At 38.4% G+C, this 576716-nt stretch overlaps 5 protein-coding genes across 98 annotated transcripts in view; 2 read left to right on the top strand and 3 right to left on the bottom strand.

Annotated features, from left to right (window-relative positions):
• Window positions 1–43511: 43511 nt before the first annotated feature.
• Window positions 43512–94515, top strand: ACADL (acyl-CoA dehydrogenase long chain). Of its 3 annotated transcripts, XR_009599422.1 has the most exons (12): window positions 43512–43657; window positions 52963–53118; window positions 54167–54304; window positions 57364–57528; window positions 57847–57913; window positions 63751–63915; window positions 64567–64668; window positions 65371–65484; window positions 78474–78601; window positions 80760–80846; window positions 85876–90385; window positions 90556–94515. XR_009599422.1 is itself a non-coding variant. In XM_027965149.3 (11 exons), exons 1-11 carry the CDS (start codon window positions 43581–43583, stop codon window positions 85964–85966), a joined length of 1290 nt encoding a protein of 429 aa, XP_027820950.1. In that variant the 5' UTR covers window positions 43512–43580; the 3' UTR covers window positions 85967–94515. The 3 variants fall into 3 exon arrangements, 2 of the variants coding, with proteins under 2 accessions (XP_027820950.1, XP_027820951.1); XM_027965149.3 differs by having other exon boundaries at window positions 85876–94515; XM_027965150.3 differs by lacking the exon at window positions 57364–57528 and having other exon boundaries at window positions 85876–94515.
• A 5413-nt stretch (window positions 94516–99928) lies between these two features.
• Window positions 99929–241071, top strand: KANSL1L (KAT8 regulatory NSL complex subunit 1 like). Of its 11 annotated transcripts, none has more exons than XM_027965146.3 (15): window positions 99929–100089; window positions 123616–124732; window positions 157732–157873; window positions 165820–166017; window positions 167656–167777; window positions 188684–188888; window positions 211694–211859; window positions 214429–214536; window positions 224810–224938; window positions 226215–226333; window positions 227304–227428; window positions 228893–228947; window positions 230097–230209; window positions 231155–231323; window positions 232407–241071. In XM_027965146.3, the coding sequence occupies exons 2-15, from the start codon at window positions 123645–123647 to the stop codon at window positions 232635–232637; spliced, it is 2970 nt and encodes a 989-aa protein (XP_027820947.1). In that variant the 5' UTR covers window positions 99929–100089; window positions 123616–123644; the 3' UTR covers window positions 232638–241071. The 11 variants fall into 11 exon arrangements, with proteins under 11 accessions (XP_027820947.1, XP_027820949.1, XP_027820948.1 ...); XM_027965148.3 differs by having other exon boundaries at window positions 99929–100125; window positions 188723–188888; XM_027965147.3 differs by having other exon boundaries at window positions 99929–100125; window positions 188720–188888.
• RPE (ribulose-5-phosphate-3-epimerase) lies at window positions 229063–257309 on the bottom strand. Of its 11 annotated transcripts, none has more exons than XM_012144993.5 (7): window positions 257107–257309; window positions 256424–256454; window positions 247185–247264; window positions 240931–241070; window positions 240422–240556; window positions 239782–239868; window positions 233266–235843 (listed from the first exon to the last, which is right to left on the bottom strand). In XM_012144993.5, the coding sequence occupies exons 4-7, from the start codon at window positions 241066–241068 to the stop codon at window positions 235721–235723; spliced, it is 483 nt and encodes a 160-aa protein (XP_012000383.1). In that variant the 5' UTR covers window positions 241069–241070; window positions 247185–247264; window positions 256424–256454; window positions 257107–257309; the 3' UTR covers window positions 233266–235720. The 11 variants fall into 11 exon arrangements, with proteins under 11 accessions (XP_012000411.1, XP_042100117.1, XP_012000383.1 ...); XM_042244185.2 differs by having other exon boundaries at window positions 256435–256454; XM_012144959.5 differs by having other exon boundaries at window positions 256435–256454; window positions 257118–257309.
• A 1631-nt stretch (window positions 257310–258940) lies between these two features.
• On the bottom strand, window positions 258941–474756 carry UNC80 (unc-80 homolog, NALCN channel complex subunit). 23 transcript variants are annotated; one of them, XM_042244174.2, is made up of 65 exons: window positions 474638–474756; window positions 473666–473714; window positions 469964–470120; window positions 468631–468932; window positions 456954–457077; window positions 454893–454966; window positions 451508–451647; window positions 435020–435281; window positions 433904–434038; window positions 431689–431905; window positions 430539–430715; window positions 429198–429466; window positions 427762–428130; window positions 422109–422255; window positions 419549–419696; window positions 416891–417039; window positions 414573–414739; window positions 413502–413600; window positions 408948–409156; window positions 407682–407788; window positions 404919–405015; window positions 395920–396092; window positions 378280–378492; window positions 373105–373240; window positions 369377–369510; window positions 363299–363464; window positions 356559–356762; window positions 354477–354577; window positions 351112–351312; window positions 343373–343480; window positions 341731–341869; window positions 339979–340160; window positions 339249–339380; window positions 336392–336578; window positions 335026–335157; window positions 333181–333324; window positions 329741–329841; window positions 328650–328736; window positions 325462–325645; window positions 323579–323673; window positions 321582–321671; window positions 320752–320853; window positions 317862–318042; window positions 316459–316727; window positions 312944–313078; window positions 308948–309086; window positions 307668–307764; window positions 304700–304870; window positions 301144–301236; window positions 299575–299610; window positions 297904–298122; window positions 291497–291697; window positions 289216–289339; window positions 288170–288295; window positions 286777–286900; window positions 285824–286030; window positions 281985–282169; window positions 281228–281393; window positions 279342–279521; window positions 275840–275978; window positions 273296–273352; window positions 266460–266541; window positions 265377–265488; window positions 264114–264313; window positions 258941–262838 (listed from the first exon to the last, which is right to left on the bottom strand). In XM_042244174.2, exons 1-65 carry the CDS (start codon window positions 474727–474729, stop codon window positions 262572–262574), a joined length of 10011 nt encoding a protein of 3336 aa, XP_042100108.1. In that variant the 5' UTR covers window positions 474730–474756; the 3' UTR covers window positions 258941–262571. The 23 variants fall into 23 exon arrangements, with proteins under 23 accessions (XP_042100108.1, XP_042100109.1, XP_060266338.1 ...); XM_042244175.2 differs by having other exon boundaries at window positions 335026–335154; XM_060410355.1 differs by having other exon boundaries at window positions 335026–335154; window positions 422124–422255.
• Window positions 474757–506683: 31927 nt separating this feature from the next.
• Window positions 506684–576716, bottom strand: part of MAP2 (microtubule associated protein 2) — a 300076-nt gene continuing 230043 nt past the window's right edge. For 5 of the 50 annotated variants that reach the window (XM_060410370.1, XM_042244123.1, XM_042244129.1 and 2 more), the window contains 14 exons: window positions 558830–558943; window positions 556516–556593; window positions 546787–547038; window positions 541256–545008; window positions 540849–541055; window positions 540541–540675; window positions 537647–537708; window positions 533579–533749; window positions 532525–532672; window positions 527182–527522; window positions 517668–517760; window positions 515628–515709; window positions 510782–510894; window positions 506684–510560 (listed from right to left, as the gene is read on the bottom strand). In XM_060410370.1, the coding sequence (XP_060266353.1) occupies window positions 510345–510560; window positions 510782–510894; window positions 515628–515709; window positions 517668–517760; window positions 527182–527522; window positions 532525–532672; window positions 533579–533749; window positions 537647–537708; window positions 540541–540675; window positions 540849–541055; window positions 541256–545008; window positions 546787–547038; window positions 556516–556593; window positions 558830–558943 (5765 nt within the window). In that variant the 3' untranslated portion in view covers window positions 506684–510344. The remainder of the gene's footprint in view (window positions 510561–510781; window positions 510895–515627; window positions 515710–517667; window positions 517761–527181; window positions 527523–532524; window positions 532673–533578; window positions 533750–537646; window positions 537709–540540; window positions 540676–540848; window positions 541056–541255; window positions 545009–546786; window positions 547039–556515; window positions 556594–558829; window positions 558944–576716) is intronic. The other 45 variants (XM_060410374.1, XM_042244141.1, XM_060410375.1 and 42 more) reach the window with 33 other exon arrangements.

Raw genomic sequence — 576716 nt, 5'->3', positions numbered from 1 at the left:
TTATTCATTTATATTCATTTATATTTCATTCAGTGAAAATATTTATTTTTGTTATTTTTTTTTAAAGACTTTACTTTCCAATGTAGGGAGTGCAGATTCAATCTCTGGTCAAGGAGCTAAGATCCCACATGGCTTATCGTCAAAAAAGCAAAATATGAACCAGAAGCAATGTAATAACAAATTCAATAAAGACTTTAAAAATGGTGAAAATCTTAAAAAAAAAGAATAGAGGAAAATCAGCTGTCATTTAGGATATATAAAACTGAATTTTTCTTTAGCACAAGAGGACTTGGGAACAGAAAAATTGACAATCACCTTTTTGTTCCTGCTCCTTCCATGTTCTTTACATATTTACATATATCCATATCACACCACAGTATTAGGTCTGAGTTTCTGTCTCCCCTTCTTGACTGAACTCTTTGGCTGTCTCTCCTTTGAAGACCTGGCACCTGGCATGTAGCGGTCATTCAGAAATTTGTAGAACTTGAACTGAAAATTCAAAAGAAAATATTTGAAGGAACTTGGTCCTAAAGGAAGTAGAAGACTTTAGGGTGGAAGAGAAAACTTTGAAAACAAAGCAAAAAGGACACTTCTGGCTTGGAGGCAAAGGGAGAAAACTGGACCCATGAAAGTATAGAGTGTAGGAAAGCTGAGGAAATCCTATCAAATGTGCTGATTTGGTTAAGAAGGAGGTAAGTGCAGGGAGGCATACATTTGCAAGAGAGTTAGGGAAAATGGGACAGGAAATTAATAAAAAGCTTGTTCAGGTCCAAGCTAGGAGTGCTAACTTCATAATACTTGGCTCAGTTGTTCTCAACCTTGGATGCGTATTAGAATCAATTGAGTAACTTTTTTTTTTAAGATAATTTATGTTCTAGCTTACAGAAATTTTGATTTAGGAAATCTAGAAAGACACCCTGGCTTTGTTATTTTTAAAACCCTTAAGTATTGCTAATGTGAGATAAGAACTTCTGACTTCAGTATTTAAACAGAAAGTGCTTAGCATTCATTATTGATGCTGTCTGGATTTTAAAGACAGGAAAAAAATGACAGTAGACAGGTCTACTGTTCATGTCTATAAAGACAGTGAACAGGATAATTCTATATATTACAGTTCACTGACTTTCATCCCTGCTTTAGCTACTTTAAAAGAAATGATCAATTATGGTGCTGGTTTTCCCCTACAGGTTCACAGACTTTTATGAAGTGGTATCTTGATGGTATCCTCTTCTTGGGAGAGGTCAGAGCCCCTCTGCTGGCCTGAATGCCATTTGTTGTTTTATGCAAATTAAAATGCAAAACTTCATATGTTCCTATTGAATACCAGATAGCTCAGAGATAGCAATGGAAAGAGCTTGCTTTATTATTATATTTTTACTAACACTGATACAAATAAGATCACTTCACATAGTCCAGCTTGATAAAGCTATAATCCCATAATCAATAACTGGAAATGAATCTGTATACTTGACAAACTGATTAGAGGAGACTAAATGTAGTGTTAAGGATAATATATCTGTGGCCAAAAAAAAAAGGAGGGGGGCTCCAGATAAGACACCAATCTCTATTTAGTTCTGACACAGAAGTCAGTTCACTATAAACAGAAACTTGCAATATGTTTCAGGAAATTTTTATTTTTCTTTTATTTTGTTTCAATTGCATACTTAACAAGCAATAAAAAGATCTGATACAATCCAATTGTTAGTATTCTTTGAAAACTGATTACAAACCAAATTTCTTTCATCCAAATATAGTGGGAAGAATAATTTTTAGCTTCCTGTTACATGTCAGACACTGAAGTTACTGTATCATTTCATCTAATCCTTATACTCTCACCCTAAAGTGACATATCTTATTACTAGTGTTTTACAGAAGAGGAAATTAACTTTCGCAGAGCCTGTAAAATGATAAAATCAGGGTTGAACCCAGATCTGTCAGCAAGCCCAAGTACTTACCCATGATGTTATTCTGCGTGCATGCATGCTCAGTCACTCAGTCATGTCTGACTCTTTGCAATCCCATGCACTGTAGCCCGCCAGGCTCCTCTGTCTGTGGGATTTTCCAGGCAAGAATACTGGAGTGGGATGCCATTCCTATTTCAGAGGATCTTTCTGACCCAGGGATCAACCCCACGTCTTCCATGTCTCTTGCATTGGCAGGCAGGTACTGTGCCATCTGGGAAGTCAATGATGTTATATCACCCATCAGAAATTAAGGCTGAAAGCAATTCCTACATGCAAGTCTCTTTATTATTCTAGGGTGTTTTAGGGTGTGGTTCTTTCTCTGGACAGTCTTTACTCTTTTGTATTCCCACAAACTTTTTGAAATGAAAACTCACTGAGAAAGAGTTCTGGATCTTCTTTTGTACAGAGCAAGAAAATGCTGATACTAGTGGGGTTTTGTTGTCCTTGTCTTTTTCTTTTTATAAGTATGCATTTCAACCTATTTGCATAACAAGCTATTTGTAGGAATTATGAGACAAAAGGTTGAAGAAGTAGTCGATATAAGTATATTGAAGGACAAAGGCTATGTAAGACTACATAAAGTGCCTCTACAGTTGAGATTTATGCTACTCTATTGCCATCTTCTGGTTTTGTTCCAAAATGCATTTTATAAATGTTATCTGGTTGTGCAAATAGGCTAGGAATATTTTCATAGCATCCTGTATCACACATGTAAATTCTAAAGGTTGCAACAGACAGTATAACTTTAGACTAAGCTCTTAACATTTATGTATTAGTTACTTATTTGTTAATGCATTTATGCATTCTTTGAACTTAATGCCCAGCATTATTGAGGCATCATAGTCAGCTGCATACAAGCTGTAGAACACTATCCATTATTATACTATATTGTTCAGTCACTCAGTCATGTCTGACTCTTTGCAACCCCATGGACTGCAGCACCCCAGGTTTCCCTGTCCTTCACCATTTCCCAGAGCTTGTCAAACTTAAGTCCATTGAATCAGTGATGCCATCCAACCATCTCATTCTCTGTCATCCCCTTCTCCTCCTGCCTTAAATCTTTCCCAGCATCAGGGTCTTTTCAAATGAGTCAGCTCATCGCATCAGGTGGCCAAAGTATTGGAGCTTCAGCTTCAGCATCAGTCCTTCCAATGAATATTCAGGCTTGATTTCCTTCACGATTGACTGGTTTCATCTCCTTGCAGTCCAAGGGTCTCTCAAGAGTTTTCTCCAACAAGACAGTTTAAAAGCATCGATTCTATAGCACTCAACTTACTTTATGGTCCAACTCTCACATCCATACATATGTTTTATTATACTTAAAATATATTTAAAACTATACTTATAACACCACGCAGTAAACTTGAATCTATATATAGGATAACAAGACAGATCTGAAATCAAAACTTTTAATGCCTTAAAGTTGGCATATCTATACTGCAAAGAGGAAGCAAGTTATTAACCTGCTAACTGAAGCTAACTACAATTCTACTTGGTTAGATCTGTCTGCTGGATTTCATTTTAATTACTTACCAATATTCAAATAGTAGGGTATTTAATAGAAAAATTCTAATTTTTGACATCTTCAAAAACTGGAAGGTCGGCAATTGGGTATACATTCCTGCCAGATAACAAGGAGCTAGCCCTGAGTGCAGGCTGTCCTGTTTGGTTGGTACACAGATTCCAGTCTGCTTTAGTTGCCACTGTATCTCCCCATATAATCCATTTTATATGTAAAATTATTCTCTCTTCAATGTAATATTCAGTTCAGTTCAGTTTGGTCACGCAGTCATGTCTGGCTCTTTGTGACCCCATGAACTGCAGCACGCCAGGCCTCCCTGTCCATCACCAACTCCCAGAGTTTACCCAAACTCATGTCCATTGAATCGGTAATGCCATCCAACCATCTCATCCTCTGTCGTCCCCTTCTCCTCCTGCCCTTAATCTTTCCCAGCATCAGGGTCTTTTCACATGAGTCAGCTCTTCACATCAGGTGGCCAAAGTATTGGAGTTTCAGCTTCAGCATCAGACCTTCCAATGAACACCCAGGATTGATCTCCTTTAGGATGGACTGGTTCGATCTCCTTGAGTCCAAGGGGCTACTAGAGTCTCCTCAAACACCACAGTTCGAAAGCGTCTTTGGCACTCAGCTTTCTTTATAGTCCAACTCGCACATCCATACATGACTACTGGAAAAGCCATAGCCTTGACTAGACTGACCTTTGTTGACAAAGTAATGTCTCTACTTTTTAATATGTTGTCTAAGTTGGTCATAACTTTTCTTCAAAGGAGCAAGTGTCTTTTAATTTCATGACTGCAATCACCATCTGCAGTGATTTTGGAGCCCCCCAAAAATTAAGTCAGCCACTGTTTCCCCATCTATTTGCCAAGAAGTGATGGGACTGGATGCCATGATCTTAGTTTTCTGAATGTTGAGTTTTAAGCCAACTTTTTCACTCTCCTCTTTCACTTTCATCAAGAGGCTCTTTAGTTCTTCTTTACTTTCTACCGTAAGGATGGTGTCATCTGCATATCTGAGGTTATTGATATTTCTCCCGCCAATCTTGATTCCAGCTTGTGCTTCTTCCAGCCCAGCATTTCTCATGATGTATGTACTCTGCATATAAGTTAAATAAGCAAGGTAACAATATACAACCCTGAATACTCCTTTTCCTATTTGCAACCAGTCTGTTGTTCCATGTCCAGTTCTAACTGTTGCTTCCTGACATGCATATAGGTTTCTCAAGAGGCAGGTCAGATGGTCTGGTATTCCAGTCTCTTTCAGAATTTTTCACAGTTTGTGGTGATCCACACAGTCAAAGGCTTTGGCATAGTCAATAAAGCAGAAATTGATGTTTTTCTGGAACTTCTGTGCTTTTTCAATGATCCAGCAGATGCTGGCAATTTGATCTCTGGTTCCTCTGCCTTTTCTAAAATCAGCTTGAACATCTAGAAGTTCATATTTCATGTATTGCTAAAGCCTGGTTTGGGGAATTTTGAGCATTACTTTACTAGCTTGTGAGGTGAGTGCAATTGTGCGGTAGTTTGAGGGCAGGAAGCCTTTAGAAGAAATGGAATAGCCATCATAGTCAACAAAAGAGTCAAAAATGCAGTACTTAGATGCAATCTCAAAAACAACACAATGATCTCTGTTCGTTTCCAAGGCAAACCATTCAGTATCATGGTAATGCAAGTCTATGCCCTGACCAGTAATGCTGAAGAAGCTGAAGTTGAATGGTTCTATGAAGACCTACAAGACCTTTAGAACTAACACCCCAAAAAGATATCCTTTTCATTATAGGGGATTGGAATGCAAAAGTAGGAAGTCAAGAAACACCTGGAGTAACAGGCAAATTTGGCCGTGGAGTCAGAATGAAGCAGGGCAAAGGCTAACAGAGTTCTGCCAAGAGAATGCATTGGTCATAGCAAACACCCTCTTTCAAAAACACAAAAGAAGACTCTATACCTGGACATCACTAGATGGCCAACACCGAAATCAGATTGATTATATTCTTTGCAGCCAAAGATGGAGAAGCTCTATACAGTCAATAAAAACAAGACCAGGAGCTGACTGTGGCTCAGATCATGAACTCCTTATTGCCAAATTAGGACTTAAATTGAAGAAAGTGGGGGAAACCACTAGACCATTCAAGTATGACCTAAATCAAATCTCTAACGATTATACAGTGGAAGTGAGAAATAGATTTAAGGGACTAGATCTGATAGAGTGCCTGATAAACTATGGGCAGAGGTTCATGACACTGTACAAGAGACAGAGATCAAGACCATCCCCAAGAAAAAGAAATGCAAAAAGCAAAATGGCTGTCTGGAGAGGCCTTACAAATAGCTGTGCAAAGAAGAGAAGCCAAAAGCAAAGGAGAAAAGGAGAGATATAGCCATTTGAATGCAAGTTCCAAAGAATAGCAAGGAAAGATAAGAAAGCCTTCCTCAGTGATCAATGCAAAGAAATAGAGGAAAACAATAGAATGGGAAAGACTAGAGATCTCTTCAAAAAATTCGAGATACCAAGGGAATATTTCATGCAAAGATGGGCTCGATAAAGGACAGAAATGGTATGGACCTAACAGAAGCAGAATATATTAAGAAGAGGTGGCAAGAATACACAGAAGAACTGTACAAAAAAGACCTTTATGACCCAGATAATGACGATGGTATGATCACTCACCTAGAGCTGAAACATCTTGGAATGTGAAGTCAAGTGGGCCTTAGGAAGCATCAGTACGAACAAAGCTAGTGGAGGTTGAGGAATTCCAGTTGAGCTACTTCTAATCCTAAAAGATGATGCTGTGACAGTGATGCACTCAATATGTCAGCAAATTTGGAAAACTCAGCAGTGGCCACAGGACTGGAAAAGGTCAGTTTTCATTCCAATCCCAAAGAAAGGTAATGCCAAAGAATGCTCAATGTAATATTAAGTATATAAATACATATCATACATCCAATTCTAGTTCATCCTCTTAACTCTGGCATAGTCTTCTATTGTAGAACTATGACAGAATACATATTCTTACATTATTTATCCTTTAAATTATTACATTATGCAGGCCAGGAAGCAACAGTTAGAACTGGACATGGAACAACAGACTGGTTCCAAATAGGAAAAGGAGTACGTCAAGGCTGTATATTGTCACCCTGCTTATTTAACTTCTATGCAGAGTACATCATGAGAAATGCTGCACTGAAAGAAACACAAGCCGGAATCAAGATTGCCGGGAGAAATAACAATAACCTCAGATATGCAGATGACACCACCCTTATGGCAGAAAGTGAAGAGGAACTAACAAGCCTCTTGATGAAAGTGAAAGAGGAGAGTGAAAAAGTTGGCTTAAAGCTCAACATTCGGAAAACTAAGATCATGGCATCTGGTCCCATCACTTCTTGGCAAAGAGATGGGGAAACAGTGGAAACAGTGTCAGACTTTATTTTGGGGGGCTCCAAAATCACTGCAGATGGTGACTGCAGCCATGAAATTAAAAGACGCTTACTCCTTGGAAGAAAAGTTATGAGCAACCTAGATAGCATATTCAAAAGCAGAGACATTACTTTGCCGACTAAGGTCCGTCTAGTCAAAGCTATGGTTTTTCCAGTGGTCATGTATGGATGTGAGAGTTGGACTGTGAAGAAGGCTGAAGAATTGATGCTTTTGAACTGTGGTGTTGGAGAAGACTCTTGAGAGTCCCTTGGACTGCAAGGAGATCCAAACAGTCCATTCTGAAGGAGATCAGCCCTGGGATTTCTTTGGAAGGAATGATGCTAAAGCTGAAGCTCCAGTACTTTGGCCACCTCATGCGAAGAGTTGACTCATTGGAAAAGACTGTGATGCTGGGAGGGATTGGGGGCAGGAGGAGAAGGCGATGACAGAGGATGGTATGGCTGGATGGCATCACTGACTCGATGGACGTGAGTCTGAGTGAACTCCAGGAGTTGGTGATGGACAGGGAGGCCTGGCGTGCTGTGATTCATGGGGTCGGAAAGAGTCAGACACGACTGAGTGACTGAACTGAACTGAACTGAAAGCCTCAGGGCTACGTGACTAGTGCCCATTCTTTGATGAAACTGCATATCATTGGCATAATTACTCATCAGTTGCAGGTTACATAACAAAGTCTTGATAATAATGAAGAACAGGTGCTTGGTCTGGTACACAGTCACCTCTTTCACATTCCCATTTTCTGACTTGCTGATGTATAAGAGCCCAACTGAGTGTCCAATATTGATCTCATACTTTATGAGATCTTATGTCTAATAATCAGTTGCAATACTTTTGGTTTTTTTGCAATATAGGTAATCTTTATCTGCTAATAATAACTTTTGTACTTCTTATTCAATCTTTAGAACTTTTATTTCTTCTTCTAATTTTAATTTAATTTAATGGAATTTAATTTTAGACAGAAATAATATTAGAAAGGAAATTAAGGAAATACTTGTGAGGTTTTGACATTTATTGTAATATTTGCTGCAGATTATATTGTATATACCCCTTTATTGGGTTTAAGATTTCTGGGTTATTAAAAGGTTTTTATCATGATTAAAATTGGATTCTATCAAATGACCTTTTTATTCTTTATCATTTTTTTACATTAATCTACTTTGTCTCATCTTGAATAGGTACGTGACTTTCCACTGGTTCAGTCTTTTCTAACATATTTATTATATTTCTACTTCCGAAGTCCCCAGGTTCTTAAGTGTTAAGTTTGTCTTCTACAAACAGCTTATAGCTGAATTGAAGTGTGTTTTTTAGGAGTTTATTATTAGTATTTTAATGGTTTTAATCCAACCAGATAATTTCTGTCTTTCAGTTGGCAAGCTTAACTCACTTACATTTATTTCATAGGATGTCTTTCACATATTTGTGTCTTCTTTCCATCAGCTCAAAATATTTTGTCTACTGCTTGTTCAAACCACCTGTTCATATATAGGAAGACTACTGTTTCTGTACACTGTTTTTTTCCTGCTACCTTACTAAATTGTTGTATTGTATAAAGAGTTACCTTACTTAATTTCTTAGGTGTTCAGAGATAGAACACTATCTACAATTATTTTTCCCTTTTCAATTTTTACGTGTATATTTTCTTTTGACTCCAGTAAAATATTAAATACTACAGCAATAATGGGCAACCTGGCCTTATTCTAACTTATAGCCATTCTTGTGGCTGCGTACTTGAAACCCAACCCAAGTGAGGTCAGGCCAATCGTTATGAATCTTTAGGAGAATATTTTTCCCTATATTCAGAGCCAAAGTTGAGATGCATAAGTTTCCTGATCACTTACCTGCTTGGGCTTTTGGGCAAATGTTTTTTCCTTTCTTTTACATTGAGATAATAATTACCTTTTAATGTTATATTAGTTTCAGGTGTACAACAGAAGAATTTGCTGCAAGTATATACTGCAAAATGATCACCATGATAGGTTAACATCCACCACCACACATAGTTACAAGTTCTTTATTCTTGTGATAACTTCTAAGATCTACTCTTTTAACAACAGCAGAATTTTTCTTTGTCTTTTCACTTAGATTGTAGCCCTTTAAGGTTTCCAGTTTAATGTAGGATCTTAGTTTCTGTCCACACCTTTTGGATAATCACTTAAACTCAAGGTCGGGGAAGTTCTAAATTGTCAAGGTCAGGGAAGTTCCCTACCTGCTTCCAAAGGCAATGGAATTTCCAATGCCCACTTGCTGTTTTTTGTTTTTTTTTTTTCCTCATTTTCTTTTTCTTTTTTGGCTGCACCTGATCCTAGCTGTGGCATGTGGGATCTAATTCCCTGACCAAGGATCTAACCTGGGACCCCTGCTTTGGGAGCATGGAGTCAGCCACTGGATCACCAGGGAAGTCCCATGTTTCCTTTCATTCTTGACAGCTGGATTTTCATTGACTCTTCTGTAAACTCAAGTATAATTTTTAACTTAACTTCAAAAATGTAATACATTGCTATAGTATTAGAAATTTAAGTAAGATGTGAAAATTCTCTCTCACTCATGTTCACCATCCATTCAGTTTTCAATACTACCTTTCCCCTCAGAAAAACCCACAAGTAAGAACTATTGCTTCTTGTATATCTTGTCAGATTTTCTTCACACCTGCACAATCGAATACAAAATATATTCTACTTATCTCCCTTTGTTACTCAAAAGGTAGCGCACCACAGACATTATCCTATACCTTCCCTTTTTTTCACTTAACAAATATATCTTAGAAATCTTTTCATATTGTACGTAGAGTATGTCCTTATTTTTATACACCCATGACATATTATATGACTGAATATAACTTAGCTACTCAATTCCATGCATGTGTAATATTTACATTTTCTTTTACTACAAACTATGTTACAAAGAGGACTTCCCTGGTGGCTCAGACAGTAAAAGTATCTGCCTACAATGTGGGAGACCCGGGTCCGATCCCTGGGTTGGGAAGATCCCCTGGAGAAGGAAATGACAACCTACTTCAGTGTTCTTGCCTGAAAAATCCCATGGACGGAGGAGCAAAGAATAATTTATATATTGTTCACTCACCAAGTATGCAAGCATAGCTATAGGATAAATTCCCCCAAATTGCATTACTGGTCAAAAGGTATAGGCACTTGTGTGATTTTGATAGTTATTATTAAATTTTATTTCTTAAAGGTTGTAACAGTTTGCACTTCTCATCAACAATGTATAATCTTAGTGGTACTTCCTGTTACTTACCAAAAGACCATGGTGGAAAATTAACAGGAATAATTCACTCTGAGTTTGGGCTCCTTCAGATTCCAGTACACCCTACCAGTTTACATGTTGTTCTTCAATTGCTAAATCATGTCAACTCTTTGTGACCCCATGGACAGCATACCAGGCTTCCCTATCCTCCACTGTCTCCCGGAGTTTGCTCAAATTCATGTCCACTGAGTTGGTGATGCTATCTAACCAGCTCATCATCTACTGCCCTCTTCTCCTTTTGCCTTCAATCTTTCCCAGCATCAGGATCTTTTATCAGAGTATCGATTCTATTGTGAATCTCTATTAATCAAGGTGTTTTTTCAAATCAGAACATCTCTACCGCATGATCAGCAGGAGAAGTGATTGATATTAGCTTTCTAAAAATAGATGCCTTGAGTTATGAATAGTTCTTTACATTTTACAGTGAAGACTGAGCAGTTTCTTGCATGACAAATTTTCCTCTCTCCTACAGCTTCAGTTAAAAGATGCTGGCTCCTTGAAAGTGTTAGGTGGTTAGAATAGGAAAAAGGAGTCCAAAATGGTGGTGACTAAAAGGCAAAGAAAGGGAAAAGGCCATGAAAATGGAACAAAAGAAAACCTGCAGATCCGAGTGAGAGCTTCAGGTGAAACAAACACTCCTGCTTCTTAGCTAACCCAATTTGCATAGGGCAGGTTCAGCGGGGAGGAGAACAATGTATAACAGGAGGAAGCCTAGAAGGACTGAGGCCTCTCCTTTGAGGTCGCCCTGCCTTCACCCCTTGAAGGTGTACTACTGTTGCTGCTGCTGCTAAGTCGCTTCAGTCGTGTCCGACTGTGCGACACCATAGACGGCAGCCCACCAGGCTCCCCCGTCCCTGGGATTCTCCAGGCAAGAACACTGGAGTGGATTGCCATTTCCTTCTCCAATGCATGAAAGTGAAAAGTGAAAATGAAGTTGCTCAGTCGTGTCCGACTCTTAATGGCCCTATGGACTGCAGCCTACCAGGCTCCTCAGTCCATGGATTTTCCAGGCAAGAGTACTGGAGTGGGGTGCCATCGCCTTCTCTGGACAAGAAGCCTAGTGTGCTGGAAACTGGGATAACAAAAACAAACTTGGCAGAAAGCTCACACGGCTCAGTCTCAGATTCCAGAAGACCTCCAGTTACGATAGGAGGTCCTCACCCCTATGGTTGGAAGGCTAACAAAATCGTAATTCCTTTACAATTTTTCTTTTCTTGTATCCTTGAAACCCCTGTGAACAGGCAAGCGGCAGTGGGTGCAACTGAGGGACTCTGGCAGGAGCTACTCTCCAGTGTGTCCTGAAGGCTCCACTATCTGTTGTGCCCTATTAACTGTTGCCCAAGTGGGTGAGGGTTCCTCTGTCCTTAATTTTCTTTGTGCCAAAGATCAGGCCAATGAAAACTGTGAGCACAAGTCAGGAATTTAGCAGATTTTCTGGCAGGTTATGAAGAGGACTCCTCAGCAGGTTTTTCCCACTGCTTTTTCCTCCCATCCTTACTCCTCTCCCATCTATGCCACTGCTTACAAAGTGTTGGGCAGGTCCTCATCTTTCCATTTCTGAACATTGTGTTTGAAACTGTTTACCTAAGATTGGGACTCAAACCCAAGTGGCAGGGGCTCTTGTATCCAACTGGGACTTGAGCCCAGCCAAAACCGATGGTGCCTGCTTTCAGGACCTAGTGAAGCTCAGGTTCTTGATGTCTTCTTGCAAAACAAATTCAGTGAGAGACATAGCAGCACCTAAGAGGTAGATTTGTCTGGATTCAGAGAGAAGCACACTCCACAGAGTCTGTGCCATTGCCGAGGGTATATGCAGTGGCCATGAAGTATGGTGTGGTTAGCTTTTGTGAGCTGGGTAATTTCGTATACTAATGAATTGGAGGATCATTCCAATAATTGGGGAACCACTCACTCCTTGGTCTTTTGATAGTGCCTTAGAACAGTCATGGTGCCCCTTGGTGTGTCACTTAGCTTGCAGATTGAGAATCAAAGTTCAGTTGAATTTGACTTGTCTGTCATCTTGGAACCATTTGATTTTAATGGTTTATGTTATGCTCCTGGGCTATGTCATTCTTTCAAAAGTTGTGCCCTGCCCTCTTCCCTCCTGTTTCATGCTCTTTTCCTGAGCAACGTCTGGGCTCACAATGTTGCCTCTACAATCTTCTGAAGGGACAACCAGAAAATAGCTTTTCTGGTTGGGAGGGAAATACTGTATAATATCCAATCCCTCTAGAGATTCGGGCCTTGATCTTCCATGTTCCCTACAAGATGTGTGTTAACAGCACCTCTCAGTGGACTCACTAGGGCAGGTGACAGGTACACAATGCCTGCTAGAAGTCCACCTATTGGTGGCATCCCTTCAAGAGCAATTGGGGTTCCAGGGATAATGTTTGCCACTTTGGGTGTTAGCCCTGAAGGCTGTTTGGGCCCAAACCCTTACCACTCTTCTCCTAAAGTTACAAACATACCCCTGGATCAAATCTCCACTCCACTTTTGTGGAACATCTGGTCTGTTGCCTCTTATTGATTTGTTCTTAAGCCACTTACTAACTCCTGCAACCAGGACCATGCCCCTTGTAGGCAACATCATTCCACCCTGCTGATTATTAAAATAATCTTATTATTAAAATAACAGGCCCAGAAAACCCACTCTTTTGTCATTACTTCTGTTATTACCCAAAGTGGGTCTATGACAATGAAATGGTTACCACTGGAAACACCCTAAAACTGCTTTTATGGAGGACTAGGGGCTATTTCTGCTTTATTGACTATGCCAAAGCCTTTGACTGTGTGGATCACAATAAACTGTGGAAAATTCTGGAAGAGATGGGAATACCAGACCACCTAACCAGCCTCTTGAGAAATCTGTATGCAGGTCAGGAAGCAACAGTTAGAACTGGACATGGAACAACAGACTGGTTCCAAATAGGAAAAGGAGCATGTCAAGGCTGTATATTGTCACCCTGCTTATTTAACTTCTATGCAGAGTACATCATGAGAAACGCTGGACTGGAAGAAACACAAGCTGGAATTAAGATTGCTGGGAGAAATATCAATCACCTCAGATATGCAGATGACACCACCCTTATGGCAGAAAGTGAAGAGGAGCTAAAAAGCCTCTTGATGAAAGTGAAAGAGGAGAGCGAAAAAGTTGGCTTAAAGCTCAACATTCAGAAAATGAAGATCATGGCATCCAGTCCCATCAATTCATGGGAAATAGATGGGGAAACAGTGGAAACAGTGTCAGAGTTTATTTTTTTGGACTCCAAAATCACTGCAGATGGTGACTGCAGCCATGAAATTAAAAGATGCTTACTCCTTGGAAGAAAAGTTATGACCAACCTAGATAGTATATTCAAAAGCAGAGACATTACTTTGCCAACAAAGGTCCATCTAGTCAAGGCTATAGTTTTCCAGTGGTCATGTATGGATGTGAGAATTGGACTGTGAAGAAAGCTGAGCACTGAAGAATTGATGCTTTTGAACTGTGGTGTTGGAGAAGACTCTTGAGAGTCCCTTGGACTGCAAGGAGATCCAACCAGCCCATTCTGAAGGAGATCAACCCTGGGATTTCTTTGGAAGGAATGATGCTAAAGCTGAAGCTCAGTACTTTGGCCACCTCATGTGAAGAGTTGACTCATTGGAAAAGACCCTGATGCTGCGAGGGATTAGGGGCAGGAGGAGAAGGGGACGACCGAGGATGAGATGGCTGGATGGCATCACGGACTCGATGGATGTGAGTCTGAGTGAACTCTGGGAGATGGTGATGGACAGGGAGGCCTGGCTTGCTACGATTCATGGGGTCGCAAAGAGTCGGACATGACTGAGCGACTGAACTGAACTGAACTGAGGGGATGAAATCAGTGACTTGTGTTCCTCAGAACAGTAAGAGGGTAAGGTTTATGGCTGATTCACCAGGTTCCCAATCTCAGGGCACAGGCTTGGATTGCTTTAAATCATTATATTTATTCCCATCTGTGGGGAACAGACCAGCAATGAGTTAAGATTACAACTCCTTAATCCTGCTGGAGAACTTGGAGTTGCCCAACTCCAGTATGGGGTTCCAAGGAGGTCGACCTGCCTCGACCTGCCAACGGATCTGGTCCTAGAAAGTTTGTCATGCCTCAACCTGCTCTGGGATCCACCAGTCCAGGGGTCTCAGGAGGTTGACATGCCTCAGCCTGCCCAGGGACCCAATTCTCGGGAGGCCTACATGCTTTGCCCTGCCCAGGGATTCGATCTCCAGGAGGTTGTCATGTCTCAGCCTCCCTGGGGATCTTCAGCCTGACCCAAGGATGCCTGGTTCTCAGATTAAAATAGTACTGGGTAGGATAAGTTTCAGAACGACTCATCCCTAAGGAGGTCCACCCATGGAAATAGGAGGGGGCCTATTAGTGGTGGGACTGTGCCCAGTCTCAGCAGTAGCTCAGAAGTGCAATGAGAACCCCATTGCCTTTCTGGAAAGGCTAAAAGAGGCCTTCCAAAAGTTTACTAATTTGGACTTAGACTCTTACGAGGGACAGGTGATTTTAAAGGACAAATTCCTCTCCCAATGTGTATCAGACATCACGATAAAGTTACAACAGCTACAGTATCAGGAACCTGCTGCCTCTTTAGATGAGATTGTCCAGATAGTCACAAATATCTTTTATAACAGAGAACAGGAGAGGGAGACCAAGGCCCAGGAAAGGGAGAGAAGCAAAGAGACAAGGTATGCCCAGATGCTGGCCTCCTTCCAGGGAAGCCATATGGCACACAGCAAGTCCTTGAAGGACAAGGCACGAGGCAAATGCCTAATCTGTAGATAGAGTGGACAATGGGCAAACAAGTGCCCAAACTGCAACAAGCCCCCTAAAATGGCTGGCTAAAAATGCCATCAACATTGGTCAACACTCTACCCTTGGGATCCAAGAGCCTCAAGGTCAACTGCCAAGCATTTCCTCACAATTGCTCAATTGTGAGCCCACTCCAGCCAGCCAGCCTGCCTGCCACAGATAACCATCATGGGGCTTGAGCCAAGGGTACAGCTGGATGTGGCAGGTAGGTTTGAGAATTTCTTGGTTCATACAGGGGCTACCTACTCTGTCCTGACCGTCTATTCCAGAGCCTTCTCCTCCAAAACCTGTACCATTTCAGGTGTTACAGGAAAAACTATTACAAAACCTGAGCACTTCTTTGTTGCTGGGATGGACAAATATTTTCCCACCATTTTCTGGTGGCCACTGAGTGTCCTACTCTCTTATTGGAAAGAGATCTTTTGAAATCTTGTAGCTATTGCAGTCCTGATAGAAGATGCTTTAAAAATCTCTTGGGGGCAAACTATTTTTACCAGCCACCAAGTGAAACAGCTTCTGAATGGGAGAGGCCACGTATGGATGTCTGATCAAAGGATCCTCAGATATCAAGTAGTGATGATGCAAAATCCAGGCCAGACTATATCCCCTTGTGAGGCTTTTAACCCAACTACCCTCCTGCCTACCCCCAAGGGCTCTCTCCCCTTTCATTCTTGCCTAGAAACTTTGGACCACTGGACAAAACCCCAAGAGGGATTGTCAGAAGATCCTCTGACCAATCCTGATGAAATCTGGTACACTGAACAAAGCAGCTTTGCCTTGAATGGAAAAACAAGACCTAGATATGCAGTAGTCTCCAATTTTGAAACCTTAGAAGCTAAACCTTTTCCATCAGGTCAGTTCAGTTCAGTTCAGTCACTCAGTCTTGTCCAACTTTTTGCGACCCCATGAATTGCAGCACGCCAGGCCTCCCTGTCCATTACCATCTCCTGGAGTTCACTCAGACTCACGTCCATTGAGTTGGTGATGCCATCCAACCATCTCATCCTCTGTCATCCCTTTTTCCTCCTGCTCCCAATCCCTCCCAGCATCAGAGTCTTTTCCAATGAGTCATCTCTTTATGTGAGATGGCCCAAGTACTGGGGCTTCAGCTTTAGCGTCATTCCTTCCAAAGAAATCCCAGGGCTGATCTCATTTAGAATGGACTGGTTGGATCTCCTTGCAGTCCAAGGGACTCTCAAGAGTCTTCTCCAACACCACAGTTCAAAAGCATCAATTCTTCAGTGCTCAACTTTCTTCACAGTCCAACTCTCACATCCATACATGACCACTGGTACTTCAGCGCAATTAACTGAGCTCATAGTCCTGACTCGAGCTTTATAGCTGGAAAAAGGAAAAAGAGTAGCCATTTACACTGACTCCAAGTATGCCTTTCTGATGCTACATGCACATGCTGCTATTTGGAAAGAAAGAGGCCATTCCAAGGGTCCCCAATCAAGTATGGTGATCAAATCCTTAGGCTCTTGGAGGTAGTCCATCTGCTCGCTGAGGTTTCAGTCTCCCATTGTAAAGGACACCAGAAAGGGAGCATGTAAGTGGCATGAGGGAACCAAGCAGCCTATCAGGCAGCTAAGAGAGCAGCATTACAGAGTAATGACCTAAAAGGGGTTGTCACCTTAGTTCCACAGACTAATTTGGCAGAAACACCTTCATATGATGAAGGTGAGACTCTCAAAGGTAATGAGGGTTTTCAAGATCATATGGGGTGGTTCCAAAAGGAGGGACTCCTTTTCTGCCTGGGAACCTTCTAAATGGAAGTTGCTTAATTCCTTACATGTCATCACTCATTTAGGGGAGAAGGCCCTCCAAATATTACTAGAAAGGTCTTTCAGAGGAACAGGCCTCCAAACCACTATAAGGCAAGTGGTCTCCTCTTGTCCCACGTGCCGATTAAACAACCCCCAAGGAGCTTGAAGACCCCAGATGGCCCAGCCTGTGCAATGGCATGGGACCTACCCAGGAAAGGACTGGCAGATGGACTTCACCCAGATGCCAGTTTCTCAACAGTATAAATACCTATTAGTCATGATAGATACATTCACAGGATGGATTGAATGCTTTCCCACCCAGACTGAGAAGGCTGAGCAGGTGGTAAAGGAACAAGAAAAATAAAAAGACTGCTCCATGAAGTTATTCCAAGATTTGGTGTGCCCAGGTCATTACAAAGTGGCAATAGGACACAATTTACTTCTAAGGTCACACAAGGGGTCTCCAAAGCATTCAGTTCAGTTCAGTCACTCAGTCATGTTTGACTCTTTGTGACCCCATGAATCACAGCATGTCAGGCCTCCCTGTCCATCACCAACTCCCGGAGTTCACCCAAACTCATGTCCATTGAGTCTGTGATGCCATTCAACCATCTCATCCTCGGTCGTCCCCTTTTCCTCCTGCCCTCAATCCCTCCCAGCATCAGGGTCTCTTCCAATGAGTCAACTCTTCACATGAGGTGGCCAAACTATTGGAGTTTCAGCTCCAACACCACAGTTCAAAAGCATCAATTCTTCGGTGCTCAGCTTTCTTCACAGTCAAACTCTCACATCCACACATGACCACTGGAAAAATCATAGCCTTGACTAGACGGACCTTTTTTGGCAAAGTAATATCTCTGCTTTTCAATATACTATCTAGGTGGGTTATGCTATCTATAACTTTCCTTCCAAGGAATAAGCGTCTTTTAATTTCATGGCTGCAGTCACCATCTACAGTGATTTTGGAGCCCCAAAAATAAGTCTGACACTGTTTCCACTATTTCCCCATCTATTTACCAAGAAGTGATGGGACCAGATGCCATGATCTTAGTTTTCTGAATGTTGAGCTTTAAGCCAACCTTTTCACTCTCCTCTTTCACTTTCATCAAGAGGCTTTTTAGTTCCTCTACTTTCTGCCATAAGGGTGGTGTCATCTGCATATCTGAGGTTATTGATATTTCTCCTGGCAATCTTGATTCCAGCTTGTGTGCCTTCCAGCCCAGCATTTCTCATGATGTACTCTGCATATAAGTTGAGCATTATTTATTACCTCCATTGTGCCTGGAGGCCTCAGTCTCCAGGAAAAGTAGAACGAGCCAACCAATTCTTAAAATCCATGATAAAAAAGATAACCCAGGAGACCTCCCTCGGTTGGAAGGAGGCCTTACCGACAGCTCTCCTCCACACCCGTGTTGCCCCTAAGGAACAGGTTGGTCTTAGTCCTTATGAGATACTATATGGGAGGCCTTTTGTTTATGTCAGTGACCTCTTCCTAGATGTAGAGGCTTAGACCCTCTGGTCTTATACCAAGACCATTGGGCAATTCCAACAAAATATACACTTGTGGGGTGTCAATCAGGACCCAAAAGATTCTAAAGAGCCACCACTATATATGCTCAATAACCTCAGATATGCAGATAACATCACCCTTGTGGCAGAAAGTGAAGAAGAACTAAAGAGTCTCTTAATGAAAGTGAAAGAGAAGTGAAAATGTTGGTTTAAAATTCAACATTCAAAAAACTGAGATCATGGCCTCAGGTTCCATCACTTCATGGCAAACAGATGAGGAAACGATGGAAACAGTGACAGACTTCATGTTTTTTGGTATCCAGAATCACTGTAGATTGTGACTGTAGCCATGAAATTAAAAGATGCTTACTCCTTGGAAGAAAAGTTATGACCAACCTAGACAGCATATTAAAAAGCAGAGACATCACCTTTGTCATCAAAGGTATGTCTAGTTAAGTCTATGGTTTTTACAGTAGTCAGGTATGGATGTGAGAGCTGGACTATAAAGAAAGCAGAATGCCGAAGAATTGATGCTTTTGAACTGTGGTGTTGGAGAAGACTCTTGTGAGTCCCTTGGACTGCAAGGAGATCCAACCAGTCCATCCTAAAGGAGATCAGTCCTGGGTGTTCACTGGAAGGACTGATGTTGAAGCTGAAACTCCAATACTTTGGCCACCTGATGTGAAGAGCTGATTTATTTGAAAAGACCATGATGCTTGGAAAGATTGAGGGCAGGAGGAGAAGGGGACGACAGAGGATGAGATGGTCAGATGGCATCACCAACTCAATAGACGTTGGACATGAGTTTGAGTAAACTCCGGGAGTTGGTGATGACAGGGAGACCTGGTATGCTGCAGTCCATGGCATCACAAACAGTTGCCATTTTGAACAAGGATATACAAAACTACACCCAACTACAGAAAATATCACTCAACCTTAGACGGACACCACTATAAGGACTCTGAGGCTTGAGACTAGCAAGAGGGGAAGGCTAAGTGCCCCTTGCCATCCCAGCTCATCAGGAAGTAGCCAGAGATACTTCAACAGCCTTACTCCCAAAGAATTCAACCTCCCATCTCTTGTGGAAGAAATGTTAGGTAGTTAGAATAAGAAAAAGGGAATCCAAAATGGTGGTGGCTGAAAGACAAAGAAAGGGAAAAGGTCGTCAAAATGGAACAGAAGAAAAGCCCTGGACCAGAGTGAGAACTTCCAGTGAAAATAGCCCAATTTGCATAGGGCAGGCTCAGGGGGGAGGAGACCAATGCATAAAAGGAGGACGCCTAGAAGGATTAAGGCCTCTCCTTTGGGGTTGGCCTGCCCTCACACCTCAAAGGTGTACTATCCTTTGCTTAATAAAACTGAGCTGTAACCGAACTGTAACACTGGTCCATCGTTTCACATTTTTGCTGCAGCAAGACAGAACCGAGGATATTATACTCTCTCCTGAGAAAAGACGATTTTTTGAAATTAAAAGATGCTTGCTCCTTAGAAGAAAAGCTATGAAAAACCTAAGCAGCATATTTAAAAGCAGAGACTGGGTTGGGGGGTGAGGGGAGCGGGTGGTGGTCCTAAGATGGTGGAGGAATAGGACAAGGAGATCACTTTCTTCCCCACAAATTCATCAAAAGATCAATTGAATGCTGAGCAAATTCCACAAAACAACTTCTGAACACTGGCAGAGGACACCAGGCACCCAGAAATGCAGCCCATTCTCTTCAAAAGGAGGTAGGACAAAATATACAAGATAAAAAGAGAGACAAAAGAGTCAGGGACAGAGACCCATCTTGGGGAGGGAGTCGTGAAAGATGAGAAGTTTCCAAATACCAGGAAACCCTCTCACAGGCGGAAGGGTTTGGAATCTCAAACCCTCTGAGATTTGGAATCTCAGAGGGCAACATAACTGGGAGAAAAAACAAAAAACCCACAGATTACACACCTAACTGCAACTCCCAGTGGAGAAGTAGCCCAGACATTGCTCACATCCTCCAGCAGCAAGCAGGGGCTGAACAGGGAGGCACAGGCTGCATGCTTAGGGACTGGGCCTGAATGCCCTAAGGACAGTCTGAGAGAACTAACTTGAGATAGCAACCCAAACTGTGGGATAGCCAGAGAGAGAGAAAAAAAAAGAGAGAGAGAGAGAGCTTTCCTGAGAAAAGCTCTAAGGCACTGTTGGTGATGGACAGGGAGGCCTGGCATGCTGCAATTCACGGGGTCACAAAGAGTCGGACACGACTGAGCGACTGAACTGAACTGAACTGAACTGAAGGCACTGCCAGGCTTGCTCACAGAACAAAGACTGAGTGAATACTAGAGGAGAGCTAGCCAGCTGTGGACCGGCCCCTCCCCCTGTCAGAGGCAGAGAGGCAAGCGGGCGGCAGCCAGAGCTGGAAGGCGAGGAACAAACTGACAAACTTGGCCCCAGAGATGGCATCCTCTACCAAACTGCGAGCAAGTCGCCAGTTGCTGACCAGGTCTTCCTGGGATCCTGGATGGTTGACATGTGCCAGGAAGGTCGCAGTCAGAGATCAGCTCCCCAGAGGAGACACATGGCACACCTGAGATGATGCTCTCGCTTTGCACCCAGGAAACTGAGTGGCTGGGACCGGGGAGGTGGTAAGACGCACCACACACCTGGGAGAATGCACTCGCCAAGCACCTGGTCGCCTGAGCTCCTCGGACCTCGGAAAGGCACAAAACACAGACCCAACCGAGTCTGTGCCTTTGTGGAGTACCGGAGAACCTGAACCTGAGCAGTTTAGACCTGGGGAGTACATACAACTCAGGGCCTGCTTTAGGGAGTTCCTCTGCACAGCAACCTGGAGACTGAGCAGTGCAGACTGGGAAAGCACACACGTGAGTGAGGGCACACCCAGTGTGGCCCAGACACTGCAAGCACTCCCCACACATGCCAGTGACATTTGTTTGAAATGTTCCTCCCCCACTGCCCCCGCCCCCCCAACCGCCGGCCGACAGCACAGCTGAACAAGTGAGCCTAAATAAGTGACCACCTTCACCCCCTTGTGTCAGGGTGGAAATTAGACACTGAAGAGACCTGCAAACAGCAGAAGCCAAAATAAACAAAGAAGAGGGGACTGCTCTGCAAGTGACAGGTGCAACAGGTTAAAACCCTGTAGTTAGCACTGACTACCTAGGAAGGGGCCTATAGATCTTGAGAAGTATAAGCTGGAACAAGGAACTATCTGAAACTGAACTGACCCCACACTGTCCTCAACAGCTCCAGAGAAATACCTAGATATATTTTACTATTATCATTTTTAATTTAATTTTTTTTTATTTTTAAGTTCTTTATTACTCATTTAATTTTCATTTTTATAACCTATTACCTTGCCAAAAAAAGACCCTATTTTTAAAGCAAATTTCATATATATATATTTTATAATTTTTATGATTTTGCTTTGTTTTTTTAATATTGTATTTTTGAGAATCTAACCTCTACTCTAGATTTTTAATCTTTGCTTTTTGGTATTCATTATCAATAGAATCCAATCTTCAGTACCCATTTTTAATTAAGAGTGTGGTTACTGGCTTGATTGCTCTCTCCCCTTTTGACTTTCCTTTTTCTCCCCCAGGTCACCTCTATCTCCTCCCTCCCCCTTCTCTTCTCTACCTAACTCTGTGAATCTCTTTCAGTGTTCTGAGCTGTGGAGAACACTTAGGTAAATGATTACTGGCTAGATTTGTCTCTCTCCAAAAGACTCCCCCTCTATCTCCTTCCTCCCTCTTCTTTTCTCTATGTAACTTCGTGAACCTCTCTGAGTGTTCCAGACTGTGGAGAGCACATAGGAAATTGATTATGGGCTAGATTTCTCTCTCTGCTTTTGACTCCCCCTCTTCTCCTCCTGGTCACCTCCATCTCCCTCCTCCCTCTTCTCTTCTCCACGTAACTCTGTGAACCTCTTTGGGTGTCCCTCACTGTGGAGAATCTTTTCACCATCAACCTAGATGTTTTATCATTGGTGCTGTATGGATGGAGAAGTGTTGAGGCTGCTGTAAGAATAAGACTGAAAGCCAGAGATGAGAGGCTTAAATCCAAAACTTGAGAACACCAGAAAACTCCTGACTCCAGGGAACATTAATCAACAAGAGCTCATCCAAAAGCCTCCATACCTACACTGAAACCAAGCTCCACCTAAGAGCCAACAAGTTTCAGAGCAAGACATACCAAGCTAATTCTCCAACAATGCAGAAACATAATCCTGAGCATTAAAATACAGGCAGCCAAAAGTCACACTAAACCCACAGATACCTCAAAACTCATTACTGGACACTTCATTGCACTTCATAGAGAAGAGATCCAGCTCCACCCACCAGAACACCAATGAAAGCTTCCCTAACCAGGAAACCTTGACAAGACACTCATCCAACCCACCCATAGGGAGGAACCTCCACAATAAAGAGGAATCACAAACATCCAGCATACAGAAAGGCCACCCCAAACACAGTAATCTAAACAAGATGAAAAGGCAAAGAAATATTCAGCAGGTAAAGGAACATGATAAACGCCCACCAAATCAAACAAAAGAGGAGATAAGGAGTCTACCTGAAAAAGAATTCAGAATAATGATAGTAAAAATGACTCAAAATCTTGAAAACAAAATGGAGTTACAGATAAATAGTCCGGAGACAAGAAATGTTGACAAGAGAAGATGCAAGAAATGTTTAACAGGGACCTAGAATAAATTAAAAAAGTCATTCAATAATGAAAAATGCAATAACTGAGATCAAAAACACTCTGGAGGAAACTAACAGTAGAATAACTGAGGCAGAAGATAGGATAAGTGAGGTGGAAGATAGAACGGTGGAAATAAATGAAACAGAGAGGAAAAAAGAAAAAAAGGATTAAATGAAATGAGGACAACCTCAGAGACTTCTGGGACAATGTTAAAACATTCGAACACCCAAACATTCGAATCATAGGAGTCCCAGAAGAAGAACACAAAAAGAAAGGGCATGAGAAAATACTTGAGGAGATAATAGTTGAAAACTTCCCTAAAATGAGAAAGGAGATAGCCACCCAAGTCCAAGAAACCCAGAGAGTCCCAAACAGGATAAACCCAAGGTGAAACACCCCAAGACACGTATTAATCAAGTTAACGAAGATCAAACACAAAGAACAAATATTAAAAGCAGCAAGGGAAAAACAAATAACATACAAGAGGATTCCCATAAGGATAACAGCTGATCTTTCAATAGCAACTCTACAGGCCAAAAGGGAATGGCAGGACATACTTAAAGTGATCAAAGAGAAAAACCTACAGCCCAGATTACTGTACCCAGCAAGGATCTCATTCAAATATGAAGGAGAAATCAAAAGCTTTACAGACAAACAAAAGCTGAGAGAATTCAGCACCAAACCAGCTTTTCAACAATTGCTAAAGGATCTTCTCTAGACAGGAAACACAGAAAAGGTTTATAAACTCGAACCCAAAACAACAAAGTAAATGGCAATGGGATCATTCTTATCAAAAATTACCTTAAATGTAAATGTATTGAATGCCAACTAAAAGACAAAGACTGGCTGAATGGATACAAAAATAAGACCCCTATATATGCTGTCTACAAAAGACCCACCTCAAACCAAGGGACACATACAGACTGAAAGTGAAGGGCTGGAAAAGATATTTCACACAAATGGAGACCAAAAGAAAGCAGAAGTAGCAATACTCATATCAGATAAAATAGATTTTGAAATAAAGGCCATGAAAAGAGACAAAGAAGGACACTACATAATGATCAAAGGATCAATCCAAGAAGAAGATATAACAATTATAAATATATATGCACCCAACATTGGAGCACTATAATATGTAAGGCAAATGCTAACAAATATGAAAGGGGAAATTAACAGTAACACAACAATAGTGGGACACTTGAATACCCCACTCACACCTATGGATAGATCAACTAAACAGAAAATTAGCAAGGAAACACAAACTTCAAATGATACAATAAACCAGTTAAACCTAATTGATATCTATAGGACAGTTCACCCTAAAACAATGAATTTCACCTTTTTCTCAAGTGCACACAGAACATTCTCCAGGACAGATCACATCCTGGGTGATAAATCTAGCCTTGGTAAGTTCAAAAAATTGAAATTATTTCAAGCCTTTTTTCTGGTCACAATGCAGTAAGATTAGATGTCAACTACAGGAAAAAAAACTATTAAAAATACAAACAAGTGGAGGCTAAGCAACACACTTCTGAATAACCAACAAATCACATAAGAAATCAAAATATGCATAGAAACGAATGAAAATGAAAACACAGCAACCCAAAACCTATGGTAAAAGCAGTGCTAAGGAGAAGGTTCATAGCAATACAAAGCTTACCTCAAGAAACAAGACAAAAATCAAATAAATAACCTAACTCTATCCCTAAAACAACTAGAAAAAGAAGAAATGAAGAACCCCGGGGTTAATAGAAGGAAAGAAATCATAAAAATTAGGGCAGAAATAAATGAAACAAACAAACAAACAAACAAAACCAAAGATCACAGCAAAAATCAACAAAGCTAAAACTTGGTTCTTTGAGAAGATAAATAAAATACACAAACCATTAGCCAGACTCATCAAGAAAAAAAGGGAGAAGAAGCAAATCAACAAAATTAGACATGAAAATGGAGAAATCACAACAAACAACACAGAAATACAGAGTCACAAGAGACTACAATCAGCAACTATACGCCAATAAAATGGACAACTTGGAAGAAATGAACAAATTCTTAGAAAAGTACACCTTTCCAAAACCGAACCAGGAAGAAATAGAAAATCTTAACAGACCCATCACAAGCACAGAAACTGAAACTATAATCAGAAATCTTCCAGCAAACAAAAACCCAGGACCAGACAGCTTCACAGCTGAATTCTACCAAAAATTAAAAGAAGAGTTAATACCTATCCTCCTCAAACTCTTCCAGAAAATTGCAGAGGAAAGTAAACTTCCAAACTCATTCTATGAGGCCACCATCACCCTAATACCAAAATCAGACAAAGATGCCACAAAAAAAGAAAACTACAGGCCAATATCACTGATGAACATAGATGCAAAAATCCTTAACAAAATTCTAGCAAACAGAATCCAACAACATAGTAAAAAGATCATACATCATGACCAAGTGGGCTTTATCCCAGGGATGCAAGGATTCTTCAATATTTGCAAGTCAATCAGTATGATACACCACAGTAACAAATTGAAAGATAAAAACCATATGATTATCTCAATAGATGCAGAGAAAGCCTCTGACAAAATTCAACATCCATTTATGATAAAAACCCTCCAGAAAGCAGGCATAGAAAGAACATACCTCAACATAATAAAAGCCATATATGATAAACCCACACTTCAGTTCAGTTCAGTTCAGTCGCTCAGTCATGTCTGACTCTTTGCGACCCCATGAATCACAGCATGTCAGGCCTCCCTGTCCATCACCAACTCCCAGAATTCACTCAAACTCACATCCATCGTGTCGGTGATGCCATCCAGCCATATCACCCTCTGTCGTCCCCTTCTCCTCCTGCCCCCAATCCCTCCCAGTATCAGAATGTTTTCCAATGAGTCAACTCTTCACATGAAGTGGCCAAAGTATTGGAGTTTCAGCTTCAGCATCAGTCCTTCCAAAGAACACCCAGGACTGATCTCCTTTAGAATGGACTGTTTGGATCTCCTTGCAGTCCAAGGGACTCTCAAGAGTCTTCTCCAACACCACAGTTCAGAAGCATCAATTCTTCAGTGCTCAGCTTTCTTCACAGTCCAACTCTCACATCCATACATGACCCATAGCAAACATTATCCTCAATGGTGAAAAATTGAAAGCATTTCCCCTAAAGTCAGGAAGAAGACAAGGGTGCCCACTCTCACCACTACTATTCAACATAGTTTTGGAAGTTTTAGCTACAGCAATCAGAGAAGAAAAAGAAATAAAAGGAATCCAGATTGGAAAAGAAGCAGCAAAAACTCTCACTGTTCGCAGATCGCATGATCCTCTACATAGAAAACCCTAAAGACTCCACCAGAAAATTACTAAAGCTAATCAATGAATAAGCTGCAGGATATAAAATTAACACAAAGAAATCCCTTGCATTCCTATACACTAACAATGAGAAAACAGAAAGAGAAATTAAGGAAATAATTCCATTCACCACTGCAATGAAAAGAATAAAATACTTAGGAATAAATCTACCTAAGGAAACAAAAGACCTATATATAGAAAACTATAAAACACTGATGAAAAAAATCAAAGATGACATAATTAGATGGAGAAAAATACCATGTTCATGGATCAGAAGAATCAATATAGTGAAAATGAGTATACTACCCAAAGCAACTATAGATTCAATTCAATCCCTATCAAGCTACCAACGGTATTTTTCAGAGAATGGAACAAATAATTCCACAATTTGTATTGAAATACAAAAAACCTCAAATAGCCAAAGCAATCTTGAGAAAGAAGAATGGAACTGGAGGAATCATCCTGCCTGACTTCAGACTACACTACAAAGCTACAGTCATCGAGGCAGTATGGTACTGGCACAAAGACAGAAATATAGATCAATGGAACAACATATTTAAAGCCCAGAGATAAATCCACACACCTATGGACACCTTATGTTTGACAAAGGAGGCAAAAATATACAATGGAGAAAAGACAATCTGTTTAACAAGTGGTGCTGGGAAAACTGGTCAACGACTTGTAAGAGAATGAAACTAGAACACTTTCTAACACCATACACAAAAATAAACTCAAAATGGATTAAAGATCTAAACATAAGACCATAAACTATAAAACTCCTAGAGGAAAACATAGGCAAAACACTCTCTGGCATAAATCATAGCAGGATCCTCTATGATCCACCTCCCAGAGTAATGGAAATGAAAGCAAAAATAAACAAATGGAACCTAATTAAACTTAAAAGCTTTTGCACAATGAAGGAAACTATAAGAGAGGTGAAAAGACAACTTTCAGAATGGCAGAAAATTTAGCAAACAAAGCAACTGACAAAGAATTAATCTCAAAAATGTGCAAGCAGTTCCTGCAGCTCTATTCCAGAAAATAAACGACCCAATCAAAAAGTGGGCCAAAGAACTAAACAGACATTTCTCCAAAGAAGACATACACATGGCTAACACATGAAAAGAAGTTCAACATCAATGATTATCTGCTGCTGCTGCTGCCGCTAAGTCGCTTCAGTCGTGTCCGACTCTGTGCGACCCCATAGACGGCAGCCCACCAGGCTCCCCGTCCCTGGGATTCTCCAGGCAAGAACACTGGTGTGGGTTGCCATTTCCTTCTCCAATGCATGAAAATGAAAAGTGAAAGTGAAGTCGCTCAGTCATGTCCGACTCTTAGCGACCCCACCTACTGCAGCCCACCAGGATCCTCTGTCCATGGGATTTTCCAGGCGAGAGTACTGGAGTGGGGTACCATTGCCTTCAGAAATGCAAATCAAAACCACAATGAGGTACCATCTCACTCCGGTCAGAATGGCTGCTATCAAAAAGTCTACAAACAGTAAATGCTGGAGAGGGTGCAGAGAAAAGGTAACCCTCTTACACTGTTTGTGGGAATGCAAACTAGTACAGCCACTATGGAGAACAGTGTGGAGATTCCTTAAACAACTGGAAATAAAACTCCCATATGACCCAGCAATCCCACTTCTGGACATACACACTGAGGAAACCAGAATTGAAAGAGATAAATGTACCCCAATGTTCATCACAGAACTGTTTATGATAGCCAGGACATGGAAGCAACCTAGTTGTCCACTGGCAGATGAACTGATAGAAAGTAGTGGTACATATACACAATGGAATATTACTCAGCTATTAAAAAGAATGCATTTGAATCAGTTCTAATAAAGTGGATGAAACTGGAGCCTATTATTCAGAGTGTAGTAAGTCAGAAAGAAAAACACCAATACAGTATATTAATTCATATATATGGAATTCAGAAAGATGGTAACGATGACCCTATATGGGAGACAACAAAAGAGTCACAGATATAAAGAACAGACTTTTGGACTCTGTGGGAGAAGGTGAGGGTGGGATGATTTAAGAGAATAGCATTGAAACATGTATATTATCATATATGAAATAGATTTCTAGTCCAGGTTCGATGCATGAGACAGGGTGCTCAGGGCTGGTGCACTGGGATGATGCTGAGGGATGGGATGGGGAGGGATGTGGGAGGGATGTGGGAGGGGAGTTCAGGATGGGGAACCAGGTACACCCATGGCTGACTCATGTCAATGTATGGCAAAAACCACTACAATGTTGTAATGTAATTAGTCTCCAATTAAAATTAATTAATTAATTTAAATAAAATAAAATAAAAAGCACAGACATTACTTCACCTACAAAGTTCCATATAGTCAAAGCTATGGTTTTTACAGTAGTCATGTGAGAGGACAATAAAAAAGGCTGAGCACCAAAGAACTCATTCCTTCGAACTGTGGTGCTGGAGAAAACTCTTGAGAGTCCCTTTGACTGCACAGAGATCAAACCAGTCAATCCTAAAGGAAATCAATACTAAATATTCATTGGAAGGACTGATGCTAGAGCTGAAGCTCCAATACTTTGGCCACCTAATATGAAGAACTGACTCACTGGAAACCCTGATGCTGGGAAAGAGTGAATGCAAGAGGAGAAATTGACAACAGAGGCTGATATGGTTGGATGGCATCACTGACTCAAGACATGAGTTTGAGCAGACTCTGGAAGATGGTGAAGGACAGGAAAGCCTGGCATGCTGCAGTCCACAGGGTCTCAAAGAGTCAGACAGGCCTGAGTGACTGAACAAAACCACCTGGGTGGGGGCCTTAGTTTCTACAGAAAACTCAAAGATATTTTCTTATGTATATTCCTTGAGGAAGAATCAGGCCCCTGCCCTAAAGCTGCATTATTGTTTATCGACTGTTTCTTCTTTGTTTCTGCATTCCCTCCCTTCCCTAATAAATAGCTCTTTGAATTCCCAACCCAGGGATCAAACTATCCTCTCCAGGAAAAAATACCATTTCCTACTCCAGGGGATCTTTCCAACCCAGGGACCATTGCAATGGCAGGAGGGTTCTTTACCACTAATGCCAACTGGGAAGCCTGAATGAAGCCTACTTTCTACAAACAAGTAACAAGAGACACAGAAAATCCAGTCATGATCAATACAGAGTATTTTTATGAGGAAAAAAGTGAATTAATTAAGCCAAAGAATTGATGCTTTTCAACTATAGTGTTGGAGAAGACTCTTGAGAGTCCCTTGGACTGCAAGGAGATCCAACCAGTCCATTCTAAGGGAGATCAGTCCTGGGTGTTCTTTGGAAAAAATGATGCTAAAGCTGAAACTCCAGTACTTTGGCCACCTCATGCGAAGAGTTGACTCATTGGAAAAGACTCTGATGCTGGGAGGGATTGGAGGCAGGAGGAGAAGGGAGCAACAGAGGGTGAGATGGCTGGATGGCATCATCGACTCGATGGATATGAGTTTGCGTGAACTCTGGGAGTTGGTGATGGACAGGGAGGCCTGGCGTACTGCAATTCATGGGGTCTCAAAGAGTCAGACATGACTGAGCAACTGAACTGAACTGAACTTAATTTTAAAAATCACCTGTGAGACATGATGAGTGAGTGAGTGAGTGAAAGTCGCTCAATCGTGTCTGACTCTTTGTGACCCCATAGACTGTAGTCTGCCAGGTTCCTCTGTCCATGGAATTCCCCAGGCCAGAATACTGGAGTGGGTAACTGTTCCCTTCTCCAGGGGTCTTTCCAACTCAGGGATTGAACCCAGGTCTCTTGCCTTGCAGGCAGATTCTTTACCATCTGAGCCACCAGGGAAGCCCTGGGAGACATGATACATGTTAAAAACATAGAATCCTGGACCTCATCATCCGGGAGACCCGGGTTCAATCCCTGGGTCAGGAAGATCCCCTGGAGAAGGAAATGGCAATCCATTCCAGTATTCTTGCCTGGAAAATCCCATGGACAGAGAAGCCTAGTAGGTTACAGTCCATGGGGTCGCAAAGAGTTGGACATGACTGAGCGACTTCACCTTACCTTACCTTCACCTAACCTCATCCTCAGATATTCTGATTAAACAAGTGGTGCTGCTGTAGTTATTCTCAGACCATTAAGTCACACTGAAATAGTGTTTTATTATTATCTTCACTGTTAGAGACTCAGCAAGACCATGTAGAGAAGGGTCTCGTTGCTCCATACTGACATAGGAGAGAAGGGGACAGGGCATAGACTTTAAAAGAATGATATTGGGGGGCGGTCCTAAGATGGCGGAGGAATAGGACATGAAGACCACTTTCTCCCTCACGAATTCCTCAAAAGAAGATTTCAACGTTGAGCAAACTCCACAAAACAACTTATGTAGGCTGGCAGAGGACATCAGGCAACCAGAAAAGCAGACCATTGTCTTCAAAAACAGGTAGGAAAAAATATAAAAGACGAAAAAGGAGACAAAGGAGGTGGGGAGGGAGCTCCGTCCCGGGAAGGGAAGCCCATCCCGGGAAGGGAATTTTAAGAAGAGAGGTTTCCAAACACCAGGAAACACTCTCCCTGCCGAGTCTGTGGCGAGCCTTGGAAACACAGAGGGCAACATAACAGGAAGGGGAAAATGAAGAAATAATTAAAACCAAGAGATTACAAGCCCAACAGTAACTCCCCCAGCGGAAAAGCAGCACAGACGCCTGCATCCGCCATTGGGAAGTGGGGGCAGGACAGGGACGCGCAGGAGGCGCGGGCTGCAGTGCTTTGCAAGAATCGGGCAGGAACGCCCCACGCGCAACCAGAACGATCTAACTTGGGCTAGCAAACCAGACTGTGGGATAGCTACCACGCGAAAAGCTCGAACATAAGACACCGCCAGGACCGAGCACAGAACAAAGGAGGGAACGGAAAAAGCCGGCTGCAGACCATACCCCGCCGGGGACAGGCAGCCAGAGCCGTAAGGGCTGGAAAGGGGCAATTGCAGACCCGGAGAGACTTCACTTACCAAACTGCAAGCAGGCTTCTTTGCTAAGACTTCTAGGGGTGCTGGACAGTCATCATCTGCCTCACAAGGGGCGCCAGCAGTCCACCCAGAAAACTGAGCAGCAGAGGCAGAAAAGGCGACAAGTCCTAGCGATCGCGCTCGCCAAACTCCTGAACTGCTCAGATCTGGGAAGGGCACAAAACGCAGTCCCAACTGAATCTGTGCCTCTGAGGGCTACCTGAGCGCCGAACCTGAGCGGCTTAGACCGGAGAAGTGCACTCAGCCTAGGGCCGGCCTCAGACGGTTCCCGGCTGAGCTTCATAGAGCCGGAGCGGTTTGTACACCAAGAGAAAGGACAGGTACAGCAGGGCTGAGACACTGTGTGCACACGACAGCGCTATTTGTTTGCAGCATCCCCCCTCCCCACAGCGTGACTGAACTAGTGAGCCTAAAAAACCAGCATAAAGAAGTTAAACAGAGGGAACCGCCTTGGAAGTGACCCCACAATGCCCACAACATCAGAGAAGGGCCAGATATATTTTTACTATTTTAAAAATCATTCCTTTTTTTTTTCTTTTTCTGACTTTTTTTTTAATAGTTAAGTCTTCTATTTCTCCTCTAATTTTTATTTCTATAACCTATTATTAATATTCAAAAAAAAAGACTTTTTTTTTTAAGGCAAACACCATATAGTCTCTGGGTGGTTATTGGTGTTTGTTTGTTTGTTTGTTTTTAATAATTCTTATGGCTTTTTTTTTCTTTTTTCCTTTTTCCTTCTGCTTCTTTTCTTTAATATTGTATTTTTGAAAATCCAACCTCTTCTCTAGATTTTTAATCTTTCCTCTTCGGTTTTTGTTGTCAATTTTGTACATTTAAAAACCCAAACTTCACTACCCAATTTTATCTGAGAGCGAGATTACAGGCTTGACCACTCTCTCCTCCTTTGGACTCTCCTTTTTCTCCACCAGGTGGCCTCTGTCTCTTTTCTCCCCCATCTCTTCTCTATCCAATTCTGTGAATCTCTGTGTGTTCCAGACGGTGGAGAACACCTAAGGAGCTGGTTACTGGCAGGATTTGTCTCTCTCCTTTCATTCCTCTCTCTTATCCTCCTGCCCACCTCTGTCTACTTCCTCCCTCTCCTCTTCCCTGTATAACTCCATAAATACCTCTGAGTGGTCCAGACTATGGAGCGCACATAAGGAAGTGACTACTGGCTAGCTTGCTCTCTCCTCCTTTGATCTCACCACATCTCATTCCAGTCACCTCTAACTACCCCCTCCCTCTTCTCTTCTCCTTGTAACTCAGTGAACTTCTCTGGGTGTCCCTCAACGTGGAGAAACTTTTCATCTTTAACCTAGATGTTTTATCATCAGTGCTATATAGATGGAGAAATCTAGAGGCTACTGTAAAAATAAAACTGAAAACCAGAAGCAGGAGGCTTAAGTCCAAAGCCTGAAAACATCAGAGAACTCCTGAATTCAGGGAACATTAAGCAATAGGAGCTCATCAAATGCCTCCATACCTACACTGAAACCAAGCTCCACCCAAGGACCAACAAGTTCCAGAACAAGACATACCACACAAATTCTCCAGCAACACAGGAACACACTCCTGAACTTCAATATACAGGCAGCTCAAAGTTACTCCAAAACCTTTGACATCTCATAACCCATTACTGATCACTCCACTGCACTCCAGAGAGAAGAAACCCAGCTCCACCCACCAGAACTCCAACACAAGCCTCCCTAACCAGGAAACCTTGACAAGCCACTGATACAACCCCACCCACAGTGAGGAAGCTCCATAATAAAGAGAAGTCCACAAATTACCAGAATATAAAAAGGCCACCCCAAATGCAGCAATATAATCAAGATGAAGAGACAGAGGAATACTCAGCAGGTAAAGGAACAGGAGGGTTGCCCACCAAACCAAACAAAAGAGGAAGAGGTAGGGAATCTACCTGAGAAAGAATTCCGAATATTGATAGTGAAAATGATCCAAAATCTTGAAATCAAAATGGAATCACAGATAAATAGCCTAGAGACAAGGATTGAGAAGATGCAAGAAAGGTTTAACAAGGACCTAGAAGAAATAAAAAAGAGTCAATATATAATGAATAATGCAATAAATGAGATCAGAAACACTCTGGAAGCAACAAATAGCAGAATAACGGAGGCAGAAGATAGGATTAGTGAAATAGAAGATAGAATGGTAGAAATAAATGAATCAGAGAGGAAACAAGAAAAACGAATTAAAAGAAATGAGGACAATCTCAGAAACCTCCAGGACGATATGAAACGCTCCAACATTCGAATTATAGGAGTCCCAGAAGAAGAAGACAAAAAGAAAGACCATGAGAAAATCCTTGAGGAGATAATAGTTGAAAACTTCCCTAAAATGGGGAAGAAAATAATTACCCAAGTCCAAGAAACACGGAGAGTTCCAAATAGGATAAACCCAAGGTGAAACACCCCAAGACACATATTAATCAAATTAACAAAGATCAAACACAAAGAACAAATATTAAAAGCAGCAAGGGAAAAACAACAAATAACACACAAGGGGATTCCCATAAGGATAACAGCTGATCTTTCAATAGAAACTCTTCAGGCCAGGAGGGAATGGCAAGACATACTTAAAGTGATGAAAGAAAATAACCTACAGCCCAGATTACTGTACCCAGCAAGGATCTCATTCAAATACGAAGGAGAAATCAAAAGCTTTACAGAGAAGCAAAAGCTGAGAGAATTCAGCACCACCAAACCAGCTCTCCAACAAATTCTAAAGGATATTCTCTAGACAGGAAACACAAAAAGGGTGTATAAACCCGAACCCAAAACAATAAAGTAAATGGTAACAGGATCATACTTATCAATAATTACCGTAAACGTAAATGGGTTGAATGCCCCAACCAAAAGACAAAGACTGGCCGAATGGATACAAAAACAAGACCCCTCTATATGCTGCTTACAAGAGACCCACCTCAAAACAAGGGACACATACAGACTGAAAGTGAAGGGCTGGAAAAGATATACCATGCAAATAGAGACCAAAAGAAAGCAGGAGTGGCAATACTCATTTCCGATAAAATAGACTTTAAAACAAAGGCTGTGAAAAGAGACAAAGAAGGCCACTACATAATGATCAAAGGATCAATCCAAGAAGAAGATATAATGATTATAAATATATATGCACCCAATATAGGAGCACCACAATATGTAAGACAAATGCTAACAAGTATGAAAGGGGAAATCAACAATAACACAATAATAGTGGGAGACTTTAATACCCCACTCACACCTATGGACAGATCAACTAAACAGAAAATCAACAAAGAAACGCACACTTTAAATGATACATTAGACCAGTTAGACCTAATTGATATCTATAGGACATTTCACCCCAAAACAATGAATTTCACCTTTTTCTCAAGTGCTCATGGAACATTCTCCAGGATAGATCACATCCTGGGCCATAAATCTAAACTTGATAAATTCAAAAAAATCAAAAATCATTCCAAGCATCTTTTCTGACCATAATGCATTAAGATTAGATCTCAATTACAGGAGAAAAACTATTAAAAATTCCAACATATGGAGGGTGAACAACACACTTCTGAATAACCAACAAATCACAGAAGAAATCAAAAAAGAAATCAAAATATGCATAGAAACTAATGAAAATGAAAACAGAACAACCCAAAACCTGTGGGACACTATAAAAGCAATGCTAAGAGGAAAGTTCATAGCAATACAGGCATACCTCAAGAAACAAGAAAAACGTCAAATAAATAACCTAACTCTACACCTAAAGCAACTAGAAAAGGAAGAATGGAGAATCCCAGAGTTAGTAGAAGGAAAGAAATCTTAAAAATTAGGGCAGAAATAAATGCAAAAGAAACAAAAGAGACCATAGCAAAAATCCACAAAGCCAAAAGCTGGTTCTTTGAAAGGATAAATAAAATTGACAAACCATTAGCCAGACTCATCAAGAAGCAAAGAGAGGAAAATCAAATCAATAAAATTAGAAATGAAAATGGAGAGATCACAACAGACAACACAGAAATACAAAGGATCATAAGAGACTACTATCAGCAGTTATATGCCAATAAAATGGACAACGTGGAAGAAATGGACAAATTCTTAGAAAAGTACAATTTTCCAAAACTGAACCAGGAAGAAATAGAAAATCTTAACAGACCCATCACAAGCACGGAAATTGAAACTGTAATCAGAAATCTTCCAGCAAACAAAAGCCCAGGTCCAGACGGCTTCACAGCTGAATTCTACCAAAAATTTCGAGAAGAGCTAACACCTATCCTCCTCAAACTCTTCCAGAAAAGTGCAGAGGAAGGTAAACTTCAAACTCATTCTATGAGGCCACCATCACCCTAATACCAAAACCTGACAAAGATACTACAAAAAAAGAAAACTACAGGCCAATATCACTGATGAATATAGATGCAAAAATCCTCAACAAAATTCTAGCAATCAGAATCCAACAACACATTAAAAAGATCATACACCATGACCAAGTGGGCTTTCTCCCAGGGATGCAAGGATTCTTCAATATCCACAAATCAATCAATGTAATTCACCACATTAACAAATTGAAAAATAAAAACCAGATGATTATCTCAATAGATGCAGAGAAGGCCTTTGACAAAATTCAACATCCATTTATGATAAAAACTCTCCAGAAAGCAGGAATAGAAGGAACATACCTCAACATAATAAAAGCTATATATGACAAACCCACAGCAAACATTATCCTCAATGGTGAAAAATTGAAAGCATTTCCCCTAAAGTCAGGAACAAGACAAGGGTGCCCACTTTCACCGCTACTATTCAACATAGTTTTGGAAGTTTTGGCCACAGCAATCAGAGCAGAAAAAGAAATAAAAGGAATCCAAATTGGAAAAGAAGAAGTAAAACTTTCACTGTTCGCAGATGACACTATCCTCTACATAGAAAACCCTAAAGACTCCACAAGAAAATTACTAGAGCTAATCAATGAATATAGTAAAGTTTCAGGATATAAAATCAACACGCAGAAATCCCTTGCATTCCTATACACTAATAATAAGAAAGTAGAAAAAGAAATTAAGGAAACAATTCCATTCACCATTGCAACGAAAAGAATAAAATACTTAGGAATATATCTACCTAAAGAAACTAAAGACCTATACATAGAAAACTATAAAACACTGATGAAAGAAATCAAAGAGGACACTAATAGATGGAGAAATATACCATGTTCATGGATTGGAAGAATCAATATAGTGAAAATGAGTATACTACCCAAAGCAATTTACAAATTCAATGCAATCCCTATTAAGCTACCAGCCATATTTTTCACAGAACTAGAACAAATAATTTCAAGATTTGTATGGAAATACAAAAACCCTCGAATAGCCAAAGCAATCTTGAGAAAGAAGAATGGAACTGGAGGAATCAACTTGCCTGACTTCAGGCTCTACTACAAAGCCACAGTCATCAAGACAGTATGGTACTGGCACAAAGACAGACATATAGATCAATGGAACAAAATAGAAAGCCCAGAGATAAATCCACACACACATGGACACCTTATATTTGACAAAGGAGGCAAGAATGTACAATGGAGTAAAGACAATCTCTTTAACAAGTGGTGCTGGGAAAACTGGTCAACCACTTGTAAAAGAATGAAACTAGATCACTTTCTAACACCATACACAAAAATAAACTCAAAATGGATTAAAGATCTAAACGTAAGACCAGAAACTATAAAACTCCTAGAGGAGAATATAGGCAAAACACTCTCCGACATAAATCACAGCAGGATCCTCTATGATCCACCTCCCAGAATACTGGAAATAAAAGCAAAAATAAACAAATGGGATATAATTAAAATTAAAAGCTTCTGCACAACAAAGGAAAATATAAGCAAAGTGAAAAGACAGCCTTCTGAATGGGAGAAAATAATAGCAAATGAAGCAACTGACAAACAACTAATCTCAAAAATATACAAGCAACTTATGCAGCTCAATTCCAGAAAAATAAACGACCCAATCAAAAAATGGGCCAAAGAACTAAATAGACATTTCTCCAAAGAAGACATACGGATGGCTAACAAACACATGAAAAGATGCTCAACATCACTCATTATTAGAGAAATGCAAATCAAAACCACAATGAGGTACCACTTCACACCAGTCAGAATGTCTGCGATCCAAAAATCTGCAAGCAATAAATGCTGGAGAGGGTGTGGAGAAAAGGGAACCCTCCTACACTGTTGGTGGGAATGCAAACTAGTACAGACACTTTGGAGAACAGTGTGGAGATTCCTTAAAAAATTGCAAATAGAACTACCTTATGACCCAGCAATCCCACTGCTGGGCATACACACCAAGGAAACCAGAATTGAAAGAGACAAATGCACCCCAATGTTCATCGCAGCACTGTTTATAATAGCCAGGACATGGAAACAACCTAGATGTCCATCAGCAGATGAATGGATAAGAAAGCTGTGGTACATATACACAATGGAGTATTACTCAGCCATTAAAAAGAATTCATTTGAATCAGTTCTAATGAGATGGATGAAACTGGAGCCGATTATACAGAGTGAAGTAAGCCAGAAAGAAAAACACTAATACAGTATACTAACGCATATATATGGAATTTAGAAAGATGCCAATGACGACCCTGTATGCAAGACAGCAAAAAAGACACAGATGTGTATAACGGACTTTTTGGACTCAGAGGGAGAGGGTGGGATGATTTGGGAGAATGGCATTGTAACATGTATACTATCATGTAAGAATCGAATCGCCAGTCTATGTCTGACGCAGCATGCTTGGGGCTGGTACACGGTGATGACCCAGAGAGATGTTATGGGGAGGGAGATGGGTGGGGGGTTCATGTTTGGGAACGCATGTACACCCGTGGTTGATTCATGTCAATGTATGGTAAAACCAATACAGTACTGTAAATTAAAATAAAGGAAAAAAATAAAAATAAAAGAATGATATAGGACAAGACATAAACCAAATGGGTCCAAGATGGTGGGCAAGTGAACTTCCACTGTTGTAGCCACACACACCAGAAAACAAACTCACTCAGAAGGACAGTACAGACTGTCAAGTGCAGTTTATTACACTGGCGGGCCCAAGGCAGAGTCTCCTTGGGGGCCGAGGACCCCAACCAGTTTCTGTGAAAACCTTATATACCCTAAGTGTACATGCACAAACCACCTCCCCAAATTCCTTGAAACTTGCACAAACAAAGAGGGAGAGATACAATCATAATAAACCCATAACTTCTGTGTCATGAGCTTAAATAGTTAAACAATTGGTCATTTATCAATAGGCCCAAGGTCACCCTCCAAAAAGCACAACAAAATGTATGACCCTGTCCGGTGACAGGGGTAATTAGTGTGTTTTGCTTTAGACAGTGGATAAATCTGGGTACAGGTTCTGAAACTCTTTTGTCCAGAGGAGGTCTGTTCTTTCATTGGTATGTCGTTTCCATAGACACTGAGCACAAAGTTCATAGTCCACTGGGAGGGTGACCATGAGTGCAGCTTATGTAGGTCAGGCCTAAGATGGAGTCCAGATCCCTCAGTTTCCTTCTTCATTTCTCCCTTTTGATGTTCTTAATTTGCATGATGAGCATCATTTATTGATATGTACTGTACCCTAGTTCTTCAGCTGTCAATATGGGAGAAGGACATCAGTCTCCGGGTTACAAAATTTACAATACATTGTAGAACAAAAGGTCCGCAAAGCAGAAACTGAACTCGCTCAGTCGTGTCCGACTCTTTGTGACCCCATGGATTGTAGCCTACCAGGTTTCTCCGTCCATGGGATTTTCCAGGCAAGAGTACTAGAGTGAGTTGCCGATTCCTTCTCCAGGGGATCTTCCCGACCCAGAGATCGAACCTCAGTCTCCCACATTGTAGGCAGACACTTTTACCATCTGAGTCACCAGGGAAGTCACAAAGCAAAATCATTCAGTTCAGTTCAGTCGTGTCCAACTCTTTGCGACCCCATGAATCACAGCACGCCAGGCCTCCCTGTCCATCACCAACTCCTGGAGTTCACTCAGACTCGTGTCCATCAAGTCAGTGATGCCATCCAGCCATCTCATCCTCTGTCATCCCCTTCTTCTCCTGCCTCCAATCCCTCCCAGCATCAGGATCTTTTCCAATGAGTCAACTCTTCCCATGAGGTGGTCAAAGTACTGGAATTTCAGCTTTAGCATCATTCCTCAAAGAACACCCAGGACTGATCTCCTTTAGAATGGACTGGTTGGATCTCCTTGCAGTCCAAGGGACTCTCAAGAGTCTTCTCCAACACCACAGTTCAAAAGCATAAATTCTTCGGTGCTCAGCTTTCTTCACAGTCCAACTCTCACATCCATACATGACCACTGGAAAAACCTTAGCCTTGACTAGACAGACCTTTGTTGGCAATGTAATGTCTCTGCTTTTCAATATGTTATCTAGGTTGGTCATAACTTTCCTTCCAAAGAGTAAGTGTCTTTTAATTTCATGGCTGCAATCACCATCTGCAGTGATTTTGGAGTCCCAAAAAATAAAGTCTGACACTGTTTTGCCATCTCTTTGCCAAGAAGTGATGGGACCAGATGCCATGATCTTAGTTTTCTGAATGTTGAGCTTTAAGCCAACTTTTTCACTCTCCACTTTCACTTTCATCAAGAGGCTTTTAGTTCCTCTTCACTTTCTGCCATAAGGGTGGTGTCATCTGCATATCTGAGGTTATTGATATTTCTCCCGCCAATCTTGATTCCAGCTTGTGCTTCTATCAGCATTTGTCATGATGTTCTCTGCATATCATTTAAAAAAGCAGGGTGACAATATACAGCCTTGACATACTCCTTTTCCTGTTTGGAACCAGTCTGTTGTTCCATGTCCAGTTCTAACTGTGGCTTCCTGACTGGCATACAGGTTTCTCAAGAGGCAGGTATTCCCATCTCTTTCAGAATTTTCCACAGTTTATTGTGATCCACACAGTCGAAGGCTTTGGCGTAGTCTTTAAGCAGAAATAGATGTTTTTCTGGAACTCTCTTGCTTTTCCATGATCCAGCGGATGTTGGCAATTTGATCTCTGGTTCCTCTGCCTTTTCAACACCAGCTTGAACATCAGGAAGTTCACAGTTCACATATTGCTGAAGCCTGGCTTGGAGAATTTTGAGCATTACTTTACTAACATGTGAGATAAATGCAAGTGTGCAGTAATTTGAGCATTCTTTGGCATTGCCTTTCATTGGGATTGGAATGAAGACTGACCTTTTCCAGTTCTGTGCCACAGCTGAGTTTTCCAAACTTGGTGGCATATTGAATGCAGCACTTTGACAGCATCATCTTTCAGGATTTGAAATAGCTCTACTGGAATTTCATCACCTCCACTAGCTTTGTTCATAGTGATGCTTTCTAAGGCCCACTTGACTTCACATTCCAGGATGTCTGGTTCTAGGTGAGTGATCACACCATTGTGATTATCTTGGTCGTGAAGGTCTTTTTTGTACAGTTCTTCTGTGTATTCTTGCCACCTCTCCTTAATATCTTCTGCTTCTGTTAGGTCCATACCATTTCTGTCCTTTATCGAGCCCATTGTTGCATGAAATGTGCCCTTGGTATCTCTATAATTTTCTTGAAGAGATCTCTAGACTTTCCCATTCTGTTGTTTTCCTCTGTTTCTTTGCATTGATTGCTGAGGAAGGCTTTCTTATCTCTCCTTGCTATTCTTTGGAACTCCGCATTCAGATACTTATATCTTTCCTTTTCTCCTCTGCTTTTCGCTTCTCTTCTTTTCACAGCTATTTGTAAGGCCTCCCCAGACAGCCATTTTGCTTTCTTGTATTTCTTTTCCATGGGGATGGTCTTGATCCCTGTCTCCTGTACAATGTCACGAACCTCCATCCATAGTTCACCAGGCACTCTATCTATCAGATCTAGTCCCTTAAATCTATTTCTCACTTCCACTGTATAATCATAAGGGATTTGATTTAGGTCATACCTGAATAGTCTAGTGGTTTTCCCTACTTTCTTCACTTTAAGTCTGAATTTGGCAATAAAGAGTTCATGATCTAAGCCACAATCAGCTCCTGGTCTTGTTTTTGGGGACTGTATAGAGCTTCTCCATCTTTGGCTGCAAAGAATATAATCAACCTGCTTTCAGTGTTGACCATCTGGTGATGTCCATGTGTATGGTCCCATCACTTCATGGGAAATAGATGGGGAAACAGTGGAAACAGTGTCAGACTTTACTTTGGGGGGCTCCAAAATCACTGCAGATGGTGATTTCAGCCATGAAATTAAAAGGCGCTTACTCCTTGGAAGGGAAGTTACAACCAACCTAGATAGCATATTGAAAAGCAGAGATATTACTTTGCCAACAAAGGTCCGTCTAGTCAAGGCTATGGTTTTTCCAGTGGTCATGTATGGATGTGACAGTTGGACTGTGAAGAAAGCTGAGCACCGAAGAATTGATGCTTTTGAACTGTGGTGTTGGAGAAGACTCTTGAGAGTCCCTTGGACTGAAAGGAGATCCAAACTGTCCATCCTAAAGAAGATCAGTCCTGGGTGTTCATTGGAAGGACTGATGCTGAGGCTGAAACTCCAATATTTTGGCCACCTCATGGGAAGAGTTGACTCATTGGAAAAGACCCTGATGCTGGGAGGGATTAGGGGCAGGAGGAGAAGGGGATGACAGAGGATGAGATGGCTGGATGGCATCACCGACTCAATGGACATGAGTTTGAGTGAACTCTAGGAGCTGGTGATGAACAGGGAAGCCTGGAATGCTGTGATTCATGGGGTTGCAAAGAGTTGGACATGACTGAGCATTTGAACTGAACTGAACTGAACTGAACTGATGTGAAGTAAATCAGTCTGCAATGTTAGAAAACAAACTTCATGGAACTGTACGGAGGTTCCTTAAAAAACTGAAAATAGAACTACCATATGATCCAGCAATTCTACTCCTGGGCATACATCAGAGAAAATCTTAATGCATAAGAATACATGCACCCCAATGTTCATTGAGGCATTAGTCACAATAGCCACGCTATGGAAATAACCTAAATATCCATCCACAGAGGAGTGGGTATTGAAGATGTGGCATATATATACAATGGAAGATTATTCAACCATAAAAGAGTGAAATGATGCCATTTGCAGCAACATGGATGGACCTAGAGATTATCATGCTAAGTGAAATCAGAGAAAGACAAATACCATGATTATTGTTTATATGTGGAGTACCAAAATGATACAAATGAAGAACTTTCTTACAAAAGGGAAATAGACTCACAAATGTAGAAAACAAACTTACCAGAGAATAAAGGGAAGGGAAGGATAAATTGGGAGATTGATGTTGACACAGACACACTACTACATATAAAATAGGTGAGTTTTGGAAAACAAAAAATAAATAAAATCGATAACTAATAAGGCCCACTATATACAACCTGGAACTCTACTCTGTAATGACCTATATGAGAAAAGAATTTTTAAACGAGTGGATACATGTATATGTATAATTAATTCACTTTGCTATGCAGCAGAAACACAGCCTTGTAAATCAACTATACCCAAATAAAATGTTTTAAAAATGAAATATAAGGTACACAAATTTTGAACTGGTATGTTGTGTACTAGCCTGGAGGACAACCCACGCCAGTATTCTTGCCTGGAGAATCCCATGGACAGAGGCACCTGGCGGGCTACAGTCCATAGCGTCGCAAAGGGTCAGACAGGACTGAAGCGACTTAGCACGCAGGCACGTTGTGCACCTGACACTAATACTGTAAATCAACTACTTCAATTAAAAAATTATAATAATAAGGGTAAAAACTCCTAAAAAGGAAAAGAAAAGGTACTCCACGTAAGTTTGTGAGTTTGTGTTTGGGTGTATTCCTGAGGCTCCAGAAGTTACAGCGGTTCCTCAAAGCGGTTCAGAACAGTTGCTTAGACACACAACTCCGCAGGAAGAAGTAACAATTTCCGGCTTGGAGTCTTTCCTTTGGTAAGATTCCAGGGGCGGGGCGGGGGAGTGTGTCCCAACGCTGCTCGACCGGTCACCACCGCAGGCACTGGGGATAGGAGATCGCAGACACCACTCCGGAATACGCTCAGGGTGCAGGTATCAGGGAGGCTGCGCAAAGCTTTTCGGGCGGGACTGCCCCGGGGGAAGGTTCAGGGATAGTCCCTTGGGCCGGCCCTGGCCCTGCGCGCTCTGAGTCCCGAGGAGACGTGTCCGTTGCCCCTCCGGCAGCCCTCGCTGTCCCAGCCATGGCCACGCGCCTCCTCCGCGGGACCCTGCGCCTGTGGGGTGGCCGCGCTGCACCGTGCCTGCCACCGGCCTCGAGGTGAGTGCCGGCTGAGCTCCAGCTAGTCCGGCCCCGGGGCTGCAGGGCCGGGCGACCACCCGCACACCACTCCTGGGGGCTGGAAACCCGGCGGCCGCGCTCTCGGGGCCGGCGGTCTCGCCACCAGGGGCTGTGGCTGAGCTGTGGGGGCGAAAGTGGGCGGGAGAAGAGACTGGACCTTGCCCCTGGACTCCCAGAACCTGGTGGGACCCACGGCGGTTAGCAGGGCGGGCGCCGGCCTAGCAACCTCAAAGGGAGCACAGCCAAAGACGGCGGGAGGCGCGGGGGGATCCCCCAATACTCCTGTGGCTCCAGTCTAGCCCGTCTGAATCCGAGGGCCGCAACTGGCACTGTGAGTCTGCGTTTCCTAGAGTTCTTACGAAGCGTCGACGCACGCTCGGTCACAGTTGGCAAGAGTTCGAGGCGTGACGTCTGATCCAATTAGATCTGTGCCAGAAGGCACAGCCAACTTGTGAACTTGTGAGGGGGACTTTCACTGCCTCCCAGATCTCTAGAAAAGAAAGCACATGCAGCGATGCTGGCCTAGAGAAGACACCCCAGGACAGGAAAAGACCTGGTGATGGCCGCATTAGATAAGGAAATTAACATAAGACTTAACAAATCCTTTAGTAAGTTAAATGCAGGGGAATTAATGGAGAAAGTTTCTAAGTGACCAAAAGCTTCCAGTACCGGCTGACACCTCAAATACAGTCATTGGATAAATAAACTGGAAGCACTTGTTTACTTATTCATTCCCTATGTAAAAAAAGTGACACGATGAATAAATCAACTTATGGCGGCATTATGGCGCAGTGGTGAAGAATCCGGCCTGCCAGTGCATGGAGTGGCAGAGAATCAGATGGGACTGCACACAAACACAAGATGCTGTGGAAATGGAAACAAATTTCCTGCTGCTCCTGGGGAGGGCTGGGAAGGCTTCATGGAGGAGTAACTTTACTTTTCGATACACATACTTTTCTAAGCTCTCCCCCAAACTTCATAAGACAGTGATGCTCAAAGTTTTGGATTTTAAGCTTTGTTGTTTAGTCGCTAAGTCTGTCAGATTCTTTGTGACCCCAGGGACTAGCCTGCTGGGCTCCCCTGTCCATGGGATTTCTCTGGCTACAATACTGGGGTGGGTTGCCATTTTCATCTTTAGGGCATCTTCCCCACCCAGGGACTGAACCCAGATCTCCTGCTTGGCAGGCAGATTCTTTACCACTGAGCCACCTGCAAAGCCTGCTGTGAAAATGAGAGGGCCTCAAAGATCTTTTGTTTACCTCAGTGTTATCTATGGACATTGATGTCAACAGATATCTACAAAACTGGGAAATATCTTTTTAATGTACCAAAAATCTTTATTCTCACATCTGATATCGAATCTGTGGCTGCAAGTAATATGTCACAATTTTGAGAATAAAATGTCCCATTGTCTTCATTCTTTGGAAGTCTTCAGTCACAAAATTACACCTTATTTTCATAGCAAGATAAGGGAATTAGGTTGGAAGGGGATTAAGGAGTTACACTGATGATAAAAGGGGAGCACTTTTCTGAGCATTGCTTCTTGGCCTTTTGGCTAAGATCAAGTGGTGGCTCAGACGGAAAGCGTCTGTCTACAATGTGGGAGACCTGGGTTCGATCCCTGGGTCGGGAAGTTCCCTGGAGAAGGAAGTGGCAACCCACTCCGGTACTCTTGCCTAGAAAGTCCCATGGACGGAGGAGCCTGGTGTCCATGGGGTCGCAAAGAGTTGGACATGACTGAGCGACTTCACTTTTCACATCCTTTCAGATTAGTTTACAGAAGTAGTGACAGAACCATGATTTCAGTGAAAATCAACGTAAGTTATACCTTAAAAAAAAAAAATCAGTTCAGAAATACTAGGTATTAGACAAGCATGCAAAATTCAAAAATGTGAAATTTTACAAATATTTAGTTCACATAAAATAGCTCATTACATGTTAACATAAATAACATTTTTACAAAAAGCAACTTTTCCACAAAGAAAAAAGTGAAAAGAGTGACATTGTTTTGCATTTTTATAGATCGCTTAAAATCTGGCTTAATAGAAGACAGTCTGATTTTCTTTTTCTTTTTTTAAACTTTTTATTTTATATTGGCATATAGCCAATTAGCAATATTATGATAGTTTCAGGTGGACAGCAAAGGGACTTAGCCATACATATACATGTATCCATTCTCCTCCAAACTTCTCTCCCATATCAGTCAATCAGTTCAGTCGCTCAGTCATATCTGACTCTTTGGGACCCCATGGACTGCAGCACACCAGGCTTTCCTGCCCATCACCAACTCCTGGAACTTGTTCAAACGCATGTCCATTGAGTCAGTGATGCCATCCAACCATCTCATCCTTTGTCTCCCCCTTCTCCTCCTGCCTTCAATCTTTCCCAGCATCAGGGTCTTTTCCAGTGAGTCAGTTCTTCACATCAGGTGGCCAAAGTATTGGAACTTCAGCTTCAGCATCAGTCCTTCCAATGAATATTCAGGACTGATTTTCTTTAGGATTGACTGGTTTGATCTTGCAGTCCAAGGGACTCTCAAGAGTCTTCTCCAACACCACAGTTCAAAAGCCCCTCCCATATAGACTGCCTCTAACGCTGAGCAGAGTTCCCTGTGCTATGTATGGCAGGTCCTTGTTGGTTATCCATTTAAAATATAGCAGTCTACATATTGATCACAAACTCCCTGCCTATCCCTTCCCCCATCCTTCCCCCAAACATTCCCCTTCCTAAGTTTCTTCTCTTAAGTCTGTAAATTAAGATTGCCTGATTTTCCTACCTGCTTTTCATTGTCTATTGTGATGTTGTTTTGGTTGAATGGATGGGAAGAATGAGCTTCCCAGGTGGTGCTAGTGGCTAAGAACCTGCCTGCCAAAGCAGGAGATGTAAGAGACACAGGTTCGATTCCTGAGTCGGGCAGATCCTCTGGAGAAGGGCGTGGCAACCCATTCCAGTATTCTTGCCTAGAGAATCCCATGAACAGAGGAACCTGGAAGGCTACAGTCTATAGAATCACATGGAGTTGGACACCACTGAAGCAACTTAATACACACATAGGAAGAATATTGGAACAAAGAGGACCCGAGGGACCCTCTAAGTAGGTCAGAGGCTCTAGTTTTATTATAACAGGTGTCGACCAGAAAATACAGTCACAGTCCGAAAGAGAGTTATTTTATGTGGTGGAAATGTTTAGGACTCCAAGCCTGGGAGACAGCCTCTCAGAAGCTCTGAGAAAACTGCTCCAAGGAGGCAGGAGTCAGGCTATATACAAGTTTGCAACAAAGACAGACGGCAGTCTGAACATCAAAGATCAGGTATCAAATTAAGGAATTTAGCATTCTGTGTATGGGAAGAGGCAAGCCTCTGGGCTCAGTGAATTCATCCCTTCATATGCACCTCAGCCTTCTGGGGCCAGTCCTGTTTCCTGTTCGCCTTACTTCTTGCATTCCCCCAGCTCCTCAGCAGTCACTGTGGGGGGATGGCAGCATCTGCTGGATCTCAATTTGGGGAGCTCTCTTTCACTTTTGGAGGCCAGAAATCGCCGATGGCTGTGACATTTCTTGTTGATTAATATGGCAGGAGATATTTTCATTTCACACAGGCTTCTTAAACTTTAACGTGCATGTGAATCATTTAGGATAAAATATTAAAATACAGTTAGGCCTGAACAGCATGTGTTTGAACTTCGAGGGCACACTTACATGAGAATTTTTTTCAGTAGTAAACACTACAGTACTACACAGTCTTTGGTTGCTTGAATCTGAGGATGCAGAACTGTGCTCTGGAGGAATCTCAGTAATGGAGAGCTGACGATGGGGTACACGTGGACTGTGTGAAGGTTGGGTGTCCCTCACTCCTATGTTGTTCACAGGTCAAGTATGCTGACTGATTCAATAGGCCTTGGATGAGGCCTGAAATTATGTATTTATCACCAGCTCCCAAGCTGAAGGTACTGGTGGAGACTGTCTCCCTTCTTTTATAATGTAAATGAGGCTTAAAAAAATTATGATAATAATAATTAGAGCCTAGCCGTTAGATTAGAGGCAGTTTAATGCATTAGGAAAACAATGAACAATTTATTTAGTACATATTTCCTGGTTTTTGTGGGGAGAAAAGGGGCCAATATATTTAGTACTGGTCCCTTGGTCTTGGAAAAAAATGAATATTCCAAAAACTTACGGGCCAGGTGTTTTGATTTTCTTCCCCCTGCATATTCTGTTTTGAAAACTTTTGACTGATCTGAAAGTACACTTTGTTCTTTGTAAGTGTCCCTGAACATATTCTTGGTGCTTTCTGGCACTTCTGTCACTTTCTGTCACTAGTAATATATACTAGGACACTTTGTACTAGTATACTAGTACACTAATGTGTACTCGTAAGTGTACCTGAAAGTACTCTTTTTTCTTTCTGGCACTTCTGTCACTTTCCTGTGTCTTAGTGTGTTTTATTTAGAAATGTTCCAAAGATTTCCTTTACGTTACATGGTATATAAAATTTTAAGATCCAGAAAGACCCAAATATAAATTCCACTCTATTATTTAGTAATCATGCTGACAAATGATTCAGTGTCTTCAAGTCTCAGTACCCTAGTCTCAGCACATTATTTCCCTTGAGGAAAAATCCCAAGTATGGACCAAAACATTATGTATTATAAAGAAATTGGAACCAATCCTTTCAGTAGAAAATGAAGTAGATTTTATTCTCTCTATTGCTGTAATATTACAGTGGTGTGCAAGACCTTTGCTTACTATTGTATCCCAAGTTGTCTGAATGGTTCCTATTGCCTGAATGGTACATATTACACACCCAGAAAGTATTTGCTGGCTATATTAATAAATAAGCTATTGAAAATGATGCTTTGGAAGACAAAGTAGCAAACTAGAAAAATATCAGTGAACATAAACAGCAGACCAGGTATAACAATTGTACTATTAAATGTTCTCAACTAAAGGTTATCGCTTAAAAGATATCTCAGATTGTATTAACAAATAAGCCTCAACTAAGAGCCACTTGCTTATAATCAGTTCAGTTCAGTTCAGTCGCTCAGTCGTGTCCGACTCTTTGCGACCCCATGAATCACAGCACGCCAGGCCTCCCTGTCCATCACCAACTCCCGGAGTTCACTCAGATTCACATCCATCGAGTCCGTGATGCCATCCAGCCATCTCATCCTCTGTCATCCCCTTCCCCTCCTGCCCCTATCGCTCCCAGCATCAAAGTCTTTTCCAATGAGTCAACTCTTCACATGAGGTGGCCAAAGTACTGGAGTTTCAGTATCATTCCTTCCAAAGAAATCCCAGGGCTGATCTTCAGAATGGACTGGTTGGATCTCCTTGCAGTCCAAGGCACTCTCAAGAGTCTTCTCCAACACCACACTTCAAAAGCATCAATTCCTCGGCACTCAGCTTTCTTCACAGTCCAATTCTCACATCCATACATGACCACAGGAAAAACCATAGCCTTGACTAGACGGACCTTAGTCGGCAAAGTAATGTCTCTGCTTTTGAATATACTATCTAGGTTGGTCATAACTTTTCTTCCAAGGAGTAAGCGTCTTTTAATTTCATGGCTGCAATCACCATCTGCAGTGATTTTGGAGCCCCCAAAAATAAACTCTGACACTGTTTCCACTGTTTCCCCATCTATTTCCCATGAAGTGATGGGACTGGATGCCATGATCTTCGTTTTCTGAATGTTGAGCTTTAAGCCAACTTTTTCAATCTCCTCTTTCACTTTCATCAAGAGGATTTTTAGTTCCTCTTCACTTTCTGCCATAAGGGTGGTATCATCTGCATACCTGAGGTTATTGATATTTCTCCCGCCAATCTTGATTCCAGCTTGTGTTTCCTCCAGTCCAGCGTTCCTCATGATGTATTCTGTGTAAAAGTTAAATAAGCAGGGTGACAATATACAGCCTTTACGTACTCCTTTTCCTATTTGGAACCAGTCTGTTGTTCCATGTCCAGTTCTAACTGTTGCTTCCTAACCTGCATACAGATTTCTTAAGAGGCAGGTCAGGTGGTCTGGTATTCCCATCTCTTTCAGAATTTTCCAGTCATTATGATCCACACAGTCAAAGGCTTTGGCATAGTCAATAAAGCAGAAATAGATGTTTTTCTGGAACTCTCTTGCTTTTTCCATGGTCCAGCGGATGTTGGCAATTTGATTTCTGGTTCCTCTGCCTTTTCTAAAACCAGCTTGAACATCAGGATGTTCACGGTTCATGTATTGCTAAAGCCTGGCTTGGAGAATTTTGAGCATTACTTTACTAGCATGTGAGATGAGTGCAATTGTGCAGTAGTTTGAGCATTCTTTGGCATTGCCTTTCTTTGGGATTGGAATGAGCACTGACCTTTTCCAGTCCTGTGGCCACTGCTGAGTTTTCCAAATTTGCTGGCATATTGAGTGCAGCACTTTCACAGCATCATCTTTCAGGATTTGAAATAGCTCTACTGGAATTCCATCATTTCTACTAGCTTTGTTCGTAGTGATGCTTTCTAAGACCCGCTTGACTTCACATTCCAGGATGTCTGACTCTAGATGAGTGATCACACCATCGTGATTATCTGGGTCATGAAGATCTTTTTTGTACAGTTCTTCTGTGTATTCTTGCCACCTCTTCTTAATATCTTCTGCTTCTGTTAGGTCCATATCATTTCTGTCCTTTATCGAGCCCATCTTTGCATGAAATGTTTCCTTGGTATCTCTAATTTTCTTGAAGAGATCTCTAGTCTTTCCCATTCTGTTCTTATAATAGGTAAGCCTAAAGCAAAATGACACAATATACATATTAGTGTATTAATCAGCACAGACTTCCATAACCAAATGCTGTAGACTAGGTGGTTTAAACAACAGAAATCTATTCCTCATAATTCTAGTGGCTGAATAGTCCAAAATCAAGATACTGGCCAGTTCATTTCCTGGTCAGAGCCATCTTCCTGGCCCGTTGTTGTTCAGTCATTCAGTCATGTCCGACTCTTTGCAACCCCATGGACTGCAGCATGCCAGGCTTCCCTGTCCTTCACCATCTCCCGGAGCTGGCTCAAACTCATGTGCGTTGAGTCAGTGATGCAGTCCAACCATCTCACCCTCTGTCGTCCCCTTCTCCTCCTGCCTTCAGTCTTTCCCAGCATCAGGGTCTTTTCCAGTGAGTTGGCTGTTTGCATCAGGTGGCCAAAGTATTGGAGCTTTAGCTCAGCATCAGTCCTTCTAATGAATATTCAGGACTGATTTCCTTTAGGATGGACTGGTTTGATCTCCTTGCAGTCCAAGGGACTCTCAAGAGTCTTCTTCAACACCACTGTTCAAAAACATCACTCCTTTGGCACTCAGCCTTCTTTATGGTCCAACTTATGAATCTCTGTCCATAGTTCTTCAGGCACTCTGTCTATTAGATCTAATTCCTTGAATCTATTTGTCACTTCCACTGTATAATGATAAGGAATTTTATTTGGGTCATATCCGAATGGCCTAGTAGTTTTCCCTATTTTCTTCAATTTAAGTCTGAATTTTGCAATAAGGAGTTCATGATCTGAGCCACAGTCAGCTCCTGGTTGTTTTTGCTCACTGTATAGAGCTTCTTCATCTTCAGCTGCAAGGTCTATAATCAATCTGATTTCAGTATTGACCTGATTTCCTGGCCTATAGACAGCCCCCTTCTCCCTTTGTCCTCACTAGACCTTTCCTATGTGCACACAGAACTGTATCTCTCTCTTCTCCTTCTTACAATGTAAGTCTAGCTTCTTGGCTTAGATTCCAGCTTTAGGACCTCATTGAACTGTAATTACCTCCTCAAAGCCATATCTCCAAATACCATTACATTGGGAGTTTGAGCTTCAACATATGAATTGGGTTGAAGGGAGGGAAGCGAGTGCAATTTAGTCCATTGCATTTCAGTTCATTGCATTAAGCAAAGACAAAAATAGCCCACTTCAGGGGAAAAAAAGAAATGCCTAATTGCCAATAAAGAAGACTTAGTCTTTTCTGGACTAAGAAGAAGAGGAAGAAAGAGGAAAAGGAAGGAAAGGATAGGATCAGATCAGAGTCTAAATAAGGAAGAGAGAAATCCAAAACAGTATCATGCAAAACAGAAAAATACTTTTGGACAATATTCAAATATACGATAAAAAGTTTTTTTAGATGTGAGCTCAAAAGGTACAAAGTGATACACAGAGTTTTGAAATCTTTTTAGGTGTACCCCTAAGGAGAGGGGAGATCTGAATTCAGACCATTTAACAAAAAGGAACTACAGAGATGTCTTTTTTGAAGCCTGGTATGGGGCACTGCAGGGAGATGAAAGGCCAGTTTCCAAAGATCTTGAATAATTCTGGACTAATCCCTACAGAGACTAGTGGGCATTGTGATATCGCTTTACAGTTAGGTTGTAATGTAGCAATAAAAATCAACACGATCCTGCTGATGTATGGCAAAAACCATCACAGTATTGTAAAGTAATTATCCTCCAATTAAAATTAATTAATCAATTAAAAAATCATCACAGTTTGCATGTTATATACCTGCCATTTGAAATTGTATAATTCTGGATAAAATATTGATGGGGATTACATTATTTTAAATACTGTACATTACATGAAAACATATCAATATTATTCTTCCTGACTGGCATAGGAGATTCCACATATAAGTGATGGCTCAGATGGTGGGGAATCTGCCTGCAATGTGGGAGACCCAGGTTCGATCCCTGGGTTAGGAAGATCCCCTGGAGAAGAGAACGGCTAGTGGCTCCAGGATTCTTGCATGGAGAATCCCATGGAGAGAGTAGCCTGGCAGACCATGGAGTCGTGCAGAGTCAGACACCACTGAGCAACTGACTACATGATAATCATTATTCTATTGTACTATTTGAATTTTACATTATTCAGTTGACATCACGTAAATTTTACATTCTTTAATCAGTATCACATGACAGTGCTCATCTACCTCAGCTCACACATGTGATTAGTTCTAGGCACGATGTCCTCTTTATGGATTTGGAAGTAAAGTTTATATTGAATCAGGGTAAGCTACTTGTTAACCTCATCCAATGGAAGCAGATCCTAAAGTGGTTCTGCTCAAATCTGAACCAGTTTGTATGATTTCAGACTCTCTACTTGTCTCTAAAGTGCCTCGGGGGTGGGGTGGGGGGATGAGGGGGTGGGGGTGGAGGGGAGTCAGAATTTTTTCCATGTTATCCTATAGAATTAATTTTCCATATTGTTCGATGACGTTAATTTGGATGTGAAGAGTAACCTTTGACTGAATTTTCTTAATGTGTTTGTATTTTTAAGATGTTCTCATTCTGGAGGTGAAGAACGTCTAGAAACTTCTTCTGCTAAAAAATTAACAGATATAGGAACTAGAAGAATCTTCTCTTTACAGCATGACATTTTCCGGGAAAGTGTAAGGAAGTTTTTTCAAGAAGAAGTGATTCCTTTTCATGCAGAGTAAGTGGCACACTTTATTTTAAAGTAATACACATTAAATTCTGTAAACATCATTAAAAAAATAATAAAGTAATACACATTAGAAGTCCAAGAAGGACTGTCTTCTAGAATGCTCTTTGTTGTTTCATAGAAACAGTACTGTGTTCAGTGCTTTGTTAACATTTTTACCACTGTTCAATATAATAGTGTAAGGTTACGGGATTCTTCAACTAGTTCAAGAGCTTTCCTGGTAGCTCAGCAGGTAAAAATCCCTCCTGCCAATGTAAGAGACTCAGGTTCAATGGATGCCCATTCCAGTATTCTTGCCTGGAGAACTGCATGGACAGAGGACCTTAGTGAACTAACTGTAAGCAACCCATCCGTGGTGTTGCAAAGAGTTGGACACAACGGAGCAGATATGCATGCATAAACTAGTTCAAAGCTTCTTAAATGAATTTTTAAATGCACAATTAAAAAATATATGTTAAGGGGCTCTCCTGGTGGTCCAGTGGTTAAGACTTCATCTCCCAATGCAGGGGGTGCTGGTTCGATCCCTGGCTAAGGAGCTAGGATCCCGCATGCCTTGTGGCCAAAGGACCAAAACATAAAACAGAAGCAATATTATAACAAACTCAACAAAGACTTTTAAAAATTAAAGCTATTTATTTGTTGACCTAAGACAAGTTGATTGCCTGTTATTTCTCTAGCAAAGAAAAAAATTCAGGATCAGCAGAGAATTGCAGTTCAGGGTCTGCAACCACGGTGATCTGTGTGCAAGCCCCCCCAAAGCAAGGAAAGGAGAATATATTCATAGAGAGGAAAAGGAAGTTGGGAGGACTGGGATAAACACAGAGTCCATGCCGTTTCAGTGGCTGAGCCCTTGCTGGGAAAAAGGAGTCTTTCTTATTCCTGTCGGGCCCTACTATTGTCACAGAGTGTGAGAGCATCCCCTTTATTATCTTAAATTAAGGGACCATTCCTGCTCAAAATCATTCATAAATTCAAATTGTAGCCATTTAAATAATATGAAAACACCTTTTCTGATATTAAAATGTTTTGTTATTTGCAGATGGGAGAAAGCTGGAGAAGTAAGTAGGGAGCTTTGGGAAAAAGCTGGAAAACAAGGACTGCTTGGTATCAATATTGCAGATCACCATGGTGGCATTGGGGGGGACTTGTACTCATCAGCTATTGTTTGGGAGGAGCAGTAAGTATGAAAACATTTGAAGTTGAGTCTTGTTTTGTTATCTCTCCTTTCTGAGATGATTTTAAAATGATTTCTAATCTTCTTACAAGATTGAAAATCTCCTTTTTAAGTTGATAAAGTAGTGGCTTCATTTCTAATTGACCCATGTGACTGTTTCAGAGATTTCAGTTGATAAATGAGGAAAAGATTTGAACCATCAATTCATCAAAAAAGAAATGCAAATAGCTTTTTAAATGAAAAAGTTTACCCTTTCTACCAATCAGATAGAAATTAAGTTATATCCCAGGGACAGGGGAGCCTGGTGGGCTGCCGTCTATGGGGTCGCACAGAGTCGGACACAACTGAAGCGACTTAGCAGCAGCAGCAGCAGCACCAGAGATACATCATTTTGAGTACAAAAGGTAGTCCAAATGAAAAGTCATAATACCCAGTGCTGACAAGCTTGCAGGTAAAAGTGACTCATATACTCTTGGTAGCATTATATATTGGAGCAATAAGTGCTTTGGTGATTAAAATCATGGCTACATAAAAAATGAAAATATTTCTACTCTTTGGATGCCATTTTGGGGAATTTGTCCTTAGGAAATAATTTATTAGAAAAAAAATAACAGCTATGTACAAACATCATTGCCTTGTTAGATTATAATCCCCCAAATTTGGAAGCAATCTAAGTATATGGCAGTGGGAGAATGAATAAGGATATCTGTGCCATGACCACAGCTGTATTCAGTTAGTTCAGTCACTCAGTCATGTCCTACTCTTTGTGACCCCATGGACTGCAGCATGCCAGGCTTCCCTGTCCATCACACACTCCCAGAGTTTACTCAAACTCATGTCCATTGAGTCGGTGATGCCATCCAGCCATCTTATCCTCTGTCATCCCCTTCTTCTTCTGCCTTCAATTTTTCCCAGCATCAGGGTCTTTTCCAATGAGTCAGATCTTCACATCAGGTGGCCAAAGTATTGGAGTTTCAGCTTCAGCATCAGTCCTTCCAATGAATATTCAGGACTGATCTCCTGCAAGGATGTACCTCCCTGGTGGCTCAGATGGTAAAGCATCTGTCTACAATGTGGGAAACCCGGGTTCGATCCCTGGGTTGGGAAGATCCTCTGGAAAAGGAAATGGCAATCCACTCCAGGACTATTGTCTGGAAAATCCCATGGGCAGAGGAGCCTGGTAGGCTACAGTCCATGGGGTCGTAAAGAGTCGGACACAACTGAGCGACTTCACTTCACTTCACTTCACTTCACTTCTTCACTTCACTTCACTTCTTCACTTCACTTCACTTATCTCCTGCAAGGATCACCTTGCAGTCCAAAGGACTCTCAAGAGTCTTCTCCAACACCACAGTTCAAAAGCATCAATTCTTCATCTCTCAGCTTTCTTTATACTACAACTCTCACATCCATACATGACCACTGGAAAAACCGTAGCCTTGACTAGATGGACCTTTGTTGGCAAAGTAATGTCTCTGCTTTTTAATATGCTATCTAGGTTGGTCATAACTTTTCTTCCAAGGAGCAAGCGTCTTTTAATTTCATGGTTGCAATCACCATCTGCAGTGATTTTGGAGCCCCCCAAAATAAAGTCAGTCACTGTTTCCACTGTTTCGCAGTCTATTTTCCATGAAGTGAGGGACCCTGATGCCATGATCTTAGTTTTCTGTATGTTGAGCTTTAAGCCAAATTTTTCACTCTCCTCTTTCACTTTCATCAAGAGGCTCTTTAATTTTTCTTCGCTTTCTGCTGTAACTGTAGTGTCATTTGCATATCTGAGGTTATTTATATTTCTCCCAGCAATCTTGATTCCAGCTTGTGCTTTATCCAGCCCAGCATTTCTCATGATGTACTCTGCGTATAAGTTAAATAAGCAGGGTAACAGTATAGAGCCTTGATGTACTCCTTTCCCAATTTGGAACCAGTCTGTTGTTCCATGTCCAGTTCTAATACAGCTGTATTAGAAATACATATATCCTTATGGCAAAGGTCATTTGCTAAAATGAATATAATTACTATGTTTAGGGTAATACAGTTGTAGGTGGTAAATTTTTTTTAATTATCTTTTAATTCATTAAATAAGTGATTATTGAGCTCTGCTAGGGCACTGTTATTATGTTAGAGCCAAAAATTAAAAGGTTAGCAAAAACAAAGAGAGAAAACCTTCAGGAACTTCATGGTTTTGTGAGGAGACAAGCTATCAGCACATAATGTGATAAGGGTTTGGTACTGCCCTTTGAACAACTATTTCCTGGCCACTGGCTGCCAGAAACATATTGAAGTGGATGATGAATGAAGACTTCAACAAAAACTTCATACCTTTTGTGAGAAATGTATGGCCACAGACACTGACACTCTAGGTGAAGGGTTATGTGGTCCAAGTCGGTAGGAATGACAAACAGGGTTTCCCATGAAGCAAGGTGTCTTGACCCATGACCAAGTCGGCCTGCTGCTGAGTGAGGGGCATTCCTGGTATAGACTGAGGAAGACCAGGGGAAGAAAGAGCACATCTGTATGGGTTTGCATTGTGGATGCCAATCTAAATGTTCTCGATATGGTCATTGAAAATAGGGAGAAGGGTATTCCTGGACTCACTGTTGTGCCTCATCCCCTAGGGCCCAAAAGAGCTAGCAGAATCCGAAAACTTTTTCGTCTCTTTAAAGAAGATGATGCCCACCCGTATGTTGTGAGAAAGCCTCTAAACAAAGAAGGTTAGAGACCCAGGACCAGAACACCCAAGATTCAGTGCCTGTTACTCCCCGTGTTCTACAACACAACCATCGGCATATTGCTCTGGAGAAACAGCAAACTAAGAAAAAGAAGGGAGAGGTTACAGAATATGATAAACTTTTGGCCAAGAGAATGAAGGAGGCCAAAGTAAAATGCCAGGAACAGTTTGCCCAGAGATGTTCTAAGAGTAACAAATGAATAAGATCAGACATAAAAAAAAAAAAAAGACCTTCTAGTACTTGTTGTTTTCTAATTAAGAATCAGAGGAACTAAAAAGAGAAAAAAATAACTGTGTTGTGCTTTAAATTGTCTTCTCTTTTTTCCTTTCTAAGAGCATATTCAAATTGTACAGGCCCAGGTTTTAGTCTTCATTCAGATATCGTCATGCCCTATATTACAAAGTATGGTTCAGAAGAACAGATTAAGCACTTCATCCCCAAGATGGTTGCAGGGAAATGTATTGGTGCCATAGCAATGACAGAGCCTGGGGCTGGAAGGTAAATCAACTTTTGGTTGGTTTTGAAATCTCAGAAGCAAGGCCCTAACCACAAATATGAATGAGTATAGATCTTGTTATGCTCTGTAAAAATCAGGCCACTCTATGAATCTCAATCAAATATTCATTTGTATAAACAGTTTAGAATATATCAGACATGATTTTTCAGTGCATTTGTGTGAACATTCCTAATATTAGTTAAATGTCAATTTTTATAATGGTGTAGCAGTGTAAATTATCACAGTAGATACATAACAACATTTGCATAGTTTATTTTTTACCAATTAATGACTTTTTAAATCAATTATTTCAATTATAGTGATTTGCAAGGAATAAGAACAAATGCCAAAAAGGATGGAAGTGACTGGATTCTCAATGGAAGCAAGGTTTGTAAAGAATGGCTTCCATAACTCTCCTCTCTGGAGTCATGCTGTGGGTAACAAAGCCTTAAAGACTACTCATCACTGAGTCTTCTCAGATCTCTGATTCACATGGGAATTGTTTATTTGAGCTGGCACAGGAACTGAGCTGATTTGTTTTGGAGACAGTAAGAATTGTACAGCAGTCATATTACCTGGGATATATTCCTCTTCTTTGTTCTGTTTGCGTGTTCTCTCACTAATATGGAAAATGTTGTTTTAGCTTCCAGGCAGCCTTTTTCAAACCAGAAAAAGAGAAGGTGAGGCTTACTTACATTGTCCAAATAGAGGACAAACAATAGTTAATGAATTTGATGTTGATGAACGATGAGGGGAAAGACTTCTTATAAATATCAAAAAGAGTTTCAAAAGATCTTAAGAGAAAAAGTATTTTCAATAGAATTTAAAAGCCCTTCAACCTTTCTGAGCATCACATCAATCCACTGATAGAATTGGAGAGCACCTGCGATTAAAATTATAGATAGGCTCAGAAGTAAATGTATCTTTTAGAGTCTCACACCACTGATGGCAGAGGTTTTTGTTTACCTAAATGGCACCCCACTCCAGTACTTTTGCCTGGAAAATCCCATGGATGGAGGAGCCTGGTAGGCTGCAGTCCATGGGGTCGCAGAGTCGGACACGACTGAACGACTTCACTTTCACTTTTCACTTTCATGCATTGGAGAAGGAAATGGCAACCCACTCCAGTGTTCTTGCCTGGAGAATCCCAGGGACGGGGGAGCCTGGTGGGCTGCCGTCTATGGAGTGGCACAGAGTCGGACACAACTGAAGCGACTTAGCAGCAGCAAACCTGTGTCTAATATACACCCAGTAAAAATTTATTGATGACTGAGTGTTAAGTGAAGAAAAGGTATTCATTGTCTTCACTAAGGCTATCTTTCCAAAAGTTTCAAAGACTACTGAACAACTAAAATGTCTTTCAACATTTAAAAAAGTTTTATTAGGTTTTTTGTGTGTGTTTCTTTTTTTCTTTTTAAAAAATTTTTCGCTGCACCATGTGACATATGGGGTCTTAGTTTCACAACCAAAGATCACACCCATACCGCCTGCATTGGAAGCACAGAGACTTAACCACTGGACCGCCAGGGAAGACCAAAAATTTTCTTATTTGTTTTCGACTAAGACCTTTGCGTTTGCAAAATCATAAGCTTGAATGTTGTGATGCTGTTAAATTGCTCTAAAGCTTTCTAAACATCCAGTTTCTGTACTCACATCATCAAGGATTAATAACAGTTTGTGGACTGACATCAGTTTGATGAACACATTTTGAGTAGCCAAGTTCTAAAGACCATTCCATTATCTAGTTTCATAATTAATTACTTTGGTTTTGGTTGCACTGAGTCTTTGCTGCTGTGTATAGGCTTTCTCTAGTTGCAGCGAGTAGGGGCTACTCTCTAGTTGTGGTATGTCAGCTTCTTGTCGTGGTGGCTTCTCTTGTTGCAGAACATGGGCTCCAGGCATACAAGGCTTCAGTAGTTGCAGCTCCTGGGCTCCAGAATGCAGGCTCAGCAGTTGTTGTATACGGGCCTTAGTTGCCCTATGGCATGAGGAATCTTCCTGGACCAGGGATAGAACCTGTGTACCCTGCATTGCCAGGCATATTATTAACCTTTGGACCACCAGGGAAGTCCACATAGTTATTATACAGAAAAACAATCTGCAGTATCAAAAACATTGGGAAATGTGTCCTACTTCTCACTTTTTGAGAAGCTGGTACGTATCATAAACTTTTAAAAGTTGGATTATGCCTGTAAGAAAAAGGAAATTCTCTTTTTGTAGACTATCTTGAATAACTGATGTTTTTCAAATGTGTCTGCTTTCTCAGTATCTTAGTCATGTCTGACACTTTGCGAACCATGGACCATAGCCCACCAAGCTCCTCTGTCCATGGAATTTTCCAGGCAAAAATACTGGAGCAGGTTGCCATTTCCTACTCCAGGGGATTTTCCTGACCCAGGGATTGAACCTGAGTCTCCTGCATCTCTTGCACTGGCAGGCAGATTCTTTACCACTGAGCCACCTGTTAATCTGAGTTATTTTTCTAAGGATTATAATAAACAGGTGCTAATTATTAATATGATACATAACCAATTAACTCTCTGCACAGAAAGGGCTTGTTTTGGTGGAAGAGTAGGGTATTTGGTCAAAAGTGAAATGGGAACTATGTTCTCCTAAGATTCCAACTTTCTAAGTCAGCCCAATCTTCTCAGTTAGACCCTTCTGTGGGAACCACCCAGGAAAATACCTGAGATTTTCAAAAAAACTATTAGGCCTAGTAAAAAATTTAAAGGAAGCAGCAAGTAAGTAAATATATTACGTCAATAAGATGGCTTAATATATACCTACTAAAGCATCAATACAAACTTTTTAATTGTATAAGAAAATAATTGTATTAAGTGAAAAGATCAATAAACATTTAAATGAAATGTTTAGCTGGTAAAGAATCCACCTGCAATGTGGGGGACCTGGGTTTGATCCCTGGGTTGGGAAGATCCCCTGGAGAAGGGAAAGGCTACCCACTCCAGTATTCTGGCCTAGAGAAATTCATGGATTGTATGGTCTGTGGGGTTGCAAAGAGTCAGACATGACTGAGTGACTTTCACTTCATGCGTATAAAGTGTAAATATAGAATAATTTCAACTATATTAAAAGAAAAAAGATCAGAAAGGAATTTCTCAATGATATTTGTATGATGGCTTCATGGAGGATTTTTTTTCCCTTTTTCTTTGTAATACTGTATACTATCTACATCTGTAAAGAATGTTTGTTATAGGCATTCAATACCAAACAAAAAATAAATGATGCCCTCACTAGGGATAATCTCAGCCCCATAAAAAGTTTTGACTGTTTTAATTAAGAAAGAAGTCAAAGTGATCTCATACAAAGAGAATTCTCTTGTAATTTTATTAGAAAACAGGATCAGTCATGGTGGAAATGCTCACATTTTAAGTATTAGTAATATAAAAATAACAAACACTGGTTCAGAAATTCAACTGGTAGCTGCATAGATGGTCTTTATTATTTAGACAGGTAGGACATTGAGAGACCTAAATGGCTTTTGAGCAAGTTTCTCTACTGGAGAAACACTGTAGAAAAAAAATATGTTTACCATGATGTGCACAATTTTTTTTGAGGAGTATGTTTTTCTCACTTTTTGAGCAAACATCCTTGAAGGCCTTCTATATGCCAAACCTTGTTCTAAGCACTGAAGATACATGCATAGAAAAGAGTTCCCACCCTCAAGGAACTACTAGAGATGTTGAGTTTTTAACTGTTATGTCACTTACAGCTATGCCATCACCAGTGCTTTCATTTGCTGTCATGCATGTACATAGCACTAACATCACTCCCATCTCCCATTATTGCTTAGTATCAGCACTCTGTATTTTAGAGATGAATCTTCTTATAAGAGGCATCGATGGTAGGTGATGAGAGTAACCAACACCATTTTATGCCTGTCCTGTTTCAAAGGGACAGAGACAGGATTAAATAATTTGTACAGAGTTTGACAGATACTAAGATCACTGCAGATGGTGACTGCAGCCATGAAATTAAAAGACACTTGTTCCTTGGAAGAAAAGCTGTGACTAACCTAGACAGCATATTAAAAAGCAGAGACACTACTTTGATGACAAATGTCTGGAGACTCAAAGCTATGATTTTTCTAGTAATCATGTATGGATGTGTGAGAGTTGGACCGTAAAGAAAGCTGTGCGCTGAAGAATTGATACTTTTGAACTGTGGTGTTGGAGAAGACTCTTGAGAGTCCCTTGGACAGCAAGGAGATCAAACCAGTCCATCCTAAAGGAAATCAGTCCTGAACATTCATTGGAAGGACTGATGCTGAAGCTGAAACTCCAATACTTTGGCCACCTGATCCAAAGAACTGACTCATTGGAAAAGACCCTGATACTGGGAAATATTGAAGTTAGGAGGATAAGGGGATGACAGAGGATGAGATGATTGGATGGCATTGCCAACTCGATGGACGTGAGTTTGAGCAAGCTCTGGGAGATGGTGATGGATAGGGAGGCCTGGCATGCTGTAGTCCATGATGTCACAAAGAATTGGACCAGACTGAGCGACTGAACTGAAAGATGGTAAATTTAGGATGTATAGAGCAGTTAATCCAGTCTGGGGAGTTTGGGGAGATTTTTTGTAGGAGGTGATGTCTGAACTTAGTGCAAGAAGAGTAGAATTCATTGTAGCAGAGTTGGAAAAGGGCCTCTCAAGCAGAGGAAACAAGATTTCTAAAGACACTTAGGTAAAAATGACCTCAGAACATTGGGGACAGCAAGTCATGCAGTAGATGTGACCTAAAACAAAGGAATGAGGAGAAAGTGGGATAAGAGATAAGGCTGGACTGGTAAGCTAGTGCCACTATGTGATGAACCCTGCTAAAAAAAAAAAAAAAAAAAAAAAAAACCCTGAAAAAGTGTTGAAATCGGTTAGAAAGAATTGTATGTCAAATTGAATATTATGTAGGATAATAACATGATTTATTGACCATTCACTGACATTAGGAAGGGGGCTTCCCAAGTGGCACAGTGGAAAAGAACCTGGCTGCCAATGCAGGAGACCTGGGTTCAGTCTCTGGGTTGAGAAGATCCCCTGGAGGAGGAAATGGCAACTCACTCCAGAATTTTGCCTGGAAAATTCCGTGGACAGAGGAGTCTGGTAGGCTACAACCCTTCGGGTCACAGAGTCTGACACAACTAAGTGCACATGTACATCGTACCCTGTCCTGGGGAAAACCAGACTGATACTCCAGATTAAAGAGGAGTAGAGGTAGGAAGAAGTATGTTCCTTGAATTATCAGATGGAACTATCAGAAGCAGGTGGATATTCAGGTCTGGAACCTAGCAAGAAATTCGGCTTAGATAAAGATTTGGAGTCATCAGCCTATGGATAGCAACTGAAGCTGTGGAAGCTGCTGAGAGGACCGAGGAGAGATACAGAATGAGGAGGTAGTTGTTCATATTTACCTTGTGTATATTTGTCTTCTGGATATATATTTGATAAACTAATATCTTATTGAGTTTGTTGTTTTATCACTCCTTAATCAGTCCATGGACTCTACAGTCCATGGAATTCTTCAGGCCAGAATACTGGAGTGGGTAGCCATTCCCTTCTCCAGGGGAAATTCCCAACCCAGGGATCGAACCCAGGTCTGCCACATTGCAGGTAGATTCTTTACCAGCTAAGCCATCAGGGAAGCCCAAGAAGACTGGAGTGGGTAGCCTGTCCCTCCTCCAGCGGATCTTCCCAACTCAGGAATCGAACCAGGGTCTCCTGCATTGCAGGCAGATTCTTTACCAGCTGAGCTGCCAGGGAAGCCCTCCTTAATCAGTACCTTTCTTATCTATCATGAAATCAAAAACTGTGCCTTTTCAAAAACCGATAAATCTGAAAGTGCAAATACTTCAATAGTATCATACCATTCAGAGTAGATTCCATGTTCTCATCTGAAGCTTCTTTCTAAAATACAGTGTATCATTTTTATAGATAATTTTTAGTTTAAATAGAACATAATAATCATTCATTATTATTGTTATTTACAATATTGATAGTGGGAAGAAAATGTATAGAATTCATTCTTTGAAACATTGAATAATTTCCCCTCATGTATGAATAATCAACACTGCAACTATTTGGAGAGGTTACAGAGAGAGGTATAAACATGTTTTATTTGGTTTAGTTTTCTCAAATGTTTTTGCCCAGTCTTGACTTACACATGGACCTGAGTTATTGTGGAGCATCACAGAATACTTGGGGTTTTGCAGGTATTTGTCAGTAATGGGTGGCTGTGTGACACTGTGATCGTCGTAGCAGTCACAAATCGAGAGGCTCACTCTCCTGCCCATGGCATTAGCCTTTTTCTGGTGGAAAATGGAATGAAAGGATTTATCAAGGGACGAAAGCTAGATAAAATTGGAATAAAAGCCCAGGTAAGTCATAATACAAATTTGTTTTCATAATATAAGTCATTTATAATATAAATATATTGTTTATATACAACTGAGTTTACTCAGTTATGCTTTATATGTAGAACTACGTATAGCACAATCATACCTTTCTTCCTATGCTGGATTCTTAAAATATGCTTTTTCAGAAATGATTGTGGAAATTTATTCCATTGTTTATGCAACTGTTGTCAGCAGTAGAAGTGAATTAGGATATTTTGAAAATCTGCTTTAGAACATTAACTGCCTAATAATACTGTCTATTTTTGAAATTGAATTATGAAATAACAGGAAATATTTTTTTCTACTACTTGGTAATTATTTAGTAATTTTTTTGTTACCAAAAAGAAAAACATGTTTTACTTGATATGCATTAGAAATCCTTAGTGCTCAATATCTACAGAACAGAACAGTATTAGAACTAGAATGACAGTGTATCACAGTGGGAAAGCCACTTTTGGAATCAGATAGACCTCGATTTGAATCCCAGGTTTACCACTTACTAATTGTGATCATTAACAACTTCATCTTGTCTGCCAATATGTTCTGTTTTCTGAATGGCAATACTAATCACCTCATCAGGTTCTTGGGAGATTTAAATGAGGTAATTCTGTACTCAATCGTATGATCCCTTAGGATACTGCAGAATTTTTCTTTGAAGATGTACGGTTGCCAGCAGGTGCCCTACTTGGAGAAGAGAATAAAGGTTTCCATTACCTCATGCAAGAGCTTCCACAGGTCAGAAGTATTAAAAGAATGCACCTTTTGATTAGGTGATGGACTGGAGTAGAATAATACAGGACTATATCAATCCATGCATACAAAATTTGTAATGTGGCCAGTCATTTGACTATAACTTGAAGTTGTAAAATATACATATATTTTATATATTATATATAGTATTTATTTTTTATATATTATATATATGCATACAAAAATCATATGATTTTTGTAGACTGGACGTATGAATAAGAGAACTCAAGGATGTCCAAATAAAGCTTATAAGTGAGTCAGGAAAATAAGATTTTCAGTCCTATGATTCCTTCTTGGAATGATTTTAGTATTTTACCTGCAAGTCAAGAATTTTTAGTTCTCTGTAAGGAAATAGCCAAAATATTTGCCAAGTTCTTTTTTTTAAAATAATACTCAAACAGCTTTGGAATTTCTTTTCTCATAAGTAAGTAAAGAGAAGAGGGAAATGAATTACTTATATATATCTGTATAAAGACAGTCATACATAAAGATAAAAGATTTTTTTAAGAGACTTATTATAGATGATCAAAATAGTTTTATAATCTTGGTGAGAGTCTTTTCTTATAAAGAGTTAAATAAATTAATCTTTAGGAGTTTTATAAAGATTATTTATGTGATTTATTGTCATTTAAATCATATGAAAATCACTTGTGTAATTAGAGTAATTATCTAATTTGGGGACTATAGGAAAGGCTGATAATTTCCGACACAGCAGTTTCAGCCAGTGAATTCATGTTTGAGGAAACCAGGGACTACGTTAAACAAAGAAAAGCTTTTGGGAAGACAGTTGCAGATTTACAGGTAAGCTTTTCATTGGTATTACGTAGTCTCATTTTCCCTGGCAGCTCAGCTACTAAAGAATCTGCCTGCAATGCAGGAGACCATGGTTCAATTCCTGGGTTGGGAAGATCTGCTGGAGAAGGGATGGGCTACCCACTCCAGTCTTCTTGGGCTTCCCTGGTGGCTCAGTTGGTAAAGAATCCACCTGCAATTTGGCAGACCTGGGTTTGATCCCTGGGTTGGGAAGATCTCCTGGAGAAGGGAAAGGCTAGCCACTCCAGTATTTTGACCTAGAGAATCCCATGGGCTGTATAGTCCATGGGGTCTCAAAGAGTCAGACATGACTAAGTGACTTTCACTTTCACATAGTCTCAATTTGCTCATCTGAAATATGTCTCAGCTAAACATGAATGTGGAGTAATTTTCACATAGATGATGTCAACTGAAAAATATGCACAACTTAAAAGTTGAGAATTCTGTTTTACTTGATGGACAAAGCTGAAGATGTGAGCCACAAAGACAGCCTCTTAGACAGCTCTGAGGGACTGATCCAAACAGGTAAGGGAGGAACCAGATATATAAGAGTTCTGTAACAAAACTCAGATAGTTGAAACATCCAAAGATTACAGTTAAAGAGAGTCAGATACTCAAGTTCATGAATTTATTGTTTTTCTCTGCAGGGAAGATGCAAGAGTCTGCACTCATTGAATCACTCCTTTGATATGCGCCTTAACCACCTAGGGCCAGTACCCTCTTCTCCACCCTGATTCCTTTCCAGGTGCACAGTTGAAGGCAGCTGCAGTGGCTGCTGGCTCGATGGCCACAGTATCCTTGGTTTACCCATATGGCTGGCAATATTTTCCTCCACAATGTTACTAGAGTCCATGGAAGTGTGTGAAACCACTGAGGGAAAGAGTAGAGATTAAGACAAAAGAGGTTTCTAGGACAGAGTCCTGAGAAAAAAATTATGAGATTTAAAGGCAGAATAGGAAATGAAGAGCCTACAGAGGCAACTGAGAATGGACTGCTAGGAGAGGGCAAGTCAGGCAAGTATTGTCACCAAAGCCAAGAGAAAAGAGGATTCCAAGTGGGCAGGCGCTCCTTAGGGGGAAAATAAGGTGAAGGTCAACAAGTGTCCACTGGACATAATGATACGGAGGTTGTTTTGTTAGCGTCATTAATGGACTGGTGTAGTGTCAGATTGGTGTTAGACTAGTGTGGTGTCAGACCAGAGTGGATAGAGGAGTGAATGGAAGTGAGGACGTAAAAATGCTGGTGGTTGGCAACTGTTGAGAGAAGGGTTGGTAACTAGGAGGTGAGAAGAGAGGGTGGGGAGGGGAGTGAGGGAAGCATTTGGAGACCATGTGAAGTAAATGACAATTCTTAATTTCTGTTATTATTACTAGGATGAGAATGCTAGAGGTTATATTTTAATGCCTAGAGAATGGATTTAGTAAAGAGGGAAAGACTGCAGATATGGAAACCATAATTAACTGTATATGATCTTTGAGAAAGTGTGAGGGTATGGATGCCAAAGTGCGTTGAAAGATAGGCTTTCACATACTTGATAGGAAAGGCCTTTCTTCCATTGAAACAGGAAGAAAAGAGGAAAGAATGAGCAAGGGTCGCTCCTCAGTTCAGTTCAGTCTCTCAGTAAGGTCTGAATCTTTGAAACCCCATGCACTGAAGCACGCCAGCCTTCCCTGTCCATCACCAATTCCCATAGCTTGCTCAAACTCATGTCCATTGAGTTGGTGATGCCATCCAATTATCTCATCCTCTGTTGTCCCCTTCTCCTCTTGCTTTCAGTCTTTCCCAAAATCAGGGTCTTTTATAATGAGTCAGTTCTTCACATAAAGTGGCCAAAGTACTGGAGTTTCAGCTTCAGCACCAGTCCTTCCAATGAATATTGAGGATTAATTTCCTTTAGGATAGACTGGTTTGATCTCCTTGTAGTCCAAGGGACTCTCAAGAGTCTTCTCCAATAGTTCAGTTCAGTTCAGTCATTCAGTTGTGTCCGAGTGCTTGTGACCCCAAGGACTACAGCACACCAGGCCTCCTTGTCCATCACCAACTCCCAGAGCTTGCTCAAACTCATGTCCATTGAGTTGGTGATGCCATCCAACCATCTCATCCTCTGTCATCCCTGTCTCCTCCCAGCTTCAATCTTTCTCAGCATCAGGGTCTTTTCTAATGAATCAGTTCCTCACGTCAGGTGACCAAAGTATTGAGTTTCAGCTTCAGCATCAATCCTTCCAATGAATGTTCAGGACTGATTTCCTTTAGGATGGACTGGTTGGATCTCCTTGCAGTCCAAGGGACTCTCAAGAGTCTTCTCCAACATCACAGTTCAAAAGCACAATTCTTCTGCACTCAGCTTTCTTTATAGTCCAACTCACACATCCATACATGACCACTGGAAAAACCATAGCTTTGACTAGACGGACCTTTGTTGGCAAAGTAATGTCTCTGCTTTTTAATATGCTATGATGGTCATAACTTTCCTCCCAAGGAGTAAGCATCTTTTCATTTCATGGCTGCAATCACCATCTGCAGTGATTTTGGAGCCCCCCCAAAATTAAGTCAGTCACTGTTTCCACTGTTTCCCCATCTATTTGCCATGAAGTGATGGGACCAGATGCCATGATCATAGTTTTCTGAATGTTGAGCTTTAAGCCAACTTTTTCACTCTCCTCTTTCACTTTCATCAAGAGGCTTTTTGTGTCTTCTTCACTTTCTGCCATAAGGATGGTGTCATCTGCGTATCTGAGGTTATTGATATTTCTCCGAGCAATCTTGATTCCAGTTTGTGCTTCATCCAGCCCAGTGTTTCTCATGATGTACTCTGCTTATAAGTTAAATAAGCAGGGTGACAATATACAGCCTTGATGTACTCTTTTCCCGATTTGGAACTAGTCTGTTACTTCCTGTCCTGCATACAGATTTCTCAGGAGGCAGGTCAGGTGGTCTGGTATTCCTATCTCTTTAAGAATTTTCTACAGTTTGTTGTCATCCACACAATTAGAGGCTTTGGCGTAGTCAGTAAAGCAAAAGTAGATGTTTTTCTGGAGCTCTCTTACTTTTACGATGATCTAACGGATGTTGGCAATTTGATCTCTGGTTCCTCTGCCTTTTCTAAAACCAGCTTGAACATCTGGAAGTTCACGGTTCACATATTGCTGAAGCCTGGCTTGGAGAATTTTGAGCATTACTTTGCTAGTGTCTGAGATGAGTGCAATTGTGTGGTAGTTTGAGCATTCTTTGGCATTGCCTTTCTTTGGGATTGGAATGAAAACTGACCTTTTCCAGTCCTGTGGCCACTGCTGAGTTTTCCAAATTTGCTGGCATATTGAGTGCAGCACTTTCACAGCATCATCTTTCAGGATTTGAAATAGCTCAACTGGAATTCCATCACCTCCACTAGCTTTGTTTGTAGTGATGCTTCCTAAGGCCCACTTGACTTCACATTCCAGGATGTCTGGCTCTAGGTGAGTGACCACATCACTTTGATGATCTTGGTCGTGAAGATCTTTTTTGTACAGTTCTTCTGTGTATTCTTGTCACCTGTTCTTAATATCTTCTGCTTCTGTTAGGTCCATACCATTTCTGTCCTTTATTGAGCCCATCTTTGCATGAGATGTTCCCTTGTTATCTCTGATTTTCTTGAAGAGATCTCTAGTCTTTCCCATTCTATTGTTTTCCTCTATTTCTTTGCACTGATCACTGAGGAAGGCTTTCTTATCTCTCCTTGCTATTTTTTGGAACTCTGCATTCAGTTGGGTATCGTTCCCTTTCTCCTTTACCTTCTGCTTTTCTACTTTTCACAGCTATTTGTAAGGCCTTCTCTAATATTCTTGAAGAGATCTCTAGTCTCTCCCATTCTAGTGTTTGCAAAAGCTGTCTTCAGAAGACTTCCATGTCTTTATATATTGATAGGGAAATAAGAAATGTGAGTGAATAGGGATGGAAGTAGGAAGGTTTGAAATCCTTTCTTTGGAGTGAGAGATTGAACACTAGGGACACTTACAGTAAGCTTTCTGGCAGTATTGAGAACCCAAATGAGATTAGTGATCATGCATTTATAGCAGAATCTTCCGCTTTTTTGTGTATTAGCTTTACTGCAAGGGTTTTGCTTCTTCCTGGCTTTTGCCAAGGAGTTTAAGGTATTTTCAGAATAACTCAGAATATGGTGACCATAATCACTAAAATGTCAATCAAATTTTAAACCCTCTAATTTCTTCTTAAATGAAGAACAACTTATAAATAATGCAATCAACAAAAATCTTGCAGTTGGAAATCTAATTGCAAAGTTCTAAGTGCAGTGTCTTGCCTGAAACGCGTTGCGAAGGGAAAAGGATAGATGAAGTACTTTGCTAAGTTTTCAGCACAGCGTTATATGAAGTTAAATTCAAGTGTGATTTAAATCCTAGTACAACTCCTTAAGTCTTTGTGGTCTAGGCAAGTTGTATTATCTCTCTCAGAAGTACTTTCTTCTTGGTAAGACGTGAGTAATATGAGTAGGTACCTTATAGAGTTGTTATGAAGATAATACCCATAAAGGGCTTAGAATATTGCCTGGCAACACAAGCTTTCACTAAAGTTAGCTACTCCAGTTGACCCATGAATGGCATAGGTTTGAATGGCATAGGTCCATTTACATGTGGATTTTTTCAATAAATACATTGGAAAAATTTCTGAAGATTTTAAGACAACTTAAATAGTGCAGATGAACTGTGTAACTGAGAAATATGAAAAGAATAAGAAAATGTACATCATGAATGCATAAAACGTGTAGATACTTGTCTATTTTATCATTTACTACCATAAACTATATACAAATTTATTGTAAAAAGTTAAATTTATCAAAATTTATACACACACAGGATGCCATTGATTACACTAGGCTACCATAAAGTAATCATACTGCTGTTTCTTTGTTATCAGCACACCAGTCGTTTTACCTGTAAATTTCTTTTTCATGTAATCTTTTCATTTTGAGAAACATTGATGTGCACTATTTGTTTCACTGAACAAATATGTATGTATTGCCTTCTGAAGGTTGTATGCTCAAATGTAATTTAATAGACATGACTCTGGAAATACTGTAAGCTCCTAGCAACACAAAGAGAGTGATACTACTTGTTATCACTCTTTCACTTTCCCAGATGTATCCAAAGTGGAACAGTATCATTTACTTCTCAAAGTCAACCACTGCCCCTTTCACATCAAAATTGTTTATATATGTATATCTATGGCTGATTCATGTTGAGGTCTGACAGAAAACAACAAAATTCTGTAAAGCAATTATCCTTCAATTAAAAAATAATTTTAAAAATGCTCTTGCCTTTAGCCCTATTCTGGGTACTATAAAAAGTGAATCAAATAAACATATTTTCCATCCCCTTGGAAATCTACACTTCCCTGTGTTTATGAATTTCATATTAAACTACATAATGACAGTAGTATTACCCAGATTGCCTGTAGACTTCAGAATGTTAAATATTAGATCCCCTGGAGAAGGAAATGGTAACCCACTCCAGTATTCTTGCCTGGAAAATCCCATGGACAGAGAAGCCTGGTAGGCTACAGTCCATTGGGTTGCAAAGAGTCGGACACGACTGAGCAACTTCACTTTCACTTTCAACCATGAAAAATATAGAAAATTGGTATAATATTTTCCATTGGGAGAAAAAGATTCTTCTAAAATATTTACTTATTTAATAACGTATATGTGCATATGTGTAGATATATATGTAGGTATTTTGATAGCAAAAAGATAACAGTCCTTTTCAAAGCAAGTGCCATTTTATTGTTGCCTGCTTTCAATGGTAGTTTACTAAAATTTCACTAGGTGGCAGTACCATTCTGCTTCTACAGGTATCTACAGCATTGGTAAGAGCAGTATTGTTTTCCAAGTAGATGTGTGGTTCTGAGATTTCTGAGATATTTCTTCCGATCTTGTTTTATATAAATAAGTACCTTTGAATAATATTTTCATACTCAATCTGCATATGTATTCAGAGAAGAATGAATAATATGTGCTTATGCGTGCATATTGAGTCGCTTCAGTCGTGTCTGTTTGCAACTCCGTGGACTGTAGCCCACCAGGCTCCTCTGTCCATGGGATTCTCCAGGCAAGGATACAGGAGTGGGTTGCCATGCCCTTCTCCAGAGGATCATCCCTGCCCAGGGATCGCACCCGTGTCTCTTATGTCTTCTGCATTGGCAGGCAGGTTCTTTACCATCATGGTTCCAATATTAAATTGAAATAGTAGACCTTTGAATGTTGTATGTGGCCAAATGCCACTTTTATGACCATATAAAAATTCAGTTTCCTGATACCTGTTATCCTAGAATTTTGAACATTTGGGGCCTTTCTGACTACTTGGACACATTTTACAAGATTTATTTTCTTTTTAGACTGGAGATCTACCATACTTAAGTTGCAGTAGTTACAGGATTTTCCTTTTATCCCATCCATAGTCTCCAAAGTTGCTGTCCAGTCTTACGATTATCCATGGAATGGACAATACAATAGTAAAATTCAGATATTAAATAATGTGTGTCATTGATTGATGTTCTCTGTATGCCAGGCACTGTGCTAAATGATTGTCTCTCCTTTATTCTTAGCAACTGCATATAATAAATATTACATTTATCCTTATTTTATAGAAAAAGATATTGAAGCATGGAGAGGTTTAGTTATATGCTCAAGATTTCATAAGTATTCTAGCCCTGGAACCTACACTCTAGGTTTAGGTTCCAGAGCTCGTTTTACTGCCTCTAGTAAAACTCATTCACTGGTTTTATTACCCAGAAATCCAAAGTAGATAGACTCTTTTTCTTTTCCCACCTCTTTCACCCATGGACAGTGAAGTGAAAAATCAGTGTTCTTTCCTGCTGCTGCTGCTGCTGCTGCTAAGTCACTTCAGTCATGTCCAACTATGCGACCCCATAGACAGCAGCCCACCAGGCTCCACCGTCCCTGGGATTCTCCAGGCAAGAACACTGGAGTGGGTTGCCATTTCCTTCTCCAATGCAAGAAAGTGAAAAGTGAAAGTGAAGTCACTCTGTCGTGTCCAACTCTTCGCGACCCCATGGACTGCAGCCTACCAGGCTCCTCCGTCCATGGGATTTTCCAGGCAAGAGTACTGGAGTGGGTTGCCAGTGCCTTCTCCCATTCTTTTCTAACACAAGCTTTAGTTATTTCCTTTGTGGTATATGCTTTTCTAAGAGGACAAAGTATTAGGGGGAAAAATAGGATAGGTAAAAAATAACACTTCTTCCTTACATTTCTCCAAAAAGGGACTATACAGTTCTTAGACCTTGATTGAGTGTGGGATTGTGTGCATGTGTGCCAGGTCACTTAAGTCATGTCTGACTCTTTGTGACCCTGTGGACTGTAGCCTGCCAGTGTCCTCTGTCCATGGGATTCTCCAGGCAAGAATACTGGAGTGGGTTGCCATGCCGTCCTCCAGGGGATCTTCCCGACCTAGGAATCAAACTCGCATCTCTTAAGTCTCCTGCATGGACAGGAGGGTTCTTTACCACTGGTGCCACCTGGGAATCCCAAGTGTGGGGTTAATTAACTGTAAAATCAGATAGTAAGCCTAAATTGTTATAGTTTATCCTTGAGTCACGCTGTTTAAATGAAATACTGGGTTCAGTAACTTCTCCAGAGTGTCTTCCAATTCCATAATTCTGTGTTTTTAAGAATTGTATTATTCAGAACTCAGAAAGAGATGCTATCTGATCCACTTTGCAACTTTATGGGAAAATGCTAGCTGCAGTAGTATCTATGAGTAACTAGTAGTATATGTTAAAAATACTGCTGTGAGCATGCTGATCATTCATCAAAGGCACCTTGCTAATAACACGTGGTACAAATTAGCTACCATAATTTCTGAAAGCATGATGCATTGTCTGTAGTGAAGAGCAAAGACCAAGTCTGTTTGGTAACACTCAGCTCAATGCCAAAAATATGTAAATATTTACTCTTTATCCCCGAAGAGTAAATTATGTGCTCTTGCAGGCATTAATTCCTTCAAACCTGTAGACCTGAATGCACTGAAGCAAGAATTTTCTAAATGAGCCCATCCTGATCTGAAATTTAACTTTAGCTTCTGGTAGCTCTTAGCATTTTCATCAAAGCAGCTCTCTTATGAGATATTTGGGCTTAGAGATCTTGATTCTGTTGTAAATGGTGCATAAATTCTTAAATCTGGGCTTCCCTGGTGGCTCAGTGGTAAAGAATCTGCCTGCCAGTGCAGGAGACATGGGTTCAACCCCTGATCCAGGAAGATCCCACATGCCTCGAAGCAACTATGCCCTTGCACCACAACTACTGAGCTAGTGCTCTAGAACCTGCAAGCTGCAGCTATTGAGTCCATGTACCACAACTAGGAAGCCTCCTTGCCAATAGCCCATGCTCTGCAACAGGAGAAGCCACTGCAACAAGAAGCCCGTACGCTGCAGCTAGAGAAAAGCCCAGGTAGCAACAAAGACCCAGCCCAGCCAAAAATGAATACATAAACAACCATTTTAAAAAAATTCTTAAATGTGCCATCGCATGCTGCGGAGGGGGTATGCAAAAGTATATTGAGACTTGTCAGATTCTTCCTTATTTTCCAAAGGAAGTGTCATAGGTAGTGTCATTGATCTTCACCAAGACTAAGCTAAAAATCCCATTTCAGGGATTTTCATGGCATATACACTCATCTGTTTTTAATGTGTAGGAGGGTATTGCTCCACTATTTTGTTTCCTATTCCACTTTTAGATTTTTCTGTGAGTAAATTCGGATGTGTGGGGTGGGAGCAGAAAACTTTGTGCTGACTAAAAGGTAGACATTTGGCTTTGTTAAATATAAATGAATAGAAAAGGAGATTGAAAAAGTAAGGGGAAGTCTGAGAAAGGAAGAAAGTTTTTGTGTAACCTGTCACTTTTTGAATTAGAGGCCAATAAAGGTCCATGTAGTCAAAGCTATGGTTTTTCTATTAGTTATGTATGGATGTGATAGTTGGACCATAAAGAAGGCTGAGCACTGAAGAATTAATGCTTTCAAACTGTGCTGCTTAAGAAGACTCTTGAGAGTCCCTTGGACAGCAAGGAGATCAAACCAGTTAATTCTAAAGGAAATCAGTGCTGAATATTCATTGGAAGGACTAACACTGAAGCTGAAGCTCCAGTACTTTGGCTACCTGATGTGAAGAGCCAGCTCATTGGAAAAGACCCTGATGCTGGGAAAGACTGAGGGCAGGAAGAGGAGGGGATGACAGAGGTCAGTCCCATTTTCTGTCACTAGACAGGGACGGAGTAAACCCAAGGGAGAAGCAGTCAGTTGGGTTCTTCAGCAGCACAGTAGTTATGTTGAGACATGTGTGAGGAATCTGTCCTGAAAACGCCTTTAGCTGACATACTGTGAGTTTTGCCTGGTCCTGATTTTCATTATACTCCTTTTCTACTCTTTTCCAAAAATGGAAAGTACTCAAACAGTCTCCACCACAATGATGCTTTGAAGGGTTAGGTTTTACGGTTTGAGGTTTGAGATTGTTGCAATGGCAGCAAAGGAGGGTCAGCATCCTCTGCTCCTTGAAGCCTTCCTGGGAGAAGGCTCTCATGGTTTTGAACTAGACATTGTGCCGGTGGGGGGCTTCCCTGGTGGCTCAGAGGGTAAAGTGTCTGCCTGGAATGCAGGAGACCTGGGTTCAATCCCTGGGTCAGGAAGATCCCCTGGAGAAGGAAATGGCAACCCACTCCAGTATTCTTGCCTGGAAAATTCCATGGAGGGAGGAGCCTGGTAGGCTATAGTCCATGGGATCGCAAAGAGTCAGACATGACTGAGCAGCTTCACTGGTTCACTGGTTCTGGAGGTGGAGTGAATTTATAATTTCTAGTGTGAGTTTCACTGTGTCATCAACTTAGTGCCACTGTCACTGTCTTCCATGCCTTTTATCAGCCTCAGTGAAGATCTCACTCAGGTTCCAAGCAGAATGATCAAAACTCTGTTTCTATTTGAATTTCCACAGGAACAATAAAATCAGGAATACAAGAAAATTGGATTGAAGTTGGAGCCATCAAGAATAGTTGACGTTGGTCTAGATAGAATGATTAGAATATTAGAAGGATTAGAATGCTGTTAGTTGCCTATGGCCAGCAGGAGGAGATAAATAGGTATGTTGACATTGACAGTTCCAGACCATGCAGTTCAAGTTAAGGATCGTGTAAGCTTCTGAGAGAGGTAAGAGGGAGAGTGAGGAAAGGTGGCAGAGGTTGGGAAGGTACTGGACTTTGATGTCTCGAGTGTTCTGATTCTATTACTCTTCTATTGCATTCTGCAGATATAGATTAAATATTTTGCAGTATGGATGGAGGTTTGTAACATTGTACAGGAGGCGGTGACTAAAATCATCCCAAAGAAATAGAAATGCAGTAAGACAAAATGGTTGTCTGAGGAAGCCTTACAAATAGCTGAGAAAAGAGAAGCTAAAGGCAAAGGAGAAAGGGAAAGATATACCCAGCTGAATGCATAGTTCCAAAAAATAGCAGGGAGAGATAAGAAAGCCTTTTTAAGTGAACAATGCAGAGAAATAGAGGAAAACAATAGAATGGGAAAGACTAGAGATCTCTTCAAGAAAGTTAGAGATATAAAGGAAATATTTCATGCAAAGATGGGCACAATAAAGGATGGAAATGGTAAGAACCTAACAGAAGCAGAAGAGATTAAGAAGAGGTGGCAAGAAGATACAGCAGACCTGTACAAAAGAGGTCTTAATGACCTGGATAACCACGATGGTGTGGTCACTCACCCAGAGGCAGACATCCTGGAGTGTGAAGTCAAGTGGGACTTAGGAAACATTACTATGAACAAAGCTAGTGGAGGTGATAGAATTCCAGCTGAGCTACTTCAAAACCTAAAAGATGATGTTGAAGTGCTGCACTCAGTATGCCAGCAAATTTACAAAAGTCAACAGTGGCCGCAGGACTGGAAAAGTTCAGTTTTCATTCCAATCCCAAAGAAGGGCATTGCCAAAGAATGTTCAAACGACTGCATGTATGCAGTGGCATGTAAAACACTCATTTTACATGCTAGCAGGGCTTCCGTGGTGGCTCAGCGGTAAAGATTTGCCTGTAATTCAGGACATGCAGGTTTGATCCCTGGGTTGCGATGATCCCCTGGACAAGGACATGGCAACCCCCTCCAGTATTCTTGCCTGGAGAATCCATGGACAGAGGAGCTTGGTGGGCAACACAGTTCATAGGGTCACACAGAGTCGAACACAACTGAAGCAGCTTAGCAGGCATGCATGCACGTGCTATCAAGTAATGCTCAAATCCTTCAAACTAGACTTCAACAGTACATGAACCAAGAACTAACAGATGTACAAGATGGATTTAGAAAAAACAGAGAAATTAGACATCAATTTGCCAGCATCCACTGGATCATAGAAAAAGCAAAGGAATTCTGTTTCATTGACTACAGTAAAGCCTTTGACTGTGGATTACAACAAACTGGAAAATTCTGAAAGAGATGGGAATACCAGACCACCTTACCTGCTTCCTGAGAAACCTATTTGCAGATCGAGAAGCAACACTTAGAACTGGACGTGGAACAACAGATTGGTTCTAAATTGGAAAAGGAGTACATCGAGGCCATATATTGTCACCTGCTTATTTAACTTATATGCAGAGTACATCATGTGAAAAGCCAGGCTGGATGCCACCTTCCAATGCAGGGAATGCAGGTTTGATCCCTGGTTGGGGAACTAAGATCCCACATGTCGGTGTGCTGCAACTACAGAGCCCCTGTACCACAGTGAAGATCCTGCATGCTGCGACTAAGACACGACACAGCCAAAAATAAATAAATAAAAAATTATGTAAAGAACAACCTATGGTTTTTCCATTAGTCATACACAGATGTGAGAGTTGAACCATAAAGACAGTGAGTGCTGAAGAATTGATGCTTTTGAACTATGGTGCTGGAGAAGATTCTTAAGAGTCCCTTGGACAGCAAGATCAACCAGTCAATCCTAAAGGAAATCAACCCTGAATATTCACTGGAAGGAATGATGCTGAAGCTCCAGTACTTTGGCCACCTGATGTGAAGAACTGACTCATTGGAAAAGACCCTGATGCTGGGAAAGATTGAAGGCAGGAGAAAGTAGCGGCAGAGGATCAGATGGTTGGATGGCATCACCAACTCAATGGACATGAGTTTGAGCAAACTCCAGGAGTAGTGAAAGACAGGGAAGCCTGGCGTGCCGCAGTCCATGGGGTCTCAAAGAGTTGGATACAACTGAGCGACTGAACAACAAGTATAAATATATATTTTTTAATGCAGTTTTTAAATTTTATTTATTTATTTGTTAAAATCTTTTGGCTGTGCTGTGTTGCCGCATGGGCTTTTCTCTAGTTGTGGTAAGCAGGGGTGGTGACACATGGGCTTAGTTGTCCCAAGGCACACGGGATCTCTCTGGGTCAGGGACCGAACCCATGTCTCCTGCGTTGGCAGGTGGATTCTTTACCACTTAGCCACCAGGGAAGCCCTTAATGTCTAATAATATTTTGATATTGTCCTTCTAGCTTGTTTCTTTATTCCAATACAGAGAAACAGGAAATGTGCATACTTGATTTCATTAATAGTTCTTCATGGGTTTAGATTCCAGAGGAAAGCAGATATTTTCAACAGCTGTACCTGAAGGACTATACCACGCAATGGTGCTCACCCATTAGTCATGCTGTTCTTCCAAAAGTTCCCTAAGTCTAAATTTTTTAACCTAAAATATGAGATGTTGTTTTGTATTTATCAACCTTTGCATCTTGTCTTTTGGTACGTTTTCTTAGTAATGAAATATAACATTAGCTGTGTAGTTAATATGCATCTTTTTTGAAGGGAAAAAAAACTAATTCCACATCTGTTTTGCTCTATATAATTTTTTATATGCTAAGTGACTCAAAATATGCTCTTCTCCTTCACTCATCTTTTCCTTTCATTTCCTTTAAACTGAAGACGGTGCAGCATAAGCTTGCAGAATTAAAAACATCCATATGTGTAACCAGAGCTTTTGTGGACAGCTGTCTCCAGCTGCACAGAGTGAAACGTCTGGACCTTGCCACTGCTGCCATGGCGAAATACTGGTATGCATGCTACGGTAATTAAAATGTGGTGTTTGCACAGACTGTTATGGAATTCTTCCAAAGTGAAACTCACAGCCTTGAAGGTCTTAAAGGAAGAATGCTGAGTAAATGAAAACTAGCAGTAAGGACCAATTTTTTTTTAAATGCTGAATGTTCCCATTAAACCTATTTATAATGTGCTAAAACTTACCCGTTACTCTTTAACTTTTAGCTTACCCTCGAAAAGCAAATATTAAATATGATGACTAATTCGTTATTTCAAGTAGTAGTTGATTTTCAAATTAGCTGAAGAGTGGCAGTAGAGTAAGATAACAAAAGAACAGTAATACCTCAAGTCCTGAGATATTTTAGAGCCGCAATTCTGTCATTACATAACTGCAATTAAATTTAATTATTTCTGGGCCAACATTTTGATATCTGTGAAATGAGTAGATCGGGCAAGATTTTTCTATTTAAGAGGTTTTCTAGACCTCAAAAAAAATTTCTGAAGTTTTGACTGTCCAATCAAAAGTTGTACATGCTCTGTTAAGCAAAAGGAAAAAAAAAATGTTCTGTAAGACAACTTTCAGGGACTTCCCTGGCCATCCAGTGGCTAAGACTCTGGGTTTCCACTGCAGGGGTCTCAGGTTTGATCCCTGGTTGGAGAACTAAGATCCTGCATACCTTATGGTATGGCCAAAACCGCAAACCAAAACAAAAAAATTTTTTATTTTCATTAAACATGATTAGCAATGTTATCGAAGATGAGTTAATTGAAAAAAGACACCCCCCCACCATAGGCCTTTTGTGTATTTTAAGATGCAAGAACATAGTTTAAATCAGATTCTGAAAGCGGGTTTTGTCTCCTCTTTTAAAAACAAACATTCTCACATCTCATTAGCCCAAAAATAACCTGGAAAAAATTCCTGTTGTTATTCATTAACTTGTGTTCACTTCAGTGAGAAGTAGAATGAGAAAATATGCAGAATAGTGGTTTATGTAATGACTCCAAAATAATAAACTTGCCAGGTTGAAAAGTCATGTGGAATTACTAGAAATTAACATTTTGGGGGGAGATACTTTACATTTACAGCAAATTTTTTAACTAGTAGAAAATAGTTTAAAAATTTTTAGATATTTTTGGAAAAAGACATTGGATAGCTGGTGGCCTTATTGTTCTTTGTAAACACCAGGTTTATAGACATACTGGTATTTCATATTGGAGAAGAGGAAGCAACTTCTTATAACCCAGCAAATATTTCACTAACAAACTTGTAAAAGACAAAAATGTGTAGAATTCCAAATATCACTGCCCCCTGAATCTTGTCTGTTAATCATTATATTGTTACTGTATTTCTCAGGAACATCTTGACCTGTCCTATGGCTTGAGTTAAAAATTATTTTTTATAGGAAAATGGGTTTATGCTTACTTTTGTTTTATATTTCCCACTGTTGAAAGTGAGTTGAAAAGATTTTGAACTAACCAGTTATTTTATGGATTTTAACAGTAGTTAAAATTGTAATTAGATCAGAAAAGTATATTTTTCAAGTACCTCATATTAATATATATATACTTCAGGAATAATGATTCCCCAATAATCTTTAATAAGTGTCCTAGATGATAGTATGTGCTTTGATAGAGGTCTATCCTCTTAGGTTTTCACTTTTACTTTTAGTTTATTTCTGAAAACCCTAAAACATATTTTTTACAGTTAAAAATTCAGAATTGCAGCCTTTGCATAGGAAGTGACATATTTGAAGAAAACAAACACATATTACACAAGGCAAAAGAAAATAGATGACTGTGTAATTTTTCTGCTAACATATCACACAGAGAATCTGAATAATTTAGACCAGATTCAAGTTTTTACTATATTCTTTTTAGGCTTAAAGTACCCAACACCTAATAAATAGTCTAAATTTTCTACATTTTGTTTCTAGACTTAACAAAAACCAGCCAGAAATATAGTTGATGAAGAAAGTATTCATTATGTGAAAATATTCTTGAGATTTATTTCACATATAATTTATATCAATCTTCTCTGGTTGACTGATATGCCTATTTTTAATTGTTTGATAAATGTATGCATTGAAACAGTCATTTGTTTTCCGGTTGTAAAGCATCTCATGAAAATTCATTTCAAATGTTCCTTTTCTGCTTTTTATTTTGGACATCTAGGGCATCTGATTTGCAAAACAGAGTAGCTTATGACTGTTTGCAGCTGCATGGAGGTTGGGGATACATGTGGGAGTATCCCATTGCAAAGTAAGTAGGCCTGTTGTGTTATGCTTTTCTGGATAGTGTGAAGAAAAAGGAAAACTTCTTTACCTGTTCTTTGTACACTGAGTATAGAGGGAAAGGAGGTGCAAAATCTTTGCATTTTTCAACTGCCTATGGAGTGTGTTGAGGTAGCTAGAAACAACTTCATGTTGTCAGCTTACCACTAGGATTTAATCATTTTTTTAAAAAAGTGAATATAATACTTTAGTATACAAGATATTAAATATAAATAAATATATAATATACTAAAGCTTTATTTGAATCATTATTCAGAAGAATTAGTTTCACTTTTATAGTTGAATAGTATTTTACTATAATTGGTTATGTTTAGTTATTCAGATTTTTTTTTCTAGTTTTTTACTGTGACAGACAATGCTTCAATAAACACTTTCATACGTTTATCTTCAATACATGTGTTTTTTATCATAACAGGACAAAGTCCCAAAAGTAGTACTGCTAGTTCAAAAATATGCATATTTTACATTTTAATGCATTTCAAGATCATTTCCTCCAGTTTGAAGCAACTCATACTCAAATGAACAGAGACTGAAGATGACTTATCTTCTTAAGTTATGTGCTTAGTCATTTAGTTGTGTTTGACTCTTTGTGACCCCATGGATTATATAGCCTCCCAGGCTCTTCTGTCAATGGGATTCTCTAGGCAAGAATACTGGAGTGGGTAGCCATTCCCTTCTCCAGGGAATCTTTCTGACCCAAGGGATTGAACCCAAGTCTCCTGCGTTTCAGGCTTATTCTTCACTGTCTGAGTTACCAGGGAAGCCCTTAATTTGCACTGACTATCAATTATTTTGTTTTATTTTATTTTACTGTTGTTAAGAGCACTTAACATGAGATCCACCCTCTTCACAGAATTTTAAGTGCACCATACAGTATTGTGAATTCTAGGCACAGTGCTGTACAGCAGATCTCTGGAACTTATTCATCTTGCTTGACTGAAACTTTATGCCCATTGGTTAGTAACCTCCCGTTTCTCCTTCTCCTTAGTGCCTGGCAGCCACCATTCCTTTTTGAGGCTATGAATTTGACTACCTTAGATACCTCATATAGGTGGGATCAGATGGTATTTGTCTTTCTGTGACTGGCTAATTTCACTTAGCAGAATGTCCTCAAGGTTCATCCAGGTGGTGACACACTGCAGAATTTCCTTCTGCTTACAATTGAATAGCATTCCATTGTATACTACAGTTTCTTTATCCATTCTTCTGTCCATGGATGTACAGGTTGTTTCCACATCTTGGCTATTGTGAGTAATATCGCATTAAACAAGTGAGTGCTAGCATCACTTGGAGGCCTTGATTTCAATTCTTTTGTATAAATATCTAGAAGTGCAAGGTAGTTTTATTTAAATTTTTGAAGAACTTCTGTACTGTTTTCCATAGCAGCTGCTGTGCACCACTTTGCATGCTCTCTAACAGCAGTGTGCCAGTTTGCAATTTCTTCATGTCCTCGACAACATTTGCCTTTTGGCCTTTTAGCTAATAGACAGATGTGAGATGATATTTCATTGTGGTTGATTTACATTTTCCCTGGTGATTAGTGATACAGCATTTTTTCATATACTTGGTCATTTGTATATGTCTTTTGGTCATTTGTATGTCTTTGAAAATATCACTTTTTTTAAAATAAAAAAATACACATTACAGAAAAATTAACCTACATATGAAGTCAATAAAAAATCTGAAACTTTTTATTGTTTATTTAGCTCTAAAAACAAATCAAAGTGTTATTTTTTTCTAAGTAGAATTTGTATTTCCTTCAAATTAGAATAAATACAGCCTTTTTATTGTATTACACATGAATATTCTTGTTACCATTTCAAAGCAGTTCCAGTTTGTCAATAGGCAGCATCCTCTTCTATATTTCTTCCTCCATCTCCATAGTTTCTTCTTTCCCTTTTCTTGTAGTCTTTGCCTTAGTAATCCCTCCATGGCATTTCTCCTTATCATTATAGAAAATATATGTTTCCTCTTATTTGGCAATATTTTCAGCTTATATAATTTTCCCAAGGAAGTTTTTTTGCTATATAGAGAGAAGTCCAATTTAGTTTTGAATCTGAGAATGAGAATGCTGTGAGCTTCTAAAAGCTTCTTATAATATTAATCTAAATACAGAATATCTAAAAGGGAAACAGCATTAAACTAGTATTCAAACTTACTTTCAAATTTATCATTTTGGCAAGTATAACTGAAGACATTTTATTTGCTCATAGTCCTTAATAAGGAAAATAAACATTGTATTCAAGTTATATTAAGAACAGAAGCTCCAGCATAGATGTAATTTACTAATTTCCTGTAGCTACTGGGTAGCTCAGAAAGCTTTAATTACAGGGTATATATAATTTATAACTTTCTATAAAAACTCAACAAGTATTTTCCTTCCTTTAGAATGTAGGCATGAAGTAACTAACTTATTTCCTTTTCTTTATCAATTCTTGGACTTGGGTTTTGGTATATCCTTTCAGAACTACTTTCAAACAGGCCTTAAACAAAAGCAGATTTTTTTTTTTTAATCTTTGAATAGTCATGAAGTCAGAAGTTAACTGAGTTACGCTAGCAGAAATTAAAACATTGCTGGAATTTTTCCTGTGTGTTTTTATGCTTTAGTCACAATATTAACTCATCTTATTTATAATATTCACAGTGCTTAAGAAAGTAAAATAATAATGGGTATTTATATTTTTCTGCTTAACTGTGCTATTATAACTGCTTTTGGAAATGTAGACAATGTCGTGGTTCAATGTTTGTCTAGTTTAGTTCTGTTCCTAAGAATGGCATTTAGGTGAAGAAGAGTCAGCCATCTGCATGGTCCAGGATTAGAGTATAGCATAAATCTTGGTCTGTTTTCTCAGAGGCAATTCCGTCAGATCAGTAGCAAGCAAAAATGGTAACTTGATGACTTATTTGAAATTTCTGGTTTCAATTTGAGAGACATACTTCCTTTCAGGAGTAACAATCCCCTTCTTGGCCAGGTTCTTAGTTTGAAGACTGTATGAACTTTTAAACTAGACTACTTTTTTCTCTCCAAAGACAAAGGGAAAGAACTTTTCATAAGATGACAAAAGAGAGTAGTGGATAATATCAAAAAAGCTAATCAGATACATTAGGCAGTTTGTGAATGAAGTACACATATTTTGATATGATAGAAAAAATCATTATAGTTGTGTTTTCTATACGTTAAGGTTAAACTGTATTATTTGTGTGTTTGTAAACTCCGAGAGTTGGTGATGGACAGGGAGGCCTGGCATGCTGTGGTCCATGGGGTTGCGAAGAGTCAGACATGACTGAGTGACTAAACTGAACTTATGCCTGTTCATGTTGCTGAGTCTTGGTTTCACAGATCAGGGAGATGCTTTTTTGTTTTATTTATTTTTTTCCTGTTTGTAGAAAAATAAGTGATTTTAAGTGTGAGTCTTACTTCAGTCTTACTCATTCACCTTGGGGCTATGAGAACAGATGCTTAAGTTTTGCCATTTCAAGACCTGTTTGCTGGGAAGAACAGTGTGAGATAAAGAGCTTCATCCCTGTGTGGTTAAACATTCCTTCTGCTGCCATTCTGTGAATTTTAGTTGATGACTGAATTTAATTAATAACTTATAAAAGGCCTACTGGTCTCTGTCAATTACCTACTCCATTGGAACTTCTTTAATGTGAAAATAATGTGCCCAACTCGGTCCAAAAGGTCCAAAAGTATTGAAATTGCTGAAGTAGGCTGAAGTGCCAGATAGGTTCTCTAAATGAAAGTTCTGGATTGTGTGGGCAACAGTGGAATCTGTCTGAAAGAAAAAATATATTTGAAAACACAAATGTCTCTAGATTTCAAGTTTCATCAAAAAGTAGGTATTGAGACTCTAAAATTCCTTTGTAATACAGTAAATCAAATCAATAAATACTGAGTGCTCAAGTAAGGTACCATTGCAAGGTACCATGATGAACCAGGACGAGGAAAAGTTCAGAATTGATCATGTTCCCAGAGAGCCAGCACATTTAATTTGTCTCAAATTAAATTAAAAAAAAAAAAAAAACAGTTTAAGGCTTAGAAAAAAAGATGCCTTTAAATTTGGCTACTAGAAAACTTCAAAGCTCAATAACTAATCTTACATTTCTGGACCAATGAAAATATTGATACAATTAAAAAGATATTTGCCAAAGTGACAAGATACCTACCTTTTCATTCCAGGTTGCCAATGATCTATTATGTGACCATCAAATAGCAACCATTAATTAGTATATGTATGAACTTTTCAGCACCTCAGTTCCTTTACCTGCAAAATTAGTAATATTTACCCTCCTTAATTCCAGAGCTGAGAGGATAAAATGAGAAAAGATAAAAACAACTATATAGTGTTATGTTTGCTGTCATCACTATCAAAAGTTAACTCTTTTTTTTATGGCAGTGTGCTCAGTCACTCGGTATTTTTAACTCATACATTACTGGGGTGATTATTAATCATTTCCAAAAAGTAAGTTACTTGTTAACTTTGTGAAGTAATAATTTTCTGAAGCATCAATTTATACTGCTGATGGCAGCAGTATTGGTGAGACTGTAAAGGATGTTAGGAAATATGTATTTTTCTCTTTTTTTTTTTAATAAAACCAGTAGATTTCAACTTTGGGGGGAAAACATTAAAGGTAACAAGCTATTAATACATTGCATTCATTTCTAAATTTAAAATAGCACTTTTTAGGATCTTACTATATGTGCTGAATTTTACAAAATTAAAAGAAACATACTTAGAAATGTTATTTTGAATTTGTAATCTCTTCAAGCAAACTAAAACAAATCTATGCAAATGATCAATATCAGAATAGAATTTCATAATCATACCAATCTAGGGTGAATGTCATACAGAAAAAAAGTAATTTATGAAGAACTTTTATTGTTTGAATTTCATTAAATGAACACTGTAAAGTAATTAATAGTTACCTGGTGAGACAAAATTTATAATTTCTAATATCCTTTGTTGATTCCTTTAATCATCTTCTTATTTATCCAGAGCTTATGTGGATGCCCGTGTCCAGACAATCTATGGTGGTACCAATGAAATAATGAAGGAGCTGATTGCAAGAGAGATCATCCATGACTAGTAGACATCTGCCCACATCCTGGAATCCTATTACAGCTAATCTGGTTTTAAATCTACTCAAGATAAAATACAACACAGAAAGGGAGGGAACACTAACCAAGTTTTTATCTGTTCTCTCTATAGAGAAAGAAATCAAATGCTAATATAAGATTAACACAGTCAAGGGGAGAAATCTTTGAATCCAAAGATCATAAAGTTTCCCAATATAAGTTTTAAACTGTTAATTTTTTGCATAGCTAAATGGCAGAGATTCTCTGATTCTAGAAGCCTTAATGTTTCACTTATCTCTAAAATTCTAAAAGAGCATAAATGCTTTCAGTTCAGTTCAGTTGCTCAATCGTGTCCAACTCTTTGTGACCCCATGAATCGCAGCATGCCAGGCCTCCCTGTCCATCACCAACTCCCGGAGTTCACTCAGACTCAAACGTCCATCGAGTCAGTATAAATGCTTAGGTTTTTAAAATTGAGGCAGAAGTAATTTTTTATTATACTATTAAATTTTTTAAAGTACATTGATTTTGAAAATGAAGAATAAATATAATTGACAATGCAAAATAAGTTCCAAATTCCCCAGAACAGTGGTTTCAACCACCCTACCCCTAAACCTGTTTTTAAGTAATGAAGCACTTTCTTCAGTCCAAAGCTTATGCCAAGTCCATGTGAAATCTTGATGTGTGAAGCGCTGCTTAGGTTGAAGCAGGAAGCCTCCTACCTTAGGGCCTTAAAACCACTAGGACTCAGCTAAGCAAATCCCCACAAGAGAATTCCACTGGTTCCTTAAATCACTGACACCTGGGCTTTCAAGGGACTTCCATCCCAGTTTAATTGCTAGGAGAGCACACCATTATCCTTAATAGTTTCAAGATATTGGTATATTATATAGGTACCAAAACAGTGACTTTTATTTGCGAGCAGTATAATTTTTTAATTAACAGATTTATACTTTGTGTTGTCATCTATAAGCCAGGCTGTTAAATTGATGAAAACTATGATTTAAAAAATTGGCAAGATCCATAAGTGAATAAACAAGTTGTAATAAGGTAAGAAGTAAATAAACAATAATTTCAAATCATGATAAAGGTAATAAAGGAAGTATTTTAAATAGGAAAAAGAAATGACATTTAATTTAATTATTACCAAAAAATAGGCCATTAATTTGTAAACTGCCAGCATCATTTTAGTACTTGTTTTCATTTGCATGTATTGGTGAGACAGAGAATAAAGTAGTTTTTAAATGGAAATAAATAGATGTATTCTTGTTCAACTTAGAAAACCTCGATATTTTATTCGGTGTTGTGGGTATTAAACATTGTTTTTTGATGCAGTCATTACAACTGGGTACAGCAGAGAGAAAAGAGAATACTTTTATACCATTCTCTCCTAGTGTCTTACATAACTTTGATTTGCTCTTGGGTAGAACTTTGTATGATTGTCGACTTGAGTTCTTGCTCAGTAGATCTACAAAATGGGTGAAAATAAATTCTTATTAGGTATTACTGTATTTGTTGTTTTCACCTCACACCAACTGCCAGGAAACGATAGAGAATTAGATCAAACACCCCAGCCCAGCCCCAGCTCCCTTCCCAATCTTAAAGAAAACTAGATTTTAGGAATTAAACATCTGTACGATAAACAGTAAAGTAACCTAACAGGAAATGCCTACTATGTAGAGCTGGACAAACCTAGATTTGAATGATGACTGTTACCATTTAGCAGCTATTGGACCTTGGGCAAATTCTGAGTCAGGATTCTTTCAGGTACAAATGACAAGGAAATCCGATTCAGACTATTCTAAGCAAAAACTTGTGCTGGCTAAAATGAATTGTAGAGTAGTTCATATAATCTAAGGAACTGTAGGAACTTAAGGGCCTGATTCTGGAGTTTAGAACTGCCAGAACTTAGATTGTATCTGTTTATCTTTACGTTTCTTTACAAATTGGCCCAATGGACACTGCAGAGAAATTTCATTCCAGGGCCTGTAAAAATAACCTTGGGCTGCTCCTAGCCTACAAAGCTCAGCACAATGTCATTATAAAGTAGGGGGAAAGGTGTACTGTGTTTGACACTCATCAGGAACACAGACCAGGAGAAGCCATTCCTGACGCAGAGAGTCAGTTCGGTTCAGTTCAAAAAAGGTCCCATGCACGCATTGCTGCATCCCAGGAGCAGGTTCTTGTAATTTGTATTTATCAGAAAGTAAAAGGATTGTTAAGGTAGGATATTTCCTAGAATGATCCCTGAAATCTGTTTTTCTATTTCTGCAAATTCAGTCTTCTTTTGCACTCCCTCCAAAGAAGCAAGTGTTATATCATGAACTTAAACCATAAAGCAAAACAGGGAGCTCAGAGTGTGTGCCTTAGCTTTTTATTTAGTTTTCATTTCTTCAACAGCTAATCTTTGTATTTTGCTTGTGTGGCTGTAATTGTTGTCCCCCAGGGAAAGGAATTTAGCATCTGTATCTCACGCAGTGCTAAGTGCTCAAGAAATGATAAATAATAATAATACTCAAAAGAACAGACTGGACTGACACAGCAGGAAAGCCACACTGTGTAAATAATTAATGAGAATGAAAAAGCCTAGGTAATTTTGGGTTTTGGCTCAGATTTTTAAAATCATAATTATTGCCCTAAAATTATTTTTGCCCTTTGTTTCTTTAATGGTGTCCTTGAAAATGACACTATATAAAACAAGCTGTTTTGATTTGCTGTTTTAAAAAGCTAACAGCAAATCTTTACTAATCTAGTAATTTTAGTAGTTTCTTGCTCATAGTATAAGATTTCTAGGAGGCTGCTTTTTTCATATGTCAGTATTATTTTTGGCACACACAGCATTTATTTATTTGAAGTCATTGGAAAGATTTGACATTGAGGTGGAAGTCAACTGTAGGCCGATCTGTCTTATGCTTTATAATAAATGTTGAAAAGGAGTTCTCCTTTCAAATATCCTTTTTTGAAATCTCATTATCATGACAAATTTTAAGAAAAATTACATAAAAATTCAAGCACACTCAAAAAATTGTTAAAGTAGTGTAATGAGCCTCTAGCTTCAACATTTGCCAATGTATCACCCCTCCATTTTTTCAGTAATTTTAAAGTAAATCTTAGACATAATCTTATTTCACATACATATATACTTCAGAATGTGCGTCTGATTAAGTTTTTTAAATATATAACCACAAGGCCATGATCATAATTTAAAAACCTTAAAATATAGTTACAGATTAACAGTAAATTTTTCTGAGTTGTATCAAGAATGCCCTTTGTCGTTGGTTTGTTCAAATCAGGATCCATGCAAGGTCCACAGATTGCATTTTTGGTTTTGTCTTCTACATCTCTCACTTTCTGTCTCTTTCATGGTTTGGGTGAGCAGGGGTGTGGTTTGCTGTGCAACATGTGGGATCCTGTTTCCCTGACCAGTAATTGAACTGTGCCCCCTGCGGTGGAAGTTTACAGTCTTCACCACTGGCCTGCCAGGAAAGTCCCAAATACTAAGCACTAGTCTTTTTCTTTTTCTTTTTGTAACTTTTAAATTTTATTTATTTTTGGCCACACCATGTGCCTTGTTGGATTTCCATTCCCTGACCAGGGACTGAAATTGGGCCACAGCAGTGAAAGCCTGGAATCCTAAACCATTAGATCACCAGGGAACTCCCTCTTTTATAACAGTCCTTCCTTCTCTCTTTTTCATTCTTCCTTTTTACATTTTATTTTTTAATTAATATATAGCAAATTTGATTGTTTTGGTATACATAGCTATGATAAAATTGTCTTTTTTTGGTACTCTAAGTTTTAGCATGTATATAGATTTGTGCAACCACCACCATAATCAGGATACAGAACAGTTCTATTATACAGATACAGAACAGTTCTATTACACCAAAAAAAAAACTACTTCTGTCCCATTATAGTCACATCATTTCTGCACTTTTAACCCCTGGCATACATGCTTGCATGTTCAGTCTCTCAGTCTTGTCTGACTCTTTGCAAACCTTGGACTGTGGCCTGCCAGGCTCTTCTGTCCTCTTGCCATTCTGGCAAAAATACTGGAGTGGGTTGCAGTTTCCTCCTCCAGGAGATCTTCCTGACCCAGGAATCAAATCCACATCTCCTGTGACTCCGGCATTGGCAGGCAGCTTCTTTACCACTGAGCCACAGGGAAGACCTCTAACCCCTGACAACCATTGATATATTCATTCTTTTATTATATTTTTGTCATTCTGGGACTCATATAAATGGAATCATATAATATGTAACTTTTTAAGAATATCTTTGTCTTAGCAAAATGCATTTATGTTTCATTCATGTTGTGTGAATTAATACCTCATTCCTTTTTCAGTGCTAAATAGTAGTGCACTGTATGGATATACCACAGCTTATGTATTCATTCATTTTGATTGCTGAGGAATTTTGGAGTCACAAAGGTAAATGTATGTTTAGCTTTATAAGAAATTGTAGAGTTATTTTCCCAGAATTCTTGTGTGACTTTGCCTTCCATGTATCTTCTTTGGTGAATTGTTCAGATCTTTTGCCCATTTTTAGTTGGGTTGTTTGTTAACATCAAGCTTCAAGAGTTCTTTATATGTTCTAATAGAGTACATCATGAGAAGTGCTGGGCTGGAGGAAGCACAAGCTGGAATCAAGATTGCTGGGAGAAATATCAATAACCTCAGATATGCAGATGACACCACCCATCTGGCAAAAAGTGAAGAAGAACTAAAGAGCTTCTTGATGAAAGTGAAAGAGGAGAGTGAAAAAGTTGGCTTAAAGCTCAGCATTCAGAAACCTAAGATCATGGCATCCAGTCTCATCACTTCATGGCAAGTATATGGGGAAACAGTGGAAACAGTGGCTGACTTTATTTTTCTGGGCTCCACACTCTGCAGATGGCGATTGCAGCCATGAAATTAAAAGACACTTACTCCTTGGAAGGAAAGTTATGACCAACCTAGATAGCATATTGAAAAGCAGAGATATTACTTTGTCAACAAAGGTCCATCTAGTCAAGGCTATGGTTTTCCCAGTGGTCATGTATGGATGTGAGAGTTGGACTGTGAAGAAAGCTGAGCACCGAAGAATTGATGCTTTTGAACTGTGGTGTTGGAGAAAACTCTTGAGAGTCCCTTGGACTGCAAGGAGATCCAACCAGTCCATACTATAGGAGATCAGTCATGGATGTTCATTGGAAAGAATGATGTTGAAGCTGAAACTCCAATACTTTGGCCACCTCATGTGAAGAACTAACTCATTTGAAAAGACCCTGATGATGGGAAAGATTGAGGGCAGGAGAAAACGGGGATGACAGAGGATGAGATGGTTGGATGGCATCACCAACTCAGTGGACATGGGTTTGGGTGAACTCTGGGAGTTGGTGATGGACAGGGAGGCCTGGCGTACTGCGGTTCATGGGGTCGCAAAGAGTCGGACACGACTGAGCGACTGAACTGAACTAAACTGAATACTGTCAAGCACCAGGCAAATTCAGGCTGACAGATTCAGCCAGTAAAGAAACAATGAGCCCTTTACATACTCAGTTTTTTGCTTACATAGAGAATGCAAAAATAAATAGCCAAAGGTGCCAGCCCTCTGTGGCCTTTACACACGATGACACAAACAGAAAGAGGCCAGATGACTGCGGTGAGAAGGATGGGACGCTCCTGTAGAGGATTCCATTCCAGCATGCTGCTAATCAAGTTTACAGCTGCAGGTGTGCTTTATGGATGGTGAGGCAGAAAGCCTCAGACTCCACCAAAATCTGGAAACAGTGAGACCTGGCCCATGACAGGCCCCCTCACTTGGAGAGCAAGTGAGAAACAACATTGTAGCAGCACATCCGGTGTCTCCCGTGCTCTCCTGTACCAGGAGGTTCACAAGGCCTTATGGCATTCTGTCACAGCTCAGCTGCTGTCCAGGCATTGCCTCTGTGGTCTGCGTGGAAACATGCAAGGTTGTCAGGCTCTGGCTGTACTCCTAGAGATGCAAGTCCTTTCCCAGATATGTGATTTGTAAATATTCTCTCCCTATCTGTAGCTAGTTCCTTCACTCTTGTAATAGTGGGTTTCATAGAGCAAAAGTTTTTAATTTTGATGAATTCTGATGTATCAGTTTTTTTCTTTTCTAGATTACACATTTAGTATACCTAAGAACTCTGCTCAAACTCAAGTCATAAAGTTTTTCTCCTGTTTTCTATTAGAAATCTTATACTTTATGTTGTTCACTTAGATCTATGTTCAATTCAGTAATGTTTTTAGGGGTGAGATGTCAAGGTACATTTTTAGTTTTTGTATATAGATGGATAGGTGACTAAAACTAGCCCATGAGAATGAATTTCAGCAGCTAGTTTTAGTCACATGCCTATCTCTGAACCAATGATTGTGCCAAAGGAAATGGACTGCCTTACTTGGCTTAAACAAATTGGAGCCTACTTTGGAACATGGAAATAGAAGCAGATTCACTCAGAGCTCATGAACTGGGAGGAGGGCTGCATATGAACATGAAAAACAAGAAAATGTTAGGAAAGGAAAATTATGGAATAAAGAGCCTCTTTTTTTAAGATCAGTGACTGAAGACTGTCACATCTCCAATGAGATATGGTTTCATTTGTTGGTGCCATTTAATTTTTTTTTTTTTGACTTGACTTTTGTACTGGAAAGCTTTAATATTCATCCATACACATATCTCCTTTCTGGGCACATGAGAGGTTTCTACTTCCTGGTTCCATTGTAATTGTGTGACTAGTTCTTGCCAATGGATTGTGAATGAAAGTGAGGTATGTGTCTTACCCTGTGGCAGCAACTGTAGAGATGTTGTAGGGGTGACATATGATCAAAGCATAGAGTAAAGATAAAACTTATGGAAGGCAAGTGTTCTGAAAATTTACCTGGCCTACAACAGACTTTGTGTGAGATACAGATAAACTTTTTGTGCATTGCTGCTGCTGCTGCTGCTGCTAAGTCACTTCAGTTGTGTCCCACTCTGTGTGACCCCATAGATGGCAGCCCACCAGGTTCCCCCATCCCTGGGATTCTCCAGGCAAGAACACTGGAGTGGGTTGCCATTTCCTTCTCCAATGCATGAAACTGAAAAGTGAATTGACTGCAATTTGGGAACTGTTTGTTATTGTATTGTAACTTGCTCATAACCCGCCATGACTGGTACAACATCCATTTGTTCTTATATGTTGTATGTAATAGAGGATATAAAACTGCTGTTACAATATATAACACCTCAGTGATCCCAAGAAACTGCCATGATATGCACACTTCATATGAAATGAGTCAGAATATTGGGATAGTTTTTCAGCTGTAGTGAGTTCTGACCGGTATTTCTGGATATGCTTGTTTAGTGTAAAGACCTATGAGATTAGTGTCTGAAAACAACACTTCGATCATTTCACTTCCTTATGCAAAACTCTTCAGTGGTTCAACTATTACCTGCAGAATAACTTTACATCCTTTACTTAAACGTCCGTATTTTGGTCTTAATCGACCTTTGCAGACTTGTATCAATTAAAAAGAATAATGAACACAGCCACGGAGCCTGAAAGGGGAATGTAGTTCAAATCTCTTGTCAGTTTGTTTGACACTGAGCAAACTCCAGGAGATAGTGAGGAACAGGGAAGACTGATGTGCTGCAGTCCATCGGGTCGCAAAGAGTAGGACATGACTGTCACAAGAGGTGGCAATGTGTTCAAAGTGAAGTGAAGTGAAGTGAAGTCGCTCAGTCGTGTCCGACTCTTTGCGATCCTGTGGACTGTAGCCTGCCAGGCTCCTCTGTCCATGGGATTCTCCAGGCAAGAATACTGGAGTGGGTTACCATTTCCTTCTCCAGGGGATCTTCCCAACCCAGGGATTGAACCTGAGTCTCCTGCATTGGAGGCAGACACTTTGACCTCTGAGCCACCAGGAAGTGTTCAAGGTTAGCTGTATTTTCTAGTCTCCCATGCAACTAGATACGAACACATTTGTAGAATTGTTGAGAGGAACATCAGGGAAGTCACCTTAGAGCCCCAGTTTGCTGTCTATCCCTTTCTTGCCTGCTGCTTGAGAAATAAATATGATGACTGGAGTGCCAGTAGCCCTCAGGCAACATGAAGTCACTTTGAGAATGGAAGCCAGGGTTGAGAATGGCAGAAGAGAATAATAGGAAGGAACCTTCATTCCTGGTTATCTTGTGGAGCTGAAACATCAGCTCTGGGCTGTCTCTCAACTTTGAAAAAAAAAAAACAAAACATGTTTCAGAGATTTAACCTGATGGTCCGATGGCTAAGACACTGCACTCCCAATGCAAGGGGTCCAGGTTTGATCCCTTGTTAGGGAACTAGATCCCACATGTGTCAACTAAAGATGCCATGTGCCACAACTAAAACCTGGTGCAGTCAAATAAATAAGTAAATGTTTTAGGAAAACAAAACATGTTTCATTAACTGTTAAGATGCACTATTATATATTATTAAGAAAAAACCCACTGCCAATCATTCTTGTTCTATTGCTTTGTTATTGTATTGCTGTGAAAAAATGTGTCAGAATCAATAAAATATAACAAGGAGTTTTAATTGTGTTTTTAAGCCATCAATTATTTGGAGCTTTCAAATGCATTTCACACATAACTGATGTAGGCTAGTTTTTAATTTTTCTGCCTGTCTAGATTTTGGACTTAAAACTCCTTGAGATTTCTGGGTCACAACCTTCATCAGAAAGCCCTTGTTTTAAAAATCAACTTTATTGAAGTATAATTCTCATACAATGAAATGTACCTATTTTTAAGTATACATTTTGATGAGTTTTGGCCAATGCATGTACCTATTTGACTTCCATCATGATCAAGATAGAGTATTTCCTTTACATCATATACCCATCCCCCTCAGCTCTCCCTACCCCAACCTCAGCAACTGTTGGTCTGCTTTCTGTCATTATGGGTTAAGTTTGTCTTTTGTAGATAAAGCTTTATATAAATGGAATCATAAAATATTTATTCTCTTTTGGTGTCTGGCTTCACTTAGCATACTGTCTGAGACTCAGGTATGTTGTCCTGTGAGCCAATAGTTTGTTTCCTTTTTGTTGCTGAGTAGCATTCCATTATATGGATGTGCCACAAATAGATTTTCACCATTTGATGGATCTTGGGTTGTTTCCAGCTTGGGGCTATTTTGAAAAAAGGTGCTATGAATATTTGTATACACAGGGAGTCATTTTTTGGTCTCTCTAAAGTCATGGATCAATTCTGACTACTCTTGCATCCTGCCCTCATTCCAAGAAGAATCCTATAGCTCTTGCTATTTACCCCTATCCTTTGTCTGCTTATTTGCTGATCTTGGCTTCTTGTTACTGTTGTTGTTCAGTCGCTCAGTTGTGTCCGACTCTTTTGTCTCCATGGAGATTTAGCAGCAAACATCAACCCAACAAATGTACAGTGATCTATTACAACCATGTCTAGTATTGCCATCAGCATTGATCCCCAAGTGCCCCCATTGACTCTCCTATGCTAATTAACAGAGACATCCTTGTCTCAGCAATTATTGACACAACGCCATCTTGTGCCTCTCAGGTTGGGAGGCTGCAAGCAATCAGTGGCTGGAGAGATAACCTTCAGCCGTAAGCTGAAACAATTCCTTCTGCACGTTGAGTTATTAAAGTCCCCAGACTCTGAGATGCTCTTTCCTGAGGACGCCTGGTCCTTCCTCATGACCTTGCCATGGAATTCTCACTCCAACCATCTTATCCTCTGTTGTCCCCTGTCCCCTTCTCCTCCTGCTTTCAGTCTTTCCCAGCATCAAGGTCTTTCCTAATGAGTCAGTTCTTCACATCAGGTGGCCGAAGTGTTGGAGTTTCAGCTTCAGCATCAATTCTTCCAATGAGTATTCAGGACTGAGATCCTTTAGGATGGACTGGTTGGATCTCCTTGCAGTCCACGGGACTCTCAAGAGTCTTCTCCAACACCACAGTTCAAAAGCGTCAATCCTTCATTGCTTAGCTTTCTTTATAGTCCAACTCTCACATCAGTACATGACTACTGGAAAAACCATAGGTTTGACTAGACAGAGCTTTGTTGGCAAAGTAATGTCTCTGCTTTTTAACACGCTGTCTAGGTTGGTCATAACTTTCCTTCCAAGGAGCAAGAGTCTTTTAATTTCATGGCTGCAGTCACCATCTGCAGTGATTTTGGAGCCCAAGAGAATAAAATCTGTCACTGTTTCCATTGTTTCCCCATCTATTTGCCATGAAGTAAAGGGACCAAATGCCATGATCTTCGCTTTTTGAATGTTGAGTTTTAAGCCAGCTTTTTTACTCTCTCTCACTTTTCTCAAGAGGCTCTTTAGTTCTTTACTTTCTGCCAAAAGGGTGGTGTCATTTGCATATTTGAGGTTATTGATATTTCTCCCTGCAATCTTGATTCCAGCTTGTGCTTCATCCAGCCCCCATTTCACTTGATGATTCTGATTAGTTAAAGCTAAATCTATCCTGAATAGGAATGACCACTTTTAGGCCTGCTACTTCTCCTATTTCACTTTCTAAACTTGATTGTAAAAACAAATTGAATATACTAGAATATGACAGTGGAGGACAGTTGCCCTGGGTATGGAAATATAGAGAAATAATAGTTCAGGCTTCCAAACTAGTGTTCTATTCTATGAGAGGTAATGGGGAAAGAATGCTGGCTTTGGAGACAGGCAGGTCTGTTTTTCAAATTCCAAATTTGGCCATTTTTTAGTGTGAGAATCTGGGTATATTACATTATGTAACCTCATTGAGCTTTTTAAAATTTCTTTTCCACTCACTTTGGAAAATGAATATAACACTCACTTTGCAGAATGTGAGAACTAAATGCATATATTCATTTAACAAATGTATACTGAAAACCTGCATTTGCTAGGACCTGTCCTGAGTTCAGGGGATACAGCAGTAAGCAAAGCAGAAAAAGTGACTGACCTCATGGAGACTGCATTTGACTTAGACAAGACAACAAAAAAGAATCAAAATTGATGTTAAATTAGATTTTCATTATTTCCATGGAGAAAAACAGCAGGGAAGGGGGATAGAAAAGTACCTGTACCCTCTTTTTGGCCATAAGCTGCTTAAATTCTGCTGTATCACCAGCGTTTATCATGTCAGCTACATATAAGTGCTGCACACATTTCCTGAATGAAAGCTGTGACTGAATACAACCAGTGTTAAAAAATATTATCTCATGAAATCACTGTAATACTGCTTACTTGGACACTTTTACATGCTTCCAGGTAGGTAATACCCCACTCCAGTACTCTTGCCTGGAAAATCCCATGGACGGAGGAGCCTGGAAGTCTGCAGGCCATGGGGTCGCTGGGAGTCAGACACAACTGAGCAGCTTCACTTTCACTTTTCACTTTCATGCATTGGAGAAGGACATGGCAACCCACTTCAGTGTTCTTGCCTGGAGAATCCCAAGGACGGTGGAGCCTGGTGGGCTGCCGTCTCTGGGGTCGCACAGAGTCGGACACGACTGTAGCGACTTAGCAGCAGCAGGTAGGTAATAATTATGTCAGCAAGACTGGTGCCTTCCGGTCTCCTTGTTCTTGCTGGTTCTATAAATCTCCTACCCAGTGTTATATTTTTTCTTGGAAATCAGGATGCTTTTAATGTACCTTCTGAATGACAATATATCCTTGATTTTTAAAAAGTAACTGCATGTATTTTTCAGAATATATAAACAATTGGACAAATGGTTCAGTATGTCAATTTTCCTATTAAGCAGCTTTGATATTCTACAGTTTCTGGAAAACTGGCATGCATATGCTATAAATATTAATATCAAGCTTTAGAATAATATTCTGTGTCAAGGGTCAATGTCCTTAATATGTAGTTAAATGGGGTAAAAATTACAGTATGCAGTGTCATCTCATATATGAAACACAGCAGGTCTTACAGATGATTATGATTTTCATCTTTGTGCTTTTCTACATTTTTATATCAAAGATATATTTTGTATTATTAATTTCCTACCCCCCAATTCCTATTAAAGTATTGTCAATATAAAAGAAGTAAGAAAGTTTTATTTGTGTCATGGTTCAATAAATTGAAAAGTTTAAGGTCTGCAAATTTGGCAGACTGCAGGATTGACAAAGAACTTAGAGTATTGGAAAATTAAATAATGTATATAAAAATGCCTTCTAAATTATTACTTGTGTAGCTACAAAGCTTAATTTCTGTGTCACTGCTATCAATTCCATGGGGACGGAACTTTGTTTAGTGCTGTATCTCCAGACCTATAGAGATTTTCTCAATCTAGTAATGACAGCACTTTTCAGCCCAATAATATGACACACACAACCTCTACTTAAATTCAAAGGACACATGTACACCCATGGCTGATTCATGTCAATGTATGGCAAAAACCACTACAATATTGTAAAGTAATTAGCCTCCAATTAAAATTAATTAATTAATTTTTAAAATTCAAATTTAACTATCCTCTGAACTAGTGATGCCTTTCTTCCTTCACTGCCTAAAGTCTTTTAAAATACTCAGACCAAATTAAAAAATCTTTGAATTATTGTAATACTTGCCTGACTTCTCAGCCTGTCCATTAAAAAAAAAATTAATGCCCTATCTATTTTTTTTTATCCCTGTCCCCAGGGATAGGACAGCCCTTTGAATATCCAAAAAATATTTGTTGATTCAATTATTTTCACAACATTCACTTAGTTTTTATCCCAATGATGGTACATCGATTTTTGAAATACTTTTTTTTATCCCATATGAAGATGCAATTATTGTTTTGAGCAATTTCTAAGCAGTATTCTCTCCTATAAACGCAGTTTGTCATAAAAACCATTGCAGTTATGTCACAATCTATTAAAGACCAAAACAAGCCTGTAATTTTCCAGTTTCAGTAATCTGTGTTGTTTTAGGTTTTGTGAAAACTCCAGTTCCATCCTCCTGCCCCCGCGCCCCCCACCCCTGCCACGTTATCTTACTCATAAGGTAGAAATACTGTCAATTGTCTCTAGTGCGCTTCATTCCCTATATCATTTCATGTGTAATTAGGTGTTTAGGAAAGCCTGTAATTCATCTACAGCCTAAGGAGCTATATTTAGTGCTCAGTTACGTTAAACACACACACACAAAACTTGAGTGCGTGGCTAGGGAAATGCCTGGGTGTACTTTCGTGGTGAGTGGAGCGCCGGGCCAGGTGCAAACTTTTCAGCGATGTTTTTATGTGTCCTTGGCCAACTATCTCCACGTAAAACTCTGTCAATTGACTGTGGTACTGCAGAACAGAGTAACTACAACGGCACTTAAACCAGCTCTGTACAGATTTTTAAATGTTTGAGCTGACCTTTCCTGATTTATTATTTTAAACCGTAAAACCGACTCAGATTCAAGGCAGATTTGTCACTCTCTCCCAGGGCCCTTCTAGGGTCGTACAGAATTATCACTTTGCATTCGAGCGCAGAACCTGAAGAAAAGCAAAAGCACGGACACGTATAGACGTGGCAACAGTGACAAAGCTTTGTTAAAACTTGTCCCTCCAGTGGCGCGGCGAGATGGGGGTCTGGCCGCCAGGAGCCAGCGCGGGCGGCAGAGTGTAGAGCAGCCTGACTATCCTCTCGCTTTGTTTTTGCTGTCACGGTGGTACAGAAATAGCAGAGCAGGGGCGGGAAGTCGTCGGGCGGTATTTCTGGTGTCTGTACGTGTGAGTGTGTCTGCGTTTTTCCCGGCTAGCTGAGGACCGCGGTGAGTAGGAAGCAGGAGCAGTGCAGAGCCCGCCCCAAGGGAGCGGCCGCGCCTCTGCAGCAGAGTTCGGGCGCCAGCGCTCCAGCCACTTCCAGAACGCTCCTGGCCGCTTCTACCCGCCCAGCATCCTGCCGGGGTTTCCCCGCCACCCGCGCTCATTTGCATGGCGCTGCCCCTCCCCCGCTGCCATTGGTCAGCGCCGCGCCCCGCCCACTGCCCCTCCACCTCGGCAAGGTTCCGTCCCCCGAGCCGCCCGGAGCTGCGGGCAGCTGGCGGACTGTTAAACCGCGGCGGCGGCGGCGGCCGGGGCGGGAGCGAGACGCGCTCTGGAGACGAGTCAGCTGCGCCCCGGGTGGGGGGAGGAGGGCGGGCAGCTACAGATCACCTCGGCAGCCCCCACCACGGCCGGACCGAAGGTGCGGCGGCGGAGGGGAGCCAGGGCGCCCCAGCAGGCGAGTGGCCGGCGGGGTCGGCGGGCTTGAGGGGGTTGGGTCTCCTCTGCCGGGGACTGCGGCCCCGCGGGGAGGGGAGAGCGGAGAAGACCGCTGGGTGGACTTGCGGGCCAGGCGACCGACCGGCAGCCCCTTCGCCCCCCGAATCTTCAGAGCTGTTGGACTCTGGGTCCCGGCACAGGATCGCGCTCTAGGGTAGGGTCGGACCGCAGCCAAATTTAAACGGCTAAACCTAACAGCCTTGGCAGAGCTAAGGGGAGGGAAGGGGTGGAGGGAGGGGAGGGGCGGATCTAGACTTGGTCACGTGGGAGCAGGGGCGGGGCTTGGCTGTCCTCCCTTTTGTTTTGGCTGGCGCGTGCGCAGAGGGCCGAACACGTGGTTCCCCCGGGTCCGCCCCTTGCCTCGGCGGCCGCGCCTCGCTGAGTGTGGTTGTGGTGACGCCTGTTTTGGGGAATCTCTTAGGGCGGGCCTGTTTGTATTAGATGGGACCGTTGTTTTGCTTGTTTCCACTTTATCTAGGCAGACGTTGATTTGGCCTTTAGAATTACGTGGGATGGAAGGGAATCTAGAGAATTGTTGAGGACTGGTGTTTCCAAGTTTGTGTGCTGAAGGGATTGATGTATTGCTGGGAAACTTGAGGATGTGTGGTGTTTGGTAGCAAGAAATAGAAGACAGTGTTCCGATTATTAAACTACTGGAAAGGAAGAGGCTCTACAGGGAGGAAAGGCACTGGATGGACCTTCTTGTGGTGTTTTCTTACTAGTACTATTTGGTTCGTTCATTGCCCGCTTTCGCTCTTCTTGCAGATTCACTTTTTCCCCTCGCATCAGCGGTCTGCTGGGATAGACTTTGTTTTTTTAACTGTGGAAAGCATGTTACTTAAAATTTTTTTTTTTTTTTTAATATTTGGTTGTGCTGGTCTTTGTTACTACGCGGGTTTTTCTGTTTAGGGTGAGCAGGTATTAGTTACTCTCTTTACTTTTTGATAATCCAAACTTTGGGCGACTGGCGAGATTTAAGAGGATAGTTCTTTCGCCTTTCCTTCGTCCGTCCTAACCAGTTTGCTAAACTTCATGCTGAGTTTGAGTCAGTGGGATTTTTTTTTTTTTTTTAATACCGCGGGATGGGGCAGGTTTGTTAGCAATAAAACCTAAGATATTTACACTACTGTAGACAAAATCGACTGTTTTTTTTTTTTATTAGGAAAAAGTGGCTCTAAAAATAATTAGACATTAGCAAAAAACCTGGTGTATCTGGACTGTGGATTGCTTGAGAAAGGCTTAGCAGTGAGTGGTCTCTGCTGTTTCCAGTTCTTACTAGCTTGTTTGGGCAAGTTACAACCTCTCCGATTCTGTTTCCTCTTCTAAATAGTTTCGTAATACTGTCCTTGCCTTAAGAGGTTGTTACGAGAATGAAATGCTTTGTGTTAGTAAAAGTGTTTATAATCTTTATTAACACTACACATACAGAAATTTACAGATAATACGTTTTTATAACAGAAGTCCTTTTTTTTTTTTTAAGCCATCATCTTAGGAGACTATAAATGATGAAATAGCATATATTTGAATGTCTTTAAAATCTGTTGTAATCATCATTGATTCTCCCGTTTTTTCCACCTAATCAGATCGATGTCAAGGTTTCTGCCATTTCTCATAGTTTTAATCTAGATAATCATTACTACTTTCACCCAGCCCTTCTGGGTTAACTTTTTTTACATGAAATTTTTCTAAATCCAGGCCAGTTGTATCCCACTGATTTTTTTTTTTTTTTAACATTTACTGTGTGTGTTACGTACCTTTTCAAATAATAATTGCTTGTTTTTAAATCTTATAAAATAATTTGGAGAAAGAAAACAGGTGCAGATAATAAAAATACAAATAATTTGTATTTCTATGTGCCAATGAATATTTGCATATTTTTCCTAAAACTAGGATTATGTGGTATTTTAACTTTACCTCATAAACTGTTCCATGTCCTTAGTCTTTGAAAAAATTATTTTTGGAAGCTCAGTGTTATACCGTATAACTATCATATTTAAAATTTTTCCTGTTGGCAGATGTTTGGGATGTTTCTAATGTTTTGCTGATATAAATTTCACTACAAAGAATACAGCCTTTTATGTAAAGCTTTGGAAAAAAATTTCTCCTAGATTTGTAAAAGAGGAATTATTGGTGGAAGTGTGTGTGTTTTAAGGTTCTTGTAACATCACCAAATTACCTTCCAGACTATTGTTTAATACTCATCTAGTGTATGAGCATGCCTCGTATTACATCTTTATTCATCATCTGATATTAGCAATAAAACAAAAGAACTTGCTTTCATTAGCATAAATTTTTTTTCATGTGTGTCTGTGATATATGTGTTTTATTTTCTTAGAAGCCCCTTGTGGAAGAGGAATATATTTCATATTTAATATATTGCAGATTACATAGTTGATGCTTAATAAACACTTGCAGGTTGACTATTAATATTTATCTTTTTGATCTCTGAAATTTTTCAGGAAATTATATCTTGCTTTTTTGTCTTAGTTTAGGAGTACTTTATTGGCAATATACTCACAGCTTTATTCATTACTTTGAGTACTTCTCTGTGTGGGTGGGTGGGGGGCAACCTTGATCTATCACAGTTGTCTGCCAGTGACTTCCGGTTGTGCAACTGCTGCATTATTCAGTAACTCCATCCAGTTTTGATGCCATTTGTCATAGTAACTTAGACTATTTCATTTCCTTTATTCATTCAACTGTCTCTTGTGGAATTCGATTGCAAATTTTACTTTAATTGTTCCAGATTCACTTGTAGCCTTTTCTGTGTTTAAAGGAAAGAAGTCAGGCTTTTTGTGTTTAAAGGAAAAGAGCCTAGTGTCTGAAGTTACTTTGCTTCATTATATAGATGCTCTTGATAGCACATCTCTGAATTGCCTATAACATCTTTTACTGCTTTGAACCTGGGGCAAAGTGGCAAAGAATCTCCTTGCAATACAGGAGACTTGTGTTCAGTCCCTGGGTTGAGAAGATCCTCTGGAGAAGGAAATGGCAACCCACTCCAGTATCCTTGCCTGGGAAATCCCATGGACAGAGGAGCCTGGTGGGCTATACTTGGTGGGGTCAACAAAGAGTTGGACACGACTTAGCAACTAAAAACAAAGACTATCTTTAATCTACCATGTAAATCTTATTTATGAGTAATTTTTACGTATTCAGTTATTTATCTCTCTTCCTGTTTTTTACATTGTCTGTACCATATTAGTTGATAGAGGCCGAAAGCTTTCTTTCAGGTGTAGAAGATTGTTTATTGATTGTATTCTTCAGGTTACAGTCAGCAATGAAGGAATGAAACTGCTTGCAACTGAAGTGACAATCAATAGGAAATTAGCAACCAGTTTACTGACTTTAAAACATATCATCTGTTACACCTCTAGACTTAAAGTCCTTACTATTAATATATTAAAGGACTATAATGGAATATGGTACATTAGTGATGATGTATCAGTCATCAATACAGTCTTACTTTCAGTATGTTTGATTTAGAAAGGCAAGGAAGGTGTATTCATTTCTGAAAGGTTTTTTTTTTTTTTTTTTCCTGGTTACGTGCTCTGAAGAGATTTCACTGAACTGTGCTTGTTATTCTGTGTGAGATAAACAAATCAGCAAGGGTTAAAAAATGATATTGTACTTGCCTGTAGACAGTCTGTAATGGAAATCTGAGGACAATTTATCATGAAAGTTTTTAAATACTTGATAATATTTTTAGTTTTTAGGAACACTTTTTTTCCCTTATGAATGTGACAGTTCTCTTGCAAAATTGGGAAAAAATGCATTCATTTATAATATTAAGGCTTTGTTACATTTCTAATGAACTTTTATTATTTCTGGTTCTTTAAGATCAAGAATTTTCAAGCATGTTGTTTAAAGTAATTAAAAATTTGTTTTTATTTGATAGTAGGTCATTGATCAGTGTTTAACCACTTGAAATTAAGTTGAAGCTAAAATGTATATAATGAGCAAATGTGATAGTGCTAAATTTTAACTTGAATTTCTGGATCTAAGTTGATGTACACAGAAAAAACATGGCTCTTCATTTATATTCTTGTGAGTCATGCTTTTGTAACTGAATAGTAATAATTCTGCTTGAAGTTTGAACTATGATCTGTTTGATGTGTTATGTGGCCACCCAAGTGGCTTTATCTTTAATTAAATTCTTTTAGTCTTCAAAGAGAATTCCTTTTTAGGCATAGTTTTCGAAGTGGAAGGAGTTCTAGCTATAAACATTATTGAATACAACGTACTGAGCTAACTGTACCTTGGTCATGCCAATTACTGCAGTGCTTTGTGCTGTAATTTGAAAATGCCCATTTGTGGCATAAAGAAATCTTGAAAACACAGCAGTGTATTTTGTGTTTGCAAGTTCCAGTAATTCCTGTATTTTTCAGGAATAAAGTTATACCAATATAGATTCTTTCTCATTACTTTTATTGACTTAATTGGTTTAATTGACTTAATTTAACATTATGAGGTACAAATTTGGAACTTTAGCCCCATTGTATTTCAGTAATGTTTGAAAGAGCTGCTCAGATTTTCCTAAAAGAAGTTATGCTTTTTTCATACTCCTTCAATGTTACTATAATGGTTTGACTGTATGAAACACATCAAAGTTATAAGTTTGGAAACAATTTAATGTTTGTCTCTGCTTCAGAGTTCTCACTTATATCTGTTGGTAGTCTTTTCACTTTCTTTTAACTTAAGGATGAATCTGCTTTCTTTATGCTACTTTTATTCCTAGTTTATATTGTTGCATTGAAGAGAATTAGGATTATCCAGATTTCAGTTGAGAGAATACATTTAATATCGGGGGTAGATATTGATATGATATTTTCCATGGGCTTTATGGAATACACATATGCATGCTAGAATGTAAGTCATAATCAAATCTGGAGTAGTATTTTACGGGCTGGAAAATCAGATTTGTTTTTTAATTGTTAATGTTCATTCTCAGGATGATGGGTGGGTCTTATTTAGATTGTCTAGATTTTTAGTTTCAACTCTGAAAATGGACTAGATTGGCAAACTTTTGATTTTCTTTAGCTCAAATGCCAAAACTTATTTGGTATATGTGACCTGCAAATACAAATAGTAGTTCTAAAGACCTGGTTACTAGTGTCAGGATCAACTCAATAATTATTGATATAATTATCTCACTGTGTACATGCAGCTTTTGAGAGGTGACATGATGATATTGGACTTCCCTGGTAGCTTAGTGATAAAGAATCTACCTGCCAATGTAGGAGATGTAGGTTCAGTCCCTGGGTTGGGAAGATGCCCAGGAGAAGGAAATGGCAACCCACTCCAGTATTCTTGCCTGGAAAATCCCATGGACAGAGAAGCAAGGTGGACTACAGACTATGGAGTCACAAGAGTCAAACGTGATTAAGTGACTAAGCAACAAAATGATAGTATTTACTATATCTCATGATGTCCAAGGGATTAGATTATGTTTAATTAATGCTAAATTTCATAAACATGATTTATCAATATTAAAGATTAAGTCACTAATGGAAGCATTTTGGAGACAACAGGACAAGACTTTTTATTTGTAGTAATGTAAATATCAGAAACGCTGGGCTGGAAGAAGTACAAGCTGGAATCAAGATTTCCGGGAGAAATATCAATAACCTCAGATATGCAGATGACACCACCCTTATGGCAGAAAGTGAAGAGGAACTAAAAAGCCTCTTGGTGAAAGTGGAGAGTGAAAAAGTTGGCTTCAAACTCAACATTCAGAAAACAGATCATGTCATCTTGTCCCATCACTTCATGGGAAATAGATGTGGAAACAGTGTCAGACTTTTTTGGGCTCCAAAATCACTGCAGATGGTGACTGCAGCCATGAAATTAAAAGACACTTACTCCTTTGAAGAAAAGTTATGACCAACCTAGATAGCATATTGAAAAGCAGAGACTACTTTGCCAACAAAGGTCCGTCTAGTCAAGGCTATGGTTTTTCCAGTAGTCATGTATGGATGTGAGTGTTGGACTGTGAAGAAAGCTGAGTGCCAAAGAATTGATGCTTTTGAACTGTGGTGTTGGAGAAGACTCTTGAGAGTCCCTTGGACTGCAAGGAGATCCAACCAGTCCATTCTGAAGGAGATCAACCCTGGGATTTCTTTAGAAGGAATGATACTAAATCTGAAACTCCAGTACTTTGGCCACCTCATGCGAAGTGTTGACTCATTGGAGAAGACTCTGATGCTGGGAGGGATTGGGGGCAGGGGGAGAAGGGGACGACAGAGGATGAGATGGCTGGATGGCATCACTCACTCGATGGACGTGAGTCTGAGTGAACTCTGGGAGTTGGTGATGGACAGGGAGGCCTGGCGTGCTGTGATTCATGGGGTAGCAAAGAGTCGGACACGACTGAGCAACTGAACTGAAATATCAGAACAACTGACTTCTTCCTTAATTCACAGTAAATATTGGATTAAATTGTAGACCCACCTTTACAGTACCCCCCACTTGTTTGGATTAACTTGATTTTATTTATAATAAATTTAATGTAACCAGGAAGAAAAAACTTTTTATTCTTTGTAGTTTTTAAATGCTTATAATTTAAAGGAATAAACTTTGGCATGTCCTACTGAAATTGTCTCTGTTCGGTAGTTTTTATAATACTTCTTAAAAAACGTAAATTGAAATCTGGACTTTTTGCTGTAGTGTTGTTTGCTTTGTGGATTATCTGTAACAGTTTTGTGGTGGATTGGTTTTTGTTTTTTTGTTCACTATGCCTATAATTTCTGGGCTGCAGATGTGCTAAGGAATGATTATTATTTATTTTAATTCAGAATGCAGGTTGAAAACTCTTGTAAAAAACATGAAAGCAAAGTTCATACCCGGCAAATATAATTGATTTTTGGATTATCAAGAACTATTGCTACTTAAAGAGAAAGTGTGAAGGTATTAGTCTCTCAGTCGTGTCTTACTCTTTGTGACCCATGGAATGTAGCCCGCCAGGCTCCTCTGCCCATGAAAATTTCCAGGCAAGAATACTGGCCTGGGTTGCCATTCTCTCCAGGGGAGCTTCCCGACCCAGGGATTGAACCCTGGTCTCCTGAATTGCTAGCAGATTCTTTACTGTCTAAACCACCAATAGTTAAAATAATTTATCTGGTTGCTTTCTTATCACCTTTGAAAGGGTGATAAGATTTCTCACAGTTTCGATTCTTAAATCCTGTTATATGACTATTTTAGTTTCTGTATGTTGTGGTTAAGGAAGTTGTTTTTTTCTCAGTTTTGCTCATTCCAGTTTCTTTGAAATCTTATATATATGGACTGACTAAATTCTTTTTAGAGAAGGAACCTATTTTGCTTGAGTATCTTGGGTGTATATAAAATAAATATCATCAAAGATGATAGTGATGCCAAGAGTAAATAGAATACAGTATTTTAGCAACTAGAAACAAATTTCTTAGATTTAGGTAAGATCCAAATACTGTTTTTCCCACACAATATCTGCATAATTAGAAACTGAATATTCATAAGAAAATCAAGATGCTTGGAAAACTCCTTTGAGGATTTACCTTTTTCACATTCTTTTTGTATAACCTAAGGAAAGTTATTACCAACCTAAATAGCATATTCAAAAGCAGAGCTATTACTTTGCCAACAAAGGTCCGTCTAGTCAAGGCTATGGTTTTCCCAGTGGTCATGTATGGATGTGAGAGTTGGACTGTGAAGAAAGCTGAGCACCGAAGAATTGATGCTTTTGAACTGTGGTGTTAGAGAAGACTCTTGAGAGTCAAGGAGATCCAACCAGTCCATCCTAGAGGAGACCAGTCCTGGGTGTCATTGGAAGGACTGATGCTGAGGCTGAAACTCCAATACTTTGGCCACTCATTGAAAAAGACCCTGATCCTGGGAGGAATTGGGGGCAGGAGGAGAAGGGGGCAACAGAGGATGAGATGGCTGGATGGCATCACCAACTCGATGCACATGAGTTTGGGTGACCTCCGGGAGTTGGTGATGAACAGGGAGGCCTGGCGTGCTGCAACTCATGGTGTCGCAAAGAGTTGGACACCTCTGAGCGACTGAACTGAACTGAAGCTGCTATTATGCTTTGGAAATGAAATGTTTTAGTTAATGGTTGATTCATGTTTTCTTAACTATATACTTTATACTATCTAGTACAGTAATCCTTAACCACAAGTGGATATTAAGCACTTGAAATGTGGCTAGTCCATATAGACTTTGTGCTAAATGTAAAATAAACATTATATTTGGAGGTTTTAGCACACATAAAAAAGAATATATCTCATAAGGATGTTTTTATCCTGACAGGTTGAATTAATAATATTTTGTATATAATGGGTAACAATGAAGTTAAAATTTCATGTTTCTTTTTACTTTTTTAAATGTGTCTGCACATTTTAAATTAGATGTGTAGCTCACATCATATTTCTATTGGATAGCAATGTTGTATTTCCTAGCCTTGAGATTCTTTTCACAGTAAAGTATCTTATGAACCTCTTTCCTTGACATTTTTGTTATGTTTTTATAATTATTATTTATTTGGCTGCGATGGGTCTTATGAAACTGTGCTCCCTGCATTGGGAAGTTGAAGTCTTAATCCTGGACTGCCAGGGAATTCCCACCAGCTGAACTTTTAAGTTTTCTTTTAGGGTTCTTTCTCCATTGTAATGCCTCTTCGTTTGTTCAGATAAGTGTGAGTGAATCCCTAGTATGATCCGGGGCTCCTTTCTCTGGCTCATGTTCTAGATAAGTTTATAATTGTTCTTCTTCAAACACACCAAATTTATTCCTGCTTTAAAGGTTTTTATGAATTTTCTTTTTTCCTTGGAAAGCACTTACTTGAAATCTTGGTTAGATTTTAGTCATTTCTAGTCTTGGAGCTATTTAGCGTTACTGGTTGGGGCATAGACTTGGATTACTGTGATATTGAATGGTTTGTCTTGGAAACTAACAGAGATCATTCTGTTGTTTTTGAGATTGCATCCAAGTACTGCATTTCAGACTCTTTTGTTGACCATGATAGCTACTCCATTTCTTCTGAGGGATTCCCGCCCGCAGTAGTAGATATATGGTTATCTGAGTTAAATTCACCCTTTGAAGTCCATGTTAGTTCGCTGATTCCTAGGATGTCGATGTTCACTCTTGCCATCTCTTGTTTGACCACTTCTGATTTGCCTTGATTCATGGACCTGACATTCCAGGCTCGTATGCAATATTGCTCTTTACAGCATCGGACCTTGCTTCTATCACCAGTCACATCCACAACTATTGATTGTTTTTGCTTTGGTTCCATCCCTTCATTCTTTCTGGAGTTATTTCTCCACTTCTCTCCAGTAGCATATTGGGCACCTACTGACCTGGGGAGTTCCTCTTTCAGTATCCTATCATTTTGCCTTTTCATGCTGTTCATGGGGTTCTCAAGGCAAGAATACTGAAGTGGTTTGCCATTCCCTTCTCCAGTGGACCACATTCTGTCAGAACTAAACCCAAAAAAGATGTCCTTTTCATTATAGGGGACTGGAATGCAAAAGTAGGAAGTCAAGAAACACCTGGAATAACAGGCAAATTTGGCCTTGGAATACAGAATAAAGCAGGACAAAGACTAATAAAGTTTTGCCAAGAAAATGCACTGGTCATAGCAAACACCCTCTTCCAACAAAACAAGAGAAGACTCTACACATGGATATCACCAGATGATCAACACTGAAATCAGATTGATTATATTCTTTGCAGCCAAAGATGGAGAAGCTCTATACAGTCAGCAAAAACAAGACCAGGAGCTGACTGTGGCTCAGATCATGAACTCCTTATTACAAAATTCAGACTTAAGTTGAAGAACATAGGAAAAACCACTAGACCATTCAGGTATGACCTAAATCAAATCCCTTATGATTATACAGTGGAAGTGAGAAATAGATTTAAGGGACTAGATCTGATAGATAGAATGCCTGATGAACTATGGACGGAGGTTCGTGACATTGTACAGGAGACAGGGATCAAGACCATCCCCATGGAAAAGAAATGCAAAAAAAGCAAAATGGCTGTCTGGGGAGGCCTTACAAATAGCTGTGGAGAGAATCAAAAAGCAAAGGAGAAAAGGAAAGATATAAGCATCTGAATGCAGAGTTCCAAAGAATAGCAAGAAGAGATAAGAAAGCTTACCTCAGTGATCAATGCAAAGAAATAGAGGAAAAGAACAGAATGGGAAAGACTAGAGATCTCTTCAAGAAAATTAGAGATACCAAGGGAACATTTCATGCAAAGATGGGCTCGATAAAGGACAGAAATGGTATGAACCTAACAGAAGAAGATATTAAGAAGCGGTGGCAAGAATACACAGACAAACTATACAAAAAAGATCTTTACAACCCAGATAATCACAATGGTGTGATCACTCACCTAGAACCAGACATCCTGGAATGTGAAGTCAAGTGGGCCTTAGAAAGCATCACTATGAACAAAGCTAGTGGAGGTGATGGAATTCCAGTGGAGCTATTTCAAATCCTGAAAGATGATGCTGTCAAAGTGCTGCACTCAATATGTCAGAAAATTTGGAAAACTCAGCAGTGGCCACAGGACTGGAAAAGGTCAGTTTTCATTCCAATGCCAAAGAAAGGCAATGCCAAAGAATGCTCAAACTACTGCACAATTGCACTCATCTCACACAAGGAAAGTAATGCTCAAAATTCTCCAAGCCAGGCTTCAGCAATAGGTGAACTGTGAACTTCCAGATGTTCAAGCTGGTTTTAGAAAAGGCAGAGGAACCAGAGATCAAATTTCCAACATCTGCTGGATCATGGAAAAAGCAAGAGAGTTCCAGAAAAACATCTATTTCTGCTTTATTGACTATGCCAAAGCCTTTAACTATGTGGATCACGATAAACTGTGTAAAATTCTGAAAGAGATGGGAATACCAGACCACCTGACTTGCCTCTTGAGAAACCTATTGCAGGTCAAGAAGCAGTAGTTAGAACTGGACATGGAACAACAGACTGGTTCCAAATAGGAAAAGGAGTACATCAAGGCTGTATATTGTCACCCTGCTTATTTAACTTATATGCAGTGTACATCATGAGAAACACTGGGCTGGAATAAGCACAAGCTGGAATCAAGATTGCCGGGAGAAATACCAATAACCTCAGATATGCAGATGACACCGCCGTTATGGCAGAAAGTGAAGAGGAGCTAAAAAGCCTCTTGATGAAAGTGAAAGAGGTGAGTGAAAAAGTTGGCTTAAAACTCAACATTCAGAAAGCGAAGATCATGGCATCTGGCCCCATCAGTTCTTGGCAAAGAGATGGGGAAACATTGGAAACAGTGTCAGACTTTATTTGGGGGGGTTCCAAAATCACTGCAGATGGTGACTGCAGCCATGAAATTAAAAGACGCTTACTCCTTGGAAGGAATGTTATGACCAACCTAGACAGCATGTTGAAAAGCAGAGACATTGCTTTGCCAACAAAGGTCCATCTAGTCAAGGCTATGGTTTTTCCTGTGGTCAGGTATGGATGTGAGAGTTGGACTGTGAAGAAAGCTGAGTGCCAAAGAATTGATGCTTTTGAACTGTGGTGTTGGAGAAAACTCTTGAGAGTCCCTTGGACTGCAAGGAGATCCAACCAGTCCATTCTGAAGGAGATAAGCCTTGGGATTTCTTTGGAAGGAATGATGGTAAAGCTGAAACTCCAGTACTTTGGCCACCTCACGCAAAGAGTTGACTCATTGGAAAAGACTGTGATGCTGGGAGGGATTGGGGGCAGGAGGAGAAGGGGACGACAGAGGATGAGATGGCTGGATGGCATCACTGACTCTATGGAAGTGAATGAGTGAACTCCAGGAGTTGGTGATGGACAGGGAGGCCTGGCGTGCTGCGATTCATGGGGTTGCAAAGAGTCAGACAGGACTGAGCAACTGAACTGAGTCTTAGGGCAGATGTCATCAAGAGACTTCCTTCATCTTCAAATCTGTAGTAACTCCTACTGCAACATAGTCATGCTCTGTTACTCTACTTGATTTTTATAAAGACAATGAGACCCCCTATTTACTTATCTTTTTATTTTTTTATTTGTGTATTCTCTGTCTACCATTTGCTGGATAGATTGTAAGCTCTGTAAGAATAGAAACCTTACTTTTCATGCTCACTTCACTACCATCTTTCTAGTACCTAACATAGTGTCTCTTAACATGCTTGTCAGTTATTGTGTGCGTTAACTTAATGGTTCAATGTTTGATCTTAGATCAAATATACATTTAATGAGGGTGGGTTTCCCTGGTGGCCCAGCGGTAAAGAATCTGCCTGCAATGCAGTAGATGTGGGTTCAATCCCTGGGTTTGGGAAGATCGCCTGGAGAAGATAATGGCAACCCACTCCAGTGTTCTTGCCTGGAGAATCCCAGGGACGGGGAAGCCTGGTGGGCTGCCGTCTGTGGGGTCGCACAGAGTCGGACACAACTGAAGCGACTTAGCAGCAGTGATTAAACAACAACAAAAAATAAATGCAGCTTCCACCAGAAATAGACAAAACTATATTTCTGAGAAAAACTAAATTTCTTCATTTTCTGCTTTTAAAAAGTCAGCTGGTTAACATTTCCATGTTTTTTGGGGGAAATGGTTTGTGTTTAAAAGATGAAATAGGTTTTCAGCTGCCAGTCACAAGCACTTCTCTATAAATAAGTCATTGTGGTATGGATGGATTTATACCCAAATGAAAATCTGGTGGTTTTGTAGTTATTCTCAGTGTCTTAAATTGGCTCCCAAAATACTGGCGATACCTTTTAGATGTTATAAAATAATTTTGATCATATGAAATACAGCTTATGGAACTAGTGAAGATATCTTGAGGTAAACTAGCAGAATTATTATTTTATGTTCTCAAATCAGTGTTCTTCATGTGCTCTGCCTCTAAACAGTTGTCTATTGTGCATAAGAGGAAATAATACACAGTTGAAAATAGTTATAATTTAAAACTGTATAATAGTTGAAACCATTTTTCTGAGTTAACCTGAATTGTAAACTCAGTGACTTTCAGGAGTATGCACATCTGATTTCCACTAATTCCTAGACATACTACCTTTTGTATATTTATGTCAAAGGCTCCTCAATTGTTATATTTTAAATAGTTTTTAGATGTTTATTTTATTGTTTATTTTAATTTTGAGGAAGTCCAAGTTACCAATTTTTTCTCTTACGAATGTTTTTGTGTCATAGTTAAAAAAAAAACTTTGCCCAACCCAATATCACAAAGATTTTCTCCTATATTTTTCTAGACATTTTATGGCTTTAAGTTTTACGTTTAGGTCTATCCATTCTGATGTATGTGACTGTTTTTGTATAAGGTATGAGGTATAGGTTAAGGCTCAGAATTTTGCAGATGAGTACCTTATTGTTCCAGAGCATTTATTTAAAAACCATCTTTCTGCATTGAAGTGCAAATACATCTTTGTCAGAAATCAATTGACTGTATACCTGTGGGTCTATTTAACAGCTCTCTATTTTTTCCCATTGATCTGTGTCCATTTTTGGTGAATTCATGCTTATTTTGACCAAAGTAAATAGATAGGCATTATGAGTCCTTTAACTTCATTCTTGTTTTGACTATTCTAGTTCCTTTCTGTTTCCATGCAAAATTTTAAAAATTTGTTGATTGTTTACTTTTGGCTGCATGGGATGTTGCTACACAGTGGCTTTTCTTGTTGGATGGGCTGAGGGGCTCTAGGCATGTGAACTTCAGCATTTGCAGCGCACAAGCTGAGTGGCTGTGGCTCATGGGCTTAGTTGCTCTGTAGTATGTGGAATCTTTCTGAACCAGGGCTCAAACCTGTCTCCCCTGCATTGGCAAGCAGACTCCTTACCACTGGACCATCTGGGAAATGCTCCATACAAATTTTTGAATCAGCTTACTGATACTAACAAAATTCCTTCGAAGATTTTGACTGGGATTGTGTTAAATCTATATATCAGTTTAAGGAGAATTAACATTGCAACAATATTGAATAATTAATCCATGAGCAATTTTGTTGTTCAGATGCTAAGTTGTGTCTGACATGGACCCTATGGACTGTAGCACACTGCAGACTTCCCTGTCCTTCACTCTCTCCCGGAGTTTGCTCAAACTCATGTCCATTGAATCGGTGATGCCATCTCATCCTCTGTCATCCTGATCTCCTCCTGCCCACAGTCTGTCTCAGCATCTGGGTCTTTTCCAACGAATTGTCTCTTCTCATCAGATGACCAAAGTTTTGGAGCTTCAGCATCAATCCTTCCAATGAATATTCAGAGTTGGTTTCCTTTAGGATTGACTGGTTTGATCTTGCTGTCCAGGGGATTCTCAAGAGTCTTTTCCAGCACCACAATAAGAAAGCATCAATTCTTCAGTGCTCAGTGTTCTTTATTTTCCAGCTTTCACATCCATACATAACTACTGGAAAAACTATAGCTTTGACTATATGTACCTTTGTCAGCAAAGTGATGTCTCTCCTTTTTAATACACTGTCTAGGTTTATCATAGCTTCTGTTGCAAGGAGGAAACGTCTGAATTTCATGGCTGAAGTCACCATCTGCAGTGATTTTGGAGCCCAAGAAAATAAAGTCTGTCCCTATTTCCATTGTTTTCCCATCTATTTGCCATGAAGTGATGGGACTGGATGCTGTGATCTTAGTTTTTTGAGTTTTAAGCCAGCTTTTCACTCTCCTCTTTCACCCTCATCAAGAGGTTCTTATTTCTTCTTCACTTTCTGCCATTAGAGTGGTATCATCTGCATATCTGAGGTTATTGATATTTCTCTTGCCAGTCTCCATTCCCGCTTGTGATTCATCCAGCCCAGCGTTTCACATGATATACTCTGTGTGGTGGTGGTTTTTTCTAGTGTGTAGATCCTGACATTTTTTGTTAGAGTGACACTTCAGTATTTAATATTTTTAAACTATTGAAATTAATACTGTTTAAAAATTTTCTATTTCTGTTTTCTTTTTTTTTCATTTCCAATATTTAGAAATACAAGTGATTTGTGTGTCTTGACTTTTTTATCTGCTACCTTGGTAAGCACATTAGATCTAGGAGCTTTTTAATAGATCCCTTTAGGGCTTTCCAGGTGGCTCAGTGGTAAAGAATCCGCCTGCAAATCAGGAGACAGAGGTCAAGAAGAAGGTCCGCCTGCAAATCAGAGGTCAAGAAGAAGAAGGTCCCTGGGTCAAGAAGATTCCCTGTAGAAGGAAATGGCAACCCACTCCAGTACTCTTGCTTGGGAAATCCCATGAACAGAGGAGCCTGGTGGGGTTATGGTTCATAGAGTTAAAAGAGTTGGACGCAACTGAGTGATCATGTGTGCATGGAATTTTCTATGTAGAAAATCATGTCATCAATGAGTAGACACAGTTTTACTTTCCAGATATGTGACTCTTGTTTCTTTTCCTTCATCTGTCCCACTAATTAGGACCTCCAATGTGATGATGAATAGGAGTAATGAGAACAGACACCTTGCCTCATTCCCAGTCTTAACAATTAAAAGTATTCAATCTTTCATCATAACCATGAAGTTGTCGCTAGGCTTTTGTGTAATGTTTCTTGTCAGGTTTAGCAATTTCCCTCTTTTTCCTGGTTTGCTGAGTTTTTTTCCTGATTATGAACAGACACTGCTGCTGCTGCTGCTGCTGCTGCTAAATCGTGTCAGTCGTGTCCGACTCTGTGCGACCCCATAGACGGAAGCCCAACAGGCTCCTCTGTCCCTGGGATTCTCCAGGCAAGAATACTGGAGTGGGTTGCAATTTCCTTCTCCAATCGTGAAAGTGAAAAGTGAAAGTGAAGTCACTCAGTCATGTCTGACTCTTAGTGACCCCATGGACTGCAGCCAACCAGGCTCCTCCGTCCATGGGATTTTCCAGGCAAGAGTACTGGAGTGGGTTGCCATTGCCTTCTCCGATGAACAGACACTAGATTTTGTCAAATGCTTTTAATTCTTTTCTTTAGTCTTTTGATATGGTAGATTTCAATGATTAATTTTATTTTTAAAATGATAACTGAAATAGATGCTGTTACTACATAAGTTCTGGAATACCTTTAAAAATTATGACTGTTTATTCAGCCAACAAATATCTGACAATTATTATGTACCAGACATTGTTTTAAGTGCTGCAGATTAGAACATTGAACAAAACTGAGTTCTTCCCTTGAATTATATTATTTCCTAGAATGTAATATAGTGTCAGGTTCTGATATTAGTGTTCTGAGGCTCAATGTAACAGTGTAGGGGAATGGAGAATCATGAAATGAGGTGCTAGGGCTATTTTAAATAATTAGTTAAGGTAGGACTCTGAGGAGGTGACTTTAGAGCAGAAACATGAATGAAGTGAGGGAGCCAGCTATCTTATATGTGGAAAATTGTTCCAGACTAAGAGAATGGCAAATATGAAGTCTCTGAAGCAGGGACTTGTTTGGTGTGTTTCAAGAATAGCACAGAGGCCAGTGTTTATGGAATGTAGCAACCTGTGGAGAAAGTTACTAGGAGGCGAAGTAGTCAGGGACTTGATAGTGAAGAATTTTGTAGGCCATAATAAGAACAAGTTTGGGTTTTAAGTGTAATGGCAACCACTTTTTTTTTTTTTTACCAAATATTTATTATTTGCTATATCTCAGATACTTTTGCATGTTGAAAACAGAGTAGTTAACAAAATAGTGAAAAGTTCAAGCAGTTGAAATGTTAGTAATAAGTGTAGTTGCTTATGTCATGTGGAGGTAGTTAGAAGTGGTAGAGTTTAGAATGCTCAGTTAGTAAACATTATGCATAATGATTATATGTTTAATTAAAAAGTTGGAATAAATGGATTTATGTCTTACACTAAAACTACATGAACATAGTTTAACCTTTTTTAATTATAGGACACAGACATTTTTGTGAAGTTCTTTGGTTGTGAAGTAGAGAGACTTTCAGGCTAGGGTTTTGGTGTTTTTTTTTTTTTTATTAATAAGGATTCACTTGAGGATAGAATACAGAAAAACTTAATGGAAATACTAGAACAGGAACTGTGATATGGCTGATATGGCTAGACCTTCCAGAGTCCAAAATCCCCAAATCTTTAAACCCCAGTGCATTAATTACATATTGCTTAGTAGCACGCCAAAGAGATGGAGCGAAAACAAAAACAACACCCAGCTGTGGATGTGACTGGTGATGGAAGCAAGTTCTGATGCTGTAAAGAGCAATATTGCATAGGAACCCAGAATGTTAGGTCCACGAATCAAGGCAAATTGGAAATGGTCAAACGGGAGATAGCAAGAGCGAATGTCGACATTTTAGGAATCAGTGAACTAAAATGGACTGGAATGGGTGAATTTAACTCAGATGACCATTATATCTACTACTGTGGGCAAGAATCCCTTAGAAGATATGGAGTAGCCATCATAGTCAACAAAAGGGTCCAAAATGCAGTACTTGGATGCAGTCTCAAAAACGACAGTATGATCTCTGTTCATTTCCAAGGCAAACCATTCAAAATCATGGTAATCCAAGTCTATGCCTGGACCAGTAATATTGAAGAAACTGAAGTTGAAAGGTTCTATGAAGACCTACAAGACCTTCTAGAACTAACACCCCAAAAGATGTCCTTTTCATTATAGGGGACTGGAATGCAAAAGTAGGAAGTCAAGAAACACCTAGAGTAACATTCAAATTTGGCCTTGGAGTACAGAATGAAGCAGGGCAAAGACTAATAGAGTTTTGCCAAGAGAATACACTGGTCATAGCAAGCACCCTCTTCAACAACACAAGAGAAGACTCTACACATGGACATCACCAGATAGTCAACACTGAAATCAGATTGATTATATTCTATGCAGCCAAAGATGGAGAAGCTCTATACAGTCAGCAAAAACAAGACCGGGAGCTGACTGTGGCTCAGATCATGAACTCCTTATTGCCAAATTCAGAATTAAGTTGAAGAAAGTAGGGGAAACCACTAAACCATTCTGGTATGACCTAAATCAAACCCCTAATGATTATACAGTGGAAGTGAGAAATAGATTTAAGGGACTAGATCTGATAGAGTGCCTGATGAACTATGGATAGAGTTTCATGACATTGTATAGGAGACAGGGATCAAGACCATCCACAAGAGAAATAAAAGCAAAAAAGCAAAATGGCTGTCTGAGGCGGCCTTACAAATAGCTGTGAAAAGAAGAGAAGCCAAAAGCAAAGGAGAAAAGGAAAGATATACCCATTTGAATGCAGAGTTCAAAAGAATAGCCAGGAGAGATAAGAAGGCCTTCCTCAGTGATCAATGCAAAGAAATAGAGGAAAACAATAGAATGGGAAAATTAGAGATCTCTTCAAAAAATTAGAGATAGCAAGGAAACATTCATGCACAGATAGGCTCAATAAAGGACAGAAATGGTATGGACCTAACAGAAGAAGAAGATGCTAAGAAGAGGTGGCAAGAATACACAGAAGAACTGCACAAAAAAGATCTTCATGACCCAGGTAATCACGATGGTGTGATCACTCACCTAGAGCCTGACATCCTGGAATGTGAAGTCAAGTGGGCCTTAGGAAGCCTCACTATGAACAAAGCTAGTGGAGGTGATGGAATTCCAGTAGAGCTATTTCAAATCCTGAAAGATGATGCTGTGAAAGTGCTGCACTCAATATGCCAGCAAGTTTGGCCACAAGATGGTAAAAGGTCAGTTTTCATTCCAATCCCAAAGAAAGGCAATGCCAAAGAATGCTCAAACTACCACACAGTTGCACTCATCTCACACACTAGTAAAGTAATGCATGAAATTCTCCAAACCAGGCTTAAGCAATTTGTGATCTATGAATTTCTAGATGTTCAAGCTGGATTTAGAAAAGGTAGAAGAAGCAGAGATCAAATTGCCAACATCCTCTGAATCATCAAAAAAGCAAGAGAGTTCCAGAAATGCATCTATTTCTGCTTTATTGACTATGCCAAAGCCTTTGACTGTGTGGATCACGCTAAACTGTGGAAAATTCTGAAAGAGATGAGAATATCAGACCACCTGACCTGCCTCTTGAGAAATCTGTATGCAGGTCAGGAAGCAACAGTTAGAACTGGATATGGAACGAGAGACTGGTTCCAAATAGGAAAAGGAGTACATCAAGGCTGTTTTTTGTCACCCTGCTTATTTACCTTATATGCAGAGTACATCATGAGAAATGCCAGGCTGGATGAAGCACAAGCTGGAATCAAGATTGCCGGGAGAAGTATCAGTAACATGTAGATGACACCACCCTTATGGCAGAAAGTGGAGAACTAAAGAGCCTCTTGATGAAAGTGAAAGAGGAGAGTGAAAAAGTTGGCTTAAAGCTTAACATTCAGAAAACAAAGATCATGGCCTCCGGTCCCATCACTTCATGGCCAATAGATGGAGAAACAGTGGAAACACTGGCTGACTTTATTTTTGTGGGTCCAAAATCACTGCAGATGGTGACTGTAGCCATGAAATTAAAAGATGCTTACTCCTTGGAAGGGAAGTCATAACCAACCTAGACAGCATATTAAAAAGCAGAGACATTTCTTTGCCAATGAAGTTCCATCTAGTTAAGGTTATGGTTTTTCCAGTGGTCATTTATGGATGTGAGAGCTGGACTATGAAGAAAGCTGAGTGCCAAAGAATTGATGCTTTTGAAGTGTGGTGTTGGAGAAGACTCTTGAGAGTCCCTTGGACTTCAAGGAGATCCAGCCAGTCCATCTTAAAGGGAATCAGTCTTGAATATTCATTGGAAGGACTGATGTTGAAGCTGAAACTCCAATACTTTGGCCACCTGATGCAAAGAACTGACTCTTTTGAAAAGACCCTGATGCTGGGAAAGATTGAAGTCAGGAGGAGAAGGGGATGACAGAGGATGAGATGGTTGGATGGCATCACCAACTCAATGGACATGAGTTTGAGTAAACTCCGGGAGTTGGTGATGGACAGGGAGGCCTGACATGCTGCAGTCCATGGGATTGCAAAGAGTTGGATATGATTGAGCGACTAAACTAATGTAGCACATAGCATGTAACATTAATCTATAATTTTATGGTTTAAAACATCTATTTCATAGTTTCTATGGGTCAAGAATCTAGGCTTGGCTTTGCTGAGTGCCTCTAGCTCAAAGTTTCTCACAAGGCTGCAGTCAAGGTGTTAGTGCTACAGGCATCTGAAGGCTGGAATGAGGATGGATCTGCTTCTCAGATCAGGGCATGACTGTTAACAGGCTTTAGGTCATTGCGGTCTATTGGCTGAAGTCAGTAGTTCTTTGCCATGAGAGTCTTTCAGCTCACAGCATGGCAGTTAGTATTCTTTAGTGAGTGAAGGGGTGATGAGATGGAAGCCATGGTCTCTTTGTAACCTAATTTTAAAAGTGGCATTCCATGATCTCTTTTACATTCTATTTGCTAGAAAAGAATTTCACTAAATCCAGTCCACACTGAAGTCAATAAATCCACTCCACACTCAAGAAGAAAGGATTACACAAAGACATGAATACCAGGAAACTGGGATTATTAAGATCATTTTAGAAGCTGCCTAATATACCAAGTAAGCCCTAGAGATCTTAGGAGAGTTTTTTGTGTGTATGCTTTATTCTGGTTCTCTAAGATAAATGTTTCTTAGCCACTCTCAATGTCCACATTTCTTTGTTTTCTCTTTTTTCTATCAACTCTAGTTCTTATCTAATAATCTGTGTATCTCTTTCTTCTTAGTTTTAGTTTTCCCTTATCTCTGGTTTATCCAGGGCATAAGAAATCCACTGCTTCTCATTATTTCACCCCTGTTCCTGCTGCCCACCACTTTGATTACATACTTCACACATATTTCTAAGGAGAAAATGTGGGTAAGTAGGGGATAGAGTATAGTATCTTTTGAGTATAACTACCTCAGAGAGAACTGTGATTAGGGCAGTTTTCCTCAGAGAGCAATATAGTTATCTACACACAATTGTTGATATATATAAATTAGAAGTTATGGTCATTGCATTAAGTGATAGATTGAATCTTGAAAAAAAATTTCCCAGTGCTAGCTTTTTAAATATTTTCCTGTTTTTCATAAAAGTACAAAATATATTTTTCGAAAGAAAACCCAATATCTGGTTATTTTTTTCCTATTTGTTTTGCATTTGGAAAAATTGAAAATCTTTTATAAATAGTTGGATGGCATCTTTTGAGACATATAAAATTATATAAATTTTGACACAGAAAATTATACAGAAATCTCTTTATTTTTTGAGACATTGAACAGTAAAATATAAAAAAGGCAAATATTTTTATCTCAGAGTATTAACAACCATTAACATTTGTTCATTTTTCATTGAATCTTTTTCCCCTAAGTAATAAAATATTATAGTTAAAATTCAACAAAAATAGTTCTGTTTCATGCAACTTACGTGACTACTGTTACAGCTTTGGTGAGTATTTTTCCGATTCCTCTTTTGTTCTTGTAAACATTTAAACACACACTTATATCCATAAATATGGTATGGTTTTGTGTTTGTATTTTATTTATATGGTACCATAGTATGGGCTTCTCTCATAGCTTGGTCGATAAAGAATCTGCCTGCAATGCAAGAGACTTGGGTTCAATCCCTGGGTCAGGAAGATCCCCCTGGAGAAGGAAATGGCAACCACTCCAGTATTCTTGCCTGAAGAATCCCGTGGACAGAGGAGCCCATGGCCTCAGTCCATTGGCTCACAAAGAGTTGGGCACAACTGAGTGATTAAACCACCACCACTGTACCATAGTATATATATTCTGCACCATTTTTTAAGAAGTTATTTTGTTTTTGAGGTTTGTCCATGTTGATGCATATAGATCTAGGTCACTCACTCTTTAACCACTATCTAGCATTCCGTCATGTTTAATATCCATTCTCTTATTGTTAGATATGTAGGTCACTTTGAAAGAGTGGTTTTCTCATACAAACAGTGATCTCTTGTGCACCTTTCCACATTATTGTCAAATTAGCATCAAATTATGGTTCAGATAGACGTGAGAAGTCTTATTTACCCACATTCCCATGGTAAGTGATATTTTCAGACTTAAAATTCTCTTTTCAATTTGATTAGAAAACTCATCTCTTGCTTTATTAACCCACATTTCCTTTATTACCGTTACAATTGAGTATATGTTTAATGACCATTTGGACGTCAAATCCAAATCCTTCAGTCAGATCTCTGAAGTATCTGACTGTTGTAACTTTAGCTCATTTCTAGGAGTTCTTTATATATTCTGGATACTAATCCTTTGTTGATATATGTTGCAAATATCTTCTTCTAGTCTGTCACTTTTAACCCTGTGTATAAGTTTTTATTCTAATTTCATAGACATTTTGTGCCTTTTTTTTTTCCTTTTGATAATTCTTGTTAGTCTTTGCAGAGAATATGATTTTGGTTTTGTGTTTTTAAACAAGAATGAAGGATCTAGAGTTACAGCTAAGTCCGGGGACTTAGCTTATGTGAATTTGGCTATTTAAATGGCTACTAACTGTCATGTGCTTTGAAAATGTGTGATTATTAATGATATAAAATGTTTTCACTAACTCTTAAATCTTCATAATTTTTAATAGTACTAAATTACCTTTTTTATGTCAGAATATGTAATTTTATACTTTTTCCTTTGATAAAATAATATGAAATTTGTTTAATTATGGGATTAATCTTTAGTGTCATCTGTTATATTCCCCACTATGTTTTCAGGCAGGAGTAAGAACTTCTGTAATGATAACTGATGAATATCCATTTGTGAAAAGAAACTAATGATTGCAGAGTTTTTTTAGAAAAAAAATTTTCACATTGTGGATCAGGCTAGTTTTCACTACCACATTATTTTTTAGCACCTGTGAAATAATATACTTTTTTTGTCTTTTTGGCTGTGCCACGAGGCTTGCAGGATCTTAATTTCCTGAGCAGAGATTGAACCCAGTCCCTGGCAGTGAAAACACCAAGTTCTAACCACTGGCCCACCAGGGAATTTCCAATTATATACTTTTTTGTTTGTAGTTCAGTTCTGTGTTTTAGTTATTAATACTGTTCAAATTGTGAAGTTTAAATTGAGAAATGAAAATTTGGAGCCGTTACATTTTATAAAAATTATATTTTTGTTTGGAAATGTGGGATCAAGTCACGTTTTCAAGTATGAATCCCAGGATGGATTTTTTTTTTCTTTTGACTATCATAATCATTGTCAAAAAACAGAAATCTTGAGATATAATTGCATTCACAAATATTTGTCTTTTATGTACTAGGTACAAAACATCTTTCATTGAAGTTTTGGGTAGTAGGCCTATAATTAGAGTGAAGAATAATCCTTATTAAATTCCTTATGAACTAGCAAAGAGCAGAGAAAATGTTAGGAGTTGGCAAATTAAGGGAGAGTTTGGTTCCATTCACTTTTTAACCAGAGACATTGAAAGTGTTGCCCTTGGTAACAGTATAAGCATAAAACTTCTTTCTTGATATTTGATCTTTTATTTTTACATTATTTTAGGTTTCCAGTAATTATCTGCAGGATTCGCCATGACCCCGGCTCTGAGGGAGGCAGCAACAAAGGGTATCTGCTTTTCATCTTTACCGAGTACCATGGAATCAGACAAGATGCTGTGCATGGAAAGTCCAAGAACTGTAGATGAAAAGCTAAAAGGAGACACTTTCTCTCAGATGCTGGGATTTCCAACTCCTGAATCTACTCTTAACACTAATTTTGTGAATTTAAAACATTTTGGCTCCCCTCAGTCTTCAAAACATTACCAGACAGTTCTTTTAATGAGTTCTAACACTACGTTAAATAAATACAATGAGAATTATAAACAAAAGAAATTAGGGGAACCCAGCTGCAATAAGCTGAAAAACATACTGTGTAATGGCGGCAATATTCAGCTCAGTAAAATTTGTCATTCTCATTCTGAAGAGTTCATCAAAACGGAACCTCTGTCAGATACCACAAGCCCGTGCGTGGCAGATGTACAAATTATTTTGGATTCAAATGTAACCAAAGACACTAATGTAGATAAAGTACAACTGAAAAACTGTAAATGGTACCAAAAGAATGCACTTTTGGATAAAGTTAGTGGTGGTGAGATTAAAAAGGGTTTATTGCACCGTGCTCAAAACAAAATTGGACCTGACCACTCGTATGTGCCTATTAGCTCCTCAGCTGCTGAAAAGGAGGAGGAAGTGAATGCTCGTTTACTTCAGTGTGTAAGTAAACAGAAAATTTTACTTAGCCAGGCTAGAAGAACTCAGAAACATTTGCAGATGCTCCTGGCAAAGCATGTTGTTAAGCACTATGGTCAACAAATGAAATTTTCTATGAAACATCAGCTCCCCAAAGTAAAGATTTTTCATGAACCTACCACAATTTTGGATAACAGTTTACCTAAATGCACTGAAATTAAGCCAGACATCAACATATTGACTGCAGAGACTAAATTGTGGAATGACACAAAAAATGGCTTTGCACGGTGTACAGCTGCAGAAATCCAAAGATTTGCACTGTCTGCCACAGGGCTGTTGTCTCATGTTGAAGAGGGTCTGGATTCTGATGCAACTGATAGCAGCTCTGATGACGATTTGGATGAATTTACCATTAGAAAAAATGTATCAGTGTAAGTGCAAAATTATTATTAGACCTTTTACTGTTCTGTGTATAGCAGCAACTTTTTCTTGATTTCAAGATATGTTAAAAGGAAAGCAATTTTCTAAAATCTTAATGCCATAAACTCTAAGTTATAAAACTTTGGTGGACTTTAAAAATGTTTCATTTGTTAAAAATGACTGTGTGAATATATACATACTATTTAAAAATAAGTTACCCAATTGCTTTATCTAGGAAAAACCCTTATAGGAATAATGAAAAATAATTAACTGTAAGTATGTGTTTTTTCTGTTCTTCAATGGAATAGGATATGGACAGCTCTTAAAATTTTGCTCAAGTAACCTAGCCAAAATGTATGGTTCAAAACACTTAAAGTCAGCATAGGGACCCTCATTGGCTTCAGGAGTCAGTTGGTAGTACATATAAGCTGACCTGCTACTTAGAAAAAAATTTAGCTGTTTACAGACTCATATTCACAGCTGTCCAGAGAAGGCAATGGCACCCCACTCCAGGACTCTTGCCTGGAAAATCCCATGGATAGAGGAGCCTGGTAGGCTGCAGTCCATGGGGTCGCTGAGGGTTGAACACAACTGAGCGACTTCACTTTCACTTTTCACTTTCCTGCATTGGAGAAGGAAATGGCAGCCCACTCCAGTGTTCTTGCCTGGAGAATCTCAGGGATGGGGGAGCCTGGTGGGGTGCCATCTATGGGGTCGCACAGAGTTGGACACGACTGAAGTGACTAAGCAGCAGCATTCACAGCTGTCAGTTCTGGTCTTGGCCAGCTTAGTCAATTTTTGCTAGATTAATATAATCGAAATTATAATGTCATCTATTAGATACCTATTCAGTGCTTCTTATTTGCTGGACCCTAGTTTGTAGGCAAAATATTCACAGCTTCTACCCTCTTGGGAATCTGCCACAAAGAGTGGTATCTAGATATTTTATGAAACAAAACAAGCTTAAAGAAAAATAGTTTTACTCATCATACTATTTTAATACTCCAGAACAGCTCTGATAGTTTCTGGGATGATGGAAATGTTTTATATCTGTGTATCCAATAGCAACTAGCCCCCTGTGGCTATTGTGTACTTGAAATGTGGCCAGTACAACTGAAGAACTGAATTTTTAATTTTATTCAATTTGATTTAGTTTTATTTTAAACAGCTAGATGTAGTTTTTAATCTAGCTTTCATAGAACCTGTTAATGTCCCTAAATTGATGCAAAATACTGTGTGGTATTTGGGGAGGAAGAAGTTCATCATTTTTATCAAATTCTCAAAGATAAATAAGGATTATTAGAGAATTAGAAGCTGAATACATTAATATGTGTGTGCGTGTGTGTGTGTGTGCACGCGCGCGCACGCTAGTTGCTCAGTTGTGTCCGACTCTTCACGACCCCATGGACTGTAGCCCTTCAGGCTCCTCTGTCTATGGGATTTTCCAGGCAAGAATACTGGAGTGGGTTGCCATTTCCTTCTCCAGGGGATCTTCCTAACTCAAGAGATTGAACCTAGGTCTCCCGTATTGCAGGCAGATTTTTTACTATCTGAGCTACCAGGGGAGCGAATACATTAATCTTTACTAGTAAATAGAAAGTCAGTGTATTAATTTTTCTAGCTAAGAGTGAAATATAAAACAGTGACCATTCCAGGCTTTTGGTGTTCTATTTTCATGATATTTGAAAAGTATTTGAATGTGAGAGCTAATAGTTATTGAGGACATGTTTTTTTAACTGGTATTGTGCTATTTACTTTACATTTGACATATTATTTAATCCTTTCAACAACCATGGGAGGTAATTTTTGTTATCTTTATTTCACTTAATAAATTACTTGCCTATGGTAAAAAAACCAATTATGATGGAGCTAGGCTTCTCCCATGTATATGAAATTTTAAACCGCTGGACTTTCGATTGAACCATGCAGCTTTGTCAACATTATATCAGTGATGCTTATATTATTAAGCACACTTGTTCTGAGGAAAGCCCAGAAATTTATCAGATTTTCTATTTATAATGCTTTTGAACTAATTCAGTTTAATATTTAGTAGGTAAATGTCAATTATTTACTTTTTTGTTTTTAATGTTTAGTAGGTAAATATAGATTATTTACTTTTTGTGTTTTTAATATTTAGTAGGTAAATGTAGATTATTTACTTTTTTGTTGTTAGAGGTAATGGGCAGGATTTTTTACTATTGAAATATAATTGATATACAATATTATGTTAGTTTCAGGTATGTTGTGTAGTGATTTGACATTTACATAAAGTGATCATCACAAAGTCTAGTAACCATCTGTCCATATATGAAGTTATTACAATATTACCAACCATATTCCTTATGTATTACATCTCCATGCCTTATTTATTTTATAAATGGAGGTTAATCCCCTTCACTTCTTTACCCCACCACCCCACACCCTGCCCTTCTAGATTCCATATGGTATTTGCCTGACTGAAGTCATATAATATTTGCCTGACTTACATATAATTCCCTCTAGATTTATCCATATTGTTGCATAGGGCAAGATTTAATTTTTTATGGCTGAATGATATACCATTGTGTTTGTGTGTGTATAAACCAACTTCTTTCCCCATTCACTTATGGCTAGATTCTTAGGTTGCTTCCATACCTTGACTATTGTAAACAATGCTTCAGTGAACATGTGGGTGCCTATCTTTTTAAGTTAGTGTTTTGTTTTCTTTGGATAAATATCATGAAATGGATTACTGGATCATATAGTAGTACTATTTTTAATTTTTTGAGAAACCTCCATACTGTTTTTCATAGTGGTTGCACTAATTTACATTCTTACCAACAGTGCACAGGGGTCCTTTTTCTTTGTATCCTGTCAGCACTTGTTATTTCTTATCTTTTTGATAATAACCATTCTAATGATGGAGATCAGTCCTGGGTGTTCTTTGGAAGGAATGATGCTAAAGCTGAAACTCCAGTACTTTGGCCATCTCATGCGAAGAGTTGACTCATTGGAAAAGACTCTGATGCTGGGAGGGATTGTGGGCAGGGAGGAGAAGGGGATGACAGAGGATGAGATGGCTGGATGGCATCACTGACTCGATGGACGTGAGTCTGATTGAACTCTGGGAGTTGGCAATGGACAGGGAGGCCTGGCGTGCTGCGATTCATGGGGTCGCAAAGAATCGGACATGACTGAGCGACTGAACTGAACTGAATGGTATGAGGTGATAGCTCATGGTGGTTTTGATTTGCAGATCTCTGACTTGCAGTGATGTTGAGCTCTTTTTCATGTACCTGTTGGCCATCTGTGTCTATTTTGGAAAAATGTCTATTTAGATCCTCTGCTTATTTTTTAGTCAAGTTTTTTGTTTTTGATGTTGAGTTGTATGAATTCTTTGTATATTTTGCGTATTAATCCTTCATCAGCTATATCATTTACAAATATGTTTCCCCATTCAATATTCAGCCTTTTGATGTTTTGGTAGTTTCCTTTGCTAAACAACTTAATTTTAAGCAACTTAAGGCAAGTACTACTATTTTCTGTCATTGTATACCCAGTTCCTAGCATTGTCGACTTTTCAGTAGTTTTTGGTGTTTGTTGAGTGAATTAATGAATTTTTCTGTATTTGTATATGTAGTTGTAAAGCTATAAAAATTGAGGTTGGCAATCTGTAAAATTTCTCTGTTTTTTATCTTTTCTCCTTCCATTCTGAAGTTTATCTTTACTTGATTTTTCCTCCTTTCTTCCTTGGTCTGTAGTAACAAGTCACAAGATATATTTTACACAGTTTAGAACCAGCGTAAGTGTGTGTTGAACGAATAAATGAAATATGCCAAAATGTGGACATTTAAATGTCATTATTGGGGGCAGGAGGAGAAGGGGACGACAGAGGATGAGATGGCTGGATGACATCACCGACTCGATGGACATGAGTTTGAGTGAACTCCGGGAGTTGGTGATGGACAGGGAGGCCTGGAGTGCTGTGATTCATGGGGTCGCAGAGTCGGACACAACTGAGCGACTGAACTTAACTGATTCTAATATATAACATTTTAATTTTGATAAGTAAAATTGATAAAATGTACTATATTTTCTTAAAATCTTAAATTATATAATTATAAGTGTCTTATTTATTTTTGTTTTTTAGTTTATAGTGTGTATAAGAAAAACAAATTCCTTTACTCCATCACTCTCATCAGGAAATTTACCTGTGAAGAGATATGATTGTTTTAGGAAATTGGAAAGTACTCATATTGCCCATTACCAGTTATTTTAAATATATATAGTTCATAATGACATTACTGATATACTTTAATAAGACTAGTGTGCACTGAACACTTTTTTAGAGTTAAGTTTACTTTGAAAATCAAGATAGGACTTCTTTGTAGGTTTGAGATATAATCCTATTTGAATGGAATCCCCCGCTCCATGTTCTGTTCCTTTGTGGAAGGAGCACAAGTTCTGGATATACTGTGTTACAATCATGGCTTGCTCTGTGACTCTGAGCAATGGTTAGGTTATCCTTAACCCACTGAATCAGATTCCTCTTGGTTTGGTGTACATTAAAGAGTTCTGGAGATGATTAGATGAAATAATAATGTACCTATATGTAATAACGCACTGATTTGACAGCCATTAAGCGATTTATAGTTTTGGAAAACTGGAGCTTAATATCCCATGGGAAACTTGGGGAAACAGAGTAAAATATACACCTAAGTTAACCATTTGAGAGGCAAAGAAGCTGGAGTATTTATTTGTACATGAAATGCCTTCAGTTATTGAGTTAAGACTATTCCATTTGTGTTAATTCCAATTCCTTGGCAGTTCTGTTCTGAAAAAGCCTTTAAAGAAATGCAAGTGCTGACATTTGGAAGTCAGATCTATGTGTGTGAATTGCTAAGTTGTGAAGGTATATGTGTGGATCACAGACAGAATCTGCTACAATTATGTTAGCTCTTATCTGGTGATAAGGGCATGGAGTTCTGGCTTTTTGTTCTCCCTCTGGGAAATGATGGTTATTTACTTTCTTCCAAGATGGATGTGAGAAAACTCTTAGATTTTTAACACAAACATGTTCTGATCCTCCAAGCTTGTAAGAAAAAAGGAAGAAACATGGTTTCTTGTCTTATTTGAGAAAATCTGCCAATATTTTTCAAATCATTCAACCATCTTTGATGTTGGAAGAAAAATCTCTTCATTTTTCCAACTTAGTTTCCATATACTGAAATTTTCTTTGAGTTGTTTACTTCAGTATGTAAATTGGCTCTCTTGATAAGGAAATTCTTTTAAACAAAATCAGATATTCACTAAGAAATAAAGGAGTATCGTTGATGCTTGCTTAAGAGCTGTGAGGTTGACTCCAGATTGAAAGGAAAACACAAAGTAGTTTCTTATAGACCCGCAGAAATTGAATACTCAGTTTTCTAAACACTTCCTATTTTGCCAGTAGAAAGGAAAAAATTCAGGTGATGAATGCTCCTTCAAGGAATCTGAAAAATAGGAGTATAAACTCAGTGTGACATTCAGAGAGTAAAGAGATGAGTAATACTATATTAATAAATTGCAAATAAGAGTATTTAAAGTTTGTATAATATCACGTTGACAAATTACTTTTGTATTTATCACCTTTTAAATTCTCTGTACTTCATAAATAGATGGGGGAAGTCTGATTCTTTTTTGTTTTACTTGTATGGGAAACAGAAAAAGTTGAATGGAAGACAGTCCTAGAGAAATTGCAGTGATATTTGAGTGACAGCTTATGATAAAAGGGAAGTAAAGAGCAGAAATTTAAAAATGTAATTGTGAAACATCATTAGTTACAAAATGGTAAAATAGTTTATGTTGTGGTATAGCACATTGTTGAGGAAAGTAAAACTTCAGTTAAAATAAGCTCATTGGTTTGTATTATTTTTTTAACTAATAAAATCTATTTTCAAGTAGTGTTAGGTTCACAGCAATACTGAGCAGAAAGCACAGAGAGTTCTGTATCCTCCCTTCCTCCTCCACACATACAGCTTCCTCTCAGATTGACATCCCCCACTGCAGTGGTACTGTTTGTTTCAACTGACATTCCCCACCATAGCGGTACTATTTGTTTCAGTCAGTGAACCTCCAAAGACACATCACTATTGCCCAAAGTCCACAGTTTAACATAGGATTTACCCTTGGTGGTGTACATTCTATGGGTTTGGGAAAATTGTTAATGATATATATCCATCACTGTAGTATGACACAGAATGGTTTCACTACCCTCATAAATCCTGTTTGTTCTGCCTGTTCATCCTTTCTTCCTTCATAACCCCTGACAACCACTAATCTTACTGCCTCCGTAGTTTTGCCTTTTTTAGAAAGTCGTATAGTCGGAATGATGCAGTGTGTAGCCTTTGCAGATTGGCTTCTTAGTACTAGGCACTTAAGTTTTTCCTGTATTTTCCTGGCTTGATATCTCATTTCTTTCTAGCACTGAATAATATTCCACTGTCTGCATATAACCACAGTTTATTTAATCCATTCACTTGTTGAAAGATGTCTCGGTTGCTTCTAGGTTTTGGAAGTTATGAATAAAGCTGCTATAAACATCTGCATGCTGGTTTTTGTGTGGACATACATTTTCAATTCATTTGGGTAGATGCCAAGGAGTCCAATCTCTGGATTATATGGTAAGAGTATGTTTAGTTTTGTAAACAAACTGCCAAACTGTTTGCCAAAGTAGCAGTAATACTTTGCATTCCAGCCAACAATGAATGAGAATTCCTGTTGCTCCACATCTTTGCCAGCATTTGATGTTGTCAGTGTTTTGGATATTGGCTATTGTAATAGATGTGTAGTGGTATATTATTGTTGTTTTAATTAGTAATTCTCAAGTGACATAGGATGTTGAATATATTTTCATATGCCTACTTATATATATCTTCTTTGGTGAGGTGTCTATTCAAGTCTTTTGCCTACTTTTTAACTGGATTGACTTTTATTATGAGTTCTTCATATGTTTCAGATAACAGTCCTTTATTATATATGTCTTTTGCAAGTGTTTTCTCCCAGTCTGTGGCTTATTTTCTCATTCTCTTTCAAGTGTCTTTTACAGAGGAGTTTTTAACTTTAATGAAGTCTGGCTTATCAACTGGAGAAGGAAATGGCAACCCACTCCAGTGTTCTTGCCTAGAGAATCCCAGGGACGGCGGAGCCTGGTGGGCTGCCATCTGTGGGGTCGCACAGAGTCGGACACAGCTGAAGCGACTTAGCAGCAGCAGCAGCAGCAGCTTATCAATTATTTCTTTCATGGATCATGCCTTTGATGTTGTGTCTAAAGTGTCATCACCATATGCAAAGTCATCTAGATTTTTTCCTATGTTATCTTCTTGGAATTTTATAGTTTGTGTTTTATATTTAGGTCTGTGATCAATTTTGAGTTAATTCTTGGAAAGAGTATAAGGTGCATGTCTAGATTCATTTTTTTTTAATGTGAAATGTCTAGGTTTTCCAACACTATATATTAAAAAGTTTGCCCTTTCTCTGCTATGTTGCCTTCACTTCCTGTCAAAGATCAGTTGACTGTATTTATGTGAATTTATTTGGGGGCTCTGTATCAGGTTCTGTTAATCTATTTATCTATTCTTTTGCCAATACCACATTTACTGTAGCTTATGCTAAGTCTTGAATATGGATTATTTCAGTCCTCTGACTTCGCTCTTCTCCTTTAATATTGTGTTGGCTATCTTGGGTCTTTTGCCACTCCATATAAACTTGAGAATCATTTTACTGATTTCCACAAAACAGGTTGCTGGGATTTTGATTAGGATTGCATGGACTCTATAGAGCAAGTTGAGAAAAACTGGCATATTAACAATATTGATTCTTCATTTCATTGAATATGGAATATCTCTCTAGTTTTTTAGTTCTTTTTTGGTATCTTTAGTCATAGTTTTGTTGTATTTCCTCATGTTGATCATATATATTTTTTGTAAGATTTATACCTGAGAACGCACTGGTCATAGCAAACACCCTCTTCCAACAAAACAAGAGAAGACTCTACACATTGACATCACCAGATGGCCAACACCGAAATCAGATTGATTATATTCTTTGCAGCCAGAGATGGAGAAGCTCTATACAGTCAGCAAAAACAAGACCAGGAACTGACTATGGCTCAGATCATGAAAGCCTTATTGCCAAATTTGGACTTAAATTGAGGAAAGTAGGGAAAACCACTACACCATTCAGGTATGACCTAAATCAAATCCCTTATGATTATACAGTGGAAGTGAGAAATAAATTTAAGGGACTAGATCTGATAGACAGAGTGCATGATGAACTATGGATGGAAGTTTGTGACATTGTACAGGAGACAGGGAGTAAGACCATCCCCAAGAAAAAGATGCAAAAAAGCAAAATGGCTGTCTGGAGAGGCCTTACAAACAGCTGTGAAAAGAAGAGAAGCCAAAGCAAAGGAGAAAAGGAAAGATATACCCGTTCGAATGCAGAGATCCAAAGAATAGCAAGGAGAGATGATAAAGCCTTCCTCAGTGATCAGTGCAAAGAAATAGAGGAAAACAATAGAATAGGAAAGACTAGAGATCTCTTCAAGAAAATTAGAGTTACCAAGGGAACATTTCATGTACAGATGGGCTCAATAAAGGACAGAAATGGTATGGACCTAACAGAAGAAGAAGATATTAAGAAGAGGTGGCAAGAATACACAGAAGAACTATGCAAAAAGATCTTCATGACCCAGATAATCATGATGGTGTGATCGCTCACCTAGAGCCAGATATACTGTAATGTGAAGTCAAATAGGAAGCATCAGTATGAACAAAGCTAGTGGAGGTGATGGAATGCCAGTAGAGCTATTTCAAATCCTAAAAGATGATGTTGTGAAAGTGCTGCACTCAATATGCCAGCAAATTTGGAAAACTCAGCAGTGGCCACAGGACTGGAAAAGTTCAGTTTTCATTCCAATCCCAAAGAAAGGCAATGCCACAGAATGCTCAAACTACCACACAGTTGCACTCATCTCACATGCTAGTAAAGTAATGCTTAAAATTCTCCAAGCCAGGCTTCAGCAATACGTGAACTGTGAACTTCCAGATTTTCAAGCTGGATTTAGAAAAGGCAGAAGAACCAGAGATCAAATTGCCAACATTCACTGGATCATGGAAAAAGCAAGAGAGTTCCAGAAAAACATCTATTTCTGCTTTATTGACTATGCCAAAGCCTTTGACTATGTGGATCACAATAAGCTGTGGAAAATTCTGAAAGAGGTGGAAAATTCTGAAAGAGATGGAAATACAGACCACCTGACCTGCCTCTTGAGAAACCTATATGCAGGTCAGGAAGCAACAGAACTGGACATGGAACAACAGACTGGTTCCAAATAGGAAAAGGAGTACTTCAAGGCTGTATATTTTCACCCTGCTTATATAACTTATATGCAGAGTACACCATGAGAAACACTGGGCTGGATGAAGCACAAGCTGGAATCAAGATTGTCAGGAGAAATATCAATAACCTCAGATATGCAGATGACACCACCCTTATGGCAGAAAGCAAAGAAGAACTAAAGATCTTCTTGATGAAAGTGAAAGAGGAAAGTTAAAAAGTTGGTTTAAAGCTCAACATTCAGAAAACGAAGATCATGGCATCTGGTCCCATCACTTCTTGGGAAATAGTTGGGGAAACAGTGGAAAAGTTGGCTGAGTATTTTTTTGGGCTTCAAAATCACTGCAGATGGTGACTGCAGCCATGAGATTAAAAGATGCTTACTCCTTGGAAGGAAAGTTATGACCAGCCTAGATAGTATATTCAAAAGCAGAGACATTACTTTGCCAACAAAGGTCTGTCTAGTCAAGGCTATGGTTTTTTTTCCAGTGGTCATGTATGGATGTGAGAGTTGGACCATAAAGAAAGCTGAGTACTGAAGAACTGATGCTTTTGAACTGTGGTGTTGGCGATGACTCTTGAGAGTCCCTTGGACTGCAAGGAGATCCACCCAGTCTATTCTAAAGAAGATCAGTCCTGGGTGTTCATTGGAAGGACTGATGTTGAAGCTAGAACTCCAATACTTTGGCCACCTGATGCGAAAAGCTGACTCATTTGAAAAGGCCCTGATGCTGGGAAAGATTGAAGGCAGGAGGAGAAGGGGACAACAGAGGATAAGATGGTTGGATGCCATCACTGACTCAATGGACATGAGTTTGGATAAACTCCGGGAGTTGGTGATGGACAGGGAGGCCTGGCATGCTGCAATCCATGGGGTCACAAAGAGTCAGACATGACTGAACAACTGAACTGAACTGTTTTCATTTTTGGAGGTGCTAATGTAAATAGTAATGTGTTTTTAATTCAAATTCTGCCTCTTTGCTAGTGCATGAGATAGCAATTGACTTTTTTATATCAACTTTGTATCCTGCAACCTTGTTATAATTGCTTATTAGTTGCAGGCTTTTAAAACATGATTCTTTTGGATTTTTCCCATAAATAACCATGTCATCTGTGAACAGAGAGTTTTATTTCTTCCTTACAAACCTATGTATCTTTTATTTCCTATTTTATTGCATTAGCTATAATTTCCAGTACCTAGTGTTGAGAAGGAGAGATGAGGGAATATCTTGTGTTGTTCCAGAAATTAATGGGAAAGGTTCTGCTGTTTTACAGTTAAGTATGATATAGCTGTAGTTTTTTGGTAGACAGTTTTAATCAAGAGAAGAAATTCCCTCTACTCCTAGTTTACTTTGAGTTTTCGTTGTATGTGTTGTACTTTCTGAAATGCTATTTGTGCAACTATTGGTACATTCGTGTGATTGTTTTCTTTTTGATGTGATATGATATAATGATGTGATAATGATATGATCATGTAATGCCTGTTGATGTGATGGATCACATTAATTGATTTTGAATGTTGAACCAGTTTTGCATACTGGAATAAATCCCACTTGGTTATGGTATTTAAGTCTTTTTATACATTGTTAAATTCAATTTACTAATTTTTGAGGTTCTTTGTGTCTGTTTTCATGAGATTGTAGACATCTTGTAATAGCTTGGGTATTGCTGTCTTCATAGGTGTGTTAGGAAATAGTTCCTCTGCTTCTATTTTCTGAAAGAATTTCTAGAGAATTGGTAAAATTTCTGCCTTAAATTTTTGGTAGAAATTGTCAGTGAACTCATTTGGACCTGGTGGTTTCTGCTTTGGGTAGTTATTAATTATTGATTTAATTTCTTTAACAGATACAGTCCCATTCTGACTGTTTATTTCTTCTTTTTTGCAATTTGGCAGATTGTACTTTTCAAGGAATTGGCCCATTTTCTCTAGGTTATCAAATTAGTGGACTTAGATTTTGTGTTTTCAGTCTCATTTGATTTCTGCTCTGATTTTTATTATTCCTTGTACTTACTTTGGATTTAATTTGCTCTTCCTTTTCTGATTTCCTAAAGATTTCTCTTATTTTCCAATATATGAATTTAATGCTGTAAATTCTTTTTTTCTCTTATGCTATTCACTATAAGCACTGTTTCCACTGTATCCCACAATTTTTTTGCTTTTCTTTAATTTTTATTTATGTTTTTAATTACAAAAGTGATAATATCCCACAAATTTTGATGACTTATATTTGCATATTCATTTCATTCATAGCATTTTAAAATTTCTAATGAGGTTTCTTCTTTGTTTACATGTTAATTAGAAGTGTGTTGTTTAATCTCCAAGTATTTTGAGATTTTCCCGTTAACCTTTCTGTTAATGATTTCTAATTTAATTCCTTTGTGGCCTAAGAGCAGACATTATATAATTTCTGGTTTTTCACACTTGGTAAAGTGTGTTTTATGACCCAGAATGTGATCTCTTTTGGTGAATATTTAATGTTATCTTGAGAAGAATGTGTAATCTGCTGTTGTTGGATGAAGTAGGATATAGATATCAATTATACCCAGCTATTAATAGTTACTGGTGCTGTTGAGTTCACCTCTGTCTTTACTGATTTTCTGCCTGTTGAGTCTATGCATTTCTGATAGAGGGAATGTTAAAGTCTCTGATTATAGTAGTGGATTTATCTATTTCTTCTTGCAATCGTCTGTCAGTTTTGCCTCACACAGTTTGATGTGAGTTTGTTGTTCTTGTTTTGTTGTTAGCATTAAATACACTTTTAAGATTGTTACCTTCTCAAAGTATTATTATTATCTAATACCCCTCTTTATTCATGATAACATTCTTGCTGTGAACTTTGTCCTGTCTGAAATTAACGTAGCTACTCCCACTTTCTTTTTTTTATATATTTATGATATTTACTTATTTTGGCTGCACTGGGTCTTTGTTGCTGCCATTGGGCATTCCTCTAGTTGCCGTGAGTGAGGGTTACTGTCTGGTTGTGGTGCATGGGTTTCTCATTGTGGTGGCTTCTCTTGTAGAGAGCAAGCTCAGTAGTTGTGGCCCATGGACTTAGTTGCCCTGCAGCATATGAGATCTTCTTGGAACAAGGATCAAGCCTTTGTCCCCTACATTGGCAGGCAGACTCCCAACCACTGAACCACCAAGGAAGTCCCTCCAACTTTCTTTTGTTTAGTGTTAGCATAGCCTAACTTTATCTCTTCAGTTTAGGGTTGTTTTTTTTTTTTTTTAGTATAGCAGTTATTTATTAGTGAGATTAGTGATTATGATTCTCCCTTTGACCTATTAGCCTTCCACACACACATACCCACACACACACACACACACACACACACACACACACAGACAAAAACATTTTTAAAAAATTAAAGTGTAGTTAATTTACAGTGTTGTGTTACTTTCAAGTGTGCATATATATGTCAAGTGTGTCGAAGTGAAGTCGCTCAGTCTTGTCTGATTCTTTGCAACCCTGTGGACGGGAGCCTAACAAGCTCCTCTGTCCATAGGGTTTTCCAGGCAAGAGTACTGGAGTGGCTTGCCATTTCCTCCTCCAGAGGATCTTCCCAACCCAGGGATCGAACCCAGGTCGCCCACATTGTAGGCCCTATGCTTTACTGTTTGAGCCACCAGGGAAGTCTATATATATATGAAAGATTATTTTCCATTATAGGTTGTTATATAGGTATGTTATAGATTGTACCTTGAAAGGTATAATCTGCCAAATTGCAAACAAGAAGGAATAAGCAATCTTAATAAGGCTGTTTATATACTGTTAATTTAAGATACTGAATATAGTTCCTGTGCTATGCAGTAGGTCCTTGTTGTTTACCCATGCGGCTGCAGAGTCAGACACAACTGAGCAACTGAACTGAGTGTATATATGTTCACCCCAAACTCCCAGTTATCTCCCTGCCCCACTGCTATTCCATTTGGCAACCATAAAATTGTTTTCTGTGTCTATAAGTCTATTTCTGTTTTTGTAAATAAGTTCATTTGTATTGTATTTTCAGTTCAGTTCAGTTCAGTCGCTCAGTCGTGTCCGACTCCTTGCGACCCCATGAATCGCAGCACGCCAGGCCGCCCTGTTGTTCCACATATAAGGGATAACCCATAATATTTGTCTTGCTTTGTCTGACTTCACTTAATATGATAATCTCTAGGTCCATCCTTATTGTTGCAGATGGCATTATTTTATTCTTTTTTATGATTGGGTAATATTCTGTTGTTTGTGTGTATGTATAGGTGTGTGTGTGTGGGGGGGTCTTATTTATTCATTAATCTGTTGATGTTACTTCCATATCTTGGCTATTTTAAATAGTGCTCCTATGAATACTGGGTGTATATATCTTTTCAAATGAAAGTTTTCTCTGCATATATGCCCAGGAGTGAAATTGCAGGAACAAATGGTAGCTCTATTTTGAGTTTTTAAGGATCTTACATACTGTCCTCCATAGTGACTGCCCCAATTTATATTCCCACCAACCATGTAGAAGACTTCCTGTTTCTCCATACCTACTCCAGTGTTTATTATTCATAGACTTTTTAATGATGCCCATTCTGATTGGTGTGAGGTGATACCTCATTGTAATTTTTATTTGCATTTCTTTAATTAGTGATGTTAAGCATCAGTTCGTATGCCAGTTAGCAGGCACATTTGTATGTCTTCTTTGGGGCTTCCCTGGTAGCTCAGTGGTAAAGAATCTGCCTGCCAATGCAGGAAGTTTGATCCCTGGGTTGGGATGATCCCCTGAAGAAGGAAATGACAACCCACTCCAGTATTCTTGCCTGGCAAATCCAATGGACAGAAGAGCCTGGTGGGCTACAGTTCATGGGGTCCCAAAAGAGTTGGACATGACTTAGCAACTAAACATTCTTTGGAGAAATGTCTATTTAGGTCTTCTGACTATTTTTTTTTTTTGACATTAAGCTGTATGAGCCATTTGTATAATTTGGGAAATTAATCCCTTGTTGGTAGCATCATTTGCAAACATTTTCTCTCAGTCTGTAGTTTGTCTTTTTGTGTTGTTTATGATTTCCTTTGCTGTGCAAAAGCTTTTAAGTTTAATTAAGTCCCATTCTTTTTTTTTCTATTTCCATTACTCTAGGAGACAGCTGCTTATATTTTCCTCTAAGAGTATTATAGTATCCAGTCTTACATTTAGGTCTTCAACCCATTTTGAGTTTATTTTTGTATATCATGTTAGAGAATTTTCTTTTTTTTTTTGAGATCGAAGCCTTTTTATTCACACAGAATATTTTCAGTGAAAAATTACTATAAAGTAGCTTTTTCATTTAGGCACAAAGTTTTACCCTTGAAACTGTTTGTCGCTTTTATCTCATTGTGTATATCCATTTATATATCAGTGGACACTTAGGTTGTTTCCATATCTTGGCTATTGTAACCAATGCTGTTATGAACCTGGGGGTACAGATATATTTTCGAGTTTGTATTTCCAGTTTCTTCAGATAAATATCAACAGGTAGAATTGCTGGATCATATGGTAGTTCTATTTTTAGTTTTTTGAGGAATCTCCAAACTGTTTCCATAGTGGCTGCACTAATTTACATTACCACCAGCAGTGAACAACGGTTCCCTTTTCCCCACACCCTCTCCAGCATTTATGTATAGACTTATTAATGATGGCTATTCTGACTGGTATGAGGTAGTATCTCATAGTTTTGATTTGCATTTCTCTAATAATAACAACTGGCATCCACTGCACTACTCCTGAGTTTTGAAAATACCACCAAGAGACACCATAAGGAAAGGGAACAGTCAAGTCACAGACTGGGAATGTATTTTGAGTTTACTTTTGTATATCATGTTAGAGAATTTTATTTCATTCTTTTACATGTGGTTGTCCAGTTTTCCCAGCACCATTTATTGAAGGGACTGTCTTTTCTCCATTGTGTGTTTTTACCTCCTTTGTGTAGATTGAACATTAGAGTATGGATTCACTTCTGGCTTTTCTATCCTAGTCCATTCATCTATGTGTCTGTTTTTGTGCCAAAATCATACTGTTTTGATTACTATAGCTTTGTGGTTTAGTCTGAAGTTAGGGAGCCTGATTCCTTCAGCTATATTCTTCTTAAAATCATTTTGGTTATTTGGGGTCTTTGTGTTTCCATACAAATTTCAAAATGTTTGTTCTAGCTCTGTGAAATATGCCATTGGTAATTTGCCGGGGATTGCACTGAATCTGTAGATTGCCTTGAGGTATGGTCAATTTTAACAATATTGATTCTTCCAATCCAAGAACATAGTATATCTTTCCATCTGTTTGTGTCATCTTCAGTTCCTTTCACTCAGAGTCTTACAGTGTTCAGAGTATAGGTATTTTACTACTTTAGGCAGGTTTATTAATAAGTATTCTTTTTGATGTGATAGTAAATGGGATTTTTCCTTACTTTATCTTCTAGAATATGGAAATGCAACATATTATTGTATATTAATTTTGTATCCTGCAACTTCACCAGATTCATTGATGAGCTCTAGTAGTTTCCTGGTAGTGTCTTTGGAATTTTCTCTATATAGCATCATGTCATCTGCAAACAGTGACAGCTTTATGTCTTGTTTTCCAGTTTGGATTCCTTTTATTACTTTTTCTTCTCTGATTATTGTGACCAGGACTTACAAAATTATGTTAAAGTAGTGAGAGTAGGCATTCCTGCCTTATTCTTGATCTTAGAGGAAATGCTTTCAGCCTTTCATCGTTGAGTATGACATTAGCTCTGGGCTTGCCATATAGGCCTTTATTATACTGAGGTCAGTTCCTTCTAAGCCTAATTATTGAAAAAATTTTTTTATCATAAATGAATTTTGTCACAAACTTTCTTTGCATCTGTTGAAATGATCATATGATTTTTATTCTTCAGTTTGTGCAGTTTTCAATTTTTGTGGATAGTGAAAAATCCTTGCATCCTGGGATAAATCCCACTTGATTATGGTGTATGTTCCTTTTACTGAATTGTTGGATTTGGTTTGCTAGTTTTGTTTTTTTTTTGAGGATTTTTCATCTATTTTCTTCAGTGAAATTGGCCTATAATTTTCTCCTTTTGTGATATCTTTGTCCAGTTTTAGTATCAAGGCAATAGTGGCCTCATAGAGTGAGTTCAGAAGTGTCCCTTCGTTTGCGATTTTTTTTTAATAGTTTGAAAATGTTTGGTAGAATTCACCTGTGAAGCCATCTTGTCCCGAACTTTTGCTTTTGGCAGTTTTAATTACTGATTCAACTTCATCACTGGTAATTGGTCTGTTCATATTTTGTTTTTTCCTGGTTCAGTGTTAGGAGATTGTACCTTTCTGAGAATTTATCCGTTTTTCTAGGTTGTACATTTAATTGGTATATAGTTGTTCATCATAGGCTCTTATGATCCATTCTGCTTCTATGGTATCAGTTATAACTGCTTTTTTATTTGTGATTGTATTAATTTGGGCCTTCTCCCCTTTTTTTCTTGATGAGTCTGGGTAAAGGTTTATCAATTTTGTTTATATTTTCGAAGAACCAGCTTGTGGGTTCATTGATCTTTTCTATTTTTTCTTTTAGCATCTACTTCATTTGTTTCTGTTCTGATTTTTATGATTTCTTTTCTTCTACTAACCTTGAGTTTTGCTTGATATTCTTTCTGTTTGCTTTAAGTGTAAGGTTAGGTTGTTTATTTGAGATTTTTCTTGTTTCCTGAGGTAAGATTGTATTGCTATAAACTACTCTCTTAGAACTGCTTTTGCTACATCCCGTGGTTTTAGATTGTCATGTTTTCATTTGTCTCTAAGTATTTTTTAATTTTCCTCTTTGATTTCTTCAGGGATCCATTGATTTTTTTAGTGCCATATTGCTTAGCCTCTGTGTGTTCGTGGCATTTTTTTTTTCTTTCTTGTAATTGATTTCTAGCCTCATGGTGTTGTGGTCCAACAACACATTTGCTGTGATTTCAGTTTTCTTAAATTTACCAAGGCTTGCTTAGTGGTCCAGAATGTGATCTATCTTAGAGAGTGTTCCATGTGCACTTGAATGTGCATACTACTGCTTTCAGATGGAATGCTCTATAAATAACAGTTAAGTCTGGGTCATTTAAGGACTGTTTTTCCTTGTTGAGTTTCTGTGTGGATGATCTGTCCATTGATATGACTGGGTTGTTACTGTAACCCCGCTATTTTTGAGTTGTTGTTCAGTCACTCAGTTGTGTCTGACTCTTTGCAACCCCATGGGCTGCAGCATGCTAGGCTTCACTGTCTTTCACTTTCTCCCAGAGTTTGCTTAAACTCATGTACATTGAGTCGATGATGCTATCCAACTATCCCGTCCTCTGTCGCCCCCTTCTCCTCCTGCCCTCAATATTTCCCAACATCAGGTGGCCAAAGTGTTGGAGCTTTAGCAGTAGTCCTTCCAATGAATATTCAGGGTTGATTTCCTTTAGGATTGACTTGTTTGATCTCCTTGCTATTCAAGGAACTCTCAAGAGTCTTCTCCAGCACCACAGTTCAAAAGCATCAATTCTTCTATGCTCAGCCTTCTTTATGGTCCAACTCTTACATCTGTACATGACTACTGAAAAATCTATAGCTTTGATTATTCACACTTTTGTTGGCATGATGTTTCTGCTTTCTAATATGTTGTCTAGGTTTGTCATAGCTTATCTTCCAAGGAACAACCATCTTTTCATTTCATGGCTGCAGTCACCATCCGCAGTGATTTTGGAGCCCAAGACAATAAAGTCTGTCATTGTTTCCATTTTTTCCCCCATCTATTTGCTGTGAAGTGATGGGACCAGATGCCGTGATCTTAGTTTTTTGAATGTTGAGTTTTAATCTAGCTTTTTCACCCTCCTCTCTCACCTTCATCAGAGGGCTCTTATATTACTGCCAGTTTCTCCTATTTCTATTAACAATTGCTTTATCTTTGAAGTGCTCCTTTGTTTGGTGCATATATATATTTCCATTGTTGTATCTTCTTAGATTGATCTTTTGATCATTATGTAGTGTCCTTTGTCTTGTGATAGTCTTTATTTTAAAGTTTTATTTTTATGATATAAGGATTGCTACTCTGGCTTTCCTTTGATTTCTTTTTGCATAGAATATCTTTTCTTCTTCCCTCATTTTCATTCTGTATGTATTTCTAGATCTAAAGTGAGTCTCTTCTAGGCAGCAAATATATGGGTCCTGTTCTGTTCAGCTAGTCTGTGTCTTTTGGTTGAAGCATTTATTCCATTTATAGTTCAGTTCAGTCACTCAGTCGTTTCCGACTCTTTGCAACCCCATGAATCGCAGCACGCCAGGCCTCCCTGTCCGTCACCAACTCCCGGAGTTCACTCAGTCTCACGTCCATCAAGTCCGTGATGCCATCCAGCCATCTCATCCTCTGTCGTCCCCTTCTCCTCCTGTCCCCAATCCCTCCCAGCATCAGAGTCTTTTCCAATGAGTCAACTCTTCACATGAGGTGGCCAAAAGTTAGAGTAATTACTGATATGTGTGTTCCTATTGCAATTTTGTTAATTGTTTTAGTTTTTTTTTCTTTCTGGTAGGTCTTTTCTTATTTTGTGCTCTACTCTTGTGATTTGATGACTGTCTTTAGTGTTATGTTTGGTTCCTTTTTGTGTGTGTGTATACATTTTTTTGATTTTGTGGTTATCATGAAACTTTTGTATAGGAGTATATATTTTTCCACGCTTATTTTAAGTTACTGATCTCTTAGTTTCAAACACATTTTACGTACCCTGCATTTGTGCTCTCCTCCCCTCATAATTATTTTTGATAGTATATTTTGCATCTAATTATTTAGTGTATCCCTTAACTGTTTATTGTGAATACAAATTATTTCACAACTTTTGTCATTAAATATCACTTCTAGCTTTGCATGTGGATTATTTCCTACCTTTATTCTATGTTTGCCTTTACCAGTGAGCTTTTCCAGTTTGTAATAGTCTTGTTTCTAGTTATGGTATTTTCTTTTCCACCTAGTTCCTGTAGCATTTGTTGTAAAAGTGATTTGGTGCTGCTGAAATCTTCTAGCTTTTGTTTGCTCCATCAAATCTGAATGAGCTGGGTGGAATATTCTTGGTTGTATGTTTTTTTCTCTTTAATCACTTTAAGTATATTATGCCACTCCCTTCTGGCCTGCAGTTTCTTCTGAAAAATCAGCTGATAGTCTTATGGTAGTTCCCTTGCATATTATTTGTTGCTTTTCCCTTGTTGCTTTTAATATCCTCTCTGTATCTGTAATTTTTGTCATTTTGATGAAATATGTCATGGTATATTCCTTTGTGGGTTAATCCTATATAGGACTCTGCACTTCCTGACTGTTTCCTTCCCCAAGCTAAAAGAAGGTTTATGTCTGTTATCTCTTAAAATACCTTCTTGGGCCCTTTCTCTTTCTCTTTTCCTTCTAAGAGCCCTACATAATGCAATATTAGCACACTTGGTGTTATCTCAGGGTTCATTTAAACCATCCTCATTTCTTCTCATTCTTTTTTATTTCTGTTCGGTGGCAGTGATTTCCACTGCTCTGTCTACCATCTCACTGATCGGTTCTGTTTCATTTAGTCTAGTATCAATTCCTTCTAGTGTATTTTTCATTTCAACTATTGTATTCTTCCATTCTGTTAAGTCATTCTTTCTGTTTTCTGTTTGTTAACAACTTATAATTTCTTGCTCTGTGCATCTAGTCTCCTCCCAATTTCTTTGATCATCTTTATGATCATTACTCTTGACTGTTTCTCAGTTAGATTGCCTATATCCATGTTACTTTGTTCTCCTGTGGTTTGATCTTGTTCCTTCATCTGAAACATCTTCCTCTGTCACCTCATTTTGAGTAAATTGCTATTTGTGTTTTTATGTATGTGGTAGGTTGGTTATGTATCTTGACCTTGGAGAAGAGTCCCTTTGTGGGAAACAGTGCAGTGTCCAAGGAGTGCACTCCCCTCTCAGCAGCCAGGTCCAGCTGGTCCCAGGCTAGTATCTGGCCTGCATTTGGTGGAGCTGGGTCTTGGTCCTCTGGTGGGCGGGCAGGCTGCTTGCCCTTTCATCCAGGCCTTTATGCAGTGTATAGTTTGGTAACATTATAACATGTCCTGGCTTCCTATACAAAAGAATTGTGCACACATATAAACATGTGTGTACATGTGTGCAAACACACACACACACACAGTGCTTATTGAACTGATCACATGCATGGGCTTCATACTATTCTTTTGCAAATATGTTTTTATTAGTTTAAAAACTAATAAAATTAGTTAATCTCCTATATACTAATTTGTATGTCCCTAATTGTTAATGTTTGACATTATGCAAGGATTTTTAAAGCACAGAGAAGACAATTTAACAAACTATTAACTTTAAAAATTCTTTTCATACAAGAAAAGGGGGAGTGGTATTGATAGAATGTGTTAGTATTCTTCAACCTCTCTAATTTTTCTCTCTTCCTTTCTTTGACTGGGGGAGGGGATGATAGATGGTAGGAGAACAAGGCTAAATATGCCAATCCACTGTATGAATTCTTTAAAACTAATACTGAAAAATCTGTTTAGATCATTGACAAATTGAGTTTTTCCAGATTTCTGGACAGAATTGTACAATATATTAAGATTGTGATTCAAAACCACATTCAGCAGGTAGAGTAAAGTCCTCTCCTTTGGGTCCAGATGTTGTTCCTTATTTGTGGTAAGCTCTAAGCCCACAAGCAAGTTTCTTAACCCTCTTGCCTTCTTGTTTCTTGTGTGTGTGTTGAAGTAGGGACAGGAAAGCTACAGTAAATACTAGGTAGAGGGAAGGACAGGATACACACGATAGTTGCTGGTTCTTACAATAACTAATAAGACTTCTTACTTCGGAAGTACAGTAAGGTCTTGATAGGATCCCAATTCTGCTTTCTGAGAGAAGCTCCTTTGTCCTTTATTTTCCACAGCCCCTGGACTTTGCTTTTTGGGAATTATTCCTTACCCATCATCCTTTGTGTCTGTATCTGTGTGTGTGTGTGCAGCTCGGTCGTGTTCGACTCTTTGCGACCCCATGTTCTGTAGCCCTCTAAGCTCCTCTGTCTATAGGATTTCCAGACAAGAATACTGGAGTGGGTTGCCATTTCCTTCTCCTGGGAATCTTCTCAACCCAGGGATCAAACTCACATCTCTGGCGTCTCTGGCATTGGTAGGCAGGTTCTTTACCACTGGTGCCACTTGGGAAGCCTGAACACCCATCTGAAATGGGTGTTACAGAGTGTGTCTTTATTGGAGGCTGCACTGGATTCTCATCCTGTGTCCTATTAGTGCAAATTTGGACTTCCTGGGGAGAGTATGGTAACTAGTGGGGTCTTTTTGCTAATAGAGTTGCCTCAAAAATGTAGTTTTTAATTCTGTTTGCCTCCAGTCGGCTGTATGTAAAAATATAAAAACCAAAAATCTCCCTTGCTCATAGTTGCTTAGCCTACAAACTAGTTGATTAGTTATTTTCCTCAGACCATCCACCTCTCCCTCATCTTAATGACTGCTACCTTGTGGCCACCTGAAACAGTACATTTGATTAGGGATTAATCTGACTTTTTGCTCCTAGGCTGGCTTCCATTATGTGGCTAGAACTCTTAAGAGAGATTGTTGGAATACAGTTTTTTGTTGTTGTTATACATGTTTTTGTTGTTGTTAGCAGCAGAGAAGCAACTGGATTTTTCTATTCCTTCAAGGTGCCCTGTATTCTTGGATTATTCATTAAGTTAGAAGTAGTCTGTAGTCAGAGAGAGCCTCCCTAAGCAGAGTTGTATTCTTTTTTTTTTCTCTTGCAAATGAACTAATTCTTGCCTAAAGTGATTTGTTTATGAGGATTAAAACACCAAGGAACCGTCACTACATTACATCATTGTGACTTTTTCTGGCTGCTTTTACTAGAACTAGTGTCTTAGGCACTTGGGTCTCTTTTTAAATGATATTTTGCCAAGATAGTGTATATGGTATAGTGAAGTAAAAAAGGATCATCAACCTTTGTCTCTTTCCTATCTGCTTTCTGTCCCTACCATGTTATACAGTTAGTACACATGCTTTGGGTTTATCTTATAATCACTCTTTTGGTCATAAGAATTTCTGTAGCATTTAGCATAAAGGCTAAGTTGTAAGAAGGAGACTTAAAACTGTAGTGGCTCAAACATAACATAACTATCTCTTATAGAAAAGTTGAAAGGTAGATAGATGGTGGATAAACAGCTCTGCTTTCTTGAAATAGTCCAGGAACACCCCCTAAAGAAACCTGGGAATCGATTTTAATGGTTTTTGTTGTTGTTAAGATTCTGGTCTTACCCGGCAGCTGTAGTTTTGCTTGTTTGTTTTAATATTCACTTATTTTGTATTTGGCTGCACCGGATCTTAGTTGTAGCATATGGGATCTAGCTTCCTGACCAGGGGAGGAACCTGGGCCTCCTGCATTGGGAGCTTAGAGTCTTAGCCACTGGATCACCAGGGAAGTACCTGGTTTTTATTTTTTTAAAGGCAATGAAATTCTGAGTATGAAATATTTGAAACAAAATAGAAACATTTTCGAGAGATCACACACAAACACATATTAATAAAGTTCTTTGATTTCTAGCCATAATGGAGTGGCATTACTGGTACTATTTGTTCTCTTTGACTGTAAATAGCTGGGAAATGAGACAGAAATATATGAAAGTCATTATTTTCAGAAAATTGATATAAAGCAGCAAAGGTCAGAGTCAGCGATTCCTGAGAAAAAAGAAACAGATGAGGTGAGCCCTTTAATTGCCCTTGTTGTCTGCCTAGAGGCATTTTTAAATATCTGGTGCAGGGAAAGGAAAGCCAAATAGAGCACAGTGGTCTTGCTTGACTGAAATAAAGGTTAGAATTGGAGAGGCTCAGATAGCTGGAATCATTAGATCAGAATACTAAAGAAGATGGACTTAAGTACTCAAAGAAAGAGCATCATAAATCTTCATGTAGTCCTCTTGAGACCTTTGTTAAATACTAAGCTGTGCATGTGTAAGTAAAACTCCATAAGGGCACCCACAAAGTTATTAGGAAATTGTAATCTGAAAAATTTCAAGTGCTTACAAGGTTGAGAGATGTTTGAGTTCTGAATAAGCAGAGTGGAGAGACTTTGTTGAACATCTGGAGCATTCAGTAGAGGCCCCAGATTGGTAACACCTCAAAGAGTAAGGCTGAGTTTGACCTGGTGACTAATGGCTACTCTATACTTGCTCTAACAAATCTAGAAAGCTGAAAAGAATGAAGTTGAACAGTAAATAATAATCCCTTGAAACAATATTTTATCTTTAAAAGGAAGATCATAAAATCTATAAATTCAACAATATTATATTCATAGTTTCCATAATAAATGTGTGTGTATTTGCTTACACACATTCATACACAGACACACACACACACAATGAACTACTGGACGTGCAAAGAGGAAGAAAAATCAATAGAAAAAGACACAGAAATGACAGATATTAGTTGGCAGAGACTGTAAAATATCTAAAATATGGTTAGTATGCTCAAAGACTTAAAAGGACATAAAACTGCAGACCTAAGAATCTCAGTAAGTTACAAGTAGGATTACAAACAGAACCACACTGTGGTGTATTGTAGTCAAATCACCAAGTGCTAGTGATGTAGAGAAAATCTTAAAAGCAGTAAGAGGAGAAAAAAAAACATAAGGAAGCAAAGAAAAAAAATCATTGCCGACTTCTCATCAGAAGATAAGCAAGCTGGAAAGCAATGGAATGATATATTTAAAGGGCTGAAGGAAATTTAAAAAAAAATTCAACCTAAAATTACTTTTAAAAACAAAGGCAAAATAACATTCCAAATAAGCAAAGTAAGAAAATTTTCTGTCAGTATACCTATATTATAAGAAATCTTAAAATGTTCTTTAGGTTGAATGAATATGATACTGAGTGAAGACTCAGTCTACATAAAGGAAAGTGATAGAAAATGGCAAATATGTATGTCTAAAATATATCAAAATTAAATTATACATTTCCAAATATTGGTTGGATCAAAGAAATCACAAGAGAATATGTAAAATGTTTTAAACAGAATGATAATGAAAATACAGCATGTCACATTTTGTAAGATACAGCTGTTGGATTACTAAAGAAATACTTAGACAAAAATTTAAAGTTACAGATTCTTACATTAGAAAAGAAGGAAAGTGTAAAGTTTATGGCATAAGCCTCCCTCTTGACCAGATGCATTTGACAAAATTCAAACCTATTCATGATAAAAACTCACAGCAGACCCAGAATAGACAGAAACGTCTTCAGTCTGATAAAGGGCATTTATAAAACATCTGTAGCTAACATTACATTTAGTAATAAAAGACTGAATGCTTTCTCTATAAGATTAGGACGAAGGTAAGAATGTCCACTTACACAGCTTATAATTAACATTATACAGGAATTCATAGCCAGTGCAGTAAGATAAAAATAATAAAAGGAATCTGATTAAAAGTAAAACTATCTGCAGTTGACATAATATAGTAATACATAGAAAATCCTAAGGACTTTATGAGGAAGGTACTAAAACTCCTCTAGGTGAATTTGACAGCATCAAAGAATATCAGGTCACCATATAAAAGTCAACTATATTTTTATATTCTGACATCCAAACAATTTATGAATGCTACATAAGCATGAACAATGGTGACTGCAGCCATGAAGTTAAAAGATGCTTGATCTTTGGAAGAAAAGCTATGACCAACCTAGACAGCATATTAAAAAGCAGAGACATTACTTTGCCAGTACAAGACTACTTTCCAGTAGTCTTGTATGGGTGTGAGAGTTGGACTATAAAGAAAGCTGAGCTCCAAAGAATTGATGCTTCTGAACTGTGGTGTTGGAGATGACTCTTGAGAGTCCCTTGGACTGCAAGGAGATCATACCAGTCAATCCTCAGGGAAATCAGTCCTGAATATTCATTGGAAGGACTGATGCTGAAGCTGAAACTCCAGTACTTTGGCCACCTGATGCAAAGAACTGACTCATTGGAGAAGAACCTGATTCTGGGAAAGATTGAAGGCAGGAGGATAAGGGGATGACAGAGGATGAGATGGTTGGATTGCATCACCGACTTGATGGACATGAGTTTGAGCAAGCTCCAGGAGTTTGGTGATGGACAGGGAAGCCTGGTGTGCTACAGTCCATGGGGTCGCAAAGAGTCGGACACAACTGAGCAAATCAGCTGATAAACGTGAAATACGTAGAGATAAAATTTTAAAACTGTATGCAGCATAGCTGAGAGAAATGACCAGTATCTGAATAAACAGAAATAATACCTCATACGTGATCAGAAGATTCAGTGTTGTTAAGATGTTAATTCTCCACTAATAGATCTATGGATGCAATGCAGTCCTATTCAAAATGCTGGTTATTTATTTAAAGAGACTGTCAGGCTGATTCTCAAATTTAGAATTGTCAAAACAATATTGGGAAAGAGCAAAGTTGGAGAATTTACTGTATTTTAAGAATTACACTAAACTACAATGATAGTGTGATACTGGGTCATGGTGTTGACACAGGCAGGTAGGTATGTAGGTAAATGATGGAAAGATATCCTAAGGGTTCTCTGTGTGTATGTAAGTATATATACAGCATATAGTATTCATATGGGTAGTCTTTTATCTATTCTAGGATAGGTTTTTTTCTATTAAAGGATTAAAGAATCTTTTCAACAAATGATTCAGGAACTAGATATCCTATAGAAAATAATGAATCTGGACCATACCTCATACAATACACAGAGCTTGACTTGAATTGGATTATAGATCTAGAAGTTAAAGCTGTAAAACTCTTTGATATTTTAGAAACATGAGTAAATCATTATGACTTTGTGTTAAGCAAATATTTCCTAGGACATAAAAAAGAACTTTCCATAAAGGAACATTTGAAAAATTAGGCTGCATCAAAATTAGAATCTTTTGCTGCTCAAAAGACACCTTTAGGAAAATGAAAGGCAAGCTACAGATTGGGAGCTGTAAGTATTTACAATGCGTATAGCCTTATATACTTATATATAGCTTATAGTCTTATAAGATAGCTAATTAAATATGAACAAAAGATTTTAAAAGACATTTCATTAAGGAAAGTCATATGAAAACATGTTCTATATCAGGGATTGGAAGACTATAGCCCATGCACCAAATCTGGCCTATTGTCTATTTTTGGAGACAAAGTTTTATTGACAGATGGTTAAACCCTTTCATTTATGGCAGCTTTCATGCTACGACAGCAGAGTTGAGCAGTTATTAAACAGACCATGTGCCTATAAAACAAATATTTCATGTCTCTCTCTTTAAAGAAAGTTTGCTATCCCTTCATCTAAAGGAATGAAATTCCAGGAAAGGCTAAGTTCTTCTAGGTGTGCAGACAGCAGAGAAGTTTGGCCTAATTTTATGTATTTTATTCTTGGAATTATAATTATTTTACAGTTAGATCTTCTTTATTTTTTTTTAAATCATAGTTAACTCATTTTTATTACTAAGCTAACAGACTCTGTTAAAGGCAAGATTAATTTATACAAGTTTTTCTTTAAGTCTTGGTAACTTAAAGTGTAATATGAGAAAGCTCTGTCTTATTCTGAGGAACAAACTATTTCAGGGTTAAAACAGTGATGTAAAAAGAGAAAAAAAAAAAAAAAACCAGCAAAAGAGTGATACAGATTCCTGATGTTAAGCAGAAGTTAGTACCAGTAGGTACTGTACTCAAAACGACTTGGGTTAATCAGCTTGTACTTATTTCCATCAGTAACTTAAATGGGGACTGCAAATAAGCAAAGATGAGGATTGAAGGCCTATACTGCCTTCCTGAGGACTGACTGCCCAGTCTAACTGCTCAGGTCTGCTCATGGATGTATTTGCCCTGATCGTCACTAGAAGTAGGACCTCCTATTTCCAGTGAAGATGAATGCATGTGGTGGTTTGTGATCAGTTCAGCCTACTCCAGAGAGATGTAGGGAATCGAATTCTTCGTGGTCTGACACGCCAAGCTTAATGCTAACTGAGGAGTCTAGACGCTGGGTATGCTTCACATTCTTTTTTATTTCTTGTTGCTTCAGCTTTGTTCTGACTTGTTACACTGTAAGTTACATAAGCTATTGTATGTGTGCTCAGTCGAATCCGAGTCTTTGTGACCCCATGGACTGTAGCCCACCAGGGTCTTCTGACCAAGAAATTTTCCAGGCAGGAATACTGGAGTGACTTGCCATTTCCTACTCCAGGGGACCTTCCCAACTCAGGGATCAAACCTGCTTCTCTTACATTGCCAAATGGATTCTGCCACCTGAGAATCCCATGTAAGCCATTACATTGTTGGTAATATAAATTGTTTACAAAAACATGTTTTGTCTTTGAGGTACAACAGGTGTTAATCTCCTTTGATTGAAATAGCCATATACTTATCTGTAATATATTTACAATCATAATTATTTTTTAGACCTATTTCCAAGCAAGAATCCCTTGTTCAAAGAAAGAATCCCCTAGAAGAAGTGGGGTAGCCCTCATAGTCAACATAAAAGTCTGAAAAGCAGTACTTGGGTGCAGTCTCAAAAATGACAGGATGATCTTGGTTCGTTTCCAAGGCAAACCATTCAACATCACAGTAATCCAACACTATGCCCCAACCACTAATGCCAAAGAAGCTGAAGTTGAATGGTTCTATGAAGACCTATAAGACCTCCTAGAACTAACTCCAAAAAGAGATGTCCTTTTCATTGGAGGGGATTGGAATGCAAAAGTAGGAAGTCAAGTAGGCAAGTTTGGCCTTGTAGTCCAAAATGAAGCAGGGCCAAGTTTAACAGAATTTTCCCAAGAGAACACACTGGTCATAGCAGACGCCCTCTTCCAACAACACAAGAGATGACTCTACTCATGGACATTACCAGATGGTCAATACCAAATCAGATTGATTATATTCTTTGCAGCTGAAGATGGAGAAACTCCAGACAGTCAGCAAAAATAAGACCTGGAGCTGACTGTGACTCAGATCATGAGCTCCTTATTGCAAAATTCAGGCTTAAATTGAAAAAAAAAGTAGGGAAAGCCACTTGGCCATTCTGGTATGACCTAAATCAAATCCCCCATATAATTATCTAACGGAAGTGATGAATAGATTCAAGGGAAAGGATCTGGTAGATAAAGTGCCTGAAGAATTATGGATGGAGGTTTGCAACATTGTATAGGAAGCAGTGACCAAAACCATCCCAAAGAAAAAGAAATGCAAGAAGGCAAAGTGGTTGCCTGAGGAGGTTTTACAAATAGCTGAGAAAAGAAGAGAAACGAAAGGGGAAGATAAACCTAACTAAATGCAGAAGTTAAGTCGCTCAGTCGTGTCCAACTCTTTGTGACCCCGTGGACTGTAGCCTGCCAGGCTCCTCTATCCATGGGATTCTCCAGGCAAGAATACTGGAGTGGGTTACCATTTCCTTCTCCAGGGGATCTTCCCGACCCAGGGATTGAACCCGGGTCTCCCGCATTGGAGGCAGATGCTTTAACCTCTGAGCCACCAGAGTTCTGGAGAATAGCAGGGAGAGATAAGAAAGCCTTCTTAGGTGAACAGTGCAAGACATAGCGGAAAATGATAGAATAAGAAAGACTAGAGATCTTGTCAAGAAAATTGGAGAGATCAAGGTAACATATGCAAGGATGGCCATGATAAAGGACAGAAATAGTATGGACCTAACAGAAGCAGAAGAGCTTCCCTGCTAGCTCAGGCGGTAAAGAATCTGCCTGCAGTGCAGGAGACCTGGGTTCGATCCCTGGGTCGGGAAGATCCTCTAGAGAAGGGAAGGGCAACCCACTTCAGTATTCTTGCCTGGAGAATCCCATGGACAGAGGAGCCTGGCAGGCTACAGTCCATGGGGTCGCAAGGGTCGGATACGACTTAGCAACTATGGTCACGACCACATGGGCTAACATCAACTCCATAAATTTTTATTTTTCTCTATTTTTCCATGAGCTAAAAATCAGTTTGATTACCAAACAAAGTTGCATTTTATAGGAAAATTTTCTGACCGGAGTAAAATTTAATGAAAGAATGCTTAAGATCATCTTTGATTTCCCCATGCTTACTTCATCATACTTCTTCAAGACCTCAGTTCAGTTCAGTCAGTTCAGTCACTCAGTCGTGTCTGACTCTTTGCGACCCCATGAATTGCAGTACGCCAGGCCTCCCTGTCCATCACCAACTCCCGGAATTCACTCAGACTCAAGTCCATCGAGTCAGTGATGTCATCCAGCCATCTCATCCTCGGTCATCCCCTTCTCCTCCTGCCCCCAATCCCTCCCAGCATCACAGTCTTTTCCAGCAAGTCAACTCTTCCCATGAGGTGGCCAAAGTACAGGAGTTTCAGCATCAGCATCATTCCTTCCAAAGAAATCCCAGGGCTGATCTCCTTCAGAATGGGCTGGTTGGATCTCCTTGCAGTCCAGGCACTCTCAAGAGTCTTCTCCAACACCACAGTTCAAAAGCATCAATTCTTCGGCGCTCAGCCTTCTTCACAGTCCAACTCTCACATCCATACATGACCACAGGAAAAACCATAGCCTTGAGTAGACGAACTTTAGTCGGCAAAGTAGTATCTCTGCTTTAGAATGTTATCTAGGTTGGTCATAACTTTTCTTCCAAGGAGTAAGCGTCTTTTAATTTCATGGCTGCAATCACCATCTGCAGTGACTTTGGAGCCCCCCAAAATAAAGTCAGCCACTGTTTCCACTATTTCCCCATCTATTTCCCATGAAGTGATGGGACCAGATGCCATGATCTTCGTTTTCTGAATGTTGAGCTTTAAGCCAACTTACTCACTCTCCACTTTCACTTTCATGAAGAGGCTTTTTAGTTCCTCTTCACTTTCTGCCATAAGGGTGGTGTCATCTGCATGTCTGAGGTTATTGATATTTCTCCCGGCAATCTTGATTCCAGCTTGTGTTTCTTCCAGTCCAGCGTTTCTCATGATGTGCTTTGCATATAAGTTAAATAAGCAGGGTGACAATATACAGCCCTTGATGTACTTCTTTCCCTATTTGGAACCAGTCTGTTGTTGCATGTCCAGTTGTAACTGTTGCTTCCTGACTTGCATACAGATTTCTCAAGAGGCAGGTCAGGTGGTCTGGTATTCCCATCTCTTTCAGAATTTTCCACAGTTTCTTGTGATCCACACAGTCAAAGGCTTTGGCATAGTCAATAAAGCAGAAATAGATGTTTTTCTGGAACTCTTTTGCTTTTTCCATGATCCAGCGGATGTTGGCAATTTGATCTCTGGTTTCTTTCTTTGCCTTTTCTAAAACCAGCTTGGACTTCAGGGAGTTCACAGTTCACGTATTGCTGAAGCCTGGCTTGGAGAATTTTGAGCATTACTTTACTAGCATGTGAGATGAGTGCAATTGTGCAGTAGTTTGAGCATTCTTTTGCATTGCCTTTCTTTAGGATTGGAGTGAAAACTGACCTTTTCCAGTCCTGTGGCCACTGCTGAGTTTTCCAAATTTGCTGGCATATTGAGTGCAGCACTTAAATCTTGAATCCATCCTCTAGTCTTCATTTCGTCTTTATCTCTCACCTCATTTCCAGTCCAGGTCATTTTCATATTTTATTCTGTGTTTTAGTCAGAATAAGCCCTGGAGTAACAAATTAACCTTCTAATCTCAGTAATTTAGCACAGCAAAAGTTTACAGTGGCTTACATGAAGTCCCGTGTGGTGTGAGCTATGACCCTCTTCCATCTTGTAGCTGTCATATCTGCACTGTATAGCTCTAGGTGATCAGGTGGACTGGGACTAACTATATCCGTTTTGTTCACAGTCTGTTGGTCAGAACTAGTGACATGGCTCCAACCTAACTGCAGTGAAGGCTGGGATATGTAGGACAGCACATGAAATATTTAGAGATCACATTATCTGACCTCATTTAGATTATTATAAATGGTTTTATAAATGGTGTCCTAATTGGTTTCCTTTTTTATTCTCATATCCCAGTACATTATCTACCTAGCGGCTTGAGTGCTCAGAAAAAAAGTTGTATTACTATCTTGTGAATAACTTCCTTTTGGCATAAAATCCAGCACTTTACCCTCACCTGTGTGACTACTGCATGATACGGTCCTTGCCTTCTTCACTTCTTTCATGAATGGCAGTTAGTATTATTACAGTATTCATAGATAATATTTATTTTGAAAAGGCATTTTTAGTTTGCCTATAGTTATGAAAATGTGATTTAAAAGTATCACATTTGCAGAATCACAGTAGTAACTATAAACGGGTAATACCAAAAGAAGTCCTAATTTATATGTCAGTCTCTGCAGTCACATTATATACAATATTAGAGTCTGGAAAAAAAAAGCATTTTGAGAACACTGGTATAATAAAAATGTTATAATAAATGAATTCTATGTAGTAGAGTTATAATAATTCTGTGTCTTTGACAAGAAATGATCTGTTAAATGTTTTCCCTGGCTAAAGTTTATATGGAAGATTTTTTCTATGGTTATATGTATAAAAATTAATAAAGTTTAATCTTTAGAGAAGTTTTAGGTTTATAGCAAAATTGAGTTGAAAATACAGAGTTCCCATATATCCCCTGTCCCTACACAGATATGGCTTCCCTTACTGTCGACATACTGCATAAAGGTAGTGTTTGTATAACAATCTATGAACTTACACTGACACATCCTTATCACTCAAAGTCCGTAGTTTACAATAGGGTTTACTTTCAGTGTTGTGCCTTCAGTGGGTTTTGACAATAAATGCAATTTTTAGACATGTTTTTCATGAAGTTTGTGATTTGCCATTAAGTAGTTATCGCCCTTCAGTTGTAGTTTCAATTTCTTCTGTTATACTGTCTTCAGTTTCTTCCTTGGCAAGATGAAGCTCCTAATTAATTATCCAAAATACACACAAACCCTGTCTCTGCTCCCCACCCTGAACTGTGATTGTTTTCTAGTTGGAATGGTTGAAATATTTTCATAAAGTAATTAATTTGTAATCTCACAAACTGTGGATTAGAGCAGTGCTTTTGCCAAAAGATAAAGGAGATAAGATTCAAATCTCATTTTCAAATATTCATGAAAGACTTGATATAAATTTTTTGTCATTTCTGAACTGTGACTCCTAGGAATGAAGTTTTTAACAAACTTTATCTTAATTAAAATAAAGATTTATATATTTGTATGTAGCAGTGTTCCTGTTTTTGATAATTTTTGGCATTTAAAAATATTCCTATTTTAGCAAATGAAAATTACATATAGTAAAATTGAGTACTGTGTGGTTTGTTACATGGATTTAGATCTAGTACAGTTCAAATGACTTGTCCTATACTTGATACCTGCTTACATATAAAAGGCTCACGTAACAGTTTTTGCATGGTGTTAGTACTGACATTTTTGTTTCTTTTCCTTTGCTGATCTACTTCTGTTTCAGCCCTTGACCATTAATAAAATATTAAATAACAAGGAGATTATCCTACTAGGTATACAATATTGAATGAAAACAGGTGTTTATGGGATAAAAAGATAAGGAAATAAAATATTTGAAAAATTGATGTACCATTCTTTAATGTAATTAGATGCTTTGTAAAGAAATTTGGGATTGTATGACAAGAGTCAAGGAAGTTATTAAGCAATCTGTGTGGAAACCTAACTGTCTTTGTGCTTTAACTAGCTGTGTTTGTCTTGTTCACAGTAACTGTAGTACTGAATGGAAGTGGCTTGTAGACAGAGCAAGAGTTGGCAGCCGATGGACATGGCTTCAAGCCCAGATTTCAGAGCTAGAATACAAAATCCAACAACTAACAGATGTTCACAGGCAGATTCGTGCCTCCAAGGTATTGTGTGTTCTTCTGTTTAAAAAAAAAAATACTGGTTTTAGTTTCTTCTCATCCCTCCACAGAAAATAATTGTTACTAGGCTTTATAAAAATGTAATGTTTTAAGATTTGATATATTCTATAAGTTGAAACTATTTTTAGAATTTATCACAATCATTTTATCATATCAAGCAGTTAAAGAATTTCTTTACTGGATTCCAGTTAATGCAGATGATACACATTTTTTATAAGCCTGACTTTGTTGGCATTTATTTTAACTTGTGTGAAATTCTGAGTGTATCTTACTGAAATCTCTTTAGAATTTTTTGTTTCAAGAAAAATTATAAATGCATAAAAAAGTTCTAGAAAGCAATTTAATGAATACCTGTGTACTCACCCCCAAATTTATCAAATATAAAATTTTTACTAGTTTGGGTGTAGTTTTTAGAATAATAAAGCATTACTTTACAGCTGGAATATTTGTATAGTCCTTCCTGATCCAATTCCCTTTCCCCATGCTACTGATTCCAACATATTCTTTAAAATTTGCATTTTATATTGGTGTGTAGTTGATTAACAATGTTGTGTAGTTTCAGCTGTACAACAAAGTGTATCAGTTATACATACATATACATTTATTTTTTTCAGATCCTTTTTCCTTATAGCTTATTACAAAATATTTCATGTAGTTCCCTGTGCTATACATATGTCCTTGTTGATTAACTATTTTATGTATAGTAGTGTGTATATGTTAATCCCAAACTGAATTATCCCTCCCCCTTTCCCCTTTGGTAGCCATAAGTTTATCTATATCTGTGGGTCTATTTCTGTTTTGTATATGAGTTTATTTGTGTTGTTTTAATGAATAATAATGAAATAACGCAATTTGCAGCAACAAGGATAGACATAGAGATTATCATATGAAGTGAAGTAAGCCAGACAGAGAAAGACAAATACTTTATTATTAATCACTTGTATGTGGAATCTAAAAACACATACAAGTTTTGTGAGAAACCATATTCTACATAGTGAAACTGGACATAATGGAGATAATATTGTAAGGTTGATGCTGGCTGGTCTGAAACAAAAAAAGCTGAGAAGGGAAGGAAATAGAGTCCTCAAACCATATAGTTAATCCCACCTAGGGTCTGCACATCAATAACGATTATTGAGTATTAAATTCTATCGTGAGTTGAGATAGAGCATGTAAAATATAGTTGATTTCAATATAATACAATATGTGGAATGATATGTAGTTTTAATAAGATATGCTGCTGCTGCTGCTGCTGCTAAGTTGCTTCAGTCGTGTCTAACCTTGTGCGACCCCATAGACAGCAGCCCACCAGGCTCCGCCGTCCCTGGGATTCTCCAAGCAAGAACACTGGAGTGGGTTGCCATTTCCTTCTCCAATGCATGAAAGTGAAAAGTGAAAGTGAAGTCGCTCAGTCGTGTCCGACTCCTAGTGACCCCAAGGACTGCAGCCTACCAGGCTCCTCCATCCATGGGATTTAGGTGTGGCATAGAGAGAGTGCTTAACTCTGTCTTTAAGGGTGTGCAGATCAGAGAAAACATCAGTAAATGGGTGATGCTTTAGTATGACTTTGGAAGATAAATAGTAATTTGCTTAATGAACCTATGGAACTGAAAAAGGAGTTTCGTAAAGAATTGAAGGCATTAAAAAACTGAAAATAAAACTGCCATATGACCCAGCAATCCCACTGCTGGGCATACACACTGAGGAAACCAGAATTGAGAGAGACATGTGTACCCCAATGTTCATCGCAGCACTGTTTAGAATAGCAAGGACATGGAAACAACCTAAATTTGTCCATCGACAGACAAATGGATAAGAAGGTGTGGTACATATACACAATGGAGTATTACTCAGCTGTTAAAAAGAACACATTTGAGTCAGTTCTAATGAGGTGGATGAAACTGGAGCCTATTATACAGAATGAAGTAAGTTAGAAAGAAAAACACCGATACAGTATATTAACATATATGAAATTTAAAAGATCATAACAATGACCCTATATGTGAGACAGCAAAAGAGACACAGATATAAAGAACAGACTTTTGGACTCTGAGAGAGAAGGCGAGAGTAGGATGATTTGAGACAATAGCATTGAAACATGTATATTACCATATGTGAAATAGACCACCAGTCAAAGTTCGATGCATAAAGCAGGGCACTCAAAGCCAGTGCACTGGGACAACCCAGAAGGATGGGATGGGGAGGGAGGTGGGGGGGGTTCAGGACGGGGGGACACATGTACGCCCATGGCTGATTCATGTCAATGCATGGCAAAAACCACCACAGTGTTGTAAAGTAATTAGCTTCCAATTAAAATAAAAAAATTAATATTAAAAAAAGAATTGAAGGCATATAACAGCATGATCTGTTTTAGGAATGACAAATTAGTATTGTATTCAAAAAAGCAGAAAGTATGAGTTGTTCAGGGATGGGAGAAGAAGCTAGGCAAGTCATGAATATTGTTTAATACTTTGTAAAATTTGGTGGTGATGTTTGTAGGAAGGTGGATAGAAGCATGGACTTAAAACCTTAGGCTTAACCATTCTGTCTGTTGAATTTGACGCAGCTGTGTTCAGGAATAATTTCTTGATGCAAGTCCTGTTCAGTTTGTTTCTCATTTTTAACCATCTTCAGCTGGGCCTTAATTGTGGCTATCTCCCAATCCTTTCAAGATCACCAAAAAAGTTATCTTCTTTGATCATTTTCTCCGAAAGATGTCACAAGTGTTTTTTATAGCCAGTAGAGTTCTAAGAACAAATCAAGTTTAAAGCAATTTGGAAATTTCCAAGGAAATTATTCCTAGTTGAATTGATAACTAAGTTTTTTATATCTGAATCTAGACAGTCTGGTTCATTTTGCTTTGACTTGAGAAAGGTTATTTTAATATTCTGTGTTCTAAGCAGTGCTTTATACTTGTTTAAACATTTTTTGAATTTTGGTTATATATTTATATAATATATATATATATCTATTTGTAGTCAAGTATTTTAAGGTAATAAATCTTCCCAGCAATAATATGGCTTTTATATGGCTTTAAATTTTTTCTTGGTTCAAGCTAGGTGTGTGTCTGGCCCTTTGTTCCCATAAGAGTCAGATTATGTTTATTTTATAGAAAATGTCATTATAATTATGCCATCAAAATACATATTTCTTTACTTTGGTAGTTTCACCTTATCTTTCTTAGAAGTTAATCAAGATATTTAATTGCTTATTTATGTGCAGGTTAGTTGATTCATTAACTATTATATTGAATAGGCAAAACAACTTTTTGCTCTTATATCTTCTTGAATTATTATAGTTCAAAAATTGAGAAGAGTGGTTTAATGCATTGTGAATGAAGCAGAACTTTTTACTTATTGTATATTGAAAGGGGAAAAAACCCTTCTCAGTTAGAGATAAGGAGAAGGGAAAGAAATTGAGATGCTCTTATAAATAGCATTTTTATTTTTTAAATTAATTTATTTTAATTGGAGGATAATTACTTTACAATATTGTGATGGCTTTTGCCATATACATCAACATGAATTGGCCACGGGCATAGATATGTCCCCCCATCCTGAACCCCCCTCCCACCTCCCTACCCACCCTGTCCCTCTGGGTTATCCCAGATCACCGGCTTTGCGTGCCCTGCTTCTTGCATGGAACTTGGCGCTCATCATCTACTTTACATATGGTGATGTACTTGTTTTAATATTCTCTCAAATCATCCCACTCTCACCTCCTCCCACTGAGTCCAAAAGTCTGTTCTTTACATCTGTGTCTTTGCTGCCCTACATGTGGGATCATCATTACCATCTTTCTAAATTCCATATATATGTGTTAATATTACAGTATTTGTCTTTATTTTTCTGACTGACTTTACTCTTTATGATAGGCTCCGGTTTCATCCACCTCATTAGAACTGACTCAAATGTGTTCCTTTTTACAGCTGAGTAATATTCCATTGTGTGTATGTACTATAACTCCCTTATTTATTCATCTGCAAGTGGATATCTAGGTTGCTTCCATGTCCTACCTTATAAATAGCTTTTTGAAATAAGTGTTACTGTGTATCTCTGGTCAGGAAACACACAGTGTTTTCATAGGGTAAAGTAAGGGACAGATGACCTAGAGTGTGTCATTGCCCATTCTTTGACACAGTCCAGATGGTGTAAATTTTGCTTCAGTTTTTAGAAGAGTATTAGCAACATCCCTTCCTTGTTCTAGCAACAATTTTGTCAAAACATGGCAGCTTCAGTATTTCTCATATTCTCTGCTCCAGCTTTTGCTTAGACAGTAGCTTCTTTTCACTTTAATTTTTTTAAAATAATTTTTCTTAGTTGGAAAAACTGGCTAAATTATATTAAATAACTTCTCTTATAGATTTCTTCTGTTATCCTATAATAGGGTCTTCCACATCTTAAATTGTGTATTTTATTTTTAAAATTTTCATTTAAGTTTTTGCTTAAAATTAGTTTTATTTTATTTAAAATGTTTTCATTTAAGTTTTTGGTTAAAGTTAGTTTTGATGACTTTATATAAAATGTCACTGATGAAACCGTGCATCTCAGATGGAACTTGAACCCACAGGCCAGGATGAAAACCTAGCCAGAACCCAGACTGGGAATTGAACCCACCGTCTTTAAATTGAGATCACACCTGATCTCAGGACTTAATGACACTCAGGTTCTTGATGTCTCATCGCAGAAAGAATTTAGTGAGAGACAAAGTGATAGGTAAGAAGTGGATTTATTTAGAGAGAAACACACTCTACAGACGGAGTATGGGCTGTCTCAGAAGGTGAGAGGCCCTGAAATGTGATGTGGTTAGTGTTTATGGGCTGGGTAATTTCATAGGCTAGGACGTGGGAGGATTAGTCCAACTATTTAGGGAAAAGGGATGGAGATTTCTAGGAATTGCACTATGCCCACTTTTTGACCTTTTATGGTTCACCTCAGAACTGTCATGGCACTGGTGGGTGTGTCATTTAGCATGCTAATGTATTACCATGAGCATGTAAGAGGCCCAAGTTCCACTGGAAGTCAAATATTCTACCATCTTTGACCTGGTTGGTTCTAACCAATTTTTGTCTTGTCCTATGGGTGTGTCGTTCTTTTGAAGATTGTGCCCTGCCCGCTTCCCTCCTGTTACACTGAGGCAATTGTTTATATTTTCACATTATGTCATCTCTAATGAGGAATCTGGGAGTGGAAGTGGGGATCTCTCTAGTGTTATTATCAGGAATGATTGTCATCTTTGAGCAACTGATTTGCTTTCATCTTATGCTAGAGTTTTCACTTGTCTCAGTTAACCCAATTTATCCTTCTAAAGAAATGTTGTGTTTTTATTTACCTTATCTATCATTAGACTATTTTCCTGATTTAAAAAAAGAAATTCAGATTAGCAAACATTGTAAAGTAACCATCATGGTAGCCCAACACATATATTCTTTTCCTGATTTTTAAGAACAGAAACTTATCTCTGCAATATCTCCAGAGGATTTAATCTTCTTTACTTTCTTCTCTGTTCTTGGCTATGACAGAGAAAAATTGTGGGCCATTCTTATGTTGTGAGAGTTTTGTCCAGGGCAACAGTTTAAGAGAACAAAATGGGTTATGAAGTTGGCTATGAGTGATTCCCTTGCTGAATTTTTAAAATGTTTTTCTTAATTGAATTAACAATAGCAGGCGTTCTGCTTATAAAAAGGTAGTATTTTAAAGGTTTGGAAATTGGACTTCTGAAATTCAGAATCAGTTTTTTCCTAGAAACAATATTGTAAGTAGGGATAATAAAATCATGGTAATTCACAGCAGCCTGGCCCATAAGATAAACTGTAATAAAAACAAATTAAATTATAAATAATATAGTAAAAACTTATATTTCTTTTGTATACAGGTACTTGTGAAAAACCTGGTAGAGATTTGTACAAATTTTGGGTAGATATTTCAGATACTTTCAAGAACTTTTGAGGTTGATGATACTATGTCTGTCAAATCTAATTTAATTAATAAGATATCAAGTAAAACAGAAGCTACTTTTAAATACATTTCTTGAGATTTCTAGAGAGCCATATTTGTGCATTCTATAAAAAGTCATTGAAGTAGGATCAACAGTTGGATTATAAAGTTTTATCTTTATAAAAGTTACTAGTGCTGTTAAAGTATAGTTTAAGAAATGTTACTTTTACTAAGCATCATTTGTAATATATTACTATAAAATACTAAAATGGATACTTAATACAGTATCTGAATATGTTAATTCTAAAGTGATATATTCTCTCAACTATAGTGTAAACTAAGATTACTGATATATAACAAATCTATAAGTAGTTTCCACCCTATGTATAGCACTTATACATGATATAAGCTAGCCCATGGCAATTTAATTTATCCCATCTTGAAATGCTATACACTTGTATTACTGTTTAAGTCTGTTTTCATTTCAAGAATATAATATTTTAGCCATATTAGGCATTTAATACCTCTGCAACTAGCCTATAGGAACTTATTGATATTTTGCCAGAAAAATAGTAATATACACATACACACACTATACACACACACACTTAAATGTTTCGTAGTAATATGTATTATTTGCAGGGGCAAGTGTAATAAAAAGGATAGGAAGGGAAGAAATACTATGATGAGAACTATGAAACGATTCAAATGACACTTGTGCACACCTTCTTCCCCTTTCTCTAATTTCTTTATTACTTCTAAGGGACCCAGGATAAGGACAGTTGGAGTGAAGAAGATAGAGAATGGGGGAAAAAATTCAGCAAGCCAGTTGAGTAGTATGTGTGTGTATGAATGGTAGGCGGGGAGTACAGAGGCAGCTAGATCCCTACTCATTTCTCCAGTTACTTACATTTCAGACAATACCCCTTAAAGTTGAAAATTTGTGTCTGTATTATTAATCAGTCTACTCTGTAAGCAAAGAGAACTTGATTAGTTTAGAGAGTACTTTTTCTCAATAGTACAGTCCTATCCATGGTTGCTGGCTGGCCACAACAGTTTTGGGGTTCTTTAGAATGCTCTGAAAGGAGTTAATATAAAGTTAGATTATTGTTTGGATGTTTGTAAGTTTGATAATTTATGAAATTTGTTGTTGTCCAGTCACTCAGTCTTGTCCAACTCTGCGACCCCATGGACTGCAGCACTCCAGGTTTCCCTGTCCTTCACTATCTCCTGGAGTTTGCTCAAACTCATGTCTACTGAGTCGGTAATGCCATCCACTGTCTCATCCTCTGTTGTCACCTTCTCCTCCTGCCCTCCATCTTTCCCAGCATCAAAGTCTTTCCCAGCATTAAAATCTTTTCCAGCATCAAGGTCTTTTCCAATGAGTTGGCTCTTTGTATCAGGTGGCCATAGTATTGGAACTTCAGCATCATTCCTTCCAACTTTTTCTTTATTCTGAATATATCATGCTTTTAATGCTAGTAACTAAAACCAGTAAGAAAGGCAATTGCTTGTATATAATTTATGACGGTACTTTACAAGGCTAATCCATCAAACATATACATGTTATTTTAGTTTAGATCAGTGACTTTTTTACAAAGTTAAACTAGTACTTCCGTCTAAGTTTGATGCATGAAACAGGGCACTCAAAGCTGGTGCACTGGGACAGCCCTGAGGGATGGGATGGGGAGGGAGGTGCAGGTGGGGTTCAGGATGGGGGACACATGTACACCCATGGCTGATTCATGTCAATGTATGGCAAAACCACTACAATATTGTAAAGTAATTAGCCTCCAATTAAAATAAATAAAATAATTTTTAAAATGTTAACACTTCCAAAAAAAAAAAAAACAAACAAACTAGTACTTCCAACTGTCTATTTTCTGATTTCCAGGGAATAATAAAAAGCATGGTTCATGTGCACTGTAACATAAAAGTTCTTCCAGCAATCAGTTTGTTTTCATTGCAGACTCTTTTTAATTGCTGTTTGTCTAGGGGATAGTGATCCTAGAAGAATGTCGACTTCCAAAAGACATACTGAAAAAGCAAGTACAATTTGCAGACCAACCAGCTTCCTTAAACACTTCTGGGACTCCCCAGATTCCTCAAGAGAGTCAAGATCCTTTACCAGAACAAGATTTTGAAATGTCACCAAGTAGCCCTACACTACTTCTTCGCAATATAGAAAAACAGGTAATGTGAAGTATGAGTGGACTTTGAATGGATTTTGTAAACTGTTCTACTTAAATATGTTTCTTAAGAATATCAGTTTCTTAAGACATTGGTTATTGTAGTTGGTCATTTGACATTAAGTACAATTAAAATATTTAGTATATCTAGTCTAATAGTGATATAATTAAAGTTATTTAAATATAATATGTTAAGCGTTGGCACATAGCTATAGGGTGATAACTCATTATACTAGGGTTGGAAAATCTTGTTTTCTAACAAAATTGCTCATCATTAAACTTTTTTCGTGGAGAAAGAACTGGGGTACTGCTTAATAGATCTGAGTGGGGTATTTGATTGACTTATTGATAGAAGGTTTTAGTGAAAGATAACATCGGAATATGGATTATTTCATTAAAAAGTGATTGTGGAAATAGTCTTAATAGATCTTTGATAAATTATTTTGATTCCAAAACTTTTTCTGGTATTTAAATCCTCTTATGAATAACTCATAAATATTCAAAATAAAAAATTTTGTCTTGGGAGATGGATATATACCAAGATAATTAGCAGTGGTTTTCTCTGTGAAATATTATTACAGGTTATTGTCTTTTCATTTTTGAAACCTCTTCATACTTTCCCTTTTTTCTTAATGAACTATAGTAGATTACATGTGTAATGAAAAAGGTGTCATTCTTTTGTAGAAATGTACTGTTTCCATTGATACGGCATATGCATATTATAATTGTTATATGTGATTGTTTTGAGAATATTAATATTTATGATATATTACAAATAGGTTACATGTAAATTTGGGATAAGAGTGAATGAAAATTTGGGTATCTGAAAAAACTGGTATATCAAATTAGAAAAAAATCTGAGAAGGAAGCCTAAGCTTGAATTCTAGCTCCATTTATTTTCCTTTTAAATTTATTTTTAATTTGAGGATAATTGCTTTATAATATTGTGTTGATTTCTGTCATACAACATGAATCAGCCGTAAGTGTGTGTGTGTGTGTGTTTATATATATATATCTCCCCTTTCTCTTGAACCTCTTTCTCACCCGTCGCATCCCGTTCCATGTAGGTTGTCACAGAGCACCATGTTGTCCTAGCTCGACATCACACCAATTTTATAATCCTTGATTAAGCTGCTTAATCTATCTTTTCTTCAGCTTCCTCATCTGTAATTGATTTTAATAATAGTAGTATCAGTAGTTTTAATATTATCTACTTTGCAGGTTAGTTGTAAAGATTAGCAATATTCTATGTTTAGTGCCTAATATAGTGCCTGGCATATAGTTGGCACTTAATAAATCATAGCTATGAGTTTGTTATTATTAATTTGGCTACCTCAAAGGAAACATTTTATAGATGGTATCAGCTGAATTTCAGTGTTTTAGAGGATAGGATGATTAGACAAAGGAACTGAGCAAAAACAGATATGGAAAAAGAGGAGTACTTAAAAATGTAGATTTATTTATAATAAATGGAAAAATTAGTAATGGTATAAATTGTCTTTATAGAGTAAACTATGTACTAAAACAAACATTTACTTGTTTACTTGTTTCATGAGAGGTTAAACTTTAATAGGCACTAAAGGTCTGAGATTTAACCATATTTCTTGTTAGCAACAATAAAAGGTTTACTATTTTCTTGCAGAGTGCACAGTTGACTGAAATCATCAACAGTTTGATTGCCCCTCTCAACTTGTCCCCTACATCATCACCCCTCTCTTCTAAATCGTGTAGCCATAAATGTCTGGCTAATGGCATTTCCAGGAGGTAGGTGTCAGTGGGCTAGTTTTACTTCTCAGTTTGGCTTTGCTTTTATTTTGTTTTGATCTTTTAAGCATTGTAACTTCTTTTTTCTTCTTAAGCATTATTAGAGTACAGTCAATAAACCATGGATACATTTTTAGATAACATCAAACTTTTATAACTAAGGGAACTATAAACCTGAGAATGAGGAAGAAATCTTTCCGGGAAGTTTTGTAATGTTTCTTAAAAAGAAAAACAATGATATCATTTGCTTCAGAAGTATTGCCATATTTAATATGCCTTCCATTTTGTACATTGTATAGTCTTCAGCTCCATACTGCTGTTGCAATTCATTTTAGTAAAAGATCCTATATATAGTTTGGGCATGGAAGACTGATTGTAGATACCATCCATAAAATGGAGCTTAAGTTTTACTCATTTTGTAAATGAGTCATTCTGTAGCTCAGCTTTTGTCAGATAAATTTTTTACTAAATGTAGTTAATATAGTAATTCCTACAGTCCTTAGCAATTTATTATGTCATGTTAACAAAAAATACAGATACTATGAATCCTCTTTTGGGAACAGCATGCATTTCCTTTATTTTGCTTACTTTTCTCTTTTAAGCTTTCATTTTAAAGATAAATTAGAATTAAAAAGCAATTAATATTATTAATTATTAACAATTAATATTATTAATATTATTTTGTGAATCTAATTTTTTTGAAATAAAATTGTAATGTGGGCTTCTTTGCCTTAAGTACAATAAAGAATTAAGTGTAATTTAGTACTGGAAATATTTATATTAATAATTATATATGATTTATTATTAAATTAAAAATAACAAGAAAGGAAAATTTATACCACAGTGAAAATTATGCTAAGTACCTATCAGATTCTTAATGAGACTGGTAGATGTAAACTAAGTCTTAAAAATGCTGTTATTTTTATTTCTAATTTGTTGTTTTGAAAGTAATTTTTAATACTTTCACAGTTTTGTTTGTACAGGGTCATTTTTACATTATTCTATTATGGAAACAGTGATTCTGTTGGTTTTACTTTTATTTTTGTTGACTTTATATTCAATCCTTATATCACTGATGATTCTCTTAAAAGTAAAGATTCTAATATGTTGTAATAGAAGATTATAATATCTTCATTTATGAGGACGTTTCCTCATTAAAAAAGTCATAAGTACAAGTTGAGCCACTAAGCACCATCAAATTGTGATTTGGGGCTAAATCAATTTTAGACTATATTTTGTTTACCTAAGTAGGCCTTTTGCTATTATACTTATTTGGGTGTCGTGTGTGTGTATATGTGTGTACTAATTTTCATCTTAATGTACTTGCACATATTTTTGATCATTTATTCACAAAGTATTTATTGCTTAACTGTTGCTGTATGCCCTATAGTTAAAGTCCTAGGAACACAATGATTAAAAAGAAAAAATCTTCACTTTTAAATAGCTTAAACAGTTTAGTAGGTTAAACATGTAATTGTTTAAAATACCATATAATAATAGTGGAATTGTGTGGAGTTGTTTGAATATTTGGTTTTAATAGCTAGCATAGTTGAAAAACGTACCTCATAAAAATATACAAATGTAACATTGACTGTGTTTACCAAATCATGATACTTTTTCAATCCTATCTTTTATATAGTCAAAGGTTCTTACTGAAATCAGCAGGTAATTGCCATCTTTCCAGATGTTAAGTAGTTGTTCCTACAAACTAATTTGAAAGATTATTTCTGAAAGTTTGTAACAGGTTGAAAACCTAAAATTATCTGATAGATTTAAGAGCAGATAAAATTTTGCTCTCCAGCATTTTGAAGTGTGCTGATATATGTGTTTTAATTAATTTTATATTCACTATGTGTTTATTTTTGACAACAATGAACACTTTTTCCCAAATACTTTATACATGAATTTTTTTTTCAAAAAGTACTTATTTTCACATTTCCTATCAAAATGTTATATTCCCTTGAAGGAAAGATTATAATAGTTATTTTCTAACATTTGCTAGAAAATGTAACACAGCTCCCTTTCATCAACTCAGAGAAGATGAGAGAATTTAGAATGTTAAGAGTTTTTTAAATGCCTATTTGATCTTTAAGTTTAGTAAGTCTTGTTACCAGATAACAGTAAACTTCTATATGAAACAAATGATTTGGGGGATACTCCAGATCTCATAAAAATTTTGTAAAAATTCTATTTATGATAATATATAATATATTAACCAGGAACATAGAAACTAGAATATATTACAGATAAGAAAATAATAACACCGAAAGAAAATTTTGAGGATATGTCGTCATTGTGTTAGATACCAAAGAGAGGTACTAAAAAATATCGCTTGGTTTTATCAGTTGAGACTTCAGCAAGAATATGTAGTGTGACATGACAGAAATAAGAGTTGATTATGAATGAAATGGGAGATGAAATAGAGAGGAGTCCAGACTGTATTTTCAAGTGTGCTGACTGTAAAGGCTGAAATAAAATGAATACACAAAGTCAAGGAAGGTGTTTTTGTTTTTAAGATGGAAGAAATGTAAACATCTGTATTAAAATAAAGAGAAGAGAAAGAGCCGCAGATGGGAAATGTAGAGGTACATACCGCAAAGTTATGGGGGAACCTTATGACAGGAGAAAGTAATGTAAAATAATTTAACAGATTACTTTACATTACTCATATTTAAGAGTATTATCAAAATTTTAAAAATTAATCAAATATATAATTTCACATTATAGTAATATATGGAAAAGTTTTAATAAGAGATATTGATATTGAAGCGATGTAAAATTTATATTTTGTGAAGCTTCTGACTCTAGGAGTAAAATGTCAAATGAAAGTGAAAGTTGCGTGTCTGACTCTTTGCAACCCCAAGGAATTCTCCAGGCCAGAATACTGGAGTGGGTAGCCTTTCCCTTCACCAGGAGATCTTCCCAATCCAGGAGCTGAACCCAGGTCTCCCACATTGCAGGTGGATTCTTTACCAGTTGAGTCACAAGGGAAGCCCATGTCAAATGAGGCCTAGTTTTATTTCTTATATCTTTCTGTTTTTTCAATATTCTTGTTATTTTTTTCCTTTATATGTAGTTTAATAGGAACATCTTTTAAACTCAGAGATTTTCAAGAGTAAGGGCTTGCTCTGTTTAATGTTATTCAAACCACACAGTACTTACTATTCACTTTGTGTATTAAAGTAAATATGAAGGTAAGAAAATTCATTTGAGTAAGAATTTTAAAAATTCTGGTAAAATGTACGTACCATAAAATTTACCATTTAATCATTTCTAAGTTTTAGGAGCATTAAGTAATTCACATTTTTGTCAGTAGTCTCTATCATCCATCTCCAGAACTTTTTTCATGTTACTAAACTAAAACTCTGTATCTATTAAATAATACCTCCACATTCTTCCTTCTTCCTCGTTCTTAGCAACCACCATTCTATTTTACATCTCTATGAGGCTGACTATGCTAGGTATTTTATATAAATGAAATCATGTAGTGTTTGTCCTTCTGTGATTGCCTTGTTTCACTTAGCATAATGTTGTCAAGGTTCATCCATATTGTAGCATATGTCAACGTTCCCTTTTTAAGGGAATAAAATTCTACTTTATGTGTGAACATTATTTTAAACTTTAAATCAGTTTATTGACATAGTAACACAACACATTTGCCTCTCTGACACCCCCATGCCCCCTCACCCAATATATTGATAGATGTCTCCCCCTTCCTTCTCCCTGAAACAGGCTATTCAGTGAAACTGGGTAGGCCACTTCTACATCCCCGGTGTCATGCCTAAGCTCTGTGTAGCAAGGTCTCGGGCACTGCTCAGAACCTGTTAGGGAGAGAGCGGGGCAGTTAGGGCTGCACTCAGCCAGGCAGTCATCCAGCCCTAAGAACAGATCCCCCCACAACCCTCAGGCTCTGAGTTGCTGTTTTGTTTACCCATTGATCTTTGGATGAATATTTGGGTTGCTTCCACCTTTTGGCTAGTGTGAATAATGCCTCTGTGAACAGGGGTATACAAATATCTGTTGAGGTCCCAGCTTTTTATTTTTTGCATATGTACCCAGAAGGGGAATTGGTGGATTGAATAAGAGATTTATTTTTCAATTGTTTACATTGTAAATGAGAAATTATTGAATGCTGTTAACAACATTTCTAAACCAAAAGTTCAAAAAAAAAAAAAAAAAGGCAAGAGCCCAGAAAAGTAAACAAGGCACAGCATTCTACTTTGTTTGAGACTAAATTCTGACAAAATATCAAGTTGAGGATTTGGTAGCTTTGTGTGTAAAGAGAGAAAGTCAGATCTAGAAAAATCAAGTGAAGTTTTAATAGCTTGGGTTAGAGGATGATAAAGCCCATGGCCTTGCCTATATATATATATATATTCTTTTGTATATGTATATATATTGTAAATATATATATTTGTATATGTAAATATATGTATATACATTCTTTTTCATTTCTTTGCTGCATATCAGAAGCACAACATTGAGCACAGTACCAAGGAAAATAGCAAACCTACTTTGAAATAATGTGAACATTATAGGGATTTGACATGGATTTTCAGTCCAAATTTCCATCAGTGAGTCATCAAGGAATCTCTGGTTTAAAATGATTTTAGAATGGATAACATTACAAAATAGGTACAAAGTCAAATGCAGATTCTCTCTAGAGGAAGGTACCTTCTTTCTTCAGTCAATTCAGTTCAGTCACTCAGTCCTGTCCCGATTCTTTGTGCCCTCATGGACTGTAGCAGTCAGGCATCCCTGTCCATCACCAACTCCTGGAGTTTACTCAAACTCATGTCCATTGAGTCAGTGATGCCATCCAACTATCTCAGCCCCTGTCATCCCGTTCTCTCACCTTCAGTCTCTCCCAGCATCAGGGTCATTTCCAGTGAGTCAGTTCTTTGCATCAGGTGACCAAAGTATTGGAGTTTCAACTTCAGCATCAGTCCTTCCAGTGAGTATTCAGGACTGATTTCCTTTAGGATGGACTGGTTGGATCTCCTTGCAGTCCAAGGGATTCTCAACAGTCTTCAAAACCACAGCTCAAAAGCATCAATTCTTCAGTGCTCAGCTTTCTTTATAGTCTAACTCTCACATCCATACCTAACTACTGGAAAACTACAGCTTTGACTAGACAGTCCTTTGTTGGCAAAGTAATATCTCTGCTTTTTAATATGCTGTCTACATTGGTCATAACTTTCCTTCCAAGGAGCAAGAGTCTTTTAATTTCATGGCTGCAGTCACCATCTGCAGTGATTTTGGAGCACCCAAAAATAAACTCTGACACTGTTTCCCCATCTATTTGCCATAAAGTGATGGGACCAGATGCCATGATATTAGTTTTCTGAATGTTGAACTTTAAGCCAACTTTTTCACTCACCTCTTTCATTTTCATCAAGAGGCTCTTTAGTTCTTCTTCACTTTCTGCCATAAGGGTGGGTGTCATCTGCATATCTGAGGTTATTAATATTTCTCCCAGCAATCTTGATTCCAGCTTGTGCTTTATCCAGCCCAGCATTTCTCATGATGTACTCTGCATATAAGTTAAATAAGCAGGGTGACAATATACAGCCTTGATGTACTCCTTTTCCTATTTGGAACCAATCTGTTGTTCCATGTCCACTTCTAACTGTTGTTTCCTGACTTGCATATAGGTTTCTCAAGCGGCAGGTCAGGTGGTCTGGGATTCCCATGTCTTTCAGAATTTTCCACAGTTTGTTGTGGTTCACACAGTCAAAGGCTTTAGCATAGTCAGTAAAACAGAAGTAGATATTTTTCAGGAACTCACTTGTTTTTTTGATGATCCAGGAGATGTTGGCAATTTGATCTCTGGTTCCTCTGCCTTTTCTAAATCTGGCTTGATCATCTGGACGTTCACAGTTCCCATACTGTTGAAACCTGGCTTGAAGAATTTTGAGCATTACTAGCATGTGAGATGAGTGCAATTGTGCAGTAGTTTGAGCATTCTTTGGCATTGCCTTTCTTTGGGATTGGAATGAAAACTGACCTTTTCCAGTTCTGTGGCCACTGCTGAGTTTTCCATATTTGCTGGCATATTGAGTGTAGCACTTTCACAGCATCATCTTTTAAGATTTGAAATAGCTCAACTGGAATTCCATCTCCACTAGCTTTGTTCATAGTGATGCTTTCTAAGACCCACTTGACTTCACATTCCAGGATGTCTGGCTCTAGGTGAGTGATCCCAGCATCATGATTATCAGGCTCATGAAAATCTTTTTTATAGTTCTTCTGTGTATTCTTGCCACCTCTTCTTAATATCTTCTGCTTCTGTTAGGTCCAGACCATTTCTGTCCTTTTTTGAGCCCATGTTTGCATGAAATGTTCCCTTCGTATCTCTAATTTTCTTCAAGAGATCTCTTGTCTTTCCCATTCTATTGTTTTCCTCTATGTCTTTTCATTGATCACTGAGGAACACTTTCTTTTCTCTGCTTTGTATTCTTTGGAACTCTGTGTATCTTTCCTTTTCTCCTTTGCTTTTGCTTCTCTTCTACTCACAGCTATTTTTAAGGCCTCCTCAGACAACCACTTTGCCTTTTTGCATTTCTTTTCCTTGGGGATGGTCTTGATTCCTGTCTCCTGTACAGTGTCACAAACCTCCATCCATAGTTCTTCAGGCACTCTGTCTATCAGATCTAATCCCTTGAATCTATTTCTCACTTCTACTGTATAATCATAAGGGATTTGATTTAGGTCATACCTGAATGGTCTAGTGGTTTTCCCTACTTTCTTCAAATTCAGTCTGAATTTGGCAATAAGAGTTCATGATCTGAGCCATAGTCAGCTCCTAGTCTTATTTTTGCTGACTGTAAAGAACTTCTCCATCTTTGGCTGCAAAGAATATAATCAATCTGATTAGGGCCAGGAAATCCTAAGAAGTCATTTTTTGAGGGCAATGATCAGCACAGTCAAATATAGTCAAGCACAAGGACCCAGAACAATAAGGTAAGGAAAATGAGAAAGTAACACCAAAAACATGCTTCTCTGGTGGCTTAGTGGTAAAGAATCTGCCTGCCAATGCAGAAGACACAGATTCAATCCCTGGTTTGGAAATATCCCACGACAAAGAAAACGTCAACCTGCTTCAGTATTCTTGCCGGGAGAGCCCCATGGACAGAGGAGCCTGGTGTGCTATAGTCCATGGCGTTGCAAAGAGTTGGACTCGACTCAGCGACTGAGCAACAACAGCAGTAAACGCTATAGGCCAGCTATTACTGAAGACACTGGTCACGTAGGTGCTAGGAGGCACTGAGGGACCATCTATTTTTTGTCATATCTCTTGGGAACGTAAAATGTTGCTGAATTGTTTTTGGTCTGCCTAATTTGTTTGGGACTCTGTAATTAAACCAAGTACTGTTAAATTGAGGATAAACACACTACTGCATTTTTTTCTCTTATTATGTTTTATTTTCGTATTACGTTAGGAAAACATACCTTCTCAAAAGACTGCCTTGGGACATTTAATCTCCTTTCTCCCCCCTAAAAGGTTTTAACTTTTGTTTATTCTTAATTATAGTGGCTTTTAATTTAGTTGTTTGTAGAGAACTTGAGATTATGGAAGTACACATATACTTTTTTCAGGTACTTTTTGTTTTCAACATTTTGTGACCTTGGCCAAGTCAGTTAATTTCTTTACATTGCATTTTTTAAATTCTAAATTTACTGGGATACAAATCTTTTCTAAAGTAGTTTCTAGTGTTAATAGTCTTCAATCAAATGTTTATTTGTAAAGAATTCCATTTATTCAAACAAATGAAAAATAAAAACAGAAAAGTCTCAATACAGCTTAAAATGTATATCTCTTTGTAACATCACTATTGTTCTTTGCTTTCGGTGTTTTATGTTACCTTATATCTAGAGATTAGTGAATAAAGAGAAATTACTCAACACATTTTATTAACTTTAAAGCATAATATAGAATTTATTATGGCAAGAAGTACCCAAGACAATAGGAGGAATGATGATTCTACTCAAGTATCAAAAACTTTCAAATAAGCCATTTGGTAAGAACTAAGTCAAATTTATTACACATTGCCTTTCTTGGATGATCCTCATCTTAGTTTTTCTTTGATAACTCAGGCTCATCCCTGTGTCCACATCCTCACAGGCTATCAAGATTAATAATTGTATATCAGTGAAAGAATTCACTCAATAGTTAACAAATACATACCAAGTGATACAGGGTGCCAGGCATTGGATTGGCTTGGGTTATGATGTTGAACAAAACCAGGTGTGGTCTCTGACCTTATGGTATAGAGTTTAACTGGGTAAAAATGGTATCAACTGAAGAACCACACAAATAAATGTGTAATTTAAAATCCTGGGACTTCCCTGATGGTCTAGTGACAAAGATTCCATGTTATTCATGCAGGGGGCCCTGGTTCAATCCCTGGTCAGGCAGCTAGATCCCCCACACGCAACTAAAATATTCTGTGTGCCACAACTAAGACCTGGCACAAGCAAATAAATACTTAAATACAAATTTTTTAAGTAAAGACTAAAAAAAAAAAAAAAAAATCCTGGTGGGGCTTCCTTGGCAGTCTCGCTGATGGAAGTCAATGCTTCCAAGGCAGGGAGCTCAGATTATATCCCTGGTCAGGGAACTAAGATCCCACATGCCACAGACAAAATGTGAAGAAAAATTTTAAATAAAAAAGTAAAATTAAAATCCTGGTCAAGTGCTATGAAGAAAACTCATTGCATTGTTAAATAGTTCTGAAATTAGATGGGTCTGAGATCAGTCCCAACTGTAGAACTTGGTAGCATTGTGATTTTAGGCAACTTTCTAAATCACAGTTAAAATGCAAATAGTTTGCTTGCTGGGTTATTGTGAGGATCAAATGAGAGAAGTGTGATATAATTTTACTCTTGTTTTTCACTCGTTTATTATCTACCTTCCTGGATGAGAATGTAAGCTCCGTGACAGTAGGAATCCTGGTCTGTCTTCTTAACTGCTATTTTCTTGACATCTACATCAGAGTCATAACATGGACATGAATAAATACTTTTTGAATGAATGAAATATCTTTTAGGATTTCTTACAGGTAATCAGCATTCCCCCCAAAATATTTTGTACTTATTTGCTTTTTCTCTGTCATAGTCAGATTGATATGTTGTTAATTGCATGCTGCCTCCTGCAGTTCTGCTTCCTCTCATCTAATTTAACTCTGGACTAGAAAATCAGATAAAGTCAGAATGGTAGAAGTACCTGTCCTCTAATAAGAGATTCTGAAGTAAAAGATAAGGCCTCTCTCTTAATAGTAACAGGAGTGAGCTTTCATCCATGGACTCATTGAGATCTTTTTTGGTTGTTTAAAAGGCATTTGCAGTTTCAGCTGTATTCTGTATACTTGGACGTAATAGATAAGTAAACTCGTCAGTGCTTCTAATAAAGCATTCTCATGCTAGCTTTATATCACATCATATATATATATATACATATACATATATAGTTGCTGCTGCTGCTAAGTTGCTTCAGTTGTGTCCGACTCTGTGCAACTCCATAGATGGCAGCCCACCAGGCTTCTCCGTCCCTGGGATTCTCCAGGCAAGAATACTGGAGTGGGTTGCCATTTCCTTCTTCAGTGCATGAAAGTGAAAGAAATTTAAATTTTGATATTTTAAAGTTTGGTTACCTATTCTGTGTTGTTATTTAGTGGACCGCATATAACTTAATGTTTGTTACAACTTTTTCGAAGTATTTAAGGTAATTTTTATAATACCCTAATGATCTGTTCGTATGTCTAAAGTAAATTCACTTGGTTAATTATTTTTCAGGGCAGCTGTTTGCCCACTTTTTATTCATTGATTTCCAACCCCCACCTCTTAGTTAATTGCAGTATCTCCCAGAAGTCAGAATTGTTTTCTTAGCTTTGTTAATCTTGGCAGCAGGGTTTAAGATGAGTCACCAGGAACTGAGCAACTGAAAAGACTGAATCTTCAAACAAATGAAGCATTACATTTTATCATCATAGAGATTGTTATTTGTTTTTAGATCTCATACTCTAAAATGAAGATAAAATGTTGTAAGTACATCTTCATTTACCCCATGGGGTATTATCTCTGGGAAAGTGAATTTCTACTTGACATAATGTCTAGAATTTTTGTTGTTATTGTTTTGCTTTAATGGGTCCCAGAATATGATATGAAATCAAATTCTAATGAATCATTATCATGCTATTTATTTCCACAAATGATAGTTATCTCACAAAATGTAATGATCCTTTCTAATTGGGCATCATAATTGAAAAACTGCAGCTGAACCGATAAGCTAATCATATATAAAGTAATCCTCTTACCTTCATAATATTTTCAATAGTCACTTCTCAGTTATGAGAAAACATTGTTAGCAAATTCTAGGCTGAAGTTTTCAAACATAATTTTGAGTTTCAGTGACATTAAATATTGTATCAGCTAGATGTACAGTATCAATAAGGAAATAAAGTGTCTCCTGATGTGTTTTCAAAGTAATGCCAGTAGGATTTATTTTCTTTTGTAAAAACTTTACTTTTCCCTTTTAATCTCTATTAATATAAACTTAATGTTGTAGAAAATGTTTAAATTGTGATACAACCACTGGAAGACATGTCATGCTGCTGCTGCTGCTAAGTGGCTTCAGTTGTGTCTGACTCTGTGCGACCCCAGAGATGGCAGTCCACCAGGCTCCCCCGTCCCTGGGATTCTCCAGGCAAGAACACTGGAGTGGGTTGCCATTTCCTTCTCCAAAGCATGAAAGTGAAAAGTGAAAGTGAAGTCACTCAGTTGTGTCTGACTCCTAGCGACCCCATGGACTGCAGCCAACCAGGCTCCTCCGTCCATGGGATTTTCCAGGAAGACATGTCATATAACTATTAAAAAAATGATCTGTATTAAAAAAGATGTGGTCATATAGGAATGTACTTCTTTTAGAATGTTAGATGGAAAAAATCAGGATATCAAAATCATTATGATACCATGGTGTCACAAACAGTCAGACATGACTTACCAATTGAACAGCAACAGCCTTAGACCCTCATAGGGGTATGATTTTATAGGGGGAAAAAAAGAGACTTAAGGAAAAAAATCAAATTTTTTTTCCTAATGCTATATTTGTGTTTAGATGCAAGGATTTTAAAAAATATTTTAGAATTTTTCAGATTTTTTTCTCTTTGCACATTTTCCTTTAAAATGAAAAAAAATAGTGAAATATTAGAAAGTCTCTATTTCAAACTATATTCTATATGTCAGAAAAACTGCTCACAGATTATACTGAAGAATCTGAGATGTACTCCCAAGCTGTAGGTTAGTTAGAAATGTTAGTCCATGGGGTTGCAAAGAGTTGGACATGACTGAGCCACTTTCACTTCACATTTAGAAAAAATATAGTTCTCATATTGGCTTCCTAGTCTCCTTGCCTTTATACTCTAAAAAGTGCTCTTGAAATTAAGAGCCAGAGGTGGGAATGGCAGATGGCTCTACAATATTTGATCTCTTTTCCTCTCAAGCTTTTTTATGTAAAACTTGAACATATAGAAAGCATAGAAAAGTGAATTAGCTTATTCCTAGCTTAAATAGTTCTCAATATTTCAGCTATTTCTCTTCCTGATATATTTTTTTCCTATGGACTTAAAAAAATAAATTTTATTGATATTTTAACTATAAAAACTTTCATTTATTTCTTTGGTAAACTTTTTTTCAACATACCCACCATGTTGTTATCATCTGCTAACATTTTATTATTCTTATAATATTTTAGTCATAATTTATCATCATCAAAAAATTCTCTATCCATATTCATATTTTGCCAGTTGTCTCAAAATCATATTTTTATGGACAATTTATTAGAATCAAGACCCAAACAAAATCTGTATTACATTTGATAGTTATGTTTCCTAAGTCTCTTATTCTCGAATAGCCACTTTAAAATGTATTATAAGTTCCTAATCTGTATGCAGGTCAGGAAGCAACAGTTAGAACTGGACATGGAACAACAGACTGGTTCCAAATAGGAAAAGGAGTATGTCAAGGCTGTATATTGTCACCCTGCTTATTTAACTTATATGCAGAGTACATCATGAGAAACGCTGGACTGGAGGAAACACAAGCTGGAATCAAGATTGCCAGGAGAAATATCAGTAACCTCAGATATGCAGATGATACCACCCTTATGGCAGAAAGTGAAGAGGAACTAAAAGCCTCTTGATGAAAGTGAAAGTGGAGAGTGAAAAAGTTGGCTTAAAGCTCAACATTCAGAAAATGAAGATCATGGCATCCGGTCCCATCACTTCATGGGAAATAGATGGGGAAACAGTGAAAACAGTGTCAGACTTTATTTTTGGGGGGCTCCAAAATCACTGCAGATGGTGACTGCAGCCATGAAATTAAAAAATGCTTACTCCTTGGAAGAAAAGTTATGACCAACCTAGATAGCATATTCTAAAGCAGAGACATTACTTTGCCGACTAAGGTCCGTCTAGTCAAGGCTATGGTTTTTCCAGTGGTCATGTATGGATGTAAGAGTTGGACTGTGCAGAAGGCTGAGTGTCAAAGAATTGATGCTTTTGAACTGTGGTGTTGGAGAAGACTCTTGAGGGTCCCTTGGACTGCAAGGAGATCCAACCAGTACATTCTGAAGGAGATCAGCCCTGGCATTTCTTTGGAGGGAATGATGCTGACGCTGAAACTCCAGTACTTTGGCCACCTCATGGGAAGAGTTGACTCATTGGAAAAGAGTCTGATGCTGGGAGGGATTGGGGGCAGGAGGAGAAGGGACGACAGAGGATGAGATGGCTGGATGGCATCACTGACTCGATGGCCGTGAGTCTGAGTGAACTCCGGGAGTTGGTGATGGACAGGGAGGCCTGGCGTGCTGCGATTCATGGGGTCGCAAAGAATCGGACACGACTCAGCAACTGAACTGAACTGAATGCCAAAACGACTGAAATTATAGATGACATTTTAGTGTTCTTATAAAATTAATATAAGTTCATTGTACAATAACTTAAAAATTCATAAGCTATCAAGAAGAAAGTGGAAATCACTTGTATTGCTCAGAGTATATTTCCTTTCTATCATTTTATACATAATTTTCATTGTTGAGCTCTACTGGAAGTATTATATCTTATTTCAATAGTATATCTGAGTTTTTACACTTGAAATACTTCTTTTCCATTTTAATGGTTGTGCAAAGATGTACCTTAATTTTTCAGAGTAGGTAAATAACTTAATTTTTTTGGTTCAGTTCAGTCACTCAGTCGCATCTGACTCTTTGCAACCCCATGGACTGCAGCACGCCAGGCCTCCCTGTCCATCACCAACTCCTGGAGTTTCCTCAAACTTAGGTCCATAGAGTTGGTGATGCCATCCAACCACCTCATCCGCTGTCATCCCCTTCTCCTCCCACCTTCAATCTTTCCCAGCATCCAGGTCTTTTCCAGTGAGTCAATTCTTCCCATCAGGTGGCCAGAGTATTGGTGTTTCAGCTTCAGCATCAGTCCTTCCAGTGACTATTCAGGACTGATTTCCTTTAGGATGGATTCGTTGGATCTCCTTGCAGTCCAAGGGACTCTGAAGAGTCTTCTCCAATACCACAGTTCAAAAGCATCAGTTCTTTGGCGCTCAGCCTTCTTTATGGTCCGTCTCTCACATCCATACTGGTAAAACCATAGCTTTGACTACAGACTTTTGTTAGCAAAGTAATGTCTCTGCTTTTTAATTGCTGCCTAGGTTGGTCATTGCTTTTTTTCCAAGGAGCAAGCATCTTTTATTTCATGGCTGCAGTCACCATCTACAGTGATTTTGGAGCCCAAGATAATGAAGTCTGTCACTGTTTCCATTGTTGCCTCATCTTTTGCGATGAAGTGATGGGACCAGATGCCATGATCTTAGTTTTCTGAATATTGAGCTTTAAGCCAGCTTTTTCACTGTCCTCTTTCACTTTCATCAAGAGGCTCTTTTCTTTAATTCCTCTTCACTTTCTGCCTTAAGGGTGGTGTCATCTGCATATCTGAGGTTATTGATATTTCTCCCGGCAATCTTGATTCCACCTTGTGCTTCATCCAGCCTGACATTTTGCATGATGTACTCTGCATATAAGTTAAATAAGCAGGTGACAATATACAGTCTTGACATACTCCTTTCCCAATTTGGAACCAGTCTGTTGTTCCATGTCTGGTTCTGTTGCTTCTTGACCTGTATACAGATTTCTCAGGAGGCAGGTAAGGTGGTCTGGTACTCCCATCTCTTGAAGAATTTTCCAGTTTGTCATGATCCACACATAGAAAAAAATAATAGAATGGGAGAGACTAGAGATCTCTTCAAGAAAATTAGAGATAGTAAGGGAACATTTCATGCAAAGATGGGCACAATAAAGGACAGAAATGGTATGGACCTAACAGAAGCAGAAGATATTAAGAAGAGGTGGCAAGAATACACAGAAGAACTATATGAAAATGATCTAATGACCCAGATAACCACGATGATGTGATCACTCACCTAGAGCCAGACATCCTGGAGTGTGGAGTCAACTGGGCCTTATAAAGCATCACTGCAAACAAAGCTAGAGAAAGTGATGCAATTCCAGCTGAAGTATTTCAAATCCTAAAAGATGATGCTGTTATCAACAATAACAACCAAATGTAAGTGTTGTACTCCATATGCCGACAAATTTGGAAGACTCAGCCATGGCCATTGAACTGAAAAAGGTCAGTTTTCATCCCAATCTGAAAGAAAGGCAATACCAAAGAATACTCAAACTAATGCACAATTGCACTCATCTCACGCACTAGCAAAATAATGCTCAAAATTCTCCAAGTGAGGCTTCGACAGTACATGAACCAAGAACGTCCAAATGTTCAAGCTGGATTTAGAAAAGGCAGAGGAACCAGAGATCAGATTTTTTTTAGAGACACATCTAATTTAGAAGGTCATTTTACAGTGTATTCCAGCATTTTCTTCTTGCTGCAGTTGAAGAGACTTGTATTTTTGAGTGAATGGGGGGGGGTGTGATTTTCCTACTTAATTCCTAGAGTAGGGAAAATGGGCTGGTCAAGGCACTGTTTTCTCTATGTAGTAGATAATGCCTGGATCTCGATCCACTGGTCATCTGAGAGAGATGCTTGTTTTTGCCATGTGGAAGACAAGTAATGCCCCTACTAGGCCATTGTAGTGAGTTTCTATAAAGTCCTATTTTATGTAATTTCTTTAAAATATCAGAATATATCTGAGTAAATAATGTGTTCATTTCTCCAAATATTGTCAAGAAAAAAAAAAAAAAGATAGTAAATTCAACTATTGGCAGGACTCTGGGCATCAGGGAAGGTTTGGAAAATGTTGCCGCCTACTTTAGCTGCTATAGGTTGAGGTCATCAAAGAACTCCAGAAGACGAAAAGTAGACTTGAAATAGAGATTACAAATTATGCAAAAATAGTGATTCTTAGGCGTGTACTTTATGAATATGTCAGTTTCATAGGGATCTTATAACAAATCAGCACAAAGTGTGTGGCTTAATATAGGAGATTTTTTTTCTTCCACAGTTCTGGAGGCTAGATGTTGAAAATCAAGGTGTCAGGCAGGGCCGTGCTCTTTCTGAAGGTTTAAGGCAGAATCCTTCCTTGCATTTTCCTGGCTTCTGGTAGTTCCTGGCAGTCTTTGGCATTTTTGGCTTATAGGCCATTTCTCTTCTGTCTTCACATGTGAGGATGTTATTCCCTGGGATCTCTTCCTGAACTCTTTGTCTCTTCTTATAAGAACATCAGTGACTGGACTTAGGGCCCCCCTAATCCACTCTGACATCATTTTACCTCATTAATTACACCTGAAAGTCTGTGTTTGCAAGTAGGGTCACAATCTGAGGTTCCTGGTAGATGTAAATGTGACAACACTCTTCAGCCCCATATAGCAAGTATGGATATTTGTGTATGAGAATAGATTGGTAACTGGCAGGCTATCATAATCTCTTAGATAATACACATTCTAATTTTCTTCCTCATGTTGAGTTCTGCTTTTCTTAAGTGTGTTTAGTATAAGGGTACATGAATGTGGGGGAAATGTTGAAAAGTACTAAAACAGTATTTTAAAATTCTGTGTTGAATACTTGTTTTCTGCTGCTATTTCTTGAGATTAGAAGATAAAAATAACTTTATGAAGTCTTGTCTGTGTTTTTATGGTTTTAGCTTTCTAAATTTAGAGCCAGGCCCAGAAGTTTCTTATTTACTAAAAGCATTTGAGCATGGCATTATAATGATGATTCCAGTCCTCTTAAGAATATACTTTGGCTTAGGCAAAAAGTTATGAAATACTTGAACAAGTTACTAAAAATCCTAGACTATCTTTCATTGAGTTTATTATAAAACAGATTGAAAATAGACTGTTCTTCCGTATTTATTCACCATTTTCTCCACCACCAAGATGACACCAAGAACTTAGCAAATATATGTCCCTATAAGCCCATATCTTTAGATTGTTTTATTAATTTTTGTTTACTGGCAAAAGTGATTTTGGTAGGAATTAATATTCAAATATCAGTTAAAAGATTAAATGCTTCACTTCTGGGCCTTTGGTTTCTGTAGTAATCAGAGTAAAATTTTAACTAAAAAATTCACTTGAAAATTCCATTTATTCTCTGTAAAAGCAAATTGAATGCCTGTCGTTATTCATAAATATCTTAACTGCTAAGATTTTCTAGAATTGTAATAGACGATCAGTTATATCAGAAAGTCATTACTATTAGAAAAATAAGGCAGTGTTAATAAAACATGAACTCATGACTTTTGGAATATTTTCTTCGATAAAACTCTTGGTCATTTTGCACTTTTTAAATTAGAAGAAAAAAATTAAACTTTATCCATGCTTTTTCTTTTACAAATAAAAATATCTTACAGCTTTCATCTGCTTTATTATACTTACACATTTATAATAGGCATATATGATTATAAGATAAAATAAGGTACATCATAGCTTACTATCAGAAACTAACTTTTGTAAGTCAAAATTAAGAGATTTAGAATGGAATTCAAGGCAGTGTAAATATGTCTTATTTTTCTAAATGCACTCTTATAACCTTCTATTTAGAGCTTCTTTTGGCTCTTAAACTATAATATTCCATGTTTACTCATTCACTAAACTATTTAGGTGAGGTATGCAGTGTTACGTGCTTCCCATATAAGTTATGGGCTTCCCCAGTGGCTCAGATGGTAAAGAATCTGCCTGCAATGCAGGAGACCTGGGTTCAGTCCCTCAGTCCAGAAGATCCCCGGAGAAGGAAATGGCAACCCACTCTAATATTCTTGCCTAGAGAATTCCATGGACAGAGGAGCCTGGCGGGCTACAATCCATGGAGTTGCAAGGAGTCGAACATGACTGAGCAACTAACACTTTCACATTATGTGGTGTTATATAAATACCCTGTGCAAAGCACAGAGCTGGAGTGATGAATCTGAAAATGTATATATGTGTACATTTCCCCATTCATTCTATAAATATTTATTGAGCATTTGTTGTATGCCAAGTATAATATCAGGAAGTTCTGATAAAAAGTTAAAACACAGTCTCTCTATTACTTACAGTTTTAGAAAAGGAAAAAGACACTAATCAGATAGTAACACAAATAATTGTAAAATTGGCATCATGAAAAATACTATGAAGAAAAGGTGAATGGTACTATCAGAACTCAGAAGGGAAATTTGACTCTGTCTTTGGAGAGACTATGCAAGGGCTCAGAGACTTACCTGAGGTACTAACTTTTGAACTGAGAGCCAAATGGTTATTGGGAAATTACATAAGTGAAGGAGGATGTGAGAAAATTCCTGGAAGCAGATATTATATATAGTTGGTCTAGTACTGGAGCAAGTGTGAGTTATTTGGAATTAAAAGAGGCAATGTGGCTGAAACACAGGGAAGGAGAGGGACTGTGACACATGAGGAGGCTGAGAGAGCAGACCAATCAGGGCCTTTTCCATTAAGGATTTAAGTACTTTTCTCAAGAGCAATGAGAAGGCTTTGAGAGATTTTAAGCAGTGTAGGCATGGGAGGAAAGGGACCAGATTTGTTTTCCTGAAAGATTAGAAGGGACTGGATGGAACAAAGTGTGAATGGGTGGGGGCAGTTGCAAGGGTATAAGGAGGAATTCTGGCAGAAAAAAGCTTGGATTAAGAGAGTGGTAATAGAAATGGAGAAAAGTGTAAGCCCAAAAACCACCCTCATTTCTTCCCCCTCCTCAATTATTTAGTTTATTTTAGAGCCAAATTGTACTATCTGCCTATTACACAGAGGCCCTAGGCTATCCTTTTGGAGATTTCTATTGTTCTCTGAACAAAAGCTTCCAGTTAGAAATCTAAAGGAGTGTGATTTGTGTCTTTACCTGGTACTACCCCATTTGTAAGCATGCTATTTCAAAATTATATGTTGATATTTATTGATAATTTTTATGAAAATTATGACGGTACTAGGCAGTGGCTTATTGTATTCTCAGTTTCTGGGGTTTCCTGGGTGTATCCACAATTCAGTGGGAAAACTTAGCCTTGACTGTTATTAAAATGCTTTTTCCTTCCTGGGTTTTCTCCTCCTCCTCCCGGGTCTCTTACATCTCCTGCATTGGCAGGCAGGTTCTTCACTACTAGTGTTAGGTATTGGATTATTATCTCCTGAGAGGAAAAATAACCTTGGATTATAGAGTCCTTAGGCAGAGTTTTGTTGTCCTCCAAATAATTTCCTCTTGTTCTCCTTTTCAGTAAGATTTGTTCTCTTTAGTGTAAACCATTGGGCAGAATAAGTGAGTTTTCTCAGTGGCTTGCAATAACCCTTTACAACAGCTTCCCAAGTGGCTCAGTGGTTAAAGGATCTGCCTGCCAGTGTAGGAGATGAAGGTTCAATATCTGGGTTGGGAAGATCCCCTGGCGGGCTACAGTCCATGGGGTCGCAAAGAGTCTGACACGACAGAGTGCCTAACAGTTTCCCTTTCATCAGTTATTTATAAAATGACTTAAGTGCCAACTTTGGTGAGCTTTTCCCAATGATACTGTATTAGTCTTTGAAACTTGAAAATATAACATTTAGGGACACAAATGATAAGCTTTCCGTTTATGTTTAAACTAGCCTGTGAGCCTCTCACCAGTTCAAAAGCTGAGAGACGTCATTCAGATGAGAAGATGGTGGCTCAACTCCTTATACCTCCTGCAGGGAAGGGGAAACAAGTTCCCGTTAACAACTAGAGAACTGAACAGAGGAAAGAACTGGTTAACTGTGTTCCAGACTGCTAGGATAAAAACTCTTCATTATCCCTAGACATTACCCAAGCAATGTCTCTTTTAAGGAGCCAGAGTCATCTGCCTAGAGATATTTCTCACTTGCTGGAAGAGCCACCTTTTGTGCTAGATCTCCTCTCTTCCTGAATCTTCCCTCTCCTGATGTGATCACCTCTAGTACTAACCACCTACTGTAACCGGTCTTCTTCCTGACCTTGGTTCACTTCTGAACTTGACATGCTTAGTACCTAACTTGATACTGGCTATCACCTATGTCTTCTGTTTACCCTTGACGTGGTAGCCCAGCTCAAAGGCTGGTTTCTCAAGAGCAGACTGTAACTTAGCACTTTATACATTTCAGGTTTTTATAGTCAGTCATACATATGATATATTACAAAAAGTAACATCAGTATATGAGACTGGACCTGATAATTTGAGAGTATTAGTAGATCTTAAGCCTTTCTCAGATAGATAATCTTTAGAATATTTATTAACTGATAATTAAAACTTTCATGACTAGAGCTTTCTGAAGACTGAAGTTAATATTTAAAAAATAAAATATTTATCATCAGATTTTTTTCCCTATACTGGTCTGGCAATAGACATACTCAATTATATATTTGTAATCACCAAATTCCATATTTTATTCTCTTTTGGTTTCACCAACAGAAGCCATTCAGGTACCTTTATTTCTAGTTTCTTTCTACTATATAAAGTGTTCTTGAGTTACTTGCTTTATCTGAAAGATAATAGAATATTTTACAGCTATAAATATTCAAAAACAGTGACACAGCTATAGAAAAACTGTATCTTATATTTACGTTTAAACACTGATTCTACTTGAACCAAATAGCACATTTAGAATTTATCTGTGATTAGCAATAGCACATATAGATTCACTTGTCTTAGAATGCTAAGTTGGCTAGCTTTTGTTTATATAAATAAGGTTGAACTGGTAGATTATAGTGCCTGAAAAGCTGAATATTTTATATGTAATATACTGGTATAAATAAAGTTAAATTTATGTGGTAACAAGCATAAACTCCCTCCTGATGTTCTAAAATATTTAAATAAATATTTAAAAATTAATATGAGGGATAATTATAAAATTATGCTTATTTTCATGTGTAGTTTATGTGATCTGATAAAATATTTTATAGTTTGTATCTTCTGTGTCATCAGAAGTTTTAAAAAATTCCTAAAATGTAGACAGATTGCATCTTTGTTTCAGAATTCCCTGGAAAGATATGTAATGCTTATGTAAGAGCAGCTAATGATGTAGTGATGAGACTTTAGCCTTTTTAAAATCTACCATCCTGTGTAAATTCACCCTTATTGAAAAAGAATTTGATGTAGATACTTTTAACACTGTAATATTCATGATTATTGATTTACAGTGAAATTTACATTGTACTAGTGAATTTATGTGAGCATCTCTAACCTATGGGATATTTATTTTGCAGGAGACAATACAGATTCTGTTTTCACAACTTGAAATGTAATTTCCATTAATATTGATTCTTTCATCAGTTGTTACCACAAAATTGGCTAAAATTAATGCTCCTCTGTCATAATAGATCAAGGTGATTTACATTTAGTTTTCTTTGTCTTTGTTTGTTTGTTTTGTTTTATTCCCTCCACTCCCCAATTATTTCATGGCATTTCAGTGCTTCAGAGAATTTAGATGAGCTCTCTTCCTCCAGTAGCTGGTTACTTAACCAGAAGCACAGTAAGAAAAGGAGAAAAGACAGGACAAGATTGAAATCTCCATCCTTGACTATCATGAGTACAGCAGCTCGAACAAGGCCACTTCAGAGTTTCCACAAACGAAAACTCTACAGATTGAGCCCAACATTTTATTGGACTCCACAGGTAAGGTTGCCTTTGGGAAAACAATTGTACATAGTTATTTAGGAGAAGTGAGATTTAATAACTTTTTTTAATATAGCAGTGTATTTTGAAATTCTCACATTTCTATTTTTTTAAATCATGTTTAAACTAATCTGAAAGAAAATTACATATCAAGTTGATTTTAAAATTTTACCGGTAAGGGTAATAAGACACAAGCAAGTTATATATTTGTCTTTTGCTTAGTAAAGAAAAAGGTAAAAATCTACAGGGCTGTAGTTATTTTGGAGGAAATGACATTGCTTTCCTTTTTAGGTTTCGTATTTGTTAAATTTGATGAGCACCCCTTTTTCATATAAGCAGTGAAAGTTTAGATGACCATGCTTACACTTTTTACAAATAAAATATGCTTTACTAAAAGCATTCATTTCGAAAAGCATGTTTTTCATTTATTAGCAAAATATTAGGTTTATATCTTTCAGTACATATCTTAAATAAACTGTGATGGAGGGCAAAATAAGTCATCTCTAGTTATCATTAGGTATAACATGCTCTTTTTCTATATTTTAAACAATATGTCAGAGGAAAGGAATTTCTCTTTGCTTTAGTATTGTTTTTGAGTATTACTACATTAGCTATTTTTAAATATATTTCTATTAAAAAATCAAGATGCTTTGTTTCATTAGAAACAAATTTCAAATTTGGTTTTATAGGATCCTTTTATAAATAGGATTATGAATTCTGACAAATTAATTTTTATCAATAATTTGATTTTTGCCATTTTGTAGTTCAGTTACTAGTATGCTCTCTCAACTTGAAATTTTTCAAAGTTTTATTTCAGAATTTTCAGAAATTTTATATAATTAATCAATCTAATAGGAAAATATTTTATTTAAAGTTTTTGTAGAAATTATACTTTATTTAACAATTTTTATTAAAACTTGTTATAAGCAATAAATATTTGAAATTGATTTTATAATTTCAGAGTTATAAATAGAATTGTCTAAGAGAAATATTTCACATATAAATAGGTCTTAATATTCTAACTGGAAGGAATCTATTTGAATAATTTAGAAGATTTGCTCAGTATTGCTAATGTACTATGTATGCCTTAGTAATGTAAAGATTGGCTTGGAAAAGTGAACAATTTAAAACTTTCAGTAAACACAGGAGAAACAAGTCTAATATTCTTGTTACTAATAGGCCATATAATTTATCATATTCCAGTCATAATACTAAGCATATTCAATATATTATTTTTTTTAGTCTTCAAACATATAGTTATATGAGGCATTATTAATCCCAGCTTTAGATGCAGAAATTGAAGTTTAGGGAGATTAAGTAACTTTCCCAAGGTCATACAGCTAGTAAGAAATAGGTTGATTCAAAGCCCATGTTTTTACCAATTAATATTTACATTGGTAATGACAAAAATAACCCAGATGTTTTTTAATCAGTATTTTTATTGCAGTATAGTTGATTTCCAATGTTGTGTTAATTTCTGATGTTCAGCAAAGTGATTCAGTTATACACACATATATATATTTTTTCTTAATATTCTTTTCCATTATGGTTGTCATAGGATATTGAGTATAGTTTTCTGTGCTCTACAAAGGACCTTGCTATATAAAAGCTTACACCAGCTAACCCGAGCTTCCCCCTCCATCCCTCCACCAAGTGTGTCCCTTTTAGCAACCACCAGTCTGTTCTCTCTGTCTGTGATGCTTTCTGTTTCATTGTCAGTTTCATTTCGTCATATTTTGGTTTCTACACGTAAGTAATAGAATATGGTATTTGTCTTTCTCTTTCTGATATACTTCACTTGGTATGATTACCTCTAGTTGGATCCATGTTGCTGCAAATGGCATTATTTTGTTATTTCTTATGACTGAGTATATTCCATTATACCACATGTTCTTTATCTTTTTATCTTATCTGTTGATAGACATTCAGGTTGTTTCCATGTCTTGGCTATTGTGTACAGTGCTGCTGTGAACACAGGGGTCCATGTATCTTTTTGAACTATAGTTTTGTCTGGGTTTATGCCCAGGAGTGGGATAACTGGATCTAATGGTAATTCTATTTTTAGTTTTCTGAGGAACCTCCATACTGTTTTCCACAGTGGCTAAACCAAAATTTTTGTTTGTTTGAAATCAGTAAAGACTGTATATTTGGGGGTTGGAGAAGGAGCTTGGTTAAAGGCACTAAGAAATGCACCACAAAGGACTGATTTTGAAAGATAATCCAAATTTTGAAAGGGTTTGGGCCAAGATAAAGAAAGCACTTGAGTAATTGGAACAGAGATGGAAAAAAAGTGTGTGTGTGTGTGTGTGTGTGTGTGTGTGTGTGTGTGTGTATGTGCTATGTGAAAGGGTCTGGAACAATAATATCTAATAGAACTCTCTGTGATGATGGAAATGTCTGTAATTATCTGTGCTGTCCAATGTTAGCTGCTAAATACATGTAACTACACGTGAAGTGTGACTAGTGCAACAGGGGGACTGAATTTTTGTTTCTATTAATTTTTATTTAAATGGCCACATTTGGATAATGACTACCACATTGGATATGCCAAGTCTAAACTCAAACTCACCATGATAGCAAGAAGAACACCTGGCACTCATTCTTGTTTTCCAATACATTCCCTACTGAAAGGAGATATGGATTGTTAGAGAAATGGCTGGACTCCAGGCTTGGGAAAGAGGGGATATAAAACAGGCCTGGAACATCTTATTGTTACCAGAAGGCAGGGACATTTTTTAAAAAGTGATGATGGCATGTCAAGAAAAATAAACAAAAACCCAAGAGCTTGTTTGAATAAGCTTCACTCCCTCTGGCCAAATTTGGGGCTGTTAATCAGAAGAATTAACAAAAATGAACCCAGTGGAAAACAATAGGAAGCCATGAATCTATTCTGATGAGAAAGAGGGAGAGAGAGAGGATGGGAGGGAGAGGAAGGGAAAAGAGAAACTTTTTACACAGGTAGGATTCGTATTAATGTAGAGTGAGCAGTGAAATAAGACAATCATTGTAGTACTCACAGTAAAAATTGGTTGGGTAAGAATCAACAGTGCATGAAAAGTCTGGGGACAGGATTCAGGTGAAGTGTGATCAGGAGTAAGATTAATATTATCTTAACTATACGGTAGAGAACCATCTTGCCTGAGTGATAGAAACTAATATGGGAAGGATACAGTATCACTATGGGTCTGATACAATATCACTATTAAGTATTCTGACCAGAAATACATACGTGAATTTAGTCTTAAGGAAACATCAGACAAAGCCAAAATCAGAAACATGCTATTAAGAAACAAAAACTGGCCTGTATTCTTAAAAAAATCAGTGGCATAAAAGCCAAGAAAAGCTGAGGAAATGTTTCAGATTGAAAGAGAGACTTAAGGTCTTTGACAACTGAATGAATATATGATTCAGGTCACAGTTCTTTTGGAGGGAAAAGATTATTGGGACAGTTGAGAAAACTGAACTATTGATGGTAGGTTATCTTAAAATATTGTATTGTTGTTGAGTTTCCTGAGTGTGCTACTTTACAGTTATGTCAGAAAATATCTTTATTCTAAGAAATACACATAAAAAGTGTATAGGGATAAAATGACTAAGGCATCCATATTATGTAATAAATTAACTCCTATACATCTGGCATTGTGCTAGCTATGTGACATCCTTGGCAGAATTTAGAAAATAATTATTTAAATGATTTTCTATAGTGTTTAATCTAATAGGGTATTGGTTGAGAAAAGCTTATACAAAGGGCATTGGAGAGAGGTGGGTACCAGTAGCATACCGCTACCAGTAACATATAGTACATAGATGGCTGATCAATATTCTCATTGCAACAAATACATGTAAAAGTTATTTTAAAAATCATCATACTGTTCAATACATTAGGGCAACTTCTGGTTTCAGCTCCAACATGTAAAGAGCTTGAAAGTTGTTGCTCCTGTCCTTACAGCAAGAAGGTAAACAAACTGAAAATTGGTGCCTTTTCATGAACCCATCAGAGAATTGAGGTTGCAGGGCAAACTGCCACCCTGAAGTATGGAGAGACAGGCAAACCAGAGTCACAGCCAAGATCTGGAGGAAAAACCACAGCAGTCACAAACTAACCAGTTGTTTAGTCGCTCAGTTGTGTCTGATTCTTTGCAGCCCCATGGATTGTAGTCTGCCAGGCTTCTCTGTCCATGGGATTTCCCAGGCAAGAATACTGGAGTGGGTTTGCCATTTACTTCTCCTAGGGATGTTCCCAACCCAGGTACTGAACCTGTGTCTTCTACATTTGCAGGTGGATTCTTTACTACTAAACTCATTTATTGACACCCTAACCCCTAGACATAAGATGAGGTAATTAGGGTAGACCCTAACTCAGTCTGACTGGTATCCTTATAAAAAGGGAAATTTTTATATATACAGAATGATTGCCATGTGAAGATGAAGACTGAAATCAGAATCAATTCCTTGGTTCTTTTATAGACCAAGAAACACCAAAGATGGGCAGCAAAAACCAGAAGCTGGGGAGAATAGAATAGATTCTTGCTGTCTTCAAAAGAAACCAGTCTTGCTGAAACACTGATCTGACTTTTAGCCTCCAAACTATGAAACAGTAAATTTCTGTTGTTTAAACCACTCAACTGTGGTACTTTGTTATGAGAGAGCTAGCAAACTATTACAGTGACCTTATTTGGAAATAGAGTCTTTGTATATATAATTAAGTTGAAGATCTTGAGATAAGATCATTTGGGGGTTAGGATGGGTCCTAAATCATGTGACTGGTCTGCTTATAAGGGAAGGGGGAGAGAGGTTGGAGGCACAGAGATACAGAGAAGAAGCATTTGTGAGGACAGAAGCAGAGATTAGAGCTAGGGATTAGGGAACATCAGGAGCCACCAGAAGCTGATAGATGCAAGGAACAGTTCTCTCCTAGAGCCTTCAAAGGAAGCTCAGCCCTGATAAAACCTCAGTTTTGGACTTTAGGCCTCCAGAACTGTGAGAAAATTAATTTCTGTGATTTTAAGCCACCTAATTTATGGCAGTTTGTTATGACAGTCCTAGGAAACTGATACAGAGTTTGGTTCCTAGAAGGATACTGCTTTAATAGATATGTAAAACTGTGGATGTGACTTTGGGATTGGGTATTTGGATCCAGGTTGGAAGAATTTTGAGGTATGTGATAATCAAGTCTAGATTCTGATGAAAACTCAGAAGGAAGTGAAGAGGATAGAAGACAAAGGTGCTGTCATCTTAGAGAATAGATGTATTGTCATGAACAGAATGTTACTAGAAAGAAATATGAATGTTAAAGGTGATTCTGGTAAGATTTCAAGAGATGTTACTAGAAACTGGAAGGAAAGTGATCCTTGTTATAAAATGGTAGAAAAGTTGGTTGAGTAATACTCTACTGCTGAATGGAAATCAGAACTTGTAAGCATTGAATTCTTGGATATTTAGCTAAACAAATTATCAAGCAAAGTGTGGAATTTGCAGTCTGATTTCTACTTATTGTTTATAGATAAAATATCAGAGGATATGAGATTCCCAGGTGGCGCTAGTGGTAAAGAACCTGCCAGCCAGTGCAGGAGATGTAAGAGATGCTGGTTCAATCCCTCCATCAGAAAGATCCCCTGGAGGAGGGCAACCTGGTCCAGTATTCTTGCCTGGAGAATTCCATGGACAGAGGAGCCTGGAGGGCTGCAGTCCATAGGGTCTCAAAGAGTCAGCCATGGCTGAAGTTGACTTAGCATGCATGTGTTGGAGGATATAGATAAATTGAGGAAGAAACTGTTAAGCAAAAAGGAACCAGAATTTGATAATTTGGGAAATTCTCATGCTTCTGTAAAAAATTATATAGCATGCTCTGGAAAGAATCTAAGGATGTGGCTGGACAATTTTTTGCTAGAGAGATTATGCATATGACCCTGGGATCCAATTTAGCTGAAGCCAGGAAATAGAGAAATCTGAGAAATCTTGAGAAATCTGTATGCAGGTTTAGAACTGGACATGGAACAGTTATAACTGGACATGGAACAACAGACTGGTTCCAAATCAGGAAAGGAGTACGTCAAGGCTGTATATTGTCACCCTGCTTATTTAACTTATTTGCAGAGTACATCATGAGAAATGCTGGGCTGGAAGAAGCACAAGCTGGAATCAAGATTGCCGGGAGAAATATCAGTAACCTCAGATACGCAGATGACACCACCCTTATGGCAGAAAGCGAAGAACTAGAGAACCTCTTGATGAAAGTGAAAGAGGAGAGTGAAAAAGTTGGCTTAAAGCTCAACATTCACAAAACTAAGATGATGGCATCCAGTCCCATCACTTCTTGGCAAATAGATAGGGAAACAATGGAAACCGTGACTGATCTTATTTTCTTGGGCTCCAAAATCACTGCAGATGGTGATTGCAGCCATGAAATTAAAAGACACTTGCTCCTTGGAAGAAAAGTTATGACCAACCTAGACGGCATATTAAAAAGCAGAGACATGACTTTGCCAACAAAGGTCTGTCTAGTCAAGGCTATGGTTTTTCCAGTGGTCATGTATGGATGTGAGAGTTGGACTATAAAGAAAGATGAGCTCTGAAGAATTTATGCTTTTGCACTGTGGTGTTGGAGAAGACCCTTGAGAGTCCCTTGGACTACAAGAGATCCAACCAGTCCATCCTAAAGGAAGTCAGTCCTGAATATTCATTAGAAGGACTGATCCTAAAGCTGAAAGTCCAGTACTTTGGCCACCTGATGCAAAGAACTGACTCATTTGAAAAGACCCTGATGCTGGGAAAGATTGAAGGTGGGAGAAGGGGATGACAGAGGATGAGATGGTTGGATGGCATCACTGACCCGATGGACCTAAGTTTAAGTAAACTCTGGGAGTTGATGATGGACAGGGAGGTCTGGTGTGCTGAAGCCCATGGAGTCACAAAAATTGGACACAACTAAACAACTGAACTGAACTCAGGAAATAGAGATGGCATTATTCAGATAAGATCTAGGGAAAACCCTCTTGTCTAATGACAGGGGTCATCTTGACATATAGGGGAGACACACTAGGTTTTTGAGAATGTTATATTAATAGAAATTACTGGCTTAGATTGAAAGGGTCAGAAACTGCACAAAATAAAAGTTTTTAGACCCTCAAAATTTTACAGTCAGGCAATGCATGACAGAGCTACTGAGTAACAAACATGTACTAACCTTCTGAAAATAAGAAGGTAAATCATAGACCTAAATGTGAAAGGAGAACAATAAAACTAGAAGAAAACAATATCTTCATGTGTTTGGGGATAGTCAACTTATTAAACAGGATATAAACAATACTAATCATAAAAGGAAAATTGTTAATTTGGACTTTGTTAAAATTATGAACATATTTCCATTAAAGACAGCATCAAAAAGATCAATAAAGTATACACTGAGTTAAGACACTTGCTATATGTTTATATTTGTATGTCGCTCTCTCTATATATATCCAACAAAGATGTTGTATCCTGAATATATTAATAATTGTGAAAGTGAAGGTGTTAGTTGCTTAGTCGTATCTGACTCTTTGTGACCCCATAGACTGTAGCCCGCCAGACTCCTCAGTCCATGGGATTCTCCAGGCAAGAATACTGGAGATGCTGCCATGCCCTTCTCCAGTAGATCTTCCTGACCCAGGGATTGAACCCAGGTCTCCAGCATTGTAGGCTGATTCTTTACTGTTTGAGCCACAAGGGAAGTCATTAATAATTAAATTTATTCCTAAAAAATAAGAAAATAGCAATCCAATTTAAAATAGGCATAACCCAGAGTTGTAAACTTTAAAATGGTTAAAATAGTAAACTTTTATGTGTATTTTACCACAGTAAAAACTTCTTTTAAATAAAAAAACAGAAGTTTGAAGAGATCTTTCATAGAGGAGGGATATCCAAATGGACAAGTATATAAAAATGTTTAAAATTATTACTCATCAAGGGAATGCAGTTAAAACCACAGTGAAATACACTGCGTACATCTATCCTTATAATTCAGCAGTTCTGCTCTTAGGAACTTTTCCGGGAGAAATGAATACATTTATACACAGAAAGACACATATAAGAATTATTGTAATAGCTTCCCACCAAGTAGTGCTAGTGGTAAAGAACCCGCCTACCAGTGAAGGAGACATAAGAGACACAAGTTTGATCCCTGGGTTGGGAAGATCCCCTGGAGAAGGAAATGGCAACCCACTGCAGTATTCTTGCCTGGAAAATCCCGTGGACAGAGAAGCATGTTGGGCTACAGTCCATAGGGTTGCAAAGACTTGGACACAACTGAAGCAACTTAGCACACATTGTAATAGCTTTATTTATTAAAGTCTGAAACTAAAGCAATCTAAATATCTATCGGCAGAATTGTGGCATATCAGTAAAAAGGATAGACTACTGTTCAATAGTGTAGATGTGTTTCCCAGAATTATGTTGGCTGAAAGAAAAGAGTACATACTACATATTAAACATGGATAAAAGGTAGCAATGATAGAAGTTACAATTGTGGTTATTTCAGTACAAGTGGTAGGAGTTGACCAGGAAAGGATACAGCCAAGATTTCTGGGTTGTTGGAACTGCTGTGTATCTCGGTTATGGTGGTGGTGGATGCTACATGTATATGTATGCAAAGATTGATCATGATACGTATCTTCTTCACTATAGAAGTATATATGGGCTCATGCTACACAGAGTTAGCCCATCCTTATTTTGCTCATCTCTTTTTACATAATAAACCATCCCCAAATTTAGTGGTTTAAAAACGATTTATTCCCTCATGATTCTGTAAATTGCCTCAGTGGTTCTTCTTTCAGTCTTGCCAAAGGGGTCTCATACAGTTACAGTAAGATGGCAGCTGGAGCTGGAGTCATCTAGGGTTTTGAATGGGCTAGAATACTTGGGTTTCATTCTCTCTTTATGTAATTTCAGAGCTTTCCTATGGAGCTTCTCCACCAGATTTTTCTTGAGCACAGTAGTTTTACCTGGTGATCCAGATTCTCCAAAATGCAAATATGAAAGCTGTCGGTGCTTTATAAGACTTGGTGTGGAATTAGTGTGGTTTTATTGGTTAAAGGGAATCCGTGCAGGATTTATTGTGGGAGAAACTATTCCAGGGCAAGAATATTAGGAGCCATCCGTAGGGACTACCATTGACCATCTCTGATTCCCAATTACTGACATCTCTCTCATATGTAAAAATGACCTAATGTTTTCCCCTCAATTCAGTTCAGTTCAGTTGTACAGTCTTGTCCAACTCTGTGACTCCATGGACTGCAGCTCGCCAGGCCTCCCTGTCTATCACCAACTCCCGGAGTTTACTCAAACTCATGTCCATCAAGTCAGTAATGCCATCCAACCATCTCATCCTCTGTCGTCCCCTTCTCCTCCCACCTTCAATCTTTCCCAGCATCAGGGTCTTTTCAAATGAGTCAGTTCTTCCCATCAGGTGGCCAAAGTATTGGAGTTTCATCCCCAATACTTCTTTTCCCCTGAAGACCTTTAATTTCTCATCTCATTACCCCATTAGGTTCAGGCTTAAAATCTTAAAATCATCTTCTTAAATCACGTCCAGGTACCTGCACTGAGACTCTTTATGTGTGGCTCCCAAGTGTAGTTCTTTAGGTTTAGCTCCTCATGTGTGGTTTCTCTGGATGGAAAGATTTGTGAACTAATGTTATTAGTTATTTGATTTATACCCAACATATAATAGTGAGACAGGGATCAGTTCAGTTCAGTTCAGTCGCTCATTCGTGTCCGACTCTTTGTGACCCCATGAATCGCAGCACGCCAGGCCTCCCTGTTCATCACCGTCTTCCCGGAGTTCACTCAGACTCACGGCCATCGAGTCCGTGATGCCATCTAGCCATCTCATCCTCTGTCATCCCCTTCTCCTCCTGCCCCAATCCCTCCCAGCATCAGACTCTTTCCAATGAGTCAACTCTTTGCCTGAGGTGGCCAAAGTACTGGAGTTTCAGTGTCAGCATCATTCCTTCCAAAGAAATCCCAGGGTTGATCTCCTTCAGATTGGACTGGTTGGATCTCCTTGCAGTCCAAGGGACTCTCAAGAGTCTTCTCCAACACCACAGTTCAAAAGCATCAATTTTTTGGCACTCAGCCTTCTTCACAGTCCAACTCTCACATCCATACATGACCACAGGAAAAACCATAGCCTTGACTAGATGGACCTTAGTCGGCAAAGTAATGTCTCTGCTTTTAAATATTCTGTCTAGGTTGGTCATAACTTTTCTTCCAAGGGGTAAGCGTCTTTTAATTTAATGGCTGCAGTCACCATCTGCAGTGATTTTGGAGCCCCTAAAAATAGAGTCTGACACTGTTTCCACTGTTTCCCCATCTATTTCCCATGAAGTGATGGGACCGGATGCCATGATCTTCGTTTTCTGAATGTTGAGCTTTAAGCCAACTTTTTCACTCTCCACTTTCACTTTCATCAAGAGGCTTTTTAGTTCCTCTTCACTTTGTGCCATAAGGGTGGTGTCATCTGCATATCTGAGGTTATTGATAATTCTCCCAGCAATCCTGATTCCAGCTGGTGTTTCTTCCAGTCCAGCGTTTCTCATGATGTACTCTGCATATAAGTTAAATAAGCAGGGTGACAATATACAGCCTTGACGTACTCCTTTTCCTATTTGGAACCAGTCTGTTGTTCCATGTCCAGTTGTAACTGTTGCTTCCTGACCTGCATACAGATTTCTCAAAAGGCAGGTCAGGTGGTCTGGTATTCCCATCTCTTTCAGAATTTTCCACAGTTTATTGTGATCCACACAGTCAAAGGCTTTGGCATAGTCAATAAAGGAGAAATAGATGTTTTTCTGGAACTCTCTTGCTTTTTCCATGATCCAGCGGATGTTGGCAATTTGATCTCTGGTTCCTCTGCCTTTTCTAAAACCAGCTTGAACATCAGGGAGTTCACAGTTTACGTATTGCTGAAGCCTGGCTTGGAGAATTTTGAGCATTACTTTACTAGCATGTGAGATGAGTGCAATTGTGCGGTAGTTTGAGCATTCTTTGGCATTGCCTTTCTTTGGCATTGGAATGAAAACTAACCTTTTTCAGTCCTGTGGCCACTGCTGAGTTTTCCAAATTTGCTGGCATATTGAGTACAGCACTTTGACAGCATCATCTTTCAGGATTTGAAACAGCTCAACTGGAATTCCATCACCTCCACTAGCTTTGTTCATAGTGATGCTTTCTAAGACCCATTTGACTTCACATTCCAAGATGTCTGGCTCTAGATGGGTGATCACACCATCGTGATTATCTGGGTTGTGAATATCTTTTTTGTACAGTTTGTCTGTGTATTCTTGCCACCGCTTATTAATATTTTCTGCTTCTGTTAGGTCCATACCATTTCTGTCCTTTATCGAGCCCATCTTTGCATAAAATATTCCCTTGGTATCTCTGATTTTCTTGAAGAGATCTCTAGTCTTTCCCATTCTGTTGTTTCTCTCTATTTCTTTGCATTGATCGATGAAGAAGGCTTTCTTATCTCTTCTTGCTATTCTTTGGAACTCTGCATTCAGATGCTTATATCTTTTCTTTTCTCCTTTGCTTTTCACCTCTCTTCTTTTCACAGCTATTTGTAAGGCCTCCCCAGACAGCCATTTTGCTTTTTTGCATTTCTTTTCCATGGCGATGGTCTTGATCCCTGTCTCCTGTACAATGTCAGGAACCTCATTCCATAGTTCATCAGGCACTCTGTCTATCAGATCTAGGCCCTTAAATCTATTTCTCACTTCCAATGTATAGTCATAAGGGATTTGATTTAGGTCACACCTGAATGGTCTAGCGGGTTTCCCTACTTTCTTCAATTTCAGTCTGCATTTGGCAATAAGGAGTTCATGATCTGAGCCACAGTCAGCTCCTGGTCTTGTCCTTGTTGACTGTATAGAGCTTCTCCATCTTTGGCTGCCAAGAATATAATCAGTCTGATTTCGGTGTTGACCATCTGGTGATGTCCATGTGTAGAGTCTTCTCTTGTGTTGTTGGAAGAGGGTGTTTGCTATGACCAATGTGTTCTCTTGGCAAAACTCTATTAGCCTTTGCTCTGCTTCATTCCATATTCCAAGGCCAAATTTGCCTGTTACTCCAGGTGTTTCTTGACTTCCTACTTTTGCATTCCAGTCCCCTGTAATGAAGAGGACATCTTTTTTGGGTGTTAGTTCTAAAAGGTCTTGTACGTCTTCATAAAACCGTTCAACTTCAGTTTCTTCAGCATTACTGGTTGGGGCATAGACTTGGATAACTGTGATATTGAATGGTTCACCTTGGAGATGAACAGAGATCATTCTGTCGTTTTGAGATTGCATCCAAGTACTGCATTTCAGACTCTTTTTGTTGACCATGAAGGGTACTCCATTTCTTCTGAGAGATTCCTGCCCGCAGTAGTAGATATAATGGTCAACTGAGTTAAATTCACCCATTCCAGTCCATTGTAGTTCGCTGATTCCTAGAATGTCGACATTCACCCTTGCCGTCTCTTGTTTGACCACTTCCAATTTGCCTTGATTCATGGACCTGACATTCCAGGTTCCTATGCAATATTGCTCTTTACAGCATCGGATCTTTCTTCTATTACCAGTCACATCCACAACTGGGTGTGGTCCACTGGAGAAGGGAATGGCAAGCCACTTCAGTATTCTTGCCTTGAGAACCCCATGAACAGTATGAAAAGGCAAAATGATAGGATACCAAAAGAGGAATTCCCCAGGTCATTAGGTACCCAATATGCTACTGGAGACAGGGATATTCAGAAGAAATACTGCTCAGACAGGGGGGAATGGAAGAATATAGCAGTTCTGAAATACAGTTACTGCATGTTGCAGTTTTGTTAATGTGGGCCTGTTCCTCTGGAAATGGTTCATTGTTAGCTGTTAGTTTTGCCCTAGCAACTCCTGGCTACATCCTTGAGTAACCTTTTCTTTTCCATAAAAAGAAGCACCTTTTAAAATATGTAGTGGTTTTCTCAGCATGCTTCCTCTCTGTAAAAGACTGAGGCCCAGAGGTCTTGTCATTTTGAGCTGCTTCTGTCCTAGTACAAGTTCAAGTCTAAAACTTTGTGGTATTCCTAGGTATCACATTAAAATAAACTCCATTATAGAAAAATCATATCTGTATACCTCTTCAACACACGCCCTTATTGGGTTTTGCACTTTGTGAGGCTGCTGTGGGATAATACCCTGAAGATGCTTAATGGCATTTTTTTGTGTAGCACAAGGCACACCTTTAAGATTCTTAACAGCCCTCTTGTCTACATGCGAGGATCTGTAAACATGTCTCAAACCTTTCTAAGGTCTTGGTTTTCCAGTCTCATCTCTGAGATCCTGACCTTGAAGCCACAGTTTTACTGGGAGCGCTCTGGATTTGATCTTTGTACTGATGTCATTTCTTACTGTGTGAAACTTTTGCTGTCTGGAGTGGCTGTAAATGAGAAAGTCTTATTTTTGAACCCATCAAGTCTTAGTTCTGTATTTTCTTTAAATTTTGCTTAAAAACTTAGCTCCTTTTCTACCTAAGCTCATTGCTCCGTCCACACTTAATGATAGGCAGTTAAGTGAACAATTGGCACTTAACTTAAATATTCTGCCTAGAAACCTCCTTAGCCAGATCTATGAATTCATTACATACCTTTTTATCCTCCACGTTTTTATAGGCAATTGTTACACTACTTGTTCTGTCAGAGCAACAAGATAAAAGAAATAGAGGTAAAAGGATTGGGGTAATTATTTAGAATCATCATTTGTAGAGGTTATGATCGCTTTGCTGGGCAAAATTCATAAAAAGCATAATTTAGTATGCATTTTTACTTGATTTTGTCCCTTTTGCAATACTAATCTCTAATAAGAATGTCAAATAATAATAGCTAATAGTTATTAAGCAATTATTATGTGACAGACACTATTTCAACTTATGAATACCTTATACATATTTATTCTTTCATGCCAGATTTTATATGAGAAAACTGAGGGGGAAAAAAAGAATTGGAAGATATAAAAATAAGTGAAAAAATATAATGGTTAGAGGAGATGATTCAGCATATGTGTTCACAGAGGGAAACACCTAGGATAGTTAGCTTCTGCAACCACTTTTGTCCTGGAGCTTTGACAGAAATTTTCAAATTTGGTGCAGTTGCTAGTAGATGATGGTATGAGGGATGCTGTTGGGCTCTTTTCTGAGATCTGAAACACATGGCCAGTTTTCACTTCAGAACATTTTGACCAATGTTTTCCTCAACAGTTCAGTTCAGTTCAGTTGCTCAGTTGTGTCCGACTCTTTGCGACCCCATGAACTGCAGCACTCCAGGCCTCCCTGTCCATCACTAACTCCCAGAGTTCACCCAGACTCATGTCCATTGAGTTGGTGATGCCATCCAGCCATCTCATCCTCTGTTGTCCCCTTCTCCTCCTGCCCCCAATCCCTCTCAAAATCAGGGTCTTTCCAGTGAGTCAGCTCTTCACATGAGGTGGTCAAAGTATTGGAGTTTCAGCTTTAGCATCATTCCTTCCAAAGAACACCCAGGACTGATCTCCTTTAGGGTGGAAAGGTTGGATCTCTGTGCAGTCCAAGGGACTCACAAGAGTCTTCTCCAACACCACAGTTCAAAAGCATCAAGTCTTCGGCCCTCAGCTTTCTCCACTGTCCAACTCTCATATCAATACATGACCACTGGAAAAATCATAGCCTTGACTAGACGGACATTTGTTGGCAAAGTAATCTCTCTGCTTTTTAATATGCTATCTAGGTTGTTCATAATTTTCCTTCCAAGGAGTAGGTGTCTTTTAATTTCATGGCTGCAATCACCATCTGCCATGATTTTGGAGCCCCCCAAAAAATAAAGTCTGACATTGTTTCCACTGTTTCCCATCTATTTCCCATGAAGTGATGGGACCGGATGCCATAATCTTCGTTTCCTGAATGTTGAGCTTTAAGCCAACTTTTTCACTCTCCACTTTCACTTTCATTGGGGCTTTTTAGTTCCTCTTCACTTTTTGCCACAAGGGTGGTGTCATCTGCGTATCTGAGGTTATTGATATTTCTCCCGGCAATCTTGATTCCAGCTTGTGCTTCTTCCAGCCCAGTATTTCTCATGATGTACCCTGCATAGCAGTTAAATAAGCAGGGTGACAATATACAGCCTTAGCGTACTCCTTTTTCTGTTTGGAACCAGTCTGTTGTTCCATGTCCAGTTCTAACTGTTGCTTCCTGACCTGCATACAGGTTTCTCAAGCGGCAGGTCAGGTGGTCTGGGATTCCCATCTCTTTCAGAATTTTCCACAGTTTCTTGTGATCCACACAGTCAAAGGCTTTGGCATGGTAAATAAAGCAGAAATGGATGTTTTTCTGGAACTCTCTTGCTTTTTCCATGATCCAGCGGATGTTGGCAAGTTGATCTCTGGTCCCTCTGCCTTTTCTAAAACAAGCTTGAACATCTGGAAGTTCACTGTTCACGTATCGCTGAAGCCTGGCTGGAGAATTTTGAGCATTAGTCTACTAGCGTGTGAGATGAGTGCAATTGTGCGGTAGTTTAAGCATTCCTTGACATTGCCTTTCTTTGGGATTGGAATGAAAACTGACCTTTTCCAGTCCTGTGGCCACTGCTGAGTTTTCCAAATTTTCTGGCATATTGAGTGCAGCACTTTGACAGCATCATCTTCCAGGATTTGAAATAGCTCAACTGGCATTCCATCACCTCCACTAGCTTTCTTCATAGTGATGCTTTCTAAGGCCCACTTGACTTCGCATTCCAGGATCTGGCTTTAGGTGAGTGATCACGCCATCGTGATTATCTTGGTCATGAAGGTCTCTTTTGTACAGTTTGTCTGTGTATTCTTGCCACCTCTTCTTAATATCTTCTGCTTCTGTTAGTCCATGCCATTTCTGTCCTTTTTTGAGCCCATCTTTGTATGCAGTGTTCCCTTGGTATCTCTAATTTTCTTGAAGAGATCTCTAGTCTTTCCCATTCTGTTCTTTTCCTCTATTTGTTTGCATTGATCGCTGAAGAAGGCTTTCTTATCTCTCCTTGCTATTCTTTGGAACTCTGCATTCAGATGCTTATATCTTTCCTTTTCTCCTTTACTTTTCGCCTCTCTTCTTTTCACAGCTATTTGTAAGGCCTCCCCAGACAGCCTTTTTGCTTTTTTGCATTTCTTTTCCATGGCGATGGTCTTGATCCCTGTCTCCTGTACAATGTCATGAACCTCCGTCCATAGTTCATCAGACACACTATCATATCTAGTCCATTAAATCTATTTCTCACTTCTACTGTATAATCATAAGGGATTTGATTTAGGTGATACCTGAATGGTCTAGCGGTTTTCCCTACTTTCTTCAATTTCAGTCTGCATTTGGCAATAAGGAGTTCATGATCTGAGCCACAGTCAGCTCCTGGTCTTGTTTTTGCTGACTATATAGAGCTTCTCCATCTTTGGCTGCCAAGAATATAATCAATCTGATTTCGGTGTTGACCATCTGGTGATGTCCATGTGTAGAGTCTTCTCCTGTGTTGTTGGAAGAGGGTGTTCGCTATGACCAATGTGTTCTCTTGGCAAAACTCTATTAGCCTTTGCCCTGCTTCATTCCATATTCCAAGGCCAAATTTGCCTGTTACCTCAGGTGTTTCTTGACTTCCTACTTTTGCATTCCAGTCCCCTGTAATGAAGAGGACATCTTTTTGGGTGTTAGTTCTAAAAGGTCTTGTAGGTCTTCATAGAACTGTTCAACCTCAGCTTCTTCAGGGTTACTGGTTGGGGCATAGACTTGGATAACTGTGATATTGAATGGTTCGCCTTGGAGACGAACAGAGATCATTCTGTCGTTTTTGAGATTGCATCCAAGTACTGCATTTCAGACTCTTTTGTTGACCATGAAGGCTACTCCATTTCTTCTAAGGGATTCCTGCCCACAGTAGTAGATACAGTGGTCATCTGAGTTAAATTCACCCATTCCAGTCCATTTTAATTTGCTGATCCTAGAATGTCGACGTTCACTCTTGCATATATATGGAGCATATATTATGCTTACGTTTTCCTCATAACACTGGCTAAATACTCGAGCTGCAGAGAACAGTAGGCTTAAAAAAAATAATCTGTGACAAAACCCCTTCAAAGAAAGGTGGCAGTCTCAGTGTACTCTGAAGATTTTTTTCTTAAGGTCTGAAGGATTTTGGAAAAGTCTGTAAAATATAGCAAACACTTAACTGAAAATCTTGAAGGGCCAAGAATAAATTAAGTATAGAAAGTCATATGAGGGCAGCAACCCATACTTAACTGAGCACACTCCCCAAGTAAGATTAAAGGAGAGAAACCTGCAATTTATCTGCTTAGCAGTTGAGAAGGAAAATCCTCTATGGAGAAAATGACGTCATTTGGAGCCTTTATGATTTTTAAAAATATACCATCTGTCATTCAATCAAAAATTACTAGGCATCCCAAAAGATAGGACCAGATGACTAGCCTTCAAGAGAGAAAAAGACAGATTACTAAGATATAGTTAGTAATGGAGCATATATTATGCTTATCTGTTAAGAGCATGCTGTGCTGTACTTAATCACTCAGTCGTGTCTGACTTTTTGTGACCCCATGGACTCTAGCCCTCCAGTCTCCGTCCATGGCATTCTCCAGGCATGAACACTAGAGTGGGTTGTCATGCCCTTCTCCAGAGGATCTTCCTAACCCAGGGGTCAAACCCAGGTCTCCCATATTGCAAATGGATTCTTTACCAGCTGAGTCACCAGGGAAGCCCAAAAGTGGGTAGCCTATGCCCTCTTCAGGGTATCTTCCTGTCCCTGGAATTGAACCGGGGTCTCCTGCATTTCAGGTGGATTCTTTACCAGCTGAGCTACCAGGGAAGCCGTAATGGAGTATAAAGTGAAAGTGACTGAAGTGAACTCGCTCAGTCTTGTCCAACTCTTTGTGATCCCATGGATTACAGCCTAAGAGGCTCCTCTGTCCATGGGATTTTCCAGGCGAGAATACTGGAGTGGGTTGCCATTTCCTTCTCCAGGAGATCTTCCCGACCTGGGGATCAAACCCGGGTCTCTTGCACTGTGGGCAGATGCTTTACCGTCTGAGCCACCAGGGGAGTATAAGATATAGTTAACGAACCAAAAGACTTATTAAGATAAAATACTCAAACAGAAGCACAGAGATAAAAATAGAAAAAAAACATACACAAACAGAATTAGAGAACTGTGAATTAGTGAAAAAAATTAGCCATATATGTTATTGGACTCTAGAAGAAAGGAAAGAAAATAGGGGGGAAGTAACATTTGAACAAATAATAGTATTTCTGAAACTAAAGCAGGACATCGACTGATGGATACAAATTCTCTGAAACTCAAAAATAACAAACACATAGAAATTATATCAAGACATAGGAGGCCTGCTAAAAAGTGAGGACACAGAAAAATATTATAAGTAGTCAGGGTAAAAAAGATACACTGCCTTCAAATGAGGTCATCAATAAGACCTAACTACTAGGTAGAAGGAGCTTCCCAGGGGGCACTAGTGGTAAAGAACCTGTCTGCCAGTGCAGGAGCTATAGGAGATGCAGGTTCCATCCCTGGGTTGGGCAGATCCCCTGGAGGAGGAAATGGCAAGCCACTCCAGTATTCTTGCCTGGAGAATCCCATGATCACAGGAGCCTGGAGGTGACGGTCCATAGGTTGCAGAGTCTGACATGACTGAAGTGACTTAGCATGCCTGCACACTGAGTAGAAATAATGGAAACCAGATGAAAAGGTGAATATTCTTTAAAGTGCTGAAAGGAAAAAAAGTCAATCTGGTATTCTATATCCATAAAAATATCCTTAAAAATGATGATATACAAAAGTTTCAAATAAGTAAAAATGGAGGGAATTTGTTGACAGCAAATCTGCACTAATAATAATGACAACAGGAGAAGGAGCACGATCCTGTATGGAGACAGGACTGTAGGAAGAAGTAAGGAACCACGGAGAGAATAAGTATATGGGTGATGTGAATGCTAACAGTAAAAATAATGGTGGTATAGTGTAGTGTTTTAATATATATGGAATTGAAATGCATTACAACAGTAACAAAGAGGAGAGTGAATGGAGTTTAAAAGTGTTCTAATGTTCCACTGTTTTCAGGGAAGTGGTAAAAAGAATAATTTGTTTTATACTCTAAAAGCCATAAGTTACATATGCATTGTCATCTCTAGGAAAACCACTAAAGGAAAAGAGAAGAATGTATAAGTTTAAGTTAATTGAGGGGAAAAACATGACAAAATATTTTATCAATCCTAATAAACCAGAATCAGTGAAACATAAGAACAAACATACATATGCAAAAATTGTCATATGCAATATAGAAAAGAAATCCAGCTTCTGGTTCTTTGCAAAGAAATTGTTAAATCTCTAGCAAGAGTCCTCAAGAAAAATGGAAAGTTGCTTTGACATTTATAAATTTGTTAATGTAGTAACCCACATTAAGACAAGTTAAGTCGTCATTTCAATAGGTTCATAAAAAGTATATGATTAAGTTCAACATTAACATAGTTTTAAAAAATACTTTGGCAGAGAAGGCATACATCCTGATAAAGAGTATACAGAAAAAAAATCTGCAATCATTCTTAATCCTTGTAATTTTTAATTATGAAAAATTTTTAGAAGCATTTACTGTATAATAAGGGACAAAACAATATGTCTTTAGGCCATTTCTATTTATTATTGAACTGGTGAGCCTATCTAGCATGTTAGGAACCTTATAAATAAAAATAGTTAAAGGTTTTAGAACTGAATGAAAGAATCTAAACTGTTGTGACTCATAGATAATATGTTTGGTTAATGGAAAAACCTACCTAGGAACCAGGCTCCTCCTGACTTTTTGTTTGATCTTTTGAGCATTACCCTTACTCACAAGATTGAGGGGCAGGGGGCAGGACAGGGATCACCATCACAGGTAGAAGAATGGAGTGCTAAATTACCTTCTAAAGCGAAGTTTCTAAAGGTTGCACAGATGACTACTCTTCATGGTGTTCTGACTAGAATTTAGTAATTTGTAGATGCAAGGACACTTGAGAAATGTGCCCAACTGAAAATCAGGAGTTTTAGAACAGGGAGGAAGACAACACAGATATTGGGAGGAAAGTAGCAGTCTTCACCACAGGCTCATGGAGGCGGGACAAGAAGAAAAGTCATCAAAGATATTGGCATTGTTCTGTTTCTAAAAGTAGTGGTGTGTATAGGTGCTTTTTAAACATTATTTTATACCTCACTTATAAATCATGTACTTTTTTGTATATATGAAATGGTTCATTACTAAAATTAAAACATGTAGTGGGTAGTTTTCAGGCTTTACTTTGCTTGAATCTTATGCAGCATATGGTATTGTTGATCACTCCCTCTAGACATTTGAATTTTTATTGGCAAGAATCTCCAGGTTTTTCTCTTATTTCTCCATCCATTCCTTTTCAGCCTCCTGGGCTTCACTTTCTCTGCAGGGGAAAAAAAGCCTTTTCCTAGATGCCCCTCACTTGTCTCCATAATTATTTAGGATAGTTTCAAATTGGCTAATGGGTTTCCTGGATTTGGAAAAATAGCGAGAGAAAACTAATTACATGGTAAATATTCAGATTTTATCACCTTTTATTTATAACGTTCTAGCCGTACATGGAAAAAAGAGGTTAGCACATTTTTTTCTTTGTACTTTTAAATAATTGTTCCTTATATCTTTTTTACATCATAAAAGAACAAATAATTCTAGAGTGAGTCACAAGTACCAATGCATCTTGTAAAGGTAAGAAATTGCAATTGTTCCCATAGATATATAGCATCATTAGAATAAATTTTGGAAATAACTCACAGCTTTATTATCATGTCCCACGTGTTATATTTTCTTACAAAATCATCAATTTGCTTGACCACCCAGAATAATGACTGCATTTCCTAGACTTCTTGCAGCTGGGTATGATTAGCAGACCTAAGTCTTGGCCAATGCAATATAAACAAATATAAATTTATTACATGATAAATTTTAGCATATATTAACAGGAACTGTTTTTCCCCCAGTGGAATAGTCTCAGGGACACATGTATTTGAAAATTCTATTCACTTAAGTTTTTTTAAGAGCAAATGAGATAAAATGCATTTGGTCAGCACTCAAGCTTCAACCATATGTTAGGGATTGTGTCAGGTTCCAGGAATACAGGATTGAACAAATTATAGTCCCAACCTTCAAGGAGCTCACAGTCCAAAGGAAATCTAGTTAAATGCTATGGCAGGCATGGCTATGCCTCTCTCTGTCAAAACACAGAGAAAACATGCCAGTTAGCCAGGAAACTCAAACTCTAGAAAGTTGACAAACTTAATGTAAGTTTACAAAGTAAATTTTTAATAGCATCTAAAATTCTGTTATTATGAGCATTTTAAATATCATTTCATAAAAAAAAGAGTCCTAATGATACTGTAGTAGGTGGAGGTAAGAGGTAACAGAAGGAATGCAAGTAAACTCATATTAATTTTTAAAATATTTTTTCTGTTTTATAGATTTTTTCATTGGTTATATCCTTATTTGCCCTGTTAGTCACTCAGTCATGTCCAATTCTTTGTGACCCCATGGACTGTAGGCTGCCAGGCTCCTCTGTCCATGGGATTCTCCAGGCAAGAATACCGGAGTGGGTTGCCATTCCCTTCTCCAGGGGATCTTCCCGATCCAGGGATTGAACCTGGGTCTCCCACATTGCAGACTGATTCTTTATCATCTGAGCCACCAGAGAAGCCCAGTTAGTTATAACCAGAAAAAAATAATTTAAGAACCCAACATTTAAACATTATATGTTTTTAATGTAGCAGCGTAACTTTTTTTATTTAGCAACATGGTTTTCATGAGATTTCTGGAATTTTAACTTTACCTTAAACTCAGACTCATGTAACATATTGCATATTTTATACATCTTTTTTTATTGAAGGATAATTGCTTTATAGAATTTTGTTGTTTTCTGTCAAACCTCAACATTAATCAGCCATAGGTATACATATATCCCCTCCCTTTTGAACCTCCCTCCCATTCCCTTCCCATCCCACCCCTCTAGGTTGATATAGTGCCCCTGTTTGAGTTTCCTGAGCCATACAGCAAATTCCCGTTGGCTGTCTATTTTATATATAGTAATGTAAGTAATGTTTTATTTTAAATTCAGTTTTATTTAATGTGAGTATATGATATTCTTCATAGTGTTTCACTGTTGTTCCAGTGTAGATATTGCCTGGCATTATAATTCAAAGCAGACTCTAGTTTCACTCATTGGTTATAACAGGTTAGAAGGAGGAAAATAGTACAGTTGACCCTGGAACAAGGTGGGGTTAGAGGCATCAACCCTCACACAGCAAAAAAAAAAAGGTCTAAGGTAATGTGTAACTTTATAGTCAGTTGGCCTTCCTCCCTGTCTTGTGGTTCAGCATCCAAGGATTGAGCCAACCATGGCTCACACAGTACTATAGTACCTATTAAGTGGGAAAAAACCCCGCATATAAATGGACCTGCATCGTTCAAGCCTGTGCTCAAGGGTCCGCTGTAAGCACAACTTTTCCTAGCATGGTACCTGCTCAGTGTTGCATTTCTCACTAATCTGAAGTGTAATCATTTTCTTTTGACCTAAAGTTGTTCAAACTCATTTCTCTTTTTCATAAAGTGCTCTCCCCAAGGTAATTCAGTAATCCAGGACTTCTTGCTGATGTCATTCACACACTGTACTATAACTGTTATATTCTCTCTGAATCAGTTTTCCAAAAAAAAAATGAAGTCTTTAAATTATTATTCTTTTTTTCCTTACAGACTTTGCCTTCAAAAGAAACAAGGTTTTTAAACACCACACAGATGCCTTGCCTGCAGTCAGCTTCAATTTGGAGTAGCTGTGAACACAATTCAAAGTCTCAAATGTTAACAGAACATGTATCAGAGTTAGATTCTTCTTTCCATTCTGTTCTATCATTGCCATCAGGTAAACCTCCTTATAAATTAATTAATGAATTAATGTTCTGTCTTTGCAAGTTGATTTTTTAATTCCTTGGAAACCATTTTGACTAACTTTGCAAAGTACTTAGCTTTTGATCTCCCTTTGAGTGTTAAATTTTTATCATTTTATTGACAATATGGCTATGCTATTGAAATGTTTCTCAATAAGTCAGGGTTCTTTTCCTAATGTGTTTTTTTTTTTTTTTTCTTTTTTGGCATGGAGTTTTCCCGCCATATAGTATTCCCCCATCTATAATCAGCATTGAATTTCAGAGAAGAAAATTGTCCATCTTTAGACGTACTCAACTTTTGAACCTCAGAAATACCAGTAATCTACAACGGAGCGGATGAGGCATTACATCCCTATGTCCCTGACACGGCTTTAAGTTTCTCTGCAGTTCCTGTTTTCTGTTTTCTGTTTCCAGTCTTATGTACATTGAAACTGAAGTAAATGTTTAGGGTAAAAAAAGAAAACATTCTTCACACTGGTTATCTCAAGTTCATTTCTTTATGGGAAGATATCTCAAATAAGCTTTTGTTTCCTTTTCAGCTTTTGGTTCTAATCATCCAGGGACTGCTCCTCTTTGTAAAGCACCATTTCTTGTACCTATTCCTGCCCTGAATCTTAGTTTGGTTTTTACCAGTATTACAGTGGTTTCTTAGCTATACCATACATTGAAGTAAGCTCCTTGTAGTAGCTGTTCTACTGTATCTTTGAGGAAACCTTAAAGAAAGAAAAAATAATATTTATGACAATAATAACACAGCCAACATTTGATCTTAGAATACAATGGATCCTATAAGCACATTACATTTTCCTCTAATTCTTGCAACCCTATGAGAGTGATTTTTGTCGTCTTTATCTTACATATAAGAACATTGAGGCTTAGAGATGTTAAATTACTCATCCAAGAGTACACAGCTAGTAAATGATGGAGACAGGATTTGACCTGAAGTTGTCTTTCTCCAGAGCCATACTCCTAGCCATACTCTTTACTTCCTGTTTTTTTATTAGTAAATTCGTTTCTGATTAAAAAACCTGAGATCTGGCATAAGTATCTTTCATCCTACTAATGTTACATCTAATAAAGTAAGATTAGCTTCCTTACCTACTAGTTAGGGTTATCTATTTCTTCTTGTGTTCATTTAATAAAAGTCTGAATACCTGCTGTATACTAGGTATAATAGGAAAATGAATACAAATAAATCCCTCAAGGTACTTGCATTCCAATTCGACAACTGAAATATAAACTATTAAGTGGAATACAGTGTTACGAAATTTTAATAAAAGCTCACAGGGTACAGGGTGGGTTCTAAGGAAGGTATATGAGTAGAACAAGCACCTTCCCTACTTATGTCAGGTTTTCAGCAACTAAAGAACAGTGGTAGAATAGGTGATACTCTATATAAATAGATACACCTATATAACTAGGTGATATTTCTTTGGAGAAACTTGTTTTGGTAATTGGAAATATCAGAATCCTGTAATGCTTAGGCAGTATATTTAATTTCTATTCTTATTTTCATTTTGTTATATAGTTTTCTTATGGTCTTTGTATAGTGATAGCACTGAAAGCTATCTTACCTCTGCCCCATGGGGAAGTTTCCAAGATGATACTTAAAACCCATTTTTGTATGCATATTTTTCCACACTTGAGTATGGATCTGCTATTAAAATACATTATTTTGATGGAAAGCTACGTCTTTGTTTAAAATTGAGACTTTTTCTGGATCTATGTTAATTTATGCATTCATAATTAGTTCTTAAAAATATCTTCAGTAGCAAAACTTTGAATAAATCAACCACTTTATAGAATATTTCTTTATATTTCTTAGGAAAGATTTTAGGTATCTCTATTGAATGCTTTTTAAGATGATTGTTTTTGCATTCTTGATTGAAGAAAATACACTTTAGTTAATAAATGTGAAGCACATCTATTTTATTTACTTAGCTTCTCTTTTGGTTGTGAGAGTATGGAATATAAACATAGTGAATTGAACTACTCTCCTAAGTCTCTGCTTAAAAGAAGAGAATTAGTTTGTCAGTATGTTTTGATTTTTTGTAAAAGTAGATTTAATTTTGTGATTCATAATAGTAGTAAACTAAGGGAATGTGAAATGACACTTTCATAAAAGGTTGCATCTGAATTATAGTCTTTTTCCTTCAAGTAACTAAACTTGTATAATTATGTCTTTTGGAAACTTCATTATTTCAAATGCAGAGTTTGTAGGGGTGGGAGGAACGGACTTAGGTTTGACTGTATATTTTATTAAAGACCTTTTGGGAGCATGTGTTTCATCTGCAAGTAGTATTTAATGTTTATAATTTTGTTCACCTTATGTACTATTTTAGTTTACAAAATTGTTCATAACTAGTGTTTATTTATTATGCATAATCAGTAATTTCCAAAATATTGCTTACACTTGGAAATAATATTTTGTCACTTGTAATAGTTGTGATATTTCAAGCTTTCGCTTATTTTTCTAAATCTTAATATGGGACAGTATAAAGAGTGATTTCACTGAAAATATTTTTGTTTGCTTTATTTTTCTAGATGTGCCTCTTCATTTTCACTTTGAAACACTGTTAAAAAAAACTGAAATAAAAGGAGATCTTACTGAAAATAAATATTTAGGAGACTGTATCATATCTCCATCACCTGGTATGTTACTTATAAATCTTGTACTTTATATACTTTTTACATCTTTATTTACTTATTACTTTTGCTAAGGACATAAAATTTAACAAAGGAATGAATGTAAATCCTTAATTTTTAATATTCACTTTTCACACATCACACACAAATAGAAAATACACAGCAGTAATCCTAATAGGAAATGTGTAATACTTATTGAATATAGAATGAGAATTATGAAATGTTATTGATAAATATAAAAGGAAATTTAAATAAACATGGGAAAACAGCACTACAGAACTACTGGATGGTAAGAATAATTAGCATATCAGTTCTTCCTATTGGTTTATGTTTGGTGCAGTGTAACTTGAAGTTCTAAAAGAATTTGGTTAATTTAAAATAATTATAAAGCCCATTGAAAGAATTAATGGGAAAATGTAAAAGGAATTGCTGGAAAAAATATTGAGAGAATCTAGCCCAACCACATATAAAAACATTACAGAAAGCTATAAACATTAGAATAGCTTCCATTTTGCTTACATTTCGCAAAGTAGATTCATGAAGCAGACTACATAGCTTATTCTTTATTATTTAAAGGAAGAATTGTAAATCTGAAAGTGGAGAACTATTCAATAAATAGTATTGTTAGTCATTTTGGGGAATATGTTTATATACTCATATCATGTATCAGTTTCTAAGAATTTTAAATAAAACACTAAAGACGCAAAATAAAACTTGAAAAATTAATGAAACTCTAAATTGGGGATGGGGACATTGTGCTTGGAAGCAGGCAAAAAAAGAAAGAAAATACATCTGTGTATTTCTCAACATCAAAATGTTACACAAAACATTTCCAGATGAAATCATCATCTCCCTCAAAAACTCAGCAATCAACTGAATGTGAATACCTGTTAGAAGTGGAGTTTTGGAACGTAACAGATCTTTAAATAAACTTAAAAAACAAGTAGCCTTTATAAATACCAAAATAACCCATTAGAATTTGTAAAACAATAAATTATCCTAGACATATTGACAATGAAAATACAAAATATCTAGGATTAAACTTAACAAGAAATTACATGAAGGAAACTTGAAAAGTTTACTGAGGAACAGAAGAGTATATGTGCTTGTACGGAGAGAAATACTCTGTTCCTGTCAAAAGAAAAGTTGTAACTATAGGTGTCATTTTTCCTCAAATGAACTTATAATGTAAGTCTAATCAGAATCCCAGAGGTATTCTTCTTAAAGTAAATGTTGACTATCCAATAAAACTTTTAAAAGTTCTATAAGGTGTCAGTACATAAAGGTCAGAAATGGTGATGGAATTCCAGTTGAGCTATTTCAAATCCTAAAGGATGATGCTGTGAAAGTGCTGCACTCAAAATGCCAGCAAATTTGGAAAACTCAGCAGTGGCCACAGGACTGGAAAAGGTCAGTGTTCATTTCAATGCCAAAGAAAGGCAATGCCAAAGAATGCTCAAACTACAGCACAATTGCACTCATCTCACACACAAGTGAAGTAATGCTCAAAATTCTCCAGCCAGGCTTGAGCAATATGTGAACTGTGAACTTCCAGATGTTTAAGGTGGATATAGAAAAGGCAGAGGAACCGGAGATCAAATTGCCAACATCTGTTGGATCATCAAAAAAGAAGAGAATTTCAGAAAAACACCTATTTCTGCTTTATTGACTATGCCAAAGCCTTTGACTGTGTGGATCACAATAAACTGTGGAAAATTCTGAAAGAGATGGGAATCCCAGACCACCTGACCTGCCTCCTGAGAAACCTGTATGCCAGTCAGGAAGCAACAGTTAGAAGTGGACATGGAACAACAGACTGGTTCCAAATCAGGAAAGGAGTATGTCAAGGCTGTATATTGTCATCCTGCTTATTTAACTTATATGCAGAGTAAGTACATCATGAGAAACACTGGGCTGGATGAAACACAAGCTGGAATCAAGATTTCTGGGAGAAATGTCAATAACCTCAGACATGCAGATGACACCACCCTTAGAACAGAAAGCAAACAAGAACTAAAGAGCCTCTTGATGAAAGTGAAAGAAGAGAGTGAACAAGTTGGCTTAAAGCTCAACATTCAGAACACTAAGATCATGGCATCTGGTCCCATCACTTCATGGAAAATAGATGGAGAAACAGTGACAGACTTTATTTTGGGGGGCTCCAAAATCACTGCAGATGGTGACTGCAGCCATGAAATTAAAAGACACTTGATCCTTGGAAGAAAAGTTATGACCAATCTAGACAGCATATTAAAAAGCAAAGACATTACCTTGCCAACAAAGGTCCATGTAGTCAAAGCTATGGTTTTTCCAGTGGTCATGTATGGATGTGAGAGTTGGACTATAAAGAAAGCTGAGTGCTGAAGAATTGATGCTTTTGAACTGTGGTGTTGGAGAAGACTCTTGAGAGTCCCTTGGACTGCAAGGAGATCCAACCAGTCCATCCTGAAGATCAGTCCTGGATGTTCATTGGAAGGATTGATGGCTGAAGCTGAGACTCCAGTACTTTGGCCACCTGATTAGAACTGACTTATTTGAAAAGACTCTGATGCTGCAAAAGATTGAAGGCAGGAGGAGAAGGGCATGACAGAGGATGAGATGGTTGGATGGCATCACCAACTCGATTGACATGAATTTGAGCAAGCTCCAGGAGTTGATGATGGATAGGGAAGCCTAGCGTGCTGCAGTCCACGGGGTTGCAAAGAGTCGGACATGACTGAGTTACTGAACTGAACTGATAAGGTATCAGATATGAGCCGAATATAAAGGTATAATCATTAAAACATTGTGATGCTGTTAGAAGCCAAGGGAACTAAATAAAAAGCCCAGAAATAAGCCCAAGGATTTATTATATGAGTGATATTTCCTATTAGTGTGGAAATGATAGCCTAACTAATAAATAATAGTAAACGATTCTTATGAAGCATTCCTTATACACTAGTACAGTATTAAAGGGCTTTATCTGCACAACCCTGTAAGTTTTCAGTACACACAGGCAAAGTTGTGTCTGAGTTTTTTGGCTCCATGGACTGTATCAGGCTCCTCTGTCCAACGAATTCTTCAGACAAGAATACTGGAGTGGGTGACCATTCCCTTCTCCAGGGGATCTTCCCAATGCAGGGATTGAACCCAGGTCTCCTGCACTGCAGGCAGATTCTTTACCATCTGAGCCACCAGGGAAGCCCTTTCACACACAGGCAAAGGAGCCACAGTGGGCTGCTGAAACCTTTAGTCATTTTCCCACTCCTTTAATGCAAGACATAAAGAAGTTTCCTATCTTAACATCTCTTTTCTGTTGAAAAAAATCTTATTTAACAGTTTTTGATGGAAAAAAAAATCTATCATTCTGTCTTAAGATGATTATTCAAGCTGGTGGCCTTCCCATTAAGTATGAAAGTGATTTGTTTAGAAAAAAGAAGTTAAGGTGGCTATGAGCTCAAATGTCCTATATACATTTGTTTAGCTCTGTTAAAGCATTTTTTAAACTGTTCCGCATAATATGTCAGGCTATAGGCTATTTTCTACTTGACTAATTTTTCCCAAATCACGGTTAAAATGTAGTAGATGCAGGATTCAAATCCAAGTAGTCTTGCTCAGAGACCACGTTTAAAATGACTTTTTTTCTGTAATCATAGGTATTAAGGAATGACTTTTTGGTAAAATAACGAGATCTTTTTGTCATATAGCACCTTAAAACAAATTTAAGGTGGATGAACAGTAAAATACATTCCAGATAGATTAAAGAGGTAACTATTAAAGGTGGTATCTTAAAAGAATTAGAAGAAAAACTAGATGTATTCAATGATAATGAAAATGCTAATTAATCAAAAGGGTGGGGATATATGTATACCTATGACTGATTCATGTTGAGGTTTGACAGAAAACAGCAAAATTCTGTAAAGCAATTGTCCTTCAATTTAAAGATAAGTAAATTTAGAAAAAGTGTAGCTAACATGTACTGGGTATCTGTGGCAGACACTGTGCTAGATGTTTCTCCTTTTTCCAATTACACTAATAATATCAGACATTATAATCATCAGTCTGGCAAAAGTGTAGCAAAAATAGTACCCTCAAACATTTCAGGTACAATTAATTGATACAAGCCTTTTGGGAAGTACTGTGAAATGCATTTGTTATAGCCTTGGCGCTAGTGGTAAAGAACCCACCTGAGAGACACTGGTTCGATCCCTGAGGTGGGAAGATCTCCTGAAATGCATTATAAGGCCTTTAAATAATTAATTTCTTTAAATCTCATTAAAACTTCTGTACTTGTTCACAATAAACGTTTACTAAACTTTATTCTGACCTGATAAATCCATTTCCAAGAACCCAGTCTAATGCTAAATATGAAACCACCTTTATTCACAGATATACTTAACATTATTTGTGGTAATGAAAAATTAAAAACAACTTGGAGAACAATAGTAATATGGTTATCTGTCTAACCCAGTGGAACATAACATTTTTAAAAACATTGTAAAAGTTTATCTAAGGATATAAACATTTATCCAAGAATGGTGAGTGATCTAAAAGGACAAAAGTTTTACTTCTATGTATGATACAACTGGGACTTTCCAGGGAGCTCCAGTGGTAAAGAATCTACCTGCCAATGAAAGAGACACAGTTTCAACCCCTGATCCGGGAAGGGGCCCTCAAGAAGGAAATGGCAACCCACTCCACTGTTGCCTGGGAAACCCCATAGACAGAGGAGCCTGGCGGTCTACAGTCCATGGGGTCACAAAGAATTGGACATGACTTGATTTAGGGACTGAACAAAAACAAGTGATACAATTATATCTATGTAAAAATATTTATACTTGCATCAGCCAGATGCAGCCTGTAGGCCTCTTAAGAGATCCTAATTAACAACTCAGCTGTATACACACACAGACACACACACACACAGTTTCTCAGACAAGAAATTTGAACATGGACTTACTGTTGCATATTAATAAATTATTGTTAGATGTAATAATGCATGTGGTTACATAAACACAGTTTATCTATTAGTTTATTCGATTCAAGCTGATATATATGTAGGCAATATTTGGAATGTGTTTTTAAATACTCCAGCAAAAAACAACAGGTGGGAGACAGAGAAAACAAGTTGGTTGTTCAACACTCTTGATGCTGAATCATAGGAACAGGGGAGTTCATTATTCCGGGGAGTTCATTATTTCATTTATGTTTCTTGAAATTTTTCCTCTGTAAAAAGTTAAAGAAATGAAAGCACTAAGAACAAGGAATTGCCTGTGCAAAAGAAATACAGGAAAGTACTCTTGCCTGGAAAATCCCATGGATGGAGGAGCCTGGTAGGCTGCAGTCCATGGGGTCGCTAGGAGTCGGACACGACTGACCGACTTCACTTTCACTTTTCACTTTCATGCATTGGAGAAGGAAATGGCAACCCACTCCATTGTTCTTGCCTGGAGAATCCCAGGGACGGGGGAGCCTGGTGGGCTGCCGTCTGTGGGGTCACAGAGTCAGACACGACTGAAGTAACTTAGCAGTAGCATAGCTTATGTTTAGATATTTTTCATGATACAATTGTGCTTCTTGGAATTTATCCTAGACTAACAATTTTTTAATTAAAAAATGTGTGCAAGATGATTATTCTAAGAATGTCCATAATACAAATAAAATTATGATGATTATAAGTAGTTCCAACAGCTAGGGAATAGTTAAATGCTACTGTTTCTAATCAGAGGAATGTTAGGTGACCATCTGAAAAAGTAACAGTGAGTTATCAGGTTAAAAAAAAGTTATACATACATCCAAATTAAAATGTTACATTTGAAATGTGAATATGAAATTTATATATATGACTGAAAGTGAATTTGCAAAAACAAAGTTATTCTATTTCTTCTGCAATTATGTTTCTTCTAATGTTACTCTAATTTATCTGACTTTAAAAAAATGGAGCAGTGTAAATGTTAGGCACAAAATTAATACTGATGTATCAATAATATAATGACCTGTTAGTAATGGAAAATTAAAAGCTAGGAGTGGAAAACATTTGAATTGAATGCTACTTTTTTTTTCACTTTATTAATTTAATTGGAGGATAACTTTACAGTATTGTGATGGTTCTTGCCATACACTGACATGAATCAGCCACAGGTACACACGTGTCCCCCCCATCTTGAACCCTCCCTCTCCTCTCTCCCTATCCCATCCCTCTGGTTGTCCCAGAGCACTGGCTTTGAGTATTCTGCTTCCTGCATCAAACTTGCACTGTAACTTAGGCAAATCAGTACTTTTTTGTGTACCAATCTCTCCTTTACTGGGCTTCCCTTGTGGCTCAGCTGATAAAGAATTCACCTGCAATGTGGGAGACCTGGGTTCAGTCTCTTGGTTAGGAAGATCCACTGGAGAAGGGAAAAGCTACCCACTCAGTATTCTGGCCTGGAGAATTCCATGGACTGTATAGTCCATGGGGTCACAAAGAGTCGGACAAATGAGCAACTTTCACTCTCCTTTTCTACTTTCCCCATTCCCTCCCCCTCTCAACCCAAATTTCATCCTGTATCTGTCTTAAATAGCTGGTCACTAGTTTTTCTTTTCTGTAGAACTGACTAAAACTAGAACCCAGTATTTACTGACCACCTTCTCTGTGCCAAGTAGACTAGTAAGTGCTGAAAAATCAAAGGTGAATCATGGGAAGTTAAATTATGTGATAGAAGCAGACACATAAATGACTATTAAATGATATTATGGGTACCACCATGATAAAAATATTCTAAAAGAGAGGATGAGTGTGTAAACTGCCTAGTGGACAGCAGAGGAAGAGAGGTTAAGGGTGATGGGGAAAAGGCAAAAGGGAACTCCAGTAAGATGGTGATGCCAAGTGTAGCTTTAGGTAATACTTAACTGGAATCTAGAGGAAAAGTCAAGTGTTCCAAATCAGTTTCTCAAGTTTTAAAGTGCAGATTACTTTGGGGCTATTGTTAGAATGCAGGTTCTAATTCAGTAAGCATGGAATGGGGTCTGAGATTCTAACAAGGTCCCAGGTGGTTCAGATGCTGTTGGCCCATTATATGTAAGATTTTCAAATGGAAACAATTGCATACCTTGTCATAGCCTGTTATTCTTGCGGGATAAATTGACGGTAAATAGATGGTTTTGTGCTTTGCCTCAGATCTTGGATTTATCCTATACTGTGCATTAGAGTTAGCAATTTGACAACTACTCATTTCAGCTAACAACAAAGTAGAGAAAAGACAAAAAATTGAAGAATTGAGTAGTTGCTAGTGGTGAGAAAATACCAAAGCCAACTTAAGGGCTACACTCATCAAAATATTCAGTCATGAAAAACTAGACACTGGAACTCTTTCAGATATGAGGAAATAGAAACCTGTCAACTGAATACAGCATAAGGATTTTCTGTAAACATTACAGGACTAACTGGTGAACTTTGAGTAAGGTCTACAGTTAGCTAACAGCACTAATTCTTGGTTTTGATGGTTGTGTGGCTATGTAAGAGAATGCCCTTAAACACTGGCATATCTAGAATAGAGAAGCATCGTGTCAACTTAATCTCATTGAAAGCCAGTGTGGTAAAACGTTAATATTTAGGGCATCAGAATTTAAATGGCACTTGTTGTTACTGCAGGTTTTCTCTAAGTCTGAAATTATGTCAAAATAAAAAGTTTAAAGTGCAGAAAGAGGAACAACCCACACAGGTCAGAACCCTAAGGCTCAGCCTTCTTTACCTATGCTTACCTCATATCTAAACCCCACTATCAGTGATCTTACGCTTCAAACCTGCTCCTCTGTATTTCTACCAGTTTAGTCCAAATTAATGATCGCTTATCTATACTGCTGAAATAGCCTAATCAATTATTTTCCCCAAATCCCTGTAGAAAGTTATATTTTAAAAAGTAAATCTAATTACATGCCTGGCATGTAACTGGCTCTCTATAAGTGAAAGGGAGGAAGGGAAGACGGAATATGAGAGATACTGGGTCAAAATATATTTTAGGATGGAGTTCAGAAAATCTGGGTAAGCAAGCTGAAAGGCTGGGGTTACTACAATGAGCATAGGTAAAGAGAATGTGTGTTACACTCTGAATTGCCATATATTTCCTACTATTTCAAGAGTCCATTATAACATTACAAATTACCAAAGAGTGAGAAAAGTGTAATGAAACTTTTCAGTAAAATTAAAAGGATCACTTAAGTAAAGGTTAAGCTTGATTCGGAAAGTCTGATGTGCTTTTACGAGACAAGGTGAGTGGCGAATTCCTTTAGAAGAAATGGGTTGAATTTACCTGGATTTTTCTTGAAAATACTCTGGAAAACAAGACTGGTGGACACTATTGGAACACCAATACATGCCAGGTGTTTTAAAACCCAACTCACAATTTTAGATACACCCTTGTAGAAATGAATTTTAGAATTATGCCTACTATCTTATACTATTTAACATATTTCTCTGCATTATTTTTCTCAGGTAGAAATCTCTGAGGGAGTAGGTTTAGTTTTCCATGAGTGCTTTAAGCCACCATTTTTCTCCTGCATTTGCTTTTATGTCAGTCTGATTCTCATTCCTTTATGATAATTTCCCCCTTCTCTGGTAACTCTTAGGATGTCTTCATACTGATGTTTGGTCATCCCCCCGCCCCCACCCTGGCCCCCCGCCATTTGCTTTGATGCTCAAGTTACTGAAACCTTAGGGTTACTATTGTGTAAAAAATTTTGGTTATTGCTTCTTCCAATATTGCCTCTCATTCACTCTATTCTTTCCTTTTTTTACCCTCTTTTGGTTTGTCCTCTTCTAGAAATTTTTTTCCTGTTTCCATCACTCTGTTCCTTTGAGTTTTAGAATTACTCTTCCAGTTCAATGATCGTGATTTTTAGTTACATCCATTCTGTTATTCAGGCCAGTGAGCAGTGATTTTGTTCCTCAATTATCCTTTCTGTTTCTGAGATCTCTTTGGAGAGGCCTTTTGCCTTTCTCTTGGCAATATTATTTTGAAGACTTATAAATTTGTATTCTGTGAACCCATTACATAGTTCTTGAGAAAACTTTCACATTTGTTGTTAGTACTTCTTGTTGGAGTCGTGTTTTCATCTCTGAAGTTCGTGTTGACTAAGATAGTTTTGCCACTGCTTGAGATCCTCTTCATGGAAGAGGAAGAAATTTACACTCAATATTGTTTTCAGAGGCAGTTATGGATGGGCAGGACATGTTTTCAAAGTGGGGCACCTGGGTGCTGCCTCATCTATCCACCCATCCATTTCTCTGCTGAAGCTTCAAGGATGCTGGCTGTGATAGTATGTGTAGTCATTTTACAGGTAATTCTGCTACAGATGACTGTTTCTTTCCTCCACATTCAGAGCTCCTTAATGATCAGACTTTTACTCTCTTATGCTTTTGCAGTTTGCTCTTCAAATTTCTTAAGGTATTAGGCTTTCAGAGCTTGTTCAGAAATTGTTCTACTTAAAAGTTTCATTTTTTAACATGCTAATGTGGATGTAAATGTGTAGATCTGTGCATCTATGTGTAAAAGTTTTGTCTATCATTTTTAGGGTGCTTTGCCATCATGGAATCTTAGTCCCTGTCACTGTTGACAGACCATCCATACTATTTTTTCCAGTGTTAGAATTTGTCACTTAAGCCAACCTTTCCACATCTCCAAACATTTCAAAAAAAGAAGCCAATCTGGTTATTAATCCAGCATTGCAAATATAGGGTTCAGAAAGAAAACAGTAATGATGAAACTAACATTTATTGCATACTGAGGTCAGAAATCCTTCTAGTGACCACTACAGGAATTAACTCACTTAATCCCCATAATCCCACAATAGCTATTATCCCTATTTTACAGTTCAGGCAGCTGGTACACAGAGATATTAAATGACTTTAAAGTTTTAAAAATCCATTGCTTTAAAAATGGCAGTAGGCACTGTCAAGAGATTGATGAAATCTGGTTATTGCTCCCAAGAGATCCCAGTCTCTTATGATTCTATAATCTTACTTAGTCCTGAATTATTCCCAGATTTAAGGGTGAGCATAAACTAAAAGTTTATAACTTAGAAGACAGAACAGATCACCTTTCCTCTTCAAATGAGAAACTATAGGAATTGGGGCACTTCATTAAGATGTTTTTAATAAATCTTACTCTGTTATTTTCAGCTTAGGGGTATTTCTTCATGTTATATATGTCATTTTGAACTGGTATGTCAATATTCTGCATTGTTATAAAGTAAAAGCAAGTTAACATGTTCACCATACTTGTGTTAAGGAACTAAAATTTCATTTTTCTTTCCATTTTAGTACGTAATACTTCTCTGAATCAATGGAGAAATGGATATTCCTCTATATGCAAGCCTCACATAAAGTCAGAATCTTCTGTGCAGCTATTACAGGGAAGAAAGAAAAGACACTTGAGTGAAACAGCAATAGGTAAGTTCAAATGAGGACATGAGCACTAGTAGTAAAAACTGAAAATAATAAAATTCTGATCTCCAAAAGCCCTGCCTCATGAAGTAATAACCCAGAAGTCACTAATTACACAAAACATCCATGGTGCCATGAACATCAAACAGCAAATTCATGTAGTCAATTCAGAATTATGTGGACTGGGATTCCATCCACTTTATGGAAATTAAGAATTTCCTTCCTATGTTTACTAACCGGAGTTATTTTCTACCGTCCTCCTGGATAGGACTTCAGTCTCTAGCACTGTGCTCTGGACTCAGAACGTCTTAGTACAAGGTTGCCCTTTAGAGATTACCATACCTGGTTCCTTTTGTGGAGATGCTGATTCGCTGAAGCTTCTTCAGAATTTTGATAAATTGGATGAGATGCATCTAAGTAACTCAACCTAGTTGAATTGCCCTTAGGACCTTACAGTGCCAAGATGATACCTTTGAAACGAGAACTCTGCTAGTAACACAAAACTTAACTGGGATAATGTGTATTAAATAACAAATAATCTGTATACTCTCTTGGATCTTATTCATTGTTCTAGAGGCTCTAACATTATATAAATTAGTGAAGTATGCCCTAGGTGCAGTATGCCAGTATACCCAATAAATTAGAAATTATTTATACCCAAGATGTACTGAGCTATATTATACATGGTGGATTTAACATTAATACAAAAACAACACAGGTAAAATGCTATACTACAAAGTAACTAGACAGCTCTGTATACAACAACCATTTTTAATGCATGGACACTGATTTGAAGAAGCTGGGCTTCCCTGGTGGCTTCGACAGTAAAGCATCTGCCTGCAATGTGGGAGACCTGGGTTCGATCCCAGGGTTGGCAAGATCCCCTGGAGAAGGAAATGGCAACCCACCCCAGTACCCTTGCCTGGAAAATCCTGTGGATGGAGGAGCCTGGTAGGCTACAGTCCATGGGGTCGCAGAGAGTCAGACACAACTGAGCGACTTCACTTTCACTTTTCAAGAGTTACAGAAAGCAGGAACATAGTAAAGGGAGGTGAGGTTAAAGGAATGATAGACTGGGTATAAACTGTCAGGACCCCAGAAACGGCAAGTGTGACCGAGATTTCTATAAAATTTCCTTCGTTTTGTTTTTTGATACATGAATTTAAAAAAATAAAATCAATAAACAGATCAAGACTCACATTACCAAACTAGGAAAACAGAAAGTCTAATACTTACCAGTTACATTTAATGTATGACACTCTCAATGGTCTTTCCATGGCAGGAGAAAGAACTAGATTTGAAGAATTTGCTTTTCAGCGCACAGAACCAGGATCCCAAAGCAGTTTTACTGCAGTTACTAATGTCAATGTTATATCAAGAACCCAGAATTCATCATCACAAGTAGGTTTTTGTACAGTGAACTTTCAAGTTGCTTTTAAGCTCACACATCTGGTGGGCGGTGGGGAGGACCTAAACAGGGTATTTTGTTAATAGCTTTATTTACTAGTACATAATTAGCATATTTAGAATTATCTTACTAAGAAGCAATATATTGATTAAATTTTATTAGGGACCTAATTGTTCATTAATTCTTGATTATGGGGGTTTTTTGTTAAAAACTCATGAGGCTAAAAAAAAAAAAAACTCATGAGGCTACATAAGAATCCAGCACTTGTGTTATTCTTACATTGTTTTGTGTTTTGTTATCTGGTCAGGAGTAGAGGTCAAAATATGGGAGGATTTAGAAAAACAGCATGATGCTCAGGGCCTAGGAACACATAAATGAAGACTGTAAAACTAATCTTTATTAAATGGCTCACCGAACATTTTACTTCATAGTTCTTCCTAATAAAAATGAGTTGGTTACAAGATTTCACTGTCACTTAGGGTGCTTTATAGTACTCTTAGGCTTCCCTGGTGGCTCAGATGGTAAAGCGTCTGCCTGCAATAAGGGAGACCCAGGTTCGGTTCTTGGGTCAGGAAGATCCCCTGGAGAAGGAAATGGCAATCCACTCCAGCAGTCTTGCCTGGAAAATCCCATGGACAGAGGAGCCTGATAGACTACATTCCATGGGGTCGCAAAGAGTCAGACATGACTGAGCGACTTCAATTTCACTTTCTGCTAAGAGTTTTGTACTTTAAGGGATTCATATTTTTAATGGTTTTAAAAACAGACTTGAATGTGTGCACACACAAATGTACTGTTTCATAGAAGTTATGTATACTTGTTTTTCTTAACATCTTATGGTCAGATTTTATAATATATTTATAAAACTTAGAGGCACTCCGTATTTTCTTTATATACTCATAAAAGGAGTATCATCATACATAACCAAAACTGTTGTCAAACTACTGTAATCCTGTCTTGCAGAACACAGCGCGACGAAGACTGCGAAGTGAGAGCTCTTATGATATAGATAATATTGTGATCCCCATGTCGTTAGTGGCCCCAGCTAAATTAGAGAAGCTCCAATATAAGGAAATACTTACTCCAAGGTATGTATACTTACATCCTTTAATTTCCCTTCCTTGAATAACTTTCAGTGAAGTTAAAATTTTTATTTAACGTAAAGAAAATGCTGCTTTCTGCCTTTCCCCCATTTATATGGTTACATGGAGGGAAGACAGTGAAAGAAACGTTTACATTACTCATGCTGAGAAATGATGCCGTATAGTAACACAGCTTTATTTCTCAGGTTTTATTAAGAAAGGGAAATTCTTAAGATTTTCTTACTTTAGTACTTTTGAGTATTTTTTCATTCAACATTTAGCCTTCTATTGTGTACATGGCACTAAAAGGTACTTTAGGGATATAAATAATTCCAATAACAATCTTTGCTCTTTAAAATGGAGATTTGCACAAAGAGTTCAAAGAAAGCAACTACCTTTGCAGAGGGTATTCACACTGTAAGAGGACAGCTCCTATGACAACAAAAGATTCTAATGTATCTTCAGGTCCGTAATACACAGGTCAAATAGCAAGAAGAGTGGGAAGACCTGGGAGTGTATTAGGAAAAGGAGGTGGGGCAGAAGGAGAAAGTGTGTGTTCACACAGGGAGACCATAACTCAGGCACAGGAACAATTATGCAAGGCTAAGCCAGAGACTAGTTTTGTTTAGGGTGATAAACGAAATGAAGGCTTAAAAACAAATTGGAACCAGGTTGTGGATGTCCTCTAATGCCATACACAGATCTGTCTCCTGCTGGCAGCCAACTTAGTCAAATTTCTTAGCAATGATGAAAGCACTTTTAAGATTATAAATCTGGCACCAAGTAGATATAGAAAAGGATGGAAACAAGACAGCTGATGACAACTGCAGTTATTCCTACCCATCTCTATTCTAGCTAATTTGATCCTTTTTTTCATAGCTGCTTTGAGCCAGTGAGAGAACTCCTAATACTCTAGAAAGTATTATGAGAATTCCTACAGAGAATCTGTTGATATATTGTATATTAAGTAAAAAACAATACTTGGTGGTTACAACAGTCTACAGCAACAGTGTCTTTCCAGTTTCCATTGATAGGCTGGAGCTTGCTGGTTGACCTGGTTGTTGTATGTACAAGTCCTGTGATGTGAGGCCATGATGGGAGTCTTCACACAAGCAAACTGGCAAATGCTACAGATCACAGCTTTTTCCCTTTTTACTTTCTTAGCCAGTTTATCAGCATACCACTAACTTATTTCAAAATTAGTACATTCTTAGGTATAAAATGCAACTATGTAGAAGAAACTGTTTATTGTAAGGCCCAAAGTTAAGCCTCATCTTCTCCTTGTCCTCTTCTCATGGTACAAATATTTTGTCTCTTTTAAAAAATGAAGTACTAAAATACTACAACCAGTTGAATTATGGAAATCCCAAAGAAAGAAAACACTACTATATTGGTTGTGCTTATAGAATAAAATTGCTACATTTAGATAGATTAAGAAAAGCTATTTGAAATTGGTTCTGTCTTCAACAGCTGGAGGATGGTTGTTCTTCAGCCTTTGGATGAATATGATTTAGGTGAAGAAGAGGTAAGTTACCTTTCACTTATGGGATAATTGCATATAATATATTATGAAGCCTACTTAATTCTTTTTCATGTGCTTAATTTGGTATTTGATGAACTAAATGGAACTATAAGCCCTCTAAAATACACTGATTTTTTTATTTTCAAAACTTATGAAAAGTTCCTCACTAAAGGTATTAATTTGATTAAGAAAGTGTTTTTTACAAATTTTCCTACAGAGACAACATGCATAAAGAATAAACAAAAGCAAAAATAAAACATACCATTTCCATACATGAGTTGTTGAAATACTGAACTTATTGAGTACCGGTATTCATTTCCACTATTAGTCATATTTTTCTGCATGAGATTTAGTCTTGTATGGGAGTCTAGGGAAGTTCTCAATCAATACTGAGTTCTATAGTGAAATACTCATAGGAAATACAATAGCCTCACATCATTTTCAGATCAGGCTGTGTCACCAAATGAAAACCTGTTATTTTTTCCAGATTTTTGGAACCACAGGAAAGGGACTATGGACCTGGAAGGGTAAAACTTACACTAAGACAAGAAAAATTATAGAGAAAAATACTGTACAGCCAAACTAATTCCAAAGTGACAGTCTGAAGAGGCAGTATTACATAAAAGACATTCTCTTACAGTCTTTCTGTGCCAACTGATCTCATTTTTCATCTACCAAAATTTGCTTTTTAATGCCTTCCCCTCTTTTAATGCACCCTAGTTCAGAATGATCCTAGCCAGAAACACCACAAAGCTTTAGAAATCCATTAAACTAGTTCCCAAATCTGTTTTACCTTCTTTGATATTACCGTGTTCCATCAACAGTATACTCCGTAAGAAGCAATACAAAGGTCTGAATGAATAAAGCATGAAGGGTATTTCATGTAAATGTAAAAAACCATTGTGACCCTATGTGTATTCAAGGTACCTATTAAGTACTCTAGGTAAGTCTTCAAACACGACCCAATGGCGAAAAAGTTCCAAACTCCCTCTTCTTAGGAATCTGAATCTCCTCTCATAACATGTGTTCTCATGAAATAGACTGCATCTATTGTTGTTTTCTTCCTATTGTTCTCTTTATGAGGAACTGTGACACCTGTTCTCATTTCAAAATGTTTCTGACAAAAGCAAAACTTTTCATTTCTAACTCCAGATAGAAAATCTCTCTGACGAAGTCTTCTCCCTAAGACACAAAAAGTATGAAGAGAAGGAGCAAGCCAGATGGTCACTATGGGAACAAAGCAAGTGGCATAGAAGAAACAGCAGGCAGGTGTTGAACTATATTCAGGCTACTTACCTGAGTTTTGTGTCTTACTCCACTCTATTTCTCATGCTAATTGTCAGCATCAGTAATAGATTTAAGTGAGCAAATAATGTGAAAATTCTCCATAAAAAGGTCATTTCAGTGTACTATAATGGTGGACCTAACACTAGTGATTACACTCTTGAGTAATCTGTTAACACAACTACTTCAAAAATATTTTTCTTGAAATGAACCAAAAAAAGACCCTTAAAAACCTATCTAGGGTAAAAAGCAAATAGCCTGAAATACTTTGAACATGACTTTGAAGGAAGGGGGAATAAATCCTAAAAACATAGCTAATGTATTTGAGAGAAACCCTGGTATTTTATATTTAATTGGACTATTTTTTGATATAGTCAAAACTCAAAACATAAGATCATATTGAAACTTAGTAGTCACTGTAGTGTGGGGGTCTCTCATTTTGTTCACACTTTACAAACATTTCTGTTTAAGTCAAGATACTCAGATTTGTTGTAGATCCTTATTCTAAGAGTTATCCTAACATACCTGAGATTCTATTCTCAACTTTCTCTACATTACAGAGATACAGTTTTCCAGAAGTACAGAGGAAAATGTGAATCGAGTTCTTCATGGATGACATTACAATAATCATAGATACTCTGGGAACTCGGACTGTAAGAGTCAAGTTAACTATCTTTTCCTGTTTTCTGGAAAACAAACAAAAAATACCCCCAAACAAAATTACTTATAATCATTTGGCAAAAGATTCCCTGAAGTGCCTTTTAAATAAAAGCCTTTGAGATGTGAGGATAACATGGGGAAAATCAGCAGATGAATTTTTTAAAATCTTTTGGGCAAAACTGTTTAAAGAAAAGTTACCAAGTTAAATGGACTTATGAACTACACTTTAGGTTGTTTATAAAATGTTTTCTTGATTTTCTTGCTAGAGCTTACACTAAAAACGTTGAAGGACAAGACCTACTTTTGAAAGACTGCCCTTACGATTTCAGTGGTGGGCAGCACTGCGCAGTGGGGAGTCCTGCTGAGCCTCCTTCAGAGAGCCAGGCTCCCAGTGCACACGGCTCACCTTCACTGAGTCAGACTCAAGAGACCAAGGTGAGAGTATTCTATGTAACTGTTAAAACTTCCTTAATTGACTTTCAAAAAGTTGTTTATAGAATTGCTTGCTGCTGACAAAGGATTCATCATTACGTAACACATTCAGTCCAACAGTCCAGTACAGAATGCTGGGTGTAGGAACCAGAGGATCCATATTCCAGCATTCAAGTTCCATCACTAACTACAGATACTTCCCCCTTTTATGTAACACAGCGTATATGTGTGTGCTCAGTCACGTCTTCTCTTAGCGACCCCATGGACTATCGCCCCACCAGGCTGCTCTGTCCATGAGATTCTCCAGGCAAGAATACTGGAGTGGGTTGCCATTCCCTTCTGTAGGGGATCTTCCCTACCCAGGGATCGAACCTGTGTCTCCTGCGTTGCAGCCAGATTCTTTACTGCTTGAGTCATCAGGGAAGCCCTTTTATGTAACATGCCAAAACCTAATTCCACCTATTCACTTATGTGTTAGAAACAGGGAATTCTATCAGAGTTTCATTACAAACCTAACTGGATTAAATAGAATGTTACCTGGCACATAGAAATGTTAGTTATTTCTCTTCCCCTTAGAAAAGATTTTGTCTCCCCATTTGTCCAGTTTTAACCTCAATAGGAGTGCTTTCTACACTGCATCTATAAAGTTCTTGTACTGTTTAGTAGTATTGGAAAATAATATTTAGAATCAAGAGAGTAGAGATAATAGAAGTTAAGAGGCAAGTCATAGAAAGCTCAGAGAAAGAAGAGTTAATAGGTGTCTATAATAATGATGGGATGAAAATGGAGATACTGAATTAGACGACCCAAACACATTTAAGGGAATTTCCCCAACATGCGCCTAGGCTTTAAATGAAGACCACTACTCCCTAATAGCACCATTTCCCTCTTCTTGGAAGAGGCAAAGTGAAAAAATAATTCCCAAAGTTCCCTATTAAATCCTCAGTATATCCCACTTTAAGTTGCTAGATACTTAGGACCAAATAAGAATTTGTACTGACCAATGGTTATTACAAAATTGACATCTACAGATTATCTGAGATATGAACTTAAATTAGTTGAAACTGAAAATGTTTTCTCTTTCAGTCTTTGTGGTGGGAGCGACGGGTTTTTCCACTGAAGGATGAAGACACAGAAGCTTTATTATGCCAAGATGAAAAAAATGATCAGGTTGAAAGATCAAGCCCAGCTTGCCACAGTGAAGTCTTCTGCACCAGTGCACCAGAGAATGGCCACCATCCAAAAAGGCCGGCAGATGGAATGGAAGAGTACAGAACCCTTGGTCCAGGACTTACTCATGTTAAAAAAAATAGGTGACAGGGAACAAGTGAAGAAAACTGTGTAAATGAATGGGAAAACAGGAGAAAAAAGCAAGCCCTGCTGTCCTGCCCCTCCACAGTCTCAGTTCCAGAATAAGGGCATATAGTGCACATTAACCTTTTATGCTGTTTATGAAACAGGCAAGTTAGTTTCATTTTCCTTCCTGAAACCAGAAGTAACTAGCTTTTCACTGACCAACAAGTGCTAGTCATTTGTGTTTGATGCAAATCACAAGTACCAGAAAATTAACTGCTATAATTTGCTGTCAAATCACATTACTAGGTAAATAATTTTTAAACCACTTACACCCACACACACCCCTGTGTATCAAATGACAGCTTTTTTTTTCTATACAAATGGTTAAATTGCCTCAGAAATAAGAATATAAAAATATGTGTGTATAGAGAATACATGCATACATCTACACACATCTAAGTAGTTTTGAAAAGCACCGGCAATGACCACTCCACTTGAAAAATGCATGTATGAATTATCCCATGAGATATCAGCTGCACTATAAAGAAAGCACAGATTTCCAATGATATTGGACATCTAAAAACATCCCTTCCTAGTAGTCCAGACTTTAAAAGACATATTTAATAGAAGTTATTTATGAAAATTTCTATACCAGGTAACATAATACTTTATTTGAAATCACTGATAATCTGTCTGTTGGGTTAAACACAGGTTATTTTCTATTCACTCCTGACAGAATAAGAAAAGCAATGGTGAGTTAAATATTAGTGTATTTTAAAACTAACACAACTTTTAAGATTTGAGCTTTATGTATCTCATAAACATCCCACTTGAAATGAGTAACAAACAGGAAATTCCCATTCGTATATTACTGTACTTCAGTTCATTTGGTCACTCCTTACCATTGCTTACTCTATTCAAACAGGCATCTATTCTTACTTGTATCCTAGAGAGAGAATTAAAATTCTTAAAAAGTTAATACTTCAGTATTGGATACTGGAGTGTATATAAAGTAAAAATCTCTTTTGACACTATTACATTATTTTTTCCTATGTAAAAATTGAGGACAATTTATATGAATCACTTTTTCTCATGTAAAACAGGTTATTCAAGTTGTAGTACCCATATAATATAACTGACAATCCTAGCCATCTGGCCTAATCTGGGGGATCTGACAGTAAGTTTTTGTTAGAGACTGGAAATTATACTGGTCTCTTTAAAGAAAAAATTTCCAATTCAATACTGACAAATTTTGGCTTATAGTTTTACTGTACATTTTTTAAAAAACAAAAGCCAGAACAAACCCAAGTTGTCCAGGCAAATAAACTCAATTTTTTTTTGTCATGTCTGATCTTATAATCCTCTATGTAAGTTTTTTAATTAAAAAGTTATTTCTATATGCCTTGTGTTGGCTGTGTCTATTTCTATATGCCTTGTCGTGTATCTGTGTGGCAAAGCCTTTCCTAAGCCAAAATAAACAGTAAGAAATAAAATTTTACCTTGAAAACACAGAAGAAACCAAGGAAGCTCTATGCCATGCTTAAAAGTGTTAACGTTCCTATTTTCCAAACCTTATTTCTCAAAACTCATAGTAGCCTGAAAAAGTTTAATGACATTGGTCTTGTTATTTCTTACCATGTGCATTTCATAGCAAGAGTATTTACAAGAATAAAGTAGGTAATACATATCTACTGTCAAAGTTGGGACACAACAGTAAATAGTGTATGGATTAACTCTGTACTTTGTCATATATTAGCCTACTTGGTCTCTCTTGGATTAATAAAATAAATATCCTTGGAGTCAAAAGTCATTAGTTGCAGAATATTCTTAGCAATTGGTTTTTCTAGTTTAAAGTGAGACTGGAAATAAGACAATTAAGCTTCCTTTGCTTAATCCACCTCTTAAGCGCTCCATCTATTAAAAAAAAAGTACAGAGCAGAAATCCTATGCTTTCCTGGATTCTTTCCATCGTACCAGCCTGTTGATGAGTTTCAGTATCTTCATTTGTTTTTAATGGGGAGAAACACACCTGTTTTACCATTCATAGGACTGACTGTAGGTTTGGTGAGATTGTATCAACGTCCTTTATAAAAACAAATTTATCTAATAGCTACTTTGCCTTGGCATGTTCAATTCCACACCCTTAAATTCTAGGAACAGTGGAAGTTTACATATATAATAATCTTTTAATCCTCAACACAATACCACACTCTCATAATTACATTCAATGTATAAATCAGTTAGTAGAAGCTCAAAGAGGTTGGCTGATTTGGTTTGCTAAGATCAAACAAACAGAAGGGTCAGGATTCAACTTAATATTACTTCTAAACAGAGGCCTTTTTTCTTTTTTTAGCGTAGAGCTAGCAAAACATTTTATGTCCTTAGGAATAGTGTGTATAATTAAGAAAAAGTGGAAAGGGGGTGGGGATGGGGGGGCGGCGAGAGATCACTGAATAATCTGTCCTTCTAGGACAGCTAACAAAATACCCTGATAAAACTTGTGCTCATATTTTAGAACAACTTGAAAATCCCTGGGCTTCATAATACACTTTTTTTTTAATATATCAAATATAAGGTGCAAAGTAAAAAATAAATGTTTTTGAAGCTAGGAGAATAAGTATGCCATTCCTAATCAGATGCAAACTTAGCTAGCACACACACAAATCAAAAATGACACGGAACAGGAAAAACTGAAGAACTGCCTTTGCTTTCAGAAAACAGTAAAGAAACCAAAGAAAATTCTTTTTAGAAATTCAGAAAAAAAATTTTTTTCATAGTAGCTAACATGCCTTCCTTAGGCATTAAGACACTTTTCTGCTTGTAACCTTAATACAGCCATATTTTTACTTTTCATAAAAATCAAGTCTCCCAGTAAAAACGGTATTTTATCACACTAATCTTTCAATTCCATCACTAAAAATGTAGTTATACACACCAATTTCTAACCTCTTGGAACATTCTGCATAATGGATTTTAGTCACTGGACAGAGTAATTGCTCAGAAAAGCAGCACTGCCTCAACTGTGGTATGATTTGGTAGTCAATATTCTTGTTTTCCAGTAAAAAGGAGATCTCCTAAGCAGAAACACTGGGTTCCTTGTTGTTTCATCGATCAAGAGAACGTTTCTGAGCAGCTTCTGAACAAACGTTTCTTAACAGGTTGATCACAGATCTGGGGTCTTCACTCCTCATAATGGCACTGCCAGACACAATCATGTTAGCTCCTGCCTGAAAGAAGTAAACACTTTAGGTTATGCCTCAAAGGAAGATGTGGTAAAACCTAAAACAGAACTCCCAGACTAGAGTTTCTACCCTTATACCTAGCAGTCAGCACTTTAACTGTATAAAAGCCACTTCAAGACGAACATACTTAAGCAGCTAGTTCAACGAAGAAAGAAGCTGAAATGCTTAAAAGAGGATGTGAAATTATTTTTAAATGTGTAAGAAACATCGACTTTTTGGTAACCCCTAACCCTCTTCTAAATAAACTGTAGTGCATCTCTGCTAATACTTAGATAAGGTTTTATCTAAAACCTTTAATCTTCACCTCTATTAAAGTTTTCCCCTTATGTACCAATGCCTCCTCAGCTCCTAAAAAAAAAAATCAATCTCTTCATCTTTGAACTATATAGAGGAATTTGCAGACAGTCTAAAAGGACAAGTACTGTTAAAATGTGAGATAATCCAAAAAATACAGCAACACTACATTTAAATATCTTCTCATTTTGATGCCAGTAGAAATGGAACATATGCTGATGTATGCTTCTCTGCATTCCAGAATGGTTTTGAGGTGTCTTAAAAAAGATTTTCAAGATGTTTCTCAATATGAAATCAAAGAGTAAAAATGAGTAAAAACTTATAAAAATAAGTTCAAATTTATCTGAGATTTGACTCAAGGAGGAAAATCCAATCTGTTATATGATTCAGAGCTGAAAGAAAGGGGGACCATTGAGAGAACCCCTAAAGCTGCAAAAAATCTATCCAATGAGAGAGACACTGCTGTGCTACGATATAGTGCATTGTCCAAAATGTTCCTCATAAAAATGAAATAAATATTAGTTTTCTAGCGTTCAGTTCAGTTCAGTCGCTCAGTCGTGTCCAACTCTTTGCGACCCCATGAATCGCAGCATGCCAGGCCTCCCGGTCCATCACCATCTCCCGGAGTTCACTCAGACTCATGGCCATCGAGTCCATGATGCCATTGAGCCATCTCATCCTGGGTCGTCCCCTGCTCCTCCTGCCCCCAATCCCTCCCAGCATCAGAGTCTTTTCCAATGAGTCAACTCTTTGCATGAGGTGGCCAAAGTACTGGAGCTTCAGCTTTAGCATTATTCCTTCCAAAGAAATCCCAGGGTTGATCTCTTTCAGAATGGACTGGTTGGATCTCCTTGCAGTCCAAGGGACCCTCAAGAGTCTTCTCCAATACTACAGTTCAAAAGCATCAATTCTTCAGCGCTCAGCCTTCTTCACAGTCCAACTCACATCCATACATGACCACAGGAAAAACCATAGCCTTGATTAGACGGACCTTGGTCGGCAAAGTAATGTCTCTGCTTTTGAATATACTATCTAGGTTGGTCATAACTTTTCTTCCAAGGAGTTAAGCGTCTTTTAATTTCATGGCTGCAGTCACCATCTGCAGTGATCTTGGAGCCCCAAAAAATAAAGTCTGACACTGTTTCCACATCTATTTCCCATGAAGTGATGGGACCAGATGCCATGATCTTCATTTTCTGAATGTTGAGCTTTAAGCCAACTTTTTCACTCTCCTCTTTCACTTTCATCAAGAGGCTTTTTAGTTCCTCTTCACTTTCTGCCATAAGGGTGGTGTCATCTGCATATCTGAGGTTATCGATATTTCTCCCGCCAATCTTGACTCCAGCTTGTGTTTCTTCCAGTCCAGAGTTTCTCATGATGGACTCTGCATAGAAGTTAAATAAGCAGGGTGACAATATACAGCCTTGATGTACTCCTTTTCCTATTTGGAACCAGTCTGTTGTTCCATGTCCAGTTCTAACTGTTGCTTCCTGACCTGCATACAAATTTCTCAACAGGCAGGTTAGGTGGTCTGGTATTCCCATCTCTTTCAGAATTTTCCACAGTTTATTGTGATCCACACAGTCAAAGGCTTTGGCATAGTCAATAAAGGAGAAATAGATGTTTTTCTGGAACTCTCTTGCTTTTTCCATGATCCAGCGGATGTTGGCAATTTGATCTCTGGTTCCTCTGCCTTTTCTAAAACCAGCTTCAACATCAGGGAGTTCACGATTCACGTGTTGCTGAGGTCTGGCTTGGAGAATTTTGAGTACTACTTTACTAGCATGTGAGATGAGTGCAACTGTGCGGTAGTTTGAGCATTCTGTGGCATTGCCTTTCTTTGGGATTGGAATGAACACTGACCTTTTCCAGTCCTGTGGCCACTGCTGAGTTTTCCAAACTTGCTGGCATATTGAGTACAGCACTTTCACAGCATCATCTTTCAGGATGTGAAACAGCTCAACTGGAATTCCATCACCTCCACTAGCTTTGTTCATAGTGATGCTTTCTAAGGCCCACTTGACTTCACATTCCAAGATGTCTGGCTCTAGATGGGTGATCACACCATCGTGATTATCTGGGTTGTGAAGATCTTTTTTGTACAGTTCTTCCGTGTATTCTTGCCACCTTTTCTTAATATCTTCTGCTTCTGTTAGGTCCATACCATTTCTGTCCTTTATCGAGCCCACCTTTGCATGAAATGTGCCCTTGGTATCTCTAATTTTCTTGAAGAGATCTCTGGTCTTGCCCATTGTGTTGTTTTCCTCTATTTCTTTGCATTGATCGCTAAGGAAGGCTTTCTTATCTCTCCTTGCTATTCTTTGGAACTCTGCACTCAGATGCTCATATCTTTCCTTTTCTCCTTTGCTTTCGCCTCTCTTCTTTTTACAGCTATTTGTAAGCCCTCCCCAGACAGCCATTTTGCTTTTTTGCATTTGTTTTCCATGGGGATGGTCTTGATCTCCATCTCCTGTACAATGTCACGAACCTCATTCCATAGTTCATCAGGCACTCTGTCTATCAGATCTAGACCCTTAAATCTATTTCTCACTTCCACTGTATAATCATAAGGGATTTGATTTAGGTCATACCTGAATGGTCTAGCGGTTTTCCCTACTTTCTTCAATTTCAGTCTGAATTTGGCAATAAGTAGTTCATGATCTGAGCCACAGTCAGCTCCTGGTCTTGTTTTTGTTGACTGTATAGAGCTTCTCCATCTTTGGCTGCATAGAATATAATCAATCTGATTTCGGTGTTGACCATCTGGTGATGTCCATGTGTAGAGTCTTCTCTTGTGTTGTTGGAAGAGGGTGTTTGCTATGACCAGTGCATTTTCTTGGCAAAACTCCTATTAGTCTTTGCCCTGCTTCATTCCGCATTCCAAGGCCAAATTTGCCTGTTACTCCAGGTGTTTCTTGACTTCCTACTTTTGCATTCCAGTCCCCTATAATGAAAAGGACACCTTTTTTGGGTGTTAGTTCTAAAAGATCTTGTAGGTTTTCATAAAACTGTTCAACTTCAGTTTTTTCAGGGTTACTGGTTGGGGCATAGACTTGGATAACTCTGATATTGAATAGTTTGCCTTGGAGACTAACAGAGACCATATGTCTCAATGTAAGCAGAAACAGTATTAATGACAAAGCACAGATCAGTAAAAATGAATTCTACAGGGGTCAAAAGATGTATGCTCACTGTCTGTCTGTCCAGTGTCATCTTCATACTGATCACAGTCAAGCTTTTGATAAGTATCAAGCAGAAAAGTGTGTGACATTTACACAAAACACTGGAAGCAAAAATAGGAAGCAAAAAAAACAAAAAACAAAAAAAAACCACACACAAAATAGGAAGATTCCCTATTTTGGAAAACTGTCTCAAAGGCCCTGGAACTTCTCAATGATATTACACAGGCTGGCAGTCAGCACATTCCTCTTTCAAAGAATTTTTTCATCATTACTGAGATAGCTAGGACTTACTATTTACTTTCCTAGTGTTACATTTAAACAAACAAATACTTTTCCAAGAAAGACTATTTAGGAAGTGTAGGGGAAATCTCTTTGGTAGACAAGATCTGTCCTGGCATTACATTTGATAGGAAATTGGTCCAGGTTGCCGTCAAGGAGCAGTCTCACCTCTGCGCATTTATGGATAGTGTCAGGACCTACTCCACCATCCACCTCAATGTCCAAAGATGGGAACTGGGTCCTCAACCAATGAACCTAGATATACACAAGGAAATAAATGACTCCTAAGTGGACAGGTAGAGGGTAAGCACACTAAACAAAAAATGAAATGGCCACTAAAATATGACTCCAAATGTCTCACAGAGTAACTTTATATCAATAAAAGTTATGACTGGGGAAAGCCATCTTAATATACTGAAACAAACTTTCATAAAAGCAAGCTTTGTTCTGTTTGCCAAATGGCATTGAATTTGTCATGGACTTGCCGAAAACATAGCTCACAGAAACAAGGCAAAGATAAAACCCTCAATAGTCAATGAAAATTCCATCTAAAGGTTACAGTTTCCAGAACAGTTTCCAATGGTTTTGGAAACTAATACGTGGTATCTCTTCTGATCTCCAAACCTAAATCTCTTTGGGCATCTCTCATCCCATATTCCAATGACATGTAGGCACCCCCATTTCCCTGCCTTCAGAGTAAGGTATAAACATACAAGCAGCCCAAACATACAAGTAGCCCAATACATGCTTAATGAATAAATATACACAATAAAAAACCTTACTCCAGAACCAAATACTTTTTTTTTACCTTTGGCATCATATCGTCCATGAATTTCTGCCCTCCAAACCCAGGTTCCACTGTCATAACCAAGGCCATATCTATTTGATTAGCCCATGGTGCCAAATACTCAACTGAAGTTCCTGGTTTGATAGCAAGGCCAACCTGTAACAAACAAATTTGTTACATCACATCAATAACTATTTCCATATTACATTACTGTGGTTTATCAGGCCCAGTAGGAAGCTCTATTCTTAAAGAATGGAATACATACATTAATTGTTCAGCTGTAAGTTGTTTTTTAAGTCAACATGAATATCACCAGTAAATGTTTCTAAAAGGCAGCAATTTCTAGAAAACATTAGTAGAATGTATTCATTTTATCTGACAAACATGTTATACTTAAAGTCTAGCTTCAATGCTGAAGAACAGTTGTCTACGTCTGGTCTTCTTCACCTATCATTTTGGGTCTTCGACCAAACTTTCCGAACTCTGAGAATGAATAGTATAAAACATTACCCTCACTGCTAAGCTCTTACCTTCATTCCATTCTCCCGAATGTCTTTGATCAAAGCTCCTGGGTTGTCAGTAGCCTCGAGATGAAAGGTATATTGATTGGCTCCTGCTACAGCCATTGGCTTTACCCACTGTTCTGGCCTGGACACCATCATGTGCATGTCTGGAAAGAAAAGACATATCCCCTAACTATTACTAAAAGGAAAACAGCTGCTCATATTATTGAAGTCAATCTGTAGTTTTTGCTATTTCAGATATGGACTCTTCTGCCATCATGATAATTGTTAAATACAAGTTTCGGCATAGATAGCTTCCTTGCATCTTTAAGGTAAGGTTCTGGTTAAACACATTTATAAAAAAAAAAAAATCCAACATTTTTCCACAAAAAGCCTACAGCACTATTTATGAGAAGTAGTAACTAGGAATCAGGAAACGTAAGTTCAGGTTCAGGAAATATCATTGTAAAAAACTTAGATTACATTCTTAGGGAGACAAATAAAGGAGTAAATACAAATAAAGCTGGTAGTAAACAAAGCCAGTGTTGCTGGAGTCAGGGCGGGGCAGGGGCAGCACTGGGGAGGGAGGATGAGGTAAGAGAAACACTGGATAAAACTACAGAACTCTGCAGACCGTCAGGTTTTATTTTGAATGACACAGAACAAATAGTGCAGTACTTAGATCTAACTTTGAAGATCAAGGCAATAAACCTAGTGACTGCAGATGGTGAGCAGTGGTGGGGATTCTGGATATTTTCTGAAGTCAGGGCCAAGAGGGACTGCTGTGGCTCAGATGTGCGCAGTGAGACAAGGGTCAGATGGTGCAAGGATTTGGGCCTAAGGAGCTAGAACAGAACTGTCATCACTAAGAGGCAGACAACTGCAAAAGGAGGAACAGACTCAGAGGAAAGATCATGTTAACCAGAAGCAGCCTGCCACGTGTCCTTAAATCTAAAGCTCAAATCATATGAAAATGTTTGGGAAGAAACGGGCGTGGCCTTCTTAAACATGTTGACTTAAAACATAATATTAATAGCATTTCACGGGAAAGCGAGGGCAGCTTAAAAGAAGTGAAAGCAAGAAATGATGCAGGAAAGAAGAAAATGGTAAACTCTCCTGTGCCAGACAGACAGTAATGAGCAGAGTTTTGAGCTTTTTGTTTCGTAACAGACAGCACATTTCTGATCCAGCAAAACTATGTTAAAGAAAAAAAAATCAAGTATTACAGAACTCAGTAGCGAAGACTTAGAAAATGCAACAAGGCTTTGAAAAACGTCAGGAAAACAGAGTATAGAGCCTGATTAACGAAGTCAAAGCTAACATTTCTATTTCTAAACTAATAAAAGTAACAAAAATAGAACATGTTTCAATAGGCAAAACTTTGTTTTCAGAAGATAAACTCAATTTGGTGTGTTCTTCCTTCATATCATAAACAAGAAAATTTCAATCTGGTTTACGAGACCAAGTTTATTCATTCCTAAGCTACCAGACTAGACAGCTAAGTCATCCCTACTCAATCTCCAGCGTGCAGTCACCGCCAGCAACCGTCACTGGACATTCTCTGGTGTTCGGAGAATCAACGACTCAGCGACTCTGCCTGTAATCACAACACAGGTCTCAAATGTTCTACTGTCAGACTCCTTCCGCACTCTTAAAAATTACTGAAGACTCCTCCACCCCAATACTGATGATGTGGGTTATATTTATCAATATCTAATGTATTAGAAAGGCAAACTAAAAAAAACTTTCAGTGTCTATTTGTGTGTGCTAAGTCACTTCAGCCGTGTGCGACTCTTTGCAACTCCATGGACCGTAGCCTTTCAGGCTTTTCTCCAGGCAAGAATACTGGAGTGGGATTCTCCAGGCAAGAACACTGGAGTGGGTTGCCATGTCCTTCTCCAGATGATCTTCCCTGACTCAGGGATCAAAGGTGGGCTCTCGCACTGCAGACAGATTCTTCACCATGTGAAATACGAGGGAAGCTTTTGTGTCTACTTAAGTCAGTCATAAAAAAGTAATGATACTATAAATCCATTACATGTTAATGTAACAGTTGCATTATTTTACATTTTGGCGAGTAGGTAGTGCCTGGCTTGGAGAAGGCAATGGCACCCCACTCCAGTACTCTTGCCTGGAAAATCCCATGGATGGAGGAGCCTGGTAGGCTGCAGTCCTTGGGGTCGCTAAGAGTCGGACACGACTGAGCAACTTCACTTTCACTTTTCACTTTCATGCATTGGAGAAGGAAATGGCAACCCACTCCAGTGCTCTTGCCTGGAGAATCCCAGGGACAGGGGAGCCTGGTGGGCTGCCGTCTATGGGATCGCACAGAGTCGGACACGACTGAAGTGACTTAGCAGCAGCAGCAGTGCCTGGCTTAAGAGAATACACACCTGTATTCTCACATCTGCTCTGCATTCAATCTGTTGTTTTATAGTAGGGAAAAAAAATGCAGAGAAAAGGGAGGCATCCCTACCCGCACAGCCTTTTCACTCAAGTATGGATAGTCTACCGTTTCTACCCCAAAACTCAACAAGCAGTATGAAAGATTACTGGCAGTGTGGAATCTATAAATCCTGTCAGTGACCTTTCCATACTTTGTTAATGCTAAAACTCGTTAGTCTGTATTTTGAACAGCTCTTTTAAGTACTATTGGTTCACTGAGTTACACAGATCTTCCAAACAGTGACACATTTCTTTATATACTATCCAAAACCCACATTGTCAATGTCACTACAGATCTTATAAAAAAAGCTATAAGCATTGGGAAGCTTTCAAGCTCAAAGCAGCAAATATAAGTTTTCCAAAATTTCAATTTTCACTTGCAAATTCTAACTTTTGTCAGTGGCAACAAAAACTGATGAGCTGCTTTCTTTGAAGTGACAGGTTCACGTAGTTAATTTTAAAGACAATATCAGGAAAATATCTAAGTCTGATAACCACAGTTCATTGTCAGTTATTCTTTTAGTGGAAAATGGTGTATGTGAAAAAACCAGCACTTGCAGTCTACAGCTCGAGACAATGAAATGAGTGGTTTTCCTCAAGGAAATGATCATCCTCCAGGATTCAACAGAAGGGCTTTGTATGTATTATCTTCCCACTCCGTTACACAAAATACTAAAGAGACGCATGCTCAAGAACCAAGATTTACTAAATCCATCACCTGTTCCAATTCTTCAAGGATACTATGAAGGCATGGTGTATAAGAACATCATAATACCTGTAGTAACCTGTTCAGTATTACCTGGTTCAGGAAAACCGCCTTATCTCTGGCTAGGGCATCAGCAGACTCATTCACCACTGCTTTTGCACCATCGGTACAAATAATGCAAATAATATCAGTACAATTTACAAATCGAACTACAAATAGTTTTGACATCATGCTGCTGCTGCTACTAAGCCGCTTCAGTTGCATCTGTCTATAAAAGATGCCTACAGGTCCTCACACCATACTTGAAGACCACTGATTTAGATAAAAGCAAAAATGACTTTTCCCTACCACTTTACATCTTAAGACAGTAAATTCTACTCAATATTAGGACTGAATTGTTAAAAGCTTTAGCAGTTATACATACAGCTTGTGATCTAACTCCTAAGATATATAATGTACCAATTAACCAACTACCAGTATCCAAGAATTACACAAACAACATATAAGATAAAAAACAAAGGTCACAAACTCTAAAGCATATGAAATCCATTCATCTTTACTTGAGACTGTCTTCTGGTAAGACTGATTAGCAAGTTTATCAGCAAACAAAAACTAAAAGCAGGGATGAAAAAACAGATTGTGGGGGGTAGGGGTGGCAGCTGAGTTGGTCAGAGAAAGGGCACAGAGAAGGGGAGTCAAACAGCAGTGAGAAGTAACAGTTGGGAGACCAACTAAAAGGAAGGGAAAAAGACAAAATATACATATTTTAAATCCACACAAAGCCAGAATGTGGATTCTGTGGCCATTGTACAAGGCGTGAGAGGGCAAAGAACACTTTCATCCAACTCCGATAGTTTTAAGGATAAATTTACCCTCGAAAAGTCAGTGCCTTCCAAGTGGAACGGACCTACAGAGGCTCTAACAGCCTCCTGCAAAGTCAGCAGTGTTCCACAACTGCACTGGTACAGAAGTCACACGTGGCTACTGAGAACCTGCAATGCAGTTAATGCCACTAAGAAACAATTTTTAATTTTAGCTGACTTAAATAGCTACATGAGGTTAGTGGTTACCATACTGAACAGAACAGCTAGAGCCCTTCATAAACGGTCCACAAGGTCAATAAAAAAATGTAAGTTTTACTAAAATTAAGTGATGAATTACATAAATACACATTATTTATAAAAGCTCACCAAATGTCTTCTGTACCAGAGATCTGGCAATAGCGGCTCTGCTAACTTAGTTTAAAACATCAGCAGCAGTGACAAGGATATATGGGCTAAATCTACATTCCACAGGAGTAACTTCTAGGTCACTATGTGATCTTAAAAAAGACCTTAATTCACATTATCTTACAACACTGAAGTGGAGCGTACGCCGACCTGTTCAGTTCAGTTCAGTCGCTCAGTTGTGTCCGACTCTTTGCGACCCCATGAATCACAACACGCCAGGCCTCCCTGTCCATCACCAACTCCTGGAGTTCACTCAGACTCACATCCATCGAGTCCGTGATATCATCCAGCCGTCTCATCCTCGGTCGTCCCCTTCTCCTCCTGCCCCCAATCCCTCCCAGCATCAGACTCTTTTCCAATGAGTCAACTCTTTGCATGAGGTGGCCAAAGTACTGGAGCTTCAGCTTTAGCATCATTCCTTCCAAAGAAATCCCAGGGTTGATCTCCTTCAGAATGGACTGGTTGGATCTCCTTGCAGTCCAAGGGACCCTCAAGAGTCTTCTCCAACACCACAGTTCAAAAGCATCAATTCTTCGGCGCTCAGCCTTCTTCACAGTCCAACTCTCACATCCACACGACCCCTGGAAAAACCATAGCCCTGACTAGACAGACCTTAGTCGGCAAAGTAATGTCTCTGCTTTTGAATATGCTATCTAAGTTGGTCATAACTTTTCTTCCAAGGAGTAAGCGTCTTTTAATTTCATGGCTGCAGTCACCATCTGCAGTGATCTTGGAGCCCAAAAAAATAAAGTCTGACACTGTTTCCACATCTATTTCCCATGAAGTGATGGGACCAGATGCCATGATCTTCATTTTCTGAATGTTGAGCTTTAGCCAACTTTTTCACTCTCCTCTTTCACTTTCATGAAGAGGCTTTTTAGTTCCTCTTCACTTTCTGCCATAAGGGTGGTGTCATCTGCATATCTGAGGATACTGATATTTCTCCCAGCAATCTTGATTCCAGCTTGTGCTTCTTCCAGCCCAGCATTTCTTATGATGTACTCTGCATAGAAGTTAAATAAGCAGGGTGACAATATACAGCCTTGATGTACTCCTTTTCCTATTTGGAACCAGTCTGTTGTTCCATGTCCAGTTCTATCTATTGCTTCTTGACCTGCATACAGGTTTCTCAAGAGGCAGGTCAGGTGGTCTGGGATTTCCATCTCTTTCAGAATTTTCCACAGTTTATTGTGATCCACACAGTCAAAAGCTTTGGCATAGCCAATAAATCAGATTGGCTCTTCCTTTTTCGATGATCCAGCGGATGTTGGCAATTTGATCTCTGGTTCCTCTGCCTTTTCTAAAACTAGCTTGAACATCTGGAAGTTCATGGTTCACATATTGCTTAAGCCTGGCTTGGAGAATTTTGAGCATTACTTTACTAGCATGGGAGACCTGTAGAAAGCTCCAATTTCAATGAATCGACTTCTCATCTAGACCATAAATCAACTGATTCCTAAGTTCATTTAACAATCACATTGAGCCTCAGCTGTGTGTCTATGCTATGCTCTGGGAAAACCACAGCAAACCAAGTGAATGAAATCCTGCCCTTAAGGAGTTTAGAGTCTGATAAAAGCAGATTGAAAGAAATTCTAAGAAAATCAACAAGGTAAAAAGGTTAATTTAGGACAGGGCTCTCTGAAGAAACAACAACAAAGGATCTGAGGTGGAAAGATGAGGTAGCACTGATCAAGTGAACACAGTTTAGGCAAAGAGACTCTAGCCAAAGCGCCTAGGCCCCGAGGTGGGCAAGTTCAGCTTCTTACAGGAGGCCAATGAAGTCCCAGCACAGGGGGAGGGAAAAGGGTACACTGTGAAATTGGAAGTTGCGAAATCAACCAGCTACTTCCCCTTTCCTTGAGCAAGATACTCAGCTTCAGATGCCATAAACACCCACTTACCAAAGAAAGGGTCCTGGCCTAGCTGCTTTCGGAGGCTTTCTACCACAGGGTGACCAAAGGTGATGTTGGGAACAAAATGCCTACAAGACAAACAAAATCTTACTCTGAAAATGTTTTCAATTCAGTCTCTGTATTTTTCTCAAAATGTATCCTGATAGACAAAGAGGAGATTATCTGCGATTGCAATATTTTTCAATTTAACATTTAACATCAGTATCAGTATTAAACACTAAAAATACCCATAGAATTTCAGTTTTACAGAGCAGTAACTCCTTGATATTCCAAGAAGTCATAATGTCACATAATTGACCAATTTAATGCTGTAATTCAAAATCCCTGACAGGAAGAAATGAAGGATGACAAAATCAAACCCCAAAAGTTATATGACTTGCCCAAGTCACATACTAGTTAGGAAGTTCAAGACTCTGATAAGGGTTTCTCAAATCTTAAGCCTATCACAAGTCACCTGTGGCTATCTCTAATCTACTTCTACCACAGGGCACAAAATGACAAGTTTATTTAAGCTTTGTTAAAGATTATCAATAAAGAAACTTAAGGTATATTAATAACCACCACTTACTAAAGGTTTATAACATACCAGATATTGTGCCTTATTTTATTTCATCTTCACAACAGCCCTCTGAAGTAAATGCTGTTATCATCTCCATTTAAGGAGCATAGGATATAACTTCCCTAAGTCACCCAGTTAATAACTCGTTGGGTCAGGTTTCAAATTAAGGCTTTCTGATATCGGACCCAAGGTAGTTAACCATTACCCTACTCCAGCTCTCTTGTTGTATCACGAGTTCACTTCAACATTTAGGCTGGGTGCTTCAGAGTACTATATTTTATTTTTAAAAATGTGAGTTTCTCTGCTCACCACAGAAAAGGTTACAATCTCACTGGTACCAAGAGAGGGCTAATGACTCACCACAATTCATGACTGACTGCTACAGTATAGTTGTTGGCAGGAAGCCAGCTCGGCCAAGGGCCACATTTCCCAACTCCCTTTAAAACCAGGTGGCCACGTGACTAATTCTCACAAAAGGGCTGTGAAATATGAACACAAGTGATGCGTGTCACTGCAGAGCCCCAGGGGTTGAGTATATTCCTGTTCTGCTCTCATTTTACCCTTCTGCCAGGAAAGAGGCCCTTAAGGGCAGAGACAGGGGATGGAAGGGGACTCTGATGTCCCCGAATTTCTGCATGGAAGGATATTCACACCAAACTACTACATGAAGGAAAAAAAAACTTTATAACATTAAGCCACTGAAATCTAGGCTTTCTTTTGTTAAAGTAGTAGGCATTACCCTGAATGAGGCCTGTAGAGAAAAGCTAAAGTATGCAATATAAGGTAATTGTTCCAGAGGCAAGTAGAATAGCATTTTTTTTTTTTTTAAGGGATAGAGCATGGGGTTCATGTCAATGGAATTCTCCAGGCAGGAATATTGGAGTGGGTTGCCATTTCCTTCTCCAGGGGACCTTTTCGACCCAGGGATCAAACCCAGGTTTCCCACGTTACAGGCAGATTATTTACCATCTAAGCCAGGAGGAAAGCCCCAGATCCCCATGGAATTACAGAATTAATGGAATTTGTCAAGATGGGGAAAGAAATGAACAAAGGTAAAGAAAACCAAGTTAAGCTCAAAGAAAGGGAGACGGTGCTGCCCACCTTGGCTACTATGAATAAAATACGAGGCAAGACTGTGTCACATTAAATGATACAGAATGCCAGGCTCACTGTTTGAACTTTAATCCTGATCAAGTGAGGTTTTAAAAGAGAAAGTCAAAGTCGCTCGGTCATGTCTGACTCTTTGCAACCCCATGTTCTACACAGTGGGGTTTCAAAGAGTCAGACATGAAATTCTCCAGACATGAAATACTGGAGTGGGTAGCCTTTCCCTTCTCCAGGGGATCTTCCCAAGTCAGGGATCAAACTCAGGTTTCCCGCATTGCAGGTGGATTCTTTATCAGCTGAGCCACCAGAGAAGCAATGAAAAATTAAGATGGAAACAATACCGCAGCAGCACAACTGACTGAGCAGTAAACTGGAAGAAGCAAGGCAAGAGGTGTCGGTAAATGGCAAGAAACAGTAAAAACAGAAACAAGGATAGCAACTGACGGGGTTTTTCTGTTAAGGTGCAGTGGGGTGGTGGTGGGGTGGGAAGTGTTGTCAAAGAGAAGAAACCACGGAGCTTTCCAGGTGGTGCTAGTGGTAAGAACCTGCCTGCCAGTGCAGGAGACGTAAGAGACATAGGTTCGCTCCATGGGCTGGAAGATCCCCTGGAGGAGGGCACGCCAACCCACTCCAGTATTCTTGCCTGGAGAATCCCATGGACAGAGGAGCCTGGCTGGCTACAGTCCATGGGGTCACAAAGAGGCAGATACGACTTAAATGACTTAGCACCCAGCACCAAGGTCTTGAGCTTAGATGACAAGCAGGCAGAATGCGGGTTAATAAAGAATTATACAGGACAACCGCCATTCTAAACAATTCCATCATATTAACTCATTAAAATCATGCCACCAATTTAGTGAGACAGGTACCACTGTTTTCTGTATTTTTATAGATGAGAAAGAGAGGCTAGAGCTCACACAACCAGTAAGTGCAGGAGGCAGTCAACCCAGCTCCAAAGTTCAGGCTCTTATCTGCAAGGCCTGTCTGCCCCTTCACTGACAATTAACAACTAACCGAAAAAAAAGTCCAAGGGAGGAGAGCCTTAAGAGAGAGAGCAGTCGGGGGTGGGGATAGGGGTGGCTGGGTTGGCAGATAGCATGGAGGATTAAAACAGGGCAGAAGGAGACAGGGGACAAATGAAAAAGATCTGGCCTGGCTAATGGTGGTCTGTGAGACTGTGGGCCCAGTACTGGAAATTTCTGGAAGTTTTTCAAAAGTCAGAAATCTAGTACTAATGTGAAATCTCCCTGGCTTTATATTGCCCTAACTAACTTAGGACCCCTTCACGGATCACAGCCTTGTCATGGGGAAGGGGCTTATGTACCTCAATAAAGCTATGAGTCATTGTAGTGCACGGCCACCCAAGATGGACAGGGCAAAGTGAAGAGCTCTGATAAAACGTGGTCCACTGGAGGAGAGGGCAAATTGCTCCAGTATTCTTGCCTAGAGAACCCCGTACACAGTTTATGAAAAGGCACAAAGATATGACACTGAAAGATGAGTCCCCCAGATCAGGAGGTGCCCAATATGCTACGGGGGCACAGTGGAGAAACAGCTCCACAAAGAATGAAGAGGCTGGGCCAAAGCGGAAATGATGCTCAGCAGCAGATGTATATGGTGGGAAAAGTAAAGTCTGAAGCTATAAAGAACAATACAGCATAGGAACCTGGAATGTTAGGTCCATGAATCAAGGTAAACTGGATACGGTCAAACAGGAAATGCTGAGTCAACATCGACATCTTAGCGAACCAAAAATGGACTGGAATGGGCGAATTTAATTCAGATGACCATCGTATCTACTACTGTGGGCAAGAACTGATGAAAAGAAATGGAGTAGCCCTCCCAGCCAACAAGAGTCCAAAATGCAGTACTTGGGTGCAATCTCAAAACGACAAGAATGATCCTGGCAAATCATTCAATATCACAGTAATCCAACTCTATGCTCTAGCCACTAAAGCCAAAGAAGCTGAAGTTGAATGGTTCTATGAAAATCTCCAAGACCTCCTAGAACTAACACCAAAATAAAAGATGTCCTTTTCATCACAGAGGACTAGAATGCAAAAGCAGGAAGTCAAGAGTTACCTGGATTAACAGGCAAGTTTGGCCGTAGAGTACAAAATGAAGCAGGGAAAAGGCTAACAGAGACACTCTGTTGAGAACACACTGGTCATAGCAAACACCCTCTTCCAACAACAGGACATGACTCTACAAATGGGCATCACCAGATGGTCAGTACCAACATGAGACTGATTATACTCTTTGCAGCCAAAGATGAAGAAGTTCTACACAGTCAGCGAAGTCAAGACCTGGAGCTGAATGTGGCTCATCTCATGAGCTCCTTATGGCAAAATTCAGGCTTAAATTGAAAAAAGTAGAGAAAACCACTAGGCCATTCAGATTTTACCTAAATCAAACTACTTATTATTGATTATGCAGTGGAGGCAATGAATAAATTCAAGGGATAACATCTGGGTAGAGTGCCTGAAGAACCATGGAAGTTCCTAGCACTGTGTAGGAGGAAGTAACCAAAACCATCCTCAAGAAAAAGAAATACAAGGCAAAATGGTTGTCTGAGGAGGTATTACAAACAGCTGAGAAGAGAAGTGAAAGGTAAGGAAAAAATGGAAAGATATACCCAACTGAATGCAGAGTTTCAAAGAAAAGCAGAGATAAGAAGGCCATCTTAAATGAACAATGCAAAAAAGTAGAGGAAAACAACAAAATGGGAAAGAATGGAGATCTCTTCAAGAAAACTGGAGATATCAAAGGAATATTTCATGCAAGGATGAGCATGATAAAGGACAGAAATGGTAAGGACCTAAAAGAAGCAGAAGAGATTAAGAAGTGGCAAGAATGCATACAAGAACTATACAAAAGAGGTTTTAACCACCAGGATAACCATGATGGTGGGGACACTCACCTAGAGCCAGACATCCTGGAGTATGAAGTGGTCCTCAGGAAGCATTACTACAAAAAAACTAATGGAGGTGATGGAATTCCAGCTGAGCTATCTAAAATTGTAAAAGATGATGCTGTAAAGTGCTGCACTCAATACGCCAGCAAATTTGGAAAATTCGGCAATAGACACAGGCGTGGAGAAGGTCAGTTTTCATTCCAATCCCAAAGAAAGGCAATGCCAAAGAATGCTCAAACTAACACACAACTGCACTCATTTCACATGCTAACAAGGTAATGCTCAGCATTCATCAAGCTAGGCTTCAGCAGTATGTGAACTGAGAACTTCCAGATGTACATGATGAATTTAAAAAAAGCAGAGGAACCAGAGTTCAAATTGCCAACATCCGCTGGATCATAGAAAAAGCAAGGGAATCTCAGAAAAACATCTATTTCTACTTCATTGACTACGCTAAAGCCTTTGACTGTGTGGATCACCACAAACTGTGGGAAATTCTTAAAGAGATGGAAATACCAGACCATCTTACCTACCTCCTAAGAAACCTTTATGCAGGTGAAGAAGCAACAGTTAGACCAGACATAGAACAATGAACTGGTTCAAAATTGGGAAAGGAGTACAGCAAGGCCATATACTGTCACCCTACTTATTTAACTTACATGGAGAATACATCATGCGACATGGTGAGGTGGATGAATCAAAAGCTGGATCAAGATAGCCAGGAGAAATATCAACAACCTCAGACATGCAACTGATACCACTTTGATGGCAGAAAGGGAAGAGGACCTAAAAAGCCTCTTGATGACGGTGAAAGAGGAGGGTGAAAAAGCTGGCTTAAACTTAACATTCTAGTATCATGGCATCTGGCCTCATCACTTCTTGGCAAAGAGAAGGGGAAAAAGTGGAAACAGAGACAAACTTTATTTTCCTGGGCTCCAAATTCACTGTAGATGGTGACTGCAGCCATGAAATTAAAAAATTAAAAGACACTTGCTCCTTAGAGGGCTTCCCCGGTGGTGCAGTGGTAAAGAATCTGCCTGCAATGCCACAGACCCAGGTTCGGGCCGAGTAGGGAAGATCCCCTGGAGAAGAGAATGGCAACCCACTCCAGTATTCTTGCCTGGAGAATTTCATGGACAGAGGAGCCTGGCAGGCTAAAGTCCATTGGGTCGCAAAGAGTTGGACACGACTAAGTGACTAACACTACTACTGCTCCCTGGAAGGAAACCTATGACAAATCTAGACAGCATATTAGAAAGCAGAGACATTCAGTTCAGTTCAGTTCAGTCGCTCAGTCGTGTCCAACTCTTTGCGACCCCATGAATCACAGCACGTCAGGCCTCCCTGTCCATCACCATCTCCCAGAGTTCACTCAGACTCACATCCATCGAGTCCGTGATGCCATCTAGCCATCTCATCCTGGGTTGTCCCCTTCTCCTCCTGCCCTCAATCTCTCCCAGCATCAGAGTCTTTTCCAATGAGTCAACTCAAAGTACTGGAACTTCAGCTCCAACGAAATCCGAAGATTGATCTCCTTCAGAATGGACTGGTTGGATCTCCTTGCAGTCCAAGGGACTCTCAAGAGTCTTCTCCAACACCACACTTCAAAAGCATCAATTCTTCGGCACTCAGCCTTCTTCACAGTCCAACTCTCACATCCATACATGACCACAGGAAAAACCATAGCCTTGATTAGACAGACCTTAGTCAGCAAAGTAATGTCTCTGCTTTTGAATATACTATCTAGGTTGGTCATAACTTTTCTTCCAAGGAGTAAGCGTCTTTTAATTTCATGGCTGCAGTCACCATCTGCAGTGATATTAGAAAGCAGAGACATTACTTTGCTGAAAAAGATCCATGTAGTCAAAGGTATGGTTTTCAAGTACACATGTATGGATGTGAGAGATGGACCATAAAGAAGGCTTAGCTCCAAAGAATTGATGCTTTTGAATTGTGGTGCTTAGAAGACTCTTGAGAGTCCCTTGGACAACAAGATCAAACTAGTCAATCCTAAAGGAAATCAAACCTGAATATTCATTAGAAGGACTGATGCTGAAGCTCTAATACTTTGGTCATCTGATGTGAATAGCCACCTCACAGGAAAACACCCTGATGCTGGGAAAGACAATGCTGGAGGAAAAGGGGGTGACAGAGAATGAGATGGTTGGATGGCATCACCAACTCAATGAACATGACCAAACTCTAGGAGACAGTGAAGGACAGGGAAGCCCGGCATGCTGCAGTTCATGGGGTGAAAGAGAGCTGGATGCAACTTAGCAACCAGACAACAACAACTAATTTAGAAATTGCTTATTTGCTCTATTCCTACATTTAAGACCAATACATTTCCAGTCACTTCCTGTCAAGACACATTTATGTTTACATGCTCTCCAATTTTCTTTTCCAGAAAAATCCACCTGTCCTTTACTTCAAATATCCAACCACACTAATGCTCCACCCACCAGTGTCTCCAAAACTTGTTCCTGACTTTCAAAGTCCTTCAGTTTTAATCAGAAGACACAGTGGGGACTTCAGGGAAAGAGAGAGGACCAGAAAACCACCAGTGCATCAAGCTCAATGTACTGTTGGAGATTTTTAAGGGGCAAGGAAAAGGAAAAGCATGGAGGCAGAAAGTAGAGGAAGTCCACAGCCCCTCGTTCATACCCTGGACCTAAGCGGCACTGCAATTTAGCCAGGCCCTGCCTGTTCTGATGGGACACTGGGGAAGGGGCTGAACCTCCCCAACTGGTTTCCTATTGCAAAAGGGGAATGAAAGTAACTCAAAGTTGTGATGCTTAACAGGGAAAGGCTTTTAAAATAGTGTATGCAAAATTTGCTTATTTTCAAACCAAGATGTTTCTCAGTAAAAGGGGAAAGGAGTCAATAAAAAATAAATACATTTACTTAACAAGCTCAAGGACTGCCATAGGCCTGGGAGGGGCAAGATATTTCTTAGAAGATACCTCTATTATGATAAAACCATTCATCCAACCAATTATAACTAGGCCTGCCACAGTGCTTTTCCTGCAGAGAATAGAGGTGAGCTCTGCTTTCAGGGCGTTTACCGTGCAGTAGGGGATATGAAACAAATAACAAAAATATAAACTAGCTGTCTCTCAAAGACAGACAATATCTTAATCATTCTCTGTAAGCCGAGTATCCAGAGAAGACAGTTTCTGAGACAAAACAAACCGCTGCCTGCTTCCAATTGTGGTTCCATCATTTCCTAGTTACAAGGGAACTTAACCTCTCTTTATATTAGACTCCTCACTGTCAACTCTGGTGCTGATAACAGCTCATGGGGCTACATGAGATAATTCACAAAAAGTATTAGAACAGGGGATATACGTATACCTATGGCTGATTCAGGGCTTCCCTCATAGCTCAGTAGGTAAAGAATCTGCCTGCAATGCAGGAGACCTGGGTTTGATTCCTGGGTCGGGAAGATCCCCTGGAGACGGAAATGGCAATCCACTCCAGTATCCTTGCCTGGAAAAATCCCATGGACAGAGGAGCCTGGCGGGCTACAGTCCATGGGGTCACAAGAGTCGGACACAATTTAGCAACTAAATCACCACCACCACCATGGCTGATTCATGTTGAGGTTTCACAGGAAATAAAATTCTGTAAAGCAATTACCCCTCAATAAAAATAAATTTAAAAGAAAAAAAAATCTCTAAAAAAAAGTATTAGAAACAATCGAGTGTTCTTTATGAGCTCTATATTTATCATTACCTATTGTTATCATTGATATTCTGATTGGTAAACTGGGACAAATTATTTTCTCCATTCATTCACTTAAACATGGTTAGACTATACTCATATGTGCTAAGTCATTTCAGTTGTGTCCAACTCTTTGCAACCCTATGGACTGAAGCCTGCCAGGCTCTTTTGTCCAGTTCTTTACCACTAGCACCACCTGGGAAGTCTATTCTATCCCGAGACTCCTAAGTGACTCAGAATTCTGTCACATTCTATATCTCAAACACAAAAATGTAGCTACCCATCTGTAAGTACATACTCCAGTAACTTTTGGAAGTTCAGGGCTTTCAAGCAAAGGTGTCAAAAAACAAAGTACGTAAGTAGAATGACATGCGATAAGCACACTAAAAAGCTATGTTCTGGAAGAAGTAATATTTTGGAGAAGGAAATGGCAACCCATTCCAGTGTTCGTGCCTGGGAAATCCCATGGACAGAGGAAAACTTTAAGGTTAAGATTTTGCCATTAAACAGTTGGGCACAGTGTTGAAGTAACTGAATGAAATGGAAAAGAGAAACAGCAGATCTAACCAGACCAAAGAAGACGAATCTTTCATGAGTGACACTGAAAAGGGAAATGACTGGTAATTTTTGCAAAAAACACGAATTTGCATATTTGCATGAGGGTACACAGAGATTTTACCTATTTTCAATAATTTTACTCTTCTGCTCCAAACCATGGTTAATGGCTGTTTTGATCTTATGGCAGTTATCAGTGCGGCAAATGCAAGTTGCAACTCTGTCACAATGTGCGTAAACTTGAGGGAGTATTAACTGTTTTCTCTAGCTTGGTTCCTCATTTTATAACCAACTTATGAAACTAGCATCAATCTGATTTCAAACAATATTGATTATGGGCTATAACTACAGTGCTTAAAAATTACTTACAAAAAACTGACCTCCCTGAAGAGCAGGGTGCCTGAAGAGAAAATAGATAGGAAAATCAAAATTCGAACAATGAGACAACAATTATCATCAATTATAGAAAATTTACCATGTGCCAGGCATTGTAAACTACCTGTACCAGCTCATTTCATCTTCCAAAGATGCCTGGGCTGTAGAGTGTTATTACTCCCACTTTTCACAGAATGAAACTGAAGCTCAATGAGGTTAAATGGCTTGTCCCAAGTAACCTAGCAAGTGGCACAACTCGGGCGTTCTCACTCCAGGTGCAAAGCTCGTCATCGTTATACAAGTCTGTCTCCCCAGCAATGCCACTAACTAGCTATATGAGCTTGGGCAAGTCATGCCTATCCCCTTGGGCCTCAGTTTCTCCAACTGAAAGTGAGAGACAGGTCCTAGAAATTAAGGTCGCTTCCGGGTGCTAAGTGCTAGAAGAATTCACATTACGTGGGGGGGAGGGGAGGAGATGAGGTTCGGGACACGGTCGCAACCCAGGTCCCCTCCAAGCGGAGCCTCCTGGGTTTCCACCTCAGGCCCCTTCCTCAGTACCGCGTTCAGAGTGAGGCGCTTCGCGGCACAGGGACGCCGTGCACCTAACAGGTACTCAGTCAATGGGAGCCTATCCCGCCCCACGCGACAACCCAGGCCCGAACCCCGCGGAGAGTTACCCGTCCATTACATCCAGGTGCAGATAATCGGCCCCAGAGTCCAGCATCCGGAGGCACTCGGCCCCTAAACTGGCCAGGTCACTGTTGAGGATGGACGGGCCAATCTTGCAACCAGACGCCATGGTGCTAGTGCTCCAACGCAAGTTACTGCACAAGAGCCCGGCTAGATGAAGGCGTTGTGCCCAGATTGGCCGAGCAGTTTTGGTCCCACCTCTTCTCCGTAGATCTTTCCGGATTCCGCCGGAAGCAGCTGCCCTGAAGGGGAAGTCCCGCCTCCCCTGGAGGGAAGGACTGCCACCTTAAGGGCTTAGGGGCGGGGCCTCGCAATGAAGCACCTTCCTCCTTCCTTTGATTTCAGTTTTTAATACAGGGCTTTCAAAAAACAAAAACTAAAAACCTGGTCTGTCAGGTCTCCCAGCCCTCGGAGGAGTTTCTTAATCTTTTTTAGTTAAGTTCTTTCATCTTTTTCAGATTCTTTTGTATAGTAATTAATAATCTTAAGGGGACCAGAGCTTCTGCAGAAACAAACACTGTTACCAAGCATAGATAGAAGTAACATTCCTAAAGATACAGTGAAAGTGAAAGTCACTCAGTCACGTCCGCCTCTTTGCGACCCCATGGACTGTCCATGGAATTCTCCAGGCCAGAATACTGGAGTGGGTAGCCAGTCCCTTCTCCAGGGGATCTTCACAACCCAGGGATCAAACCCAGGTCTCGTGCTTGGCAGGCAGATTCTTTACCACTGAGCCACTTGGGAAGCCCCAAAGATACAGTTCAGTTTCAGTTCAGTCGCTCAGTCGTGTCCGACTCTTTGCGACCCTGTGAATCGCAGCACGCCAGGCCTCCCTGTCCATCACCATCTCCCGGAGTTCACTCAGACTCACGTCCATCGAGTCCGTGATGCCATCCAGCCGTCTCATCTTAGGTCGTCCCCTTCTCCTCCTGCCCCCAGTCTCTCAGTTGTGAATTCAGCCATTTCTTTTCAATGAAAATGATTAGCCTGAAGTCTCAACCACCAGATCAGTTGGAACCTAAGAAATGATGCTGTTGACCTTTCCTGACCCTGATGTCTTTAATTACTAAATCAGGGACTGTCCACCCACCAAGCCCCTTCCTGAATACACTTGTACCCTTAGCTTAAAACTTAACACACACACACACACCCCCAAACCAAATGAGAAAAAACGCATTACCCACTTTCCCTGTTGGGGAGACACTGCTTTGGGAAAGATTTTCACTATTATTGCTGAAAGTAATACATCCTTCCTTCTCGAATCTTTGGCTTGGTTGTGTCTTTTGGCTTGACTCCCACAAAGAGAGGAACACAGTTTTCCATGTAACAAATTCACATGGGAAAAAAAAAAAAGTTTAGTAAGAGCATTACTTTGAATTTAAGGATAAGGCACTTTGTATAAAAGACAGAACTGTGATGGTAAACTTGGATCCCATGGTAAACTTGGATCACATTCAGAGAATAACCTGGCCCTTAACATTCCTCTTGGGAAATCTACCAGTCCTTCCAAATGATCATACTTAAGCAGAGAAGTCATACTGGGGTATATGTCTCCCAATGTGCCCATTCTCCTTAATTTTGAAAGTTAGGGATGGAAAGCATGAGTAGAATGAAGCTCATTTGGAAGGGGGTGGAATTAGAGGTATTGAACTGAAAGGTGACTTCAGGCCAGATTATGAGGGTTGAGGAGGAATGTCAAGACAAGCTCCAGGGATCCAAAACAAAAAACACCTCAGGGTCTAAAATGAACACTTTCCTAAAGGAGTTAACCTATTTCTTGTGTTGAAAAATGAGAAATGAAATGCAATCAGGCATCTTAAATATTTTTAATTTATTTTATTATATGTGCATATTCAAACACAGAAGTCTTATCTTTCATAAATATCTTTCATAAACATTTCAATATTTATTCATATGCATTTTTTCCATGCTCTTTGGTCATTCAGTATTCATAACAAACTTTATAGTCATCTGAGGGAAATCGGCTGTGTAGTCAATCTTTTGCTTTTACCTGTAAAATGGCTAATAAAGGATTTTCATCCTGCAGTCACAGTGACTTTTGAAAAATATGGAGGTACATTGATCTGTAATCCTAAATGACCCTAAAACAACATAAGTAAATTTGTCTTAAGTTTTTCCAAATACATTCTGCCCTAACTTATTTTTATTCTCCTGAGTGTCAAACCAAACTTTGTTTCTGTAAAGGTGCAGTTAGGACCCACTGAAGTAAATGAGGAAGCGAGACTTTCTAGTCACTGCCAAGACAAGGCCATGGACTTGGAAGTGTGAGGTGACGGGGCAACGGCAAAACTCGGTGTGATAGCAGCAAATTACGGAGACTACTAAAGTCTCTGTACAACTTGACGAAGGGTATTTAATTTTATATTGGACTGTCATTCTATGTATGACCTTTTTTTCCCTGTTGGTCCCAACATACACTCTATTCCTGTTCAGATACTCTCAGAGCTGGACAGCAGAGTAGAGAATGTTTTAAACTGATTAAAGGGACAAATACGAAAGAAAGTACTCTTGGTATTCTGCCCAGAGTACTATTGGAGGCTTGAAATAGTAAACACATTACTTCCAGCCTACTCAACAAGCCCAAACCAGACCCCCAAATTCTACGGATTTTTCTCCCAGCATTGTTATGCCCATTTATGCCTTTTGGCACTATAGTTCTAAGTGCCTTGTCCGAATGCACTCAATAACTCAGTTTAATTTTTGGAAAAAAGAAATAAAACTTACCTAAAAGAATTACAGAAAGCAGCAAATGCTGAAAAACAAAAGTTAAATGTTTTGTTGTGTAAAATGGTGTATCCAGAATTTGAACTGCTTTAATTGAATCTGAGTAAATCTACACCCACTATTGTGGAGGTCACATGTTCATTCCAAGGTCTCTCAAAAGTTAATTTCAGAAGAGCAGTCCCTTGGTTGAGTCCAGTTTTTTTGTACATGGGAAGTAAGTGTCTGTTTTCATTTTCCTCTGAACAAGATAAATATTAAGTATCATAGCTTAAGAAATGATCTAGTATTACCAATACTATATTTATCATATGTAATAATTAACTTTTAGTCATATACTCAATAACATTTTGAATTACAAAAAATTGTTACTTATCTTGATCTTTTTCTAATCTTCTCCAACGTTTTTTAAAATAATTATTCCTTCAAAATCCAGGGTACAGTATTCCTGAGAATACATCTTGTGACAATCTTATGCACATACATATATTTTATCAATTACACACAGACATTTAACACATTACATTCAACACATTTAAGGGCACCTTAAATGGAACAGATGTATATATCTGTAAAATCTCCATAGTCCCAGTATGAAAACATTCCTATTCTATAAGGCCCTGTTTGTCAGAGTGGAGGCTTTTTTGCAAGGTACAACATTATTTAGCTTATTGGAAAAGTTTCCAACAGACTTCCATAACACTAAAGTGAAGGAATCAGGCTAAAAGGCAGACAGGTCAGCATAGTCATGTTCAACACAGTCTGTTACTTTTTAAATATATATAAAGGTATATAGGATTCTGGTCAGATGTTTAACAATTTTCTTCGACCCTTTTACTTTTTAAATACTTGATACAATTATACACAGAGAATCTGAGTCAAGCATCAAGGAACTGGAACAAAACACACACATATAGAAGACTCATATAGCCCAGACATTTGTAATTACCAAACATAAGGCCTCTAACACTAAGGGAGCAGCATAATTTTAAGCAGATGAAATATATCTCCTTAGCAAGAATCATAAAACCACTTCTTTATGTGTATTTCTGCATTTGAGAACTCAGCATTAAGCATAAATTTCCTGAAAATATTGTAAAACGTGGAAGAGGTCATTTACCACCTCTGTTTTCTGAATGTTTAGATTTGAAATGTTTAGTTTTGTCCTTTAACTCACGGATATCTTTCATTCTATTAGTGAATGAGACCAAAACCCCAAATTATACTGGAAAATATAAATCACAATAACAAACAATGCCTCTTTAATAAGCAATGCTAACAGAAAAATAATTTTGCTTTGTGATTTGGGTGAGTTTAACAGGTCTCCTTTATATATACATATATATTTCATAACCAACGTAGCCAAAGTTTAAGTGTACAGAATGGGTTCTAAATTCATTGCAATGTAATTGTAGTCTAAACTGTAGCTTGAGTGCTAGAAAACATGTACACAAACCCCACCACCATACCAATTTAGGTATGTATATGAGTTTTTATACGCTAGAAGTTATATAACAATTTTCTAATATAAATTGTTAAAGTTTTGAAATTTAATCTTGAACTGTAAGATGCCAAGCCCTACTATAGGATTAATAACACACTAGATATGGCCTCATGAGCCTCCTAAGTTTTATACTTTTCTTGAAGTAACTGAATGTCAAGTTAAAGTAAAATACACAAGCTGACTGTGTCTATAAAGAAATTGCACGTTATATTTTTTCTTCATAAGCTTAACATCTAGAGGAGCATATAGATTTGTTAACATTGAGAAAAGTTATTTTATTGAACCAATTCTAATAACACTAATCTTAATATCTGAAAATATGCCCTTAAGGGCAGGCACAGGACACTATAAGGGAAAATAATTACATTTCCCGATATTTTCCAATGTTGGTATTGATGTCATCAGGGCTAGAAGTAGGAATACCATCTCTTTCTAGCTATTATATTTATATTTAATTTTTATCATATTATAGGCTATTTATATCTTCTTAATTTAGATTTATGTCTGATAATTTCTAGAATATTCTGTGTTGATTATGAAATGGAATGAACTTATGGCATTAGCATTTTGATTTACAATATTTAATGAAAATGACAGTTAAAAAATAAATTGAAAAGTTCAAAGTTCTAAAAATAGTATTTTTTCTTCTTCTAAATGGTTATATTTTTGATCAAAAAAAATGCCTGTAGGCTTATTTGCTATTAATATTTAGTTTCCCCAAACTAATATTTTCCTTTTGATTATTTTTTATGTAAATTGCTACTTGTATAGCCACCTGATTTAATGTTTTTGAAATTAGAAAAATAAACATTTGCATGAGATGTATTATGTAACCTCAAAAAATTGCATTAGTTTTTTAGAATACATTACTTCTTAATATTCCTAGGTAAGCAGCTCTGTAATATTATACACTTTTAATTGCTCAAGGCTTCTTGAATCATAAACAATGTGCAGTGAAATGGCTCTGTCCTTTTATTCTTCCCTGGATTTCATGATCTTTACACAACCAAACCATCTTAGCCATTGATTTTTTAAAGATGTTCATGAAACAATATGCACATTGGCAGAAAAATCTACTGGGATTTGTGCTACCCACTGGGTGTAAAGTGCTGTGTTTTCATATATTCCAAGTGAATGTTTTCAACTTTCAGCAAACTGATCCCTTCCACATCTTGTCTACACCTACAACACTTAAAAGGTACAGAACTAAACATGAGACTCATCTAGGTCTACATCCGTCTCCCCCCGCTCTGTGGGAGTAAAAGGGAACTGACTCGCCAGCAGGGGGTTCTCCATGCCATTTTCCTCACTGATATGAAGAACTGTGTCTCCGTGCTGTAGGAGGATGGATGTCTCAAGGCCTGTGAAGTCATCAGGGTCTGAGAGTTGCGTAGAGAGGGGGCTGTGTGCCGTAGCACCTTGTACTTCTGTGTCCTCCTTCCTTTCTCCTTCTTCAGCTGGGAGGTTCTCACCCTATGACCAAAAGGATCGTAACACTGAAAGGTAGGATGGATACCAGGAAAGAGGATCAAAAAATACTGTTGTCCAGCTGTGACTGGAAAGGACTCACAAAGCTGGACGTAGTTTTAACCTTTGGAACACGTGAGATTTTATATAGGCCCTTTCAACTTTCTAAGCCTCAGTTTTCTAACCTGTTGCATGAGCCTCATTTTTGGCCCTGTTCACCTTGTAGACTGTGAGGGTAAAATGAGATAAAGGTATTACAATGATTTTAACCATTAAAGACTAATAAAATATATAATATTGCCCCTTAGCTTTCTTTAAATACCACATGAGAAGAACGTGGGCTCAGAACAACGAGAAAAATATCTAAACAGCAACAAAAAAGATCAAAACAAAAGTTCCTCTCAGAAGATTCTATATTTAAAGGGCTTCCCTGGTGGCTCAGATGGTAAAGAATCCACCTTCATTGTAGGAGATGCCAGAGACATGAGTTTGATCCCTGGGTTGGGAAGATCCCCTGGAGAAGGCAATGGATACCCATTCCAGAATTCTTGCCTGAGAAATCCCATGGACAGAGGAACCTGGCAGCCAGTCCAGAGGGGTCGCAAAGAGTCGGACATGACTGAGTGACTAAGCATGTATTTAAAGGTTTCATCTAAATTGGTAACTTTATTCTTTTTAATTGAACTGTCAGCCATGTATAGTATACTGGTTTTCAATGGTAATTCTATTTTTTAAAATTTTATTTATATATTTACTTCTTTATTTTTGACTGCGCTAGGTGTTACTGCACATGGATTTTCGTTGATTGTGGCAAGTGGGGCCTACTCTTTCATTGAGGTATGCTGGCTTCTCACTGTGGTGGCTTCTCCTCTGTGCGGCACGGGCTCTAGAGCGTGGGCTCAGTAGTTGTGGCACACAGGCTTAGATGCTCCGTGGCACGTGGTATCTTCCCGGACCAAGGATTGAACCTGTGTCCCCTGCATTGGCAGGCAGATTCTTAACCAATGGACCTCTAGGGAAACCCTCAGTGGTCATTTAATTATGAAATATTTCTTAGTTTTTTCATAACAAAGAGTATAAAGACTTCTCTTATTCCTTCTCAAATAGATATATTCTTGGCCATATACTTTACAATTGATTTTTTTTTCATAATGATAGGACCAGTGTCTGACAGAACATTACTGACTCAGACTCAAATGATATGGATGACATTTACATATCCCCATTCTTAGACAGATGTATGCAAAGAGCAAGACTTGCTTGTTTCTCCAGGGCCCTCACCTGCTTGGGAGACAGGCTGTGAAGATCAGCAACAACAATGGCGGGGGAAGACGTGAGCACTGGTTTGTCCATTCCTTCTGGTTTCCTGGATGGGGCTGGGCTGCAGCCCTGTGGCTGGCCTGTGGCAGGAAGTGTGTCTGTTGGGGCACCTGCTGGCTCTGGCTGAGCCTCGATGAAGGTCACAGATCGTTTTTGGTCGGCTGTAGGTTGGAAGTAGAGCAGTAAATCGGAATAGGAGGATGGTAGGTTGGCAGTGCTTAATATTAGCTTTAACCAGTGTCTCCTGCCTTTCTTAGTAAAGACATTGCTGGTTTACCAATAAATGAGAGCACATTAGGCCATTAGGTACATGTTTTGATTTCACCTTCTTAGGGGCTTTCCTCATAGCTCAGCTGATAAAGAATCTGCCTGCAGTGCAGTAGACCCAGGTTCGATCCCTGGGTCGGGAAGATCCCCTGGAGAAAGAAATGACTACCCACTCCCATATTCTTGCCTGGAAAATCTCATGGATGGAGGAGCCTGGTGGGCTGCAGCCCACCAGGTGGGCTGGGGTCCCAAAGAGGTAGGCATGACTAAACAACTCACACTTCACTTCACTTCTTACAAACAGTAGCACATGGGTAGAAAAAATCATTTTTTACATAAAACAACCTTTCTGCATAAATTGTTTTTCCATAAAAACAAGATCAGTACACAGCATTAAGTGAACTGGGTCATCGCTCATAACAACTGCCAACAGGAATTAAAAGTTCCTATTACTCATCATGCCCTTGTCTTTGGTAAGACATATAACAAACCCAGTTCCTGGCTTGGGTAAATAAAACACAACCTTCTATCATCAAATTTCATAGCATTTGTGGTTCAACTTGGACTTCCCAGACCAGGGATTAAACCTGTGTCCCCTGCATTTGGCAGGCAGATTCTTAACCATGGAACCACAGGGAAGCCCTCAATAGTAATCTTAATTATTAAATATTTCTTAGTTTTTTCATACCAAAGAGTATAAAGACTTTTGTAAAGACAATTCCCAAAGACAAGGGAATTATTCATTTACCTAGGTGCACGAGGAGAGAGATGGGATTGAGGAAGGTGAGAGGAAAAAAAGGCACTCTAGATTCCCTGGGAAACTTCTTCCCTTTCCCTAGTGGCTTCCAAAGGTGTGTTTATCTGCATGACTCTCAGTCTCTGAAGGCCTTCCCCACCGTGTGGCAGGGCAGTGGGCCTTGTGTCACTGTCTACCCAGAGGGACACAGGAGGCCTCACCAGATGGCTTTGTCTTAGGTTGAATGCTTCTGCGGGTGGTTGACAGCCGAGCCCCGTGGCGGTTTCTGGGTTCAGTCTGAGTCTTCTGACGTGACAGTAGAGGACGCCTTAGCTAAAGGGAATAGGCAGAAAGAAAACTAGCAGGAAGGATCTAACTGCTGGGAGGAAAGACTGAATTCAGAGGAGTCTATGGTTTGTTCTCTTCTTTGAGGGTCCCTGTGGAGTCTTATGATTGTTCCTTACATTCTTAGCCAATAAAATAAACTTCTTCCTGCATATTTAAACACAAGTACTTATATAATTCTGGCATCCCCTTTAACCAATCCTATATTCTGTCTTAACGATTGTTACCCCTTTAGATAGCTTAAGAACATTAATATAAATTAAAATAGTCATAGTAAGAATTTCAGGATACAAAACTAGCAATGATTGCTTACTAGTCAGCCTTTGCTCATCTAAAACCTGCAGCTGAATATACTCTATCCTTGAAGGAAAGACTGATGAAAAACACCCCAGATTCTGAGAAAATGTCCAGCCTCCAAATCAGTGCTGGGATGTTCCCATCAAAGCCACAGCACAAAGCCTCATTTAGAGTTTTATTTAGATGGTAACATACAGGAAACCCGCCCTACCAAAGGAAATTTTTAAGGATAATCTCTCCTTGAATTTCAGTTTTAAATAGAATCATTAATCTTGAAATGAGGAAGAAAGGATGACTGTCTCTGCCTCTCTACAGAAAGAGACCTTCAGTGAGCTTTATAACAAATCTTCCATGGTCAGCAGTTTGACTGGCAATGGTTTCTGGATAGGGAGCAAATAAAAATATAAGCCCCCTTATTTCACCAAGTAACCAGGTTTGCTAATAAGATTCGGAGCTAAAAACAGAAGCCCCTAACTCTCCACTTTGCCCAAGCACTTACCATGTTTTAAAGTTGCTCTGTACTGCTTATTTCAGGTGGGGAATAAATATTTCAGGTAAAATAGAGTCTTAATACACATAAAATAGAGTCTTGATATACATTAAAAATTGAATAGAACTGCCCTTTCATAGACTGTCTCCCCTGCCCTTTCAGGGTTGCTTACCTGCCTCAGGCCCCTCTTCCTCCCCAGTGGCTGCTGAATGAGAAGGTTCTGTTGGCCAGGTTCACTCTGCACACTTGCCACCCTGTCAAGAGCATCACCAGTGTTAGCATGCCCGGAGCAGGCAAATGAGACAATCTTCTGGTGGGTGTTAGTCAAAATCACTTACAGGAAACAGTCACTTCAAAGATACCATTATCTTTGAAGGAGGGTTAGGAAAGAACCCCTGGGATGGGAATTTTCGCAGGTTTAGGAAGGAGGACACGAGGCCTTGTAGCCCCAAGCTGCCAAAATTGAGATTCTGTTTTCAATCACTGATGCCAGTCTGTCATTGAGCAAAACATCGATTCGATCACACCCCTGGTTTGGAAGCCACCAAAAGGTTTAACACATCATATGCTAATCTCAATTTTTTTTTTCAAGGGTAAGGAGAAAGGTGGTGACGAACAAACACGAACAACTCTATCACATGGATGGGAACACCTTTTAAAATATTTCAATTTACATGAAAATAAGATGGACAAATATCAAACACATCAGACACAGAATCCATTTGGGTGAAGGGTCACATTCAACACATGTTTGCAGCCTGAAGTCTCTGTGACTGAGTAAACAGTCACATAGGTAGACAATGAAAATGTCTTTAAAAATGATTTTAGATTTATAAGGCTGGCAAAGTAATTAAGCTATCATTACAACTTAGTAGCTTAATTAATATTGAATAGCTACACCCAAATATAGCACACAATTTGTAAAAGTAACAACCTGCTCCTCCCAAATTTACTGTGTATGTGTGTCTTTTATATGCAAAAATGGCTACCAGCAGTGGTCCCTATTTTAGTATTGGGTGAAGCTGAAAACACTGTCATGGACCCATGATCCTTTTTCATTCTGCATGCATGTATAATAGGGATTTATAATGGGAGTGGAGGTGAAAAAAAGAAATATACTGTGCCCCAGAGAACATTGTAATCCTGTGGATGATGCCAATGTGATTAATTAATTTTGGCTTTGCCTTTGCGAAAGGAGAGTCATCTACAAATAGTTTTTACAGTAAAATATTCCACAGAGGAACGCAGCGTCAGCAACTGTCCATGAAAAGGAAACAACTGTATGCATTCATTGCCATTTGAAAAAAATGAGCTCCCTAAACAAAATCTCCCTGCAGTTGTAGGAAGAGAAGTCGGTGGCAAGATGGACAATCAGACATTTCCCCTATAGTTAATCATTACATGGTTGACACAGTCACGTGTCATTTTTTAAAAGTCTTACTCATATTTCCACTGGAAGAAAAAATCAATGATTCCCAAATGGAGTTCATCATAGTTTTTCTGAAATAATTAGGCCATTTGGGATACATGAAACTCCATAAAGAGTCTTAAAAACAGGTGTTTTTTAAGACTTTCTTATTCTCCTGAATATCAAGTTCAAAAAGATCAATGTACATTGTTTTTATACATATATAACCTTGTACCATAAATGACCTTTCTATGTAGATGGAAAATTACCTCAAAGGAACAATGCAATAAATTCTGATAAGCAATACAGACTAAGTTGCTGGCATGTTTGAAATGACATCTCCTTATTAATTATACATTTTAATATGTGTCTTAAACTAGAAAGAGTGAGTATTCAATTACCATATGCACGAAAGTAGAAACAAGTTTTTCCCAAATACCAAGCAAAGCTTTCACTGGAGTGGATTCTTCATTGACATCTAAATGTTACCTCAGTTCCCTTGGCCGTAAAGGGAGGTTAATACTTACCATTTACCTCCCATTAAGGTAGAGAAAAGAAGTTAGTCAATGTAAAATGGTTTGAACATGAAAAGTGATGTAACATAGTATGCTTCATTGTTTTCGATCTGTAATGAGTTTATTGCTTCTAGAACACCAGAAGGAAGTAGGTAATAAAAAGTCTTAAAAATAATTGGGCAGAGAAAATGAGATAGAGGCAGTCCACTTGTTACACTTTTATTCAGTAATCTGAGATTGTGAGAAAAAAATGGTGCAAGAAAAGAAATACATGTCACCCAGGGAGTATTAAATGCCAAAAGATAATGGTAATTTCACGATGATTATTCCAAGGAAGAATCAAAAGCATCAAAATTTTCTCTATGGATAGAGAGGTTTAATCTAAGAAATGGATCAGGTTTATAGATTTAGTATTTGGTTGCTTTATATAAATGATACAGTTAGTGTTTCAATAAATGCACATATCAATGATTAAATTATAGAACATTCCCTTGGAAATACAGCTCAGCTAATATATTCTCCTTAAAAATATGATGCTAGCATGTTTATATTTGGAACATCAAAGTCTGGCTTAACTGTATGCAGAGGATACATTAGTGATAAACAAACAGAAATTAATAATAGAAGTAATGCACACAGAAGTAATTTTGGGTCTATATCAAATTGGAGTTGCATATAAAATATGGTTTCAATTTAGTTCTCCCCATGTCATGTAATATTTCTGTCATGTGCAGGATTTTTGATATGTGACTATCAGGTGTGCAATATAACACCAACCAGAAGACTATGGTGTCTACCCTAAGCACCTCTCTAGAGAAAACCGATATCCTAAAAATTTTAATCTTCAGAATGAGAAATGGCTGATTTCCACTGTTTTGCCAAATAAAAAGCTAAAACCATAAGTATAAAAGCAAACAAAACTTTCCAAATTGAAGTTAAATCATCCTTGGTGTTTCTGAGTCACTAAGCAATATTACTCTGGCAAACAATCTGGATTTGAGAAAAGTAAATATGGGTCTTGGCAGAACTGGCATGAGTCAGCTGTCTACAAACACCAAAGACCTTACTCAAAATGCGAGAAAGTAATTAATAAGCTAGAAAACTTTAGACAATGTTAGAAGACAATCCTGGCACAAATGATTTCTTTTCTCTCATTTCAGCATGAAGACTTGGAGTATATAAATATGTTGTTTAGTTGCTAAGTCGTGTCCAACTCTTTTGCATTGTGGGTGGATTCTTTACACCTAAGCCACCGGGGAAGCACCATATACAATAAATATGTATGCATATCCTAATGAAATACATATCTAATGGTATTTCTTAAAGGATAGGGAACAAAAGGCCATTCAGTAACGCAATAAAAATTTCTGTCACTCATCTCAAAGTACAAAAAAAGTGTATTTCAACACAGAAATAGACTTCAAAATAAAAGTTTTAAGCAAAAGTACTGGGTGAAACTAGTATATAGGAAATGAATTTGTATTTTCATTGCTTTTATCTATACTTTTAGTTTTAATTTTAGTATGGTTAGAGAAATCTGGAGGGGGAAGAGAAGGCACACAGCATAGCCATTTTCACCGGATGAGTGCCTTGTGCTGAGGAATGCATGAAGCCAGTACTGAAGGAGCCATAAAGAATTTACAGGAAACAGGGACATAAACAGTAGACAAAATCCTACTCTTCCCTTTCCCAGTAAAAGATTAGCATTTAAAGTTTACTTAGCCTCCATAACATCTAAGAAAATGTATTTTAAATGCCACAGCATTTAGAGATTAGAGACTGGAATTCAGACAAAAAGGGAAGGATCTGGATCTTAGCTCTCCTATAAGAACCGATTTAACACCGGGAAAGTACACTTCTCTGTGTATCACAACAGATAAACAGATATTTTTTAAGTTATTAATTCTCAACTCCATAACAAGGTTGTTTTAATCTTTTCTATTTGGGTGTACTTGCCAAATTTTCATAGTTTGGAAATGTGGATGATCATGAGATGGATAGATTATTTTTATTTTGTTTCATGCAGACTATCTATCTTGTTCAAACTTGAGTCACATTCTTATTTTCCACTGTGATTAAAATTACCCTTATGGAATCAAATAGCATTGTAATCTCTTCTCTCTTTTTTTTTTAAGCTAGAGTTGATTGTCAATTCCTGCCTTTCAAAATGTTCTAACATGTCCAAACAAAATTTAATTCTCAAGTATAAACTTCCAGGCTTAAGTGCTTGAATAACATTTTGCATGTTTATATTCTGGAGAGAGAAATATGGCCCATGGTGTGTATATTTGGGGGTGGGCACAGGGAGGGAAGATCTTCAATGAAGTTTCTGTATTTCTAAGAGCAAAAGTCTTAAAGAAGAGAATTCTTCCATGATATACATACTATTTCAAATTATTAGTTCCAAAATGGCAACCCATTCCAGTACTCTTGCCTGGCAAATCCCATGGACGGAGGAGCCTGGTAGGCTGCAGTCCATGGGGTCGCTAACAGTCGGATACGACTGAGCGACTTCACTTTCACTTTTCACTTTCATGCACTGGAGGAGGAAATGGCAACCCACTCCAGTGTTCTTGCCTGGTGGGCTGCCATCTATGGGGTCGCACAGAGTCAGACATGACTGAAGCGATTTAGCAGCAGCAGCATAGCATAGTGATTCTTACAGACTTATACTTCTTCCTATGAATCTTTATAAGAAACCAGTTAGCACACATTAAAAAAATCCTGGAAAAAATTTTCTAAAGGTCTACAAAATTTTTATTGGTTTCTACCTATTTATCAGATTATACTGTTATCCTGGAGACTTCCTCATTTAGGCTTCGGACCAACTTGCCTAAAACAAGTGTTCTTTCAAAAGCAAATCCCCAGAAAGTTTATCAAAATGTGGGGTTGGGGTGAGCAGCAGGGTCTATTACTTTCTGTTAGGCATGTTTCCTGATATTCTTTAAGCTTTAGAGTCAGGTTTTCCTTAGTTGAGGGCTCAGGTGTGTGCTAAATTTACATAGTTAATATCTTACTGCTTCTTTAGAACCTTAAGAATCTGCACTATAAAGAAGTTTCATGCCAAAAATAAGAAAGCCTGGAAAGCAAATATTAAAAGTATATATCCTATTTTATAAATCCACCTCTTAGTAATGCCAAAAGTTCCTCTCCTCCAAAGAGAACTTGGTGACATGGTGGCGTTTGAGAGAGATGACTGCAGTATATGGCAAAGGTGGGCTTGCTACGGCTGTCGGGATGCCTCTGCACTCGTGGAACTTCTTAGAATCCAAAGTGAGTGCTTCATTTTCTGGTTTCTTATTGATCACTAATCAATCAGGGTGACTGGCATCCAGAACTCAAACACACCAATTACGGGAACAACAGATCAACAAAAGTTGATCCAAAACAGTCATCAAAGAACTCATATGATTGACTAATTCATCTCTGGATAAAACCTATAGCATTGGCTCTGAACCACCCTCAAATAGCAAGAACTTGGGGTTTATTCCAATCTACACTGGACCAAAGGCAGATTGGATTGGTTTAGACAACTCCAGATTAGTCCGTTGGAACCCTAAGCCTGACAAAGAGGGCCAAGTCCTTGGGAGAATTTATAAAAATTAACTCAAACTCTTGTCTTCTCTCACCAACCCCAGACTAGTATTTTATTCAGTAAGAATAGAATTTGGCCTAGTTAGAAAAGATCTGGGACAAAGTCTGATTTAATACTTTCTACTGTCAGTAGGACATTGAAATCATCTTCCTAGCTAGATTCTCCTGTCTTATATGTAATATTAAGCATTAAACAAATAAATGCTTTGAAACCAGTGGTCATGGTGCTAGGCTGGGTTCAGAGCTCTTCCAATACTGTGAACAATGAGGGAAACCACCTGAAGGACTACTCTGTTCTTCCCTGTCCTTGAAGTTCTCAATAATGGAATTAAGCCTGCACTCTGCAGCACTTCCACATTTACCACCAATAAGAGACTGATCTATCCAGGCAGGGGCTTGCAAACACAAATGAATGTCATGAATTATGAGGCCAGTAAAAACAACAACAACAACAAAAAGATACACCTGATGATGCGGTAAATTTCCCATTTTCAGTTGCGAAAGAAAATGTGAAATCTGAACAAGATGCAAAAAGTAAAAAAAGGACAGCCTTTCACAGGAACGGCCTCTCAACATTTCCTCATCTTTGTGATACAGCAATAAACAAGGGAGCACTCACTATATAATGCGAACCTGAAAGAGAATATTTTCTCTTGAGATGAAACAACGGTACTCTTCGCATGAACAAGAAGCATTACCCCTAATGAGGATTAGTTGAGAGGTGTGAATCAACAGCACAAGATTAGGAATGTTTGACGTGGTTTATCTGAGTGTTAAAGGTGCAGGCCCCCTTTCCGAAGCTTTAAACCAATAGCCAAACCATTATATTGGTTGAATCATGAGAAGTCTCTTACCAAGAAACGTTTGTATCTGATATTTCATGGCAAATTTGGGAGTCATCTTAGCACTGGGACAGACATTCTTTATATAAACATGGTTTGAATAAGCTATCATAACAGCCTGTCACATTGCATGCACCAAAGAGAGGGAATTATATAAATCATATTGACATTGGTATTCTTATTATAGCATCACTGTTTTCTTATCACCCATGGTATTGGCTGGAAGACTTGTCTAGATTGGGGCTTCCTAATGATGGGGAGTTGTATTAAAAGGCTTTTGACAAAGAAAAAAAAAATTCTTAAAGACTATCAGCATGGGAGGGAATGTTTAGCTGGGATAAATTTAACATTTTATATATCAAACTCTTGAGATGGTCCATGGGATAAACCCCTAGAAGAACTCCAGGGATTTTTTTTTTTTTTAAGTAAACTTTTTAGGCCATTTGTGATGGAGCTCTGAGGCTGAAAAATGAAAGAGGCTACACCTTTGACTTCCAGGCTCGTGTGTTTATGAGCAACAAAGGGCAAGGAATGGAAATCGATATCAAGACGGGGTGAGAGGAGACAGAGAGACAGAGAGACGGAGGAGACAGGGAACAGCTTGTTTCCCAGCACAGACACCAATACACAGGTAGCATTGACACTGTACCTAGAGAGGCTGCCCTCAGCGGCCAGGCCCTGGGAGTCATCGAGGACATTAGGTTCACTGCAGGAGGGGTAGGGAGATGAAGCATTTAGGGAAAGAAAATGCAAAGGAATAAAAGAAAAAGAAAAAAAAAGGCATGCACTTTTCTGCTTCTAAGAACCAAAAATAAATAAATAAATTTAACAGAACGAGGAAGGAAAAGGAGACAGTCAACCATTTCACCTTGTGCTGGGTTGGTCAAGACATAGGACTCAAGGCAATGGGGAAGGGAGGCCTTTGGGTGGATATGACTCTCAGAGGAGTGATCTATTTACTGGTCAGGAGTTGGGACTTGTGATAAGCTCCAAATGGACACAGGAGCTCTGGAACACATTGCGGAATGAGTCTGTAGAAGATGAAACTATCATTCCTTTGATAACCATTTGGCTGGGTGGCTATGACTTTTCACCTGTCTTGTTCATATAATGTTTCATTGACCAGGATCCTGCTTCTTTCTTGTGATTTGTGACCTGATCACACAGAAACCACTTACCATGAACTGTCACAACCCAACTCTTGGAGCTGATGCCATTAAGAAAAGCAAAGAAAGAACCTGATTGCACCTGCTAATTTTGCAGTGAAAAGGGAAGTGAAGGAACAGAAGGAAGACAACCCTGGTGTATTCACACGGAACTTGCATTAACCTCCTCACTCCATCCTCTAGTGACTGAATTGTAAATGCCCCAAGAAGAAACCTGTCAGGTTGGTGAAAGAATAATTAAATAGTTTATTGATTTATTTGGGTGCTGCTGATTTATTTGGGTGATTTGGGGATTTGTGAACAGAAACTACGTCATACATACTTTCTCTCTCTTTCCTTCAGTGCCTAGCTCTGAGCTAAGTGTCCATGTGGCACTCAATAAACAGTTGTTAAAATGGATGGAATTAAACTCTTTAGCAAAGTGGAGCGCCTGCCTCTAGAGAATTGTTGTTCACCTATACTGTAAAAATAGCATCCATCCCCAGAAAGAGGCTTTCCCTAACAGAGAGAGACATCATTACCTTTGCTAGCCCTCCCAAGCAGGACTCAAGCCCAAAGGGTTTAGCTATATTATTTTTCTGGGTTTCTGGTCTATCCATAATAGAACAAATTTTCTCCCCAGAAATGAGATAACTCCTTAATGGATATGTACAAAGGGATTTGATGGCCTGGTTATGTTATGTAAATAACCAAAAAGAATCTCTACTTAAAATTTAAATCAAAAATTTTACATAGACTAAAGTTTTGGTTTTTTCTCAATAAAGTTTGCATATTTCTAGGAATTAAAAATAAATCTTTATGTACCAGTATTAACTGCTTGTATGACTTTACATCTTTTTTTTGGATATTTTGTAATTTGGCTCTCTTTTTGTATATTTTATTTATAAGACTTTCCTATCAAAGATATATTATCAGTAGGTAAAGAAGTATCTTTCAAGGATAATACTTTTATATTACAATTTTTATAACTCCATAGTATATAAATAATGCTTTCTTTACAAGTATATAATTTAATTATTAATATTTTATCATCTCCCCCATTTTTAAAATATTCTGCAAAACTTGGCTTTATTTCACAAATTTTATTTCATCTGTACAGTTCAGGAATGATAGGCTAAAGGATTTAGGTACAGAGTAATTATTGCTCCATGTAAACTAAATTTATCTGAGCACAAGAATGTCTCCTGATTGTTCTTATTCTCCATGTATAAGTTATACCACAATAACTCCATAGGTAATAAGAATAAACAATAAACTAGATGAAAACATAAGACTGATGCTTTGAAAGAATTCAGTTCCTGAAGTAAAAGTCCTAACTTTGAATAGATAATGTTTTATTTCTTATGTCAGATCCTTTTCTGTATTACCATATAAATGGTAAACTATATGTATAAAGTTTCAAATCTATATTCTTAGAGGTTAGAGAGCACCAAAGAAAATGTTTTAAAGAGTCTAATTATGGAATCATAAAATTCTATAGGTAGAGAAGTTACCTTAAAGACAGATTTTAGCTAACCTCTCATTTCACAGAGGAGAAAACTGTGGGCTCTTGTTCAATGACCTGCCCAAGGTCACACGTACTGGCATAGGTCTTTTTTCACTTTGTTAAGCATCACTATCTCCAACTAAATACTGATGACATATCAGAAGTCTAAACTACCAAATATATCAAGCCAGTCCTATACACTTAGCAGGTACCCATTATTAGCTTAGCTGATAATATATATGAAATACAAGAATGTCATCTGAAAGAAGACGATGAAGGAAGAGCATATATCTATTTATAGAACAATGTTAAGGAGAAACAATGCTTGGATCAGAAATTGAGATCCCCTCAACTTGCCTGACTTAGAAAAATGCTACAAATTGTTTGTGCAAACCTTGTTGAAAACTTGTTTGAATGGTCTACTTAAAAAAAAATGGATTGTTTGCTTCTCTTTAGGCCCTTTTTAGAGTGACAGGAGTGAGTTCTCAGCATCTATCCTTTGCCCCCAGATGTGGAGTACGGCATGTCCGGGGCTGTTTACCTTTGGCTGGGTAACATGCCCACCTCAGCCTGAGGTGCAGACATGCTGGAGACATGGCTGGAGAACCGCCTCCTTCCAATGGTGCTCAGGAGGTAAGCTTCTTGTTCACTTACCACACTGGGCATGCTGACAGAGTCATCTGAAAGGGCCCGAGAAGACAGCGTTAGGAAGTTATCATGCTGACCGGAAAACCCAGACCAGCTTTGTCCTTGGGTTCCATCCTTGACCTGAACACAACCTTAGGACAATATCTAAAGTTAAATTATCATTCGTCCCCTTGTACAGATTCAAAACTGAGACCTTTGGGAGCTTAAGAAACATTTTCACTGCTTTTATATAACCAGAGACTTTAATAGCTGAGACTTTAGCGTCACTGAACACTGTCATTTGAGAGAATATGAATGTTATGAGAACTTCGAGTTAAAGTGACTAGTTACTTCATTTGGTTGAGGGAAATAGCATCAATAAAACATCATGAATGTATCCTTATCTTGAAAAAAAGAAAAAAACCTTCTGGAGCTGAGTTTTTAATCTGCACAAAGGGTGAAGGATAGTTCTTCACATCTACACATCTCCCACCTTCAAACAGCTTTCATGAAATAAACATAAACTTCTTGTCCATTTCTACAAGCAGATTATTCGTAAAAATCAAGGGGCATTGGCAAATTAAAGATTTCAGAAAAGCTGGACTAAACATTTTAAACATTCCAGAAATAGTTCAGTAAGGGACTGTGTTGTTGAACAAATCAAGCACGTTTGACTTTCAAACACCACACTCAAGACATTTCATGATTTTTAGACCGCTGAGGGAAAGACTATTTCAGGTATTTTTTTTCTGAAAAATATTTTAAAATCAATAAAGTTCAGAAATAAATGCCTGTTTTAATCTAATTTTAAAATTAGAAGCAGACATTTATTTTCACCATAGAAACTGAAATTCATGTATTCAAATCCATATGAAAATTAACTTTAGTATAGTATTTGTGATGAGACAACCTCATTCTAAGTGAGCTCATATTGTTTGTCATTGAACAAGAAACATATCTTGACTAACCTAGAATTTTGGTGAACTTTTACTACCACGTAATCTGACATTACTGAAGGCAATGGCAACCCACTCCAGTACTCTTGCCTGGAAAATCCCAAGGGCGGAGGAGTCTGGTAGGCTGCAGTCCATGGGGTCGCTGGGAGTCGGACATGACTGAGCGACTTCCTTTTCACTTTTCACTTTCATGCATTGGAGAAGGAAATGGCAACCCACTCCAGTGTTCTTGCCTGGAGAATCCCAGGGACGGGGGAGCCTGGTGGGCTGCCTGTCTATGAGGTTGCACAGAGTCGGACACGACTGAAGCGACTTAGCAGCAACTTAGCAACAGCAATCTGACATCACTTATTTAAAATATCCTAAGTGGTCACATTTCTAGAGAAGTTTATTTCAAACCCAGAGATGAGTATATAAGTCCTGAAAATATTTAATTTGCTACAGAACAACTGACTTGAAGTTGATTCTTGTTATAGAATGGTATTTCCTTTTTAGGTGTGTTCAGAGAGTAGAGTATATTCAAATATGCCTTAAAAAACATGAAAAAATGTGGTAGGATAGATTGAGCTATTTCTACTAAGACCTTTCTGGGATTCCAGTAATTTTTCCCCCCTTTTATTCAAACTCATATATCACTTAACATTTACTCCTTCAATATTTTTTTGGTGATTATATGCATTGCCTTCCATTCTTTTTTTTAAATTTTATTTATTTTATTGCAGTATAGTTGATTTACAACATTGTGTCATTCACTCTTTTGTTAGGCATTCTTTCTCAAAAAATGTCTGTTATCTCCTCTAGAAAACTCGAAGATTTTAGATAGCAGAGAATATATCCTTCTCATACTTCTTGTTCCTCATCTTGTTCCTGCTAGGTCTTAATACAGGTTTGATTGCTGAATGGAAAATTTGTTTAATTCAAAGGTGTTAACACTCTAGCTTTCATACTGTATTTCATAAATTAATATACACCCACATCATATTGTCACTGGGACAGTTATGATTTTAAGAGCAGAAAGATTAACAAAAACTTGCATACATGTCAGTGTATTAGTGTATTAATGTTGGCCTTTGATCAGTGCTATCTCTGTTTATGTCTTCTGTACTAAACTTTTCTTCCCTACTTCCTTCCTACTGGCTTGGTCATCCTCTAATTCATAAGGTCGCCTGCAAAATACATTTAGCTCTATTAAAGAGAATTTGTTATCATTTACTATCATTTAAAAAAATTTCTAGGAGAGACTATTTCAACCATTAAAGAAAAATAGATATTACTTTAAGTTCTGGACTATTGCTAGGACTTATAGTGAATATGTGAACTGCTAATGCTTATCTCTCTCATTTTGTTGTTTTGGTCAAGATCTTTTAAGATTTCCCTAATTACAATTTTAGAATTATTTCCATGAGAAATGATTTAGAAACAAATATGTCTGGAAGTTAGGTACAGGACAATATGATTATCACTTTGTTATCTATTTAACACTGAAGCTAAATCTGGAAATATTACTGACACGTGCTTTAACAAAGTAGTTACTTCTTTCCCTCTCCTACACTTCCAACCGTAGTAGAGTATTAAAGAACTTTCATTCATCTTAGTTAATTAAAATTCTAACCTTGACTCTAATTTACTTCAGAGTGGGGCTTTTTGTTGTTGTTTGGTACAGAGGGGCTCTGAGTAAAAGTCTAGATTTTATTTTCTTAAGGCATAGACTGCACACTTTATAGGTTATATCAGAGTATCTTTTTTTTTTTTTTTTTCAGAGTATCTTTAAAACACAATTGGGCTGCCTCAGTGACTGGGGACACTTAAATTGGGTTTTATGTCCTCAAGACAGTCCGCTGGGTTTACATTCTAGGCAATATTGCCAAAGATTTTTTTCTGAGTTGTGAGCATATGTCTTGCCCACTTTCCTTTGCAGTCAGGTCACGTGAGTGCTGTTTTTTAAAGAAGCGTTCTGGCTCTGCCACATGGCACGTGGGCTCTTAGTTCCCTGACCAGGGATGGAACCCGTGCCCCTCCACTGGAAGTGTAAAGTCTTAACCCCTGGACCACCGGAGGCGTCCTGTGTCACCCAAGTGCTGACTGATCTTCTAAACAAGATTGGCCAAGGAAAAGGAGAATAAATGCTCCCCTTAGGTCCTTAACCACAATTTAAATGGGTTAGTGGAAAGATTGAACGCATAAACTCAAAGAAAATTTAGGAGTCATTAAAGATTTACTTTTTGCCTAAAATCCTACCAAATGACCAAGGATATCAAGGAATTTATAGAAAAGCAGGCATAAGAAATCGTGGGATCAGTCGCAATACCGTTTTAACTCCTTTTTGTAAAAATGACCAGGGGATCAGAACTGCAAACGATCAGAAGGGCAGAAATCCACCCAAGTCCTCATTTGCATGGCCAAGCTGTATCACACATGAGCCCCACCACCTCCCCACCCCAGATGCTGCAGGTGACCTACTTTCCTCATCCTCCTCATCAGTTCGACTCAAGGTGTCCTGGGAAGCCTGCTGGGATGGCTCGCTGTCCTGCTCCCAGACAGTGCCAGTACCCGTGTTGGAGCGGGACATGGTGGCCAGGCTCAGGCGGTAAGCAGAGGTGGAGGTGCCCACGGTGCTGATGGACGTCTTTCCTTGGTAAGCTAGCAAGGTTGAGAGACCAAAGAAAATCCATAGTGAGGATCTTTTTTGGGTGGGTGGAGGGGGTGCGTAGTATGTAGCATGTGGGATTTTAGTGCCCTGACCAGGGATTGAACCTGTGCCCACTGGAAGCCAGGAGTCTTAACCATTGGACCACCAGGGAACTCCCAGGTGCTTGGAAGAAAACAAATGCTAGCTTCAAACTCTTCCCTCACAGCTTGTATTTTTTAAAAGAAAGGTCATTTAAATAGTGTGTCCCAGATAGATGATCTTTAGGACAAAGGGCTTCCCTGGTGGCACAGATGGTAAAGAGTCTGCTTGCAATGTGGGAGACCTGGGGTTCGATCCCTGGGTTGGGAAGATCCCCGGAGAAGAAAATGGCAACCCACTCCAGCATTCTTGCCTGGAAAATCCCATGGACGGAGAAGCCTGGCAGGCTAAAGTCCATAGGGTCACAAAGAGTCAGACACGACTGAGCGACTTTCACATACATAGCAAACAGATTTGAAAACATTATTGAAAAAAAAAAAAAGAGTCGGCCACTGATGTAATTGAATAGTTTTCTTGCAGGAGCATAATATCTCTAACAATAAAAAATGCTTTGATATTGCAGCCTCTCTCATCGTTTTCCAGTTTCATTTTCCAAGGCTGGCTGAATGCAGATTCATTTTGAGCTGAATTATAGATATCAATTTGACCAATTTCACTGAGAAATGTACCTTATACCTGACACAAGCATACAGAAGTAATAGACATATTGTCTGAAAGGAACTGCGCAATCAAAATCAGAATACATAACTAATACTGTATTCTTATTCCCCTTTTCTGGAGATTACAATAAAACACCCCCCTTGATTTTTTGTCATATTATTTCATTATAAAGCAGAACATTTGAATGGCCTTGTGCAGATTTCACCAAGATTGTACCTGGCAAATACTTGGTCCTTAATACATCACCAACAATAGGTTTTAGAAAGACAAAAAGCCACATGTATAGGAATATTCTACTTATAGGTGATGACTGCCCTCTAATGGCAGAAAATGATTTATTTTCCTTCCTTAGTAACTTGAAGTTAATATAATTACAAAAGTAAACAATGCATTCCCAAAGAAAATCTTTTGAATAAGGTAAAGAAAATAACTCCTAGCCCATCAGTTTTGATTCAACCCTCTCTCCCTCCAAGTCATGAACAGTTAAAGACTCTTTTATCAGTCATGCAGACCCAGTTTTGAGTCCTCTCAAAGGTGTCACTGTCTTTTTGTGTCAGTTATTTATCTTCTATTGAATCTTCGTTTCTTTTTATAAGCAGATTTTCAGTTACAATTTTGCTGGTATTTGTGTGGATTAAACGAGATAACATCTATGAAATAATCTACCATATAACAGAGGCTCAATGAATGTGAGTCCCCTTTCCTTTTCAAAAAGGAAAATAAAGTATGAATTAAAGTAAGTTTTTTCCCCCCAGATAAGTCTTCAAGAAAAAGCTGAACTACCAAAATAAAGACTGAAAAATATATTAGAAAGGGAATAAAATTAAATTCTTATGATACCCCCTTGACTTGCATTGTTGACAAGGATGACAGGGTCAACAATGCTAGTTGTACCAAAATGGCTAACTCACACTTGGTTCTAGAAAGAGCAGTGACCTATAAAAAGGAGCTTTCCTTGTTCTACTAGCCAAAGTCAAACCATCCCATGTGTACTCACCCGATCCACTGTGAACTGCCTCTTTTAGAATTTTCAGTTCACTGTTGAACTCAGCAATGAGGGAGCTCTTACACAGAGGGCGTGGAATGAAACGCCGCTCTAGCTGGTCAGCGATGTGTTGTCGGGCAGAAAGCTCTTCATGGTTCTCTGCTGGTTGGGCCAGAAGCTGAAAGGAAGGCATAGATTTTCTGGTCCTCAGTTTTCCCATCTGTAAAATGGGCTAATAATTGTATTGATTTCATATTTGGTGGTGAGGATTAAATAAAGTAATGCATATGAGGTTCTTAGAACAGTGCTTGGGAAGTGCTTAATCAATCCACTGCTTTGAATCATGGCCTCCAGATATCAAAAATCAGGCATGAAAAGAATAAAAAGAGTAGATGAACACTGAGGGTCTCAGAGGAAAAGCATGCTTTAACTATCTCATTTTTTTAATATATTTATTTAAAATTGGGTCTCAATTGTTCCACCAAAGACAAGTGATCATTCTTCAGATCGTTCTATTGGATCAATCTTTATTTTTCCTGGGGAGGGGGTAAGAGGGGACAGGGCAACGTTTTAAGATGTTAACTAAACTCTTACTGTAAAGGTATCCCCAGAGGGATACTTGTCTGGGCTGATTTCTCATCAAGCATGATCTTAACAAGTCCTCCTGACTAGCATCTCCCCCAAGACTGCTGCTGTCATTTGCCCTAAATCTGGAGAACAGCATGTCCATGGGGCTTGTTACCTCCCAGAGGAGAAGCACATAGCGCACCTTGCACTGGATGAAAGGGCGCAGGAGCACAAAGATGGGGATACGGGTCCGCACGATGAAGTCCAGGAAGTCCCACAGGGCCAGGCCTCCGACCTTCCGCAGGGCCATCTCCTTCACCTGGAGGCTCAGCCAGTACCACTGGCTTCCGAGCTGCCTCTCAAAGCAGACGAGGATCACCTTCAGCGCTTCACACCAGGAAAAGAGAACGCTGAGTCTGCACACTTGTGCCTCAGAGGAACCCTGCCCACATCCAGCTGCCTGCATCCTTAGCCCTCTTATGCATCAGACAATTTTCAAATTTCTAAACTTTCTCCATGTTTCCAAAATCTTCAATGTACTCCTGAGTGAGTGTTCTGACATAAAGATAGATATTTGTATAGCAAACATGTTTTGATTCTGATGAAGAGAACACATATATCTTCATTAAGTGCATTTAACTACTATTTTGGAAAATGTATACTGAAGAAATTTATAGAACTGAAAGGGAAATGTGTTATAAACATGATACATAGCTAATATTTTGCTTTCTAAAAGTTTTGTCATAGCGGTTTTATGGTATTACCAGCATATCACTCACATCTGAAGATAAAATAGTTTCCTTTTTTCCCCTTTCAGCTTAGAAATAATATATCCTTGTCATTAGAAGTAAAATCAATCCATGCAGAAATTCATAAAGTTACAAAAAAAAAGTCCTTCCCCTGCCTGACCCCACTCTAAACTGCTCCCCAGAGTCAACAATAAATGTGTTTGAGTAGATTCTTCCAGAAGAGAAAACTCTATCCTTCCTCCCTCTCCTCTCCGAGTAATCTTGTCTATTACTAAACCCTATGGGATTTCTTTTACAATACCTCTTTTCTCCCAGATTCTGGCAGCTTTGTTACAAACTACATTTTAAAATATAGTTTTAGGAAGCAGATTTCTCAGTGTGTCAAGATAAACCAGAATACTGTAATGACATCAAAGATTATGGGGCTTCCTCTGCCACCCCAGCTCTCCTCTGAGGGTCTCCCGTGGGGCAGTCAAGGTAACCTGGGCATTGACCATCACGTATTAAGGCCCATCTCAGCATCTAGAAGACACATAGAAATCCAACTCCTTAAAGCCCTTCTATCACCATTACCTTCTATTTTGGGCATTTGTAGGAGGAAAACTAGGGCATAAAACACAGAGAAAGATGTGGTAAGATTCTTCCTTCCTCATCTACTCACCTCTATTCCTCTCCCTTGATGTTGCAAGCACATGAACAAAAAGTAGCATTCCTCTAACCCTACCCTGATCCTGGTAACACTCCTACTGTTGTGTGCCTGTTGGCCTTCTTTGGATTTCTGCCTTCCTGCTTTCTACCTTCACCGGCATCAGCCCAAAACAAGCAGAATGGCAAAGGGCTCAGGGATTCTGGTGATGGATGGATTCGATTTGAAATTTGGCCCTGCCACCAAACAGTGTGACTTTAGGTAAGTTACTTAACCTTTCTGTGCCTTCATCATCGTCATTTAGTTGCTAAGTCACATCCAACTCTTGCGACACCATGGACAGTGGCCTGCCAGGCTCTTCTGTCCATGGGATTCTCCAGGCAAGAATACTGGAGTGGGTTGCCATTTCCTTCTCCAAGGGATCTTCCCGGGCCTTAGCCTCTTACTAAAGTGCGAACATTTATTTCTTTGAGCTGTTGTGAGGATTCCAGAGTGATGATAATGTAAAGTATAGAAAACAGTGCCTGCTAAGTGCTCAAAATAAAGGTAAAACTAAATTTAAAAGAGAAGTCCAGTAGCCTGGCCAAGTAACCAAAGAATCTGCCTTCATTAAAAAGGCAGAAAATAGAAAAAACAAACAACCCAATCAAAAAATGGGTAGAAGATCTAAATAGACATTTCTCCAAAGAAGACATGCGAATGACCAAGAGGCACATGAAAAGATGTTCAACATTGCTAACTATCAGAGAAATGCAGATCAAAACTACAATGGGGTATTACCTTGCACCAGTCAGAATGGCCATCATCAAAAAGTTTACAAATAATAAATGCTGGAGAGGGTGTGGAGAAAAGGAACCCTCCTATATTGTCAGTGGGAATGTAAACTGGTACAGCCACGATGGAGAACAGTATGGAGGCTCTTTAAAAAAAAAAAAAAACAAACCAATAATAGAGCTACTGAATGATCCTACAATCCCACTCCTGGGCAAATATCCAGAGAAAGCCACAATTAGGAAAGATACATGCACCCCAGTATTCATTGCAGCACCATTTATAATAGCCAAGACATGGAAGCAACATAAATGTCAATCAACCAGTGAATGGATAAAGGAGATGTGGTATCTTTATACAATGGAATATTACTTTGCCATAAAAAAGAATGAAATAATGCCATTTGCAGCAACGTGGATGGACCTAGAGATGATCATTTAAATGAAGTCAGACAGAGAAAGACAAATATCATATAGTATCACTTTTATGTGAATCTAAAAAATGATACAAATGAACTTATATACAAAACAGAAATGGACCCACAGACATAGAAAACAAATCTATGGTTACCAAAGGGAAAGAGGGAGAAGCATAAATAAGGAGTTTGGGATTAACATATACACACTACTATATATAAAATAGATAACGTACAAGGAAGTACTGTATAACACAGAGAACTCAACTGATATTTCAGAATAACCTATAAGGGAAAAGAATATGAAAGAAAATAGATATCTATATATACAGAACTGAATTACTTTGCTGTACACCTGAAACTAATATAACATTGTAAATCAAGTATAGTTCAATTAAGATAAAAGGCAGAAAGTGGACAGAACTGAAGATAGTTACTTGTTAAGTGTTTTTTCCTATCCCTGTGTTCCATGTTAAGGCTTCTTTCTCCAACATCCTCTGCACAATCCCAAACCTCATGCATGGCTCTGTACTAGAGTCTGGATTTTATCTGAAAACTACATTCTCCTGCCTCTGGCAATGAAGTGCCATGTGTGGGCAGGCCCTGTGCACATATAGCCTTGGCTTTTTTTTTTTTTTCATTTTCATTGTCGATCATATCATTTTCAAATACATTCTTTATGATGGAGCCCAAACACCTCTACCCACTGCCCCACAACCTCCGACATACTCCAAACTCCAACGACCTGTTGTTACCATTCTGTCTGCTTTGGTGAACTGAAAAATGCCGGGCAAGATGTTTTCAGCTTCCTCCTTTGAGCTTTTCTGTGGCTAGTGCTCCTTGGTCTCAGTGCTGTGGCAGGGGTAGCCTTTGCTCCCTGGCTTAGTCAATTCTAGTCAAAGAGGAGCTTCCAGTATCAATGGGAATATCATTCAAGTCTTGGCAGTGGGAAGAGGTAACAGGAAAGCAGAAGTAGAGACTGATGCTTTGTACTTGTTGAAGTGGTTTCTTCAAAGACTTTCTCAATACAGGTCTTTTAGAATACTTTTTGAGTCAAGGAGGAACATAGCTAAGTAAGTAATATGTATATACATATACACATATATACATATTTTGTTGTTCAGCTGCTCAGTTCTGTCTGACTCTTTGCGACCCCATGGACTGTAGCACACAAGGCTTCCCTGTCTTCACCATTGCTCAAACTCATGTCTGTTGAGTCAGTGATGCCATCCAACCATCCCATCCTCTCTCCCCCTTCTCTTCCTGCCCTCAATTTTTCCCAGTTTCAGGGTGTTTTCCAATGAGTCAGGTGGTGAAAGTATTGGAGATTCAGCTTCAGCATCAGTCCTTCCAATGTGTGCATACACATATATATGTGTTTGTGTATATATCTCTCTCTATACCTATATCTATTTTCTATTTTTATTTCTCTATTTATTGAGAGAGAAAGAAGTACCCACCTAAGTACGCTGCTTGGCTGGTGGACTCTGCCAGCCCTTCCTTGCGTAGGTCTTTGCTTGCATCCCCCGGGGTGGAGCAGTGAGCAGGGGAGCTCTCCAACATAAAATTCTTGCTCCTGGATGTGCTGATGATCCGTGGAGGAAGGAGCACATTAATGACCGTCTGCAGTAGCAGCTGCACCTCGGGCTGTTCCAGCCATGGGCTGTCTGAAGGGCAGAGTTTGGAAGGAGGAAGTGGGAATAAAAGCAAGTCACAAGGCAAACTTTCCACATTAGACACTGAAAAATTCAACTCTCTTTCCAATTCCAAACTAGAACATCCTAGAAATTCGAGTGTCTTCCCCACCAAGTACAGCTTCTCCTATGGACAGAAGTAGAGCTCCTGGTATTGGGTGTCTCCTCCACAGTCAGCATCAAAGGGTCCCTGATCTTAGCCAAATCTCCTGCTTACCATTTCAATCTCCTTTCTTTTTTTTTTTTTTTTCTGTTCAAATACTCATAACACACTGCCTTTACATTTGAGATAAACTTTTCCTAAAAGAAAAAAATCCCCCCAAAAGAAAGAGTAGTGAAAACATACTGAAATTTAATGACAATGGCAGGATTTATGCTAAACCTACTGTCCATAGGTTATCAAGTCCATTTATCTGTCAATTCATATCATACTGTACTTCAGGTAGTCCCATTTTCATAATTGAAACAATGCTGTTTTGATTTTTGCTATTCTGAAATGATGTTAAATAGCATATGTCTTCTAAGAAGTGGAGCACAGAAAGTCTTGACCAAGGGCAGCTAAATTGAATAGAAAGAAAACTGTATATCCTAAGATATATGTTAAAATTATTCAGATCGAGTTTAATGATGGTCTCCATGGGAAAAGGAAGATAAAACAGCCTGATACTTAAGAAAACACAGTAACAATAATAAATTTCTTTTAGTTAAATTAATCAGACCTTTGCTTCCAGATCCTACTGTGAGCACAAATGGGATGAGCAGATTTAAAAGCATCCCCTCCCTTCGCTCTTGATTGGTGAATGGGGAGATCACATGGCTTAAAGGGAAATCTTCTTTTAAAGCCTGTGCAGCAATAATAGAAAAAAAGATTAATTGACCCCCTCACCCATTCAGTCTGTTTGTTCTTACACAGCATGGTGGAGACAGGGACTCCCTGCTGGCTGCACCTGCAAACTAGGAGTTCAGTTGTCATCTGTGCAGCATACAAGATTCACCCAAAATTGATGCTTTACCATTTGCTTGATATAATTGAGAACTATATACCTAAAAAACAGTAATATTTTGAATATCAAGTGAAAAATTTTAATACCTATCATTTAGTACAAAAAACCCCCTTCAGTTACCCCCTTCAGCTTCTCCATGTATCTATCCACCAATAAATATTTTAGTGACCAAAGAAAAAGAAGAAAAGGAGAACTTGCCGCCTGCTCCATTTGGGAATTATTTAAAAGTCATCTGACCCCTGTATGAGACCTTCTTCCAGCCAGAAAGCAAGAGACAATATAGAAAGAAATAATGATCTCTGTATACAAGTTGTTAAAATGTATCACTTTAGGGATGTCTCTGTATCCTTTCTGCATAGTAACCACAGCACTTGCTTAATCTCTTTTCCATAATCTACCCATTAGCTGGATGATGGACCATCAAACTTGGTTTATCAGATAAGGAATGGGTCAGTTATCCACTTGCAGCAATTGTATACTTTCCATTGGTCTTAGAGTTTCCTGGTGATTTACTATTCTTTAAAATAGGTGACAAACAAATAAGCAGGGAAATTGGGATTCTACACATTTTGGGGGGGGGGAGGCTTGGGAATGATTATTTTAATTTTAGGAACTAAAAGAAGTGAGAGAAAAATGATAAAAAAAAAAAACAACCATAATATTTAACCCACAATCATTAAAGAAAAGTAAGATATTCAAAGTCTAGTAATAACATTTGAAATTTTTTTTTCTTGCAGTTCTTTCTGCAAATAATTTAAAACCAGACTTTGAATATTACTCTTTTAATTAACAACTGTGAGCTGATTATCTGTGGACCATCTTTTTCCTGAAGTTTTGGCACATGTTTTAAATGACGGAAGTGGTTCCTGAGGTTGTGGCAGGACTGCGATGACTCTGCTATTTTTGAGATCTCAAGAAGAATTACAGAAGCACAACTCTAGGATCAAGCTCAGGGCTGAAGCTCCAAACCTGCAAAAGTTTGGAGATGTTTACACTTCTGTTTCACAGATTTTGCCCAGCCTTTGCAGAAAAAATAAAAGAGAACACCATGATCTGGTGCCTCAACCAGCAACATAATGAGCGTGACAAACAGGTAAGGCAGTCACACCTGTATCTGCAATGCTACAAGCCGGACAACAGCTGTGCTGAAGGGCAGAGGTGGTGAGAGATAAGGGCTGAGATGAAGAAGGGGTAATCCATCAGCAACACTGGAGGGTCCTACCACTCCCATCACCTGAAATACAAACAGAGCACATGACCAGCCTTGACTATTGCAATTTCATGCAACGGTAGGAAGGAAGTCAGTCAATTATAATAATAATTTGAAGGTTGGGCATGTTACTTTCAATCTGTTCGTGCTGCCTTCTTTTGAAGGCATGTAATATCTGGAGTCAGATCAAATGATTGCACCAGATTTAGCCAAGGTTTTGTAGAATGCTGTTTATAACTAACTATGTAAATAATGAGAGATGAATCAAAAGTTAGTCTAATCAGGAGACTGGACATACTTACTTGTGGACTCAAAGGAATGAAGTCAACATTCTTTGATGGAGTAAATACTGACAACAATGATGATGGCAAGAGCTCTATTTGCACTAGGCATTCCAGCTACAGATTTATTGCTTAACTAGCTAAGCAGCAGATTCTATTCATGAAATGCTCTACCATGGTTTCCACATTGTACAAAACCTTGCCAAGATCAGACTCTAGATATTACATAAATGATAAAAGAAGTTTTTTTTTCTCTTCACATAAATCCTAGACTGGCCAACTCATAGTGTCATTTTGCACTTAAAAAAAAATCCTCTTTGCCCTTTAAACTCCCCCACCCAAAACTACCTCAACTTCTAGCCAATTGCACAGTCTCCCACCACCCCACTCTCCAACTGGCAGCCCTCAACTCTCAGCGCAACTTGAAGAGGTCAATTGTCAAAGTAGCATGTGGGAAGCAGCACACGAAAATCCCATCTGTGTAGGGATCTCCCCACGCACCACCTTGAAATGTACCTCACTATTTTCAGTGTCACCTGAGCCATCTGTTTTCATGGGTGGGTATGTAGGTAGGTAGGTTGACCTGTAAGTCTTCAGCTCAGAGAAGTCAATAGCAGAGTTAAATTTTGTAAAGTTTCATAACATCGCCACTCGGCTACTCACCAGATTGACACAGACATTGATCAGTGACCTAAGGTGAGGCAGGAAGGATATGATTGGCTGCCTCTGAAGTGTCAAACAAACCCCTTCAATCAAATTGCTGGCAGGCTCCCACTCAACCTGTCGCCTGGAATACAATATAGGAGCCATTAGCAGTGTGGCTCCCTTCTGGAGACTGCCTGAAACAAGCGAATGAGACAGTGATTCTGATGCCATCTAAGACAGGATGGGTGTCTGAGACAAAAAAGTGCTTCACAAGGGATGAAGTTTACCCATATTGTTCCAAAAGTACAGAGCACAGTGGGAAAGGAAGAGGATACTGAAAATGCAGCAGAGGCACTCCTGCCCCACTCGACTAATGAGACAAAATCTATTGAAGAAAAAACAGAGATGATGAATGAGTGGCCTTTCAAGTTTCCTGGTTTTAGCTTTGAGAAAAGATATGAGACTACCATTATAGGAAACCCACTGTAGGAGTCATTCCTCAAAACTGAAGTAATCTGACTATAGGCTGTGTTTTTATAATGCTTTTTAAAAAAATCAGATTACAGTTGATTTCATAAGCTTTTATACCAGACTATAACTAATTAGACTTATGTGACTTCACTCCAGGAAAACAGTCTATTTTAAAAGTGTTCTTTCTTGACCTTCTAAAAAATGATGCTTTGGGACTACTTTCTGTGGTAGTAAATATGGTGGTATACATAGCTCAATTAGACGAACATGAGATTTTCTGAAATAAAAGACAATCTGGTCTGTAATTGTCTCAGGACCAAAGAGTCATTTCTATGGTCCCCCTAAATAAACAGGTTGGGCTTTACTGAGATCAATGCTATTTCCAAATATTATCCTGGAAATACTTTCTAAGCTTACATTGCCTACCAGATTGAAATCACTGTAATGATAAAACAGGAATGTTCATACATGGGGATATGTTGACATCCCTGTTGTACAAGTAACCCACAGGTCAGGTTCAGTCAACATTTCTCTTTTTGAACTGAGATCACCTGAAGAAATTTAATCCAAGGCAACCCCAAATTCACACATTGCACCCCAAGAAAATTGCCTATTATTAACCAAGTCTACACATTAATCCAAAAGTCTACTTTTAGGAAGCTGCTATTTTTCATAACAGATTTAATTATATGACAAATGAGGTAGCCTATGGAGGTGTTAACATCTTTAGATGAAAAGTTATTTTTATACATCTTTGTAAGATGTATAAAACTTTGGTCATTTGCCAGTAGGGACAAGTGTTCTATTGGAACTATTAAAGAAAATAGGAGTCCTTTAAGGATAGGCATTTCTATGCTACTAAAATAGCATATTCTATGCTACTAAAATAACCTTGAAATCATGTACAGGCATCCATCATCATTGTAGAAAAGAATATAGGATCAAACTGTCAAACATTTATTAGAATAAAATGTTTCAATTTCTTTTTGATAAATTCAACAGCTTCAGATGGCTGCATAAATGAAGAAGAACACAGGATAAAACCTGGAAAAATTCTGGCACATTGAGCAATAAGTGCTACAAATTCTTGGGCAAGAGTTGCATTGATTTGGGTTTAGTTTAATAGGACAGAAAATGGTCTCACTGAAACTTCAAATTTCCAATCTACTGGGTTTATTAGCATTTCTTAATTGATTTGTTTGCCCACTGTAGCTATAGATTTCCACACTGGGTTCAGATCTCCAGGTAGATGGGTTCAGAGACATCTGCTCATAGAGAGGCTACCAAATGATACTTCAGGCCCCAGAATGGAGATCAAGTGATAACAACATTGATTTAGTACCACCTGAATTAGGTATTTGTTATCAACCCTGAGATCTCTTTAGGGGGTGCTTTACTGATTACTGTAAAGCTTGCATTTCCCTAAAGTGATACCTAAAATACTATGTTAAACATGTATTTTTTGAACATCAAGTTAATTTTTCTTCTGTCCTTAGTTGTTTAATTTATAAGGCATATCCTGCCTTATTTGAAAAGGAATTGAAGGATACACATTGAACTTTTTAAGTGTGTCAGATAAGGAACATGATAGCTAAGAAATAAATAGATTTTTAAGATAGATGTATACTTTTGAAGAATATGTTATTTCCTCAGAAATACAGACCCGGCTACTTATGCATTCATATCCTGATTAGCTCTGCACATATAACCAACAGCAGAACACTTTTGAGCCATTCCTTCAACTCTGGATTGATCCACCACCTTAAAAACGGACAGACTTGAAATCTGAGGCTTGCAATACCTGCAGTTGATTAGGAGGCCTCCTCACCTCAAAGTAGGCATCTTATGAATTTTGTTGAACATCCTATCCAGTCTCTTTAAAATGAGGATAAGGGCCGGCCTCACTGCCTCAGCGCTCCAGTCGGTGATGGGGAGCATTTCCATGATGTAGCGACGAAGCCCACGGCTCTCCATGGTCTGGGTGTCGTACGGTGCCAGCTTCAGGAGGGAGTGTGCGATTTCTGCCAACCTAAAATATTTTGTTTTGCATTTAAAGAATCAGCTTAGAATGCCACCAACCATGGGAATTTTCCTCACACAGCATCATGCTAATCACCCTCCTTCCAATACACTGACTCCTTGAGCTATGAACATTCTAGCACATTTTCTTATACTATGTAAATAAACATTAAAAAAAAATTCTGGACAAAATTAGACCTATATATGTCTCTGAAGCCTTTCCTATTTGTCAGTTACCCCTCTTCTACTCTTTTTTGGACACTCAGTAATTTATTTGTGGGAGAATTTAGCTTTTTGTCCTGTAGCATTTCCCACATACTGGATTTTCCTGACCGAGTCTCCATGGTGTCATTTAATTGATCCTACTTCTCTTGTATTTAATTCAGTTGTTATCCAGGAGCTAGATCCGATTAGATCTTGACTTCCTGGTATGTGTCCTTCACAGGCAATGTGTGCTTTCATCAGGAGGCACGTGATTCCTAGTTGTCACTCGATAATGTCAGCGGGCACCAGTGATTACTACACAGATTCATTAACTCATCAGAAGTAGTACAATGGTAGTACTGTATCATTCTTTTATTCATATATTAACTATAACATGTTAATTAGAAGCTCCCTTTTTAAAAATTTACTTAATTGGAGGATAACTTTAACAATACTGTGATGGGTTTTTGCCATACATCAATATGAATCAGCCATGGCTACACATGTGTCCCCCTCATCTTGAACCCCCTCTCCCACCTCCCTCTCCATCCTATCCCTCTGGGTTGTCCCAGAGCACCAGCTTTGGGTATTCCTGCTTCAGGCATCAAACTTGCACTGGTCATCTATTTTACATATGATTACTCCAAGAGAGACAGGACAAATGCTTAAAAGATCTATAGTTTAACAACGCCCTAGGTGATTCTGATAGGCACTCTGGTATAGGAATCAGAGCTAAGCCCTTGCCTTCAAAACATGGAGTGCTCCACAATTGTATCCATTTGACTAGTGCCAGGGATGGAGGATTTATCACTGTTCCACAAGGCAGCTCATTCCATCTTTGGAGGTCCATACTGTGAAAAGCTCTCCTCATATTAGATTCCCAAATTCTCTCAAATTTTTCCTATGAGACCTCATCTGGAAGCATGAGTTCAGTCTAACCATACATCCCTGGCAACACTATCATTCCCACTCATCCTCTCTCCAGACTGAATGTATACATTGTCCTTCTGGGAATTATGTGTGAGTGTGAGTGTTTTAAAGAAATTATCTTAAACAGCCTTCACATTCTTTTGTTTATCTCCTTCTCACAGATGCGCCATGCAGAAAATAATTCTTTGCTTTGCAGGTTGTTTGACAGACAGGTAAGGGTATATCAATATACATGCATTTCCTTTCCCTTATTATTTTGTGTATTTTGCTTGCTCGGTCATGTCCAGCTCTTTGTGACCCCATGAGCTGTAGCCGCCAGGATCCTATGTCCGTGGGGATTTCCCAGGTAAGAATACTGGAGCGAATTGCCATTCCCTTCTCCAGGGGGTCATCCTGACCCAGGGGTTGAACCCAGGCCTCCCGGATTGGCAGGTAGATTCTTGACCATCTGAGCCACCCGGAAAGCATTACTTTATATGCAAACTTAAGAAATGGAAGAGAAAATACTGGTCAATTCCAAACTTGAACACAATGCTTAGAGTTGAATTTGAGTCATTTAATGGATTATTTACTGAATTTCCCTCATCCCTGTTCAGTTTAGTTCCTCAGTCATGTCCAGCCGTTTGCAACCCCATGGACTGCAGCACACCAGGCTTCCCTGTCAATCACCAACTCCCGGAGCTTACTCAAACTCACGTCCATAGAGTCGGTGATGCCATCCAACCATCTCATCCTCTGTTGTACCCTTCTCCTCCTGCCTTTAATCTTTCCCAACATCAGAGTCTTTTCCAAGGAGTCAGTTCTTCAAATCAGGTAGCTAAAGTATTGGAGTTTCAGCTTCAGCATCAGCCCTTCCAATGAATATTCAGGACTAATTTCCTTTAGGATTGACTGGTTGGATCTCCTTGCAGTCCAGGAGATTCTCAAGAGTCTTTTCCAACACCACAGTTCAAAAGCATCAATTCTTCGGCACTCAGCTTCCTTTATGGTCCAACTCTCACACCCATACGTGACTACTGGTAAAACTATAGCTTTGACTAGACGGACCTTTGTTGGCAAAGTAATGTCTCTGCTTTTGAATATGCTATCTAGGTTGGTCATAACTTTCCTTCCAAGAAGTAAGTGTCTTTTAATTTCATGGCTGTAGTCACCATCTGTAGTGATTTTGGAGCCCCCCCCTCCCCCCAAAATGCTCATCCCTGGGCATGTTACAACATGAATATGTTTCAGCATAAAAGAAAAATTTCCTTTAATACAGGCTTTGCTGTACTATTGCATGAATAACCTTGAGAACCTAAGATAGAGAAGGAGGGGGAGAAACGGAAAGTTGGAGAAAGGGGGCAGGGGAGGGGAGGAAGTAGAGTGAGAGAGAGGGAAAATGCATTTGCAGAGCTTACTGCTCTCTGTTCCACTGCTTAAGTAGCTTTGGTTTGGGAAAATGAGGCAATAACTTCTCTTGGGGTAGAAACTATCCAATCAAGAATGTTTTTCTTGAGAGCCTTGTAATCAATCATATATTCTGCAAATGCAGGGGTACAGATCGTCTCAACACTCCTCTTGACTCTGATTCAAATCAAGTACTTCTTGCAAATATATCCTCTTTTATATCATCCCATTTCTTTTTTCCTTTAAATCAACCCTCTCTCCTTGGTTGATACTATCCATTCTTATGAGTTTATGTACTACCTATATGTCCTCAATTCTAGAACGTATATATTGAGCTCTGACTTACACATATATCCAAATGTATACTTTATTTATAAAAGAAGACCTTCATTATATCCTTTGCTTGGTGTAAGGTCAAAGCATATGGAACTGTCACTACTTAGTAAACTCTGGCCGGAGAACAAGGAAGGTCCATTTTTATTGAAAGTTTGTTATGCGAAATTGCATGAATAGAGAGCATATTAAAACTTTTGCTCACATTTCTCTAGATTCAGGCCATGAAATAATGGTGCCCTAGAAGGCAATGGCACCCCACTCCAGTACTCTTGCCTGGAAAATCCCACGGACAGAGGAGCTTGGTGGGCTGCAGTCCATGGGGTCGCTAAGAGTCGGACACGACTGAACGACTTCACTTTTACTTTTCACTTTCATGCATTGGAGAAGGAAATGGCAGCCCACTCCAGTGTTCTTGCTTGGAGAATCCCAGGGATGGGGGAACCTGGTGGGCTTCCGTCTATGGGGTCGCACAGAGTCGGACACGACTGAAGCGACTTAGCAGCAGAATGACCTTATGCTGGCTCCATACAGTTGGCTCTTGCTGAACTGCATTAAGACGTTATGCAACTTTCAGCACTGACAGGCATCCAGTCCCAGGAAAATGGTCCTTTATCCACCATGGGATGTTGTTGAGGATGGTGTCTGTCACACTACTCTTTCCTTGTAACATACATCAACCAAGAGATACTTCTTGTTCTTCATAATTGAAAAGGTGATGTTTTACCAAGAAATTGGTTGTTTATATCTTATTGAAACTATGATTTTACGATTGGCCCTGTCTCCCTATTGATAGCACAAAGTCAAATTTATAGCTCATGAGTAGCATCTAATATGATAAAATCATAGATTTCCCATGTTAAAAAAATTATTTCCCTGCTAATTTTTCACATTGCTCTGACTCTTTAATTTGTAAATTGTATTCTTTTGCATGATACGATTTTCTAAGTTGCCTCAAGTACTTGGTACAATAATAAACTAAACACTCACATGTGATAGACAGTATTTGCAACACAGCATTCTATATTCTTACGTGTGTCTCAGTATTGGACTGTAATCCTGTTAAGACAAGGGGTTTATTTTACATCCCAGTGTCTAGGATAGTGTTTGGATCTTTCTCATTAGCATTGGTATCTATTGATCCCTAGGTCTGTGCCAGGCATGGAGCTAAGAGTTTGCCCTTCTAGAGCTCATTTAATCTTTAACAGGGTTTGACCTCTAGAGGGAGCTCCAGGCCTCTCTGACTCCTGAGCTCCTCTCCTTCCAAATGCCTTAAGGAATGCAGATACAGACCCTCAAGTCACAGGACAGTTACTAATTCATTGTTATGACTCTCTCTCCAACTTGGTCTCTCTCCTCTCTTTCTTCATTCACTCTCCTATCTTTTAGGAATCTTTTCCCACAAAATGTCTGTTGGTAGTAGCGTGTCTCTGACTCTGGAAATGTGACGGGGGATAACTTAGGACAGCTAGCCATGATCATTTCATGGCACATAGATGGGGAAAAAGTAGAAACAGTGACAGATTTTATTTTCTTGGGCTCCACAATCACTGTGGACGGTGAGTGTAGCCACAATAGCAAAAGACGCTTACTCCTTGGAACAAAAGCTATGACAAAGCTAGACAGCCTATTAGAAAGCAGAGACATCACTTTGCTAACAAAGGTCCATATAGTCAAAGCTATGGTTTTTCCAGCAGTCATATATGGATATGAGAGTCAGACCATTAAGAAAGCTGAGTACCAAAGAATTTATGACTTCAAACTGTGGTGCTGAAGAAGACTCTTGAGAGTCCCTTGGACAGCAAGGAGATCAAACCTGTCAATCCCAAAGGAAATCAACCCTGGTTATTCACTGGAAGGACTGTTGCTGAAACCCCAAAACTTTGGCCACCTAATGAGAAGAGCTGACTTATTGGAAAAGACCCTGATGCTAGGAAAGATTGAAGGCAGGAGGAGAAAAGGATGATGGAGGATGAGAGATGGCTCACTGACTCAAAGGACATGAGTTTGAGCAAACTCTGGGAGATAGTGAAGGACAGGGAAGACTGGGTGCTGCAGTCCATGGGGTCACAAGAGTTGGAAACGACTTAGTGACTGAACAACAAGCCATGATCAGTAGGAAAGGAGCAGAGAGCGCGTGACTGAAGCACTGAGTTACTATGGCAACAGGAGCTTAACACCTCAAACTTTCCTCCCCTTTCCCAGTGTTGGAGCTGAAATTCTCAGTGTAAAATAAGCTCTTCCCATCACAGCACAGTGGGGAGTGTGAACACATGTGATGCTATGGAGTTCTGGGTGTGCGCCAACAACTCAGAGAGTGTGAAATCTGTCTGGAGGAGAAAGAGCCTGTGTTCTTCTTACATTTCTCATTTTCCCTCACTTAGTACTTTCTAAACTTTTCAGGGGATAATTTTAGGGGGGAAAAATGAGGCAATAATCAGGAAATTGGTGTGTTTTGCCAAATTGCAATGTTATTCCTGAAAGGCTAGAACCTAAGCCTACCTTTAGCTTTATAGATCTACTAAACTCTTCAAGGGAATATTCAGTTACCCATGGAATTTTCCTTTCCAGGAATTGTTATAATCCTTTATAAACTGTTATAAATCAAAATAGAAGATCCCCTGGAATCATGTGCCTTTAAAGAACCTGAAAATACAGACACAGGCTTTGTAGTCTGAGTAACAAGTAAAATGACATTTCCCTAGGAAGAAGGAAATATGAGTGCACAGAGATGTAATTCTGGAGTCTCTCTCTGATACTCCAGGAGCACAGATTTTTATATGATGACTGGCCTCAACTAGTGCAGAATTTTTACCAGGACATTTTTGAAATACTGGAAGGCTGTCATGCACAATGTGTATAAAAGGAATCTCAGACTGAACCAAAGTCTGATTCTAAGTTAAAACTGCTCCTTCCCTGTAGGCCAGTCACTGAGTCCTCAGATATTGTAGGAGCAGAAAGCAGCTGTGCACTTTTCATGCAATATAAGAGACAGAAGACACTGGATTCTTATGAAAAATTAGAATTGGGGCAGTAAAGAGTACTTGGAAGAACGTTACTTCCATAAGAACTCAGGTGACACAAGTTCCTTTCATTCTCTTACTGAGGAGCAAATATTGACTGGGGCTTTTCTGACTTTAAGAATATCTCCCCCCTGTCCATGCCAAGATCCTTTTCCATGGATTTGACATCCATTTTCCCAGAGGGCTCCATCTGTCATGTATCCAAACCACAGAAGACCAATCAATTTCAACCAGTTACAAGTTTTGACCCTGCCCCATCTCAATCACCCTGCACACTGCCCCCACCCCTCACCTGCCCTGGCTGTGTGCACACTCAGGGGAGAGAAAGGGAGGATGGTACCTCATGTGAGACTTCACATCCAGCAGCTCCAAGGCAGTGACCCGCGGCTCGCCGGCCAGGTTTTGCAAGATCTTCAGCCTGGGCCCGCAGTGCTTGTAGAACTCTGTGCAGATGTTCAGCAGAGACTCCCGAGGCCGCCTGAACTCCTCCCGAGCGATCCGTTCATCCAGTTCCTCCCTGGGAAGGCCCTGCCCTTCCTCCAGTAAGTGCAGGTTTTCTCTGGGGAAATTATAAAATTATTATAAAAAATTATGGCAATAAAAATTATTAACTGGGGGTCTGGAAAGGTGTGTGTGGTGGGCAGCTGTGAAAGAAGGGTATCATGTAGAAGAAAAACATGATGTGGTCCCCAAACTTTTTGGCACCAGGATCCGGTTTCATGGAAGGCAATTTTTCCACAGTCAGGGTGGGAAGGGAATGGTTTGGGTATGATTCGGGCACACTGCCGTTATTGTGCACTTTATTTCTATTATTATTACATCAGCTTCACCTCAGATCATCAGGCATTAGATTCCAGAGGTTGGGGACTCCTGCCTTATATTATATCCAAGGTAATGAAGCAGCAGGGCAGGGCCAAGGAGAAACTCATTGGAAAAATAAAGAAAGTCCATCATTCTAGAAGAGACTATCACCCCAAACTGTAGTGACTTTACATTAGTCACTTCCTGAGGATTTATGCGGAATTAGGATGTCACATGAGAATGAAATGAAACCTGATGGAACCATAACCCAACTTACAAGGCAAATCATCACAAGAAGATAGAATTATCACATAGTACAAAATTAGAGCTGTCTTCCTAGAGGGCTGGGATGGAGTGAGAGGTGGGAGGTAGGCTCAAGAGGGAGGGGACATATGTATACCTATGGCTGATTCATGTTGATGTATGGCAGAAACCAACACAATAATTAATATTCTCCAATTAAAATAAATAAAATTTTTAAAGAGTAAAAAGTGAAATAAAAAAATTAAATGAAAAAATAAAAAATATATAGGCGATTCTACCCTCCAAAGTATATTTTAATTCACGATTTTTAAAAATGTATTACTTAATGTGGCTCATGGTTAAAAAAGTTTAAAACTCACTACCCTCAAGTGTTGTGAGGCTTCCCTTGATTTAATTGGGCAATCTAGGATGAAGGATATGCTTTAATGGGTTGTGAATTTTACTTTTATCATGTAGGAAAAGATTTTTAAAAGACATAATAACTATTAAGCAAATGAGAAAGAACTTCCCTCTCAAAAGAAAGAAGTGTGAACAAAGGCAATGTCCTGGAGAAGCCAAAGGCCATTTGGTAAGACAGTCAAATAATAAGAAATTGCCCAGTGGGATCTAGCCATTACATGGTTGCTTATAATTGTAAACTATTGGAAACAGCTTAAATAGCCCACAAATAGAGGTTGAGTAACAAATTAGTGTATATTTCTAATCAGACATATCCAACCATTACACATGAAGGTAAGGCTCTACATATACTGGTTTGAAAGATGGGTGTGACATAGTGTTGAATAAAAAAAGGCAGGTTTCAAAAAGAGTGGAGCAGAAGACAATCCAGTCACATATAATTATGTGATTGTGTCTGCTTGGGTAAAAATAAACAGTTGGTAGATGCTTTCCAAAATATTAAAGGTGCTTATCTTTTTTTAAAAAACGTTAGGTTGTCTTTCTGTACCTGATGAAGTGCAGTTTGGCGCCTTGTTCCTGGTACCTGAGAGTCAGAAAAACAGTCTGAGTCACTATCAGAGCGAGAACAGGGGTCCTGTGGTGGGTCCTCTTAAAGACCTTTCCTCATGAGAAGCCCTTGAAACTACACGTTTTGGTAAGCTCACCATAACACATATACTAATTCTAAAGTAGAAAATCTTGATCTGTCATTCAGCTATCACAGATACTACAATAATAGTTGCTGGGAAAGCTGTTCCATTGCCAGATGATTTGTAGAAAGACAAATATTGTAAAAACACACCCAAACTCACGGAATGTGGTCTCATGAGGGAAATTTTTAAACTTTAAAGGTAAGGTGAATCTACTTACAATTTTAACATCATGTGCTATATCTTAGGGAGACCAGAGGGAAAATCATGGCTGACTTCCTTTCGGTTCTAGAGACTTCTCCTTTTATGAGTGACTGGCAATAGGACTTTAGAAGTCCTCTTTCTCTGTGTACCTTGCATCGAGCCTAGTTGAACATAGCTCAGTATGCTTAGAGAAACCCCCGTGCTTAGCTGCTCAGTCATGTCTGACTCTCTGCAACCCCATGGACTGTAGCCTGACAGGCTCCTCTGTCTATGGGGATTCTCCAGGCAAGGATACTGGAGTGGGTTCCATGGCTTTCTCCAGGGAGAGAAACCCCTAAGAATCACTTAAACTCATTACTCAAAACCCAAAGAATCGTTTTTAGTTAATGTGAGACGCTGAGACCTGAGTCAACACTAGTTTGAAATCTATTTCATTTTTAGCATAAATATATGATGAGCAGGGAATTTACGTAAATAATGATACACACTTTAAAATGTGCTTCAGAGAGACTAGACAATTATTTCTTTTTTCCTTATGATTATTTTGCTAACTAGTCCACACTGGGAAAAGAGAACTTTCTCTCAAGCTGATTTTAGATTTGCCCTGTCTTAAATTCTTCCTTGAAGGAAGAAGCTAATTGAACATTTGTTTCTGCCTCAGGGTATTTAGAGGTTAACCTACGCAGAATGAAGCAGGTAAAGTATTAACTAGTCCAGCCAGTATCTTGAGTTACACTAAAACAAGGAAGATGATTAAGTCAACAACCATGAAACCATCATGTAGTGACCTAAGTCAAAGTTTGGATGAAAGGTCTGCTGAAAATCTGTCCACATGAAAGAAAGTTGACTCTGCACAACTGCCCTGGAATGAGAAACCACCTCTTGGTTATTATTGTTTCATCTGTGTCCAACAAAAAGGCAAATGAAACAACAGTGGAATAGTTCAAAGACCACCCAGGAGGCAGAGAGCATCTTGCATGTTCACACAGACACAGGAACGCCATTTTTAAAAGATGTCTTATTTCTCTTCATTTATGAAGGTGACACTTTTAAAAAATGGCCTCAGTATTTTCTTGTAACTCTAAACTCTCACCTTCTGGTCTTTTCTTTGGAGAATGTCACCCTCAGTATTGACTAGTTTCAGGATTCGTTTCATTCGCAATGGCTGAGATTCAGGTTGTATGAAATTGAGAGACCACAGGAGCATGGGGCCGGGGGATTACCTGGTATTCACCCCAGAGGACATGGTGTGGTTGGCTGTGGTGGCCCCTTTATGACCTTGGTCACACCTGCTCATCTGGGGGGCCGTCATGGGCCTGCAACAATGACAGTAACAAAACAACACAAGTGGAGACACTTATGAAATCCTCAGGTTATTGCAGCTCATGCACGTTTTAAGTCAGTTTTAGAGTCTTATAAAGACTTTGGGCTTTGCTGTCACACTCCGGTGCTCTCTTTGTTCTGGGAGGCACCTAAAAGGGAATACCGATTCCCAAGGGTCTGTCAATGAGATGTAAGGTCTTTTGTTTCTTGGTCCTGAGTAAGGAACTAGGACTCCAAACCAGACATTTATGAAATCAGACTTATAAGTCTGTTTTGATGAAGTGAAAGTTAAGAATTCATTTTTCAAATCTACAGGTACCAGGAAGCTAGCCATTCTAGATAGTAAGAAAAAAAAAAAAGAATGCACATATCATTTAGGCCACCTACTCCATAATCAACCACTCGATTTTTCTGCAAAACTATCAGAGAAGGAGAACCTTTCCAGTGAAAATTACACCTAAGACTACCCAGGGACTTGAGTAAATGAATATCTATTTAAGTCAATAATTTTGACGCTAAGAAATAGAAAAGAATCATCTCTCCTTTTATATCTTCTCTGAGTTTTAGGTTAACTGCCTTTGTGTCATTTGTGACATGGAAGGGAAGATAAGGCTTTTTAAAGCAATTGCTTATATAAACTCTTTAAGGTTTGCTTCTATTATGCTTAGTTTCTATATGCTGGTTGTGGTTGGTGACTGGACCGTTAATGATAACACCAGACTGTCTCTTTCTGTGCCTTTGCTATAGTGGGCAGAATTTAAAGCTGGCCCCAAGACCTTCCTCCTGCCTGGTGTTACTCTTGCGGTTCTGGTACATTATATGGCAAGAGGGGGATGATCTGCGTAGACCTAATCTTACCATGCGTGCTTAGTCATGTCTAACTCTTTACAACCCCATGGACTGTAGCCCGCCAGGCTCCTCTGTCCATGGGATCCTCCAGGCAAAAATACTGATGTGGGTCGCCATGTTCTCCTCCAAGGGATCTTCTAACCCAAGAACTGAACCTGTGTTTCCTGTGTCTGCAGCATGGCAGGCAGATTTGTTACACTGAGTCACATGCCAGTACTTAGAAGGCAGAAAGTTTTCTCTTGCTAGGGGCAGAGAGATTTGAAGCCTAAGAAGGACTCAAGGGCACCATTGTCGGCTGGAGGACTGGAGGTTCTGGGTGAGAAGGGAAATCAGTGTCTTATAAGCAGAGAGTGGCCCCTGGCTGAGGTCAGAAAGGAAAAGGGACCTCCAACCCAAAGCTGCCTGCTGGATTCTGCCAAAAACCTTAATGAGCTTAGAAATGGATTTTCCCCCAGAACCTTCCAATAAGAGGTCAGACTAACTGACATCTTGATTTTGGCCTTGGGAGACCCTAAGCAGAATAATCAGCTGAGTTTGCCCCAGGTTTCTGACCTACAGAACCATGCCATGTGATATTATCTGTCTTAAGCCTCTGAGTTCGTGGTAACATGTTATGCAACAATGGAAAACTAACACTGATACACTTGTAATACACTTGTTTATGTGTTACTATCTATAGAACTGTTGTTGTTTTTTCATGAGCTACATAAATTAAGACTGTGAAAGTGAAATGGTATCCTTCTTATTAAATATTTGCTTTCTGTAAAAACAATGAGGCCAGTTTAGTTGTGAATAATTATAACCAACCAGTGAGGCTAGTCTTCCACTTCATCAAAAGAATATTAAGTACACTGGGATATTTAAGACCATGGGATTTTAAATATCAGAGCTCCATCCATAATTCTTTGTGGAATTTTGGTTAAGTCAATTTTGGATAAGTTAATTGACTTATCCTTATAAAAAGGAATAGAAAGCATCATTGGGTATTATGAAGAACAAGAATCAAGTGGCACTTGGGGAAAATGAGTGCTCTTTCCTCTAGTCTCATGAAGGCACTCATGACATACCCAGGTAGGTGCAGAAGGAAGAGTGTAAGTCATGTATTTTTCCTTGGGATGTTCTTTCTCCTTGGACTTTCAGAAAACCATCATCAAAGCACTGGGGACTGTTTCTCATGGGATGAGGCAATTTGTCATGGGTCCCTGTTTCATAGCTTCCCATTTCCTCAGTTTAGATGCATGTGGGCATTTCAACAGATAATCTACCCAAGACTTTGGGCTGTTTTCTTCTTCTCTAGGCTGGCAATGTAGGGCAAGAATGGGAACTAAATACGGATTGAACTTAATGAATGACAACCTCACGCCCCTTCTCACTTGCTGTTGGAAGTGACAGAGATTTCAGCGAGTCCCCCCACTGATTGAACATGATGGGGCTGAAGAAGTTGGTACCTTTGATGGGAGTAAATCTCAGAATTTTAGGCTAATGATATGGTCAAATGGGATGGAGGAACAAAGACACCAATGCAGAAAGAAGGCTTCCCCACCTCCACCCCTGGGGAGGAACATCTCCTTCCAGCTAATCGTAGATGAAAATGGAAAAGGGAAGCCAGTCACTACGTAGTTTTCTGCATCTACCATTCCCACTCACCTTATCTTTTGTGCACAGACATCCCTCCTCCCCTACTGCCCCAAACTCCACCCAGGCCTCCTCAGCCCAGCCCTTCCCTGGGCCCAGGGTCACCCAGTTCTTCTGTTTCTGCACCCAAGAATCTTACGACAGGACTAAACTCTTGGAACTCTGCTTAGGATGAACCCTGGTGTCAACTGACATTGACAAATCCCTCAGTCCCCTCTCTCAGCAATAATGAGTCTTGTCCAATGGAGAATCTACCAATTGAAGCATTAGAATAAAATTTTGTAGTTTATGTCTGTTATGTAGCTTCTGACATTATAGGGAGAAAACCCCAACTCTTTAAAAATAGGAAAACAATATAAACACTTAGTTGAAATTGGTGACATTTCATGTTTCATAAAATAAGAGCTAATAAAATTGTGGATCACATTTTCACATTCACTAAATTAGCCCTTTTATGAAAGATTTGTTTACTACTGGGTTAAAACTGCCAGAGAAGCTCAGCAAACTATGTGCAAGTGTGTGTTTAGCAGTAACAATACTACTACTAATTATTATTATCATTATTATTATTATTCAGAGTACTTAGCACTATTTATCCAAACAACTCAGGGAATGTTTGCAGTTTTAGCCATAAAGGGCTGAGTTTGGATACACGCTCAGTCGCTAAGTTGTGTCTGACTCTTTGTGACCCTGTGGACTGTATCCCACCAGGCTCCTCTTTTCAAGGAATTTCCCAGGCAATAATACTGGAGTGGGTTGCCATTTCCTCCTCCAGGGGATCTTCCCAACCCAGGGATCAAACCCAAGTCTCCTGTTTGTCAGGCAGATTCTTTACCACTGAGGCACCTGGGAAACTCCCAAGTTTGGGTAAAAACTGGGTTTTAGAGATTTTAGCCGTCACTTTTTTTTTCTTCCTCTTTGTGGTGGATACATGTTGTTTATGGCTGTGGACATTTCTGCCAATGGGATTACCTGGTGAGGACCTCCACGCTGTACAAAAGGGCCTGCAGGGAGGTTGCAAGAGCAGCCATGGCAGCAATCTCCTCTCGGGCAGCAGGTACTGTCTCCACCTGTGATGTCTGCCTCTTCAGCTTTTGTAGGTAACATGGCACCAAAGCTTCCAAGACCATCAGCATCTGAAGACTTCAATCAACAGAAAGAAAACCAAATCACATTTTACATCCTATTTAATATTTTGGAGCATGGAGAAATGAGAAGCCTCTAGAGAGATGAAAAAAATCTTGAGTCCCCTTCCCACTCCATCCATGTCAAGAGTAATTAAAGCTGCTGGAAATATTGACTAACACTAATTAATGAATTAATTAAGCACCCAATGGGTTTCCCAGGTGGCGCTAGTGGTAAGAATCCACCTGCCAATGCAGGAGACATAAGAGACACAGGTTCAATCCCTGGGTTGGGAAGATCCCCTGGAGTAGGAAATGGCAACCCACTCCTGTAATTTGCCTGGACAATTCCATAGACAGAGGAGCCTGATGGGCTACAGTCAAAGAGATTTAAGAGTTAACGTATATACAATTGGTTGACAGCATAATATTGAGTTGGTCAAAAAGTTCGTCTGGGCTTGTCTATAAACTCTTCCTTTTTGGCCGACCTGATAGAGTGGTAATAGGTGGAGTTATTCTGTTGACATAGAGAAATGAACCTCACAAAATCATCAACAAAACTTTCATTCATTAATTTGCCAAGAGTGATTTTCTAGCTGGAACAAATTCGAGACAAGATTAAACTCTTCTTTAGGAGGCAGGCTTCCTAAAGCTTAAGCATTTTTACAGCAAGAATCATGTCTGAAATAGTCATTGTGATGCAGGTCTGAAAAATGCCTGCTTACTAGAATGAATCATTAAGAAGTTCAGCTGTATTTTGCTATTAAGAGACATGTTAAATATAAGTATACAGAAATGTTGAAGATTACAATAAGAGCAAACACCAAAAGAATGCTGATGTAACTATGTTAGACAAAACAGACTTCAAGGCAAATAGCATTCCTATAGTTAAAGATGGAAATTTCACAACCAAAAAAAGACATATAGATGTCAGGCTTATGATTAAACTTATCATGACTAAGATCAGTATAATATTGGCTCAAGGATAGACAAATAGATATATGAAATAGAATAAGGAATACAAAACAAATCTGCAGATATTTGATGTTTAACAAAAATGGCACTGAAATATGATGGGGAATAGTCTTTTCTATAAATGGTGCTAGGTCTGTTGCCTATTATATATCTCTACAGAAAAAATAAACTTTGACCCTTACTTTACACCATACCAAAATTAATTCCGGGTGACTTGTTAACCTAAATGTAAATGTAAAGACAATAAAGCACCTGGCCTGTAAGAGGACACATTTGTAACCTTGGGTTAGCCAAGATTTCATAAGAGGACACAGAAGAACTAAAAAATAGGAAAAAGGTGATACATCGGACTACATTAAAATGAAGGGCTCTGTTAATCAAAAGACAAACTTAGGGAAGTAAAATTATAAGTCACAGAGTAAAAGATTTCATTTGAAATACATGTAGCCAGTGACGTGTTGGAAAGGCTAAATAACAATAACCAGTCAAGAAAGCCTACTGGGACTTCCCTGGCAGTCCAGCACTGCCAAAGGGCAAGGGTTTGATCCCTGGTCAGGGAACTAAGATCCCATATGCCACAGGGTAGGGCCAAACAAAAAAAAAAAAAAAAAAAGAAAGGAAAGCCTACTGTATGCGTTTCTTTCCAATACCATGTTCAGTGATGTCATTCTGGTATTTTGTATTTAGCAATTATTACATATTGGTAAACTGGCAAAGATACAGAGATCTAGTCATGAAATGTTCACCAGTACACCACTCTATACAAGCTAAAGAGTACTTTATCATACTCGGAAAAATTCTACATATCAAATAAAAATTATTGACTATCTCATTGAGAAATTAAAAGGAAGAGGTTTCCTAATGTTACATAATTGAGGAGGAGGAGGAGGAGGAGGAGGAGGAAAGGTCAAAGAGTTGGTTAAGTCAGACTAATGGAACATTTTGAAAAAGGCAACTTAATTATTTTTAAGCATGTATATTAAAAGGGAACTATCCATGATTCATTTGAATTATTATCTCTGCCTTTAGAAGACCTATTTTAATAGAGATATGAGACTGATTTTCACTTCACATATCATTTATACACACAAATATATATATATATATATATATATATATAAAATCAGAGGCAACATCCTAGAATCGGAATAACACTCTCCATGTGAGGCCTCTGGGCTCCCTGCTCTTGGAAAATGATAGGCATGACTTGTCTTCCTGCTCTTTGGGTGACAGAAGTTCTTATTTTTCCCTGAAAGGCTGGTACTGCTGCTAAGTCGCTTCAGTCGTGTCCGACTCTGTGCGACCCCATAGATGGCAGCCCACCAGGCTCCCCCGTCCCTGGGATTCTCCAGGCAAGAACACTGGAGTGGGTTGCCATTTCCTTCTCCAATGCAGGAAAGTGAAAAGTGAAAGTGAAGTCGCTCAGTCGTGTCCGACCCTCAGCGACCCCATGGACTGCAGCCTTCCAGGCTCCTCTGTCCATGGGATTTTCCAGGCAAGAGTCCTGGAGTGGGGTGCCATTGCCTTAGGAGTTTTCTTAAATAGATTAAATGTCTATTGAGAAATTAATGGCAAATCAAATTTCAATTACACGTGAGGATAATATTTCCTAAACATATTAGCTGCTGCATAAATCCTAAATTAGGGAATTTCAAATTGATGAAGATTTACTGTATTTTTCATAACCTCTGCTATGACAAGTTTCCTACATTTAGTTTTGCAAATGGACTTGTCAGACTGTTGCAGGCTAATATTAACAAACATAACTTTTGTATTCACTCAGCTTTATTTCCCTTGCCATATTCACTTATTACAAGGCACAGATTAAAGCGTGCAGTTACCTTCTGAATGATTCAGGAGCATATGCCACCACTGTAACACAGAGCTTAATGGCTTCACTTATAGAGAAAGTCAGGTCTTCGTTTCCATAGCAGAAGTCTAAAGGGACAGAAGGTCAAGGCACACAATCAGAGTGGATTCTGTCAGGGATAAAGAGGAGCTTATCACTCCTAACATTTTCTTTCTAGTGATATTTTGTAGTTATTTCTTTACTAGACTTTATTCCTAAACTGTGAACACTCAATTTCCTCATCTTAAGGGACTAAAAATTTTATTCTATTTTTGAATAATCATATGACAAATAAAAGTGTTATTTTTTTAGTTAAAAAACTCTCATCTAATAGAACAGCAGGCTTCCCTGTCCATCACCAACTCCGCGAGTTTGCTCAAACTCATGTCCATCGAGTTGGTGATGTCATTCAACCATTTCATCCTCTGTCATCCCCCTTCTCCTCCTGCCCTCAGTATTTCCCAGCATCAGGGTCTTTTCAAATCAGTCAGTTCTTCGCATCAGGTGGCCAAAGTATTGGAGTTTCAGCTTCAGCATCAGTCCTTCCAATGAATATTCAGGACTTATTTCCTTTAGAATGGACTGGTTTGGATCTCCTTGTAGTCCAAGGGGCTCTCAAGAGTCTTTTCCAACACCACAGTCCAAAAGCATCAATTCTTTGGCGCTCAGCCTTCTTTATGGTCCAACTCTCACATTCATACATGACTACTGGAAAAATTATAGCTTTGACTATACGGACCTTTATTGGCAAAGTAATGTCTGTGCTTTTTAATACATTGTCTAGGTTTGTCATAGCTTTCCTTCCAAGGAGCATGCGTCTTTTAATTTCATGGCTGCAGTCACCATCTGCAGTGATTCTGGAGCCCAAGAAGATAAAATGTGTTACTGTTTTCACTTTTTCCCCTTCTATTTGCCATGAAGTGATGGGACTGGATGCCATGTTCTTAGGTTTTCTTAATGCTGAGTTTCAAGCCAGCTTTTGCACTATTCTCTTTCAACTTCATCAAGAGGTTCTTTAGTTCTTAATTTTCTGCCATATGCCATCTGCATATCTGAGGTTGTTGGTATTTCTCCCAGTTTTCCTGGTAGAGAATCCTTAACACTTTAGGAATTATAAGAAATTTAAGAAACAGGGGATAGGAAAATATATTCATTTAACTTATACTAAGCCCCACTTATGTTGCTGTTTCCATTTAGTTCAAAATATTCAGTATAAAGTCACTAAAAATACTACAAAGAGAAAAAGAATGTCAAGGCAAATTTTCCTTTTACCCAAAGACTTAAGAGGCTTCTCAGCTTTGACCAGCTCTAAGATGTCCAGGATGTCAGTGGTCTCTCCCTCCAGGGACTGCAGCAAGTCAAACAGGCACTGAGCTGACACACCTTTGCTGGATCCAGTATTGGCAGCATCCTGTGTAAAGAAAAGTCATGGGCCATCACTGAAAAGTCTACAAATAACAAATGCTGGAGAGGGTGTGGAGAAAAGGGAACTCTTATACATTATCAGTGGGAACGTAAGCTGGTCCAGCCACTATGGAAGACAATACGGAAATTCCTCAGTTCAGTTAGGTCGCTCAGTCGTGTTCCACTCTTTGTGACCCCATGAATCGCAGCACGCCAGGCCTCCCTGTCCATCACCAATTCCCTGAGTTCACTCAAACTCATGTCCATCGGGTCAGTGATGCCATCCAGCCATCTCATCCTCAGTCGTCCCCTTCTCCTCCTGTCCCCAATCCCTCCCAGCATCAGAGTCTTTTCCAATGAGTCAACTCTTCGCATGAGGTGGCCAAAGTACTGGAATTTCAGCTTCAGCATCATTCCTTCCAAAGAAATCCCAGGACCGATCTCCTTCCAAATGGACTGGTTGGATCTCCTTGCAGTCCAAGGGACTCTCAAGAGTCTTCTCCAACACCACAGTTCAAAAGCATCAATTCTTCGGTGCTCAGCTTTCTTCACAGTCCAACTCTCAAATCCATACATGACCACTGGAAAAACCACAGCCTTGACTAGACGGACCTTTGTTGGCAAAGTAATGTCTCTGCTTTTGACTATGCTATCTAGGTTGGTCATAACTTTCCTTCCAAGGAGTAAGCGTCTTTTAATTTCATGGCTGCAATCACCATCTGCAGTGATTTTGGAGTCCAAAAAAATAAACTCTGACACGGTTTCCACTGTTTCCCCATCTATTTCCCATGAAGTGATGGGACCAGATGCCATGATCTTCGTTTTCTGAATGTTGAGCTTTAAGCCAACTTTTTCACTCTCCTCTTTCACTTTCATCAAGAGGCTCTTTAGTTCCTCTTTACTTTCTGCCATAAGGGTGGTGTCATCTGCATATCTGAGGTTATTGATATTTCTCCCAGCAATCTTGATTCCAGCTTGTGCTTCTTCCAGACCAGCATTTCTCATGATGTACTCTGCATATAAGTTAAATAAGCAGGGTGACAATATACAGCCTTGACGTACTCCTTTTCCTATTTGGAACCAGTCTGTTGTTCCAGGTCCAGTTCTAACTGTTGCTTCCTGACCTGCATACAGGTTTCTCAAGAGGCAGGTCAGGTGGTCTGGTATTCCCATCTCTTTCAGAATTTTCCACAGTTTATTGTGATCCACACAGTCAAAGGCTTTGGCATAGTCAATAAAGCAGAAATAGGTGTTTTTCTGGAACTCTCTTGCTTTTTCCATGATCCAGCCAATGTTGGCAATTTGATCTCTGGTTCCTTTGTCTTTTCTAAAACCGGCTTGAACATCAGGAAGTTCACGGTTCACATATTGCTGAAGCCTGGCTTGGAGAATTTTGAGCATTACTTTACTAGCTTGTGAGATGAGTGCAATTGTGCTGTAGTTTGAGCATTCTTTGGCATTGCCTTTCTTTGGGATTGGAATGAAAACTGACCTTTTCCAGTCCTGTGGCCACTGCTGAGTTTTCCAAATTTGCTGGCATATTGAGTACAGCACTTTCACAGCATCATCTTTCAGAATTTGAGATAACTCAAGTGGAATTCCATCACCTCCACTAGCTTTGTTCGTAGTGATGCTTTCTAAGGCCCCCTTGACTTCACATTCCAGGATGTCTGGCTTTAGGTAAGTGATCACACCATCATGATTATCTTGGTCACGAAGATCTTTTTTGTACAGTTCTTCTGTGTATTCTTGCCACCTCTTCTTAATATCTTCTGCTTCTGTTAGGTCCATACCATTAGAAAACTAAAAACAGGACTACTACATGACCCAGCAAACTCAGTCCTGGGCATATATCAAGAGAAAATTCTAATTCAAAAAGACACATGCATCCATATAGCATATGGGTTCATAGCATCACTATTCACAGTGGCCAAAACAAGGAAACAACTTAACTGTCCACTGATAAGCAATATCCTGTGATAAACTGTAATGGAAAAGAATATAAAAAGAATGCATATTTATGTAAAACTGAATCACTCTGCTATACAGCAGAAATTAACACATGTAAATCGGCTATACTTCAATTTAAAGAGCTATTTTAGTTTATTAATTCCTACCTCAGTATTAATATGGTTTGATCAGGAATTCAAGTTTCAAAACACTGCCACTGTTAACAATTATCTAGGTGGTATTCAGTTTACATAATTCTGCATCCAACCATGCTACTGTATGATTTTGGAATGGAACGCCTAATTTTAAAGGATCTACTAAATGCTTTTTGCTCAGTCACTCAGTCATGTCTGACTCTTTGTGACCCGATAGACTGCAGCACGCCAGGCCTCCCTGTCCTTCACCAGCTCCTGGAGTTTACTCAAATTCATGTCCATTGTGCTGGTGATGCCATCCAACTATCTCATTCTCTGTCATCCCCTTCTCTTGCCTTCAATCTTTCCCAGCATCAGAGTCTTTTCAAATGAATCAGTTCTTTGAATCAGGTGGCCAAAGTATTGGACTCTCAGCTTCAGCATCAGTCCTTCCAGTGAATATTCAGGGCTGATTTCCTTTAGGATGGACTGGTTGGATCTCCTTGCAATCCAAGGAACTCTCAAGAATCTTCTCCAACACCACAGTTTAAGAGCATCAAAAGGAAAAGCTAATCCAGTACAAAAAAGATCTTTATGGAAACTCTTGAAAATACAGAAATGTGAACTGCCAGAACAGTTTATGCCAGTGTTTCCTCTGGTCTTTGATAGTAGGACTCAGCATTCCCCCCCACCAAATTTCCATAATGATGTTTGAGAAACAGAAGCTTATTTTGAAAACCCTGGGAATTTCGTGGTTCTTATTTGAGAATCTATTGAAATATCTCCAGAGTAGATATTTGCCATCTCTGTAAAGTGGCTTTAATTGATTCATTAAAAAACAACAGATCCTCATTAAATTCCTACTGTATGTCAGGCATCATTCTGTGCACTGAGGTTATGGCAAAACAGAAACAAAAGCAAAAAACCATACAAACAAAACAACAACTAAAATCAAGCAAAGGCAAACAAAAATCAGATCAAGATCTCACTTTAATGGAGCTCAAATTCTACTGTGGGGTGTGGCAGAGATACATATTAGTGAAACAAATACATGTATTACATGTGATACAGTATAAATACTCTGCATAAAACCAAAAATAAAACAGGGTAAGTGTTGAGCAGTGATAGAAATGAGAATCAGGAACTCCTCCTTTTTTAAAGAACTTTTTTATTGGAGTTTAGCTGATTAGCAATGCTGTGATAGTTTTAGGTGGATAGCACGAGGGCCTCACCTATATGTATTCACATATCCATTCTCCTCCCAAGCTTCCCTCCCATCCAGGCTGCCTCAGAACACTGAGCAGAGTTCCTTATGCTATACAGTAGGATCTTGCTGGTTATCCATTTTTAATGTAGCAATGTGTACACATCCATCCTAAACTCCATAACCATCCCTTCCCCCCAGGAAACCATAAGTTTGAGAATCTTTTCCTTTTATCATTTTCTATTTTCCATTCTTTTATTAATTAAAAAAACTAGAGAATTGGTCTATTTACATCCTAGGGGCTGAAATGAGGCTTGAAGAGAAATGCTGAAGAAAGACAAATTTCTTATTGAAAGAGAAATTATTTAGGGTATTTGCATTCCATAGGTTGAAGAAGAGAGCTGAGAGCCTGATAACAGAAATGGGCAATGACCAGGCCATACATAAAAACAGAACTCTGACCCACAACCTGTAATAAAGAGCCCAGGAATCCACCGCTATAATGAATTCTGAATCAACAAACTTGGTTTTTCTCATTGGGTTGGTCCTTTATTTATTTCCACGGAGTTTACTCACAGGAAACTCCAGGAGAGGAGCCACACTTGCAAACAGCTGGAGCACGAAGGGCTTACGGTGTAGAATGTAGAACTGGTGGCAGGCAAATTCAATGGCTTGACGCAACTGAGGATTGCTTTCATAGTCAGAGTACACCTGTGGGAAAATACCACATATTCAGAAAAGGCCTTAACAGCTTACTAGAGTTGTGTTTGCTTCACAAGCTCATAGCCATAGGAAGCATGGAGGGAAATGACTAATTTCATAAACTGATTGAGGGGAGTATAAAGTGGTATATACCTTTTTCAAAGAAATCTAGAAATATATATTAAAAATGCAAAAAATAAATAATTTCAAGATTTGTATGGAAATACAAAAAACCTCGAATAGCCAAAGCAATCTTGAGAAAGAAGAATGGAACTGGAGGAATCAACTTGCCTGACTTCAGGCTCTACTACAAAGCCACAGTCATCAAGACAGTATGGTACTGGCACAAAGACAGACATATAGATCAATGGAACAAAATAGAAAGCCCAGAGATAAATCCACACACATATGGACACCTTATCTTTGACAAAGGAGGCAAGAATATACAATGGAGTAAAGACAATCTCTTTAACAAGTGGTGCTGGGAAAACTGGTCAACCACTTGTAAAAGAATGAAACTAGATCACTTTCTAACACTGCACACAAAAATAAACTCAAAATGGATTAAAGATCTAAATGTAAGATCAGAAACTATAAAACTCCTAGAGGAGAACATAGGCAAAACACTCTCTGACATAAATCACAGCAGGATCCTCTATGATCCACCTCCCAGAATTCTGGAAATAAAAGCAAAAATAAACAAATGGGATCTAATTAAAATTAAAAGCTTCTGCACAACAAAGGAAAATATAAGCAAGGTGAAAAGACAGCCTTCTGAATGGGAGAAAATAATAGCAAATGAAGCAACTGACAAACTAATCTCAAAAATATACAAGCAACTTCTGCAGCTCAATTCCAGAAAAATAAACGACCCAATCAAAAAATGGGCCAAAGAACTAAATAGACATTTCTCCAAAGGAGACATACGGATGGCTAACAAACACATGAAAAGATGCTCAACATCACTCATTATTAGAGAAATGCAAATCAAAACCACAATGAGGTACCACCTTCACACCAGTCAGAATGGCTGCGATCCAAAAATCTGCAAGCAATAAATGCTGGAGAGGGTGTGCAGAAAAGGGAACCCTCCTACACTGTTGGTGGGAATGCAAACTAGTACAGCCACTATGGAGAACAGTGTGGAGATTCCTTAAAAAATTGCAAATAGAACTACCTTATGACCCAGCAATCCCACTGCTGGGCATACACACCGAGGAAACCAGAATTGAAAGAGACAGATGTACCCCAGTGTTCATTGCAGCACTGTTTATAATAGCCAGGACATGGAAACAACCTAGATGTCCATCAGCAGATGAATGGATAAGAAAGCTGTGGTACATATACACAATGGAGTATTACTCAGCCGTAAAAAAGAATTCATTTGAATCAGTTCTGATGAGATGGATGAAACTGGAGCCGATTATACAGAGTGAAGTAAGCCAGAAAGAAAAATACCAATACAGTATACTAACACATATATATGGAATTTAGGAAGATGGCAATGACGACCCTGTATGCAAGACAGGAAAAAAGACACAGATGTGTATAACGGACTTTTGGACTCAGAGGGAGAGGGAGATGGTGGGATGATTTGGGAGAATGGCATTCTAACATGTATACTATCATGTAAGAACTGAATTGCCAGTCTATGTCTGACGCAGGATACAGCATGCTTGGGGCTGGTGCATGGGGATGACCCAGAGAGATGTTATGGGGAGGGAGGGGGGAGGGGGTTCATGTTTGGGAACGCATGTAAGAATTAAAGATTTTAAAATAAAAAAAATTAAAAAAATAAAAAATTTTTAAAAAATGCAAAAAATAAAATATACTATTTCCCCAGGATGTTTATGACTAGTAATTTGTCATAAGAAAACAATTAAACAAATATACAAAGATATATATACAGGAATGCCTGCTGCAAGGCATTAAGGCATTAAAATAGTAGAAAATTTGAAACAACCTAAATTATTCATAAATTGGGATTAAGTGAATTATTTATATGCATACAACAGAGTGCTATGCAACTATTTTTTAAAAGATGCTGCTTGCTGTTGCTGCTGCTGCTGCTAAGTCGCTTCAGTTGTATCCGACTCTGTGCGACCCCATAGACGGAAGCCCACCAGCCTCCCGTGTCCCTGGGATTCTCTAGGCAAGAACGCTGGAGTGGGTTGCCATTTCCTTCTCCAATGCATGAAAATGAGAAGTGAAAGTGAAGTCACTCAGTTGTGTCCCACTCTGAGCGACCCCATGGACTTCAGCCTACCAGGCTCCTCCACCCATGGGATTTTCCAGGCAAGAGTACTGCAGTGGGTTGCCATTGCCTTCTCCGTTAAAAGATGCTATATAGTGCTAAATGAAGCTACAGGGAAAATGCCCACAACATTCTTAGTGTCACATTAAAAAAAAGGTAGGCAAAAACTTGAACATATGGTATGATCCAACTTCTATTTTTAAAAAAGTAGGAGAGAGAGCACCAGGATTTTCAAGATGTGCAAACAATGATTATCTAGAAGGAGGATTATAGATGATCTTCATTTTCTTATCTAAATTTTCTTCTTTTGAATTTTATAATGAACATTTATTATTTTTGATAATTATTTAATAAGCTATAATAATAGATAATAGATAAAATTCCAACAATTTAAAAAAAGGACAGAGAGCCCTGATGATATTAAAAGTCAATTTCTTGCCCCTGTAGATTGAGCAAACTCCACTTTACATAAGCATATATTACTTCTTCCATGATTTATTAAAATTTCCATAAAAATAGAGAACTAGGATGAGCCCCCAGGCCCTTTCTGAACTTTATTCAGTACTCCTCAATGTGGCCACATACACATTAATTAAGTGAAAACATGATTAAGTTAAAACTGTTCCTGCTACATTCATCTCCTCCAAGCACCTCATTATACCAAATTTAATGGCAATTTTGAAAATCTCTTTTCAGAGAGAGGTTGAAAAACCTCTTGGGAGAAACAGCAATTGAACACTTGCCTCACATTTGAATAATGGTTCTCAAACTTCTGAGGGCATCAGAACCAGCCAGAGGTTTTGTAAAAACACAGATTCCTGGGCTGTGACTCCAGAGTTTCTGAAGAAGTAGGTCTAGGATGGGGCCCAAGAATGTGCATTTTGAATAAATTCCCAAATGATGCTGATGCTGCTGGTCCAGAGATTACACTTTGAGAACCACTGGCCCAGAAGAAACAGGGAACTCAGATCTGGGAAATCTCGGGATAGAATGGAATACTGTGACCTTTGGTAAATCTTTGTGGGGGTTTCATTTGGTGCCTTCTGAGGTCACGAAAACAGATAATTCAATCAGCTAAAGTCTCAGCAGAGATCTTGTTGACCTTGTAGATGGGCAGGGGAGGAGGCCTATGTACCTGCAGCATGGTGGGCAGAATCCACTGGTAGCCACTGAGGGAGAAGAGGTGATTGAAGTGCACAGCACTGTTGATGACGGTGGCTGCGTACTGCCTGAGCAGGGCACTGTCTTCTGGGTGCAGGATCAGCGCCCCATTAAAAACGTTGAGGAAAAGCATGATTTCATCTCCCCAGGGGAACTCACTAGGCATGCCCAGGAACATCTCCTCCAGGAGCTGGATCCACAAGCTTTTCTGAAGAGTGTCAAGGCCAAAGAGTTCCTTTCCAGCTGTGAGACATGAAGACACAGAGGCAGGTTTAGCCCCACGCCAACCCCCATGTCAGCGTGGAGGGCAGTCCAGCCCTAGGGCCCTGCTGTTTCCAACTCAGGGATGTGAGGACCTACTGCCGGCATGCACAGTGTTGCCTGCATTTCAGGAACACTTTCAAGTCTTCCCAGGACTTTTCGGTCACCCCCTTGATTCAACTCAGTGGGCAAGACAGGGCCGGCAAGTCTGGTGTGTTGCTGTTGCATAAGCTGTGGCTTTGAGGAAAAAATTATTTCAGAAAGAAAATGGCAGGGCTGGAACTAGTTCTTGGTCTTTTAACTTCTGGTTGGACTAGAGCTCGTGTACCATCACTCCGAGCATCTGGATGAAGACACAAAGCTGCTGATTTAAGTAAATTGTCCCAAATGAATAACTGAATGTGGTTTCAGAATGGATATTTTCCTATTTCTCTGTCTCACTCTCCCTTTCTCTCTCCATTTTTCTCTTTCAATTCAGGTAATTTACATCGAGTAAAACACACAGATCATTTAATGTAGAGTTCAATGAATTTTGACAAAAATACCCACTTGTAACCAACATTCCAATCAATATACGAACGATTTTTTATCATCTGAGAAAATTCCTTCAAATCCTTTTCTGGGAAATCCATTCTCCCCGCCCCCTGCCCACCCCACCCCCGCCAATAGGCACCTACTGCTCTGATTTCTCTCACTGCAGATTCATTTTGCCTCCTCTTGAACTTCACAGAAATACTTGTCCTTCACTTAGTCAAGTACTCCCTAACAACATCCTACTACTTTCTTCAATTGCTTACGATTAGCTCAGAACAGTGGTCTCAGAGTTTGGTTCTTGAAATGGCAGCATCAATCTTGCCTTGGAACTTGTTAGAAATACAAGTTCCCGAGCCCCATTCCAGAGCTACTGAATCAGAAACTGGGGACTGGAGGGTGGGATGCAGCCATCTGTGTTTTATCAAGTCCTCCAGTCCTCCAGATGATTCTGATGCCCATTCAAGACTGAGAGCCGCTGATTTAGAGAACTATCTACTGATTAAGATGGAGATGATCTCTGGCTGAGGACAAAACTAGGCCATGAGAAGATGCTCAAGAGAGGAAAGGCTTCTTTCTTGATACCTTGAGGATCACTGAAGAGTGAAAACTCTGCATCAATAGCACTTCGAGGGAATGAGGGCAGTCGGAGGAGGTCTTCCTGGAGCATGGAGACGTGGGACTGCTTGTGGGCTGTGGGGATCTTCTGGGTGAGGGAGATGAGAAACAAAACCCGCCCCACTTCCTCCAGCTTCCGAGTGAACACCTAGCAGCAGGCAAGGGCAGAAGCAGATGAAAAGCAGAATTGGGCAACCCCAAAATCACCACAACTGAAGAATTTAAAGTAAAATCTCTACTGGCAAACCGGGCTAAGTAAAAATTAAGGGGTGGGGGAAGTGAAAGGAAGGAGAAAGAATTTTCCTTTCTTTGCCATGCAGAAAGAACAAACAATAGTTAATTGACTCACACTTCCTGCATCTGTCTGCTCTACAGAAGGAAGTGTTTCTCATGCCAGGCTGGAGAAGGAGCACAAGGCAAGTATTGTCAAGAACAGCTCAGTATTAAATAGAGCCCATTTGTGTGGCTGTCATAAGATGGAGAGCCTTCTCCAACAGGAGCCAGTCAATTCCACTTGCTTCCCTCATTTCCAATGAGGCCTTAAGCTGTTTCCTGTCAGTTCTGGGTTTGCCTCTTAAAGACTGAAATGGGATCCAGGAAAAACCTCTTTGGGGACAAAAGCTAATGGGACCTAGATTATGGTGGCCCTTTAGCCCTGAGCTTAGATGGCATGAGTGTGGGGCTCATGTTCCTTTTCCAAGTGCCTTTTCTGTTCCTGGTCAGAGGGCAGGGGGGTGTGATTAGGAAGATGATCAGCAACTTGACCGGAGCCAGAACCACAGTCTGCAATGTTATTATCTCCCTAAGGAACTTCGAAGTCTTAAGACCACAAGCTGGAGTTTACATAGAGTAAGAGTCTTGCTTTATGCTCTTTTTACTAAAGATGTTTTTCTGTGCGTGGGGACCATTTTTAAAGTCTTATTGAATGTGTTACAGTATTGCTTCTGTTTTATGTGGCTTGTTTTGGCCGTGAGGCATGTGGGATTTTAGCTCCCCAACTGGGGATCAGACCCGCACCTCCTGCACTGGAAGGTGAAGTGTTAACCGTGGAACAGCCAGGGAAGTCCCTATGCTCTTCTCTTAAAACATGTTCTTAAACATTATTTTTTAAAAACCTCGCTCATGAAGAGCTATTATTGATTATGGCTTTCATTATTTTGCTGCCAAAATCAGAGGCTGGTATAATTTGGGGGGGTATTGCTTTAGAAATTAAATATTTAAGTTCTTTTCTCCCAACACCTCATACTTTGTAACACATTCACTATTTTCTTTCTTTTCAGTGTAATTTAGGTAGTTAATATTAACTATGTTTTAAATTACTTAACTGGTTGAATTCTATGCCATCTCATGAAGATATCTTTGAATACTTTGATGCCAAATTGGCATTCTTGCTGTGTGCAGAAAAATTGAGAAGATAAAAACTTTTTGTTTTGACATTTTATTAAAAATAAATGAATGTAACATGTGGTGGTGGTGGTTTAGTCGCTAAGTCATGTCCAACTCTTGGGATCCCATGGATTGTAGCCTGCCAGGCTCCTCTGTCCATGGGATTCTACAGGCGAGAATACTGGAGTGGGTTACCATTTCCTTCCCCACAGGATCTTCCCAATCCAGGAATCGAACCCAGGTCTCCTGCATTGCAGATTCTTTACCAACTGAGCTATGAGGGAAGTCCTTTGTTTTGACATTTTATTAAAAATAAATGAACGTAACACATAGACCACATTAAAATTGCATCATCAGAACTGTGGGCTACAGCTATATTTCACATGCAAAACAGTGAATTTTCTTAAGTTCAGTCTGATTTTTTTTTTTTTTTACTATATTTTACTTTATAATACTGTATTGGTTTTGCCATACATTGACATGACTCCGCCACGGGTGTACATGAGTTCAGGATTGGGAACTCAGTCTGATTTGTGATGAGATGTGTGAATATTATTCTGCTCTTCAATCTAAGTACAGCAGGTTGGTTCTATCTCCTCCTAGCTTAAGAGAAGTTAGCAACATACCAAAGGTCAGATCACTGGTCAGAGGCAGAGCTAGGACTGACTCCAGATCTCTGAACCTTGGTTCAGTGCCTTTTTCAGGTATGCTACCATCCATTGAGAGGAGGGCATGGCAACCCACTGCAGTATTCTTGCCTAGAGAATCCCATGGACAGAGGAGCCAGGCAGGCTACTCCATGGGATTGCAAAGAGTCAGACATGACTGAAGCAACCTAGCATGCAGGCATGCATTATCCATTGATCCCTTTTATTTTTTTCCAGCTAGCAGAAATTTCTGAGACAACCTTCTTATAGCTTCTGCTGCTGCTGCTAAGTTGCTTCAGTCGTGTCCGACTCTGTGCGACCCCATAGACAGAAGCCCACCAGGCTCCGCCGTCCCTGGGATTCTCCAGGCAAGAACAGTGGAGTGGGTTGCCATTTCCTTCTCCAATGCATGAAAGTGAAAAGTGAAAGTGAAGTCACTGAGTCATGTCCAACTCTCAGCGACCCCATGGACTGCAGCCTACCAGGCTCCTCCATCCTACATTATATGTATTCCCAATCTGGAATGAAAATCCATACTTAAAAACTAGTAGGTAAATAAAACAGAAAACTTCTATTATTTATACCCCAATGATTCATCAAAGTACTACTCCAAGTGAGTATTTAATACCTTTACATTATGATCCAATTTGCAAAACTTAAAAAATACACGATTTGGGGGGAACTATCTATTGATCAAGAACTCATCTTTCTCTCTCTAGAGATCATTAACAGAATCACAGGATCTCAGGGCCAGCAACCATTTACAGATTGTCTCCCCTGGCAACATGACACAATAATAGCATAAAACTGTGGTGGTCAGGCACCTGTTTCTGAATGAGCTCCTGTCCTTTCTCTGGATGCATGTGTACAAGGTTCAGCTGTGGAGACACGGATCTCCTGAAAGGGTAAATATCCCGAACGTAGGTCTGTGGTGGGGTTACACAAAGACAAAAACAGAGTTCAAACGACTACACTCTGATTCTCATTTTCTCATTCCCCAAAGGGCAGACAAACATAAATTATGTATTCTAATGGTTTATATTCTTACTATTTCACCCCCGGGCCAAATTCTACAAAATCCCAGAAGTAAACCCCCTCCTCAGGAAAGCTTCAAACTCCCCAAGACAAATACACTTCCCCAATCCCAAGTGCCCTGTCAGGAGCAAGAGAGCCAGAGGCAATTTACTAAAGCACATTCTAGAAGAGGAAGAAAATCACTGTAAAGCACTGTCAGTGGTCTTGAGGCTTCCTTTTGCTCATTAGATCAGGTTTCCATGATCATGCTTAATATAGTGGAACAAGAACAATGTTAACATTCCAAATAGATATATGTCCTTACAATATGGGAACTAAACTTTCACTTAAATGTAATAATCATGAGTGACAAAATACCTTAGTTGACTTATCTTCTTCAATTATTACAACAACCCTAAAGTAGACACCATCATCACCTTCACTTCACAGGCAAGCAAACTGAAGGGTATGAAGGTCAAATGGCCAGTCCAAACCTATGTTGACAGTAAGACAGTGTGATCCAAGAGCCATACTCCCCACCGTTAAACAGTGACACATCCCTGAGGGAAGCTGCCCTCAGGAAAGGCATAACAGGCTTTTGACACAACTCTCCATGAGCGTCATCACTGCACAGTCTTACCTTATTATAATGGATAAGGTTCCATCGTTTATCCATGAGAAAGTAATGTGTTGACTGCGATTCTGGGATATTAAAAAATTCCAGACACTCCTAGAATAACAACAACAAATCTTAAAAAAACATTTACTGAGATCATATTATGAGCCAAACAGTAAGATGAAAGATAAAAATGCCATAAAAACAAAGTAATTTCTTATAAGGAATATATATGTGTATTTATATCTTACATTGTATATATGTGTGCATATATGCATATATATATTATACACAGATATATATGAATATATACAGGCACATAGCCATCTAAAAAATGATAGCATAAAGACTGTGTATGATCTTGCAAGACAGAGGTAGGGGTTAAGAGGTACATGCTATATTTATTAATATATAATAAATAAACCACAAGGACATAGTGTGCAACACAGAATGTATTTTACAATAATTATAAATGGAATATGACCTTTAAAAATTGTGAATCACTAGGCTGTACACCTGAAGTTTATATAATATTATACATCAACTATACCTTAATTTTGGAGAAGAAACTGGCAACCCACACCTGTATTCTTGCCTGGAGAATCCCATGGACAGAGGAGCCTGGCGGGCTAAAGTCCAAGGGGTCACAAAGAATTGGACATGACTGAGCTACTAACATACATACTATCTGCTCTGTTCTCATGGTGCTAAACGAGGTACAATTATAGTACAGCCTTGAGTGATGAACTGTGGAGACACAGTGGCATCTACTGGCCTCAGTATTGGAAAGAAAGCATGTTTAGTAGCAGCATTAAGAGTATTATGAACTACAATGATTGAGCACTTGTCTACTATATTCTACATTCAAGGCTTCCCATGTAGAGAACTTGCATGTGTGTGTGTGTGTGTGTGTGTGTGTGTGTGTGTGTGTGTGTGTGTGTAGGTATGCTAAGTTTCTTCAGTTGTGTCTGACTCTTCGCAACCCTATGGGCTGTAGCTCACCAGGCTCCTCTGTCCACGGGATTCTCCAGGCAAGAATACTGGAATACTTGTCATGCCCTCCTCCAGGGGATCTTCCCATCCCAGGGAGAAAACTTGTATAACCTGCACTAATATCGAGCACTGCTGAAAAAGAAACTGAGACTAGAGAGAGCCTGCCATTTGATTTATTTAGGGGACACTGGTTGTGGTGGAGCCTGGGTTTGAACTCACTGCCTAGGGAAATTGGATGTTGAAGTTTGTTTCCCTGGGCCTGAGAGATTCTCTGGGGATGAATGGGTGAGACTTGGAGGAGACCTAACAACCTTTTCTACTGAAATCAGATACATAGGTTTGGCAAGCTGGTTTTCTCAGAGGTCTTTTCTACTTATGTCTGGGCCAACAGTTAGGACTTCAGATAAAAGAGGAATCACTGTACTAGTATACTTATTACTTTTCCTTTAAAACCTTCCAGGCATGAGTAGCTATGGATTGCATTTCCCTTGAGGTACACAATTGCCATAACCATTAAAAATACTTTCTTGATTCACCTAATGTATTCTAAGGTATATGTATATATATATCTTGTGCCTCTCTAATCATTTCTGTCAGTGGCAAGTCAAGACTGTGTATCAGTCAACTCAGTGCCAAAATAAGTATCTCTGCATGGGTCACCTGATCACCAGAGTCTGTCCCAGTGGTCTTGGTGTACAAACCCAGGGCAGCTCCAGAACAACCACAAGCGATACCAGGATGCTCTAAAGTAGGATTCTTGGCATCTGAAGACAAGTGTTTTGAGCTTTGTAGCTGAGAGGGAGCCTTTGGCTACTTCAGTGAAGAGCTAAAATGTCAGTGAAAGGGGGAAAAATATGCAAGAAAATAGAAGCATGCAAAAGTGGGGCAGATTCTAGAAGATGTAAATAAATGCATATATTTATTTGAAGGTAGAAAAATGCCATTTAATTCTAAACTGGATGATCAGTGAAGTGGCCATAGCCATTGTGCATTAAAAAAAAGTCAATTCTGTTGAAAGTCATCCCTACCTTTAACAGGGCTTCAAACTGAGTATCTTCATGGACTGGCAACTGGGTTGGGATGTCACACTCATTCTGTCCATGAACGACCAAGGTTTTGGTACCTACAGAAGGTAAAAATCATAATAAACTGACTCCTACTATAAAGAAGTTTGAATACAAAGCATGAAATATTGAAATATTATTAAGCTGATGTTTTTCTTGTTATTATGATGACTATTAGTGAGGGTTTAATATGAGTTGAGGATTCTGCTAGTGAAGGTTTAATGTGAGCCGTGCGTTCCACTATCTGTATTCCTTTTTTTATAGTCAATATATGCTTTAAATATGTTTCCTTATTATTTAATAAAGATAGCTACTATTTATGGAGTTCCCAATACTTATAAATGGTATTATGTGTATAATCATATTTAAATCTCACAACAACCCTATGACACAAGTGTTATTATTTTCATGTTACAAATGAAGAAACAGAGAACTTATTTTTATAAATAAGAATGTATAAGTAACTTAGTCAAAGACATTTATTTACTGGAAGAGTCAGAATTCAAGCTTTAAACACTGCAACAAATAATATATTCCTAAATTTTAAATAATGGCTGAGAAAATACAGAGAGACTAGCAAAAGCTAAACAAGTACCTAAAACATAGTTTATTGTTTATTTTTTTAAAGACTTTTTGATGTGGACCATTTTTAAAGTCTTTATTGAATTTGTTACAACACCGCTTGAGTTTTACGTTTCAGTTTTCTGGCTGCGAGGCATGTGGGATCTTGGCTCTCTGGCCAGAGATCAAACCCTCACCTCCTGTAATGGAAGGTGAAGTCCCAACCTCTGGACCACCAAGGAAGTCCCATGAAATGTAGTTTAAATTTACTTTTTCTGTATTTTACTTGGCTGGTGAGACAGTATTTCTACTTCATTCCTTAATTATAAATCTTTGTGAACATTATGATAGCCCTTGATTTTCAATGAGCTGATTTGAAGTATATGCCTGACAATATGAGTTTCTTTAATAAAAATGAACACTTTGCTGAATAATCTATAGACACATAAATACACAATTACCATTTACTGAATGCTGACCATATGTCAGACATGACAGCAAGTATTTTACAAACCTAAACTCATTCATTCCTCACAACTGTGAAGTATGAATTAGATCCCCAATTTACCCGTAAAGAAAGCTTTAAAAATTATGTACCTTGTCATAGCTAAAATTAATCACACAATTAGAGGCAGTGCTCTGATTTTAACACAGGGCTCTTTGCTGCCCATGTTAAATAAAAACTGTGTTCTTATTTATATATAATTCTGTCTTTCTCTTTATATCAATACATGTATCATCTCACATTTTCTTAGTCATTGCACAAGAATAGAGGCTTGGCAACATTTATTTTATCTCCAAGAAAGACAAGCTATCCAAAGTGAAAAGGAACTGTATCTAGATTTTATATCATACTTCATGTTCTTTTGTAATTCTCCTTCCTGCTTTTCCCCTTTGCAGTTTTTCATAAAGCCATGTCTCAGTGAGTTCACAAAAGCCTGGGGTCCATGCCACCCAAACAATATTATTCTCCTTGCAGTGCCAAAAATCCATTCAAAAAGGCTCTCAGTTCAGCTGGCCCTCTGCGATAGACTTAAACTCATCTTTCACCTTGGCAGCCCTTCAAGGACTGACTCACGCAGATCTCAGTTCTGATGTCCCCCTTTTCATCTGGCAATTGCTGACTTTTAAAGGGTCTATTGTGTTTCTTCAGATTGCATTCAACAAAAATTCTTTGAGGCACTCAATCCCAGGGTTAGCAAGTTTTCTCATGAATGAAAGAGACACTTGGTCTCTAAAAGGGGTATTCATACTCTTAGAAAAGTTATGTCATCTGAAGGCAGTACCTGGCATTGAAGCAGTCACCAGGAGCTTCACCTCACACTGCTCCTTCTTCATTGTCTGCTTCAGATCCTTGAAGAACAGGCCTTCCACATAACCGACCACCTCCCACAGGAAAGTCAGGGTGGCCGAAATGGCGTCCATCCCCCACTCACAGGGGGTCCGCACAAAGTACATGATTAATCCCACCTGCAACTCAGGACAGGAAGAGGTCACAAAGCCACAATGACTCTAGCATCTTCAGCGGCAGTAAGCAGGAGAAGGTGTAACTGGAAAACTGGCCAGGGCAGGTTGCCATACATTTTTGCATTATCAAAATACCTACTGCTTAAGAGGAAAGCAAAAGATCATTTTTTCCAGCTTTCAAGTCACTTGGTGGCTCAGTACTTGGACCACCCAAAATCACTATGTGACGTTTGTCCAAACACTATTTTCAGCTTGGATTATGTCTAATGGTCTGACCTAAGAACACTCTGCTTGGCTAAGTCAGTGAACTTAAAAGTTTTTGTTTGTGTCCTCTGGATTAAGTTTTGAAAAACTGTGCCCTTTTGTATATTTTAAAGTTAACCTTTAAAATGCCCATCGTAAATTTATATTGTTACTATGAATAGAGTATATTAAACATTCTGTATGTTGAAAAAAGAGAACTGACTATAATTGCAATGCATACTTCACACATTCCAGCACATGTGATGAAATTAGTTTCAGCTACCTTATTCAGTAATGCACAACAGAATCAGAAGGAAATAATGTAAAAGCCACTGCCCAAGAATTTTACACATTTTTTTTTTCCTGGAAAAATTTGCTAAACCTAGAAAACTTTCCAGTTACATTGAAAGAATCAGGCAGTGGCCAAACCTCATAACTAGTACAAATCTATAGAAGACAGGAAAAGGTGGGAAGTCTTGTGGATTTAAAGAGCCTCAATCAGAAATGAGGCTTCCTTAAATCTAATACGGTACATCAGATTCTTTCCCTGTCTTACACATCTGTCAATGCAGCCTGGTGATACCTGGGAGGGTCAGAGTGGGCCTTTCTGGAGTACAGTGATGACTGAGATGGCAGACATGCTCAAGAAGTGTTAGTGCATATCTACAAAATGAGATATTTGGAGATTATTCCCTTAATAATGAGGATTTGGAGATTTATTCCCTTAAAACCATTTGGGCAGCAAACTGCTTCAAAAGTCTTCACATACCCTTAGATGGACTAAGACCCCACCAGACTGAAGATCACTGAATCAAGTTTGGGGCAGTGGGTTTAAAAGTTCCTAATGAAGTCTGGAAGATATAAATCATGTTCCCCAACTCCCTATTACACATATCTATAATCGTTGTTAGAAAAAAGAGGGGTACAATAAGGGTAATGGTTTAAAACATGACTCCACCCTTCACTGTTCTGCCATTCTGAGTACAAAACCCCTTTCCCTAGTCCATCTGAAGCATGCATGTGCTTGGGATTCAGGGAAAGATTGGAGTTTATATAAAACAAGGTTATACAGCATGTGGCCAATGTGTGCCCAGCCCTTTGCTCTAGTAACTTATCAATGACAGAGTTGGGAGGATTTATGTCTAGTGTTAAGGCTTATTTGGAGTTGAAAGGAGAATATGGCAGAAGGGAACTGAAATGTCCATTTTCTTGTCCCAGGGTAAAAGGATGGAGGGGAGCAAATAAGTGTTTCCCCATCAGTGACTTGGGGAAGGAGCAGGCACCCCAAAGGGGCTTTTGCCTCTAGTGTTTGTTTGTGTCTATGACAAGAATTCACCACAGAGTCTTTTGATACCAATCTGGCTGTAACATAAACTTGGCAGAGCACATACTTAAACTGAAGGAGGCTCTGATATTTTTGGCTGTGCTAATCTACCTTGGATTTTTGAGTAGTGCAGATAGGAGAAGAAGTAGCAGAAAGCTTGGCTGGAGAGATTTTTGGATAGAACTGCCATAGGCTGGTTCACTGAGCAGGATACTCTAGTCAGAGGACTTCCTAATCTAAAGCCATATGGGACAACCAGAACCCAGAGGGGTGGGTAGCACCAGCAGGAGCTGAGAGGGAGTCTCCCAGCAAGCACTTTTGGGAGTAGACATGGTTTGCAAGTTACAGAAGCCACAGGCTTCAGCTTCCACCAGTCAGGCATCCAGCAACCAGCCAGATAGAGAGCTCTGTCTCACAAGGGGAGGAGCTGGAGCAAACACTGGACAGATATAGAATTCTGAACAAAGGTCTTTTTTCTCCCCAACTCCACGTAACATCTAGAGATGAAAGAAGTTAGAAGGGAGGAGAATTCCTAGAGGTTAAGTATTTTTAGACAAGAGAGACCAAATACTATCCAAAGATACTATTTATATATTTCTATCAGTCTGAACTTAAAATTGGACACTTATTTATATTTTTCTTCTTGTCCACCAGCAGGTGGGCATTCACAATGAAAACCACCTCAGTCATAAACACAAGAAAGGAATTACAACTTTTGTTTGCACATCAGAGTAGTAGCACTGAGTTAAATTTATCATCCTGCTGCAGATGCATATGGATAACTCTTCTATTTCCCAACTCGCAGAAGACCAGTGATGGTTAGGGAGAAAGAACATTCTCCCAACACTGAAATTCATTTGGCCATCTGTCTGCTTGGATTAAGGTGTAGTTTAAAAGAACAGTCATCAAGCCAACATTCCCCAAACTGCATACTCATTTAGGGTATTAAGAGGAGAATGTGAAGAAACTGGCAAATTCTGGAGGGTTCAGGAAGGAGCTGTGAGGACCATGTAAAGCACAGATAGTTGCTATGGAAAAATACACTCACAAATACTTTGTATCTAGGGCAACATTTTCCTCTGTGTGTGTGTGTGTGTGTGTGTGTTTTAAACAATGAGATACGAAAAGGGAAAGAATGACTAAAAATGACACACACATTTTTCAACAGAAAACTAAAATTAAGGACTGACATGAGGAAGTTGTATAATGCTAAAGAGAAACGGGAGGAAACAGACATTTATTGAGTCCCCATCACATGCCAGGGATTGTGCCAGGGGGAGTTTTCCCATATAAACAGTGGTGAATTCAGCTGACTATTAGGCAACTTCAGGCACACAGTTAATGAAAATTTAATTGAAAAAATCCCTTAAGACCTTTTTCTCACATTGTTGCTTCTTACTTAGAAATGAACATTTATAACCTACTGGAGGTGAAACTCACCAAGTAGTTGAATAGGATGTGAGAGGTCTGAGCAGGAAAGTCTCCGATATTCAGGAGCAGTTTGCGCAGCATGTACATTAACTCATCCTGAAAGAGCAACAGAGTCGATGTCTCATTCAGCTGCCATATTGTAGGAAATAATATTAACTTTTTGAAAAGCAAGGTGGGGGAATTTTTCTTACTTTTGCCCACATGTTGATTTCTCTTATGTTCAGCATTTTAATATAGTATTTGTGATGCTTGTTAAATTATTTAAGCCAACTGTAACACCTTCTCCTAGAAGCTAGCATATGAAGTTACTAAGCAATAGTCTGCTGCTGCTGCTGCTAAGTTGCTTCAGTTGTGTCAGCAATAGTCAGACATTTTTTAAAAATAAAAACTAAGACTGACTCTATAGGTCACAGGCAAATCACAGGAAAGCTGTATATTTAGTCAACTCTATTTACTATAGCTTTCAAGTGTGATGAAAATGTGAGGAGGGCCTATCTTAAGAAACTATTAACAAATTAGGTTTATTAAACTTCATAGTTCTGTTTCCTGGGTAGATGTTCATAATTAGCCTTCCTTTCAGAAGCTAAACTTAATTGTCCAGCAAATGGAACAATAATATAGAAATGAAGAAACAATTTATAATTATTGGTGTATTTTGTCATTGCTCAGAAAGCTACTTTTCTTTTCTTTGGCATAATCTCCCTATAGGGTGAACTGGTAAATTAAATTTCTTGATTAAAGGAGAGTTTCAACATACACTAATAATACTACCTGTATCACATACTACCAACCAATCAGAATTCAGTAAATGTACTCAACACTGAAAACATTAAACTGAATTTAATCTTTGTTTAAAAGACTGAGAATCTTTTAGTATCTTATGGTCATTAACCAGCAGTGTTCCATACACATATGGAGACATCAGTTGATGGGGAAATTCAAAAGAAAACAGCAAAGTTTAATTTGTTCATTATTATCATTATCCAAAGTACTTCTTGGTTATGTATCAACTGATGTTGCATGAATATCACAATAAAGTTCACTGCTTGTTGTGTAACCATGTTCACACACATAGCTACTATAAACACAGAAGATTTTACTTGTCTATTGCTGATGGTCAGTTTTTCCAGAAAATGTCGAAGAACTGTTGACGGATCTTCAATTAGACAATTCCATAAGACTTGCTGGGCCACAGCACTCACTTTAGAAAAGAAAATAAATTGAACATTCATTTTAAATGGACATAAATCTGTTAGATATAGTGTTCAAGTAATTTCTAAGCTTTAATTGGTTTCTCTAAAATTTTTGCCTCACAGAGTTCTATGAACCCTTTTTCTACTGAAGGTAAGTATTGTTCTTTTTGTTGTTGTTTCTGAACACTTTAGCCTATAAAGAAAAGGTGACAAAAGTGTATAGGATGGTCTTTAAATACTAGCATTGCTTCCCTAAAGAATGTATTTGTGATATGCAATGGAATATCATTCAAGCTTAAAAAGAAGGAAATTCTCCCACTTAACAACATTATGGATGGACTTTGAGGGTGTTATGCAAAGTGAAAGATGTCAGACAGAGAACGACAAATGTATGATCTCAATTACATGTGGAATGTAAGAAAAACCCAAACTCATAGATACAGAGAACAGACTGGTTACCAGAGGTGGGGGGTGGGCACTGGGGCTGAGTGAAGGTGGTCAAAGATTATACACTTTCAGTTCTAAGATAAATAAATCCTAGAAATGTACAGCATGATAATTATATTTAACAGTACTATACTGTATATTTGAAAGCTATTAAGAGAATAGATATTAAAAGTTCTCATCATAAAAAAACATTGTAACTACATGTGGGGATGAATGTTAAGTAAACTTACTGTGGTATTCATTTTCCAATATATACATAGATCAAATGTTTATGCTGCATATCTAAAACTAGCACAATGTTATAAGTCAACTATACTTTAATAAACAAGAACACATTTATGAATCTTTGTTTTGGAAATCATCCTACTGTTAACAATGGTAAGTATTTATTAAAGTCTTATTTCATTGTTTGCTGTATGGAGAAACTTCCAATGTAATATTTTGGGTTTTAGAAAATACATTTTTGTTTAGAATAAATGTGAATTAGACCTGACCGTATATTGTTCACATAAATGCTTTCAATAATAACTCCTTCAAAGAGATGACATAGTTGAGCCAGTAATAGTTAAGGTTCCCACTTCTAATGAGGATGGCTTAGGAATAAATAATTATTCCTAATGTGAAAGAAAAAGTGCTACTTCTCTGGGAAAGGTAGTCGGCTAAGACTGCCTGGAAGTGTCCAGGCTAAGAAAGCAGGTGGGTAAAAGTGAGTAGTGGAGAAGAAATAGATGATCTTCAGTTTAAATAGTTTAGTTCAATTTTCTAAACTAGGAATACAAAATTTAGCATGACTTTATTTTTCAGGCTATATTTTAAATAAATTATACCATCTTTTTTGCTTCAGAAGCTAACCATCCAATTAAAACTGAGCTTTATAAATAATATTAACAAGAGATATGCAAAATAAGCTTTAGCTCTCATGTAGCTTCATAAATAATTAAAATAAATGCAGATTTTTGTTAGGTTGAAATTGGTTGCAAAACTATAACACTATTTTATTCTGATTGCTAAGGAAGGCATTTAATGCTTAAAACATGGAAAATACAGAAAAAGACAAGGAGGAGAATAAGACATGTCTTGTTGTTGTTAAGTCGCTCAGTCATGTCCAACTCTTTGCAACCCCATGGACTACAGCACACCAGGCTTCCCTTCCTTCACCATCTCTCAGAGCTTGCTCAAACTCAAGTCCATTGAGTCAGTGATGCCATCCAACATCTCATCCTCTGTCACCCCCTTCTCCTCCTGCCTTCAATCTTTCCCAGCATCAGGGTCTTTTCTAATTAGTTGACTCTTTGAATCAGGTGGCCAAAGTATTGGAGCTTCAGCATCAGTCCTTCCAGTGAATATTCAGGACTGATTTCCTTTAGGATTGAATTGTTTGATCTCCTTGCAGTCCAAGGGACTCTCAAGAGTCTTATCCAACACTACAGTTCAAGAGCATCAATTCTTTAGCACTCGGCCTTCCTTAAGATCCAATTCTCAACATCCATACATGACTACTGGAAAAACCATAGCTTTGACTAAATGGACTCTTATTGGCAAAGTAATGTCTCTGCTCTAGGTTTGTCATAGCTTCCCTTGCAAGGAGCAAGGGTCTTTTAATTTCATGGCTGCAATCACCATCAGCCATGATTTTGGAGCCCAAGAAAATAAAATCTGTCACTGTTTCCATTGTTTCCCCATCTATTTGCCATGAAGTGGTGGGACCAGGTGCCATAATCTTAGTCTTCTGAATGCTGAGTTTTAAGCCAGCTTTTTCATGCTCCTCTTCAAAACAACTATAAACAGTTCAGAGTATGTTTTTTCATACACATGAAATATATATTTATATGTATCTTTAAATAATATGGTATAGAAAATACTCTTAGGCACTCACATTTTTAATTAGCAATAAATTGAACACTTTTTGTATTAATATTTTTCTAGAATATTATTTCTAATGTGCACAGAATGCTATCATTTAGAAATACCACAATGAACTAATATCCTATTGTCAGATATTAAAATTATTTTCAAGTATTTGTTCTTTCTAATATATTCAATGTTCAGTATTTTATATAAACTTTTATTCACCCCTCAATACTGCCTTAGGAAATTGCTAGAGATCAAAATCTGTGTCAAAGGGTGTTCACACTTTTAAGGCTTTTATGATGCACACTGTGACACTGTTTCAAGATGCTTGCATTAGATTTTTACTGCCATCAGTAAGGTGTGATAATGCTCTTTTCTCTGAATATTTACCAACTATGCATATTTTCTCTTTAAAATAATCCTTGTAATTTTTTATATTAAAAGTAAGATTTCATTGTTGTTTTAAACAACAGTGTTATTTACAGATGTTATTGGCCATTGGATTCTGTGTTTATATTCTTTTTCCATTTCTCTACTGGGGTTTAAAAAAGTCATTATTAAGTTATGAAGGTTTTTTTAAAAAATAATATTAATCTGTTATCTGTCACAAATGTAACTCATCTTTACCCCTCATTTATTATTTCATTCTGTAGCTATTCTCTATAGATACTACCTCTGAAAAGTCAATCAATTGAGAAAGATGGTATTAATGATTTCAAGCCAATAACTAAGATTTCTAAGGTGGCTAAAAATCACTATTTGGTTCCTATGTGGTCAAATAAGCATTGCTCTGTTCTCTGGGCATAAACAACACTCCTGGACCAAACTACATATTTTAAATGCAATTTCTTGGTCATAAAGTTTATGAGAAGAGAAAGTGGAGGAAGTGATAGTGTTAGTTCAGTATATAGCAAATCTGTAATTATAACATATGCATAAAAGAACTCCATGTGTGGCCAATGGTTCATGTCTTCAAGGGCACCCAACTGTCCTTTGTCAGATGAATACCTCAAGTATTTATCAGATGGTTTTACTAGTCAAAGCCATACCTGCCACTCCATCTTCTCGCACCTCACCGTCCTCCATCAGATGGACAATGGGGAGCACGGCTGCACAGATACATGCTGGGAACACAGCCTGTGGGGGCTGAGGCACATGGTGGTTGGGCGTGTGTTCAGTGGTGTGTTCCTCATCTGAAGAGGGAGACATAATCGGGAAGCTTTTCTCAGTACTAGGTACATTCTCAGAACATTCTAACGCAACAACATTTCTCAGTTCAAGGCCTACCTATGGAACATTTTTTTGGTGTGTGTAGACATCTAATTGTCACAGCATCATTTGTTGAAAAGACTGTTCTTTCCCCATTGAAGTTTCATGGTACCCTTTTTTAAACATGAAATTGACATACATGTAATGGTTTACTTCTGGTCCCAACCTATGCCATTGATCTGTATATCAATCCTCAAGTCAATACCACACAATCTTGATTACTGCAGCTTTGCAGTAAGTTTTGAAATTAGGAAATGTGAGTTTTCCAACTTTGCTCTTCATTTTCAAGGTTACTGTGTCTTTTCAAGCGTGTGGAACGACTGAAGCCTTCATACTTTTTGGTAAGAATATAAAATGACACAGAAACTTTTGAAGTAGCTTGACAGTATTCCCCACAAAAGTTACACATAACTTCTCATAGCATCATAATTCGTAATAACTGAGATGTAAGCAATATAAACGTCCAGTAACTGATGAAGTGATCAGCAAAATGTGTTGTATCCATACAATGGAATATTATCTGGTGATAAGAAGGAATGAAGAACTGGTACCTGTGACAAATGGCTCAACCTTGAAAATATGCTGAGTGAAAGAATCTGGTCATAAAAGGCCATGTACTGTGTGGTTCCATTCCTATAAAATGTGCTGATCAGGCAAATCCATAGAAATAGAAAGTAGACTGCTTCTTCTTGGGGTTGGAAGAACTGGTGGATGAGTGACTACTAATGGCTATAACGTACCCCTGTTTGGGGATAATGAAAATATTCTGAAATTAAGTAGCAGTGACAGTTGCAAACTCTACAAATATACTGTCAATCAATTGCATTACATCTTTCAAAAGGGTGAATTTTATGGTATGTAAATTATATCTCAGTAAAGGTGCTATAAAAAATACAGGTATCTTTGGGCCCCAGTCCTGTAAGTTGTGGTTAGTTAGCACTGATCATTTTTGAAGTTTTCCAAGGCTGTGCAATAAAGGGTTGAGAACAACTGGTTTCTGTGTAACTTTCTGATGACTTCATAAATCAGTGATGAAATCTGTGTAATCATGAAGCAGTGAGTCCCAGATAGTTCCTCATCATTAGAGAGGCATAGCTTATAAATTATTGGACCTAAAGAGCATCATGTTTCTCCTCTGGAATCAGATTTCATTACAGGAGTGGCATGAGCTTTATTATTTGATTGTTGTTATTCCAGAACAGCATCCTAAAGCATCCCGCTGAGTCTTAGCTGCACACTGAAATCACCTGAGTAGATTTTAAAAAATACTGAGGTGGTGAGTCCACCCTTAGAAATTCTGATTTGATCTTGGGTGTGACCTGGGCATTTAAAAAAAAAAAAACTCCCTGGTTGACTGCAGTGTGTAGTCAGGGATGAAAACTGTCCAGAATAATGTTTTACTAAACCCTCAACAATATGATTACATTAATGTAATTAAAATAGAACCAACTTATCAAGGACATTTGTTGGATTAAATCAACAATTTTTTTTTTAGAATACCACTCAATCTATCTTTTCAAAACTTCAAATTAAGAAGCAAGTTATTTAATGAAAACAGTGTAATGAAGTCATGAAATTGTTTCAAACATATAAGGAATAAAGGACACATTTGTAAGAGTACACACCTTCAGCACTGACGGCTGAACGCACTGACCAGACTGATCCTCGGCGGAAGGAGTAATTCCTGTGAGAAGTGCTGGAGGTGCAGGACGGACTCACAGACAGTCGACGAGATGCCAGATTGGTGACTTCTTCTACTGGCAAAGAAAACAGGAAACGTGAACTTTGGTTTTGTAACAACAAAGTTATCATCACAGCTACACTTGTACGTACATCAGAGTGTATATAGCTCTCAGAACATAAGGCTTAAATGATTTAGAGTGTACTTGCTGCTACTGATGCTAAGTCACTTCAGTCGTGTCCGACTCTGTGCGACCCCATAGACGGCAGCCTACCAGGCTCCCCCGTCCCTGGGATTCTCCAGGCAAGAACACTGGAGTGGGTTGCCATGTCCTTCTCCAATGCAGGAAAGTGAAAAGTGAAAGTGAAGTCACTCAGTCGTGTTTGGCTCTTAGCAACCCTATGGACTGCAGCCTACCAGGCTCCTCCGTCCATGGGATTTTCCAGGCAAGAGTACTGGAGTGGGGTGCCATTGCCTTCTCCAAGAGTGTACTTAAGAAAGGAAAAACACAGAAAGAATGACAGAAAATTCCTCCCAAAAATTTCACAAAAGCAGGGGGAAATCACTGAATTTAGAATAGTTCATAAATTATTTTCTTTACAATTTTTTGTCTTTACTTATTTTCTTCCATTTTTATTGATACACATGCGTGTGTTAGTCACTCAGTCATGCCTGACTGTTTGTGACCCCATGGACTGTAGCCTGCTGGGATCCCCTGCTGGTGGGACTTTCTAGGCAAGAATACTGGAGTGGGTTGCCATTTCCTTCTCCATTATTGATATGTACACACACACACACACACACACACACACACACACACACACACACACACATTTCAGCCATGCAGCATGTGGGATCTTATTTCCAAACCCACACCCCTGTGTTGGAAGCACAGAGTCTTAACCACTGGACAGCCCAAAAAGTCCCCATAAATCATTTTCTGACAAACTGCCAGTACTTGTGAAGGTTGAAAGCAGCTAATGGACTGACCCCATTTCTAATGATGAAAGACTGATTGAATATATTTTAGCACACACTCTGGGTTCAGCTGTTGCCTGAATCATAGTCACTGCTTGATCCATTATCATTATTAGTTCATTCAATGTGGTCAATGTCCTCCTCCATAATTGGGCCAGCTCTAAACATTTAGAAAGAGACAATTTTTCTCTTTCTTTAGATAGTGTCAGGAGATAAGTGAGAGAGAGAGGGAGCTTATCACCTCAAGTCACATAAAATTGTCAGTTTATTTTAGAGCAAGTCCTTTCCCTTTTCTGACCCAGCCCTCCAAGAAGTCCCGTGTGAAGAGGCACCTTCTTCCTCTGGCTCTGAGTTGGGCGTGCAGGTGGGCTCGTAGCAAGCCTCCTGGGTGATAGGGATGGCAGTGATGAGGCTGGCTTCTCGACCAAGACGCTTCTTCTCTTCCTCCTGTTGCAAGTTCTTTAAGATGTGTTCTGCCCTTTGATGGGAGCGGGACACAGCCCGGGCTGAAAAGGATTTCTATGGAGACATGAAGGCAAGTTTGTTTACTAGCAACTCTTCTGCATGGTCACAGACAAGAGCGGTCTACTGAATGATACAGATGTGGCACTTTGTTCTCAGGAAATGTTTTTAGGGCATCGTGATCCAGTTTCAGGTTATTTGTTTCTTTTTCTACCAAGTTTCCAGGCTCTGTATAACTAAGCTATTCTTTTTCATTCAGTCTGAATAATTCCTCAAAGATGTTCATAATTTCTAGAAACAGTTTTTTTTTTCTTTTTTCACTTTTGAGACAGAAGATCAATGATTCACTCTTTAAACACTGACATCAAAGAAACATTTTTAATACTCTCTTTCTTACCAAAATTTCTTGATCCGGTTTTAAATGAAGGACATTTATTTTGTAGGGTTAATAAAAGAGAAAGTCAGAACCATGGGAAAGAGGAGGAAAGAGATCTATCTCTCATACAAACAATTAATTTTGAGATTTATTTCATTTTTTATCTTATGTATCTACCACACTGTAAATACTATTTAGAAATATTAATATTAAATAATATTAACAATATGTAATAATAAATATTCATAGAAATACAGTGGCACACTATAAGTACTTAGCAATATTTGTAAAAACAAAGCAACTGAATGGAAATTATGAGTTGGTAGTGTTACTAAGGTTGAATGTAAAATCTGATTCTGTTTACCAGCAGCAAAAGCATAGTAGATAAGAAACAATAAAGGAGACAAGATTCACTCTGCAAAGTGGTCATTCTGCTTGTCTTAATCATGGTGCTTATGTTGAGACAAATTCCAAGAGCTCTAGGGATAAAGCCATTGGTGTCAGAACAGGGAAGTGGTCTTTGACATTCTCTACTACCAGTTTGATGTCTATGTACAGTAGCAATTCTACATCTCCTTGTTGGCCCATAGTCTGTAGGATTTAAGAGACAGACAAGCAGTGTTGATCACTCTTCTGAAGGACTGTAGTCATTAAAGCTCCCTTTATGCAAAGTGTTAACATAAGGCTAAAGGTTTTCTATAATGAATGACATAACAGCAATTAAGGCATTGATGGGCCACATGGCAATTCATTTTCAGAGTCAGGGGTCAAGCTGGTTGATTATAAGATAAGGTGAGAATTGTGGAATAAAGAAAAGAGAACTAAATATAGAATCAGAGGACTTGGCTTGAAATTCACTGTGAACTTGGGAGAGAGGATGGATTTGACTCTCATGATTCCATCACATATATGGGAGAAAACCTAAAGATCTTTATATCAGTGGTTCAGATGCTGAAGTTACTACATATATGAGGAAGAACCAAGTGTGCCTTTATCTTTGGCACAAAACCATGAGATATGAAGGTAGTATATGCAGAATTAAAAATATTCTTATGGGTAACAAATTCAAATAAACAGTTCTCCAAAGGAAACTACAAAAGGCTAGAAAATATATGTGACACGCAAAAATATTCAACCTCACTTTATATATTCAAGAAACTTTTTAATGACGTGTGAATAGGAAAGCCAATAACTTTTTTTTTTTTTTTTTGCTGTTCAACATGGCATTAAAAGATAACACTAGTTAATTTGAATAAGGAAGATGCTTTCCCATTCTGTTGTATGAGAGTAAAATGGTACAACTGTCCTGGGAATATTTTGGGAGAGCTATCAAAAATCTTTAATTTTCACATATTGATTGCCCTAAATCTCATGGGAAACTATGCAAGGAAATAATCATGAATTTGTGTATAGAGATATGTTCTTTATTTTTTGATTTATTTTCCAAAATATTCTACATTACTCTTGAAATTTAGAAAAATGCTATGTAACATGTGAAAAAGGCATATTTTGAAGATTCATTTTTTTAAAAGGGCACATATTCTTGGTTCTTGTTTATAAATAGACTGTGTTCTAAAGTTAACTGTTTACTAATTACATTACATAGAGCAGTGATAAGTTAGAACAGGATGCCCTGAGGTCTCTGAGTGATGTTTGTGATGATGATACTGATGATCAACAAGGTAAAAAACAGACTAAGGTCCAAATAAGGAAAATAAGAGCAGCCAACCCAGTTCTTTTTCTTATTCATCCAGGGTCAATATCATTCACTTTTGGATAGTGTGCTGTGCCATGCTTAGTCGCTCAGTTATGTCTGACTTTTTGCGACCCCATGGACTATAGCCCACCAGGCTCATGTGTCCATGGAGATTCTCCAGGCAAGAATACTGAAGTGGGTTGCCATGCCCTTCTCCAGGTGATCTTCCCAACCCAGGGATCGAACCCAGATCTCCTGCATTGCAAGCAGATTCTTTACTGTCTGAGCTACCAGGGAAGCACCTTGGATAGTGTATATAGGTTAAATAAATTGTTCTGTAATAAAGAGCAGCAAAAGTGCTACCTTGGGCTAAGAAATCAGTGCCTAATTGTTTTAATAGCTTTATAAGGCAGCTGCTGCTTTGAATTATAGAACAAATTGTCTTGACTTGCAGGTCTGCAAATGCTCACCCCAGAAGTTAGTTCCCTCTATTCTATTTCAGAAGAACTAAAGAACTTTTGTGGCTGTTCTTCTGTGTTATTATATTCTGATGACAAGAACACGTTGTCTCTCACACTCATTGCTCTTCTCTCTTACAAGTACACCATGCAACCTGGAACCTGAAGATACGAGAAAGGAAGAGTCTATTACTCACAGACTGGTCTTCATTAATGGGGTCCTGGACACTCCCGCTGCACTGAGGGACCCAGGGAGGGTCAAACATCGGGACAGATGGCATTCCGAGCACTGGTGATGGCAGGGTGAAATTTATACTGGGAGGTGGGATCTGTTAGTTGATACCAAAGGAATGAAGTAAGATGGGAAATAAACTAAATTGAGTCTGAAGTAAAATCATGAAATAATCTTACAGAGCACAGGCTGTTACAAAGCACACGATGAATGTCTCTGGGCCTCAGTTTACCCATTAATAAAATGAAGGGTTTCAACTGTATGATCTCTATTTGTGTTAATTACCCCATCCTCCAAAAACATATGTGTATATATAGTGAAATATCTGCAAGTTTTATGTGCTTACCTCTGGGGATGGTTCTGTGATCTTGAGGTTTATACAAACTTGATTTTCTTACTTTACCTTTCTGTATATTTTAATCTTTTTAAGAACAAGAATTCATTCATATTGGAGTTAGGTTTACTTATAAAACCGGAGAAGGGGAAAAAAGAAGCATCTCTTGGGCCATACACTGTGGATTTGAAGTTGCAGGATTGAACTGAACCTTGGGTTGGGTTTGCTAATCTAATTCCCGTGTGAGAAGTGTGCGAGTGTGCGCACGCGCATGCTCAGTCATATCGGACTCTTTGCAACTCTATGGACTGTAGCCCGCAGGCTCCTCTGTCCATGGGATTATCCCAGAAGTATCCCTCACCTTAAAAATCTGCTGCGCTCCCTCTTCCATCCGGGGCCAGACCTGATAGCGAAACCTCCAAAGTGTGTGGAACTTAAGGACGGCGTTCAGTCTCTGCACAGTCTCTGGATGGTGAAACTCTGACGTCAGCATATCGGACACAGCCTCGGGGACTTTCACCGCACACAGCAGGAACATGGCCGCTAAAGACAGTCAACAATCCATCAGCTACACATCTTTTAAGCTGTATGATTCCTGGGGATGAGGGGAAGGAGGAAACTGCCTCTGTCTCTTGAAAACGACTACTGAGCTATACAGCCAGGCCACCAGCACCAGCCAAAGAAAACCCTGTTTCAGCCCCTGGAAACCAGGCACCATCCTTTGTACCACCCACAATCTTCTAATATCTGGTGTGAGGGCAGTGCCAGCACGACATTGCAGTAATCTCTTTTTAAGCAACGTTTCCCTTGGCTCACAGTGAAAAGTGAATGTCAGAGGAAGCTAATGAAAAAAGGAAACTACATGCTGAAATAGCCTTTTTAGGAAATGTCTAGAGTCCTCTCAGAGTAACCCTAGGATGGTACATAAAAATGTCCATTAAAGTTACATGTTATATTAACAATAAAATTCAAAAGGTAGACTCTATTAGAAATGTCTACCCTTCTAAGAGGTAGAATAGATGGAGAAACCAACAGAGAATTTATGAAACATAATATCATTGTTGTTTTTTAATTTGGGGAAAGCCAAATACTAGGAAGAGAAAGGTCATTCCATGGTAAGTTACAAAGTCAATGAATAATGAGAAAAAAAAGAGTATACTCTATAGCATAGAAAAGCCAGTGTCAATTGTAAAAATATTATTTAAAATTTCCCTTGTACTTTCCCCTACATCCTCAAGACACGCTCAGCCAATTCTTAGGATAACCGAAGCTGTCACGGCTCTGAAACTGATCTTGGCCAAGTCCCTTAACTTCTTAGTCTGTGTTTCTCTATTGGTAAAACATGAATAATGATGATGATGATGATGATGATGATGATGATGTAGCTGCCTCCAAATGTCTTGTTAGAAAAAAATTAAATATGAAAAGGTGCTTTGTGACATCAAAAGTACTATATATGCATGGTTTATAGAAGGTTTCCTGGGAAATTTAAAAATTGCCACCTCTGAGAAAGAGGACTAGGAATCATGGAATAGAGGGTGACAGTTTTAAATTTCATATACTTTTACATTATTTGAATTTTTACTATGTATTTTTCAATGAAAGTAACCATACAAAACTAAAGGAATATGCACAAGAAGTGGAAAATGATGAAGAACCAGATTTTTGCCTCTATCATTTACTAGCTACATGGCTTTGGACACATCACTTAAATTTTAGACATTTGTTTCAATATTGTAATTTGAGCACAGAACATGACTTACCTAAGATTTAATAAAATTAACAATGGTAGTTCATGGTCAATCTGGGAAATCACAACATACACAAAAGAACCTTTTGTGAAATACACTGAAGATGTAGGTTCTGGGGGAAATCATTGTAAGTTTTAACATTCTGGGAGAGACATGCTGCCTTTGTGCAGCCTACACAGGAACATGAACAGTGTATACAGAGAGCCTAGGCCTGTTTCCCTTTAGTGCACAGCTCTGTTTGGCGGTCCAGCCACTGCTACCAATGTGACCTCAGCGTGAAGATGGAATGAATGTGCCTCGCTCTTGTTGAGACACTGGGATGAATGGCAGCGGGACCGGGGTCCTGGGTGGCCTAACTTTACCTGCCGCCCCCGCCATATGCTCATCCATGCTGAGCAGGAGCTCCCAGGCAGCTGGCTGGATGTCCCCATACATCTCCTCTGTCAGAATTGGTGCGGCCTTGATCAGTAGAGATAAGGGAGCAGGCGACAGGCTCATCACCTGCAGAAAGATGGAAATGATGTCTTAAAACCATCGAAGACACTGGCTGTTGTCCTCCTCTTGAAAGCTAAGTGTCACTTCTCTCTCCGCTTTCCTTAAATGACCTTAAAATACTTTTTAAAGTGGGAACATAGCTGGCATGATGTATAGTAAGTAAGCTTTATAGTTGATGTATAATTGTCCCAAATCATATTATTTTATAACACTTTCACCACAAAAGTAATTTGTAACCACCTACGGAATAAACTGTAGAATAAGTACAGCTCTCTGAGAAAAGAGGACTTTAGTCAGTAAATCTTTGTGTTAAAAGTCCTGGTGGACCTTCACAGCATCTTATTTTTCTTCCTATTAGGAATGATTTCCACTGAAAGCTGTGAGCAGCCTCTAATTTATAAAGGAGTTCCATTCAGAAAGTTAGTTTTCCAAGCCAGTGAACTTGGATGGTATTTCTCCTTCAAAATATTATACAGTGCGGTTATTAGTCCAGGTTAGCCCACAAAATACTATTTAATTCATTATTATAAGTAATTGAGGTAAAAAATGTCAATTTGGGGCAAGCCTGTCTTTAGCCATCATTTAAAACACTTTCTAGAAAAACATGAAAATTTTTTCTCTCTTCCCCTGGAAAATATAATATGATTTAGAGTTTAGGTTGTAATAACAAAATAACTTTGTGAAGCCCTGGATAAGTAGGTAAGTGTACTATCTCTTTTAATTCATGCAATGATCCTTTGAGATGGGTCCAGCGTTGCTGCTGCTGCTAAGTCACTTCAGTCGTGTCCAACTCTGTGCGACCCCATAGACAGCAGCTCACCAGGCTCCCCTGTCCCTGGGATTCTCCAGGCAAGAACACTGGAGTGGGGTGCCATTGCCTTCTCTGGGGTCCAGTGTTAAAAATCCCCATTTTAGAGATCAAGCAACTAAAACTGAGGGAAATTAACTTGCCCAAGGTCCCAGAGCCAGAGCAGCAGGTATAGGATCTGAACCCAGATTGTCTCATTCCAAGACCTGTGAGCATCACTGCCACACACTGGTGGGAAGCTGGCGCCACTAGAGTGGAAAGAGGCATGGTTCTAGCCAAGCTTCCTTGTCTCTATGGAAGTCGGCTGTCCAGCAAGAAGGGATTTTTTTCTTGCACACTTGGTAGCACTCTTTTTCACCAAATTAGAGGGGGCTGTTATGCCAACACTGTGCCAATTGGCATTGTATATCCCAAACTTTTGTTATTGTTGTTCAGTTGCTCAGTCATGTCCAGCTCTTTGCAACCCCATGGACTGCAGCACGCCACGCTTCCCTGTCCTTCACTATCTCCTGGAGTTTGCTCAAACTCATATCCATGGAGTCAATGATGTCATCCAACCATCTCGTCTTCTGTTGCACCCTTCTCCTCCTCCCTTCAATCTTTCCCAGCACCAGGGACTTTTCCAAACATTAGTCATAAGGATATCTGAAGTTCCCTCCCTATTCCTGCTTCATGAATGTTTTCAAACCATGTATTAATACCTGTAGTCTAATATATTTCAGCATTCCAGAGTCCTTCTTCCCCTCCAGGTTGGCATCTGAAACTCTCTTCTTCAGAGAAGGTGTCCTCAGGCATGATTTATCTGAGCACTGGAAAGAACATGAGATAGATGACAAAGAGTGTTGTGTACTCTTAAAAACCAGCAATGTGGTTTTTCCCCCAATTCTCCAGATAACCACTTCTAACGCAACAGATGATTTAAGGCCTTTTAATGGGTCTGCACTTTCTGAAAGCGATAAAAGCAGTTAAGTTTGTGAAAAGGGCACTTAGAGATGTTTAGCAACAAACTCCTCTTTTACCACTGAGGAGACCAGGATCCAGAGAGGTGGAGTAGCTTGCTGTGCTAATCGTTTTAGTAGTGTCCAACTCTGTGTGACCCTATGAACTATAGCCTGCCAGGCTCTTCTGTCCATGGGATTCTCCAGGCAAGAATATTAGAGTGGATTGCCATTCCCTTCTCCAGGATCTTCCCGATCCAGGGATCAAACTGGTGTGTCTTATGTTTAATCTGCACTGGCAGGTGGGTTCTTTACCACTATTGCCACCTGTAAAGTCCGTAGAGTAGCTTGACCAAACTGCAGAGCTGGTTATTAGCAGAATAAGGAAAGGACAGGCCCTCCCGGCTTCCATTTCAGGGCTAATTATATTTCCACCAAGCTATTAAAAGCACAAATCTTTTCATGTTTGGGAACGCATGTAAGAATTAAAGATTTTAAAATTCAAAAAAAAAATAAAAAACTATAAATAAATAAATAAAAATAAAATGAAAAAAAAAATATTATGAGTTAAAACCCACTCTCTCTAATAGTCCCTCTAAAGGGTTGGATGCTACAAGTCAATCAATTGGAAAATACTTCACAGGGAAGTGTTAGGAAGTGAAAGGTAAAAGACCCATCAAGGAAATATGAGTTCATAATCATCTATTATCCAGGTAAAGTGTTTTTTTAAAATCATATTTGTCTATATGAGACAGCAGCTCTTCTTTCAAACCATCCCCTCAACCAGGGTAAAATAGCCCTGACTCACTAGCACTCACACAGAGGAGACAAGCTCTTCCCCTGACTCTGTACATGACAAGGAATGGAGTGGACAGAGCAGCTGGTAGGGTGGTCACTCTGATGTTGGCAGGCCTTTGTTTATTTATCCTGAGTCCTGATGTCTCCTATTTTTGCACTCCAGGCTATGCAAAAAGGGAATCCATCCCTTTGCACAGTATAAGGGCTCATTTGTTTTTCCAGTGCCATGTCAATGAAACACTCTCTCCCTCGATGCCAAGGGGAAAAAAAATGAACTCCTTAAGAATTTTTGAACAGAGCTTCACAGTGTTACAGATGGAAATATTTTGAAAGAAAAAGCAAAGCTGAAACTACATGCATGTTCCAAGAAAGTCTTTCAAAACTGACAAAAAGACCCTAGACAATGCATCTATTATGTGACTGGTATGGAATGAACTTTTAAATGAATCTACTTGGAAACAAACGAACCAGAGCTCTTGCTGTGTTTTCTAAAGATTAAAAAAAAGTGGAGGCATATACTTGGGAACACATATCATTTGGGGAGAGAAATTCTGCATTGCTTCTTTTCCCCTTGTGAAAGTAAAAGCAATATATAATATAAATATTGTGCCAGTTTTATATAATTTTAAAGCTATTCTAAAATCATATATGGCCATTATTTTCCATATAAATGTAGCAACATATCTGATTTACTTTTAAAAGTCAAGGTATTAAAAAAGCAGCAACTTTCTGCTTTTATTCTATTTATAAAAATTATATGCAAATTACAGAATACCTGGAAAATACAGAAAAACTATGAAGAAAGAAACCAAAATCTCCATAATACCCAACTCAGGGATGGTCATTGTTTGATTTCTTTCAGACTTTTGTCCCCCTACACAGCAAAGCTGTGATGACACTATGTATGTGGCACACAGTTTTGGTTTTTAACTTTTTATTTTGTATTGGGGTATAGTCGATGAACAATGTGATAGTTTCAAGTAAACAGTGAAGGGACTCAGCTATACGTACACATGTGTCCATTCTCTTCCAAACTCCCCTCCCATCCAGAATGAGTGCCACACAGTTTTAAACATTTCATTTCATTATAATATTATGATGATGATTTCCCCAGGTCATTACAGTTATTTTAAAATATGGTTTTTGAATTTTTAGAATATTTTATTGCTTTATCCTTTGGCTGGACATTTTGTCCTTTCAGGGTTATTTCTGAATAATACTTTTGATTAATTTATGGGAATTTTAACCAGGCAGATAAAGAAAAAATACTCAGAAGAAAAAGGACAAACATTTATGTCTCTCACACTCTGGGAGATGTAGACTTCTGTTTAATTCTGTCTGCTGGGGACAGAGGGTATAAGTCAAGCTTCTCAGGTAACAAATATGTAGTATCCCAGTACGCATGCTTAAGCATGGTGTGTTCTGCCAGCTTCAAGATAATTAGGATGTTTGTTATAGTGGAAAGGGAAGGGAATTGGAAAGGCTTTTACACTAGGCTGATGGGCTAATAACTCTCCTTGAGTGACTTGTTTGGGCCTAAAAGATAGATATTAAAGACGGGTACACATGTGAGGGGCATTTCAGTATATTACGTGAGGTTCCTGAAGTCCTATACTGATGTGACTCTGATTCAGACTAACAAAGTTATCATCAGTTGCTTTTTGATTTGGTAACTTGTTGTAGGAGACTAGTTTTGAAGGCATCTGTTGGTTATTAGTAGGGGTTTCCCAGGTGGCTCATTGTTAAAGAATCTGCCTGAAATGCAGGAGATGCAGGTTTAATTCCTGGGCCAGGAAGATCCCTTGGAGTAGGAAATGGTAACCCACTCTAGTATTCTTGCCTGGAAAATCCCATGGACAGAGGAGCCTGGCAGGCACAGTCCATGGAGTCAGAAAGAGTAGGACATGACTTAGTGAGTAAATAACAACAAACAAACAACCTTTTATTTGCATGATGCATAATAAGTCACTTCAGTTGTGTCCAACTCTGTGACCCTATGGACCATAGCCCGACAGGCTCCACTGTCCATGGGATTCTCCAGGCAAATACTGGAGTGGGTTACCATTTCCTTCTCCAACCTTTTATTTACCTCTCCTTTTACACTGAAAGGAAAAAAATATGTTTTATCCACTCCCATTTCCATTAGCAAGTACTAATTGAACATGTACTCTATTTAGAACATAGCATTAGACAAGATACAGATATATAGGAAAAATCAAAAAATTCTTTGGTGAATTTACCTTTTGGTGAAAGCAATATATAACAGGTTAGAAGTGCACTAACCAGGCTAATGGAACGTACAGTGAGGCTTTGAGCACTGAAATGAAGATTAGCATATTGATCAGAGTTAGAAGGCTTACAAAATGTACTAGCTGCCACAAATATATTCTGCCATAAAAACTGATTAAAAAGGAAACGAGAATGAAATACCGATTGCTCTAAGTCTCGATTTTAATCAGAACCACTGCTTTTAGTCTTGATTTATGGCCTATTCTGTTTTCATTTGGGCTCTGGAAAAGTGCACATTGTTCATTTATGTGACAAATTCAGAACAGGCAAATGGAAACATCATGAGAAAATGAAAAGAGAAAGCTTGAATAGGAGGCTGGCATTTTGGAAATATAATGTTTATCACTGAAGACAATACATCTTTTCAGCTCTCCATTGGCATGACTAATTTAAATGTGTTAAGGTTAGGGAACATTTACCCTTGTTTTCTTTCCCTTTCCCTTTCAGAAATGTGGGGTTTCCCTTGTGGCTCAGACGGTAAAGAATCTGCCTGCAAGGTGGGTTCTACCCCTGGGTTGGGAAGATCCCCTGGAGAAGGGAACAGCTACCCACTCTAGTATTCTGGACTAGAGAATTCCATGGACAGAGGAGCCTGGCAGGCTACAGTCCATGGGGTTGCAGAGAGTCAGACATGACTGAGCGACTTTCACTTACACTCACATTTTAGAAATGTGAGCAATCTGTAAGGTAACATTTTCTGCTGCTTCAGGCTGCTTTGTCCTGCATGGGCCAGAAGTGGAAGGCATTCATGAAACACCCTAGAACCCTAAAGCCCACTCGCTCATTCAATATTATTGTCCCTCTGCTATAGTGAGGTTCTCTGTTAGGTATTACACAGGATACAAAATGTGTAAGACTGCCTCAGTTATCGAGAAGTTTTATAATTAACTGGCAGAAGATAAATAGGGATGTAAGCAGCCCCACTTTGCAGGCAGAGGGATCTTAAAAGCTCTCAGTGCTTTATCACAGGATAAAGACTAAAATCCTTCCCACAGCCTCAGAGGACAAGAGCACAGATGACCGCAGTACATAATGAGGCTGCACAAGCAAGCAGAGAGCAGGCCAGGTTGAACCTCATCCTCAGCCTTGGTGCTCCCTCTTCTCTCTGGTTGGAGAATTCTGTGTTCAGTTAACATCTAGGCATCCTTCAGCCAAAACTCATCTGTCACTTCATTGGAGATACTGCCTTATCTCCCCCGATAAGTTCAAAGCCTCGTTCATAAGATCTCTCAGCACAGTTTTCTCCTTTATTGTGCTTATTGCTGCTGCAATTTTACACCAACTTAGGGATGCTTAGTTGATTAATTTCTGTCTCTCAGCTAGACTGTGTGCATCATACGAGGACAGTGCCATATCTCTGTGGCCATTATTATATCTAGCACACAGTATGGACTCAATATGGTCCAGAAAGTCTTTAAAATTTGTTGAATAGACATATGGATTGATGGATAAATGAATGAATGAATAATTGAATGAATAATATGAAAAGCAGAATAAAACACCATTATAGTTTAGAGGAAGAAGGGAAAGAAATGAAATTAATCATCCACCTGCAGTATGTCCTGTGGTGAACACTAGGGAGATCAGAAAAGGTTTCAAGGAGGAGGTGGCTTTTGAGTTGGATCTTGAAGGATGTTTGGGTTCAGCCATGTATAGATTACAGGTGAAGATATGACTGGAGCAAAGGTATGGAAGTAAGAAATCTCAGCGTGTACATGATGAACAATAAACATTAGTTTGGTGTATTTTTATAATTTTCAACATATTTTATAGCTTTTCTTACATAGGTAAGGGAGTTTTTATAGGAAGGATAGCTTATCTAAATAAGTTTTCTTTGGATGTAGTATCATTTATGTTTGAGATACATATATGTACAAATATATATATGTTTATAGATAAGTATGTACACATATACATTTCAAACATAAATGACATGTCCATATATATGTATACATGTACAAGAATATATGCACATATATATTTTTCTTTTTATGTCATCATTTAGCAGTTTATGTAATTTTCCCACCTGATCTTCCCTTAGAATCCGTGTTTTCTGAATACTATGAGATGTAAGAGAGTTTAGTTGAAAAAGCCCTGACTTTGATAATCCATGTTCCTAAACTAAAGGCTAGCTGAATATGTTCTAAATATTGTGGACAATGGGATTTTGTGGACAAAATTGTGGCCATCTATTTTAGCTTCAATGTCTTCATCTGTAAAATGAGGTGACGAGTATCTACTGAACAAGATTTGTAAGAATGGAAAAGTACATTGTCAATGATGTATGCTTTGTCATACACATGCTTCAGAAAAAACACTAAAAGGTCGTATCCCAGAAGGGAAATTAGCACATTTATGAGATCTACAAGATATACAGTTTTTTCTTTAGGAGCTCTTGTATTAGCCAAAGCCACTTCCTTGTACTTTAATAATTTAAAAAGAGTTGGACTATAAAGAAAGCTGGGCGCTGAAGAATTGATGCTTTTGAACTGTGGTGTTGGAGAAGACTCTTGAGAGTCCCTTGGCTTGCAAGCAGATCCAACCTGTCCATCCTAAAGGAGATCAGTCCTGGGTGTTCATTGGAAGGACTGATGTTGAAGCTGAAACTCCAGTACTCTGGCCACGTGATATGAAGAACTGACTCATTTGAAAAGACCCTGATGCTGGGAAAGATTGAGGGCAGGAGGGGAAGGGGACGACAGAGGATGAGATGGTTGGATGGCATCACCGACTCAATGGACATGAGTTTGGGTAAACTCTGGGAGTTGGTGATGGACAGGGAGGCCTGGCATGCTATGGTTCATGGGGTCACAAAGAGTCAGACAGAACTGAGCGACTGAACTGAACTGAACTGAATTAAATAAATCCCTTTTTCAAGTGCTAAAGCATTACAAATTGCTATACAACTCAACCGTGCATTTTCGTTATTGCTTATATTCTCTAGTTTGATTTGCATTTTATTGCCACCCTTCCACCTTACCAAACTTGGCTTACAAACTCTTTAGTAGAAAGATCCTCTGCTCCACTTACTTTTGTTTCTCCAAGAGTACCTGGCTTTTGTGCCAACAGCAGGTGTCCAATGAACGCTCACTGAGATGAATAGGTATTATATAAAAATCCTGGCAAAACCACTTGCAAGAAGCAGCTGCAGACTTGGCCGGCAGCACACAGTGGCCATCATGCCTTCTCAGGGGCAGGGGGTAACTCAGGGCTTCCCTGGCAGGAGCACGGCAACCCTGGTTAGTGTCTTCATCTTCAGCCAGCTCAGCTGTCCAATTGTCAGGAAAGTACAGCTGAATACTGAGAAAATGTAATCATTTCTTGAAGATGTTTCCTTTAGTCTGATTTGACTCTATTATTTGTCAGTGAAAAGTTGGGCCATTTATTACTTATTTTTTAAGATAAAAACTGTATCAGTTTCCTGTTACTGCTATAAAAAATGACCACAATCTTTTTGGCAAAAAATAGCACAGATTTATGATTGTGACAGTTTCCTAGGTCAGAAGTTGAAGATGATTGGCGGGACTGTGTTCCTTCTGGGGGAATCATTCATTTCCTTGTCATTTCCAGCTCCTAGAGGCTGCCTAGGCTCACTACGCTGCATCACTCCGACTTCTGCTTCTATCGTCAAAACTCCATCTCTGACTATGTTCGGCCCACTTGGATAATCCAGGATAATCTCCTATTATATGATTCTTGACTTATTCACCCAGGCAAGATCCCTTTCACCAGGTGAAAAGGTAACATATTCATGGGTTCCAAGGATTAGAATTCCAACGTCTTCAGGGGGACATTATTCTGCCTACCACAGCAACTCATCAAAAATGCCCCTTTGAGTTTATATTTATTTGTTGAAATAAGACAAAACCCACAAAAAGTTTATATTTGCTCATGGACATGAAGACAAAGCACTTGCCTTTTCTGCCCCAAGGAAATGGCAACGCACTCCAGTATGCTTGCCTGGAGAACCCCAGGGACAAAGGAGCCTGGTGGGCTGCCGTCTATGGGATTGCACAGAGTTGGACATGACTGAAGTGACTTAGCAGCAGCAGCTTCTAAAGTGAAAGTTTTAGTCGCTCAGTTGCATGCGACTCTGCGACGCCATGAACTGTAGCCCACCAAGCTCCTCTGTCCATGGAATTCTCCAGGCAGGAATACTGGAGTGGGTTGCCATTCCCTTCTCCACGAGATCTTCCCAGTCCAGGGACTGAACTGGGTCTCCTGCATTGCGGGCAGATTCTTTACCAGCTGAGCTCCCAGGGAAGCTACCCATTGTCTATCTTTGCTCTAAACCACACAGACCTGTAGCCCGGTTTATACCACTGCAGTGGGCTGAAATTTGCATTTACAGAGAAAAGATTGTTAAGACATTGTTTTCCCTATCATTGGTGTATATCATGTGATCATGCACTCACCTCTTTCTGCTTCTTGCCCCGGAGGGCCACGTTGCTAATGCTGTTGCTCTCACGGAGGGAGTCCACAGTGTCTCCGTAGAGCAGCTTAATGGCCCTGACCAGCCGGGCACAGGAGCGGCTGTGGTGCAGGTAGCAGTGGGGGTGGCAGTAGTCGATGTGGGTGCAGATGAAGCTCTGCTGGTTGCACAGCAAGATCATGACCTGGAACACAGACGCCACTGAGGCTCAGCCAGGGTGCAGACCAATCGTGAGCCACGATGTGGGGTAGAACACGGAAAGTCAGAACGTCAACTTTCATTAACAGGTCTTAAAATCACAGTAATTCCATGAGAAAACAATAATTCCCACAAGAGAACAAAGACTTGCAAGCCTTTATGTACTTGACTTCTTTTGCTCTCTGGATTCACACCTGATAGAAAGCTCTTTTTGAAACAATAAAAGGTTAAGTGATCTTCAAAAACTTGGAAGTGTATGATTCCCAGATATTTTCAAATGATTCCAAACTTAAAATATATTATTTTTTTCAGCTCTGATGTAGAAGGAGCCAGTAGAAAAGCAGAAAGTGATGGAAGTTCCATCCCAAAGGATTTGGCTGGCCTTTGACAGCTGTGGGATGTCTTTAACTCCAGCCCACCTACATGGAACCTGAAAACATTTCTGTATCTTCCACCCTGGCCTCTAACCTTCAGCTGGGCTTGAATCCACTGTAGAACTTTGTTTCCTCTCTCTACAAAGAATTTGCTTTCAGCTTTGGGTTATTCTAGCTCTTCACTTGTGGCTTGATCTGGCTCAAATTCTCATATCTCCTAGACTTCCCAAATAGGATTCCAGAAAAGAACTCAGTTGATTTAAAGGATAGGGTTATTTTAAGAAAAGGAATGAAGGCCCTAGGGTTTAAAATTTCTCAAGTTGCTTTCCTAAAAAGGCAGTAGCATTCCTAAAGCTGCAAGTTTAGTCAAATCTGCATAGAGTAATCTTTTGAATGAGTCTATCCTTCCGACCCCAACACCTAACCTGTGAGGTGCCACATTGGCTGGAGAACACAAAATAAGTCTACATGAATAAGACCAATCAGACCTACTAGGCAAGGATGCCATGCATTTCCTTGGAAGAAGAGGTCTGCTTACCATGAGACAAAGGTAAACAACAGTATCAACACACTCCTGTCAAACTCATCTAACAATATCTCACACTCTTCAAAGTTTAAAAAATACAGGTTTTGCATGAACAGAATATCCAGATCTCTCTCAAAATTCATTGAAGATGCCCAATATTTCTGTATACTGATATGAGGCAGGGCACAAATAAGAACTGTAGGGTATCCCTTGTTATTCTTGAACCTGCACAAAACCTGGTTCTTTGACTAACAAAACTGACAAACATCTAGCAAGACTGATCAAAACAAGAGAAAGGAAAGATATAACCTGTCAATATCAGAAACAGTAAAGGCACATCACTGTAGATCCCACAGAATCTAAGATGATCTTAAGAGACTATATAAACATCTATTTGCTAATAAATATGAGTATTTGGATAAAATCAACAAATTTCTAGGAAAAAAATCAATTTGCTTAAACAGATCCCAGAAGAAACAGAAATCTGAATGATTTTAATCATATGACATGAATTAAATATGTAATTAAAAACTTTCCTACAAAGAAATTTTTAGGTCTAGAAGATTCACCAGTGATTTTGAAAAAATATCTCTGGTCTTAAACACAAACACTTCTAGAGGGCTAACATGGTACAGGAAACTAAAATGCATTACTGAATAAAACTGAAGCAATTCAGGACTTCCCTGGTAGTGCCGGTGGATCAGAACACACCTGCCAATGAAGGGGACATAGGTTTAATCCCTTGTCCAGGAAGATTCACATGCCCGGGAGCAACTAAGTCCATGTACCACAACTACTGAGCCTGCACTCTAGAGCCTGGTGCTAAAACTACTGAGGCCCGTGTGCCTAGACCTTGTGCTCTGCAACAAGAGAAGCTACCACAATGAGAAGTCTTAGCAAGCAGTCCCCACTAGCCGCAACCAGAGAAAGTCCGAGCAAAGCCATGAAGACCCAACCCAGCACAGTCAAAAAATAAACAAACAATTAAAAAACATGAAAATAAAATTGAAGAGATCTTAAATAAATAATGGAGCATAAGTTAAGGGAGGGTAGACCATTTTATACATTAGAAACTTAATAAAGAATTTCAATTCCTCAATTTTAACTACCTTTATATTCAATATAAGGCTGCTGTAGAAGCCTTTTTTATGGAAACTAACAAGGTAATTTTAATAGAAATGAATTTAGCCAAGAATAGACCAGGTCATCCTGAAGAAGAACAGAGCTAGAAGATTTACACTTATGTGAGCGAAAGAAACCAGACACAACAGAGAACCTAGCATGTGACATGCATTTCAAAAACAAACAACACTAACCTTCCATGTTAGGATAATAGTTACCAGTAAGGGAGGGTAGTATTTGGCAGAGGGCCTGGGTAGGGCTTCTAAGATACTGCTAATGTTCTTCTTGACTTGGTGGTGGTTACACAGATGTGTCTACTTTATGAGAATTTATTGAGCCGTGCACATAGGTTTTGTATGCTTTTTAATATGTAGGTTTGACTTAACTACAAAGTTGACTTTAAAAATAGTTATGTCAGAGATTCTCAAAATCAGCTGGTTCTGGGAATCAGCCAGTTCCAAGGGCATAGCCCTGTACACTCTGAGTGTGATGTACCAGGCAGCCCTTATCTGACCCTTCTAGAAGTCAAATGAAAGAGGAGATGGGGACATTCCATAGCTAACATTAATAACAGTGCTGCCAGTACCCTGCCAACTGTGGATCTCACATCATACTTCCTAAGCTTTCTCTTCCTTTCTTCATGCCCTTGAACTGCAACCTGTGCCTGGGACTCCTTGCCTGTGCCCTCAGGAGAACCCTTTGAGGTGTGACCTTAATCATAGAATCTCCATGTCCTGGTTTACAGTTTGATAGAAGGCAGACTCAAGACTGACACCATGATCTTGCTCTCAGCACTTGTGAAAACTTGTGTTAAACTGATCATGAGGCCTTGACTGTGTTACCCAGGTCCTCTTGACCACCAACCTGGCCTGGTCCCTCTCCTGACTGACTCACAAGCCAACCATAACAAAGGACCCTTGGCCTTAAATAAGGTTCAAATGAATGCAGTCCAGCAGAAGACCCATCTTAGTGAGGATCCAGAGGTTCAGCTGAAATGCAAATCTACAGATTTCTAAGAGGCTGAAATGGATGGATATTTTTAGTATAGTCTTTTGTCCTCTCTTCACAGATCTCCCCCCAGTGCCGAAAGAAATTGATCTCACGGCTCTTTCTGAGACTCCTACTTACATGAAGCCATGACATGTTCCGGTGGTAATTTTCCTCCACGCTGGCCGTGCTCATGCCCTCGGGCTCAATGCTGGGCTCACTTGCACTCCAAGGACTCCCTTCTTCAAAAGAAAAACAGCAAGAAAGGTTGGACTGTTCTGCCTCCCTGGAGAACACATTGCTATGGTATCATGGTCCATGCTTTTGAATCCTAGGGCACACTACCATGGCCAGTGGGTTACAGGGCATAGCATTGACTTTAGTGGAGGAATATTAACAGGAGATGTTCCCTTTACCACCAGCTGAACCAGCAATTACAAAGACATTTATGATCTCTGTTACAGTGGCTTCCATTTTGAGACATAGGAGCAGAGGAAATAAAACACAGAGCCAAGTCCTTGAATTGCTGAGATGAGCAAGTTATTGGTTGAGTGTGCCCAAACCCATTCCAGACTGCCCAGAACTCACAGGAGTAGGTAAGTAGGGACACCAGCCAACCTGCAGTGGCCACAAAAGGTGCTGCCACCTCCACTGGGACTGTGACCACAGCTAGTGTTACTGCTCTTCACACCAGCTGGCTTTGCTATCAGAACTACTTCAAAGATGGGTGGTGCCTCAGAAAAACAAAGGGAATTTGGAAGTAATTGTGCCCAGTTGTGGATAACTCTTTGTCCAAGTTCCTCTCTGAAGGAGACATGTCACAGGAATTCTTAGTATACTGAATATACTAGATTGTATACTTAGTATACCAGACAACAAAGCTTTGCACTCCAATCTACCAGCTTTTCTGGGTATTTTCTGTGACAAAACTATGCCTCTAGCTTAGACAGTTTGACTTAACTGGTTAGGCTAAAGGGATCAATTTAAATAATTAATTCAAATAATATTTTTCCCCAAACTAACTGATGATACTGTTACAGCTCAGATCTGTAACTAAAGATGGCATGAGGCTTTTTTCTATTATGTTCTTGAAAAATAGGCTGAATCTTAATTAATGCATAAATTAGCTATTTTCGAAGGGAAAGGTGGGTAGGTGTAGAAACATTTTCTATTTTAAATTCTCTTTGATTAAAGATACTCAGCTCCTATTTCAGCAGGCTAAATTGATAATTTATCCACATTCCCTGGATAACTTCTAACTAACTTCTGAAATAACTTACTTATAAAGAAGAGCTTTTCATTTTGGTTTTCCACACAGGGACTGAATGGCAAAGAATATGTATTTCAATTTTTACCTAACAAACTCTAGACAGCTGGTGAGTTCTACTGGCATGCACATTTAATCTTTTCCTTGTCTCCTAAGATAGTGATCAGAGCCCATAGAACTAACATATTTTGGGATTCACAGTCTCTTTGCGTCCTGTGGTGACAGTCTACAGCTCTAATATCCTGATTGTATATAAATCGGATTCTCAGGAGTTTGATATACTTTATAATCATTCCTAATTTATCTTTAGAGCGGTGGGTAAGGAGCACACAGAATTATTCTTATTGGGTCACTGGGGAAAACAAATTCCCAAGAAGTTAAGTGACTTGCTGAAGGTCACTCATCATTAGGTGTAGACAATCTTTCCTTTCTAAAATTTTGGTTGTTTTCACTGAGAAAGAGAGACTTTTACAAAGTACATTAAGTCAGCTTAACATCAAGGGAATGTCTACATTTTGCTTTAAAGTTCCTGTTCAGAAGTATAAAGGCATAAAGCACTTGGATCTCAAAAAAAAAAAAAAAATCTGTCATTGTCACTAAAGTATTTTCTTTCCCTACTGTAGACTTTATATCCTCCCTGCTCAAGCTGTGGTCCTTGAACCAGCAGCATCAGCGTCACCAGAAAGCTTGTTAAAAGGGTAGAATCTCAGCCTCCTGTTTCAGAGATGCTGAACCAGATTCTGCGTTTTAACAAGCTCCCAGCTGACTCTGCACAGTAAGGTTGGAGCAGCCCTGCTCTGGAAGGCAACATCGTTTACAGACCCAGTGGGTACTCTAACGTACAACTCTGCCCTCCGACTATGGACCTGTAAGGAAATGGACTTGAGCTGTACGGGGATTTGGGCTCTGACTTCCTACCCCCCACGTCCCTGCACACACCCACTCCTCTATGTTACCTAGGTCAGTGACAGTGTCCCTGCTTTGGGACAGCTGCAGCTCCTCAGCCTCAGACTCTGAGTCCTGCCGTGATAACTTGCTGCTCTTTAAGCTGCCGACCCGGCGAATGCTGGACAAGGAACCCCCCTTCTTCACCTGGAAACTGCGGGTTCCTTTAATCTGGAGCAGGCGGGAACCTCCTATCCTGATCTTCCTGCTGGGAACTGTATTAAAAGAATAAAATAGGGCTTTTTCCCCCTTAGTTCTCCCCAGCAAGTGTCAGAGCCAAGCTCTCCCCAACTTTGTCACTGAACAACCTCTTCTCTGCTGGTCTGGACAAGGAGCTTCTCCCAAGGGCCCAGCCAGGCAGCTCTGTTGGACAGGCAGGAGGCTGGGTCCACCAGGAAGGGCTGGTGCAGCTTCTTTCTTGGACACACAGCTCATCGGTGCTGGGAACAACCTGCTCTCTCTCTCTGGCCCAGAATTCACAAGCATGAGCGTGCCCTCACCACGGAGTCCTCCAGGACTGTTAGCATGTTCACATAGCATCATTGCTTGATTTCACAGAACCATCAGTCATGTGTTTTTGTCTTTTGAAATGGGACAGGCAGATTTATGTGAGCTTGGGAAACCCCACCATGGGAAACCCTTTCATTTGGGAATACCTCAATAAGAAATAAAAACAACAGTTGCTTCACTCTCCAACAATCAGCAGTGGGGTCCGCTCGGCTCCTCAGCAAAGGCACTAAAGGATCTGTTTTCAGTGGGGTGCTTTGGGTGAACACGAGTGTGAAATGGTTCCATTTTCAATGCGCCTAGTGATTGCTCCTCTCAGTCAAAAGGTTGGGTGAGATATGAGTCCAAAGTTGCAACACCCTGCGCCAACCTTACAGTCTACATATACCAAGAAGAACATGCATTACTCCTCTTTAGTGTTCTGGAAGAAATAGTCATCAGTGAGGAAAATTAAAGTGTAAAAGAAACACGTTCAGCTAGAAACCTACTTTTTAATCAAAAGCATTCTTATTTCCCATAGTCATATCCACACCTCCTTCCTTTTCCTCTGAAAATCTGGGATTGTCACATATTGTAAGGGTGATTCTGAAAGTTCAGGGCTTCAAGTGATACTCAGAAAGGGGCTGTTTTTTTAAGTTTTCCTTCTTAAGACATAAATAAGATTTCTTACTAATTATGCAAGATACGGCTATTAATATTTTAGTCCCAATCAGGAAGATTGCATTCTAGTCTCAAGTTTCTCACCCACAGGAGAGTTAATCTGTGACTGTGATAGAAGATTGTACCACTCCATAAAATGTTAATTAAGTATACATTTTTAGTGACATTTAAAGGAGCCTAGAAGATATCCTTTGATATCATGTGAAATGTTGAATCATGTTTAATCTCTAATTTATACCCATGATTGAGAAAGACTAAAATTATCACCACTCAGCTGGCAATGGCTTCATGGAGCTCCCTGAACACATCTGGATAGAATTGCACATCCAGACAGATGTTCTTGCAGCACAGTTGAATACGTTCCACAAAGACCATAATGCTCAATTTTAGTAATAGCACAAACTCATCCACTGTATTTTTCAGTATTATTTTTAGGCACAATTGAGACTTTATGACTTATCTGAAATGCATTTGAAACAGAATATAGTTATCTTTAAAGACTATTAATACAATTATGTCAAAATAGACTGGGAAGTAGATAAAAAGATTAAAGAAAGAATTTAAAAATTTTACAGAGGCACGCTTTGTGATTCTTTGATTTCAGGATATTTTTCTGCTTACAAATATAGTACAGTAACCCCAATTTAATATGATGCAAAAAAATTAACTTTGAGAACCCTATTCTACTACCAAAGATAATTGGAAATATCATATAACTCTGAAAAAATAATATTCAGAATTATGGCATTGGTTATTTACAAAGGACATAATAGTTAGGATTCAGATTTGGTAAAGTACATCCATGACAATGAGAACTAATATTAAAGAAACAAATTCATCTATATTGGATAAAACATTACTTTTCCCTTTTCTCTAACACCACATTATATCTATTAGCAAGTCCTGTTGATGCAACACTTCCAAATATAGGATTTTGAAAGTCCCATCACCTATTCCCTGGATGAATATAACCAACAAACTATACTCTCTTACCCCTACTCCTACAGTTTGAATCATCTTTTAAATACATAATCACAAATACAAATATTATATCACTTTTCTAGTCAAAATCTCCCAACAATTACCCGACACATTTAAGTAGAATTAAATTTCTAACCATATTTATAGACCCTATTTATTTGACCTTTGCTCAACCCCATCTTTTAACACTCTTCCTCCAACTCATTCTATTGCAACCATATTGGCCTCCTTGCCCTTCTTCACATGCTCCCATGTTCCTGCATCAGAGCCTTGTTCTCACTGTTATCTCTGTTTGGAAGACTTTCCTCTCAGCCCTTAGCGTGACTGGATTCTTCACATCATGCAAGTCTCAGCTCGATGTCACTTGTGACTAGAATCCCTCCTACTCCAGGTCACTACCAATTCTCTGACTCTAACCTGATTTCCTCATACTATTTATCTCTACTTGAAAGTCCAGAATTTAATGTTATTCATTATTAGCTAACCTAAACTAAAATATACATGGGAAATTTTCCCTGTTTATTGCTGTATTCTAGGAACCTGTAATAGTGCCTGGTATACAGCAGATGTTCAGTACATGATTATTGAAGAGTCACACATGTCTTGGTATCTGTATTCTGGAAAGCCAATCTTAGTTTGTATCTGGAATATGGATAAAATGATATCAGATCTTGCTTGAAGATTTTAGTTAAGACATTTTTCATTCTAAGGATGATTTCATATTAGTTTTCCTTTGTAGAATCCCAACTGTCCTCAGGTTGTTTATTTCAAGAACTGACATTTTTAGATGTTATACAAACAGATGGTATGAAACTTTAAATAAAATTTTAATAATCTGAGTTAGCAGGGTCCCTGCGATCCCCATTTTCACATCGGCTTTAGCATCTGGTATCAGCTTGTTAAAAGGAATTAAGGAGTATTTAGGAATCTTTGAGAAGTTTCTTGCCAACTGGTAAAGGACATTTTATGAATATGTTCTCATTTTATTTATACTTCTAGCTTTCTGCTCTTAATTTATTAAATAGCTTCATATGATCCCATAACCATTCTATGAGAAGAAAAATGCTTGTGCATTTGAACATTAAAGGCAATTTACATAAATGATTATCATGAAATTAGTGTTCTTAAAAATTAATCTGAGGTTTTATTTCTTAAAATGATATAGAATTTACTCTGCTGAAATGTAACCATGTCAGTATTAATGCTTTTGCTTCAACTACTTCAAATAATAACTAGCATAATAATTTTGAGTGGGGAAAAAGTCCCTGTGGGGTATGTTTAAAATATGTAAGTTTCACAAAAACAGAATCACAGATATAGAGAACAGACTGGTTGTTTCCCAGGGAGAAGGAGTCATGGGAGGGATGGAATGAGAGGCTGGGGTTAGCAGATGTAAACTTTTATATATCCAATGGATAAACACCAAGGTCTTTGCATACCACAGAGAACTATATTCAATATTCTGTGATAAACCATAATGGAAAAGAATATAAAAAAGAATATATATATATGTCTAACTAAACCACTTTGCTATATAGTAGAAACACAACATTGTAAAGCAACTATACTTCAATTTTTTAAAAGTGATAAAAAAGATGGAAGCTTCTCATCATATGCAGTCCACTTTGTCAGAAGTAGAAGTATTTGAACAAACCTTGACTTGATACTTCTTACTATCAGAAATTGATAAAACTTGGCTAATTCTTCCTGCAACATGGCTTCTGTTCACCATAAATTCAACACAATATATTTACATTTTTAAATGTTGTGACAACACTCTGATCTTGAAATATTAAAAGGGTTTTTTTTTTCAGAATATATCCACTCTTTACAAAGTTTTAAATATTTTAAATATGTTGTGTTTTCTTTATTTAGGGCTATACTTTTTCAGATATTTTTAATTGTAGGTTATTACAAGATGCTGGGTATACATCCCTATGCTATACAGTAGATCCTTGTTGTTTATTTTCTATATAGTAGTATCTCCTCCTGCCCCACCCCCTGCTATCCTCTTTGGTAGCCACAAGTTTGGTTTCTATGTCTGTGAGTTTATTTCTGTTTTGTAAAAAAATTCATCTGTATCATATTTTAAAATTCCACATATAAGTGATACTTTCAGAGTCAGATACGACTGAGCAAATGAACTGAACTGAACTGAACTATGATATTTGTCTTTCTCTATCTTCACTTAATATGTTAATATCTAGGTCTGTCCATGTTGCTACAAATAGCATTATTTCATTCTCTTTTATGACTAATATTCAATTGTATGTATCTGTATGTGTATATACACACCGCATCTTCTTTATCCATTCATTTGGCAATAGACATTTAGATTACTTCCGTATCTTGGCTATTGTAAATAGTGCTGCAGTGAACACTGGGGTGCATGTATCTTTTCTAATTAGTTTTCTCCAGATTTATGTCCAGGAATGGAATTGCTGGATCATATGGTAACTATTTTCAGTTTTTAATGACCCTCCATATGGTTCTTCATGGTGGCTGCACCAATTTTCTGGAGAAGGCAGTGGCAACCCACTCCAGTGTTCTTGCCTGGAGAATCCCAGGGACGGGGGAGCCTGGTGGGCTGCCATCTATGGGGTCTCACAGAGTCGGACACAACTGAAGCGACTTAGCAGCAGCAGCAGCAGCACCACCAATTTTCATTCCCACCAACAATGTAGGAAGGTTCTTTTTTCTCCACACTCTCTCCAGTGTTTATTATCTATAGACTTTTAATGATGGCCATTCTGATTCACATGAGGTGATACCTCATTGCAGTTTTGATTTGCATTTCTCAAGTAATTAGTGACACTGAACATCTTTCTATGTGCCTGTTGGCCAGGTCTTCTTTGGCGAAACGTCTGTTTAGGTCTTCTGTAGGGATATTTCTTTTGAGAATCATGTATTCCTTGAACTACCAAAAATTTATGGAGTCACTGACTATAGAAAATATACCAGTGGAGAAAACTGTCTTTGACTCTTTTTACAAATATGCTGATATTCATTTAATGGAAATTTGTTAGAAAAACACTGAAGGGCAATAAAATTTAAGAAATACAAAAATCAGAGAAGTTAACAGTTTAAAGGAGGGTTTAAAGAGCACCTTGAAACTCTGCAATCTTTAACTCATATTTAGGATTTTCTGCATGGGTTCTGATCTATAGGCTCATAATATACATTTAAAAAAACCAATGATGATTATTTATTATTTCTTAATTAGAGACTGTGTCCTTATTGAGTTTAAGTTTTACCTGCATTGTTCATTTAAGTTAAAGTGAAAGTCACTCAGTCGTGTCCGACTCTTTGCGACCTCATGGAATTCTCCAGGCCAGAGTACTAGACTGGGTAGCCTTTCCCTTCTCCAGGGAATTTTCCCAACCCAGGGATTGAACCCAGGTCTCCTGCATTGCAGGCAGATTCTTTACCCAATGAGCCATTAGGGAAGCCCAAGAATACTGGTGTGGGTAGCCCATCCCTTCTCCAGGGGATCTTCCCGACACAGGGATTGAACTGGGGTCTCCTGCATTGCAGGCGGATTCTTTAACAACTGAACTATCAGGGAAGCCCATTGTTCATTTAAAGCTCTCAACATTACAATGTAGTAGGTATTAATAATCTAATTTTACAGAGAAGAAAATTGGCTTAGCAGCTAAACTTGGACAAGGTCACATAATTAGTTACTCTATTTCACCATTTTAAGATGCACCTTTTTTTTTTTCCTAACATTTGGACATCTCTGAAATTGAGATTTGGCTAACAATTGATGCCATCTTAAGATATCGCTAGAGCCAGGTGGTACTTGTGACACATCTGCTATTGCTTGTGTTCATGTGAATATCTAAAGCACCAGCAACAAAATGTACAAAATGGGTGCCTGCGTCTTTTAAGTCTCAGGAGCCGAATGATAGTTGGGTGAAGCAGTGGGTGAGGTGGTGAGTCATGTGTGATCGGCAACATTCCTGAGACAGGAACTGAAGGTAGGCTAGCTTCATACAACCGCACACTGGCTTATGTAACAAGCACCAATAGCTTTATAGATTCATTTAAGAAATGATGTATTACTAACATTCTGATGACACAGAAGACATTATCATACGTAAAAACACAGACAGTGACAATTTTGAGTTAAAAAGTGATTAAGAATTTGAACTCTGAATTGAAGATAGTTTAGGAAAACTAATTAGTTTACTTTCCTGCAGAGAGAATCATATGGACTGGTAATAAAAATTTACATCTAATTACATCTGAAAGTCTTCTTTCCATAAGAAGTTTAAAAATTAATTGATAAGTAAGCATTGTGTAAGAGCTGAAAGGGGAGTATTTTTCCTTTGTTATGGTATATAAACTAACAGTTCATTTTACAGCTAGTGGCACTTTATATTCAATGGGCTGTGGAGAGATGCTGAGCTAGAATTAGAACCTCTCTGATTGCAGAGTTCAACTCCTAACTAGCATGATTGCGTAGTTGAGTGAACACTGTTAGTGCTGTATGGAGCCAACAATTTGGATTTCTTTCAGTGCACAATTCTGCAGTTTAGACCCAGACCAAATATCCCTTGAGAAACCCGGAAACATGAATTAATTTTTGCTTTATCCATACCTTTCTTCTCTTCAACACCTGCATCTGATTTGAGGGTGTGGCTACTACTGTGAAGGGAATCTTTTGAGTCTTCATTTTCATCCAGGACTCCAGCAAAGCTGATCTTCCTTTCATATCTGTGCCGGTCTAATTCAGGGTCCAAACGAAGTCTGCAGCTCTCCAAGTCCTGCAATGTCAGTGGGGAGCATGTGAATGATGGCATCTCCCCAGCACTGCGTTGGTCTTCTGGCAAACCTCACTCCATTTTGAGTAGCACACACAGCATTTAAATAGCCAGTTCCCATCTACCTTATACCAGTTTCAGACTGCGGCCATGAAAACATTATCGGCCATGAAAACATTTTCCTTAATCCACAGGTTAAGGATTCAATTGCAAGCCCAGTGCTTCTGACCAACTGGTTACAAACTGAAGGTTCCAACAACACCCCTCCTCAGTTCAGTTAATTTGCTAGAGGTGGTAACAGAACCTAGAGAAATATTTTGCTGACTAGATCACTGGTTTATCATTACAAAAATGTACAGTCAGCAATAGTTAGATGGAAGTAATGCAGAGGGCAAGGAATGGGGTGAGGGTAACCAAGCTTCCAAGTCATCCAAGGGCACTGATCTCCCTAGTCGTCACATGTTCATCAACCGGAAGCTCTCTGAACCCTGTCCTTTTGAGTTTTTATGGAGGTTTCATTAAATAGGCATGATTGATTAAATCATTGTCACCTAGAGGTGAGGGTAGTGGGACTGAAATTTTCATTTTTCTAATCACTTGGTGACCAGCTGATCCTTAGGTAATCTAGAGGCATACCACAAGTCACCTTATTAAGACACCTTGGTCACCCTCCTTAAGAAATTCCAAGGGTTTTAGGAACACTGCACCAGAAATACAGATGAAGACCAAACATATATTTTTTTTATTACAAATCATCATATCACAGAACAGAAACAGAAAACAAATACCAAGGTGATGTTGGAATTCAGTCCTAAGGATTAAGTAAAATTTGCTCAGCAAACAGGTAGGAAAAGGCAGTTCTGGCTTAAGAAACCTCATGTATGATGGCCAGAGGCACAAAACAATATCAGACAATGGGAGAATCTCTCCTTCTCTTTTAGGAAGACTTCAAATATAAGAGGGGTTCCTTTACCATCCACTTATGAACAGAATGATCCCATAGCCAAAAGTAGGGAATGTAAGTATTTAGTAGGAGTTCAATCTGTGAGGTGAGCATGGACATTTGATTTGTTCGATGAATGGAGACTCGCTCATGCTGAAGATCATAGTTAATCATTAATCTATAAAACACTTTCAGACCTGATAAATGAAAAATATATAAAATGCTAACCTTATTTTTATACAGTGATTTTTTAAAATTATGACACAATAAGTCCTTAGATTCAAGTAGCTTGAAAAACAAAAGATAGTTTGAAAAATCCTATTTTGTACCGAGATTAAAACCTTAAGCTTTTAACTGTTGTTAATAAATGAAACTTTTAGACTCTATAGTTTCTTTTCCCTTTGAATTAAGAATAGAATTTATACTATGGTACTCAGAAAATTATATCAAATCTAGAAAAAAGAAGGAACCACATGGAGTCTATTTAACATTGTCAAAAAATGTTCTAGGAATATAATTGCTCCTCTGAAATTAATCCTTCTTAGGAAAAAGAAAACAACCTAATTACTTTCCAGTTTGGCAGCTAAATTTAATTAGATAAGCTTCTTAGTTGGGACAAAAAGTAATAACAATTCTGATTCTCTAAAGTAGTCGTTTCTTCCAACTTCGTGTATCTACTAGTCAAAACCCTACTTATCTTTCCAAGTATATCTTTCATATATGATCTCTTTCAGGAATGTCCTTCAGATTTCTCCCATGTCTGTGGCCAGCGTTGGCCCTCTGCTCCTTTCTTGTGTGTTGCCCATGTGTTGGTTCTCCTGTTACAGCATATTCACCTCTGAATCACCCTCACCCCCACCTCTGCACCCTTTACACCACCCTTTCTCATAGCCTTACTCTCAAATATTCATATCTACTTTTCAAATATGAATGTGAATTGTGTTTTGCTTCTGATCAGGCTTCCCTGGTGGCTCAGCTGGTAAAGAATCTGCCCGCAATGTGGGAGACCTGGGTTCAATCCCTCACTTGGGAAGATACCCTGGATAAGGGAAAGGCTACCCACTCCAGTATTCTGCCTTGGAGAATTCCATGGACTGTACAGTCCATGGGGTCGCAAAGAGTTGGACAGGACTGAGCGACTTTCACTCTGATCGTTTACCTTTAGAAGCATTTGGGATCCATTGGTGTATTCTTTTTAATGTGATTTGTTAAATCCCATTGGTACAATTGGTACAGTTTCTAGCACAATCTTGTACAAAAGCATTCAACATGTTGTTTTCCCTAATGAGTGAATATAGATGTAAAGAGACTTCTTTATGGTCTTTTTCTTTGTTATTAAGGATCATCTTGGCATCCGATGGGAATTAATGTAATTCCATGCTGCTTGGTCATCAGTTATTGGTTTTACCAACTCAACAGGGATACATTTTAATAGATCTGCAGTTTTGTAGACAAAACTCTAAAAAAAATGTTGTGTTTTCACGTTTGGAAGTTAATCATTGCTTGATGAAAAATGGATTATTATGCTTTCTTAGATGATAAATCTTGTAAAAATGCTGCTTTTTTCCTTTTCTAGATATTCTTTATGAGTATGGTTTACAAAAAGAGAGAATAAAAATGCTACCAGAAGTCATTTTAGGGGGAGAAACAAATACACTAAGTTCCATCTAGGGATGTAGATGGAAAAAATTGGTTAAGTTGGTAAAAATATATTTTTAGCTGATATTAATTTTCCTTTTCACTCACCTCCACTCCCCACTACCCAGTGAGTGACCTCCTGAGATTGCCTAGCTCTATCAAATTAACTTTTATTTATTGTATTTTAGGCTCTTTTGCCTTTTCTTCCTCGTGTGTGCTAGGTCATGTCCGACTCTTTGCAACCCCATGGACTGTAACCTGCCAGGCTCCTCTGTTCATAGGATTCTCCAGGCAAGAATACTGGAGAGGGTTGCCATGTCTTCCTCCAGGGGATCCTCCCAACCCAAGGATCGAACTTGCATCCCTATGTCTCCTGCTTTGTAAGGCAGATTCTTTACCACTAATACCACCTGGGAAGCCCCTTTCTCTTGCACACTTCAGATATAACCAGGACTGTTTTTAAACAAACAAATAATTCACAGGGAAATGATCTTATGGCATTTCTATCAGAAAGACTTTCTTGGTAGAACATTTATGTTTCCTATCTTCCCCCCTCCTCAAGTTTCAGATCCTAGAATATAGTTTCTAATGTGATTATTTTTCTAGCTTATACTTTTATTATTCTGTACATTCAGGTAGCTATTTATTTTTACTGCTGTTAAAAATGTTACTGAATTAATAAAATATCCCCCAAACCTATAAATACTCTTACAGCAAGTGTTTTGTTAAAACTTTAGAATATTTCATTTTAATGGTATTTATGCTTAGCCTGTTAAATTTACTGTTTTGTGCAACTTCTTAAAAAACCTATTTCAAGCATTTATAGCTTCTGTGTTAGTAAAATGGTTTTATGATACTGTTTTTTTCTGTAATAGTTAAAAATGTGATTCCAGTTTTCTTTATCATCAACAATAGTTACATAGATTAAACATGAGCTCTTTCCTGTTTTCCAAAGGTCATATCCCCCCAAAATTTATGAACCTATACTTGACAATAAAAGTTATAGTTCAATGAGTACAAGATTTATGAGACCTAGTTAAAGGCAATGAAAAATTTCCTCTTATTGATTGAATAACTGCAGCCTCTGTTTTAGTTTAATTTTTTGGCATTTTCTACTAGACAGCCAGTTGATTATACAGTCATTTTTTAAAGATTTGATTAATTTTCTTAAAAAGGAAATTTGTTACAATAATAAGGAACATTATAGCTTTATAGTGTTGAAAGAAAGAACAAAAATAACTGAATCAAACTTTAAGATTCTTATCTTTTCTAAATCACTATAAGTCAAAATGGTGACCTTTAAAAATCTGAAAATTTGAATTTCCCTGGCAGTCCAGTGGCCAAGACACCATACACCCAGCACAGGGAGCCCAAGTTCAATCCCTGGTCAGGGAACTAGATCCCACATGATGTAACTAAGGGTTTGATTGCCACACCTAAAGATCCTGCATGCTGTAACTAAGACCTGGCACAGCCAAATAAATATTAAAAAATAAATAAAAAATGAAAATCTGAAAATTTAACAGAAGTGTTTCTGAGCTTTTATGAAAATGTCAGTATAATTTGAATATTGATATGAATAATACTCACAGAGGCCTACAGATTAACCTTGACTTTACACATGCTTAAGTGGCTGACTTACTTGATTTTTAAGAGTAGTCTCAATATAATAGTGAAGGTGACAATTCAGAAAAATAAAGGTTCAGAATAACGTGAAATTAAATAAGGTCTGTAGGAGGAACTCCATTTCATAGTATTTAAATGGTGCAGTTTCACAGTCCGGATGTGGACACATTTCTCTTGAAAACATATTTTACGTACAAAGAGTTCCATTTTATATTTTAGAGTGTGAGGAAATGGGCTGTGCAGACACTGGAAATCAGAGTTAGAGGAACAACTCAGGAATACCAGAACACTGACTTTTTGGTTCCATTCCTCATGCCAACCTCCAACCCCCCAGGACTGCAGTAGGGTCTTGCTCATACTGAGTTTGGTCAAAACAGCAGGAGAGTTGGCGCACTATAAAATTCACCTAAATGGAAGCACATAGATTGTTAGTGTAACAGTTTCTCTCGTAGTGTAAATTTTGTGTAAAGGGGAGAAAAAAAAAGAATTTGTCTGGTTCCTCAGCTCTGGTCGGGTAAGGCCTATGATAAAAGAACCACTGGAAACACAGTGCCCATTAGAGAACAAAGAGCCAAGAAAATCGGCTCTGAGATGGGCCTCTGTCCAAAGTGCTTTGTGAGGACTCCTGGCTTTTGCTAGAATTTGTATCTTAAGTTAAAAAAATCAGGCCCTGATGGCATACAAGTGTGTCTGTATGTATGCCTACCTGTGTGTCTTTGTGTTTCTGTGCACATGTGTGTGTATGCATGTGCTCGTGTGTGTGTGTGTGTGTGTGCATGCACACATGGTCTTTTTCTGCTTATCTGTATCCATAAGAAATGCTTCAGGAATAAAATATTTGTTCAGAGACATTTACATGCTAAAGACTTGAGTCTTTTCATTCATAATTTAAATGAGAAAATTCACTGGAAGCACATAAATTTATGAATTGTTGGTATGATTTTTCCAGTAGTCATGTATGGATGTGAGAGTTGGACTACAAAGAAAGCTGAGCACCAAAGAACTGATGCTTTTGAACCGTGGTGTTGGAGAAGACTCTTGAGAGTCTCTTGGATATCCAACCAGTCCATCCTAAAGGAAATCAGTCCTAAACATTCATTGGAAGGACTTATGCTGAAGCTGAAACTCCAATACTTTGACCACCTGATGCAAGGAACTGTCTCACTAGAAAAGACTCTGATGCTGGGAAAGATTGAAGGTGGGAGAAGGGGACGACAGAGGATGAGATGGTTAGATGGCATCACTGAATCAATGGACATGAGTTTGAGTAAGCTCTGGAAGTTGGTGACAGACAGGGAAACCTGGCGTCCATGGGGTTGCAAAGAGTCGGACACGACTGAGCAATTGAACTGAACTGAGTATGAAAAAAACAAACCTATCAGTGATTTCTGGAAAATGCTGGCTATAAAACTCCTCATAGTTTGTGGAATAAAGGAGTGTGGAAAGGTTCTTAGACATTCCTAGGTTAACTGATAATGATCAATTAGACATTACCCAGTGGTGCAGTCTGTTGTGATTTTAAGGTCAATTTTCAGGTTTTTAATAGATAAAAAGAGATTTTCTTTTTATATATGAAAATCCCTTGGTTGAATTTTTAAACTATATGATACATTTGTTCATTGGATATTTGAGGAAATTGTGACTACTGAAAACCAAGCAACCTGGCTGGACTCTCCAAGTAGCCTCATTATTAATAAGCTTCACTAACCATCAGAGGCTCAGTGCGTGGTCTGGGCAGACATGAAAAGGTCTCTCGCAGGAAGGTAGTAATCTCCAGGAGAAGTTGGCAGGCTGCCATCTTCAAGGCAAAGGGGCAGCCACATTTAGAGGGGTTCACAGTACCTATGGAAGGAAAGAGTTCTTTCATAAGCAAACAACCAATAAAAAATTCAGAGGCACAGTTTGATGGACATAGCTACACATGTGTAAAATCAAATTGTATATGAGAATGTTACCTATCCATGTGCAAAATGAAACTGTAAATGAGGATGTCACCTGTATATGTTCAATTTACCTGGTCCCTTTAGCATAATCTATACATCACAATACACCTCTTTTCCCTTCCATTTTGCAATTCTATAACAAATGCCTCAGTATCAAAATGTCAATCAGTAAGAATTATTTTCCTCAAGGCATTATAGAGAAACAAAATGCAGCTCCACTAGGCCGGAAAGCCTTTTAATGAAAAGAAAAACAGAAAGCAGCCTTGCCAGATTTTCACATACCTATATGATCAGATTTATACACGATATAGGCCCGTGAATAGATTTGGAACTACAAAAGTCTTGTCGGCTCACTTTGTAAGAGATGTCTATCTTAATGTTCATTCTTAGGGCAGTGAAGTTGTTTCGGCTTTAGCCCACATGTGTTTCTGTAGCATAAACAAGACTTATTTACTTGGTCACCCATGTTATACAGTTTATACAAGCTAGCCTGTCATATTAATGAATAGCTATACTAGAATATGCAAATATTCTCCTTTGCTTTGAATAATACCAGTCTCTGAATGAGTTAAATGTTGTATCCACCATAGACCAAAAAATGGATTTTGTTATAAAGGCAGATAATGGCCAAGGCAACACTATAGAGATGTAAATCCTCAGGATTAGATCTCAGATACATGACATCACAAATAATGGAGAAATATATTGATTACTTATCAGTGTTCAGAAAAGAAGACAAAGACATGTCTCCCATAGAAGAAAATAGTTCGAATGAATCAACTTATCAAGCAATAACTATATCATTACATATTAACCTTCCTAAAATATCTTTAAATAGCTCTAAAATATTTCCTGTGTATTTGGCTTTCATAATTGATATAATATATAATCATGGCTTATATTGATAGTAGGTGGATTATGGTCTTTCTGAAGATATCTGGCTATTGCTTCCCCATGAAAACCATTATATTTTCTACAGAGGTAATATATGGCTGGGGACATTGCCTCTTATTAAGAATGAAAAAATGCTATTTACAATAGACAGGACATGGAAGCAACTTATATGTCCATCGGCAGACAAATGGATAAGAAAGCTGTGGTACATATACACAATGGAATATTACTCAGTTTTAAAAAGAATGCATTTGAATCAGTTCTAGTGAGGTGGATGAAACTGGAGCCTATTATACAGAGCAAAGTAAGTCAGAAAGAAAAACACCAATACAGTATATTAATGCATATATATGGAATTTAGAAAGATGGTAACAATAACCCTATATGTGAGACAGCAAAAGAGACACAGATGTAAAGAACAGACTTTTGCACTCTGTGGAAGAAGGCAACTGTGGGATGATTTGAGAGAATAGCATTGAAACATGTATATTATCATATGTGAAATAGATCGCCAGTCCAGGTTCAATGCATGAGACAGGGTGCTCAGGGCTGGTGCACTGGGATGACCCTGAGGGATGGGGTGGGGAGGGAGGTGGGAGGGGAGTTCAGGATGGGGAACGCATGTACACCCATGGCTGATTCATGTGAATGTATGGCAAAACCCACCACAATATTGTAGAGTCATTAGCCTTAAATTAAAATAAATAAAAATTTTAAAATGGTACTTAAAAAAAAGAATGAAAAAGACAAACTCCTCTATTGTTTCCAGACTGATATTGCTTATCCCATAATTTTTAAAATGCAAACTGAGCTATGTATTGACTTGAAAGTGGAACTAAAGAAGACATTCCAATCTTATATTCAGTGAATGAATGCTCTAGAGTCTACATGACTCTTGAACTTGCCTAGATGTGCAACTGTTTTTTAAAACATAATTGAACACTAATTATTTAGTGTAAACTTCTGGATCTGTGCTTGTAATCCTAAGGATATCATCTAGATTCTTCTTGTCAGTCCCATAGACAATGAGCTTTGTCTTAGTCCAGGCTTTCTCATAAGTATCATCTGAAATATTCTGTTACAGGGAACAATTACTGACTTACAAATAGTCTCACCAAAAAACTGTTATACCAAGCATACCATATTGCCAGTAATACTTATGCGGTCTCATGGAGATGCGAGACCATTTTTGCCTATGAAGCTACTTCCATCTAACATGGCTTTGGCTTCTCTCTGTTCTGAAGGACCCCTAGGAGATCCGGGGCAGTTTGGGGATGTCTCCTGGCAGGCCTAAACTAGATTCTGTGGTCGCTGGATTATCCTCAAGTCCTATTACAAATCAGACCCAATTTTGTGAGTCATTCTAGAATAACCTAGACTCTTGTGAACTTGAGGGAATCTTTGGGAACAACTTTCATCATTAGGTTAAAAGACTAACATCAGAATTTGGTGTTTTGTCAATGGCTAAATCAAGAAGATTTTCTTTGATTTGAAGGAAATGGCAACCCACTCCAGCGTTCTTGCCTGGAGAATCCCAGGGACGGAGGAGCCTGGTAGGCTGCCGTCTCTGGGGTCGCACAGAGTCGGACACAACTGAAGCGACTTAGCAGCAGCAGCAGCAGCAGCAGAGGAAGAGCAAAATGATGGTAAAATGCAAAAAAAATTGGTTTGTAAGTAGAAGACAATATGTATTTTTTGATTATTATTTAGTTCTGTCTAATATTACACTCTAGCCATCCTTTTATATTTCATGTCTTTAAAGATGAAGTAGGTTTGGCATCACTTAGCTAAGGATAATCCTTAAGACATCATCAGGGAATCTGCATTTCAAATCACTAGGGTAGGTTAAAAGGAAGAGACCTCAATGTCTTCATCAGTTAATGATACTCATTCCAAAGCCATATTGGAATTTGCTACTCCATAAAAGACAGTGGTACACATACTCACAAGCTTGTATGGTATAGAACACACATATGCACAAAATGGTGTTAAGAAAGATGTTCAGGAATCTCTTTGTCTCTATTCTTCTATGATGGAACTCAATTATACTTTCAATAAATAAGTACAGTAAATCAAACATTCATAGTTCTAATAATCTGAACCTTAAAATTTGAATTTCATGTTAAATATGATAAAAAACTATGATTAAGTATTTTAATAGTTTAGTGATTTGAGAAGCTTTTCGTGTTTAATTTCACTTGGTCTAGCCCTTTTTTATATCTTCAAGAGTAATAAAAAAACACAAAACCTGACCAAATCCTTTTCTGGAATAGCACTTTTCCACAACTTCCTTTTCTCATGGAGGATCAAAACTGATCTTGACATTTACAATATTAGGATTCAGAGACTGCAAAGCAATGAATGTTTCATATGGCCTACAGCTCTTTGCTCCTGTCTACAGTCTTCTCCTCTGGTTCCTGCCCTCACTTTGTGGGTTTTATGCACATGCTCACATCCATGCACAGGGAATAGGGGAGAAGGTGCAGTGGAAGACATGGGAAGGTGGTAAGAATGTGAAAGAGGAAAGAGAAATATTACGTGCTCCTAAAGCAGAGATTCTTACAAGCAGGGGTTCTTGTAGTAAAGGGAGTCTCCTTACTGTCATCTAAAAAGTCTTCCTCCTCATCCTCCTTTCTCAGTCTCCTCTTGGTCTCCTCATCATAAATGAGACCCAGCAGGTTGGCTGGACTCTCACTTTCCCCATGACACAGCTCATTCAACCGGACGCCGATTGCCTACCATGAACAGAAAAAGAATGAAACAGCATGAGGTATATGTCAGACTATAAAAGAGGCTCTCACATTACAGAGGTCATCAGCAATCAATTCATGGGGATTGTTTTCAGCATAAGTTTCCTCTGTTTGCCATAGTGTTGTTACCACCACATTTCCCAATCCAGAGAAGGGAAGGCACTAATGCTGTCTCCAAGGTCACTGAGCCTAAAGACTTATAGGAACTGGAATGGTATTTATTCTCACACAAAACTTTTTCTGAAAGTATTTTTATTTCCTCAAAGGTCATTTATTTTATAGATCTCACATAAGGAAGTATGCAGTTGTATTTTCTTTTAACCATTTTTATTTATTTAAAAAGCTTTTTTTTTTTTTTTTTTTGGCCACACCACATGGCACATGGGATCTTAGTTCTCTAGTTCAGTTCAGTTGCTCAGTCGTGTCTGACTCTTTGCGACCCCATGGACTGCAGCATGCCATGCCTCCCTGTCCATGACCAACTCTCAAAGCTTGCTCAAACTCATGTCCATCGAGTCAGTGATGCCATCCAACCATCTCATCCTCTGTCGTCCCCTTCTCCTACTGCCTTCAATCTTTTCCAGCATCAGGGCTTTTCCTATGAGTCAGTTCTTCACATCAGATGGCCAAAGTATTAAAGTTTCAGCTTCAGCATCAGTCCTTCTAATGAATATTCAGGACTGATTTCCTTTAGGATGGACTGGTTAGATCTCTTGCAGTCCAAGGGACTCTCAAGGGTCTTCTACAACACAACAGTTCAAAAGCATCAATTCTTCAGTGCTCAGCTTTCTTTATGGTCCAACTCTCACACCCATACATGACTACTGGAAAAACCATAGCTTTGACTAGACGGACCTTTGTTGGTAAAATAATGTCTCTGCTTTTTAATATGCTGTCTAGGTTGGTCACAGCTTTTCTTCCAAGGAGCAAGAGTCTTTTAATTTCATGGCTGGAGTCACCATCTGCAGTGGTTTTGGAGCCCCCAAAATAAAGTCTCTCGCTGTTTCCATTTCCCCATCTAACCCATGTTTCTTGCATTGGAAGTGCAAAGTGTTAACCACTAGACCATCAGGGAAGTCCTATATAGTTGTTTTTAATGGAGGATTTTGCTGCAGGAAAAAATAAGAAGTCACATTTCCTCAGAATGTTTCTGATCATGCAATTTTATGAGGATAGCAGTGTCATGCTAATGAGTTTGGAGGCTGGCATGACTTCTAGAACTGCAGTTTTATTTGTATCTTTCATCATATATGCAATCAATGATTTTCTCATAGACTTTGTTTCCCCCTCATGATACGCTATGGATTAGAAAGAAATGTTAGCTATTCTTTTGAAATATTAGCTATTCTTTTGATAGTGCACTGAACATCAACATTAGAAACATGACTTTTACTTCAACACACAAACAACATTGGCTTTTATAAGGTATTCACAAAACCAATGCTTGCTATCTGTTCTTTGGAGTCATCATGTACTAACGTCTGATTTTAAAAAGAGAATCCGCCCTCCCCCCCCCGCAAAAGAGACAAAATATGCTATCTCTAATTCCTTTCACATTTCAATTACATGTTGTATAGAATAAAAGAAGAGAATAGGAAAGAGAGTCAAAAAGATAAAATGAGCACTGAACTTGGTCTGACAGTTTGATTACTCTGCGCATTGGTAAAAACAAAATTCCAGCTAGGTTTCTTCTTTCCTCCTGCATCACCCTTTTCAAATATTTAGAAAAACAACTAAATTCTGGGCATGCAAGAGATTAGATTTGCTGTTGGATAGTTACAAAAATATGTCCGTGTGTGCATGTTCGTGCTGTCGCATCTGACACTTAGCGATCCAATGGACAATAGCCTGTCAGGCTCCTCTGTCAATGGAATTTTCCAGGTAAGAATACTGGAGCAGGTTGCCATTTCCTACTTCAGGGAATCTTCCTGACCCAGGGATTGAACCCACATTTCCTGTGTCTCCTGCATTGGCAGGTGGATTCCTTACCACTGAACCACCTGGGAAGCTCAAAAGATACGTCTGCTGCTGCTGCTGCTAAGTCGCTTCAGTTGTGTCCGATTCTGTGTGACCCCATAGACAGCAGCCCAACAAGCTCCCCTGTCCCTGGGATTCTCCAGGCAACAACACTGGAGTGGGTTGCCATTTCTTTCTCCAATGCATGAAAGTGAAAAGTGAAAGTGAAGTTGCTCAGTCATGTCCGACTCTCCGCAACTCCATGGACTGCAGCCTACCAGGCTCCTCCGTCCATGGGATTTTCCAGGCAAGAGTACTGGAGTGGGGTGCCATTGCCTTCTCCGAAAAGATATGTCTAGAGCTCTTCAAATAAAAACACACGTTGTTTGAGCATCTTGGTTATTTGAAAACACAGGGGTCTCCTTAAACTCTGGAAATGAGGAGTAACAAAAACCACATCAAGACAAAAGAAATGCAGCTTGGTTGCTAACTTGAGAAGTTCTAAGCAAACAAAACAAAACGTGAAAACAAAAACCACCACCTCAACAGAAAGCCTTGTCCTGATGCTACTTTTTTGGAAATTCTCTCTAAAGATGTGTTAGGTAGTTAGAATAGGAAAAAGGAGTCCAGAATGGCAGTGGCTAAAAGACAAAGAAGGGAAAAGCCTATGAAAACAGAACAAAGGAAGGTCTGAGGACTGGAGTGAGGCTCAGGTGAAACAAACAGCACTCCTGGCTAGCCCAATTTACATAGGGCAGGCCCAGGGGAAGAAGAAAAAACATAAAAAGAGCAACCAAAACTGAGCTGGGGGCTTCTCTTCTCTCTGAGTCTTCTGGGTCGACCTCCCCTACACCTCAAGGATGTATTTTCCTTTGCTTTCTAAATAAAACTGACCTGTAACACAAAGCTGTAACACTGGTCCGTCCATCACTTCAAATTTTTGCTGTGGCGAGAAAGAACCGAGGAAATTACACACTCCCCCGACAGAAGGAAACAAGGAATTATGAGTCTGAGCGGAGCCAGAAGACTTAATAGTGGGGGTGGGAAATGTACATGGATCTCCCCTGGACTCTGAAACCAAGCAATTTAAGGTAAACCCACAGTTCACAAAACTTAGAAAGTTTCTCAAAAACTGAACTTGCTTGGGATAATATAAAATATCTAAATAATAATTTAGAACTCTTCAAGACAAGAAAAGTGCCTTAGGGATATGTTTATTCCTTCTTCATTCATTAAATATTTATTAAGTGAGGTAATTTGCTAGTTATTAAATAAAACATAAAGTTGAATAAACTGTTATAGTGAATCAGCATCCTCATTAATATGCCTGAGTAGATTATAAACTTTCATAAAGAAGTATCACAGTTTGGCAACTAGGAAAGTTAGGTTGAAAAACCTGCTCAAGGTCACTCAGCAGCCTTGAACTGGGATTCAAACATAGATTCTCAAGAATTGGTGTTAGGCTAATGGGGAAGGGAAAATAAGATATTTCAGATGGAGAGTTCCCAAAGACCCATATTCAGGAACATGGACTGACGTGTCTGACTTTATCTCTTGCTCTTTACCTCAAGGAGCTTACAGTCTATTGGGGAGGTAATAGCATATGAGAAAAGGACATTAAGTGGTGAAAGAGAATGAAATTACCTTATGTATTAGAAAATGAAGACATTAGATTCATTTCAGAGAATCATACAAAGTCTTATTCCTGTAGATTCTCAAGAATTGGTGTTAGGCTAATGGGGAAGGGAAAAGTGGATATTTCAGATGGAGAGTTCCCAAAGACCCATGTTCAGGGACATGCATTGACGTGTTCAGAGACTATCAACTAAGCCACTTGGTTGAAGCACCATTTTGTGAGCAGAAATAATGTGCCTGAGGGCTTGGAAAGTTAAATTGGGACCAGATTCCACAGTTCTTGAAGCTGGACTTCATTTGGCATTCTGAAGAAGGATTAAAGGCAATTTTTGAGCAGGGGAGAAGCCTTACCACTTCTTCCAGGGACACCATGCTAGCTGTCTAAAAATGTAGACACAAACCAGCTTTCAAAATTCAGTATCATAACTTAGCACTGAACACCTCTTAGATGTAAAGGATTGAGATAAATGTCCTTTAGATACATCAGTTCATTGACTTCATCATCTATAATCTTGGTATGATTTGAACAAAGGTTGTGGAAAGAGCTGAGATGCCAGGCTGAGCAATTTGGGTTTTTATCCCAAGGGAAAAGGAGGGCCACTGAAGCACTATAATGTGATTTGCATTTTAGCCTAACCATTCTGACAGCAATTTGAAGAATGAATTGGAAGGAGAGAGTCTGGAGGCTGGGAGATGAGATATGAATGTTCTGCTTTTAGATGGGCTATGCCAAAGGGAGATTTTATTGGCAGTGTGTAGGATGGGTCAGAGAGGGGAGATTGTGGGAGGAAACCAAACAGGAAAATACTTTAGTCACACAGAGGAGAAGTAATAAAGATCTGACCTCAAAGGGCATCAGTGACATGGAAGAGGTGGAATCAATAAGGAAAGGAGGTTGAGAACATGTTCAAAGACTGTCATTTCAGATGGTGGTAGTTCCATCAGAAAGAATAGAAAATTCAAGAGGGGTTACAGATGGAGGTGTTTAAATGGAGAGAAGCGTTTTAGTTTGGTCAGATTTAGTTTCACATTAAGTGAATGCCTCCAAAGTACAGATGGTGAAGTTGGTCAGGGATCTGAAAAGTGCTATGGATAGAGAACGGGGTGCTTCTAGCTAACAGTAGAAAACACAGGAATAAATGTAATCCTGGTGGAGATTATACAGGAAAAACTGATAAGAGATGCTGAGAATGTTTACATTTACAGGGAGGAAAGAGGCAGAGGATCAGGAAGGGAGATAGAAGAGATAATAATGTCTAACTTTGTAGATTTATCAGGAAGATTAAATGAATTATTTCCTTCTGAAATGTTTTGTTCAGTGCTTGGTACATAACAGATACTCAAATTATCTCCCAAACAAATGAACAAACAGAAACTCAAAACGTCTTCACTTCACTCGGTCTAATTTTTATAGAAGAAAATCAAAAGCTCACGTCTCCCCACTGGTAGAAGAGCTTGGCAGCATTCCACTGCAGCTTCTGGTTCCGCTTGTTGCCCACAATGGGGGACCGTCCCCTGGAAAGGCCTTTCTTGGTGATGTTCACATGATGGCCTTTCATCCACTCTGGCCAGTTGCCACGGTTGCAGCGGTGCACAAAACGGGCACATTCCAGGAACAATGCTGCTCTGGCTACCACCGGTGCTTCCTGAATAGGGTTGTTAAGGAAAGAGTAATATAGGATTAACAAACAATGAATCTGACCTTAAAATGAATGCCTATGTACTCTTAGCTTATTTTTGCCTTTGTATTTTGATTTGGTTGAGCCATATTTCCCCTGCTGCTCAGCAGGAAGGAATCCACTTGCAATGCAGGAGCCACAGGAGACATGGGTTTGATCCCTAAGTCAGGAAGATCCCCTGGAGAAGGAAATGAAAACCCACCCCAGTATTCTTGCCCGGAGAATCCCATGGACAGAGGAGCCTGGCGGGCTACAGTCCCTAGGGTCACAAAAAGTCAGACACAACTGAACGACTTAGCAGCAGCAGCGATATTTCCCAGGGTAGTGTTAACATGGTTACAGTAGTAGTGGGAAATCTAGAAAATGAATCCATGAACGCAAAATTAGTATTGAATAATGAGACATTTTAAATCAGTTTCTGCATGTAGTTTTCTCCTTTTGGAGAATCTCAAGTAATTCCATGACTATCTTTGCATATTTCAGAGACAGTGGAGATTTGAGTGTGAAATCACTTTTAATAAGGAGGTTTTAAATATGAAGCTTTTTAAAACCTATAATTAGCATGATGCAAACATATATTCAATTTCTAGAACTAGATGTAGATTAACCAAAGATGTCAGTTTTTTAAGGACCATCCACAAACTCAAAGGACATGCAACTGCTCTCTCATTTTGGCTAATAAGAAAAAGAAGAGTTTACTATATCAGGCTGAGCTGTGAGGGTAAACGGAATAAAATGGGGCCTGAAATGAGAAAAAAACAAATGAATGAATGAATGAATAAATAAACTCGATTGAGTTAGTCTCTTTCTCTAATTTTTCATAAACAACAGATCAAATTCTGCTTAAATAGGCATGGTTTCAATTGAGAATGTTTGACAAAGAGGAAATTGCTTAATTGATAAAAGAAAAACAGCATTTCTTCAGGAAAGTAAAAATATGACTCCATCTTATCAAGATGTGCTTGAAAAATAAAAGCAAGAGCTTTGTGTTAATAGCCAGAAACTTACAAGAATAAGATATCTACTCTTTAGAAGCCAAGAAAAATTTAATATGGGAAAGAATGTGAAAATTCCCATAGGCCAGCATGTCACAAAAAATACATACATCAAACATTCACTTGTGTCAGTTAAAATATATATGTAACAATATTCGCTATCATCTTGAAAGTGAAAGTTGCTCAGTCGTGTCTGATTCTTTGCAACCCCATGGACTATACAGTCCCTGGAATTCTCCAGGCCAGAATACTGAAATGGGTAGCCTTTCCCTTCTCCATGGGATCTTCCCAACCCAGGGATCAAACCCAGGTCTCCCAAATTGAAGGCAGATTCTTTACTAGCTAAGCCACAAGGGAAGCCCAAGAATACTGGAGTGGGTAGGCTATCCCTTCTCCAGGGATCTTCCTGACCCAGGAGTTGAACTATATTGCAGGTGGATTCTTTACCAGTTGAGCTATCAGGGGGAAGCCCTTGCTACATCTTAGAGTTACCTAATGAATCCCATGTCCCATGTCTCACGTGTTTTCAAATGGAAACAGTTTTCACGATTCAAGTAATAGCATTCTTAATAATGCCGCAATCTATAATGTCAAAATAGGTGCTAAAGTATAGAGAATATCAATTATGTTCTAACTAGTTTTTATAAATTGTAATTCTTAATTATCATAACAACCCTATGAAATAATATCCTCATTTTAATATTTTTTAATATGAGGTATAATTTTCCACTCTTATGTAGCTGGGAAGAAGCAGACATGGGATTCATTCTCAGGTTTCTCTGATGCTCAAATCTGTACCTCTTTAGTATCTTCAAGGTCTTAATTCATGCTCATATACACCTGGGGAAAAGATGATTTCTAGAATGCATGTAGAAAGTTACTGTTTAAAAATGGAACATTAATGTCATGTAAAACACAAGTAAGCACATAATTTTCCCATTTAAAATATACTTTATGGTCCATCCATCTGATCGTCAATGGATAAAGGCAACTGACCTTTGTTGTCTGGTTCATTTCTCTCCCTATCCTCACTGCAAGTGCTCTGTGATCCACTTATGTCAAACTGGTTAGTCTCCCAGATATGACATCTCATACCTTTCCATGTTTTGTTTCCATCACTTGCAGAGCCTTTAAGCCCCTTTTCTATCTAGCAGATTCTCACTTGTAAGCTTCAGTTTAGTTATCTCCTCTAAGAAGATTTCCTTAATCCCTTCCTCTTCAGGCAGAGGCAGTAATTTCATACTGTCTGGTAACACACTATCTCAAATACCCTGGATATTTCAAGCAAGTTAGCCCTTTAAGCATTTTCCCATTGTTTACAACTTAAATGAAACTATCAAGAATCCTAGTAAGAAATTTAATTATGTTGGGACTTAATTTTACAAAAAATATGATGTATTGCCATTGAAGATAAAGTTCATTTATGTGAAAAGGCAGAATAGAAGATAAACATAATGATGAGCATCTATCATTAATAAAAGATGGACACTGATGATGAGAAACTATCCTCAACTTTATTGGTACCAAGACTTGATAGCAGGTCAGAAGGATAGAAAGACTTTAGAATGCAAAGGCTTAGATGAATTTCTGCATTAAACATCATTACCATGGTGCTGTAACATCCCAACTAAATATCTATACTCTTTCCTTGTATTAAATATTCAGTTTACTAAAGATTTCAGATATGCTAATCTGCATTTGGAAAAGCGTGGAACATCTATCTCTAAAAAGGAACTCCAGTCTGGAAGGCAAGGCAAGTGATGCAAATCTATTCTTATGTCACATTTTGACACATTTCCAATAAAAAGCAATGAGATTCATTGCTTAATGACAGGAAGGCAGAAACAACACTGCTGGAACAGCATTAGGTGATGAACTTTAGCTCTTTCATGATTAATGAGTGTAAAAACTTAACCTAATTCAAATGTATGGGGCAGAGGGTTTTTTTTTTTTTTCCCCATATATTTCTTTTAACTATTAAATTGCACTGAGAAGACTAACAGAAGATGAATAAAAAACCCAGACAGTGCTATGTAAGGCTTCCCATGTAGGTTGGCTTGGCTTCTTTAGGAAATATGTTTTATTTGCTTAGGAAACTCAAGGCATTTTGAATGGAAAACCATTTTAATTCTCTGCTCTCAAAAGCTTCTTATGATAAAACCCAGACATTATCAGTCATTGGCCCTAAGAAATCCTACTTTAAGTTGGGAAATAGAACTGAGACCATTATCAAAATAATTCCCATTAATTGACTATATAGCACAACATTAAAGGGAAGGTTAATTATTATTGATAAATTTGATTCATGTAAATTGCCAAACTCAGTAACTTTTGGAAATGTCATTGTCTGCATTAAGGGATGATGACATAGAGTAACTCAAATATTGCCTTCTTATTATAAACCTCACGAATCTTGTAGGTGAAAGCAGACTTGGGGATCCTATAGTCAAGAGGACACTGAGTACTAACAATTTCTGTGGTACTGTAGTGTGTGTGTTACTGTATGGACAATGGAGGGTGCTGTTGTAGTATAAATCTAAGGACTCAACTGTGCGTCCTCATAGAAGATCCTTGGCAATAAGAGTTGACTTCACACTGTGTGTGAAAGAGTAGTTAAGGCATATTGTGAGTGTGGCCATAAAGAATTATTTTCCTTGTAAGTTCCTTTCGAAGTGTAAGTTAGAAAGTATTGATTTGAGGAGCCAGGTTATGGAATACCTTAGGCAAAGGATTCTTCCTGGACGTAAAGGAAAGTTGGTTTTTCCTCTTTTGATGGAGCTTGCCTCTTAATGGCTCAGAGCAATCTGATGAAGCAGCAAAACAATGGAGACATGACAGCATGGGTAGGGATGGATTCACATAGCGGAGAAAAACAGCACAAATGGAGAAAAACCCATCAGAAGAAGGCTGCGTGGGTGAAGAGAACCATGGAGTTTCAGAGACACAGTTAAAACTGAACATCAAAACAAACTTTGGTACCGTTGGTATACCACAGAGAATTTTGCTGGTGGTCCTAAAAGAAAAGTAGGCAGATTTAAATTCTTTCTGATTAACATGTCTGCCAGATCACCTTTCTAGTCTATGTTCCGTAATGCCACAGAGCAGCTTCAGTTCCATTATGTCATAACTTCGTAGTTCCCAGACAAGCAAGAAGCAATTTGAACTGGTGAGATAAAATGTTAGGTTGAACTTTATGGAATTTCTAAGTTTGACGGCCAAATACAGTAGAATATCATCAATTTCATAAGGTTTGGTTTTATATAAGGTGTTGTCTGCAATCGTTACAGAGCTATTTAAAATTACAAAACATCATGCATTGTGCAATAAGTATTTCTCTAACATTCTTCAAGTAGAAAATTGCAAGTATCAGGCTATTTTTCCCTTGACCTTCCCCCCCCCACCCCTTGACTTCCTTTTGGCACTTTTTCCTGCATTTGATAAGATCATTATGTATATTGAATGTTTCCTTTATGAAGGTAAAGCAGAGAACTAGAATACTAATTCAAACAGCTGCGTTTTATTTTGCCTGGGGACGTAGAAAATATTGTTACCAAGATATGATGGTTAATTGAAGGTTATAATTGAGATACATTCCTTCCCCTGAGGGACTATATCTCAACTTGTTATGTAAGAAGAAACCCTGATTGATCCTGGAAACTCGTAACAACAACAGGGCAGGAACTGTTTTAAAGACAATGTTTTATGTTGGTTCCTGGGGAATTACATAATATTTTTATTGCCTTACAATAAAATGTGAAGCTCTTGCTGGTGTAAGATACCTATTTATTTAAGACCACTGGGAATAAGCTGGTATTGTGGGTCTTAGTGTATGCTGGAACCTTGTTTGCTAGAGGGTACATGCTTGTGAGCCAGTATTTATTACTTAGCTTGTATTGAATTCTCTGCCCAAGATCATTAAGCAACTGACAGGCTGTCTCTGTCCCTGCGCATTTCTGCAGTAGCTGTGGGCAACTGAAATGATTCAGTGTCAGGCTAGATGCAGGCATTATAGTTAAGTACATGGTTTGGCTGGGTTGGCATTTTAACACTCAGATCATGCTAATATCTTGCATAATTGTTTTAAAAACCAAATAAGGACTCCTACTTCTGACAATATGATGGATTAAGTGTGAAGACAAACATCTTTTGGTTTAGACATTTAAAAGTGCTGGGTAAAATATCCAAAATTTTTTCACTTTATTTTTGCTTTTGCTTCTGATATGAGATGACAGACCATTGAAAAGTAGAAATTACAAGAAAATTCAATTCTGGAGTGAACGTAGGGAGAAAGGTGTGAACTAGTGAAGAAATATTTGCCCCGAGGGTTTCTATTGACTATGGCAAAACCAGAGTATGGGTTTTCAATGGACCACAAATTAAATGTCAGTGTTCACGTGGAGTGGAAGGTCAGGCCACACACTCCTTTATAAAGCCAGTATCCCAGGTGGGAGTATTTTTTGATTAAACTTCAGTTGAGAGAGCTACTGCCAGTTGATCATCACCAAAGAAATGTCTGAAAGGGTTCTTTTAGAAGAAGGACATAGATCTTAAAGAGCAATGTCTGAGATGCAAGGAGAAATGGTGAGCAAAGACTATACTAAGCTTTTGGGCAAATTTAGAAATCATTTTCCTAACAATTAATAAAAATAAAGTTTACACTGTCAATGTTAAAACAAAAACAGAGAACTAAATCTTGGACAACTGGCATTAAAACCCTCTACAGTCTTTTATTATTTGCAAGAAGAGTAAAGATATTCATTAATTTTAGACAGCATTGAGTTAAATATGCATGCAATTTTTAAAATATAAATAGAATATTACAAATTTCAAACTGATAAGGGAAAATGAATAAAACAAAGTTAAACCAAAGCAAAGAAAAATCCAATACAATTCAAAAGAAGGCATGAAATGGAAACAAGAACACACATGCAATGAAATAGTAAAAAAAATGTGGCAAGTAGTCCGAAGAAGACAGAACTGAATCTATATAAGTAAATATAGTCTGTGCAAATGTACTAAACTTTCTAGGGAAAAAGGTCATTAAAATGGTTTAAAATTCAAATACTTGCTTTCTACAAGAGATATACCTAAACACCTAAAAGATATAGAAATGTTGAAAGGAAAGGATTTACAAAAAGATATATAAGTCCAACGCTAAACTAGTAAAACTGTTTCAACTGTATTAATATTAAAGAAAACTATATCCTTATATACTAAAATAAATTGGGTCACTAGGTACTGAAAAGACCCTGATGCTGGGAAAGACTGAAGGGAGGAGGAGAAGGGGATGACAGAGAACAGATGGTAGGATGGCATTACCGACTCAATCAATAAGAGTGTGAGCAAGCTCCAGGAGATGGTGAAGGACAGGGAAGCCTGGTGTACTGCAGTCCATGGGGTCACAAAGAGTTGGACGTGACTGAGTGACTGAACAACAACAAGGTAGTGATAATATTTTTATAGGACCCGATATATATTTTATTTCTAAACTACCTGCCTCCTCTAAACCAATAAAACAAAAATTGCTGGAACTTCAAGGTAAATGGATAACTTTGCCATCAAATCCCTTACCAATATACAGTGGAAGTGACAAATAGATTCGAGGGATTAGATCTGATAGAGTGCCTGAAGAACTATGGATAGAGGTTTGTGAAATTGTACATGAGGCAGTGATCAAGACCATCCCCCCAAAAAAGAAATGCAAAATGGTTGTCTGAGGAAGCCTTACAAAAGGCTGAGAAAAGAAGAGAAGTGAAAGGCAAAGGAGAAAAGGAAAGATATGCCCATTTGAATGCAGAGTTCCAAAGAATAGCAAGGAGAGATAAGAAAGCCTTCCTCAGTGATTAATGCAAAGAAATAGAGGAAAACAATAGAATGGGAAAGACTAGAGATCTCTTCAAGAAAATTAGAGATACCAAGGAACATTTCATGCAAAGATGGGCACAATAAAGAACAGAAATGGTATGGACCTAACAGAAGCAGAAGATATTAAGAAGAAATATTAAGAAGATATGCAAGAATACACAGATAAACTATACAAAAAAGATCTTCATGACCCAGATAACCACGATGCTGTGATCACTCACCTAGAGGCAGACATCCTGGAATGTGAAGTCAAGGGGGCCTTAGGAAGCATCACTACAAACAAAGCCAGTGGAGGTGATGGAATTCCAGCTGAACTATTTCAGTTTAGTGCTCAGTCATGTCTGACTATTTGAGACCCCATGGACTGCAGCATGCTAGGCCTCCCTGACAATCACCAGCTCCCAGAGGTTACTCAAACTCATGTCCATTGAGTCGGTGATGCCATCCAACCATCTCATCCTATGTTGTCCCCTTCTCCCACCTTCAACCTTTCCCAGCATTGGGGTCTCTTCAAATGAGTCAGTTTTTCGCATCAGGTAGCCAAAGGATTGGAGTTTCAGCTTTAACATCAGTCCTTCTAATGAATATTCAGGACCGATTTCCTTTAGGATGGAGTAGTTGGATCTTCTTGCAGTCCAAGGGACTCTCAAGAGTCTTCTCCAACACCACAGTTCAAAAGCATCAATTCTTTGGTGCTCAGCTTTCTTTATAGTCCAACTCTCACATCCATACATGACTACTGGAAAAACCATAGCTTTGACTAGACGGACCTTTGTTGGCAAAGTAATGTCTCTGCTTTTTAATATGCTGGGTAGGTTGGTATTAGCTTTTCTTCCAAGGAGCAAGTGTCTTTTAATTTTATGGCTGCAGTCACCATCTACAGTGATTTTTGGAGCTCCCCAAAATAAAGTCTGTCACTGTTTCCACTGTTTCCCCATCTATTTGCCATGAAGTGATGGGACCAGATGCCATGATCTTAGTTTTCTGATTGTTTACCAACCTACACAGCATATTAAAAAGCAGATACATTACTTTCCAACAAAGGTCTGTCTAGTAAAAGCTATGATTTTTGCAGCAGTCATGTATGGATGTTAGTTGGATTATATAGAAAGCTGAGCACCAAATAATTAATGCTTTTGAACTGTGGTGTTGGAGAAGACTCTTGAGAGTCCCTTGGACTGCAAGGAGATACAAACCAGTCCATCCTAAAGGAAATCAGCCCTGAATATTCATTGAAAGGAGCGATGCTGAAGCTGAAATTCCAATCCTTTGGCCACTTGATGCGAAAAATTGACTCATTTGGAAAGACCCTGATGCTGGGAAAGATTGAAGGTGGGAGGAGAAGGGGACGACAGAAGATGAGATGGTTGGATGGCATTACCGACTCTGTGGACATGAGTTTGAGTTAGCTCCGGGAGTTGGTGATGGACAGGGAAGTCTGGAGTGCTGTAGTCCATGGGGTCTCAGAGAATCAGACATGACTAAGCAACTAAACTGACTTGTCATCTTATATTAAGTTGTGAGGAGAAAAAAATAAGGATGTAGAAGACTTGAATATGAAACACCATACCCTGATAGGCTTTCAGAGAATATGTTAAGTGAAATAAGTTAGACAGAAAAAGACAAATACTGAATGATTTCACTGATATTTGGAATCTAAAAAACAAACAAAAAAATGAACAAACAAAACAGAAACAGACAGAGAAAACTGGTGCTTGCCAGAAGTAGGGAGCAGGGGGCTGAGTGAGGAATGGAGCTTAGGTGAAACAGGTGAAGAGGATTAAAAGCTTTAAGCTTTCAATTATAAAGTAAATAAGTCATTGGGATATAATGTACAGTATAGGGAATATAGTCAATAATATATAATAACAGTGTATGGTGACAGTTGGTTACTAGCTTTATGGTGATCAATTCATAATGCATATAAATGCCAAATCACTAAGTTGTACATTTGAAATTAATATAATATTGTCACCTATACTTCAATTAAGAAAAAGGAAAGAAAAGCCACTATGTTACACTCAACAGTTAGAGAATGCACATTCTTTTCAACTACACATGGAACATTTATGAAAATTATATAATGCTCTAGTTTATAAAGCAACTTTAATTCCAAAGAATCAGTACCTGAAAATGAAGTTATGAATCAATAACAAATGGATACCTAGCAAAACTCTGAAACTTATAAATTGAAATGCACACACATCTATTTAAATGACTCATGGAAAAGGAAATAATTAAATTTTAAAAGTCTTAAATATAACTTATAACAAACATACTACTTATCAAAATTTATGGCATGTGGTTAAAGTAGTAATGCTAAAATTCTAATGCTCAGTTTTTGAACGGAAGAAAATAAAAGCATGAGCCAAGCCACCAGCTAATAAGCTAAACAATAATACAATGAATTCAAAGCAATAAGAAGAATGAACAATAAGGGCAGGATATACTCAATACTTTATAATAACCTATGAGGGGAAATAATCTTTAAAAATTATATATATGTATAAAACTGAATCACTTTGTTGCACACTTTGTAAATCAACTCTACCTCAATAAAAAAATAATAAGGCATTAATGAATTAGAGAATAAGACACAATAGAGAGAATTAACAAGATTGTTAAAAAAGGCTAACAAAATTGACAAATACCTGGCAAGCCTAAGGAGACAATTTTTGAAATAAAAACAGATAAAGTAATAACAGATGCTGCAAATATTAATAAGAAAATTATCAAATTTAATCCAACAAATATGAAAATTGAGGTAAACCTGACAAATTACTGAAAAATGTAAAATTACTTAAACTGACTCAGAAAGAAATAGAACTTTTGAATAATCAATTCAACTCTGAATCTCAATTTGAATTTTAATTACATCTAAATTTATCTGTGGGCTCAATGCAATTCCAAGAATATATCAAAGAATTTTCAGAGAAATTGACAAGCTAATTACAAAATTTACATGGAAGAGCAAAGGATAATTGGGTGATGTTCAAAGTCTGAGCTATTAAGACAGAGTAGATTAACTCAGCGTACACAGGGAATGGAACAGAAAAACTCTCGGAATCACATCCATGCATGTATAGAAACTGGACACATGATTAGGATGGTGTTGCATATCAGATAAAAAACAATGAATTAGTCAAAATAACACCCTAGGATATTTTTTTCATGTGAAATAAAAAGAAAGAAAGGAAAGAATCCCACTTTATACACACAGTAAATTCTAGTTAAAGACCTAAATGTGAAACGTAAACTTTAAAATTTTAGAGGAAAATGTAACATGCATTTATTATTACTGTGGGATTTCTTTAAAAAGACTAAAAAAACCATTAAAGAAAATTTTTATCAATTATATCAAAATTTATATATTAAAACATCATGAGGAAACAGAACAAAATGACATATTCTCTAGGGATACAAACTTATGAAGCAAAAAAAGCCAAGCACAGGGAAAATTAAAGTTCGAGACAACAGGGTCCTCTGGGAAGTAGGGGTGAGTGATTAGAAAAGGAAAACAAGGGACTTTAAAAAAATTGAAATGTACTACTTTTTAACATATATGATGAACATATGACATTAAAATTTTTTTATTTAAATGCTACATATTTATGACATATCTTTTTTGTGTGTGTGTGTGCCTGACTGCTACATTTCATAGTCAGATTTTTTTAAAAATTCAATATAGGAGTACCACTAGAATAAAGTGTTTAATTGGACCACTTAGCTTTGATTATTACTGGATTACTTCAACTTTCCTTATCAAAAGAAAACACAATATTACTTTGTTTTATAGTTCCCCATCTGCATATATTCCTAATTCCTTGAAAAAAGGTAATTTCCATTGATCACCAAGTAGTCTTATGATGGTAAACTCCAATGTGGATTAAATTTGTTGCAGTGAACCTAAAAGTATGACTATATGGTAACCTAATTGATGCTTTTGAACTGTGGGGTTGGAGAAGACTCTTGAGGGTCCCTTGGACTGCAAGGAGATCCAACCAGTCCATTTTGAAGCAGATCAGCCCTGGGATTTCTTTGGAAGAAATGATGCTGAAGCTGAAGCTCCAGTACTTTGGCCACCTCATGCGAAGAGTTGACTCATTGGAAAAGACTCTGATGCTGGGAGGGATTGGGGACAGGAGGAGAAGGGGACGACTGAGGATGAGATGACTGGATGGCATCACTGACTCGATGGACGTGAGTCTGAGTGAACTCCGGGAGCTGGTAACGGACAGGGAGGCCTGGCGTGCTGCGATTCATGGGGTCGCAAAGAGTTGGACACGACTGAGCGACTGAACTGAACTGAATGTTTCATTTTCCCCAGGAGAGTTCTAGTTTATGTCTAATTGGTATGATTATTGATAACACCCCATTTCACTCTCAAAAGTGTCCCACTTAGAATACAAAGTATATAATCATTCCTCCTAAAGCTATCTATTTATGAACCTATTTTAATTTAACATGAATTAGGTTTTCTTTTTCCACAGACTAGGGAGAAACCTATGATCCAATGGACTCTCTTATATTCATGGAATTCGTGGAATTTGTTACTAAAGCAAATTGACATTATTTTGTGTTATTCATGCTAGTAAATTACCAGTAGATGAGACATCACTATGTCTGTACATGTTATGTGTTTGTCTGGATAAAAAATGAGATAATTTCACCTGAAATATATAGAAAACAGACAAAAGTGCCTTTTACTCAAACTGCATAATTTTTCTATTTTTTGTGCTTGTAGATTATATCAACCTAAAGATGAAACAAATCCTTTCTAAAACATGTCTTTTAAAAAATGTCTTATAGTTGCATTTGTTAAATTTATACTGATGAGAAACAGTGTGAGGAGGAGCTGTGCTGAAATGAAAACTGAACCAATTATCCCTTCATAGTCACAACAATAATCACAAGAGGATAAAACAAAACCTTCAGATGGGCAAGACTTTGAACACTGACATTTCTAGTATTTCTCTCATTTAATAATGCTTTTTAACTCTGAAGAAAATTGTATACTAGAAAAAATCACATTGAAATTCTATGATGCAGGTAAAGAGACAATGAAAATTGTTCTGAAATAAAAGCTACATCATAAGGTAAACATTGCATTTAAGTTGTAGTTAAAAATGAGTGCAACATCCAACAAAAGCAAACAACAAAAAGGAGATGGGAGTGTTGCACTGTAAAATGATGATGAACTGAATGTATTCATTTTCCCTTCCTCTCCTAAATCATATAGGATGAAATGGTAGAATCTATTCCTATATCTGTATTTATATCTATGTCTACCTATCTACCTATCTATACCTATCTGTATGTACATATGCATCTGCATATATATCTGACATCGGTATCTATCATCAATCTATCCATCTATGTCATTTATATCTACATCTCAGTTCAGTTCAGTCGCTCACTCATGTCTGACTTTTTGAGACCCCACGGACTGCAGCACACCAGGCTTCCCTGTCCATCACCTACTCCTGGAGTTTACTCAAACTCATGTCCATTTGAGTCGGTGATACCATCCAACCATCTCATCCTCTGTCATCCCCTTCTCCTCCCACCTTCAATCTTTCCCAGAGTCAGGGTCTTTTCAAATGAGTCAGTTTTTCGGATCAGGTGGCCAAAGTATTGGAGTTTCAGCTTCAGCATCAGTCCTTCCAATGAATGTTCAGGACTGATTTCCTTTAGGATGGACTGGTTGGATCCCCTTGCAGTCCAAGGAACTCTCAAGTGTCTTCTTAAACACCACAGTTCAAAAGCATCAAGTCTTCGATGCTCAGCTTTCTTTATAGTGCAATTGTCACATCCGTACATGACTACTGGAAAAACCATAGGTTTGACTCGACAGATACCTACATCTACATATTTATACATATATATATATATATATATTTATTTATTTATTTATACACTAAAACCACAAATGCATTGGAAAACATGTAAAACATTTAAAAGTGAAGCATTTCTGAAAGTCAGGAAGCAGATGAAGTCAGATATTAAGTGTAACCAAACACAGAGGATACACAATGTAATAACACATCTAATAAAAGACATTTGTGAACATTAATCTCGAGGGGCGCTTAACCCCAAATCAACAGGTATGAACAACTGCCATTGCCACACTTGCTTAAATGATGGTAAAAAGAGAATGCCACTTTGCTTCAAACATATTGGACATGCAGCCACACTTTCCTTCCTCTCAGTACTCTTGCCAGCATTCACCAGTGATTTTGGTTCCTTCACTTTTCTGTATCTGAGAAATTGAAGTTAAGGGTGCCCTCATTTGGAGACCATTTCCTGGCTTAATCCTTTCCTCTTATATCAACAAATAAAATAATGAATATGAAGGTGCTTTATAAACTGTGATAAATAATGAAAATGTTACTTTGTCATCTTCTACCCTCATCTCTGCCACCACTACCACCATGACTACTATCATCACTACCATCATGATGACTGCCATCATCGCCACCACCACTACAACGGCCACCATCACCACCACCACCACCTATCCCCTCTTTCCACCATCACCACCACCACCTCTCCCCTCTTTCCACCATCACCACCACCACCACCTATCCCTCTTTTCACCATCACCACCACCACCTATCCCCTCTTTTTACCATCATCACCACCACCACCACCTCTCCCTCTTTTTACCATCACCACCACCACCACCTATCCCCTCTTCTTACCATCACCACCACCACCACCACCTATCCCCTCTTTTTACCATCATCACCACCACCACCACCTCTCCCTCTTTTTACCATCACCACCACCACCACCTATCCCCTCTTTTTACCATCATCACCACCACCACCACCTCTCCCTCTTTTTACCATCACCACCACCACCACCTATCCCCTCTTTTTATCACCACCACCACCTATCCCCTCTTTTTACCATCACCACCATCATCACCTATCCCCTTTTTCTACCATCACCACCATCATCACCTATCTCATCTGTTTTTGTTTTTGTTTTTTCAACCAACCAGGTCTGCCTAAAATTTCTCTGTTTCCTTTTAATCTTGACTGATACTGACCTCTGGATACTCCTTGACCTTGACCTAGAATCAAAGACTCTCAGATAGTAAAGAAACTCACACTAACCACCTATTTCTTAAGTCCCCCTGTAAACTTCCTCCATTGAGTCCAGTGTAATGACAAAGAACTCATTACTTCTCAAAGTATCTACTGGATATCTATGAAGTGAAGTAAAGTGAAGTCACTCAGTCGTGTCCGACTCTTTGCGACCCTATGGACTGTAGCCTACCAGGCTCCTCCCTCCATGGGATTCTCCAGATAAGAGTACTGGAGTGGGGTGCCATTTCCTTCTCCAGGGGATCTTCCCAACCCAGGGATCGATCCCGGGTCTCCAGCATTCCAGGCAGATGCTTTAACCTCTGAGCCACCAGGGAAGCCCCACTGGATATCTATAGTGATCAGAAAATGCTTCTTTACTTTGAGGCTTGAAGATATTACTCATAAACATCAAATCTCCTTTATTTCTTACCATGAGACTAATAAGGTTGAGAAGACCAGAATCAAGCAGACCAGAATTGGTCCAACAGGAAAGGAAGAAAGGAGAATCTAGTGATTTGGCAACTAACTGGCCACAATCTTACTTGGAAGGTGTAAAATAATTTTTAAAAGTTCTGTGGAATTCTGCCACTAATTGAATCTCCTTGGAAACTCTAAGCATTATAGCAGTTAGAGATTATATAGGTATGGAAGCATCTGATGAGAAGGAATAAAATTCCAGCATCAAGTATTGATGACTATCAAAGTACTCATCAATATTCTTATTAACATAATCTCCATTCAGAAGCCAGTGTTAATTTGCTTGACTGGGGTTATTTATTAAATCTTCAAATATATCAATCTGTTTGTCACAAGCCTCCTGTTTTTCCCATGCCCACATATCTTATAAATCTTAAAAGCCTTCTCCGTAGGAAGTATTTATTCCTTCCGTTTTATACCATCAGTAAATGTTAATAAAATTTAATGGTTCCTTTGTCTAAAAATTTTCCAAAGTATCTGTGACTTCAGAATTGAGACAAAGATGGACACAATAGTACATTTGGGACTCTATAGCACAGATTACCCATAAAGTTCTAATGTACCATTGCTATTGTGTATTTAATAAATTGTTCAAATAACTTCTGTCATCATCAGTTTCTAAAACCACATTTAAACTATCAGGTTTAAAATATAGAATTTCTTATTTTTCATATTTTAAAGTTCATATGGTGATCTCACATAATTTTTTTATGAGAGAGTCAACATGGTGTTGTATAAAATAGAGGGTCTGCTCTAATCCAGCTCTATCATTTGTTGACTTCAAGCCCTGGCCAGTTGGTCTTTCTGAGCTTCATTTGGTTTTTATTTGGAAATACAGTAGGCACACAGTAAGCGTTAATCATTAGTCTGTCAACCTAAGAATGCTGTACACTCTAAGTCTAGAAAAGAGATCACCATACAAACATTATCTTCATAAGGAAAGCTGCAAAACAAGTAATGCTTTCCAGTTGAGTTCTGCTGTGTTACCCTTTACTGCACTATGCCTGGCACATAGGAAACCTTCAGGAGATATTGGCTGAGTTAATTAATCAATTATTATATGATGAGCATCTTGTAAGCCACATTGACTTCCAGGCTTTCAAATTTCACCATTCTTTCCATTTGATATTTGACATATCAAATATATGTTTCTCTTCCTCGATGACGAGATTGAGTCGAAAATTACTAACAACTCCGGAGAGGCTGAGAGCTCTGCTCACGCTTACTGCATTCTCACTGTCACTCTGTTATTCCAATACTTTCTTCTGTTCCCTAATCAAATCCGGCTGCTTCCACTGCTACCAACACCATGACATTTCATACTCCGTGAGCACTTTCTAATCATTGCAAATCTGACAGGTTTAATATAGGAATTTATGGATATTTTAATGAGTATTTCTGAAGTGCAAATAAAATGTGGCACACGTTACTGGCTTTAGTATTTTTTTGTGAACTAACCATGTACTTACTCATTTTCTAAATGTTCAATTGTCCTTTCTTTATCAGTTTGTTACATTTATTTATTTTAATGTGCTCCTTTCAGAATAGATCAAGATGTGATTAAGAAGAACCATGCATGACTCAAAAGAGTGACAGGCAAGTTACCCCTCTCCCACTTAGATAACAAGAAACTGGCTCTCTGCCTTGCTAGCTCTCTTGCTTTAGACAGGCATCCCATTCTTTGTTTGATTGCCACCCGCCTCAGCTCTCCTGGAGACCTGTGACTCTCTATATTTTAGTCACCATAGCATATATCAATACACATTAACTACTTTGGAATTAAGAAAAATATTTGCAAAGGCCAATATCCAAGAGTGAGAAACTGACTGAAACATTTTATATAAATAACCTTTGGATGATTATAGTGGTATTTGCATTTCAGGCTTACGTGAAGCTACATACCTTGCTGGTCACTAAATATCATGACAGTAAAAACTATTAATGTCACAGAAAAATGTCATGAATTATAAGCTTTAGATGATTTTCCAAGACAAAAATATGAGTGCCAGCATTTATATGATCACGAGTTACAAAATGGGCTAAAGGGTTTCTGTTGTAAAAATGTCTACTTTAATTCTTTTTAAAATGTTAATATAAAAGACTTTTATTTCTTGATATTTACTTGGTATTTTGTACCCAGTATTTGTACAATATTTGAAGAATTTATTAAACCAGCAGGTAAATAAAGGAAATTGAGAGACAGTTCTAAATTCATGTCTGGGCTTCGTCTACCTAACAAAAATACTTCTTAAACAAGATTCACATTATACTCTTGAATCTCTCACATGTGAATAATTCCATACAATGTTCAAGGTGCCTCTGTACTATTAATTTTAATTGATCCTTGCTTCATATTCTCCCTCAACTAACAGGTAATTAGACCAAGACAGAATTTAAAGGATTAATACGTGACAGACAAGACTAATAACAATTAACAATAATAATGGTCTACTTCATTGAGAACTTGCCGTATTTCAGGCATTGCAATGAAGACTTTATATCCAGTATCTCATTTAATCCTCACACTAGCCCTAGGAGGTAGACATAATATTATTATTACTCTTATTACATTTAATCTCATTTTACAGTGTTTGGCTAACAGATGTCAGAGAGATTTTAAGCCAGAAAGTCTCATACTGTTCTGGAATGTGACTCATATACTGTTAATCATGATGCTATACAGACTATATTTTATATATTTTAATATATGTATTATATTTAAAAGATTCATAAACTTTAAATTATGATGCTATATAGAATTTATTTACTAAGAATTTTCCTCATTTCTTTTCTTCTTTTACCTCACCACCTTTTCCCTGCTTTTCCCACTAATGCTGAGGAGAAAAAATAAGGCCAAAACATAAATCCACAGTTAGGGTTAGGAATGGGGATTAATCCTTTCTGCCATTAGCAGAATTAACTGGAACGGAGCACAGGATGAGAAAATTCTTGCAACAACTTACAAGATCCAAGGCAGCTGCCAAGATCGATGCATCAGGAATTGTCCCTGGCTCACAGCAGTTTAACAGAAACTGAAAGCGCTTCATGCCTTGTCGGATTGCTCCAAGATTCACCACGTTTTTGCTTTTTCCGCCATCTTGGTTGGAAGGCAGATGGTCATCAAAACTGTGGCAACCTGTGGGGGTTTTCCCATGTTGGAAGAAAGAAGGAGAGAGAGTGTAATGGTTGTAAATTTTAAAAAAGCTTTGAAGTTTCAACGATATATTTTCTGTAGTGTTGGCCTGAGAACATTTTCCTGAACTACACCTCTCTCCTCTCTATCTAATGCTTGATTTGGACATGCCTTGACTTTTAAGAATCTGGCGACACACTGTGTATGTAAATATGGGGTGTTACACAACTATTTAAATAGAGGGTCCAATCCATAGAGAACAGACAGGGGGAAGAGGGTGAGGGAGGGGTGGATTGGGAGTTTGGGATTAGCAGATGTAAACTATTATATATAGAATGGATAAACACCAAGGTCTTACTGGATAGCACAGAGAACTGTATTCAATATCCTGTGATAAACCATAATGAAAAAGAATCTGAAAGATAATGTATAAATATATGTATAACTGAATCACTTTGCTATACAGCAGAAATTAACACAACATTATAAATCAACTATGTGAAAATAAAATAAATTTTAATGATTAAAAATTTAAAAGATAAATATAATAGTCAAAGCGTTAGTCGCTCAGCCATGTCCGACTCTGGTGACCCCATGGACTGTAGGCCTGCCAGGCTCCTACTGCTGCTGCTACTGGTAAGTTGCTTCAGTCGTGTCTGACTCTGTGCGACCCCATAGACAGCAGCCTACCAGGCTCCCCTGTCCCTGGGATTCTCCGGGCAAGAATACTGGAGTAGGTTGCCATTTCCTTCTCCAATGCATGAAAGTGAAAAGTGAAAGTGAAGTCGCTCAGCTGTGTCCGACTCTTAGCAACCTCATGACCAAGCTCCTCCATCCATGGGATTTTCCAGGCAAGAGAACTGGAGTGGGTAGTTGTTCCCTTCTCCAGGGGATCTCTCTGACCCAGTTGAACCCAGCTCTCTGGCACTGCAGGCAGATTCTTTACCATCTGCACCACCAGGGATTATAGGGTCTGATCATTTTGATACCAGGTCTCTTCTCTAACACTGCTAAGGGGATTATTTAAAATAATTCTTCCTGTAATCAACAGCTAAATTCTGCTTTTATGGAAGATGCAAAATCACTGTGCAATTTCAGATCTGTTACAAAAAACTTATGTCAAAGACAATATCCTGGTATCTTGGTGCCAATGCAAAGAATCATTGACAATGAGAGTTGTAAAGGATTTGGGAGGTGCTCATTTAATTCCAAGATTTCCAAACCTGGCTATGCATCAGAATTATCTGGGAAGTTTTGAATCTTATTCAGAACTTCAGAACCAGTGTCTCTGAAGAAGTATGAGAATGTGAGCTTTGTAAAGCCTCACAGATGATAAGGACGCTGCCAGCTTGATACCACACAGTAATCAGAAGTTTGGGAACCACTGATAGATCTTTTCTTATTTTTCCAGTTAAGCTGGAAAAATTCTCATTCCATAAGAATGAGAATCTGTCTGGAGTTCCTTAAAATGCATAATATCAGGTTCTATTGCTAGAGGTTTTGATTCCATAGGTCTGGGGGCTATGAATATTAACAAACACGTCACATGACTTTAATACAAGAAGTCTAAGGATCACAGTTTTTCATCTTTTTTAACCCCAGGTACTTTTCCCTAAAGGAAATCAATCCTGAACATTCACTGGGAAGGACTGATGCTGAAGCTCCAATACTTTGGCCACCTGATGTAAAGAGCCGACTCATTGGAAACGACTCTAAAGCTGGGAAAGATTGAAGGAAGGAGGAGAAGGGAATGACAGACGATGAGATGGTTGGATGGCATCACTGACTCAATGGATATGAATTTGAGCAAACTGTGGGAGATGGCAAAGGACAGGGAAGCCTGGCCTGCTGCAGTCCATAGAGTCACAAAGAGTCGGACACGACTGAGCAACTGAACAATTCTTTTTTTTAAAAAACCTAAATATCTCATAGCTTTTTTATAATTTCTAGTATATATGTGTGTGTGTATATATACCCATATATATAATATTTAGCTTCTCTTATATAATTTATATATTATATATAACATATATAATCTCATATAATATTGAATATACTTTTAAAAACCAAGCCCAAATTGCTTCCCATGATTTTGAAAAGGACTTTTAACACTTCAGAATATACCCCCAGGAGGCTGATTTTGTGCTTGGCTTAATGTATGCTGACACCATTCATTTGCAGTGTTGCCAACCCCAGGTCCTCAGTAAGTCACAGGTGCCATTATAGGAAATGGCTTTCTCACCTCTTCTATAAAAAGTACCTTAATCTCACCAAAGCACTACCCCACTTTCCCACCTGCTGCCTCAGCATAGCTGTTGCTCTCAACTAAAGTGTCCTACGTGCAAGTGTGTTGTAACTGGGAGTTACAGGATATATGGTGAATAATTTGTTCCTGCTAATAAACACTAATGTTCACAAATTTGCACTTAAAAATCAAATCCAGAGTTAGACTTGTCCTTTTAATTGCTTGCATTCTTCGTAAATAAAAGGGTGGTATTTTTAGTTATGAGCTTGGGTTACCATGATAGTGTGCCCCATATAGGGCTGTCAGCCATCACGTGTACTAGTGGGAAAAGGTGAGCACCTGTTTTTCATTCTTTGAAAGCAGTTCAAACTTGGGGAACAGATTCCATTGGACCTATTACCACAAGCTAAAAAATTATGGCATGGTATAAAAATAATTACCAATTCCTGGTCAACAGCTTTCAAAATATCTCAGTATCATGCTAAATTACATAGGTGTGAAATTATATGATGTGTGGAATTTGCTCTAAAATATATTAAAAAATATGATGAAGCAAATTACAAAAAAAATTTTCATTATTACAAGTGGGTGATAGATATTTGGAATCCACTGGACCACCCTTTTTACTCTTTGTCTATGTTTGAAATTTTTCATAAGTACAAAAATGGCTCAGAATATAATGAAAATATCATTATCAACATTTCCTATATTTCAGTCCTTATGGGTGTGTTTCCTTTTCAAGTATAAATATTCTAGAATAAAAATTCCATATTCAGCATCTTCAGTATTTTTTTTCTAGTTAGTGGAAGCATATTTTGTATCAAATGCAAAAGGAAGTAGCACAAAGAGAATCTGAAGGTGGAAAAAATTTCAGAAGACAGAATTTCAAATAGTCCTAAGAAGGCAGAGCTAGAAGCTACAGATAATGAACAAACATTTCCTGGAGAACATTGTCTTCAGACAGCTGTCTTTCAAAATACTATTCTATTTACTCATTGAACATAAGCAAAACTATTAGAACAGGTAACTTCCTGTTATTTTTCCTATCTATATATCACTTTATTAATCATTTTTATACAGTCCTTTAATAGATACACATGTCACAGGATATCTCATTAATTCAATATTTACACTCTAATTGTACCTAAATTTAAACTTTGAATTTAAGATAAATTCCCAAATAATTAGATTTTTCTTTTTAGTGAATCAAGTTGTTCCATTATTTCTCATCATAATTAAGATATAAGATACATTAAGTGATAACTCTCAAATTTGAAATAGAACTAATGTATAAGATAGACTGGATGGTCAAAAAATTTATTCTTATTTAACTAATTTATTTTAAAGTTTTCATCATTTTATTAAAGGAAGCATTAAGAATAAATATACTACCATTTTTTCAATATTTTTTGACAAGATAATTACTTCTAAAAATATATATTCAATATTACTAAAGAAAGTCTCCCTTTTTTTTTTTTTGGCCATGCCAGGTGGCATACAGGATCTTCATTTTCCCTTCAGGGGGCAGAATCTCTGCCCCTTGAAGAGTCCTAACCACTGAACCTTCAGGGAATTCCCAAGAAAGTGTCATTTTGATAGAACTTCAGAAACAACACAGTTAAGAAGTAAAAATAAAATAATGAAAACAGAAGTGATCAAAACAATCATTGTTGGTAAGAATCTATTCTGTGAAGAATCAAGAATCAAGAATCAAGTCCAGGATGTAAGGATCATGCTGTAAGTAAAAGCTATTTACAATGGAAAATTTCCATTGTATCTATATAGCATTAATGTGCTTGTGTGCCAAGTTGCTTCAGTCATGTCTAGAAGGCAATGGCACCCTACTCCAGTACTCTTGCCTGGAAAATCCCATGGACGGAGGAGCCTGGTAGGCTGCAGTCCATGGGGTCGCTAAGAGTCGGGCTCGACTGAGCGACTTCAGTTTCGCTTTTCACTTTCATGCATTGGAGAAGAAAATGGCAACCCACTCCAGTATTCTTGCCTGGAGAATCCCAGAGACAGAGGAGCCTAGTGGGCTGCCATATATGGGGTCGCATAGAGTCGGACACGACTGAAGTGACTTAGCAGCAGCAGCAGTTTTTCTGATTATGTGGACTATAGCCCACCAGACTCCTCTGTCCATGGGATTCTCCAGGCAAGAATACTTGAGTGGGTTGTCATGCCCTCCTCCAGGGAATCTTCCTGACCCAGGGATCGAACCTGTATCTCTTATATCTCTTGCACTGGCAAGTAGGTTCTTTACCACTAGTGCCAGCTGGGAAGCCCATATAGTGTTAATAGATAACAATATATTTACTAACTCTTTGAGCACTTGGTATGTGTCAAGTACTGTATGAGAGATATTTTATAATTTATTCTATTTTTTGTAACAGCTATAAAAGATAGATCTTTAAAATGATTTTAAAGAGAGAGAGAATGAGAAAGAATGGAAGCAGAGAGATAAAGAGGAAAGGACAGGTGAACTAGCTCTAAGCTCATGCAACAGAAAGTCATAAGGTGAGAATTCAAATCCAAACTAGTAATAATCTTACCACCAGGCCATACTATGTCTTTAGAATACCCAAATGTTTATGTTGAAGACTTTTACATCCTGCTGAAGGTTGTGATTATTTCAAGAAAATATACTGTAAAAAATTAATCAACACTGTACATGTTACAGACTGTCTAGCTGTACCCTGTTGACCTTTCATATTGTGATACTGAAAGAAACATTAAAAGTGATTTGCCTATAAAATGTACCTCTTCCTTATTAATCTTTTATATACATTTACTAATAATGTAAGGATGCCTCTTGGTTTGCTCCATCATGATTAATCTTTTAGTCTCAATACATTCTAGTTACACTTATTGACTATTTTTTACATTAAATTTACTGATGTATAATTTACATAGGATGCATTTCCAAAAAGTTGCTACATCTCAAAAGACATTTCAAAATCTAGTATTTCTTTAAGAAGCATTTTCCATACAATTCATGACAGAGCTGAGCACAAAGAAGTCAGTCAATTTTCCTGGTCAGTTGGGGGGAAAAAACATTATTTTAGTTAATGAAATATCTTCCTTCAAATAGAGACAATATGATTTCTAAAATGAAATATTCTTAGCAAATAGGAAAATATAGAAGAAAAAGATGGCTGGTCTCTGAGTGTAATTTCAGTTCTGTAAATGTTCAGTAGATGTATTTTTCATTTGTTGAATAAAATCTTAGATTAAAATAATTCAACCATGTATTTATTTTATCTTAACCCAGGGAAGTTAGAGTACTACATTGAAATTGAGAGTAAGAGTGTTTGGTATTTGCTTTCTTCAACAACCTTAAAGAAACAGAGAAAATAGGTAATTAAAGTAATTTAAATGAGAAAGAAATGGACAATGCATCTATAATGGATGCACAGTGATCATCTATTAACAGATTGCAAAGTATTAGAAAAAGGAAAAGAAAGAAATAAAAAGCAAAAGCAGGTTCAAAGTTAAGATGTTTACAAGGTCAAGGATGGCAGTTGTTGCAAAATACAACGTACTCAGATGAGCAGATGTTGTTTTGATTTTTTAGAATAGCTGGGGATATCTGTCCTTGCAAAACATTCCAAAAGAATTATCTCATAGAATATTTTAAAAATTTTTAACAAGCCAGAGATTATGGATAAAGAACGATGATGTACAAACCATATTCTTTTCTCAGTCAAAAACACATTAAATATCCCAGAATCAGTTCCAGATTTTTATCATTTTGTCTTCTAGACACACAGGTAGAGACTGCATTGTGGGTACTATTGACGCAAACTCACCCTAGACTCAGGATGTGTGAATATTTTGTATCAGGTCTCTTCTATTTGTGAATGAAAGATAAAGAATACCTGAAACAATGGCTGAAGTCTGTAAGAACAGTGGTGAGAAAAACGCAAAACCCAGAAGAAACTAAGGTGCACGAGCAAGACTAATGATAACGTGTTTGGAATAAGAGTAAGAATAAAAATATTGACCTATTACTTGAAGAAGGAAGGGAGATAAACAACTCAAAAGGAGGATAAACAAATCAATCGTGCTTTCTCTTTCCTGCTAAAAAAAATTTACAAATGGGAAGTACAGAAAAGCTTCATTAAGAAGGCAACAAATGTGAGAGACCCAAATCTCTGAGGTTATGTCTCATTTTCATCAAATTATAGGCCAGTGCACAGAAAGGACCTGAAGATGCAACCACAGTACTAGTCAAATGACATTCAGCTAACACAGCACACATTTAGAGAATGTACTTTAGTTCCACACTTCCTTCTCAAACAACCACCACAAAAATCTGTATATAATACTAACAACTTTGAACATTAGATGCATCTTCTCTGAAATATGAGTGGAAAGAGTGCAAGAGGACTGAAAATGACAAGGTTCCCAATTAATAGGAAGATTCTTGAAACCACAGACCTGACCTTTTATGACCCTATGGACTGTAGCCTGCCCAGCTCCTCTGTCCATGGGATTTTCCAGGCAAGAATACTGGAATGGGTTGCCATTTTCTCCTCCAGGGAATCTTCCCAACCCAGGGATTGAACCCACATCTCTTACATCTCCTGCATTGGCAGGCAGGTTCTTACCACTAGCACCACCTGGGAAGCCCCTTTGATGCCTAGCCAAATTCTGTAAGAGAGAATTAGATAGAGAGGATCACTAAAAAGACAAAACCACATAGGAACCACTTGGTTTTGTGAAGAAAATATCATGTTAAACTAAATTACTTGCCTCCTTTTGACAGAGTTATAAAGGTATCAGTGGGATAATTGTTTGGTAAAGTCTGGTGATGTTTTTGCAATAATGTGGGAAAGTTCTTGCTGATCACTAGTATATTAAAGGTATCATTGGCTGAAAATGGTAGCCACAAGTTGTCAATCAATAAGTCAACTATATGTATTCTAGGACCTGTCCAGGGAAATCCCTGCTGATGGATTTTTATACCACAATTGTACAGAAGATTCAGAATTTAACTTGTTTTGGGTCCTATCTCTTAATTTCCTTCCTGGGTAAGTGACTTAACTATCCTTCATGTTAATGAAACAATACATATTATTTATTCTGAAATGAAGAATTAATAATATTACATCAAAATAATACATGATATTCATTCATATAAAGGACAACTGGCAAAGGCTAATCCCAAATTCAACACAAACCAACTCTGTGATGTGAAAACAGACAACGCAGTCTTAAATTGTGTTCATCTGCTAGTTATACCCCTGGAGCTTAAGAGTTACACTATCTATTACATTGCTGCTGCTACTGCTAAGTTGCTTCAGTCGTATCCGACTCTGTGCGACCCCATAGACAGCAGCCACCAGGCTCCCCCGTCCCTGGGATTCTCCAGGCAAGAACACTGGAGTGGGTTGCCATTTCCTTCTCCAATGCATGAAAGTGAAAAGTGAAAGTGAAGCAGCTCAGTCATGCCGACTCTTAGCGACCCCATGGACCGCAGCCTACCAGACTCCTCCCTCCATGAGATTTTCCAGGCAAGAGTACTAGAGTGGGGTGCCATTGCCTTCTCCATCTATTACATTGATTAAAGTCAAATATAGTGTATTACATTCCATCTGAAGCATCCCATTTTGTAAAGCATATCATCTAATTATGATACATAGTAAAACAGAATTGGGATGGTGATAGATCTAGAGACATGTCTATGTAACGAAAACAAAAGGAATCAACAATGTTTAACCAGCAGAAGTGAGATCAAAAGAGAGAACATGAAATAGATAATAGGTGAAACTAGCAATATGTGTATGAATGAGTGTATGAGTGTGCATGTGCGGGGGGGTGGCTAGAGATACCAAAACTAGCACAGTGAGTCAAATTTATGGACAAGTATATTTTCAGAATATAAGGAAAGTCTTTCTAACAATGAAAACTGTCTAGTTCTGGAACAGATTGCTTTGTACAGTCATAAGCTCCCCCTCGGTGGAAGTGCTCAGAGGGTGGCTGGCCACCTGTCAGGGATTTACTGTGCAGAATTCCTAAGTAGATAGGTGGGTGGATAAAAGGATATCTGAAGGTTCTTTAAAGCTCTCAGATTTTTAATAAAGGACAGAACAGCAGAAGAAAAGCCTGTGCCTTATTCTTTGTAAATCCAGGGCCCACTAGGGAATGAGGAACACAGTAGAACATCCATTAATATGTGTTAAACCAAATGGTTAACAGATAGAGATGTATGTATATACATCTTTATATAAAGGGTAGGGCTTGCCACGTGGCACAGTGGTAAAGAATCCGCCTGTCAATGCAGGAGATCCAGGAGATGCAGGTTTGATCCCTGGGTTGGGAAGCTCCCCTGGAGTAGGACATGGCAACCCACTCTAAGTATTCTGCCTGGAAAATCCTATGGACAGAGAAGCCTGGCAGGCTGCAGTCCATGGGTCCCAAAAAGTCAGGCATGGCCTAGTGAAGAGTAATGCAAGCAACATACATATAAGGAAAAAATTATTAAGAAATCAAGGAAAATATAAAGTATATCATTTAATCTAATAAATATTTGTTTTATGTAATGAAAGTTGCATGCAATTCTTAGGCCAAGAGACATTTACCAAGACGCTTGAAAAAATTTTCCTCTTCATCTCTTCCGTTTTCCATTCCACTCCCTGGCCCACCTTCAGAAAGCTTCACAGCACTGGTGAATTTGACCTAAGAAAAAAAACAAGAAGTCAGATAACTTAACTCAAAAGAAATTCTTGTGTTTATACTAACCTTTACCTTAGAAGAAATGGAGTAGTTATCATGGTCAACAAGAGAGTCCGAAATGCAGTGCTTGGATGCAATCTCAAAACGATAGAATGATCTCTGTTTGTTTCCAAAGCAAACCATTCAATATCACAGTAATCCAAGTCTATGCCCTGACAAGTAACGCTGAAGAAGCTGAAGTTGAATGGTCCTATGAAGACCTACAAGACCTTCTAGAACTAACACCCAAAAAGATGTCCTTTTCATTATAGGGGACTGGAATGCAAAACTAGGAAGTCAAGAAACACCTGGAGTAATAGGCAAATTTGGCCTTGGAGTACAGAATGAAGCAGGGCAAAGGCTAATAGAGTTCTGCCAAGAGAATGCACTTGTCATAGAAACACCCTCTTCCAACAACACAAGAAAAGACTCTACACATGGACATCACCAGATGGTCAACACCAAAATCAGATTTTATTATATTCTTTGTAGCCAAAGATGGAGAAACTCTATACAGTCAGCTAAAAAAAGACCAGCAGCTGACTGTGGCTCAGATCGTGAACTCCTTATTGCCAAATTCAGACTTAAGTTGAAGAAAGTGGAGCAAACGACTAGACTATTCAGGTACAATCTAAATCAAATCCCTTATGGCTACACAGTGGAAGTGAGAAGTAGACTTAAGGGACTAGATCTGATAGACAGAGTGCCTGATGAACTATGGACAGAGGTTTGTGACTTTGTACAGGAGACAGGGATCAAGATCATCCCAAAGAAAAAGAAATGCAAAAAAGCAAAATGGCTGTCTGAGGAGGCCTTACAAATAGCTAAGAAAATAAGAGAAACAAAAAGCAAAGGAGAAAAGGAAAGATATACCCATTTGAATGCAGAGTTCCAAAGAATAGCCAGGAGAGATAAGAAAGCCTTCTTTAGCGATCAATGCAAAGAAATAGAGGAAAACAACAGAATGGGAAAGACTAGAGATCTCTTCAAGAAAATTAGAGATACCAAGGGAACATTTCATGCAAAGATGGGCTCGATAAAGGACAGAAATGGTATGGACCTAACAGAAGCAGAAGACATTAAGAAGAGGTGGTAAGAATACACAAAAGAACTGTACAAAAAAAGCTCTTCACAACCCAGATAACCACAATGGTGTGATCACTCATACTCACCTAGAGCCAGACATCCTGGAATGTGAAGTCAAGTAGGCCTTAGGAAGCATCACTATGAACAAAGCTAGTGGAGGTGATGGAATGCAGTTGAGCTATTTCAAATCCTAAAAGATGGTGCTGTGAAAGTGCTGCACTCAATATGCCAGCAAATTTGGAAAACTCAGCAGTGGCCACAGGACTGGAAAAGTTCAGGTTTCATTCCAATCCCAAAGAAAGGCAATGCCAAACAAAGGTCAAACAAATGCAAAATTGCACTCATCTCACACGCTAGTAAAGTAATGCTCAAAATTCTCCAAGCCAGGCTTCAGCAATATGTGAACCGTGAACTTCCTGATGTTCAAGCTGGTTTTAGAAAAGGCAGAGGAACCAGAGATCAAATTGCCAATATCTGCTGGATCATCGAAATAGCAAGAGAGTTTCAGAAAAACATCTATTTTTGTTTTATTGACTACGCCAAAGCCTTTGACTGTGTGGATCACAACAAACTGTAGAAAATTCTGAAAGAGATGGGAATACCAGACCACCGGACCTGTCTCTTGAGAAACCTGTATGCAGGTCAGGAAGCAACAATTAGAACTGGACATGGAACAACAGACTGGTTCCAAATAGGAAGAGGAGTACATCAAGACTGTATATTGTCACCCTGCTTATTTAACTTATATGCAGAGTACATCATGAGAAATGCTGGGCTGGAAGAAGCACAAGCTGGAATCAAGACTGGAATCAAGAATCAATCAAAATGGCTTTCAGTAAGAATTATGACATTTTCCAAACTGCAGGCTACTACGATGCTTAACAGACAAGGCCATAGTGGGAAAAATCACCCTGAGCTTCTTTGCTCTTGTCAATGGGGAGAATGGTTCAGAGGGTAGGAAAAGGAGGGAACAAAGATAAACTCTGTGTGTGTATAAAAGAAATCTATGCACACTGTAGTTATGTGTCCTTCAACAGGATCTCAAGATGTGAGGATTTCACATGTGTGTTAAAAGTAGCTGGGAATTAATATCTATATGGGGCTTCCCAGGTGACTCAGTGGTAAAGAATCTGCCTGCCAATGCAGGAGACGCAAGTTCGAACCCTGGGCCCGGAAATCCCCTGGAAGAGGAAACAGCAACCCACTCCAGTATACTTGCCTGGAAAATTTCACAGATGGAGGAGTTTGGTGGGCTACAGCCCATGGGGTCACAAAGAGTCAGACACAACTGAGCATGAGCACAAATAGCTATATACCTCTTTAAAGCTGCGTTACAATTTTATTTAAAGTTTTTGTCACTGTTTTCCTTTCTGTGATTGCCTAATACTAAGACATCTTAGTTTCCATAGTTCATTTAAGTTCTCCAAACTTACTAAATGTGAAGAGAATTTCTTCAGCCCCTCCAGGTGTTTAGCACTTCTCAGCCCTGACATTTTTCTGTTAGTGACTACAACATTCCCTTACGTAAGTAACATCCTGTTTACCTTGGAGCTTTGCCTGATGAAAGACAGGCGGTCCACAGAACTGATGTCCAGGAGGTCTTCCACGCCGTCTGCCAGGCCTGAGAGGGATGAGCGTTTCAGCCAGTTTCCTAGTTAATAATATTTTTAAAAAATTAGACCATTATAGCATTTTCTCCCAAATGGATTAGACAAAAATGTTGGCATGGGCCCAAAAAGCAATGAAAATTACATGACCCAATGTAAACAAAAGTGAACAAAAATTGTTTTCAAAATGTACACGCTTTGAAAAAAAACATTCACTATTGGACTATAAGATCGCATGACTAAGATAAGGACAAAAAGAACCTGGGCCTCTTGGGTGATCAAAAGTGTAATCCATGTAGTCCTTGTCAAATTTCACATCTTCCATTAAGTCCTGTTGATTTTGTCTCCTAAGTATCTCTCAAATATGTCCATTTCTTTCCGTCTACATGGTCACCACCCAGTCTAAGCTATTGTTACTTATACCTGGACCATAATGAAGTTTTCTATCTGATCCCCCTTATCTACTCATGCCGCTTCCAGTATGTTTCCCATGCAGTGATCTTCTAGAAAAAAATCTACTTGCTTATGGCTTATGTTACCCGCCATGTTCAACATCCCATCTGGCCTCTGTAGGGCTAAAAGATGAAGAGCCACGTGACTTGCAAGGCCCAGAATACTCTGGTCTCTATGGCTCCACCATTGTCATGCAGACACTCTTGTCTCAGTTCTTCCATGTCCCTCCCTCCTAATACCTTTGCATATTGCGTTACTACCACTTGGAGTGCTCTCCTTCCTCTTTCTCCCAAGTACTCTGCAGATATTAATGTCCCTTCCTTCAGGAAGCCTTCCCTGATATCCGCCTCCTCTTTCCATTTAGATTGGGTCTTGCTATTGCATGCTTTCACAGCACCATGTAGATTTCCTTCATAAAACTCATAGCTTGCAAGTATACTTTGTTGTATAATGATCTGCTTCAGAGGTTGCCACCCCTCAAAGATTGTAAGTTCAGCAAAGTCAGACACTGTGACTCATCATCTAATCACTGAAGTTTAGCACAGTGTTCGCACACCCTAGAAGCTCACAGTAAAGGTTTGAGAAATACCTGCTGAAAGAAAGGAATGAATGAATGAATCACCCTAGGGTTTGTGACTTGAAAGCTTTCCCTTTCTCTACTTTCACATGCATTGCTCTGTTCTGATTATGAGCTGACTTGAGGACATGGCAGGGAATAAGAGAATCCATAAAATAAAGACATACTTTTACCTATGGGAAGTTTAAGCTTCTTCCGGAGGGAAATCCTGCGGGACCGTGAGCGGGCGCGCCTGTCAGAGGTGGTCCCTGAATGGGCAGTGGTGCATTCTGAAGTGTCTTGCTCAGACTGGCTGCTGGTGTCACTCGCCGCACTCTGGGATTTGAACATCTTGCGCCAGAAATCTTTTCGCCCTAGGTTTCCCCCTTGCATTTGTTCATCGCTGAAAGCGGGCAAGGGGATGATTAAATGTCTGACAACACATGTGAAAGTCTCTTAACTCTCTTTCAACCTCCTGTTGGTGACATGGAGGCAAATCATGCAAGATGACCTGTGATGGGCTGGGATTAGCAAAGGGCAGAGTGGGAATGGAAGGAGGAAGACCCAGCTTGACTCCCTGAGCTCTTCCTGAAAATAGATACAGCTCAGCTGTCAAGTTGAGGTCATCATTTTGTTTCAACCGTAATGTTAGACTAAATATTATTGCAGGTAATCGTCTTTGAGTGTGGGTCATAAAAAAATACTTACAGTGTCAGTAAATATTTAACTTTTTCTTTGAAGTTCCCTGAGCAGTGTGTAGTACCATATTCTACCCCCATCTCCACCTCAGGACCGTATAATTCTTGTCCCTAAATAAACTCATAAAAATATTTGAATGCATGAATAAATCAAATACAATCACCACACCCAGGGGATGCATCATACCATAATTTTTCACTGTTATTTTTATGATGCCTGATTATTTAGCTTTCTTATGTCAAAGAATCTTACAGCTTAAAAGTAAAAAAAGAAAAAGTTTAGTCTGACTTAATAAGACAAATGGGAACATTGCCAAAGGGATTTTTGACTAGGGAATTTCACAAGAGGAGAAAGACAAGTGGCCAATGGTAATACAGAGTTTAATTTCATTAGGTATTAACAAAAAAAGGCCAGTTGAAATCAGATCTCTATTTTCACTCATTAAAAAGACCAAGATTAAGAAGGGGTAAGGAGATGGAAAGAAAGCAAGGGTACTATGATCCAATCATGGTGGGATAGAATGATTCAACCTTTCTGGAAGGTAATTTGGTAATATGTGATGTAGAGCTTATGTCTACAACAATGACACAGAAATTCAACTTCCAGGAAGATATTCCCAGGAAATGATGGAACAATATACTAAGATGTAGATATAAGAAGGTTAGATGTTCACTGAGATTTTGGGCCAATGTTAAAACACTGGAAACAATTTCAATATTCAATTCTAGGGAACAGTTGAAGAAATTGTGGGTCTTCCATATGATGGCACCCTCCGTAGTCATTAAAATGCTATTTTCATAAGACTAATGAAAAGAGGTACGTTCCTGATATATTGTAAAGTTAAAAGGCAGTGGTCAAACAAATGGATTAAGCAAGTTATCATCAGGTTAGTTTTTTTAAAGAAGCACACATGTGATTATGTGTCTGTGTGTAAACTTGTCTGTACACATGCTCAAATGTGTATTCAACATAATATACCAAATATTGATGGTGGTTATCTCTAGTTGAAGATATTTTGATTTTACAATTACTTTTCTCTATTTTTTGGTGTTTTCCACATTTGGCAACTTGATCAACATATATTACTTAGTCATTTGGAAAGAAAAGGTTAGAGAAAATAGTAACATATGATGAAATTTGTTTTGGGGGTTTTAGGTAATGATTTATTTGTAAGCATTGGGGTTAAACCTGGGATCTACCTAAAATTTGATAATACTGTATAAAAACAATCATTTTCTGGGGATATTTATATAGGGATGCAGGTTTTCTCTCTCAAAATGTCATGAGAGTAATAAAAACCTTTAACTATCATTTCAAGAATAATTTTATGTATTTATTTTTGGCTGTGCTCGTCCTTGCTGCTGTGAGGGCTACTCTCTATTGCAGTGGGAGGGTTTCTCATCGTGGTGTCTACTCTCGTTGTGGAGCACAGGCTCCAGGCACACAGGCTTCAGTAGTTGCAGGGCAAGGGCAGTTGGAGCTTCTGGGTTCCAGAGCACGAGGCTCAGTAGTTGTGGTACACGGGCTTAGTTGCCCTATGGCATGTGGGATCTTCTCAGATAAGAGATCAAACCCTTGTCTCCTGTATTGGCAGGCAGATTCTTCAACTGAGCCACCGGGGAAGCCCCAAATCTTTAATTATTATTTTCATGCAGGACATTCTGCTTCTCAAATATTGTGGTGCTTAGTTGCTCAGTCATGTCTAACTCTTTGCGACCTCATGGCCTATAGCCCACCAGACTCTTTTGTCCATGGGGATTCTCCAGATAAGAACACTGGAGTGGGTTGCCATGCCCTCCTCCAGGGGATTGTCCCAAACCAGGGATCGAACCCAGGTCTCCCACATTACAGGTGGATTCTTTACTGCCTGAGCCACCAGGGAAGCCCAAGAGTGTGAATTTAAATCAGTGTTTCCGAATTTGACTTCCCTGTTATTTTATCAAATGCTCACAGCGTATGAAGCATTTTTTACCTTTGGGTAATGTGTGACACAATGGTGAGTATTGACTATGTGGCCTGAGTGGGGAAATATCCAGGGAAGCTATAACTGATCAGCTTTATAATAAAGTGCCAAATCAGCTTTGTCCAAAGGGTATGTATCAATCATGAGTTTCACAGAAATGGGCACATAGAACTGGGTTTAATATCACTCAGTTAATGTGACTTTTAAGAGGGAAAACAGAGAAGCCAAGGGTATGAAGGGGAAGGAAGGGGAACAGAGAGAAAGAGAAAACAGAGTAGGAGCCAGGATTACCCACCCACCTTTCTTCAGTGCTAAACAGAGGACATGTGGCAGCTCAGCTCCTGGGCCCACTTGGAGCAGGGAAAATTCCCACACTTGCCATTCTACGACACCCCCACAAGTGGAAATTGTTATGCAGAGGCATATTAAAACATGTATCTTTCCTCAAGGGAGAGAATAGACACATGCTAAATGCTAAGAAATCAGGTGGTATTTATAGAACTACAGAAAGAGAGTATCTGCAATTGAGGAAACTAGATCACCTATCAAGGTAGATAGTTTTATGTTTTAAATCTAGTTAACTTATTAAGTCATTCTTATTGTTCAGATTAACTCAATAGTTGTTAGCGTTATTTTGGGAAAAAAAAGTCCTCTCTCTCTCTCTCTCTTTTTTTTTTTTTTGGATAGATTCTGTATGTAAGGACTTTTAACTAGTCTTATGGTTGGTTATTCAGCCTCAGACAAATCTTTGCCTTTCATATATTTTTTTCTCCTTAGAACTTATGTTTGGATTTTTATTATGTCCTTAAAAACGTCTTTAAGGGAAAAACTAAACTTCAATTTTGAGAATAGAAATTAAAGAAGACAAAGGCTTAATGGTAATTCAATAAGTCCACCCTCTCATTGACTGTCATACATTCATTCTTGATATATATTAAGAGCCTACTATGGACCCAGCAAGGCCCACTGAGGCATTGGGGCTGTAGTGGTTAATTAAAAACTCACATGGTCGCTGGACCCATGGAATTGATTTATCTTCTCCCTACTTGCATCACTGACTCAATGGACAAGAGTTTGACCAAGCTCTGGGAATTGGTGATGGACAGGGAAGCCTGGCATGCTGTAGTCCATGGGGTTGCAAAGAGCTGGACACAACTGAGCAACTGAACTACTTTTACCCAATCATTTTAGGGGAAGTTTCTAAAATTTTGAAGGGCTATAAGAACTGTGCAGGCTTTTTGTTCCTTAAAGGTTTTGCTTGCTTGTTGTGGGTTACCAGGGTCCTGTGTGATGACATGACTTCCTTGCCCGTACAGAAGGGATACCATAAAACCTAGAATACCCTACAGAATTTCTGGAAGAATAATCATTTTGTACTAAATAATGGTTTGGGGAGATAGAATGGCATACTAAAAGGATCATATTTTAAGTATTGATCAACATCACTTATGAGTAAATAGGTCTCAAAAGAATGCATACAAATAGGTCTTGCATGGAACTAGACTGTATTTAGTTTCTAAAATAATCCTAACATTTTCTGCGGGCACTATTTTCATGATGCTTTTGATATTGCCATTATCAAAAATGGAAATAAACTGATATCAAAAGAGGCAGTGGAGTGGATCTCTGGAGAGAACCAAGAACCAAGATGAAATGGATGAGTCTGTTCCAGGTAAAGCTGGACATGAGAGAAGATTATCTTACTTATTTCTGGATAAAGCTTCAATTATTGACAGTTATAAATGATTTATAAGTGATATTTTAAGCTAGAAAGTGGATGACATCGCCCTCGTACCTGCTATACATGCTACTTTTCAAGATTTAGCTGCAAGATTGTGCATGGGAGACAGAAGTAGGGTAGAGGCTGGAAATGGGAAAGGCAGTGAGGGAGGCTTCCTGGAAGCATGAAGTTGATTACTTGTGATTTGAGCCTGTAGAGATAAGCCGCATGGGAATGAAAAGTAAAGGGCAGAAGCAAGGAGAAGTTCAACAGAAACAAAAAGCAAATAGCAGCTTGGGAAATAGAATTTCTTCCAGGAGGGAGTGCTCAGCCCATTGCATTGGAGACAAAGCTAATTCTACTTACTGCTCTGGAGTCTGTGAGGGGCGACCGGACATAAAGCTGCGACATTCCTCAGGTGCGGCAGTCACCTGGCCTTTATCCACCACGCTTCCCGCCTCTGACCTGTGCAAATGGTGCATTCCACCAATCACAGCAGAGCAGGACACCACTTCTCAGTAATTCGTAGACTTCATAAAGCAAAACACTGTTACAGACAACCTAAATGGACTGCACATCCCCTCTACCATCATGAGTCTATGTGCTGTGGAATTTATGTCCTACCATTTAACTTATGACCTAGCTGCATTATTGCCTAAGAACACTACAATACCATCATTGCACACAGAGGCAGTAACTGCAGGCAGGATGTTAAATTGAGACATTTCTTTTAATCTTCATAAGTGACATTTCTTATAGAACAGGCATACAATAAATTCATGCTTCTTGTTGTTTAGACACTAAGTCATGTCCAACTCTTTGTGACCCCATGGACTATAGCCTGCCAGGCTCCTCTATCCATGGAATTTCCTAAACAAGAATAATGGAATTGGTTGCCATTTCCTTCTCCAGGGGATCTTCCTGACCCAGGAAGTGAGCCCACATCTCCTGCATTGGCAGACAGAATCTTTACCACCGAGTCACCTGCAAAACCCTTAAATTCATGTTTACTAGAAGAAAACATAATTGGACATGTCTCAGTTGTTTATCTTTCACCATGTTAAAAATATTACTTACTGAACAGAATCATATGGTATCAGTAATTGATTTTTCTTTCTGGACAAAAAATATAAGTTATACCTATTGAAGGGACTAAAACATATATAGCATTTTACCAGATAAGTAAGAGCTATGAAGTAAGGTCCAAGTGTATGAAAGTTTGGGATCAACTGAGCTCTGATTCATACAGAGGCAGCATTTTTTTGATAGGAAACTCATCCATTTTCTAAGCTGCAGCTGGGCCACTGCCAGTGTTATCACTCATACAGGACAGTCCTTCATCCCTGCCCTGGAATTTCACATCATGGACAATACAACAGGACATTATATTCTATAGACTGGGCAAACCCTCATATTCAGAGAGCTCAAGCTTCCAACCTTTTTCCTCTTCCAGGCTTAGATTCCGGTTCATTTTCCTCCACCTTTTTCCCTGGTGCCAACTTCTCAGCACTGTCAAGCAAAGCACTGAGGGCCACTCTCCTGAAGACATTCCCATGGGCCTCCTTGATAAACTGGACCAGCTGACGGATGTCACAATACAGCCCCTATTTGGAGGCCAGAAGGAAAGTGTGGGGAAAGAAAGATAGTTGTGTCTTTGAAGAATATTCATAGGAAGAGGGGTAGAAGGTAATTCCTTGGACTTAGATAAGCACTGGAATCATACAAGGAAGACAGATTACTACAGTGCAGCTAATGGTATCCTGCCCCTCCATTGTTCCTATGGTAACATTACCAAAATCCTTGCCTGTCATTCTTAGTATGAAAAAGGACAGTCACCATGCTACATATTTAGAAAGTTGGCTGTGATATTAGAAAGACATCAGTTTACACTTTTATAACAACTGAATCTCCAAACTCTTAATTATGTCTCTTGGGACTTCTGAAGAGATGCCTGCAAAAAATAAGGGAATCAGAATTTTGTCTAGATTAGAGATTTCAGTCTCTATTCAACTTCTCCAAATTTTTGGCATCGCTGTGATAAATTATGCTAAACCTTCTAGACAATTCTAATAGAGTCTGACATTCAAGGATGATACATTTTTCTACATAGACTTAACAAACCATATGTATGTTGTAGCCCATTTGAACATGAACTTGACTACAGACTTACAAAGACACAAGGCTATTAAAACCAACGTATTAGTGATTCAATATTTAATGCAGGACATTTTTCTTTTTTTTTTTTAAGATATTAAGCTTTGCATTCAGCATTTCCCCATCTGTCCATCTGTCTTCTCTAAGAAGGTAGTTAGTATATTCTGTGTCTTAGGAAAGGTTCATGATGAAGAAGAACACAGAAGCCTAAAACCCACCTTAGAGCTTTGGGTTTCAAAATCTAAAACCACTGGGACAGTTATGCCCATCTTTAGAAAAGCAGAAGGAAGGGCCACTGAGGAAAACATAAAGTATCCTTTAGGTCCTGTGAGAAGAAGGCCTTATGCCCTCACTCTGCAATGTGGTAGCTCCTCCATGGTAGGCAAGACTCCAAAAAACAAGGATTCCAAATTCACAAGAGTGCCCATCCCTAAGCAGCAGAGAGCACCATGCGAACAGATATAACTGATGCTTGAAATCCATGGAGCCTCACCACAAGCCCTGGGTCCTGCCTAAGACTTGAGAATATTTGCCCTACTCTCTGAAGTTGGGAGGCCCAAGAATGACTGAGGTTCAACTTCCAGCCATTCTGGTGGAATGGAGGTTCAAAGCCAAATTTAAATTGATTCAAATAAAATTAAGAAATGTAGTATTTCTTCTATATATGAACATGGTAGGTAAGACTTATAAGAGCTCATATATTCTATAATCAATTTGTCAAATTACTTCTTGCTATGACCAAACTGAACACATGTATGGTACGCAAGTTATTCTCAACCTCCAAGAACCTTGTTGGGAGGCTTGACAATCAACAAAATCAAATTCCTTTTCATTCGGGATTTTGTTCTGTTTATCTCAAGTGAATATATAGTTTCAGTAATTTAGAATAACTTAAAACTACTTCTCTGATTTAAGTAGATTAGCAGATAGTGTCCATATGTGTCAATGGGCTGATTTCTGCATAGAAGTCATTATAGCTAACAGATTAGTAAGATACAGAAATGCTTCTTTACTCCTCTGAGAGACCTGAATTCATTAGTCATGTCAGATGCATCAGTCTTCATCTATATTTTACTATCCCAAACCACAATCTTCTTGGCAGCAATAAACACTAATCTTTTAAAACCTGGCGCTCTCTACTTGTGGCCTTGGTGGTTTAATTAACACAGTCTTTTGTGAAGAGTAGCTAAAAGATTGGTGTTTGATAAAAAAAAGAGACAAAACCCATTTCAGCAGCATATTTGAATTAGTTATTAAAGTAAATGTGGTTTCAAACAAAAGCTTGGTATAACACTCTTTAGTATTTCACAAACCAGCATGCTGGGCTCTAGCACCTTCTTTCTGAAGGGCTCAAAATACCTGGCAACTATTTCGCTAACTACCACAGAACCTCTGAGATGGAAGAGATAAGCCCATCTGCAGGCACAATGACAAGTGACAGGGAGGAGAAAGGTATTGCTGGGTTTCTACTGTGAGTTGCTGGTGACACTGGGAAAATACATAGATATTTTAACTTTTTAGTTTTAGATTTCAACTTCTCTTTCTCAAGGTCATGGCATAAAACTGAGAACTCCTGTGGGAGGAAAAGGTGAGCTTCTCACCAGATTCTCAGGGCTGTGCAATTCATGAGTAGTTGAAGCGCAGCGTGTGATGAGGGATTTAAACATTGCGCTGACGACGATGCCTTCCACATTTTGGGCTGTGGATTTGTTGTCCACCGTGGTGAAGTTATTTCCGAACCCAGCCTTGTCTGGAATGCAAAGGTACCAATTAAAGGCAGTGTTTCCTTTCAGGTACAGTGTTTAAAGAAGTAATGAAGTACTTGGCATCCAGGAGTTAGTGAAGGGCTACACAAAATATTGGCAACCCACTTCAGTATTCTTGTCTGAAAATTTCATGGACAGAGGAGCCTGGTGGACTGCAGTCCACGAGGTTGCAAAGAGTCAGACATAACTGAGCAACTGAGCATGGACACACAAAAAATACAGAACCAGAGGATTGAAGGCACTCCAGATTTGATCACCTAATGAGGACTTAGAGATAAACAGCTCATAATCTCCTTCAGGGTTATTACTATGACATATTCCATCACTTAGTGGATGTTTTCTTCAATAAATCTAAGCAACAAAAAGAGGACAACTGTCGACCCTAAGAAAAATTGTTAAACCTAAGTAGTGTTTAGATAGACAATAATTTTTTTAAAAAGATGGTTTACTAAGTGGTCCCTCAATGGAGACAGACTTGATTTGGTTTTTTTTGGTGATGAAGAATGCTGGTTTCTCAGTGGAAATTGTTCAGTCTGTGAGAAGTGGAGTGATGTAGGGCCAACTAGGTGAGTGGTGCAGTGGAGGGAAGAGATGAGGCAGGGCCCTGTAGGGGAATTAACACCAGCACCAGAAATCAGAAATGAGACTGAGTTCTGGACAAAAGCTACACAAGACTTCTAGCAGCTTCTTGCTTCCAGAGACTCCACGGGCATATAAGTTGGAAAAATCTACAACCTCTCCTGGAGCCACCTCCTAACTCATTCACACATGAAATGCCAGTGACCTGAGGCCATCACCCAATGTGGCAGTTTATGCCAGTTTTTCCCATTTCTATGGACACTTCAGGTGTTCTGTGGACTTGCCAGAGTATTGCAAGCTTGCAAGGCACCTGGGGACCGTAGGGGCCAGTTACCTGCAGCTTCAAGACAGATCAGACAGGATGTGTGCCTCTGCTGGATGATTCTCCATGAGCCACTTAACCTTCTCAAGAATCTCAGTGGGAATTCATCACTTTAAAGCGGTGATTACATACTTTATGACTAACCTCTCACTGTCTGTATCAAAGGGCTGTGGGTTATCTTTAGACTTTACAGAAAGAAATGTCTTAGTCTGCTCTTATAGTTTCTATCTCAAATAGGTTTAAAAAGAGAAAAAAATGCAGTCAAGAATTTCTCTTGCAGTATCTCAACCCCAATTCTTATGTCATTGTTTTTCAGGTTTGTTATGTGCTTGGATTAAAGCAACTTCAATAATAGATTATTTCAGGGGATCTATAGGGGAACAATATTTTCCTTTAATGTGAAAACCAAACAATAAAGCCTAGGGTTGCTAAGTCGCTTCAGTCGTGTCTGACTCTGTGCAACCCCATAGGCAGCAGCCCACCAGGCTCCCCCGTCCCTGGGATTCTCCAGGCAAGAACACTGGAGTGGGTTGCCATTTCCTTCTCCAATGCATGAAAGTGAAAAGTAAAAGTGAAGTCACTCAGTCGTGTCCGACTCTTAGCAACCCCATGGACTGCAGCCCACCAGGATCCTCTATTCATGGGATTTTCCAGGCAAGAGTATTGGAGTGGGGTGCCACTGCCTTCTCCAAAAGCCTAGGGTACAAACAGAAAAACTTTCTAAATCCATCAAATACAGCTCCATTGTAATCTAATCAACCCCATTAATACTACACATTATACTACATAATCACATTAATACTACATAAACCATAAAAACCTATACTAAAAAGATGTTTCTTCCCAGGGTTTCAATTAAAATGTGTATTTTAGTCAACTCAGGCTTCATGCATCGCCTTCATTTCATTACTGCATTTGTATTCAAGTGGTACTGAAAGTGTTCATTGATTGTGGATGCCATTTGGGTTCATTGGTCTATCCCTGCAATATAGGGCTCTATGATGGAGTTTTCTTAAAGCCATAAAGCTATAGTTTATGGGCCTATTTGTAGATCCCTTTGTCTGTTTTTGGTTTTGTTTTTTAATTCAGTGTATGTGTATATCGAAGTTACATTACTACTATGTTTACTGCAGTCATTTTTTCTCTTTCCTATTTTATCTTGCGAAAAAATCACCAAGCACATAAAAGGTGCTCACTTCATTTTGTTGAACTAATAAAAATATCCTTTTGTTCCTAGATCCTTGCCTCAGCAGTCATACAGCAAAGCCAGCTGAGAGAGAGGCGTGCTGTGGGCAGAGCGTGAGGACAGTGGCACTGCAGGTGAGGGTGTCACGGCTTTTCCGCCTTGAGTTTCCATTTGCTGAGCTAAGTTGTCCTCAAAAGGCCTCCAAAATGTATCATCAAAGATGATGGGCAAGCTTCTCACGTTTATGTTTTATTACACACAAGACTCACACGTGCATGCAAACACTCACACACAAACACATATCTTTTCCTCTCCATTCTATTACCACAGATTTAGGGTGTCTCAGAAACACTACCTGCTTCACCTCGCAGCGATTTCTCCTAGAACTCAGCACAGCTTTACTTACTGTCAGTGACCGGCTCCATACAAAATCCTAGCAAAGCATGCAAGAAGTCCACTACGTTATTGAGAGAGTCCTTGTTCACATAATCCCTCATGGTTTGTCGGAACTGCATCTTATCTAGCTTGTATAACTTAGTGAGGCAGTTCTGGGCCTGCAAGGAAGGAAGAAAAGTGAAGAAGTCACAGGTACCAGCTTATGCTGGGGATACCACTGATCTCAGACAGAAGCCTTCAGAAGGCAAAGGTCCCCATGCACCCCTCCTGATTGGTAATTTGCCAGCTCCGCCAGCCCTTCACGTCTGAAACTAAGATGGGCAGAGGCAGGCTGGGGAGAAGACTTTGAGAAGGGCTTCTCCTCAGAAAAAACCCCAAACTAAAGGCTAATGCTGCCCCAGGAATAGCTCAGTATTTTTGCCAAGATCAAGATTTTAAGATATCAATGAAAAAAAGTGTAACATTGACATAGGTGATAGGATTGGTAATCAATGATTAGAAACTTCAGAGGCTTTATGCAGGGAGAAGAAGACAACCTCCCCCAGACTCAGCTATTTTGAATTTAAATAGATTTAATAGAGGGCATGAGGCTTCCCAAGCGGCGCTAGTGGTAAAGAGTCTGCCTGCCAGTGCAGGAGACATAGAGACACAGGCTCGATCCCTGGGTCGGGAAGAGGGCATGGCAACTCACTCTAGTATTTTTGCCTGGAGAATCCCATGGGCCAAGGAGGCTGGTGGGCTACAGCCCAAATGGTCATAAAGAGTCAGACACAACTGAAGTGACTTAAAACAATGGATGGCATGAGGGGGCTCTAGAAAGTGTTTATCCAGAGTATGGTCAGGAGGGAAAGACCCTTGAGACATTTCCAGGGGAGATTTCTCAAATTTCCATCTCACGGACTATGTGTTTAGTAAGCATGGATAAGTAAGTATAATCCTGATAATGAGTATAAAACTGGGCTACAAGAAAATGGAGGTACTGCCATATAAATCAACAAAGTTGAGAAGGCAAGTAGAAAACTGGATGTCCTGATAGGAAACACTCAGTACTCTTGAGAGAAGAAAACATCGTGAATAAGCAGTAACAGTAATCTCTCAAGTGGCTTCTGATCCAACTAGCCCTAACCTTCTCCACGTATAGAAAGACAGGTCCTGATAGCAGAGCCAGTTTATAACTCCCAACTACAGCGTGACGCTTCTTTTTATATTTTGGTATTTCATTTCATAGAATTAGTTTTCTGCATGAGATATAATGTAATTTTAGCCTTGAAGGCATTTATTCATACTGTGATAGAATAAAAATCAAAGACCCAAAATCATAAACATATGTGCAAAGAGGGGGGTAATGTCAGCTTCTACTGCCTTATTATTTATTATTTTGATTTCTTAAAATTTGGGGCCCCAAAATCTAGATCTTGGTCAAAGTTTTCAAGTTTCAGAATTTAGAGAAAGTAATTACTAAGAATAACCGCCCCCCCCAACATACAAATAATAAGCTAATATGACACAATAGAACAGAAAAGAAAGAGAATGATATATAAATGGGTAGGTAGGTATATGACAGATTAAGAAAGAAAGCCAGCATGCTGATACTGTGTGAACATTTCATGACAAAACCTAATACCAAAGAAAAATGGCTGGCATTGGATTTTGACATGACCCTAAAACTCTGCTAAGATATGCCAAAGGGTTTCCTAGACTCAAATTTGTATCAAACTCTTATTTGTCAGGGACTATTTTCTTATGATTTCAGTTCAAAATATGTATGAGGCAACTGTTCCAGCTTGAACTTGTTGTAGAGGTGGGTTATTGCCAAAGTCTGAAGGGAAAAGGAGTCATCAGCAGAGGCAAGTGAAAAGGAGCTAGAGTTACATTTCCATGTTCCGTTACAGGAATTATTTTTTGCAAACCTCAGGGCAGAGTTTCAAGTTTCACACAGTTCAGAGGGATGTGACTGTAAATATTGGGTTGGCCAAAAAAGTTCATTTGAATTTTCCTTAAGGTGTTATGAAAAGGTCTAAAGGAAATTTTTGGCCAACCCAATATTTAGCAGTCAAGGTTCATTGTCAAACACAGCAGCCAGAAAATGGTTACTTTTGTAGTCCTGTTTTGTCCCAATAAGGGCCATTTTCCATATCTAAAAACAACAAACTCAATCTGAAAGGTAGATCCCTTTTTCTAATATAAAATATGCTACCATAGTACCCAGGCAGGTGATTAAAAAGTCATTTCTCACAGACCATCAGAAGTTTGCTAAATATATTCATTTTTGCAATGTTCTTTCAAACTATAATTTACATGTTCCAATCATACATCCTTTTACCAACTGGGAGTTGGCCTGCCCTAGGCAGGAGGCAGAAGTTATTTTCCCAATTAAACTTTTCTAAGCCTGGGTTTTAGATGTCTTGAGATTATCTTGTGGGAATTCTCCCACCTTATGACAGCATTAATTACCCTCACAAAACAAAATATTTTTTCAGGGAACATTGACCCTCATTGTCAAAGGACTCATTCCTAATTTGAAAGGAGAGAAGAGGAAGAGGAAATGGAATCTACTTTAATTCTCTTACATTCTCCCGGAATACCTGGTGTCTCAGACGATCTCCAGAGAGCCCTCGGTGTCCTTCTCCACAACCATAGGCACATCCCAGGGACTTCACGATTTTGATGAGCATGGTTAGAGCAAGCCTATGGTTGCTTACCGGTGTACTTTCATCCTAGCACCCAGAATGAGAGAGAAAGAGGATTCTGTTTATTTAGTTACTTAGTTTCTTTTGCTACTGAGACTCTATTTTATTATTAAACCAAGTTTATATGTTTTACAGTGAGCCCCTGGAGTTTGGGAAGTAGAATTGTCAAGGGCTCAACAGGCGTGTTAATTTTTTGGAAAATCTAGAATGTGATTTACAAGAAAGAAAAATATTTTTGCATTTTGAATACCCTCTAGTGCTACCGGATATGGATGTAGACCTCTTCCGTAGAAGACATGCTTTCATATGCTTGACAGGTGATCAGAATGACTGTCTAGAGAGAGACAGTGTGGGCTATCAATGATAAAGGCAAACAGCTTTTTCCAGAAGGTACCTTTACCAGCAGTTTTCCGATAGTATCACTAGGCAAAGATTTTTGCTAAATTTCTGGAACTGATCAAAGTCTGAAACTTTGAAATCATGTGGCATTTTCTGACATTTTCAAAGGATTTTTCTTTTCTTTTCTTTTTTTTGCTTTTGCTGTATTGTAATACTCATGTATAAACAAAATGAGAATAAAAAATTTTTTGTAAATATCCAGCGTGGGTTCTTCGTTCGAGGTTAAATAGGAAGTCCCCTGGAGATGAACTGTTATTATCCTCTCTTTTGACTCATGTAATCCTTGCTTTAAGTGGAGAGCATAGCTTCCAGAAAATCCTTGAATTGTTTCCAAAGAAGCATAAGGAATCTGTTGCTAAGGAATGATGCAGATCTGCACCATAACCTTCAGGAAGCTTCAACCTTCCTCGGTCCTTCTAGTGACTTTCTGTTGTCAGCACAGCCACCTGCGAGTCCAGCTCCCACTCCTTAATTGCACATGACGTTAGATAAATGAACCAATCTCTTTGTGCTTTAGTTTTCCCACTTGTGAATTGAGGATCTTAATAGCTTCCCTTCCTACTTCATCAGTTTACTGTGCCAAATATAAAATAAGTCATATGCTCAGGTTGATACATAAACTTTGGGGCCATCCACACAGAATGAATACTCAAATGCAGGGAGGGTGTGTCAGGTATGAGAGTTATCTAGACATCATGTGCTGTTCATTATGTGACGAGACACTCTCTCTGCTCCCCTAATGTTATGTAATTGGGTCTTTTTTTTTTTTTAATAACCAAAGCCTCAGGTAGTGGCTGTGATGCCCAGAAATGCCCCTGCCCCCTTCAGAACTGAACATTCATTCTCTGAGCTGCTGTAAGTATTTAGTTCGGTTCAGTTCAGTCACTCAGTCGTGTCCAACTCTTTCCGACCCCATGAACTGCAGCACGCCAGGCCTCCCTGTCCATCAACAACTCCTGGAGTTTACCCAAACTCATGTCCATTGAGTCAGTGATGCCATCCAACCATCTCATTCTCTGTCGTTCCCTTCTCCTCCTGCCATGAATCAAGGCTGGAATTATTGATGGCTGATAACTCTCAGGTGAATTCCTCTTCAGGCATTGTCCTTAGCTAAAGAGATCGGCCTTGACCCACATTATGCTCTCCTCCTGGAAGCAGTCCACCTCCAATGATTGGTCAAGGGCATAAAGAGGGTTAGGAGGGAGGTCATGGAAAAAGGTGGGCTCCCTTACTTTACCCAGGGATTACTTTGAAGAACCATCCCAACTCTGGTGCTCCCTGTGTGAGGGGCTGAAGTCTCTGTTACAACGACATTGCAATTCAGCTTCTCTCTTGGCTCCATCCTGCTGCTTTTACATTTCATAGATGTCAATCCTGAGTGGATATCTCATCAAACCTCCTGCACACATCTCTTTGTCCAAGTCTGTTTCTCGGGAACTCTGCAGCTCAGATGCTTACAAATGGAAGACTCAAACATACATATATATACACATACATAGAACATACATACATTTATCTATTTATATGTACATATATTCCACCAGTGGCTTCCCTGGTGGTTCAGAGGTTAAAGAAACTGCCTGTCAATGCAGGAGACCCAGGTTCAATCCCTGGATCAGGAAGATCCCCAGGAAAAAGGAATGGCAACCCACTCCAGTATTCTTGCCTGGAGAATCCCATGGACAGAGGAGCCTGGTAGGCTACAGTCCATGGGGTCACAAAAAATCCCACGTGACTGAGCATGACTGGTGTAGGAATTGGTGAATTCTTTCACCAATTCATAAATGTTTTAAGTTTAAATTAAAATCTTAGCTCCATAACCTTGGGCAAGCTACTTAACATCCTATGCCTCACAAAAGGGGAATCATAAAATATCCGTCTCACAGAGTTTGTGAGGCAAAACAAGTAAGGTGCATAATAATAGCAAAACCAGTGTTAATGATTATTTCTAGCTGTGCTGTGCTTAGTCACTCAGTTGTGTCCAACTCTTTGCAGCTCCGTGGATTATAGCCCACCAGGCTTCTCTGTCCAAAGGATTCTCCAGGCAAGAATACTGGAGTAGGTTGCCATGCCCTCCCTCCAGGGAATCTTCCCAACCCAGGGATCGAACCTGGGTCTTTCTCATTGCAGGTGGATTCTTTACAAGCTGAGCTACCAGGGAAGCCCATTTCTAGGTGTGGGGCACTGCTATCCTTTGGGGCAACTTTGCGCAAGTTAGAAAAGGCACTATTCCGGGAGGATGAATTAGAAAAAGTGAGTAGTAGGCACCTTCTACTAAAAGGTGCCTCTTAGTAGAAGCAGCCTTGACTGCCCCTGATTTCAGTCCTGCCTGGCCTCCTTGGCAGAGAGCTCTTGTGGAGTACACAGCCTGTGTGGCCAGAGGCAGTTGTGCCTCAGAAAAGGTCACTCTGGGGAAGAGCTGATTTGGAAGATTGATTTATGAACATTTAAAAACTATTAAATGTTCCTTAAAAAAATTCCTAGCTCCCAAAGCTTTTTGTAAATATCTATTTGTATTTCTTTGGATCTTCGGATGTCCTTGGGATTTCAGTTCCTCCAGAAGGAGACATTCAGAAAGACATAGCATGTTATAGGCAGAAATCAGGACATATACTAAATAACATTTCAAGTTCTCAGTACTCGTTTGCAGCAAATATAGAAATAGAAATTAGATCTTCTCTTCTGAATTAATCAATTCCCCCATGCTTCTGGTATTACTAGGTTGCAAAATTAGATAAACTCCAAGTTCCACTGAAAATAACAGATGGGTTGGAGGCAGAGCAGACCTGTGTGAATCACAAGTACAATGCACTTGACCTACGTTCCAGTACTGTTTTATAAATTCTCCGCATTACAAAGAATATTATTTTGCAGAACTAACTACAGAACATTTGCATCTTTTGTGGTTGTTTTGGAGAACACATAATCTGACTTTGTAAAACCCCATCCTAATCAAAAGTAACTGGTCAAAGTAACATTTATATTATCAAGTTTCTAGTGTTCATAATATCTATATATTACATATAGTATCTAGATTATGTATAATAGATTTATATTTATATAATATAATAGATTAATAATATCTAGAGTATATATAATATCTAGATAGGCAAGACATTTGTAGCTCTTTAATAAAAAATTAGATGTGAATACTGCTGCTGCTGCTGCTGCTAAGTCGCTTCAGTTGTGTCCAACTCTGTGCGACCCCATAATAAGACGGCAGCCCACCAGGCTCCCCCGTCCCTGGGATTCTCCAGGCAAGAATGCTGGAGTGGGTTGCCATTTCCTTCTCCAATGCATGGAAGTCAAAAGTGAAAGTGAAGTCACGCAGTAGTGTCTGACTCCTAGCGACCCCATGGACTACAGCCCACCAGGCTCCTCCGTCCACGGAATTCTCCAGGCAAGAGTACTGGAGTGGGGTGCCATTGTTGGGTGTAATTTTAGAACTAAAACAAAACCCAAACAAAATACTAATAATAAACTTCATAAATCCTCAATAAACATAGCAAGGGATCAAACCTATATCTCATGTCTCCTGCATTGGCAGGCCTATTCTTCACCACTATCACCACCTCGGAAGCCCCAAACATAACAAAGCTTCATCAGTTTAGCATATCTCTAAGTTTTACTGATAAGAGCTTATTAAAATTTGACAGCTTTTATTTTTCCTATTTTCCCTTGAATTTTGCAACAAAATGGCATAGTTCTATCTATCATCTCTTTGAGTTGTCACCTAGATTGACAGGTAAAACAATTTTAAATAAAGAATCTTACTGTTTGCTGTGTTTATAAATGTGGTCCTTATACTTTGTGTTTGTTTACTAATTCCTACATAACTTTTGACTGAAAAATCCCTTAGACCTTGGGATCCAAGTTCAAAACCCTTGTGATTAATATCAACATTTTGATAATTTTCATCTACAGTGAGATCTGAGGACCCTTGAATTGTCCTCAGTGATGTTTGGGAATGTAAAAGTTGGAAACATCAAGTACCAGAAGATTCTATTAGAATTGGAAAATATGTAAATATGAGTGAGGCAGTAGAAGAAATCCTAAAGGAAAAGTTAGGTTCGGGAACCTAAGAATACTGGGCAGGAATTATTGGACGAGAGTCCACAAATATTGGGAAAAATGAGAATAGACCATGAGGAAAGAAACATGATAAATGCAAATTAAACAGGCATGAGGTAGGACTAGAAAGAGAGGAAGGGAAACAAAAGAGGAAGGAGCACTGCACATCTTCAGATGTAAAAACCTGATACCCCACAAAAAGTCAGCAATTCATGTTTAAGATGATATGTAGGTGGTAGAACTCTGCAGCAGGAAATCTTACACATGTAAACACTTGGCCTGATATATAGATTGTCACCTGTTAGAGATTCAAATCTCTTTTTTGATTTCAATTACTTAGTATTTTCCAACTAAGATCTCAAATTGAAATAGCATAAATTATATCAATATAGCTGCAGTAATTCTTATTTAAAATTCAAATTAGAAAACTAATTACTGATGTTAAGTGCTGAAATCATAAATCAGGTGTTGTCAAGTCAAAGGAAATTAAATTCAGAAACAATAACTAATGAGAACAATAAAGACATCTGGGTGTGGCACACTGAGATATAAGAGGACAAATGTTAGTCTTCTAAACTCATACCAACAAATCAACTTACTAAACAAAAATTCCCCTTTCTTCTCTTTAACTGTGACTGAAGCAGGCTACCTAAAATGTGTTCCTTAAATCAAGAGAAAGAACTTAATGTTTTTCAGAAAAATTATTCTGCTTATTAGAGGCTTCCAGATGGCTCAGCAGTAAAGAATCTGCCTGCAATGCTGGAGATGCAGGAGATGTGAGTTCAATTCCTGGATCTGGAAGATCCTCAGGAGGAGGGCATGGCAACCCACGCCAGTATTCTTGTCTGGAGAATCCCATGAACAGAGGAGCCTGGTGGGCTACAGTCCATAAGGTTGCAAAGAGCTGGACACGACTGAAGTGACTGAGCATGCCTGCATGCATACTGCTTATTATGGACTAGTGGCTAGCGGCTAAGGAGCCAACAAATTGCTGGCATGCAAAAATATGGAAAGAAATCAGGAATAACATTTCATGAGTATGCCAAAGCTGGTTCATTCATACCTTATCTCGGTTCTTATCATTCTTCTCATAGGGGCCGCCTCCACCTCCTCCACCTCCTCCTCCATCGCCTCCTCCACCTCCTCCATCACCACCTCCTCCTTCATCTCCTCCACCATCTCCAGCTCCACTCACTGTAGGGCCCCCAAATCCACAGGTGGAACTTCCAGATACTCCTTTGAATTGGAAAGTTCCCTCACTTGGTCTTTTGTCTACAGTTCCGTTTTCCTTGTTTTCACTCTTCTTTCTGTTCTTCTCTACGCAGGGCACCACACCAAGTTGAAGCAAGCATTCTACAATGTTCAGTGCCACATCGCATATGCGAGAACTGATGTCATGGTTAAGGACAAGATAAACGGCCTTCAGAACCACCTGGGGGAAGACAAAAGTAATCAGAGAGTGATTAAGTTACTTGAATTACCTCTTCCTAAATAGATTTGGCTATTCCATTTATTGCATTTCCTTTGGCTGTTCTATGCACATAAGTATAAATAATTCAGGTAATTTTCAGATGATCTTATTATGCTGCATTGGAACCTTGTATATGTGCTTAATCAACAAATCACCCAAGGAATTAAAAATGTATAAGTGTGTTATCTCATTTAAGGACTCTAAAATTGCCATAATATAGACAGTTAATGGAGATAACAAAGCATAATGGATTAATTGGAGAGCAATTATTTGCCCAAATGGAAACTTGCTCAACTGATTTCTAAAATCAAAGTGTTTTAATCCTCTGCCAGTAATCCTTTCCAGTAATAATCGGTGAAGAACAAAGGTTTCCTTAGGCATATAAGAGAGGAACACTTGCAATCGCATCATTATTTACATTTAATTTTAAATGCAAAATATTTGCATGTTTAAATTATGTCTTTCTATTGATTTTAATATTTTAAATTATTTGCTGAGCCAGGTTCCCTAATGTGAAATTTTAAAAATTGTGTGAAATAGATTTGTAAAATACAACAACCCTTTCATTTGCTAATAACTATAATCAAGACAGGCTTTCTTGAGAATGCAGGTTTAAATGTTTTAATGGACTTCTATTCATTCTCTCTTGCTGTTTGGGTGGTTTATAGTCATGTTGCCTATATAACAAAAGAAAACAAGCAGAATTTTTTACTTCTGGTCTAGAAAATGAGGGACTTAGCAAACACAAATACACAGATATTTACTAAGTGTATTCAGGATTCACTAACATTTTTCAATTATAAAAATATTCTAATATCAGATCAAATCTAAAGTGATGCTCAAAAAAGAGAAAAGGTACATTTAAGATGGGTGATACACTTGTAAAAGGTTTTTTCTAAGTATAGCTTTTTCATTTAAAGACTCAACATTTCTAAGAACTTATATGTCCATTTTACCCAACATTGTAAAAACTGGACCAAAGATTCAATATCTTTTGAGCTTCAGTAAGAAAAATTCTTGCTCCGTACAGAAAGATCAAGCATGCCATTCTTGTGGACAAAGTTATTCGTCCCATCAATATGTTCTGTGTCTTCCAAGTAGCTGTAGTTTATGCAGGAGTCTGTGAGGCTTCGAGGCAGGTTTGCACATGCCAGGGGTTCGTGTGGCATCTCAGGGATGGGCACCTGGTTGCAGAGCTTCCGCATATGCTCGCTGAAAAAGTCTGCGTAGCCGACGTTGAACGATGCCAACGTGGTATTGAAGGTTGCAACCGTAATAGTGGAGATCTGAGATCGCACTAGAAAAAGGAAAGCAATGTCTTACTTCCCCCATGTGAACCTACAAGATCATGTTAGACACTTAAACTACTATTTAAATCACGACCACAGTCACAGCTATGGCATATATTTGATGGAGAGTCTCAAGGCTATTGTCAACTCCCATGGTGTTAAGTCATGTATAATAATATCTGACAAACAATGAAGACTATAGAAAATGTGAATTCTTAACTGGCTTTCTTAAGACCCAGGATATAATTTTTTGTCTAACTGGTGCTTTTTACGCAGTTAGATGATAGACCCTATTGGTTATTTACACCGTGTTGTGCTCAGTTGCTTCAGTTGTGTCCGAATCTTTGCGACCCCATGAACTGGGGCCCACCAGGCTCCTCTGTCCATGGGATTATCCAAGCAAGAATATTGGAGTGGGTTGCCATTTCCTTCTCCAATAGTTAAACCAATTTGATTGAAATATTTCCCTGCAAGTTTGTAGCTGTGAAAATATTTGGTTTTATTTAATATATTTAGGCAACAGAAAACAAGAAAGATTCTTTTTTCTCTTCTGCTTAAGAATTATGGAACATAAATTCGTGGTGGTAACTAACAAATGTCATCAAATACTTGAAGTACAGTCCAGGGAAAAGAGGGACTAAATTTATACTCATAGGTTAAGAAGAGCACAGATTAAGAACCCATCTTGGATTTCATCCAGAGGCACATGTTTGCTCCACATAAAGCACAGAATAGCAGCTGTCTGGAAAGGGAATCAGTGATCTTAGAAGGCAGGGATTTTCCTGCCCTGAAGATGGACAAGCCCTTCAGAGGGATGTGACAGACATCCCAGAAGTCTCCTGTAGGTCAACGCTCTTATGAAAACAAATACAGAATGAATGGGTTGCCCTTGTTTTCCCTCCGAGAGGTATGGTGTTCACAGTGTGCTATCCCATAGCTCTTGCTACTAAGGAAATTTTAAAAACGGCTCACAAATAATCCAGCCATAAAATACACAAATGCAAGTTTTCAAAAAGCACATGGAGCCAGATTACAATGAAAATGGAACATGGAGAAAAAACAGGAAACAGGAAAAGAAACCTGAAGTCCCGCCTGCAGGGGCCGCCTCCGACCCACCTTCCTTGACGATGTTCTCCCCGTGGCTGTTGGAGTGGTCTGGCAGGTCACTCACCAGCGTGTGATGAGAGTGGGAGTGCCTGGCGCTCAGGCTCTCCATCTCGGTGGCTGCGTCGGAGCTGCCCCGCCGGGTAAATTTCCCTGAGAAGGACAAGAACCACAAGAAGGTTAGAAAATCTGAAAGATGTTCTGCCAAGATTTTGTCTGTCCAAAGGACGGCAGTGACAGTCAGGGGATATTAGGAAGCCTGCAAGGCACAGCTGACTAGCAGGAATTAAATCTCCCTTGGGAACACTCAGGGTTGAGATGATTGATGAAGCTGCCTGTGAGAAGGTCAGCCCCAGTCTAAGCCAAATGTCAGAAACCATCTGTTAGGCCCCTGCTAGTTGTCATCTCTTGATTTTAACCTGGTCTTCTTAATATGACATCCAGAAAGACGAAAAAAAAAAAAAAAAAGCTCCCTTTTCTTTTCTTTACATCTTCTTTTTTTAATATCTGAGTGAAGGAAAAGTCTGTCTTTGGATTCACAAAGTTAATGCACAGAGCCCTCTAAGGCCATGTTTCCATGTCTAGAATGATATACTGCTGTGAACAGACTTGCAGTTGCCAAGAGGAAGGCAGGGTAGGGGAGGAAAGTAATGGGAGTTTGGGATTATCAGAGGCAGACTATTATATACAGGGTGAATAAACAACAAGGTCATACTGGATAGCACAGGGAACTCTATTCGATATCAGGTGAAAAGAATATGAAATATTAAAAGAATGTGAAAATATATATATAAATACATATATATAACTGAGTCACTTTGCTATAGAGAAGAAATTAGCATGATATTATATATAAATTGTACTTCGGTAAAATTTAAAGAATCATTGTATAGAATGATCAGAAATAGGGCTTTCTAATTATACAGGATTCTTGTATAATTCAATTATTTCCATTTCTTTGTCTATGAAGACACAGCATTATTTGGGTCCTGGGGAGGCTGTATCTGGGCCCAGATTTCTCGACTAAACTGTCGGAAAAAGTACAGATTTCCCTGGGAGCCCTAGATCCAGATTTCTAAACAGGTCAAAGAAGCTCTGCCCTACTTTCGAAGGTCCTTGTGGTCACCTAAAATGGTGGTTTGCCAGCCTCCTTTTTCCATGCCTCGTCTGTCTTCTCCGAGCCCAGAGAAACTTCCGAAGGAGAATGTGCTACGAGTTGGGGACACATCCAGGTGATCCTCATGCAGAAGGAATGGCACTCCCATCCTCCGAGGCCGCCTCTTCCCTGTGTGGTGGAACGGGATGGAACCTTTCCTCTCTCTGTCTTCTTTGCGGCTCTTGAACTACAGGGATAAGAGATGAAGGTCAGGCACAGGACAAAGGCAAGGTTATCATTTGCTTCCCAAAGGGTTGGAGTAAAATTCAGGAAATGTTCCAGGAAAAGGAGACCCAGAAAGTCACCAAATGTCATCCAGTAGAGATGTGAGAAATTTCCACAATGTGAAAAGGAGTGAAAGAGATTAAGAAAAAGATAACATATTTCCTAGGTTTTTCTGCCAGGTTGGGCTTGAGGAATGTTTCTCCAAGTGTAGTCTCTGGACCAGCATCGGTGCCTGGGAAATTGTCAGAAATGCAGAGTCTCAGGTTCAACCCCAGACATACTAGATCAGAAAGCCAAAGGGGAGGGCCAGCAATGTTTAACAAGTCCTGCAGGTGATTCTGATGCTTGGTAAAACTTGAGAAACCCTGGGTTAGTATATAGGAACCCTGAGCCATCACGTAGACCAATCAGTCTTTTTCTATTCCATTTTTCAAGACAGATCCATTGTTTCAGCCAAATGACTTCAGATGCATACCTCTGTTCATAGGAGAGGCAAAGAAGATGCAGAATTTGCATCGGTACAACCCTATGACCTAACAGTCAAAGAAATTCAAGATCCAGTATATCTAAGAGTTTAGAATTGCCTGAAGTTTTTAAAATATATTAATGTCTGGGCCTAATCTTTAGCAATTGTGAGTTCATAGATCCAGGCTCAGGCCTGGGCCGTTGATTTATTAAAAGTTCTGCAGAGATTCTCACATGCAATCAGAACTGTAAACTTCTTTTCCCCCCACTGATTAACATTTTTAGAAAAACTACAGCATTTGTCTTTTACTGAATTATCAATGTTGCATAGCAAACTCTGAGCTTATAGATAGGTTGGTAATTCTGTGTTCTTCATGGACACAAACTAGTCATTTTGCAAAAAGAATAAAATAAGCCACCACATATACATTATCTTACACATGTTATTTTCTGTTTGATTAGCTCCATTTGCTTATAAAAAAGAGAGGCAAAGAGTAGATTAATAAGAGCATGAAATATTTAATTAGAAGACCTAGTTTTGAGTTTGGACTTAACCTTTCTAAAACTACCTAAAGTTTCTAAGGCACAGTCTTATTTCTTTTTTATTGTTGAAAATAATAGTTAACATTTATTGAGTACTTGCTAAGTACTAGGCCCAATAAAGACTCTACACACATTATCTCAATTATCATAACCTTTTGAGGTAAGTATATTATGTACCCATTTATAAATGAAAAAACCAATATCATTTAGCCAGTATCATATGGGTAGAAAATGGTAGGAGTTGAATTTGAACCAATCAACTGACTCCCAAGTCAGTTTATTTACACAAAGACTCAACCTTTAATTTCCCAGTTTTAGTGTTCTAGATTCTTGTGGATGTGCAATAAATGTTTGCTGAATGGAAACTCACACTGTCACTCACAAAGAGAAGTGACGGTAGTAAAGCTACCGTTATACAGTTATAAGGATTTACTACATTATCACAAAGCTTGGTTTTTCTATTGCCTTAAAATTTTTAAGAAATGACTTCAAGAATGAACGTTCTATGCTCACCCCATTACTCTAAGAACTGCAATAAGACTCAGGTTCTTAGGTGCAAATTGGGGAGAATAAAAGTCTCATTGGATTAAATAAGAATTATTTATATGAAGTGCTTGGTAGAATGAGATGAGCTATACAAATGTACGATACCATCACTGCTACCACAACTATCTCCATGACCACACTACTAGAAGCACTTTACACATATTATCAGGATTGAGCTCCGTAACAACCCCACATAATGTGCAAAATGGGAAGCACTCATGCACAGGGAGGGAATGTGAAAGGTCATGCTGCCCAAGGTCATACCGCAAGTCAGTGCTATAACTGGGAGTGGACCTCTATTCTGAGGTCCCTTCCTCAACCCACGTGACTCAGCAGTACAATCAGAAGCATTTCATGCCCTACTTTTTTTTTGTTACTTTTTTTTTTTTTAAGTGGTTCTACTCACCTTCTTAAAAATGTTCATGCCAAGATCTGAAGAAAGATCTGGGATGGCAGACCTGCGTAGATTCGTCAATGAAACCTTGGAAAAGGCTTCAGGACTGAGAGATTTCTCCTCTTCATTACACTTCATGGTGAGATCCTTAATAGACAATAAAAATAGATTAATGGTCAAGGACTTAGAGATATATTTCATATCACAATAGAGATATATTTCATACTAATTGTAACTTCTCTTTGGAGGTTTCAACAGTGAGACCACAAAGTTCCAGATTTAAGAAAGCTAAGAAAATAAGAAGGGAGTAGGTATTTCTTTTTCTATTTAAAAAATGTGTTTTTCCATTTAATGATTCACCAGAGGAGATGTTCACTCTGGGCAGAATCTTCTATTACTAAAACAGAACATATTTCCTGTTCATTCTGATATCACTCCTGTTTATTTTCAGAATATGCAGACATATTTCAGATACAGCCAATTCACATTTCAATAAACTCAAACAACTACAACACAATGCAGATCATACTTTACATATTTAACATGTTGAAAAAGGGAACAAGTATTTAAGCTGCTATTAGTACTTTCATTTATCAAAAAGTAATTTTCATGGGGATGTCATCAGTACATATTCAGTTTATTTCTTCAAACATCTATAATAAGTAGCAAGACTATGTATCAAAAACCAATATCGTGAAAGGTGACATTGAGGCACAGGAAAATTTTGAGCTCTGCACAGGAGGTTAAATCATATTCAGTAAAACACCAGAGTCATGCACTTTATAATATTGGTAATTGACAGTTATATACAAAACCTCTTTATTAACTAGCACTTTGATTAGCCAGAAGACCCATTTTCCATTATTATGAATCAACAGTAGCTTGCTCTAGATTAGTGTGGGTAAGAGGCATTTAGAAAGCACTTCTTAAATGCAAAATGGAATTTTGCAAAATAGAGCAGCAAAATGGTCCAGTAGTAAAAGATGGAAGGGAAAGGATAATAGTATCAGGGGAACCCACCAATCAAACAGCAATGGGATAAATAAGAGCTGGATACACAGAAGAAAAAAAGACACTGTTACGGCAAAGTTGTTTGTTGAAAAAACAATGGATCCGAGATGCTCTTACTTGGGTTTTGTGTGTGTTCACTAGCGAGGGGGCTGCTGCCACCATGGAGCTGCTCCTGGGTCTGGGCAGGAGGGGAATATCTGGCTCTGGGGGCTTTTCTGGCTTCTCTTCCAACATGTGTCTCAGTCTTTGTAGATAGTACATCAGGGACCACTGAGTGCCTTCTTCAGACCAGTGTGGCTGGAGTAGGCAGCGAAGAACAGCAACATCAAAGTAGGTGGCATAGCGAGACCTTTGGCATGGAGGTATCGTGAGAGAGACCCTGTTTCCAATGGCAGAAAGCACATGGTTATACTAGAAGTCATACATCCCAAGGGGTGGCAAAACAAGGTTTATAGCTCTGCTCTTCTCCCTGGTTCATTTAGTCACTTACTTGTCTCTTGTCTGTTCCATCCTACCATCCTCCTAAATGGTCTCACTCTTCCTACTTTTGCTAGACACTACCTAGAAGCAGAGACACTGGAGAGAGTTTTGAAGGTCAGGTAGCAATTATCCAGGCAAAACTGAGCATTGGTTAGGAAAGTGGGTCAGCATTTCAGTCAGAGGAAACAATGCCTATGAAGGAATGGAGTTTAAAAAGAAGTCATGAGTTTCAAGCAGGTGGAGGAGAGTCAAGTAGTCGGTACAGTTAGTGAGTAATTTGGTGGTGGTGGTCTATAGAAACAGATGAGGTTCACATTAGGATGTTTCTTTTATACTAAGCCATCAGGTTGACTTGTACCTTGATAGAAATGGGAATAATCCTTATGTGTAGTACTTCATAAGGATTTTTAAATTTCAATTTGATAATATTATGTAAAGGAGCCAAGGAAACTGTATAGAACTAAACAAACAAAAGCCCCTAAACTTACATGCTGCCCAAAAGTCACCTTATTAACATAGCAAAAGGTAATTGTTCCGCTCATCTCTTTGAACTGAACTGAACTGAACTGAAGGATTATAAGGATTTTGTGGCAGAAACAAGGGGGAAGACAAAATAGTATATATTTCTTTTAATAAATCACAATATCACAAATTCCAATGAAATTTCCAGAGAAATTAACTGAATGGATGAAAAGAAAATTGGGAGTAATCAAGAAAGGTTTAAGAAGAAATGTAAAGAGTATAAATTATAAAATATTAATCTGTGTTATACAACAATAAATTTAGTCAAGATTTCAGTGGTATAAAATATGAGCTACAAAAGATTCAAGTATTTATAAATATTTTATATATATGAAGATCAAGAATCAAATTACTTCAAAGAATATACTAGTCAATAAATAATATTGGCATAATTGACTTACTCCTCAGGAAAAATTTAATTTAGCCTATCTTAAATTAATACATTTTATTTACCAAATAAAATCAAGATAGATTAAAATTTAAATGCAGAAATATAAAGCCATAATAGTACTAGAAAAAAATTTGGCTATTTTTTTTTTTCTAACTGACCTGGAGTGGAAAAGGACTTTATGAGAACGTACTGGTCCTGAACTTAAAACACAAATGTACATCAACAGGTGAGTGAACAAACAAATTGTGATATATTCATATGACAGAATATTACTTAACAATAAAAAGGAGAAAAGTATTATATTCAATAATTGTGCTGGGTAAAAAGAGCATGTTTTCACTTATACAAAATTCTGGAAAATTGCAAACTAACCTACAGTTACAGAAAGCAGATCAGCGGCTGCCTGTAAATGAAGAAAGAGTGGGGTTCAGAAAGGGGAAAATTACAAAGGGCACAAGGACATTTTAAAGGGTGATGGATATGTTCATTATCTTGATTATGGTGATGTTTTCATAAGTGTATATAACAGTATATAATAGGCACAGAGTGACTGGAGCTAAAACATTGGGATTTCATTCAATTCTGACTTTGAGTAGATAAGAATCCATGTTATACTTTCAATAGTAGCCATATAATAGAAAACTTCCTTCTAAAAGAAGAAACAAGGAGATTAGAGAAAATACAATTAATTGACAGAGAAGGAAAAAAATAGACAGAAAATACATAAGTATATAAAAAGTATAAAATAAAATAAAATGGAAAATATAAATCCAAAATGTCAGTTATCAAAATGAATAATGAATACATTAATGGGATAAAAGACAAGAATGTTTATAGTGGATTTACAAAACAAGGTTTAGTCACATTCTAATTAGGAAATTAAATCCTAATATTTGAGGACACAGAAAGTTAGGAAGGGAGAGAATAGGTATAGATATGTAAATATAATTAAAAGGAAGTTGGTGTAACAATAATAAAAAAAAACTTTGAGGTAAAAAGTATCGTTAGGGGAAGCACATTGATTGAAACTGCCCACCCTGGCCAGGCACCATAGTAGCCATTTGCATGAGTTGCTTTATGACAGGAGGTCCTGGTAAGGAACATGGAACTAAAAAGCCTCCACCAACCGGAAGAGTTCAGGAAAGGTCAAAAGGAGACACCACATGTCAGACCACCTCCCAGAATCCTTCTCTCTGGCATCCATCTTGGCTGAACAAGGCATGCACCACCAGGAAGGACTCTGATTCAGAATGATTGGCTAAAGACAACCCAGAAACTAATCCCATCACCATAAAACCCAAGACTGCAAGCCATGTGACAAAGCTGTTCTCCTGAGTTCCCTTACCCTACTGCTTTCCACCCGGGTGCCCTTTTCCAGTAAAATCTCTTATTTTGTCAGCACATGTGTCTCCTCCAACAATTCATTTCTGAGTGTTAGACAAGAGCCCAGTTTCAGGCCCTGGAAGGGGTCTCCCTTCCTACAACAGTATTATTAGGTATAAAGATGGTTACCATAATGTTAAAAGGAAAACTAAGCCAAGAAGCTTAAATTCTTAACAGGTGTGTGTGAAGCCGCTCAGTCGTGTCCGACTCTTTGTGACCCCGTGGACTGTAGCCTGCCAGGCTCCTCTGTCCATGGGATTCTCCCATGGGAATCTTCCCAACCCAGGGATCAAACCCAGGTCTCTTGCATTGCAGGCAGACGCTTTATCCTCTGAGCCACCAGGGAAGCCTAATAAGAATGCTACCAAACACTTAAAGCAAAAGCTAAGAGACATGTAAGGGGAAAATAAACAAATAATAATAGTGGTACTTTAACACACATTTTTCAATTAAATAGCAGATCAAGCATATATAGAGATGAGCAAGACTGTAAGTAAGTCACTGCAGATGGTGACAGAAGCCATGAAATTAAAATATGCTTACTCCGTGGAAGAAAAGCTATGACCAACCTAGACAGCATATTAAAAAGCAGAGACATTACTTTGCCAACAAAGGTCTGTCTAGCCAAAGCTATGGTTTTCACAATAGTCATGTATGGATGCGAGAGTTGGACTATAAAGAAAGCTGAGCACTGAGGAATTGATGCTTTTGAACTGTGGTGTTGGAGAAGACTCTTGCAAGTCCCTTGGACTAGAAGGAGATCCAACCAGTCCATCTTAAAGGAAATCAGTCCTGAATATTCATTGGAAGGACTGATGTTGAAGCTGAAACTCCAATCCTTTGGCCACCTGATGCAAAGAAATGACTCCCTGGAAAAGACCCTGATGCTGGGAAAGATTGATGGCAGGAGGAGAAGGGGACAACGAAGGATGAGATGGTTTGAGAGGGTAACAGGCAAGAAGGCTAGGGGTCCTCAAACAGGAAATATGCTGCAAGTGTCAGATGTTTTTTTCTCTCTCTTAAGAGTGGCAAGAGGAAACAAAATACAAGTGTCAGATTTTTTTCCCTTCCCTATGCAAAATTAAAAGGAGTTTTCTTTTAAAATTCTGTGTTGCCATGACGACACCAGGTTCCACCTGAACTTAACTTTTCTCAAACCTTGAGCTAACCAATGCATTTTTCTTATGGATATGTTTTTCTTAAGCTATGTTAATGAACTATGCATTTACCCTAGACTCCATCTTTCTTCAGAGGAGCCTGGTGAGCTGCAGTCCATGAGGTCGCTGAGAGTCGGGCACGACTGAGCGACTTCACTTTCATTTTTATGCATTGGAGAAGGAAATGGCAGCCCACTCCAGTGTTCTTGCCTGGAGAATCCCAGGGACAGGAGAGCCTGGTGGGCTGCCGTCTATGGGGTTGCACAGAGTCGGACATGACTGAAGTGACCTAGCAGCAGCCGTCTTTCTTCAAGTGGGTTCCTCATAAGATTCAGAACTGATAAGGGCTCAACAAACCAGTATGTTTTACTCATACATTGTTCTCCTAGTCTATGTTAATGAAACTATATATTTACTTGGAAACCTGCCTTTTTTCAAGATTCATGGCCTGGGATGACTCACCTTGCACCAATGTTATCTCAAAATGCATGTTGTGGGTGAGGGGCCTGGTACCACTCTAAGCTTTGAGACATTTCCTTTCTCTAATTAACAGCTTGCTGATAGGTATATAACACATACTATTAAAGGCTAGCAGGGGGGCACTCTTTCTGCCCCCTTCTGATGTCTCTGTCAGAAGCTTTGTCTATCTCTTTTATATTTTAATAAAACGTTATTACACAAAAGCTCTGAACAGTCAAGCCTCATCACTAGCCCTGGATTTAATTCTCTCCTCTGGAGGCCAAGAATCCCAGCATCTTTCATGGTTCAGCAACAACCTTTCAGGTGGATGGCATCACCAACTTGATGGACATGATTTTGAGCAAGCTTTGGGAGTTGGTGATGGACAGGGAAGCCTGGTGTGCTGCAGTCCATGGGGTCACAAAGAGTTGGACACAACTGAGTGACTGAACTGAACTGAACTGAACTGAAGACCATAAGAGATCTGAATACTACACTTAACACTGTTTTCTTGTACCTTGAAATATTTACAAATTAAGAATCAAAAGAAATGGAAAATTCATCATCTCACATAAACCTAGTACTCTAACCATAGTTGAATTCCAATAGAAATTAACAGCAAAAAGATAAAGCTCTAATCAGTTAGCCAATTTAGAAATACACTTTGAAATAACTCATGGGTCAAATAAAAAGTTGCAATGAGAATTTTTAAAATATCACATGGAATGATAATGATTCCACATATGAAAACTTGTGAGATACAGATAAAGTGGAATGAAAAGAGCATTTAGAGTATTACAAGACTATTGCAGGATAAAGGAACCACAAGGAAGTAAAAAATAATGATATAAGCATTCACCGTACTGGCCAAAAAGTTTGTTCAGGTTTTTCCCTAAGATGAATAGAAAAATCTGAATGAAATTTTTGGCCAAGTTAATACTTCAATAAGTTAAAAAAAAGTAATAAAACCCCAAACAGTACAGAAAAAAGGAAAGTAAAAGAGGAGCATATACTAATAAAACAGTAAACAAAGGAAAATAGGATTAACAAAATCAAATGTTATTTTTTGACAAAACTAATAAAAATTAATCAAGAAACACAATAAAAGGTGTGATCAAGATATGATCATTAAAAAGCAGACATAACTAGATATGGTGATGGTTTTATAAATAGAGGAAAACACTATGATTAATGGGATTAAAGTTTGAATACCCAGATGAACACATATCTATCCATCTGCACTGAGTCAAGGAGAAATTAAAACCTAAATAGGCCCATCACCTTTAAAAATGGAATTGTAGTAAATAAAATTTATTTTTTAAATGTATCAAGCCCAGAAAGTTTACAGTCAAATTTCATTAAACATTAAGGAAAAGGGAATTTCTAGTTGTATACAAAGTGTTCCAAAGACAGAAAAAGAAGGGGTGTTCATGAGACTATTATAAATTTGCTACCAAAATCAGACAACAGTCAGGAGAGGAAAACCACAAGGCACATATATGAGCATGGATGTAAAAATAACAAAATATTAACAAACTCCATCCAGCAATGCACACGTTGGGTTTTCCCCAGGAATTTAAGGATGGCTTACTATTAGAAAGTCTATTAAAGTAATTTACTACCTAAAAAAATTATAGGAGAATATACCCACATGATTTTCTTAGTAGATACAGAAAACCTTTTATGAAATTTATTAACTTATTAAAATCAATAACAAAAATCAGAAACAAGTTATAATAACAAGACAATAAGATATTGGTAGAATCAGGCAAACAGGGAAATGCAACAGAATGGAGAACCCAAAATCATACTCTCACATATGTGTACACTGACACTAATACTCAATAAAGGTACACATTTGCAGCAAAATAACCATTCATGAAATGGTGAGAGAAAAACTGAGTTATTTATGTGGTAGAACCAAATCCTTATTTCATACCATCATGTATCAAAAAAAGGGCAACTTTAGATGAACTAGAGACTTTGGAAAGGCAAAATAGAAGAACACTAAGCATATTGAAAAACAGAGACATTACTTTGCCAACAAAGGTCTGTCTAGTCAAGGCTATGGTTTTTCCAGTGGTCATGTATGGATGTGAGAGTTGGACTGTGAAGAAGGCTAAGAGCTGAAGAATAGATGCTTTTGAACTGTGGTATTGGAGAAGACTCTTGAGAGTCCCTTGGACTGCAAGGAGATCCAACCAGTCCATTCTGAAGGAGATCAGCCCTGGGATTTCTTTGGCAGGAATGATGCTAAGGCTGAAACTCCAGGACTTTGGCTACCTCATGCAGAGAGTTGACTCATTGGAAAAGACTCTGATGCTGGGAGGGATTGGGGTCAGGGGGAGAAGGGGATGACGGAGGATGAGATGGCTGGATGACATCACTGACTCGATGGGCGTGAGTCTGAGTGAACTCAGGGAGTTGGTGATGGACAGGGAGGCCTGGCGTGCTGCAATTCATGGGGTCACAAAGAGTTGGACACGACTGAGCAACTGAACTGAACTGAACTGACTGAAGAATATTTATGACCTAGTATGACAGGATCCTAGGGGCTTCCCAGGTGGCTCAGTGTTAAAGAATCTGCCTGCCAATGCAGGAGACATGGCTTCCATCCGTGGGTCAGGAAGATCTCCTGGAGAAAGCAATGGCCACCCACTCCAGTATTCTTGTCTGAGAAGTCCCATTGGCAGAGGAGCCTGGAGGGGTACAGTCAATGGGGAGCCACAAAGAGTTGGATGTGACTGAGTATGAGTGAAAGGATTCTCGAAGAAGATAACTTTCCCAACTATTTTAAAAGAGTACTGATAAATGTGACTATTTCAAATGTAACTATGTTTGATACAGCATACAGGATGCTTGGGGCTGGTGCACGGGGATGATCCAGAGAGATGATATGGGGTGGTAGGTGGGAGGGGGATTCAGGATTGGGAACTCATGTACACCCATGGCGGATTCATGTCAATGTATGGCAAAACCAATACAGTAATGTAAAGTAAAATAAAGTAAAAATAAAAATTAAAAAAAAAAAAAGCAGAGACAAAAAAAAACATAAACTGAAAAGTTTACAAAATGTAAAACATAATTGCGATGTATTTAGCCTACAAAGGATTAGTCTTCTTCCTAATAAAGAAGACATGTTTTTAAGACAGTAAGAAGACAAATAGCTCAAATGGGGCAAAGGGTATGGAAGGAAATTTCACCAGAAAGAAAACATAAACAGGGAATAAACATAAGAGAGACTTCACTTCGTGAATAGTCAGGGAAATGTAGCCTTAGACCACAATGGGATACCACTTCATACTCAACAAATCTGAGACTACAGAAAACTGAAGACACTGAGTATTCAGTTCAGTTCAGTTCAGTCGCTCAGTTGTGTTCGGCTCTGCAACCCCGTGAATCGCAGCACGCCAGGCCTCCCTCCTGTCCATCATCAACTCCCAGAGTTTACCCAAATTCACTGAGTATTACTGAGGGTAAAAATACTCGGGAATACTCATACACTGCTGGCAAACTCTCTCAGGGTGCAATTTGGCGGTATCTAGTCAACACTCCAGTGTTCTTGCCTGGAGAATCCCAGGGACAGGGGAGCCTGGTGGGCTGCCGTCTATGGGGTTGCACAGAGTCGGACACGACTGAAGCAACTTAGCAGCAGCAGCAGCAGGATAGAAGGAAATGGCAACCCCCTCCAGAGTTCTTGCCTGGAGAATCCCAGGGATGGGGCAGTCTGGTGGGCTGCCATCTCTGTGGTCACAGAGTCAGACACGACTGAAGTGACTTAGCAGCAGCAGCAGCAGTCAACTTTAGTCCCTACCTTATGGTACAGAAATTCTACCTTAGAAAAGCTCTTGCTTGTGTACACAGGAAGACATGCACAAGAATGTTTATTGCAGCAATTTTGTTACAATAAAAAACTAGACAACATTTTCAAAGTCAGCCAAAGGAGAATGGGCAAATAAATGCTGGTAGTATATTCATTTAACAAACATGAATTAAGTGTTACATGATTTATCAGACTGGGGTGCTTGTAATGGTTGCTGATTACTCTAGTGTACTCACCTGTGAAAATACATGAAGCTAAACCACTTCAGTGTTGTGTACTTTTCCCTGTTTCTTTAGAGAATTTTAGCCAACTAAGATCCTGAACTTTCTCAATATGGACTAAAAATCCACTATTTATATATACAGAAAGCCTATACATATATACACTATATATAATCTTGTATAATACATACATTTTTATATACAACTCTGTATATACATTATATATAAAATATAAATATATAATGTAAATATTTATTATATAATTTGGGGGGCAGTATATCTCTTATTTACCTCCAACCCCTGCTCCCTGACCCCATCCACTCTCCCTAAGACTGGTCTGTATAGACTGTACAGGAGGCTCCCATGCCTTTGGCTCCAGGATGAATTCTGCAGAAGGAGGCTCCCACAGAACGTGGGAAGGAAAAAAGACACCGATTCCTTCCTCAAGCTCCTCCCTCCCAGAGATCTGCTTAGGGCTGTCATGGAAGGTCACAGATCTTATTAATCACTCTGCACAGAGTTCCCCAGAGCTGTTCTGTCCTTTTGCCCCTCAAAGAGGGGGATAGGGAGAAGGGAAGTTGGTAAAAATGCAAAACTCCCAAGTCTTATCCCAAACTACTAAGCCACTATTGCTGGCAATGCGATGTAGGAGTCTTTATAATATCTCCAGGTAATCTTTTTTATTCTCATTGAAATATACTCGATTTAAAATATTATGTTAGATTCAAGTGTATAGCAAAATGATTCAGTTTTCTATTATAGATTATTACAAGATGTTGAATAGAATTCCCTGTGTTACACAATAAATCCTTGTTGCTTATCTATTTTAAGTATAGTAGTTTATATCTGTTCATCCTATACTCCTAATTTCTCCAGGTAATTCTTAAATAATTTCAATAAGATTGGAGGGCAATTGCCCTAGAGAAACAAATAATGCATGATTTTTGTACTTGTAAGTCAACATCCAAAACAATTCCTACATGGAAGCACTAACTGGAATGATATGTTGGCAGTTTTGTCTCCCTGAGGGTGCCAGATGATTATATTTATGTCTACACATAAAGCTTATTTGACTGAAAGTAATTACTGATGTACAGTTGACTCTCATAGTCATTAACTACTTTCTAACAGATAAGGTCAACTGACAATCAGATGTACAACAGCAAAACTCCCACTGATAAAGAGTTGCACTCAGAGACTAAAAATGATTCTGTAACTTAGGCAATCAAAATTTGCTAAGTAAATTCACATTTCAATTGCTTAATATTTAAAGAAATTCTATTCGAAACAAGAATGAACTTAACAAGTCATTCTACAGCAAAGATTATAACGTGAAATACCTCAATTTTAAATGTTACTCAAGTACTAGTTTATTTGGCTTAAAGTGTGAGTTACACTGGGGCGAAGAATCAACAAAGGGCAAGAATCAACAACAATTTTTCACTTTGGACAGAACTATCAGACAATCAACTTGTCACTAAGTAACCAATAAAAGTTATTGTAATTAACTAATTAACTATCTACCTAATTAAATGTGAGAAAGAAACTTACATAAGTGAGTAAAGATGATATGAAGGCAGCTCATTGTATAATATGATAGAAGAGTTCTTTCCAACTTTAATATTCTATGATTCTATAAGTTATTTTGTAGGAAAAAAATGAAAAATTTCTGAAAGGATGAATACCAGTTTTATTCTAAAATATACGTAAAAGTAATGAAGAGGAGTATATATACAAAAAAATGATAATGTTTATATCTACCTGATAAGCTCATGGATGATTTTCAATTAAAAAAAAAAAATTTGATACCTTAAAACTTTTTCCATAATTAGCATATACTTCTTTGATATGCATAGAACACATTATGACAAAAAAGGGTATCAAAAAAAGATAGGAATTGTCTTAGTATATTTTCCAAGCAACTATTTTTTAAGGAAACCAAGTTATTATTAATCAGTGTTGGGAGATGCTAGTAGAGCGCATCTGAAGCAGGAAAACACTTTAGAAATAATAGATAATCTATGGAGGCAGAGAACTGTGGAAATTAGTCCTGACCCCATGCAGTACTTAATGAAGCAGAAATTAACTCTATGCATATGGTAATTAAAGACGAAACCTGACATTAATTTTAAAAAACGAGCTATCTCTTCTATGATTGCCGAGTTCCAGAAAGAGTGATGTTTGGTTCAGTCAAGGTCAGGACAAAAGAGATGGTGAATTGGATTTCTTTGATAAAAGCAGATAGCTTTTGTTCCTAACATATTTGCATTGTTTTGTTATTAAAGTTCTCTTTATTCCTGATTAATACATGAACTCCTCCCATGAAGACACATTAGAATTAGCATATCCCCCCAAAAAAAGAATTAGCATTTCCTGAAAGGTCTACCTTCTGCATCATTTCCATGGCAACCAGCCACTGCAGCTAGGCAAAGAGAAGACATAATTCATTTTTCTAAAGTGCCACTGAGTTCATATCTAATTCGCACATGTAGGTTTATGTGTGCTATGTACTGTGTACACATAAATATGCCAAACAATGCATATATAGAGAGAGGATTGAGTGTGGCAGTATTCAAAAATGGGAAAAAACAATGTCCTTTCACAAAGAGGTAACTTTGAACATCATTGTTATCTTTGTCTTTATATGCAAATCAAAATAAAGCAATTAACAATCAATTTTATTAGAGGAAAGAAAATAATTTGCTATTTATATTTGCAAATTTCCATGCTTACTATGGTTGAGAAAAATTATGCAGGAAATTTAAGTTCCTGGGTATTTTATGACCTCAATATTTCACCCTAACATTGTTTCACAATTTTTTAAAGTCAGGCAGAAGCACAGTATTATATTTGAGGTAAGAAATAACATTTAAATTAAACTTCTTAGAAAATGTATAACAGAATTAGTGAAGAAGGAATATGAAGATACTTAATAACATAATAAAAATAGACATACAGTCATCTATATATATCTCTATATACATAAAATGATGGTTACATTGTTATCATTATTGTTTATTGAAATTAGCCTCCAAAATAGCCCTCAATACCTGCCTCCTAATATTCATAACCTTGTGCAATGTCCTCTCACACTACACTAGGATTGGTTGGTGTGATACAGAATATAGAAGAATCGATGGCATTTACCTTGGTAACTGGATGCTAAAGCTGAAGCTCCAGTACTTTGGCCACCTCATGCGAAGAGCTGACTCATTGGAAAAGACTCTGATGCTGGGAGGGATTGGGGGCAGGAGGAGAAGGGGAGACAGAGGATGAGATGGCTGGATGGCATCACTGACTCGATGGACGTGAGTCTGAGTAAACTCCAGGAGATGGTGATGGACAGGGAGGCCTGGCGTGCTGCGATTCATGGGGTCGCAAAGAGTAGGACACGACTGAGCGACTGAACTGAACTGAACTGAACCTTGATAATTAGGTTACAAAAGACACTGAAGATTCCATCTGGAGATTAGGCTATAATAGACAGTGAAGCTTCCATCTTGGTTCCTAACGCACTTTCTTGGATAATGTGTTTTGGGGGAAGCCAGTTGCCATGTCATCAGAAGCTCTTTTGAGAAGCCCTGGTATTGAAGAACTAAACCCTTTGGTCAACAGCTAGATGAATCACCTTGAAAGCAGACTCTCCAGCCCATTCAGGTCTTCAGATAACTGCAGATCTGGCTTGTCATTGAGAGACCCTGAGCCACAGTCATCTAGCTAACCGCTTAGCTAAATTCTGGATTTGTGATCCTCAGAAACTGTTTGAGATAATAAATGTCTTTCATTTTAAGCTGCTAAGAAATTTTGGTAACTTCTTGTATTGCAGTTGTTAGCTAATGCAGATTTTGGTATTGAAAATAAGCATGGAAAAAGAAATGTGAAGTGAAAAATTGAGAAAGGTGAGCTTGGACATGAATGATCATGAAGACTTAGGTATGATGACTAAGGAATTTGAAATGTATCCTAAAAACTATGGCCACTGAGGATTTATTAACAAGGGAATCAAATGATAAGATATGCATTTTAAATTACTTTTGTAACATTATATAGGTAATGGATTAAAAGGAGGCAACACTGAATATAGAGATACCATTAGGGTCACCTGCAGAAATCCAAATAAGAAATGATAGGGATCTGAACTAAGTCAGTTACTGTAAGGTTGGGGAGGAGGAGAGGATTTGAGAGAGATTAAGAAGGCAGAATGTAAAAGTCTTGGAAGGGAATAAACCTCACATTATTGACTAGAATGTCTGGGTTGATAGTGGTACCATCTACTGAAATACAGGAGGCAGGAGAATACATTTGGATTTAGACAGAGTTTGAGGTACCTGGAAGGAACAGGAAGAGCTTTCTATCAGTCTCTTGATTACATGGGTTTGGAGCTTTAAAGAGTTGTCTAGGTAAGATGTAAAGGTTTGAGGGTCAGCAACATATAGTGAGTGACTGAAACTATGGCAGCAAATAAGACTACTCAGAGGGAGAATGTGGGAGGAGAGGGAAACACCAACAGCAAGAAGAGGGCCATGGAGGAGAAGCCAAAGGAAAAGTCTACAAAGATTCAGCTTGAAATGTAAGGGAAAAGAAACCAGTATAACGTGCAAAAGAAGAGGAGGAAGTGACAGGAAGGACAGAGTGGCGATGGGGGTTAAAGTGCTGAAAGAGCCGATTAGGTCAGAACCAAATATGGACTAAGTTTCAGGTCTATTGGGAGGGGTCAGAGGAAAGTGATGTTAAGCATTTGTTCCCCAAAATGACCAATTACGGCAAATAGCCACAACACTTCCTCCTTTAATTTAATGAGGGATCAAAAAGAAAAGAGGCTTCCATAAAAACATAATTAAGAAGATGGGTAGGTTTCTATAGGAACCTCTGTGCTCCGTCTAAATACCTGTCTTCTTGTGGAAGAGTAGTGAAGAGTGTAGACCATGGAACTGTCTAGACTGAGCTCAAATCTAGATCTTCTGCCTTCTAGCTGTGCGTCTTTGAATGAATCATTTAATCTCTCCATGCTTCGGTTCCTCATCTTTAAAATAAGCACAGTGTCTTCTTCGTGTGGCTACTGTGAAGATGAAATTTATGTACTTATTCAGTGCCCATCATTAAGGCCATGTGCCAGGCACTAGAGATAGAGCAATGAATAAAAGAGATCTGGTCTCTCTGCTCATGCATTTTACAGTCTAGTGAAGGAGACAACTAATCTATTAGACAACACAGGTCTTTGAATTATGGTTGCCAGTTGTACTGTAAGAGAACACAGGAGTTCTGTGATCAGATTTAAAATTTGCCAAAGCTTCTCTAGGAAGTAAGGAAATAATATTTAAATCGAGTCTTGAAGAAGGAGGAGCTGGTTAAGTAAAGAGAGATGGAAGAACCATCCAAGCAGATGGAATAACATACTCCAAATCTCAGAGCTAAGAGGAAATATATTGCATGCGAAGAACTCAAAAGACACTGGAGCCTAGTGATAGGATGTGAGTAATCGCCTGATGTCAGACAGGAGAACTTGATAACAGCCAGATAATGTGGAGCTTTGAGGGGTATTTCAAAGATTTTGAATTGTATCTTGATAGCAGTGGGCAGCCATTGAAAAAGTTAAAGTATGGGAGTGGCATGATTAAGTTTTTTCATGACTCTGTATATCCTTTATTGGGCAGTTACCAGAGCAAATAAGAGGAGACTAACAAGCATGCTGTTGCAGGACTCTAGGCAGGAGGTGATGCGTGGCTTGGATAATATGGTGGGGGCCACAGACACAGGTGGAAGGAAGCAGGTTCAGAATACTTTCATATATGATTTTTCTCAGCCTTCCTCATGCCATAAATTTAATAACTACTCACAGAGTTATTCAAGCCATAAACTTAAGTTATGCTTGACTCTTTTCTTTTTCTCACTCTTCACATCTAGTCATTGCAGCTCTATTTTAAATATGTCCCAATTTCAGCCTCATCTTAGCCTTTCTACCCTTACTACCTCTACCCTAACCAAGCCACCTCTTCTCCCACCTGGACCATGGAAAGTGTCTCCTAACTAATCTCTGTGTCTGCTTTTCTTCCCAAGTCTATTCTCATAAACCATCTGGAGTGATTTTAAGAGGTATAATTCAGTGACATTACACTCTACTGCTCAAACAGCTCTAATGACTTTTCATCACACCTGGAACAAAATTCAAATTTCTTACCATGGCCTCCTGGCTGCTCTGTGATCTGACCCCTTATGGTCTCTCTGGCTTGATTCCCTCACCTTGTCCACTTACTCATCAATAGCCCCTGGTCACACTGGCCTTCCTTCCATTCCTGGAATACACTGAACTTATTTCCACTTCAAAGCCTTTAGGCTTGTTCCCTCTGCCTGGATTGCTCTTCCCAGATCTTCCTGAGGCCATCTCCTGCATATTATTTAGATCTCTAAGAGAAAGAGCCCACTCCGTCCTTATTTGCCTTCTTATCCTTAGATAAACTGAAAATAATTTATTTATGCATTTACTCTCTTCTATCTGTCTGGAGCCAGAAGAAGGTAGATCATTTTAGAACAAAAAGGCAAGTTAATACTGAGAGGAAATATCTATGGATCTTTTTCCAGGGTGGGGAGAGGTATAAGGACATTCTGAATATGTATTCAGAATACATAAAAACTCTTACAATTCAATAATAAGAGGACAAATGACCCAGTGAAAACTTGGGCAAAATGTTTAAATAGATATTTCACCTAAGAAGATACTCAAATAGCTTATAAAGACATCAAAATATACTTAACATCATTGCTCACCAGGAAAATATAAATTAAAACCATAGTCAGATCCCACATCACACCCACTGGAAAGGCTATAATAAAACAAAAATAACATATCCTGTCAAAGATATAGAGAGAAATGAACCCCTAGACATTTCTGGTGGGAAGGTAAAATGGTATAGCCATTTTGCAAAACAGTTTGGTAGTTCTCAAAAAAAAAAATTAAATTTACCATACAACCCAGCAATTTCATTCCCAGGTATCTATCCAACAGAATTAAAAACATGCTCATCCAAAAATTTATATATGCATGTTCATCAAAGTATTATTCACAATAGACAAAAAGTTATAAACAACCCAAACATCCATCAACTGATGCATGAGTAAACAAAATGTAGTACATCCAAATGACAGCATATTGTTGTATGGCTATATTACAGCAATAAAGAAGAATGAACTATTGACATATGCAATGATCTAAAACACCATGCTAAAGGAAAGAAGTCAAATGCTTTTAAAAGACCACACATGGTATGATTCCACTTGTTTGGAGTATCCAGAATTGCAACCATATACAGACAAAAAGCATGTTAAGAGATCATCTAGATCAGGGTGTGGGAACGGGAGTGACTGAAATGGACACAGGGGATATTTGGGGGGTTATAGAGGTGTTCTGAAATTGAAGTGTATTGATAGTTGCAGAATTTTGGAAATTTGTTAAAAACCATTAAATTGTAGACTTAAAAGGGTGAATATTATGGTATATAAATTATACTTTAATAAAGCTATTTTAAACATACCACCTTTTAAAACACTATCCATTAGACAGTAACCTTATTTGAAAACAGGTATATACAAACGGTTTCCTCCCCTGTTAGGTGGAGTTTATAGATGGGCACAAAGGCAAACCTCATGAATCCAGGTTTCCTTAATTTCATCAGAGAGCAGGAAGAAGTGGACTAATGTTTGTCCTAGAGAAGGCATTGGTAAGCAAATTCACTATGACACCAGCTAACAGAGGCAGCTTTGGAATGTTCACAAAGAATAGATTCCCAAATTCCCTGTGCGTACTTTAGAGGCACCCGTTCTTAATACAACGATCTGCTAGTATGAAGTATTTTTATACATTAAAGCAGATCCCTTCACATTCCTGCAACATAATCTTTTGGTAGCATCATTTGAGCTTCCACTTTTAAATACTTAAAATTCAATTTCAGACATCTCATTAAATCATGTCTTACCACGCCTGAATGTTTAAACGAGCTTTTTAAGAATACATACAGCTATTTCTAGACGTATTCACGTAATTATACTCTGACCCAGAATATGTATACAAATATCATACATTTACACATTTTAAGAGACAGAGTAGCTGGAAATTCATATTTAGTTTTGAGGATCTGGAAATACATTTTTGTCCATCATATTGCAGTCATGTACCTGGAGTGCGATGGTCCTCTTTCCTGGGAAGTTTGGGAAGACAGACTTCCATCAAGGGAGTTTCCTCGGTGGCAGCCTGAAATGGTGGCCTTGGGTGAGATGGAATCTGACTGGAATGTTTCACAGACCACCTGGAGTCCCTTTCGGGGTTAGAGACAGTAGATTAGTGTTTTTTGTTTTTGTTTTTTTTTTTTCCCTTCAGGAATATCTTCTAGAATTATCATATTATTGTACATAAATTGTTTTTTAAATTAAAAAAAATTTGCAGCATAAGTATGTCATAGACAAAGGGATTTTGCCTTTGTCTAAGAAGGAATAGAAACAGGCTTCTAAAGAGCCCCTGTATCATTAAAAGTCTTTTAGGCAAAGTACTTTTATGTCCTTTATTTCATTTTGCCCTTGATTCTTTTCTCTTTCTTTTCACCTCCATATCCCGTATCTACAGAAGAAGAGCTGCAAACTAATAATTCATCAAAGATATGTCAGTACCGAGGTGAATGGAATAGAGGCATGAGGCAGAAAACAAGGGTAAGTGAAAAACAGCTAATCAAATCAAAGTCAAAACATGAAAATGAAAGCACAAGGTTCAGATTTTTTCATCATTCATCAGAGGGGAGATGTAAGACATTCTCCCCAAATGAACACAATAACCTTTACTTGTAACCACAAATTCATTTCACTTTATTGACAGGGTAGCTTCCTTTAATTACATTTATCTAATAAATGTAATTCTGCCCAATGTGAGATATTTTCCCATCAGTATTACAGATACATTTATTTGCTAAAAGATAGACCCACAAAAACTGATCATAGTATTTTAACCCCTTACAACTTCTGTTGTATTTTCATATGTAAAATAAGAAAGTATTGTTCAACCATGATGCATAGAGAGAATAGAATACAGCTAGAAATTTGATAAAATAAGTCTTCTGAATGTGATCAAAGAATCCTTTAGCAAGAACATACTATGTATGTTTCATGTTAGATGTTTTGGAGATAAAAACATATTAGATGAATCTGGCCTTGAAATCAAGAACTTACAGCTAAGTTTTAAAACAGATAAACAAAGATTATAGCATCATTTCCAATAGGAGTACAATGCAAGCCACAAGTAGGAGACACATATCTTATTTTTAAAATAAAATGAAATAGGCAAAATTAAAATTTTAACTCTATATTCTATTTAATCCAAAATTTTAATTTCAATTCATCATCAATATAAATATTACTAAGATATTTACATTTTCTTCAAAATATGGTGTACATTTTACACTTAACACCAGTTTAGACTATTCGATCAATTCAAATAGTCATATTTCAAGTGCTCAGTAGCCAAATGGACCTGGTGGCTGTCATATTGGACAGTGCAGGTTAAAGCAATTAGATAAGAGTTCATGGGGAGTCAAGGTCTAAATAGGTCCCTAAAGGAAAGATACAATTTAGATAGGTAAAGGGAGGAAAGAGAGCAATCCAGCATAAGGGAACTGTCTGAGCAAAGCCTCAGAGGCTAATGTTGCAAGCCCTATATCCTGGGAGCAACCCTTTACTAACTGAAGGAATAATGGAGGTCACCTAAGAAGGATGATGCTAGGTGGTGGAAGGCATAGAGAACCAGGAGGAGGAGTTTGGTCTTAAGGTGAGGGGACCCACTAAAGGCACCTAAGGAGGAAAGGATGCAATAAAAGAACAGTGCCTTGTATATAATGAGCCTCTGTGGAATGATGAACTAATAAATAAATGATGCATTAGGAAGATTAATCAGGCTTTATGAACTATATTTATATGAAGCAGGAGAGGCTAGAGGTAGAAAATCCAATCACGTGGTTCCAGCTGCAATCTACATAGGAAGACCTAGATTTAGAAGATAGCAGTGCACATCTGAGCAACAGAATGAAAAGCAAACAATATAACTCAGCAAGAAATCAAATGGAGAGGATTAAAAAGACTGAAATGTTGAATTTATGTATTTCACTGTATCTAAGATGTCTTCAGTTATGACATCATTATTTTATGTATGATCTTAAAAAAAATTCTGTTAAGTTCTTAGTAGTGAGGACTGTTTATTTTATAGTTATTAAAAAGGTCTACTTAGCCTTATTTATGCAGATCTTTTGATTATATACCCACCCCATGCACGTGCATGCTCAGTTTTTGTGTGACTCTTTGTGACCCTACAGACTGTAATCAACCAGGCTCCTCTGTCCATGGAATTTTCCAGGCAAGAATACTGGAGTGGGTTACCATTTCCTTCTCCAAGGTATCTTCACAACCCAGGGATCGAATCTACATCTCCTGTATATCCAGCATTGGCAGGTGGATTCTTTACCACTGAGCCTCTTGAGAAGTATAAATACATTCCATGTATATGTAAAAAGGAAAATATAAGTGAAATAAATTGGTGTAGGTATTCCTAAAATGTTTTCACATTTATAAATTTCAACTCAGAGCTGTTGATATATATTTTTCCCATAGAATAACTTACGCTCCATCAAGAGTGTTATTTCTTAAAAGAGTGTTCCACTATCCCCTCTGACATTCTCCTAAGCCACTGACTATGATTCTGCAAACATAGATGCTAAAATGATCACATTTTGCTGCATAAGAATGACAATCACATCAAGATTTCTACCAGGCAGAGAGATTGTAAGAGGCTAAAGATCATGAAAAATACACTATATTTCAAATGTGTTAAAAGTGAAAAAAATTTACATCTGAGAATAGACGAAACATAGCATATAAATCACAATGTCTATACTTAGCAATTGCTCTACAGGAGACATACTAAGATGTTAACATTTTTAGTTTTGAGGGTAAAAAGGATGATGATAATGGATAATAATAATAATCCTGGAAATAATGCATGAGTTGGAAAGAGGATTCAATTTTGATGGATAACAGTAAATTGTGTTTTCCACATGTTGAACTGAAAGAGAAAGCAGGTCATCTAACACCTATTAAATTAATGATGGTATACATTTCTATGTGACTTTGAACTACTCTGGCTTTCATTTCTTTCTTTTCTGAATCAAGTAGTGCATGGTGAATTTACATTAAATTATATTCTGCTTTATGACACATCTTCTGTTTTATGTGGATTTGTCTTTAGTTTCCTTTAGGGGTGGGACTGTATCTTAAGCCTCCTCTCTACTTCCTCCTCCACACCCGCTATAGTATTATTTTACTTATATCAGGGTTGCCTAGCAAATATTAGGAGATTCAGTAATTGAGAACAAGATACTTTAATGTGGAATGAATAATGATAACTAACATTTATTAAGTGTTATATGCTAGCTACTGAGAAAAAGCACTGGTCAAATCCTACCCTTCAAACCTTGCTATGTTCAAAGAGTATTCACCTTTCTTCTCATGGTTATAATATACTCACCTCTCGGTGTCTTGTGTCTTGATTTGGTGATTCACAGGTCTGACTTTGACTATTGATAGGAGAGCTTCTCTTAGCTGCAAATATGGATGAAATCCCATCACAAATTTTATAAGATTATATAAGTTATATAAGGCATTTTTTTCCTTTTTTCTTTTATATTTTACATATGGTAACATATATGTTTCAATGTGTGCATGCGTGCTCAAGTTGTGTCCACCTCTTTTCAACCCCATGGACTGTAACCCACAAGGCTCCTCTGTCCATGGAATTCTCCAGGCAAGAATACTGGAGTGGGTTGCCATTTCCTTCTCCAAGGGATCTTCCTGACTCAGGAATCAAACCTGAGTCTCTTGCACTGCAGGCAGATTCTTTACCATCTGAGCCATCAGGGAAGTTCATCTCTTTTTTGAATCAAAACCCCATTTTAATAGATGGTTAAAACCTTGAAAGAAGACATTTAATAGCATGTATTGTAAGAGAACTTCCCTGGTGGCTCAGACGGTAAAGTGTCTGTCTACAATGCGGGAGACCTGGGTTCAATCCCTGGGTTGGGAAGATTCTCTGGAGAAGGAAATGGCAACCCACTCCTGTACTCTTGCCTAGAAAATCCCATGGACAGAGGAGCCTGGTGTCCATGGGGTCGCAAAGAGTCGGACACAACGGAGCAACTTTACTTTCACTTTCACTTCCTTTTCATTGTAAGAGAAATCAAACAACCGATGAAAAAATCTTTGCATTTTTAGGTTATGAATATAGATTTCTTCATCTATTCAGTCCAACTCTATAGGTTAAGGCGCTAAAAAAAATTAGCCATACTGAAAATTGTAACAGTTAATATCTACATAGTACCTAACATGAGCTTCCCAGGTAACTCAGTGGTAAAGAATCAGCCTGCCAATGCAGGATACGCAGGAGATGTGGGTTCAATCTCTGGGTCAGAAAATCCCCTGGAGTAGGAAATGGCAATCCACTCCAGTATTCTTGCCTGGGAAATCCCATGGACAGAGGATCCTATTGGGCTGCAGTCTATGGGGTTGCAAAGAGTCGGACAAGATTGAGTGACTGAGCTCACACAGTACCTAATATCTGTCAAGTTCTGTTCTAGGTGTTTTTACATGTATCAACTCTTTTAATACTTATAATAATCCCTATAATAGCTTATGGTATATTACCAGATCCATTTTACAGATGAAAACATTAAGGAAGAAGGAATGTGGGGCTTCCTGATAGCTCAGTTGGTAAAGAATCCGCCTGCAATGCAGGAGACCTTGGTTCAATTCCTAGGTTGGAAAGATCTGCTGGAAAAGGGATAGGCTACCCATTCCAGTATTCTTGCCTGGAGAATTCCATGGACAGAGGAGGCTGGCAGGCTAAAGTCCACGCGGTCGCAGAGTCAGACACAACTTAGCAACTAAAACCTAAAGAAATGAAAGCACTTGGGGGAGGTTAGGTTATATACATGGTAAAAGATCTGGGGTGAAGCATGAACTTTCCAGGCACTTTTCAAGCTATCATGTTGTACTCTTTCTACAGTTCGACAATAGGACTATTTCATTAGACAATCCCAGTAGTGAAATGCTTTGATAGCAAACAACAAACCTCCACTAAAGCAAGATTGTTAAGGAGCTGCTACTCCATCCATCATAATTATGATTAAGATGAAATAATAATAATGGCTACCAGTTATTTATTTCCTATGTGCCTGGCATTCTTCTAAGCAATTTTACATATATCAGCTCATTTATTCTTCATCATAATCCTGTAAGTATTTGTTACACTATATTTATATGGGAGTTATATTGTAATTCCCATGTTACCGATGAGGAAATGGAGGCTTAAACAGGAAGTTTAAATGACTTACCCAAAGTCATACTTTGGTAATACCACAGCATGTGCTCCTGGTTTAGAGTTTCTCATCATGTAAATGAACCCTACACCCAGGGGCCCCTAGATAACTCCCTGGAGGAATTTTCTTCCTCTTGGTTTCTTAAGAGCGAATCACCCATCACCTTCATGCCTATGTATGCTGAGACCATCCCACTAGGTGTTTGAGTCACAAACCTGTAATGATGTTCCTGATGGGCTTCACCAGTGCTGTGAAGCCGGAGACTTCAGGCTGTCTGTGTTCCCACATGGGCTGCCATATAACAAGTCCACTGGCCAGTCGAAATGTGAGGTCAGATTCCTAGAAGCAGAGAAAGAAGATCTATGTCCAAGAACTGGCTGAAGAAAACAGTCAATGCAACAATTAACATCTGTCACAAACTACTGTGTGTAAGATAGGTTCAAGGGTGTATTGTGCAACATGGAGAATATTGCCAATATTTTGTAATAACTACAAACAGAAAGTAACTTTTTAAGATTGTATTTAAAAAGATCATCATTCATAAGATTATTTTCAAAGTAGGCTGATCTTCAACATCTTCCTTCCTCACTCAGATAAGTGTTTTTAGGATAAATCAATAGGCTTAAATTATCATCACAATGGGCTTCCTGGGTGGTGCAATGGTAAACAATCCCCCTGCCAAAGTAGGAGACACAGGAGAAACTCAGGTTGATCTCTAGGTCGGGAAGTTACCCTACACGTGGAAATGGCAACCTTCTCCAGTATTCTTGCTTGGAAAATTCCATGGACAGAGGAGCCTGGGGGGCTATAGTCCATGGGGCCGCAGAGAGTTGAATACAACTGAGCACACACATCATCATCATCATAATTACTACAAAAATCATGGTGATCTCCTTTAGGCAAAATTAGTAATTAATTAAGATGGAACTTTGGGCAGAGCACAAAATACAAATTATTGTTTTCTATTAGCACTCATTGAGTCCTTTTCATTTCAAGGGCCTAGGCAGATCTCTTTACTTATGCCTGTTGATATTGATATTATCTCTCTTAAAGAGTTAATTGTCCTCTTTCTCTCTCATAAGGCAATAGCCTCAGATGCTGGCCATTTTGACTTTCTATTCTCCAGTCCATCTCCTGTTCTTGCATTTCATGGAATCAGTAACCTGCAGTTAGACCCTTCTTAGTATATTATTTTGTATTGTTGCCTTCTCAACAATCTAATTCCCTGAGGGCAGAGATGTAGCCGGCTTTCTCCTCCTCCACAATCTCTGTCACCATCACAATACTAAATTCAGTGTTAGGCATTGGGTACACAATAGGTTCTCAATAAATATTTGCTGAATTGTACTGACTTTACAACCCATCCTCATTTAATTTGTTTACCACTGAAAGTCTCTGCCAGGAAGCACATTCTCTGCTTCATCATTACACCACTTTGAGTGTCTGAGACGTTTCAAATGCAGTTGTATAAGTACAAACATATAACACTCTGAGGTTACATTTTCAGCAATGCAGCCTCTCAAATCAGCATAGACTTGAAAGCGGAGAGAGTCTGAGTGCAGATTAATGAGCACAACTGAGACCCAGGAATTCACTTAGGGTGGTGACTTGCAACCCTGGCTTGTATATAGTATAATCACCCAGGGAGCTTTTAAAACCTAGGACCCTCAGGTCTCACTTCTTTCCCCTAACCAGACCAATTAAGTTAGAATCACTGTGAGATTTGCTTAAGTTCCCCCTAGTGACTCTCGTGTTAGCTACGGTTGAAAACCACTGATCTAGAAGAACGAGAGCTAGCAAAAAATTGAAAAAGTTGGGAAGAAAAGGATTCTGCAAATGGTGAATCAATGCAGCTCAGTATCAAAGGAAGCCTCAACTGGAAATGCTAGCTGAAATCCCTGAATAAATCTCTGTGTTGGTATAGAGGGGACTCTAAGCTACAGACCAAGATCCTGGCACCACAGTGGTACTCATTATGGAGAAGCATCTAGTGGCCATATTGGAAAAGCATATAAAGAAAGCATTTGGTCAAATTCATTCAACAGTCATTCTACAAATGTTTACAGACCACCTACTGTGTACTTGGTCCTATTCGAGATTCTGGAATACAACAGGGAACAAAGCATACCAAAAACATCTCTGCTCCCCAGTGCAAAGGAGAAGCAAAGCAGAAGGAGGAAAATGGCAGGCAAGGTGTCGATGTTTTAGACAGAAAGGCCACGGAAGGCCTTCTCGTGCAGGTGATATTTGACTAAGGATCTGAATGAAATGAAGGAGCTGCCATGTAGCTATTTCCTGAAAATGCATTTTATAAAAAGGGATCAGCAAGTATAGTTGAGCTGTTTCAAATCCTGAAAGATGATGCTGTGAAAGTGCTGCACTCAATATGCCAGCAAATTTGGAAAACTCAGCAGTGGCCACAGGACTGGAAAAGGTCAGTTTTCATTCCAATCCCAAAGAAAGGCAATGCCAAAGAATGCTCAAACTACAGCACAATTGCACTCATCTCACATGCTAGTAAAGTAATGCTCAAAATTCTCAAGCCAGACTTCAGCAACACATGAACCATGAACTCCCTGATGTTCAAACTGGTTTTAGAAAAGGCAGAGGAACCAGAGATCAAATTGCCAACATCTGCTGGATCATGGAAAAAGCAAGGGAGTTCCAGAAAACATCTATTTCTGCTTTATTGACTATGCCAAAGCCTTTGACTGTGTGGATCATAATAAACTGTGGAAAATTCTGAAAGAGATGGGAGTACCAGACCACCTAACCTGCCTCTTGAGAAATCTGTATGCAGGTCAGGAAGCAACAGTTAGAACTGGACATGCAACAACAGACTGGTTCCAAATAGGAAAAGGAGTACGTCAAGGCTGTATATTGTCACCCTGCTTATTTAACTTCTATGCAGAGTACATCATGAGAAACTCTGGACTGGAAGAAACACAAGCTGGAATCAAGATTGCTGGGAGAAATATCAATAACCTCAGATATACAGGTGATACCACGCTTATGGCAGAAAGTGAAGAGGAGCTAAAAAGCCTCTTGATGAAAGTGAAAGTGGAGAGTGAAAAAGTTGGCTTAAAGCTCAACATTCAGAAAATGAAGATCATGGCATCTGGTCCCATCATGTCATGGGAAATAGATGGGGAAACAGTGGAAACAGTGTCAAACTTTATTTTTGGGGGCTCCAAAATCACTGCAGATGGTGACTGCAGCCAGGAAATCAAAAGACGCTTACTCCTTGGAAGAAAAGTAATGACCAACCTAGATAGTATATTCAAAAGCAGAGACATTACTTTGCTGACTAAGGTCCGTCTAGTCAAGGCTATGGTTTTTCCTGTGGTCATGTATGGATGTGAGAGTTGGACTGTGAAGAAGGCTGAGTGCCGAAGAATTGATGCTTTTGAAGTGTGGTGTTGGAGAAGACTCTTGAGAGTCCCTTGGACTGCAAGGAGATCCAACCAGTCCATTCTGAAGGAGATCAGCCCTGGGATTTCTTTGGAAGGAATGATGCTAAAGTTGAAACTCCAGTACTTTGGCCACCTCATGTGAAGAGTTGACTCATTGGAAAAGACTCTGATGCTGGGAGGGATTGGGGGCAGGAGGAGAAGGGGACGACCGAGGATGAGATGGCTGGATGGCATCACGGATTCAATGGACATGAGTCTGAGTAAACTCCAGGAGATGGTGATGAACAAGGAAGCCTGGCGTGCTGCGATTCATGGGGTCGCAAAGAGTCGGACAAGACTGAGCGACTGAACTGAAGTGTAAAGGTCCTAGGTGTGTCTTGTGTGTCAAGTAACAGTCAAGAGACTGTGAACCTGGAGTCAAGTGAATGGCAAAAGAGTAGAAAAAATAAGATCAGGGACATTATTGAGTTTCAAATAATATAGCCTGATGGGTCATAGTAAGTTCAATTCAGTCACTCAGTCATGTCCAACTCTTTATAACCCCATGCACTGTAGCACACCAGGTTTCCCTGTCCACCACCAACTCCCAGAGCTTGCTCAAACTCATGTCCATCAAGTCAGTGATGCCATCCAACCATCTCATCTTCTGTCATCCCCTTCTGTTAGGGGAAGCACACTGATTGAAACACCCACTCTGTCCAGGTACCATAGTAACGATTTGCATGAGTTGTTTTATGACAGGAGATCCTGATAAGGAACAGGGAACTAATAAGCCATCACCAACCAGAAGAGTTCGGGAAAGGTCTAAAGGAGACACTGCGTGCCCGTCCAACTTCCCAGAATCCCTCTTGCTAGCATCCATCTTGGCTGAGCGATGCATGCGCCACCAGGAAAGATTCTGAATTAGAATGATTGGTCAATTCTGTTGAGATGGATGAAACTGGAGCCGATTATACAGAGTGAAGTAAGCCAGAAAGAAAAACACCAATACAGTATACTAACACATATATATGGAATTTAGGAAGATGGCAATGACGACCCTGTATGCAAGACAGGGAAAGAGACACAGATGTGTATAACGGACTTTTGGACTCAGAGGGAGAGGGAGAGGGTGGGATGATTTGGGAGAATGCCATTCTAACATGTATACTATCATGTGAATTGAATCGCCAGTCTATGTCTGACGCAGGATGCAGCATGCTTGGGGCTGGTGCATGGGGATGACCCAGAAAGATGTTATGGGGAGGGAGGTGGGAGGGGGGTTCATGTTTGGGAATGCATGTAAGAATTAAAGATTTTAAAATTAAAATAAAATAAAATAAAATAAAATAAAATAGAATGATTGGTCAAAAACCACCCGGAAAGTAATCCCATCACCGTAAAACACGACATTGTAAGCCACGTGGCAGAGTAGTTCTCCTGGGTTCCCTTACCCTACTGCTCTCCACCCAGGTGCCCTTTCCCAATAAAATCTCTTGTTTTGTCAGCACATGTGTCTCCTCGGACAATTCATTTCTGAGTGTTAGACAAGAGCCCACTTTCGGGCCCTGGAAGGGGTCCCTCTTCCTGCAACACTTCTCCTGCCTTCAATCTTTCCTAGCATCAATGTCTTTTCCAATGAGTCAGTTCTTTGCATCAGGTGGCCAGAGTATTGGAGTTTCAGTTTCAGCATCAGTCCTTCCAGTGAATAGTCAGGACTAATTTCCTTTAGGATTGACTGGTTTAGCAAGGATGTCAGCAATTACTGAGTGACATGAGAAACCACTGCAGGGGTTTTGAGTAGCAGAATGACATGACTTGATATATGTTTTGATAGGATCAGCCAGGCTATTGAGAATAGTTTGAGAAAGGACAAGGGTGGAGATAGAGAATTTAGGAAGCTATTATTATCATGTAGGTGAAAAATCATTAGACTAGGGGGTTAGTAGAGGATAAAATTAGTAGAGGGCAGGTGCTGATTGACTAGCAGTGGGGTGTAGGAGAAAAAGATGTCAAAGATCTTGGGCCTTGTCACTGATAAAGTAGGGCAAGATGAAGAAGAAACAAGTCTGGGGATATCAGGAGTCTAGTTTTAGACATGTTAAGTTTGAGATGTCTGTTAGACTTTCAACTAGACTTATTGAGTAAACAACTAGATGGACAGGTCTAAAGTTAAAGGGAAGAATCCCTCTTCCTTTGAAATAATCATGGGAAAGACTGCCTGATATCATGTGAGGTATTAGATCCAGCAAGCAAGGAATTAACAGTGTGCAAAGTATATCAGATTTATCTCCAGAAATGCAGAATGCTCAATTCATCAGGTTTTGATAATTTCTTAGTTTCAGAGATGGGTTCTTTTCCATGTTTCTTCTAAGTAATCTTGGCACAAAACTCCAAGGAACATGGCAACAGGAAGTGAGTTCTCTTAAACTGACATCCTGGCTTTTAACATCTGCTCTATTAATGTGACAACTACCACTCAGTGATAGTTACTGTCATTATTTTGTTTTTTGTTTGATATACTTCCAGGTAGACTGTGTATTTCTTGAAGATAAATTGAGATCTCCTTCCGTGTATTTTTCCTTGAATATCAATACACAATTGTTGATTAACTGAACATATGTTAGACTTTCCAAATAACACCAGCTCAATCTGATCAGGGATTGGGGGCAGGAGAAGGGGACGACAGAGGATGAGATGGCTGGATGGCATCACTGACTCGATGGACGTGAGTCTGAGTGAACTCCGGGAGTTGGTGATGGACAGGGAGGCCTGGCGTGCTGCAATTCATGGGGTCGCAAAGAGTCGGACACAACTGAGCGACTGAACTGAACTGAACTGAATCTGATCATTCTTTAGACCCAAATACCTGCAGAAGCTATGGCCAACTCTTATGTAGATATGTTCCTTTGTACATCCTTTTAAGCCGGAGGAACGCATAAACTCTGAGAGCTAACTTCACTTCTAGAGTCCCCTTCAATGGCTCACTCAGTGTGATATATGCACACATGAACAGAAGGTCTGTAGTTGGAGAAGGTGCTCTTTATCATTCAAATAGCTGTGGGGTGAATGGTCTGGAAAGGTTCTAAGAAAAACCAGAAGGTGTAAGCATTCAAAAAATCAACATTTCCACATTACAGTTTCTTTCCTAGCTTGCAATGAAAATCTGTTTCTGTGATGACATGAAGCAATTCTAAATGTGTTTTCTAGTAGCTGAGAGACATCTGCTTAAACAACTATTATTTTGAATTCTGTTTTAAAGTTGTTTACTTTAGACATATGAATTTTATAAAAATCTCCTTGAGGGCTTGTATTTTGTTTAATTCCCTGCAGTTTCTCCAGCACTTTGAATAGTGCCTAGCATTCAGTAGGCATCCAATAAATATTTATTGAAGGAATAAGTGAATATAATCAAATCAAGAAAATACTGACAGCACATTTAAAGTGGATTCCTCAGTTGTAACACATGTCATCATTTAAATTTGGCCTAAAATTATAATATTTGACAGAATATTCAGAATATTAATTTTCTTATATAATATTTGAGCTAGTTTTAAGTTAAAAGTATAAAAATCCATTGAATTATACACTGTCCTACAAAAGAATGAGTCATTTAGATGTATTTGTTAATTAGTAAACTAATTCATTCAACAAATATTTATTAAATATCTATAAAACACAAACATTAATGTTAACTACCCCAGATACAATGATAATTTCTATTCTCAAACATTAGCAATCTAGTGGGAGAGATGGACACACAAAGAGATCATAATAAATAAGCTAAAAATAACAATAAAAATACATCTAAAATATTATACAGATAGAGAAGAGAGGAGCCCAGATCTTGAATGAAATCATAAAGAATAATTAGGAATTTTCTAGGCAGAAGTGTAGGTTATGAGGGCATTCCAAGTAACATGACCAGCATGAATAGGTTTGGAGTAAACCACGTTATATATTCAGGGAGACTTCGAGCATTTGGAGTTCATAGGCAGGAGAGGTAGCCAAAAAAACACAAAACATGGAGGTCCCAGTAATCACACCAAGAAGCTAGAGTTTCACCCTCTGTATAGTGAGAAATTAACAAATTAAGCATATTGGTGATACAGTCAGATCTGCATTTAGAGAGATCACTTTGGTGTTAAGGTTGGATTTTAGGAGACAAGCCAGGAGACTGTAAATTCAGTTAGACAATGGCCCAGGTAACACGCCCAAGGAAGAGATGATGAAAGTTGGGTTACAGAGTAAATAGGGATTAAAAAAAATAGAAATATTTAGGAGACAAAATGTATAGAACTCTGTGATTAGCAGAATGTGTAGATAAGGATGAAGGAGTAATCAAAGGAAGCGTCTAGGTTTTGAGTTTATGTGAATGGGTCCATCATCTGAAATACAGAACATCAGGACAAGAGCTCATTCCAGGGGAAATCTGAAATGTCTATAGATCATCTATTTGGAGAAACTAGTTGAAAAGTTGATCTAGAGGCCAGGAGAGAAGACCTAGTTTAGAGATATAAAATTAGATGACCTCAGCCTGTCAGGACACAAATGGTAAACAAATGAAGCAGGAGAGGAGGTCTTCCAAAGAAAAGATACAGTGGCAGGTACAGAAGGTCTAGGTTGCCTCTCTGGGGAACCCCAATGTTAGAGGGGAAGACAAAGAAGATGAGCTCTCAAAGGAGACAGAGCAGAAAGAGCCAGAGATGCAATGAAAACTGGCAGAGTGTGGTGTCACCAGAGGAATGGAAAACTTCAAGAAGAAACGAAGGAAAGTTCAAATGCAGCTGAGGTTTAACGAACTGAAGACAGCAAAGTAAAGATTAGGTTCAATAGCCCAAGGTTGTGGATGACCTTGGTTGGAAGAGTTCTAGCACAGAAACCAAGAAACAGTATAGCTCTGTAGAAAGTCAGATGGAATTGGATTTGAATCCCACCTTGCCTACTTAATGAGCTTGATTATTACCTCTCTGGACTTCAGTTTCCTCTTTGGTGAAATCTACCTTCCTGTGGGTGTTTGTAAAAATTAGAGATGATAGGTGAGAACTAGGTTACATACTAGAGGAAAGCAGAAGCAAGTGGAAGGGATTGGGAAGGTGAGAAGTGGAAGCACAGGCTCATGCCTAGACTGGATTTCAGCCCTTCATTACTCCCGCAACATCATGTCCTATAAGAGCCTCAACCCACAACACTGTTTATGTGAGCATGGGGTAGGGACTTGGGGGAGACAAAAAACGGACTGACAAGTGGGGCATCACATGGAGCTTGATGGCACAATATGTGGACATACCAGTCTAGATGGCTGTTGGTTTCTGCCCCAGGAGCATGCAGATCTCTGGGGCTGGAAAGAAAAGGTGGCTTTTAGTCTTGATCTTGGGCTGGGGTTCTGAAGATCAAATGCAATGGGAGAATAAGGGGGCCATTAATGGTGCTGATGAGGAGCAGTTGATATGGCTACAGCACAGATATGAAAGGAATATAGGGCCTGATAACTAGCAGGCAAATGAAAATTCTAGGTCAGTGGATCTCAATCCAGGGCAATTCTCACCCCTCCCCACTCCTTAGGGATATCTGGCAATGTCCAGAGTCATTTGCGTTTGTAACAAATCAGAAGGAGGGGGTGTTACTGGCATCTAGTGGGTAGAAGCCAGAGATGTTATTAAATACCCTACAAAGCACATTATCTGGCCCCAAATGCCAATGGTGCCACAACTGAGAAACCCCGATCAAGGAATTGTACATTCCCTGCTGAAAAAAGCAAACCCCTCACTCAGATTAAAAAAAAAAAAAAAACGCTTATAGGGAAATCTATTGACTCATTTATATTTTTATTCCCTATGGCATCTAGAAAAACATTTCTCTCATAGCAATAATAAAATGATAAAATAATAATGCTAGTAATAATAGCCAGCAATAATTGTAGAGTACAATACTATGTATTAATCACAGTGCCATGTTTTATAGGGATTGTTTTACTTCCTTATAAATACTACAATCCCAGGCCAGAGGTAAACTTGGGGAACTTGAGCCAGCTTTTCTCATCTATCTGTGTAGTCTCCCCTGAAAGAAGATCTGGCTCCTCTTCTACTCATAATTCATAATGCTGATAGCTATAAAATGTCAGTGCTAAATACTACCATTTATAAACACCTTTTTGTGTATCAGGTGAACACTTTAATTTGTTTAATCCTCACAATACTCCATAAAATTATTCTCATGTTCAATTTATATTTGAAAAAACTGAGGCTTAAAGAAGTTAATTGTTCAATGTCCTTTCTACATAGAATACAAAGCAGCAAGCACTGGATTCTAACTCAGGACAGTTTCCAAAACTTACATCCTCTGCATGTTTCCAAATAAAATTATTGTCATTTTGGACACTTTTGCATTTTTCAATCTAGATAATCTTTACAAATAGATATGTTATGGGCTATTTTTGTTAAGGAGTTTTCTTTCTTGCCCTTTCCACTTCAGGGACTATGTGCCTACGTATATTTGCTATTTTTAGCACCTGGATCAGCTTCTGATAGTAACTTGGGTTTATTCAGTGATAGTCATTAAATATTTATTGATTGTCTCATATATGCAGACACTATTCTAGACATATCAGATACCATTGTGACTTGGACAGGCAGTGTCCCTTTGTTCAAGAACCTCGGGTTTGGAAGGGGTGATGGGTAATAAACATGCAAAGAAACATAAAAAATAAATTCAGGTACTGATGAGTGCAAAGAAGGAAACAATGAAAAATGTAGATCAGGTACTAGCAGCACTAAAGTAGCCAGGGAAATACTTCTGGGTCGGTAGCAACTACATGGTGAGTAAATTGATGAGAAGAACGTGACCGTGTGAAAATCTAGGGGTGGAAGGTGGGAGTAAACGGCTCAAACAGAAGGAAAAAACCAGCGCAAAGATCTGAACGCGAAAACAACCTTCTTGGGTTTGAAGGTGAGCCTTTGGTGAGCCTGCAAGTTTTGGAACAAGAGAGAGGTCAGTGAGATTGAGGGAGATGAAGCCAGGCAGGCAGGCAGAATTTCTGTCCTGCAGGTTTCATTGGCCAGGGGGACACTCTCAGTTAATGTTTCCATTAAGCGTAACCTTTATCAAAGACTTTTAAAAACAGAAAGTGTAATGTTTTTAAAGCAGAAATTTAATTAAATCACGTTTAATTTTTTTGGGATAATTTTGATAGAAAACGTGGCCAGTGCATGCGAAGCACTTTAGGAGTCCGCAGGTAATTTCAGTTCTAGTCCTACCAGAAATGGGACAGAATCAATCAAAAGTGAATTTTACCTGAAAATAAAATGGATGAAAAGACTCTCTAGTCCATCCTCTCTCTTAATGGTTGTTAATGGTCTTACAACCACCTTCATATATATATGTGCTTAGTTGCTTAGTCATGTACAACTCTTTGCAATCCCATGGACTGTAGCCCACCAGGATCCTCTTTCCATGGGGATTCTCCAGGCAAGAATACTGGAGTGGGTTGCCATTTCCTCCTTCATCACATATATATAGTATATTGCAAAAATGAAACATTCATTAGGATGCTAATATTCTGTTAAAGAATATTTGGGCATATTAATTCCTTCTATCTTTTATCAGAGCACTTAGATGGAATGTTGCAATTTATTCGTTCTCAGAAGTAACAAATAGTTCTTGATTTCTTTCCACATACTTGATTTTTTCCCCATGTACTTTCATGTACTGTGTCTTCACATATACTCACCCTGTGTTTGAATATCCAAAATTTTATGCAATGGAGGATCTAAGAGGTCAAGTAGGATCACCTAGATCACACTGCTAGAAAGTGATGGCACAGTGACCTAAGATAATATTGTCTCTTTCAGATCCAAGGGGTACCTGTATATAACTGGGTTTTAATACAATTTGTTTTCATGAAATATGTTTTCTATTTTACACATTGAAAAGTATTTTGCAAAGAAATTCATACATGGTACACCAAACTGTCAAAAAGTCTGCAGCACATGAAAAGCAAAAGCTTCTGCTCTAGATCCTGCATTATGTTCTGGAAATACGAAAGAGATAGTGACTAGGTCTCCATGGGGAAGGTCAGAGGAAAAGCTTCATGGAAATGATGACACCAAAGTTTGAAGAACCATGGAGCAAAAGGAGGGCAGAGCTAACCGCACGTGCATATTCAGGGAATGGTTCACATGGCTCCCAGAACTGGATCGTGGGGTGGGCAGTAGGGATTAGCAGTGGTCAACTGAGAGGACTTAAGCTCCAGATCATGGTTGACTTTATATGTCATATTTAATATGTTGGGCATTATCATGGGGCAGATGGAGAACTATCAAGGATTTTTAAGTAGGAGAATCATAGTTTTGACATAATGTTTGAAATCTTAATATAGAAACAAAGCTCTCTTCCTATAAGCTCATACAAAGACATGGGCACACAAATATGGAAATATCATCTGAAGCCCACCCTCACCTGACTTCTAGTCCCTCTTAACCCTAATCAGCTTTCTGCTTACCTTGATCCTGTGGACCAGAGGAGCAAACAGAAACACAAAGAGCTCCACAGTAGCCATGGAGTTCTGGAAAATCTTCCTTCGGTTATTTTCTTCCTCATCATTGGAGGTGCTTTGGCAAGGTTGCCCTGGAGAACCCTGGTTTTCAACCTGGTGGATGAAAGCACTGCTGCCGCCACCCCAGCTGGAACCTCGGTCTGTGCCCCCAAAACGCTCACTGTTGCAGTCCTGTGGGGCCTCCAGGAGCATCCAATGCAGGGTATGAAGGAGCTTTGTCTCAGCAACACCCAGTTTATCCTGGTGTCCTGCATAGCACAACCACACAGTCAGGTTAAGGCAGACTCTGTGACCAGGACAATGATGTCAGCCTTGCATCTGGGAAGAACATCCTTGCTTTAAGGTTCTGCGGCTTGATTTCCTGGGAGACTCTAGCATTTCTCTGCACCACTTATAGCCATTGTTAGAAGGGTCCATTATTGTTTGGGGACTTTCTAACTGGCTGCAGTCTTTGCAAAACAATATGCTGCCACAGGGAAAGAAACTGCATGCATCACATCTCTTCAGCCAGATACCCACATATATTTCCAAATAAAGAGCACAATGGTTAAGAATATTGGTTCTGAAGATAGCTACTCCATTTTGAATGCATGTGTGCTCATTACTCCCAACCTAGGGATCAAACCCATGTCTTCTGAGTCTGCTGCATTTCAGGTAGAGTCTTTATCCCCTGAGCCACCTGGGAAGACCTGGTGTGATTAGGAAAGGCCCCTCTATAAAGGTAACACTTGAGTAAAGATCCACATAAGGGGAAGGAACCGGATGGAGAAGAGCTTGGGATAGATGGCTAGGACATAATGCTATGTGGGAAAAGCAATCTGCAAAATAATCTAAGCAAGAAAAATAACACATATGTGCAGACATGCACACATACTCATAGTACTACAAAGTTGGGAAAAGGTCTGGAGGGGAGCATGCCAAATGCATGAAGGTGGTTGCTTTAGACATTGGGAGGACTAAAGGACAACTCTGGTTAGAACTCATCTTGAATAGGTGAGAGGCCTTAGTTTCTCTATAATATTCTGATGTTCAAAAGGAAGACATATTCACAGTTTACTTGTAAAGTGAAAAAAATTTAAAAAGGGAGCTAGTTCCCTCATTGGCAAAATGGAGATAACAGTGATATGAAACTAAGGGAGATTTTGTGAGAATTAATTGGGAATGTGCGCCAAGTGCCTGGGAAAGTAATAATACAGGTTGCTATTGTGGGTGTTATTATGAGTGTTACCGTGGATGAGGACAATGGTGTGTTATGAAGAAGAAATGCAGGTGCACCAACCTAACTTGTTCCTGTTTGACAGCAGGGTTGCAGTGCAGTGGAGGACATGAGGCAAAGCAGCTTGTACCAGTTCCCATCTGGAAATGCTCTGGATGGCTTCAGAGAGGGCTGGAGAGAGGCCATGCAGCTTGTTTTCTACTAACACTCGTTCAAAGGACTATAGACACCAAAAAAAAAAAAAAAAAAAATTAAATTAAGAAATTAGAGATTCTAATGGGTGGAAAAATAGACAAGGTATCGTATATCCTAAAAGATGCAAACCACTAGTCCAAATTCTTTAGAGAGCACTCACATTGCATTTCATTGTACATGTTGACGTGAAATGAGTCAACGATAATTTCCTATCATCTACCCATTTTCAAACAGGCTTCCCAGTTGGCCTGCATGCTAAGTCGCTTCAGTCATGTCCGACTCTTTGCAACCCTGTGGACTATAGCCCACCAGGCTCCTCAGTCCATGGGATTCTCCAGGCAAAAATACAGGAGTGGGTTGCCACATCCTACTCCAGGGGATCTTCCCAACCCAGGGATGGAATCCGCTTCTCTTATATCTCCTGCACTAATAAGCAGATTCTTTTACCACTAGCGCCACCTGGCCCCACCTAGCGCTAGTGGTAAAGAACTCGCCTGCCAATGCAGGAGTCAAGAGATAGAGGTTTGATCCCTGAATCAATAATATCCCCTGGAGAAGAAAATGAAAACCCACTTCTATATTCTTGCCTGGAAAAATCCCATGGACAGAGGAGACTGGCGGGCTCCATGGGGTCCGCAAAGAATTGGACTTTGACCACCTCATGCGAAGAGTTGACTCATTGGAAAAGACTCTGATGCTGGGAGGGATTGGGGGCAGGAGGAAAAGGGGACGACAGAGGATGAGATGGATGGATGGCATCACCCACTCGATGGATGTAAGTCTGAGTGAACTCCGGGAGTTGGTGATGGACAGGGAGGCCTGGCATGCTGTGATTCATGGGGTCGCAAAGAGTCGGACACAACTGAGCGACTGACTGAACTGAACTGAGCACACCCATTTTTAAGTTTTTGATCCAAAGTATATTGCTTGAATTATTAAATGATTTTTTACTTCAACTAAAATAAGCTCCCATCAAAAAGAATACAGCACATTTAACTATATGAAGTATTTAGAAGTAGTATTTTCTAAAATGCTCTTGGATCATCTATAGGAGCTCTCCCTGCTGCAGATCAAGGTGAGATGTCTTTTGTAAAAGTATCTGGAGGGACAGAATTTTTGTGAATGTTCAACAAATGTTAAATAAGATAGACCTCTTATAAGAGACCTGACTTTGGGGTATCTGAATTATTCCATGTGCCTAGCAATGACCTGACAATGGGACACCCCTTATATAATGCCTGGAACCATAAGATAGTTAATATACCTATTGAATAAAGAAAAAAAAGGAGGAAGAGAATAAGGGAAGGAGAGAGGAGGAAAATAAACCATTTTTTGGCTTTGTTCGTTTATTAAATCTTCTGTCCTAGCCAGTACTTTCAGCAAGCAAAACACCTACCCCTCCCCCCAGAACAAGTTTGACCTATTGAGTTGTTTTTTCCTTTTTGAAGGTGGAGGAAGATATTACTGTAGGGTGTTGGAGAAAGTGTAGTTACCAAATATTAGAACAAATTTAATAAACACTTGACTTGTATGAACAGAACCTGATTGCTACTTGATGTCCCAAATGGTCTAGAGAATTGTGTTCTCCACGATCATAATAGCAGTCCCAAGTGCTCAAGCTGTATTATTGGAATTATTAGGATATATAAGAAAAATATGACTTAATACAGAGATTTTCCAAAGAAAGCTATTTACATTTGACTCAAGAAAAAAGATAAATTCACTTTCATAATGAAAGGCATGCTAGGGTTTGGTAAGGAGTTCTATCAGAGATGTAGTCTCTGGGAAAGGCAGATCCAAACACTTTAAAATTCCTCAGCCTTTGGTTCCTAACTATTCATTAAGTAAAGGGTGTATATGTTAGACATTAAAAAATTATAAAGAATTTATACAGTCTGGATGAATGCACTTTTAGAGGATGAGTTATATACCTTATAACCTCAAGAAGCTTTAGATACTTACTGTCATTTTCTTCTTAAATGTTACTAATATAACTTTTTGTCATTTTAAACCAGGGAAATTTTTTCTATACGTATATCACTATCTATCTGCAGCTATGACTGTGACTTAGTTACTTGATATTATGTGACTACATTAAAATGTCAGACATATCTTTGCCAAGAAGAGAGAAAAGTCAGGGTTATTTTAAGCTAGTATAACTGTAAGCTTGGTTTGAGGAAGATTCAGAGATTTCACGTGTCAAATTACTTTAACCTGAGCTTAGTAGAATAAATTCCATTAAGAAGTTAGATATAAAAAATATATGTGACAATTTGAAGAGCAGGAAATGCAATAAAATAAATTCCTATTTGAGTGTGTTTTGTACATATATTTGTGTGTCAGTGGGATGTTTAATCTTCCAGTTGGCTTCTGTAATAGTCTGTGGCCCTAACATTTCAGAGCTCCTTACTAGAAGGTCATCTACTGTCTATCTGGTCATTTGCAAATATCATGGCAATATCCAAATAAGTAGGTTTCTACTTTTAAGCTATAATATATACAATGTCGGGCTTCCTTGGTAGCCCAGATGGTAAAGACTCTGCCTGGAATGCAGGAGACCCCGGTTCGATTCCTGGAGAAAGGATAGGCTACCCATTCCATTATTCTTGCCTGTAGGATTCCATGGACTGAGGGACCTGACAGACTACAGTTCATGGAGTTGCAAAGAGTCAGACATGACTGAGTGACTTTCATTTTCATATATAATATAACGACCTTCATGTGAGCTCCAATTTTTAATGAAGTCTGTAAAAAAACCCATTTAAATTTTGCTTCAGTTTTTCATCTTGTCCTCAGTTTGTAAAAAGACAATTTTTAAGTCATGAGATTCCCTTAGAATCTCAGGACAAGTGCACTCTATTTTGCATAAATATTAATAGCATTATTATAATTATTTCATATCATCCACTTTGGAGTTGTACAAAAAATGGAAGACATAAAAGTTCAATATTGCATATTACTTTGAGTAGTTCATAGGCTTGCATTTTATGAGCTTACACTACATAATATAATGTCTTGTTGACTTGATAACATTTCTCAATTTTGTTGATTAAGGATTTGACTGTTATACTTGCCCTCTGTCTCCTGATTCTCTGTTATTTCCCCACTCTCTCTTCTTCTGTTCTACTCCTCCCCACTTAGGGCCTTCAGACTCACTTTCCCTCTGCTCTTCTCTCAGCTGTTCCTCAGTACCTTCCTTCAAATCTTTGTCCAAGGGTCACATAAGGAGGCAAACCTTATCTATCCACGGTTTCTAACATGAAAACTTCACCCTAGTGCTCTATAATTTCCTTTCTTGCTTAAATTTTGTCCATAGTATACATCACCATTTGGCTAGCTATCTATTTTATTTATTTATGAGGGTCCCATCCCCCTCCCAGTAGAATACAAACCCTTTATCTGTTTTGATTATTGCTCCATCTCATCATCTAGAACTGTGTCCGGCACATAGTAGGTACTCAGTAATGTTCGCTGAGTGAATTAACATGTATAGTAAGTACATTTAACATCATTCTTTCAAATTACCACATGATATATGGAAATACTCTTTACATGATGAATATCACATACCACACAAGAGGCTTCATACTGCTTTCCCAGTTTAGGCCTCAAAAATGCACTGAAAAATTAAGAGAGATAATTGTTATAAACACATGCAAAATTATTATTAGAGCATCCATATGACATTTTTCAATGGATAAGACATGCAAAAGTCAAATTTCATGCCTCCCTATGCCTTGTTTGTGACCAGGTGTTAAACAGCTGACATTTGCTTTTTTACGTGCAATTACATACATGAAAAAGGTGTGAATTTCTACATTTTCTGTATCAACTCTTATTCTGAAGACTTTTTATCTAATTGGATTCTACATTGCTAGTGGTCAGAAGTATTGCATTACTCATGTGTACAGTCTTACTCAAAACTGAAAAATGAACCCAGCTTGTGGGTTATGATTTTCAGAATCTAATTTCTTATCTGATAAATCTCTAACAACAAGAATAATAATGGAAACCTTGTTTCCTGTTTATTGGAATAGGTTTCAGGGTTTTTTGGCTTTTTTTTTTTTTGGAAAAAGAAAATTCTTATTAAAAATGAGTCTTCTCAGAGGTTTTAACCAGGAAGATTACACTGGCTGGATCCGAGCAAAAATGGTTAACAAGTGGGCATAGCAGATATTCGACAAACAGGAGCTGGAAAAACAACAGGTCAACGGGCTGGAATTACAGCAGGAGACGGAAGGGGAATTGGACACAGGAGCACAACCAGTCATAATTATCTCCCCTAATTCCCCGCCCCCTCCTCCTAGGCTCTCTGCCCTCTCACCCCCTAAATTACGTATATTGCCAATCTGCTTGTCGTCAAACTTCACTGAATATTTTTTTAAATGCGTGTTTTTAAGCGGGTTTGGAGAGCTTGCTTTCCAGCCTCAGAGAGGGAGCTGCAAGCTGTGGCGCGGCCTCAGCAGCAGCGACCACAACCCAGGCGGCCCCAGGAGCTCCCCCAGCCCTGGGCGCCCGCGGTGCGCCCTCTGCGCCCCTCACCTGGTTTGCCGCCACAGGAAGGTCTGGATGGGCAAGGGGATACCACGGCCGCTGTCTTGCTCCTGGCCCTCGGAGCTCTTCCTCTTCACCATGATGGTGGCTCCTGGGAGTCCTACTGCAGGACTCAGCGCTGGCTCCTCGCTAGCCGCTGCCCCCGCCTCTTCCTCCCTCTGCTCTCCCCAACTCTCATCCCCTCCTTCCCCTAGGCAGAGCAGACTCTCTCCGCCCTGATCCCCCGTCCCTCTCCCCTTCCCCCGCCCCTCCTCGAGCGTGGAACATGGCTGCAGGAGGAGGGGAGGGCTGGAGGAGCCGCGGAGCGAGGAGGGGGGCGCTCGGAGGAGCAGTCCGCCTCGCCGCCCCCGCGCCCGCTCCTTGCTTTCAGCACCTCCCACTGTGGACAGCGGCCCGCGCCGGACGCACGGGCGGGAGACCAGCGCAGGGGGCAGGTTGAGTAGACTTGGGATGGCCGAAAGGGTCCAAACTCCGCATCGCACGCAGGTCCCCTGCGTAGCCTCTTTAGCCCCCAGATTCCGGCTTCCTCCCTTCGGAACTGCACCCTAGGAGTGTACCCTGTCCTGCTTCCCAACCTTGGCATCTGAAGAACTGTCAAGGTCTAGGGAGGAGGAGCTTTGGGAAACCGCAGAGCAGTCACTAAGCCTGGCATCATTCGCACCTCTAGCAAGGAGGTCAGAAGTCCACCCTTGGGGTTTAGCAGAAGGAGCACATGAAAATTTTTAGAAGTGTAAACCAGAAAGGAAGCAAGCTTGGCAAGACAGAGAGAGAAAGCTTGAAAGTTCTGATGGGAGAATTTACTGTAAAATGGTAACCGCAAAAAGTAACAATGCTTGTTCTGCCAAAGCAGAAATATTGCCAAACCAGCAAGTTATGGGTATCAATTATTACAACTAGAGAAAGAACATTTGAATCATGCTGTTAGAAAATGTGGTTTATTGTTTATAGTCCCTTAGTGAACTTGGGTTACTCTATCTCATTGATAACTGCCATTTTACTTAAGTTGTCATAGTCAAAGCCCTATACAACAGTTTATAAGTGGATTTTTAGATGTTTTATCTGGTAGTAAAACAAGTACGGATGGGGTCAAGTGAAGCAGTTTGAGTAAAAAATTCATTGCTATGGATTCAAATATTTGCAAGTGAACAGAGCCGCACACCATTTTGAACAAAGATACTGGTGTGACCCATGAAATGGAGAATCAGAAACCCTAAAGCCTAATCTCAACAGATAGAAATAGTTTCTGTTAACCACATGTGTGTCTACTTCATATAGAGAGAACTATACTGCATTTATTGGTATTTTCAGTTTTCATTTAATTTATTGAACTTTTTTTACCATCATTGGACAAATAATTTTATAATTAGTATCAGCAGCTCTGTCAGGAGGAAAAAGATAACACTGATGTTTTATAACAACAATGAGTAATCTCATTTCTTAGAATTATAATCATGCTTTCTTCAATAATTCACAAATACTTTCCATTGCTTAAGTCAAGTGGGTATGTGCTCAGTTGTGTCTGACTCTGTGCAGCTCCATAGATTATAGCCCGCCAGGCTCCTCTGTCCCATGGAATTTTCCAGGCAAGAATATTGGAGTGGGTTGCCATTTCCTCCTCCAGGGAATCATACTGACCCAGGGATCAAACTTGAGTCTCCTGCATCTCCTGTATTAACAGGTGGATTCCTTACCACTGAGCCACTTGGAGCTAGGACAAACAAGGGAAACTTAGAGATTATCTACCTCTACTTCCAAATTTGACTGATAAGGGTAATGAGGCCTAGAGTTATAAATGACTTTCTAGCTGGCTAATGCTAGATCCCAAAGGAGAAGGAATCTTCATGATTCTTGACACAGAACTTTTTTTATAGTGCTGTGCTTAGTCAGTCATGTCCGACTCTTTGCACCCCATGGACTGTAGCCTGCCAGGCTCCTCTGTCCATGGGGATTCTCCACGCAAGAATACTGGAAGGGTTGCCATGCTCTCCTCCAGGTTTCTTTTATAGGCTAGATGCTAAATAGGTTTTCTTTCTTGTGTCAACTCAGATCAATTGGTAAGGCCTCTCTGTTGTGAAAGACTGTGAAGTTAAAGCAGGTACTTTAAGACAAACCTGCTATTATTGATTAGTGCTGTCTGCTATGTGAACAGCATGGGGGGAATAACAAATGTTTGTTATGTCTTTTCAAAACTCTTCTTTATACACAATCCTTGAGGCTAAACTTTCAATATTTCTTCTGATTTGCTTGTAGCTGCCATCACTAACAATGTTACTTATGCTGTCAAAGGTTTTCTACTCTAAGAGAGGTAATATGTCTCAGTGGGCCAAATTTAGATTTGATCACTAGGAAATATGTTAGTCTCAGTGTTGGGATCTTCATTGAGTTTTCTTGAATTGTTTCTCAATTTCTCATGTTGCTAAATGTCTCTGGCTTCTGCGTTATTACCACATGGCCTGTCTGACTAGGATCTCAAAGCTGCCAGGGCAGGACTAAAGCTCTGAGTACAGGTTAACTCCAGTTTTGCTCTTCTTGAAATCATCTTTTAATATGAATCTTGAAATAAAGAAAAATAGATTTTAAATAGTTTATTCATATTTACTGAGTCTGTTTCATATGCCAAGCACTAATTTATATAGATTCCTGGCCATAAGAAACTCACAGTATTGAAGGGAAGACAGGCAAAGAAAAGCGTACAATTGGAGACATGATACAAATTCAATTATAAACAAAAGGACAAGAAATAAAATATAGGCAGGAATAAGTTTGAGAAAGGTTATGTACAGCAGGCTATAACATTTGGTTAGGATAGGAAGACTTTAATAGGGCAGTAGATGGGGAAACAGTAGAAACAGTGTCAGACTTTATTTTTGGGGGCTCCAAAATCACTGCAGATGGTGACTGCAGCCATAAAATTAAAAGACGCTTACTCCTTGGAAGAAAAGTTATGACCAACCTAGATAGTATATTCAAAAGCAGAAACATTACTTTGCCGACTAAGGTCTGTCTAGTCAAGGCTATGGTTTCTCCTGTGGTCATGGATAGATGTGAGAGTTGGACTGTGAAGAAAGCTGAGCACTGAAGAATTGATGCGTTTGAACTGTGGTGTTGGAGAAGACTCCTGAGGGTCCCTTGGACTGCAAGGAGATCCAACCAGTCCATTCTGAAGGAGCTCAACCCTGGGATTTCTTTGGAAGGAATGAAGCTCCAGTACTTTGGCCACCTCATGCGAAGAGTTGACTGACTGGAAAAGACTCTGATGCTGGGAGAGATTGGGGGCAGGAGGAGAAGGGGACGACAGAGGATGAGATGGCTGGATGGCATCACGGACTGGATGGACGTGAGTCTGAGTGAACTCCGGGAGATGGTGATGGACAGGGAGGCCTGGCGTGCTGCGATTCATGGGTCGCAAAGAGTCAGGCACGACTGAGCGACTGAACTAACTAATTAACTAAAGAGTTCATATCCATTTAAAAATGACTGATATGACTAGAATGGAGAGCTTATTTGAAATAGGCAAGATTGCATGTGGACATCTAATTATGAATATTAGGAAAATATCCTATGAGATCCTGAACTAAGGATGTGACAATAGAGCTAGAGATAAGGAGATGGTGGACTTGCAGAGGCAGAATAGATAGGACTTGATAACAAAGTGGGCATGAGGAAAGAAAAATATCACAGTAGTTAAAACCTTAGGAGTTCAGCCAAAAAAATAGTTTAGTTATAACGCCCTGGGAAAGGTTCTTCACCAAGGTTTTCAATTAATAGTACTTTCTCCATAGACATGTTGTGAAATTAATGTTAACACTTGTAAAGAATTTAAGACAGTCCCTGAACTATACTAAGCCTTCAGTAAACATCAATTGAAACTCTAAATTTTCTATTTTGAGCAACTGAGTAATGATGATCTCATTCAAAGAGAGAAAAAGTTGGCAAGGAGAATCATGTTCTTATTTTATGCATGTGTGTGGGTGCATTAATGAATTTTCCTTGAGTATCTATTGGCAATTCCAATGGATATCATGAAGAGACAGCTAGAACTATAGATACAGCACTCAGAAAAGTTAACAGGGTAGGATAAATGGATTAACATGCTAGAAAAGGTAGTTGAAACTATGGAAGTATCAATATGTGAAGTAATTCAGGTGAACACACAGAAAGAGAGAGAGGAAAAAAAGATCCCAGTTTGGAAGTATAGGGGACATCAATTTTAGTTTTTTGTCACAAAAGATGTTTCTGAGAGGTAACAGCATAGGGTAGGGTAGGCAAAATTCTAAGATGGCCCCCAAGATTCCTGCCCCCTGGTAAACATCTTCTTCAAGTTTTTCATTAAAAAACATACTATCTTAGGTGCTGCAGTGAAACAATTTGTATACCCTTAAAATTAAAAAAAATTATTGATAGGCTTTATTTCTCAGAGAATTTTGGTTTAAAGAAGAATTTGCACAGAAGGTATAGAGGGTTCTCATCTATTCTGTCTTTTTCAGCCCACAGTTTCTCTTGCATTGATGTGGTGCATTTGTTTTATTGATAAGCCAATTTGATAGGTTATTATTAACTGAACTGATAGTTTACATTAGAGTTCACTCTTTATGCTGTATAGTTGTATAGGTTTTTCCAAATAATGTCATCTATCCATCATTAGGGAGAAGGCAATGGCACCCTACTCCAGTACTCTTGCCTGGAAAATCCCGTGGATGGCAGAGCCTGGTAGGCTGCAGTCCATGGGGTTGCTAAGAGTCAGACACGACTGAGTGACTTCACTTTAACTTTTCACTTTCATGCATTGGAGAAGGAAATGGCAACCCACTCCAGTGTTCTTGCCTGGAGAATCCCAGGGACGGGGGAGCCTGGTGGGCTGCCATCTATGGGGTCGCACAGAGTCAGACATGACTGAAGCAACGTAGCAGCAGCATCCATCATTGTGATATGCAGAGTAGTGTCTTGCTTTAAAAATTCTCTCTCTTCTACCTATTCATTCTTTCCCATGCCTCCCCAACCTCTGGCAACAACTAATCTTTTCATTGTCTCTATAGTTTTACTTTTCCTAGGATGTCTTATAGTTGGAATAATATAGTGGGTAGCTTTTTCAGATTAGCTTCTTTCACTTAGTATTTAAGTTTCCTCCTTGTATTTTTGTAACTTGATAGTTCATTTCTTTTCATGGCTAAGTAACATTCCATTTGTACCACTGTTTGTTTATCCCCCCCCCTTTTTTTTTTTTTTTGGCCACACCGAACAGCTTGTAGGATCTTAGTTCCTCAACCAGGGATCGAACCTGGGTCTTGGCAGTAAAAGTGTGGAGTCCTAAGCACTAGACCATCAGGGAATTCCCCATCCATTCATCTACTGAAGGAACACCTTGGCTGCTTCCCATCCTTGGCAATTATGAATACAGATGTCATACACATTGTGTGTGCAGGTTTTTGATAGATGTAAGTTTTCAACTCATTTGGTAAAATTCCCTGGAGTGTAATTGTTAGACTATACTTTAAGACTGATTATCTTTGTAGGAAACTGTCAAGCTGTCATTCAAAGTGTCTGTACCATGGAAATTTTTAAAATAACAGATTTGGAAATGCTTATGGGCCAAAATTAAAGGGTCATTTCAGAAGAAAATGCTGGATATATTTGAGAAAGAATAGTTAACAAAGTTCTGAAGCACAGCTGGAATCATCATTCTTTGGTGGAAGAGTAATTCCTAAGAAAGGAGATTAAAAGGAAGAATGGTAGAGGCTAACTTAGAAGGAAAAGAGGAAGAATGAGAATATGAGAGATCTCAGTCTTGATGGCCTGTATAAAGCTGTGAACTAATCAATTAGGTCCTTTTTAAAGAATGATATTAAGTAGAAAAAGCTGGATACCTGTCAGGAAAATATTAATAGCAGTCTTGTTATATGTCATTGAGTACTTGTTATATGTCCAGGTTTGTTTTAAGTATATCAATTAATTGATCCAAAAAACTAAGAAGAGAAAAATGAGATACAGAAAGGTTACATAACCTGCCTGAGGTTACACAGTAAAAGTGCTAAAAGAAACTGTGAAGTCTGGCTTCAAAGTTATACTGTAACTTTCTATTACAGTCTTGAGTATTGTGAAGCTGTCAGGGTTTGGAAGAAGTGCTATGAATTATGTAAGTGAGAGCTGCTTAAGGACATGTAAAAGAACTCTGCTAATCATTCTTAGAAGAAGAAGAGCTAATGGTCCTTTCCATTCCCAACTCCCCTTAAGGTAATGAGTCATATGGAGGTGGAAAAAAATATATAATAAGCACTGTAAAGATCTGTTTTCAAAATAATATTTTAGTGGAGAATTAAGATTACCACGATGGCTTCTCATACCTCACTGAAAACCTCCAAACATTTCTTGCCTTTGGGTAAGAGATCTGCCTTCCCTGCATGGCTTTCTCTACCTTGCTTTCTTTAATTCAGAGGAAGAAACCAAAGAACTAAGTTAATTTGATTAATCATACCACTGAAATTAATAAACTACTCCATGATAATCACTTCTTATATTATCATCTCACTGTGTAAGACACTGAATTGAACGTGGAGCTTTCCCAAAGGTGGTACCCAGTGATAGAGTGGCTTTGGGTCAGAAGAAGAATCTGGCTACAGGGCTTTAGGAAACATGTGAGAGGGCACTGCAAAAAGATCCAGACAGATGTAACCAAATGTATGTCAGCCTTGAAGGTTATCCTCTCTTTTAAATGGAAGGGCAAATTTTAATAGCGGCCCAGTGCCAAGTTGTCAGATAAGTGTATAAATAAACATTCTTTGCAAATAAACTGAGCAGAGAAGAACAGTCTGGATTTTGGAAAATATTGCTTTAGTAAGCAGAATCCAGAATGCTGTGTAAGTATCTGAGAGTTAGTAGTAATATAAGCACTCATAGTAATTAATAAAAACAGTTTTGGCAAGAGCCCGCTGTTACTCTGCAGCAACTCACTAGAATTTTAAGATGAGGCATGATTGCTGTGGTCATGTGTCTATCAGTCAAAGTGTACAATGAATATATTGATGCTGCAGTTTAGGAATTTGAGGGGAGAGACCACACTTACTTTAAGCTCACACTCATTATCCAGGAATGGATATAGCCCAGGTGTCTTGGGCACTGTTAGCCCAATAGCTGCTGTCTCTGAGGAGAACAGTCCCAGTGGTCCTTCAGTGAGCAGAGCAAAGCTCCAAAGCCCAAGTTCATACTTTTCTGAGCTCCTTACTCTGGACTGCAAGGTTCTCCATGACTGACCTCATTACACACAACTCTAACCACTCCACTTTGCCCTATGTTTACTAGCCCTTCAAGAATCTTATACCACTGGTCTGTCTTCTTCTATATCTTTACAAGGCTGGCACCTTTTCACCATTTAGGCCTCAGTCCAAGTATAACCTCATCATTTAAGACTATTGATTAACCTGCCTGAAATTGTCTTCCCTATCCTGTTCCAGAAAGCTATTATTTTCCCCTGTTTTTTTGCTTCATAAAATTTATCATTCTCTGAATGTTGTATCTATGTTTTAAGGTTTGTCTGTTTCATCTACAGGATAGCAACAGAATCTCTAAGATATTCAGGGATAAATCCAACAAAAATAGTTGGTGCCATTGTGGAAAAGATACCATAAATTGTTCAAGGCATAGAGACTGGCAAAAATACCATATTCCTAGGTAGGGAGAGTCGTTTTTAAATGATATTTTGTTATTCTTTTAAAAATGAGCTATCAAGCTATGGAAAGACATAGAGGAGCTTAAACACATATTACTAACTGAAAGAAGCCGATGTGAAAGGCGATAAACTGTATGACCTCAGCTATTTGTCATTTGCTATGGAGACAGTGAAAATATCAGCTGCTGCCAGAGGTTGGTGAGGGAGGGGAGACAGATGGGCAGAACAAAGAGGTTTGTTCAGACAGTGAAAATACTCCATACACTATTATGATGACGAATACACGTCATTATATATTTATCCAGAACCACAGAATGTTTGACATTAAGAGTGAACTGTAAGGTAAACTATGGATTTGGGGTGATAATAATGTGTCAGTGTCGGTTCATTAATTTAACAGATATCCCACTCTAGTAGGGTATGGGGGATATGGATAATAGGAAAAGCTATGTAGGTTTGGGGGCAGTGGAAAAATGAGAAATCTCTCAACTTTGTTGTAAATCTAAAACTGCTCTAAAAATAAAGTCTTCTAAAAAGTCTTGTAATACTATGTTTTGCCAAGAATAGAACTGCCAGCAAGGACTTAATTTATAAAATAATTTTAGAGACTAATGTGGCAATATCTAGGAAAATTAAAATATATGCACAAAATTCCTGAGGTAGACTTTGGAGGATATATCACTTCTATGAACAAAAAGATAAGGACAATAATTACTCATCACAACAATATTTTGGTAGTAAATTCTCAGTATCCTATGCATATCCATGTATAGGAGGATAAATTAGCTATGACATAGTCACATGATGGAATAGTACTATATATAGGATTTAATGTGTATAGAGTTCCATGTATCAACATGGGGAACTTTCCAAAATACAGTGCTGAATGAACAAAAAACGTGCAGAATTATGGTAATAATAACATCACAAAATAATGCTATATATATTATTTATAGGCAGGTATAATAACCTAGTGAATATGTTTGACATCATCATTATTGTTTCACCGAAAACAGGGCCTGAAATAATGGTTTACATGTTGCCTTTTTCTGGGGTGTGCAATTCAAGGGGGTAGAAGTGAACTAAAAACAGACAAGCTAGGGAAGGAGGAAAGCGAACAGGATGGTGCATTACCAAGCTGAGTACTACCTTGTAACAGGAGCAACTGACTGCTTGATCTGGAAACTGTTCTCTGAGAACCTGCTTCTCAGAATAACTGCTTGTCAAGAGAGTGTATCTACAGAAGGAAGTGAGAAAAGTGTATCTGGAGGTTTGGTTTGCTCTAAGAAGTATTCGTTCCTTTGAAATAGGGAAGAACAAACCTGACTCCATATGAGATCTGTTTCTTTTACTTTAATCTTCATTTTCTGTTGCTTTTGCTTTGAGTTAAGAATGTCGCCGATAGCTGGAAATACACAGGATGGTCCATTCTCAAGCCTCTGACCATTAAAACTATAACACTTTTCCATTCATATAGAGATAAAAAGGTGCAGAACAGAGAATAACAATTGTCTTGTTGGAGGTTTACAGGAACCTTGTGACCTGACCTATGTGGACAGCTGCAAGAACAAAGGATTCCTACATCACGAAGTTTCTAACAACCAACTATGTCCCTCCCTCACCTTGTTTAAAAAAAATGATTGGAGTTTAGCTGCTTTACAATGTTGTGTTAGTTTCTATTGTACAGCAAAGCGGATCAGTTATGCACGCACATATGTCCCCTCCTTTTTGGATTTCCTTCCCATTTAGGTCACCACAGAACACTGAGTAGAGCTCCCTGTACAATACAGTCTGTTCTCATTAGTTATCTATTTTAGACACAGTATCAATAAGATATATATGTCAATCTCAGTCCACCCCATCCCCTCCTTTCCCCCTTGGTATCCATATGTTTGTTCTCTACTTCTTTAAAAATGCTCTGCTGAAAATTCTTAGAGCTGAGGGTTTGGGGAAGGGGCATGAGCCTCTCATCCTCTTGCATGGCACTGAGATAAACCTTCCTCTGCTCCAGACTTTGATATTTCAGTGTGTTTGGGCTCACTGTGCATTGAGCACACAAACTTTTACTCCATGATACCTTCACACACTCCCTGGATATGTATGTGTGGACACGTATGTGTGGACACAGAGAGGCTCCTGCAGCATCTCATGCTTCAGCATCCAAAAGGATTTCTGGGTTACTAGTTGTGTATGTGGCGGGGGCACCAGTCAAGGTACAGTTGGCAAGAGTCCAAATAGTATTGGTCTCTGCAGAAGTGATTAGAGCTTGAACAAGTGGTCACTGGCTCTAGAAACAGGTGAGGCCAAGAGGATTCGATATGGCACTTAAGTTAAGAAATGATAACCACTATTCATTCTTAAAAGCTAGGACCCTGAAACCTGGGTCCTTCCTGGATTCAAATACCAGCATTGCAGCTCACAAGCCATGTAATATTGAAAATACCACTTAACGTCTCTGGGAGTCAGTATCTTCATCTGAAAAACAAGAATAACAAGCATAACTACTTTGTACAGCTGTTGTGAGGATTAAATTAAATGAATCAGTATAGTTTCTGATTCCAACTGTTGCATAACCAGTGATTAGTCTGAATTTTCATGGCATGGAACGACCATTTTATTGGGCTCATGATCCATGAGTCAGGAATTTAGGAAGTCTCAGTGGGGTAGTTCTCGTTTAGAGTCTCTCACGCAGTTACAGGTAGTCATGAGCTGAGACTGTAGTTATTTGAAAACTTGAATGGTCTATATGCCTAAGACAGCTCGCTTACATGGCTAACAGTTGATGTTAGCTGGGAGTTCAGCCCAGGCTGTCCATTGGAGCAAATATGCACAGCCTCTCCTGAGTGTCAGTCTCTGGGTAGCTGGATTTTTTACAGCTCACTTCACCCAGAGAGCATCCCAAGAGAACCAGGTAGAAGCTGCCTAGTCTTTTGTGATCTAGCCTCAAAAACCATGTAGCAATACTTCTGCTGCAGTCCATAGGTTATAGGTAAGTCACTCAATTTCCTCCAAATTCAAGAGGTAGCAACACAGATTCCACCTCTCAATGGGAACAGTATCAAAGAATTTGCAGCCATCTTTCAAAATAACCACAATATAAGTATAGTACTCGGAACAGTGCCTGTTCTACTCTATCACTGGTATGATTCTTAGGATGTGATGCCATAGGCTTTTAGCCTTTTAAATGAACTCTTCTGTTGCTTAGCCTTTTTAATTTTGTCTTCATTTTATAATCCATGATGTTTCTTCATGGAGTGACACTGGGGAAGATGGACAAACAACAATGCTGATAATTATCAGAGCTGGTATTATACAAACCTTGCAATTATGTGGAGAAAATGACTAGAGCATTTTCATTTAATTTTTTCCTTGCCACTTGGTATCTTGTTAGTCAACACATCCCTGAAGCACAGGGTGAGATGGCACATTATCACTCGCTGCTGCTTGTGGGGGATGGGGGTGAATGCTAGCTGCTAACATCACTTGAGAATCCACTTATTTGAAATCACAACACATGAATGATTTCTGTTTTAACTTTAATTCATGTCAACCCTCTGACTCCTATCAATTGTCTGACAGCTCTGTTTCAAGAACGCAAACATCTTTTTCTTCTACAGCTTTAAGACAGGAAGAAATAAGTACCTTGTATTTCAAGTGCATTTCAATATCTTAAAGCCTATTTTTGCTTGTTTCTAGTTTTATAAACAATCACATGTCTTTGGCTGAAAGAGTAGGAAAGCTTCCTGATATTAGAAGTCATATTTGCTGAGTCACTGTGTATTTATTTTAATTTAACATAGGTATGTTGAATATTTAAAATATTTTCAATTCTCAGGCTTCATTATTATGCAGTTTGTTATATTGTGATGATGAAAATATTTATATTTTTACTTTATATTATGCTGCAATGTAATGAAGGAAGCTTTATTTTTTTTTGAGGTGGAAATGCTGAGCAGCCCCTTAGAAAACTATTCTTCAATTTAATTTTCCATCTGAAGTATATGATAAAATATTTTAAAAAATCTTTTATACCACCAATCTTAGGATGAAGAGATTCATGTTTTCCTACAGTCTAAACCATTTCTGCACAGGAACCAATTTCGAAGAAAAATTTGTTCATTTTAGAAAGCATGTCCTTTTAAAATGTGGAAAATGCAGTATCTGCGCTTAATAGCCTATGGATATTTTCTTGCTAATAAAAGGTTTGTTTGTGTGTAACTGGCCAAGCTTCAGAAATAGCTTAATCTGTGCCCTGTAATTTGTAATAATGGGCATAGGTGTGAGGGAACCTGTCAATGCTGGGCTCCTTGGGAAATAAGCAGGGAGAAGCAGTCTCACTGTAACACTTCTCCATACCGCTGTGTCACTGCTTTTACCCCTTGTTCCATCTGTTCTCTGGTTCAAGGTGGGAATCTGTCCCCAACTCAGTCATGAGACAGCAGCACAGACCCCAGACCCTGACCCGCCCCTGCAGAGAGAGCTTTCTCTGTTCCCCAGTGAATACCATTATTTCTTGCACCCCAACTGCATCTGGGAATCTGCTTGCAGAGAACCCAGCAACGTGACCTTGGGCAGCACTTCCTCCCCAAAGGAAGGGAATCCGATTTGCAGAAATGTTTGCAACTTGATTTAAAATGCTATCAAACTCTGACAGCTCATGATATTCTCTTAAAAAAAAAAAAAGGTAAATGGTCACCATTGATCAAATACTTTAATTTTTCTTTATTTTCAGCATAATCATTCCTATTGATGGAATCAAGATCAGCCTAGCCTGCCCAAGACCCTCTTGGGGATTCATTTCACACGGCACTTCTGAGCTACAGGTACAGCAAAACTCAGCTCTTCTCCTGTTTCCTGATCCAAAATGTTTTCCATCTGGATCAATATCCTTTTATCTGATCAAGAAATAAACTATACATTTGTCAACCCTAGTGCTGACTAATTGAATTCTAGAAGAAGTTGATAAATTTCTTGAAACCATTGGTTTTCAATTCTGGTGATTAGAATCTTACCAGTGGGGCTTAAAAATATTAATATCTGGATTCCATCCTTGATCAATTAAATCAGATCACTGGGGAGAGGAAAATGTGCAAATGTTTTTACAATTTTTGCAGGTGATTTTAATGTCCAAACTGGATGAAGAACCACTGTACTCTAACTAAAGTAAAAATATGCATGTATTAAACTATATACACATGAGTGTTCAGTCATGTCTGACTCTTTGCCAACCCAAGGACTGTAGCCCACTAGGCTCCTCTGTCCATGGAATTTTCCAGGCAATAATACTGGAGTGGGTTGCCATTTCCTCCTCCAAGGGATCTTCCTGACCCAGGGATGGACCCTGCATCTCCTGCATTGTCAGGCAGATTCTTTACCACTGTGCCATCTGGGAAGCCCATATTAGACCATAAACAAAAACTTAAAAGGGCTTAAAGACTTAAATGTAAGACATGATACCATAAAATTCCTAGAAGATAGTATGGACAAAACATTCTCTGACATATATTGGGCCAATGTTTTCTTAAATCTCCCAAGGCAATAGAAATAAAGCAAAAATAAACAAATGAAACCTAATCAAACTTAAAAGCTTTTGTACGGCAGAGGAAACCATAAACAAAATGAAAAGACAACCTACAGATTAGGGGAAAATACTTGCAAATGGGGCTACCAACAGCTTAATTTCCAAAATATACGAATAGCATATAAAACTCAGTAGCAACAACAATGAAACAACCCAAATGAAAAATGAGCAGAAGATCTAAGTAGACATTTCTCCAAGAAGACATAAAGTTGACCAACATGAAGAGATGCTCCACACTGCTAATTATTAGAGAAATGCACACTGAAACTACAGTGAGGTGCCCCCTCATACTGGTCAGTAAGGCCATCATTAAAAGTCTGCAAATAACAAATGCTGGAGTGGGTGTGGAGAACAGGGAACACTTCCCCACTGTTAGTGGGAATGTAAATTGGTGCAGTTACTACAGAAAACAGTATGAAGTTTCCTCAAAAAGCTAAATATAGAGTTGCCAGTTGACCCAGCAATCCCACTCCTGGGCATATAGCCGAAAGATGAAACTATAATTCAAATATATACATGCACCCCTAAGTTCATAGCAGCACCATGCACAATAGTCAAGACATGGAAATAACTTAAATGCCCATCAAAAGATGAGTGGATAAAGAAGATGTGATAAGTATATACAACGAAATACTGCTGTTGCTGCTGCTACATCGCTTCAGTCGTGTCCGACTCTGTGCGACCCCATAGACGGCAGCCCACCAGGTCCCCCGTCCCTGGGATTCTCCAGGCAAGAACACTGGAGTGGGTTGCCATTCCCTTCTCCAGTGCATGACAGTGAAAAGTGAAAGTGAAGTTGCTCAGTCGTGTCTGACTCTTAGCGACCCCATGGACTGCAGCCTACCAGGCTCTCCCGTCCATGGGATTTTCCAGGCAAGAGTACTGGAGTGGGGTGCCATTGGTCAACCATAAAAATAAAATAATGTCATTGCAGCAACATGGATGGACCTGGAGATCATCATACCAAGTGAAGTCAGAGTCAAATACCATGTGACACCACTTATAAGTGGAATCTAAAATATGACACAAATGAAATTATCTGCAAACAGAAACAGACTCACAGACATAGAGGACAGACTTGCATTTGCCAAGGGGGAGGGGAATGGGGTAGGGATATATTGGGGTTTGGGATTAGCAGATGCAATGATTATATGCAGAATGGATAAACAGCAACGTCCTAAATGTATAGCACAGGGAATTGTATTCAATATCCTGTGATAAATAATAATGGAAAATAATATGAAAAATAATGTGTGTGTATATATATATATCTAAATTACTTTGCTGTGTAGCACAAATTAACACAACATTGTAGATTAACTGTACGTCAATAAAATACATTGAAAAAATATACATATATTTATATATATTCATATATATTGTATATATTATAGTCATATAATGTAGAAAAGGTGACTACATAAAAAAATGAAAAAAAGAACTCCAACAAATATGATTAATGAAGAAAGTAGTGTTTATCATAGAAAAACCAGATAAAAATGCCGTAAATGAAAACACAATCCTCTAACGTCTGCCTTCAAGGTTTTGATCACCATTTGATCATGGACTAGGCGTCATACAAAATAAATTGGATGGTTAGTAATAATCAATGGTCTTTACTCTCTGTGAGAAATAATTCAAAATCTAATTTGACTACTTTGATATTTTTAAAACATGCCCACTCTTATACAGATACGTAAATTTTAATGAGGTTTTGATCGAACATTTCATGGATCTATATGAGTCTTTACATATTGTTGGGAGGGGGAAAAATGCTACATGGATCATCCAGTATGTTTTATTTTGAGCTTATCTGGTTGGACGAAAGAGACATATTCAGACTAGCTTAAACAGAGGGACACGTGACTCTCATAAACACAGAAGTTGTGTCTGGGCCTCAATGAAGGGGAATTAGGTGAGGACAAGGGTGTGACAAGGACCAGACCATCAGTTCAGGCTATAGCTCCATAGTTAGACTTGGCTACACTCTGTAGGTCTGCCCCACCCTCCCACTGCAACCCCACCATCCTTTTGCCTAGGGTTTAGCCGTCTTCAACTTGCAGTGTCCTTAGTGGTTCCACAAACTATGATGGAGCTGGGAGGAGAAAGATCATGTTCTAAACCATGATTATTTATGACAGCAGGAACCGTGGACAAAGGGGCCAGACTCTCTTTGAATCTCTCGGAGAGTCAGGCCATGAGTGACTGCTTCAGAATAAGAGGACAGCAGAGAAGTCAGCTGCCTAGTCTTTTCAAATATGAGAGGCTCCATCTGGGTGTGGAACAAGAAGTCTGGACTTGGGAATAGAAAACCTGTTCAACTAGACTTCTTTCATTAACTAGCTGTCTTCTGTATAATACAACACTATTTTATATCAATTTTCACTACAGAAAATGTGGCAAGAGTATATACCCCACAGGATTGATTTAAAGGATTAAATAAATAGTTGAAAAACCTTTCTTCACCAGATGGTCAATACTGAAATCAGATTGATTATATTCTTTGCAGCTGAAGATGGAGAAGTTCTATATAGTCAGCAAAAACAAGACTGTGGCTCAGATCATGTACTTCTTATTGCAGAATTCAGACTTAAGATTGAAGAAAGTAAGGAAAACCACTAGAGCATTAAGGTATGACCTAAATCAAACTCCTTACAATTACACAGTGAAAGTGACAAATATATTCAAGGGATTAGATCTGATAGAACTATGAACTATGAACATAGCCTTAAGAACTATGAACAGAGGTTCTAATATTGTACAGGAGGAAATGATCAAAACCATCCCCAAATAAAGAAATGCAAAAAGACAAAATGGTTGTCTGAGGACTTACAAATAACTGAGAAAAGAGGAGAAGCTAAAGGCAAAGGAGAAAAGGAGAGATATTTACCTGAAGGCAGAGTTTCAAAGAATAGCAAAGAGAGATAAGAAAACTTTGCTAAGTGATCAATGCAAAGAAATAGAGGAAAACAATAGAATGGGAAAGACAAAAGATCTCTTCAAGAAAATTAAAGATACTAAGGGAACGTTTCATGCAAAGATGTGCACAATAAAGGACAGAAACGGTATAGACCTTACAGAAGCACAAGATATTAAGAAGAGGTGGCAAAAATACACTGAACTATACAAAAAAGATCTTCATGACCCAGATAACTACAATGGTGTGACCACTCACCTAGAGCCAAACATTTCCTTGAGTATGAAATCAAGTGGGTCTTAGGAAGCTTCACTACTAACAAAGCTAGTGGAGGTACTGGAATTGCAGTTGAGCTATTTCAAATTCTAAAAGATGATGCTGTGAAAGTGCTGCACTCAATATGCCAGCAAATTTGGAAAACTCAGCAGTGGCCACAGGACTGGAAAAGGTCAGTTTTCATTCCAATCCCAAAGAAAGGCAATGCCAAAGAATGCTCAAACTACTGCACAACTGCACTCATCTCATACGCTAGTAAAGTAATGCTCAAAATTCTCCAAGCCAGGCTTCAAAAGTATGAACTGAGAACTTCCAGATGTTCAAACTGGATTTGGAAAAAGCAGAGGAACCAAAAACCAAATTGCCAGCATCCATTGGATTATAGAAAAATCAAGAGAATTCCAGAAGAACATCTACTTCTGCCTCATTGACTACACCTAAGCCTATGACTGTGTGGATCACAAGAAACTGTGGAAAATTCTTAAAGAGATGGGAATACCAGACAATCTTACTTGCCTCCTGAGAAACCTGTATGTAGGTCAAGAAGCAACAATTCAAACCAGACATGGAAAAACAGAATGGTTCCCAATTGGGACGGGAGTACGTCAAGGCTGTATATTGCTGCCTTGCTTATTTAACTTATATGCATAGTATATCATGTGAAATGCCAGGCTGGATGAAGCACAAGCTGGAATTAAGATTGCAGGGAGAAATATCAAGAACCTCAGATATGCAGATGACACTACCCTTACGACAGGAAGTGAAGAGAAACTAAATAGACTTTTGATGAAAGTGAAAGAGGAGAGTAAAAAAGTTGGCTTGAAACTCAACATTCAGAAAACTAAGATCATGGCATCCGGTCCCATCACTTCATGACAAACAGATGGGGAAACAAAACAGTGACAGACTTTATTTTTTTGGGCTTCAAAATCACTGTAGATGGTGGCTGCAGCCATGAAATTAAAAGATGCTTGATCCTTGGAAGAAAAGCTATGACCAATCTAGACAGCATATTTAAAGCAGAGACATTACTTTGCCAACAAAGGTCTATTGAGTCAAAACTATGGTTTTTCCAGTAGTCATGTAAGGATGTGAGAATTGGACCATAAAGAAAGCTGAGCACTGAAGAACTGATGCTTTTGAACCGTGGAGTTGGAGAAGACTCTTGAGAGTCCCTTGGACTGCAAGGAGATCCAACCAGTCAATCCTAAAGGAAATCAGTCCTGAATATTCATTGGAAGGACTGATGCTGAACCTGTAATTCCAATCCTTTGGCTACCTGGTGTGAAGAACTGATTCATTTGAAAAGACCCTAATGCTGGGAAAGATTGAAGGCAGGAAGAGAAGGGGATGACAGAGGATGAGATGGTTAAATGGCATCACTGACTCAACGAACATGAGTCTGAGAAATCTCTGGGAGTTGGTGATAGACAGGAAAGCCTGGCATGCTGCAGTCCATGGGGTCACAAAGAGTTGGATATGATTGAGCGACTGACCTGAACTGAATGAACCAATATTGATAGATTATTTTAATTAAAGTCAGTACTTGATTCAAATTTCCTTGGTTTTATGAGGTCACAAAGAGTTGGACACGACTGAATGACTGAACTGAACTGAGCCAAAAAAGCTTAGTAAATCTTAAAGCAGAAGACAAATATAGAGGAATAATCACTTCAGCGGACCAGAATGTCAGGTTCATTACTATTGTAAGGAAGGCAATGCAAGGCGACTGCTTATGAATAAGTATCAGCTTGAGTGTCCATTTTAACTATTGTATTCAATATATTAATGCAATACTTCATGTGTGAATTTTCCAGAACACTGAAGAATGAATATTGGCTATTATTTGTTTTCACGTGAATTAAGCATACCAAATAGATGATTCCAACTTCATTATAAGTGAGGAAAAGCTGAAGTCCACACTGGTCATAAATTATAGAGCAGGATTTGGAGTCATTTGGGCCTATGGGAAGGTGCAGGTCTATTTTTAAAACTAAACAGCACCAGTCTCTTCAACCAGTTGATCACCTGTCTCCGCTGTCTCCTCCCTTACTTTTGTTATGTTAATATCAGGTAGCATGAGTCACATGTAATCACATTACATCTATTCAAATTGGGGTCTGCAAATGACAGCGTAGGCCAAATCCAGTCCTCTGTCTGTGTGGGCTGATAATTGTTTTTACATTTTTAAATGAAAAATGTTGAAATAAGAGTAAAATTATGGGATGTGAAAATTATACACAATTTAAATTTCCATGTTGATAGTTTTTTACATTTTTTTTTTTTTGGATGCTGCATTCACATTACCAAGCAGAATTGAGGAGACAGAGAATGTAGGATGAGAAAAAGCCTAAAATATTATCTGTCTCTTTGTAGAATACGTTTACAGACTCCTGGTCTTACTTACTGGCTGCTTTTCATTTGTTTTCATGTTAGTAAGAAACGAGTGTCTCGTTAATTGTTATCACAAACTTTTAAAGTGAAAAACTAATGTATGTACAACATATTGGCAAAGACTAAAAATTGCCTTGGGGAATATCCTTCTATTTGGGGAATAAAATATGGCACATGATTTCTGGAGGCAACTTTGCTACATATGTAAAAAGCTCTTATAAATCTGAATAATTTTTGACTCAATAATTCCATTTCTATAAGCGTTTGCCAAGGAAATAGATATCTGTGCAGAGATGTAGGAAAGGAGAATCATTTATAATAGTGAAATTTTATAAACAGAGCAAATGTCCAAATATATATTATTAGCTAAGTAACCTGTATATCCATCAAATGGAAAGGAATAGAATCATTAAAAAAACACTATGCAAGCCTACATTTACTGAGTTGAAAGATGTATACATGTTTGGGGAAAACAGCATGGTACACAAAAACATGTATGTTCTTTTAGTAAAATTATATGTTGTGCTAGTTCATTAAATTTGATTTTGAAAAATGTAAAAGGTGAAACAGCAGAAAATTTAGCATTTGCAGTTTTAGGTACTCTATTAAACAACCCTACACATTATTTTATTTAAAATCTCCAACAATCCAGTGAGCTATTCACTAATTTTTAATTTAATTACATTTTTAATATGCTTAAAATTGTCTCCATTTTACATGTGTTGTAACTGAGGCACAAAAACTTAAGTAAATAGCCCAAAGTTACATCACCAGGAAGCAGTAAGGCCAGGATTAGAAAGTTTATGTGTTTTACTCTCTTTTTAATGTGGACCAGTTTTAGAGTCTTTGTTGAATTTGTTACAATATTGTTTCTGTTTTATATGCTTTTTGATCACAAAGCATGTGGGATCTTCATTTCCCAGCCAGGGATCAAACTCACATCCCCAGCACTGGAAGTTGAAATCATAACCACTGGGCTTCCAGGGACGTCCCAGGAAGCTCATGTTCTTTATATCCTACCCTATGGTTTCCTTTCAGGATCAAGTTGGATATTTTATTGCAATAAATAAAACATAATTTATTGTATATTATCATTTTAAAATATTGTTTTTATTACATATTTTTATATAAAATAAAACAGTCAACTTTAGTGTGTCCTTTTAGTATAAATAACTGATGCCTTCTCTGGAGTTTAACGGGAAAAGTATGGGAATTCCCATCAGAGAGATCTGTGTGATTCACTGCTTAACCATTACTGTCTATGTGATGCTGGATAAGTTAATTTAGCCCTATAAGTTCTCCTTTCCTTAAAATCAAAATAATGATATTTACCTCATAGAGTTACTGTGAAGACTAAAAGAAGCCATGTTAAAAGAAAGCATATTTTAAAAAGGCATCTAAGACACTAGAAAAGCAATAAACTTCTGATTTCCTTAAAAAGGTATTAAGCAATGAACACCAGAATTTCCCTATGGGTATCTACATATGGATTGCTAAAATACTAAGCAGTGGCTAAGTAATTTAATTTTGCATATTAAGACTGGTTGTCAGTTTATAGCCACTAACTTAGAGATCATTAGTTTGTCATTTTCAAGGAAATGAAGCTGAAGGAAAGTCTGACTTCCCTCACACACAGCAATCATTCTGTGAGTTCCTGATGAAAATGTATACAGCCCTTCTGTTACAGACAAGCTCTTTACATCTAGAGATATTACCTAGTGTGCTTAAGAATGACATTCATCTGCTAAAAAAAATATGTTAGCTGGCAAGAAAAATATCCTAATTCTTCAAAAGAATGACTTGCCTTTCTGATAGTGTTAAGGACTATAGCCTAGCGAGTTAGAAAAATACTACCAATTGGGGAGCGGTTGCTATGGGTTTCTCTTGTGGGTGTCAGGGCTGGGGTCCAGAAATAGCTGAGTACAATTCTACTCCTTGGTTCAAACATAAGAAAACAGATTCTGTCAACTGTCTTGAATAGAGAATAATGGCGCCTGTGATTGATATACTTTTGAAACAACAGGGAGTTTCATCTTGTTCCATGGTTTGTGCTGTGTCACATTGGATAATTTTCATCTCTATTTTTCTAGCATTTTTTGAAAACAAACCAAACAGACTTCTCTTGGTGTTTACTTCTTTTACTGATCTCACAGCTAGGATCTTTCTTTCCAATGTACAAAATTGATGCTGTGAAACTTTGTGTAGAAAGTTGGTGAGAAATTTTGCTATAAAAATGGAATGACATTGGATGTGGCTGTGAAAGTCAAGGGGAAGTCTTCTACTTGCTCTTCTATATTTAACCCATGTTCTAAAAATGTGTAGAAGCCACCCATTTATGCTCTGATATTTAATATGATTTCATTTTTTATTGGTAAAAATTTCCCTTACAAAGTATAGATAAATACCCCATCTCCTTAGGCAAGTTGTATTGCTGCTGATGTTCTCCTCTAATTAAGCACCTTGTACTTGATTAGGGAGAAGGCAATGGCAACCCACTCCGGGTTGGACGAAGGAGCCTGGTGGGCTGCAGTCTACGGGGTCACTAAAAGTCAGACACGACTGAGCGACTTCATTTTCACTTTCATGCATTGGAGAAGAAAATGGCAACCCACTCCAGTGTTCTTGCCTGGAGAATCCCAGGGACGGGAGAGCCTGGCCGGCTGCCGTCTATGGGGTCGCACAGAGTCGGGCACGACTGAAGTGACTTAGCAGCAGCAGCGGCAGTGTTTGATCAGGGGGCTTCCCAGGTGGCGCAGTGATAAAGAACCTGCCTGCCAATTCAGGAGATGGAAGAGGTCTGGGTTCCATCCCTGGGTTGGGAAGATCCCCTGGAGAAGGAAATGGCAACCCACTCCTGTATTCTTGACTAGAGAATCTCATGGACAAAGGAGGCTGGCAGGCCACAGTCTATGGGGTCAAGAGAGTCAGACACGACTGAAGTGACTTAGCACACATGCACGCATATGCTTGATAAAGATGATTCCTCTGGCATCAGGAATGGAAGTACAGGCAACATAATTGGGAAGAACTACAAGTCTGCAGAAAGAGCTGGCTGCCAACGGAGCCCCCCCACCAACCTCCCCTTCCCCCGCCTTTTATTCCGGAGTCATCAGAAACTCCTCATTTCCTAAGAAATTGAAAACTAACTTAATTTTAGAATGGGCATGTCATAGAATATTTAAAGCATGCTCACACTCATGTATGTGCAAAAACAGGAATGAGATCAAAATAGAACATAATTCAAAGGCGATTATGTACAAATGATTGCATGATTGTGTAATATATTCAAGTCTATCTAGAGAAGAAATCACAATAAATTATATAACCAAAATTAATCTCCTGTGGTTTTCCAGACTGGTCCTGAGGGCAGAGGGTTTTACATTCATCGGCTCATCACCTATTATTCTTATGATGTTTAAATTAGAAAACTCAGTAATCCTTATCTGAGAATCATAAATCACTCTGTAAATGTAATTGGCTAAAACACAAGGACATAAGAAAGAATTATTATCTTCATTTTTGAGGCTGAAAGTTTTAGTTAAAAGATTTAATCTAAAACCAACAAATGAGTCAGTTATGAACAGACTTAATCACTTTCTTTTAACCCTTGAGATACTATTGGAATGCTTCATATACTTAGCAGTCTATTTACTCCTATGAAATTTTGTATTCATGCTTTTTATTACAAAAGAACTAAACCTAATTATGTTCATTTAGAAGTCAGTATCAAAGTAAGCAACCATGTGCTGGCAAGGTAGCAAATACAAGTGCTTGTGAACCAGGGGAAATAGAACTAGTTTTCAGAAATAGTCATCTGACTGCTAGGAGGAGTTGCCAAAGTGAAGAGAAATTGCCTTTTCATCATTGGCAATGCTGACAAATATTGTGTGCCCTGGATGAAAGGCGTTTACAGAAGAAAACATTTATATTCAAAGTTCCCCAAGGTATGAGTGGGAAATTCATTGCAGATTGCCCTTTGGGAGCTGGAGAAGATATTTCTTTGCCAAAGGCTTAGTTATGTAATTTCCCCCTGGTCATATGTGAAAGAAATAAAGAACTACATCCCAAGAAGCCTGTTCTAGCTTCAGCATCCACCATTTTTCTGTAAAGTCACTGAGTGATCAGCTTCTCATTTCTCCTGTCTGGCAGACTCCTTGCTGATTTTAGCCCTATTTAACATCTACTCTTGAGATTTCTCAGTCCCCTTTCTCAAATCACTGGTCCTCAGTTTTTAGTATTAGTCTCCTCCCTTCCCCCATTTTTTCCCCTCTCTATCCCTTAAATATAGGAATTACACAAAGTTTCATTTTGGACTTTTTAACTCTTCTCTCTGTTGTGAGCCCAGCCTTCATGAGCTCATCCAGTCTGCAGGACGAATACCGTCATTTGTATGTTAGGAATTTTTCAAAGTTCTGTTTCAGGTTATGAGGAAAGGAGAACAAATGTTAAGTGTTATGGGAAGATGGCAAAATTAATAACACTGTACTGGTCCTTGATGACTTGAAGGATGTTATTTCTGGATGACTTGATGTTCATCCATAGACAATATAAATGGAGCCAACGTAACTGGTGTTTAATGGAGGGATGTCAAGAACAAATAAAATTGTAGGAAAAAAGACCTTTTGCCTACTTAAGATGAAACAGTCTTAGGGGCAAGGGACACATTAAGAATCAGCGCTGATGACAGGGGAAGAGTTAAGTATAAAATCACTGAACCAATATCAGGAGGAACTGTTGTAACCTGCATCATACCTATTTATGAGATTTTCCTTAAAACTAGCAATGCATGCAGAGGTTTACAACAGGGGAATCATGGACCTGGGGTGGTCACCAACACTGCATTCACAGCTGCTGGATTCATTCATCCTAAGGGATAATGCCTGAATTTACAGAGAACCATGCTCTGGGACGATCGGTGAGAGCATTGCTCATTATTGAGCAGTACAGTTGGCTTTGGTATGACCAGGGCAAGCTAACTCTCCTTTTCTTGTTTACCCTTCCTGCCTTGGGACCCTCCAGAATCTGGAGTGATACTCATATCCGTCTTTGGTCATGATTCCACTTCTAAGATCTGGATATGAATCGACAAAATTCTGAGGTTGCCTTATGAATACTCCCCTCCGACACCTTGTCTTTTTCACCTGCATACATCATCTTTGTTAATGGCATCAATATTATTCACTTGGCTACCCAAGTTATCAACCTCAAGTTTGTATCTCTCCTTCTCTTTTACAATTCACATCCCCTGGTTCTGTCCATTTGATGTCAAGAGATGGTCACTGCTACTCTCCTGGCTCAGGGTCTTGGTCAGCTCTCCCTAGTTCCCTCAGCTGTACTCTCATCTTTCCAGTTTAATTTCAACACTGTTGTCAAAATGATTTTTCTAAGCCTCAGAAATGATCACATCATTTCTCCTCCTCAGAAACCTTTAATGACTGCTCCAGCTTACACAAGAGAATGCAAACTTCTGAATATGACAGAAGACCCAGTATCTAGCTCCAATCTTCCTTTTTTTCCCCCTTGACCTCATTTACTCTGACCCACCTATGCTCCGGATACACCAAAAGATTTCATGTTCTCAGAATGTGTCCTCCACTCATGCTTTTGAATTGCTTTAGAAATCTCCCCCTTTTTATTTCCTATCCTCCTTCCTGTCCCCCCTCCCCCGATAGGTTTTGTGTAAACTTGAGTTTCCACCACGTATTCTTGTTTATCCTGGGCTGTGGTGTGTTGGGTATCACTTGACTCTGGATGTCTTGAGGCCATTGGACCAGATAAGGATGTTGCACTCAGCAAGTGTTTGTGGATTTATTCATTTCCTATTTTTAAAGGCATCCACATTTTGAGACTACTCTAGCCAATAGAGCATAAAAGAAGAGAGCAGAATGTTAAAACTGGATTATTTATTTATTTATTTCTTACCTGAGAATCTACTGCAGGTCTGTCAAAGTGAGAGTAAAAAACTGTTCCTGCCCATTTGATGCTTTATAAAGGAAATGATCTCCAGGACTTCATTTCTGTCAGGTTAAAGACACAGAGAGAGACCAGATGAGAGGAAGCTGATGAGGACACTTCTTTGGACAGAGATGTCATGCGCCAAGTCACACTTTTATTTTGGTGTGGGGGAGCTGTGGGGAGGTCTTGCCTTCTAGCACTCATGTATGCTTAGTTGCTCAGTCATGTCCAGCTCTTTGTGACCCTATTGACTGTAGCCCGCCAGGCTCCTCTGTCCATGGAATTTTCCAGGCAAGAGTACTGGAGTGGGTTGCCATTTCCTACTCCAGGGGATCTTCCCAACCCAGGGATCGAAACTGCATCTCTTGTGCCCACTGCATTCTTTAGCACTGCACCCTTAGGGAAGCTCCTTTTCTAATCCTAAGCTTAATAAAAAGAGGATTTAAATGCTTGGAGAACATTAAACATTAAAGTGTGTTCCTTGATGCTGGGAGACAGATATTGGGAGACGCTGAATTTCTGCAGGCTGGAGAAATTCAGCAGCCAAAGAAGCGCTGATGGCTTTGGTTCTGGAACCCTAGGAGTGCTTCTGAGTTGGATCGGCCTCAACTCCCAGGGTACGGAGAACTGGCAATACAAGAGGGCCAGGGGAGGGCTGTGCAGGAGAGGGAGCTGGGGAGTCACCTTAGGTCCTGTCCAGTAAGGCTGCCTGAGTCGGACAGAAGAATTAGCAGAAAGAGACTGGAGGTATATCATTGGAAGCCCACAGAAAAAGAGAAGAAATCTGCTTAAACCACCTTCCAGTCACAGGATGCCCAGTCTCCAATCAAGTAAGATATCTCCTATTCCCTTGTTTTTGTTTATTCTCCCAGCATTATTCCTTGAGGGAGAAAAAACAGCTTTTGTCAGGAAGAAGAGAAAGCGAGTGCATGGAGCAGAAAGCAGGCTTGCTGCCTGAGGCAGATCTGTGCTGAAGAAGTATAGCTCTTACGACATTATCTTCGGAATTTTGACCGTTCCATAGGCTGGGTATTTTAATTTCTGAAATGAGACTTTTTAATAATTGAGATTCTTTTTATAGCCAGAAGAACTTTATCTGAGAGGGAGTGAAACGTCACGAGTCTGCCCAAGTCTTTAGCATGGGGAAAGGGAAGATTTCTGCCCTGCCTAATGTTTAAAGGAACTGTGAGACACAAAAATAAACGTACATTCTGCTCACAACTTATATGATTCATGCTTGTTCAATATGTTGGTTATACTGGAAAAGAAAAAATATTAATACTTGGGTGTCCACATAATGGGTGCTTTCTGATTTTTCTACAGTTGAAGCAAAAAAAAAAAAAAAAAAGATTGAGAAGTCCCTCTTGGGATCTATTTGTGTCTTGGTTTTCTGACGTTAATGAAAAACCTTTTGCTTACTAATATTAAAAATCAAGCTATCGTCTAAAGCTTTGATTAGGCATTCTCACATTTTATGCTATTAATTATAGATCCTGGTTTTACAAGAAAAAATCTAACTGGCATGCCATGCTTATAATGAAAGCAAGAAATTTAATTCAGTTATTAGTGTCATAAGAGAAAGAAAAGAAGCATTTCAGAAAGCTACATGGTGCTGAAAGCAACAGTGATGTTAAAATGGTCATTCTGCAATATCTGTTGGGCACTGGTTCCAGGACCTGCCCCATCCACGGAAACCAAAATCTGGATGCTTTCATCCTTTATGCAAAATGTCCTCGCACAGTTGACCCTCTGCATCTGTGGGTTTCGTGGTTGGTAGAATTCGGGATGCAGGACACATCATGGATACAGAAGACCAATTATATAGCACATTATCTAAACAAATATGTAGAAAAAATGCTTTTATTCTTTAAAAAGTATGAATAGTGAAATTGCTTGTCAAGTGATGTGTGTTTTGGCCCAAATATTCATCCAATTTTCCTAATAATTTTCAAATAAAATACATTGTTGACTTTTAGAAATATCTGGTTGATCTTTGATTGACATACATGTCACTTGCTAAATGATGCCTATGTATGGGCCTGGACCTAACATAGAGAATGGCAGAAAATTGTCCCAATAAGCTCCCACTTGTTATTGAATGATTTTTAAGAAAATTTCTCTTTATATAAATCAGATTGTTTATAATCCATAATTCTCTGTCATCATTTGCTCAGTTAACAGCTTGCTGAGAGTTTTCTCTTTTATGTATGTAATACTAGTTTGGTATCTTTATCATTGTCAAGAAAATTACCTTATTAGAAAATTTAATTGGATCAAACCTAATCCATTAGGCCAGATCAGACATCTTGGGTTTCTTGAGTTCAAATTCCAGCTCGGTACATTAAGTTTTAAACTTCTCTATGCCTCAGTTTCCTGATCTGTAAAATGGGGATGCTGAGAATCACAGTATTTAATTATAGGAGTTAACATAAGGATATAAGGATGCCTTTAGAGACAATCACTAAATAAGTATAAAATTAATGCTAATGACTACTTCCTTTGGGCTTTTGGTGTTAATTTCAACAGGCACTATTAAAGTCTCTATCTCAGGCACTAGTGCCCCGCATGGCTCCATGGGACCTATCTGTTGCTTACAACCTCCTGTTGCTGGCCTCAGAAGCTCCTATTACCTTCTCAGTGCCTGCTACCTGTCTTACTCTGGTGAGAGTTCATCTTTCGGTGACTGTAGTTCCTACATGCAACTCATAGGAGGGCTCTGGGGAAAAACGAGACTGGCAGCCTGTGGCCACAGCCAAAGTATGGTTCCATGAGCACCGTGTACTTGACTCTCAGGATGCCCAAAACTGTTATCTCCCCTGTAGGACGCCAGTCTTCTTCTGACTTGGAGGACAATGCATGCAGAGCGGTTGTCAAGTAAAAGCTGTGGTGGGCTGGCTGGTGGGCCAGCAGGCTGCTAGAAGCCTGTGTGGAGCATCTGGGCTTTCCCGAACAGCTGGTGTGCACAGGCCAGCCCTTCAGAGCCCCTGAGGGCATCATAGCAACTGGTGGTGCCTGTAGGCAGGACCTTTGGGGACCCTGGAACAGGATCTTGGAAGCTCTCTGCTGTACCCAGCATTCACCTCATAGCGGCTAGAATTGGAGGAGGTCTGTGACACGTGGGGGAACAGGTCTGGGGAGCAAAAGGCAGGCATTGATAAGGTAGAGTCTTGGAAAGCAAGTCTTTTAATATTATAAAAACTTATGCAACTGAATAAGGTCCAGGTTGACTGAAAATCAGCCTTGGGTTAAAGAACATGCCCCTCACTTACTCGGTTAGAATATCTTTTTTCTACTTCTAAAAGTAACAGGCAGACATCTCATAAGTTCAGGCCTACTGAGTAAGATGGTAGTTTCTGCCTTTTCTCACTTGACAGTATTTTTATTTATCACAGGGCGGGGACACAAACAAACATGCGTTTTTCTTCTGTTTTTTGATAAATGTAGATGAGGGCAGAATCTTAAATGTATTTATCAGGGACATGAAAATTGCCAGTTGCTACCATCAAATGAACATATTGCTTAAGATTTTTTTTCTTTTTTCTTGAGACAGGGTAAAATCTATTAAATATTGGTTTCCCAGGCTCCCAGTCGATTCTGACCTGACCTACTCAACCTGACCTTTCCTCTCTCCTACTCCAGGATTGGGGCTTATGCTTTTGGAATTTTATTTCACAGAAATGAGAAAGAAATAGGGAGGGAGAGAGACAAGTGGATCTAGGGGAGAGGTTACAACTTCTAAATTTCACAGTAAAAAGTGACAGGGAATAAATGTGGACTGGGAGCAGTAACAGGCATGGGTGGGTGTTGTGGACAAACGGAGGGAAGAGATTCATCTCATCATTCGTGAACCAGCTCCAGACAATCGTTATCATGAATGAATGTGGGCCCACTGTTGCCAGACCTTTTAACTTTTCAAAGGTTCATATCTGGGATTTTGTGTGTGTGAACCTTCTTGAGTTTGAAAACAAGCCAAACAAAGTGCAGCTGGAGGCCACAGGTCTATTGCCTCAATGAGGCCTGGGGCAGAGAAGATTTGAATGGAATGAGGATGAAGTGGGAACAGCTGTGGTGCATTTGTGATGGAAAAGGCATAAAAGGGAAAAAGGAGGCTTTAAGGGTATGTCTATGATGTTCCTTCAAGGTATTTAAGAAAACCTAGAGAAGGGCAGTATTTTGAAACAATTTTAGGATACTACTAAGTGTGCTTTGACAAGGACAACATTCTGCTGCTGCTGCTAAGTTGCTTCAGTTATGTCCAACTCTGTGCGACCCCATAGATGGCAGCCCACCAGGCTCCCCCATCCCTGGGATTCTCCAGGCAAGAATACTGGAGTGGGTTGCCATTTCCTTTTCCAATGCATGAAAGTGAAAAGTGAAAGTGAAGTTGCTCAGTCGTGTTCGACTCTTAGCGACCCCATGGACTGCAGCCTACCAGGCTCCTCTGCCCTTGGGATTCTCCAGCCTTGAATTATTTGGGTCATAGTTCTACAAGTAAGTGCCACATTATAAAAGAGGAACATTTTCCTCTCATAAGCTATATAAGGAGCTATCCCGCCATCCTACCTTACATCTGAGTTACTTATCTCCTCTTCTTTCCCTTGTTAATAATGATTTAAAAAACCTTTATTAAGGTACATCACTAATTATTAGAGAAATGCAAATCAAAACCACAATTAAGTATCACCTCACATCTGTCAGAATGGCCATCATCAAAAAGTCTACAAATAACAAATGTTAGAGAGGATGTAGAGAAAAGGAAACCCTCGTACACTGTTGGTGGAAATGTAAATTGGTGCAGCCACTATGAACAACTGTATGGAGATCCCTTAAAATGTAAAAATAGAACTACCATGCATTGTGTGCTAAGTCACTTCAGTGGTGTCTGGCTCTTTGCAGCTCTGTGGACTGTAGGGAGCCTGGCAGGCTTCTCTGTCCATGGGATTCTCCAGGCAAGAGTACTGGAGTGGGTTGCCATGTTCTCCTCCAGGGGATTTTCCTGACCCAGGGATCAAACCCTATCTCTTAAGTCTCTTGCACTGGCAGGTGGGTTCTTTAACAGGCGCCACCAGGACTACCATATAGGATCCAGCAATTCTACTCCTGGATATATAGTTGAAAAGATTGAAAACACTAATTTTAAAAGATACATATACACCAATGTTCATAATACTATTTACAGTAGCAAAGACATGGAAGCTACCCAAGTGCCTATCAGGAGATGACTGGATTAAGAAGCTGTGGTATACATAGACAAAGGAATATTGGCCATAAAAAAGAATAAAATGTTGCCATTTGTAGCAGTGATGAGATGTAGAGAGAATCATGCTTAGTGAAATAAGCTGGACAGAGAAAGACAAATAATGTATATCATTTGTATGTGGAATCTAAAATATGATATAAATGAATGTATTACAAAAGATAAAAGGATTCACAGACATAGAAAGCAAACTCATGGTTCCGGAAAGTGAGAAGGTCGGGAGGGACAAGTTAGGAATGTGCTATTAACAGATACAAACTACTATACATAGAATATAGATCAGCAACAAGATTTACTGTACGGCACAGGGTCTTATACTCATCTTAAAAAAACCTATAATAAAATATAATCTGCCAAAAATACTGAATCACTATGCTGTACACCTGAAACTAATACATTATTGAGATCAATTGTACTTCAGTTAACAACGAAAAAAGATTTTTATCATGATTTGTGCTACCAGACAAATGTCTTAATCTTTTGTGGTGTAAAGATATACTTTATGAAGGAAAACACAGATGCTAGTCTTAAAAAATTACTAACCAAAGATTAGTGATTTATCTAATTGTACCAAATTGCATTATTGCCAAAAGGCAGGCCAAAAGAAGGCATTGACCTGAATAGTGATTGGTAGGTTTCAGCCAAGGGACAATGACATGTTTGCAAAGTCTCTAGGACAAGAGCCATTCGCCAGTCACACATTTCTACCACTTGATAACCGAACTCTCTGACAGCAGAGTTGATGGTATTCTCTCAGTTTTAGGGGTAATTTTTATCTGTGAGTGGTCTGCCATGGAGCGCCTTCTCCTTAGGCACGTTAGAGAGGACTGGAAGAGCTGAGGCTTCTCAAGCTTTAAAGGGAAGACGAATCACCTAGGGGAGTGTTAAAGTGGTCTGGGGTGGAGCCTGCTGCTGCTAAATCACTTCAGTTGTGTCCGGCTCTGTGTGACCCCACGAGGCTCCCCCGTCCCTGGGATTCTCCAGGCAAGAACACTGGAGTGGGTTGACATTTCCTTCTCCAATGCATGAAAGTGAAAAGTGAAAGTGAAGTCGCTCAGTCATGTTTGACTCTTCGCGACCCCATGGACTGCAGCCTACCAGGCTCCTCCATCCATGGGATTTTCCAGGCAAGAATACTGGAGTGGGGTGCCATTGCCTTTCCGGGGTGGAGCCTGAGGCTTTGCATTTTGAACAAGCTCCCAGGTGAAGCTGGGAACACTCTAAGCAGCAAGGAGCTAAAGGATGCATAAAGCACAGGGTGCATGTGTGGGAGGAGGTCTGTTTCCATGGCCGATGAGCATCGGTTTTCTCTCTTCTAGCAGGAGCAGCCTGACCTGAGTTCGGTTGAAATAATTTCTCTCCACGTTTAGTTTATGTATTGATAGTTCAGATGAGACCCCTTCTCCAGTCTCCACCTACCCCAGTCATCTGTGATAGAGTTAGGTATGTGACCTCCCCTTGCCCTTCAGCACAGCGAGCAGGTGACCCAAGTAATGCAATGATTTTCACACCCTGGATTTGCCTAGTGCTGCCAGGAGAGAGGCTTTCTTTGGGAGGGTATGAGACCTGGAGCTTCCAGTGCTCCTTATGAGAGGGGAGTCTGAGGATGAAGCCAACATAGAGGAAGGAGAATTAAACTTTGGAAAAATTCCTGACATCTTTTGAGAGCCTGGGTCCAGCGTTAAAGAAAGCAAACTTCTTAAAGATGTTTTTTTGAGTGACTGGATACATCCTCGCCTGAGGCAGATACTCCTGCCTTGATGGGAGACTTGATTCAATAAAGTAGCCTTTATGCTTAGGCCAATTTGAGTTTGTCACTTGCAACAGATAGCATCCTGCTAATACTGTGGTGATAGGGCCTGACATAGCCAGCGTTCAGCAGATAACTGAAGCCTCCTCTTCACAATTTTTCTTTGGTTGGATTGAGCATATGTATTATGTTTTATGGTTTTTTTCCAGAAAAGAAGAAGAAACAGTCTGAAACTATCAGATAGGTGACAAGCAATTTTATTTTGCAAAACAATCACTATACAGCAACAAATACATTTGCAAATTTTGATTGAAAAACATGAACTAACTACAACCAGCCATTGAAGAAATACCTTTCTATGGTAACAGGCTCTAGAATTATCAGAAGAAAGAAACCCCCCACAGATTTGTAGCGGCATGTTGGAACCTTGGAATCCCAGCATACAGAGTATACTTTTTGTTGATTTTTTTCTTTTTGCTAAAGTTGAAGTATCATGATTGACATTTTCTGAGTTTAAAAATAAACTCAGAGGGACTTTTTCCTGCAGAGGGACTTGGCCTCAACCTACATACCCAGGCTAAAAACCCTAGGTTTGAAAAAACAAACATCAATACTGATTTAACATATTAATCTTTGAAGGAATGCCTAGAATTTGCCTTTTCAAGCCATGAATCTACCTTTTCTAGCTACTTAGACCGTGAATGGTTTGTTTTCCTCCTTTTCATAGTGTAAAAAATAGGAGAAAATGCTATAATTGCAGCTATGTCAAAAATCAACCACATTGAGATGATTTCTTTAATACTAGTGACTTGATCTCTTCTTTTGCCTGATGACCCCATTTCCTGCTCTAAAACTATGTGAGTATGTGGAGAAGGCCAGCTACTGTCAGTACTTTTTTCCATTTAACCAAGTTCTCACTTAAGCCTTCTTCAACTACACCTCGTTGGTGATCCACAGGTGTCTTGCTTGTGGGTGGGATTTCAGCCCATCACCCTGCTGGAACTCAGCAGGAGAATCCAGAGAGAGTTGGTTCCTAAATGAACATGGCCTTTGAAACTCATCATGAACTCGGATCTCTCCTGCATCATTGAAAGGTACCCAATTATTGGTTGCAGGTGACCCAGAGAGAGTGAGTGGGCCTTTTAAACTCTTCACAGCTCTGGATTACTTATGTTTCCTTAAACAGGTTCTCCAAGGCAAAAGCCAGAGAGAAACTGGCATTAATTGATCTAGAATTGAGACTATGAAGCCTTAATTTCTAGATCAGCGTATGGATGTCCCCACAAGAGTGGTGTTCAAAAAGCTTAATTTGTGTCGTTAATCTTGAGAGTAAAGGTAAGATGGGTTCCATCCCTTATCCCCCAAAGCAGACATTTAGCCTGTATTTCTTTCTTTTACTGCTACCAATTTTCAATTTCATTTTATAGAATTATTAATTTCCATACAAAGTGAGGGTATTTAGTCATTATAATTTTGCTGTGATTTGAAGCAAACATTTGTTTTAATGCCAAATCTAACCACTGGGTACCTTATATAATCTTTATTTTAGACATGTATTTGTAAAAAACAATTTTAATATGTAGAACATAGTTCCTTAGTGTTTATAAAAATTTTAAACCAAGTTGAAAAAAATACATGTTTCACAGGTTAAAATTGTTCTAACCAGCTGTTAACTTCTTTCTAGAGCTTTAATCACTAACACACACTACCTAACACATAAGAAAATACTGTTAAGTCTCCACACAGCTATTCTTTCTTTTCCTATTTCCTGGTGCATTTCAAGGGAAGCTGATGAATAAAATGCCCAGATTGGTCAAATCAAACCTCACAGCAATAATTAGGCAGAAAATAGACACACCCATAGTCCTAATCAGTCCTTTCTAAATCTCTGACTATCCTAAATAACTGATCTATAGTTTCAGAAATGTTTGCCTACGTAAAATCTTAGTTGAGAGTGAATGGTGCACTTCTGCTCACAGAGTTTCTTTCATGGAAGTCATGTTAGCTGTAACTTCCAATGGGTCACAACATGGCACCCATGTCTCTCTGTCTTTCCATCCTTTAGCTTCTTTCTTAGATGCTACCATACTCGCTTATTGCCTCAGTCCATGTACATCATTTCCTCCTTTATGCTTGAGAACTGATTTGACTCAAAGAGATCAAACCCTATTGAAACATTTGCCTTTAACTTTTCAGATCCAGCCTACCAGCCCTGAGCAAGAAAAAGAACAGATAAAACACTAAAAAGCATCCATTCATCCTAGTAACCCATTTCCCTACTCAGACTAATAATGACTATTTCACTGCTTCTTCATAAGTTTAAGATGAATGATTCTTAAAGAATTAGTTGATTTGTGATGTCTAGACTGTATATAAAGTCAGAACCGTATTAGCTACTGATAAATAATAGTAATACAGTATTCCTTTATAGAGTGCAATGTTGGAGTTATGAAAAAACTGATTTAGATATCTGCATCTCCAATATTTTGTAGCTTCTCAAAATACTGTATTTTCCCTTTCTGATCAAGGGATCTTACTTTGGGTATGGAGGCCAAACATTTTCTATCAGATAACTGAATAAAAAGGTACTGCGTGGAAGAATGGAATATCATGTCCCAAACTTCCACTGTTAGTTTCAACTTTAGCAAATGGAAAAAAAAAAAAAAGAAAAAGAAATCTTAATAAGTCTATTCCATGAATGATTATAGGAGTAAACCCCAAAATATTCTGTGATTCAAAATAAGACAAACCCATAATCTTAAACCAACAATCTGTAAACCCCTTTTATGTATAACTGGACCCACCCCTACAAACTCCATGTTGGTGAAAGCAAAGAAAAATAAATTTTTTCTAGCATCACGGGAGAAACTTTAATGGGAGAAACTTGTATCTGGCACTAAACAGGGTTACAGTTTTGAGTTGTTACAGAAAGCAACTTCATGCTAAAACTTTTTGTCTTTTTAACTATTTTTTTTAATAGGGAGAGAACCCTGCTAACATCTACTTTCACATACCTAAAATTGCAACACCAAAGGGTGCAGGAGACACAGATACTGTGAATAAGGAAGTATAATATTCAAGTATGAGGAAGTATCACAAATGGCCACAGAGAAATATATATATATTTATATCTATAATACTGTATCAAACAGATGGAAAGGGGTGTGAAACTGGTAGTGTGGACACAAATCTAGCTGATCAACCGACATCCTAACCAGACACAAGTCGATCCTAATGAAAGTGCTTCATTCCTAGGAGATGCACTTTACGTCACTTCCTCAACCACAGTTCAAATGCTTCGAAACTATTTTTTAATTAATTAAATAATTTATTGGATTGACTTATACTCTGATATAATTATCCAGGTCCCAAACGTTAATAACTTAATTGAATCTTTCTTCCCATTTATACAAAATAACGCTTTAAAAAAAACCATTTCTTACATGCTCTTCCCTTCCTGCAATGACTCCTTGATTTAATTTAACCTGTAATAAGTTACAAGGGGCAACTTTTTATCTTTTCACCCAGCAACAGAATAGTGAAATGAGCAGCTTGGATTTTTAACAAGGCCTTTCAGAATGTAGTAGATAGCCTTCAGGCACATGAAAGGTAGAAATGCAATTTTTAAAATAATGATACTCCATGCAAAACAGCAGAGCGGAAAAAAAAAAAAATTGTCCAATTGTACTCATGTAAAGCCAGTATCTTCCTGTTGCAAATGGAAATCAAGTCAATTTCTGCATATACTATTTTTTTTTATAAAATTGTAACAATTACTACAGTTTGGGAATGAGATTATTTATTTTATGGTTTGTAAAGAATGAATATAACACCTGCTCAGAGCCCACTCCTGCCAGAGCTCATGCCTAAATAGTATGACGTCAATACTAAATGAGAGATATTCACAAGCCCTGTTTAGCGAGTGCGGCAGTGACATCCTCGGCCAGGGTGGCAAGCTGGGGGGATTCAAGCAGGTTGATGCTTCCAGAAGAGGAGACGTTGCTGAGTCGTCGGGGGGAAGCCACGCTGGATCTGCCTGGGGACTGCGTAATGATCTCAGCCCCATGGTCCACACGGGCCTTAGCATGCTCTCTGAAGTTCAACTTTTGGCTGTCAATCTGTTTAAGACAAGCATCAGTCCTCAGTTAACTCAAACATCTTAAACTGTCCCCTAGCTCTTTCTCTGTATCTCAGAGCTGATGTTCATGTCACTTCTATTCAGCTCTGCCATCCCTACTTCCTGGGTGTCCAGGTCTTTAATCTGGGACCCATTTTGATGAAGAGTATTTCAAAAGGATTTTTTAAAAAGGCAGGATCAGCTCACAATCTTGTGTCTTACCTTGACATTACCACCTCCGGGAACGTGGTGAGCATTGTCAAGTGAACCGACTTTAGCTTGGGCCTTTTCTTTGAAATCTAGCTTCACACTTTCAATTTTCACACGCCCACCACCTACGGAGGAGATGAGAAAGGCTTTTAAATGCTTTGCTAACATTAAATCTTCTATTTTGGTGACTAGTTCCCCAAAATGACTATAGCAGGTAGACCATGGCAAATCACAAACTTAATGAACTCTACTAACCCTCTGACCATAGATGGGAAAGGAATCTTCTAGAATTTTCAGTCTATACCATTTTCCCCATACCATCTAAGTAAGGTGTTGATCAGTCAGTCATGTCCGACTCTTTGCGACCCTACGGAACCCAGCATGCCAGGCTTTCCTGTCCATCACCAACTCCTGGAGCCTGCTTCAACTCATGTCCATTGAGTCAGTGATGCCATCCAACCATCTCATCCTCTGTCACCCTCTTCTCCTCCTGCCTTCAATCTTTCCCAGCATCAGGGTCTTTTCTAATGAGTCAGCTCTTCGCATCAGGTGGCCAAAGTATTAGAGCTTCAGCTTCAGCATCAGTCGTTTCAATGAATATTCAGGATTGATTTTCTTTAGGATTGACTGGTTCGATCTCCTTGCAGCCCAAGTGACTCTCAAGAGTCTTCTCCAACTCCACAGTTCAAAAGCATCAATTCTTCAGTGCTCAGCCTTCTTTATGGTCCAACTCGCACATTCATATATCCATCTAAGGCAGTGACATCCTTTTTGTATCATTCCCTGGATTGCTTTAAATATTAATTCTTTTCTCTACTCATGGCTAACCTAAAATATCAGAGGTATTTTTCTTATCTGTGTAATAAAAACAAAAAATAACACAATGAAAGTACCATATGTATCCTTTATCAAACTTGGAGCATTTTGTCTCTTATTCTTAAGGGAGCAAGTTAAATTGCAAGGAAGCACTTCTCTATTTTTCTTCATGGTAATAGGTCACTTATAGGCTAGCAATTGTATACATATGGGTGATATTGCCACTTCTAAATTTTCAGCATTGATACCTTGACTGTTGAAACTGGAGTCAGAGGCTGAAGTGCTTAAAAGCTTCCATTTTAATTAGTAGATGGAGTGATAGGAAGGGAGTCTTAGAGATCCCATTCTTGTCCAGATGCCACAGGACTAATTTGACACTGATCTGGTAAGATTGAGAAGGAGTTCTGACCATGCCATTTTCTTGAATGTTAATTAGTCGAAATGAAATGAAATGAAAATTGAGGATCTGCTGACAGATGACAGTGTCATGAGCCGCCCTTCTGCGGCACCTCCATTTCTGCACACCTTTTCAGGCTTGTGAACGCAAGCAGTTCTACGTCGAGTAGGTATCTGTTCTTTAGCTTATTCTTGAGCCTATCTGCTGATGTCTTTGACCTTGGAAGAATCTGGATTAGATACCTTTCCCTGTCCCCACCTAAGAGACTGGCTTTCACTTTCATTAGCAACTTGGTTTTGGCTGTACACGTTTTTTTTTTTTTTTCATAAGGCCAGTAGTAAGCCATGTGATCCTCTATTATTAATTGCATCTCTTTTGGGATTTTGATTTGTAAAAAATACCTGAGGGACTCAATGGAAACATGGAAAAGATTTTTCAATTTTGGACTCTTGATACTTATTGATACTTATTTACCTCCATAGATGAAAGAGAAAGGGTTGTTAAAACTTCCCAGGTCTCTTATTCCTGTGGTGTTTTTCTCATGCGATACCTAGAAATTTATACTAACACCCAATTACCTGGCCAGGGCCCCCTTGAAATTGTATGATGTTACCGGATTACATTAAAAAAATTTATATTTATTTATTTGACTGTGTTGGGTCTTAGTGGCAGCATGTGGGATCAAGTTCCCCGACCAGGGATCAAGTCTGGGCCCCCTGCATTGGGAGCAGCATGGAGACTTAGTCACTGGACGACTAGGGAAGTCCCTGGGTTACATTTTGAAGATTCATTCATACTCCTTCTGAAGACTTAGGATGTGTATGATGCTATTTAACTCATTCCTGTAGGAGACATGAAGCTGTCCTTCCCTCAAAAGATGCATTATTGCAGGGGTGTTATTCTACCAACATTTTACTTGGCCCCATGGGTCTCACCTATTGGTTGTGACAGGATTAGTGTGATTCATAAAACACAGTTATATTGGTTAGAGGCTAGAGGATACTGAATTTTCAACTACAGGAGATCAACTTTCTTGGGATCTTACTTTTCTGTTTTCATAGCCTCTGATAGAAACTGTCATTTCAAGTTTTACGATTATATATTGTGCCAATATAACCCTATTAAAGTTTTTGTTAGACTATATTTTGAGAGAGAGGGGAAAAACAATGTAATATTGACCCAAACTATATTCAGAAAAGGAAGCTTGAGAAGTCTATTTTGTTACAGTCCTACCGAAGTGAAGTGAAAGTCGCTCATTTGTGTCCAACTCTTTGCGACTTCATGGACTGCATAGTCCATGGAATTCTCCAGGCCAGAATATTAGAGTGGGTAGCTAGGTAATTTTATATAACTGTTAGAGAAGTTCATTTGAAATCAGAGATCTCTGCCTTTGGTTTTGAAAAATTCTGGCCCCATTAGGAGCAGTAACTGCAGAGGATTATAATCCCCATCAAGCTTCTTATGTTCCAAAGCGAAGTCAAGACTAGCTATTTCAATTTGTGCCTCCAGGTGATGAATTGTTTCCTCCTTATTTCCTTCTGAGACATTCCACAATCCAAAGTAATTCTGTGAAAAGCTTACTATTGTCAAAGATCATTGTGTTAACATGTCTTTATGAACCTGGTCATCTGATTCACTCATTATGAAGTAAGAGTGAGAAATAGGTGGGAGTCCATGGCAACAGCCTTTATGACCCGTAAAACATACACATGATATTTCCTTGTATATAGAAGAGTTTTCTGTGCATCAAGACTTTAGGTGAATTGAACTAAATGTATACTTATCATCTGGAATTACAGAGCCCAATATTTTCTTTTGTATTCTGGAAGAAGGTAGGCAGTGTACCCAAATACTTCCATCATACTGTTGACACAGGACAAAATCAGCTAAATGTCTGTAGATATAAGGCATAGATGGGGGGCTGTGAAGATACCCATTTGGGACCATGTCTCTTCTCTCTCATGAATGACAGACAGCTAATTCCATATAACAGTTCTGAAATCAGTAATGGAAATTCCTTATATGTAGTTTCTATCTCCTTGACTTGCTTTATTAACACCCTTTGCCAAAGGGAAGCCCAATTTCTAGACATATTTCCAGTACTTATCCATTTTTGAAACCTTTTGTTTTTCAACTAAAAAAATTCTTCTCAATAATCTTCTGGTCAGAAATCTCACGAGGGTCAGTTGTTCTTTTACCTTGTTCTGATAACACTTGAGATTATGATTCATGGGAATAAGATATTACCTGGTTTAATTAAGATGCCAAGAATAGGTGGTTAAAATCAATTTTTTACCTTCAATAAATCTTATATAAGTTGTGTCAAAATAGTCTCAAGAAAATTTACAAATTTGACAATTGTCCATTATTTACGTATGCATGGAGGTAGAATTTAGCAAAAACAAATAGTACATGATACTTAGAAAAAATGACACATAATACATTAAATTCACAAGTTCAATAGGGAAAAATCACTAGCACATATGAATATACACTCTACCTTAGGGCACTAGACTTATGAGATATGTGATATCTCATAATAATATATCATAAAATATCATAATATATCATATGATATCCTAAGATATAATAATGAGACATGAGATATCTCATAATAATGAGATATGAGATACATGGTTTTTCCAGTAGTCATGTATGGATGGATATGAGAGTTGGACTATAAATAAAGCTGAGTGCTGAAGAATTGATGCTTTTGAACTGTGGTGCTGGAGAAGACTCTTGACAGTCCCTTGGACTGCAAGGAGATCAAACCAAATCAATCCTAAAGGAAATTAATCCTGAATATTCATTGGAAGGACTGATGCTGAAGCTGAAGCTCCAATACTTTGGCTACCTGATATGAAGAACTGACTCACTGGAAAAGACTCTGATGCTGGGAGGGATTGGGGGCAGGAGGAGAAGGGGATGACTGAGGATGAGATGGCTGGATGGCATCACAGACTCAATGGACGTGAGTTTGAGCAGGTTCCAGGAGCTGGTGATGGACAGGGAAGCCTGGTGTGCTGCAGTCCATGGAGTCGCAAAAAGTTGGACATGACTGAGCAACTAAACTGAACTGAACTAAACTTATGAGATATTCCAGAAAAACAAGCAGTCTATGGTCAAATAAGTTGGGGAGACATTGCATTCTGAAGATTCACAATGCTTATTGACCTAGATCTGAGAAGTTCAACAGAAAAATAAATTTCTTCAGCTTTGTTAAAAAGCACAATCCTCCCCCCCACCCCCCACATAATGTAGAAAAACAATTTCTTGCAAAACCTTTGAAATGCTGCATTTAGTCCATGAATTATGTAAGAATACATAGCCCCATATTATTTTATAGACTATATATTTCAAAAGAGCTCCAATAAGCATGTTGAGTACATACAGATAAATGCATCTCCTGTATCTTTTCATTTTTAACATGTCCTAGGATATGTGGCCTGTTTGTGGTAACTGAGTTTACTTGTCCATATGACGATGCCTCAAAATTTCTAATTTAAGTTTCTATTAACACAAGCATGAAGTATTTGCATGTGAAAAGGTCCTTCCAATCAGATTTCTCACAGCAAAAAAAACTCTGCTTATTGATTTTTTGAATTCAATCTAATATCTCTCAGACTACTAAAAATACTGATTTACCTGGCCTATGGCGGATGTTCTTCAGAGAGCCACATTTGGATGTCACATGGCTTAGGTCTATCTTCTTGGTGACAATCTGTACCTGTGTGAACCACAGAAAATAGGCTTAAAATAGTTTAGATGTAAATAAGCCCCCAAGCTCATATATAAAATCTAGAAATATACCCAAACTCACAACATACAACAACATATACACACACATGGGAAAACCCAATCTTCCATACGTCCTCCCATATGTTTGGTTGGAAAGAAAAACACAAGTGAAAGAAAATCCTAGAAGAGAAGATTTTATTAGTAGAAAACAGATCATGCCGCAAAGGGATAGAACTTCTGTATTAAGGCAAGTTTTTCACTCAGAGAAAGAAGTCACACTGTATTAATCCTTTCCATAAGCAAAGAGCCAAGTGAAGAGGGAAAGTATTCTTTAGAAAGTGATTTTTACATGAAAGTGACCAAAACAGCTCATACAAGCAAGAAGTCCAACAATGCTTTAAAGATACAAGCAGAAAGCTCTAAACATGCTTTTCTAAAACACTCTTGTCATATTTTGGTTAAATGCAATTTTTATTGCACACCAAATGATAAAAAAATAGCATTTTTTTTCTTCTGGGTTTTGCTGAAATCAATTCATCTTCTAATATTTGAAAGAGTGCTTTCCAAGCATGGTTCCTGGTTCATTTACATCAGAAATACATGGGAATTATGTAATCTAGCACTGGAAACAGGGCTAAGGAATCTTCCCCAATCAAATCAATCACATTTGAACAAGTGATTCTTCTCTAGGGGAAAGTTTCAGACTATTGATTTGGAGGTTGGAAGCTTCTCTAATAAATTTAAAATCATCCTTTCCTTCATAGGTGTTTTGACCAGCAGCACCTATTGTAGAGGTCAGCTGGGTCAATCCTCTGATACTCTCAAATACCTATTAATACTCTCTGATACCTATTAATTCCAGGACTAAGATTGCTTCCGTGAGAGTAGTACATGGTGTGTACTTACAGTCAGTGCATCAGGGATGAGGGGAGCCTGTCAGTGTAAATACTGAGCCTGAGGCTTAGCCCTGTACCCTAGAAGGAGCCCAGCAAATCTTGCTGTGGTTCTCCCATATGGCACATTTTCATGCTTAGTGGAGCTGCTTTGAACATCAGGCACTTGCTTGTCTCTTTTTTCACTATTTGACTCCATCTCTGTCCAACCAAGGAGCAAGAAACCAAGAGTTATTAGATAAGCAAGAATTCTGGATTTAATACTCTGTAAGTTACTTGAGTCACAGATGGCTAGAATCCGAAGTCTAGGTGATTGGATCTGTAGTATACTCACCCTATTCACCTTTTTTATTATTCTAATGTTAACATGCCTACTTTAGCTTGAGTCTGCCTGCTTCAACCCTTCCTCAAATACTTTTGAGAAACATGAATTCATCTTTTTCTTCCTCTCAGAGAATATTATTTCCACCCAATTTAAGAGACAGGGATTAAAAAAAAAAAATCAAAACAAAGAGTATACTGGGACTTGAATCCTTTCACTTTGAATTACAGATGAACCATGCTTCACCAGGTTTGTATTATTCCAAATGATATCCCAACTCTCATGAATAATGAAGCACAAAAGATAGACATTATACACTTTGGATACTTTCATACATCAGTCATTGCCTCAGGAGTAACTTAAATGGAGCTAGAAAAGTGTGTGCTCAGCTGACTTTTGCAAGGGAGCAGAGACAGCATGAGAAAATACCTTAAAGACAAAGGCCAGCAAACAAATTGGCAGGTGAAATGGGCTCTTCATCTTCCTGAAAACCATGGTGTCCCCCTTTAAAAAGCGAGAAATTCACCAGTGATCTCAGAGGGAAGGATAGAAAGCCCATTACTGAAAATGCAAGGCTGACAAGCTCCCAAACCAGGGGGACTTGCGGTGCAGCAACAAGAAGTGGGGAGTGTGCTGGGAGGTGATGGGAAGGAGGTGGGAAAGGAGACGAAGCGCCAGTGTGCAGATGGCTCCACACACTCAGGACAGCTTCTGACACAAGCTTCTACTTACATTTCCGCCCCCAGCAGAATGTTTGATGTTATCCTTGGAACCACATCTGGACTGAACCTTGCTAAAATCGATCTTCTTGTTTAAAATCCTAACCTAAAAGGAATTGGAAGTAACTTCACTGTGCATTTTCTTTCAAAATTCTGGGACAGAATATTGGGAACCAGGGAACCAGAAATGGGTTAGCATCAAAGAGGCTCCAAACTCCTTTCCACTTACATTTATCACTTATGAGAAAAAACTAACACTGAAACTGAAAGGCGGACCTATCATGTAAATATGAAGTGTTTTTCTCCTGCACCCCTCACCCCCATCTCCAAGGGCCGGTGCTTGAGAGCCTGATACCCTGGCTGTAGGCTGCTGTAATCTGGAAACAATACAGGAACAAAAAAGTAAAACCTGAATTATCTGTGAGGAGGTTTCCGATATTGTGGGCAACACTGGGACTCAGGTCCCCTCCATGGAAGGTGCAATAGTTCAGCCCTGGTTTCTGAAGGATGTGCCAGTGCTCTCCCTACCCCACCCCCCAACTTCTGGAGGGTTAGCCTGACTGTAAATCACCTGGTCCACTCGAGTTGACTATGACCGGCCCATGTAGAATGATGAGGTTCACATTGGTCTGGCTGACTGCTACAGGTTAGGGTTCTCACTCATCTGAGGGAAGAGGTTCTGGTTTTCCCAAGATCATCAACAAGGAGACTCTGGGCCTCTTCAACTGAAAGGCTTCATGAAAGGCCTTCTGAAAGGCCACTTTCTGACACCTGCTCATAAATAGCCAATATCCTTGACTTTGGTGTGAAAGCATCCTTTCCATTTTTATAGGGGAGAAAACCAAGGACTATTAACTAGCTGACCTGAACCAGGTCATGTACAGGTAGTCCAGGTCTGGATTGGGCCCAACAGATTTGAGGTTAGGTGTTTCATTTCTATTTTCAGGAAGTCCAGTGTTCATCTTGAGGACAACAGCAAATCCAGATCTGGAAAGATATTACTCAGGTATAAAGTAATGTGCAAAGTTATAACTCTTGTAGCTTCTTTCATGCATCTTCTGAATTTTGAACGTTTTGGAGAGCCGTCCAAAACAAGCAATGTAAGAATGGAAGGAAAGGCTTGTTATTTTTTTGTTTATTTCATTTTGACTAAAAGTACCCCCCAATAGCTAGAGAGATATCACATTTCCAGTATTTTAGGGGACAGTTTATACATTAAAAAAGAAGCAAAATAAATTTACCCTAGATATACAGCTTTCTCCAAGAATGGTATCACATCTCTTGGAATTTGCAAAAAAGAGTAGAAAATTCAAAAGGACACTGAATCTTGCCTATTTTTAACTAGACAAAGCTTAAATTGCAGCTTCTGCCTAACACTGACAAGATAGCTTGTTCCTTACAGGGAAGCATCATCGACAGCTCTCATCAGCAGCCCAAGGGAAGAGACTCTTGTCAAAATCTGAATTCAAAAGACAGGATGATGCGGCCACTCTTTCAGGCATAATAAATATTCCAATTAAAAAAAATGGCAATGTCACAAAGTCTGTATCTAACAAAAAGCATAGTTGTTCTAAGAGTTTCAAGTAAACTGTAGATGCAGATAAATAAGTCAATAAGGGCCATTACATTTCAAACCTCACAGATAAGTTATTCTTAGAAAGCGAATAATTCTGATTTGTTTTTTCCTAATAATGATATTTTAAATTATTCTGCATAAGGATCTATTTATTTTGGAAATGAAAAAGAATTCATTCAAGCCATTTTTCTAATCCTTGGGATATACAGAGTCTCATATTTCATTTACAAGTTTTAATTTAGAGATCATAAGAGTCCCAATCAAGTGACTCATTATCAAGTGATCAAAAGCCAAATGTTGAATCTGACTCACTTGTTGCAAAAATGGAAATTCCAAATTCAGTTGCATAAATTTGTTTGACTCTAATGTTTAATCAACTGTTTGACATTTTTTTATGATTTTCCAAAGCAAATGATTCAAACCAAAGAGGACATATTGCCAGCATTACTTAAAGACGATTCAAATCTTAAATCCTAAAACTTCAAGGCCAACTTCTGTTGCTTTTCTTCAGATTTTCAAGAGAATCATAGATTTTCTAGTAAAAAAAACTAACTGGCCTTTTTGATAGTAGATTTTACTAACCTATGTTTGCTCACTGTGACCTAGATTTTACTAACCTATGTTTGCATTTATAGCACAGCCTTTACATATTTTCATAATTGCAAAAACTTCATAGTATACTGCTTCTGTCTAAAATGAGGCAAAGTATGACATTTGCTTTTTGCTTAATGGTTGAATGGACAGAAATAAAACCACTCAGGGCTGTGAATGTTTGATGTTCAGTGAGATTTACACTCTAGCTTGACAACTTGTACCTGAGCCATGTAACTCACATTTATGCCTTAGCACAATTACAAACTATTTCATGCCAAACATCTCTAGGATCATTGACAAATAACACCTTAGAGAGTTGATTCCACAAATACTGGCAGTCCTTAGAAACCATCCCACCCACAAAATAGAAAAACAGATGGCTGGTGTGAAGGGTAGAGCTTTATTTCAGTTTTGTTTTTTTTTAAAATCAGAGTTGAATTTTAACTCTCTGTTCTCTATGGATAACTTGAAATGAAAACTGCTTTCTTTGGGAAGAAATTTTCATTGGACTTTTATTTTCCTAAAGCCCATGCCAAGGGAAAATTACTTTAATATCTTGGAGACTGCCTAAAAAAATATAATGAACTTCTATTTTACAAATGAAATAATTTTTTATATTCATGATATAAAGGAAAAATAGTCAAATAATCATTATCCGACATTAATTCTAAACCACATTTTAATCTTTGTTAATTTTTTTCTATCAAAAAGTTTACTTGCTCTATTAATGCAAAGAATGAGAGAATCTTTCCTTCTGCATATTTCATAGCACAGTGAAATGTATTATTATATCAAGCAACTGGATCATCTTCCAAAAGCTACGCCTTATTAAAAATTCTACCAAATTTCCTATTTCTTATAAAATGAGACAAAATATAAAACTTACAACCAGGCAACCAAGGTTAGCAGCAATACTGATGTTTAAATTCTCTTTTAATACTTTACATTTTGTCCAGATTGTGTTACAGTCTGTACCTTAAGGGCCTTGTTTATAATTTCAAGTTCATCCCCATGATGTCTTTATGTTATTAACTCTTGACAGAATGCCCTCACTCCAAGTTGAGTATGTAACAGATCATCTTTCAAGGTTCAGTCAAACCAGTTCCTCAGTGTGGGGTTGGCAGAAAATTTCATTCTTTTGGGCATATACTGGTGACTTATATGCAAACATCACTGATTTTTCTTTCATACAAGGGTCTTGTAAGCATGAAGAGTTATAAAGAACAGATTAATACAACTGAATATTTAATTTTAACTTAGTTAATTCTATCTATTCCTCCACTACACTAGGAAAGAACAGAAGAGTTACTTTCTGGATATTCCTGATGTGAGTCTAGTTGAATTTTATCATAAATGGTTCAATTGAAACGATCTGCCACTGTACTCTCTCTGCATATAAGCTGAATCACTCCTGTAGAGAAATGACCTTTTTTTCTCTCTCAAATGGGGTTACTCTAAGAAAGAGTGGGAATACAAAATGTGGGATATGCCTGTAGGCAGGAATAGATCTCTCTTACTAGAGATTAGTTGGAAATATGAAACATGAAAAATGAAAGAAAATACAATCCCAATTTTAGTTTTGAGTAAAACAGTTTATAAAACAGAGTTAGTAATCGTGATGTCAACATGGGTTCCTTGAGCAATGGGAATCTGATTTTTTTTTTTTGACACTCTCTGCTGCTGCTTTTAAAAAATAAAATATCCACATGTCAACTCAAGATAGCAAGATATGGAAAGTAACTTGGTGTCTAAAAGTTGGATTCTGTTCTCAGTTCCTTTACAATCTGGTCCTAGGCCCTTTAGGCATCCTCTAGGTATGAACCTCAATTACAAAATCATTTCTTTCTTTCCCCATCCAAGGCAGTCTTACACAGAATTGAGTGACATTCAATTGACTTCCCTTCAACTTCATAGAGCATTAAGCTTTTCCTTTGGGTTTGCCTCATTTCCTAGGAATGCTTATCAAGTTTTTCTTTATCCTTGCATAATAAAAACACTTTCTGCCTTTCTCAAAAGTATTTCCTATTCCATAACATTCAATTGTAATGAAAACTATCTAGCCTCTATAGAGTCCATAGGCATCATGTTAAAATAAAAATATTATTATATCATATATATTCCTGAAGATTTAAAGTTCTCTGGATGCTGCTACTGCTAAGTCACTTCAGTCATGTCTGACTCTGTGCAACCCCAGAGACGACCTCCTACCAGGCTCCTCTGTCCCTGGGATTCTCCAGGCAAGAACACTGGAGTGGGTTGCCATTTCCTTCTCCAATGCATGAAAGTGAAGAGTAAAAGTAAAGTCGCTCAGGTGTATTTGACTCGTAGCGACCCCATGGACTGCAGCCCACCAGGCTCCTCCATCCATGGGATTTAAAAGTTCTCTGGATAGTGCTCTTCAAATATTCATCTGTGAACAACCTGGTGCTCTGGTCAAAATGCACACAGGTATATAAACATTATAGTCCATTCTGAATTTTAATTAACACTCACCGACACTGACCAATAACATCTTCAAAACTAAGTATATCAAATATAAACAATATTTCAATACACATTTAAACAGAAATAATAGTTTATGTCAAAACAAACAATTCCACAGAGCTCTAAGGAAAAAGAACATGGTAGAGGATCCACTTAGGTGAGCGCTCAATTTTCCTGTGTAGGCTGTGTCACAAAGCACAGAAAGTAGAACTACATTCAGAAATCTTGGAATGAATCGACAACGCTGAAAAATTTGGAAATAACGTTTTGGTGAACAGACATTGAGTTTAGCCATTAGACCCACTGTTACATAGTTTAAGTGGTCTGTCCATAGACACTGGAAGGAAAGTTACAAACAGGACAGTCATTGTGACTCATGAAAATTAACATACAAAGAGGTTTATAAAGTTCATATGCCATAACTTCTTGACATTACATTTTTTCTTTACTTTAAAACTTTAAGATAGTGTAAGGAATATTAGGCCACACTGGTAATAAACTAATTTTTCAAGAGTCCGTTCAATTGTTTGAAAACAACCTGAGATTCAAGGCTGCTCCCATGTCCTTGTTTGGTCTGTAAATGAACAACAAACAAAAAGAGTCTACAGGTCTCAGCTTTGTAAGCCCAAAGTAATAATTTTTCCATAGTTTTTAATAATTAGTATTTATGAAGCCTAGCTTGAAAACTTTTCATTACCTTGCAAAAGTACTTGAATTATAGTTATTAAAGTTCTATTGCATAAAGACAGAGTCCCTGATTTCAAGGAGCTTTCATTTTGAGATAATGATGACTTTGGCTACAAAAAAAACATTTCCTGTCAATATTATGTAATATATTTTGGTGAACAGCTTTTCTTCATGCTGGGTTGACTGACAGTATTTCACAGTTAGTGGGGTATTCTATTATACTTTTTAATTAGTACTTATCTATAGCCCTAAGGTGATGGAAAGAAATGGCTTGGAAAAAAATTTTAAATCAAATAAAGGCAGGACACCAGGAGAGGACAAGAAAAACAAACACTTTTGCTTACATTGTGCAGGCCACATGTCATGTGTCATATAGTACACAGCTGAAAAGATTAACTTTATTGCTTTTTGCAAAAGCTCCTCACAGCTTCACCTAGCTTATCCAGTCCATTAGGCATTGACCTGCCTCACTGAACTGAGCTCTGAGTTGAGCCTCTTTGCCAAAAGAAAACTGGACTTTAACAGAAGAGATAACAGCCATAAGCATATAACTTATACATATGGAAGAGCAATAAACATTGAAATTGGGGCAAATAATAAAAGCTTCCCAATGTGAAAGGTTGTTGTTGACTCCCTAAGACACATAAATCTTCCATTAGAGATGTCTTCTCTTTATATTTAGTGACTATACAAACTTTAATACAAAAATAATAATGCTTTAAAAATTAAATTATTTACATACAATCAAACCACTCCAAATTTTATGACAACAGAGTCTGTGGAGATGGTCTGAATTATATGAATTAAGGTTATATCTACCTATTTACTCCCATCTTCACTAATAAGAGCTGTGTGACTATTTTTCTACAGATGTCATCTAACTATAGATGACATATGCCTGCTACAAAACTGGGCTCCTACAGATGATATCGCTATTGTCCTATTCTTTTCAGTGATTCTGGGTTGGTCACTGTCCATTCAAATATCCTGCTGCTGCTGCTAAGTTGCGTCAGTCGTGTCTGACTCTGTGCGACTCCATAGACGGCAGCCCACCAGGCTCCCCTGTGCCTGGGATTCTCCAGGCAAGAACACTGGAGTGGGTTGCCATTTCCTTCTCCAATGCATGAAAGTGAAAAGTGAAAGTGAAGTTGCTCAGTCGTGTCCGACTCTCAGCGACCCCATGGACTGCAGCCTACCAGGCTCCTCCATCCATGGGATTCTCCACTCAAGAGTACTGGAGTAGGGTGCTAGTATATACAATTTACTATTGGAGACAACATACTACTGGCTTTGATTTCCCCAGTTTATGGATTCTTAACCAGATATTAATAACAAGGGTCTTTGGCATATTATTACTATCTTGATAATTTCTAAGAAACTTCTACATAAAAATTTTTCTTAGTTGTCTTATAAAGTTGAACCTTTAAAATCCAGCGAAAATCCCCAGTTTAACATGTAAAGAAAAAGAAACTCTCTTCAACCTCTGTATGTGAGAAGACCGTGCGCTATAAGGAGGCTTTTAGGAGCATAGTATTAAATGTTGAGTAAAACATGTTGCCTACAAAGCCAGTTCAGCTGTAGTGCATCCACATTTTCTAATTCATTTTCCTCTCCAATTTAAATACTTTGATGCCATCTATCACAAAATAGTAGGCAAATATACTCCTTCCATCTATGTCTTATCTTGGTGAGGAAACACTTCCCATTTCTCCAACAAAAGTCACTTTATAACTCCACTATTGTAGAATTTTTCCAAGTCATCTGAAGTTGCAATAGGATAATTTTGCATTAGTTTAATACTGGCCTCATGGAACAAAAGATTTTCTTCAATTGACATGGTGATTTTGAGGCTAATTTTATTCTTTCTTTAATTTTCTGTGTTACATGTATTTCAGTTCAGTTCAGTCACTCAGTTGTGTCTGACTCTTTGCGACCCCATGAATCGCAGCACGCCAGGCCTCCCTGTCCATCACCAACTCCCGGAGTTCACCCAAACTCATGTTCATCGAGTCAGTGATGCCATCCAGCCATCTCATCCTCTATCGTCCCCTTCTCCTCCTGCCCCCAATCCCTCCCAGCATATGTATTTACTAGTCCTTAATTACCATAATCTCTAGGGCAGCACTAGTTCACCTCAGAAGAATGTCTTTATATCAACTTTATGAATTAACAAATATAGGAGAAAATCAAAATTAGACATAGAAATATTCACAGCAAGATATAAAGATGTAGAAAGAGAAAATAAATTTAAGTCTTCACATTTGGGGGTTGGTTTAACTTAATGATTCTAGCAAAGCTGAGGCCAAAGGCACTTTTTGTCTTTCTACCTTTAAAAGTACTTTGAATAAAATTTTTATTGTCAAATTGTATCAATAAGCATTTAGTTTTTATTCAACTTTCTTTTTAGTTTCAATAAAATATCTTTGAGATAATTAACTCCCTTGTGATTCTAAGAAGAAATAGATTCTTTTAAGTATCAATATTTTCTAGAAGATAGGCAAATAAACCTCACATTTAATTAAGGAAAATATTAGAACATTAGGATATTCACAAAAAGAGAACTGATTTTAAATATACATTATAACTACTCTATTTTAGGAGGTAGCTCAAAAGAACAAAAATGATAAACTTGCAAAGTGGTATAAACTTATTCGACTTACTCTTTTCAATTATTTATGTATAAATATAAAATATTACATTTGGATATTTCCAAAAGGCTTGAAATATTTCCTTCTCTTGGATGTGCAAAACTATGATAAAGGCAAGAGTATGAGATTTTGGGAATTACAGGCTTAAACGTGATATAATTTGTTTTTTGTGTTTTTTTTTTTGCTTAAAAAGGTTTCTTGTAGCTCATATTTTAATTACATTCTTCTATAAAAAAAGCATCTTTCTGCGACTATATTATTATAGAGTGTTACAGTTGTTCTAAAAATGGACTTCTGAGTCCTTCCTCCCTTCTTTGGTTGATTTTTTCTTAACTGGACTTTCTTGAACAGAATCATAATGAGAAAGCAGAGAAGTCTGTTGCTAAAGGAAAAAGCAACATTAAATTTTTGTTTTAATGCTGAGTGGGAGTCTTTGACAACTTCATGTTTTGGCAAGACATTTCTTCTAAACCTGCTGAAAATGTATTTTCTTTGGTGTGAGAAAGGGATACCAGAAATCAGTGGCAGAAAATATAAGAGACAAATAAAAGAGAGGAAAAAAAAAATTTTTTTTAAGTTGTTTTTGGTATGTTGAACAAGGGCATTATACTTTGTTAATGTATAAAGGAAATTATTGCTTTCCTCTTCTTTTACTAAAGGATGGGTGTTTCGTCCCTTCATTTAGAATAAAAGTCAAACTTTGGGCATATCAAATCACAAGGGAAACATTAGGTGATATTTATTTTATCTCCTTCCAGGCTAATTGCTTTGTCCAAACATACAGTGTATAAGCAATGTTTAGGTTAAGGTAGAACTCAAGCTCTCTGGTTGGAAAAAATACATATAAATGTTTGCTCTGAAGCTGAAGTTAAGAGTCAATAGGTAGAGTTTTACTAACAACTCTATTTAACACAATTATTCTGAAACAGAATTTCTTATAGACCCATGTAGAATCATCTATTCACTATTAATGTGAATATCTGCCCTTTGCAATGTTTAGGCAATAGCAGGCTGAGAAACAACTTGGGGAACCATGCTCTGATTTGGAATGAACATGGGGAAATGGTAGAAAATATCATAGGAAATCCTTGAGGAGAAGGAAGGTGATAAAAGTAGTATCACTACAAGATGGTCAAATGAGCTCAAAGCCAGTATCATACCAGAAATTCATACCAGATAATACTCAAATTTATGCCAGAAATGAAACTTATCTCCTAAGTTAAAATCCACAAGTCAACAGAGAAACATTCAAAAAGGATCGATTAGGTAATCAACTAAAAGATTCTCCTCTACAGGTAAATCAATTTTTATCTAATAATAACCAGAAGGAATGGACATGGCATATTACTTACAATATATTTTATAAGGTAGCTTTCTCAGATAAGATCCAAACTATTAATAATAAATCACAACCAGTAACGCTATAAAACCTCCATCTCTCTTTTAACAACTGTAAGCCTGTAAGGTAAGGATGGCAACATAGTAAGTAACGGGGATTTTACTTTGGCAGCAAATACGTGTGTTCGTATGATTCTTACCTGGCCCCCTTTAGGCTGGTATTTGATGTTGTCTGTGGATCCAATTTTGGATTTGACATTCTTCAGGTCTGGCAGTGGTTGGTTGATAAGCCGAAGCTGTTTGGGAGTAGCAGGAGATTTTGGAGGCGTGCGTATAATGGCGACTTTCTTCTCACTGGGAACCAAGATGGCCGACTTGGGCGTTCCTGGTGTGTGAGGGGTCCTGGGGTAGCTGGGGGTTCCAGGAGTGCCTGGGGTGCGTGAAGAATAGCTTGGTGGGGTGCCAGGAGTGATGGCGGTTGATCCAGGGGTAGTGGGTGTGGAAGTACCACTTTTTCCTGCTCTGCGAATTGGCTCTGACCCTGTATTAACAAAACGGAACGAAAACCGCAGTGTCAGAAAGTTCTCCCCCCGAGACATCCCTTTTCCCATCCACTGTTAGAACTTATAATTCATCAAATTTCTAAAGGGTTTAGGATATTTACAAATTACAACAATGCTTGGAAAGGTGAGAATCTCGTATTTTTAGGCTCACAAACTGATGACATTCTTTTGAACATGCATTGCTATCAATGTAAAGCTAATACTTGGGTTTTCCTGATTTACTCTGAATTTTCATTATGAATATGTCAAAAACATTTTCTACTTGCATGATCATTAAAGCATATGGACCTGCCTTTAGTTGGAAAAAGAGTCTGCACTTAATATTCTTTGTGAACTCATATAAACTGAAGATTCTTTGAATAATATGTGGATTATTTATTCCTTTGTGCAGAAAGTTTATTCCGAGATCCAGGTTGGATATACAACACAAAACAGTGTATTTAGATCACATGATTTGGGCCTGTGTAGAAAATTATTTAGCTTAAAATAAATCTAGCTCTCTTTTTTGAAAAGTGGGATGTTACAACAGTTTATTCACCATGAATCTTGTACCTGATTGTGTTTTCTCCCATACTTTCAGTATTAGTTTGCAGTTTGGAGTCAAATCAATAGTCCCTCACTGTCTGTTATACAAGATGCTGTAAGATGCATTTCTTTGCCTCAACTTGATGTTACCCTCATTTTATCATTTAACTCTTTCCCCCATATTCCTATGCTGTGTTTCTCTTTCATATTATCTTTTAAAATGTGTGCTTAAATGCCATTTCAAATGCTTTTTTAAAAGAATAATGATATAAAAAAGAGGACATACCTTAGGAGACTCTCATTAAAATAGGAGATTCTCACCTTTTCAAAGAACTTTTGTGAATACCAAGCATTTGATAACCAAACAAGTGCACACACAATAGACGCAGCTCTTGTTATTTCTTATTCAGTGATAAGGACATTAAGGCTCACTTACCCAGATGACATTAAATTCTAAGACAGATATGATACTCAGCTTCTTAATATATGTTGAACTTTCCTCTTCAATTGAAAAGTCTTTTCTCTTAAAATAATACACTGATTCCGATAATAGAATACTGACTTACATTGTTTATATTATACAAATTCTCTCACTTTTAAAAATATTTTATAGAAAGGGCATGGTTTTTAGTTTTTACTGCTAAGTATGTAACTCTGTGGGGCTTTCCTGGTGACTCAGTGGTAAAGAATCTGCCTGCCAAAGCAGGAGATGCAGGTTGGATTCCTGGGTCAAGAAGATCCCCTAGAGAAGGAAATGGCAACCCAATTCAGGATTCTTGCCTAGGGAATCCCACGGACAGAGGAGCCTGGAGGACTCAGTACACGGGGTTGCAAGAATCGGACAGGACTCAGTGACTAAATGACAGCAATGTAACTTTGTAAAATCAATGAATCTTCTAGAAATTTTGAGGAGGATAAAGATATAACTCATCAACTTTAAAATCAGTAAAGTAGAAGCAATCCTAGAGTCATCTGATATAATTCATCATCAATGTAGAAAGTTCTTCCTGAGAAGGGGGACAATTATTAATAATCTTTGCTTAAATATTTACAAGGAGTGAGCTCAAGTCTGCAGACAAAATAAATCTACCCAGGCTCAATCTCCTGGAGAAACAGAACAATTCTATTTCCTCTCTCAGTGAACAGTTTTCACATATCAAAGGAAAGTTGCCCTGTGTCCTTTTGGTCTTTTAGTAGAAGGGAAAGACATAGGTAGACGCTTCAATGGAAACTATGAAATGGGATTTGAGAAGAGTAAAGTGATAAATTAGTTATTTTTATTGCTTTCCACAAATATGACATTTCAAGACCAGGGTAATACAACCACATTCAACTTGGCTTTTTGTAGATTCCTGGCTACAAAGTTTGTTTATGGGCCAAGGTTTTGATCTTGGTTGAGTCAGTGAGTATGTTCTGAAAAATCTCTTCAGAAAACTTATTTCTCCCTCAAATGTATTCTCCATCATTTCATCTTTCCTGAATATCTCAGGTCTTCTGGGGAGGGGGATCATATCTTTATTCTTTGTCCCTCTGCCTAGCATTGGTGTCTTTTGTTGGGCCTGAACACAGCAGAAGCTCAACATATTTTCTTTTTTAATGTTACAAACTTGATTCAAAATTTCTCTATGTATAGAGGTACTTTTTACTGTAATAGAGACTGAGGTGAAGCAATATTCCAGGTATGCATAACAATATTAACTAAAGAAATATGTAAGAGTTATTTCCTGACTCAGTGGACATGAATCTGAGGAAACTCGGAGCTAGTGAAGGACACAAGATACTGATGTGCTATATACAGTCCATGAGGTTGCAAAGAGTTGGACATGACCTAGCGACTCAATAGCAACAAGAGTAAATGGCTTTATGTTTTGAATATGTAAAGGAGGAAGGTTCTGTGTTATATCTGGAAAATGAGAAAAAATCAGTCACAAGTATTAAGAAGCTCTTAATATTGCTGTTTAATAGATATCAATTTTTATTGTAATAAATTATAGTCATCAAAAATGACAAATTTGAGTGTTTCCTATGTGTTTTGAAATCGAAAAGATTAAATCTAAGTTACTAAAATGATTCAAAAATATTTATGACTTACTCTGTTACAGTTTGTTCTTACTCATCTTGTCAAGTCTACAATGACAATGTCTTTCCCTCCCTTTCGGCTGAATAAACTTCTTGCACAGCATTCTTTCAAATCTTTTCAATAGCAGTACAAAATGCTAGAACATTCCCTTGTGCAGCTAAGCAGTAGTAGTGTCAGTTGCTCAGTTGTATCCTACTCTTTGTGATTCCACAGACTGTAGCCTGCTAGGCTCCTCTGTCCATGGGATTCTCCAGGCAAGAATACTGGAGTGGTCTGCCATTCCCTTCTCCAGAGGATCTTCCCAACCCAGGCTTGAACCCTGGTCTCCTCCAGGCAGATTCTTTACCTTAAGGAGATGATAGACAAATGGGAGGAGGCAAATTGCTTGTTCTCCTAATTGTCCCTATGTCTTTTAGCTATTGCTATGTCAGGATAAAATATACCCTATATCCTTAGATTATCAGAGTATCAATTATGTTCATTACCAAATAATGCAATGCCATATGCTTATGAATGTAAGTAAAGTTAAAAAGTCAAAATAGAGTTAGCTCAGGACATAAAAAGCAATTCGTATAGAGGTGGACACGACTGAAGCGACTTAGCATGCATGCCATTTTAAAAGCAGAGCACAGTGGCTTAAAGTTGGGATTTGTGTGAGAAAGTGCCATTTTGCTTCCATAGCAACAAACACAAGTGCAGTTCAAGGTGTGCCTTTGGGGAACACTTGGTGCCTTTGTGTTGGCTCAGCATCCCTGGGGTTATTGTTGATGCCCAATTCTAACTCCAAATATTTGGAGTTAAATTCTCCTTTCTGAAGATAACTCACTCTTAAAGGTTTTCTTTGCTAGTTCATTTGAATACTTTACATGTGTTAAGGTGAAAAGAGTTTTAGTGATTTCAAAGTGTTCCTAGCATGTATTTCAAAGGATGTTAATGCTTCACAAATCCAAATGTTTCAGGACACAATTGCTCTCATTACAATAAATACTTTTATTATAGGCAAAAAAAACCACACAACAGTTTAAGTGTCATACAAAATAGCCACATTTGAATTGCCCACATTGTGGGGCAATTACTATTAAAGACTTAAAAAATAAGTGGTGAAATCAACTGTAATGTGATAGTAGTAGCAATTTCCACCACTTTCATATGAATTTTAAATGACAGATATGCTATTCTCCAAATGTTTCTACCATTTTGTAATAGTTTCTAAATGACAGGGATACTATTTTCTGAGTGACTCTATAGAACAATTCCCTAGTACTATTTCTTCTAAATAAATATATAAAAGACATTAAGAGGACAGGTTGTGAATTATTCAGTAGGCTGAAAATCAAATTCAACCACTTTCTAGCTGTGTAGTACTGGCCAAGTCTTTAAAAGGTCAGTTTTCTCATCAGTAGATTTAATGAGGTTGTTAATCCCTGACCATCAGCATTTTAATTGAATTGACTGAAAAATGTATCTTAAGATTTCAGCATCTATCAATGATTAATAAATAGTAGCTATTTTGTGGTAATAGAAATACATTTAGGAAAATAATTTGAATTACTAGTCTTGGTAGTAACACAGTATGTAAGTGAGTAATGATTGGAGCATTTTTATATTCTTTACATAAAATGTGATAATTGCTAAGCATTACATTATGAAATCAAAAGAAATTGAAGCTATCACACAGAACATGCTATGTTTACAGCTTCACTGGAATGCAAAGTCAAAGTCAAAGTGAAGTTGCTCAGTCATGTCTGACTCTTTGCGACCCCATGGACTGTAGCCCACCAGGCTTCTACATCCATGGGATTTTCCAGGCAAGAATACTGGAGTGGGTTGCCATTTTCTTCTCCAGGGGATCTTCCTGACCCAGGGTTCGAACCCAGGTCTCCCACAATGCAAGCAGACACTTTACCCTCTGAGCCACCAGGGAACCCCTATTCTTACCAAATTGAGCAGCATTCTTGATTTTGATTGTTGATTTTTCAGTTAGTTTTTATGACTTGGAATTCTAATAAAGGTTAAGCTTTCATATTAAAAAAAATCCCTAACTATTGCTTTTCTGTACTAATTAGTCCTTTCAAATTATCTTTTTCACTTTAAACTTGAAAGAAGAGAAAACCAATCCTAAAAATGACTTAACATCAATCCTATTTAACGGATAACAAAGTAGTATATATTCATTTCCTCCATCAGTTGTTTTGGCTCAATTAAATGTTTTGGATCCACTGATAGTCTGAATTTCTGATTCTTAGGACAAATATAATCCGATGTAAAATACAGGCTGTATTTGAAAATGTAAAATATAAGTACATTATAAGCTACTCCACTTAAGGGATTTTTAAAAACTGAATGAAAAGGAAGCCAAACCAAAATAAACCTACGAGTGGTCCGCCGTGCAGAAGAGGAGATAGAACTGTTGAGAGAGAAGGAGTTCTCATCTCTGTCTCCTGATACACCTCGGCGAGGAGGAAGGATGGAGGAAGGTCTCGGCAGAGAAGAGCGCTTCTCTGGGCTCTTGGTAACTCCATCCTGATTGGAGAAAACAGAACGACGTTGGGTTCCTGTGAATCTTCATATACAAAGAGGTTATATCGCTCTGGCTAATTATCCTCTTGGGCCAATAGAGGAATTTCTTTTAATCCACACTACTGACTTGTACACACTTTATAAGTATTTCTTCTTTAAAACTTAGAAAGGGTTCAGAATACAAAAATATATTATTTTGGAGTGAATGCTAAAAATTGACTGTGAAACTCAAATTCTAAGTGCTAACATGAGTAAAACTGTGCTGACGTAGTCTCCAGGTAATTAATAATTCTACTGACAAGTCTTCATCAGCATGACACTGCGTCACTAAGAAAGGACCGGCAGAAGGGCACTGCATGCGCAGTATTTCACTATGATCACTCCTGTATATAGTGCACTTATGTGACAAGAACGTTAAGCACTTTACATTCATTGATTATTTAATTTTTACCCCAAAATATTATATGCATTTTAGAGCTGAGGAAACAGGTTTCAACAGTCTACGTAATTTTTTTAAGAATCACTGAACTGGGATGTAGCAGATTTAGTATTAAATCCTGATGTGGCTGATGCTGAGCCCAAACTGTCTATTATATTTTATATAATTTGGTATCCTGAGATTATATGTGTCATACATAATATCAAATATATTTAGTTTATATATGAAATTTTATTAAGTATCAATAATTATGTACTGTATATCTTACAAAAACACAACTTGCATTTTTTAATGATTAAGCTGTTTATAACTACTGAAACATCTAATTGGTATTAGTTTTTTAATAGGGCATATTGTTTATATGTCAAACACTTTAGGATTGAAACTCTTGGCTTTCAGACATTTACTGAATTGCGTCCTTCTCCCAAATTATATTCCTTTCTGCACCTTTGGTTGGCTTGCTGCCTTACCTTGTTCCCTGATTCTGAGTATGGTAAGCGGCCTGTGGAGCCCGCTGAGGTGGGCTGTGTGAATAAACTGTCAGAAAATGTAGCCCTTTTAGTCGCGCTAGGGCAGGCTGAGCTGCATCTTGGGGACTTTGTGCTACCCTGTAAGGCAGGAATCTTTGACAAGGTAGAATTCTAGCCATGGAAGAAAACAAACAGAAGCACAAAATGAACCAAACTATGAAGCAGAAGGAAAATTAAAAAAACACATAAACATATAAGAAATTAAATGTCTACTTTTAATAAGCACACATGATAAATGGTTATAATCAATGACAGACACGTATATTATGTGAGAACAAGAGATTTTCATTGAATACCTCTTTGTAACTGGAACTAAGAATATTCAGAAAATGAGAATATAGATTAAAATATTATTTATAAATGCTATGTATAACGTCTCTGATTAAGCCATAGAACTTATAATGATACCATATTTGGAAAATATCTTGAGACTCTACTAGAATTATTCCTTTAATAAACACAGCACTTAAATGGTATATATAATCAATATTTTGATTTGCATTTCAAGAACTGTAGAACAAAGTCTATTTCAATAACTGTCGAACAAGTATATTTAAGGCCTAATAATGGAAAATATATTTTTAAGCTGAGAAAATGTATTTTTAGATTGTCTACACTGATTTCATCAGAAAATTGCAGATTTTAAATACAATGAGTTCATTTTATGAGTTAAATGCACACCAGGGACCAAGTTGTACCACAGAATTAGTAACATTTTTATGTTAATAAATCACACGTTTTCTATGTGTTATAAATTCTAAAAATTAAAGTCAGCACTGACTAGACTGCCCATGAAAATCACACTTTCACAGGTGTCGATAATCCCTGGGGAGACTGTTGTCAAGTACAAGTGTAAGTGCTTTGGATGTATATACACAGCTTTTGGAGAAAGCTATGCTAGCATGCTACATGTCTCGGGGGGAGACTGTTAAAAATATAGACCAGTATAACAAAGCCAAGGAGGTTCTAATCTTCCAATAATTAATATTATTTAGCTGTTACAATAATAGCAATTAAAACTAACGTTTCTAATCTCAAGTTTTAACCTTTGTAACCACTTTGACACATGCATAAGTATTCACAGATTGCACAAATCACTTCTTGTTTTACAGACCCAGCACCTTAAGTGGGAAGTGTAACTGGGTCAGCATAAGTCATTCTTTTTTGATTGACATTATCCACAAATAAGCAAGTTTCAAAAGTGTGGTATAGGGAAGAAAAGTGAAGTAACTGGATTGCCATATATGATGAAAGACATCTACTAATCTCATGCTAGATACAAAACCAAAATAAAATGAACAAACAAAAAATCTCAAATGAAATGAAAGATTATATTGATAGATCAGGTTCACAATAAAGATCAGTTGAAAAACTGGAGAGAACTGTTTGATAGATACAGTGAATATCAGAGGTAAATAAGAGTTAATCCTGGGATTTTAGGAAACTATAGGAAGAGGATGAAGTTATAAGGAAAAAGAGAATAAATTGGAACAATTAGAAAGAATGGTGGTCTAATCTCTCTTTGTCAGAAGATTGAGATGGGCATTCATGAGGAAAAAAGTTAGGTTTTGTTTGGTTTCTGTACAAGTGTGGGCACTGAATGCTAATTCTTGTTGAAACACATTTATGAAAATAATTTGAATTATTAGACAGTCTTGGAAGCAACACAGCATGGCAAGTGGGTAATGACTGGAGCATTTTTATATTCTTTGCATGAACTGTGATAATTGTTGACCATTACATTATGAAATCAAAAGAAACTGAAGCTATGGCACAGAATGTGCTATGTTTACAGCCTCACTGGAATGCAAATTCTTACCAAATTGAGTAGGATCCTTGATTTTGATGGTTGATTTTCTAGTTAGATGTTAAGACCAGTAATTCTAACAAAGGTTAAGCTTTCATATTAAAAAAAAAAATCCCTGACTGTTGCTTTTCTATGCTAATTAGTTCTTTTGAATTTTCATTTTTACTTTAAACTTGAGAGAGGAAAAAAATATATTCTGAAAATGACTTTATTTCAATTCTGTTTAATGGATAACAAGGTAGTAAGTATTCATTTCTTCCATCAGTTGTTTTGACTCAAATAACTGTTTTGTACCTATTGATAGTCTGAATTTCTAATTCTTAAACACAATCTGTTTTTAATAAATGTTTTATTTGAAAATGTAAAATATAAGTATTAAGGGGTTTAAAAAACTGAATGAAAAGGAAGCCAAACCAAAATAAAACCAAGGGACTTGAAAATTTCTTAAAGGTTTTGCAAACGGGGTATACTGAAAAATTGTTTTTATAATCAGGAGAAAACTCACTTACTTTCTGTATCTGCTCCTAAAGAGTTCTACTTTTTAAATAATAATAATAATAACCATTGCTATTTATTGAAATAAATATTATGTTCTAAGCACTATAGAGTGCTTATTATATAGGATTTTTTACTCTTCCCCTTATTTTTGGTAAATTAAGACACAGGAGGAAAAAGATTATATATAGTTAATAAATGTTCAAAACTTAGATCTGGTTTGTTTCATAGCCCTGCTCTTAACTAGCACAATACACTAGTTCTCCATTAGAAATAGAAGGTAAAGAGATATAAATCTTGAAATAACAGCAGGTCAAATAAAATTACCACTGCAATAAATGGATTGCCTTATTTTCAGTAATATATCTGAAAACATTTATACAATAATCAGATATACAAATAATTTTTTAACCAACATAAAGTGCCTTGGCTTCAAGATGATATAAAAGGCTCTGCTGTCACCAAAATGAATTCCTGTTTTTCATAATAAACAAAAAGTAGAAGTTTAAAATTTTATTAGATTTTAGAAAGCTAAACAAAGAATTGTGATTTACATGTTATATATTATGGCTAGACCCAGAACATTGTGATATCATTCAAATTATTTGTCATAATTTTAAAATTTCATTAGATTCCTTTTTTCCTTTCATTAGATTCCTTTTTTCCTTTCAAGAAAGAAAACACTTTGTATTGTCTTTGGTCTTTTGAAAGTTTAAAAAACATGATTAATAATACAAAAATAAATTTGCAAAATAAGAAATACAAAAGATTTATAAATATGAAAGAAGCTAAACATCATTATCATACCAAATTAAAACAACAAAATATTTCATCTCTATCACTTGTTAAATAAAGAAAAAGCAATATCTAGTAATAATGAATACAAGCATGTTCATATAAGGCTGGAGTACATACAAGTCTAGAACCTTTCTACAAGACAATTCTGCAGACTTTCTTCTTGAAACAATGATTTCGCTAATAGAAAACTACCAAGGAAATGTATATGGACACATTCAGCCAAAAAAGATTTACAGTAATACCACTAAAATAACAGAAAACTGCTTGAATACCAAATAATAGGAAACTGATAAAGCATATCACTGTAAAAATGTAAAATGCAACATTATATAGTCATTAAAATGATATATAAAAATGTTTAATGACATAGAAAATTTTTAGTGAATAATTAAAAAACTGATACACATCTTCCATCTTTGTTATTAAACCTATAAATGTTTAGAAAAATTAATATCTTGCATCAAAATGGTAACTGCAGTTATCTTTAGATAAGGAGATAATAATGTATTTTTACTTATCTATATTGTTTAAAATTCTCATATTCTTAATGTATAATAATAACAATGAAAAAGTGCTTTAAAATATAGTGTAGTGTTGATTACAATGGTTTATCTCGATTCTATGAAAAGCAAATAGAGTTCTTTCATTTTTCTCCATATCATTGTGGTGTTTCATATGTTTCTTCTTACTAACAACAGAGGCAGCCTTCATCCCAGCTCTACCCTCACTAGCTACCATCACATTCCAGAAGATATCAGGACATGCTCGAACGCCATCATGCTGGGTGAGCGAATGATGTAAAAGAGTAGATGTCTAAAGTCTAAATTTTATCTAAAATTATTAAAATACTGCCACTAATACCAAAGGGAACTTCAAATAAAGAATAAGGAAAGAGGTATTTTACTCACAGAGACTTTGTCCTTTGCCTGTTTAAATACACTGGGAGCCTGAGGTGATTCAGCACCTGCTGCTGTTGAAAAAGGAGACACAAACAACCCCACACTTAGTGGCTACAGATCACATAAATGCATTTTTCATACCTTTTGGATATTCAGTTCTGTCAACAGACTAATGTAAAGTGAATTTTGTTTACACTGAGACTTAAATTCAGTAATTAAAGAAATCTGAAAAATAACAATATTACAGCATGTGGCTCCCACTACACAGTGTGCTAATTACTATATAACCCAGTGTTTACCAAGGCACAGATAAGCACACCAAGTAATTTTCTGTTACCAGTGTATCCTTAAATTACTACAGATCCTTTAGAATGGAAATCACAGGACAGTTATCCGAATGCTGCAGAATTTAAGGGAAAGGGGAGTGTTTGGTTCTAAGGTGGGCATCACATAAGAATACTCACAGAGATTCCCAAACCTTCTATGTAGCCACTGGCATATTTCTGCATTTTATATTTTAAACTGTTACAATCTGCCAACCCCTTTTCCTCTACACCCCTGGCATTTCATAATAGTAAGACACACTTGTTTGACATGAAATGTGCCACATGAGAAGGGAAGGAAAGAAAAATAGCTTGTCAAGAAGAGAAAACAGGAGAGGAATTTCAAGTTCAATAAAATAGACCATGTTCTACACATGCACTTCCTGTATGAAATTATTACCACATCTGTTACTGTTGTTTTTCTTGCTGCTGTTTTATACCTCTGGTTTCAATTTTAAACTCCATTATCTCCAGCATAATTTCTGTTGACAACTTACCTGACTTAACTATTTTCATAATTGAACACAACCTTCTGTGTTCGGGGAAACTATCCCTATTTAACAATTGAGCTTAGAAAATAAAAAGCTGGTGTGCTTGCTTTAGTTTTCTTTCACAAGAGAGAAATCCTCAGGAAAAAAAACTTATCCTTATAAGCACTCCAAATGAGTTTTAAAAAGGTTTCTCATGCCATATGCAGTTCTAACACAAAAATAATAGTGGCCTACAATATGTTCTATGCTATTTAGGACTGGCTAGTAAGATTATTCACAGATTCTGAAACTGTTTTTTCAAAGAAGCAGTGCAAATTATGGCTCTTTACTATTTCTATAATATAGCTCATGTTTCTGTGACATATATGCTTTGGTTTAAGTCAGCAGCACTAATTTGGCATATGCTTTTTGCTTGAGTATCTTAATATCTGAATAAAAAAGAGCAAGATCCTAACTTAGTCTAGAGGTCTTAAATTTCCTTTAATGAACGAAGTAAAAGGCAAGTTACTCTCAGTGTGGCAAACTGAATACCAGTGACATGTGGGTACTTCATCAAACCATTTGACACTTCCTCTGGAATTATACAATCCTAATATAATTTTCATCTTTTCAGATGGCATATGGGATTTTTATGCCCAAACCAAGAGATTCTGCCTGTGGAAGCATTTTTCTAAATAGAAAAATTCCAAGTTTAATGAAAATGTACTAAGTGAGATATAAAATTTAGAGATGTCATGTTGATTCATAATTCTTACCTTACTTCCTCATTCTAAACCTTCATCATCAAGGTTTGTGTATAATTATAAACCTTCTACTTTCAAATCCTGCCTTATATACTAGTTCTTGAAGGAAGCACATGAGATACTTCCTATATGAAGAGCACAAATTAAAAATACTTGAAATTTTTAGCGGCTATCACAAAACATTAATGCCTTGATATTCTTTTTCTTACAAGGGTTAATGCTGCTGCTAACCTTTTAAAGCCATCCAAAGATTTATGTAAAGGCGCTTCTAATGTGTATATAATGGAATAAAAAATAATGCTTTCTGACTCAAGCTCTGATACCTTCCTTTGTAGACTGCAAGTGTGCCATTTAATCAATACTAAAATAAAACATATTATAATTAAGAGTATCCTAATATGATTATACATTTAAAATACATACTTTGCACTGAAATTGAGGAATAGAGTTTGCATTATGGATATTACATAGAGGCTTTTATTATGGTTTGTAACATGTTTCGCTCCTTATTCCACTGCTTATTTAAACAGTAAAAACAAAGTACATTTGAAGACGACAGAACAATAAGAAGACAGCAAGATAGAAAATAAACCTAAATTCTGAGATATTTGGAGGAAGGGGTTTATTAAATTGATTGAATTTTTGACCACTAAATTATAGGGGGAAATTTAATATTTTGAATCCAGCACATTTTAAGAAGATTCCAAGGACAAAATGTCAACCAAGAGATGCAGTATTGTCAGAAAGCCTAGCTAATTTTGGATATGAAAAATAAACTCTGATGGGATTACCAGACAGTTTCTTTTTCCTTTTTTTTTTTCTTTCATCTGAAAGCAAAGTAATTTTTCAACCACAATTTTATCCCAGATTTGCTTCTCATTCTCCATCTCAAAATCCCTATGCATTCTTGGTGGTCCTCAGTAAATTCATCAACATCAGTAACAGATTTGGCAGTAACAATATAGGAACTAGGACAAATACGTATGGGTTTAAGCATGAGGGAGTAAATAAGCAAAATAATGAGAATGCATACCACGGTTATATTCATCGCCATCGTCTAACCAAACACACAGAATGAAAACAGGAATCCCCAGAACGTGACACTAGAGCACAATGCCAAGATACAATCACTGTTAAGTCTGAGCATGACAAAGAAACAGATGGTCATGACCTCTTCTGTAGGGAAGGGGATAAAAAAAGAATAATGATACAAGACACTTAATAGTGAAACTGTTCATGACTGCTGAGATTCTTGGAAGAAAAACAAAATGAAGCTGCTAAGGTAATGAGATAAAAAAAAATACATGTCTATGTTTGCCAGCCACATTGCAGAATTGAACAGTCACCTGTCGTTTTCCGCTTAACACAGGAGAGATGAGTTGGTCTAGTATATTTGATAGCAGGTTTTAAAATGAATTTCCTGGAGGGAGAGTGGGCCTGAACTTCTGTTTTTTTAGCAAGTTCAGCCTTCTTATAAACTGCTATGAATAAGAAAACACAGAAAGCATACCATCAGGAGAAAAATACACACTTGGAGCAAAACCAAACGAAATTTCATCAATAATTAGTTACCACGGTTAGGCAGTTTCTTCTACAAAAGAGTAATAATGAATTACTTCAAAAACATTTATAAAGAAGTGATTGTGAAATGAACCTTTTTTCCTTCTCACTTCATCTCTGGAGACTGTGCTAGGTTCCTTTTTAGCTATTTTTCTTTCAGGAGTGGAAATTCTGCCTCTCCCGGTTTTAAAAGGCTTTTCTTTTCTATGTTTCTCAAGAGATGATCTCCGAGCTTCCTTTTCAGCTTTCTCCTCTTTAGGGATAGTTTCTAACTGTTCTGTCATGATGCTTCTATCATCATCTGTGGATCAGAGCAAACCATGACAACAACAACAACGACAACATTAGTAACAAATGTACAAAATCCTCCATCTGTCTAACACAACGCAAAATAAAGAGATAAAGGGACATTTTAAAATGTCTAAAATGAAAAAAAAAAGTTTTTCCAATAGGATACTGGATTTTATTTGGGAGTAGAAAATTGAAAAATAGAATGCACACCTTGAGTGTCCACCCAGAGGCTGTCAGCATCCATGATGGAGTCATCAATGGTGGTTTCATCTCTGTAATCCTCATAGGTTTCTGTCTTATATTCTGAGAGTCCAACCTCTTCTCTCTCAGGGGAAGCCGGAGCCTCTGGAGAACCGTCCTTGGGTTCAGCCTGGGCTTCAGCTGCCTCTTCTACTTCAAGTTCTTCTTCGGCATGGGGTGATGGTCTCCTTCCCACCTCGGGCTGCTCGAGGGCTGCAAAACGGACACTGTGGGAACCTGACTCCCCTTCATCAGTTGTGGTTTGCACGACAGTGATGAAGTCGTCCTCGATGGTTACAACAGACTCAATCACTCCTTTGTGCTCACCAGGACAGGTCTCCACAAACTCCTCCCTGACACCTGGGGCACCCAGGTCGGTAATCTGAAGGGTGTCTGAGCGGAAGAGCAACTTGTCATATTCTCCCCGGGCTTCGATCTCTTCTTCCTCGCTCTGAGCCTCTGCTGGTTCAGCTCTGGCAGCTTCAGGCAACTGCTCGGTAACATCGGAGGGCGTGATGGAAATATCCGGGGTCTCCTGGCTTTCTTCTTTCGGCAGCTGAATAAATTCCATCTGGACATCAGCTCTCTCATCTGCGGCTACATCAGCCTCTGAAACAACAGGTGCACAGGGTATTTCCACAGACAATTTGATGGCAATCTCGTCTTGAATTAGAGAAGATTCTGGGGAAGTTTCCTTCTTGCCCTCATCGGCTTTCAAGGACTCCATGGTGAGGCTTTCATGCTCACCGCTGGACTCATAGGATTCTTCTTTGTCCACGGCCTCCTGGTGCACCAAGTCAGGCTTAGCCACCTTCTCCTTGACTTCTGTTTCACTAACTTTGGTGCCTTCTTTCACGTGGCTGGACTCAACACCCATAAATGCATCTACCTCCTGAGGGGCTGTGGATGAGGGAGCAAGGTCCTGGGTAGCCTCAAGTTTAAGCTCTGCTGCCTCTCCAGCATCTACATGTAGGCCTGAGGCCATCTGTCCAAAGTCACTGATTTTAATATCTAACTGACCTTGTTCAGCTTTCTTCACAGCCAAATCCAGTTCTGGTTCAGCTTTTTTGGACGGTTCTACCTCAGCTACCTCTGGCACTGAACTAAGAACTTTCTCTGCTTTCTCAGCCATGACAGGTGATGCATCTTTAGAGATCATCAGTTCTCTGGCTGAAGCTTGCTCCTGGGTCACTCCTAATCCAAGAGTTTCAACTTCATCACCAGCATCTTCTGTTTCCTTGGTGTGCTCTTTTGAATCAGCATGTTCTTCACTTTTCTCTAGGACAGTATCCAGCTTATCATTGGCTTTCTTCTCCTGATCAAACTCCCTACTCAGTCCTGATTTGTCACCAGAGATAGGTGGGGATGCTTCCTTCTCAGCACTGACTTCATCTTTTACTCTTCCGGCAGCTGCCAGCTTGACTTCAATTAATGAAAGATCAGTGGCCAAATCTCTTCGTGCTTTATCATCAGTGCCTTCATAAAAGGAACCACTCTCTCCAGATAAATTCTCACTGTCTTGAACAGGTGATGGGAGGGGGACTGTGTACTTATTGAACACACAGTAGCCCAGGTCTTCGAGTTGACTGTCAGTTTTAACGATGATGTGGTTTTCATCAGTGACAGGGGGCAAGCCAGTGCTACTCTCCTCCAACACAGTCTCTGATGGGACTGATTTTCTCCTGGCAACTTCAGTGTCTGCACTCACGGAAGCTAATCTTGACCGTGTGCCTGCCAGGTCTAGCATTTCAGGCAAGTCAGGGGCCATGACAGTACCATTTTTGTAATAATCTTTGGCTAGGAAAGGCGACTCACATGATGTCTCGACTCGGGCATTTTCCTCTCCAGTATCTTTTTCTTCCTTTACCTGTTCTTTTTCTTCTTTGCTTTCGGTTGGGAAGCAAGGGGCTTTGTCCACGGCAGGTGTTGTGGCTGGAAGGTAATCATCTCCTTCATCCATACTTCCACTAGTGTTGGTTAGAATGTCAGAAGCCAGGGGGGAAAGATCATGCCCTCGACCGAAGTTAAACCCAAGGGCTATGGAATCCAGGCAAGACATGGGCAAATTGATGGACATGCTTCTTTGTTCTATTGCAGACCTACCACCAAGTCCTAAGCTCCTGCTTAGTGTCAGATCATCCTTATTCTTACTGTGGAGATCCCTTTTCTCTCCATATACTTTTGGATCAATGGTGAACATTCTCTCTTGGGGAGAACTGGGTTCTTCTGGTAAGTCAGCTGGATGACTCTGTGCGAGAGTGCTATACCCTGCTTCTTGGGCTGGAGCACTGGGCTGAGGTTCTTCTTCTGGAAGTGTCTTGTCGCCATCCTTATGCATGGGAGATACAGCATCAAAAGCCTCTTGGGCACTTTCTCTTGTGTCACTGAGTTCATAGTAGTCACTGACTGGCTGGATGCTTTTGGTCACTTCCTCTTTCAGGGCGGATGTTTCAAAGTACTTGGACATTCCTGACTTGTCTTCATAAAATGGCATGTCAAGCTCAGCTGATGTTACAGCTCCAACTTCTACCTTATGATCTTTGTCAGCAACTTTTTCTTCAAAGAGCTCCTGGGTGGCACTCTTTTCACTTAGCGCAGTTGGTTCAGTCATGATTTTTTCCGGTGTCTGAGTGGTCACGGCTGAATCAGTAACTGCTTGCTCCAAACTTACAGGGAATGAGTCCTGTTTTAATATATCTGTGGGAGGCTCCTGGCCCATCTCTTCTTTTTTGGAGTAAGTGTGCTCTGTGGAAGGTTGAATTATATTTGTTTCTTCATCTATCAATTTTGGCGGTTCACTCTCTTTTGGCACGGCTTCTTTGTCAGAAATGGTTGTTTGTTCTTCCAGCTTTAGGTGAGGTTCCATTTCAGCAAGTGTAGATTCCTGTCCGCTGAGGGTGGGAGTCTCTTTTATCTGCACACTCTCTTCCTTTATCACCCCTTCCTCTTCTCCTGAAACTTTCTCTGGGACACACTCTTCCACAATTGAAACGTGAGCATCTTTGGGTGCAGCAACTGCCTCTGGGGCTGGTGCTTCTGCTATTTTGTCAGGTTGATCCTTCTGTGGCTCTTCAACTTGAGAACTATCTTTGGCAGTTGCTGGGCTACCAGTTTCTTCCAGAGATTTTTGGTCATCTGGCTGTAACAGGGCGGGAGCAAAGGGTGATGCTGCTGCAACTATTTCATTCTTTGAGATGTCAAAAGGAAGAGTGAAGCTTCCACCCTGAAAGGGACTCGGCATGGGAGAATCAAATTGTTTGCCTTCCCATTTTGGGATATCCTCAAGTACATCTTTTTCCTTCATGGGTGTTAGGGGGCCAGGAGACACGGGAGCAACTAAACCCCACTCGTCCTTTTTGGCTTCCGTCGGCATTTGGATGAACCAGTCCTTCTGTTCTTTTGCAGCTGTGGGCTCTGCAGGAAGGCCAATATCAGGTACCACTAGGCTTGGTTCTGTCTTGGGTTTTGTATCTTCTAGGCTGGCACCAAGAGTGTGCCCAAACAGAGTGGGAGGTGCTTTTTCTTCTTCTGTGCCTTGTGCGTCCTTTTTATCAGGGGAAGTTTCAGTCATTTCCAGCTGAGAAACTAAGGCAGCATGCTTAAGGTCTTCACCAGGCTTTCTTTGTGTCTCTGGTTCCTTTTCCTTCTTGTCTAATGGCTCGGCTGGAGAGGGAGTCAATTCCTGTTGATCATGAAACTCCATCTTCGAGGCTGTAAGTAAACCTGAAGTAATTGGGTTGATTTTTAAACATAATAGGCAAGGGATTTCAGGCAGTAAGCTTAAAATTATTTTTTGAAATGGCAAATGAATGGTAGGCTTGAGAGAAAAACTATGAAACATGCAAGCATGCTATTCATTTAAAAATGAAAATGAAAATGTCAGGACTGAGATATATTTGTATGATTGGTACAATAAACTCCCACTGTGGATTAATGTGTACAGAAATTGAAATAAGAGTATATTTTGAATACTCTTTTTTTGTTTGTTTGTTTGGTCTCTCTAAACAGTTCATGATGTGTACTATAGTAGAAAAAATGTCATATGCCTTCTACAGATAAAAATTACAAATTAAAGAAAATTTAATAAGTAGTTAACATTAGGATACAAAATAACCTATATAATCTATAATCTAAATATGGGAAAGAATTGATTTCAGCCAAACCTTTTCTTTTCTCATTGTAAAGTGAATTGGTAACCCATGGGCAGAAGGCCAATTAATTTATAATAATATGCATTAAATAATTTTAGCTAACTTGACCAACAAATGCCAAGACCAGTTTTGGGGGCATTGAAATGTTCCTAGAATAAAGTTTTAGAAGTCATCTAAGATTAAATTTCGGTAATACAAATAAATAATTGCTATAGACTTTGTTTGAGATGACCTAAATATTAACAAGACAATTTCTACCAAAATTGTAGAAATTTCTAAATTTCAAATTTCTTAAATCCTAATCATTACTTAGTCTGTACGATAGATAAAAGAAAATCTGAATTATACTGTTAATACTGGGAAATTACATGAATAACAAAACTTTAATAAGAGTCAACTATTAAAATGTCTTTTTCTCCTTGGTCATGACCTCATTTCCTGGAATGTGACCAACAGGTGAAGCACTGACCAATATTGGCTTTCGAGATGCTTCACAGAGACTAAATGAGTCTTTGTAATTTTTATTTGTTCACCAATTCAAAAGGCTCCAGAGTGTCACTTGTATTTTACAGCCAAAGTTATTTCATTGCGGTCATTAAGGCTAAATATAATTGTCTGGAGAAGATTTGGGGAAAATTAATAAAATTCAGTCATCTGAATGGGCAAGTTGAAGGGCAAGTGTATGGATCATCATTAACTTAAATACTTGTGTGTTGTCTTGTCACAATAGAAAATAAATACTTTATGACTTTTCTAGTAAAGTTTAGATGAATGAAAACTCAAGAGAGATGGTGATGATCAAAGGGGTTGGTTGCCATGGAAAGGAAATGATATGAGAAGCATCAGCAGGTGCTTTTAAGGAAACTAAACCAGTATTCACTGAAGCATAAAAAAAAAATATAGCACATTGCGATTGCAAACAAAAACCATTTTACCATTGAAGCCCTTAATAACGTGCCAAAATCCACCTCTACGATTTGAAAGAAAAGCATATGAATTGCTGTCCCCCAAAATAAAAATAAAAATATACATGTATTAGCAATGTGACTGGCAAACATTTGAGATGAGGAGGGGCGGGGGCGGAAAAAAAGCTCACATAGCATCATCAGCCTGGCTGCAAAGCGTATTGTATCATGGCAAAGTAAAACCAGGAATCAGCTGCAGCAGTGGAAAACCAAGCTGCCACACAGCACCTGCACAAGCCACACTCTTTGCTCTTTAAGTCTCAGACAGAGGTCTTGGTATCATGAGACGACCCAGCGATGGAATAGCATTGGAAAGGCATCAGATTGAGAAGCTGCTGGAGAGATCACTTGCAACAAACACATGCAAATCCTAAGAAAGACACACCTTCCCCGGCAGAGGAAGGGGTTTTTACTTCTGGAGACACCTCCGTGACCGTGACCTCTTTTACACTTTTCTCCTGTGGGGCCCCTGCTGGGGCGCTGTCTGCAGGAACTACTTGGGCCTCCGCACTAGACTCCACTTGGCCCTCCCTGAGGCCCGTGGGCTGGTCTGAGACCTTGGCAGCCCCACACTCTTTCTCAGGAAGAGTGGCAGGTTTCTCTTCCTCAGCCATTGGACTCTCTAGCGTTTCTTCTTCTTAGGGATGAAAAAGATGTTGACATCATGACCATAGAAACATATATGAAACAACAGAAATATCATTCAGGGAACGCTTTCAGCTCTATTTTATTGACCTCACAAGAACCTCTTTTATCGTTTGGATGAACAAATTAATATCCTAACACAATGGAAAATTAGTAAATATAATCAACTAATAATGATGCCTTTTAAAGTCTCATTAAAAGGCTATTTATTTTAAAACTTGAGAGCTGAAAGGGTTTTATTGCTCTATTACCCTTAGTGGAAATGGCAGTAAGTCGCACACAATGTGGAAAGCTGGCTGGAAATAAGAGATGGCGCTGCCAGATAACAGATGGTTGTGAAAAGATAGATGCGTTGATGTGCTGCAACAAACCTTTAAGTTTGTAAGTCATGTGCTGTTTTCTCCAATGCAGGAAGCCCCTACATACGAATTCCTGATTACTTAATGTAAAACATGCAAACTTTGCTAAAGGGATCTTTGGGAGTAAAAAGCCTGGCCTCAGAATAATATCCAATCAGCCACTTTATTATCAACTTTATCGTGAAATCCATCAAAACTCTTTAAGACATACTTTATTTAGTATTTTTAAGGCCAAAGACTATCTAACTCAATTAATTTTACCTTCATTGCATTATATGATTGGAGAATGTAAAATTTTTCAAGAAGTAAAATATTTTGAAAAACAAGGTCCAGGTAATAGTTAATTTCACTGCAATTTAGAAAAGTCTGCCTCTAGGACATGACTGTTATCATATTGTTCAAACCACTTAAATAGCAGTAATAGAGTTCTTGTATAGTTCTCTTTGACACTAAAGAAAGAAAGAAAATGTGCATATTATAAAGTTTCATTTCTGCAATTCAAAACAAAACCACCAAGGAAAGATAGCTGAGTGGCAACAAAACTGCCAAAATATCCTCCCCGAAGATGTATATCACACAGAAAAATATTAACAATTAAAATGTAATAAAACAAACTTATGAAAAGCCATGAATTATGCTATTCACTTGTTTCTCATTTACACTTCAAATATCAGTAAAATAAATCCCATTTTATTGCTTAAGAAATTAGAGGGAAATACATAAGCTGTCTTATAGTTCTTCAAATCAATGATTCTTTTGAAATTCCTATGAACAATCATATATTGTTTAATTGGATCTGTGAGGAAGACTATAGCTGCAAAGGAGAGAAATTTTTTGAGAAACATTAAGCCCTTATGGGGAAAAAAGAGAACTGCTACTATTTCTTCACATTTAATGCACAGATACTTTCATTTTTGTAATTTAACTATGTCAGTAACATTTTAATAATTCAGATTCTAACTTATTATTAAGGCAATTTTTACAATGCCATAGAATTAGAGATTTTGATTAAAGCTAAGAGACTTTTAATATAGCTGCTTTGCTAATGTCACCTTATTGGATGAAATCAATTTAATTTACATTTTTTCTAAATCCATGTAATTTTTTAGCTTTCCAGTTTCTCATTTCGTATAAATCATGTTTATTTCCACACCTGTTCTTTATTCAAAATTCATATAGTTTTCTTAATTATTTTAAGTCCATTTAAGTTTTCTCAATATGCATTGTATTTTTCTATCAGAATGTCTGAACCATTGGTGCTCTTGCCTTGGAACTATCTGCTTTTACATTAAATATTATGCCATACAAAAATATACTCTTCACTTAAGCAAGTTATTTTTCCCCATTTCAAAATGACATTCACCTAAGGGAAAAAAAAAAATTGGCCCTATTTTTTTCTTTATAATACTACCTTGTTAGAATGAGATAAATTGCAGCCCACTGCCCACTTATTTTATCCTCTCCACAGCCAACTATACATAAGATCTCCACTTTCAAAAGACTAGAATGACAAAAGCTTGGGAGCATTTCCTTCATTTTAGCCCACCTCTACTTATCTGAACCAAGATTTAGTCACCTGAGGAAGCCTCTATAGTTTCTGTAGATGTTTAAGTGATTTGGAGAAATAAATTTATTCCATAACATTTATTCTACCCTAAACAATTATTTCTCTTTTAAAAGGCTATCACATTAATGTGGCACTAAATAGAAACCTAACTCTCTAAGTCTGCTCTAGTAATAATTAAGGGTCATCTTCTTTGGTTTGGGTAAGAAGATACATTCTTTCCCTATTGATATATTTGCAAGGGGTAGAAAGAAGTCATACTTTGTTTGAACTTTTTTTGCTTTCTTCTCAGAAGCCTTGAAGAAAAAAAAAGAAGCACTCACATGTCTTAAATCAGACTTCTTCCATATAAATTGTTGAGGCATTTGGATGGACATGAACGATATAGGGACTTCACTTTCATATGGAAAAAACAGGCTCCTGTCCCTCCCACCCACACATGGAGGCACACTTAAGGTGATGCACGTGGTCAAAGCTGCAGGCTGGGGAGGAGGAGCTAAAGGGGACCATGCTTGGTTCACCTTTCTCCTGGCCTAAGTGGGCCTCTGCACTCTGCGATGGGACACTGGGGAGCACACTAGAGGCAGTCCATTGTGAGCTGAACAAAGGATGCTCATAGTACTCCTCATCGGAATTGGAAGGGTCATCATCAGGCACAGACACCGAGATGGAGGGGGCTAGGAGTCTACGCCTCTCCCCGCTGGTGGCAGGTTCGTGGCTGGGGAACCTGTGTAGAGGACCTACTTGATCCTCAGCCCCTTCATCTACAAACAGACACACAGGAAGAAACTGCAGGGAAAACTGGACAAGACAGACACAAGATCAGACAGACGAGACAAACATTTGCACAAGGACATGGGGTCACGGAAGCAGCACGGCAGGATGGAGAGGGATGAGTGAGACCAAGCTGGTGGAGGGTGGGAGATAGTGAAATTTCATGCTTCAGTAGCCACTGAATTTAAACTCTCCCTTTAGGAATCTTGTCATTGATCTAAATGAACCAAATGCTCTGACACTCCCACTGCATAATAGAAATTATCTTTACATCTTCCTCAAATGAGTTATAATAACAACAGATACACTGGGAAAGAAACAAAGCACTATGAAACAAATGTATTTGTTAGAAGAAATTCTTTCAAGTAAGTACATTTTCTCATGTTTTTAACAATACATTTATAAGTTATAAAAGAGGAAAGCTGCTAGGACCTGATGCCTGTACAATTCTGAGAGAAACTGGGCCTGTGGAAGTACAACCTTAATTATCTAGTATGCTCATATAGTTAGCATTTTGGTTGATTTAATTTTTAGTTCATGACTTCCACCAGAAAGTAATTTTCAATTCTGTTAGGAAAAATCTACAATGCATTATGCTTCTTTCCTGTCTTGCTTAGGGAAACACAACTGGCATAGCGTTTTCTTTGGATGCAAACTCCTAGGCATCCTTTTGAACCCTAGTTCTTATCTGCATGGCTGTGAAAGTATTAGAAAGCATCCAGCAATATACACTTGTTTCCTTGTGTTCTGCTTCTCTTTGGAAGGCTTAATAAGAGATACAGTTACCTGAGAATTTCTACTGAGGTGGCTTCTGACCCATCACAATTATATTCTATGAAGTTTCACTTGTACTACTGTTTTTATATTTCAAAGCCCTCATAGTATATTTCTCATGGAAACGCTAAAGAAGCTGCTCTCATTTCTTTTCTTTCCCACATCTTAGCTTAGAAATCTGTATTACTTAAATATATTTCCTTTAGAAATATGAATATAGATCAATCAGTTTGCTTAGCATTTCAATGAACCTAAAGAATGATCACAAAGAACAGTATCTGGCTGAGACACTGTATGTATCTCAGGCCTACATGGCTGATTACTAAATTTGTTAACCACTATTTTTTTACTTATATAGAGAAATAATTTAAAATTTTTGTATTTTTCAATAAGATCAAAATGCAGTAGCTATCTGTATAATTTTTATTTGTATCAAAATTTAAGTGGACAGAATTACAGCAATAATTTGAAAATACACTGTATTTTTAGCACAATAACTTATTTTCAGTCAACTGAGTGCTGACAACTGGAAATAAACCTGAAATCATTAGGACACTAAAATAATATTTTGAAGAGAGAATGTTTTTAATCTTTTGAACACATTATTTACTGATTGTTCCATGGAAGTTGTTTCTAGATGGGTGCTCAGAAACTTCCCAGCCACAATGCTTATTATATCATAGGATAGAAGAAACCTAAAATTATATTTGATATTCTTAATTCAACTCAGCACGATTTCTCAGCTGAGCAGACGACTGGCTGAGATCTGGCCTACAACACGGCTGAATCATAAGTCTTGGGCTTGTCACAAGTCCCAGCCATTCATATCTTCTCTAGGGACTCCTGAGGCTGTAGACTCCCCAGGGACACAAGTTTTTCTGAAACTTCCAATACATTCAAACAGATTACATGGATAATCAATAAGTGAAAATGGTATATTTGCCTCTCTGCTTTTCAACATTTTCTAGGGAGGACAGCAGAGTACAATTCAAAACTAAAGAATTTAAACCTGAGAGATGATAGTTTAAAGGCAATTCTCCTCGGATAGTTTAGCCTTTTGAAGATTTTGGCTTCCTCTTTCTTGTTGTTGTTTCTTGAAAGTGCCAAAATGTGAAAACAACCCAGAGTCTTGCTTCAGATCCAGAACATTTCAAAAAAACAGTACTTTCTATTCTGAAAACTTCGGCTAATCAGGGAACAACAAAAACTTTAAGTGTTTCAGTGGAAAAGTAGCTTCTCTGTAGTATTTGTCTGGCTCCTAGCCAGGCAACTTCAAAAAGAATGTCTGGCAAAGCCCAGTCCCCTCTGGGGTACTCCAAATCTCTGTTTAGAACCTATGAGCCTGAAGTCCATCTACATTACATGTCCCAGAGATGTGCCAGTGAAAGTGATGCTTAGAGGACATTGTTGGCTGGCTAAGTCCAGAGAGTGTACCAGCGCATGGGCTTCCAGTGATAATGCTAGAAGAGAAGAGATCCTCATTTGCTATAGGATCGTGTATGGCGGGTGCTGTCAGTTCATACCCAAATGGAGGTGTGACACGTAATAAATAAATTATATAAGTGAATGAATTATATATATATAATTATAAATGAATATATTATAAATGAATGAATTATTTACTTGGGAGTTGTTTGAAAAAACAAAAGGAAATCAGTCCAGTGCCTTGTAACCAAAATACTCTCATTAGAAGATGACGTCACTCTCATTGTCCCACAGTAAGAGCCTAGCTAGATAACATAGAGCTTTAGCGATGCAGCGAGGCTGTATTTCTAGAACTTCGGTTTCCCAGGTGGCTCAGTGAGTAAAGACCCTGCCTGCAGTGCAGAAGACACAGATTCAATCTCTGGATCAGGAAGATTCCCTGGAGGAGGGCATGGCAACCCACTCCAGTATTTTTGCCTGGAGAATCCCATGGACAGAGGACCCAGGTGAGCTACAGTCCACGGGACTGCAAAGAGTTAGACATAACCAAAGCAATTGAGCATAGCAAATCTGAATTTAAATTCTGGATAAGCCACTTATTAGCTGTGACATCCTGGGCAACAGTGGAAGTGAGTATTATCTGTGTGAGTATTCTGTGTGGGTTGATTAAATGGGAAGGTATTTGAGAAAGCACCAAGAATCATTCTTGATTCCATAGATGTTAATACCTCTATCTTTAGTCTATCAGACAAGTTTCATGTACCTTTACTCTTTACTTTGATTTGATACATCAAAGCTAGACTTAGGAGATTTATGAAAAATGAATTCATAACAGTTTTGCTCTTTAAGGCCAGGATTGAATGTCTCCTTTTACTTTAAGTACACTTGCTTTCGGACACTTGGTTATGTCACAAAATAGTCTGTTTCATTTCATAATGTACTGTTTTAAAGGGAAGGGGAGTCTTGTGAACCCTGGACTTTTTCATAGTTCCTTTGCATAATGATAATCTTTTTAAAAATGAAGCTTACCTGGTTTCAGTGGAGAACCACATTTCCCCTAATTTGCCTTCATACAAAATTTTCTTTAAAAGAAGCATTTGAAAATTTATATTGGGTAAAGTTTGCCACACAAAATTCAGTCTTGATCTGTCAGCCCCCTTGGGTACAATGAGTAGTCACGTTTATGAGAGATTGAACATCTTGGGGTATTAGTGACTCTGACTTGGTGATCTTGCCTGTCCTGGCATCACAGCTTCTACCCCGTGGCCTAGAGCAGCTGACTCCTCTGTGTAGTGTCCCAACTTCTCTAAGCCCTTTCCAGTCTACAAGCTTTGGACTGAGGACTTCTCAGTTTGCCAACTGTCTGCTGCCCTAGAATGATATGGAGGGAAACTGCTCCAGGTTAACAGTCACAGTGCGCCACATCGCTGACACAGGAAATCATCAGCCTAGGATTCGGGAGGAAACCTAAGAGGGTGCAAGGACTCCTGGTTCTGTTTTCAGATTTTTCCATTGCTCTTGCATGGGCTTCCAAATTCTAACAGTTCAGTTCAAGTGATAACTATTATGGTTAGGCCAAAAAGAAAGGGGAGCTTAATTGAAAATATAATAACTAGTTCAGTCTGGTTCACTGTACCTGGGTTTCCTTTCTAAGTCTGCTACTTACTTCATTTTTTTCATCAAAATCTCTTTGTTCCCCAGAATAAGTACATAGTCTTATGAATATTATACCAATTATAATACATGAATATTCATACATGACAGTAATTAATATCTTAAATTATTTTTAGTAGAAGCATCCATGCTTCCCCTTTTGGAAAGAACAGCTTTTAGAATGTTTGCTAATTAATAAAAAGCCTATCTTCAAAATCAATAAAATACTCAATTTAATCTAAGAACATTTACATAAAAGGACTGAACTGTGACATTCACTGTGCTTTTAGATTGAAGTTGCTTTAAGGGTGTTTTGAGGAGGGTGAAAAATCTCCTAGATGGAAAAATCCACCTGCTTTCTTTCCAGTCAATGTGCTATGAGCAATATATTAAAAATTTTGGCTTTGTCTTTACAAAGCAATTGATTTGAATATTTGAAAAGTTATTCTTGTCTTGCGGATTTTCACTAATTTTTTTCTGATAAAACAAAACAAATAAGTTGTTATAAATACTTTAAGAGTGGTTTAAAATAAAAGAGAGGAACTAGTTTGATTGCCTAGATCACATGCCTTTCATAAAATTAAGGTAAAAATATTACCTAATCTTTTAAGTCAATGGAGTTTGAAATTACATATTTTATCTATATAACTAAAAATATGATTATCTTTTTTAAAGTAAATCATTAGGATTTTGTATAGGTTGAGGCTTTCTTTTGAAAAAAATTAAATAAAAATACATGTTCAGTTTGAAAATGTTAAAAATATCTTCAAATTACTTTCAGTAGGAAGTAAGTTGCCATTTTCCCCAAATATACTGAAACGACCTTGAGGAAAACAATCCCGAAATGTGAAGGAACAGTTACTTTGGAATATGATACCTAAGTTACCAAGATATGAAAGTGATTCTATTTTTAATGTATACTTTCATTATATCTATGGTACACCCTCCAGAAAAGACTGGGTGAGTCTCAGATGTCTGGGAAGACCTTGTTGCCCTTTTAACTCAAGCTCACATATAGCAGTAAGAAGAATGAATTACTTGACCTCTAGGTGACTTGGGAGTCAACGTCATACCCCTCTCTTGGTTAAGAGGATTTCCTGACACGGGAAAGGCTTTAAGTAGGGGTTCAGAAACATTTTCAGTGACCTGTGGGAAGCGAGCTGTCATGGAAGGCTTTCCACTACATTCAGAGTAAAATCCAGGAGCCTGAACCAAGCCAGCTGCTGCTCACTCCCAGACTCCTCTCCTCCACCCATCTCTCACACATTAGCCCTGGGACTCCTTTAATTCCTAGAACACTTGATGCACTTCCCCACCTGAGAGCCCTTGCACATCCTCGTTCCTCTGCCTAAATTGCCCCTTTCCTCCATCTTTCCTTGGCCAACACTTCCTCAGGCTTCTGAGGTCAGCTCCCTTCACCCTCCAATAAAGTAAGATTACTCTTCTTTTACCTTAAAGCTCCCTGTTCTTTTCCTTCCTAGTGCTGAACTTACTTACTGGATTTCCATTCTCCACCAGACTTTGTGCTTCTTACAAGGAAGGATCATGTCTGTTTTGCTTACTAGTGTATACTTAGTAGAGTGCAAGGAAACTTGTAGGTGCTCCATAGATATGAACAGATAAAATCAAGGCCAGAAAGGATCTTTCAAATCTATGAATTAAAAGATCAAATCACATTTTCAGGGAATTAACTAATCATCAGTGGTTATAATGACACTGATTATATGCAATGCTTACAGTCCTCAAATTTTCTTTTATTCCTTTGACTAATTATTTCAGGCAGTAAACTTAGGAAAAAAGGCCTCAATTTAAGAAAAAAATCTTACTAAAAAAGTTTTAAGTTTATAAATCTATGACAAAAATAAATTATATTTATTGATAGTTTAAAGTTCAGTAATTTAGAATAACCTAGTAATTTAAAAAATAAGCAAACCTAATTACAGATTTTTATAAAAAGACAGTGATTCTTTTTTGACCTTATTTAATTTTTAAGACAATAAAATGAGCTCCAAAAGGCACAACAAAAGGAAAAATAAGTCAACAAATAAATGACAAAAATGGAAAAGTATTAATATTCTGATTTTAGTATATGAAAAGTAAATTATATTGACATAAGCAAGCTTTCAACAAATTTTAAAAGCTTTCTTATTCTCCTGTAACTCTCAAACAATAGACAAAATTTAACTGGTCTAAGTCAGAGAACCAATAATGTTTAGCTTTTAAATACTGTCTTTCATCTCAGATTCTAAATGGATATTCTTCAGAGGCATCTGTCTGCTTCTTCATTGCAAACTGAAAAGCTGACATGGCATTCCATGTTGACTGAATGCATAAATAGATTCATGGACAATAAAAGGTCTCAGCAGGAAAGAAGCCATGATCTCAGTTTCCAGTTCAGTACTCTCAATATCAAATTTGTTCACTGACTTCTTCATTTATTCATTAATATTTATTGAGAGTTTGCTACAGGTCTGGCCTTGGGGAAGCCCTTGGCAATACAATAGTGAGCAAAATAGAGACAGTTCCTGCCAACCCTTCCAAAACAAATCTACTGATTTCATCAATATATTTATTTTTATTCAGTCACTTATAAAATTAAATTGTATTTACTCTTTAAAATATTCTACATGAAATAAACTAGTTCTCTGTAGTTATTCTAGCTAGCCGCTTAAACACAAAGTTATCTTTTCCTTTATCCAGCAGATTTTTCCTGTTTTATTTACCGTATTCATCTACTTTTGATTTTATGTACAGAAATGATAATATATTTAATTAAAGTCTTCATTTCTTCTTGATTATTTGAAACAGACAGCTCCAAAGCTGGGTCACATACTAACCAATACCAAAGTCCAGCACTTATGGTTTGAGGATTATTTACCCTTAAAAGAAGACAAACCTCAAAGAGTCCAACAGGCCTTACCTTCTTCCACTGGGACAGTCTGTTCTGAGGCTGGTGATGGGGGTGGAGAAGGAGGCAGATTAGCTGTCTCTTCAGCTGCTAAAGATCAAACAATGGAAAAATGAGATACAACAATTAATCCTACTAGCCCAGTGGACATGTAGGAGTTGTGCCATCTGTAAAAAGGACTCTATGAAATTCAAGGAAAGAGTCAATAGTAAGTTGCATTTGACTTATTTTATTTCAGCCCCATTACCTGATTCATAAATTTTTGAAAACCTAAAAAAAGAAGAGCATTTAATATTTTAAAAAAAATCACTCCATAAAAATGGATTAGAGATAACTTCTAAAATTCTATCATTAATCTCATTAATTTTATCTGCTCTTTCAATTAATAAAATGTTTAATTCTGATCCTAATTTACTACATTCAAACCCAGCCAGGTAAGCATTTTAGTTTGGATTTGAATTGACTGATTAAAAATATGTTAGAGCGGGAAACTATTGTTTATCTTGATCTGGAAACTAATCACAGCTATTTTAGGAGATGTATTTTTTAAACAACATTTTGTTCACTGAGTATAATGTCAAATCCATCTTCTGTATGTATTCTCAGAAAAGAAAAATGAAGCTGTCACAGCCTGAGGCAACCTTCAGATAGAAACATGTACTAGTGGGAGCTGAGAAATATTCTGGCCTTGGCACTACACGAAAGAAAACCAAAGAGAAATGTTCTAGATGATGAAATTCATTCACATTAACTCCGTTTTCCTCTTGAAGACACTTACCTTCTTTATGACCACTCACACGAAGGTAAGGGATTTTCAAAGGAAATATTTATCAGTCAAGGCCAGTGGTAAAATTTATTTTAAACAAGCCTGTGGGCTTCTAAGGGATATTTTAAAGTTTTATTTTTTTTTAAGTGAGATTTTTCTTTTAAAAAATAATGAAATTTTGCCACTAACAGGACATTATATTAAGTGAAGTAAGTCAAACAGAGAAAGACACATGGTGTACATCATTTATATGTGGAATCTAAAAACTACAGAAAACTAGTATCTATAACAAAAAAGGAGCAGATTCACAGACAGAACAAACTAGTGGCTACCAGTAGGGAAGGAAGAGGGGCAACACAAGGGTAGAGAATGGGAGCTATAAACTATTGGGTGTAAGATAGACTCAAGGATGTATTGTACAACATGGGGAATATAGCCAGGATTTTGTAATAGCTGTAAATGGAAAATAACTTTCCAACTGTATAAAAATTAAAAAAAAATTTTTTTAAGTAATGTTTCCTTTCATTTCAAAGAACAGAAGTAAACCACAGAAAGAAAGCTAATGTTTTAGATAAGTTTTTCCCTCTCTGTTCTGGGTGAAAATAATCCTTGATCATCAGAGAACATTGTATTGAATATAATGAGATTATTTTTAATCATTATTGAGAGAGGAGAAATTTTTATGATTTAATTTTTAATAGACAATGCAGTGCTTATCAGAAAATCAAATATTAAAGATGCATAAGACTGAAGGAACAACAGTTATATACTATTTTTAGGCTTTAAAAACCACATCTTTCTCTGGGTTAGTTATACATACCTGTGAAATAAGCATATGTTGAATTGCAAGAGAATTTCCTTTTATGTGTCTCTGCATGTATATACAACCACATCTAGCATCTATCTATCCATTGAGAGTAGGGGCACCAAGCCTTTGGCTGAGTGTTTTCCTTGGTGAGCGCCATTATATTACCTGTTTGGTCCTGTAGGGCATTTGACTTGCAATGGAGGGAGAGGGCTAATGTATTGCCCTTAAATGAACAAAGTGAAGACTAGTATCTCATATGGGATTCAATCATTGTATCCCATATAAGGTACTAGCCACTGATGATTCTAACAATCTCTGGCTATAGGTTTTGGTAGCCTTTTCAGGGAGACCCCAGAGACTGTAGTATAGATAATCATTAACCAAAACCCATAAAGGGAAACAATCATCTCTAATTAAAGCATTAGAACATTTTCCTGAGTGGGGCCATGACGTCAAAGTGCATTGGCTTAATTTTTTTAATAACTATTTCTAGTGGTCTGGAAAAGAAAAATGAAGGGCAATTTAGGGGCAAAGTGTAATTAGAAGTTGACTGTCCTAAAGACTACTGAAATACCACAATGAGCCTGTTGAGAAAAGTGAAAATAGGTCCCAGTGCATCCCAACAGAGGCATTTGAGGAATGTCACAAGTAGAGATGGAGTACGAGATATGGCCTATCTTTGAATGTGAAGACTTGATCCTGTGATTGAGGTGCAGCAGACACTGCCCCTGACCTGAGACTTTCTCATTTACCTAAAGGCAGAGCAGGAGGTTGATCTTTAGGCTGAGCTTCTTTCTCTTGTTCACCTTTCAGGACTGCTACAGCTTCCGCCGTGACTACTTGAACTATCCTTGCAGACACCTCCTCTGTAATAAATTGTAACAAAAGAAAATAAAATGAGCCATCGAAAACAGGTGGCAAAGAGGAAAATTAATCAAACAATACAGTCAATTAGAATTGTATTTCACTGTCTTTCTCCCTAAAAAGTGCAATAGGATAAGTTGCAGATAAACACACACACAAACACATTACCAAAAAAGAAAAAGAGAGACAGAGAAAGAAAATAAAAGGAGCTGGCATTCTGGGAGCTAAGCGAAATGCACACAGAACTAAGGAGAACAACTTGTATGGCAGTTTAAACAATAATAATAATAAAAAAACTTTATATAAACAGAAATAATGTATTATTTTGTACCCAGTAAAACACACTTCTATGCTAATCTGAACAAATACCATGATTTAAAATCACAGGAAGATGCTTCAAAATGTGAATTTGTGATTAAATAACACTATCTGGTTTCAGTATGAACAAGAGAGATTAAGAAAAACCTGGGAAGATAAAATTTGAGTGGAATACATGGAAATGATGTATCAGATAGTCCCTTTCTAAAGAGCTGCTCCTTTTCTCAATAGTAGATGGTTTAAAGACCTTTGAGGCCATATGATATATATTCAACTTAGTGTAATTGTTGTTGTTGTTAGTCACTAAGTCACGTCCAACTCTTTGTGATTCCATGGACTGCAGCCCACCAGGCTCCTCTGTCTATGGAATTTTCCAGGCAAGAATACCAGAGTGGGTTTCCATTTAATTCTCTAGGGGATCTTCCCAACCCAGGGATCAAACCCACATCTCCTGTGTGAGCAGGTGAATTCTTTACTGCTGAGTGACCAGAAAAGCCCTATAGGCAGTGCAATAGTTTCATTTTAAAAAGCTAGACTGAGAGGGAGGTTCATCATTAAACAGATCGGTCTGTGAGATGCCTGATCACCAGTTTCTGGTCTGTCACAGCATCTGCTGAGCCGTGTCAATGCTAACTCTATATAACCTTGTCAGAAAAAATCCAGGCAATGATGATCCATATGTCATCAACTACAAAGGAAAGAAGTCTTCTGAGATTAAAAATATTTTCTAAATTAGAGATAAAATTCTACAGAATTTTTTCATCATATTTATAAAAAAACATCTACCACCAGGAAATTAGTCTACTTTGCACTCATTTTTCATTTCAATGATGAAGGATCCTTTTTCTTTACTATCAAAACCAAGTATGGAATAATTACAGTATCAAATAGCAAAGATGCAATTCATCTTTATAAGGATGTTTTAACTCATACAATTTAATTCATAGTATCACACAATTTTAGAGCTAAAAGAACTTTGAGAGAAGTTTGTCTAAATTTTCCCACTTTGCAGATGAGGAGACAAAGGCTGGGTATATTGATGAGATTTGCTCAAGTTCACACAGCTGATGGAGGCAAAACATATTAGAACCCAGGTTTTCTATTATGATGTTCTTCCTCTTAAACAGAACAACAGAAGGAATAATGGGAAAATAACCAAAAAATTCTTTAGCAGTCATGTGTGAATTACTAAAGGAAATATATGAACTCCTTTAAAGGTATGAACCAAGGAAATACACTCGCAGATCTGCTTGTCTACTCATGCATCTAATGTACACTATGGCTATTCCTGATTATATTTGGAGACTATGTAACAAGTGATTAACCAATATCTATCTATCTAATCATTTATCTACCTACCTACACATCTTGAAGACTATGTTAGAAATTGCAATAGATAATTTACCTCAAGAAGATGAATATTTTATTTCTAAGAGACAGTATTATTTTATTAGCATTTTAGTTCCATTTTAGCTTTGCAGGTAAATATGTGACAATAACAATCATTAAAGCATCGTAAGGATTAAGCATTGTAATCATCAAAGCACTGTAACTGCTATGCTATTTGGTGGGGAGGACAGGGGAGGAAGAAGGGCTGTGTGTTTCCATGAAGCCAAGCTGCTGGGTTGAAAGGCTAATCTCCCAGAGTGACATTATCAATGGAAAGAATACTGCAAAATGGGCCACAGAAAGGTAAATCCACTTGGAGACACTTCTTTGTTGTCCATACTGTTTAATAATATAACAAAAAGAATCAGTTTACTTTTTGTGAATTGCCACTTACATATATTAACTTTCAATGAAATTCAGACATTTAAAAATCAATAGAGTAATTTTAGCACTTCTAGCATCCAAGTGTTTTATGGAGAACTGAATGCAGTGGAGACGCGGAACAAACACTCCAGAAAATGGGATATATATAAAACCAATGCATCTTCTGGATCATTCCTGCATCTCCCTGTTGGCGCTATGCACATTAGTATTTCCCGACAGCACTAAGGAAATATATCTTGTGTGAAACTGTGCTCGTACACAAGCCTTATCTCCACTACTTTGTAGTTTCCCAAGTCAAAGATTTTCTCTCTGGCATTGTTGCAGTTCTCAAAGCTTCTCTCAGTGAACTTTATCCAGATTGGACCTTTAACACAATTTTTTGAAACGATGAGAAATCAACATGAAAAGCTTGTTCATAATATTTACACAAATTCAGAAGTAATCTGTGCCTGTTACTATATTTACTAACTTAACCCCCCCATTTATATAATTTATTGTATTCTTAAGATTTTGAAGCATTCTAGAAAAGTATTTCTTAAATGGGGTTCCAAAATTCTTCTGTACTTTCTGAAGACATTTCCAGGATCTGAGAGTAGTTAAGAAATAAAATTTGTTTAAATTGGGAAGACAGTCCAATAAAAATAATACAAATATCTGCTAATTTATGTGAACAAATAACAAGTGAGCTACATAATTATACCAGTCATTTTGCTTGAGAGTATATTTACAATAATTCTGACACCATGGAGAATTAGTTTACACGTTCTTGGCTAATGAGAACACAGGTGGACTTAATAAAGAATGTATTTACATGAGGTGTAGGTCAAATGACATCTTTAGGCACTATGCAGGCTTTCAAAATATTCTAAACAGAGATAAATAAAGGGAAAATTGAATCATAACTTGTCTCCAATCAGTTTGCTGCTGCTAAGTTGCTTCTAAATTAGAGACAAAATTCTACAGAATTTTTTCATCATATTTATAAAAAAAATCTACCACAAGGAAATTAGTCTACTTTGCACTCATTTTAATTTCAATGATGAAGGATCCTTTTTCTTTACTATCAAAAACAAGTATGGAATAATTACAGTATCAAATAGCAAAGACACAATTCATCTTTATAAGGATGTTTTAACTTATACAACTTAATTCATAGTATCACACAATGTTAGAGCTAAAAGAACTTTGAGAGAAGTTTGTCTAAATTTTCCCATTTTGCAGAGTCGTGTCTGACTCTGTGCGACCCCAGAGACGGCAGCCCACCAGGCTCCCCCATCCCTGGGATTCTCCAGGCAAGAACACTGGAGTGGGCTGTCATTTCCTTCTCCAATGCATGAAAGTGAAAAGTGAAAGTGAAGTCACTCAGTCGTGCCCAACTCTTAGCGACCCCATGGACTGCAGCCTACCAGGCTCCTCTGTCCATGGGATTTTCCAGGCAAGAGTACTGGAGTGGGGTGCCATTGCCTTCTCCAATCAGTTTAGACAGGGCCAACTTTAGTAAAATGCACTATATCAGCTAGTACCACATGTTTTATCAGTGATAGTTTACTTTTAGCAAAACAATATTAAGATGGAAAGTAGCAGGACATTTTATTGGGTTTGCTGTTTCAAAGAACATTAATTTAAATGTGTTTGAGTTTCATGGTTGAATAAGCTGGTTTTATATTTGTAGGCATTTAATCAAAACTAGTAAAATAATTTAGCCCAATCTTAGGAGAACTGATCTTTTTTTTTTTTTTACAAAGGAATTTCACAGATTATAAGAAAGCTATTTTAGAATAATCAAATAGGCTGTGTGGGAACCAAGTTCATGACACGTTATATTCCATTCTGGGGAAAATAATATTGTTAAAACTTAAAAACTAGAAAATAAGTGTATTTTCTAATATTATTATAATTTAACACTTTACTCAGGAAAACACAAATATAGGGTTGCTCAGGGGTTTCAAATGGTCCAGTGAATTTAAAAATCTTTCTCTAAGCAAAGGCTGTCATCAGTGTAGAGATGGCAGCTTCCCACATGAAGGATGGCCTTTTCCCACTGGAGGCCTAATCAGCAGATCTCCTGAGGGAGCCTCATCGTTATAGCCTGGCTTTTGGAACAGGGGCAAATATACTCAGGGTTCAGGTAAAGTTCAGGGAAGACTAATGGTAAACATGTCAAACATATACAAAAGATAAAGGAAGACAGTCAAAAAATCAGACCTATAAAAATTATAAGAGTTACAATGTGTGTGATTATATATATATATATATAATTATAGCTAATTATGAAATTATATATATTCATTCTACAAGTATTTATTAAATACCACCATCATTCCATCCACCTTTCTATCATATCTTTCTATCTATCTAGAATATTACTATCTTTTATAGTGTAAATTAGACAAAGTCACATGGACTTTAAAGCAGAGACATGTGGGCGTAAACTCCAGCACTGCTACCATCTAGTTACTTCATCTTTGGAATTTTACTCAAACTCATTGAGTTTCAATTCCTCAACCAAAAAAAATGGAAATGATAGTAATACCCATCTCACAGGTTGTTGTGAGGAACTCAAATATAGAATAGGCCTGGCACATCAAGAACTCAAATAAAAAGATTTCCCACTAGTTCTTCACCTAGATGTTTTTATTTTCTCTCAGTCATACATTGTTCTGAGTTCTCTACTTTTATATTTCTACTTAAAGAGAGAGCAATGGTGATATGCAGTAAGAGTCCCAGCCCAACGAGGCTATTTATGTTGAATTATAGGATAGTATGATTACTCTGTGATTACCTATGTTGATGGCCAGTTTTTCTGGTTGTTATTGTTGCTTTCTTTCCATAGACAAAGCTAGAGGCATATTACTTATTTATTTTCTGGCTTCATACAAACTTCTTTGGCTGTGTAGGTTCTGGGCTACCATCTGCTCTAGACTCAGCCAGTAAGTCCCAATTATCGAGTGTCTGTCTTCTCGACTGTTTCTAGAAGCATGATAACCCTTATTTACTGCTGAGGACAATGAGCAACATGAAACATTCTTTTTGTGATGAAGAGATTAGACTATATTTTAATCCTTCATTGCTTACTTGTTCTACATTCTTATTCCCTTTCTTACTTTCTAATTTTTTGTTGTTAATTTTTCCTTCCAACCATTATACATATAAAATTTTAAGTAGGATTTAGTCATTCAGAAGATTAAAGATGAATACAGATTATGCATAAATTGACAAAGTACTATTCATTATACTTCACTGAGAGTTAACACAGATCTTCACAAGGCCAAATTTGCCTGTTACTCCAGGTATTTCTTGACTTTCTAGTTTTGTATTGCAGTCCCCTATAATGAAAAGGACATCTTTTCTGGGTGTTAGTTCTAGAAGATCTTGTAGGTCTTCAACTTTAGCTTCTTCAGCATTACTAGTCGGGGCATAGACTTCGATTGCTGTGATATTGAATGGATTGCCTTGGAAATGAACAGAGATCATTCTTTTGTTTTTGAGATTGCTTCCAAGTACTGCATTTCAGATTCTTTGTTGGCTATAATGGTTACTCCATTTCTTCTAAGGGATCCTTCCCCATGGTAGTAGATATAATGGTCATCTTGAGTTAAATTCACCCATTCTAGCCCATTTTAGTTTGCTGATTCCTAAAAGGTCGATGTTCCCTCTTGCCATCTCCTGTTTAACCACTTCCATTTGCCTTGATTCACAGATCTAACATTACAGGTTCCTATGCAGTATTGCTCTTTACAACATCAGACTTTACTTCCATTACCAGTCACATCCACAAATAGGTGTTGCTTTTGCTCCAAAGAAAGGAAATGTTAAAGAATGCTCTAACTACCACACAATTGTACTCATCTCACATGCTAGCAAAGTAACACTCAAAATTCTCCAAGCCAGGCTCAACAATACGTGAACCATGAGATTCCAGTTGTTCAAGCTGGATTTACAAAAGTCAGAAGAACCAGATATCAAATTACCAACATCTACCGGATCACTGAAAAAGCAAGAGTTCCAGAAAAACATGTACTTCTGTTTTATTGACTATGCCAAAGCCTTTGACTGTGTGGATCACAACAAACTGTGGAAAATTCTGAAAGAGATAGGAATACCAGACCACCTGACATGCTGCCTGAGAAGTCTGTATGCAGGCCAAGAAGCAACAGTTAGAACTGGACATGGAACAACAGACTGTCTCCAAATTGGGAGAGGAGTACATCGAGACTGTATATTGTCACCCTGCTTATTTAACTTATATGTAGAGTACATCATGAGAAATGCTGGACTGGATGAAGCACAAGCTGAAATAAGATTGCTGGGAGAACTATCAATAACCTCAATACGCATATGACACTACACTTACCGCAGAAAGCAAAGAACTAAAGAACCTCTTGATGAAAGTGAAAGAGGAAAGTGAAAAAGTTGGCTTAATTCAGAAAACTAAGATCATGACATCTGGTCCCATCACTATGGCAAATAGATGGGGAAATAGTGGAAACACTGACAGACTTTATTTTTGGGGGCTCCAAAATCACTGCAGATGGTGACTGCAGCCATGAAATTAAAAGATGCTTGATCCTTGGAAGAAAAGTTAGCACCAACCTAGACAGCATATTAAAAAGCAGAGACATTACTTTGCCAACAAAGGTCTGTCTAGTCAAAGCTATGGTTTTTCCTGTGGTCATGTACGGATATGAGAATTGGACTATAAAGAAAGCTGAGAGCCGAAGAATTGATGCTTTTGAACTGTGGTGTTGGAGAAGACTCTTGAGAGTCCCTTGGACTGCAAGGACACCCAACCAGTCCATCCTAAAGGAAACTGGTCCCAAATATTCATTAGAAGGACTGATGCTGAAGCTGAAACTCCAATATTTTGGCCATCTGATGTGAAGAACTGACTCATTAGAAAAGACCCTGATGCTGGGAAAGATTGAAGGCAGGAGGAGAAGGGGACGACAGAGGATAAGATGGTTGGATGGCATCACTGACTCAATGGACATGAGTTTGGATAAACTCTAGGAGCTGGTGATGAACAGGGAGGCCTGGCTTGCTGTAGCCCACGTGGTTGCAAAGAGTAGGACACAACTGAGCGACTGAACTGAACTGAAGTCGCAGCTGAAAACATGACACATCTTACTGTAATCTGAAATTCTGAGAGGATCAGTTATGTTTCTTTTGAACATCTAAAATTTTCAGAAGTGGACATTTTTAGTCTATGTTAGAGATTGTCTTAAGGACGTTGTGTAATATGTATTTTATTCTTTATTTTGTTAATGTCAAGGATTTAGAATTTCAGTGAAAACCTTTCAACCAGTACTTGAATATTAACTTGGTATAATTTTACCAGCAGTTGTCATTATGTTTTTATAACTAATACAAGAATAGCTCATGATGTGGCCATAAAGTCTTGTCATGCCTAAGCAAAATGAATGGATAACTTGGAACTAATCTGATAAATGATCTGTCTAAAAATCAGCTAGACTGAAAACATTAAAAGTAACTTCTTTAAAACAAATCCGTTTTATAACCTTTAAATAATGTTATTGCTTATGAAAAGTGAAAGTGAAGTCGCTGAGTCGTGTCCAATTCTTTGAGACCCCATGGACTTTAGCCTACTGTGCTCCTCCATCCCTGGGATTTTCCAGGCAAGAGTACTGAAGTAGGTGCCACTGCTTATAGGCTTACATAAAATAAAGGATTTAAAGATAAAACCCAGGTAATAGAGCAAAAGGTGACACTGTATCATCAATATAGAGATAAACAGCTACAGGTAAAAAAGTGAAGTCCGTCTTGTAAACATATTCTGAATAACAGACGTGGGGTTGGTATTCACAAGAGGATCAAAGCAGTCCTCAGGAGGCTGAACTGAATTCTGGAAAGCATGTTTATTTTTGTTATTGGGTAAATCTATTGGTGGAAGCATATACCACCAACGGAAGTAAATAGGTATAAGAAACTGAGACATGCTCTCATCCACAGAAACCTACTTGATAATACCTTGGAGATATGATGCTAAGCTACTTATATTCTCCTACATAATGAATAAACATATTGCAATACAAGGTTATTAAACAAGTTGCTACACTAGGCACTTCTATTTCCTGTCAATATTATATATTCCACACAGTAACATATTTTCCAAGTTGGAAAACTAGCAAAATCATGGATAAAGGCAATTTACTGTCTCATTAGAATATCATTTTGATTTATATCAATGTAGTACAGATATTTTATATCATAGTAGATTTTGGTGCAGAGAAGGCAATGGCACCCCACTCTAGTACTCTTGCCTGGAAAATCCCGTGGACAGAGGAGCCTGGTAGGATGCAGTCCATGGGGTCGCAAAGAGTCGGACACGACTGAGTGACTTCACTTTCCCTTTTTACTTTCATGCATTGGAGAAGGAAATGGCAACCCACTCCAGTGTTCTTGCCTGGAGAATCCCAGGGATGGGGGAGCCTGGTGGGCTGCCATCTATGGAGTCGCACAGAGTCGGACATGACTGAAGCGACTTAGCAACAGCAGCAGATTCTGGTGTCAAAAAATCTGGAATCAAGCCTTGTCTTTAGCTCTTAATAACTGCAAGTAAATACTCTCTCTAAGCTTCAGTTTCCCCATCTAAAAAGGGGAACTGAAGTGATATTCATCTTTTGGTATATTGGGACAACTAAATGAAATACATATATATACATATATATATAAAGTGCTTATTTAAATTATATTACTATTTAAATCACACTCACAGTTTTGTTATCGTCAAGTCTACTATCATCATTTGACTGACAAAATGTAGGTAAAGACCGACAGTTTCTGTCATACATTAGGACAATTCTGTTGTTTTTCCCAGTGAGTACCTTCTTGCTTGAATTTTGGGTCATTGTCTAACAGACTGTATCAGGCTCCTGCCAGTTATTCTCGAAACTAAAACGACAAGGTAAATTTTACTCTATCCTTATACCATGTTGCTGTTGTTCAGTCGCTAAGTTGTGTCCAACTCTTCTGTGACAAGGCTCCTCTGTCCATGGGATTCCCCAGGCAAGAGTACTGGAGTGGGTTGCCATTTCCTTCTCCAGGGGATATTTCCGACCCAGGGATATTCAACCAACTTACAGTCAGTTTGCAATCCTCCAGTTTTTTCCATGATGCTGATTCAAGCTACACCACTATGCACTTCTGGTCACATTATTTTATCACATCAAATTCTGTTGCCAGTGTCAGGCCCTGTTTCTAGCACCTATTTTCGGTTTAGTTATTTTGTTATACTGATCTATCAATATTGTTTGTTTGATTTATAAACAATGGAGCTGAAACTTTCTCAGTGGCCCTGACAATTCCAACCTGGTTCTGAGCAACATCTGACATTGTTGGTATACAAAGAGTCTGATTTTTAATGTGTACCTTTTGGGTTTTCATCACAACCAGCTGAGATTACTTGAATATGTAAAGGCTCACTGATTACACTGTGAACAAAAAACATCCAAGCAAGTTGGCATATGCCTGAGAATATATTTTTGTTGATTTCTTTCAGGTTAAGAGAAAAGTAAGAGATGTTGACAATAAATTCAACCATATGGAATATAAAAGCCAGAAAGTGTTTTTGCTTTTAAGAATAATAAGTATAATAGCGCTATGTTAAAAGAAATGACAAGTAAGCCTACCGTACACTTGTGAAAGAAGGAAAACAAAACAATTTTAGACAGAATGCTCCTGTCAAGAAAAGGTTTTTCTCAGTGGGGTAGAGAATGGTTGCCTAGGAAACTGAAGCTAATTGCTGCTGCTGATGGAAACTAGTCAACAAGGAAAGCACTGTGTTCGAAGTGCTCGGCTAAACAAATACCCTAGATAAATTCATAAAAACAGGGAAAGAAGGAAAGTTCCTTGCCTCTGCTCCAGCTTAATTTGGAGAGTGAATGGTCTCTCTGAAGCTGTTACCCATGATCAACTGTTGATGAAGGAAATTAAAAGAGCAGATTGGTTTTTGTTGTGGTGGTGGTTTTGTTTGTTTCTCTGGCACCTTAGCACTTATTAAAGAGGCCAGCATTGGCATATCCCTTCCTAATCAGATTCCCATTGATCTCAAAGGGTCACCCTAGCCACCTGGCCAACACGACAGCTGTAGATCTCTGCGTACCAGCTTTTTCCTTCAAAGATGAATTCCAAAGATTTACTGACTAAAACAAGGATAAATTTATGAGGGAAAACGCCTTTGCAGTAATGTTAGTTTATGGAGTAAAATGCATTTAAGATGAGGAATCATGACTGCACAAAGTTCATTCTGAGAGGTGCTTAAGTTTAAGCTATATTGTGCCCACTCCAGATGATGTAACTATGCTTAAGTTTAAGCTATATTGTACCCACTCCAGATGATGTAACTATGCTTAGTCGTTACCAAGGCCATGAAGATGAGCAAGAGAAGGTGTTCCTATATTTAAACTGTACTGGAAAGTGGGACAATCTCATTGAAGAACATGGTTTTTTTTTTTTTTTTTGGTTTGTTTGTTTTTTAAGATTTTTCTAGTAAGGGCCACAGATTTTGGCTGATCTATGCATTCACAGTCACACACATGGTCCTCTTCTGAAAGGCATTTGCAACCACTTGGACTAGGATTAGGAGTACAGTGTATGACTATAGGAGAATTTTCCCTCTTTCTCTTTTCTCCCTATTTCAACCTATGTGCTTGAATCCATAATCTTATTTAGATGGCCAATTTAATCTACTCAAATGAAGTTCTTAGAACTTGGATAGAATTGGCCTAATGTGTAATTTACTCAAAGGGAAAAGTCTTTGTAAATTAAGATGGTTATCAGTAGAAGGATATTGCAAGTTAAGAACAACATATATGGAACCAAAAGTAATTAGAAAGGCAAAGCACCAATCAAAAACAGTACCTACTGGAAAATTTAACTTCAGGTTTTAAGGGTACAGCAGAAGAAATATAGCAAGCAAAGATGGCTTAGCTTAATAATTATATATTCTAATTAAAGGTTTGTGCTGTTGGTGGTATTGGAGGATCTAAATGTAGTAATATGTGCATATTTGTAGTGTTGTTTGTATTTCATATAGTAAACATTTACTAATTAAATCAGCTTGCAATATTTTATTGATTCTAAATTAATTTGGGAAAGAAATGTCTTGGGGAATATGGCTCTCTGAAAATTTCAAACTGTTTAATATCAATAAATTGAGTACAATAATTAAGGCACTGAGGGAACTGATAAAATGCTTTTAGAGCCTTGTAATGCTCAGGTTTTGCATTTTGTCAAAACCATTAAAACTGTACTACTCCTTGTAGACTTGAGATAAATTGGATTACTGTCTGTATTGTCTTGAGCATATCACACAAAGGAATGTAGAAGGAGACATTATTAATAACATTAATGAAGAGATGAAATATCAATACAACCAAGAGAGATTGAAAAAACTCATCCTTAGAGTAACTGCATGATAAACAACACAAAATGTACTGTGTGTGCAGAACAGCACTTGCACATGTGCGTGTGTATGTGTGTGTGTGAATCTATGCATGTGCCAGCATTCATGCACATAAAGGTCTATCTGTGTCTTCAAAGTTTTATCTGTTTTTGGTACCTCAAAAGACTTGGGCACCAGCACAGGTCTAAGATTTCATACGGGGAAATTATTGTTTCTACAGTTGCAAATCCAGGAATGTCTGAGACAGAGAACACAAAGAAAAAATGGAAAAACACTCTAGATTCCAAAAAAGAAAGAAACCATTGAGCAAAGTTTTAAAGTGTAAGTGCTCTATATATCAGGAAGAGTCTTTACCAGTTACCTCTATAAACTGAAAGATTTCATCTAGGGAAAAACTGTTACAATAAAAAGGTAAAAATCAACAGCTTAGCTACATTTTGTTGGCTCCATCTCATCCCCAAGGTAATAATTTTCAATCTTTGGAGGCCTGTGACCTAGAATCCTACAGAATTTAGGAACTACATGGTGGGAAGATTGCTTTTGTCACAGTACATCATAGTGTACCTTCAATCAGCAAACAGATAGACCAACATGACTTCTGTGTAATTAGTTTGCTTAAGCCTCTAGTCCTAACATAGTTCTAAGAATGAATGTGTAAATAATAATATACAGCATCCACCTTATTTGATTCTTCTTAGTCTCTCATGAAATGTAAGTATTTGAAGTGTTTCTGTTTTACAACTGCCTATTTTATTTTTAGCACTGGAGTTATATAAAATGTTGTTCACAAATGTTCTCTTTATATCAGTCCTGAAAGGACTAGGCAGACTTTTAAGTCACTAAGTACATATGGTAATTCTTTATCATTACAAATTATAACTGAATATATATAACCTGAGAACCATGTTTCAATTATACTGCAGGAAAAGGGACAGTGGAATTAATTACATTATGAAATTCTGAAAACTAAAATGCTATGACAGAAAACAAAAAATGAGAAAGAGATAATTTTGAGTCATCCTTCTTTTAGTCTTTAATAATGTTTGTTAACTAGAGCTCAACCATAATATAAGATAAGGAGGACTGTTTCTTTGGAAAAATTCCAAAAAGCAAAACTGTTGATAGTTAAGGATCTTTTCCAGGGTTCTGAGTAGCAAAATCAAGAGAATTTGCAAATAAGAAAATAATTTTTTTAAGTTAGAAAACAAGTGTCAAGTCTAACATATTTATACTATTATGATAGTAAAAAGCAAAGACAAATAGAATTTAAAAATTTATGCCAAAAATTATTCTAGAATAAAAATATCCTTTGTATTCTGGATTGATTAATGCATTCCATGAAACATCCTATTAAATGAATTTCTCTCCAACTATGGGATACAAAAAGTTTATGTTAAGATAAACAAAACCAATTAATAGTAATTTCAAAGTAATCTTCAGAAATTTACAAATAACATACAAATACTATTTTAGAAAATACGCTCTAATTATCTGTTGAAATAAAATTTTACATTGATGATTTTGCTTCAGTGTTGTTTACTTATCTCAATCTATATCTCTTTTGTGTAGAGGGTCTCACTGATAGCAAGCATACCTCTAGAAATACTTGCAAACTGTAGGTGCCAAAGGTGATATATCATACTTAAAACTGTCAAAGGTGGGATGCCAAATATTTTCAACAGGACAGAGAACATTGTTATCCTGACTGAACGAACTTCCTCTCCTAAAATGCGACTTTTGAAAGTGGCATCTGTACTTGCTTCAAACTCATTTCTCTTTTCTTTTTTTTTTTTTTTTCACTACAATCAAGACAGATGAACTGGATGACAACTGGCCTGGAAGAACTGTCTTACATGCTTTGTGAGACAGGCCAAGTTAGTGCAATTTTTTTTTTTTTTTTGGAGAAAAATCAATTCTGGTAAAGCTCTCAGGAGAACAGGTTTATTCCAATCTTTCCAAAACTTTAGTCACAAATCTTGATTTTTCAAAAAACCAATAGATAAATTTCAAAGAAAAAAATCCTACACTTTAGCTTAAGATAAAGAACAGTAGCATGGAAATGCAACAAGGAGAAAAAAGTATCCAAAGAACTGATTCATTTTAAAAACTGCTTATAAAATTAACTAGTTTAATTAAATACTGTCCTTTAAATACTGAAATAATTAAAATTAGAAAATGTAAATGTGAGCATCTTTTATTTTAATATGTCAAAAAGGAAAGAAAATCTTCAATTACATGCAGCTTTTAAGATTTTTTAAAATAAGAAAACTAGAGAAGTGTGTCTGATTGAAACTGAAACATTTTTCCTAAAATTAGTGAATAAATATCCCTGTTATTCAATAGGGAAGTGCTGTTTATTACCTAAGAACTTATCATTTTCAAGTAATTTTATAGACTCAAAGATGAAGCAGTGTAAAAGAACATTGGTGATATACTAATTAGATTGACCTTCAAAAGTAGGATATATAACATCTCTCCAAGACAATACTAGTATATTCCTTTAATGAAGTATAATTAAGTCTATGACTTAGAGCATCCATTTTCTTTAAGATTCAGTTTGTCCATTTGTCAGAAATGAAATTTATGTGGCCTTCTGATTTATAGTAGTGAGGCAATCTTTTCCTTAAAGCCAGAAGATCAACAAAGGTGTGCATTTTAGAGTTCTGTTTGCAGGATATTTCAGTATCATTTTCTATTGAGGCCAACTCTTACATCAGACTCTATTTTGCAAGAATGAACAAGAAAAGTTGTCTAATCTGTGTACTTCTTAGCTGTTAGATTATGGATGTGTCTCAGAAAGGTCATATATCCTGATTTTTTATATTCTTCCCAGTTTCGGTGTTTTCATCATCAAGATTGTATTTCTAATCAGATGTCTTACTTCTATCTTATGTCAAAGATATGTTTTCTTCACTCCAAATCTTCCCTCCCATTTGCAGAACATAACAAGTCTTCTGCTATATCCCTCCATGATACTCTCTTTACAACAGTATTTCAAAATTCCAACTTGATTGAGCTAGTCAACACTTCTACAGTCTTTACTCTGAATCCAGCCTCCTCCCATGTTCCTCCATCTGCCTCTTTAGTTCCAATATTCCTAACATCATCTTTCTCACAAATATGTTGCTTACACAATATTTACACAAATATATTCAAAGCTTTTGTAGCCCTATTTTGTTTATGTAATTTCCATTCTCAAAATTGAACATGAATACTTTCTCTCTTCCTTTTTTTTTCTTTTTTTTCTGAACTTTTAATTTTGTATTGGGGTATAGCTGATTTATAGTGTTGTGATAGTTTCAGGATCTCTCTTCATCTCACTTTCCAAAATATTTATTAGCACCAACTAAAGCATCGCTACGAACAAAGCTACTGGAGGTGATGGAATTCCAGTTGAGCTATTTCAAATCCTGAAAGATGATGCTGTGAAAGTGCTGCACTCAATATGCCAGCAAATTTGGAAAAGTCAGCAGTGGCCACAGGACTGGAAAAGGTCAGTTTTCATTCCAATCCCTAAGAAGGCAGTGCCAAAGAATGCTCAAATTACTGCGCAATTGCATTCATCTCACATGCTAGTAAAGTAATGCTCAAAATTCTCGAAGCCAGGCTTCAGCAATACGTGAACCATGAACTTCCAGACGTTCAAGCTGGTTTTTGAAAAGGCAGAGGAACCAGAGATCAAATTGCCAACATCCACTGGATCATGGAAAGAGCAAAGGAGTTCCAGAAAAACATCTATTTCTGCTTTATTGACTATGCCAAAGCCTTTGACTGTGTGGATCACAAGAAACTGTGGAAAATTCGGAAAGAGATGGGAATACCAGACCACATGACCTGCCTCTTGAGAAATCTGTATGCAGGTCAGGAAGCAATAGTTACAACTGGACATGGAACAACAGACTGGTTCCAAATAGGAAAAGGAGTACATCAAGGCTGTATATTGTCACCCTGCTTATTTAACTTATATGCAGAGTACATCATGAGAAACGCTGGCCTGGAAGAAGCACAAGCTGGAATCAAGACTGCCGGGAGAAATATCAATAACCTCAGATATGCAGATGACATCACCCTTATGGCAGAAAGTGAAGAGGAACTCAAAAGCCTCTTGATGAAAGTAAAAGAGGAGAGTGAAAAGTTGGCTTAAAGCTCAACATTCAGAAAATGAAGATCATGGCATCTGGTCCCATCACTTCATGGGAAATAGGTGGGGAAACAGTGGAAACAGTGTCAGACTTTATTTTTGGGGGGGGTCCAAAATCACTGCAGATGGTGACCACACCCATGAAATTAAAAGACGCTTACTCCTTGGAAGAAAAGTTATGACCAACCTAGATAGCATGTTGAAAAGCAGAGACATTACTTTGCTGACTAAGGTCCGTCTAGTCAAGGTTATGGTTTTTCCAGTGGTCATGTATGGTTGTGAGAGTTGGACTGTGAAGAAAGCTGAGCACAGAAGAATTGATGCTTTTGAACTGTGGTGTTGGAGAAGACTCTTGAGAGTCCCTTGGACTGCAAGGAGATCCAACCAGTCCATTCTGAAGGAGATCAGCCCTGGGATTTCTTTGGAAGGAATGATGCTGAAGCTGAAACTCCAGTACTTTGGACACCTCATGCGAAGAGTTGAATCATTGGAAAAGACTCTGATGCTGGGAGGGATTGGGGGCAGGAGGAGAAGGGGATGACAAAAGATGAGATGGCTGGATGGCATCACTGACTCGATGGACATGAGTCTGAGTGAACTCCGGGACTTGGTGATGGACAGGGAGGCCTGGCGTGCTGCGATTCATGGGGTCGCAAAGAGTTGGGCATGACTGAGCAACTGAACTGAACTGAACTTTACTACAAAGGGATGCCAGTCTGTAGACATGCACACATGCACAGATGCACACGTTTATTAATTTATTTGCTTGTTTCTCTTCCTTGTTTCAGAAAGGATTCAGTGTTTCAGAAAGAATTGAAGGTTAACCTTTGAGTGAATAAATATAATTATATATTTTGATATATATTTATATACATTTAATGGGGTCGCAAAGAGTCGGACATGACTGAGCGACTGAACTGAACTGAACTGATGGAGTATAAGCATTACATTATATGTCAGAAGGAACATGGAGATGAATGAAGCACAGCTTCCACCTCAAAACACTTATGATCAATGCTATTCAGTTCAGTTCAGTTGCTCAGTCATGTCCGACCCTTTGCGACCCCATGAATCACAGCACACCAGGCCTCCCTGTCCATCACCAACTCTCGGAGTTCACCCAAACTCACGTCCATCGAGTTGGTGATGCCATCCAGCCATCTCATCCTCTGTCGTCCCCTTCTCCTGCCCCCAATCCCTCCCAGCATCAGTCTTTTCCAGTGAGTCAACTCTTTGCATGAGGTGGCCAAAGTATTGGAGTTTCAGCCTCAGCGTCAGTCCTTCCAATGAACACCCAGGGCTATTAGCAAGACATAAGATGGCACACAGAGGTATTTGAAAGAGGAAGAGATTCACTTGAGAGAATAAAATGAATCAGCTCTGGACCTTTGATCATGGATTTCTGATAATCTCTTCTGTTGCATGTACCCTTTCAAATGAGTCCTTTGTCACTTGTTTCATGATGCAGCATGTGAATGAAACCAGAGCAGATTGCTTGGGCAAATTAACTAGGTTTGCAAAAGAGAACACTGTTAGTTCAAATAGAGAATTGACTACTCATGCTGGAGTTACTTATGCAAGAATCAGAGGTGCTCAGCTCCCAGCCTTACCTTGACCTTTGTTTCCAAACACAAAACCTGGACTGAAAATATTGAATCTAATTTTCAGGGTGCTGAGGCTGAATCATCTCTGTTACACAAGATTTTTCTCTGAATCATGTGTTGATTGCTCCCTTAGTACCCATTTTGCCTAATGTTTTCTGAAGTTTGAGCATTGATAAAATCAATTGTAAAAGTGGACATTTAACTCTCCTTTCTAACATTTGCATACTAGCATTACCTAGTATTTGCATACTTGTTAAATGCTGCCGTGAGAGCCTAGAACCTATGCTTCCCTCTTTGTCTGCTCATCAGCGAGTAAGGCTGAGGGAGTAAGTAAGGCGAGTCACACAGAGGGAGGGCACTGGGCGGTTTGGTGTCCTTTCCCCCTCAGGACTCATGATGTCAAGTCAGATCATGCTTAAACTACCAGGTCTGCAATGCTGCACCCGTTGTTCTGTTCATCCGCTCCTGGTATGAATTTCCAGACTCCCCTGACAATCAAAGCAGTGCTTTATGTA

This window comes from Ovis aries, chromosome 2 (assembly GCF_016772045.2).
Source record: "Ovis aries strain OAR_USU_Benz2616 breed Rambouillet chromosome 2, ARS-UI_Ramb_v3.0, whole genome shotgun sequence".
Lineage (NCBI taxonomy): Eukaryota > Metazoa > Chordata > Mammalia > Artiodactyla > Bovidae > Ovis > Ovis aries.
Note: the sequence above shows the minus strand (reverse complement) of the source record. Positions and strands in the feature narration are given on the sequence as shown.

What these genes read in the sequence shown, in the direction of transcription:
- KANSL1L (XM_027965146.3), top strand. Translation starts at nt 123,645, where the DNA reads ATGACCCCGGCTCTGAGGGAGGCAGCAACAAAGGGTATCTGCTTTTCA. An exon ending in TGTTCTATCATTGCCATCAG is followed by an intron (nt 211,860 to 214,428) that starts GTAAACCTCCTT and finishes TTATTTTTCTAG; the next exon opens with ATGTGCCTCTTCATTTTCAC. An exon ending in GTCAGACTCAAGAGACCAAG is followed by an intron (nt 231,324 to 232,406) that starts GTGAGAGTATTC and finishes TTTCTCTTTCAG; the next exon opens with TCTTTGTGGTGGGAGCGACG.
- UNC80 (XM_042244174.2), bottom strand. Translation starts at nt 474,729, where the DNA reads ATGGTGAAGAGGAAGAGCTCCGAGGGCCAGGAGCAAGACAGCGGCCGT. An exon ending in CCCTGCAGGCGGGACTTCAG is followed by an intron (nt 429,467 to 430,538) that starts GTTTCTTTTCCT and finishes TCCTTTTTCTAG; the next exon opens with TGCGATCTCAGATCTCCACT. An exon ending in TGATGAGGAGGATGAGGAAA is followed by an intron (nt 275,979 to 279,341) that starts GTAGGTCACCTG and finishes GGGCCCTTTCAG; the next exon opens with ATGACTCTGTCAGCATGCCC.
- RPE (XM_012144959.5), bottom strand. Translation starts at nt 257,228, where the DNA reads ATGGCGTCTGGTTGCAAGATTGGCCCGTCCATCCTCAACAGTGACCTG. An exon ending in AGGCCAGGACCCTTTCTTTG is followed by an intron (nt 241,071 to 247,184) that starts GTAAGTGGGTGT and finishes TTTTCTTTCCAG; the next exon opens with ACATGCACATGATGGTGTCC. An exon ending in TGGACGATATGATGCCAAAG is followed by an intron (nt 239,869 to 240,421) that starts GTAAAAAAAAAG and finishes GTGTATATCTAG; the next exon opens with GTTCATTGGTTGAGGACCCA.
- ACADL (XM_027965149.3), top strand. Translation starts at nt 43,581, where the DNA reads ATGGCCACGCGCCTCCTCCGCGGGACCCTGCGCCTGTGGGGTGGCCGC. An exon ending in GGATTCTCAATGGAAGCAAG is followed by an intron (nt 57,914 to 63,750) that starts GTTTGTAAAGAA and finishes GGGGTTTTGCAG; the next exon opens with GTATTTGTCAGTAATGGGTG. An exon ending in AAATTGGAATAAAAGCCCAG is followed by an intron (nt 63,916 to 64,566) that starts GTAAGTCATAAT and finishes ATGATCCCTTAG; the next exon opens with GATACTGCAGAATTTTTCTT.